The sequence below is a fragment of the Tauraco erythrolophus genome, chromosome 19 (genome assembly GCF_009769465.1).
Source record: "Tauraco erythrolophus isolate bTauEry1 chromosome 19, bTauEry1.pri, whole genome shotgun sequence".
NCBI classification, from domain to species: domain Eukaryota; kingdom Metazoa; phylum Chordata; class Aves; order Musophagiformes; family Musophagidae; genus Tauraco; species Tauraco erythrolophus.
The window spans coordinates 11,625,755-12,202,470 of record NC_141483.1 but is presented as its reverse complement, the minus strand read 5'-3'; the positions used below and the strand labels follow the sequence as shown (position 1 = coordinate 12,202,470).

At 44.2% G+C, this 576,716-nt stretch overlaps 6 protein-coding genes and 5 non-coding genes across 14 annotated transcripts; 3 read left to right on the top strand and 8 right to left on the bottom strand.

Moving 5' to 3' along the window:
* Positions 1-101,034: 101,034 nt before the first annotated feature.
* On the bottom strand, positions 101,035-120,583 carry SCARB1 (scavenger receptor class B member 1). Of its 2 annotated transcripts, none has more exons than XM_086623303.1 (12): positions 120,464-120,583; positions 116,498-116,655; positions 114,667-114,808; positions 114,054-114,257; positions 113,659-113,754; positions 112,958-113,070; positions 110,873-111,039; positions 110,087-110,205; positions 108,390-108,463; positions 107,452-107,503; positions 106,837-106,983; positions 101,035-101,154 (listed from the first exon to the last, which is right to left on the bottom strand). In XM_086623303.1, the coding sequence occupies exons 1-12, from the start codon at positions 120,581-120,583 to the stop codon at positions 101,035-101,037; spliced, it is 1,512 nt and encodes a 503-aa protein (XP_086479429.1). The 2 variants fall into 2 exon arrangements, with proteins under 2 accessions (XP_086479429.1, XP_086479428.1); XM_086623302.1 differs by lacking the exon at positions 101,035-101,154 and adding an exon at positions 104,356-104,478.
* Positions 120,584-123,909: 3,326 nt separating this feature from the next.
* Positions 123,910-124,934, bottom strand: UBB (ubiquitin B). Its single transcript, XM_086623226.1, has one exon. It carries the CDS (start codon positions 124,904-124,906, stop codon positions 123,989-123,991), a length of 918 nt encoding a protein of 305 aa, XP_086479352.1. The 5' UTR covers positions 124,907-124,934; the 3' UTR covers positions 123,910-123,988.
* A 3,641-nt stretch (positions 124,935-128,575) lies between these two features.
* On the bottom strand, positions 128,576-128,647 carry TRNAA-UGC (transfer RNA alanine (anticodon UGC)). The gene has a single exon. It is a non-coding gene; the product is annotated as a tRNA-Ala (tRNA).
* Positions 128,648-129,024: 377 nt separating this feature from the next.
* Positions 129,025-129,096, bottom strand: TRNAD-GUC (transfer RNA aspartic acid (anticodon GUC)). Its single transcript has one exon. It is a non-coding gene; the product is annotated as a tRNA-Asp (tRNA).
* A 247-nt stretch (positions 129,097-129,343) lies between these two features.
* Positions 129,344-129,416, bottom strand: TRNAF-GAA (transfer RNA phenylalanine (anticodon GAA)). Its single transcript has one exon. It is a non-coding gene; the product is annotated as a tRNA-Phe (tRNA).
* Positions 129,417-129,837: 421 nt separating this feature from the next.
* TRNAD-GUC (transfer RNA aspartic acid (anticodon GUC)) lies at positions 129,838-129,909 on the bottom strand. Its single transcript has one exon. It is a non-coding gene; the product is annotated as a tRNA-Asp (tRNA).
* A 211-nt stretch (positions 129,910-130,120) lies between these two features.
* Positions 130,121-130,192, top strand: TRNAA-UGC (transfer RNA alanine (anticodon UGC)). The gene has a single exon. It is a non-coding gene; the product is annotated as a tRNA-Ala (tRNA).
* Positions 130,193-131,751: 1,559 nt separating this feature from the next.
* Positions 131,752-148,801, bottom strand: DHX37 (DEAH-box helicase 37). Its single transcript, XM_086623247.1, has 27 exons — positions 148,696-148,801; positions 147,750-147,919; positions 146,551-146,663; positions 145,805-146,132; positions 144,934-145,082; positions 144,039-144,131; positions 143,459-143,555; positions 142,962-143,075; positions 142,177-142,278; positions 141,551-141,665; positions 141,133-141,228; positions 140,442-140,515; positions 139,568-139,706; positions 139,232-139,308; positions 138,432-138,664; positions 137,870-137,981; positions 137,182-137,288; positions 136,592-136,780; positions 136,338-136,462; positions 135,941-136,057; positions 135,648-135,820; positions 135,140-135,254; positions 134,575-134,712; positions 134,136-134,230; positions 133,600-133,673; positions 132,560-132,657; positions 131,752-131,976 (listed from the first exon to the last, which is right to left on the bottom strand). The coding sequence occupies exons 1-27, from the start codon at positions 148,799-148,801 to the stop codon at positions 131,894-131,896; spliced, it is 3,432 nt and encodes a 1,143-aa protein (XP_086479373.1). The 3' UTR covers positions 131,752-131,893.
* Positions 148,802-149,149: 348 nt separating this feature from the next.
* On the bottom strand, positions 149,150-155,584 carry BRI3BP (BRI3 binding protein). The gene is made up of 3 exons (XM_086623336.1): positions 155,396-155,584; positions 154,375-154,477; positions 149,150-153,742 (listed from the first exon to the last, which is right to left on the bottom strand). Exons 1-3 carry the CDS (start codon positions 155,582-155,584, stop codon positions 153,324-153,326), a joined length of 711 nt encoding a protein of 236 aa, XP_086479462.1. The 3' UTR covers positions 149,150-153,323.
* A 6,790-nt stretch (positions 155,585-162,374) lies between these two features.
* Positions 162,375-204,053, top strand: AACS (acetoacetyl-CoA synthetase). Of its 2 annotated transcripts, XM_086623446.1 has the most exons (18): positions 162,375-162,514; positions 165,784-165,887; positions 170,432-170,552; positions 173,527-173,640; positions 182,100-182,197; positions 186,049-186,163; positions 186,730-186,811; positions 187,500-187,647; positions 191,766-191,846; positions 192,964-193,088; positions 195,751-195,815; positions 196,010-196,132; positions 197,486-197,599; positions 198,108-198,233; positions 199,795-199,864; positions 200,784-200,842; positions 201,697-201,899; positions 203,916-204,053. In XM_086623446.1, exons 1-18 carry the CDS (start codon positions 162,397-162,399, stop codon positions 204,051-204,053), a joined length of 2,004 nt encoding a protein of 667 aa, XP_086479572.1. In that variant the 5' UTR covers positions 162,375-162,396. The 2 variants fall into 2 exon arrangements, with proteins under 2 accessions (XP_086479572.1, XP_086479573.1); XM_086623447.1 differs by lacking the exon at positions 196,010-196,132.
* Positions 204,054-223,425: 19,372 nt separating this feature from the next.
* On the top strand, positions 223,426-470,425 carry TMEM132B (transmembrane protein 132B). Of its 2 annotated transcripts, none has more exons than XM_086623473.1 (9): positions 223,426-223,510; positions 292,885-293,764; positions 331,967-332,107; positions 397,033-397,219; positions 430,013-430,156; positions 457,901-458,106; positions 466,119-466,392; positions 467,799-467,990; positions 469,271-470,425. In XM_086623473.1, exons 1-9 carry the CDS (start codon positions 223,426-223,428, stop codon positions 470,423-470,425), a joined length of 3,264 nt encoding a protein of 1,087 aa, XP_086479599.1. The 2 variants fall into 2 exon arrangements, with proteins under 2 accessions (XP_086479599.1, XP_086479600.1); XM_086623474.1 differs by lacking the exon at positions 223,426-223,510 and adding an exon at positions 284,558-284,587 and having other exon boundaries at positions 292,893-293,764.
* Positions 470,426-576,716: the final 106,291 nt, after the last annotated feature.

The window sequence follows — 576,716 nt, the reverse complement described above, 5'->3', positions numbered from 1 at the left end:
GCACAAAGACGGGTCTAAATCTGTCTGTAATAGAGCTTTTCAGGCTGACTGAACAGTAATGTTCACAAGCTGCTCCCCTCCAGGGAATACTGTATCTTCCTCACTGCATTACCCCAATCAGAAAGATCAGTGAGCAGCTCAAAGGCAGCGGTGCAAAAGGCACCGCTGATGTGATTCCATTTAGAATCTATCAGAATATTTTCTTCCTCCCTTTGAAAGCGACAGATTAGGTATTTCCACGTCTCTTTGAAGTCTGGCAGAACAATTCACACCAGTGGACCAAACACCCCTCGCTCCTCTTGCTGTGCCAGGTACTGCAGATGGGAGAAAAGCCTCTTTGAAAGCCCCCCAGAGTCAGCCCAGGCAAAGCCACCTCTGCAATCAAAGGCTAAACTCCCAGCCAACAGGGAGCGACTTCTCTTCATCACAGCAAGCTTTATTTCTGAAAATAAAGAAGCTGGAATGGAAAGTCTCCTGGAAAACTGAACGTGGTGCACCTCTATTCCAAAAAAATCCTTCCTTGGCAAGTGCCGGATTCCCCCTTTCTGGCAGATGCTGAAATTAAACGCAGGCTCCCTGTTTATTTCCTTCTTGCTGTGGATGTGCCCATCCTTGCTGAGCTCTGGAAACAATTTGTTAGTTGGGAAAAATAAAGAAAGATTTCTAGCTCCTACGTAAACAATGGCTCCTACGTAAACAAGAGGGGAAAGCCGAGAGTTAGAGAATTTCTCACTTTTTTTTTTTTTTAATTTTTTTAAGTGTCTCTCAGTGCAGCAGATCAGACAAAAGGAACAAAACCAAACAGATTGAAACAGAAATATCAAAAAGGCACTGGGGAGACTGGCTGAGGCATCTCTCCGTGCCCAGGACCAGAGCCCCTGCCAAACAACTTCGCTGAGCAGACACAAACAAGGGTGGACTTCCCTGTTCCATGGTACAGATGCCTCCCAGCAAAACGGTGCTCAGCACAGACCAATACCGGAAAAGCAGAGCCTGGGCTGTACTTGCCAAACACACCTCTACTGGTCTCAAGTCTGAGTGCTGGGAGAAGGGGAGGGGAAAAAAAAAACCATAAAATTCTTTCCTCATTTTATGCGCAAAAGGGAAAAATAAGCAACTCGGCGCTTCCTCCAGCCCGAAGCACAAATTGATGGGATCACGTTGATCTAATCCAGAGGGCATTCCCCTGCAGATTATAACAGTCTCAAAGTAGGTCACGCTTGGGCTTGAGTTTCTCAGCAAGCCCGACTCTGACATATTTCTAGAGCGTGTGTAGGTGCATGTGTGTTTTTCCCTCTCCCTGTAGTAGCTCGCTGTGCCACACTCATAACCAGAAACCCAAATTAGTTCACAGACAGGAGTGAAGTCTAAGGGCTGGATGTATGTTTAAAACAGCAAGAGCTGGAATTATTCCAGCCCAGCGACCCTCCTCTCAGCATGCTGGCCGGGGCTGGCAGCTGTTAGTGGCCAAGGGCATTCCTCCCACCCGGGGTTTCCAGGGGATTAGGGCTGGAATACCGACCAGCTAACACACCGCCTGCACGGGGAGGGGGGGAAGCAAGTAGGGATGTTAACGCAGCCAGCATCATGCTGGCGAAGAGCTCAGCTCGCCGGGAGAGCAGGGGTGCTCAAATCGGGTCTGAAGCAACACATTGAGATTTTGGTGTCCACACAGGGTCCCGTTCCTCCCTCACACCCTCTGTTTCCACAGTGGCTTCAGCGTAAGGAGCTCAAGTGGACACAGCTGTCACTCGTCCCTGCTTTGGGGACAATGCTGGGCACGGCTGCTTCTCCAGGCTGTAGCTGGCTCCAGGCTCACCCTCAACCCAGCCAACCTGCTGCACATGTCAGGCTGGAACAAACTAAGAAAAAAAACAGGAGACCTTAGTGAACCTGCGTGTTGCACAAGTACAATCGGGACTCCAGGTCCCCCCGTTTTTCCACCTGAGCACCTCTTTACCTCTCTTCTTATCACCTGAACACGAGAGCGACATAGAAGGCATCACAATGAATGTTTGCAACCAGATCCCTACAGAACAAGGGCTAAGCACAGCAATAATTTTGATTTGTCAGGACACAAGAGGAGCACATCCCTATTCTCCCTTCGTCACCCTGGGACAGCTAGAAGACAAAACAAAAAACCCATCCATCCAGAATTGCTTTTACACCATGCACTCAGAGCCCTTCCCGTAACTTTAATTTCAGATCCTCCCAGCTGTCACAGTGCTTGCCTCATCCTCCAAGGACTACAAACGCAGGCTTTCTTCAGGGTCCTGGACTGTTTACGTGTAGAGTGAAGAAGAGAATTGCATTTGCTGAGGCTATGAATGATTTATCATCGCACTGAATGCAAGAGAAGCAGGGTCCCAGGGCTCGCTGCACGACCGGAATCTCACAGGCAGGCTGCATCTGCAGAGATGTTTGTGTGCGCTCTTCAAATCATCATTAACCATCAGGACCCTCAAGAGGAGCATTTATTTCCTTGGGATTGTAAGGGAGATGGCTGCTGAGAAAACAGCTGGGCAGGATTTAGCCCCATTATATCCGTCTGTCTTGTTCCGCTCTCCCACCCCTCCACCTCCCAGTTTAACTGGGTACAGAAATAGAGATAGTAATGAAAATAAAATAAAAAAATAAGAAAGAGAAGCACACTACATAGCACGGGCCAACTGCAGGTCACGGCTCTGGGGGTAGAAGCACATGCAGCTGCACAGGACAGGTTTTATATTTCCAAATACCCCCACTCATCCCATTCTCCAGATGATTTGCGCAGCGCTGTAAGTGCAGGTGTTATAAATAAACAAAAATATGCCCACGATGGCACGCAGCTTTCGACTAGGAAAATGGGCATCAAGTATTTTTAATGAAATGGTTTTGCATTTCCCAGCAGTTCTGCATTCTCTGGAGACAGGGCGATTAACCAAATACACGGAGCAAGAGCCCGGCCTTGACTCCATCTACAGGAGTTTTGCCACAGACTGAAATGAAGCAGGAATGTCATCCCATGGACCTCTCCCAGCCAGCTACACAGACTGTAACTTAATATTATGCCTCCCGTTAAGGGTGTGACACCAAGAGACAACCGTATTTAATATGGCACTCTGTGTCTAGGGATAAAGCATGACGGAGCCAACCATCAATCACTGCTTCTCTTCCTTTGCAGGATTACACAGGCCAACCCCACTGCTAGGAAGTATTTATGAAGTATTATTTTAGTTCAAGACACTGCAGACTTCTTATAGTTACTATATTCCTGTATTTTCTGAGTACTGTATTTTCATGCACATAATCTTCACCTCAAACCCACTCATAAAAAAAACCAACACTGCTCCCTTGAAAAACAGTCCTCATATTACCCGCAATCCCCCCTCTCTCCTTCCCAACAGCCACGCATCCCACCAGTTATCCCAGCAAAGGCTCCCCTCAACCAGGGAGAAGGAAATCCAAGCAAAGAAGACGGAGGACCAGGCAGGGGATGAGCAGCCCTGGAGTAAACCTCCCCTTTTTAGTACACCCCCTGCACTGCACTTAAATCATTTCCTCCTTCCTCCCCAGGCAACCCATGGATTAGATGCATGAAAGTACAGCAATTACCCTCTCCAATTACCCTAAAGACTCGGGAAGAATAAATTGTTTGCAATGGAGAGCCCTCTTGGCTACTCCCCATGCAAAGCCAAACCCTTCCTTCGTCTCCAGCGAACCTCCCGAAATCTGTATGCTTTGCAGACCCAGGCTATCACTAAGCAGTCAGCTTTAATTTCCTCGGAGTCCTCCAAACACCGCATCAGGGCTCAGAGGCAGTTATCCACCACCGTCTTCGGAGGCTTCGTTTCTTCTCTCCCCCTCCTAACACGCAGCCCACATATCACAAAACGCAGGCAGGAAGAGCAGGGAGCAGCGAAACTTCTCTCCAAAACCACCTCTTCATTTCAGGCTCATGGATGCGGTGCGGCACCAGCTTGGAAAAGAAATCTTTGCTCCCCATTGCCCACTGAGCTTCCCAGGGCTGTTTGGAGAAACAGCACCAGACATCAGCTGACACTAGCAATTACATCCAAATAGCAGATACAAGGTCTGTTATCGATCTGTTCCTAGAGGGAAGGACAAGCTATCCAGTAAAAAGGGGTGTCACGTTATTAAATTCTGAAAGGATAATAACCCAGCACAGAGGGCACAGCTGTTACTGGTACACTTCAGGCTTCGTTTCCGAGCCTGACAGGGAGCAAAGATCATCAGAGCGCTTTGGCGTTCATAGACAGGCCTAGAAATTGCACGAATAAATTAACATATCCATATCCAAATTATTGGGCTAAGGGGGCTGCAGTTCTGCTGGCAGGAATCGGCCTCATGCTGCTGCCAGTCACTCCCAAGCAGTTGCTTTAACCTCTTGTTGGCTGGCACCACAGTGCTCCAGCAGAAAAGAAAAACGCTTTGACCTCTCCAAGCTCTGCAGCTTTGCCCCAGAGCAGGAGTTTTAACAGCAACGACTTGCAACCGAAAAGGCGTAAAGGAGGATGATTCTCTCCTGCGGTAACCTGAGCTCGATGTCCTGGCAAAGAACAGTGGCAGAGCGCTCTGCAAAAGCTTGGATCAATTCTGCTGCAAAAAGAAAACACGGCTCAGGTAAGCGAACAAGCCACGGCCTTTCAACATCAGCAGCTCAAAAGAATGGGAGAGTTTAACCAAGCTGCTGCTGAAAAAAAAAAAAAAAAGAACCAAGAAGAATTATCGATTTTTATGAGCTTGGAGTCAAGAGACCCATAAATTATTTGCAAGGCAACAGAGATGGCAGATTTCTTGGACATTTCAGCGCCACACCACACAGAATTACGATCTTGGATCATTTGACCAGACTGTCCCACAGTCAACCCTTTACAAACAGCAACAGCCATCTCTGAAACGGGTGCCTGAACACGCTACAGGCCACCACTCCGTTCACCGCTCTGCAGGGCATGCCAGGGGAGACCGGCAGAGCCGGACAGATGGACCACAACAGACAAACAGTCTCATAGCACACTTCGGGGATTTTCCACCCCACTGCAGACAGCAGGCCTCCCTGTCTGCATCAACAAAATTACAAACATAACACCAAGAATTAGAAGTGAAATGCACCCCCATCCTTGCCCAAACAGACGTGACTGAGGAATCCAAGTCCCTCCAATCATCCTGAAAGGCATTTGGAGATCAAGGTGAGAAGAGCCTTACAAACATCAGTTTTCATCTCCGATGTAAGTCTGGGCAGAAAACGTGAACATAAGAGTTCTGCAAGGTACTCCCAGCTTCATCACCAGCCTCAGGTGCAGCCTCTGGCAACTCATCTCTCCAGGCCCCTTTGTAAAATGGAAAGCAACAATTTTCCTCCCCTTGCGAGGGAAACGCATTGATGCACCCAGATGCAAGAGCAGTAGAGTCCAGGCAGCGCCTCGGATCATGAGCTCGCCCGCGCGGATCCACACGCCGCAGCCAACCTCCAACACCAAAAGGAAGCGGCCCCTTAGGCTTGCCGCACTCAAAGCACCAGGGGACATCTGGGATTGTCCCGTCATGCGGATGGAAAAGCACGGACCACAGAAGTGCTGCTGAGCACACCTGGCTTGGTTGAGCCAGCCACCGTCTTCCGCTGGCTCCAGTAACACCAGCCCCTGGTGCTGGCCCACAACTGGGGAGTCTCTGGTTGAACCCCAGAGCCAGGTGCGACTCAGAGCACGTACGAGGCCTCGGCACTGGCACGACTCTTGTTTAAGAAGCAGTGGATTGGAACCTTCATACCAAGATAAGTTTTTACAAAATCTAGTGGAGGAAGATCAATATTTTCTTTTGTTAAGTAAATCTGGCCACTGTGAAAACACCAGAGCAGCAGCTTAGAAGACAGATTTTCTGTTTACCCACACCACCAGAAGCAGAAGCGAGAACAAAGGCAGCTGCCCTTCCCCACCACTCCGACACGAACCTCATCCAGCATCCTGAGCCTCTAACTCGCAGAAAGGGAAGCATAAATCTCCCTGTGCTTGTGTAGAAAAAGCTGAAGGTTTTAAGAAGTGGTGGAGGGGAAACAAGCCATTTCTCCTTAATGTCCCCAAACCCTGGGGTCTTGGATGCCTGGCCAGTTGCCTGTAACCAGCAGCTAACCCCAACACAGCATTGCAGCACTAAAGGCACCCAAAACGCTGCCGGTCTGTGCGGAGCCAAGCGTGGGTTTCCAGCACAAACTCCGAAGCAAACACGGCAAGTGCCCGTTACCAGAGGCGTGCCGGGGGGAAGGCTCTCGTGCTGAGCCGTCTCACACTAACAGTCCCACAGCAGGATCTGGCAGGCAAAGGCAGCCCCCAGATTTAGCCAGCGCCGCTTGAGTTTGAGATGGTGCAGAACAGCACATTGATCCATCTATCGTCTGTAGGTTGCCATGGAGACCACAAGTCATTCATTCCCTACCATTGCCACCCCCCTCCCTGTGGACCCCCCCCCCACACTGCTTTTCAATTGATAGCTGGGCACTGGGGAAGCATTTGCAGCACCGTGGAAATTAAATCCACACTAGAGGAGCAGGGGATTCTGAGCCGACACGGCCAAGGCACCTCAGCTTGAGGCAGTCTGTCCCGCTCTTCCCCACTGAGCAAGTCCAAGCAACGAGTCACTCTGAGCCTCTCACGGAATAAGTATTCCTGGAAATTAATGATAATAAAGTGGGATTTTAATGCCCCTCCATGGGTTCCCCTCCAACACAGTAAATGCTCATACGGTAGCAGGGAGGGAAGGCTTCCCGCTTGCAAAATGTGCCAAAACGGGCTTCAGAGCATCCTGGAGCGTAAACCCACTGGCCTCGAGCACCAGTGAGCTCTCGCTGTCCCCGAGAAGGATCACACACAGGAGGACAGCAGTTTTCTGCTCATCATATGGTAGGTCCACCAGGGAGGGATCCTTCACTGAAGGGAGCACAGCACCAAGCAAATACACAACTTCAGCACACTACAAGCAGCAGGATGAGAGTGGGCAGATCAAGCAGCTGAACTGACTTGGCCAACCGAACCCCGAGCTCAGCCTTCAGCCAGCTGCTGCTAGGAAAGTCACTCCTCGGTCTGTAGAAGACACACGAGCCACCAACTCTGGGGGCAGCAGAGCAACGCCATCCTGCAATCCCACCCTTCAGATATATGTTCCCCAACCGCTGTCCCAGGAAGTGGAGAAAATACCCGACCTTCCTTTGGGGCAAATGTCCCAATGTAGGTGTAGCCTCCCCACACCTACACAGTCCAGGCTCTGCCACCACAAAGTATTTCAGGTGCCACTGTTCAGCACTGTCATTTACGAGAACAAGATATTATCACATTTCCTTTCTCCCACCCTGTGTGGGATGAAGAAACACCATCAGGAAAATTTTCATATCTTAAGGCTTAGGTTTTGGCTTTTAACTCTACACACAGCCACACAAGTCACCGGCTCCAAAAGAAGAGCAGATCCCGTGTAAATCCTTCACACTTCAAGGAGCTGCTGTGCAGGTGCTACACTTCTGAACGACTCATTCCCACACACTCCAGCGTGGAAATTTAGTACTGGCTTTACCCAAGACTCCAAAAGCATGTTATGACAAGAATGTCTTTTAGGAGGCCAAAGGAGATGACCTTTGTGCCATACACAGAGGAAGAGCGGGTGCTCACAGCCCCCTCCGGCATGGCAGGTTGCTGCCAGAGGAGCCCAGCAGCCAGTACCAACCCCAGGCACTGGAGCATGAGGACACGGGGCAGGTGGCAGAGCACAGAAAGGCAGCTGCAGGCTGAGAGCTTTCAGGGAAACTCAAGAAGCACCACGGTGTAAATACTGTATGCACCCAGAGCCAGAAAGCTCAGCAAGGGCTGTGTGTGGCATTTCCTGAAGGTTACCTCTAATAGGCTGGCAGGCTGACAGTGCTTTCGACTGTCTGCTGAGTCCTTCTGCGGGAAGCACGGCACTGCCTGGACCTCTGTGGCATCGTCATAATCTGTGACAGCGAGAGCTTAAAAAAGAAAATTCCTCCCACGCAGCACAGATGAGGCAAGCGTAGGACATCAGGGTAAGTAAACCCACCAACACCCAGCAGAGTGGAAGGGCTCCTCTCCTCTTCTCAACATCTGGCAACACAGCTGCTTGCTGAGCACTGCACATCTCCTCCTCCAGAGCACAGGACAGAGGTGGTGAGACCCATCCACTGTGCACCAGGGGAGGCGAGCAGGCGGCCGCAGCCCGTCCCGCTCCGCAGCCCTGCTGCACACACAGCTGCTCAGCCCATCGCCACGCAGGCGTATCCAGCACGGGGAGGTCAGGCGGTGGGCAAGACCGCAGCTCTGTGCCACCTTGCTCAGGCCAGTCTCCTTGGGCAGCGGCAGTTGGGTGCTTCACCGCCTACCTCGCCCGTGCAGAGGCACGAACGCTGCGTCCCATCCTGTATCAGACCAACCGGTCAGCGGAGCCGGAGTACAGCAGCACGCACTTGTCTGCGTTTATTTACTAGCTGCCATCAAAGAGATTAGCCTGGCCCTCCCCACTCACTTGCTTTTTCTGACTCACCAGGAACACACTGGGCACCTTTACCTATTCCTGGGCCTTTTCTGGTTCTCAGGGTCAAGTTTACTCACAACTTTTAGAGCCTTTCCAGCCCCATGCTCACAGCCCACTGGCGAGGTGGGTCTGCTCTCTGCTGTTCTTCACAAAACCAGTCAAGCTCAGTATAACACAGAAGCTTGCAACCAAGCCGTGACCAGCACCAGTCTCTCCAGCCCGGACACCGAGCTTTCCAGCAAAAGCAGGAAAATCCCAGCCTCTCTTGCCCAGCCTCTGCAACCCTCCCTCTCCACCACTTTCTTTTTCTTTTCTTGAAGAACCACTCCAAACGCAGCGCTGGAAATAAATGATAGCCGGCGGTACAGTTCGTGCTAGATAACAGAAAACACCGCAATTGTGAGCGGGGAAGGGGGAAAAAAAAATATTAAAAAAAGCCATGTTCAAGGCCTCCTCGTTTACGTAAACTTCATTTCCATGTCTTTTATCACTGATAAGATAAGCCATTGCTCAAGTTCAAGTTCTGTATCAAGTAAATCATGATAATCCTCTTAGGAATTCCCCATGCCCCAGCTTGAACAGACCTGCAGAAAAGAGCTTAAGGGGTTGCCTTCAGCTTAAAAAAAGAAACACACACAAGCACACAGCCACATGCTTATTTATAACGTAGGCAAATTTGGGGCCTAGTGTAGAGTACTGAAGGCTTAAACGGGTCTGCCTGAATAAAGGGATCTACTTCTGCCCTAGTTCATAAACGCTACAAGCTGCTACTTGGTCACGCATCGCACAGCTGAACACCAGCCCAAAGCCAACCGCCCTTCCGAGCAGGGCTTCTGGCAGCGACAAGGATCTGGAGGATCAGACCCCCAAAAGCAATTAAACTGATTCACAAGCAGTCCTGACACTTTGTGCTAGATTACAGCAATAAGAATTTTCCAGGCAGCTGTATTTTTTTTTATTTTATTACAGCACAGGATAATTTTACATCCTTTAATGCTGGTGGCAGAATTACAGTGATTTCAAGCAATTATTATCCTGCTTCAGATACAAGACTTCAAACTCACTCAGATGACCATCTCCTTTAGTGAACTGTCAGGACATCTAGATGTGAACCGTCACTGTCTGTATTGGTTAGGCAGCGATCTGATCCAATCTAGCAACTGGATATATTTGCTAACCCCTTAAATATGCACTTGCACCTACTGCACTGTAACACAAAAGGCCATTTCATAAATTTCTGACTGCAAGACGGATGACAGCAATAAGCAGAGACACCAGCTCTTTGCCTCCTCTCTGCTGCTCATCATCAGGACGCAAATTACCTGGGCCAGCAATTTTATCACGGCATCTTCCAGGGAACTGACTTGGCCTAAAGGCAACAAAGGCCAACGTTTGAAGCTTAATACTTTACTTCACACCCCCACGCACTGGAAGGGCACAGCCTCAAGCGGTTCTTAGCCCGAAGCTGCCAGAAGATCAAGGCACAAGGCGGTGGGTAACATCTGAAATTGGTGCTTAAAATGTAAACTTTCTTCAGATCTATCTACCTCAGCAAGCCCAACAGGCTCCAGCACCCACAACTGTTTCACAGTCATTTCCAGCCAGCAAGACTTTCATCCCTCCCATTAGGGTCTTTTTCACATGTGCCTGAGTATTTTACCATGCTCCAACTGAAAGATGCAGCATATCAAACAAAACATCTCTCTCCTCCCCGACAGCGACTTCAAGATCCTTTAGCATCGACTGACAACTCGGAACATTGTGGGAAAGGTTGTTTTCAGATCAGCTGCTGGAAAAGCTCTTCCAAGGTAGCAGCTGAATTCAAATCACACACCAATTAGCTCAGGGGGATTTGTATGTTTTTCTTTCAGGAAACCTATTTGAAAACAAAACAAAACGAGCTGGTTTAAATCTCATTAAAAGATCTCAAACTGTGTCACAAGCATGCTGCATTTTCCACCTAGGAAAACGGGAGCAAACCTAACTAGTTTCACCCCATCAGAAGGGGTTTTGTCCTTTAAACCCTTTTGCTGTGTCCCCCCACCTCCCGAGGAAAAGCAAGACAACACGGAGGTCCGGAGCGGCGACAGACCTGCTCAGCATCACGCAGCGAGCCGACTGCCGTGCCAAACCGCCCGAGTCCATCCTGCATCTTTCCCACCAGACGAGGTTCTCCACACCGCTCTCCTTAGGTTTTCGCCCCTCGCCTCAAGGCCGCATGCAGATGACCGTGCTTTTTCTGAAGCCGGTGCCAATGAGGCCATCGCATTCGTTATCCAGCAGGATAATGACAGAGTGCAATTCAGTCAACAGCAAATCCTCCCCAGGGAGATGCCCCCTGACCTTCCCTGAGCTGGGGGATGAACGTAGACAGCCAGATCTCAGACAGGCGGCGGAGCTGAGTGAATAATTCCTAATGAATCCTTTCATCTCTTCTTTTGTTTTGGGGAAAGAGTGTGGGGGTGGAGGGAAATAGTTTGGAACTGTCCACCAGCAGAAAATTATTTTCTAGAGCTAGCCCAAATCACCGTCATCCAAACGACATTTTTTCACGGCTTCTGCTTGGCTCGCAGCGAGCGTGAAACACGCAGCTCCCTGCGGAGATGCCCCTCATGCAGACAGCCGGTCCAGGAGGGGAAAACAGACCAGTCAAAGTCTCAGCAAGAGCAGGGATGCTCCTGGAAACCTAGCTTAAAATCGCCCTTGGGCAAGCAGCTGAGAGTGAATTTAAGATATCCATTCAAACCACATTTTTGCCAACAAAATTCAGTTCCACCAACACATCTGCAAACATATGAAGGACAAGAAAGTTGATGAAATAAGGCCTACAGAAGTCCAGGACCATACCTCTCTCTACATGCCAGTCAGCCCTCACTATCAACTTTCTGCTGTTTTCCAAACCACAAACTGAAAGGACCAAAAGCATTTGAAATAAGATTTTTCCCCAGCAAAAAGAAGCGATTCTCGTTTCTCCTGTGTGAATTCAGCTGCAGAACTGAATCCTGCAGCATCTCCTGAACGCTCGGTGTCACACAGAGGTATTGTTGTAAATAAGGGTGAAAAACCAACTCACAACCATGAGATCTCAGAGCTGCTTCACAAACTCTCAGTCACCTGTGGGGCACCCCCCAGGCCCCTGGTCTCAACCAGTGTGACAGCACCAGTTTTAGCCACACAGTTCTTATCCCCATCTCCCAAGCAGGTTTGAAATCAGCCATGTCTGGAGCAGTTACTTCCATCCAGCTGCACCGGCATTTACAGGGATTTACCCTCAGCAAGCCCCACCTACCTCATCAGCATCTATATTTTATGTTGGGAATAGAAATTACACGGAAGGACCACAACCATGGGATGCTCCCTACCCTATTCCCAGGCAAATGAACTGACGTGAACCTACACGCTTAAATAGAGCTTGGCTCGTGTATTTATATAGATGCCAAATCCCAGGGATATCAATGACAATCTCTTCCCCAGTAAAACCTGATTACAGCACTGGACTCTCTAAAGCCCCCTGCCATCTCCCACGTCACCCAGGACGTCACGGGGAGCATCCAGCGAGCCCCTCCAGGTGCCCAGCACCGTGGGGGTTGCAAGGCCAATGATTAAACAGATCTTCAAAGGAAGAAAAACAAGAGTCCTGGTCAATGACTGACCAGCGTAATGGCTCAGGCTGCTCTCATGTGCTCCTCTCACAGCACTTTTGTTTGCTGGGCTGTCCAAGAGGCTTCCAAGGGTCAAACACGAGGTCAGCAACTATGCGGTGATTTCAGCTTTGCTGAAAAATATAAAAAGCTGGAAGAACAAGCAAGGAAGGTCCCAGTACTTACAATTAAGGCTAAAAAGACATGAAAATGCAAATCCTCTAAGTTCAAACTAACCAGAAGTAGTATCAAATATGGGGGGGGAAGAATCTTGTGATTTTTGAAGATCAGATGTTAACAATATTTAGTAATCCACCTAAAATTCTGACCAGTCTCAAGGACCAAGAGCGGCTGTGGAAAGCAAAGCCTTGCTTTCAGGCTATTTGAGAAGCACTCACAAGGTTTATCCCAGAAACTGCTTTCTGCCTACTCAGATTTCTCAACTGAACCGATCACATGGTGTTTAGATGGACTGCCGGAGATGCTCAAGAATAGCAGTGCTGCCTGCCGCTATCTGCCTGGCACAGGATGGTTTTTAATTGAGGCTGAACTCCTAAGTCCCTGCTGCAGTCTGCAGCTCCTATCGCTGAGGTAATAATTAAACCCAGGAGAAACAGTGCAAAGTAGCAATGCCTTTAACTAGTACATTGAGATGAGGAAACCCAAAGACATGCACAGACATCTCCAGGATGTGCTGTTTTGTTTCAAGCCTGAGGATTTGATCCAATTTTAAACAGCACAAGTCAGGGTGGCAGAGATCCTGCAGTGCAGTACAGAAACAGAGGAGCTGCAGAAAAGTATTCACCTTCACCTCACCCAGTCCAAGGAGGAAATTAGAAGTTTTTTCCATCTGAGTTTGGGACCTTCCTCCCCTGGGAATATGAGACAGGACAAAACGAGAGAAGAATCAGTCCGGTTCAGAGCCATCCTCCCCAGCTCATACGGACTCAGGAAAGAAGTCCACTAAAGAAACCACCCTGAGAAAGTCAGCACTGGCTGCGGAGGCTGCTGGTGGATCAGAAAACACAAGTTCTGCTCTGAAATCCGAGGGGAGAGACTCAGCCTGGAAACGACTCTCCATTAGGTTAATTAGTCAAGTTTGATGTATCCAAGTTGGTTACCATGGTCACAGGAACTGAAGAGTAATGCTTCACACAGATTTTCCTATGTGGGACTGGGGATGAGGGTGTTGTGTCCAGATCCTCCAGCCCCCCTAGGCAGGACTGGGAGCAGGACCCCACCGCCCCAGGACACCCTGGGCTCTGTGCAAACAACCCCCAATCCCAGGCTGGGCCACTTACAAATGTTTACTGGAAGAGCTCCTTGTCCATAGATGATAAGGCTGCTAAAAATAGCACCAGAGAGCAACTAGGTTAATGACACATGGAGATGATGCATTTGCATGAAGAAATAAACAGAACTCATTCAAGCTTTGCCCCTCGCCTGGCTTTTGTTTATTTGTTTTTGAGTGGGGGAAGAAACAAAAAGATGCTCTGTTTTCTCTTAAAAATTCAAAACCTGCCTGTGAAAGAAGTGACAGAAAGCTATCTATTTCTCCAAACACCATGCCAAATACAGCTGAACCTTGTTAATCTATTCCTGTGCCTGGGAAGAGACCACTGCCTGTTACAGCATTTCCCCAAACAAGCAAATATTTTAAGTGTCATTAGCTACGCTCAGCCCAATTATGATCAACATCGTGTCAGTTACTTACAACTCCGCGCTGCAACACATGTTCATCCATGCACTAGAGCGCACGAGTAAAAACCACCACCACTTCTAGCAGATTAACAGCAGCAGACTTAGAAAAGAAGTGGGAGTGCAATACCAGTTTGCAATTCAGCAAAGGTCCTGCAGAAGGGCAGTTTTAAACCCCCTTGGGGAAAGGACCCTCCCTTCTCTCACATTTTCTGTCCGAGTGCCTAACTGAGCCACGACTCATGCTTGCAGACGCTGCTACAGAGCACAGAGGATGGCATCTGACCAGCTTTACAGTTCATCTCTCCCTGGGACATGTGAGGCTGAAGGCACAAAACCACAGACTACTTGAGTCTTGCAGGGAGCACATGCAAGACCCAAGGCACAAAGGTAACGTAGTCGGTAGCTAACACAAAGCAGAAACAGGCACTTGGAAGACGATGTGAAAAGCCCAAAGCCTGCTATGGAGGAACACTCCCAGTCACATTTCTGAACCAGGCAGTCCATTTTCAGCCCACGGAAAAGGAGCAAATGCCACAGACCTTCCCAGCTGCCCAGACCATGGCAGGAAAGGACGTAACTTTACGAATACGCCTGAGCGTGACTCCAGGCTAAAAATCGCTGCTGCGGCCAGAATGGAAAGAAAACCCTACCTGAGGGTCTGCATCCCCTGTTGTAAAGCTGTTTTATCCCCTGCTAAAAGGGGACATGTCAGAGATAAGCACAGGTCTGCGCAGAAGTTCGAGAGAAGAATATCCCAGTTAGAAAAGAATTTCAGGATTGTGGTTTTACTCCTGCAAAAAATATAGGCTTGAAACGTAACCAAGTTGTGTAAGTTACAGCCATGATCCTCTAATTTCAGGCTGTCTGTCCCTTGGCTCTCCACCCCTCCTTCCAGGACCCATACTACCCCCAATGCGGTGCCAACTCAACCAAAAGCATGATCGCTTGGCAAAGACATTCATTCAACTACTCAGGTCAAAAATAACCGGAGGGAGAAGCACTGGGATAGGAACATGGCGAGTGGCAGTGAGGTGGCAAACTCCTTTAACCAGCACTAAACCCGAAGCCCTCATATGCCACAAACATAAAAGATGTGAAGAGATCCACAAACACATCCCTAAAAGAAGTCAGCTTGATGCTTTGAAAAAGGCAGAAATAATCACCCTTGTCTGACAGACATAAACCCATTAAGAGACACAAGCCAGCTCCACCTTTCTTACCAGGTTAATGTTAAGCTGCTACTTTTTTTTTTTTCTTCTTCTGCAGATGCCTTAATTGGTTGCTTAATACAGATTTCTCTGTTATGCTTATCGCAACCCTCAGAGCGGCCGTGTGACGAGAGTGCAGAACACACAGAAGACCCATTCGTCTCCGTAACTAATTGTTCTGCCTCCTCGACGTACACACTGAATTGACTTGGCAAGACTGCAAGGCAAAGCTGCTGCATTTATTTAGACATTTCTTCTGCTGGTTGGGAGGCTCGTGCAGTATTTTGCGAAGGGCCATGACAGCATGGGCACCTTTATCAAGTTTATGCAAAACTGGAACGAGTGAAGCAAGGATCAGGCCCCAGGTTAAGCAGCATTCCTGGCCATGCCCTTTACAGTAGGGATTTTAGGCTGTTACCTAACAATTAATTGGCAAAATACTCCAGAAGCTCATACAGGCAAGTGCGAACACTCACTTATTTCTGGCTACAGCCTTCTTTACCCTCGGGATCAGACTCTGTAAAACAAAAATAAGTACGTGTAGACTGCCTGATCAAAACGCAGGGGAGTGCTTGTGTTAGCCAAACACGTCTAACGCCCCAAGCAGCAACCCAGTAAGTCAAGGCTGAGGAGTCATGCACGGACACGTTCTGCCTGGAACAGCCCCACGGCCCCCGTCAGGGGTCTGACTCTCACCCATCTTCCAGCTCAGGCAAAGGTTCAAGGTGTTTCCGCATAGAACAAGGAACTGGAGCAGGATGAACACAATGATACATTGTGTGGGGAATAAAGCCTCCTGCTGAGAAGAAATCCACAGACCTTCAAAAAGCACAACTGAACAAAATGCAAAAACAAAAAAAATAAGCCACAGACGGAGCTTGAAGTTCTTGTCTCACTGAAACGGACAGCAAAACTCATGCAGTTTTTGGCAAGGAGAAGCAGGAGCAACCAGGGAGCTCGAATGCTTGCGGCTGCCTCTGCAGCAGTACTCCTCCACTATGGGGTAAACCAAACTCCCCACTTCTCAGCTTTCGCCTGCTGTTGGCAGAATTTAAGGACATTCACAGAAGTGCTCTAGGTTTCATCAATGTCAGTCTCAGTGGAGAAGATGCAAACCTTAGCTTTCCACAGCAAGAGAGAACAAAAACACAACCTTTAAGGTACGCACAGACATCTCTCTCTACTTTTGTTTCATAATGCTGGAGAAAACCCAAAATCCTGCAGTATTTATTTCTCAGTCTATCTCCACACAGCTCTCAGGACGCTGCTGGCAGCTGGATGGGTTCTGGACCAACACTGCATCTCTAATCATGGCATCTTAAGACACATAGACATCAAAGATCAAAAGACACAACAAAATTTTTTAGCAGCTGCCCTGTCAAGAGAGCAAAGCAAAGCCAAGACTAAAACCTACAAACGAAAAAAAAAAAAGGAGAGAGGAAGAAGAAAAAAGGGCTGGCTGACACCTCCTATACACGCTGTCAGCAGGATCATTTGCTCCAGAAATAAAGATGCTCAACGCATCTAACTGACGACACGACAACTGCTGCACGGACCTAACACCAGAGTTGCAGAAAGACCTCTGAATATCCATTGCCTTGCAGCTCAGTGAAAAAAAAAAAAAAAGCACTTGTACTCGCTCTGAGCAAGCAACAGATGCTGCATGCTGCTCCCCAGCAGGATTTTCATCTCTTCACATCCACTCAAGCATCCCCTCGAGCCTCAGCGAAGTCTTGCACCCCTCTATCCTTTGCCAGTCCCGCCCGGCAGCTCCAGCCACAAGCCCACAGCCGAGCCGGCTGCCCCGGTGCCCGTGCCACATCATGCAAAACCATCTCAAGAGCAGCTCAGGATCCCGAGCAGCTCTGCAGAACACGCACAGAAGGGCAGAGCAACTGGTCCCGGGCCCCGAGCATGGCCAGCGGCCACAGCCTCCTGCATAGCCTGCACACACTCAGGCTGCCTCACCAGCAACTCCCAAATAAATGCCATTTATTTAAGACCAGAAAGCCTTAAATAAGAATATCCAAGGTTTTTTTCCACTGCCAGTTTAGAGAGTTTGTTCAAAACACTGGACACACGGATTCCTATAATGCAGACTTTGCTGTATTTTATTTCTTTGACATTTTTTAGTCACCTCTGGTCTAGCATTTGGAAATTATTATTCACACACACAACACAGGAACAAGGCTGGAGGGAAACATGAATTTCACTGGCCTGCCTGGTTTTGTCTGTGGACACCACCTCACATATTACCAAATCAAAACAAGCCGGCCAACCTCAGTGTGAGGGGGGAAATGAAAGGGCAGACCAGTGACCTAGAAACGAAGCTGAGACTTTGGCATGAGCTTGAAACTCTGCAGCAAAAAAAAAAAAAAAGAAAAAAGCTGTAACTGCTTTCAAGATGGAGCTTGAAAAGTTTATTAATGGAATTATATGACGTGGTAACTGAAAAAAAAACCAAAACAAACAAAAAAACAGGCTTGTCCAAGGAAGTCTTTCCAACAGGAAAGAGTCATCTCCTTTGCCAAACAAAAGAAACTCTTGTGCCACAGAAGAGGGGACACAATTATTTAAGGTCCTGATGCAGGAAAAACACCCCCAGGCAAACGACTGGAGAAACGTCCCATGCGCACAGCTCTGGCATCAACCACCACCACTCAAGATGTACACACCACATGATATCCCGAATCGCACGATGGTAGTGGCGAGCGCTTGACGAGTCAGTAGACGAAGCTTTAGGGCTTCAAGCAGTAGACTGGGAATGCTACAGTCACACGCCAGTGCTGATCCAACACAAACTCACCCTGCCAGGTGTAATTGGTTCAAGGAGGGTGTTAACAAGTTACCTTTGTTCCAGCAAGTTTTAGGCTTGATCAGGTAACATCCCCACCACCAGTATAAAACTGACACGGGATCTGTATCGCCCTCCGGCAAGGTTGACAGGAGAGGCCGTCACATGCCAAGGTCCAGCCTGAACTACGCGTGTACCACCAGATAATCCAGCGTAAACCATCGGGGACTCACTGCCTTCGCAAAACCAGCTCCTTGCAACATCAGGCCAAAGAGATCACGCGGCCTCAGCAGTAAACACTTACGCAGAGCTGCAAAGCGCTGCTGCTCTACGAGCCAGGTGCTGCCACCAATAAACCATGTGCTAAATGGTGCTTCTGCAGCACTGGGAGGTACGTGTTCGAGAAGTTTGCAGAAGCCAAAGACTGAGCTACAAAGTGATCAAGTACCACACAGCTGAGACCTGGTCCTATAAAAACATAGCTGTTGGAGTCATCTTACAAGGTTTTAAAATATTTTCAGAAGAAAGCCAACTTTCCATTGTTTGCCACAGCTTGTTAGAAGCCCACACATCCCGCAGTGTAGAGGAAAGACACTCTCCACCCTCTCCAGCCAGCTCTGCACAGCTGGAGGTACCGGCAGATTTCCAGAAAGCTCGGCTTTGCCTGCCATCCTACTCACCGATTCACTCTCCCACCGCGTCCCACCGAAACCCAAGCCCAGGGTTCAGTCCTTCACCACAGTGTGCCACAATAATCAGGCCCCAGCTCCTTACATGACCACCTAAGCCTCCAAACCTTGCAATCACACACTCCCTGAGGAGGACAAAACCTGCCCGTCTGGGAGACAGCGAGTCCTCAGAGACTGATCACAGACGATGGGATGATCCACACCAGGAACCTTCCCGAATCCTGTCATCCTCTGCCCACGGGCTGACACATTTCTTTCCTTCTGCCTTCTTCGACACAGAAGAGCACAACACAAACCGTTCTCTTGCCCTAACATGCACAGGACAAACCTTAGCTGCATTGCTTAGGAAGCTGGTGAGAAGTTTTCAGGTACCAGCCCAGAGCCTGCACAAAATGGGGTTTTGAAGATATAAAGGTCCCAAAAACTACATGACAGATGGCCACACCGCTGGAGTATTTCTTAAGTTCACAGCCAGTTCCCTGCACGGGCAGGGAGAAGCACACCCGGACAGTAAGGGTTAAATCCTCACATATTTGGGCCGAAACGGAATTTCGAGGCACCGCCACTCTGTCCAGCCTTACACTGGGGAAACAATGCTAAATAAAGATTACGCCGAGTGGTATTATGTAAATAATTCTCTTCCACAATGAAAGGCTAAACCGAGACTGCTTGGTTAGTTATTAACCCGGGAGCCAGCGCCGCAGAGAGGAAATCCTGCCGGCTCTCCCTCCCTCGACACACGCACCGGGAGAGCCGCGGCCGGGCTTGCAGCTACCAGAGACAATACCCGCCCCGGCCCCGGCCTCCCCGGGTGCTGGCACTCTCCCTCGGACCGCTTCCCACAGGAGGAAACCATTTGGACCACGCCACATTGTCTCCTCCCAGGGCAGCCCCACTCCTGCTGGCCTCACCACAGCTGTGGAGGCTGGACTCGGTCCCCTTCCTCTTCCTCCTCCCACCACTGGTCCAGGACAGGGAGGGCTCCCTGCCCTTTGATGGGAACACACTCCTTGCCACATCCCTCCTCTTGAAGACCTTCCCTTCCCCTTGAAGGCAGACCAGAGTCTGCCTTCGCCTGCACATCTCCTCCTGCCCAGAATAACTTACCCGACCTTTCTGCCTCCGCCTCCCACTGCAACCTTCCTCCCGCCTTGGCCTCACGTCTGAATGCTTTATGTTTGTCATATGATTTTAAATCTGTCAGCAATTCATCCATCTGCTGCCTCCTGGGTTTTTAACGCCACGAACTGTTCTGGGATAGAGTCTTGCATAAAGCTCTCGGTGGAAAACGAAGCTGTACCTCTTTCAGAAAACAAACCAGCTTTGAGATCATTTCTTTCCAAGGTGCTGGGGCTGTTTTGAAGACTGGCTTCTTCCCTACAAGCTAGCAGAAAAGCCATGATGCTATCCAGTCTAAAATAAACATTATGGGAGCGGCGATAAGGGGAAATATTTCAGCTGACTACGAGTAATGTGGGTTCAAATCCAAGCGTAAGCTGATATTGCTTGTAATTTGTTCGCTAGCCAAAAACACAGACTGGGAGTGAAAAAATGGAAGGCATTAAACAACAAGCAGTGTACTCAGCAACTCTGGAAAACTTCAGCATTTCCATTTATGTTATTATTTTTTTAAATAACCTTCAGTTTCACGGATCATAAAGTTAATTTGGAGTTAACTTCCCTTCTCTGTAACTAGACAAAGCTGCGATCCTTTACATTCGTTAATGTTTGTTCAGTGCTCCACAGCTATAAAGCGCTTGAGAGCACTAACCATCAGCAGCACCCTCTGTGCCACCCAGCAGGCACGTAAGGGTGCCAATTGCTTTGTTCTCCCCGTGTCCCCCCACCCCGTGTCCCAGCTCTCCCCAGCCCTGGCACTGCGGTAGCAATCACAGCCACAGCCATCTAGCTCCGTCTTTACTGCTTTTCCTCCAGTGCCGGCACCAGTCACCTCTCCGGACATCTCCATGCCAAATTTGGATGAGCAGCCAAGCGCGCACCGTTAGCAGCAGAGTCCACAGCAATCAGCTCCTCTTCTCACCTGCCCGACCACAACCATGTCCCACCTCTGAACTTCCCAACATGTAGATGGCAGGGGCAGCAGCACCACCGCAAGCGCTGCCTGCTCACCAGAAACAGCCCCTTCCTCCTCAGGCACTCTCCTTGCCCTTTATAAAGGACAGCCCGCATCCCAGAGAGCCTCCAGTTGCCAGAGGCAGGTTGGCAGGAAGGGAGAACTGGTGGCCTCGAGAAGGGAAATGACAAGTGGAGTGGGCAGCAGGACTGGAGGTACAACCCAGATTTCTCAACTCCCAGTACGGTCCCCACTGCTGCCTCGTGCACGGGTCAGGGTTCACTTCCCAAAATTGCCAAAAAACTCATTTCCTTCTGCTCTTCTGTCCTCCTCCCCTTCCTACCAGATCCTTCCCTCACTCTGATCAGGATGTTGCGGGCATTTTCATGCCCTTGGTTCTGGAGCTCTAGCTCCCCTCTTGGATCCTTTTTTAGGAAGCATCTCGGCTCTAGCTGTGCTCCTTCAATGATGCGCATTTCTATTTTCCTCTGTGATGCAAAGATCTATCCTTTAGACATCACAGGGTACATCAGAGACCCCAACACCTGCGTGTCAGCACAAGTCTAGCCATGATCAGTAATTCTCCACCACTTTCCCATGTCAATACACAGCAAGGGCCCTTCAAAGCCATGCGAGAGCCTACGCCGTCACATCCTAGATGAGAATCCATGACCTCATGATGCCCAACTCCTTAAGCGGCTGCAAAAGCCTCAGTCACTAATCACGGAGGCGACTGGGTGCTGCTATACCTCATTTCTAGCTCCATTAGAGCTGACCTTGCACTCCATTGAAATCTCTCGGTGAAGACTAAAGGAAGCCACAGTTTGCACAAACGCAGCTGCACAAAGATAATGGTCCTTTTAAGAGCACATGGCCCCGGGTTCCCATCCTCGAGTACCCCTGCAGCTCACTGGGGTCTGTGTTCAGGGGATATCGCAGCTCGCAGGCGCAAAACCCAGGAGGGAACCAGTACTTTGCCATTGGGAGGAACAAGCCCTCACGCTGAACGGGCAGAGCACTCATGGGGAAAGAGACTCCCCTTCACCAGCTCTCCAGCACACTGGCTCTGACACACTGAACTTCATCTAACCTCCCTGGCCTCAATTTTCAGACATGTCTAGTGATCTGGTCAGAATGAGATATTGGGTTAGGGATGGCCTCTCAAACCCATGACCCTTCACAACTGCTCAAATCAGCTGCCCTAAACCCACTTCTGAAAATTTACTGATTTAATCCTCCTGTCCTACCAACTCATCTAGAAACTGAGGCAATCATAACTTTCCTCCTCCCCGAAGAGCTGTGAAGACGACAATATCTCAAACATGTAAATTATGGTTGACTTCAAGCGGGTTTCTCCCAGGATGACCTGATTGCAAACAGGACTGTATTTCAGCAGAGGCCACCAACAACCAGAACCAGCAGTGGGGGAACACCAGGAACCATTAAGGGGACAAATAATTTATAGCCATGTCATGTCACAGAAGATGAAGATATCTCCTATGACCCAATTCCAGCCAGCACAGCCCAGCGCTGCCGTGGAGACGAGACAGGTAGCTCTCTTAACACGTGTAGCTATCAGCACAGCTGCATGTATGCCTTCATCACCAATCATAACAAAACGGCCTTCACCAGGCTGGATCTCCTAATTACAAGATGTGAACGCAGCCTGAACCAAACCCTCTTTGGATTTAGCACAGGATGGCTCCAGGGACCAGTACAACCTCCACTCGAGGCAACTTGGTTCCAATCCAACCACAGCCATTAGCAAGTGAAAGGTATTGCCAAGCAGCAGCTGTTCGGCGGCTTGCGTGAAACAAGTTTATGGTTTCAGTCCAGATCCTGTCGTGAAAAATGCCAGTCACCTCCCTGGTGCTCAAAGGTGTGAAGCCAGAAGCATCCACCCACTTCTCCAGCACTGGAGATGTCGGCGTGGGAGGTGTTCCCATACGGGCCCGGTACCAGCTCCGCAGAGTCAGCCCTGACCTCCGCAGGGTTTTCAGAACCAGGTACGTTTTGCAACTTGGCAGAAACACATAGCTAAACAACAGAAACCACCACCCACATGAAGCCAGAAGAACAAAGTACCAGTGTTTTCTTGCCCCAGACATGTGCGTGCCGCATCTCCTCTCTCACACCAAAAATAGCTTCTACTTTTTCCCTTTTGGCAACAACAAACTGACGTTTGAGTGCATTTGCTTTCAATAAACTAAACGCGTTTTGCAAGAGTCTCTCTCATACTGAAACTTACTCAATTGAAGTTATAAAATATTATCACACACAGAATTTCCCTTCCTTCCCATGGCACCTTGGGACTCAGCCTCAGAACACTGCGAGCTTTGCTTACTGTATTCCCCACCCAAGGCACAGCTTCTGCGCAGAGCAGGCAGACCCAGGCACACGGGAGGCTGAGCCAGGTCCCAAAGTCACCAAACGAGTCGGCGGCGAAATTCAGAGAATTAAGTATGACTTCACTAAAGCCATCCAGGAAAGCACGGCTTCACTAGAGCCCTCCACAAGTTTTGTTGCCACTTTCAGAAGAGATGGAAATACTCACCCTGTTGTCACGATTCACTTTCCTTCCCTTTATGAATTAGTAGCAATATCAAACCTTTACAGGGAAAGCACACGGCAAACTAGAACTTCACCTTGCTGATAAAAACCCCACGCTAAATGGAAAAACTCTCACCTCACGCAGCCAAGGAACATCAGCCAAACAACACCACATCCACCAAAGTCAGATTAAAAACACTGGACTCAGCAAAACCCTGCCGTTTTCAGGCATTCTTTGCTTCGCGCAAATACCGACGGAGAGGTCACGGAAAGAGTTCAAACCATAAACGCCTGTGAACCAAAAGGACGGCGTTAGGAAATACCCATCGCTTCGATCACCTCCAGCAGCACTGTCCTCTCGGGCAAATTCTTGAGCTGACCCATAACATAAAGTTCATGGAGCAGACCCAGCCTGGGGCGCAGGCAGACGCACCCGCAGGCATGCCGGGCTGCACGGGCAGGGATGTCCGCAGGGTTCAAAGCGGTGGAAGGAGGGATGGGTTGATGGGGTCAACGCAGCCTCTCGCCCCAGGCAGCGCGAGCCCCGGGAGGGCCAGAGCCGTGTAGGTTTTGCTGCTTCAGTGGCTTTGGCAGCAGCCCACATGGCAGGCAGCTGCCTGCACCCACTGCAGCCTGCTCTTTGTGCATTGTCAGGGCAAGAGAGCAGGAGGAAGGGCCGAGGGAGAAGAGGGAACAGGAAATCATAAGAATCGGCAGAAAAAAAGCAATCACTCCAGAGACTGCAGCTAGGATTTAGAGAAACCTACACTTGTTGCCTGCAGACACCGGCCCTGTTTACCCACCATAAATATTTACACACCAGCCACTAAACTCCACATCCACCGCCAGATAAGCGAGCTCTGTAGTTCGTGCCCAGGACCCCGGCCCTCTCCCCAGCCCCAAACCGACACGTTTCTGGGGCACCGGGGCGAGCCTCGGCCAGGGCTGGATTTCCCAACCAGCGCCAAACAACGCCTTGGATGCAGATTAATTTCTCCGGGCTGCCGTGTCAGCGTGAAACCACCGGCTCCAAATATGCGTGTGGGGCAAGAGCCGAAAAATAAAGCAGAATTGAAAGAAGAGGGGGGAAGAAAAAAAAAAAAGTGGGGGGGAGGTGTTAAAAAAAAGGCTTTTAGGGTGCCCCCACCCCGCAGAGGGGGTGTCCCCTTTAGGTTGCGAAGTGCGGGGCTCCCCCCGCGCACCCCCAAACCCCGCAGCTCCCCGGGCAGCGCTTTCCCTTGAGGGTAAAAACAAAAATAGAAGAAAAAAAAAAAAACAAACAAACAACAAAAAAAGAGAAAGTTTCTCCCCCAGCGAGCAGCTCCGGCGGCACATTTTCATTTTTACGTAACGGCGGCCGCCCGCACCCCTCCCCGGCGGGGAGCGCCCCCCCCGGCCCGGCCCGACCCCCGGCCCCCGCTCCGAGCGGGCCGGTCGCAGCCTGACAGCGGGGGGGGGTCCCCGCGGCCCCCGGCCCCGCTCCGGGCAGCACCACGCCCGGGGCAGCTCTCCCCCGCCCCCGCCTTACCTAATCCCGCCGGCAGCTGCCGCCCCCCATCGCCGCCGCCGCCGCCGCTCCCTCCTCTCCTCGCCTCCCGCTTCAGCGGCCGGCGGGGCAGCGCTCGGCGCGGGGGCCGGGCCCCGCCATCTGCGCCGTGTTTATAAATCCAGAGCCATGGGGCTGCTCCCCCGCAAGCCTCGCCGTCCGTCCGCCTGTCGGTGCGTGCGTGCGTCCGCCCGCCCGCGGGGCCGGGCGGGGCCGGGCCGCCCCTCCGCCGCAGCACTGGCCCAGCAGCGCCCTGCCCTGCCTCGGCGCGGCGGGAGGCGGCGGGAGGCGGCGGCGGTCCCTCAGGCCGCCCCACAGCCGCCCCGGCGGCCGGGCGGGGCGGGGCCGCGCCTCCCGCGCGCCTTAAAGGGCCCGCGCCTGCCCGCCGCCTGCAGCGCCGAGCACCTGGCGGACGGGCGACGAGGGGGCGAGCGGACGGACCCCGGCAGGTCTCCGCTGCAGAGGTGCCGGACCGCCTACATCCTTGTCACCGGCTGCACCGGTGCTACCGGTTGTCTCAGTGCCACGGGCTACGCTGGTGCCACCAGCTGTGTCGGTGTTCCCAGCTTTACTGGGGGTATGAATACCACTGGGCGCCACGCATAGTTGTTTTGGTGAAAATCAGGGATTCTCGCCCACGCCACGAGCTGGCCCAGCAAAAGTCCCTCGGCGCTTTTTCGGCCACCAGCGCTTGGGAGCAGCGGGTCGGTCGCCGCTTGGGTTCTCGAACGCTGCCACCCGGCGAAGTTTCAGCCCCGGGTCGCTGGTGCCTGTTTCCGCCGAAGGACAGCGGGGGTCTCGGGAGAAGACACCGCACTGCGCGTTCCCAGCCCCGGCTTGCAGTCTGCACAGTCATCCTGGCTGCTTCGAAAACCTTCTCCGAGGGGTCATTTTTGCAGGGGAATCTGAACAGTTTAACAAGCGAACACCCGCAGGAATGGGGCACTGAGACAGCCCAGGTCGCTCCCACACCGTTCACATCTTCCAACTTCACAGCTCAGCTCCTGCTTTTTACTATCATCCCACATTTTCATAGTTTTTCTTCTCTTCCACCCTCCCAGGTACCTGGTAGAAGAGAAGAAAACCCCCTCAGCCTGGTACCACCGTTCCTGCTCCACTGCTGGGTGCCCGCTGCCTGGGCGAATCCAGCCTCCATCCCTGCCAGGAGTGATACATGACCCAAAATCCAGAAAAGCATCTTGCTGCAGCAGGCAGTGCGGGCAGAGGTGGTCACACACGGGTTCCCCGCCACTCTACCTCCCTGCAGTTTATTTCTCTTTTCACGCATCTCCACTAATGCCATTTTCCCGGGGAGTGGGGCGGCGGGACGGGCAGCTCACAGCATTCCTTGCCCCAATACGGCTGCACCGCAACAGGGCAGAGGGACTTTCCCGGGCCTGGACCCAGTCTCCTTAAGTCACCCGACTCGAAATGCAAGCACAGGCACACGCCTCGGTGCGAGCGTAAATGTGAGCATAAACATCAGAGGCTTGAGTCAAAGTGCCTCGAAAGAGCCCGATGTGCTGGGAAAAGCAGGAAAAGTTGCCCTCCCATGCCCGCAGCAGCTGGGTATCCGACGATTTCAGGCAGCACCTTCCACATGGTTCGAGCCCTTGTTTCTAAGTGCTCGTCTCGCAGGCTGAGCGTCTTGTGAAGCAAAGCGGCAGATCAAATTTTCCTCTCAAAGATGTGATTATCTTGGAAGATAAAGGACTGGATTTATCAGTGTTGCATTGCGGGGTGTCTCTGCTCCAGCCATTTAGCATTTCTTGAACTGTAGCTTCTTTTTTTTTTCTATATCTGTGATGTTTCATGTAATGAATGGAAGGCAAGTCCCGTACCACAGCAAGAAGACTCAAAACATTAATTTTACGGGAGCTAGGAGCCAGGCTTTTAGGTTCCAGTGACCTTAGAACAACATTATAATCAAATGTATTTAAAAGAAAAAAACAACCCTTAGGATTGAACACACTTTCTAGCAACACTGAATATCCTCCCAGAGCACAGATGGATTCTTTTGCCCCTGTTCCTACGGTCCAGAAGGCCATGATCCCAAAGGGAATTGCTGGGCTGGTATCGCAGTGTGCATCTGGGCTTTTCACATTGGCATTGCTCTTAAAATAGAGGGGATGGTTTCCTTTTGCATTTCTACGTCTTCTGGCAGCCTGGCTGGCTGTAACTAGCAGTTACCAGATCCCAATGGTGTTTATAAAACCATTACGCAAAACCACTGCACCCAGTAATCCCAAAATACCCAAAATAATACCCGAATTACCCAATAATACCCAAAAATAGTGGTTGCTCCAATGTCGTGGGCCTAAGTGACTTCCAGTCTGGTTTAAGACCAAGTGGTGAACCCCTCCTGCCTGTGTGGGTCTGTACAGGTCCTGTCTTCATCATGCTCACCTTAACAACTTACTAATGAGGAGTGTGTGCCTTTCCTTAGCACAAGAGGCTGGATGTGTTTGTATGGTATTGCTGATCCTGGGAAAGCAAAGCCCTTCCCAGTCTCAAAGCAAAATATGAGCCTGGCTTTAAAATAATGGCATTGCAAACACCAGACTGCAACGGTGTGCTCAGTGCAACGCGGTTCTGGCTTTCGGAGCCTTGAGGCTTCATGTTTTCAAGCTTTTTCCCTGCAATTGTGGAAGCTGGAAGCTTCTTGTTCCGGTTAAATCACAGCGGAGGTTGTGGCAGCATCCCAAGGCTCTGGGAGCTGCGGCTTCACAAAAGCAAAGACTACGGTGAGCCTGCCTCCAGCGTCACGGAGCAGAGGGAGAGCTGGCTGGGCTGCCGTGCTGCAGCCGGACACGTACACACGCGTGAAACACAGGAGACAGCACCGGGCTGTCACTGTAATCAAAGTATATCTGTGCTGGGAGGCTGCAGATAGCTTACACAGATTTTCCGTAGCGTTTCACTTCGAAGCTGCTGTTGATAGCTATTCCATCAGATAAAATGGTAATGCGACGTGCCTCTGAAACGTCGCAGCAGCAAAGACGGGGATTTCAGATCTCAGCGGAAAACTGGAGTCCTGCCTCAGATTCTTGAGATGTTTTACATTAGTTTTGCCCCGCGCCCAGCACGAATGCAAGAAATCGGGGTATTTATCACTCGGGTTCACCTAAACTCCTCCAGGAAACGAAGCGAGATGCAAAAGAGGAGCCACCCTCACTTTGAAACCACCCTCCCATGGAAAGCTTCAAGGGAATGTAATTCCATTTAAACCTGTAAACTAACTCATCCTGTAATTGACTTTATCGGAGCATCAGCCCACTAGGACCAAGGTGTGTGAAAACCTCAGTGGGGGTTTGCCCTCCGTGGCCATGTGTGACCCATGGTGCCAGCATGGGGATGAGGGGGCCTGGATCCCCTGGCACTGTGGAGGGGCCGAGGGGGATGTACGGCGAGGAGGTTCACACCCCGGGCCTGCATGATGCAACACTGCTCCCCTCCAAAGCGCCTTCCCACCACCCTGGTGGCCTGCCTTTACTTGCTCCGGGCATGAGAGGAATTTGTTAGGACTCAGGTGGTGAGAAAGGCTGGAGTTTACCTTGGGGAAGCAGATCCATCTCGGAAAAAAAATGCCAAACTAAAGATTTCTGCCTGCCAGCCTGGAGGAGGAGGAAAGCTGGAGAGGGCCTTCTTACAGGGGCATGTAGTGATAGGACAAGGGGCAATGGCTTTAAACTGAAAGAGGGGAGATTTAGATTAGATAGAAGGAAGAAATTCTTCCCTTTGAGGGTGGTGAGGCACTGGAACAGTTGCCCACAGAAGCTGTGGCTGCCCCATCCCTGGCAGTGTTCAAGGCCAGGTTGGATGAGGCTTTGAGCAACCTGGTCTAGTGCAAGGTGTCCCTGCCCATGGCAGGGGGGTTGGACTAGATGATCTTTGAGGTCCCTTCCAACCCAAACCAGTCTATGGTCCTATGATTCTACGACAGGAAAAGCCTGGGGAGCTGGCTGGCGACACGGGGGTCTCACACCAGCTCTCACCAGCTCCCCACAGCCACGCTCCGTCTGCAGGAGATGACTGCTTCTGCTTTTTTCCATGCCTGCCTTCAAGCTGGCAGTGGTTTATGGAAACAAATGACGCGATGTGAATATCCTGAAGGAGGTGGCACTCAGCTATGTGCTGAGAGGGGAAAAACTGAAGTGATCCTGGACAGTGGCTGCAAATTGGGAAAAGATCTAAGCAGCACCAAGGCTGCCTTCGTCTCCGAGGAACAATGGCAATCCCACGCCTGTGCTGTGGGACGGGACCCACACCGGCACCCCGGCATGCTGCAGTTGCAAAGGGGTTGCTCTTTCCCGGCCAGACCTGACCGTGGCCATGGGGTTTGGTCTTTCCTCTTTCTCTGGCCGTTTCCTTGGCACCCTCTCCCAAATGGCTGGGCCAAGCAGTCCTGAACAGCTGCCCCGTTCCCCTGCCGCGGTGGGTTTGGGTCAGGTTTGCCAGCCAGGGCACCCAGCAGTAGGTAATGCTCCATCTGGCCTCCCTGTGACGCCCATCCCCAGCAGACCTGCACGCTCCCGTCGGCTCCTGGCAAGCCGTGCTGAAGCTGCCTGGATGTTTTAATGTGTTGGGAAAAGTCAGGGCCCATGGGGCTGCAGGACCTCGAAAGGGTCACGTCTGTCCTGAAGGAATCAGCTTTAAATTCAGAGAAATACAGATTGCTTTTGAATTCACGCCGTTCCTGGTAGCGGGGCCTCTTCCCAAAGGAACCACGGCTCCTTGGCACTGCCGGCTGCGAATGCCAGGTGTAGAGACAGGGGCTAGAGATGGCTACCATGTTATTGCAATAAACAGCACGGAAGTAATAGTAGAGCGTATGGAATGAGTGGATTTGACTCCAAATCAGTTTGGAGAAGCAAATCACTTTGAAATAAAAATAAAAATTACTCAGAGCCACCCAACAGCTTTCACTGGGGAAGAGCCTTGAAGCAGACGCACTTGTGCACTGTGCCATGCCAGTGACCTGGCAATGAGGGCGTCGGGCACAAGAGCACATCCCACACTGCCACGGAGGGCAGCTGGCCACACGCAGGTACCCTCGTCTGGCACGGCGTCCTAGGGCGGGCGTGAGCGTAATGGCATGCGGCGGCGGCAAAGTTTCTCCCCCAAGGAGGCAGAAAACACAAATGTCCCTTGTCAGGCAGCAGTGCGCTTTCCTTTGGTGCCAAATAAACATGCCTTTTATGAGCATCAGACAGAGAAATGGTTAAAATGAGCAGAAGATCGGAGCGGTGATTAATGTGCTTGGGTAGAAGCGTGGCGCGCTCTCTGCTTCCTACCCACAACAGAAACGCCGCGGCCCCACGGCTCCTTGCACACGCCGGCTCACCGTGCCTTTGCACGGCACGGCACCCTGACCCCCTCGGTGCCGTTCCCAGGGACCGGAGGTGCCAGGGGGATGCTCTCCCCTCCCACAAAGTGCATTGCAACCCGGGGCTGAGCCACCGAAGTGCAGCGAGGCACCAGGTTCGAGTTTGGAGCCGGGTGCCGAAGCTGTCCCCATCAAAGCCAGCGATGAGGACGCCAATGGGCAGGACACAGGCTCAGAGACCAGTCCCCTGCGCATGTTGGCCTCCCAAACGTGCACCTCTGGGTTGCTGCCTCCCATGGTGCTGGGGCAGCTCACAGGATAACTAACTAGTCTTTACCGCAGAACTAAATGGCCACAGCTTTATTAAATCAATATTAATTCATAATCTTTAACAGACAATTATAGTTATCTCACATACGAAACTACCCACCTCTTCAAATCTCTCATCTGACAGGGTTATAATTAGCTTATTACTGGCCATACATCTGCTAATAACTTTTCCCTCAGCCCTGTGAAGTGAATTAAGGAGCGCTAATAAACCATGGCTGTTAATCCATTTATATGTCTTACGCTTTTGTCTAGGCACCAACTTTAAAGATACATAAAAAGGGGTTTTCTCCTTCCTTTCCTCCAAGGTCTTGCTATCAAGTAGCCCCTGGCTGCTTGGCATGGACAACAAGGGTGTCCTCTCAATGTCCCAGCAGACACCATCCTTGCTAGGACCGGGATACAACGGGAAACTTGGGAAAGCATTTTACAAACTGAAAAAACTCGGAATATTTAAGAGCAGGTATATTTTAAGAGCAGGTATATTTTCCCCAACACTTTCTTATTCTCAACCCCCATGTGTGGAGCAAGGCAGAGGGTATTTCAGGAAGGTCCACTGGTAAGGCTGTGAACCCCCAAAATATCACACAGGAGGCAATAACAGGCAGGCAGGCAGCAAACACTGGCTCCATTTCTGCAGCGCCCATGGCACTGCCTGCTCCCACTCCTCCGCCACAGAGCGTTGCCAGCACTGGTCATTAGCAATAATGAAAGTGAGATAAGATGCAGTTGAGGGTGGAGGGAAACGATCTAAAACGATGGCCGGTAATAAAGGACAGCAGAGAGGCACCATGTGATGTGACGAGATAAAAGCAGATGGCTGGCCGCTGCTTCTAATTATAGGTCCCTGCTAACGAAGAGGGCGCTGATTAGACTGACATTGTCCTAGGATGTGCATTTCTAGAAAGACCTAGAGCTAGGGCTCAGGGTGCATGGGTGCCACAGTGGGGGTCTCCATCGTCTGCTGGGAACCACCCCAAAACCTACTTCTGCCCCATCTCTGCCCCTGCACCCACACCACCTAATGGGGTTTGCCCTCACCGTCGGGACAGGACACCCCCGGATCCAGGACACCACGAGAATGCCGGGTGAAAGCTGGTGGTGATATCCCCATGTGTTCAGGCTGTGGTGGGTGGGAAAGCCCCGGCGTTCCCACGGAGGGGACTTTGGGCAGCTGGACACTCTGGTCATCTCTGGGCCACGCCAGGCACTGCTGCCAGCCCGAGGAGGCTCTGAGGTCCGAGCCCCTGAAGACAAAAGGAAGTTCCTTTTGAGTAAGAAATGCGGCTGAGTCTCAGGGGTGAATAATTTATGATGCTTACTGTAATAAGACAGAAAAAAACACATTCAGTTCTGGTTTCATCATATTTTTGGCTATGAGTAAAACAGTAGAAAATGCTGAGGGCTTCCCACAGTAAAGCCAAATGCCTGAGACTGAAACTGGTAGCCAGGCCACTTCTAACCAGAGACTTGATCTTTTGCATATTTTTGGTCGTGTTGGCTCTTTTCCACCTCCACAGAAGAGATTTGATGCGTATTTGTAACGCCGCCGCTGTCTCCTCCTGGGCTGAGCTCAGCCGGCGGCGCGGGAGCCTTCCCTGATGGCAGTGAGGAGGGGACTCAGCCTCACCCATCCTGCGACACTTCGGTGGCGATGCCCTGGCACGCGTCCGTGTAGACAGCTCCTTTCCAGGGGCTCTGGTACCCCTTCACTGGCATTTCAACCCATGGCCTCACTCTGCACCTTCTCCTCCTTTCCCTGCAGTGGCCTTTGGGGACCTGACATGGCCCTGGAGCAATAACTCCTGCAGAAGAGGATTGCTCGCTGGCATGGGATCCCAAAGCCTCCCCATGCTTCCAGCCTCCGGTCCCACGGGGACAGCAGGATTTGATTTTCTTCCCCAAAAAGCTGAGCTGAAGTCAGCGCAGATCCAGAGCTTCTTCTCACCCCTTCAGTGCTGTCCTTGCAAACCAAAGGCTTCCCTGCTTTGGATGTGCTGCTCTTTGGATGGGCATGAATTGGGAAATTTTGTTCGTGGAGGTTTTTCATTTTAAGACGTTTGGTATTTTCTGAGACTGGGAAAACCAGACCATTCTATGATTCTATGATTCTATGATTCTATGATTCTATGATTCTATGATTCTATGATTCTATGATTCTATTCTATAAGACCATTCTATGATTCTATGATTCTATGAAAAAGATATTTTCCTCTTTCATACCCAGTTAAACTCCAGTGAGAGCCCTGCTTTGGAATGAAGAAGCGTCTTTTAACAAAAGACAGAAGTGCAGCCCCAGGAAGAGTCAGAAAAAATGGGGCAGAAAATTTGCAAGCCCTGCAGATGGCAGATGGATGGAGCGGCTGGCAAGCAGCTGGCTGAAATTTGGCAAAACCTTGAAAAAAAAAAGTAAACTCAGCAAAACCAAACCAATGCTTGGGAGTCAGTCTCTAAAAAAAAATCGAGATATCTTTCAGACAATGACTTTTTCTGGGTAAAGTCCACAGGAATGTCCCACTTGGCTCCAAATTGATATTTTTGGTATGGCTGGAAAGACGCAGAAGAGGCACATGGAGCGGTGGGCGAGGTGATGCAGGATGGGGACCTGGCCCTAAGGTCCCCAAGAGGTGGCTGCTCCTGGCTAGGAGACCTGTATTTGTATTTCAGGAGGGATCCTGAAAAGGCACCTGGCTACGAGCATCTTCCCATGGACACGGAGCAGGGCAAGGGCCTGCAAATTCCCTGCATGATGGCTGCGGCAATTTCAAGCCCTGCTTAGACAGGAGAAGCAGTTGCCAGGGTACCCAACCTTTTGACATCTTAATGAGCAAAGAGTTCAAAAAGAATCTCACCAGGATTATTTTTTTCCTTTTTTTTTTTTCCCCTCCCTTCTCAGAGAATCCAACTTTTCATCTCCCTCCTCCCAAGTATGAGACAGCCAAACAGGGGGATAACTAATGAGCGTCTCGCTCCACCTGAGGAGTTCAAGCCGCAATCATCCAGCTCCTCGTAGCTCCAAAGAGCTGGGAAGCGCTGGCGCACCGGAGAGGAGACGTAATTAGGTGCAATTCAAGAACAACTCATCAGCTATATTTAACAGATGGGCCGATTCCTCGGCAAGCAAAACCCTGCCGAGGAGCTGGGCTGCAGCAGAGCTGTGCTCCCCCAGCCCCGGCGCTGGACTGGGCAAGAGCCGGGTGTGTTACTGCCTGAAATGCTGCTTATTTTGCAAATTTTTTATACTTTTCAATTTTATTTTGTAATGGTTATTTATCCTGTAAACATCTCACCTGAACAGGACACTGTCATCCAGGTCGTTTTAATGTTGAGAGTTTTCCCTTCACCAGGATTAAAGTTAGTTGGAGGGAGAAGAGCACAATAGCCCCTTTTATCCGAACCGTTCCACCTGGAACAGATGGGAGAGTCCTGCCTCAGCCCTGATGACGGGCCACGAAGGACACGGAAACAGAGGAGACACTGTGCCTTCTGCTGAGAGAGGGGAGAAGAGCGTGTATGTGTAAACGTGTGTGTGTGCACGCCGGTGCAGGAGCACGGAGTGGGGTGGAAGCACCGGTGCCCAGCTCCCACCAGCTCCACTCCTGCCACCCGCTGTCTGGGATTAACGTGGTGGACCCGGAGGTTTGGGAAGCACTGGGGAGTGCTGGCACGCTGGGGTGGGGAGTGTAAGGTTGCTGCGGGTTATGGTGACTTGGATTTGCTCTCAACCCACCCTCTCTGCTCTCCATCTCAGCCACCGCCGTGCTGGGACCTGCTGCCCACAGGGAGGGAGCCCACCCTCAGTGTCTGTGCCAGGCCCCATCCCGAGTCCTCGTCCCAAATAACACCAGAACATGAGGAACAGAGAATTCAGGAACCCACCTCAGACCGTAGAGGAGCCACGGGCGACGCTGAATCCGGCTTGCCTGTCTGTGAAGACCTCTTAAATACACAAACTGCATTGAAGTACCAGCTTAACTACAAAAATCCCTGAAGTGCTCCCTGGAAGAACACTCATGTTCTTCTTATTGACGAAAGCCATCAAGTGCATGTCAAATTTGTGTGTCAAACTTGGGTGATGCCTTCCCAGCCATCACATGCCAGAAGGTGGGACCGACAATAGCCAGCAGGATACTCAATAGCTGCAAGCACCAAACCTTGCTGGTGTCCAGCAAAACTCTCTCATTCCCTAAAGCAGCCCCCTAAGTTCCAGGACTTGTCCAAAAGAGATACTGAAACGCCCAGGGGAGGGTCCTCCAGCCCGCGGGGATGGGTGCTGGTGTCCTGAAGCAGGCAAGTCCATGGAAAACGGGATGTGCTCCCATCTGCCGGGAGGGATAAAAGAGCTCTTCGGGAGGCACGGGCTCTGTTCGGGCTCACGTTAGGCTCCTTGCGAGCAGAGGGTAAAGAGCTACTTACGCAGGAACATAAAAGCCAGGAGACAGCGGAGTGCTATAAATAGGGCGTATAAACTTTCAACTGACAGGGCTCTGATTTTGTTACGGTTAAAAAAAAGAGAGAGAGGGAGAAAAAGTGCCTAGATGGAGCTGACAAAGAGGGAAATACATGCAGAATACAGGTTTGTTCCCAGTAACGCGCTTATTATAAGTCAGATGTAGTTAGAGCTATTACTTTAGCTTCAAATGAATGGAAGGAGAATAAATCTGCCTTTGTGCAAGGCTGCCTGCAAATAGCATCTCCCTCTAGCAAACCTGCAATTGTGTTTGCATGAGCCATTTGTTAGAATAAATGCAATTTAAAAAGAAAAACAGTTCACACCTACGGCAAGGGAAGGCTGGTGGTATGAATGGCAACTGGCGGAGGAGGAGGGCAAAACAAAACGGGCTTTGTCGGTGGGGGGGCAAAGCCTGCGGCACTGGAAGGGGCTCTGTTGGGGTGCCTGGAAGGATGGAGATCCTAGGAACAGGCCATCCTCGTTCGCTGGCCCCACGCATCACATCTTTACACCACTCACACCAAACCGCTGAGCCAATTTCAACCATTTTCCCGCTTTCTGTCCCCAAAGGATGGTGCGATTAAGCACAGGTTTTCCAGGGAAATGCTGAGGCACACCAGACTGGGGGAGGAAGCATCTTCCCTGCTGCAGCAGTTCCACTGTCACAGCCTTCGGGACCAAACCCTGCGGTTTGTCCCGCATTTGTGCAGCTGGGGCTCCATGGGGATGGCCATCCCGGGAGGGTCCTGGTGCACTGCAGCCCCACAGACACCAATGTTTCATCAGCAAGAAACACGTCCTTTATCTTCCTCCTTGCAAGCCACTGAAAAAGAGAAGTGCTTCCTTATAAGTTTTTGATTTTGCACCTCATATTCCTAAATAACTTTCCCGAGGTGTTGAAAGCGCTTGTGGGTTATTTTTTTGGTCTGTTTTAAACAAATAAAGTTTTTTGTCCTCCCAGAGCACATCACTACCCCATTCTGCCTCCAGCCCTGCGTGGCTGCAGTGGCTTTGAGGAGGGGACCTGCAGGGGTGGCACCTCCGGGGGCTGCTTGTCACCTCATGATACCCACAGCCACGTCCATGTCCACTGGCAAGGCGCCCTGGAGCTGCCACGACACGGACAGAGCATGGCTTTCGACTGGCAAAAGCAGCATTTTACTTGGTGATGGCCTAAAGAAGGGAGAAAACCCTCTGCAAAGTCCTGTCCTGCTTTCTTCTGTGATTATTATTTTTAATCTTATTCCCATTGAATTTATAGGAGCAACTGTCTGGGAAAATGACTTTACCTCTGGTTCTTTCATAAATTTTTAATAGGGCAGAAATAGAACCAAAAGGGATTTAAAAAAAAAAAAAGTGTTAGCGTCAAACTCTGGCTCTATTCATAATTAATTATACTTTCAGAGGGAGGGGAAAAAAAGAGGAAACATAATTACAAGCTTCTAGTGAGAACATTCATTATCATGCTAATGCAGAAATCAGTACTGCTGTGCGTGTGTGTGTGCGTGCGTTCGGTCTAATTACTCCGCAGTGATGTGTGTCATTCGCACACTTACCTCGGTGCTGCATGGGATTTTAAAGTCAAAGTTAAAAATGAGAAGATTAATCGCAGCCTGGATCAACGGGGATTGGGACCGGCCGGTGCCAGAGGGATGGATGCTTCACCCCCGGCAAGGCAAGGGGCTGGGTTTTGCCCAGTGTTTCTCAGCGCCAGCTCCCCGGACACCCTGGCCAAGATGCCTGTTAGTGATTAACATCCTGGCTTCGATATTTTGGGCTGATAAACCCTTATGGGAGTGTGTGGAGGCATTTCAAGATGTGAAGAGCAGCGCACACCAGGGGAGGGAGGAACAAGACAGGCTGGAAGAGGAAAGAGCCCAGAACAAGGTGGAAGAGGAGAAAAACAAGGCAGTATTTCAGCTATTTAGTGCCTAACGAGTTCCTGAATTTGTCATGCCAAGGAGATGCCCACCTCACAAAGCAGATCCTGAGCATTTGCCCCGGGAGAAGCATTTGGGCTCGACCAGGCTGCAAAACTATCCCAGGCAGGGCAGCCCGGCTGGTCCCAAATGCATGTCGGGGAGGAAAAGGCAATTTCCTATAAAAGAAGAAGAAAGAGGCTCAATGTAACCCTAGAGCATTGCTATTGCCAGCAATAAGGTTGGGTATTTTTTTCTTTTCGATCCTGTTCCATTAAGCACAACCGATGCCAGCACCGAGGCTGGCAGCATGCCCCAGCGCGGGACTTGACCGCCCGGCTGCCCCCCAGCATCTATGTGAAAAATCAGTTGGGATCTGGGGGGAAAAGGTCTTCCTCAGCATCACAGTCCCAAACTGAAGGGTCTGGCAGTGCCCAGCAGGGTCAGGCACAGGGCCAAGCCTGGGCACATCCCGCTCGCGTCGGACACGTGAAGCTCCGGTTGAAATCAGGGAGGAAAACCGCAGGCTTGGATCCACGGCTCGAACATCGAGTTCAGCCCCAGATATGTTTATAGACATGAGTTATCTTAATTATATTAAACCTAAGTTAGGCATCTGCACAATCTGAACGTTTCAGTGGAATAATTAAACCAATCTCCCATTATTTCTCGAGCTGCCAAGCGAACGTCCTACTTTTGTAAGTCAGAGCACTGCATTTCCTGGGTGATAAATCCTCCTGCAGACTGCAGGAGCCAGAGCCTGGCAGGCAGAGCGGAGCCGAGGGGGGACAGGGTGGTGGCAGGACACTCAGCCCTCCTGGGTGTCTTAAAAGCAAAAGAGCTTTAAGGGCTGTGTCACGTTATCCTGCCTGCGACAGCCGGCCGGGGAGAGGGCGGTGATGGGCGGCTGGAGAAACCTGGGGCCAGAAACATCCAGTGGAGTAAAAAGGGATTAAGGAGGGGAATAGGTGGAGCTGAGTGGTGCCATCTCTAATTCAATATCCTCTGTTCAGAGGAGGACAGTGATAATTAAAACAAGATCATCATTTCCCCTGCTCACATGGGAAAAACAACTCTTGGAGCAAACTGGAGGGAGAAAAGATGGAGCCAGCAATGAATGCTGAGGGATTCACCATGTCCCTGCCTGCCCCCAGCCCCCTGGAAACACCTTGTTCCCAAAATATCCTCCTATGCAGGATGGAAAACTCCTGGGCACTGCCAGGATCCAGGCTGCCTGCTGGGCATCTCAGGTCCTAAGTCTTAATGGCGTTTCTGGGGAGCTGCCGAAAAGGACCGACAGAACTTCCTTGGAAAAACCTGCTCCTCAGGCGTGGTGGCTCTCCTGGACCTCCGTCCCAGGGACAGTGAGGGGGATTTACTGTCCTAAAACCCAGCGGTTGTTCTGGCACCCGCAAGCCTGTGTTCAAGTGCCTCAGAGCATCCTCAGCAAAGGAGCATCCGCCACCTTCAAAATTCACCACTTTTTCTCAGCGTAAAAGCAGCCACTGGCTCAAGGGGCTGAGCACGTTCAATTCAAGTGGGAAAGTGTAAAAAAACCTGGGAATCATTTGCACAAAACACCACCACTACCCAGGCACGACCGAAGTCCCCCATCCGAAGATGCTCCACCAGCAGCACCAACGCCTTGCTGTCGGCGGGGAGGGTGGGAAAAAGGGAAAGTTAATGCCTGTAGTCTGAAGGATAAGATCACAGATAGATTTTTTTTTTTCCAAAGGTGGGCTTTGTGCAACATCTGGGAGCCATTCCCTCTCATGTGGTGGGGCAAGCAGGCGAGGGGCCCCTCTGGCCTCGCTCGAGCTCCAGCTGTGCCTAATCCCAACATTTAGGGTCGCCCGCGAAGCTCCCCGACCCACGCCAGCCCCGCACAAACGGACCATGTGGCAATTTCGGCCAGTGACCAAGCTCCGGACTATTTGGGAACCTGGAGCGTAATTGCTCTGCGGAGTCTGCCAGCTGCTTTAAAAATATCCACCTCAACACACCAGCACTCCCATATTTATCCCAAAATGCACTTGGGAGGCGGAGGCTAAGACTAGCACTGGGTGCTGTGGCCTTGAAAAGAGCTATTACAGGCACTGCAGGGAAAATAAAGGGGAAAAAGGACAATTTGGCCATCTCCATGATATCATGCACGCAGTGGGGTGCTTGGTGTGGAGCGTGGCCAGTGCTTGCACTGGTCCCGGGGATCAGGGTCGCAACGGCTCTGCAGCATCCTCAGCCTCCACTCTGCCTCGTCCGGGCACTTTCCCAAGCACTAAAGCAGCTCTCAGGTTTTATGTGAGGCTCTAAAATGAGTTATCACCCAAGGGAGAGACAAGCCTCCCATGCCCTCCCCCTCCGCCCCTCGAAAGCCCTTCCCTGGCAGATAAAAGGGCCTCACTGTTCTTCCAAATGATGAAATTGGAGCCAAATCCCCTGAAAGAAAACAGATGACCTCTTGTTCTGGGAACAGCTACAGTCCCTCCCTTTAACTTGCTCACTGCCTGAACTCTGCCCAAATGAAAAGCAAGAAGCCGTGGCACGAGCATCCGTGTCCCAGCCGCGGGCGGGCGGGAGGCGCTTCCCACTCGGCCCCTAACGACGCTCCGCGTTAGGGCTAACGAGGCCAGGGTGCACCTCATGTTTTCAGGCAGAAAGGTCATGCTGAGCGTCTCTCCCCTCCACCAAAATGTTGCCAGCGGCAGAATTTGGCATTCCCACACCCATATTTCATGCAAAACGGGGGCAGCCCAAGCCACCGTACAAGTTTTTTTGCGTTTATAACCAATCGATGGGAGAATAAAAACAGATTGTGCATGCCCTTTTCAGAGACGTTTTACAATATATGAAAATAGCTCCAAAGCTTTTCCCAAAAGTCTCCCTGGTGGGGTTCAGGAACAGCCAGCTGGGGATGGTCCAGCTGTGCCAGGGGACCCGTATCCACTGAGCATCCCCATCCTCTGCCCCTCCAGGTGAAGGTGGTGGGAGATTTTAGCTTTCCACTGAGACAGCTTTGCCACCCAGAAACAGTATTGGGGATAAATTCCTGTGGTTTCTTATGGGACTGGCGGCTGCCGGTAGAAGGATGTTGTGCCCATGCTGCATCTACCCTGTGGGCAGAGGCAGCATCCGTCCCAGCGCAGGATCCAGCCACAGCCTCTTCCGTGCCCAGGGCAGCACTTTGGGAAAACGCCAGAATTACAAGGGTACGGACAGCCTGGTTTCACAAACTCCTTTTTTTCTCTTGTTGCACTTTCCCCGTCTGTATTGAATAGCAGAGCTGTGAATATTCAAGAGAGAAATGTGTTAAAAATTGGTGACATTTTAAGGATTGGCTCGCACTAGCCAGCCAACGTCATTCGCAGTAATTATGAATAAAATCCACAGCCCTTCACAGATGACAACAAATCCAAATGGCCTTTTTACACAGTGAAAATATTAGCCTTAACACTTCTTTTTCTTTTTTTTTTTTTTAACATCTTCCAACCAGTTGCTGCTTTCGCAGGCACCTCTGAGCGAGCCTATTTCGGAAAAACTTCTCCCGTCGCGGTCGCGTTGGCTGCCTCGTAGAGAAAATGAATAGCACTTTTTTTTCCTCCCTCTCGTTTGAGAGTTTTCTTGGTAGGGATGAAACCACGAAACAGAAGGCTGCCTAAATGAAATTATTAACCCGGAGAAACCACTAAAGGAACTTGATTAATTTGCCAAGTAACAGAGCCTGGTTTGTTCTTTTAGGCAACACATCTTAAAGTAATTGAATCACCCCTTGAAAAAAAAACAGTAGATGATTGAGCCCTGAGGTACACTCGTTCACTATCCTTAATAAATCTCTCTTTATGAAGGAGGTAGTATGCTTTTCTCATCAGAAGCCTGTTAATTTTTTTCTCTTTTAAGTAATTGAATACAAAGTTCAAAATCTATCTGCAGCATCCTTCAAGAAAAAAAAAAATCAAAGGTTTATCTCCTGTTTCATCTCAGCAAGTTAATTATGCTCTCATAATTGAGTTAAACCAGCAGGTTATTAAAAATACCACAGGATCGTTTTTATTTTTTTTCATGAAGTACCGCGAGCCCCAAGACTTTGGCAGCACCAAGTATCCCAAGACCCAGCTGATGCTCTGCATGCTGCAGGAGGTGCCTAACCTCCTAAGGAGGTGGACCACTCTAACCTCTTTTCGTTTAAGAAAAGTAGCTGGGGTGGGTTTTCTCCTCCTTTTTCCAAAGCAGGAGGATGGGCCCATCTCAGCCGAGCTATTGTAGCCTCCACTGGAGCTGCAGAGCTGCTCAGCACATCTGTGGGGATATCTGCAGCCCAACAGCAGCTTGCTGAAGGCAACAGTGCATTTCCCCTCCGTCTCAGGACAAACAGGTCTGGCTATACAGGCTCCCACCATAACTGAGATATCCTTGACTATTTTCCAAGAAACCTACGTTGGGCTTCCTCATGCCCTGGGGTGGAGGAGGAGAGCCTGACACTCCACCACAACATGCTTGGTGCTTCCAACTCAAGCGTATTTCTAATCAGCATTTCGCTTCAGATTTTACCCATTCAACTAATTCCACTAATTCTAGGGAATTACAGAAATAATTGCTATTTTCCAATAGATACAAGCCTGCCTCTCGAGACAGAAAAAAAAAATAAGGGAAAAAAAATCAATGAAGCACTGTTTAAGGAAAGTCAAAATAAGCTATTTCCATCTCCTCATTTGCAATTAACTTCAGAGCGTAACACAGTGGGAGGTGGTTCATGGGAAAAGTAGGACTTCATTGTAATCCTCCCTCCTTTTAAGAGGAAAGATCAGTGGAGATAGATGCGCCGCAGCAGCTGCTGCTCCCCGCCAGGTCGCAGCCGCCCCGATCTCTCCGGGCTGCCGGCCACTGGGCAGAGGGAACGGCAGCATCCCTGCGGTGCTGCCCTGGCAGGGTGCTGGGACAGTGGCTGGGCTCCCAGTCACCACCTGCACTGTCATGGTCCTGCGTGAGATGCTCCATCCCTGTTCCCATCCCTGTCCTCGTCCTCATCCCCATCCGAACGCAGCTCCCACATGGCAGTCCCCAGGAGACACATTCCGAAAGCAGAGGGAGGAAAGGGATGAGAGGCTGATAATGGCCTGGGCGAGCAACCATCTTTTCTAGGGAAAATAGGATGGGGTTGGAGCTGGCAGAGCAAGGGCACAGCAGGATGGCAGGATGGAGATCCCCTTCTGTGGGCTGGACACTGCCCAAAGAGGGCTGGTTGTTATTGCCTTCTACTTAGTTTTTGCAAAATATGTTGTGATTTTGCTACAGGAACATCCCGTTCCTCTTCCCCACCGGTGACAATACCACCATGAGACGAAGAGGTGGCCCAGCAGCACGTCCTTCCCTGGAGAGCTCTGGGTGCCCCTTGTAGCAGGGTCTCAGCAGAACTTCTGCTCAGTGGGGCACTTGATGCCGCTTTGCTTTGCATCAGCTCTGCTTCACCTAAAAACCCCTCTCTCCTTATGGCTGTCTCAGCTACGTTCCCAAAAAACCCAGGCCAGGCAACGGTTTGAGAGCAAGAGGGACCTGAAAGAGCTGGTTCCCCCACATTATTTGGCGGGGCCGGGAGCTTTTCCCTGCCCTCCATGCAAATGTTCCTGGGAGGAGGAGGCCCAGACCTAGCCGTGCGGTGGGAATCTCCTGCCAGTCTCAGCCTAGAGGCAGAGAATCCAGACTTCCAGGAGGACGTCCATCATGTGCCTAACCTGACTTTTGGGTTGTGAGTTGGTTGCAAAGCAGCCAGCAAGCACAAGGTGCAGCTCAGGGGCTGGTGCCCATTAGTGGAGATGGCACCAGGCAGTTCTGGCAGCCCAGTTCCACTGCAAGCAAGAGCAGAAACTTGCTGCTATTGCAGGATCTGTCCTCAAAGCCATCCTCCAGCACCCGGTGTCCTTGGCTAGAGAGAAGGATTCGCCATCCTTCAGCCAGCGCTTCCCATCCTTTGCCCTGCAACATTAAAAGCATCGCTGACGTGGCGACCTGCTGATTGTGCATTAAATATTCACCTACATGATCCTTCCTTTGAAGAATTTTCCTTTTAACTGTTCTATTTTCATCACTGTCCTCATCCCTCTGTAACGCTCCGTCTTCTGCTTAAGTGTCATCTTCAGATTTTTGTTCCCAATTAATATTTCTATGGCAACTGCATTTAATTTCGAAGCGGTAGCGCTCACTCTGCATGGGGGCCGGAGCCTCCTTCCCACCTCACAGCTCTGTGCCCGTGGTGGACATTCAAGATGCTGTGTTCATTTTTAAAAGCCATCATCCTCTGGAGCGGCTTCACCCACTCGCACAGCCTTGGTGCCCTGCCTTGGTCCCTCCATGCCAGCCTGGGCACATCTCATGGGTCAGGCCAGGCAAGGCTGAGCTCGAGTCCATCCATCATCTTGCAATCCCTTCTCACCAAGGACCTTTATGGGCTGCAACATGAGGTAAAGCACAAATGTTTGGGAAGCACACTCAGTAGGATCAAGATTTTGGGAGCGTCATATGGACACACATGGTAAAGCCAGGGGAGCAGCGGGCTCCTCAGGCAGCGTGGCCAACACACTGTGAAACAAGAAGTGGATGGGAATTCAGGAGGTGATAGAAGGAATTCCTATCTTTGGAAACTCAGCCTCGTCCCATGTCCAGCTCCAGATCATAGAATCATAGAATGGTTTGGGTTGGAAGGGACCTTCAAGATCATCTAGTTCCAACGCCCCTGCCAGGGGCAGGGACACCTTCCACTAGATCAGGTTGCTCAAAGCCACATCCAACCTGGCCTTAAACACCTTCAGGGATGAGACAGCCACAACTTCTCTGGGCAACCTGTTCCAGTGCTTCACCACTCTCGTAAAAAATTTCTTCCTTCTAACTAATCTAAATCTCCCCTCTTTCAGTTTAAAGCCATTGCCCCTTGTCCTATCAATCCATGTCCTTGTAAAAAATCCCTCTCCAGCTTTCTTGTAGGCCCTTTAGGTACTGAAAGGCTGCTAGAACATCATCCCGGAGCCTTCTCTTCTTTGGGCTGGACAACCCCAACTCTCTCAGCCTGTCTCCATAGCAGAGGTGCTCCAGCCCTTGGATCGTCTTCATGGCCTCCTCTGGACCTGCTCCAACAGCTCCATGTCCTTCTTGTGTTGGGGACCCCAGAGCTTAACGCAGCACTGCAGGGGGATCTCACAAGAGCAGAGCAGAAGGGCAGAATCCCCTCCCTGGACCTTCTGGCCATGCTGCTTCTGATGCAGCCCAGGATACGGTTGGCTTTCTGGGCTGCAAACATACACTGCCAGCTCATGTTGAGCTTCTCGCGATGGCCAGTGCTAGGTGGGAGAGCTTTCACCCTGATCCCCTGAGCTGTGAACTCGGTGTGATAGGGTGCAGACACCTTCCTGGCTCCCACAGCCACCAGGCACTCCCCAGAGTGACAAGGAAGCACCCGCTCGCATCCCCGTGTGGGTTTCCTCCCCATTCAAAGGTAGGAGCAATCCATGAAGTGAGCAGCAGCAGTGGGACAGGGACATCCCACCAGTTCAGCACCGCCGAGTGCAACCCAGGACCCTCCCGCGGGCTCTGCGCTGGCTGGGGGATATAAACAGGCACTGAGCAGTTAAAGTAATCCTGGGTTATGGCCTGGAATGAGAAGCATTTGTGTGTGCTGGTTTCCCTGACATGGCTGCCTTTTGGTCTGCGCTGAAACCTTGCAGGCATCTCTGGAATGACAGAAATGCTGAACGTCCTGTTAACAGGGTTTTGCATCTGTCAGCACAGCCCGGCTTGTTTGTGCGCAGGAACCTGTCCGGATCTGGCCCCGGGGGGGTTGGCAGCCGATGGATGTACAGCCGGGCTGTTGCATGTATAACACAAGAGTTCACAGATTAAGCTGTATAAATCCACCTTCAAAACCGTTTTGTTTGGAGCCAACACCGCTGCCGTCGTCGATTCCCTCCTGGGCACTGTGAAAGCATCTCCCCTTCCCACGTGGGAATGATACATGCCCCTCTGTCACCCAGCTGCTCCTCCAGTGAAGATCTTGCACGGGACAGAATGCCAGAGGGACACACTGGGACACGGTGACAGTGTGTGCACATCCCTGCCGGTGCAGGAGCTCAAACACATGCCCAAGGGAGCTCATCTGGCACCATTTGGTGTCACCCACTGAAACGGTCACCGCCAAGCTGGACCAGGGCTTTCATTCAATGAGCAGAGAGAGCAGGAGGCTGGAGGGGACGTTCTTGCTCATACTCTGCCTAATGCTGGCCAGGGGACATCACGGTTTGCGTCCCTTTGCTGTGTGCGGGCTGCTTTCCGCAGCAGCTTGGGGCTTCTCTGTAGTTGCACCATCCTTGGCAATGCGTGTTTCCAGCTTTCTCTTCTTCCCAAACCATCTCAGACACCTACAGGGGATATTCTGGGAGGGGTGTGTAAAGTTGGAACCCAGCTTTCCGACTCCAGAGTCCATTTCCTGCAAAGTGACTGGCTGAATTCCTGCCTCTATGAGGAGCCTCGCGGGCAGCCGGGCTGTCCTCCCTTCCCACTGTGCAACCGCTGCCCAGCAAAGTGCTACCAGCAGTACAAGCCCACCCACCATAGCTTTGGTTTTCCAAGTGCCTCCCAGGCAGACTCTGCTCACAATATCGATGTTATTCCATGTTCAAATGAGGGAATCACAGAAAAATGTAATTTTGGAAGCCGTGTAACTCAACCCCCCGCAGCTGTGCCTCGGGCTGGGCTCCAGCTGCTTGGCCGCCAGCAGGGCTCCGCCACGCTCACTCAAGCACTGGATTCCTCCCGAAACTCACTTCCCAGGATGGGCGCTTACTCGGAATGAAATTTGGGACTTGGATTTCTTTTCTGGGCCAGTTGGGCCGCCCCGCGGCAGTGGCATGAACACAGTTTTTTATTGAGCTCACGACTGGAAGGCAACGCTGCCGGTCGCTGCCCTTCCCGAAGATGCTGTTACCCAAACTCCAGAGAGGAACAGAATATTCCCCCTCCGTGCTCGTTGAGCTTGTTTTTCCCCGCTCGCCCAGCCCTGCACTGCCAGGCAGAAGGACGCCTCGCAAAGCCCATGCCAAGATGTCGGCTATGGATCCCACCTCAGCCCTCCTGCAAAATAATTATTCCTGTTGCAATAACACACCAACATCCGACCCAAAATCAGCTTCCCCCATTGCAAGGCTCCATATGCCCAAAGATGACACAGCCCAGGGCAAGGTGACAGATGAGGGACAGCGCCTGGGGGGTGCAGGGCAGGGTGACCCCCACGAGACGAGCCCCTCTGTCCTCCCTCTAACACCGCAGTGACGATGCAGCCAGGAGCTCTGCGGTGCGATCGCCGCCATGGCTGAAACGCTCACCGCCCTTCTCATCGAATTACTCGGCTCGGCGGTGAAGGGCTGCTGCCCTGCCACAGCCTCCCGGAGCGACGCGCGCTCGCCAGCTCTTTAGCCTGGAGAAGGTTATTAATGCCTTTCTCCTGCTGCCGGGCTCCCAGGCAGGCTGGTGGCAGCACATGTCCCCCAGCCGTGGTGGCACAGCCGAGCACATCCCGCGTCAGGAGCTGCGGCGCAGCCGGCGCATGGCAGGGAGCGTGCCGCAGCGCCCTTTCCCCGTCACCTCTCATTAACTTGAAGCGACTGATCGTACGGCTCGCCCGGTCGGTCGGGAGCTCGCTGGGTCCGGACACGCAATGTCATCCTTAAAACGCAAGCGTCAGCCGCCCCTGGGGCTCTGCGTCTCTCTGGATGCGCTGGGAAGGCGAGTGCAAACAGACACAGCTCATCACTGACGTGAAGCGTTTTTATCCGGTGTATTTTCAAGCGTGATCCGTCCCTTCAGAGCTTCCCAGTGCATCCATGCCCTGACATCCCTGCTCCGGCTCATGCATGGACCACTGCAGTCACAGCTTCCTTGTCCAGCAGGCTGGCGCCAGCCCCATGTCCCGGGGTTGGGTTTCCACCTCCCAGTTGCTCCCGCGGGTTTACTGGGGCTGAGGACCGCAGGGATGCCCGGCTCTGTGCCGGCACTGCCTGATGGAGGCAATGCCGCAGAAAACTCATTCAACGACTGAGGCACCTCCAAAAATCAGTCTGACCCCTGTACGCCTGCCTTGCTGGCTGAAGGACTCCACACCATCCCGGTAAGCACCCAGGGATGGTAAATCATGAGCAAGCTCAAAAAAACAGCTCATGCACCGAAACCTTCCTCTACGCCTGCACTGGCCATGAAACACAGCACCAATAACGACGGGCACCGGCTTTCTTTTTAACCTGAGATCCTTAAGAGCGATCAGCAAATTTGAGAGGCCAATTAAGGAAAATCAGCACTTCATTAGTTTCCTGAAACGCAGCCACCCGCTGGAATGAGAAACGGCGGAGTTCAGCACAGCGCTAACGCTCAGCCAAACGTGGCGGAGACAAACGCTGCAGCCAGTGTGAACTACAGAGAGGGAGCGGAATCAGGATGCCTCACTGCGAGCGTCGGAAGAAGTTGGGAGTCCCTTGCTTGCCAGATGCGGCTTCCCCAGGGCCTTGCCAGCTCCCAGGCTGCAGACCAGGGAGAAACAAAAATATACAAAAAGGCATGGCTTGGTTAATGGTGTAAAATGCTTCCCCACCACTCATGCAGGCTGGCTCCCTTCCAGCGGGTGAACTCATTCTCCATCCCACTTCCAAACCGCTGTGCAGTGGCCCCAGCGCCGGGAGCTGGCAGACCCGTGATGCCACCAGCACGAGTTAACCCCAGCCCAGCTCCAGGCATCGGGAAGTCCGTCCTCCCTGGCAGACGAAAGGGAAAACCCTGAGGTTAAGACCTGGCAGCAAAGCGAGATACCTCTCCCTTCCCGGCGTCCCTTCCCTGGGTTATGGTACCACTTTGTTTTTAAGACAGCCTCGCAAAAACAGCATGAAAATTTAACCGCCCTGGCACAAAATCCAATAGCTGCTCTTCACATGCACTTCAGCACCGTTTATTCTTCTGCTAAAGGCTTCAAACTCACCACCCGCTGCAGCAGCTCAGCTGTCCCTGGGGCAAAGCAGTGCCCACACCACCAGTCCCTGGCTGTTCCGGGGGCTGCGGCACTGGGACACACGGGTCCTTCACGCTGCTGAGAAAAGGTGACGGAGCAGCTCCAGTGCCACGCGGCGCGGAGGGACTTGAGGTGCAAAGAGCTTTTTACACCTCTGTGAATATTGCTGTGAGCACAGTGGGGGTCTAAGAGAGCATGGACCATCTTTGTGGGCACAGAGTGCCCCGGGACGGTGGTGTTTCGCGGTCAGGAGTCTCTGCAAAGCCCCACGGATCACTCCCAGCCTGTCACCAGCTGCAAGGAAAAACTTCTCCTTGGAAACCGAACGCGCATGGTGAGATGCCCAGTGCTGCAGGCGACGGGCTTCGGCTCTTTAACCTGCCCCTGGTCTTGTGCTCAAGGAAAGCCATGATATTTATCTCAGTTGAAACCAGAGACCCTGGTACTGGTAACAATTTGGTAACAAATTAGTGACATTTTCAAGTGGAAAAGAAATTGTGAAACTCTCCTGGAAGCTTCTGATTCCACCTAAACAATCCATCAAGGCAAGCTGACAGCAGTCTGGCTGCTCGGCGTCTCACGTGGGCTCTGAGCTCAACGCCAGCCTAACGAGCAATAAATAAGAAACCAGGAGGATGATGGGGCGGACACCAGGAATGAGTCAGGGCTCTCTGATTCCATCGATACCCCTCCGTGAGAAGACCTGAGGAGGATGGAGATGCAAGTTTGCAGGAGCTCAGTGTGTTGGATGATGGGTTTCTTTAAAATATCAAGAATATCAATATCAATATTCTTTAAAATATCAATAAAGGCCACGATAAGGGTGGAGGTGCCACGGTCCTTCAAAACCTGGACTGCAGCACCTCCAAAGCCAGCCCCACACTGTGAGTCGCTCCACTTTAGCACAGACATCCCTGACCACTGTTGACAACAACATCAAGAAAGAAAAGATGCTAAAAGTGACAAATAGCTGAGGCTGAAGCAGAGATTATCATTACCCAAATTGCCTGCTCCTGGGAGAGAGCTGGGCAAACTCCCAGGGATGCAGTGGATCCCATTTCCCCGGGTGGCTGGAGGATGCTGTGTGCTCTCCTGAGCAGGATGGTGCCACAGCAGCACCAGGGCAAGGGGTGAAGCGCTGAGAACCCCCACAGAGTAACACCCCATGGGATTCCCACAAAGCAGGAGACACCCCGGGAGAGGCTTTCTGGACTCAGAAGAGGGTTGCGGCTCATTGCAATTCCTCAGCAGCATCTTGGCTGCATTCAGATGGAGCGAGATCTGAAGGTCGCTGTGAAACCCAACATCCAGCTTATGAACAGGGAGAAAAACGCTTATTTCTTGAGAAGATCTGCTGCTGTGTCCCATGTCCTGAGTCCCCTGATTTACAGCTAGAAAGTTTGCATCGATTGTGCTCAGAATCATTAAGCTACAAACCATACACTAATTATGGTGCCCTGAGCAAGAATGTTAATCCAAAGAGCATAAAATTATAATGACTTTCTTGGCATAATTAGACCAAACAAGATAAACAGTCCAAATAGCAACTGCAGTTTTGGCACATTTACACTCCCAGCTCAATCCAGCATGCGGCTGCAGGATGGCAGCGGGGAACAGAGGGAGAAAGGACATCTCATGGGCAGGGGGTCACGGAGCATCGCCAACTGACCCCACCAGTACCCTTTGAGCTTGTGGAGGCATCGCATGGCAGCGGGGACATTCCCACCTCTCGCATCAAGCAGAGCTACTCCGCAGTCCAGCGTTTCTCCAGCCACCGTGGCAACCAAATCCAAGCCACTGGTGGGAACACATGGAGGATGCATCCGTGGGGATGGCATGCCCCAGCACACAAACCAGACCAAAACTCCCATCACACCAAGGCAGGCAGGGCTCACCCCGGCTGCCGAATTCAGGAGGAGCCACTCAGATCCCCATGCCCCTTGCCAGCCCCATGCCAAGGGGTCAGTGGCTGAGCCTCAGGGCCCAGGGAAGTGGCCCCAGGCAGGGTCAGAGAAGCCCTTTCCAAAAGCACGGCTTAAGCGTAACGCTGGTTTTATCTGCTTCTTTATTTATTTATTGCTGACTGGGAAGTGCGATACAAAAGCTAATTCTTTGATCAAAGCTTCAGGCAGGGTATTAATGAGCCAGACTTCTAAGCAGATTTCTAAACCTCTTTTCTGTCTCTGGCTGCAGAGCCGAGGTCGCCACGTCGGAGCAGGTCGGGGCGGCACAGGGCCCCTTTCAGGCACGGCCGTGGCTCTGGTGGTGCGTGGGGACAGGCGCGCTGAGCCTCCGCCGTAGTGACAAAGAGCTCTTATCCCTTTTTTTCTCCCTCCTGGAGGAATGCCCATTATTCCTAGTGCCGGGGCCTGAAAGAAGCGAGTGGGAAGACGATGAGCACGCAGTTCAGCAGCTGAGCCACGACTGTGATCCCCTGCAAACAGCAGCATCCCGCTGTGATGCAGTGAATCCTCGCCATACATACCCCGTAAGGCCATATACATTTAGCAGGGCCATATATATTTAGCAAGGTCGTATGTACATAGCAGGAGCAAAGATGACCAGCAGGCAGCTGCGATGCCAAGGAGATGAAGCACATGGCGATCGTCGCCCTGCACCAGCAAACGCCGCGCACAGGGCAGGGGGAGCAGGGACACCCCTGCACAGCACATGGAGTGGCTCAGCCCCAAGGAAAGCAAGGAGGGGGAGATGATGTCCAGCGTGGAGGTCCCAACCCTCCCCGAGGGGCCACTGAGACCCAGCACCTGCCTCTGACCCAACAGACCCAGGAAGAGCCTCAGCATCACCTTCCCAGACCCCGTTAGGATGATCAAAGCAGTTCACAGCCTCTCACCAAGACAAACCTTTGGATTCATCATGTCCCTGTTTCCCGGAAGCTGTTATTTTGCCAGACTACCCAGAACACAAAAAGAGCCAGCTCAGTGCTGGCATCCTCTCTGATGAGCCCAAACTGTTGTTCCCGGGTTCAAGCAGAAGCCCCACTGCAGCTCAGAGCCCGCAGTGAGGGCAGGGTGCACGCAGGGTGCTGGATTCACTTTCTGGGCCAGCAAAACCCGCTTGGGCATCCCAACTGACCTCCCCTGCGGCCAGGCCAGTGGGGCTTTCCTCTCGCTCCCTCCCCTCTGCCTCCATCACCGACAGGCTTTATGGGCACCAGCCGGAGCCATTCCCCTATAACCTGCTGTTAAATCCAGCTGTAAATCCCAGCTTCCAGCTCATTTCTGCCACTCCAGGTGACACCCTCGAGATGAAATGTTGCTCACATTTGTGGCTATACTCAGCAAAGAAGGTCAGACTGAAAGCATATGGCTGGAAGCCCCAAGGAAGGGATCCCACCCCTCCTCCCTGGGCTTTCCTCTGGTGCTTTCAGCCCACAGCTGGTGTCAAAACCCACCAGCAAGCCTCAAGTCTATCTGTTTTTTGGGAAAATTAAATAAATGCATTTCTTTTTTCCTGCTGGTTCGTCTCCATGCAGGGCTGGGGACTCCAGCCCTTGTGGCAAACCCACCTCCCACCCACACAGGGCAATGAAACCACTCAAATGTTTTAAAAATAGTGCGTAAGCTGATAAATTTTGTAATCGAGATATAATGGAGACTATCTGCAGGCAGGTAAGAGATTAGGAAGATAAATGACATCTGTAAAGGGCATTTTAGCCCAAAGCAGGTCTAGGTAAAATGCAAATGGGAGATATTTTGGGATGCAGATTTGCAGGGGATGGGGCTTGGCCATCAAGGTCTCATGGGGGACGTTGGCCATCGCTCCTGGGGTGCTGGAGGGGTTTGAACAGTTTCCCCTCTGGCAGCCCAGCCAGCGAGCCAAAAATGACTCTTACACTGGAATCTTTATTTGTTGAATAACTTGAATTTCTTGTTAATGGGAAAAAAATGTTAAAATTTAGGTGTGGAAACGCAAACCCCTCATTTGTCCCAGCGATTAAATCACCATCAACGCTAAAATCTCTGTGTGCACAGGCAGGTGGTCTCCCTCCCATCCCTGCTTATAAAGGTCCCTGTAGGGACACACACCCAACGACTTCCATAGCCCACCACTTCTCTTTTTTTATTTCAGTAAAATTTAGGTTTTTTTTAAGGATGTGACACATGAAAGAGTAGCGATGACGAAGGGGGTTAGCAGCACGAAAAGCCAATTCCAGATCCTGTGTGAGCAGAATGAATTGCTCTTAAAAAAAAAAAAATCTAATCGAGAACTTTTCCTTTCTTCCCTTTTTTTTTTTTAAACAAGGACGGTATGTGATGTGTATAGTCTCAAAAGGAGATTTACTAGACACCGCTGTGACTAAGGCAAGATGTAATTAGAAGAGGGGAGGAACATTTATCATTTGCCAGAGTGAATTAGGTATTTTGACTTCTCAAAAGAATTGAACGCAGAGGGTGAGTTTTTTCCAATTTCTCTCACATCTCCGATATTATTAAGTTCAGCTAGAAAACACTCGAGACAAATTGACTCATCGGAGCCCATCTCTTTATAATTGTTACACATTTTAAATTGGCTTAGTTAAACGAACGCTTCGCGTAGTGGTTGACAGGCTCTGTTGTCTGGATGCAATATTAAAAATATCAAAATCAACACAAGAGCTAGAGCAGAGCTTGGGGATATTGCTTTTCTGAGTGCTGTATATTGCTTTAGGGGAGATGTAGCATATACGTACAACTTTAAAGGTGGTTTCAGACATAGATGAAGAGATATTATTCCTTTCCTATTAATAGTCAGGCATTTTCTTCTCTTCTCTTTCTACTTAGCAAGAAGTTTATAAGCTCGTGCTCTAAATGATTGGGCCATCAGACATGGATACGTGTATGGAAATCATTCTCTAATGCATATTCACTGTGGAAGCCTACAGAGTGCAATGCCTTAACATATAGTGCATTCCCAGTCATTTGCATGACATATATTCATTTTCGCTCCCAGCAGCCAGGAACCTCAAGCTGCCCTGATCCTGCCCAAATTTAATTAATCCAGCAAGTGGAGTCTGGGGATAGCCAGTGCTGTGGGCTCCAGGGCAGAGTTGGAGACGCTCAGCATGTTCCCAGAGTCCAGCAAATTCCGTCTTCCAGCTCATTTTCCCAGTGCTGGTGCACACGTGAGATGTTTCACGGGTCTCATCTGAAGGCTACTGAAGGATTCAGAGAGAAGGGAAGAATTTGGGTCTGTGCTTTGCCAGCGTCATCTCAGAGTGCATTTGCAAGACTCAAGAGCTTTGTGAAAACCCAAAGCCAGGCAAAATAATTGCTGATACAGAAACATTTGAGCAGCTAAGGCATGCATTAGATAAGGGATCTTGTTTCTTCTCCCCCTCTCCCTGGATTGCGTGCTTCCTTTCCACATTGTTTTATCACGAACAGAAAATAACAGGAGTGAGACAGAAAAGGAGAGCCTGCCAACTGCCTGATTTATGTTGACTTTAGAGCCAAAACCCTTGATAAAGCATCCAAAGCCTTGGATGGCTATGAGCAGGGGCTGCAGCAAAGCTGGGTACCAGCCTGCCCTCTCACTGCCCGTGGACTTGGCAGGGCAGAAAGGGAACGAAGGCAGAAAACACCGCGGCTGTGCTGGTTTTGTGCAGACACCGGCCAGAAACGCAGCGACGGTGACGTTGGGTTGGGCTCTTCCAGCCTCGGGGTCCCTTCCTGCACCCACACCCACGTCTACCTGAGCCAACCCACCCATCCTTGTCCTTGGGAAGGACACAGCAAACTGCCTGCTCTGAAAAAAGGAAAAGCACCGCACACCCGGGACATGAGGCTGCAGCCTGACGTTGACTAATAAATATCACTCGGCTGTTCAACATCTTGCTATAAAATCTCCCAAAGACGGAGACGGAGACCACGTGTCTACGGGGGGATAGAGGGATGCATCTCTGCAGGGATGTGTCTGCAGCAGGATGGAGGGTTTGTAACTTCGCAGCCCATTTTGCTGCAGAGTTGCACAAATAACAGCGTTGCCAACATTTTTCACAGGACCAGGATGGAAATAAATGGGCTACCAGAGCCCGATGTGCATTTATTCATTCCTATCCCAGCAGCAAGATTTCTCCCTTATTTAAATAGCGTCTCCAAGGGCCTTACCCTTACTCATTTAATAAAGGAGCGTGTCAACACTAGTTCCGCATCGCAAAATGAAGGGCACTCAGCAATTTCCCCCATGGGACAATTAAATAAAGAGAGAAGAAAACAAAGGATCAACTCTGCACGAGCAAAGACCTCTCATGGCACGCGGCACTGCAGGGCCAGGGGCAGCAGGGTTTACCCCGTCCGCACGGGGCATGTCAGGCGAGCGCTGTCCTGCCCGGCTTCGAGGGCAGCAGGGCTGGACAGGGGAATTAAGGGCTTTAAAACCCACGAAATGAAAGCTCGGGGCTAATTTTCCAGGTGGGATGGATGGGGGGCTCCAGCAGCAGCACCCTGCTGCGCTCACAGGGGGTGTAAATCAGCGGCACTTCGAGGCTGAAATGGGAATTTGTCGATTTAGAGCAAAAAGCAATAGGGCCATGCAAACCATCACAGGTCTGTGTTGGGCTCAGCGACCGCCGTCCTCGCACAGCCTGCCCGCAGCCCGGCCACCTTTCCCCTTCCCTGCCCTCTTCCTCCCCCAGATATCTGCAGACAGGATCAGGCAGCGGCGGCATCCCTGCCTTTAACACTGAGCTTTTTTAGTTGTTTTTTTTATGAAGACACTTAAGTGGGGTGTTTTTGCACAGCTCCAGTGAGTTGGTTACCCAACAGAAAACGACAATATTTGCACTGGTAGGGTAGAGCTGTCCAGAGACATCGTCACCTTCAGGAAACACGGTGCTTGTGTCCCCTCTGCACCAGGGAAGAGGAGAGAATGCTTCCTGTAAAGTGCCTCAAAATGAATTTAATTTAGAGTGGATTTCACATTCACATTTGATGAATTAAAACCAGTGTGGTTTAACAACTATGTAATGGGTTATATATATGATCTGTTAAACAGGTGTTTGAGGTTTAGCAATTATCTAATAAGAGACTCATACATATTACAGTAGATAAACTTCAATAAATATGTTCTTAATCAACCAGAGAGCACTCAACATACAATTACTGTCCCTGCCACATCTTGTTGAAACAAGCAGCTGATTCAGTGCACAACGGGATTCTACGTGCTGCTTAAAAAAAGACCCCCATGTCTCTCGTTTGTGCTGCTGGGGTAGAGGGGAGGGCTGCTAGAGGTGGAGTCTGTGTGCTTTCCACCCAGGAGCTGGGGCGGCTCCAAGAGCCAGGTGTGAACCTCAGCAGTTGATTATCCCCCGTGGGATATCCGTGATGGGGATCCATGTGAGCAGCACTAGCTCTTGCCCTTCTCTCCACACCCCACTGCCCACGCACGTTCATTCACCAAGAGAGATGGAAAGGGATGCGGGATGGAGAGTTTCATCCAGATGGATGGATTTGCATTAGGAGGCATCAAAAGTGGAGCAATAGGCTTAACACACAGCACAACACCTTGAGGTTTTCCCAGTGACCAGCCGTGCGGGTGATCCATGCTGTGCTCGTGCCTCCCGGGTCGCTCCAGGGACGGATGCAGAAACCCAGCCCCGTCCCAGCGTTAACACTGCAATGCTTTGGCTAATTTGCCACTTTCCTAGCTCAGGCATTAAATCTAATTAGCACGTTGGCTTTCCCAGCCGTAAAACAGCGGGGGGAATCCCTACAAACCTCCAGAGACAAAGACGTACGTTGCTTTGGCAGCTTCTCTCCATCCCCATGCCCCGGAAAGCCAGGTTTCGCCCCAAACTGGAGGTCAAGGGCACAAAGGTGCCGATGCCACAGCCTCCCACAGCCGGGAAAATGATCGCGGGCTGTTGTGGCGAACAGGAAAGTCCCCAGAAAGCACCATGAGGTAAGCAGAGCTCGTTTGATCTTGTGCACAGACCTCATGCAAAGGTTCGCCAGGGGTTTGAATCGCTGCTGGGCCGGAGCAAAAGTCAACCCAAGGGGATGCAAAATTTTTACTTTGAACTACAGGGATCTTTGCACAAAATGGTTTTTGAGCATCCCTCTGGGGAAGCAACACGTGCCCCCATGTAGCTGCCCTGAGCCCTCTCTTTCCAGCTCCTAATCCCCACAAAAAGCCACAAAACCATCCTCTGAGTATCGCAAACACCCACAGCAACACCAAGCCAACCTCTGAAATTGCATCTGCCACTCCATGTTCCCCCAGGACCTCTGTCAGGTTCTCCTCAGCCCCGTTATGACCAGGAAAGCATCCTCTGCACTGAATTAACACCCTGCCCTCTGCAGCGCCAGTGGATTTACTCTCTGCAGCCCTTGCTGCTGAAATTGGGGAGGTTTGGGCCGTGCACAGGCTGCAGGACCCTCTCTCCCCCCACATCTGAGGTGCAGGACCCCAGGGACACGATGCTGCCGGCAACAGGCTCGCCGAGGTGGGGAAGGCAGCGATCCCTCTTCCCAGGGAATTTTTCTCTCTCTCCCCTTGACTGCACAAGATGAGCACATTTTTAAATATAGCATTAGTGCTGTCTAATAGCCGGCTCGCTCCGGCTTGGAAATCTGAGTTTGTTCTCATTGATTTCACAGCAGCTAAATGCACGGATACCCGGCGTGCCCGGGGGACACGCAGCTCCTCCGGCACAGCCTGCCCCAGCTTAATGATTTCTGCCAACGCGCCGCGGCCGCGGAGCGCTCCCTCGCTGCGCACGAGGCAGCAGAGCTTTATGTTCTTCTGCTGGTACTTTTTTTCCCATCATTACCGGTGCAATTTTATCGACGGCTGTATTGCTGGCTATTTAATTATTCCCTTTTAATCCCTTCAAGCAGATGAGACATAAAAGCAAAGGCCATTAGTGACTCCGGAGCGATGCGCAGGGGCATTAGCCTGGCAGGCAGAGCACATCCCAGCCCGGATTGTGCCACCCACCTCCCATCTCGGTGCTGGACAACCACGTGGGAAGAGGCATGCCAGAGGGAGCAGCGCTTTAAATAGACGTCAAATGGGGAAAAAACAAGGAGGAAGGTGCCAAGGGTGCCCCAGCACCCATTTCCACTCCGCTGAGGGCACCCCAGCCCGCGGCCATGGGCTCCCGTTGCAAAAAGTAGCCAAGGACTGAGCATTCTCAGTGGGTTTTGCTGCTGAGCCCATATTCACAGCACCTGAAACCGCTCCGTTTCTGCACTGGGGACAGTCCCATGAGGCTGTCACCCCCATCACCCCTCGGGGACACCTGCCATGGCCTCGCTGAATTTCATCTGACAGGCTCAGGTGGAGAGAAAACAGAAGACATTTGCTTCTTTTTTTAGACCCGAATGGAGAAGTTGTACAATTTCAGCTTATAAATAATTGAAGGACTAATGTAATCTCAAACTGAGCACTTATTAAATGGAAACGTCCCTGTTGACAGATGAATTCCTGTAAATTTTCTTTGGTTGAGCTCAGATGCCCGTTTTCTGCTTTGAAGCAGATGAGGTCACTGCGGCTGGACAGCACACGCTGTGCCTGGCAGGGATTTGGGACTATGGAAAGGAGAAAAAGATAACAACAATAATAGTAGTAATAAAGGTCTGAGATTTTAAAGGCTGCAAGATGACTTAGACAGGAGCTCAGCACAAACATTTGCTTCCCATCTTCTCCGAAGACCCAAGGGACGTCCCCTGGGATGTCCTTAGGCAGTTGGGTATGTCCCTGGCAAAGCCCCCGTGCATCACCCAGGAATCGTGGTCCTGGCAGCATGGGAGGGATGGGGGGGGAACAAGGTTGGGACCCCTCAAGGATGAGCAGTGCTGAGCCGCGGCCGCCCCGGTGCACCATCGCCTCCCCCCATGCTGCCGCTGTGTTTACGTTCTGCCTTTCTTCAATTATAATTAATAGCGGCTCATTATCAGGAGGGGACCGTTTATAAGATTCAATTAGAAGCCATTTATTTTAATGCTTTTGAACACAAAATGAGTTTGATCTCAGGAAACGTTTCATTAGCATAATCTTTCCATAACAAGATCATCTTCTGAGCTTGACATATTTACAAGCCGGTACCAGGAGGAGGAACCGTGTCTGAGCGTCTGTGGCCCTCGGATGCCGAAACCGGAGGAGACGAGCGGAGCACTATCTGCACCCTGCCAGCTGTTCCCGCTGTTCAGGGATGGGAATCTTTGGCCAAGGGCTTGGATGTTTTGTAGAAATTTAGCTCCCAAATTGCGCCCTCTCCCCATCACCGGTACTGAATCTTGGCGCTCGGAGCCAGCTCACCGCGGCAGGCACCAGCCCGTTCCATCATGCCAGAGCCGTAAACCCAGCGCTGAGTCACTGACAACCCTTTGCCATTGAAGGAACACAAACCAGGGGCTGATGGCAACGCTCCCACTGCCCTCCCTGGCTACTAACCAGCCTGCTCCAGCACTTGCACAGGGCAAGAAACTCTCAGCAAACCCGTGCCATGGCACGGAGGAGGGATGAGATCATTTTATTTGACTGTTCAGCTTAGGAAATTCGGTCATGAAGCAGGAATGAAAACTTGCATCTACTCCAAGTCAAAATACTCAATACAGCATGGCCATTTTTTTTACCCCGAGGATAATCATCTCTGATTTGTTGCCCATATGGAAGATGTATTGGTTTTCCATACACCGGATGAGTTATACATTTCATAAGCTAAGCTGTCCATATATTCAAAGTAATATGAAATCATTCACTTACACTTAAGCTGTATAGTGCACCACTGTGTATTTTGGGTATAAAATTACGCCATGAACATATTTTTAAATGCTCAGTCTTTATCAGAGCCCTGTCTGGAACTATAGCCTTTCTGAGAGTGACGCTCAGGATGCTCTGCCACATCCACTGCAAAGCAGACAGATAAAACACTGCAACCCTCCCAGCGGGCACTGAGCCCAGGCAGCACCCAGCCCTGGCAGGGGCCAGTTCGGCTCCAGGGCACGCGGATACAGGGCTGGAGAGCGCAGCAAAGCCATGGCTTGTTTGCTGGATGGAGAAGGAGACCCCTTCGCCCAGGGTTCCCCTGACCCTCTCTCCAGGCTGGGCTGACCCTGGGCTCAGATGTGATTTCCCGCGCTGCATGCTACCGCCCTGTTTAACCCAGGGCCAGGCAGGTCACAAACGGGCAGGGCTTTAGGTCCCCAAATTGTTGCAAATGGAGAAAGGAAAGGATATAAAAAGAATATTATTAATAGAGCACTGGCACTAGGGAGCGGGCATAGGCAGTGCCCGCACTGCCAGCCTCTCCGCACGCTGCCCGGCTTGGCCGCGGGGCATGAAGCCAACTGCTTCCTTCCAGACTCATGTTTTAAAGCCACCTAAAACCCAGGGAAATTAATTCTCCTCCAAAGAAATCTCCGGTGCCACTGCTACAGATAATCTGCTAGTATAGGAGGCAGGTCTCAAATATTTTAAACGTATGGGTCTTACGTTCTGGGAACCATAACATATACAGCAAAAAAATATTGCTTCCCCATATGGGCTTGGCAAAGTCGTGGATTACAGTGCACGGAGCCAGATGGCTGGTAACTCAATGCAGCTGAATAAAAATCTCCGGGCCAAATTCTTCCCCACCACAACCACACTGAGCCCAAAAGGCTTACGCCACAGTTTCACTTAGCTTCTTGCCTTTGACTCCTGCAATACGTGAGCTATCTGCTCATGGAAGTCATTTTACGATGGGAGGCTGGAATCTCATTCCTGCAGTTGTTCATCTCACTCTCACATGGGTCCGTCCCTCCTCCCCAAGCTGTGGGAGCAGCTGGAGCCTCCCCAGCTCTCTCACTCCTGGGCTGGGAATGGGGCAATTTGGGGGAAATTAGACAAGGCAGTTCAGAAACGCCTTATTTCACCGAAGTGTATCATATCCACCTATAGGCTCTCCCTCCTTCTCAGGGCATTAAGCGTCCCTGGTTTGGGGCTGACCATGTCCATGCACCCACCCCCTCGGCAGTGGCCCCTCCAGCTCTGTGCTGCTGGACACCCCCACCTGCAGTTTGTGGCTTTTCTTTGGCATTTTGGCCAGAATATATTACCAGAAAAACCTATTTTCGTGCTCAATTTGCTGTGTAGTTCAGATAGTGAATAATCCCTGAGCAGCCCCTGCGAACCCTCGTGATGCCCACACCGGAACCAGCCAGTGCCTGCCCACCCTGCACAGGGCCGTGGTGGGACCAGGCAGCACTGGCACGGCCAGGTCACCGAAACTGCTTCCCTGAACGTCCCTGGGTGCCCAAACCCGGGGTGGGTTTGGTGATGGGCATGTCACGCTGATCGCACCCGCAAAGGGATTAAGCAACCGATCACATGTAGGGATTGAAAACCAAGATATTTAATAAAAAGTGATTAAAATGCCCTTTGATACCGCACGAGATTTGTTTTCAGCTGTTACATCAATGAATAACTGGCTCGGGAAGGAGTGAAGGCTGGAGCTGGAGCCGGAGCTCCCCAGCCCCCGGGCAATGCCAGCACCGTCTGGACAGGCTGAGCCTCCCGCCGCCTTCGAGTCACCGAATTTTTCCTGGGAAGCCAGAGCGCCTGGCGTGCCGTGTCCTGCCTGACAGCTTTGCCGTGACTCACCCAGCAAGTCTCCCGGTGGAGGCACCAATCCTGCACCTCTCCCTTCGCTCTCCGCGCCTTACTGCCGTTATGAATCATTAGTATGAAACAAGGACACCAGCTGCGTGCGAATGTGAGTCATTTGAAGGAGGTGAAAGGAAAACCAGACCCGCCGCGTCTTAAAACTGGCTGTAACAGTAAAAGGACGGCGTACGTAAACCAGTTTCTTTTGACTACAGCGATAAGGCTTTTCTGAGCACACGTCAACTCGCAGAGAAAATGCTGAGCCCAGACATGATCCTGCTCCCCAGCCAAGGGCAGTGCCTCAAAGGCCACCAAACCCAGTGGCTTTGCTTAATACGGGACTGAGATGGAATGCTGAGATGGGATGCTGGGGAACATGAACCCTGCAAGGCCTCGGAATGGACACCACGGTGCTGCCGGGATGGACTCCGGGATGGTTTAAAATGGATGTGGAGAGACTCTGTGTACATTTGGCACGTGTCAATGCAACCCAGACACTTGGGTGATGCCTTCACCTCAACAAAGTTGAATTTAAACGTAGTTTGGGGAGGGAACGGATCCCTCGGTGCAGAGCTGGGGTGCCCAGCTGCTGCTGCAAAACCAGGTCCCTGGGCTTGGGGATGCCAACCTAGAACCCAGACAGACAGAAACAGCCCGCCAGCCCTGCAGACAGCTGCTGCTCGAGCCAAATCTGCCCAGCGAAGGGAAGGCAGGAGCTGCGATTGTGGGATTAAAAACAATTTACTTTGTGACATGGATTTATATTAGCGCCGGTTATGGTGCAATTAGATGGGCTCAACGTCACCTGGGAGAGGAGGGAGGGAAGAGACAGGGAGAAGCTGCAGAAGAGCCTGGCCATGCATTTAGTGAAGAAATAGCACAGCTCCCCTCATTAGCCCAGCTCCATCACAGGGCTGAAGGATTTTAGGGGATTTCTTGGAGCACTGCGCACGTCTGCACCCTGGGGCTCCCCAGCAGTCCTGGAGAAGAGGCGAGGGGAAGAGCCCCTCGGTGCACCGTGCCCTGCTCGGTGCTTTGGCGGCACGGGGCCCGGGGGATCATCACTGGCAGGAGGGGCCAGCCGGCACCGCGGCACTGCCGCCTCGTCCCAAATGGTTCACATTCCTCCCCTAATCTCCAGGTGACCCACACCGCTCCTCTCAGCACCTCGGAGGAACTGGGGGCTGGTTTCTCCCCTGCCCTCCCCAGCGCAGCTGAAGGAGCTTTTGCACCAGTCCCAGAGAAAGCAGAGGGTGGGACGGAGACCCACGTGGGGCTCCAAAGCGACGGGGGCAAACGCACCCTTGCTAAAAAATAAAATCCTTCCTCCAGCTAACAAAATTGCTAAATTAGAGCAATCTGCACCTCCCAGACCACATAGCCAAGGTGATGGATGCACATGGCGTGCGAAGGAGCGCTGTGTTTGCGCACTCGGCAAGGCAGTAAACAACGCAGCGCGGCCATCCAGCCCTCGCCCACCTCCTGCAAGGAGAACGCCGGGGAGGGGAGCCATTGCCAGGCAGCAGGATGCCAGGATTTCCGCGTACCAAGTCTCTTAGGTGGATGAGATAGAAAGGGAGATGATCTCGAGCTGCAGACAGAGGTACAGGGAGCTCTTTGCAATCCCTCTGGCTTCACTTCACCGAGGTCTATGTTTACCAAGCCAGCTCCCTCCCTGCCAAATGCAAACACGATCCTGAGGGGAATAACAGAGCGAAGAATTTGGATGAAGCAGCTTTTTAAAAAAAAAAGGAAGACATCCAACAAATACTTAAGGGAACAACTGAAGAAGAGATTTCCAAAAATTCCAAAGCGTAAGTGGTTGCTCTTAGGGGAAAGGCACTCGGAGTGTTCCCAAGAGCTGTTCCAGCCCTGCGTGGCACTCCCTGGGACTCCCATGCATGCCCCAACAGCCTTTGTTGCCCAGTAAGGCTGGCTTTATTTTTGAGTATGTCCAGTGGTTACCCACCAAGAGAAACCACAGAAACACCCTCAGCGCATACACAGTAGATTTAAAAAAAAAGAAACATCAAACAAACCCACCACCAAATGCAAAACCAATTCCTGCGCTCTTCATCTAGGAGAAAGCTCGAGGTCCTTCAGCACCTCGTCCTGCCCTCTAAGCCAAGAAATCATTGCAAAACCCGCGCACTTTCTGCAGGGCAGAGCACAGAGAGGTCTGCAAGCCCCCGGGGACTGTGGATAAGCCAGACTTAATTACCTATCTCTCTTCCTTTTTTAATTTTCTCTCCCTCTGCTCCTCCATTCCTGTATCACAGCCACTGCACATCCTCCATGGGAGCAGGATGTGGCAGTGTCCTCCCCTACAGCCCCCTATATAGGATGCTCTATCCATTATGCACATGGTGGGGCTTTGAAACATCAACACTCACCCCCCCAAAGCTCATTCTCCATCCGATCCAGCCCCCTGCATGCCCAGCTCCCCGCTGGCTGACAGAGACGGATAGCCACAGGCCTGCGAGGTCTGAGTGAACAGGAGAGGGACAAGGGGAAGGCAGCCTGCCCTCACTTTTATTCACCCAGCAACAGGGTCACGGCAGGGATTTGGTGCATTAACCCTGCACCGGTCCCGGCTCTGCCGCCCCGGTTCCACCCCAAGTCCCCCCGCACCGCAGCATCCTCCTACCCCCCGCACACCCGCCAAACAGATATTAAAGACCATCCTTCACATGCATTTAAATAAATGATGCTGCTGCAATATTGATTTAGCTGCTTGGTCCTCTGAATGCTACATTAGCATCCTGTTAGAGGAGGGAGAAAAACCTCTCCTTGCCCCCAGCCGGCACGGAGGGGCTGCGGAGCAGCTCAGCAGCCGTCGTGGCTGCTCCCCTCAGCAAGGGGAGGGTTGAAAGGAAAGTTTGTTTTCAAGTCGGCTCAGTCCAGGTTTCTGGGTTTTCCAGATGGTTTGGCCGTCTGGGGATGCCTCTTGATGCCTTTTACAGAACAAGGCCTCCCTGGAATATGTGAAATGTGAACTAACATTAAAGCCCAAAGACAGATTGCAGGAATATTTTCTTCTATTCAAAGCAGGAGACTTAAAATACAGATGTGTCGAGAAATTGAAGGGCAGCTTTTCCCCTTCACTGCTATGGCCGTGGGATTCTTTTTATAGCCCGAATACTGATGTAAAACAAGCCTTTCCTGAAAGGTCTAAAGTTAAGAGGCTGTTTCTGCAGAGGAAATCGCTGTTTCAACGTGGGATAGTCCTGTGCATGCAGGAAACGGGAGGCTGGAGAAAAACCAGGGGATTCCTGGGGAAGACATCCCTGGACAAACCATGGCTTCCCAAGGGATGTGCAGTAGTGCAGTTGGATTAGATGATCATTTTAGATCCCTTCCAACCGAACTATTCCATTCCATTTTATTCTATTCTATTCTGTTTGTGCTGATGACCACCTCTGAAGTAGCAGGACCATCTCCAGATGCCCATCCATGCCCAGATCTTCATGCCCAACCACGGGACGGGCTCGCTCCAGCCACAGCATCTCCAGCAGCTCGCACCAAGCGCCCACAGAAATACCCAAGTCACTGCCCTGTTTTGGCTGTCACCCCTGGAGCTGGCAAGTCCTCGCAGGAACCTCATCTTTCAGCCACTGCCCTTGGAAAAAATCTCTGTTTCCACTCGCTGTTTTCAGGGAGAGTTTCTGCAGCCCCAGCACCAGCCCTGCACAGAGGAGGAGGCACGCTCGCCGCCTGCCTCGAACAAGAAAATCCATACATGGTAGAAAAGTTTTTAAAAGGCATAATCATTGCGATCTCAGATAGAGCCAGCGCGCGATGGAAAGAATTTCACAATTGGCAGGGCAGGAGAATCAATTTAAGGTGTTTACACAATGCAAAGCTCCCAGTGTATAATTATCATTTTATAGTCAATCAATCGTAATTCTCATCCAGGAGCGCAGCACGGGAAAATTAGCATTCAGGAGCACCTTTGATAAATTAGCGAGGATTACGGAGTCTGTGTTTGCAGAGATTTTGGTCTGGCACTAGGGCAGGATTTAAAAATGGCAAAGTTTTTGCCTCTGCAGCTGAATCCACCAAGGGCTGAGGAATTTAAAGCCGTTTAGTTCTGGAAGAGAAGTAGGATTAAAGCTATGGAGAGGGCAGGGATCTATTCTGTATTTGATTAGGAGTTTTATGAGGCAAAGAAGCTTTGGGAAATGCTTCAGCTCTCCGTGCACAGGATTATACACATCACTGTATTAATTATTAGTATTAGAATAACACCTAGAAACCCCAGCAGTGTGCAGAGCCTTCCTGTTCAAGGCACCGAATATTTTGAGTTTGATCCAAATCCTGCTGAAACGACCCAGGATCTGAGCGCACCGACCTCCCCAGGGTCTGGGTAAGGCCCCGGGAGGGACGGCTGGACCCAGTGAAGGTGCTCAGGAGCTTCCCAGGGACCCCTCGCTGCTGCCGCTGCGGATCAAGGTGACCCCAAACCAGGCGCGACAAGAAGCTGCTTTCCAAGGAACAGTCAGATAATGATGAAATTATCCCAGATCATCCGGGTGCAGCCACAAATCTTTCCCAAATGAAATCTCTGGCAGGAAGTGATGAGTGTTTCCAAAAAAGACCTTGCCTCTTAGCATATACCCTGCAAGCCAACAAAGCTGACCTCATCCTTTGCCCAATACACATCCCTGTGACAGGTCCATGTCCTCATCCTTGAGAGCTGGATGCAGCGCTTCTCCCCACCAAGGTACCATTTTGCGAGGGACCCTTGTGACTGTGGGGAGCAGTGCTGAGCCCAGATGTGTTTGGGTGCCCGGAGCACGTTTCCAACACAGGTTTTATTTCATCCCAGGCACCCAGCTCAGCCAAAAAGGTGACACTCGGCTCCTTGCGGCAGTCTCATGACTTGTCCCAAGACCTCTGGGCAAGTCCCAGTCACCGCTGGGCTTACTTCGAACATGATGCGGAGCAGAAACGTAGCTCTTTATTTTCAAAAGGCAGAAGCATCCTCAGCAGGGATGAAAAGCCCAACCTTCAAAAGCTTCGGTGGAGTCAAAATCAGTCAGCACTTGGGTGTCAGGAAAAGCAAGACAGACTCATCGCAGACTGCCAGCAGTTCCTCCTGGGAAATGCTGGCACTGCCCACCCACCTTGCCAGCACTTGGGATCTCAGGGCTGAAACCGCTCCCAGAAACCAGCAAACCAGTCCAGTAAAAAGAGATGATTTTGTGCCAGGTGAATGACTTGCACAGGGTCACATTAAAAAGCAGCTTCCAAAAGCAGTTGAACTGAGAAGTTGAGGGTCAGGATGGCTCCTGGCAGGAGACATTCGGGGATGGGCAATGCCCTGCACACCAGCTCACCATCCACCTGCCCTCTGAGCCTCCGAGCCTTTTCCTTTGGAAAAAGGAAGAATTTGGAAATGTGCAGCCCCAGAGCAGCCAGGCAGCCCCCAGGTTTTTCCCCCCAGCCTGTCCCATCGCACTCATTTCCTAAAGGACCTTTTAACAGCACGATTAATAGACAAAAAGGGATGGGGAGGGGAGAGGGGGAATAAGAAAAAGGGCCCCGAGCAGCAGCTGGGTACAGGAACTGCGCAACCAACACTCCTTCATCATCCCAGTCTTTGGGGAAAACACAGCTGGGCTCTTTTCTGCAGGGAGGGGAAGCCGCTCCGTATGCACAGCCCACCCCTCATCTGTGCCGGCTTTATCATGGTAATACCGGGAGCCCAGTCTGGTGGCGATAATCTCCTCATTCTCTGCCATTTCCTCACAGGGGTAAAGATCATGGAGCATTAACACAACGGATGTGCACTTTGAACCAGAAGCTGTTCCCTGGGCTATAAATCAGAACCTGCCACCGCAGCACAATGGCCCTGAAATTAATTACCCCATCGCTTTGCCAAAGAGAAAGCGCCTTGTGCCGCCACGGATGCAGGCACCGGCAGGCTCATGGGGCAGCCTTGGGGATGTGCCGGGGGGTGGTCAGAGCCACCGATAGTGCCCGGAGCCACTGCTGGTGCCTGGCTGTTGGCTGGAAGCAAATCCCATTGCCAGCCCAGGGGTTTTTCGGACACATCACCTTTGAAACCTCTTTGGCCATGTGGCGGCACTTAGGAAGGTCTGTCTGTGCTGCTCCTCCTCGTCCTCACGATGCTGTCAAAGCCCCAGGAGAGCAATAAAAACACCAAGTTGGGCCGTGGAGCCCAGTCATTCATCCTGGGTTAAATCCCCACAGTTTTGGTCCCTGTGCTGGTGCAATTAGCTCACCCACAGACCAGAGAAACCTGCTTTCCATAGGCTTGAAGACAGGCTGCAGCATACGGCCCGGGTTACAGGGAAGGCAAACTTCAAGAGTGAGCTGATTGCAAAAAAGGGCAAGGAAAGAAATATTTTTTTTCCTCAAATCCTGCAAAACACAAACAATTTCTAACCATTTTCAGTCTAAAGTGTCATCCGCTCTTTTTACCTTTCCCATCCGTTCTGAAGCAGAAAGGAAGGGAACAGAGAGGAGGCAGCTCCTTGCACTGGGTCTCCCATGGCTCTTTTCTGGGCAACTCTCGGTTCCCCATAACAGGTCCCCGCCAGAGATTGGTTTGTTGCCACAATTTGCCCATCACACGTTCACCAGAAAGTCTCCCAGCACCAAGGGATGCTGCTGCATCCCCGCAAACATGAGTTTTTCCCTCTGGCCTGTTTGGCTGAAGCTCTCTGCCAGCAGACACCCCTCGAGGGACACATCAACTTCCCCAGACAGCCATCAATTGCTGAATTTCATGCCCAGGAAGACAAAGGTGTTGCACGGTCCAGCAGGAACCAGCAGCAGGGCTGGCTGTGACAGGGGGTGACCCTTGGGCTGCTCGGGAGACACTTTCCCTCTGCACCTCCTGCCGTCGTACGAGACTGCTATTTATGAGAAATACAAACCCGCTTCCCCTTCCCCACAGCCAAAAAGGTCAAAACAAGTAAGCAGTGAGATTTCCAGCTTGAACAGACTGTTTGGGGGTTGTTTGCCGTAATTTTTTAGGTTTGTGTTTTATTTTTTTTAACATCTCAAGAACTGGCGCAGCAGAGACCATACGCAACGTTTAGTCCTTGTCTCATACAAAACAGAAGGAGAATGAAGTTAGTGCCCAGGCCATCTAGAACATCTTCTGCCTGACTTCCAGATCCTCCTCACAAGCTCTTGCCTCGGCTCTTCCCATCTCACCCTCGGTGCCGGGGCTGGCAGTGCCGTCTGTCCGTCTGCGCATCCCAGCAGGATGACCTGACATCTCCTCTGAGACATGCTGACAGCAGCTGCGATGGGAAGCCAAAAGCGCCACTGCCTTTGGGAGCCAGCACAGCAAAATTTATGGGAAAATGAGACCTAAAAACATCGGTGCTAATGGAAGAGAGGGGTTGTATAGCGCGAATAAAAATATGATCCGAGTGACGCACGGTAAAAATGGCAGCATCTGTCAGTTCTGAGATGTTTGCTTGCAAAGCAAAGGCTCCAGCTATTAGTTTCATGGCCATTACAAAAGCGAAAGGGGAAATTTCCACGTGTTTTAAGCTTGGCTTTCCTCCCACCTGTGCTGTGCACTAAAAGGTGTAAAAGGACAAAGAAAGATTAACCAGGTGACTAAAACATAAGCCAAGTTCATTTATTTAAGAGATGTTTACATTTTAGGAAAGAAAACTAAATCCATCCCAAATGAATGGCAGTTTTGAGCTGCTGCTCCTCTCTCCATCCCTGTAGCAGCTCAGTGAACAATATACTGCATCTCCCTTTCACCCATCATGAAAACTGAATACCTGTTAGGCAATGCCTTCTGGAAACCTTCAGCTAAGCTCTGTTGGTCTGCAGCATGGTGCTTGTCTTAAAACAAAGGTTTTCTTGGAAAACTAAGATAGGAAAGATGGAAAAAGCAGCTCCCATATGGGAGTGTTGGTGCTGGGAGTGCAGCTTCCAATTCACCATGGAAAAACCTGCTGGAATGTGCCAGCACCAGCTTCTCCACAGAGATCGAGGGCATCACACTGGGAGGTTTAGGGGGGGGTGACCAACGCGTGGCCTTGGGACACCCCTCCCCATGCCCTGCACCCAAACAGCACCGAGAGGAAACCCCATGATCAACCATCACCAACAGGGCACCCACCCTGGATGCGTTTGCTCTTGGCCAGGGCTGTATTCAACATCCAGGAGCTGCCTGGAGAGACAAGTTTTCAATTGCTGATTACCATTCAATTAAGAACTGCAACATCCAGGTGACAGATGACCCAGCGCTGCCATCACACCCGCCCTGTGGTGTACTTAAGACAGACGTAGCTGTCTTTAACAGGAAAATCATTGGCATCTTGCAGGGGCTGCACCCAGAAATGCAAAACCAACTGTATTTTCAGGGCAATTCCCCTGCAAAACCTCTTTGCCTGACATTTGCTACTGCAGCATGAATTCTTTCCATTCTGCTGCTCTATAACTGGGACAGAAACCAAAGCGTTTTGTACGTTGATTCTTGCAGGACAGTCTCTAATAGCCATTTATAGCTGACGTGATAGAGTGAAAACGAAAAACCCCGCGCTCAGCAAAGCGAGGAGCATCTCGCCTCTACGCTGCCATTTTTAGCTATCGAGCGTACATGAACATTCAGAGGCAGAGCCTGGGGAAGGACCCACTTATCAGCCACGGAGTAGCTGATACTGATGGAAGAGAGAAAGCCAAAGCCCCACCTGGCTGCGGGGACACTGCGCCTGCGCTGGAACTAACAACAGAGAGCATCTTCTAGGAAGAGACCTTTCATTTAAATTAAACCCTGTTTTCTGCTCACCCATGGTCATGCATCCGTTGGCAAACTGAGCTGACGTGACCACTTTATGAATTACTTTTTTCCTCTGAGACTAAATTAGACCCAAAAGGGGAAAATAGTGCCGTCCTTCCCCGGGAAGGCTGCTGTCACCTGTCCCATGTTCTCGCTCACCGCTGAGTTGGACTCGATCCTTACGGGTCCCTTCCAACTTGACATATTATAGAATCATAGAATGGTTTGGGTTGGAAGGGACCTTAAAGATCATCTAGTTTCAACCCTCCTGCCATGGGCAGAGACACCTTCCACTAGACCAGGTTGCTCAAAGCCTCATCCAACATGGCCTTGAACACCTCCAGTTCATGCTGCTGGAGCCATTTTTGGGGTCCAGAGAAGCTATCACTGCCCAAAGCCCTGTCTCCTTCCCAGCTTGCACATCCAGGCTTTGCTACCCCTGTAGACACCCAGCTACACACCACGGTCCTGATGTGCCTTGAAATAATGTCCCAATGGACAGAGCAGGAAAAATACATTTTTCATTAAGTGGTTTTGGCTGAAGTTTTTATAACCAAAAGGCCCCAGAACAAGAACGAATGTTTCCTTTCAAGCAAAATAAATGTATGATGAGGAATTTAATCAAAACCAGCACAACTTCAAGGGTGGGGAAAAGGAATATGCAAAGACGGTGTGTTGCTGTGTTTTAGAGGACGTTAGGTTCCCTGGCCCAGGCCACCCAGGACAAAGCTCACTTGTCCATCAGGACAGCATCTCTCCATCAGTCCCACGCCTCCTGTCCCACCATCCAGATTTTACAAGAGATGAGTAACCAAACCCTAGGCTCTCGTCAGAAGCCCATAGGTGACCAGAGATGGTCCCTTCTGAGGGAACCCCGAGCTCATCCCACAGAGGACCCCACACCACAGAGCTCCTGAGCCCCACCAGCCCCTCACCTTCCCAAGCCAAGGCTGCTGCTTCAAAGCCCCAGTTCAGCAGGGAGCAGAGAAAAGTGGGGAGCTGACTCCATGCTTACAGGGACCCCACACCTCTTCATCCACAGGAGAGGATGCTTCAAGCCTCTTCTCCTCTTTAGCTGATGACCCACGTAAGCATGACCTCATCCTGCTGCAGAGAAAAACTTTCCCAAAACCCTGTATCAAAGACCTGCCTTGAATATATATATATTACGTATATATTTTTTTCCTTCTAATAATAAACCATTTAGTTCTAGGTCACTAAGCAAAAGAGATGGAAGAGGAGAGAGCGAGCTGCTCTGATCTCTTTTGTGGCTTTTTATAGAGAAATGTTCTGCTTAACTGCCTTTCTGAAGAAAAAAAACTGTCCACGGTATAAATGGGGACTGGCCATCAGCCAAGGCTGCCTGGCTTTAACCTGCCGGTGTTATCAGCTCTGGAGTCTCGCTGGTAACCAAAGGTAAGTAGTAATTTAAAGGAGTGCTGTAAAAGCCCATTTTCCTTGGCTAGAAAAGCCAGATATTCACAGGAGAGCTGAACAGCAATAACCAGCCCCAAAAACATCCGTCTGCAGCAGACCCTGAGCAAGGAGATGGGGAGGAAAGGCTCCAGGCCAGCTCCAGCTTGAGGGGAACGGAGCATCACTTGGACTGGGATTCTCCTTGCCCAAAGCACCCAAGGCACCACAGAGACATGAGACCCAGCTCTGTGCCTGCCCTCCCTGGTGCTCCAGCCCCATCCAGCAAACCATAGAATGGTTTGGGTTGGAAGGGATCTCAAAGATCATCTAGTTCCAACCCCCCTGCCATGGGCAGGGACACCTTCCATTACACCAGGTTGCTCAAAGCCTCATCCAACCTGGCCTTGAACACTTCCAGAGATTGGGCAGCCACAACTTCTTTGGGCAACCTGTTCCAGTGCCTCACCACCCTCAGAGAAGGTGCGAGAAATGCAACTCACTTTGCCACAAATCACAGCGGGACTAACCCTGGAGAAATAAAGGGGAGTGTGGAGCTCGCGCTGGGATTTGGCCGGATTAAACAGAATAGGAATGTAAACGACTGGAAGTTTAAATGCTCCTATAGCAATATGCTATAAAGCTCTATGCCTATTGATCTAGATAAAGAACAGTTTGCTTATTTGCTATTCTGCATTACGAACCAATAAGCGAGCGAAGCCCAAGTCATTACTGAAAAGCAGGCGCTCACGTAAACCTTACAGAAAATGTCTGTCTTGTGGCTTGATAGCCATAACAAAAATGATTAATAATCTGCTGCAGACACTTATAATTGCGATAGCTTCCTCTTGTGAATTTAAATAGCTTTCTTGAATTACTGCCTTTGACATAATCAATAAAGCTGAGTTATTGCTTTATCAGGCGGTTCAGTGCGGCGGGGTGGGAGGAAGAGGAGCCTAGGGAGCCAAAATCCCTCCAAAAATTCAAAGCCGGGGGGCTTTTCCCTGGCAGGGCTGGGCCACCATGGCCACGGAGCCCATGCAAGCTTATTTATATCGCTTTAAACAGAGCTGACAGAGAGCTACAGACAGAATGGGAACCCATCACAGCCCAGCAACAAATATTTAACGACTACTTGTAAACCCAAGAAATATGTTTAACTTTTCCCATTCCCTATAAAAGGGCTCTTATTTAGCCTAAGCGGGCTCTGAAGTTAAATATAGGGTATTACAGCATGCCAGGGTCTCGAGGGGACACAGGGAGAGTTTCTTGGCCAGGATTTCCGTCCTCTCGATGTGGAAAGTGGCACAAGCTTCGCCCCAGGGTAACCCACGCCGGCAGCACGGGGCAGCGACGTTTTCCTGTCCCTAAATGAGACTTTTCACAACAACCAGCAGCAAGAAGAAATATTTTATTTTCTAGTTTCAGATTAAACCCAAGAATTTATAGGTTTGTTTTTTTTCCCCCCTCCTCTGAAGAAAATAATCATATTTCTTTCTAATAGGCAGAAAAAAAGCAAGAACTCATTTTGAGCTTTCAGGAAAGCACTCAGATTTGGCAAAACCCTGCTTTAATTTAATACCCTTTCACACGAACATCATAAATTAAAGAAAAATCCTCCAGAACCAACAACTAAATAACTTATAGGCCAGAGGAGAAAGCCCCAAAGATATGATGCCCCCTGCACCGTCCCTCTCGACTCACCAATGTGACCGTCACAGCAGCTGCTTCTCATCCTGCCCCCGTACAGACGGGTCAGGATGGGTTTGAGCGACACCAACCACCTCCTCAACCAGCCCAGAGATGCTCTGGGGACAGATCCCGTTCTCTGACCCCATCCCACTCTGGTGGGAGGATGCCTAAAAATGACATAGTCTAAAAATAACCTCCATGAGCTCAGCAGCGTCTTGGGGAGCAAGCAGTCTCGCAGAAGAGATTTCCATTTTTTAGGCCAAACTAAACGTTGACTTTTTATGACTTTAAGGTTGAGGTTTTTTAAAGCTAGTTATCTCATTCCCTGACCAGGGATGGAAACAACCACCCTGGTGTGAACACAGTATCAAATTTGGTTACCCATCACAAATAGATAACACATTGACATGATTTTACGGTCAGATAAAATCTTTTTTTGTTGTTGTTTCTAAATTCTTGCTTTGATAGATTCTTTGAAGTGCAAATATTTGCTTTTAATAAATGCTGTGCTATATTAACATTAAACTATATTTTTCCCTTGAGAATCCTATGCTAGATCTCCCTGGTGAGCAAAACCATCCCCAAAATTAGGAAAAAAAAAATTCTCCCGAGGTTAACAAGGACTTCCCATAACTCACTCTGACTCTCTGCCCTAATAGAGATGGATGAGTCACAGGTGGGGCCACTCAGAGAAAATCACATTTTTCATTTTGATAGCACCTTTTAACAGGAGCTCTCAAAGTGCTTGAAAAACCTTCAGTGCTGCTTCCTAAGCATGGGGCAGGGAAGGAAATTCCCCTTCAAGGAGAGGTGCAAATCAAGCTTTTTGGTTTTGCTCTCACCCTGCTCAATCCAGCCCAAACCCAGCCCTGTGCCACGAGAGTCTCATCGGTGCAGCACGGAGCTTGCACCGTGCCCTAAAGTCAGCATCCCAGACCAGCATTTCCCCAGACACAGATGAAGACACTCTCAAGCTTTCCTGAGATCCAAAAAATAATAAATAAATTTTTAAAGCCACTACCGTTTCGCTCCGTCTATGCTCTCAGTACCGCGGGGGAGACAACACAACAAATATTTCCAACAGGATCATTTCTTTTAAAGAGACAAATGAGCAAAATCTTGTTAAGTTGAAGACATGAGACAAGTATAAAGTGGGATTTTCCTGTCTAGGAAGAAAATACTCCTTTTTCTTGACTAACCAGACTGTGCAGCATCTTCTCTCATCTTAATTCCCCAGTCAGTCATGTCGCACGTTGGGTAAAGCCTCACGCAGCTGGAGAGCACCTACCACACTCCCCGTAACATTTCCAGAGAGGAAAAGAGGATTAACACATGGAATTGAATCCCAGTTGTAGCAGAAACCTTTCTTTAATTTAATCAGCGTCACGGATATTACACTAGCAACGTGTTAAGGCAATAGATGAAGACACCATGGCTAAAGAATTAAAATGATTGAAATCCAGAGGTGCCACTGGGGCGGTGGGATGGCTTGTGGAGATGCTCAACATCTGCCTGTGGGTTCACCCAGCCCTGAGCCTAGGCAGTGAGTCCTGCAGTGCCCGTGGAGCAACGTGCAGCGGGGAGATAAAGCTAAATTTAGGAGCACCATTTTGGCGAGAAGACGATGATGTCTCTTAGATGGGGGTTAAGCAGTAAGAAGAAGCTGGGGCTTGAAACAGCCACAAAATACCAGCTCAACACCCTCAGCAACACACTGATGTGGATTTTGGGTCCCATCAGGGGTGGAGATGACCAGATCTCAAAGCTGCCAAATGAACTACTCCAAGTGCAGGCTTCATTTGATGAACAAGATTGTCCATGCCCCAGAGCAGCTCCCCTATTCCAAGCTCAGCCTCAGAAAATCTCAGGAAACTAAGGAAGAAAAAAAAAAAAAAGCCTTTTGCAGCAATGACCGTCACCGAGGAGGCTCCGCGGGAACGGCAAGTACTGGCAGGCAGAAGGTGATGTTCCTGTGTTGACGCCGGAGCGATGACATCTTCTTTAAGGACAAAAATGAAGATAAAGTTCCCATTCCTTGGCCAAAATGATTGACAATGGCAAGGGAAGGTGCAGGTTCTGGGGAAAGGGAAAATAAGAATCTGAATATGCCTGGAAATGAGAGATGCTCACGCAGGAGCAGCATTGGGCTGGATCCTGCCCCACGTGAGGTCACCTCAGCTGTGAGCCTGCGCTGCTCCTCACTTCCCTTCCTTCTGGTTTGTGCCCTCCTGAGGGAGGGCTGCCCCTCACCACGGCCTCTTGGCACTGGTGCCAGCAGCCTCCCTCTCTTCCTCCCCCCGCACTGCACCTTGTGGGATTGTGAATTGTAGGTCATTTCCACAAGAAGATGATTTCAAAAGCAGAGGGGCCAGCTCCTGCTCTGGGCTGCACAGAGGAAATTCCTGGCTGTCTCTCAGGGGCTTTGCCTCATCCGAGCATCCGCAGTGGAGCTGCTCCCACCACCACCTTTTAATCATTTTTAACTCTCACTTCTCCCATCTCCTCATTCAGCATCTCCAATCACTAAATTTCATGAATCCCTAACAGCAGGAAAAAAAAAAAAAAACACAACCAAAAAAATCTATTAATGCTGACAATAAACCTATTTAAAGGCTGCAAATAAACCTATTTGAAGGCTGGAGGAAGAGCCAGCAGAGCTCTTACCCCAGGGACAGCCCTCTGGGTCCTCAGGCACGCTGGCCAAAAATTGTAACCACGGCACTTAGCAAGTGCTGGGATTTCCGTGACGCAGCTGCGGAAGGCGACAGACAGGATCGGAGCAGGGATGACGCGTCCATCAGCTGTCACAGCCCTGGTCTGGCTGGTCCTGCCACGGGACAGAGCCTGCAGCGATGCCGAAGTGGAGCCCACGGAGCACGTTGAAATGATTGGGGCTGGTTTAAGTGGTCCCAGTCTGGCTTTTAGCAGCGTGGTTTAAATAGGGGGTAATTGGCTCTTTGGGGGAGGTTTTTGCTCTGAATTCCTAAGAAAAACAACTGCTTTGGCATCCTCCACTGGGCAGGGGTGTAAATAGCCCTGACCTGACATCGGAGCATCCCAGGGAGCACAAGGTACAGCCCCAGGGTGGAAAGCTTGCTCTGAACAAGGGAAAAGTTTACTATGGGGAAAAAAAATGGTGTTTTAGACACAGGTACAGCAAAAGTGCAGTAAGATGCAAACTGAAGCACAAGCCATCCAGCCTCCTCCTCTGCCTTTTCCAAACGAAGATGAAAAAAAAGGCAGTGAGAAGAGTCGGCGCATTGGATTTAAGAGGACACTTCTGACCTCATGCTTTCCCCAATTAAGGCGTCAGCTGAGGATGAGGGAGGAAGGCAGGGGCTGAATTCAGGCCTTGAGGATGGTTAAGGAAACATCATCTCCCTCTGATTAACGAAGCCTGGAAAAGCCCCAAGCACGGCTCCGGATGGAAAGTCTGGAGGTTGACGCGTTAAGTTTCCTCTCGCTGCTTCATGTGCCTTCTGCCGTATCGCCATCATCTCTGGAACGTTCACGTCTCTCAAGCTGTAACGCACACGTGTGCCAAGCAGGAATATTTTAAGCAACCTTGGCACCCAGGTGCACTCCTATGTGGAATTATGGATGGAGGAAACGCGTGGAAATGACAATACATGGAGCGCTTGGCAGACCCCAATGCCAAAACATTTAAAGGAGTTATAAGCTGGCTGTAGGAACGGGCTTTCTGTAGTGTAAGAGTTATTCCCTAAAGGGCAGGCAGGGATCTGGCAGGTTGGCACTCACGGATGGCCAGGCAGCGCTCCCCGCTCACCCCGCGCCCCGGGCACCCACCCGCGTTTGGAAGAGCGGCCACGTAACAAGCCTGTCTCCGTTTATTAACCCATATAAACATTTTTGTGCTGAAGTTCTTGTGATTGCTTCAGTAGCAAAAACCACAAACGGGGCCTGAAGATAGGCTGGGTTTAACTGTCTGCCCTGCGAGGCGGCTGCGTGGTCTGGCTGTCGCTGTACACCGCCGCTTCACGGACCCAGACCCACAACCGCGCTTCACACCACCTGTACTCCCACCAAGGACCGTGGAGGGCTGGCGCAGCTCTCTTCCAGCAAGGGCACTCCGCGGGCTCTCTGCTCTCACAAACGTGCCTGAAACTCCTTCAAACACCTGCAAATACCCAAATTCCAAGGATTTTCACCTTTGGCTTCCTTGGAAGTGGCTTGTTGGCACCGACCTGTTGGGTCCGTCCGGCTCAGCCCAGACCCAAAACCCAGGCAAGTTAAGAGGATACCTAAGGAAGCAGTTTTCTGGGGGGTTTGGTTTTGGTTTTTCAAACCCCCAACGATCAACAAGACATTTTTCCAAAGCTTGGCTCTGTGACACAGACTCTGGGACTGGAGAAGCACCCAGACTTGGCATTTCCAAGACCCAGACAGTGATTGCAGCCCATGGAGGAGCCAGGGCAAAGCATCCAGGGTGGCCAAGAACTCTTCTCGCCCAGCCAAGCATGGGACCAGGCATCATGTCCTGCCTTCCCACAGCACAGAAAGGGAAAAAACGAGATGGCAGCTGCCATCTCCCATGGACACATCTCCTGCAACAGGAGCGATTGCCCCAGCAAACACCCTCAGAACTCAGACAACGTGTTTAAAGGAATACATTTACAGGCAGTATCTAGTAAAAGTAAGCCGATCTTGACAAGAACCAGTTTCTGGTTTTTGGCTCTTGCCCTGAACTTGCGGGGAGGTTGAAGATATCAGCTGCTATATTAAGCACGATATGCAGTTTAATGGCCAAAACCCAGAGACCTGGCCTTCTGCCTCCTCTCCCACCCATGCTCCCAGCTCTTAAATAATTTGCTCCCTTTAATGTTTTTATGTGAGCAGGTTTTCAGGCATGGCAGAAATCCACTGTCAGCAGTTATGGAAAGAAAAGGAGAAGAAGACAGACACGGGCAAGTTCTCTAAACTCAGGGAAACCTTGTTTGCAATTCAAGATAAACAGGCACCATATAAATGTAAAGTCGGGCAATGAATCCCCGGCTTGTCACAGCCTTGGGACCTGCCCTGCTGCAAAGGGCACCCTCGGCACCAGCTTCTGACATCCCAAACCCACACCAGTGTTGGGGGGCACCTTAGCCCTCAGACCTCTGCAGAAACACAGCCCTCTCGTGATACACGAGAAATCAGGCACCCCAAAATAAAGGCCCAGAAAGCCCTTTGATTTCCATGGAAAAGTAGGGTTCAGGCTCCAACAGCGAGGACAAGCCTCCATGGCAGCCTCCCGCAGCCAGCCCCATCCCAGGAGGACGGGAAAGCAGCCCCTGCCAGGGCTTATGCCAATTAACAGTTAGTTAAAATACAAATTGCTTAATCAGCAGCCGGAGGTGCCGGGGGACTGCCGGCCATCTCCCACCGCGTCCCGGTGGCTTCAGGCTGACAAGAGCTAATTGCAGCCGGGGAGGAGAGGAGCCCTTCCCGCTCTCAGCCAAGCTGCACATCCCTGGGGGCATCTTCCCCAGTGAACGCATCAGTTATTTAATAATCTGCCAGAGCCAGGCACGCTCCCAGGCCAATGAAACACCCTTCGTTAAGGGGAGGGAAAACAACAGCTTTTCCACCTGCCCAGCAGCAGCGGAGCTCACACCAAAGCCTCTCGCCCATGTCACACCGCACGCGTTTCTCATCCAGAGGACTGCTGCATCTCCACTCCTTATCACTTCGCCGCAGTGGTTTTTGCAGGCAATGAGTCGAGAGCATCAGTGCCACGGCCCATCAGCCGTTTGGCTACACCAGGTCATCCTCTGAGATCCCAGCCTGGCACAGCCCCCCTCTCACCGGCGACGAGCATCCCTCCCGTGGGGCTGCCCACCGCCTTTGCAGAAAAGGACGGGAATTCTATGGAATTAATTTGTGCAAGATGCATTAGCGATTTAACAAGGGGAAGGAAAGGAGCACAGATAAACCTTAATGACATAAATGTATCCTATAATTAACAGTTAACATGCAAGGAAGGATAGTCCTCGGATGGAGTCATTGCTACCAAGGAGAAACGTGGTCATTTATATTCCGTGCGGGTCCAGGAGCAGGCGAGGAAGCTCCCACACACACCCAAGCACTTGTGTGTCTAAATAACGGCTCTTTGCAACGAGGGAAGGAATATACAGCAAAACAGATTTTGTGCGCTTGCTCAAGTATCTTATGTTTAAATAATACAAGCTAAGCGATGCGTTTCTGCTCAGGCACTAATCACTGCCAAGGGCCCACGGCTCCGTTCAGGAAATTGCCTTCTTCAATCATTTAGGACCATCTACAGCTTCTCTGGACCCAGAGCTGCTCATTATTAGCCTCGGTGCTCTTACTCGCACATGGGTTTTTGGGGAGGAAAATCAGAAATGGGGATTTAATAGCCCATATATGATTTGTAATCAGCCTGCCAGCTCCGGGCAGCTCTCAGCATCCTCCTGCCACGATGCCTGGAGAAAGGAGGTCTGGAGGATACGCCATCCCCCACCTTCTGCCCATCTGACGGATCTCATCCAAGCCTGCAACGTAGCCCCGAACCTTGGCCGTGCCAGGGAAATACCATGGTGACCTGCCAGTGCAGATGGAGAGAGTTGTCCAGAGAAGAAATAAAGACCAGAGTGGCTGAAAGCAATTTCTAGCGAGTGCAGCAAGTGTCTTTTCTTCTGCAAGCACACTTGGGGCTTTCATTGCCAACCTAAACATTATTCTAACTGTGAAACCGAGACCATAATACATGTCACGGTTGGAGACCAGCAGGTTTTTATAACCAAATCTGGAAAACAAAAAGTTGCACACTTACTTTTAATACATCACAGCTTTTCCCTAACCAGGTAAGAGGAGGAAATCTTTCCCCCAGGGCCCCATAAGCTGTTTGGAGACAGCAGATCCTGGAGCAAACCAGCCATGGGGTAGAGAGGACACACAACCCACACGCTGCTATTAAGGCTGTTGTACTTTTCCAACTGCTAAAATTGCAAGTAGGCATTAAATATCTTATTGAGACTATCAGCACATACAATTTGTGGTCATTAAATGCATTTCCTTTATGTTTCCCTGAGGCTAGAACAAACCTTACTTTCAGATCATTTGCAAGAAAACTCTCCGAAGACCATAATTTACCTGCTGCCAACACCATAAATCTTTAAAATTAGTTAGCTGACTGTTTGCTAATGACCATAAATGTGTTCGCTAATACAGCTACTTTTTAATTAGCTCGCTAGAAGAGATTTGAGGGGAGAGGAATGCTCAGATTTTTTTAATGGACATCAATATTATCCCAAGACACCCAAGACAGCACAAGTTAAGGCACTCAGCCTCATTCCCTCTCCCAATCCAGCTGTTTGTGAGCAATAACCCCGTCCAGGCTCGGATAGCCTGATCCGGGCTCGTTTCACTGTCCAGGGCTGGCAGCACGCACAGGTACACCAGAGCAGCAAATAACCCAATGAATTATGGAAAATATGGGATATTCCCACTATCAGGGGGGTAGTGGGAATGCACACAGTGGCTCAGTCCAGCACAGTGCCCAGGCATGAGCAGGACACAGCGAGAGGGAAAGGGACTGATGGGGTTTCCCTGAGCCGTACATCCCCTTGCATCCCTGCAGCATCCCCGCCACAAAGCCACTGGTTTCAGAGCTGGCTCCATACGGATACGTTCGCCTCCCACGCAGGGCAACAGTTCTGCCTGAATTCCCACATTTCTTCTTAATTACCTAGTGAAGAAGTCAGATATATTGACCGCCGCCTGTTCGATACATAATTCATGTGCCAGGAGAGGCAATTTCCAAAAGTTCACCTTGTTGGATCCTTCCAGGGGAAGGGAAAGTGTTTTTTTTTCTGGGCATCAGCAATCGCATGCCGTTAGCAGAGATGGATCCCCACACACTTTACAGGGGCAGCGGATTTCCAATCGCCGTGGCAAAACACGGGGGCTGCAAATATTAACGCTGGGAGGCATTTTGCAAGGCGGACATTTTAATTTAAATCGATGAGTTGTTGATTCATTTTTCATGCCGGGAGGAGAGCGCACAGTGTGTATTTCTGCCACTCGCTCTGTACTTCTGATGACCTCAGGCATACAGTATAAACCTGATGTAAAATATTTCCTTTCCTAATAGGGGAGCTTTTATGGCCTTGGACCTGAGCGAGCAGAAATTCAGTTGGGAAAGGATGCCTGAATAGGAAACCGTGGCAAGGAAGGTAATTAACGTTCAGCGCATACTCTCAAATTAGCCTATCCCTGAAAAGGAAGGAAATGAATCACAAGGGGAACTTTTATTTAGCCTGAGGGTCTTCTCAGACACTTACAAAATTTCCTGGTGTACAGGAGCTGATAAAGGGCTCGGCTCCCCATGCCTACGGGCTTAGGGAAGAGCAGCGGAACAAAGTCAGGGAGGAAAGACTCATTGCCTTTCGGGAAACCGCCTCGTGCCCACGGTTTGCTTTCGGAAAGTGGGAAGCTGGCGGGGATTTTTAGGGGAGTATTCGCATTAGGAAGCTCAGGGAACACAAAAACTGTCGTTTGAGCCACAACCCTTGGCAGCACAATCCTTCACACCTACTGACAGGAAACAAGCTCTTGCCCAGTGAGAGCATCGCTCGCGTGTCAGGCAGGGACCCCTGCTGCGTTCAGCGCAGCGGGCAGGACAGGGAGCCAGTGCCTTTCCCTGGCCATGTGGAGACAAAGAGACTGCTGCGGATACAACACCATCCCCCAAACAGCCTGAGATTTGGGAGGACGCGTGAAGGACCATCCCGGCATGGATGTCTGCCCAAGGAGGTGCCTGACCGCCCCTGGGATGCCCAGTTAGGAGGTACTTGCCCTGCATCCCCCCTCCCTGAGCTGGGACCAGGGCCTGTATGCAAGGTCCTGAAGGAACAGCAAGCCCTCACCTCAGGGTCCCCATCAGAGAACCAAAACTCAGCAGGAGAGAGGACGTGGGGCAAGGAGGAGAATCAAGGGGCAGCCGTGCCTGGCACTACTCGCAGAAGCAGCACTGCCCAGCTGTTGTGGGAAAAATATTCCCTCATACAGCCATTTTGCACCTTCCTGAGATGATTCTCCAGCAACAGCTCCTTTATCTCCTGTAAGCTCATCCTCTCTGACATGAAGCCATCACCCAATATTGACAACATCACAGCAACTTCAACAGCTGCTCCTGCCATGTCACGGAGGATGAGGATGTCCAGCCAAGGAAGGCAACGATGACCACAGGCACCAAAGACCTTGCTCAACTGCAGTTTTCCCAGAAATCAGAAAATTCAATCAAAATAACAGAAGTACAACTTAACTGTGGAACAGGCTCTGAAGAGAAGGGATTTTCCGCAGTTTTCTATGAAATACCAGCAGGTCTTTGCCCAGTCTGCGTAATTGTGTCCTTTGAACTCTAGCTCATAAAACAACAACAAAATCACTTTCATGTCTCTAATAAAGCAGAACTATAAAACCATGAACCAGCTTCCAAGGAATGCTGCCCTGTGTGAGCCAGGGTGCCAGCCGGGGTTTTAACCGATTGCACAGCAGCAGCCAAGGAGGTCAGGAGGAGCTGGAGAAACCGGTGGCTGAGACAAGCGTGAGCAGAGGGGCTGTGCTGGGGGACCGTGTCCCATCCCCGCAAGGGATGTGGCACAGCCCCGGGGCTCGGCCTCGCTGCGGTTGGGGTCATTAGCGCTGGACACTGGGAGGTGCAGAGGTACTGGACACCTCCAAGGAGGATGTGGTTTAGAAAGTCAGGGAGGAAAGCCACAGTTTGAGAAGAGTGCTCAGCATGGTCCTTCTGGGTGTTACCAGCATCCCCCAGAGTATCCTTCACATGCGGGTGCCCATGGCCAGGCTGGTGCCCCCTGGCATGGCACACAGCTCCACCAGGGCTGCTTGTCAGGAGCTGGCACCCAGCTCACTGCATTGCAGGTCCCACCCTCCAGACCTGCTTTAGTCACTACAGGAGCATGCGCAAAGATGTTTTTATGATATCCCTTTTGAGAAATACTGTGTTTTAGCCTCAGAAGCAGCTGTCATGTCCCACATTTGGTCATCAGTTGGAAAAAGCCACGTGCAAGTTAACTACCTCCTTCAGTGTTTGTACCACAGCCCACGCGATGCTCCTGCACCATGCAGGTCCCACTGAACACCAGTGGGAGCTGGGGAGCATCAGGATCAGCCCCGTCCTCTGCCCTGGAAGGTTCTGAACCAGAGCAGAAGCCCAGGTGCCTTCTGCCCCATCCTGCACCAGCCTTGGGGAACAGGTTTCCTTCCCACTGGGTGCCATGCAACATCTCAGCACTCATCTGCAAGAGCAATGCAGAAGACTCTGTTCCCAGGGGCACAGCACCCCTGAACCAGCCCCCTTGCAGCATCCAGGGGTGTCCAGGCACCTTGGTGGCCTTTGTTCACGCCCAAATCTTTCCTCCATGGAGAGGAATAAGGTCCAGAGAAATGTTTCCCCCAGCTGCCTGATGAGAGATACCAATGGAAAGGTGCAGTCATGGAAAAGTCCCTGATGCAACATCTGCAAGAGCGCAGGAGGAGGTAGGTGCCACGTTGGGGCAGCCTTGACTGGTGTCAATTGAGGCTTTTTGGTGAAGGAGATGTCACATCAAGGGCAGTTTTTCTCCCCAACACTACAGCAGAGCACCAAACAGACGTGGAGATCTTTGCAGGCAAAGGGAAGAGCTACCTAACATAATCTGGACAATCATTTTGAGGATGTTTGTAGAAGAAACCCTTCTGGTAATACGAAATGATAAATTATGTGCCAATAACTTCGCCGGCACCAATCAGAAGACATTTCAGAGACGAGCAGGAGATGGGGCCAGTCCTGACAGTGACAAATTGGAAATGCCGGCAGACACGCCGCCCTTCCCAACGAGACGGTGAGGAAATGCCATGTGTCAGCATTTACAAATTAAACCTGCGAGCGCTGCCGCAGCCCTGCCAGACACAGCCGCCTGCTTCGCAAAATAAATTCCTCTGAGTCACTCTGGTTCAGAGGCAGCTCTGGCTCTCTCCGAAATCAGCCTGACTACAGGCTCATTTGCAGAGGGAAATGAAAAAGCCACATTTGTCATGCACCAGTGTCCCCAGCTGGCAACGGGGCTCTGCATTGTGACCTAGACCCTGACTTTGAGGAAGGCTTTGATGCTAAAGGACATGAAGAGATTTAATGCTAGAAAGGTCGTTAGGATCTCAAACCCAAAGCTCAGAACATTGCTCCCATGAAAAGATAGCCAGGGAAACCCCCAGGTCCCATCCCTGCCAACGAATGGGGATGTTTCTTGGCATAGGCTCACTGTAGGAAAAAATCAGGATTATGATTAGACAAGGAAAAACAAGAAAAGAAAATCCGAGCAGTGCCTCAGTCAGGGACAAAGGCTGCTCCAAACGCACCTGCACTTGCCAGCACAGCAGAAGGACCCTTGGCAAACCCGCAGAGCGCTCCAGAAGTGGAGCTGCCTCGGCCAGAACATGGATTCCGGAGCAAACAATAGCTCTTTGTATTGCTGAAACGCACCAGATGGCTGATGTTGTGTGGATCCAAGTCGAAGAGATACACTAAGCTGCTGTAGAGGAGGAGCAGGGGTGAGGAATGGAGTGGAGCAACCTCAGGCTCAGCCAGTGCTCAGGATCTGGAGCCATAAGGAGAAAGGGCTGCAGGGGTAACCTGGTGTAAAATGCATCCCCGGCTCACTGAGCTCCCTTGCAGGCAAGCTCCTGCTCTGCCAAGACCTACAAATGTGTTCAAAGCTGGTCAACATGGTCTATAAAGAGACCCAGGGAAGAAGCAGAGCCTAGAGAAGAGATGATCTACCAGGCTCCACAGGAAATACACCTCTTGCATGGCACAAAAGCTGAATGTAGATATAGGAGAAGTAAATAGCAAATGAGAAAACAAACAGCAAAGGCTCAACCACAGCGTGCTACAGAGGAAAACCTCTCCTGGAGAAGTGCCCTGTGTGCGCTACCCCCCACAACGCTTACAGCGCGCGGAAATTATGCCATAGTTAGCAGACTGAAGGGGGGAAAAAGCACCAAGCAGTGAGTCAGAGGAAGAGATTTTGCCTATAGATGGTAGAAACGCAACACAGAACATGCGAGATGTAAAGGGGGCAGGTGGGGGATGGAAATGGTCACCATATGAGGTGACACACCAAGAGCGCAACAAGCCCCGAAACGTCAGCTGTAGAAGCGAGACAAGCACAGGAGCTGGCCGGAGAGCTCCGTGTTATGCAAAGCAAGACAGCAAAACTACAACAGCCCAGCCAAAAAACTTGCATTCTGCAGTGCTGCTGCCATAGTCCCAGCGGGTGCTATAAACCACAACGGCAGAGGAAAGATACGGGCGGATATTCTGAGTAGTGGAAAACCAACAATAACATCAGTTACGACCAACTGAATTCAAGAACCAAATGATCCCAAAGCTGAAATGAGTGGTTCCTACAAAAGAAAAACCAGAATTTGTGCCCAGAACTTCTGAGACTCAGGGAGATGACCCCACCTGGAGAACTGTGTTCAGCTCTGAGGTCCCCAACACAAGAAGGACGTGGAGCTGTTGGAGTGGGTCTGGAGGAGGCCACAAAGATGACCTGAGGGCTGGTGCACTTCTCCTATGAAGACAGGCTGAGAGAGTTGGGGTTTTTCAGCCTGGAGTAGAAAAGACTACGGGGAGACTTTCTAGCAGCCTTCTAGTGCCTAAAGAGGACCTACAAGAAAGCTGAAGAAGGACTTTTTACAAGGACGTGTCATGATAGGACAAGGGGCAATGGATTCAAACTGAAAGAGGGGAAACTTAAATTAGATAGAAGGAAGAAATTTTTTACATTGAGGGTGGTGAGACACTGGAACAGGTTGCCCAGAGAAGTTGTGGCTGCCCCATCCCTGGAAGTGTTCAAGGCCAGGTTGGATGAGGCTTTGAGCAACCTGTTGTAGTGGAGGGTGTCCCTGCCCATGGCAGGGGGGCTGGGAAGAGATGATCTTGAAAGTCCCTTCCAACCCCAACCATTCTATGATTCTATGTGCTCAAGAGCTGCGAAGTGTGAAACTGTGGCATTAGCTCTGAAGGACGTGAGGCTGAACCCTCCGATGCTTAGGACTGAAAGGGCCAGGGGATACACAGGAGGAGGGGACTGGGCACAGCCAGAGGATGCAGGGGAAGAAGGGACAGGCACACATGGGCTGTCCTCGCTAAGCACAGCCTCACAAGCCCAAACACATCAACAGAACAGAAACATGTTGTTTTCAACCTAAAAACACCAGCAGAGCCACATGCAGGCAGGCGCCCAAGTTAGGGAACAGGGCTGCTCGGGGCGGTGGGTACGGGAGCTCAGCATCTGCTGCAAACCACAGGAGTGTCCCCGGCAGCAGGGTCTGGAGGGCGGCCAGCGTGAGGCTGTGTTTCCACTCTCTCACCATACCTGGCACCCAGCTGAGCTCGCCCAGAGCAGCCTGCAAGAGTTTAACGCTTCCCTCGGCCGCCCAAAACCACGCGCAGGTTGGCACCCTCACAGCCCCAGCCGCTGTGGGACACCCGAGACCCACCCAGCCCCCAGCACAGCTGTGCCCTTGTTCCTTACTAATAAAACCCAAGTTGTTGTGAGCAGCAAAACGATGGTTTCTCATGAATTCGTGTTCCCTGCCCACAATATGGGCAGGATGGTGGCAGAGAGCTGGCAGCACCAAGGATGCCACACTGCCAGATGCCACTGGGGTTGTCACAGGGCAACACAATAAATCTCCTACAAATCCTGGATTTCCACCTGTGCCTTGCTTTTCACCCCCAAATCAGACATGCTGCAGCTTTTGCTGAGCTGAACTCTTAGGACAGGGGAAAAAACTTCTGGTGATTTATTTCTCAACCCAAAGCTATCCCTTATGGAGGAGGTCTCCCAGGCCAAGTACTAACTAAAAAAAAAAAAATTAAAAAAAATCATTCATTAGACAGCTCACTTGGCTGGATCTGTAATAAGAACGTAATAAACTTTCCATATGTCTCTGATAAACTAGACAGCTTAAGTTATGAGCAGAAAAAGGCACCAATTTTTAAAATGTCAAAGTTTGCCATGTAACCTGGGCCAAGCACTTGTTCTTAATGAGATGGTGGAAGGAGTCGAATCCAAGTTTAGAGTCAAAAGAGCTGGAGGAGGACGTGTCAGCTCGCCGCTTGCGGCTCCTTTTAAAGCCCTTGTTTTCACCAGCAATGTCCGTGGCAAGCGCATTCCCTCGGTGCTGACGGCTGCCTCTCCCTGCTCCCAAACCAGGACCCGTCCCCATCCCACCGCAGACGGGAGGTGCTGGTGACCCCAGCAGACCCCACAGCAGGATGCCTGTGGGCAGAAGGGTGCTCTGGGCACAGTCACCCCTGTGCTGCAAGCGCGGAGGTACGGTCTAACGAAGCAGCTTTGTGTTTCCAGGTGTGGGGCTCTACCCTTCGCCCTCCAGCCAAATGCAATTCCATTCACACTCACCCCATCACAGGAAGAGGAGAAACAGTGACCTTCCAGGCTGACACACACTCAAGGCTCCACGCTCTGAGCTCAGCTTTGATAAAACTCTATTTTAGCGTGGGTGAAGCCAGCTCCTCTCCTCTGGAAAAGGGTTCTTGAGAAGTTCTGACACCCTCAGGTACGGCCCAACTTATTGCAGCGGTCAGGCTCACATACAGCTATGGTGAGAGACCTTCCCCTGCCAGATTCCTGATGCCAAGCCCTGTGAACAAGCTGTTCGAGGGATGGGGGCAAACCCTCACCATGGCCCCTGAGCGATGAGCACCATGGATGGCACCACGGATGGTGCCCATGGATGGCAGCAGAGATCAGATGTGGTTTCAAGCCCTGTGGGGTCTATCAAACAGTCAGTCTGGGGTATAGAGATCGGTCCTTGGTCTCCATCCAAGCTATGGGACAGCAGGAGCAGGATGAGAGCAGGCTGGGAACAGTGTCTTTATATATTTTGCAACCTGCCCTCCTTGCAGCCAGGCACAAAGCTGGACATCACCCAGAGGGTGAATCTGAGCACCATCGACCTCCAAGAGTGATGGTCTTTCAGCGCTTTAATTACAAAGCAGTAGGTGAGAACAGCCCGCCTGATGTTCAGCAGGAAATTGAACCGCACAAGCACAGCAGATATATTCCTGCACGGCTCCCCTAGCAACTCTGGGAAAGTTTCCAAATTCCTGCACCATTAACATTTAAGGAATCGTCTCTGAACTCTGGTAGTTAAACAGCGAGGAGAAACAAGACACTGTAAATGGATTTGTTCGGTGTAGGTCAGTTACTGAAGGGGCTGTTTAAATCAGGGCTCGCTGTTTCACACTGACAGCAAAGGTCTGGCTCAAAGCACTTCATCATTTTAAGTTTTTCACCTGTTTTTTTTCCTCTCTTTGACCACTATCAGGCAACAGCAATATCTTTGCGGCTGGGCCCTGCAGTAGCACGCAGCGAAGGTGAGAAGATACAGAGCCTCTCGGGTGAGGGCGCCTCGTCATAACAGCCCCAAGGCCACAGTGATGGGTGGCCTGGCAGGGCAAGTGGTCCCTCCGCAGCGAGCTGGCGGTCACATCCCAAATACCTGAGCTGGTGGCTGTGCACAGCCACAGCAGTCGGTGCCGGTGGGAAGGGGCTGCGAGCGACCATGCCCAGCGTGGGCAGCACACAGGAGCCCTCGGTCCCGGCACAGCGCAGCGTGCATCTGCCATCACAGCCCGCCTCTGCTCTGCTTCCCCTTACGCCGCGCCAGAAGACACCTCAATGCTCTGGGCAGGAAAAAAACCACCATGATTTATTTCCCTGCAAGCATCAGCTTGACATCTTTATTGGTGTTTGCAGCAGAAACAGACCTCGGTGCAGGAGAGAGACTGCACACACAGACCCTGACAAGCAATTGCGCTTCTCCAATGCCCAGCACGGGGTGCTCCAGGGTCTCGGGACGCCCTTGAACATCCCTCCTTTGCAGTGAATCATTTCCTGGCTAAATCGCCATACGGCTGCAGCTGCCAGGATAACAGCGTGTGCCGGAGCTCGCTGTGCCTCAGGTGGGGTTGGCACTACAGACCAGGGCTTTCTGCTGGGTTTTTTCTTGAGTGCCCATCTTATACTGGAGCTTGGTGGAAATTGTCCCTTTTCAAGCAAGTTGGAGTTCTCTGGCCTCAGACTTTAACATCAGCCCAAATGATGTATAGTTTCTTCCCTCTCCTTTTTTAATTAACCTTCCCAATGCTACATAGAAGTGTAATTACAGTTATAAGCTCCTGATTCAGTGTCCTCAATCCCAGCTGGAGAACCAGTTCTCTGCCTCTCCACCGCCCTCTTGCAAAGGCACCAAGCCCGTGCATTTGGACACCTAGATCTAGTAATCTGCTTTTTTTTTTTTTTTTTTTTAAGCCAGACATGCACAAAATACACCTGTATTGGCAACCAGCAGGTTCTGGGCCAGCTCTGTGCTGCATTTTGAGCTTCCGCAGCACAATGTGAGCGGTACGTCTGGGCCAGGCACCCTCTTGGCTCCCAAAGAGCAGCTCCCTGCCACGCTGCCCGACAGCACACCATGGCACACACATCTTTTGCTTTTCCAGCCCACACCAGCATGCCTGGCTTTGCAAGACACCACACACCCCCAGCACAGCTGCCTAGTGGGGGGCTCTCCCTGAGCCTTTTAAAGGTCCTTCATGTCACTCTGTGTCTCTCGATCTCCTCTTTTAACATTCTTCGCTGATCTTACTCCTCTGCCATGGCTGTTCACGCAGTGCTCACAGGGGTGTCTCAGTGTGAGCTGCTGGGCAGCACAGCCCTGACATGCCCCAAACCATGCCACAGCAGAAAGTCAGAGCCTCCTTGAAACAGAGCATGCTTCCTACAGTCCCTGCCCCTTCCCAGAGCCGGCGAGCAAGGGAAAAGAGAAAAACACAGTCCAAACGTGGGCCCTCCTCAGCTGAGCCGCCCTCCTCATGCACCCAGCGAGATGCACTTGCCCACCCAGAGCACTGGGCAAAGCAGCACCATACGGGCAGTCGTCTATAGAGGAAGGTTACAGAAACAACTGAGAATTCACCAATCCCCAGTGAACCTGGATCTTGTTACACCAGGGATACAGGGCACGAGAAAGCTGTTTGCAAGCTGTTTCCAACTCGCAGCACCAATCATCACCATGCTGGTGTAGCCGCTGCCTGACCCAGGCTACCTCTGGCGGTCCCTGCTGCTGCTCAAACCTGACCCAGGCTACCTCTGCAGGTCCCTGCTGCTGCTCTAATGTCATGGGCGTTTCTCCTCCTGCACCCTGTGCGCTGCCGCACGGTCAGCTCTGCGGACCCTCCCCTGCAAGCAGCCTTGCTGCCAAACTTGGCTCAGGTGATCATGCACACAGCTGGGAATTATCAGGAAGGGAGCAGCTCCCCCAACTCTGCAGAGAGACTGGGACCACCTAGAGCTTCAAAAGGCAGTCTGCGCCCAGAAGACCACATGCACCCCAATCCTTGTCCTGTGTCCAAGCTGCTGACGGCATCTCAATGCAATGTACTCAACAGAGGGTTAACAGCCAGAGGAGAGGAAAGGAGAGGAGAGGACAAGTTAACTGAGCAGATCGCTTGTGCAGACACCACCTGCCACCACGGCGCTTTGATCCCATTCGGGTCCTTGAGACAAGCACAATAGTAGCGGACAATTTAAGAGTAACCCTATATAACAAAGTCAGCTCCAATTAGTTCTCCCAGGACCTCCCTGCATATAAAATACAGTTAGTTATGCTCCAGCCTAATCCCCTTGCCTCTCCTGCAAAAGGCACGGAGCTGTGGGGAGCATATTGGCAGAGGGCACCGTCCCTCAGCCGGGCAGGCTCATGAGAACCAAACGTGCTGGTGCTGACGGGCAGCTTCTGTGTACAAGGTACCGCCGGCTGCTTCAGAAAAACAGATTTGCCATTTGGAGACAGTACAAAGCACTCGTGTTCCTCTGCAGCCCAAATGTTTGCTAGATGTGTAATTCTCTCCACTAACAAATCCAGGAGGGGAGGAAAAAAAACATAAAATACTTCTGGAACGGCTTTTGTACACCCTCCTGGGACTTGTTTCAAGTCTAATTGGCACTACACATCTTTAATTTCAGGTGTTGACCTTGCAGCTTCTCCTAATGCAAACTGAGGCTGGACTGCGGAGGCTGCTCCTCTCCCCAGCTCCGGAGGCAGTGGCAATGATTGCAGTGGGTTTTGCATCAGACAGCTGCAGTTTTCCCAGCCCCTCCGGCCCTTCGTGGCGCCAGGGATGGGGCTGAGGCTGCCCCAGCCTCTACCAAAGGACCTGGATCCATGGACGCTCACTTTGGCTGGGCTGGGGTATTTATACTCAGCAGCATTTCAAAAAATTCCATAAAGCCAGCCAGCTGCTCAGCCCTGCGCCAAGGCCCTGCAGGAGCCTGGCCAGAGGGCATGGCCAGCCCCACTGTTCAGACAAGGGCCCCAAAAAACCTCCAAAGCAGTGTGAAATTGAGCTGGAGATGGGAGCAGATTCCAAGATTAGCAATAAATGGTTTAAAGGACAAGCAACCCTCCAGCAGCAAGGCAGGCACAGCCACGGAACGTGCCCAGCCGGCCGGAGCCAGCACACACACAGCACTATTCACCTTTAGAAATAAAAATCACACTTTCTGGCACACACCCGCAAGATCCAGCACTCTTCGATTTACTATTATGTATTTCAACAAGTCAAAATTCATCTGGTCAATAACGTTGCAACGAGAGCCCATCACTCAGCCGCACCCACGGCTCGCCGGCACAATGATGCATTGGCATCAATCTCCGGGTGCAGGAGAAATAAAAGCACTGGAATATTGTTGTCCCCGGATTAATGCCTCTTGCTGTGAAAACAAACGTCCCAGACTTGCCTCAACATTCATTTTTGATAAACGATTTGACTTCGCCTTGACACTCCTGTAGCAGCAGGAGACCATTATCCTGAGACAATGTTTTAGTCTATTGACATTATCTCTTAATTATAATGTGAGTGATATCAAAGGGAGCAAGAGCCCACCAATTCCTCAGACAGAGTTTCTGCAGTTTCTCCTGTCAGGGGATCTGGGAGAGATTTTACTACGGCGGTTCAATGATCTGCTCGAGTCCAGCCTGTGAAGGGCCCATCGAGGAGGGGCAGGATCCTTACCTGACCCACCTCCATCTCAACCAAGGGAGCTGCATCACCTCCCGCAATCCCAAGGACTGTACAGCTTTATCCAGTAGCAAGTGGTTTGTTTTGTTAGTTGGTTTGGGATTTTTTTTTGTTTTGTTTGGGGTTTTTTGTTTGTTTGTTTTTTCCAGAAGCAGGGAGCTTTTCAGAAAGACAGAAAGGTCATTTTCATGTTTTAAAACAAGATTTTTAGCAAGATTCAAAAGGGATTTGGCATTTACTGTACCTCAGAATATAGTTAACATTCAGATAAAGTTTTTGGAAGAGATCATAAACCTTCAGTGATCGCAATTGCTATTTTGGGGTTAGTTCCCCTCCCTGGAAGCACCCAGGAGCAGACAGAGCCCAGTTGCTGCTGTGCACAGCTCAGCCCGTGCTCCCAGCAGCCGGAGTTGGCCTGTCAGCACATCTGATTGGCATTAATTGTTTGCAAGATTTTGTTTTGCAAAACCGTTTTGCACACGGTGAATAAACAAGAAGACAAGGAACCAAAGCACACTCTCATCCTTAAATCCCTGAATCGGAGAAAGCATGCCAGCTCCCATCCAAGAGCACTGCAGAGCAGCACATCGCTGCTCTGGAAGGAGGAAAATACCAGAGAACAGCATTTTTAATATTTAAACTGAGCCAACTTAATTAACTTGCAAGAAAAAATGGCACAGCACTTTGTACTGGGATGAGCTTTCTCTACAGCAGAAAACAAAAGGGCATGTCTGGTTGCCAGCCCGAGCTCCCATCACCATCTCCCTCCTGGCAAGGCTGGTGCACAGGGCATAGGTGCCGGTGCAGCATGGCGGGAGGGCCGGACCAGGAAAATCAGCTGTGACGTGTTCAGCTGAGCGGGATCAGAGGGAGATGATGGGGCTCATTGTAACATCTTCATTCCTACTCTGCAGCCTTAAGTCAAAGCATCTTTGCTGGGGACAGAGAGCACTGCAAGTCCCTGGTGTGCCATGGGGGCAGGGCAATTAGCAGTGCCCCAACAGCACAGGCAGGGGCTGGCATCCCACAGTCACCCGTGATGGGGCAGCATGCCAGCTGGTGAGAACATCCCTCAGATAACCAGGAGCTCCATCAGCAACAGGGTGGTGCAGACCAAGTCCCAGCTCAGCTTCACGGCAGCACTTACTGCTGTATACCCAGTTCTCCATCAGCAGTTTGAAACCGGAGCGTGAAGCTCTCCATAGGGAGCATGTGTTGATTTGTTTCACGATTTCCATTAATTACCAGGTAAATGAGATCCCTGTGCACTCCTTGGGCACCTTGCCTCATCTGTTCAGGCTTTTGACAGCTGCTGGAGCAGTAAGTATGTTTTCATCACATGACGCCTAGCAGGGCATCCTCTCCCTCGCTCTGACCTCCAGAATCATCCCATCTGCTTTATTTCAACAACTCCCCTTGGAATTTGTTCTCAGCAGCTAAAATCCATCCCAGCACAGGCAGGGGAGCTCGGAGCCCTCAAGGCTTCAATTAGTTGGGGAAAAGCACCCCGGAGCCTCGAGGCTGGCCGCAGACCTTGGGCCAACGCCACCCAGTACGTTGGATTTAGGACCTGGCGAAGGGCTTGCGCCAGGCTGAGCTCATGCACGCGAGGCACCGGGCGAATCGATCGCTGGTGCGTTAAACCTTTCTCTGCTGAAACCTTTCCTGGAAAGCCAATTAACGGCACCTAGCGCCCACTCTGGCTGCTCTTATTTCGTAATTAAAGTCAGGGCACAGAGAAGCAACAGCGACCTTTGGGGGGAGGCAATGGGGAAGAGAGGAATAATCTTTGATTTATTACCAGGGCGAGAGCCTGCAGTCTGGCCGCACGTGGGACTTGTGCAGTCGCATGAACTCAATGACTTCAAACCCTATTGCACAGCGGGGACCAGGGGACGAGACGGAGCTGCTGGGCAGGGCTCCTGCTCTGTCCCAGGAGACTTCCAGTGATGGAAAGTAAACCAAGTAGGGCGGGAGGTGCAGAAGATGCACACGGCCATGACTGCGCTTAGCCACAGGGCAGTCCCAGTTAACAGGTGACTGGGGGACGCAGGCGAGGGGTGGCCAGGAGCACCCAAGCCAAGGTGCATGCAGGCACCTGGAAGACCCCAAAACCATCCCCAAAACTGCATCCCTCAAAGGTGCCCCTCGAGGCGAGCCCTCTGCTTGAGCCCCTGCATGGCAACGCACCTCCTGGGTCCGGCACGCTCCCACCCCACCACCCTCAGCGATCCCAGCCCAGCAAGCTGCATTTCTGATTTAACAAGGCTGGTTTCTTTCTGGGGCAAGGGGACGTTTCAGCTCAGATTAAGGGGTGGGACACGCTCATGTACCCACTCAATTACAGCATGTGACATGCCCCAGTGATTTACAGGCATGCAAAGGGCCTGCAACCCACTGCAGCTTTCAAGGATTACTTAACACAGGATGAAGTAGATCAAATGCAAATGGGTGGATGGTATGTGAACTACTCCAGCCAGCCAGGGCTGCTAAACCCTCTGGTTTCTTTCACAAGGCTTTGAAATGGGGAAACATAGCTTCAGATAATTTATTTGCTAGGGGCACTGGGGAAGGCAGGGAAATATTTATAAGCCAAAGAAAATCCACAAGGTATGTCTCTAGGAGTGCTCTCGCCAGGGCACCGAGCACTGTTTAAGCAGAGAAGGGGGAATGTGATCCCTGCCTTCAGCCTTGGCTGCCAGGAAGAGAAGTCACCTCCTTGGGAGCCCAGCCAGAGCCCCCCAGCTATCTCTGCTGGGGCATGGAAATTAATGCTGTGCACAGAGCATCTTCTGGAAAAGGGAGAAGAGCAAACTCGGGGCTGTTTGGCAGCTCTCTGCAGGCAGGCAGGGACTCCCCCTTGGTCTCTGCATCCCTGTGGGGTCAGACCAGCTGGCTGGTTATCAGGGGTCCTGGTGTGATGGACCCCACAGGGGATCTCCCCTACACCTCTTCTAGGATGCTCAGCACATCTGGACTCAGAGCAGCCCTGCGAGGGTCCCACAAGCCACAGGACTGAGTTACCAAGACCAGGAACTGCTATTTGCTAAAATAGTGCTCCAAAAAATCCTAATCACCATTTATTTTTGTTGGCACTGAAGGCGGTTTCACTGCTCCCTGTGGCATCCAGCACACTGGAAACATGGTGCTCACAAGGGAGATAGCTACGAGGGAGCGGCTCAGCATCTTAATTAGGGGCACTTGATGCAGATAAGAGCCATGCTCTGTGAACCTGGCCAGCAACGACCTCCAGCCCCCAATGTTCCCATGGATCTGCTCTGCTCGGGTTTCTACATACATGGCCCCAAGCCAGAGACTTACTTGGAAAAGCAGAGGAAGTCTGCAGCGAGAGGGGAGAGGGTAATTCCTTGAAATGCTGTCTTTGGGGATGGGATCTGCAGTTGCTGGAAATTCCTTCCCTGGAAGCTCAGTTGTAAAGCTCACCTCCCTCCCCTCGTGGCTGCTAGACCCATGCAATGCCTTGTGCTCAGCACCACATGTAGCAGAACACTACAACCCATGGCCCCACAGTTTGTGGGCACAAGGTGAAGCCTCCTTTCCATAGCAACAGTGGCTCAGCAGGCAATTTCCTAGAAGAACCGGTCCAGAAACCAGTTCAGATGGAAAAGTCAGAAAGCAGCTGGGTCATGCAGGGCGGTGACATTTAACAGAGCAATGCAGCCACAAGCAATGTTATTAAGCCCAGAAATTCAGCTGGATACGTCCAGAAACAATGCTCAGCAGCAGCATTTGCAGCTGCAGGGGCAGACAGTGGAGCTGGGAAGGTTCACCAGCCTGGGAACCGGACAGGGAGCCCCCAGGGTGCTATTGCCTGCTGAGGGCTGCCTCCACCTGAGGACAACCACCACGTGGGGCTGGCACAACCCTCATCCAGTGTCAGGTGCTGGGGACCGTCCCCAGCCCTGCAGGACCCGCAACACAGCCAGAGCGTGAGCAGGGCAAGGCACAGCTCCGCAGACCTTCCTTATCCTGCAGACGCTGCACGTATCCAAAGCGGCAGCCTGTGCCATCAGCATCAAATCTGAAGCCAGCTCGTGTCTGGGAAAATCATGAATTTACAAAAGGGGACAATAATAAATATATTTTTTAAAAAATCTCTCTAAAACAGCATTGTGTGCCTGTGTCCTAACCCCCAGGAAACATGAGTTGAGAGATCAAACCTTATTCCTCAAGAGACTGATACCACCAGTTGGTATCAATTTTCCATCTGACTGCTCCTTTTTAGGAATTGTTTCTCTTGCTCCAGAAAATGAGCATTCCCAGGGAGCCACTGAGCACAGGGAGCACTGACTGCACGTCACTGCTCCGAGCCCCGCGGCCCCGGATTGCAGTGGGACCTCCCAGCCGGGTACAGCCCCACATGGGTGCACACTGCAATAGGAAAGGGAAATCAGGACTTGATATGGGGCTGTGGTCTTGTTCACCCCAACAGAGCCGACATTCGGCATGTGAACGGCCATGGGAAGGTGATGGCAGGGTGACTCAGGGAGCCCCGTGCCCACAGCAGCAAGGATGGAGCAACCCAAGGAGAGCATCCCCGATGCTCCGTGTGATGGGCTACGGCTGCGGCTCTCACTGCCAGGACACAATGGTATCTCATTAAAAGGAACTGCTCAAAGCAGAGACTATGTTATGGGTTTTTTCCTTCCCTTTTTGAAGGGCAGGAGAACTTCTGACAGCCCTGGGTGGAGGAGCTTGCGCACGCACAGGCTTTTTCCCAGAAACAGTCCAGCCCTGACTCTGGTGACTAGCGAGGCGATAAAATTAACCTCCTGTGTCCTCACGAGCAGGAGGTAGAAGGACATTCAGTCACACTCTTTAAACGAGGCATTGAACACCATAAAGTTTAATGCCGACATCCAACACACACTTGGGAGCAGAGACTTCTCTGCCAAAGCCCAGCAGCCCTTATTTGCTTTCTGCAACAATAACACACTCAACACGGGTCTCAACACATTTACACGCACAGAGAGTGTACCCACGGCACGGCTCACGCTGGGGGCGATGCCAGGGTCGCCCAGCATTGCCCCTCCACTGTGAGGGAAGGGATGCGGGCAGAGATCTCTGCAGCACAGGGCACCTCCTGGGCAGGCTGGTCGGCAGCCAAGGCGGCAGACGGCTGCGCAGAGCGCTGTGCTGGCCAAGCACAAAGGGCAGCTGAGGGCCAGGGCTGCCGGGCACTGCTCGTGCCAGCACTGCGGCGCAGAGCGGAAAAACACTTCCTGCTCGGTGTCAGACTGAGAAAGGACTTAAACCAGGGCAGATCCCCCTGCACACCCTAAAAAGGGGTGAGCTGAACCCCGAGCTCACGTGCAGGAGGGATGCTCGGTTTAAGCTTCATGCATCCAGATCCATGCATCATGGATCCAGGCCCTGCAGCACAATGAGACACAGCAGAGATCCCCAACCGAGACAGGGTTAAACCCAACCAGCACAGGAGCACAGACAAACCCCGAAGTGCCCAGGCATGGGCAGGCCACACGAGCTCTCCTCCAAAATCACATGAGCTTGCTGTCTTCCCTCTAACCAGTTCCTCCCAGACAGAGCAGCTCATTGTGGCCAAATGCAAGAGAAACCAAGTGCCACAATTCACTTTTCTGCCCAGCACCTCTCAGCTGGACTTTGGGCCCTGCAGTCCCACACTGCAACCTCGCACAGACAGGTACATGCACATAAAGCTCAGTCCCCTATAGCTGCCAGGCAGAAAAACACTTCCCCATCAAACACCATGATGCCACCTCTATAACTGCAACAACATCAGCTACACGTTGCCTTTTTTTTGTTGTTTGCTTGCTTGCTTTTTGTGTTTTGTTTTGAGGTTTTTTAAGCAATAAGAGCCACAGCTCTGCCCCAGGAGACGCGCCTGCCCACAACCTCCGCAGTAGCAACCTCACTTACCGCCATGCATCGCTGGAGGATTTTGTCACTGCTGTAAGAGTCCTGCACGCAGGGGACCAGAGCTACAGCCTGTATGTGCTCAGGAGCAAACCTGGATGCAAGCAAGAGAAGCAGAGCAGCTACACATCACAACAGAGCAGAGTAAAGGCTTGCTGGGTGTCAAACCACAGGCTCAAACCAGAGCATCCTCTGCCTGCTGGGGTTTTAACTCAGCACAACCAGTGATGGGCACCTGGGAGCACCAGGACGCAGGTGAAAAGGATAACACAGAGGCTGTTCCTGGTGCAGGAGGGTCTGAGCTCCCTTCCCGGCACTACAGCCCCAGAGGATGGCTCAGCTGGGCTGGGGGTGCTTCAGGAAAGGTGGGATACAGCTGGAGAAAGAGAATGGGAACAGTTCCTGTGCTGCGTTTGTACCACACTTACAAAAGCACTCCAGCCCCAATGCAAATGGGCAGGGCTGGGTTAGCCCTGGTTTGTCAACCAGAGGAGCCAATCGAGGCTCCATCACACAGTGGAGGAAAATAAAGTAGACACCAAACCCTGAAAGTCCCTCCCAACCCCTCTGATTCCCCTCACCTGCACTGCCGCCCAGACCAAAAGCCAACTGCTCTCAGCTGGAGAGACCCTCAGTGACAAAGCACCTCACAGCCACGGCCCTGCCCGGCTGGGTAGAAGGAGGCTCCCAAGGCTCTGCAAAGTAAAATGAGATTGTTGTGATAATCACTGAGCTTGTGGAGGCCAATTAAAATCCTTGAGAGAATGTAAATGAATTTAACCTGGCTTGGTGCAGGGAAGGGAGAGAAGATGCTGTGTTGGCCCCTAAGTAGGGAGGGAGCACGTTGCACCAGGGGTGCTGGCTGTGCCTTCTTGGCGTTTGGGCTGTAACAGCCCTGAACACCATGTACAAAGGCAAAGGGAATTGGCTACGGGAGAACAAATGTGGGCCAGGAAAGGACTTGGGGGTTATGGGAAGTGTTTTAAAATGAATTGGAACCTTCACAAGCAGCCATCAAGGTGCCTGAAGCGCAGGAGAAGCATAATCTGAGTGATGAGTAATGGTATGGCAGCGCAGCTGACCCGCTGCGGCCACAGCCAGTGCGCAGGGAGTGGGGATGAGTGCCCAGGAGCTCTGCCCATCAATCTGGCCGGGCAGTGGCATAAACTGGGCGGGCAGGGGCTGCTGAGGATGGGAAATGGCTCAACTGCCTACTGGGGTTCCTGCATCCACCCAAGCTTTCGCCAGTGGGCCAGGACCTGGGGCTCTCCATCCGTGCCTCAGTTTCCCATCTTCACTGGGGGGCCGGAGCAGGGTTTGCAAAGCACCCTGGGCTTAAGGCATGGATTACGCGTGCACAGGCACCTCGTTTGTAGACGGACCCTCCCGGCTGGCTGAGCTCAGGCTCCCCCGGGGAAGGAGGGCTTGGCCCCCGGCAGGGGCACGGGGCACGGGCCGCGGTCAGTTTGCCGCTGCGCGGGGGGTGCGGGGCTCGCCCCGCGTCCGCCTCTCCGCCCGGCCCGGCGCCTCCGCGGCCCCACAGCGCCCCCCGGCGGCCGCAGCGCGGCGCCGCAGCGCCCCGACCCCGCCGAACCCCGCCGTGCCCGCCGCATCCCGCCTGGCCCCCCCGGGGCAGCCAGGCACCCCCCAAAACAAAAACTTACTGCAACACGCAGACCTGTATTAAAAAAAAAAAGGGTACTTGCAACGTATCTTTCTGCAAAACCGAAAAAGAAAAGCTTGTACTAGGACCAATATTCCAGTATTTTATTTGTTTCCACCTGTACAATTAGCACCAGTACATCATTAAAGCCTCAAGCAGGTGAGCCCATGGGTAGTCATCTCTGATCCGTTAGCGCTGCCGAATGCCGCTGGGTCTTATCCGTGTGAGCTGCCGGGTCAAGCGTCCTGCAGAGCCTCCTCGGAGACGGTGCCGCTGCCCCGTTCCCGCGTCAGTCGCTGCGTGCTGCTGTAGGTTGTGCGCCACTGTTCACAGGGGATAATTTTGGATTCAAGGCCAGAGAGGATTTACAGCCATAGTTTAAGCATCGCTCTCAGCGAGGACTCATGCCGCAGAAATAACCCAGCAGTACTGGGCACAAGGACTTGGCGCGTTCCATCCTGCCTGTGAGACACGCTTTGGGCATCTAGGCAAGTTCAGCCTATGGACCAAGTTCTTGGGAGCTGCTACCCTGCCCCTTCGTGAGCTGGGCTGTATCACAACTGTTTCCGCGATAAGGCAGCCTAAGCCCAGCTGCAGGACTGGGGGTCACGGCCAGCCAGGAACGCACCAGCATAGTTGGGTTTAGCTCCTGTGCTCATCCTGCCTAGTACGAGGGACAGAGGTGTAAGAAAGGAAGCGCTGCTTACTCCACTAGGTCACAGGGCTGTCCTAGACAATTGCAATCATTTCCAGATCACAACAGTTTCGATGCCACATGCAGCGCAACCAGTCCTCTGGTCCAAGAGAGACCAGAGACTTCCCACGCTCCGTTTCGTCCTTGCCAGAGGCACCAGCACTGGTCCTTTTGGCTTCCCTGAGGGCCACCCTGGTGCCTGGCTGCAAGCAGGGAAGCCAGGCATGGTAGAAAACTACTGATCAGTAGTTAGCCAAGAACATCCCTGGGCTTTGGGCTTCTTTCCCACTAAAGACTGACCCCAGCCCACCCACCCCACAGTTAACATCTAGCCCCAAATCCCCCAAGACATCATTTCAGAAATCTGCAATATTTCAATCAAAACCTACTGAGGCCATTGTTATTTTCACGATTGCACATAGCTTCTTCCATCTCAAAAGCACGAGTATCTTCATTAACGCTCAAGGAGGGAGTCGAGCTTCTGCGGTCAGAGCTACGCGACGGCATCCAGCACCGACTGCGCGTGGCCAGAAGAGCTGACCCCGGACGGCTGAGCAGGCAGCAGGGACAACTGCGCGTCAGGAGCTGAGTGACAGGTCAGATGCACCACCGAGTTTTTTGGCAAGGCTCAGCCCAGCCACCCAAAGCCAGGAGAGAGCCAGCAGGCTGCGTAAAAAGGGCTCTGGGCTGGAATCACTGGAGCAACAAGGTCATGGCACAGAATTTAAAAGTCACCACTGTACTCTCCAGCACATGCAAAGGCTGGAGCAATCCCAGGCAGGCTCCAGGTACCCTGGCAAGAGACATCACTGAAGCAACAGCACCCAGAATTGATTTGCAGTGTAGCCCAGTCACATCAAGTGGCAATAAAGCTGTAAGTGACTTCAGGACAGCAAACCCGTTCGCGTGAGATGAACGGTGGCTTTAAAAAAGATCACTAAATCCCATCAGCATGACATACACAAACCTCATTTATTTTAAAGGCTCCTATTAAAGTGCCTTTTATTCCGAGCAATAGGCAGTTTTAAATTGCAAAAGAACTTCTCGGATCAGCCAGCGACCGTCTTCATTCCCACTTGGCCCATGGGGAGAGAGGGGCTGTGGCAAACACCAGCCCCTCGGGGACAAGGGTTCTTGAGTGCTGTGGTTGGACTGTCTGGACGGGGTGTCCTGTGCCCCGGCGTGGGAGTGTTGGCGCAGCAGTAGTGCCCCGTGGCTTTGCCGTGGTGTGCAGGGTGTCCGTTGAGTTGCCCAGGACGACTTCACCTTCCTGAGACCTCCGGGGACCCAAGGTAGGTTTCTCCCCTGGCACTGATGTGTCCTGGTGGGAAGCGTGCCAGGGCTGGTGGCTCAGGCTTCGGCGTCGTCCTGGCTCAGCATGCCAGCGTCGTGTAGGAGCGGCGTTGTCTCGGAGGGGGGTGGTTTGCTCTGCATGGTGGGGTGGCGCGGGCTCTTCTCGGCATCGGTTGTCTGGAGAGAGGAGGACAGCGGTTACAGCCGCGCACTCGGCATTGGCACCGTGCTCAGACCCTACAGCGCAGGTGTCACCACATCCCCACATGGGACACACGTGCCTCGAACCTTCATATGGCCAAGAACCCTTTTCTGAAGGTTTCTTAAATTGTAGATTTTTGCATCTCCTCCCTAAATAAAATGAAGTTATTTCCATTCCTGCCCCCTAACACTTGTAACACTCCCAAACACCCAACCTGGAGAGCTGTGTCACCAAGTAGAGCGGTTTGGGGACAACATCAGCATGCTGCACAGCGTCACAGAAGATGAAAGGGAGATGGACAGGATCTTCTCAGGAAACAACAGCACAAAGATCCCCAGCTGCAGTAGAGACAGACAGCATCCATCCCTGCTATAACGGTAAGTGCAACCTTTGAGGAAGGTGAAGGACAGAAGCTGGTGCCTTCTGGCTTGAAGAGGAAGGCTCCTGCTCAACCTAAAGTTTTACAACCTCAAAGCTCAAGAGGAGCCAGATACACCTTCAAGCAAAGTATGTAGGCACCCTGACCCTAAATCATGTAAGACCCCCAGGAGGAAGCAGCAGCAAGTGACAGTAGTGGGTCACTCCCTGCTGCTGGGGACCAAGGAACCCACCTGACCTGTCATCTGGAGACATTTGCTGCTTGCTGGGGACCTGGATCTGGGGTATTGTGGAGGGACTGTGAGGCTTGTCCAACCCTTTGACTATTACCCACTACTGCTTCTGTGTGGGCACCAATGATACCACCAGGACCACCTGGAAAGTATCAAAAGTGACTACAGAGCTCAGATGGGGGGAGATAGGGCAAAAAAGATGATTGATATTCAAGGATCACCTCCTCCAAGCTCAAGAGTCACCCATCCCAACAAGCATCCCAAGTCAGGCAAAAATGCCAGCAGCCTTGCGTGGATGAACAAGAAGCTCCTGGCCAAACTTAAACACAAAAAGGAAGCACGCAGAAAGTGGAAGCAGGGACAGGTAACCTGGCAGGAGTACAGAAGCACTGTCCCAGCATGCAGGGATGAAGTTAGAAAAGCCAAAGCCCAAGTGGAATTAAATTTGGCCAGGGATGTCAGAGGCAACAAGAAAGGCTTCTGTAAGTACACAGTTGACAAAAGGAAGACCAGGGAACATGTGGGCCTGTCGCTGAATGAGGCAGGGGACCTTAGAGACCAGGGGAAAGTCTGGAGCAAGGAAGATGAAAAAGAATGAGGTCAGAGAACACCTAAGCAAACTAGACATGCATAAACCCATGGACCTTGAAGGGTTGCACCCATGAGTCCTGAGGGAGCTGGCTGATGTCATTGCCACACCACTCCCCATAATCTTTGAACAATCATGGCAATTGGGAGAGGTGCCCAAAGACTGCAGGAAAGCAAGTGTCACGTCTACCTTACAGTTCAAGAAGGAAGACCCAGGGAACTACAGGCCAGTCAGCCTCCCTTCAATCTCTGGGAAGGTGATTGAGTAGCTAACCCTAGGAACCACCTCCAGGGACATGAAGGACAAGAAAGTCATCAGGGGTAGTCAGCACAGCTTCACCAAGGGGAAATGATGCTTGGCCAACCTGATAAACTTCTACGATGAAATGAATGGCTTGGTAGATGAGGGGAGAGTAGTGGATATTGTCTAGCTGGACTTCAGTAAGGCTTTCAACACTGTCTCCCATAAGATCCTCATAGAGAGCTATGAAGCATGGGCTGAATGAGCAGACAGTGAGGTGGGCTGAAAACTGGCTGAACAGCCAGGCCCAGAGGGTCATGAGAAGTGGCATGAAGTATAGTTGGAGGTCAGTAACTAGCAGCATACACCAGGGGTCAATACTGGGTCCAATCCTGTTTAGCACCTTTATTAATGATCTGCAAGTTTGCTGATGACACAGAACTGGGAGGAGTGGCTGATACACCAGAGGGACCTCAAGAGGCTGGAGAAACAGGCTGACAGGAACCTCACAAGGTTCAAACAAGAAGATGGGCAAAGTCTTGCACCTGGGGAAGAACAGCCTCATTCATCAGTACATGTTAGGGGCCACCCAATGCAAGCAGCTTGGCAGAAAACGAGCTGAGGGTCTTGCAGACACCAAGTTGAACATGAGGGAGCAGTGTGCCCAGGTTGCAAAGGCAGATAACTGCCCTGGGCTGCATTAGGAGTGCTGCCAGCAGGTCAAGGCAAGTGATCCTCCCCCTCTACTCATCACTGATGAGGCCACACCTGGAGTATTGTGTCCAATTCTGGGCTTCCCAGGACAAGAGAGTTGGAGCTACCACAGAGAGTCCAACAAAGAGCCAGTAAAACATTTAAGTGACTGGAGCATCTCTCACACGACCAAGGGCCAAGAGAGCTTGGAGAAGAGACGGCTCAGGGGGGATCTTATCAATGTGTACAAATATCTGAAGGGAAGGTGTAAATACAGAGCCAGGCTCTTCTCAGTGGTGTTTCAGGGACAGGACAAGAGCCAGCGGGCACAAGCTTAAACACAGGAGGTTCCATCTGAACATTAGGAAACACTTTTTTTTTTTAGTATGAAAACTATAAAAACTGCAACAGGTTGCCCAGAGAAGTTGGGGGATCTCCATCCTTGCCCATCTGGACATGGTTCTGGGCAACCAGCTCTAGGTGACCCTGCTCGAGCAGGGGGGATTGCCTAGATGACCTCCAGAGGTCCCTTCCAACCTCAACGATTCAGTGATTTTCTGATCCTGTAATACAAACCCAGATATTTTATACATCAGAAATTCCCTCTGGAAAGCTTTTCCATCGAGGCACCCTGCATGCAGGAGGGGAGTGACACCCACCAGTTAACCACCTCTGCTACGCACCATGAGTTTTTACCCACTTGAAAACTTACCTCTGGATCTCAGACACTTGGAGGGGGTGGAAAATAGGCAAGAAAAGTGTTTCCTCACACCAATCCTACTTTTCACCCTGATCCCTGCTGCTATTATTAGGGCTGCAGAGCAGGTACACCAGGAGAAACAGGAGCATGTACCTGCAGCCTGGTTTAAGTGTGAGTATTAAGACTTCTAAAGTTGCCCTGCATAAAGCCACGAGACAACATCATGATATCAAAGCTTGTCTGGTAGACATGGACAGTCAACATTCCCGTTTGATTGGTTTTAAGCAAAGTTTAATCAACTCAAGACGAGAGAAAAAACACATTACCTTGACTGGGTACCCACCTACAGTTTGGCTTCCCGTAACACCGTCCCCTTAACCGGAGGCAGCTTTTTGGCAGAGGTGGCCTGGTTGGCCTTATTACTGTCTGAGTTTTTATTGCTACTCCAAAATAAAGTGCATTTTTCCTAGAAGACAATCAGGCTCGTTTATAGTGCACTTGGACATGAATTCCAGGAGGGTTCCAATTTTAGGAGATTTTAAAAATCACTGTCCAACTAGAATCTAGTTATTAATGAAGATTTCAAAATTTAGGTTAAACTAAAGCCCTAGTTAAGATTTTGGTCAGTGTCAAGCCAGTTTTAAAACGGTCTGTTTGCCTTTTAAACATCTCACCATGGCTTTGGGCCATGTTAGCAGAGGAAAGCTACATCTGGGCATGTTTTACACCTGTGCAGATTTATACTTTTTTTTTCAGAACTGCAGGTCCAACAGATGCATTTCAAACTGGCTCTACTGCACACTAGCACTAAGATTTACGTGTTTCACAGTATCTCATCTGGGCTGGGTTTAGGGCACACTGCTCCCTCCAGAAGCCAGAGGCACACAAGATACTCCAGGAAGGAGCTGGGTTCAAGGAGACCTTTGCACTAGCAGACAGGGGAAGGTGCAGACAATGCCCCCTCTCAGCATCACCTCTGACCTCGCCTGTGGCTTCAAGAGGGAGGGCTGTGCATGATCAAGCAATCATCACTAGATCAGCAATGCTTCAATCAAGTGAGGAACACGCCTTGGCTGCAAATGGCTGTCTTCCAGTTTATGAGCTCTTATCTATCCATTAGGCAGAGACTTTCATGTGCTGTTGCACAGCTTCCTTAGAGATTTAAAGTCACTGAGGTTTTTTAAAAATCACTTTCCAGGTAGTCAGGTACTTCCTGCAGTCGATTCTTAGTTCTAGTGCTTCATCACAGTTTTGGCCCAGCACCCAACTACAGCTGGCTCACACCTGGGTTTGGGATATTTCACAAGCAGATACGCAGTTGATTTGAGTGAATTTCAAATCCAGTTTTTCTTCATCCCTTTCTGGCATGGTTAAGGCTCTTTGATACCAGGAATTAAGACTAGCACAAAGCAGGGTGAGGAAATGCCAGCCCAGGGTTGCATAAGGTCTTCCAAACAGCTGCCCAGCAAATACTGACATTTTTCAGATATGCTGGTGCTACACAGTGAAGTCCGTTTGCCACCAACCACTCACATTTGTCAAAGCAGAGAGGTTCAGCACCCAAAGCCTGACCACCTCAGGAGCGTAGTGAGGGCTTAACGCCGAGCCCTCAGCCCCAGCATCGCTCCCACTCTGCAGGAAAGCGTGTGGAAGAAACATGGGGATTTGGGATCATGTGTTTAAGTCAATTAAGCAGTTGTAGGCTTGGTTAAAATCCAATTACGTGACACTCCGAGAACCCTGGTGCTATCTGAAGTGGGTTCGCGTTAGTGTTTCAGTAAGAGCAGTTACAGGGGGTTGAGCAACAGCAGCCCCTTGCACGTGCCCTCACCGTAGCCACTCATCCTAAGCCTTGCCTTCTTATCCCCACAAGTAGCCTCTTCACTTCCGTAGCTTTAGAGCCAGCTCAAGCCATTTGACCGTAGCACAGAAATAAGCTTGGCTCTGACAGAGGTGAGGGTAGGGGGCCAGGTCTCTACTTCAAGAGCTAAAGCTTCCAGAGAGCTTAGTGTCATCAGATGAATGTTTTAGAGCTGGAGCCACAGATCTCCAAGTGTTTTTGCTGGTTTATATTCTGTCCCAACAGCTCAGCCCAGCCTGGTGTGCCCTCACTGCCCTCACTGCCCAGCCTGGTGTGCCCTCACCCTCACTGCCCAGCCCATCACACACCAACTTCTACCCAGCTGCCAGCTCCCTCTAAGCTTCAAAGGTCTTCACTTCTCAGAAAGCCCAGATCCACAAAGGCCTGGAGGGTTTAACTTCCAGAGCTATTTGGGGTAGTTTGCAGGGAAACAAGTGAGTTTCAGGGGAAAAAGAAGGTTTTGTTCTTGGCTGAGTAGCAGCCACGGGGTCTGTGCCCCTTTTCTGCAAGAACACAGCGACCGCATTTCATTTGCGAACAAGCTGCACTCAAGTAGCTCCATCTCCTCGAGAAGGCTCTGTTCGGAATAGAAAACTGTTGGGACCCTGCAGAGATGCACAGATTTGTGCAACGGCACAGACCTGCTGCTTGCCATGGAGGCTGGGTTGATGAGCTAGGCTCGTTTCGTTAGCCAGACGAGCTGAGAAACACCTCCTCCTACAGAAACCCACTTCCATCACTGCCGTGCACTGAGAAGGCAGAAATGCTTTTATGTTATTTATTCTCAGCCCAATTTCTAGATGGCTGAGAAGTCCTGCTGCTATGTGCTGGCACCATTAGGACATCGTTGGTGCCAACAGCCAATGTTTCCTCAGGAGTGTTAGATTGTCAGCCCGATCTACATGATCTGATTAAGTCTGATTTGACTAACAGCATTTCCATTAGACATCTGCAAGTTCTTACCTGACTCATTGCCATGAGTACAGCTGCTGAGATAATGAGCAGGACACTCAGCCCAAAGAGGATATACTGCAGGTAGTCCAGCAGGGATGGGATCAGCACCAGGTTGGTGTAAAACTGCTTTAGGACTGAGCCTTCGATGGATCCGCTCTGCTCAAAAAAAAGCAAAATTGTCAGTGGCATTTCCCTCCCATCCAGGGCTGAGACAGACCACCTGTGCAACCCCTCTCCCATCACAGATTAGGGAATTTATGCAAGATTCAGTCAGGCTAGAAGCTTTTACTGAATAGTTGCAGTCAGCTGGATATGCAAACAGCTGGGGACTGCACTCCCTGGCCCACATTAGCATAGGGACACTGGCAGCTCTGCTCTGGGCCCTATTTAACCCCACATCTAGGACAGAGCCAGAGGTTTACCAAGTATAGTGCAGGGTTTGTTCAGCTCAGAGGGCTTAACGACATAGCCAAGTATTGCAAAGCCTTCTGTTGGTGCTTAATTAATCTGGCTGGCTTAAAGCTTTATCCAAAGTGGAGTTTCCACAGCACTGGGCGATGGGGAAGCGGTTCCCCACTCCTGCAGGATGGGCTCTGCAGAATCAGGTCGAGGAAGGCAGCTCACCTCTGCAAACCACAGCAGCGGCAGAACCACTGGCTTGATACTCCCTGTTTGACTAGAAAGGAAGAAAAAGAAAAAAAGAAAAAGAAAAAAAGAAATACACACTTAGATTTCTGCTTGATCAGGCCACAGTTAGTCCCATAATTCTTCCTAAAGGGATGGAGACTGACAGTGGCCAGGAAAGCAAAATAAGGAGGGAGCAATTCCTGCTGCTTCAGTGAGCTGCTCCCCCCTTGAGGGACCAGCTCCAACATGAGCCTTTCACACCAGAGCAGAGCTTATGCTTCTGTTTGTGCTCAACTTCCTGCTGACAGCAGTAAGTGCCATCCCAAATCTGGGCTCCAGGGACATGAACTCAGTGAACTGGAATGCTGAATTCATGCAGCTCCAAGACATCTCAGTCACCTGCATGGTACCAGAGTGTGGTGCAGCCAAGTTCACAGCATCAGGGCTGAGATATGTGCTCTCACCTTTGTGGGTATTTAACATCTGGCACCACAGGACTTTGTTACAGAGCCCTTCTGTTTGCTTTCATAGAGCTGCAAGTGTCCTTTCGGACACAGGCTTCAACTGTCAACCCTGTAGGGAGAATGTGTTTTGCCTCTTTGTGTTGGACATAACACTTTCTGAGCAGCAGCACAGTGAAGGTGAACCACTCCTGTGCCTCACCAGGAGGACAGTCCCTTTGCCACCTGTCCGGTCGGGCACAGGAGCTGAGGAAACAGACAGCCATGAGCTGCACTGCTAAAGGATGGCAGTTTGAGGTCACTGGAATAGCTGACATTTCACCACATGAGCCAGCTGGCTTCTGCAACCAGGACAACTGGTGATGTTAAAACTACTTCATCTTTGGGGAGAGTAAACACTGCAGCGAGCCCAGCAACAGCAGCACTCCCTGCTCAAGGAAGAGAGATGGACATTTGTAAAAGGTGACTACTTACATGATACCAGTCACTTGCTTTATGTACAGGTTCAGCTGGAGCTTGATAGAGCAATTCATTGGGATGCCCGTCATCTGCATAGGAAGAGACGGACCAGTTCATCAGTAAAACCAACACCTGTCTGGAGAGCTTTGCAGAAGAGCAACCCTTTGGTTTCCATCATAGCTGCTCTGGGTGCCACTTTGCAACAGATGGGATCATCCAGAGATCCACTGCAGTCACCACACACAAGACGAGGAGCATCACTTGCGTTTCCACCAGAAAACAAGCATCAGTCAACCAGGCACCAGACCCCAGGCTCTGGGGACAACTGCTCATGGAGGGACAGCACTGTCCCCATGACATTTCAGTCTGTCCCCTTCACTGGAAGGCTCACCAGCCAGTGAGACTGTTGCACGTGGCAGCATCCAGAAGGGAGGACCTCCCTCAGGGTGGTCTGAAAGCACAGAGCTAATTGGGACAGAGCCAGGCACTGCAGAAGGCAGTGCCCAGTGAGTGGGCAGACAGCACGAACCAGGGAGCTGTTGTGTGACCCAGGGCTTGTAGGTCTGAACATAAGCAAGTTGAAGTTACCAAGCAGCATATGTAACCTGTAAGCAACTCCCTAGGCATGGTGTTTTAATAGAACTTCAGTGGGTTTTGAAGCCTGATAAGCCTCTTCTGTTGCTCATCCTACCAGCAGCAGGATGGAAACACATCAGTGCAAGAGATTCATGCTGTCCAGCAACACCCTAAAACCATGAAAACATCAGACTTCAAAGCTGGTCTTGTTGACACCCATTAAGGCATTTGTTTCTCATGACACTGCAGTTTTGCAAGACATTAAGGGCAGAGTTTTTGTTGGATTGCCCACTGCTTGCACTCAGCATGCTGCAGCTAGATAAGAATTATAGGTAATTGTCCTGTTATCAGTAGATGTTTGATACTGTTATAAACTTAATTAGATTTCTGTAACTGTGATAAGAAAAAGCAGAGAGAACCCAATGCCTAGATAAGCACAGCTTACCTTACCTCAAGTTGGGGATTAGTATCTTGCTTGAGCAAATATCTCTGAGCATTTGGAAAATCTGACTATGTACAACACAGGCCATGGGTGGAAGATAAAGTCCCCTCCCCATCAGCAGCTGGGACAATGACAGCTCAGGACACCCCAACTCATCACCACTGGAGTGGTGACTTCACCCTTACTCTATAGATACGTGAAGTGTAACACAGCAGCAGTCCAGCACAAAAACGGTCAGTTAGATGAGCAGGTTGAGAAATTGGAAGCAGCCAGCCCAAAAGCAGTGGTGACAGCTTCAGCTACAGCGTGGTCTTCAGACGTGGCCAGTCAGCTCTCACGGCAACATGACTTTGCAGATTTGGGGCGTAACTGGGCTGCTGCTAGATACACCTCCTGGTGTTATAGACCTGAGTCAGTGGAAAGAACTCGACTGCGCTTATCAAAACAGTTATGCTTATAATTAGTTCTGCAATTCTCTAGACGCCAGGCTAATTATTTGATTAGTTTATGGCTTTGACATTTTTATCTGCACATGTTCTTGCCGGTCATTGCACTATGCGACCTGCTCAAATCAGTGTCACGAGAGCAGAGCGAGGCTGTCACGCAGCCAGTGGCAGGCCATCTCAGCCTGGGCTGGACTCCTGGGGTGAGGTGAGACCCCTCCGCAGGGCGAGGACCCCGCGGGCTCACTCACCGGGTGCACGTCAAGGAAGAGCGCGTGCTCTGCCTCGCTGGGGTGGAGGCCCTCAACAGCATCCACCAGGGTTGGGTCGGCATTGTAGAAGTGAGGATGGGAAATGAACATCGGTGCATCTGGATGAGAACAAAGACACCTTCAGTTCATACAAACCCACCTGACACTTTTTGTTGAGGTTTTTAAGCCATTGCAGCACTTGTTCTGAACAGAGTTTTATACATTCCTCCTCCAAACAAGAAACCTCCATCCCTTCCCTCCCTGCAGCTCAGTCCGTTGCTGTGGGAGGGTTCAGACCCAGTGTTTAAGCCACCCTCTCCCCCCACGCACCACACAGTGCCGTGATAACTCGCCGTACCCAGACAAGGGTTAGGACACCAAGTCTGAATTCTCACTCCTGCACGACGTGTGCTCAGCATCAAAAGGTTAACACTTAAATTGACGGTTACGTGGCTGCCTCTTCCTACCCTTGCTCCCCTGCCCGCTCCCTCCCCAGCCCAGGGGATGTAACGCTCCCACCATATCCTTGGCTGTTCCCACAAATGCCAGGCTGTCATGGGGCTGTGGACCAAGAGGACTTTGGACACAATGATTTTTCCCTTTTTCCCTCCTTGCCCAGATGCCTGCAGGAGTGCGAGCAAGAACAGCATGTGCGCGGACCCCACCGGTATCTTTTAGCACTCCAACAGGTAGCAGAGCTGATTTTCCAGACACCCAAACTCGTATCACATCCCCACAGTTTAATATTGGTCACAGCAGGGAGAGCCTGGGGAGGAAAGGACTTACTTAGCCTACAGGAACTGACGTTCTGGACGCCGGACTGCAGGCAGGGGCAGAAGCCTTCGTTGGGTGGATAGTCCGTGCCATTGGCAAAAAGAGTTTTTGGTGCTACGAAGCGATAGGTGGGCACTCCCTTGAACTTCCCGGACTGCTGGTACACCAGTGTCATGGATCTGGAAGGGTTTCGGTGGAGAAGGATCAAGATTAGCCAACGAGTTCCCAGCCCAGACTCAGGCTCTTATCTTCCCTGGATAAGACGCAGTTGCACTGTAACTTAGACTTTGAGATGAAGATAAACTCTCAGAGCAGTGCTTTGGATGGAATGAGTATTTAAGCCATTTGCTTTCCATGTCTTAAGCACAGATAAAAGGTTGGTCAGAACTAGTTACAGAGAGAAACCGTGGGGTTGTAAGTCTGTTTGCAATATCCAGACAGATCTGTTTAAAGGCACGTAGTAATCCCCAGGGCTGCTCTCCAAGAGATAATACCCTCTTTGTGCAAGCCTTGGCTCCGAGGTGCTGTCATAGAAGGAGGACACTGGTTAAATCTCTTCTGCAGCACAACTCCAGCATAGAGGCTGTCAGGGGAGCAGAAAATATTACTACATTATGCAGCAAGATTTTCTTCCTTGATACAACAGGCTAGTGATGTTATGCTGCATTATTGCTACCAGCTGGTCAGGATAGACACAAATTTCCAAGAAAGAATTTTGCTCCTTTCATGCTCAAGTCAGGCTTGCAGGGATGCAGACAGCCTGGGCAGGCCAAGGGGATGCTTATTCCTCCGGCTGCCTTCTGACACCAGGACCAAGGATGGGGGGTTCTGGGCATGTTCAGCAGTTACACACGTGCCTCCCGGCTGTGCTCACCTTCCAGCAAGGAGGCAGCGGCTGCTGCACACATCAGCAGGATAATGCCTTGCCTACCTCTGCAGGGACACCCAGGTAGTTGCATCTCCACATCAGCTGAACTTGATGTGCAAACAACATAGATGAGCCATCCCACACCGTTCTCTGCCCACAGCAAGGCAAATAGGCTTTTAGTCTATCAACTGATGTTTGTGACTCCTTTCTGGCCATTTGGGCTAGCAGAGAGGTCAAGATAGAGATTTAGGAAGAACAGACAGCACTGCCTGGTAAAGAGGCAGAGCCACTTCCCCCACAGCACTAGCTACCAGGCATCTCCTGCACTACCAAGAAACCAAGCTTGGTTTCCTCCACGTCACTTTCCACCTTGCCTGGAAACATGCTCTGTCCTCTACAAGACTTCTGTAGTTTTACCAAAACAGGTATGTGTATTTAAACTTTGATTATTGGTGAACTTCCCTGTCAGTCCTTGGCTCTGGGTCACTGTGGTATTTGCTGACATCCCATGTGTAGAGGAATTCCTGCACTAATACTTGGCTCAGCTGACTTTGCTCGTTCAACTGAAGAGGTCATTGTTCTCTATTCAGCATGAGCACTTGCTTGTTTTGTGGCACTATCTACAAAGCCTGAATTAACATTATCTTCCCCAAGCTGGGGACAGGGTTTCGTGCCACCGCCTGCCTCCTCTCCTTCCAGGCTCCGGGAGTTTCCATACAGGCAGTACACACAGGGTACTTTAACCCCTGTGTGATCAGCTCACATCAGGGTGTCCTGCACAGGACAGACATGCGGAGCAGTGCGTGAGCTGGGCAGCCAAAAAAAAGCCAAACAGCCTGGAAATGGTGGGATGAGTCCCCCCCAACACCACTTCTGCAAGTACTTAGTCAGCTCAAATAGTTCCGCAAATGGCTATAGCTGCATTTCCTTATGACAACTCTTACTTCTCCGTCTCACCTCCCACATCTTATCTAGACTGGTTATTTTCCACTGATTCAACTCAGGCAAGTTAGACTTCTCCGGTGTGGTGGAAGGTATTTATGAACACCACAAGATGCTGCTAATTAGACAACAACATGGTTCATAAAGCTGAGACACTGCAACTGAACTTTAGCTACAGAAACTAGTGCCAAGTCCTCTGCATCACTGCACAGGGACTCTGTGCGCACAGGACGAGCGCCGCATCGCCTGCCACCTGCACAGGGACGAGCTGGCAGCTGCAGCCTCACCTGCAGGCATCGGGGCTGTAGAACTCCAACGATGTCGGGGACATGAACGGTGGCCACATCTCCCCCGCGGTCCCATTGATCATGTTGCACTCATCACTCTGCCAGTAGCTGAGCTGCAGAACAGACAGAGGGAAGAGCTCAGAACAATGGCCTTGGTGGAGAGTTGGCTTCCACCCCTGCATGGGACAGCCACTGCTCTGCGCTGCTTCCATAGGAGCTTGAGATAGAAACACTGAAGAGCTTCCAAGATCTTTCCCATGCAAAGATCTGCCCAATTAATGGAAAAACAGGACAACAGCCCCCTGTCTCAAGTGCTCCCACAGCAGCTGATCTGTAGATTCAGTTGATTTTAGAAGTGGAATTCCACAAGAGAAGAATCCCTTTGACAAGGATATTTAAATAAGACCTTGAAAACAGGCCATGGGAGCCTGGGACTTCAACCATGAGAAGCAAGCAGCTCCAACAGCATTTCAAGGGAGAGACACTGATGATAAGCTGAACTTAATGCTTCCTGACAAGCCTCTTGTCATATGGCTTCCTCCTGGCAGTTTGATAGAACAGAAGTTGCAGCAGTTGAAGCCTCACAGAAACTTGCCTTCAAACCTACGACCCAGAGACACAACAGCCCCCAGAGCTTTCAGCTTATCTTGCTTTAGATCAGGCATTGCCCCCATATTAGAGGTTTGCTGCCCAACACTCACCTGTGTTAGTCCATTCCATGAATCCACCATGTGAACTCTACTGATGTCCTTCATGCCCGTGTTCACTGTGAACAGTCCCGAGTTGGTGTTGTTAATCTGCAGAGAGAAGAAACCAGCTTTGATCGCAAGGCTGCAGTACGTTACTGACTTCACATGCTTCAACAGCTCTACAGATGCTTCATCCTGTAAATTACTGAATTTTTACTTATTTCAGTTGCCAGCAACAGCTTCCAACATGTGCATTTATGCTTGAGGGGAGAATTAAGGCAGCCTTACACAACCATCACCCAGCTACACAACTGGTCCAAACACTTTGTGAGGAGAACAGCCCAGACACTCAATCCCAAGACCAATGTTGATGTGATTTTAGTGTTCCCAAGCAACAGTTTACTTACCTCTACAAATAAGCCAAATTTCCCCTCAAAAGGGATGAGGCCAGGAACAATTGCATTTATCGCATCTATAAGAGGGTCATCATACCCCCACAGGATCTCCCCCACTGTCCGGTTCATGAACGCCTCCTGTTTCAGGCCAGCCAGGGCTCCGCTCACCAAAAGCTTCACAAAAGTTGGCAGGTTTTCCATCATTACAGCAGCTCCCTGGGAAAGAAAAAAACAAGCTCTGAGATGAGAGCCCCATCTTTACCAAAGAGGAAGCAATGCATCTTCGGTGCTGAGCAAGGTCCTTCTGTTGCACTGATCTACAGTCTGAGAGAAGTCCTTTGGACAGACTGAGGTTCACCATTTTATCCCCAGTTTGAGAAGAAAGCAGTTGAGGGCTCCCAGGCTTCGTTTCCCTAGAAGACACTCAGATGAGGTTGCAGCCTTCTGCAGCCCAATATGACAACCAACAGCCAGAAAGAGGAAAACTGCATTTTATAAGCTTAACTACCTCATGGCTTGATTATCCTTAAGCCCTACAAGAAAGTAAGCTTTGACTCAGCATTGGGCATCACTGCCCTCCCCATAAGCTCGGAAGTTGGTACCCATTCAGGGAGCAAGTTCTTACCATCATCATAATGTTTGGCACAACGATGTACTCTTCTTCGCTACCGTTGGACAAGTGTGGCTGGAAGAAGAGTCTCCGATACTCCAGGAAGGAGACGGTGTCATTGTCATGGAACGTGATATTTGTTTTATACCTGAACTCTCTGCAAAGAGATGGGAGACATCATGGGAACCTTCCCCCACGCAGTGCCCCTGCACCACCTGTGGAGCAAGGACGGGCTGCCTAGGCCTGGGCTTGCCTCTGAAGAGCAGAGGAAGGAGACTGAATCTCAGCAAGAAGCCACAGGACAGCAGGGGAGGCAGCATGATGGAGAACAGTGTCAGCCTCACACCCTGACCAGGGTTAAGCTCTGGCAGGAGGAGACGGCAGCTTGGGAGCAAGGCATCCCTGACAGATGGGATTCTGCAGCAACTTACAGACATCAAGTGTTTCTTCCCAGCTGACAAGAAGTCTGAGACAAAAGCATAAATCCCCTCTGTCCCTTCACCTACAGCAGTTGAAAAGCCCAGCCCTATCAGACAGGCAACCAAATAAGCAGACCTACACCAACCCTCACACCAAAACCAGCTGCAAAACAGGAGAGGACCAAACGAGATGGCACAAACCCCAACAACAAGTTCACGCTGATTCGCCCCAGAGCTCCCTGATGGCTCGTGGGTTCAGGGCACCTCAACTCTCCACGCAGCATCATGGCTCTCCTGCTCCTCAGGGCTTCGGGCCACACGCTGCCCAGCACCACTTCACGCCACGGGGACAGCCCAGTCTCATGGCAGCACAAGGTTGCCTCCAACATTGCGAGCCTGTTACAGCTCCCAAGGAAGCTGAAGCTCAACCCACCAGCAAAAACAAAGTCCTTTATTATGGAGTCTCTGTTTTATGGCCCACATTAGGGAAGGGCACTAATCTTGCTCAGCAGGAACACAAGGACACTAATAAGCTTTGCCCCTTTGTTTATTCTGATTTATGGTAAGCAAAGCCTTTTCCTCAAGTCGTGACTGATGTGATCACAACATACAGAATCCACATGGTCTTATGGTGTGACCTAGCAAGCCCAAGGGAAACAAGGGCATATACATACTGCCAGGTTTCCCCCTAACACTACTCAAACGGCTTTGGATTAAACCAGTAATCTTCCCACATGAGCTTGCTTAGGCTGCTGACCTAACTTTGCCTACATGTGTAGGTGCTAATGTGTTGAATATCGCTATTTATGGGTAAGTTCACACACTCAACATCAACCATCACTTCACATTTCAGGTCTAGAGAAGCATCTGAGGCTTCAACCATCATCCTCAGCCATAGCAAATAGACTCAGCCCTGCTGCAGGTGGGCCTGAGCACATTTTACTGCTCTATCCTGGTTCTCATGACCAGAACATCCATGTTAGAGGCAGGTTCCAGATCTCCTGTTAGATAAGAGGTCTTAGGCAAATCCATGAAGTTTGACATTGAGGTAACTCTGGCTCTGGGACTGGACTCAAATGCACAGTGAAGATGAGACAAATCTACTCTGAAGATGATGGTCGCCCACCACCACATCAATACCCCTCAGTCCAGGTCTGACTGCCCAGCAGGTCCCAGCACAGGACTGCGCTCCACAACTCAGTAAACCACAGACCAGCCTTACCACCCCAGCAGCCAGAGGTCCTACTGGTGGCTTGAGCAAGATCAGAGCTATTAGAGCACATGTAGGTTGCTTCAAAATCCTATCCCGCTGGACTTGCACCAAGTATGCTAATGCCATGCCCTCCTGTCAGAGGAGTCAGCCAGAAGCTTGGCAGGAAGCACAGTGGCCAGCCTCACACCTAGCTGGACCACAAGTGGTACCTGACCTGTAAACATAGGGTCCACGCTGGTTCAGCACCGGCTTCGCTCCCTGGAGGACCTCAGTGGGGTTCAGCACTTCGAAGAAGTACACCGACATGTAGAAAGGAACAGGAATGTCTTTCCACATGCTGAAGGAGATGCTGCTGGGGTTGATCCTGACATTCTGCAAGAAAAAAAAAAGTAAGGAAACAACTCTTGGGCTTGATGGCTGCAGCTGAGCACATCCACCCTCGGCTCCACATCAGGCCCAACCAAAGGCAGCAGTTCCAGTAGGGGCTCTCCAGGGGATCCAGGCATGATACGCAGACTGAAACCGAGCCAGATCTAAACTGGAAACTCTTATGTATGCAGAAGCATCAAGTTCATGCCACAGGATATCTGTAGGCTTATTTATTCAGGCTCAACTTTCCAGATCCTACCCACGGGATTTTGGAGCTGTTTTGATGTGCTGGAGGCTTGCTCTGTGCTAGACAAGCCAGCACTGAATTATTCACAGCTCTACATGTTTGACTTCCCTGGCACAAACAACCCTGTCCCGAAGGCCTCTGCTCATCTGCCAGGTTTGGCAGCTCCACACAGCCAGAAGCAGGCAAGGGCTGGGGGAGGTGACACGCATCCGCACAACCGTTTGGGCACCAGCAGGGAGAGCCCACTAGGTTCCCAAAAATTAGATAGAGAATTGGGATGGAGACCCAGCTGTGTGCCAACAGCACCGTGCAGGACACCTTTGCTTCCTCCCGGCTGCCATCCCACAGTGACTCCCAGCTGGCCATAAGGCAGGTCAAAGCCCATGCACAACCATGGTCTCCGTATCACTGTGCTGTTTGCTGGGAAATGCCTGCAGGAGCCCAAACACGACCCAAGCCCCCACCAGCTCTGCAGCCCAGGAGCTGGCATCTGGGCACATCTGTCTCCACTCCCTCCCTGCCTCCTGAGGGCTGTCTTGTGGACAAGAGCCTGACCCTTCTTAAGTACTTATTTTGGGTGTTTTCTACCATGATCTTTGCTTCCTCTGCAAGCACAAACCCGACCAGCTTATAGAAGCACATTTGATCCACTAATGGGTAAAAGCCCCTGGGCATTATCCCATGGCAGCTCAGCAGTCCCACAATGGGTCTCCTGCCCTGGAGCAGCTTGATCTGACTGTGCATGTTACTTGCTGCAGCAGCAGGTTGAGAAGGAAAGCTGCTGGATGTGTCCCCACAACACCCCATCATTCTTTAGCCATTTCCTGGCCAGGCTGTGCCACTTAAGCAGTGGGGCTTTGCAAGCCCCTCGCTCAAGCCCAGATCCTCCAAGCCCTTCCCCTGAGCAGACATCTCCATGGTGCACTGCAACCCACCAAGCAAACCCTTCCCACCTCCACATCAACACCTGCCTGCTGCTGGCTGAGAGCCTCTGTCCTGCCAGCCTCAAGGATTTCATGGCAAAGAAGCAGTGATAGGGCAAGATTTTATTTAGCCTGCTTCATAATCCCTGCTCCTGAGTGCCCGAGAGAGTCGGAATCTGCTTTTCTTTACTCGCTTTTTCTGTCTCGCAATCCCTGGATCCCTCATGGCATATCTATGTGTTTGTAGATGTAACCAGTCTGATGGAGCTGCATCCCAGCTCCCTGCTGCCTTCCTTGGCCCTCTCCCATCTGGGCACAGCAGCTCAAGGTACTCCATAGATGCTGCTAAATAACATCTACTTAACAGGGTAGCCTTAGAATTAAGCTACTTGTAGGTCAAAACAAAAATGGTTATATATCTCAAAAATAGAATATTTTTCACTTAGATGGGTTACAAAGCGTCACTGAAAGGTTTGTCCCCTCCTGACCATGCTGATCTGTGTTCGTGAGGAACTGGCTACTGCCCATCTCCTCCAGACAGGACCAGAGGAGAAGCAGCTCCACCAACAGTGCCCAAACCCTGCTTCTCCAGGATGATTCAGCCACTCTGCTCAGTAAAACCGAGTGCTGAGGCTTCCTCTTCAGATCAAGAAGGGCAGTCATGCTGTGTGCAAGCACAACCTCAGCATCAGACCTCATCCTCCACATCCTCTCATCACCATCCTCATCACCCTGCAAAAGCAGCAGACAGTCCTGTCAGGCTTGTCCCAGCTTTCAGGCAGGACAGCACAAGAGTTACCAGGAGGAGAAGAAAAGATGAGAGACAGATGGATGAGTTGATGAAGTCTCACTGTGTTAAAGCTCCTACCTTAGGCAGGTCCACAGCACTCCAGAAGAGTCACGTCCCCAACTTTTACAACGTCAATGCCACAAGCAGCCCAGCTGCCGATGCAGATTCTGTTTCTGCAAATGGGGCAGGAGCTGGGCTCAGAGTTTCCTGTTTCTGCTGTGTGTTCCCCTCTGGGCTTTACTCAGAGATATCCCCAAAACTACAACCTTTTTTGCAGCCAAGTGCTCTTCAATCAGGATATACCATCTTGACCTTCCTTGCAGATCTTGGGAAGCCAAGACTGGCAAGCCAGCCCTCACCTGCCCAACACCTGCTACCAGCCCTTCAGAGCCAAGTTCTTCCTCTTACCCACCACTCTGAGGACCAGTCCAAGAGTTTCGGTAAAGCTCTGGATATTTCTTACCACTCTAGACATCAGCACTCAGTTATTTTTTTCCATTTCACATTAAGCCTCTTAAGACCCATTCAGGTCATACTGAACATGAGGAGACCGAGCTGAAGAGAAACAAGGGTTGGTCCTTCTCTCATCTTTTGCCCTCACTGCAAGTTGTTTCAAATTAGCTATTCAGGTAGGAAAAAAAAAAAAATCAGGACTGGCTAAAAAGAAGAGGGCAAAAAGGTTTTTGCACCAAAAACATCACTCCTGTTCTGCAAGGGCCATTCAGCCTTTTATTTGCAGGTACCAGCTCCTGATGCCTGTGAAACTGGACAAAGATTGACTTTCACTGCTTAAGTCCCAGGACCGTCTGGCTTCGCCCAACCAGCAGCACTTCCAGAAGATATGTTTAAGTAGAAATTCGGTTTTGGCAAAGACTTTGCATCACATGTAACCACAGCCACAGGGTCTTTATTCACGTCTTTCATCAGAAGCACATTTCCAAGTGCTGACCTGAGTAGGTGCAAGCTTAGAGAAAAGCCCAGGCAGGGAGCACATCTCCTTTGGACACAAAGAAAAAGGTTTGGCTAAATGTGGAAAGGAGTCAAGCGGTTCGTTACAGCAGGACAACTGGTGTCCCGACAGCGAGGACAGGAGCTCTGGTTCCCAAGACTGTGCAGCATTTACTGAACAGACCAACAACTCCATCCACAGCCCCACATCTTAACTGTGGGGGACAAACACCCCTTTGGCCTCAGGGCCTCTCTTCTGGGTAAGGCAGGTTTTCAGAGAGGCAGTTCTTTAGGTTTTCGGTCTAGGAGGAGAAGATGACTTGGAGGAGTGGATGACTTGGAGGTTGCTCCATGCACGAGGCTCTTTCAGAGCGCTCCTGCACGTCGTCTGTTCCATTTTCAGTTTTGTAACCCAAGCCCGGTAAGCTGTTCACCTATTCACAAACAGAGTGCTGCAGGTAAAGGCAGTAGGGACTGGAGGAAGGGCTGGTGGTGCTCAGGGTGATGCTGAGCCCAGCACCACCAGCACCGTCCCTCCAGCCAACTCCAGCTCCACAAAAGCCTTCGCTAACGAGGGATGAGAGCCCCGTCAGCCCTGGCACATCCGCTGTAATCAAGGGTGGAATATCCCAAGCCGGGATTTGCCGGCACTAAGGCTGCCCGAAGCTGCAGCAGCGACACTGAAGCAGAGCCCCTTCGGTGCTCCGCGCTCCCGAGCCTTACACCGCACAAGAACGCGCCCGCGCACCAGCCCCGGCTCCAGCATCCCCCACTCCGCACCACCAGCTCCACACCAAGCCCCAGCCACGCACCGGCTGCAGCCCCCCACGCCCCAAACGTGCACCCCTGCAGCGGACACCCTCCTCTTTCCCCCCCGCACCCAAAACTCCCGGCCCCGCTGACCTTGATGACCTGCTCCTTGATGATGAGCGGCCCCACCAGCAGCAGGCAGACCCCCAGCAGGGCGCAGGCCGCCCCGGCCAAGCCCAACCCCAGCGACACTCTCCGCCGGGCCGCGGCCATGGCAGGGCACGGCAGAGCGGAGCGGGGCCGAGCCGCCGCCGCCGCCGCCCCTTTATAGCCCCGCGGCCCGGTCCGGCCCGGCCCGGCCGGCGCGGCGCACGGAGAGGGCGGGGCCGCGGGGGGGGGCGGGGCGGGGCCGCGAGCGCCCCGCCCCTCCGGGCCGGGCCCCGCCCACTCGCTCCGCGCAGCCGGGGCGGGCGGGCCCGCGGCGGAGGGAGCGCTGTGCGTGTGTCCTTACACCAACGTGTATTAGATAGAAATATATTTAAATATACGAAAATCTATAAATAGATAAGAATATACGACTGTGTGTCTGTATATACATATATATATATATATATGAACCACAGCCCCGGGAGGGACTGCGTCCATCCGAGGCCGCCGCATTGGCAGGCGCAGTGGCTGCGAGCCCGATGTCGCAGCAAGTGTTTGGTGTCTCTGGAAAGGGGGCGAGAGCAGGCGGCTGCAAGGGGCTCGGCAGGCCGGCAGCTGTCAGGCTGTCGACCCCAGGCTCTCCTCCGGGAGAAAACATCCATCACATCCTTCTAACCCGCCTGTGGTTTCCCAAGGAATCGGGTCTTTTGTGTATCCTGTGCATCTAAAGCAGCCCCTGATGAAAGCCTGGTCGAGACTCATCCCTACAAGTGTTTAGAAGACAGCAGAAAATAAAACAATGAAGGGAAGAGTCCAGTTTGTGACAGTCTATTTTAAAATAATCACTAGGATCGTCCCACTGTCTAAACTGTAAGTTGAGCTGAGCTAAAGGGTGTAGAAACCAGAGCCCATCTACCTGCAAAACGCTGTCTTCGTGACACGGTGTGTGGGCACCGCGGGGAGACACAACCCCATGGCTCCCACGCAGGATCAGGCCAGGACGGCAGAAGACCCGACTTACCGCAGCCTTCACCTTGGTGGAACACCTGCATTTGTATCTTTATGCTTAGTTGTGTCGTTTTACCTTCCAGACCTTTTACCTTGAGAGTTGCCTGCGTTGAATTGCTGGAGCAATTAACACGTCTCAGTTCAAGCCCCAGCAGCAACGCTTTCAGACTCGGCACAAAGTAGGTGCTGTGTTTTCTGTTACTTTAAAACATTTTGCTAGAAAGAAATCCTGTGAAAGGAGTTTTCCTTCCAGACCCAATAAACCCAGGTGACACCCAGGCGATACCCTGAGGCACCCCGGGACAAAGTGTGAAGTTTGAAGGAGACACCAGGGACTTTCATGCTTAGAACAAAAGTCATCCTTCACGCTTTCTAAATGCTTTGCTGTTTTCATCACACCACACGTTGCTGTTCTGTGGTTTATCCTACCCCAGCTGTGGTCTCCGCTGCTCACGGGTGCTGCGCTCTGAAGCGTTTGTGCTGCCACCATTAACTCCTTGAAGTTCGTCAAGTCCAGCAAAGCGGCCCGCAGAGATCAGCAGTTTGGCTCAGCTTACGAGACCACGGCACAGGTTTTCTCCTCCAACAAGCTCTCCGCTTTGCCTGGTCACAGCACATCCGCTCAGATCACACTCCAGGCCATTACGTATTTGCACATTATAGGTTTTAAATATGGCATTGTAGGTTGGATTTTTTTTTTTCACTGACACATTTAAAATAAAAGAATTTCTTAAAACACAGGACTGCAGTCATTCTGAAGTCATCCAGGCTTTTGACATTAAGCGTCTCCATGTCCTCCTGCAGCTTTTACCCCCACAGCAACCAGGACACCTTCAAATCAGAACTGCTTGTATTTGTTTTTTCCAGCTTTTTTGATCACTAGATTTCCAAGGAAAAGCTTCCTGGACATGTAGAGAAAGGAGCTATGAAAACATAACCAGGCTGCAGCTTCTCCCTTTGTACATAAGAGCAGCTCCCTGCGTTCCAGAAACAGCCACCCCTGAACTGGATCTGACACCCACGTTTCAGGAGCTCCGTTACAGCATACACCCGAAACTGCTGAAGGGCTGATGAATCTTTAATTGCTGCATAAATTCAAATGACTCAAGGGGCCAGAAAACCCACCCAACAGCAAGCTTTAGCATTTGCTGAGGGTTCAGCTACAGCACTTGAGAAGCATATGAACTGAGCAAGGGTCCTCTGTCTGCTGTGAGGGCACTGCACCAACACCACCAGTGAGGCCCCCCACCAGCCCAGCAGCACCGACTGCCCGGTGAAGCCAGGACAAGCACAGGCAGAGCCCCGAGCCAGTCCCCACCAGGGACACACCAGGAGGTGAGTGATGGCACAGCACCAACTCATCTGGTGCAGGATTTAGCTCAGTGGCACTGAAGAGCTTTATCTGCACAGATCTGGATTATCCCAACTTGTTCTTTACAGGTCGTACGGCACTAGAAGCACCTTCTGCCACTCTCTTTAATTAACCATCAGTGCTACTAGGGTCAAATCCTGCTAGCCCGCCCTTCCAATCTGGATAGTATAAGCTCACTTCAGGTCCCACTGAGGTCAGTGATTGGCTGAAACCTCAATTCTAACTCCTACCACATCCCCTTCCAAAGAGAAGTCACATAGTCATTTTTGTCAGGGACATTTTTGGTTTTTTACTCTTCAGTCTCCCCCTTTCCCCCCTCCCCGGTGTCGCATGGTTATGAGCTCCTACACGCAGCAACCTTCACTTCCCCACAAAACACAAGTGGAGACTTCCCTTCAGCCAGTGTTTGTACAGCACGAGTACTGCTCTGTGATGTTTTAGCTCATTAATAATGTATTTCCACTTAGTGCAAAGCTGGAATGAAAGTAAATTTGATGATTTTAAGCCAGCCAGTACATCTGAAATGACAAAGTTTGCTTAATATGCTTAAGCCTTTCAAAAACCAAGTCTGCCCCGTAACTGGATGACAAGAGACCCACACCAGCCCCAACACTTTTCAAGCACCCATTTCAAGGGCTGCAAGATCTGCAGTGACCTTCGTACACTGCCCACCACACAGCCACCCGACTGTCGGAGCAGGCTGACGTAACACCAGGATTACCCTTTTGCTTTTACTTCGTTTATGTAAAAAACACAGGGGACAGGAGCTGGCACTGGCACAATCAAAGCCTCTCAGCTCAAAAACAATTACCATTTCGCATTACATACGCACGCTTATACAACCTTACCAGCTGCATAACACCTGCAGACTGGCACTGAACTTCAGCCTAGTTATGAGAACACTTATACAACCTCAGGAAGAGCACAGCTCTGCTTGCCAAGGCACATATAAGCCTTGCATAAGGCAGTTGTGCAATACCTTTTGATGTGGAAGCTATGTAATCATAGTTTATTAGATAGCTAAATCTGGCTAACGGCATAAGTAGTTTTTAACAGAACTTGAGACAGGAACTTTTGTGGATGCAACAGCTTTATTGGAATGAACAAGTGCAGAGAAACTTTTACTTGGAAGTAAGCAATAACCACCCAGTTCAGTTACCACCCCGCAGGCGCAGCACCAGGTGCAGGGTGGATTCTTTCTGGATGTTGTAGTCAGACAGGGTGCGCCCATCTTCCAGCTGCTTGCCAGCAAAGATGAGCCTCTGCTGATCAGGGGGAATGCCTTCCTTGTCCTGGATCTTGGCCTTGACATTCTCAATGGTGTCACTAGGCTCGACCTCCAGGGTGATGGTCTTCCCTGTCAGGGTCTTCACAAAGATCTGCATGCCACCTCTCAGGCGCAGCACCAAGTGCAGGGTGGACTCCTTCTGGATGTTGTAGTCGGACAGGGTGCGCCCATCTTCCAGCTGCTTGCCAGCAAAGATGAGCCTCTGCTGGTCGGGGGGAATGCCCTCCTTGTCCTGGATCTTGGCCTTGACGTTCTCAATGGTGTCGCTGGGCTCGACCTCCAGGGTGATGGTCTTCCCTGTCAGGGTCTTCACAAAGATCTGCATGCCACCTCTCAGGCGCAGCACAAGATGAAGAGTAGACTCCTTCTGGATGTTGTAGTCAGACAGGGTGCGCCCATCTTCCAGCTGCTTGCCAGCGAAGATGAGCCTCTGCTGGTCGGGGGGAATGCCCTCCTTGTCCTGGATCTTGGCCTTGACGTTCTCAATGGTGTCGCTGGGCTCGACCTCCAGGGTGATGGTCTTCCCTGTCAGGGTCTTCACAAAGATCTGCATGCCACCTCTCAGGCGCAGCACAAGATGAAGAGTAGACTCCTTCTGGATGTTGTAGTCAGACAGGGTGCGCCCATCTTCCAGCTGCTTGCCAGCGAAGATGAGCCTCTGCTGGTCGGGGGGAATGCCCTCCTTGTCCTGGATCTTGGCCTTGACGTTCTCAATGGTGTCGCTGGGCTCGACCTCCAGGGTGATGGTCTTCCCGGTCAGGGTCTTCACAAAGATCTGCATTTTTTCTCTGGAAGAAGAAAAATCGCTGTGCTTTACTTTTCCCCTCCTTCCTACGGGAAGGCCCAGCAGGGCCGGGCAACAGAGCCCGCTCCCCCGCGGCCCCGCGCTCCCGGGGAGCAGCCCGCCTCCACCCCGCGCCCTGTGACGTCAAGGACGAAGCACCGCCCACACCCCCACGAGGGGCGGGGCCCCTGGCCGCGCGCGCCCGCCACCATCTTGAGCGGCCGCCGCGCCTGCGCGGCCGCCATTTTGCCCACAGCTGCTCCCCCCCAGCGCTGCCGCCCATCGCCGCCGCCGCCTCGCGGTGCTGCCGCTGGAGGCGAAGGAAATGTCCGGGCCCACACAACGATGTGGCCGTGGCCGCCACCCCCCCCTCCCGTGGCCCGCCATCTCCTCCAGCCGCATCCCTTTCCGCCTCAGCACACACACGTCTCCCGCCCGGCCACCCAACGCGCATCTAAGCCCCGCCGCGACGGGCCGGCCCGACCCTCCGCTGCCCCGCGGAGGCGCGGTGAAGCGCACTCACCGCGGGGGTCGCAGGCCGAGCCTACAGCACAACACCCTCCAGGCCTCACACCGCTGCAACTGCGCCACACATCCCCGCCCCGCCCCTTATATCGCTTCTTCCGCCCCGCCCCCGCGCTGCAGATCACTCCGCCAGGCACTATTTTTCTCCGCGGCGCGCGCACTGCAGATCTACTGTGCGGGTGGAAGGAAACGAGGCCCGGCAGCGCGGAGGCGCCAGCGTGAGGTGATGAGGCTCGGTCTGGAGGCCGGCCGGCCGGCAGCGCGTACGCGAAGGAGCGCCGGGAAAAACCTGGCGTGGAGTGCTCGGAGCGGGGTCGGGGGCCGCGGCGCCTCAGTGCTGTGAGTCCTTTCGGCTTTGGGGTCGCCCCGTGGCTGCAGCCCCTCGCCAGAGCCTTGGCGTTTGATTCAGGGGTGTAAGCCCCAGCAGTGGCCGCCCTGTTTCAAAAGCACCTCCTTGACTTCCTTTCCCGGGGCCGGGCGAGGGGCGGCAAAGGAGCGTGGTCTCCTCCCTGCAGGCCTGGGAGGGTGTGAGCAGGCACAAACTGCTGGGATGGCCGAGGTGGAGCGTGCACGCTTGTGCCCGGCTCTCTGTGCCACCACGGCCTGTGGAGCAAGGGACTGGGAACCCAAGTCGGTGTCCAGCCAGAATAACGATGCCAGGATGCCCACCTAGCGCTGGAGCAGCCTGAAGGGCAGAGCCCGCCCCAGGCAGGGAGGCTGTAGGAGGCTCCTGCCAGGGGTGGAGGTCAGGCAGCCCGGAGAGGAGAGAGGTGAGGAGAGGGACAACAAAGGCCTGATGGACGAAGATCTGTCCTGCAGACAGTCCATCTGTGTGAGCCAGAATCAGCGAGTGAATATATGTGCGCACATAAAGTGGAGTATGTATCTGAGATACAATGGAGTTTGGAACTCAGGGCTAAGGCCTTGCCACTGGGGTAAAATCAATCATAATAATAATAATAATGCCTATTTCTTATTCTGTTCTCGCTTACAGAGCACCTTCTGGTGGATCTCTGTTGCACGCAGTTGGTTCCTGTGCCATCCTAGTCAAACTCTACTGCAATTTGAGGGCATAGCTGAAAACAAAATGGGGCTTTGTTTGCAAGATCTCTGAGATGCCGTTCAGTTCAATCCGCCTACAAAATCCTTCGTTTGCTGGCACCCAAGGAAAACCGCTGCCTACACGGCACAGATAACACCCAGAGCTGCACACCAGCAGGAACAGAGCGGAGGCCCAGCAACAGCTTTGTGATTGGTTTGAGGGAAACCGGCCGGCGTTTTCCTGACACATGGAGCTTTTACAGGAGGGGAACGCTCTGGGGAGCTTCTCAGCCATCTGTGCCTTGAGTTTGTATTAAAACTCAGCATTGCAAGAGCACAATAATAATAATAATCTCAAACGCCCAGCTCATTTAGCTGAGGGAAAAGAAAAAAATCCACAAAAGTATTTTGATTTCTTCTCAGGTTAGAATCATTCTCAGTGGCTTACATTGTGTGCGTTTGGAGTTGTATGAAAATAAAGGATGGGAATAGCCTTTCAGATTTAGGTTTTTTCCCTCATCTGAAAGCAAATAAGAATGCTAAATCTATTCTTTAGTGACAGAGCAAGCACTGAACTCGGGACTAGTCTGAAAATAGTTGAAAAGGCACTTGGCAGTGTATTTCATGTCATGGAGTTCTGTAATGGCAAGAAATTAAGATGACACAGGGCTGTTCTTCATCTAACTAGTGTACGCAGCCACCCACTGACCATCCTGAGTGAGCGTGCACCTGATGCCTGAATCAAGTAGTGGAGCAGCACACCCTTAAAGGCTGAGATTTGTGTTACATTCACATTACAAGGCAGATGTAAGGCCCTAATGTGACAAAATCCTTAAATACAGCTGCCTGTTTTGCAGAAGAACAGTGCTTGCCTGCACTGGGAGGGGCTTTCTGAGAACAAAGCCACTCCATGTTTCTCCTACGCTGTCTGTATGAGTTCCCCTTGCTACGATCTCAAGACAAGCTTGGTGGAGGCTGTTGGTCCTAACAGACCATGGCCCATTATACGGACAAATACTGATTTCCTGTGCCAAAAACTCTGTTACTTTGTGCCAATTGCTACAAACTCTGTGGGGCAGGAACCATCTTGTATTAATGTGCAGTGTATATTGCACAACTACAGCTGCCCAGAGAATCTTGTCCAGGGAGCTATTTACAAGAGAGATCTTCACACTTAGCAATGCTGCAGCCAAACATTTGGCTCAAAACAACAACTACAAGTAAGACCAGTAAATAAATAGTTCAAGGAGCATTTTAACTGCTCTGGCAGGAAATGTCATTTTACATCTGTTGCTAGTCAGCTCTCCCTGCCATAGAGAGTTGGATGTGCTGTTGATAACGGTGCAGATAAAACAGCTGGTAACTGAACTGTGTAAATAAAAGCTGTTTCAAGCTCTACGTGGGTTTTGGTCTCTCTGTGCCATTCCTTTCAGCCCTCTTGGCTCTGAAGAGTTTCCCGGATGAGCCAGAACCCTGTGAGCTTGGCCAGCCTGAGGAGATCAAAGCAGTGAGCTTGTTTCCCGAGAGCTCCTCCAGTCCTGCTCCGAGCAAAGCCTGGTCATGCTGCCCATGAGTGTCCAGCTGGGGCAGGACAGCAGAGGTAAGCGGACACTGCAGAGCCAGCTCAGAGCCAGGGAGAAGCTCCTGCAGCATCGTAGCCAGTGAGTGCAGGTACCTGTGGTGTCCTGGCTTTTGTGCCTTCTCCTCTGTCTCTGGGAATGTGGTGCAGAGACCCTGAGCCAGCTCTGTGCCCACTGCAGGTTTGCACATAACTAGCTCTGCTAGGTTCCGGGGTGGAGAGGTGTCAGGCAGGGCTGGCTGCCCAGTGTCCCCCTGCATTTCATGATTTGTTGCTTCCTTCCTCCTTTTGGGCTGCTCTTCGTCTGCAAGGCCTGAGCGTGGCAATGAAACTCCCAGAGAGACACGAGAATGTGGAGTGTTTGCATAGTCCTGAGCAGAAAGCTCCGTTCTGACAAAACGGATCCGTTTTCTGCCTACTGGACAACTGCCACCGTGGGCTTTTTTGGGCAGCACGTTCACGGTGCGGTTTTACTCTTTAATAAAATACATCAAGGGGGGAAAAAAATATAGGCCCTCCTGTGGAGATGCCGGGGATTGAACCCGGGACCTCATACATGCAAAGCATGCGCTCTACCGCTGAGCTACATCCCCGTGCCCCGCGTTATCGCCCCTGCCGGCGGCCAGGTCCGTCCTCCGCCGCCCGTCCCCTCCCCTCCCCCGCAGTGAGGGGGTGTGTGCGGGGCGGGGGAGGGCGCAGGGGTGCCTGGGCACAGCCAGCGCCCCACGCAGCGAGGGCACCCGGGCAGCCATGTGGCTCCAGGCCCGGGATGAGGCTGTGAGTAGCGTACGACAGTGCACGAAGCTGTGTGAACTTCAGCCAACTCTTAGAAGTACAGGAACGCTTCGGGTTCGCGCAAACAAAACTGTGGGTGGTAGTTTGGATTGTGTTTTTTTTTTCCTCCTTCGTAAATCAGAAAAATCCGTGCTGGAAGAAAAAAATAATTTGAAAGAAAAAAAACTATTACGGCCTCCCCGTCGGGGAATCGAACCCCGGTCTCCCGCGTGACAGGCGGGGATACTCACCACTATACTAACGAGGACAACCCGACAACGGTGTCCGCGGCCCGGGCCATAGCGGAGGCACCCGCCGCTGGCACGGACGGACCGCGGCTACATCCCGCAGGGAAGCGGTTCCTGCCGCAAAACCCCGAAACGCGTGAGAACCTGCGATGACATCCGCGGCAGCCGCCCCTGGCCCGGCGCAGGGACCACAGACCCGGCCCCAATTCCGCTCGGCGGCAAAAGGACCCGCCGTCACCCGCGGACTGAAAAAAGAATCAGCGCCTTTGCCGAAACCCGGGATCGAACCAGGGACCTTTAGATCTTCAGTCTAACGCTCTCCCAACTGAGCTATTTCGGCGGCCGCAAAGTCTTTTCTGGGCCGCGAATACGACCCCGCCCAGCGCACCCGTGGGTGCCCTTGTCCCCGGCTGTTGGCTGCTCACCCCTCGCGGGGTTCACCCACGCGGCGGCAGCACCCGGTTCCTGGATCCCTCAGGGGGTTCCCTTTCCTTCGCACAGCGTTCCGATCCCCCCCACATTCCAGCAGCAGGGAGCAGCGGGGTGCTCAGCACCCTGCGGGGAGCGGCGGACCCCGATCCCCCTCCCCCGGCATAAAAAACCAGTCCCGTCCGCTTCACCTGGCCAGCCCACAGGGTGCCCCACGGATGGGGTAACGCAGCCCCACGCCCGGCGGTAACGCATTCCACGGCCGCGTCACAAACACACCCCCGCGCGGGGCGCGCCCGGGAAAAACGGCAACAGGCACTAAAACGCACAACCTCCCCGTCGGGGAATCGAACCCCGGTCTCCCGCGTGACAGGCGGGGATACTCACCACTATACTAACGAGGACGCGCACGGGTGTGTTTTTTCCCGCCTTGCAGTGTAAGGACGCGGCGCCTCCCGCAGCGCGGGGCCTGCCTCGGGCAGGGCCGCCCGCGCGCTCCGCGCCGCTCCCGCAGGTGCTGCCGGCGCCGGGGCGCAACGCGGGGCTGCGCGCTGAGCCCGACGTGCCGCTTGCAGCACGGTCTGTATGTGCTCTGCAAAACTACTGTCACGAGCAGGGGATGTAGCTCAGTGGTAGAGCGCATGCTTTGCATGTATGAGGCCCCGGGTTCAATCCCCGGCATCTCCACCTTTTTTTTCTCCCCTCGCCGTCGGAGGAAGGAAGGGTGATTTTCCTACCAAGATGGTTGTTTTGCTTCCTCGTCCAGTTTCCCGAAGAAGCCGTAATTTCAGTTTTGTAATTTTGTTTGCAAACTTCTGCTGCAATTCTTGCGAGAGAAAGGAGCCCAGCCAAGGGCTCACAGCACCCTCGTGCCTGTGGTTATTGCTAAACACTGCGGCATCGCAGCATTTATGTTATAAACACGCAGCTACAACAGGCTCTTTTCCTTCTTGCTTGGAAACAAAAGCTGATGTCTCATCAGCATCAGATATTTTTAGCACTTAGCTGTGTCCTGCCTGCAGCCCCTGAAGTGCATCAGAGCCGTGGGTGCAGCGGGTGCAGGCATCCAGCTTTTTCTTTGCTTGGGTTGCACCAGTTTCCTCCAGGATGTAGGGGCAGGAGGGTCACTGCTCGCACCTTCTCATGTTGCAGTGTTTCAAGCAACAGCAAATTAACACAGCATGAGCACAGGGTTTGCTAAGGAGGAAAAAAAATCGGTAAACTCAAGCTGCACATTTTCTTTCACGACTATCAAAATTTCTTGCTGCAAAACGAGCAGATAATGTGGTTGCTGCGTTCCCAAAAGTGCTCCAGCCCATGAAATGCAGGGTGGCTCAGGAGCACCAGACTATACAAAATGGTACCAGCAAACCACGGAGCAGAGCAAAGGCACCAGGAGAGCTGAATGCTTGCATATAAGCAAAGATTTGGAAAAAAAAAATATTGAAAGCAAGATTAATGGATACTCATGGCAAATTCCTAGAGAAGTAAGAAAAGAAACATCAGGACTGTACTAGGTCTGGCTGGGCTGGAGTTTGTTTCTTCATAGCAGAAGAAACTGCTGGTTTGGATTTGTGACTAAACCAGTGCTGATAACACAACAGTGTTTTGGCTGTCAAGACTTTCTCTTTTCCCCCTCTCTGCTTCCCCTTCCCTGTAGGCCAGAGGGGTGGGCAACTCTGGGAGGGGAGACGACCAGGACAGCTGACCTGAGCTGGCCACAGGGATAGTGTGGGCCATGTAGCACCGTGCGCAGATACCAGCTGGTCATGGTGCGAGAGGTGGTGAGTGACTGCATCATTTGGATTTTTTCATCTTCATCCCTTCACTAATTAAACTATCTTTATCTCAACCCACGAGTTTTTTCACTTTTGCACTTCCTATCCTGCCGGGGGATAGGGAGTGAGTGAGCAGCTGCGTGCTGCTGAGCTGCTGGCCAGGGTCAACCCACCACGAGGACCAAAGGTTCAGTCTGTGTCTGGATCTTCAGTCATGCAAGAGGAAGGGTCCACAAAGGTCTGAAATTCTGCTTATTGCATGCAGCATCTCACATGGAAAACATTTCTCCCATCCAAACCAAGAACTATACATATTTATTATAGTCCATATGACTAATATAGTCCAAAGAGAAACTTCAGATATATTAAAAAAAAAAAAATCTGTAAAATACAATGGATAAAATTATCCAAACATTAATATTACAAAATACCAGCGAAACAGCTGGTAGGGCTTCTGGGAACACAGAATGCTTCCCAGAAAACCCAAATAACACCCAGTTTGCTTACAAAAAGGTATCACTAACAGTTAGCAAGTCCATCTGTGCCATCAGATTTCCAAGGAAACCCAAGCTTTTGAAACATCTTGGAGAAAACAAGTCCATCAAGAACTTCACAGTGGCACTGGTGGCCACTTCTTGGCTAGATCATCGTGCATAGCTTCAGGGATCCACTGACAATAGGCTGCGAGCAAATCTGGAATGAAAGAGAGAAGTGATTAGGTGGCTACAGGAGTCAGGGACTTGAGCGGTTCTGCTGGAAAGATGAGGTCCTGTGGCGTCACCCTGCTCACAGGCTGAGAGCAAGAACCAGCCTTCCATCGCTGGGACAGTGTTGGAACTTGGACACTTGCATGCAGATATAAAAGTATCAAGTATGGGACAATTACTGTGAAAGCCACCACTGCATCACTTTGCTGCTTCTATAAAGAACTCTTATCATCTCTAATATTGAACAAAATTCAGTTTACCTGGAAAACAATTTTCCTGTATCCACTGACAGTACCATCATAGTGTAATTTTTCAAAAGCCCAGACTAAACATTTTAACAGTGGTTAGAACTCTTAAAAAACAAATAAATGTTGCTTTCTAAAGTACAGGGAAATCCAGTTCTTCTCGAGAACCAAACACAGAGCATTACTGCTTCTGGTAAGAAAACAGAAAATATTTTGAGCTTATCAAGTGAAATTGTCCATTTTTTGAGTTATAATTCAATGGTGCTCAATGTACTACACAGTCTGCACTGATATTACTTATAATTAAGCACATAGAATACTTACATTTAGGATTTTTCTTCCATGCTGCCAGTAAAGCATCACGATTATCACAATTTTCTGAAACTAGAGTCTGCAGGAGGGATTCTGTCCTGGGCTGAAGTCTAAATCGGTCCAAAATAAAATGGTGCAATAAAACAAATGTTTGTTAGCACAGTTTAGCAGAGCGTTACAGCATTCAGCTTATCTTTCTGAATTCATACTCTGAATAATTTTAAAAGGCTAAATATAGATGTAGAAACACAGGACCTCTGGATACAGAGACGTGTCATTGGCTCAAAAAAGTTCACGAGGAGTAGTTTCTTCCCCCTGCCACAACTTTTTGTTGTTAAAAGTACCAACAAGGTTGCTCTTGCTGCTGACACCATGAAGTTGGCTGCTATGCACCTGTGTAGCACACAGTAAAGCAGAAAGGAATCCATAGGTCCCATGATGAACTCTGAATTGACTAAAATGGGAAAACACACTGTAATTCTAGGACCCTCCAATAACATCAGTCACTTTTAACAAAGTCTTTCAAAATCCTTGCACCTATCAACTCCCTGAAAACTCACAGAAGGCTCAGAGGAAGCTTATTTTGGTAAACTCTAAGAGAGGACAGCAAGGGGATAGCAAGGGAAGCAACAGCCGACAGTCCTTTTGAGGGTCACAGTTCTATAGATGTAATCAAAACCACAAGAAAAACATGGTCTGTTGGAAACAATGGTTTTGAAAAGAAATAGACAACGTAACGGGCAAAGAGACACAAGGAAAGCAGTTGTGCTCATCTGACAGTTTCTTATAGTGTGAGCAATTTATTTGTATGAAGCAGCCTGTAGAGGTCGGTGTGGCCAGCAGGTTGTGTGTGTTCTTCCATACTGCTCTCAAAATCGCCCAATTCTCTCGAGACAGTTTTTCTTGGTAAGAAAACTCATTTTCCTCTCCCTCTAGCTACAGCCAAGATCACTATCTAAAACACCCTTCCCAGCATTGAATTTTTTTATTTAAAAGGAAGTTAAAAGCATTCAGTGGAAACAAGAAACTTAAGTTTGTTTTTAACAACTTACTTGGACCATGTCTTCAGCATTATGAGGGGACTGGACAGCAGACACCGGCTATAAGAACTCAACTTCTCAATGACCTGGAAGATGTTATATAACAAGTATATAACAAACAAGTAAATCAATTGTTCTGTGGACATGATCATCAATGAACTTGGGCTACTATAGAGTTCCATTCCATATCCTCTATTACCATCTCTCTCTCATCCATGACCTCGTACCCATCTTGTCCTGGCTGGCTTGCGAGATGATTCTTGTGTCTCACAGTGGACAAAGACATGAGCTATAGCTCTTTTCCTTTGCAAAAACAGGACTTAAATTTGGGGGTCTCTTTCACCCAAATGCAGATTTTCATGCTGTTTCGTATTTTAAAGATATCTTCCCCATCCCACCAACTGCACAAACTCCTCTAGCCACCAGCAAGTTATGAAGAATGGGCGCACACACACAAAGAAAGAAGCCACAAGGCTCATCTCCTCCTAAAACTGGGCCAAAAACTTAGTGGTAACATCAAGGAAGTAACGCAACTGGAACACACTCACCTTTCCTTCAAGCAGGAATCTGGCAAAGTATTTGTAGCGATCAATTCCTTCTGGGTAATCAACTTCCACAGCAGGGAGCTGCCAGCTAACTCGATCTGGAGAGGAAGATCACACAGTCTCCTAAATGTTCAAAGAAGAGGGTCCATTTCCAAGGGAGATGTGACAACACAGGTGCTAAGAGAAGTGGAGAGGATACTGCCACCACCCAGCCAGCCTTGCTCCTTCACAGGGGGAGCAGATGGGCATGGAATGACCACACCAATTGGAAGATGCTGATATTTTAATGCCACGAATCCAATGGAGCTACTCAAACCGCTGTTAAGCTCTTTGAACCAAGCTGAGCTTGACCATTCTGGTCCACTGACAGTCTTATTAAAAGCAGCATTACAGTAGCAGGTTTCAGACAAAACTACTGATTAAAACTTTTCAAGACACTTACAAAAGACACTTGGTCTGTGACATCGAATTCGGCCTGTTTCAGGGCAGTAGGACGGAGGAGGATTTTCCAGAGGCTTCCCAAAGTGGCAGTACGGTGGCAACAGGGCAGGAATCCACTTGGGTTCAACTGCAGACACACCTTAGGAAGGGAAAACACACGCTTGAACGCAGGCTTGCTGCCAAGGGCCACCACTCACTAGCAGTCCCACGAGTGCGGCGCACAGTCACGATCTCAACTCCAGATTTACTTGTATCTCATTGCTCAAGTCAACTTTTTTACGTTCCTCTGTTCAGAGTCCAGCAATAGGTAGCTACTGCTGACAGGGCTGGTGCAGAGCAGCTATTTCAGAAGCTGAGCTTTGCTCCAGCCAATTCTGCTAGACAAAGAATAAAACAGACCAAATTTTTCCCGATCCATATCTAGAAAGCATAAGGATCCAAATCCCAGGAGGCACAACTGCTCTGCAAGGAGAGCGCTCAGTCACCGCAGCAAGGGAAACATGCTGCTAAGGCATTTCTGAGCTCCTCACCGTATCTGCAGAGCGAGCAGGGACTGCAGCACTCACCTTTCATATACAGTTTTGTAGTCTCAACAATTTCTTGATACACCACAAACTCTGGGAGTTGTTTGAAGAGGACTGAACTTGGATGGATGAACACTGGGTCGTCCAGCAGAGCAGTCTTTTAAGAAAGCACAGAAGATTGAAGCAGAGTAAGATGAGTTACTGGCAATCCAATTCCTTGATTGCGTCTAATTTCAGACTCTCTCAGATGTACATGGTTTCCTTAAGTGTTGGAGGTTTTTAACAACCTCATAATTTTTTGCTTCACCCTCTCTGGAGACATCAAGCACTTTGCAAGATGGGCTAATGCTATTTTAGCTCTTACATAACAATTCCTACATGAGGACTGGGAAATTGCAAGACTGGAAATTTAAATTCTATGGAGAGAAGTTGTAGAAACCCAGCACATGCAGCCCCAATGCTGCATCCAGCCAGAAGCCCAGGCTTTGCACAGAAGTGTCTTTCTGCCACACAGAGGAAGAGAGGAATTCAGTCAAATCAAGCTGTTTACCTTGTAGGCATTTTTCCACTTGTCATCTAGAAGATCTTCTGCCTGAACCCTTCGGGCAACATGATCCCCCAGCCCTGCCAGCACAATCTGTCTCAAGTAAGTTGCCTGAGCTTCTGTTGGAGGCTTCATTTTTGGATCAACATATAGACCAGCATCAGTGCAGACCGAGTTCACTGCAGAGAAAAAAAGGTGAGTTAAGATTCAATAGAAAAAAAAAAAAGTTGCAACAAACAGCCCAGTTGATTTGTCACCCCCTGAAAGAGAATAAGCAATTCCTCTCAAAACCCACTCACCTGCTGTTGTCAGCTGCCCTCTCAAGCGCCTGATTTCCAGCATGGCTTTGTATCGGAGCCCGTTCTCTTCACAGAATTTACGACTACACCCAGCATATTCACAGGCCCCCACTGCTCCTGGAAGTGAACAGTCAGGTGGAGAAAACAAAATTAGCCCATCAGTTCTCCTAATTAACCAGCTGTGGGACAGTACTGTCACAGCCAACACGAGCACATCACAGCTCCCACTCGGCATTACCCTGGGACACTGGCAGGCTGCCCAGAGAACAGTCTAGAAAACAGTCAGCTGGACAGTCCTACAGTGCGAGGATGCCTTTGGTTGCATAAAGGTGAGAGCTGAGGGTGACGGGCAGAACAGAATGGAAGTTAACAGCCTGGGAATCGCTGTCTGCCATACCTAACATCACCATGAGGTCTCCTAGCTTTTGCATCGGCCCCTGCCCAGCCCAGATCCTTTGCATCTGTAGAAACCTTGCTTTCTTCCCCTTCAGTTTCGCCGTCTCTTCCTCGCTTACTGCTGGCCTAAAAGAAACATGAAACAGCATAAACGGATATTGCGCTTACATGCAGACGGGCCTCAATGTAAGAGAGGCATCAGCCTGTGACAAGGTGACGTATCCTGTAAATAGTACATCAGACTGACTCACCCACCTGTCAAACTCTTCAAACAGCTCCCGGACGGTCATTGCAGACACTATGGTAATGGTGTACGGCAGGCAGTCGTGCTGCCTGCTTAACGCCAACATCTTCGCATAGCGGGGGGCGACGGGAAAAGTGGCCATTATTCTGCCCAGAGGACTAATGGGGCAACTCAGCTTTGCTGCCAGCTGCTGCTTCAGTCTGGGGGAGGAAAAGTCATGTAATGAAGTAACTTCTGCATTAGAACAAGTTTATGTTTCTGGTTTTGGCAGCCCAATTAATCTGATGTGTTTTCTCAGATTTTGTTATGTGCCCCTCCCAGAGCCTGGTGAAAAGATTCCTCTTCCTCAGGCAGCTCCCACCTCCCCTGTGTGGCACACTCCTGGCACAGTCTTTCCCTGCCCAAACACACTCAGGGCCAGTAAAACAAACACAGGTGAACCACAGACTGTTAAAATGATGCAAGCCTGTACAAAAGCACACCCTCAGATGCGAGGGCTGAGACCAAAAAGCAGGCAGGAGGACAGCAGCGCCCAACGCCTCCATAGCAGAGGCCGAGCAGCAGTGCCAAGATGAAAACGGGGGGGGGACCCAGATGTTACCTTCCCCTCATAGGGGGTTCCTTCAAGGCACCCAGGGCTATCAGCAACTCCTCAGCTGCAGCAAGTGCTTCTGCTGGAGGTGGTGTTGGGAACGGGAAGTTGATTACCTACGGACACCAAGAGAAAATGCCTCTCAGTACATCATTGACATGGCTCCCTCTAAAAAACAGTTTGACCACAAGAAGTCCCGGAAGGGAGCCAAACCCCCCCTTCTGGTTACATATACCAAAGAAAAACATATAGAATGTCTGCTAAGAGTGAGAGGAAAGGACATATAATGGGAGGAAACGCTTAGAACAAAAACATTAGGAAACAGGAACACCAGCGTCACTCTTAGCTGCCACTGACTCCAGGCACCGCCTAGGGCAGACTGCTTCAAGGTCTAACTTAAAGTATTGTGCTTTCTGAAAGCGCTCAAGTATCTCCAAAACACAACCCCTGTTTTGGACAGGGCTTTTTTTCTGCTATTAAGAATATATGAAACCTGAACAAACATGTTTCTTAAGGCCTGGTGAAATTTATAGCAGCTCATGCAATTTGCAGAACCAAATCAAGTCCCAGGATCCTAATTTCTAACACAAGGCACAGCCTCAAGCAATGAAGATAAAAAGACATCTGTGTGTGTTTCTGGCTCCTGGGGGCAACCACTTTAATGAGCGTGGTAGTACAAAGCAAATTTACACCTCACCTTTTCTATATTTAATGCCTTCATTTGCAGAATCAAGTCTTCTACCGGTCGCTTTGTTATTTCTGGAGCAGAAAACTTCTCAAAGTCCATGAAGACTGCTGAAGAGTATAACCTAGAGGAAGAGAAGTGCTGCTTAGAGACTTAAAAGAAACCGTAACTCAAAAGATATGCATGAAAAATTGGCAAGGCATTTAAAAAAAGGCAGCTGTGGGTACTATTTACATAAGCATATAATTATTTACATGGTTGGGGCATACTGCCTTATCCACAAAAAAGCTGACTTGGCTTGGAGTGGAATCCATGTTAATCTGGTCACTAAATTACAGGGTTTCAGCAAAAGAAAGGCCCCTGAGAAGCCGAACTGTCAAACCAACATCTCCAGTGACAGTTCATGTTTGGCTTCACCTCTCCTATCTGACCGAAAAGCAGACAAACCCAAAATGTTTCAAGTGGCACTAGGTCTTTGTGAAAGGGGCAGCAGGATGAGGGAAGCTGTCAAATTCACACTGACACTCGCTGGGCTTTTTGTTTCTCCTAACCCTCTCCACAGCAGGTAGCTAACCTGTAACAGTGCCCTGGCTCTGTCCGGCCAGCCCGGCCTGCCCGCTGGTTAGCCGAAGCTTGAGATATCCAGGTGACTTTGAAAGACGAAACTCCAGTAATTTTGTCGTAGAAACGTTTCTTGACCTTTCCACAGTCTACCACATATTTGATGCCCGGGATGGTGAGCGATGTTTCAGCCACGTTGGTGGCTACAACACACAGTCTCGTGCCAGGAGGAGGAGCCCGGAACACCTACAAGAAACAGATGGGCATGTGAAAGGTGCTGTCAGCAACGAAGACAGGGAGTCAGCTTGGATGGGTCGCAGAGGGATGACAATGCATAAGGCACTGCAGGTGAAACCCAAGAGTGAGACCAAAGACTTAACTGTCTCCAGCTCTGGAGCTCTCTATCCAGCTCAGTTAAGCCTTCAGAAACATCCACAGGGGCTCCAGGTGGAGCAAACACCAGTATTTAGTTGTATTTAGACACACTGCTGTTATCTCTGAAGCCCAAGAGGGAACATAAGAATTTTTAAGAACCGCCTGTTGGCAGCAGGATCCTGAGGCACATTCTGGCTGTGACTAATTTTAATAACACTACAGGACTGAAGCTTTTCATGTCTCCCAACTTGCAGAACTGGCACATCAGGGAAGTCCCAGGCTTGCTGTGACCCCATCCCAACTTGCCCACTGGGTCATTCAAGTCTGTCCACTGATGGATAGTCCAAGACGGAAATTTTAACTCACAAAGCACACGCGACTTCAGACAACAAATGATCAATAAGGATAATTTACTTGTTGTGACAACAAATCCTTTACCTTTGCTTGTTTCTCTGGTGCTAGCAAAGAATAGAGCGGGAGAACATAGAGTGGAAGGGACAAATCTGACTTCTCATCTGTGAGGAAGCAAAACAATATTCTTAAATACACCATAAGCCAACTTCTAGGCTTAGTCCCAAAAATTTCTTCATAAACATCGCTTCATCTAAAACAAATAAAATATTTGGTACAAAGCTGAAGGTGGTAAATCTTAATAGCTTTCCATGACACAGGTCTGATGTGCTATCACACACGCTAGCTGTGCTTTGCTAAACTAGTGTCACACATTTCACAGGTGACAGGAGATATGCAATTTTTATTTCATAAGTGCCAAACCTTCTTCGGAGTCTCCATCTCCTAAATCAAGGTCCATGTCAGATCCTGCAATATCATCATCAGTTTCAGCGTCTCTGTCTTCATCTCCTTCATCCACTGGTACAACAGAGTAATTGTCCAGATCGATTTTGGGGAGTGTCTGAGAAAGACACAGAGCATTAGGGGACACACACACACAGAGCACTTTTTATTGCTTTGAAACCAAAGCTGAGCACTTACTCTGAACATTTGTTGACCTGAAAGTGACAGAGGGATTCAGATATTTATTTTGTATTTCAAGGCTGAGGTTTAGCATTTGGTAACTGTGACAGTCAGGGGGGGAATAACCCAAGTATTTTAAACAGTGTTTTGTGACAAGCCAAGCTTCTTCTTACCCTTTCCCAAGACAGTGGGAAAGGGTAAAATTCCTGTACTTCATGCCACTTCAGCTACCAGGATCCAATGTCAGTGGACAGTATATCTATAACATCAAGACCTCCCACTAACAAAGTGCACGTAGAACTTGGGCAGAAGCCAGATGCTACCCTTTGTCACAGATGCATCAGTCCTAATTTCGGGTAACAAACAGCCAGATGAGGAGCAGTCCTGGAGCCAGCAAGTCTGGAACTCCTGCCATTAAAGTTTTAATGGTCAGTATTCAACTGAAATCAATCTCCTGCCCATAACATCCAGGGACACATTTTAGCACTCTGCTGCTCATAGTGCAGCAGTTATCAGTGGAAACAGTATTAATGGATTTCTTGAAGGGGATATGCGTAGGCCACAAGCCTTCATGTAAGTCTAAAACAGCCTCGTAAGATACACAGGAGTACAGTTTTGCAGGGAGGTACCTGCTCCTTCCTGTCTCTTGGAGGAATTCTAGCCATCACATTACCATAACTTTCTTCCGCTTCCTCGATTTCTTAAATTTTCTCATGTCTTCCTTTGATTCTTCTTTGTCATCATCTCCTACAAAAACAGCCAGTGGAATTAGTGTTAGCTGAGCATGCATTCCTCTCGGAAAAGGTCGTGGGAGAGTCTGGTCCCACTCCCATCTTTATGGGCACTCAGAGAGCGTCACAGTATGAAAGAAGTAAATAGTCACGTTGAAGGCAGAGAGGCCAGGGATGATGCGTAAGTTTAACGTTCCTGTTCTGTTTTGGAACCACACAGAGGATCGACAGCAGCACACACAGCAAGTGTATGCCTATAGGTTTATGAGATGATTAGCTGAGCTAAAGAATCTGACTTTCTAAAGTCATCCTGGGAAATTCAACTATCCTGAAAATAAGCTGCAGCATTTCCACTTTAATTCAGAACCGACAAAGTAAGTGAAGAAATGCAATGGGTTCTGAAGAACTGGAAAGGATTGTACATATAAACCTTTTCCCCAAACTGAAAACAGGAAAAACTTAACAACTGGTCATCAAAATCATCCACATGGAGTCCTTTCCCCAACCCTTGTTTTTTTGTTTGGTGTTTTTTTTTTTTTTTTTAATAAAAGCTCTTCTTTTTAGATGCAAAACAAGCTTGCTTCTCAGTGCAATAAATTCAAAGTCTAACAGTCTTTTATTCCATAGCATTACCTGCAGCGCTGTTTTTTTTGAACGGAAAGGCTTTCCTTAGCCTTCTACAGAGAGAGTGAACTTCTGCCTGGCCTGTTAAAAACACCAAAATCCCACCTGCAAGAGAAGAAATCACTCTCAACCTCAGCATAGGTATTTCACCTTGAAAAGCTCCAGACCTTGTTCTTGATAAAAGACAGGTTGAATGTACTGTGAAGTAATAAGGAGGAACAGGGTATTTGACAGTCTCCTACTGCTCCCTGAAGACGCATGCTAATGCTATTATTTAATCAAAGGGTAATTTTCACAAGAAAAATCTTCTGAGTAAATGTACACAATATATCATTGTAGTCTCATGTTTAACTTACAAAAATAAAACCAACAAAACTTAGACATGTTAATTGTAAAGAATTTCAGAGGTTCTCAGCAGTGACTTTACCTGAAGGCAACATTCGATGGATTTTACAGACCTTCCTGAAGCACTCGCCACTGTAGTCATCTAGAGGGGTTTTCTTGTTAAAATGAATGGTTACAGGGAATTGCCTTGCATCTACCTAGAAAGGAAACACAAAAAAAAAAGGGTTTGTTCGCTGTTGTAACTCCAGCACAATTACTACAGCTTTCATGGGAGAACTAGAATAGTTCATTCTGTATTTCTGTTCAGCTCTTGTTTTTGGTAATCTACAAAACACATGACCCACAGAAGTTATCAGTGTTGTCTACCCTGAACACCACAAAATCAAGCTAGAAACCAAAACTTTTCTCTCTTTCAGATCATCAACTCAGATTGAGGCTTTCTAGTTCTCCTGAACTGTAACTTGCAGTTTTTCAAGATAATAAGATTCTGCCAGGGCAGTTTTCTGATAGAAGTGGAAAGAAAAACACCAAGTCCCAAAAGAAACAACGGTCTAAACAAAAGGACTATTTTTAAATTGATATCTGAAAGATTTCAGCACCAGCTGGAAAGATTAGAGTGCCCCTATTTTTTAACTGGTTTTGTAAAAGAAGCCCTCACTGTACTTCAGCCATTACACCTGACGCAGATCCCAGTGAGGGGAACAATACCTGAATAACAGGAGGTGTAACAGAAAACAGCCTGTCGTTATCGGTGAAATCTTCAACACGAAGGGTGGCCGACATGACGATCAGCTTCAGCGGCAGCCCTTTCTGCAGGGACACAAACGGGTTACTTGGTGCCTGACAGCACGCGGCAGGCGAGCTACGCAAACCCAGAGCTATGGGCAGGACGGGATACAAGTTTCTGCACCAAAGCACTCAAAATCTAGGACACGATACCCACAGCTTCAAATGCAACGCCTCCTGAAACACATGAAACCCCACGCTGGCAATCCTGATGCTGACAGTGACTGCCTCTGAACCATTGCACTCTCTCCATCCAGCAGTGAAACACAGATGCCAAGCACTGCCCTGCGCTCCACCAGTCCCAGCTCCTGGCATCAGTCAGGACCAAACCCTTCCCAATGTCTGCCCCGAAACGTCTCCTCCTAAGCACTGCTGTTGGAGGCTTATTCCAGTGCAACAGTAAGTATCTTGCTTTCTAACAGGCTGCTAATTTTAATTATTTACACGTGTCTCATAGTACTTGAAGTCTGAAATTAATTGGATATTGCCTGAAAAATTATCTGTTGGTACTGATATGTACTATTTTTCCCCTTATGTAGGCTCTGTCCTTCTTCAACCATATGGAAAGACAAACACGTTATCTGAGCGTTATTCCACGGTTTCCGCCAGAATTCCATCAGCTTCCACATCACAGAGTCCCTCCTCCCACAGGAACATCCCCCTCCCCAGCACACCTGCATCTAACACAGAAATACTGCTCCTCTTACCTTTTCACGAAGAGGCACGATGCGAGACAAGAGGCCTATCAAGATATCTGTGTACATACTCCTTTCGTGGGCTTCATCAATAATAACGACTTTGTACTTTGAAAGCAGAAAGTCCTGAGGAAAGAGATCCATTTCACCACGTGAAACCTCATCCAAGGCCATCTTTAAGTCAAGACAACCTACAGCTACACACTGATCCCACTCCACCCTCATGGCTGTAGCCTCTCCCACATATTTGAGCACAATTTAATGCATTTACCCTACATGAAGCAGCCTAGTTCCCAAGGGCCTCTTCCTTGCTCCCATTTTACACAGCAAGATAACCTAATGTTTAGGGACTTGGGCAGGAATATAAAGGATTGACATGAAACACACCTCTGGTGATGAAAGGGATTTTGCTTTGAAAGGTCAGCAGCAAATCCACGCAAAGCAACTGGCCTCTCTTCCCAGCTATACAAAATACTTTCCTTTTTATAACACTGAGGACAGCAACTTACCTTCTGAATTTCTTTCAGCAGCACACCATCCGTCATGAACTTGATTTGTGTTTCATCTGTAACGTTGCCTTCATATCGGATTTGATATGAAACCACTCTGTGAGGACATACCAGGGTAGCCACAAGAAAAAGCATGAGGAGAAACATAAGACTCACATTCAGACCAGGAGGCAGCCTTCAGCCCAACTAAACCAAGACTTCACGCCAAGACAAGACAAAAAGCACACCATCAGCTCCCCAGAGCCTAGCACGCACAAAATGCTAGAAGCTGGGATATACAGCAAGGTCATTTCCAAATATTTCACTATTATGGGACACTTTCTCATATGGAGACAAACTAGGACCGCTTCCCATGCACCAAAGCTTGCTCTAAGAAGTAACTTACGATCATCAGTGATAACAAATCTGCATGTGGTTTTTTTTTATAGACAACCCCAGAGAGGAGTTTATAAGTAACCTTCCCACCATCCTTCACCAAAGACTGAACAAACAATGTACAAGTCTTGATTTCAGTCTATGACATACAGAAAGCATCTCGGCATTATCTTCTGAGCAAGGTCGCAGCGTTTTTTCTCCTCACCTGTGTGACAAGTTCATTTCCTTAGCAACTCGCTGGGACATGGACACTGCAGCCACACGCCTCGGCTCCGTGATCCCAATAGCACCATTTGAACTAAAGGGGTGAAGGAAAGAAAAGCAGGGATAGTTTGGCTGCTTGTTTCAAAGAGAGAAACACTTTGAAAGATGATTAACAGGCTTTCTGCACAATGGTTCTAAAGCAGCATCGCTCACACAGTATTACTTTTCATTGCAGATAGAAGACAGAAAGGAAGCTTTGAGATTACATTTGTATTATATGTGTATTGATCTGAAGATGCATGTATCACAGGATTTTTTTTCCCCTAATGTTGTCTCTGTAATTCCAGCTCACTGAACTCCAGTCCCCCGGACATCCCTCTGGCAATGGGGTCCACTTCAGAAGAAATTCAGGCTGGGGAGGCAGCAGCACAGAAGCTGGATGCGCCCTGATGTAGCTCACAAGAAGCACTTTATGAGGTGCCCAAGCTTATAAACGTTACCGATAGCACCAGATGAGTCATAGCTATTTTCAAGATGTTCTTAAGAAATATGCACATTTTCTTGCAAAGGTAAAAACAAACCTCTATAAGCAGAGGTTAAACTATGCGAGACAGGTAGGCAATACAGCCCCTCTGTGAGAAACAGACCAGTGGCTTCGAAGAAAACTTTTACCTCTGATGTTTCAAAAGATTGTTTACGCGGAGAGACTTTTGCAAGTCACAGTCTTATCTCCTTCAAATTTTTTTAGAAGCGCACTCAACATGACCACTATCACTGCACAGAAAAGAGCAGGTTCAGTTCAGCCATATCAGAAGAAAATAAACAAAATCAGAAGTGACTGAGCTCAGCATGAGTTCTTCTAATCACATTTGCTGCAAATAAGGGAAGAATCATACCTGGCATAGCCAGCTTCATACAGAAACTGAGGTACTTGTGTGGTTTTACCGCTTCCCGTCTCTCCACATATGATGACAATGGGATTCTCACTAATGGCTTCCATGATTACTTGCTCTTCAGCAAGGATTGGAAGCTTTAGTCTTGCTTCCTAAATAACATAAAACACATATTTTAGTTGGACTCTTCTGTCTCTTGTTCCCTTTTTGTTTTCCCCAGGATTGAAAACCGTTACCCTCCTCAGATTATAAAACCCACAAAAAGGAATTCTGCAAGCTCTGTGACTCATACAACTCTAAACCAGCTAAAATCACAGCAGCATGTCCAAGAACCAGAATCATCAGAACAGCTTCCCAGAAAGCAGCTGGCAAGCCCCGCGCTTTAATTGGTGAAACTTCAGAGTCCCTCGAGTTTATTAATATAGCACTTCAAGAAAAACGTGTTTCACAACTGTCTCGTCTGTTCGGACACATGCAGAGCTCTTCCCTTTTCCACAGAACGCCCTACCTACAGCAAACGGAATAAAACTACCCTGCCTAAGACACAGCACGATGGCGAGCTAAAAGTGACCTTACAAGATTTTCCAGCAAAGAACGATGCAAGACTGCTAACAGATTCTGCATTTAAAATTAGAGACAAATGCTTATATCCTAAAAAAACCCTAGTTTTCCTCCTGCTAGATTAGACAGGCTTAAAGCTCAGACACGTATGTGTACAACTGGCCAGAACAAGGACCCTAAGTGCACGCTGCTGCCATGCAGCGTTAGCGAGAGACCGAGACAAGGCTATAGCGTCTGCAGTGACCTAATCTGATGGAAGATACCAAAATTTCCAACCCCTTTGATAAGCACTTTGCTGTTCACAGAGCCTCACCTGAATCTCAGGAGACCTGTCCACTGGAATGAAAACCGCAGGCTTGCAAGACGGTTTGCTGGAGGCTGCCTGGCAAACGGGCGCACGAGGATCAGCCGGCGGCTGGTTGACCACTGCCTCCTTCACGCCTTCCTCTGGCTTTTCAGCAGTATTCAAATCACTGGCTGAGGACTTTTCAGTTTCTTGTTTCTGCTCTTCCTCCTCCTCCTCAGAGCTACTGGGTTCTTCCTCAGGCTCCGATTCTGAAGCTGAGCTATGTCTTCTCTTGTTTGCACCACTGATGCTCCTGATCTTTTCAGGTACAACAGTCCCTGGCTCCTGTATTATCCTAGAAAAAAACATCAACACGTGAACTATATTTTGGTCAACGTCCTCCAGGACCTCAAGCCAGACATATCTTCCACATAAACGAGCATCACTGAAAGTCACTGCTCGAGCCTGAACCCAGGTTTTACTCCAATAGGGAAGATGTCTACACCTTGGGTGTAGTGCAGCGCGAGAAGATGTTACCCAGAGAGGTTAACTCAATTCTCCACGGATCATCCTCTCAAGAGGATGTCAGTCAAACGAGAAAATAACTACCATATTATCAGACAGAAATAGAAAATTATTTAAACTCCATCCATTCTGAAGAACCTGTACGCAGTAAGAAAATAAAAAATAAATCAAACAAAAAGGCAAAGAAGGTTGCCAACTTTCCAACTACAGCAATAAACCAGAAAGGTTCTTCGCAAATAATGCTTTACCTTTTAGTCTGATACATGCGCTCCCCAGTTCCCAGTTTGGAAGTAGTGTACAGAAGTTTCATTTCTGCCTCAGAAGCTTGGACCTCATTCAGCTTGCTCAGCAACTCGGCTCGCTATTCGGGAAAAACAATCAAAATCAATGCTTATTTTCACCAGGAAATAATTTCAATATTTGCCCTTGAGTTTTAAAGGGTATGCTCTGGAAAATCTTCCTGTGAAGTTGTAAAGATGTTCCTGCTGCCCTCCCCAATGAAGATGTCAGCCCTGCACTAGAGCAAAAATAGAAGAAACTTGGACTTGAACCTTCATCACTGCAATGAAAAGCTCAGCTGCACTCTTCGAAAAACAGCAAAGAAAATGGGTTTGAACTAAAATGCTGGAGCGAAGACTGAAGCAGTGGAAGCCTCCCTTCAGCTCCCTCACACGGGACACAACACTGGCAGGTAAGAGAGCAGCAGTTTTAAACTAACTCCAAAAATAGAGTTCGTTTGTCAAAACCATTATTCAGATACTAAAACAAACAGGAATTTTGCCTGGAAAGCTTTTACAAAGAAAAGTTGTATTTGCATACAGAAAATACGGAAGAGCTGGAAATAAATATCTCAGCAGCACCGACAGTAGCAGAGTTAGGGATGCACCAAGCTTTGCATTCTGCAGCTCGACAAAGCTTCTCATACAACCCATTTCGCAGAACGCTTTTAAAATAAAACGTTATTTACTCTGCTAGTGATGTACTTCACAACACGCATCTATTTGGTCAGGGTCACAGAGAGAACGGGAACCAGGACCCAGAAATGGCGTGTTCCTGCAACACCTGATCCGCTGAGAGGGAGGACAATGCTTTTCCCCACTGGACTTATACTCAAGAATCCATGGGTGGTGGCATGTTTTTGCTAAAACACCCAGCAACGGGATGGCTAATGCTGATGTAACACAAACTTCTTAAACTCCAGCACCTGCAGGCCCTCGGGATGCCCCTGACAGTTCACATCCTGACAGCGCTCCCTGGCACTGCAGAGCGGTCACTCCACCTCTGGTTTTTCACACAGCAACGTAATCCCATCATGTACCAGGGACTGGCAGCGTCCCCGCACAAGGGAAACCTCAACGGCTGCTTATTAACATCAACCTTTTCCACACGCTGATATCAAATCGTTGTTGTAACAGAAGTCACACACCTGGAGTTACCAGCAACATACCTGTTGTTTCTTTTCCTTCTGCTCTAAAATTTTCTGCAGGTTTTTCTTCTGTTTCTTGCTCAGGGGTTTCTTCTGTCGTTGCACAACACAGGGTACTTTTTTCTTCTTTGCTTTTTTTGCTGGCAGGACCAGGGCATTACTTCCATCAATACCCTTCAGCGTTGCCTCATCTGAAAGCAAGTGTTTGATTATTCCCCTGTGCCAGGAGGATTACTTTCCGCGCGTTGCTGAACAGGTTTATCACAAACCATACTAGATTTAGCTCTTTTAAACAAACATAACCCTCACTCCCAGCCAAAAAAAAAAAAAAAATCTCACATTCTCAGCAAGGGCAAAAGACCATGAAACTGGGGACTCCATAACCCTGTGCTTACTATAGCCACCAGCGTAATTTTCCTTGACTTTTGTAACACCACTACGAAATTTTTGCCTTTTTACTTAATTCCTCCAGGGTCAGGGGCAGTGGAGCAGCCCAGGACACAACGTGTCTTGGGGTGACCCTGCAGCCTCCTGCCTCTTCCAGACTATTAAAAGTCTAGAAAGTATAACTACTTTAATACTGGTAGTTTTTAACACTAAAAATCTGTATTGCTGAAGTTTGAATAACAAAAACAATATAATAAACTTGCTTTTTTTAAAAAAGTAGTATTTGAGAATGCAAATGTTAAACATAGAAATACGTTTAATAACTGCTTTAATAAAGAATTGCCTAAAGGCAGCACTTGCTTTAGCAGAGCTATCAGTGCAAAGCCTGTGAGATACTTCCAAATCGCTTTAACGCTTCCAGTCGAAGTATAATAAAAACACAGCAAAGACACGACAATAATTCCAATCTCAGCAGCAATGCGGTCACTTCAGCCACGTTAACAACCCAAGCCCGCAACAACGAACGTAACGGCTCGGAAGAGGAGAGCCGGGCCGGGCCGGGGCCCGGGGCCCGCCGCACCTCCCAGCTCCAGCGGCAGCTCCAGCGCCTGAGCGGCGGGCGGAGGCTGCGCGGTGCCCTGCGGTAGCCGCGCCTTCCAGTTGTGCCTGCGGCGCGCCCGGCCCATGGCGGTCCCGGTGCGGTCCCGGTGCGGCCCGACCCCACGTGCAGCTCCCAGCGGCCGGCCCCTCCCGGGTGCGCGCGTTCTCGCGAGAAGGGGGCGGAGCGCGGCGGCGTGCGCAGGCGCAGTGCCGGGGCCCGGCGCTGGGGGCGGAGCCCCGCGGGGACGCGCCGAGCCGCGCCTGCCCGGGCGGAGCGGGGCGGCCCCGAGGGCTGAGCGCGGCCGCGGGTGTTTCCCGGCCGGGTCGCGTCCCTCAAAGCCGCGGCGTGGTAACGGGCCGGGCTCCAAATGTCCCCGCCGGCAGACGCCTGCCAAAGCAAAGCCTCCGATGCAATTCACTTCTCAGTGCAAAGTTTCAGCAAACGTTTATTCTAAGCTTTGTCACAACACTATAGCTGATTCGTGGAACTGGTCTACAAATATTTAACTACATAGTACATCGGTTTGGTGGTCAGGTAAGGAATAAATAAAGGCGTGTACAGCTGTGTAAAAAATAAGCCTGATACATTTGTAACTACTTAACATTATCAGCTGAATCTGACGTTTCCTTACGGATCGTATGTCAAAAGTATACACACATCATCTCTCCAGACCAAATAATTTTTTACATAAACACGATTTTACAAACTTAAACACTATAATCTTGAAATCTGATGTACAAAACAGGATGTGAAATCACTAACACCAGTGCCGACAACGAGTGCTACCACAGCAAATACCATTTCTGATTAAAAGGAAAAGATCGATTTTTAAATGTGCTGTCATCACAGTTCGATGGAATCATCCAAAAGTTTAAAATACATGCGGATACAATAAAATCTTTAATTTTCCCAGACAGAGAGAACTTAACGGTCATTTACGTCATTAGCTGCCAAATACGGATCGGTACGTGAGGCAAATCACACCGAAAAACTTCTACGCCGTCAAAGAGCTGAGATTGATACTGGTCTATTTTCCACAGTAACGATGCAACGAGTCTTGCAAAGCGAATCACGATTTGAAGGACGCACTACTAAGTACAGCACTGCACTACACCAGATTTCACACACGGTACTCTGACACCCAACACCACTTCTAAAAGCGTTGCATTCCAAATACGACACACCAGTTACCCATAGGTGAGGCGCGTACTTCCGAAGAGATTGCTACCGATGTTAGTTACGCAAAAACGTGAATGTATTGAAAATACCGCAGCAGTTTCAAACATTAGCTCTTAAAGTATGAAGTTTGAGACACTTCAAGACCCTCCCAGAATTTCTGACACCGGACAGAAGCCCATCTTTAACAGTCACCCCAGCTGGTCACACAGGGCGATGCTTTCACGTGGCTGCTGCCAACGGGAAGGTCAGCAAACGGGACCCGTCCGGATGAGCAGCCCTTGGAGAAGAGGACAGACGAGAGCATTCCCACACCTGACAGCCACCGAGGTAACCCGTGCCACTCTGCACGCAGCTCGCACCAGGTCGGACGCGGAGGGAAGCGGACCGTCAGAGGAGCGCGTAGATGCTGCCACCCACCTTCGACTAAGCTGTCCAGTGGTTAGAACCAAAGAGCCGCGAGATCTGGGCTTTATTCCCGTTTCTGCCACCAACTCGGCCAAGTCTCCCGAATTCTGTGCCTGGGTTTATCCGCGGTTGACAAGGTGACACCTGCACATCTCTGCGAACTCATACGAGACGCTCCTACCAAGGGCAATACACAAGCAGCGCGACCACTGTCACTGGAACGAGTTCTAAAAACCAGTGAAAACCTCGATGGATAAGCTAGGTGACTTGGTATGGAAAATACTTGTAAAAGGTATTTACAAAAGTTGAAAGATATTCAATACAATACCACATTCATGTCCCAAAAGCGCTTTCACTACAGTGCATGTTTAAAAATACAGAGCATTTTTAAAGTATATATATATTGAAGATTAGATTGTGCTTTAAAAAAAATCGTTACTTCTGAATTTGACTAACATGAAAACTGAGCGCTGGGAAAAATACTGATTAAAAATACCCAATTTTATATATACCGCTTTTCACACAACATTTTGCTATACATGGGATGCAAGTAAATATAAAAATACTTTTTTTTTCAAGCAGCAGGGTGATCAAAATTAAGAGTATTAATATAAGAGGGCTGATTTTACAAAACTAAGATAAATGATTAGAGCGAGACAGGGAGAAACTATAATCCAAATTGACTTTTATATAGTATTTTAAAAGAAATCTTTATCATAGACAACTCTTAATATATAAATGATTCAGTATTTTTAACTTCAACATTAAATATGGATTACAGAAAATACAATCTATGCAAAACTAACTCATGCACATAGTCCTATCGACGTCGGTGGAGCCGCCGACATGAGTGAGCTTTGCAGGCTTTGGTCCTCAGGCCTCAAATTTTGCAAAACGTACAAAGACCTGACAAGCTTTGCTAATCAATTTCTAATTTCCAGGTTGGCATTTCTGCCCAGTCCTCTGTGCACAACAGTGGGGAAAACGGAGCTTACAGGGAAGACCTAATACTATGGAAAATGAGCTGTAAAAAGGAATATACAGCAATTCACATGTTCAGGTTTACAAAGCGGACTACTTGTTGCCATAGTACTTATCTGCTCTTGGGAAAGATTTTTAAGTTATGAAAAACTGTTACTTTGCAACTCTAAACATGTATTTCTTGAAAACTGGGGTGCAGGGGGATTTACAGATGACATAAAAAACTGAAATGGATTACAACAGTGCCAACTGTGCAGGAACTTCAACCACGTTGAACTCAAGCGATTGCAGTTTGGAGTAAAGGCCATTAACATGGATTTTAAAATAATCCGTCATGTAAACGCCACGTACAGACCAAGAGAGGTTAGGCAAGTAACACGCGTTTTAAGAGGAGTATTAAACTTCAGCATAAAGTGAAAACTAAACCCACCCCACAGTTACATTCAGTCAAGCGTCACACCCAACACAAGCTCCATCCAAGGACACCGAAGACCAAGCGCCGAGCGGCGCTTGGCTGCCCAGCCCGGCCCGCCGCAGCCAGCGCTCGCAGGTGAAGCAAAGCACACGGATCACCTGCTCGTAGTTGTTTCCCTTCCTTTTCAGCCAGTCCCTACACACCAATTTTTGTTGCGTTTTTTTCTTTACTTGCTCATTTAGACATCGCAGAGTACGTAGCTCTTCAGGCTGCGGTCCACTTCACCTCTCATGGTGTTGGTACTGTGCTCATCACTACGGTATAGATGCTTCCCCGCCCTCTCCCGGTTTATATCCTTGAATGCTACAGGTTACCCAGTTAAACCACTTCTCGGACTTTCTTCCCTGAGGTTCCTTTGTTCCAATGCATTTCAGCACACCTTACAAAGCCAGTGATAGTCTACCAAGCGAGTTAATTCTAAGCTTACAAATACACAGAATCCTTCAACATAAAGTGGCTTCAAAGCTCCTACACGACTTTGAAACACAACTGTTTGATACACCCTTCTCATAAGGTGACTCACTTTCCCCAAAACCCAATCGAGTGAGGACACAGGCTTCAAGCAAAAAGCTCCTATAAAACTATGACAGTTTTAGAAAAAAATCCAGATCTTCCTGAAGGTAATTTATTGCCGCTTAGTGGTCCTGAGAAAGCTTTAAGCAACAATACATTTGCAAATGTTTTAACTGCTGCCTTTTTGAGAAAGTACGTGGGTCCCAAGACTAAAAATGTTTTATTCTATGCACTGATGCTTGGAAAATGCTTCACTGAGAAGATCAAATATGAAGTACAATTTGCCACGCTACATCTCTTCCCTTTGTGCCAATTTCCTAAAACAGATTTCCTTTCGGACACCAAATTAAAAGTTCTCCAGATGAAATGCAATGAAATAATGCCACACGTGCACTTCTCAACTCCTCATATTGGACTGGCATTTAAGGACTTCGAATTTATGAAATCTTCCTTTTCCCTTACTCCTCGCCTCCTATTAAAAGCTATGGTGTGAATTTTTTGGCCTGGATACCAGAAAATTCCTCATCTGATACTCTATGAAAGGCAACTTCAAGGCAATGAAATAAGCCAACAATAAAGCAAAAAACATTTGCAACTTTGAAAAAAAATGCGGACCCACAGCAGTTACTTCTCAAAGGAAGTGTTTGGTAGCTTGAGATTTTTTTTTTTTTCTTTTTAACTTCTTAAGTGTCAAATTTGCATATGTTTAGCTCGATTTCAGTATCTGAAAGACTACTCAATTTGCTTTTATAAAAACTTTACAAAAGATGTTTTTAAATGCTTGTAAAAGTAAGTGTTTCATCTACTGAGAAAATTCTAGTACTGGATAAAACTCTCTGAATATACAGCTGACTTATTTAAATGTTGGGGTTTTTTTTTCCCCTACAAGTATAATGGCTGAGTGTATAATCTAGATAAATTAGTCTTGCACATGATGAAAAGTTATTACTTTGCACACTTTTTACCATGTGATGTTTTGTTGCTTTGTAACTTCGAATGAGACAGTGCTTAGGAATTTTCTAGAGCTGGTGTACAGTGGTCTGTAGGGGTTGGTTCATTGGTCACTGCCTCTGTCCAGGTTTTCGATCACCCTAGACAGACGTATGTTCAGAAGTCTGATCTGACTATCAAGGTGGTCCATCTTTTCCTCAAGGGTGCTGTTGCTGTTTCTTCTCCAGTAAAATCCAACTGGCCCCGTCATGAAGTAGACTGCCACAACAAAGCAGAGAGGCAGGACTGCGTGTTCTGGGTCACCTTCATACTTCTGGAGGATGTACACACACGAGAGAGTGAAAAGGGCGACCCTCGCAATCCAGAAAAAGCGACCAAACAGCATGTGCAGGAGATAGAAGAAGAATCCAAGGAAGAGAGATAAAAACCAATAGGCAAGTAAAATGGCACCGATCAGCAGGAGAGCACGGGTCGGGTTGTTGGCAATTGCCGCTGGGCTGAAATAATGAGTCAAGTTGGAGGCTGCAAAACAAAGGAAAATTTACAGAACATTAATGAGTGCGTGCCACAGTGGCAAGGGTGAAAACACAAGCACGGCTTCAAAGCAGCATGCAGTGGGGTCACGGCTGTGCTTGCTAAAGTAAGGTAAAGCTAGTTCATCCAGTTCTGGACGGAGCTTCTTCAAATCACTGGCTCAGCTCCAATAATGCAATTGAATTAATTCCTTTAAAGACAAACTTCTGTAGGGCCTAAGGTTGAAGTTCATACTGAGGCTAAAGATTCTGCTTTGTAAAAGTTATATTCTAAAGGCTCTCAATCGCATCTTTCCTTCTCCTAGTCCTCACCTTTATTTCCCTGCACCATTCCTGGCTGTGTGCATCCCTTTAAAAAAAAGATACCAAGAAACCAACCAGGACTTGTAATGCATTTTACAGACATCCTGTAGATACATGTACAGAAATGGAATGGCTGGTTTTAATCCTTTTGTTTGAAGTTACTAATAGCAAAGCCAAAGCCGTGTGAAGCAGATAAAGACACCACCAACGGATGTTTAACGCAGTGTGATAAAATGTAACCACTTTCCCACTCAGCCTATGCTTGTAAACATTGATATAGGCTGACACAGTTCAAGAGTTAACAGGCATCACACTTACCATCAATTCCAAGAACATCTAACAAATCAGTCCATATTCTCCAGAATGTGTCCATTAATATATCCACCCCATTCACAAACCTCTCTGTCAACCTTGAGAAAAACTGAGAAATAAAATCGAAAATTAAAAAAAAAAATCCTCCATTCCTTAGACACACTTTGAGACTTACTAGCCATGAGTACAATTATAATTCATTAAACAAGAATTGCAGGCTATTTTGAAGCCCCCAAGAGAAAAAAAAAATTTAACTCTGTATTTTATTTTCAAATCTGCAAATCATAAATTTACAATTTATTACAATTGCCCTTATTCTAGGTATTTCGGCACATAAATGTATGCGTTGACAGGATTTAAAAGGTCACTTGATTAGCTTTACCATTGTTCTGAAGTTTAAAGGAAACGCTGTTACTGGCAATGGACATTGGTAAAGCAAACCCGAGAATTAGTTTAGCGAGTGACGGAGGGGTGTCCCCAGCATCACACTCAAATATCTGGAACGCATTTACAGATCAATTTAACGGCATTATTCCTTCCTACTGGATAAGAAGGAAGAGAGGAACGTGCAGGTCCGTCTGCCCGCACGCCTGATTTCCTGCAAGTTCATGGTGTGGCCCCGCACAGGATGCTCTGCTGATGCAGACAGGCTGTATTTCAGCAGGAGGGCTCCTCACCGACAGCGGCCTGCCCGGGCCACCTCGCCCACCTCAAATAATCTTTATTTAGAGGGTTGGTTTTTTTTTTGCAGTTTGCTCCGCGCCAGGCCGCGCCTCCCGTTTTCCTTCCCAAAGAAACGCTCCGACTGTTCCGCCGCCTCACCCGCAGCCGGGCTCGCACGGCAGAGGCCGCCGGAGGCGGGGTGGGGGGATCTAGTGCAAGGAGGGGGAAAACCGCGGGGCTCTGCCTCACGGAACCGCCCGGTCACCTCCGGGAGCAACGAACGAAAGAGCGCGAAGGGAAAAGAAACGCCGGGTTTGTATGTGAGGGGGATGGCGGGGTGGGGGGGAAGCGGCCGGCGCCTCACCTTCTGCAGGGCCCGCACGTTGTCCTCGCCGAAGATGTTGCTGATGCCCTGGTAGAGACCGCTGGCGGCACGGCGGAAGCTGTTTTGCTTCTCGGCGCCGCGGCTCCGGGCTGCCCAAGCGCCGGGTCCCGCCGTACTGCCCAGCAGCAGGGCGAGCAGCAGCAGCGCCGGCAGCCGCCTCGCCGCCATGGCCGCCGCGCGCCGCGCTTAGAGCGCCCCCTCGCGGGCGCGCCGCGAACTCCACCGTCCGGAGGGGAGGGGAGGGGGGCGCGGGGGGGGGGGGGGCGGTGCACAGCACCGCCCCCCCCCCCCCCGCGCCCCCCTCCCCTCCCCAAATCTCGAAATCATAAAAATAATAATTAAAGTTGAAATGGGGCAGCTCCCACCCCGAGCCACAAAGGTCTGTTGCTGTGGCCAGCCGGGTTCTCCCAAGGACAGAGATCCCGCAGCCTCTCCCAGCAAACCGCCCCAGGATTGAGCTCGTCCCGACCTATAAGAAATCCCAGTGTTTAACCTCTTCCAGTATTTGACCTGTATTTAGCCTGTTCCAGGCTAAATTTTATTCATATTCATACTTCATATTCAAATTTAGTCTGTTCCAGGCTAAATTTCATATTTCATAACCCTGTTTCATATTTCATATTTGGATTTAGCCTGTTCCAGGTTCGTAACGGTTGGGCCCAGATCCAGGAGGGTACTTAGGATCTTATTTGATTCCAGTAGGATATAGATTTCTTTACATATTTATAAATGGTGCTTTCATCCTCTTTTAAGGTGGCCCTGAAATTGCCTGTGTATATTCCGAAGTCTGTCTCATATTCTTCCAGGCTAAATTCATATTTCATATTTCATATTTCATATCTCATATTTCATATTCAAATTTAGCCTGTTCCAGGCTAATTTTTTTATATGTTAAATTATATTTAACATATTTTATATGTTAAATTTCATATTTAATAGTCCACCTCTGAGAAAGTTCCAGCTCTGTTTCCCTGCATCCTCCACTTGGGTAGGCACAGATAAGGTCTCACCTTTGCTCTCTCCAAGCACTCCCAGGCACCCTGTGCTCCAACCCCCTTGCCCAGCTTGGTGGCCTCCGCTGGACTCATTCCACTACTAATATCCTTCTTGCAGGGCAGAGTCCATACCTGAGCACGCCGTTCCAGATGTGGTCTCGGAAGTGCCAAGCCGAGGGGAAGGATCACGTCCCTGGACCTGCTGGCTGTGGTGTCACTAAGAGCCCACGATGCTGTTGGCCACCTTTGCTGCAAGGCCGTGTTGCCGACTCTTGACCAACCTTCTTGGCCCTCAGATCCTCTCCTGCGGAGTTCTTAAATTATTCAGCTACCTATCCGGGCTCCCGAGACTCATCATGATCTTTACAGACAGTACAGCGAGCTGCCATTCCTGCATGGGTATCCCTCTCTGAGGAGATTCCCAGATGTGATTCCCAAATGACAAAGGGAATATAGAAATCTAATGTCAAAAACCGACATCTATCTTTTTGGTACACTATCACCTTCAGATCCAGGGATTCTGAAGGACTCTCGTGTTCTTTACCCTTGAGAAACCGACTCAGATGTACACGCCGAAATTCGGCACGCTTAATGTTGCGACTCCCTCTTCTGACAGGTTTTATGTTGATCTTCCTTGAGTCATCAGGCCAACAAAAAGACCACATGGGAAGTATAAATTAGACAATGTTATCAGCTCCTTCTGGGTAGTGGAACCCAACCAGGATGTTAGCAGAGTGAAGTAAGAATCTCCAGGAGATAGAAAAGTGCTTTATTGCCTTCAAAGCACATTCTGATTCACCATTAACCGACAGGAGCCTGAGTCAGACAAGATAGGAACACAACGATGGCAATATAAAAACAGATCCACGGGTTTGTAGTGCAGATTCTGCACTGAGTGATGACATGAGCTGGGGCAGAAAAGATTTGCTAAATTGCCCAACAGAAACTTCAAGGCACGAGGGATCCCGACACCCTCCCCTGAGCTCCCCATTGTGCTTAGGATGGTGTAGGGAGCCCCTGATCACATCTGTGCACCATTCAGTTACAATCTCTCGTCTGAAAATTATGTGGCAGAGCTCTGCTTTCCCTGGCCCTTCCTGGAGAATTCCCTCAGTGTGGGACACAGCTGGTAGCTCTTCCAGTCACTGGAATAACTTGAGGTATCTCTTTCTGATTTTATATCCTGTGTCCTTGACTTTCAAACCTCATGGCTGAGCCTAAATCTGGTTGCTGAGTAGATGAGCGGACATCAAGAATACAGACATCTTTGCTATGGCCTTTTTCCCAGTTTTAGTCTGGCCAAAACACTTGTTTTCACATTTAGCAGAAGTGCCTAGGCCTTATAGCATTTATTTATATTTGGCCCTGAAACGGTTGGGCCCAGATCCAGGAGGGTACTTAGGATCTTACTTGATTCAAGTAGGATATAGATTTCTTTACATATTTGTAAATGGTGCTTTCATCCTCTTTTAAGGTGGCCCTGAAATTGCCTGTGTATATTCCCAAGTCTGTCTCATATTCTTCCAGAATGACTTGGAAAGTGATGACGGGTATTTTGAGGTTCTTAAGAGGTTTCTGGTTATCTGCCCTCAGTGTCACGCTGTGTCCAGACTCCCAGCACATGGTAAAGTGGCCATTTCTGGGGCATTTCTTACATGGAATGAACCTTGCGGTACAAAAACACAACGATAATGTAATTAACTCTCATGAGTGTTGTTTCCTGCACCAGTTGCAATTCTTTGATTCTCTTCCACTTGGCATGGCCTCCTCTGGGACCCCTTGTGCTGTTTCTGGTCCAATATGTCTTGTTCCTGTGCATCTGAGGACAATCCTATTTCTCTATGTGTTTCCATTGTGGAAATTCCATCCCTTAAAGTCCATCCATCCCTTAAAAATTCCATCCCTTAAAGTCACTTCTGCAGAGTCTTCGTTGTTTCTTTCCATTCATTCTTCACAGAGGCTCTGAGGCCCATTTTAGTAGCTGCCTGTAGAAGCCTGCGATCAAGGTTGTCCTTCATATGAGGCCAGGATAATCTGGGAATCTTTCCTGGTATTCAATTGATTTCCTGACCTGTCTCAATGAGCCTATTTCAGGTATGTTCTTATCTCCAAATCCACAGTTCTTGTGAAATTATGTAGTATTACACCCTTCTTGTTTAAATAAATGAAAATGTGTCTGCTCAAAGAATATATTGCATCATGGCATGAAATATTGATCTCAGCCTCGCTGAACTTTTTCATTAGGACAACTGTGTGGTTTCTAGAAAGATTCTCTGATGAAGGTCTTACTGTAGAGAAGAAATATGACTGCACCTCTCTGTTTCCAGCTGAACTAGAAACTGCATAAGATGTCTTACTCAGATACGAGGATTCAATAACAATATGAACAGTATTTAGAATAAATTGAGGTCTTCTAGATGTCAAAGTTTTAGCAGATCATAGGATTCTCTCTTTTCAAATCATTTTTATGCTGAAAAAAAGGGCATAGCCTTAAAGAAGGCCAACTCGTGTTACCGTGGATCAGTCTTTAACCTCACTGACCCTTATTTTTCTATCTTTACTTCATCTCACAGCCTCAACTTGTTTCTTGTTCTTATACAGGCTCATTAACCAGCTGGTGGTCAGTCTGAATATTGTTTTTTTTAAAAACTTCCCAAAATATTTAGGTTTCCTAATCTAGATGTTGGATCGATGGATCATGGTCAGCTCTCAGCAGACTGCACAGAGTGCCATGAGGTATTATTACAAAACTTTTATCTCCAGGTCCATGCATTTCATCACTCATTTTAATTTCACACACTGACTGCAGATTAGTTACCTCATAGACCACAAACAAGGTAATGCCATCAGCATCATTATTACTGTTAATAGGTTCTGAAGCATATTTTGAAGGGGCTCTAATAATAATCTGAAGCAGAAAACACGATTTAATTTTCAACCTGTTATTACTATTAGTAGGTATAAAGCAAGGCTTAAAAAGATTTGAAAATGGTCAAATCCAGTTAATCTTATTCAGGCTATTTTCCTCCAGCTATCCTAATCTAGTCTCCAAGATATTTTTAGTAGTCACTGCAGTCCTCTTAATACCCATTTTCTTGTTAAAGGCTTGTTTACAATTTTCCTTCTTTTTCTTCCCATTTTCCACAATCTCTTTTGAAAGAAGAAAAAAACGGCTTGGATAAGGCAAAACTGGAGTAAGAGCAAGCAACTCTTATTGCTTGCGTAAGAGGTTATGCCTCTTATGGAGGCATAACCCGTTCTAAGCAAGGATGTAATAGTAAAACTGCTGTTAATAAATGAGCAGGTCTGTCAGGCTTTCCTAAAAGCCCAACTTTTATCACCAAATTCCCAGTGTGCCCCTTCCTCCATGAACAGTAAGGGGGCCAGTCCATTTTAAACTACGCCTTTTTCAGCTCAGCAAGAAGATTTTTGGGTCCCTTCTCAGGTGATTTGGCTGCCCGTTTTCTTTTTAGATACACAGGACGCTGTGAGCGCAGGAAAGCTGCCGGTTTGCTTCTGCTTTTTTATCTTAAAACTGGTAATATCGGCACCACCGACGTGCCACGACAGGCCCGCCTCAGCTGAGGGGACTCACGGAGCGACCCCTCTCCCTCCCGCCGCGCACGATGAGAGCTCCCCTCCAATTGGGCACACCTCCTTCTGATCCGCTTTCTCATTGGTCGAAAGAGAAGAGGGCTTGAGAAATCTCTGGTCCAATTGGTCCTTCACGGTGTCAGCTCTTCCTCCCGCAGCCTAGCCGTGCGGAGAGCGCGCTCTGGGCTGATGTGGGGCCAGGCGCGCGGCAGCCAATCAGGCGCGCCGGCGCCGTGCGTCGCGCGGGATCCGTCCGCAGCGCGGGGCCGCCCGGTCCCGCGCCGCCTGAGGGGCGGTGGCAGCTGGCGGCCTGGCCGCCGCCTTCCCGAGCGGGAGAACGGCGAGAAGTCTCGGAGCTGTGACTCTCTCGGGGCACACGTGGGGCAGGCGGCCTCAGAGTGGGGCCGGATGAAACGAAAAGTGAGGTAAAAATGGGAAATTAAGGGTCTGCTCCCTGTGGCGCCGGCCATGACAGGCTCGCCAGGTGTTTGTGTCAGGTGTAACTGTGGGACAACTGCAGAAAACCGACCAAAATCTTATCTTTACGCCCCAGAGCAGGGCAGCCTATAAATCAACCGGGGTAAATAAGCGCGGAGGGCTACGGCTGCTGAGGAACGCGCCTGCTGGCCCTAGAGATCCCCAGCAGAATGTGGAGATAATACCCTGGAAAATCCTGGCCCTGACAGCTGAACCACAGTACTTTGTGTCCCAGGCCAGTATATATATCCACACTGGTTAACACTCTGTTGTCATTATAAATGTCCTCACAACCCGAAGGGCCAAAAATAATAGTTATCTTTTCCGTGGGTGTGCACAGAGATGGAGTTTCTAGGTAGTTTTTCTCCACCACAGGCTGCAGCTCCCAAGTCCAGCTGAGGCACGCAGGGCCGGGGCGCTGGAGCACGCGTCCCACGTCCCTCCCTTATCTTGGGGCTTTGGCAGGATGTCCGTGCCGCAGGTTTCACATCTCCACTGACCTCTCTGAGCGTCGCTGCCAAGGCGCGGGAGGCGCAGAAAAGCAGATAAGGCGTCCTGATTCCACGCTCGGCCTCTCCAGGTCCTCTAAGCTCTGGAGTTATTTAAAAATATGCTGTATGTAAGGTCTTTCTCGAGGCAAATAAAAATTGCCAGATTGTTCAAATCATGTTGCCATGGCCTGCAAATTTAATAAAGCAGTTGTATTTCAGTAGCACAAAAATCTAAATAAAATTTATAGCAAGTACACTATCTGCTACATGTACTTTACTCTCATTCTTAGTGTATGCCTGTACAGTTTACCATCAAATTCGTATTTTTCCGAGGCTTCTATGAATTTCTAATCATAGAAATCACGACCTTGAAAATAAGTTACACGAGCAGCGTGTATACACAGTGACTTGTGCATTGTTACTAAGTACTTCACTGCCAGCACTTCGGGGCTAAAATCGGCTGTTGTGACATGGCGATAGTCAGCGAGAGAAAGACCTCACGTTCTGAAAGTAGAGAAGTAACCGATTTTAACCCGAGGTGCAAGCTATGTAGGCAGAGAGCGTTACAAAACTGTAACTGGGATAGCGAGGCTATGGGGAAACAAATTTCTTGTTAAACCCAGACTCGTTACTGGGTCAAAGACATTTGTCAGCGGGGACTTCAGACTTCTCCGGGGGGAAAAGAAAAAAAAACTTAAGCGGCCGTAATTTTGCAGAGAACTCGTGAAAAGCGTGAAGCGACGGTTCCTCCCTGGCGCCGACGCCGCTGTTTCATGACCTTCACCTTCAGAGGCGACACGGACCCCAGCGGCGGCTCCCGGGGGTCCAGCGCGCTGCCCTGCCGGGTCCCCGGCGGCGGGAGGTGGCCCCGGCTCCGCAGGCTCGGTGCCGCCGGGGGGGCACGGACGAAATCTGCCGGTTTAATTCTGTTACAACCCGGTGGTTAAACAAAGTCCCGCCGCAGGGCTCCGGTCATGGCGGAGACCGCTGGGTCGGGGTCACTTGGCGGGACGGTCCCCGAGACCCCCGAGACCCCCGTCGGAGAAAGGGCCCTGACTCCGGGAGAGGCCCCGCCGCAGTCCCTGCCCCAGCCGCGCCATGGCCGGGCGCCAGCCGCGCCTGCCCACCGCTTATCCCGCACCGATCCCGCATTCCGCCGCTCCCGAGGGAGCGGGAGGCGGATAACCCGCCTTCCTGCTCCAGGCTGAGCCGCCCCCCGCGGCGGGCGGCGCGCAACGCGCCGCACTCTTTTCTCTCCGGCGGAAGGTTTCGCAGTGATTCGACTGCTCGGCGGCCCTTAAAGCGGAGCGCCCGGAGGCGGGGCCCCGCAGTTAGGGCTGAGGGGCGGCGGGGCAGAGCGCGTTGTCGGCCTCCCGCGGGAGACACGGTCGGTTGCTCGTTTCGTCCGTTTGGCACCGCCGCCATGTCCCGGGAGCCCGAGATTATGGAGTCGCAGGTGATGTGGGAGCCTGACACGAAGCGCAACACTCACATGGACCGGTTCCGCGCCGCCGTGGCCAGCAGCTGCGGGCTCCGCCTGGGTGAGCGCCGGGCGGGGGCGGGCGGGCAGCGCCCAGGCCGGGCGGCCCTCGGGCTCTGCTCGGGGCTGTGCTCCGGCCGTGGGGGCCGGCGGGGCTCCGCTTCCCCGGGGCTGGCCTTATCGCAGGGTCGCGACAGGGCTGTGGGCTGTCCGTCTTCCTCTACCCCATCGAAGGGGACAGGGTGCCCGCGGGGTGCGGTGACAGCCCCCCGGGGCGTGAGGGGACCGGATGGTCCGGGCTGCGAGCGCGATGCTCTGCCCGTGCCTCATGCAGAGGCCGCCGGTGCAGCGTCCCGGTGCCTGCTGCTGGGAGATGCAGCCTGCCTTACCTGTCACCGGGGCCGCTGCTGGATGTCAGCCCAGGCGGCGGTCCCTGCGCTGTGCTCCCGGCTGCCCCTGTGCATCGCCGAGGCCCTGCTTGCAGGGATTCCCCGGGTGGGTGGCAGTGCTCAAGTGGCTTGTTGTTTTAGGGGGGTGTGGGAAGGAGGGATCACTGCTGTCATGGCTGTGGGGTTAATATAAGCCTTAATATGGTGCTTTAACAACACATGTGTGAGGCTCTCAAAGGCTGTGCTCATCTTGGTTTATGAAGAGTATGTTTTTTCTAATATTCAAGTATGCTGAGGAGTGGAAGGTGATATATAAGTTGGTTCAGTGGTGGAAGCTGTGGTTTTTTGCTCTGCGTCTGCCTAAGCTCCTGAACTTCAAGCTCTGCTTTGTGCTCATTCAGAAATACCTGTATGGCTGCGAATAGGTGTGCGGTGCTTTGGCTTGGAAACAACCTGTCAGTTTCGAATTTAGCCCTGCTTAGAGAGTTGGACCTCAAGAGGTGTCTTTCAAGCCAGATTGTTAATTTCTTTTCAGTGACTGAAGGTTGCTGTAGGTGGTGTCTCCAGGGTATCAGGAGTCGGTGGTGCTGGCTCAGTGGGCTCATTCACATCATGAGCCAGGTGGACTTCAGTGCATGTGGGGGCCAAACCCTCCAGTTCTGACTGTTTGTTTTATGCTGGCTGTTCTCCTGAAGTATTTGAGGACCCGGTTGCTTATGTAGCTTTTCAGTAATTATTTGTCTCATGGGGGATGGAGCGGGTAGTTTTGGCAAGTGGCCTGACAAGTTTATTAGTCCAGTATAAATGCGTCTGTGGTATGAGCAGAGACATTCTGGAGTAGTAGCCATGGATGTAGTGCTTCTAGCAGTTCATAACTGGAAAACAATCATGCACCTTGATTGGGAACTTACTATGTAGGCAAGCCAGGTCATTATTTTGGCTGCTGGGGGACTTCCCATTTGAACGCAAATGTTTAGTGCCTAACTCTTCTGCTGCATAGGAAGCAAGTTACTACAGGATTTTAGTGAACTCCTGAGTAGAAGTGTCATGTAACTGGTACTCATGATCAAGACTGAATGCAGTTTCAAATGGTCTGCCCATGTTTATGGCTGTAACAACTAAACTCTTTTCACCCCATTTTGAAGCAGCTGTCTCCGTTTGAAAGTGGATTCCTGTGCATATATAGAAACCTTTGTCAACTTCCATTAGATTCGAGCTGATGTTCATTGGTCTGTGTACTATTCAACAGCTAAGAATGGATTCTTTATGTAACATTTAGATGTGGACTGGTTGAGGAGGGCTAAGGGCAATATAACCCTTTAAACAGCATGGCTCTTCACAACCCTGAAAATGGAGTAACAAAATGCAATTTTTAATTGCTGAGGAACAGGCCTGTGCCCTGAAGGACTTGCATGCTAAAGCTTATTTGGGGACAAACTGTATGGACAAGACAGAACAAATTCTTTGTGTTGTAAGAAACTAAATTAGTAGTGACTTGTAGCTTTTTGCATTTATCAAATGATTTGGAGCATGTGGTGCAGTTGTCTTTTGAAGGAGAAGATGGAAGCTTGAACTTCCCTTCGGTAAGGTCTTATCCCTACACCAGCTGATGTGCAGTGTACAGAATAGTGAAGAGTAGCTTGGGTGAAGTGTGAAAAAGGGTGTGCAGGAGGCTGAGATTGAGGCAGTATGTAGGCAAAAGCTGAGTTATGGAGAAGAGTCTTTGCCTTTGTTTCTACTATGTCAGTAGTACCTAGGGAGTAATTTCACATTGATGGAAAAGATTGAGTGGAATGAGATGTGACAGGGACAGACTGGGTGGGGAAACAGCTGTAGTGATCAAGTGTGAGTAACAGTGTAGAGAGGGCTTTGAATGCTTTTTTCTCTTATAAAGCTGGAAGATGTCTTCCTTGTGGGAAGAGGATGCAAAGATGGCTTCTGAAGCAATCAGCTGGATAACAGGATGATAAACCAAAGATAATTGGAGAAAATGACTTCAAGTGGTTTAGCTGAAAGCATCAAATAGGAAACAGTTGGCAGAGCAGGAAACTGATACTATGGTCACTGATGGCAGATATTAATATTTGGCACAGCTTCAGACAGCGTGGACATGAGTTGAGAATATCACTTTTAAGCTGGTGATGAGGAATTCGCTTCAGTTATTCATACCTAAAACTGTTTTACACACTGAATTTCAGTATTTAGTTTGAATTGTGGGGTTTTGGGTTTGCATTCCTTGAGTTAATTCATCTGTCTCACAATCATGTAAGACTTAAACTGCTCATGTCCATGTTTTTAATGCCAGGTCATGGTTTTAATATCTAGCTAGTAAACATCTTGCTTCACTTGGTTCATGCTGTTTTAGCATGGAAAGGTAAGTGGCAGTCTGTCAGATCTCTTATTTATTGAGGAATAATGCATGCTTCCTTTAACAGTGCTGTTGATAAATGAGCACATCTGCTCTCCATGTTACCTCCAGCTATCAGAGGTCTGTGGTTCCAGTCTAGAACCATACAGCAAATGTCTCTTGTCATGAAGACTTGTTGATCTTTTGCTATATGAAAGCATCATGTTGATGATATGATATATATGGAGTAGAAGTGTCAACAGGCAGGAGTGTGTCCTGCTGTCCAGCTTTCAGTTTCACTTATGAGGGTGGAGAATAGTTGTTATAGAGAGCTATTAGAAAAGGTCTCTATCTCTGTCGTGGCAAACGGCTTGTAAAACAGTGAGGTGGAATGATGCCATCTGTTCAGGTAGATTATTTCTATTCATGCTATAGTTACTTGCCTTGAACAGAAGTGATCTACACTGTGTGAGGAGTTTTGTCTTACTGGTTGTTTTAGCCACAAGTTTTCATTATCTGGGATATCCCTAGTTGTAGTTTGCCTACATTCTTGTAATTTTCTACATAATGCTAACAGATATCTATTACTTCTAGCCAACTACAATGATTTGTACCAGTGGTCAGTGGAATCCTTCTCAGACTTCTGGGCAGAATTCTGGAAGTACAGTAACATCGTATGTTCTCGCCTGTACGATGAGGTAAGTAAGTGTTTGTCTTAAACAGTCAAGTGCAACACAAAGGCAAGTGAACCAGTTTTACAGTCAATCTTTTGACCTGTTCCTGGAACCTTTGCAAGTGATATGAAGCTGTCAGGTGTATAGTCCTGAATTTCCTTGTGTGGTGGATGGTGATGTTCTGTTGCTGGTACACCTTAGGATGGTGAAATCCTCAAGTTCTAAATCCTCAAGTTCTATTATCCTGAACAATTCTGCTGTAGTGTCCTTTTGGTCATGTGCTCTCATACACCTTTGCAGTCCTGACTGCATGTGAGGCATCTACCAATATGCTGCCTTCTGCTTTACGATTATGCTGGTAGAACATCATCTTGATTTTGTAAATGCTGGCATGCAGTCAAGTTCTTGTTTATGTTCCCTGAGTCAGCTTACGTGATAAACACACCTTTTCTACTCTGGTTTTGTAGAACTGGTTATGGAAGTCTCTTGAATCTGATGTAGGCTTGAAATACCTCTGAGGGAATGATAGTGGTTGAACGCAATCACAGGTGGAATCTAGACCATGCCATGATGTTGCTTTGAGATAGAGGTGACTTTGAATCTCTTGCAAATGGTGTGCAAAGCCATTGTACAGTGCTTGTGTAGGATATCAACATCACCCTGCAGTTTTCCATCTGAGGAAGATGATGGACTTTCTTTTGCATCAAGCTTTTGAAGTGCCTTCCTGGGACTTAGTAGAGAGAGGACTGGACTTTTGTCTTAATCCCTGGAGGCCATCTGCTCCAAGAACACTCAGTACTGGCAGTTCTGCAGAGGGAACTGGTAAGTTTCTTTTGCCTTTTCCTGTCTTAGAAATTTCTGTATGGCCTGATCTGATAGATCAAGTGGTTTCTCCTGCCATGAATCTGCATGCTCAGGTGTCTTAATGTGACCCACCCTTTAGAAGAGTGAATTCAGCAAGAATGTAAGAACTAGCCTGCTTTTAGAAGTATAGAGTCTAAAGACAGTAAACACTTAATCTTTTATTTTTGCTATAGATGGTAGTTCAAAATCTGACCAGGTTATATTTGGATACTGTCTATTTTCTCTACATGTTCTGTGCTGCTAGCAAGGCTATTTTTCTAATTTTCCACATGAATGCAAATTGTCCTGAGCGAGTAGTTCAAAGGAGCTATTTTGCACCTGTGTGTCTGCACTGGGCAAGCTGGACAGTAACATGTCTTGTTCTGTTGCCTTACAGGCCTGGTACTTCTGGAAATGTGCCCCTCCAGACACCACCAATGGCTGATGAACTGGAAGGGAGACTGAAGCAGGCAATGATGGCCTAAAAATTGATGTTTCCTGAGGATGAGAAGCAAGAAATTGGGAATGTCTAGGAAGGCTTTAACTAGACTACTTGTGATCTTCTAGGCCTTTGCATGCCTATTCTACAATGGTCTTGCTGTGATGTGAGATCTTAAAACAGGAGAGGTAGTGTCAGCTGGTAGACGAGTATTGCAGAAGAAGATGCTTGACTCACACTTCATGGATATTGCTATTTGCCTCTGACTTTCCCTCGGTGACAGCATAGTGTCAGCTTCAAGGCTTGACTCCAGTGTTGCTGAGCCCCAAAGCTGACTTGCTGTTAGTCCTTTCCTTTGATCCATTTCGGTACGTCAGGAGGAAAGGCTGGTCACAATAACTGAGCTGTTCTGTGATAGCTAAAAAGTCAAAAAGTTTGATTTGAAGTGTCTTACAACTTGATCCCTGATGCTTGTTGGAAGCATTATGCTTTGAAGAAAATAAATTTTTTTATGAACCAGAATTGACTCTTTTGTTGCCATCCAGTGAAACAGTTTCTGCTTTCACAAGTCCTAAGAAAAACAATAACATCTTGTGTATGTACAGTACAGGTAGCCAGTGTTTTATTTAAACTTAGTAAAGGTTTTAAGTATTTGATGTAGACTTGCTCATGGCACTCTATAGGAATTGACATCCATGTGACTTCTGAAAAGAACAAAGGTGCTTGCAGTGTGCAAAACTATCCTGGCATGGGAGCATGAGCATTGTTATGTCATGTTACAAGTAGTGGTTGGTTTTAAATGAGGAACATAGTCTAAACTTATTTCTTTTTGCTACAAGAAGCACCTGACAGCTGTTACTGTGGAGGGGCTGCTTTGAGCATTCTGTCAGTATCCGCTCTCCAGCCTTTTCATAAGGCATGCTGTTTTGCTCTTCAGGTCATACAGAACATCACGTGTACCACAGTGAGGCAGGGATTATCTGTCTCATGGTAATGGTGAGATTTGTTCTCAAAGGTACAGTCTCTGCTTAGGGTAAGCAGAATCTCTGGAGCATGATAATGCATGATTATACCACAACCAGCAAACTAGTTAAGGAGGTGAAATGCAGTAGAGATGTGGACAGGGAAAATTGCTAATGTGATGCTTATTCATTGCTACTGAGGCTTGGGAAGTGGTCACGGATTAGCTAGTGTGAAGTGCAATTGTAGAACAGGAGCTGGTGGTATGGGAGTACAGCTGACACTCGGTGTGTTCACCTAACCACACAAATTGGCCTTGCATGCCTTAGTGCTGCTGTGAGCAGGAGTAAAGCATTCCTCATGTAATGAGGACTGCAGTCAGCAGTGCTGTAGATGGCACTTCTTTGCCTTTCCTGTAGACTTGCTGAGCATTTGTTGGGACTGTATGAAATGAAAGGCTTGTTGCAAAGCTCTGCGTTTTTGTGGACTTGCTGGAACTGGGATCTAGCTGGGATCTTTCACTAAATTAGCAGACCTCGAGTTTCTGTTGCTTGCTGAGAACTTGGCTCTAAGGGAGAGATCAGGTTGTTCATATAATGAAGTATGACTACCGAAGAAATCAGCTGTAACTGGGAGCTGTAGGCATGACCTGAGTAGAAGATAGTGGAGCATCAGGTATGTGAGTCCAGCACCTTATGCTAGTGGAGCTCTTCGAGGGGGTGTTCCACTTCAGGAAAAAATGAAATTATATTACATATTGTCCTGGAAAAGTGCTCAAAACATTCTGCTCACTTTTTTAGGCTAAGGAAGTCAGTAGTGAGTCAGTTTTAACAGTGGCTTCTAATTACTGCAGTGATATATGATGATGTAAAAAATGTACTTCTGCAGCCTGACTTGATCAATTGTGAAAGCTGTTACTCAGTTCTAGCTAATTTGTTACCATTTTTAGAAAATTTGAAATAAAGTAATTTGAAAAAATTTTATTATTTTCAAATTTGAAATAAAGTAATTTTCAAATTTGAAATAAAGTAGAGCATTTCCATGTGAGTTTTAACTTGTCATACAAAAATTAATTGTAGGATTTCCTCCAGTAATACTTATACTGCACACCTCAAATACTGGGTTTCCTGGAAAGGGAGGTATTTTGAGTTTGATCCAACTTTCAGAAGAGCCTTTTTCTTGGTCTGAAAGAATGCTGTTTCTGTAATGCATGTGCAGTCCCTGAGAGAGAACCTGAGAGTATAAACTGAAACTTACAAAAACATGACTATAAAATAAAGTTTCAATGTAAAGATTACAAAATGTGTGCTACTGGGCATTTGAATCTCTAAAGTATGGGGCGTTTTGGAAGGAATTTACAGATCTTTGTGGCTGATGCTAAGGGGTTCTTTACCTGTCACTGTTAAAGATGTAGTCTTAACTGTGACTTATCAAGGGATAATTTAATGTTTTGAGGCTTAATTACTTCAAGATGAGGGGAAGTTGTTTCAGCTGAATATGCTTTTGTGACTACTTTTCATTGTAATTTCAATTGTTTGCATGTCTTAGCCCTGAATGGGGAATTACTTAATACGAGCTTACAAGGTTGTTGTACCCTCTCTTTAGAAAACAGCAAATGAAAGATGGTAGAAATGTGCACTCTGACAGTTTGTAATACAATATTTGTTAGTTGTAGAGATTAGTAGCAGTATTTTTGCACTCTGGATGAAGCTGTGGAGTACTTAAATGTTTACTACAACTTAATCATTAAAAAATAAAGAATTGGAATAAAAAGCTTGAACTTCTTATCTAACGTTTGACTATACAGGTCACTTATTTAGCCTGGGGTTGATCTGAGTTCCTCATATTGGTCTCTGTACCTTGGGACTCATGCTGGGGAAGATTGGGTACTCACACTTTTGTGTGCTTTGATTTTTATAAGAGGGAGGCAGGAGCATATGGCCTCGTAGAGAGCTACAGTACGTTCAGTCCCTGCTCAGGATGTTCCCAGAGGCAAAGCTCCAGCATCCACTGTGCTTTGCATGTATCTTGTGGTCTGGATGTAGCCATAGTGGTTTTCTCCCCTGGTGCCTTTAAGGCTGGTCTGAAGGTAGAGCTGTCAGCAAGGAACTCTTTCTAGCTTTGTTGTAATGATGTCTTTGCTTGTGACAGTTGACAAATAATTAATCTTTCCAAGCATGTGATTCAGGATCTAGTGCCTGTTTGCCATCTGTAAGCTGGGAGAAGTGATTCTTGCCTAATAGAGTGTGTTAGCTGATTGCTCTAAAAAGATCTGAAAAAGAAATTGTATTACAGTTTTCTAGGAATGTTATTATATTTTTTTCAGGTGGTTGATACATCCAAAAGTATTGCAGATGTCCCGGAATGGTTTAAAGGTAGCCGTCTGAACTATGCAGAAAATCTTCTGAAGCACAAGGACAATGACAAGATTGCACTGTATGCAGCAAGTAAGAAAGAATTAATGGCTTGTGTTTGTTTATAGTTCACAGGACTAGGCCTTGTAAAACAACTCTGCTTTTTGTGAAACTTTGAAATAAACTGACTTGAGTAAGGAGAAAAGAGGAAAACAAAGTCAGTAACTGCAGAATCTATGATACAGCTCTACAAAACCCAGCAAAACGTGCCCTGGGAATATAGATAGTTCTGAAACGTCCTTGGCAAACTAAATGAAATTTTCTTATAATGTGCTTCAGTGCATTAAGGTAGTGGAGATCATGCTGTGTTTAGCATCACTCAGTATTTGAGCTATTACTTCATGTTTGTCAAACACTTGTCTAATGCTTGCCTCCAGGAAGTATTTTGGCACTGTTGCTTGATACTGTCCTTCCCACCCTCTTCCTATGCTTTTTGCTTTAGGAATACTAAAGACTACATGGGATGTAGGTAGGAATTAGCTCTGCTTTTGAGAATACAGAAAAGGACGCTTACATGCATGGAAGACTTAGAATTTCACTCTTCTGTTTGCTCTCTGGAACACTAAAGCTCCATCTTAATTTTTTTGTTATACTGGAGATTTAAGTCTAATAAAGCATGGGTATACTTATGATGAGGATGGTAATGTTAAGACAAAGTCCCTTCCCTATATCTACTGATTTTGGTAGCTTTAAAAGAATGATTCTAATCTCTGTTAGATGGGATTAGCTTCTGTGCAGGTGTGTGTTTCCTTAAGGAGTTGTGTTCTGAGGTTCCCATTTGCTGGACCTAATCCTTATCATAAGACTGACCAAGCAGTGATGCTTCTTAGTAGCTTAACAATGAACAATGCAGTCTTACAGCTCATTAGCAGAGAAAATTATGTAGAACTGCAGATTGATAGCGTAGGTGTTAAAAGTCTTAGTTTCTGATGCAAGGAGATCAATTTTTTTAATGGCATATGTATTACTGTTGTTCTGATAGCTATTTAAAAGCAATGTGAGACAACTGAACTGTCTTCTGTAAGCTTACTGCTGAAGAAGAAATACCAGTTGCATTTTACTTCTTAGAGATATTGAAAGAAACTTCTCTGATAATATATATGTATGTAAAATCAACTATGAGTTGAGAGAGAATGGGCAAATTTGTGACCCAGTTTTACTGTAATAAGAATTGATCTGATGAAGTCTGTTACAAGTGAGACTTGTAACAGAAAGCTGGCTTCAAAGTTATGAAGTCATCACTTACAAATTTTGCGATAATTCAAAAAGCTTCGTATGTATTAATGGAGAAAAAAAATCAATATAGCTAAGGACATCTTGTGCAGCAACTGAAAGCTGAACACTGATTAGTAAGTCAACTCTAAATGTATGTAGAATTGATGTGATTGATTTATTAATGTTGAAAGCTAAACATGCAACTTCAGAAAAAGTGGAGTGAAATATTTTCAGTTTGAATTATTGAAGGAATTGTTATCAACTTAGTAACTATTTGATTTGATGTCATAGGTTTCTTGCTAGGAAGTCATGGAATGTACTGGACACTCACTGCTTTGTGTCATGTAATCACAGGTGCTAATACCAAAACAAGCAAAATTATTTTCCAGTTGAATACTGTATCGGTGCTGGACTGAACACGTTTACTTCTGTGCAGTGAACAGACTTCCATCTGCATTTCTTTTCATGACCTTCTACTTTATTTAATCTTCTTAAGGTCTCTTAAGTCAGAGTATTTTTCGTTAACCCTTCTCTGCTAGGTCAGAGTGGCGTTTAGGGAGCCTGTGTCAGTTTTGTGCATTCACTAGGGATGATTCTGTGGGAGCAGTGTGCGTGTCACAGAGCACAGGAATGTAAATAACTTTCCTAAACAATTTCACTTGTCACTGGCTCCTACTGTGAATCTCTTATTTGTGACTCTCCTCCTGCGGGCTTTAATTATGGAGCAAGATCAAAGTCCTGTTTCTTGTTCTATGGGAACACAGAATCTGCTGGCAGTCCCTGCTTAGCTTACGAATTACATGTTACATTGACTTGTGTTGTTTCCCATCACAACCTACTCTCTTGCTCCATGTAAGTCCAAATTTACTGGGATGGAAGTCTTAAGAAGGCAGAAGAATCAAAATACTGTTCCATGCTTCAAGAAATTAGACTAATGGTAGCTGTTCTGCAAGGAGCTGCTGTACTGGGGCATGCGGTACATTTCTGTTGTGACATCCTTGGCGCATGTATTTTGATAAGAAGTGCTGGATACTGGAAACAGGACAGGCCGAATGATTTGCAGGAGTCACACTGAGGAAGGGCAAGAGGGGACCTTTAAGATGATAAACTTTGCCTTTCATAATGTTTATGTTTGTTCATTTTGTTTCACTAATGATTTATTAACAGCTTATGTAACATCTGACATTCAGTGCAAAAACAAAAATACCCTGCAGATGTTTTCAGAGATGAATGGAGTCCAGTTTAGTTTATTTGCTTTTTGGTATGTTGGCAGACGCAGCTGTTTGAAAAGCATATTGAAAGTCAGACTTCAGTAACTATATGTGCATGATTTTCTAGCCAAGGTGACTTGCTGTAGTAAAACCTAAAGTTGGCACCTTGCTGCTTCTTCCCAGACCTAAGGAGAAAACTGAGCAAAAAGGGGAGAGTGAGGTGGTTGTTTCTGTGTTAGAAAGTAGCCTTGGTGAGTGCCATCTATTTATCATGAATGCTCTTGGGGAACATGCCTTTCTCCAGTGAATAGTTTGTTTTTGCAATAGTTTGCATGCTCCTGTCTTTTAAAATGTTCTGGTGCCCGATGAATGAATACTACTGATTAATACTTGATTCCCATTAAAAAAGAAAAGCTTGGTACAGCATAAGAGGAACTTGAAAAGCAAAAAGTATAATTATTAGTGGAAACTCTTCTGCTAAAATTGCTTCAAATTTTTTCTTCCAGAATTAGTTGTTTGTACTAGACTCTACTTACGCTGCGATGCATAATTTCTGACTTATTTTAATCTTCTTTCCTCAGAGGAAGGCAAAGAAGAAATCTTGAAAGTTACTTTTGAAGAACTGAGACAAGCTGTAGCTTTGTATGCTGCAGCCATGAGGAAGATGGGAGTAAAAGTAGGAGACAGAGTTGTGGGTGAGTAACTTTTTTTTAAAGGACAAGAGGTGAAGTCTTGAAATATGCAAGTGAGTACTCAAAGTTATAGAAACATGAATATGAAATACTATTTTGTAGAAACATTCTAAAGAAAAGGCTCTTATGCTTCTGTATTTACGTTTGTATGAAATATGCTTCTAGAGGGAAAGAAACTGGATTAGCCTGCAAGTTCTCTAATCTAGAGGGAGAAGGAAAATACCTCATTCATAGCTTCACTAAGGTCTGCTTCATAAGCACTCTGTGGAAGTGATGGAGACTGCATCTAGCTGAGCCTTGAGTCATAAGGTCTTGCACATTCACACGGAGGCAGTCTTAGAAATTATGGTCCCAGGTGGGTTGTTCTGGTGCCAGCTGGCAATCAGTGACCCGACAGCCACAGGCAATACAGTGCACTGCAATTGCAGTTCTTGGGGAATGGACTTGTACTGCCTTCTGCCACCAGTGCCTCTGGCAGTAGTGTCTTCCAGAATGGTGGTAGTGAACAGCTCGTGAGCAGTAACTTTTCAAGTTGTATCAATGCAGAGCTTAGTAGTTAGAACCCTGTGATCCTTTCAGTAAAAAAAATTTCTGGAGTAATATTTCCTGTCATGAGACTGTCACCAGTTTTTTCTATATAAACAATTTTGTCTTGTGAACAGTTTGTACAATATACAGTGCAGGCATAGAAAGGAGTTCTAAATTGCTGGTTTTGATCTTTCAGCTGAGCCACTTCGTCTCTGTACTTCGTGTGCTCTGTAACATGTGCTCTTTAGTTTTGTCGGTGTAGTGCAAGTCAAAACTGTGATCTATGTGAAGCTCCTTGACTCCTACCTGGTAGTTCTGCTGATGTGCATATCCATTTTACTGCTGGAATCATGTGTTCTTTGAGCAATACTTGGCTATTATTTTAAGCCTGTGTAAATTCTTTTATGATGCAAGTCCAAAGTGATGAAACTATTAAGTTTTTCTGCTTGTTACAAACCAGAAATCAAACCTATGTCTGCAAAACCAGAAAGGTATGCATTATTTTATTAAACCCACAAATATGACCTGCAAATATAAAATAGACTCAAGAGAGCTCATACTTCATGCATATGGTATGAGTATTTTACAGAACTGGTAACTAAAGATTTAATTATCACAGCTGGTGGCTTGTTTGTTACGTAGATTTAGAGCTAAATCCTTAATTGGATATGAACCATCCAGCAAAGTCAGGAAAGTTTGAATGAATGAAGACTAAGTTAAGATGCTCTTATTTTGTCTCCGTTTCTAATCTTAGCAGTGTCACGTTCATATCTGATGACTCGTTGAGCAGCAACAGCCTCTGAAACCAAACTAATTAATAGGAAAACTTACACTCTACAAAGTTTGAGTATTTAGAACTTTAGTGTTTGACTACCTGTTCTGTGTACATCAGTTGGTAAAGGTGGGTTGTGTGTATTTTAAAGAGTTGCTCCAAAGACATTGGCAAAACAATATCTAATCAGGCACGTAACTGGAAACTTGAACATCATAAAACCAATAAGTCCCAGTCAGGTTTTTGTTGACTGCTTTTAAGGATTTCTGTAGATGTTTGTCATTGTGAAGCACACAGAATGCACTTTTTTGAGTTTTGCAATGAGATTTTTCCTGATTTGTACAAAACAAATTAAAATGTTCTGTTTTGTAGACTGCTTGTGGGTATTTAATACACTATTCCTCATTGTTTTCAAAGTATAAAAAGTCGTAACAGGGTTCTTCCTTGTGTATTGCTGGTTATGCTAAACTGAACAATTAAATCTCATGCATAAGTGGCAGAAAGGGTGCTCTGTACCAGTTTCAGATCCCATGATACGATGAAATGAGTTGTGGGAAAGTGGACAGTGCAGAAGAATAATTACTGGACATGTTTTTGTATTTTGTGTGAATGAAAACTGTGTGAACACACTGGGGGAGGACAGTAGCTGTAAACTTGTGAGTAGCAACAGCTGTAGCTTTGGTGTGTCCCTGTGAGTAGAAACCTGCTGTTCTTTGCTGTCCTGATCCTCAAGTTAAAGCCTATGTGTAAGACTTTGCATATTGATGTCTGATGTGAAATGAGAGGATTTTAATGTCTGGGAAGAAAATATGACTCTCTAGGGTAACAGATGTAATACTGATGTTTGAGTATGACCAGGTACAGTCACATTTAATGGGAACACTCATTCTGAGTTAAGATTAAAGAATTTTATGTACAGGAGATTGGTTTGTGTTCCAAGGTGTGAACTGAGGTCCTATTCACAACCTGATTAACACTGCTTGACTCTTCTAATAAAAACCAGTTAGAAATACCGTGTTTGGGAAAAGACAAAATATGATGCTGTTGTCTTGTGCTCATCTTGTGAACAATTTGTAGTAAGGTATACTATGAAGAGGAAATGCTCTGTTGCTGGAGAAGAGAAAATGTGCTATTGAAATGTAGTTGTAGTCAGTGGTAATAATTAAGCTAATAATGCTGTTATCATTCTAATTTTAATAACAGTTACTTGTAGTTAATGACTGTATTTTGCTTAGCACAACTGGAGGCTGGCTGACTCTTGAATCTTGTTTGTTGTTTTGGCAGCTCTTATTTTAATTAAAAATCATAGTTGGTACTTTTTAAAAAAAATTGTATGAAATGGTATGCTTTTGATACTGCTTATTTTTTAGATGTGTGTTTTATGTGCTTGCAGAAGGTAGCAATTCCAAGTTTCTGTTAAATTCATCCTTAATATCAGGGCTTGCTTCCACAGAAAGGGTAGGACTTTAACTGTGCACTTTGCCCTGTTCTTGGGAGAGAAAATGTGCACATGGACTCCGATGGGAAGCCTGGAAGGACTTCCAGTGATTTCAAGAGGAGGCACAAATTGCAGTTCCTGGCTTTCTGGTGGTGTCACTGTTACTTAAAAAAACAACCTGAAACCAAAACAAACAAAAAAGGAAACAAATATGTTGAAAATACTCTGAAAACCACTATTTGGTTCCCAGTTCCCTAAATCTGTGGAGTTAAGCTCCCATTGCTTGAGTAAGCTGCAACTCTGTTTTTTCCTTGGCCTTTTTTGTGCCTTTCCTTAGTAAAAGTTTCCTGTCTGGCACTTCCACAGCAGAGACCTTTCTGCCCAGCTACTGTGGGTACCAGGTATCCATGCTGAGCCCCTCGAGCATTTCAGTAGCTTAGGCACATCTGTACGAGCCATTATGGCTTATTTGTGGAAGCAGGATGCGTTATACTTGGAGTCCTTACAAAGCCCTTTACTTGTGATAACAGAGGAGTAATGAATCTAGGCAAAACCTCCTTGTTTCCTTAAAATCACAGTATGTTTTTGGGCTCAGGTTGAGCTTTTTAAATTATCTGGAGTATTCATGTGACTTTTCCCTTCTAGGCAATTTCTCACATTCTACTTTATTCCACCCTGCCCTCTTAACTTGGCTGGTGAAAGACTCTTTTCCTTGTAATCTTCAGTCAGATGAACCTGTATCAGCTCCCATCAGTTGAGCTGTTGTGCAGTTCCCTTTTCCTTCCCTTCCCTTCCCCTGGTGCCCCTAGTCCTAGACTCTTGACTCTGACAGATTGCTTTGGCTTGGGCAGCAGCCCTATCTAGGGAGAGCTTCCCTATGAAAGAAATCCGATGGGATTTTTAACAGCATTCCAGCTATTTAGATACATATTTAAAATTAGGTCTCAACTTCTCTTTCATATTTCTCTCCTATGCCAGAGGATATTGGCAGTCCTTGGAAGAGCTGAGATGTAACATGTCAGTCAGAGGTTGGGGCTGCAGGCTGTTCTTTAAATCCCAAATTGAAATGGTGGAGAGATGTTAAGTGTTGAGTGGGAAACCTTGAGTCATACACCCACTTGTGGTATCAAAGATCAGGTACTCCGAAGCTTGCCAAAAATCTACTGGGACCTAATTTGTTCCAAATCTTATAGCAGATGGCAGAAGGAAGGGTGATTCTTCATGTGATTTGTAGCAGTAATACAGGGCATGCTTTTACTGCTTCTGAAAAATCAGCCTTTAAATAGGAGGGAGATATTTAATTAATTTTAGTATAGTTGCCTAACACCTACTCAGCCCACCACTTTCTGTTAAAATCTTGTGTTGTTAGAATTATACACAAGGCCATTAACATTGTTTTCTTGTGAATTTCTTCTCCATGCTTTACTGCTTCTGAGACAAGACTACTTTTAACTTTTCATTATCCTTAACATATCCCCCAGTTTGTTCAGGACAATTTATGGTTGCATCACGACAGTAATAGTATGTTAAAGTCGGAGGTGGGTGGATGTGGGTGGACAAGCAGCAACGTCAGCACTCTTTCAGCTTGATTTCATCCTAGTCTTCCCTTTCCATCACTAAGGTGATAATACTTAATCATAAACATAATTGAAGCAGATATGTGGTGAAACATACCTCCTCTTCTAAAGATGTCTTGCAATACTGTCAGTGAGGCTTGAACAGTTGGAAGAAGCAGCTACAATCCCTAATGCAAGCTACACAAATCCACGTGAAGTATTCCCGATCTCCCACTGACCATCCGTTTGGCAAATAATGACTGCAGCAGGAATAAAATAAAACGGGGAGTATCTGTTTTCATCTCTGGATAGGTTGCTTCTATTAAATCCCTGTAGCCAGCTTTGTTCTATTACAAGTCAGCAGTTAAAAACAAACTAATCTTCCCCATGTATTCACACAAAAAATCCTCCACAGAACATCAATGAATTACATTGTTTAAAGCTGGTATGTTATCTATAGCCACTGCATTAGCCCAAGTTGCTTACGTGGGCTTTAAAGCTAGCTTTGTAAGAAGATTAGTGTGTTACTAATAGTCTCAGGCCACAGTAATGTTAGGGAGGATGACCACTCTGAAGTCCTACTGGAGTATGAAATGCTATATTAACAACAAAGAGAAACTGGAAGTCTGATCTTTGAATTGTCTTCTGTGTGAGAGCTGGTGTAGATCAATAGTATAAGCTGTTGAGAGGATATTTCAGTTGCAGCTCCTTACTTGTCCTTCCTCCTGATGCATTTTTTTCAAGGCTCGAACTAAATCTTTGCAGGGTCCAAGTGTTTGGGTTTTTATTCTAAACAAACATTTAGATGCCTTTGTTTCTGAGTACGCATTTATTCCACTTTATGAAGGCGTTGGGTGCTTGCACGGAGTGTGTTCTCAGCACTCAGAAATGAGACTTTTGACATAGTTTCCAGCGTGATTATACCAGAAATTTTTGGCCTACAGTTTTCTCTTGTTCTGTTGGTAAAGTACTGTTGTGTAAATGAAGAAATCTAAATTTAATCTCAGTGTATGCTAGATTAAGTAAATAGCAACTGACAGAAAATGCTGGCCTGAGCAGATCAGGCTGGAAGTGCCTCTTAAAAAAAAAGATAGTGTTTTTTAAGATATCACTTGTCCTGCTTAGCGATTTGTCACAGGCTTTATGTCAAAGTAAAGCTTTTCTTTCTTTGTCCTTAGGGAGATTTTATACATACTTACGAGTCAGGAGGAGTGTTGCTAGGACCCCTTGTGTGTCATATGCTGAATTTCTAGTTGCTGAGTGCTCAACTCGTGTGTTTTGAACCCTCTATTCAATTGCTTTCTAGTTCACCCAAAGAAGGTATGGGGATCCTCCTCTTTCTAGTAACTGAAGGTAGTTTCCACCTTTCTTACCAGCTTTAAGAAAGGACTAAGCTAAGATACAGACAGAGAGGTACCTTCTGTAGGCTTTACCCATGTTGACAAATGCTAGTTTTGATCCTTAGCTGAAATATCGTACCAAGGAACATGGAGGTCCTAGTTAAATATATGAACAAACATATGATGAATATGTAAATTAGCTGTACAATTATTCTTCTGTAGTGCAGAGCCTCTGTACATAGCTGTTCTGTCACCCCTGGTGTGAATACAGCTAAAAGAGTTGGGTTTTTCATCCTCTTTGCAGCAACATTGTTGTTTACCATGTTTGAGACTTATGACCTGTCAGCCTACTGAATACTTTGGGGAGTCAGTTGGTATCTCAAGGGGCACAGTCAAATGCAGAGAGTTTTATTTACATGACAGTTATTGTAATTGTTTTGCAAAATCTTTGATGTAAGAAAGGGAGAAATCATTTTTATTTCTGAGAATCCAGTTTTAATCTGAAAGACTGACAGGGTAAGTAGTTTGTGTCATTCAGAGTTCGGACCTGTCGAGAGAAAAGCACCACGAGTTCTTGCATTGCTGTGTTTGGAGGATCTCTTTCCAAAATAGAACCATATTTTTTTTCATAATACCTAGTGTTGGGGATTAGCACAAGTATGTGAAAGTCCCAGTGAGCAAGCAGGCTGGCTGCCTGCAATGATGGGGTAAAGATACAGAAATGTAGAGTAAGTTGCCTTGCATGTTTCATACCTGTTGGCAGTTTTGGCTGATGTCCTCTAAAACTCAAACACCACCTCAAAGCCAATGGGCAAATGAAAGCAATGATTTAATTGTCTGACTCACAATAGTAAGCAGAGACTTGTGTTCGTGCCTTGAGGGCTTTCATAGGAGTGGTGAAAAGGAGAAATTGCTTATAATAGAACTGATGCTTGTAAACTATGGCAAGGTAATATCTGCTCCGAGGCACGAAGAGATATCTCTTAGTTTTTGTTGCACTCTGGCCCCCTGATAGTCCCATCCAAGAAATACTCAGTGGAGGCATTTGGCATCAATTGAAGAACTGCTTCCATCACGGAAAATGACATTTTAGTCTGTTCTGGTTCATATATTTCAAATTTCAAATTATTGTTCAGGGAGGAAGACTTCTCTTAAAAGAAAAATCACTACAATTTTGGGATACTGTACCTTGTATCATAAACCTTGACCCTAAGGGGGAAAGAGAAAATAAGTAATGCCTTTATGGGCTTGAGGTTTTGCTGCACTTTATGAGCTTGAGAGCTTCACTGAACAGAACAACACAAACTGTAGGCGTTTCTAGGGAGTATATTATATCTTAACATGGTATGAGGTTTCTATTCACAGTTGCGGGCTTTTTTTCCGGAAATTGTTGGACTTAAGTCATAATGCTATTTTCAAAGTTGCTGCTCCCAAGACCACAGCAGCTTACAGATTAACTGAAGTTTAAGAAACTGATTTCACTAATTGTTGAATTGCAAAGACAAATCTCAATTTAAATTAAGACTTACTTTTAATGTCTACTTTGTAAAAAAGTTGAAAATTTTTTTTTGTCTGTACCTCAAGCTGTACAGATAAACTGGCAAAAATCAAGCTCAGTGCCCTCCTATCTGATAAAGTTGATGTAAGAGAAATTGCTAGTAAGATCTGTGATCTTAGTTCCTGTCCTGAAAAGTACATCTTTGGGAAGTACCTAGCACCAGTGAGTGTTTGCTGTCTGGTAGGTACTTGTGGAGCACCCAAAGCTTGTAGTGCAGTCCAAGATCTCTCAGTGCTTGCCAGCTTTGCTAAACTGGTTGGAAAGCATTTTAATTGCTGTTTAAATTTGCTTTCAAACACTCAGTTCTAATTAGATGTCCAAGTACTGCAATTAGGCTGGTCGTGTACCTTTTTAAAGTACTTTGACATCTTTTTGGTTGCTTAAGGAGGATGATCTGAAACTGCAGATCTCTGATTTACTTTAGTGTAGCTTGTGAATTTCAGTTCCATGTTTTCATCTGTGGGTCGGATTCTGAGCAGCAGAGAGTCAATCTCAGCCACCCAGCACCTTCTGGAGAGTTGCTCAAACGGAGCCCACTGAAACATCTCATTTTCTTGACAGTAATTTCTTTGGTATGCCTTGATAAATTGAACTTAAGTCTTGGAATTTTCCCAAAGTTTGCGTGTAAGCATTACCTTGCAAGCTAATGAGGTAAACCTGAAGAGCTGCATTTGTGTGGGAATGTTCCAGGGCTTGCCCCACTGTATTACTCCCTTATCAGCTGAGACACTGGTTTTGCTTGTTTGTGTTTGATTCTGATGGTGCCTACCAGACCAAGTTTAGCTTTGTAAAGCTGAATCTCTACTTTTGAACTGAGTGTTTATAGTCTTTCCTTCCAGAAACTCATTCCTTCTCTGGTGGCCGTTTCTACAGACTAGTTCTGGTCCCCTGCATGGTGCTGTTTTCTTAGTCTCTGTGTACCCTGTTCAATCCACAAACTTTACCTCCCAGTTATTTTTTTCCAGGGTGCTGCCCTCTTATCCTGAAAGTCTCATTTAATTAAGCAGAACCATTTGTAAATTGGGAGTAACCTTGTAGATACAAAAACTGATACAGCTGTTTTTATAAATGCAATTATTTCTAATTCCATGTGTAACTGATTTGACTTCAGAGAACATTACGATTGTGTGGAAAACTTTAAAGGATGTGTCAGTCTAGAGTTCTTAATTTTTTAAAAATCTGTTTAAACTGGCTATTGTATACATTACACTTGCTGTAAGATTTGATATTTAGTTTTCTTCTATCTCTAACCATTCATATTCTGCCATAGGTTACTTACCAAACAGCATTCATGCAGTGGAAGCAATGCTGGCTGCTGCAAGTATTGGTGCTATCTGGAGTTCAACATCACCAGACTTTGGCATTAATGTGAGTAGCCTTACTATTGCATGTTGCAGAAAAGCTGTTGCTGTTTCAGGCCAATGTGAAGGTGATGAATTAGTGGCAGATGGATTCTGTTCACTTTACTCTTACTGCCACCTCCTGACACAACCGAGTATATCAGATTTTCTTCTGACTGCCACGAACTGAAGGAAACCCCATGCTTTCAGTTGTTAATAATCATTTTCAGCGTAGTAATTTGAGTGTCTTTAGCTAACTCACTGTTGGGATATTTTCAGGTGGAATCCATAGTCTTGGTGAGCTTTTGTTAGATTAAATGTGTGAATGAGCATCAATGCAACAGTTGTCTGGGCTTGGCCCTTCTTTCCCAAATCTTTCCTCAGGCTGCTTAGCCACACTCCAGTTTCTTTGCCCAAGTAGTCCCTTCCTCTGCCTCCCATGTGGGTAAACTGAGCAACATCAAAGTTGGTCTTTTCCAGAAGGCTTTATGTTTGCCAACATGAGGAATTTCAGGCAAATATCACTAACATGTTGAACTCTTTTTAGTGTAGGAATAAATGTTGTGTGTAAAACGTGGTAAAAATCATCACGATACCCGAACAGATGTTAGTGTGCCCTGGAAGCTTTGGGAGTATACTCTGCTTTCTTTGGAAAGTCTTTAGTACACCTCATAAGCAGCAACAGATACAAATCACTTCTAAAATGGAGTGTTGAACCTTTCTTCAATCTAAAAGTTTGTGTGTAAGCATTTGGAGAATGTACTGTTTGTGCATTGCAGAACACAGGAAATGCCAAAGATTTTAGGTAAGATATACCCTCAATCTCCATGTCTAACCACAGTAGCTGGTTAAATGTATGGAACTGGCATCTCTGAGTAGCGCTAGAGGGCAGCAGAATTCCATTTTCTTACACTTCAGAATGTATCATTGGGGAAAAAAAAGATTTAAAAAAATCATTACAGCATTTAATGATCAATCTGTTCTGCAAATATTTTCTGTTTGCTCAGAAAATGACAGTATGGAGTATTTTCTTTGCAATGTGACTTGATCTCTCATCTCAGGGAAGATTGTTTATTTTGCTTGCATTAGAGTGCTGGTATGTTTTCTGTCCATGTTGATGTGCTGTTATTTTCAGTGCCCAGCTTTATTTAGTTTTTGCGATAGTTTTTTAATGAAACTTAGTCTTGGATCAGCATTTCCATCGGATCAGCATTTCCATTGAGATCTTTTACTCTCCTTTGGCTTGGCAGCATGCGTTGGCATAAATTCAAACTCAAAAATCTTGAGGGAGATCAGCAGAGGTCCTCAGGGATATGGGCTTCCACCCGAAGGAAAAGCTGCTACTTCTGTGCAGTTGCATTAGTCCTGTTAACATAAATGAGGATTTTGTTGGTGTTTGGGGAAATAGTGTGGTGTTTTCAACATTTCAAATCCCATTGCGTATATGTGTTTTGTGAAGCTTAGAAATGTCACTTTTCAGAACTGCCTACACATTGCAGGCTCTGAATGCCGTACGTCCAAAGGCTTTGCAAGCGTTGGGGAAGTCTGCTGTCAGAGAACCAGTGAGCTCCCTCCCACGCAGAATGCCACTCTTGGCAGCTTTTGCTGCACTTCTCTAGTCCCTGTTATCTATTTATGTATATTAATAGGAAAGTGGTTCTTTGCAGCCACTGCATAAGAAATTGTTGAATATGTAAGTTTAAAAAGAGGCTCTGCTCTTAGAACTGTGAGAAACCTTTGGCAAGCCCTAGCAAAGTCAGTGCAGCTCCATTCATGGGGCCCTGTACAATTTTTAGTGCTGGATTTGAGGCTCATGGAATAGAATGAGCCTTATCTGGTATACCTGAGCTTTTCGTGAAAGCAATTCCTTGCTGAGCCATCTGGTTGGATTAAAGTTCCAGTGTAGCAATTACATGTTCCATCTGTTTGTGTTGCCTTTGTATCATACCAGGCTGCCCTGTGGGATTCGATCCTGCCAGCGCTAATGAATCCAACTGGGTGTGTTAGCAGGATTAGTAAAACTGAGAATTGTAGTCATCTCTGTTTCCGATTCGCACTTCTCTTCAGGTTTGATTCTTCTGTCAGAGTACCCTTAGTCCTCTCATTGGCCTTCGTTTTTCAACATCAGGCAGCACAGATGCGGAGTTTGAATGCTGTGTGCTCAGCGTGAGTGTGTGTACGCACACACACATTACATATACACACACAGGCTGTGTGTAATTTGGCTGCTTGATCTGTTCTTTGAAAATGGTACAAAGTAGGTATGATAACGTACCTAAGAAAGCAGGAAATTGGGTTTCATACTCCCTCAGAAAGTAACTTTAATGTATTAATTAAAACTACATTTCTGAATTTGTTAAGCTAACGCATTAGGGGCTTCTTGAAAACCTCTTCTGCTACCAAAACAGATTTTTGGTGATTTTTGTTTAACTAATTGATAAAGTCAAGTGGCAATGTGTTGTCACTGTATTTTCTTATGATGTGAACAAGGAAAAGGAAATGCATCTTCAGGTGATAGAGAAAGCTGTTAAGAAGTGACACATTCAGCAGAGACAGTTACGTATTTCTGTTTAGTCATAACCATGTACCTTACCTGTGGTTTGGTGAGCTTTCCTGAAAAGACAATGTGGAGAAGTCGTCAGGACAAGAGCTCTGAACTTCTGTAGCAGGCTTCCTTGCAACCCTGAGCAGCCCAGCTTGGAAAGGAGGAGTTGAAAAGATTAGTTGGCTGTGATGTCTTTGCATTGGTCTTTTTGGTAATAATTTGTCTCTCATTTCGGCTGAAAAGTAGAGGATGAAGCAGGAAACAGAAGAATAAAGAATGCTGGGAAGAATAAGCACGACTGAAGTCTGATTTTTGCAACATGATTTAGGAGACTATTCTTGAACAGTTAGCTGACAATTTTACAGTATTGAGTAATCTTGTAGTTATTAATGTTTCAAGTAATGTAGCTAGACAGGGATGAACATTGCTGTGTGCTGAGAGCTTTTTATAAAAGGATTTGCTTCTTGCTGTTGAATACAAAAAGATCCGTTTCTGGTAGGCTGCTGCATGCAGTGTACCTGGAAAAAATAAATGCCAGAAGAGTTTTTCCTCTCAAATGTGATAATAACTATGGTAAATTCTTGAAAACAGTGTAAGCTGGAGGAGACACCTGAAAATTTGGCTTTTGAATGTGTCCTGCCCCTGAGGTTCTGAAAGAGCTTTGGTAGTTTTTTGTTGGCAGTATGTATGTGTGTGTTTTCAGTGTTCTGACAAAAGTCAGGGATACAGTTTCTGTTGTTAATCGTAGCAGAACAAAACTGGCAGTTAAGTGAAGTGCCACTTTGCCATATGATAAATGCATTTTCCAGAAGACCGGTGTCTTTCAGTTTTCTTCCCATGCAGACTACCAAACTGCTGGCACATTGTCAAAGCAGCATTGGGGGCAGCTTACAAGGGCATAGAGATCACCAGCCTGCAGATGCAGGCAGGAGTCTTGTGGGCCTTCAAGTAAATGAAGTGCCTAACTCCTGTTCACATCACAGTTAAGTGCTTATCCTCTTTAGATGAGTTTGTAAGTCTGATTCCCAAGGTGAATTTTTAACTGCTTTAGATAGCTTTGTGAGCTTGATCCTTCAGTGAACGATGTTCTGTGACTCATGGTGATTTTATCTTTTTTACTGGGTGATGTACTTGGGGGTCATGAAATAGATTGTTACAAACCTGTTGTTCTTTGAAGATCTTGAGTGAGTGAAAGACAAGCAAGGAGCCTTTTATCAATTCTCCTGCTAATTCCTGTCCCTATTCCTTGCTTGAATTGACATTTGCATTTAGCATCCAGTGGGTTTTCCTATTGTAGCAATTTCATTTTTTAACTTGTTTTTCTCTGTCTCTAGGGTGTACTGGACAGATTTTCCCAAATTCAGCCTAAGCTCATCTTCTCTGTTGAAGCTGTTATATACAATGGCAAAGAACATAACCACTTGGAGAAGCTGCTTAGCGTGGTAAAAGGTATTTAGCTGCATACGTCTAGTCTTAGTTATGCTGTAGTAGTGAGCACTCAAAGCCTGCACTGCCTCTAAAAGTGACACTTTTGACTACTTGTTGCTGTCCTTCCTCCTTTACGGTGTCTGTGTGGCCACTTAAGATTTCAGAGCTGATATGAATAGAAATAACGAGTCATTTGTGCAATTCTAACTGTCTTTTGCTAGCTTAGCTTAAATGTATCATCATAAATTAGTCAGCAGTGTGAGTGGGGGAACAGGGACTGATGATACTGGTTTTTTTTCAAGCCCAAGTGAAGCGCTGCTGAAGGCAAATGAAGAGGTATTACAGCATAAAGCTTGCAAATTTACACATGCATTTTTAAAAGGCTGGCGATATTGAGGAAATCATGTCTTGGGTAACAATTTAGGGTTTTTTGGGTTTTTTTAACATGTAAAACTATATCCCGTACTTGATGCTTCAGAATTGTTTCTGTTACGTAATGCGTTATGCTGTACCATCCAATCAGACAGAAAAGACCTTTAGTTTATGTAACTCAATGTAGGAAATAATTTTTTTCTTTTTTCTTCCAGGGCTTCCAGATATAAAAAAAGTGGTGGTGATTCCATATGTCTTCTCTAGAGAAACCATAGATATTTCTAAGATTCCAAACAGGTAATGGAAGCTTTTGAGCTGTGACTGTCCTAACAAGGGGTGAGGCAGATGCTGATAGCTATTGGAACTGCCTGACCTCTTAAGCTTCCAAAAGCTAGGATTTAGCCAGATTTCTTAATATGGGTCCAGCTTCATACTGAAAACAGAAGTACTATGTTGCTGCAGTTATTTTGCTTCTACAAAACTACTGTTGGTATTAATGATTCTCAAATGAAGGCAAAATTCAGTAGGATATAACAGCGAGAAGAAAATTACTTCCAGAAATGAACAACTAATAATTTAAGTGACGTTTTTAGAGATAATTTGTTTTGCTTATTTACTGGTCTGGATTACATATGTTAGATACCTTTTGGAAATAGTTGATTTCTGGACCATGTTGAGGGTCAGATTGTTCCAGTCTGCTTTGAGCTGTTAGGGCTGGCGGCTGATCATAGGTGCAGATTTGTCAACTTGATTTTGTTGTGTTGCATCTCAATATTATAGTGCTGTTTTATTTTAAAACAGAAAAAGGAAACAAACCAATTAGCAATTCAAACAAAGAGTAGAAAGACTGGCAATAAAAATAATATATATTTTGAGCATATAGCTTATTGTAAAAGAACTATAAGATACAGAGGTAAGCTTATATGGGCTGGGGTAATGCTTTAAAAAAAATATTGAAATATTCCTTTATTCTCCTCTTATGCAGTGTCTTTTTAGAAGACTTCCTTGCTACTGGGAAAGGAGACCAGGCCCCCCAGCTGGAGTTTGAGCAGCTGCCTTTCAGTCATCCTCTCTTTATCATGTATTCATCAGGCACAACAGGGGCACCAAAATGCATGGTTCATTCTGCAGGGGTATGTCTTCCCTCCTGGAGTAGCACTATTTATATTTTAACTGCCTGGGTTGCATTTTTCCTTTAACAGTATCATAATGGATTTTAAGGAATAATTGATTGCTGACAGCTTTTCAGTAACTTGCAATGAAACTCTGTATTTGTAAGTGACTGAAAGCAAGTAGGGATTAATAAGGATATAAAATAATTTGGTTTAGAGGTTGGTGTGGAGGCCTTTCAGAAATGCCAGCTATTTCCTGGAAGCAGGTCTGTCAAAAAAGCACTAATAGAACCGGCCCAACTGATGCTTGTAGGAGAAAGGCCAAAGAACTTGAATTGGATACTTGGAACTAATTTTTAGACACTGTCAAGTTGAGACCCGTAGGGAGTTTGCAAGTTTTCTTATCTAGATTTTTTTTTTGACCTTAAACTTTACTCCCTACTTTTATCAGTTCAGAGCATGTCATCCTCATCAATCTTTAAGGAAGGAAGCCAGGAGATTAGCTGTCTCTTTGGGTGTAGGTTCTGCTTTGTATGGGAGCTTTGCTTTAGGCAGTGTCTTGTTATGACTAAAGGTATATATGACGTTACTGTCAAAATCACCCATGCTCACATGCTTTCCATTTACTATTCGTATTCTAAAAGTTGTCCTAGGCAACTTATTAAAGTTCAGGAAGTGACTCTAGCAGTCAGGCATAGTGTTGAAACTTTAACTCTGCCATTAGTATAGTCCTTAATAAAAAGCAGGGCTTTTTCCCCTTAAGGCAGGCAGAATGTGTTGTCTAGCACATTTGTACCAACTTGTATAAATTAAACTGCACAACTGTTAGCCAGTGTTCATTGTTTCTGCTGTTTGCTCTGAAAGTCAGGATGAGCATCTTGCAAGACTGGCTGTAGAGTTGTCTAGGTAGCCTGAGGGCGGGATCACTCTGTTACCCATAGTGTGTAGGTTCTTGCCTCTCTTTGATGGCAAGGACCGGAGGATTTGCCTACAGACAAATCCCATGCTGCCTGTAAACACTCTGCTTTATATATTATCAATAGGAGATCGTACCAGTCAGCACGTGACATGTAAAATGGTCCCTTTGAGACACAAATCCTGTGTTTGTGAAGAAGAAAGAAGGGGGTGTATTTTGAAGTTTGACAGCTGTTTTGAAGCTGTGGTGGCTTTAGACTGGTTAAGTACTTGAAAAGCTGGATTAGCAAAAACAGGAGAGGTGTTTTGTTCAGCGATGCCTGATAAACAGTACGGAGATGGAAAACACAGATGTAGATCAGACCACAGGACTCTTTTCTGTTGTTAGCCCTACGGCTGCTTAGCTTGCCCTTAGTCTTGTGCCTCTGCTCTCCATCTGTATCATCTTTTCAGTTCATACAGAGCTACCTTGGAGTTTAGGCACAGACTACTAATCCTTGCTGGGGAGGAGAGAATGTGATGGTTTGTTGAATAGGGTATGTTATTTATGAGGATTCTGTGTTCTCACTGCACAGCTCTGTAGTTGCTGAATTGCAGGGTGATGTTTTTCCCTTAAGTTATGGTACTAACACCTCTGGCCTAAAAGCAAATTGCTACATTAGAGGCTTCCTTGGTTTGCATGTTTCGTATGTGTCAGCTTGAAAAGGGCCTACAATAAAATCCCTGCGAAGAAATTCTTAGATGTCTTCTGCATGCTTAATTGGGTTCTTCTGTTTGTTCTTGGCTTAACCTCATTTCCATTGTAGTTAATAGGGGGATTCTTAGTGACTTGAACAAAAGCAGAATTAGCCCATGGTCTGTCTTGTTTTCCAGCCTCAGAGTAACTGAAGTTTGATTTTTGATAGTTAAAAATGCAAGAAGAGATGACATTTCAGTAAAGACATTTCAGTTATTGCTTATTTGCAGTGCGCTTCAATGCTATTTTGTTACTGTACTGATCTCGTAGATGCTAACAGGCAGCTTTCTTTAAATTCATGACTCAGTTTATCTAATTCTGCAGAATGTTTCTGGTCTGTTTTCTCTGTACGGGTTCTGTTTTCTTGACATACAGTAAAATAACACGTAAATTATAAAAATGAAGCCAGGTCATGGGAGATGGTTTAAAAAGTAGCACCTCAGGGAGTAAGATTTTTCTGGTCTTCGAAGCAAAACTGTTCAATATGATACAATTAGGTGTGCTACAGAAAGACATTTGGAGGGTTATTGAAAAATGCTAGTGAGTAATTGTTATTCTGAAGTCCTAAAAACAGTTTCTGCTTCTTATCCTGTTCATAACTGGCCCCTTTTCAGTTATTCCATATTCTCAACTATCTAAGGAGAGACTTTTTGGTAAAATCCTAATCAGTTCGTTTCTATCCATCGTAAGGACTTGCAAGACAGGGGCTTAAACAGCTGCCCTGCTACAGGCTGCTTGTGTTAAGTGCAGGGAAATGGCACCAAGGATTTCTCATGCTTGGACTCCTGAACGCTGTGTAGAGAACGCTGCTGGTTTGAGACGGGCCAGCAGCCATGAGTAGCTGCTCGCTCTCAGCTGGTCCCTTGGGTGCTGGTAGTGTGGCTCAGGAGCAGCAGTGCCTGCTGATTTTTTTTGACACTCCAGATGCTCAGCACTTTGTCTGCTGTGTCTTAAGCCCAGCGAAGACGAGCAGACCAGTAAGTTTTCATCAGCTGCCAGATCTGTGTCATGAAATGCTAAATGCTTAGCATGTATTTCGAGGGTCATGCAAGTCCTATAAATAAATTTGAGAGAGCATGTTGGGCCATAAGCTCTTCAGAACAGCTGTACCTTCCACCACAATACCTTTGTTTTCAGGCTGAGAGTTACTAGATTTTGCAGGGGAATAGCTCATAGCTTCTACATAAAGTAACTGCTAAAAAAACTTCCTTTTGGTTCCAAAACTGAGAAACAACAACTAAATGAAGGAAAAAGAAAGCCAATATTTATTTTAATTGAATTTGACTTTTGCTATTGTGTGTGGCTCTTACAGATTCTCCTTCAGGGGCAATGTGCTTGCTTTTATAATGGAATAATTGTGTTAACACCTGTAATTCTTTTGGCAACCTTAACAATTAAGTTAGACACAGTGTTTTTAAATACTGATTTTTTTTTTTAATTTTTAAATGTAGATCATGGTAGCTGCAACTAGGTGGCAGCATTGTGACAGCTTATTGTATTCAAACAGTAGGTGGATTCAGACCTCGTTCCTTTGCATTGCAAAGACAAAATAAGATTTATCCTTTATTTTTATTCAGTGTTTTCTGCCTTTTCTCCTGAAGTGTGTGCTAGTTTTGACCTCCTTTTTAATTTCAAATTGTTATCTGTAATTTCTTTTGTTGCAGCATAAATCTTGTTTCATGCTTATGAGGCTCTTGCAAAAAACATCTTTATTTTAAAATCAACCATGTTAATTTGTCATTGCAGTGAAGTGACTTAGTGAAGTAGTTTGTAAACTTATTTATCCGAACAAGTTATGCTTTAATGGTGATCAGAAAGGTAATTCAGTGGCCTTTCCAACAAAAGAGACAAGGAAGTAATGTATTTGACTATGTTATTGTTAATATTGATGCTTTGAGCAGTGAGATTTTTCACATTGCAAGTCACTTCAGTGTTTACAAGAGATGAGTATAGTTAGGTCCCTTGTCTTGAAGATGTTAATAGATAGTTTGGATAAATAGTGTTTATGTATAGCAGCTGATGCAGTTCATAGCAGCTCTAGGTCCTTCATTCCTCCTGGTTGCCTAGATATACTGAAAATGAAACTCTGTCAAAGGGCTTATCTTAGAAAATCTGACTGGTAAAAGCACGCTGTTAAAATTATAGCCTGCATGGAGTACTCTGCAACTCTGATGGCTGGGCAGAGTTGGAAGTGAAGGAAGTTATTTATTCCATGGTTTATAAGTGATGTGCAGTGGGAATTGCCGAGGTCTAATAAGAGAGGCTGAAAAGTTAGGTGAGAAAATGGAGAATGCAATTGCTGCTGCTGTAGATAGGCCCTGGGATTTACTTCACCTGTGGTTAAAAGGAAATACTTGCCTGCAATCCTGGAGTACATCCTGCAAAGGATTGACAATGTTATTTTTTTTTTCCGAAGTCTTAATGTGCTGTCAGAGGTTTGCTTTTCATTTATGTAAACTTGTGTTTTTCTTTCACTGTGTTTTTTCAGGGTACACTAATACAGCATCTGAAGGAACACATTCTTCATGGCAACATGACCAGCAATGACATTATTATGTACTATACAACGGCAAGTGTGGCTTATTAAGGCATTTTAAAAACATTTTAATATATTTTTCTTATAAAGATGGAAGAGCTTTTCCTACAAATCTGCAAGTACATTTTTATGTATTTTTAATTCTTGTTCTGCAAGGGATTGTCTTAACTGAGTTTAAAAGAAAAACAGGAGGAATAACAAAATGCAACAAGGACCTTTCTGATGAAAGGTCAAATCCATGTTAAATGTTTCTGATCTAATTAGTGAGGAAAATGGATTGATTTTTACACTCTTAGGTTTATTGATCTAACTGCCTCATCAATATCACCTGCAAAAGTCTCTACCTTCCTGCATCATGCAAGGCTTCACCATACTGAAGATTAGAATTTCTGTTAGGTCTTTTTTGTTGGGGAGGAAAGAATCTGTGCAGCTCTAAGTTTAGTAAAGGAAGGGGAATAAAACCGATCTATGAAGAGTTCGGTTATGTGGTGGATTTTTTCTAATGCTGTAGTAAGAAAAATTATTCCAAAGTCTTCTGTTACAGTAACAGTTTGAGAAGGCTGATGTCTTTCCTCATGAGTTCTTTTCTGACCATTAACACTTCTAGTCAGTTTGTAATATCTCCATGGAGGAATCATTATAATTACCTTGTCCCAAAGTTGTCGTGTCTCTTGACTCGAACTTTAAACATATGTGTATAGAGAGGTATGGAATCCCCATCTCAGTAGGTATTTGTAAGGATAATTTAGATGAACATCCGTCAGGAATATGTAGCTGATTCAGTCTTGGGACAGGTGGGAAGATAAACAGTGCTCCAGCCTTATTTTCTGATTCCTAAATAATACAATTAGACATAGTCAGCAGAGATGGGCCTGAACTCAGGTGTTGGTTTAACAGTTTCTTAAAGCAGGAGAACTTCAGCAAGGGAAGTGGAGGGGAAGATGGCACCTCTTGCATAAGGGCAGGGAGCATGCTTTGGTCCAGATGATTCTGCCAGAAGCTACGCTTGTCCATCATTCTCTAGTTGCCTGTAGCTCCCCTACCAGCATATGACAGCAAGCAATGCTCCTGGTCCTGTGACAGAGCTGCCAGGAAAGCGAACCGCTAGCTGGTACAGATAGAAACTAATGTAGATATTTCTTTTTTCCAGACTGGCTGGATGATGTGGAATTGGTTAGTGACTGCACTTGCTACAGGAGCTTCAGTGGTCCTGTATGATGGATCTCCTCTAATTCCGTCGCCTAATGTGCTCTGGGACTTGACTGACAGATTAGGGTATGTAAACAAGATTAAATGGAAGGATAATGGTCTTTGCTCCTATTACGATGACTGCATACAAGCAACCTCATTAAAAGTGTCATTCCCTTGATCAGAAACTAGTATGGAGCATGAAATAGTTTATCTTTTGGCTTAGCCTTGAGTGGAACTGCTTTTTAAAGTTTTGTACTAAAACAGTCTTTGTGAGAGCAGAAGAGACAAAGAGCTGATTGTTTCAAATTTGAGTCAAGTATTTGGATTCCAGGCAAACAAAGAATTTTGGTTCAATAGTTTTCAAGAGCAGCCTTTTCAAAAGGCAGTAATTGGGAGCAATCTGAAGAGTAATTTCTCAGCACACTCAAAACTTGGAACATAAGAATCCTTTATTTCAAGCAGCTCAACATAAGGCTCAATATAGCACTTTGACTTAAAGACATAAATTGACTGGAAAGGCACAGCAGGGTTGCTTATATTTTCATATTTTGCTTTTTAATCTAGAATGCCTAATTCTCCCTGTCAAGCTGTTGGTTAATTGTTTTACACAGTTCTTTGTGCCTAAAAATGCTCACAGTGCCCTCTCTCGAAGCCTACAGAAATGGCAGGTGTTGCATAAGCAGCTCTAAAATCCCGTGGTGGTATTTAGCTTCGTACACTGGCTAAACTTTCATTATTTTTTTGGTAGTTTTCCTATTTTGCCAACTGGACATAAGGAGTAGATCTGAATGATATTACCGGTAAAATGATGACTGTCGGTTTTAATTTACAATTAAAATTAATTCATTTGTGGTGGAAAGTGAATGCCAAAATACTCACTTTCTGATTCTTGATAATTAATAATTTAAACTTCACTCTGTCTTTTGTGACATGTAATATTTAAAGACTGACATTTTGTCTCTGGCTATTATAATTGAAGGTTCATGCCTAGTCAGAATGCTTCCAGTAAAAAAAAAAAAACACCACACAAAACAAAACCACAAACTTAAGACACCCCCTACTCCCCAAAAAAAGACCCCAATAGAACAGGGAAAAATTTAGAATCGAGAAATAACACAGCTTATTTTTAAGCATTGTTTCTACATGCCAAAAGTAAGTGAAGATAACTGAAATGTGTCTGCATGTCTCACTTTTGTAATCTGGTGCTAAAAGCGGTGGCCATCTGTGTGGTACTTCATAATGCAGTCTGTTCCCAACTCAATCATATGTTACATATTTAAAAAAAAGGCTTCAACATGTTAAGACTACCTTACTTCTCTGGAGATGTACCATGCTTTCCTTCAGATAGCCTATTCTTGTAGTATCATCAAGATATCTCATACTGCACGATAAGAATTACTGAAGTGGACATCAGTTAAAGATCTGTTGAAGTGAACTGTATTTAGTTACCATCTACCAATTACATAGCATTTGGAAGAAAATCATAGACTGGGCTCTACCTGTGCTGTAGAGGAAGTGTCAAAGAGAAGCATTGCATATTCAAACTGTGAAATAAGCAATAATTTGAAGCATGGAGGTAAAGAAAGTTATTACACAAGAATAAAAATAGTTCATGTGACTGGTACGTAACTGGGGAGGGGTGCACTTCTGTGGGCTCTTGTGGTGCTGTTCCCATGTGCCTGATAAATTGCTTTATGCAGTGATGTGTTTGTGCAAGTAGCCTGGCCCTACCTGATGCACAGCAGCCTCTCAGTAACTGTCATCCACCTAAATGGCAAAGGAAGACATCTCCTTTTGATAGTGGTGAAATAGCCTTTTTTCCATTTCAGAAACTGTATTATTATCTCAAGAGCTATTCTACCTTCTGCCTTGCCTTTGGAGTAAAAGCAAAGATAGCAGGATCTTATTTTAAGTTCTACTGATGTCTGTATTGCCCGTGTTCTGTGCTCTCAGACTGTATTCCTTATCCTTGTCCATCTCTGTGCATTTTCTTGAGTGAGTTTATTGCTGTAATATAAAATGAATTAGCAGAAGGCAGGGAAGAGGATTTCCTGAAAGTCGGCAGAAACATTAAACTAGCACTTCCATCGATAGAGTAGGTAGGGAAAGGGTACAGCCATCATTTCAAGTTGTAATTTTTTGTATTGGAGAGCTCTAAATGCACTTTTTGCAAGGACAGAATTCAACTGTTCAGTTAGCTGGGTCAAATTCCATGTTCAGTTAGGCACCTGCAGCTCAGGCTCTCAACAGTGGGAACGGAACAGGTATCCAAGATGATCACTGGCTGCAGTCCTCAGAGTGAAGTATTTGTTAAACCGTGCCCTGAAAGGGCTAAAATTTTATATGTAAGAGTGTAACAAGGCAGCAGTTTTGTGTTAAAACATCTTAGTGGCAATTATGGCCCATTAATGAAGCAAACGCTGCTGCATTTTGTGATGTCTTTGGAGTGTTCTGCAGTGGTGAATTTGTGTAAATGAAAGTGAATGTTTTCCACGAGGTGGGAGAGCTTTGCTTAATACTTAAAGATAGAATTAAAAGTTCCAAAGCTGCAGGAGTGACATGTGATGTGACTAACTTCGATTGCTTAAAAGGATGTGCCTTGTGCTTAGGAAGCTTTAAGAGACTGCATTGCTTGACTGATCAATGTACTCTTGTAACAGCCTCTGCTTACTGCGGTGGGAATTGCAAGTTTTTAGAATCTTAGCATATTTAAATATGCAAAACATGTAAACTTTTTTCCCTCTAGGATCACCATCCTTGGAACGGGTGCGAAGTGGCTGGCTGTGCTAGAAGAGAAAAATTTAAAACCATGTAAGCTTCAAAAGCTGTTGAATTCCTTCTATCGTCCCTCCTTCCTTTCCTCTCCAGGTTCTGGCCCTGTATCTTGTCACAAAGTCCTTTATGTAATTATTCTGGATTGTAGTGACAAATAGTTACAAACTCTTGTAAAAATTCAGCCTTAACTTATTTTGTTGATCTGATTTGTTGATTTCCTACTTTTTAAGGTGAAACACACAATCTCCAAACGCTCCACACTATACTGTCTACAGGATCACCGCTCAAATCCCAAAGCTATGAGTATGTCTACAAACACATAAAAAGCAGTGTCCTCCTGGGATCCATTTCAGGTGATGCCTTTATGCTGCATGTCTCTTCCTAATTCTGTTTATTGCCTGTGCGTTTCCTTTTCCCTTGTTTGCTGCTGTATGTTTGCTTAAGCCTTGGATCATTCAGGCTTGGTTGTAGTTAAACTGAAATTAATTGTCTTTTTAGTGCAGAGATTTTCTGCATAACTCAGTGTGCCATAATGAAGCTCGTACACTCAAAGGTTTTTAGGAAGAGTGTTTCTGACATGGTGGATGTTTTGGGTTTGACTTTTTTTAAGCAGGATCATTTATTTTGGCTGGCTGTCCTTAGGGGTAGCAGGGTGAGATCAACAAAAGAGTCTATTAACCTACAGAACGTACTGTTCTGCAAATAGCTGACTTTAGCAGAAAATACCTCTTGGAGAGGTTTTTCCATGTTCCCATTTCAATTCTTTTGTGCCAAGTAATTGACACTGCAGACAGATTTTTTTTGTAAATTATATAATTAGAGAAATATCAAGGCCACATACTGTGCAGTTTGTTGTGAGGAGTGCTAGCTGAGGCAGATTCAATTCACTAAGGTCCACCACAGAACTCCTCATTCTGCTTTGTAACAGAGACTGACATTTTCAAAGGGTTTTTAAGCTCAGTTTAGGGTTTTTTTTAAATTCTTGACTGTTCTCCTACTGAACTCAGCTCTGACTCTGGTCTTAGCAAGAGTAGTGCTGAATCTTGAACTTGCTACTATAGAAATTAAGTCTCAAATGCAGAAGGCTATTTTTGAGTAAAGCTATTATGATTGATTTGTGTCTTAATTCTACTTCCTTCAAGTCCTAGAAAGACTATAAATATTCCAGTTAAGTAAGCACTTTGACAGTATCTATTGTTATTAAGATAACTATTCATCCTATAGGTGTGGGTCCTCTCTCCCCCTCCTTCCCCATCCTCCCCATGCTAATGAGAACAAGATATAAAAGCTAAGTAAATGAGTGGAGTAGTTTGGTTACTCGAAATTAATGAAAAAAAACCAAGAAAACATTTCCAAGTGATCCTGAAAATCTAAGTCTGTAAACTGTTTATTTTCTTACTCTTACATAAATGGAAATTTCCTTAAATGAGATGCAAAGAAGCTGTTGGAAGAAGAAAAGTCATGCTTTAAGGAATATTTCTTCACGAAGGGCTTATGTATATAAAAAGATATAACATAAGAAAAGAAACCTTCTTTTAATAAGTCATATAACATCCTAGATAATACATTCTATTCTGTGGTGCTTAATGTGGATCAGAAGCATTTGGCAAAGGTGGCAGTTTGCTGTTCTAGAATTCTTATGTAGTTATCAGTTTTGCTTTTTCCAAAAAATATTGTGTATTCTAAATGAAATTCTTTTATTGTAGGTGGGACAGATATCATTTCATGTTTCATGGGTCAGAATGTTACAATTCCAGTTTACAAAGGAGAAATTCAGGCCAGGAATCTTGGAATGGCAGTAGAAGCATGGAATGATGAGGGTAACTATTATCTGAAATATTATGCACACTTATGAAATACAGCAGTTATGTGATCTTCAGTTTCATTAGTCAGGTGGATAAACAGTCAGCTGTTGAATGGGAGCTTTTGCTTTGGAAACATGTTTCACAAAACCTGGATCAGGATCCACCTGATCTGGATCATACAGACCTTGTAAAGATAATTAATGTGTAAAAAGGCCCTCCTTTTCCATTACTGTGCTAAAGCCCATCAAGGCCCAATTCTGGCCTCTGGTGTGTGTACGAATTAGCTGTGTTGCTGTGGGTGCCAGACTGGCTTCTGCACTGTGGTGTAACTCTCCTGAGGTTAGAGGTTAAGATAGGGATGAGCTTAGGAGTTGAACACAAGCAGTTAAGACCACCAGTCACAGCTTGTTTCATACCTACATCAGCATCTGGCATGCAAGTAGTAACTGTAAATGCTCTTTGCTTTGGCACTTCGTTGTTTACAGAAGGGGAATGCAGAAAATACCTCTTTCTTTGTAAACAGGTAAACCAGTTTGGGGTGAGAGTGGAGAGCTGGTTTGTACCAAGCCTATTCCCTGTCAGCCTACACACTTCTGGAACGATGAGAATGGAAGCAAATACAGGAAAGCTTATTTCTCAAAATTCCCAGGTATGTAATGAAGAGCTCAAATTGACCAAGGATATAGATTGTACTGCTGCTCTTAAGAAGGTACAGGTTTATTCTTGCCCAGTGATAGGCAGGTGCAGCTTTGAATCTAGATTTCCAGGGTGAGAACTCCACAGCGTGTTTCATAATATCTCACTCTGTTTTCCAGTGCTTTGTTTTGAATATGGATCAAATCAATTTAATAAGAATCTCCGGAAAGCTTCAATCACATTTTGCTCCTGCTTTCATTAGGCAGATATGACTGTAACAGCCTGATAATCTGTAGCGTAGGCATAGACTGCTTGCAATGAGTGTGAAATGGAAGTGCTGAGTAGGTCAGGGAGCAGTCCTCCATTAATGAGTGCTACTGCACCTCTGCCAGACTGCTCCTGCCTAGCCAGAGGAGTGAATCCTAAGGGATAAGTGCTGACCTGCTACCTCATTAGCATGAGGTTTAAGTATATGCTGGCTCAGACATGCATATTCTGCATTCATACAGTCTTCCAGTGGTGGTAAGAGTAGAGGAACAGGTACTGTGGGCCAGAGGCTTTCGTCCTAATAAACGTGGAGGACTCTGCCCATCCAGAGCTTTTGCTTATGTGGCACAGCAATGCTGAACTCCCTGCTGCCTACTGGACAGGGGCTTTTATAGGAGCAGGACCTCAAAATCCTCCTTTTTGAGACAAACTTTTTTATAAATAGCAGCAATATGCTGTGGGTTCACAAGAGAAGTCAGGACGTGCAGCAGGAGATAATCATATAGGAAAATTGAGGGAATGTGGAGGGTGCAGTTGGCATGTAAGCAAAAATAAATAATCTGTGTGACAGTTGTTAGACTGAAATCACTGTGGTCCAGAGGTACTGTCTGAGACCCCTTTTCTGTCTTTCCTTATAAATGGACTTAAGGTTGTAACAGTTGAGATAGAAAATGGTCTTATGTGCAAATAATTGAGGTTTGTTTTTTCTTTAGAAAAAATTCAGTAGAATTGGCTTGTATTTCTGTTTATGGCAGGCAGCTGTAGCAGTGTCAATCTTAAAAATAACAGAATATTCCAGCTCTGAAAAGTCAAATCTGATTTTAAATTAACACAAATCAAGAACATTAAGCACATAAGCTCCCCAGGGAATTAAGACCTATTGTGCAAGCCCAGAAAGCTTCTTGCACAGAATTGTACATCATAAAAGCGGATCAAGAAAGGCTGGTGGAAATATTGTTACCTTTGTGGAATATTCTTCCAGTTTCCTCAATGTGGTGTTCAGAGCAGCTATTAGTCTGTTAAAGGATGCTGTGTGGTGGTGCAAACAAGCAATCAGGAGATAACCTAGAGTTTGATCCTAACATGAGCTACTCTAGTGTGTGCTAGCTCTTTGTAGTAAATGCAGTGTGGATTGTTTGCGTAGTTAAGTACTGCTAACATTTGCTGTGGTTAGTTCTTAAAGTATATCTGGTATGTTGTATTTTTGTATGCGTTTTACTAAGCTAATGTGAGTTGAGTTCCACAAATGTCTGCTGTGACTGGATGAATAAGGAATCAGCTACTTAACCTCTGTCATTCTCGGATAGGTGTTTGGGCCCATGGTGATTACTGCAAAATTAATCCGAAGACAGGAGGAATTGTCATGCTGGGTCGCAGGTATAGTATTTTGGTGAAAGTGTTCTGAGTAAACAAGTATTAAAATTTGTAAGCGTCACCTTAGAGCATAATGTACATGATTTTGTCATGCTTGTTAGCTTTATATTTGTTTTGTGAAATCCAGCATTGTGGATTTCAACCCTTAAGTTAATCAGAGCAGCTGGATTAGAGGGAAGAGAGCCCATATCAAAATTCTACCCTACTTTTGTATATGTGAACACAAGGCAGTATTGAACTTGGGTTTGTGTTCCATGATTTATAATGATAATCTGTAGGAGACTTCGAATTGAGAGTGCAGCACATGCAAGGTGGTGAATCAGGGAACTTATCTTCTGGTCTTGGCTTCGCCATTGACTTGCTTTACAGCAAAACTAAGGTCAGGTATTAAGTTGCACTTGTGTTAGTGATCTTAGACCTTCAAGATCACAACTGTGGCTAAATTTTCTGCTTGCATTTGAAAGCTGCTATTCAAATCAAAGTTGAGTGACTGCTTTGAAGCTGTGTCTGGCATTGTCACAAACAGACCTACTCAACAGACATATGGTGTGAGGCTGCTATATATGAAACACAAGTTCCAGCTATAAGTAATGGAAAGTAACGACACACAATTGCAATATGACGTAGTACTACAAAGATTCCTGGTCTGTTTGGTCGTCAGTGGTATGGGTGTGTATTTGTAGCCGGCTGGAAAGGGGAGAGACTGGGAAAGGTGAATGGATAATGTTGAGGTTCTCTGTACCACTTGATTCTAATGAGCAAAATTGCCTTTATGAATCAAATTCTTTTAAAATTCTCTCTAATGTGGCTGCATATTGACTGCATGAAGTGTGGTGAGACTTGGTTAATTGTGTCGATTTTTCTCTTTTCATCAAACTCTAACCACATTTTAATGCTTCTTTGTTTTGTGTGTGGTTTTCAGTGATGGTACATTAAATCCGAATGGAGTAAGATTTGGAAGCTCTGAAATCTACAACATAGGTATGAAACTAACTTTCCACCTTTCAGCTATAACATTGTTGCCTTAAATCTGAAATGTACGTGTTATAAAGGGTTTGGAAGGATTAAGTAGTAAAAGACTTGCTCTTTTTCAAGTGAAAGACAGTACAGAGCATATTAGAATTAATGGTAAAATTTGGTTTTGTAGACTGGAAATTGCTTGCTTTCCTGAAGTATCTGTAGGGCTGGAGATGACTAGTTGAGATGTATTCTCTGTAACATGTTGCTTTGCTATAATAAAGCCTTACAGACTAATTATATCATGCAGATTTGAGAGAATACCTAATTTCTGAGGCTTTTCCTTTTTTCCCCCCAAGGCAAGCTCTTGACACTGGTTTTATTGTATCTTTCCTAATAATTAGGAGAAGTTCCTGAGCTTGTGCTTTGTATTTCAAAGAAGGTCTATCCTTTTGAAAGGAGGTGATACTGTGCCTGCAAAGGTGCTAATCTGAGACTTAAGGACCTGTTGCCTCTCCTTGTTCTTGTGTGATCAGGCATATTAGTTTTCTGTCTATGCAGCAATGGGAATTGTGAGGAAAGCCAAAGAAAATGATGTAGTGTAAAAGCTTGTTATCTGTCCCAGAAGTTATAGCAAAATTTTTTTGTCCTGGGCCTAAATACATATGGTCATTAAACTTGGATTTTCACCTGAGCAGGAGTTAAAACTTCAGAGCACCCAGAGGGGAAGCTCATTGTAGAATAACCTAGCCATGGTGTCTGTCTTGCCTTAGCAGCTCTAGGGGAGGTGATATTTCTTTTGGTACCACCACAAAAAATGCACACCCAGAATAATATGCAAATGCAAGTGCTCATAAGGACTCTTCCTGTATTTTCAGTTGAAGCCTTTGAGGAGGTTTCCGATAGCCTCTGTGTCCCTCAGTACAACAAAGATGGGGAGGAGAGGGTGATACTTTTCCTGAAGATGGCATTAAACCATACGTTCAGCAAGGATCTGGCGAAAAGAATTCGAGATGCAATACGTATAGCGCTTTCTGCCCGGCATGTTCCAAGCCTCATTCTAGAAACCAAAGGCATTCCGGTATGTCATGAAAAATGCTGCCTACCTTTTTTTTTCTTTGTCACCTTGAATAGTAATTAAGGAGCAGTTGTCATTGCTCCTCAAACCCACATGCGTGGAAATTTTAGCATCTCAAAAGTGTATTCGAGCTTTATAAATAGTTTGTCTATGTTGCCTAGCAACATCATTTCATCTCCTTCCAGCTAAGCATGTTTTTGGTTTTTAACAATACCTAAAAATGCCCATTCTCAGTTTATAAACGTGTTGTGTTTTCTCAGTGGTATATACTTAAACCTTTTAAAGGAAAATATTAAAAAGATAATTTAACTTTAGCTTTTCTGGCTACCCATAAGGTTATTTTGTTTTTGTTTTCCTGTTTCGAGTAACATTCTTCTGAAAGCTGAGAGCACTGAGCAAATTCATAAAAGAAATTTGCAAACCACTTCACTTTTACATCTGTTTAGCCACTTAAATGTAGCTCTATCACTGCCTTAACTGTAGAGCAGTAACCAAAATAAAATCTTTATGCTTATGAAAGAGGTGGGGGGAAGAAATTTGTATAGCTGAAGGTTCTGCATGCTCAGTCTTCTGGAGCTGCGTTACCCTGCTGTGCTCTTCCTTGCTGTAGGAGCTCTTTAGTTGGAATGCCTGTTTCCTGTAGTCCCCTCTGCTCTTCAAGAAAGTCTCCTCAACAGCTCTATGAGCAGCAGAATGGGGGATGCAGAGCATGGTTGTCTTGAGTCCATTTGCACATAGACTTGAATGTGTCTAGAGAAAAGGCTTGAGACTTCAGACCAATTGCTTGATATTCTGATACCCGTTTACTGCCAGCGTAGGTTTCTATGTGAAAGTGGTCCAGGGTTCAGGACTGCTGACCTCTACGGTGCACACAGTGATTTGATTCTGATCTGTTGACTTACTTCTGTTTCAGACCACTGCTGGCAAATAACACTTGGCTCAAAATGTTGCCTTTGCATGATTGTAAAATCCCCTGCACCTGTTTGATAGTGAAGTCTAGGTTTTCTGGGCTGCAACTTAGCTTCTGTGTGAAGTGTTGAACTTGTAAACCGTGTAAATCACCTGAATGTACATCATGAAGTTGATGGAAGTGAGGTGTTTGAGATGGGCTGCCCCTCAGGGAAGCCTGCTTAGATTATTAATTAGTTCACACTTTGACTGAATTTACAATTGAGTGAATTGTAATTACCTTTCAGGTAAATATGCCAGTGTTAAAGTGATCAAAACTGTTTCCCATTTTCTTTGAAAGTTTTGTTTGAAAGGGAAACCTCTTTCTATTTTCTGCTACTTTTAGAAATGCATTTGAATCCTCATCTGAAAATACAATCTAATCCTGACTATGTACTGACACTGTATACTGGTAGAAATAGTATGGCTGTGCTGAAGGACTTCAGTAACACAGAGCACGGTTTTTAATGAGATATCCAGGTGTTAAAAAACATACTACGAGCTCTTAGTGCAAATCTTTATAGTTCCGTCCTGACCAGATAAGCATTCTGGTCATCATCCACAAGATGTTTACTGATTAAAGTAAACAAATTTGGTTTGCTGAACAGTCCATCTGACTTTTTTTTTAAGGGGGGGCTGTTCTCTGGCAGGCCACTGAGGTGTTCTGGTTTCTGAGCACTTGTGAAAATTAGGTTGCTAATCATTGAAGAGGAAGAGTGGTTGATTAAGGTGGTTCAGGAGGGTAGAATTACACATAAAACACTTAATATTTTGTTTACCATGATTCTGATCTGATTTTATTGTTTTAAGTTGGAGCACAATCAGGTTCTCACGGTATTACCAAATAGGAGTATAAACTAAAATCACATATAAACTCTTCTTTGAATTCCACTTCCAATTTCAAGGGAATTCTAGAAGAAAGATTCTGGTACCTCAAGCATAACAGAGAAGGGAAGATAATTGTACTAAATTTTGACTGAGTTCTGGGGTTGGTGGGGGGTTTAATGAATATTTCCATTAAGCCACTACATGAAAAGTGTAATTTTATCATTGCTGGGTTTTGTTTTTCAGTATACAATAAATGGGAAGAAAGTGGAAGTAGCTGTGAAGCAAATAATTGCAGGGAAAGAAGTTGAGCAGCGGGGAGCTTTCTCAAACCCAGAGACTTTGGACCTGTATCAAAATATTCCTGAGCTTCAGAACTTCTGAAGTCACTTCTTGGTTTTTTTTTCATCTGTCTTTGTTCTGTGTTTGTTTTGTATATACCAATACTGTATGTAAAGAAAAAGCTCTATTTAATACCAGTGGTTCTTTTAAAAGAAAAAATGTTTCAAGTGCATTATGAAAGGCTTGGGTAAAGCTTAGCTCCCTTTTATTGGTTAAATATGCCATATATCTTGGAGTTTTTTCCAACCTGGAAGGAGGAACCTTCCTGTTTTTGATTTTTATATGTATGAGTGCATCTCTTCTGGTTACACTTACATCAGGAGCCCATCAATCAGGAGCACCAATAGCATAAGTTACAGTTGCAAGTAGAGTATTTCTTTCATTAAGATGTTCACTTTCTTTTTTTTTAAACTGGTTTTTAGCAACATTTCAATCCATGTGTTTCAATCACCTGTAAGGAATATACAGTAATTTTTAACTACTTGACTGTGAAACATGAAAGTGTTCTGTATGAGGTGTGCATTTAAATGTTTTTTTAAAAGCCAAATCATAATGCACTAAACCCATTTGACTTGACTCAGAATAATTTCAGTCTTGAAATATCTCACGGTACCCTGGAAGGTAATTGCTGCTTCATTTTGTGATATAACCTTCCTATTGTTTTAAGCTTTTTAGTTGATAGACTTCTGGGGGTTCAGAAGGTGAGGGAGTAATCACCTCCTCCTTATTCCTGGTGTAACTCCAGGTTATTTCCATGGAAATAACTGTCATTGCTCTGGATCAACATCAATGCAGTTGAAGGCAGCATTTTGCTTCCTTGTTCTGAAGTTCTTTATGGGCTGTAACGCAATGATCCTGTGTTGTGTTAGCTGAAGGATTCCAGTGTGTTCGGTTATTAAAAGCTGATGGTTTTTGTAACTTTTTTTACTAAATGTCATGTTGAAAGTGGAAGACTGAAATGTTTTCTAGCTCTATATCCTTCCAGTTTATAAAGGGAAAAATACTGTAATGAGCACACTAAAACAGTAAAATGGAAGCACTAAACCATTGTTTTTTCATAAAATACTGTTGCAGTAGTTGTACCAAACCTTTGGCATTCAGTATCTCCTGCACTATTTGAATTTTGTGGGTGAAGTATTTAATGCATTAAAATCATGGACGTACTTACAGTTGTGTTGAATTCATTCAGCATTGATAGAGTTAATTAAAAGAAATTGATTCTTTATATATATTATAGTACATCTGTTTCGACTTTCAGTTATTGTCTTATTTTCATTTTCCTTTTGATTGGATGTCATGGAATAATTTTTACTGATTTTAATGGTTTCGATCCAAGTCTACCCAACTACAAAATTACTGTATTCTGAAAGTTTTACCCTGTTTTCTTGTGCAGCTCCCAGGACAAGTAGAACATTGCTGCTAGTTACGTGTGCATGGTTGGCTCATTGAGAAGGTCACAGGTGAACAGGAGTGAAGAAAACATGCTGAAAATGTGCCTTGTGTCAGTACAGTAAGTTGTAGGTTGCGATATGTTGGTGTTGCTGTGCACTGAAAGGCGTACTCATTACTTAGGGCAAAGACTTAGATGCTCATGTTTAGCTGCAGCCAGTAAAAGTTTACTGTATATTTCTTCCACCCTGTATTAGATCTCAGCTCGCTAGCTCCAGTAAGCTGAAGGCTGTTGCAAAATATGTCAAATATTGCTGCTAATAATATAGGAAGAGTGAAACTGCCTATAAATGCAGCTGAGGAGTAGCCCCTCTCAGTTGCTCTGACTGGATCAAAAGAACACAGTCCTTGTGGACACCAGCTCCACGTTCACTGCAGGATGCAGAAATGCCTCCTTAGCAAAAGAGGCTTGAAATGAGCTGGTCTCCATTGGACTTTCTGGACTGTACCGAGTCAGACAATATGGCATGATAAATGTGATAATATAAATACCAAGCACCCATTAGAAAAGTATAAAAATGAGCTATCCAGCTGCCAATAACCTATGATTAAAAGTGCTTTTAAATTCCTTTCCCCTCTGGCATGCTATATATAAATTTTACATTAACTGTGACTTTGTATTCATTAAAACTTCATTATATTGTTCTTTAATTCATGCAAAATGTCTGGAGTTTACAAAGCCCACAGATCCTTATTAATAAGTAATTTTAGGATATTTCATTAATTAAAGATAGTTTAGAAGCACAGATACATTAAGAACATACACAATGCCTAGAGGCTGCTTTTTTAATCCTTTATCCTGATGAAAACACCATAGAAAGTTTCGTTAACAGATGTAATTTGGTCTCTTGCAAATGTCAGATGTTGCAAAGCTTTTCCTAGACTTTAGTTACAAATGGAAAAAGAGATATATTTATATATTGATCTGTGTACTGGAAATTACTTTATAGCCTTAAAGCTTTGATGGGTGGTGCAAGCGGTGCTGTGCAGACACATGACCTTTCTGTGCCTCACCTGATTTCAAGGGTCTGAGTTTCAGAAGTGCTGGGTGCCAACAGCTCATGGAAATCCAGGGAGGAGGAGAGGTAAGTGGGTACTTGGGTTAGGCTGTGAAGTGACTTGCACTTGAAAGGAGGCTGTGGCAGAGTGGAAACACTGTCCAGACTTCCTGAGTGTAGCTTCTCCCATTCCAAATCCTGCTCTCCAGACATCCATCTTGCATTTATCTTTGCTCACCTGTAGCATAAGTGACCTATTTGGTTACTGCCATGGAGCTGTGAACGTGGCTGTACCCCGTCTGGTTGGGGATAGTTCAGAATACCACTGGCACGAAAGCAGGGAGCTGGAGTCATCACAGTTTGCTAAGGAAAAACAGAGAACATAATTTTCTTTCTGCTTCCCATCCCAGGTCATAAACTAGCTGTGTTCTTTCCAGGGCTGGGCATAGGGTAATTGTGGTCAAATGTAGTTTCAAGGTGTTCCCTGCAAACCACAGTGTTAGCAACAAAACCTTCTGTGAGCTCCTTGGCTCTGTGATGCTCCTAAGGCATAAGCTGGGTAACCCTTGCAGAGTGGCTGAGCTGATGGAGTGCTGACCTGCCTCGGGTGTTTTTATCCACAAGAACTTGATGCCTCAGGGCTGTCAGTGTGTAACGAGTTGTATCTTGAATGTGTAGCCCACTGAATTTTTTTTTGTTGCTTATTTATAATTTGGAGTTCTCAGTGTTTTGTCTGAAAAGTCACATATGCAGATTTTAGTGGTGTGTGTGGTGTGCAAATAGAGCTAGTTCTGGAAATTGCTTCAAGCTCTGACATAAATGTTCAACAGCAAGGAAAATTCAGAGCAGAGGTGCTTCAGGCTAGGTGCTTTTCTCACTCAGTCTTCTACAAATTTGAGAGCGACTGTTGAATTATGTGATGGAATCAGCCCATTTGCCCTTGACTCATTGAGAGATGTAGTTTTATCACTCCCTTCTCCAAATGTGCTTTTGTCAGCTCCTGTTAGAGCAGGTACTTCTCCCTCCCACCACCTTATGATTTCAATTAATTTCCCTGGTTAGTGGTGGTTCTCAAAGAAATAAAATGAGCAGGGACACAACAGCCCAAGCAGGGCATAGCTGATAAAATTGTTTATTGTTATGTGCAAGAGAAATTGGTTGTGTGAATTACTTATTCAGTGATTTTAAAAACACAGGTAATTGCCTGATAGAATGCAACTTCCCTGGGGCCATTATTGTCTTTCAGTTTAATGCATACATATTTAAAAGGATATCATTTACAAGGCAGAGCAGTCAGTCACACAGGTAAATGGGTGTTGAAATAATATTTAAAATGCATTAGTAAGGAGTACCAGTGCACCAGTTTGTTCTTGAGACAAAACTGTAGGGTTTTGGTTTTGGGAAAACCAGTGTCTGTCACTCATGGACGGTGTCCGAGTGAATCTTTGTGGAAGATGTTTGGGAATGATCTTCCCTGTGTCACGTCCCTGGATGAAAGTGCTGCCATAGTCCTCGTGTTGGTAAGTGCAGCTGCAGCTGGCACACACCAGGGGTTTGGTGTGGCTAAATATCAAGACTGGGTTATTAAATATCTTCCTAGATAGTGTGTGAACCTTGGGTGCTCAACAGGCTGTTGAGGGAGGAGAAGGTTTGTGGGCAGCAAGCACTTCTGCAAATGTGAGACACCTTTGCTGGAGAAGGCTGGCCGTGGAGCACAGCACAGGAGCTGCAGAGAATCAGGTCCTTAAATTCTGTGATTTGTCTCCTTGGTGCTCAGAGGTACAAGAGCTTGGATGAGGTGGGAAAGACACGTTTGTCAGCTAATGTATTTGAAATTGCCTGATGTGCTTGTGCTTGGGTCAGGGCATGGAACAGACATTTACTTGGAAGAAATGTTTTGAATAACACTTGATTTCTGTTTCTGCGCTTCCCTTTCTTCTAGTTGGTCACTTTATCGAGCACTTAACCTCTGTCCACCTTGGAGTCTCTGATTAGAGATGTTTCAGTACCTACGAAGGCCTTGGTCTTCCTACAGGTGATCTTTGGAGCTCTGCATTGAGCAATTTCTCCACTTAAATCTTTTAGCTAATTACGGCTTTCCTGAGGTGTCTGTCTGCTGGCTGGATCTTGCGTCCTACAGAGCTGAGATGATACATCTAAAAATGCTTCATTCATCTTTCTCCCTTTGTGAGGAGGATATTTTTAGCTCTCAGATAATCAGGTCTTAGATAGCAACAAGATGCAACTTAATTTTCTTCTACATCTTTTGTAGAAAGAGGAAGCTACATGTCATACACTATATTCTTCCAGAAATAAAATCACAGGGTATGAATTGCTGTGGAGCATGGCCACAGTCCAGTAGAGCAGCCTCAGAGCTGATGAGAGGACGCATATTTTCTTTGCTGGGAATTAGGGGCCTTTTTAGATTCAAATAATGAGATAATCAACATCAGTTTGAGCATCTTGCTCTACATGATCTGTGTGCAAAGTGGGAGTGAATCTGTTATGTGAAGGAGAGGGAAGCAGTCTCTGAAATGCTATTAGTGAGTCAAAGAGTGTCTCAGAACAATTTTGGTTGCAGAACAATAAGACGTCCCAAAGTATTAATGTAGCAGGCTGCAGCTGTCCACACAATTTCTCATCATTGCTTCTGATGGCCAGACAAATTCTTCCAAACCACCGGCTGGAGATGAACTTAAGTGATAAAACAGCCTTGGTGGGGGTGAGAAAATCCTCGGCATGCCATTGTATAACTGGGTTATGTAGCACATTAGCGAAAGCTTAATTGGACCTTGTACTTCTTAATTAGAAGACCTTAACGAATTCTCATCTTACTACTTTTGACAAGTGGTTTTGCAAAGTTCAAGAGGCTTATCAGCATTCAGTCTGAGATTCCAGCTGAAAGGATAATGTCTCTTGGAAAAAACATCATCTCCAGGATCGTTAATTAGTTTACAATAGCATATTAAAGTATACATGTAGAGGTTCACATCACTAATGAGGAGGCTGCTGAAAAAAAAACACCCCTTTTTCAGTTTTGTTATCTCTTCTGTAGTGATTTAAAGGAAGTTAAGAATGGGTTGTTGCAGGGTAACAGTCCCACTGATGGGTATATTCCTGTGTGTTTTCTATTTTAGTTTTACAAAGATTGTTTCCAACGTTTCTAGCCTATTGCTCTTTAGCCTGTGCTTTGCCAAGGAATAGGAGAGTATTTCTTCTCATTGTATGGTTTGCATGCTGTTAGAAACATGGCTTGGTTATATTCCTTTGTTCTCCAAAGCCCTGGATGCAGTATTGTGGACCTGGCTGAAACACCACCCTTTGAAGGAGGGGTGTCTTTTAGAAGAGCAAGCCCTAAGCTGAGCAGTAAGAGCCGAGATCTGTAGTGGTGCGGAGGTCTGAGACAGGATGGATGGGGATGTGTGTCTGGGGCGGGAGAAAGTGAGGCTGGAGGAGGTGGTCGCGGCGGTGTTCCTCGCTGCAGTCCTTGGATACTGTGATGTTTGGGAGCCTGTAGCTGAATGTCTGTTCCTAGGAGATTCTTCAGTTCAGTTTGGCTTTGGTACTTTAAAAGATCCGTTTTGGAAGCTATACGCAAAGCCTTGTCTCACTTAACCAATAAATTTCTCTTCAATGGGGACGAGAGCTCTAGGGTCATGTTCAAACAGCCTAATTTTAATGAATCCCCAGCTTAGCATGATGGGCTCTTTCCCTTTCTAAAAATCAGAGTTTATCTCAGGCTCTTTTTCTAGAGCAGGCAGAGAAGGAGAGTCCCAATCTGTTTATAATGCTGTTACTGCTCATGATCTCCACCTGCGTCTGCAGCATCTTTCGTTGCCCAGGAAAAGGTGTTTTTTAGGAGCTCACTGACATGTGAAGCTGTATTTCCTTTGCAGTGGGTTTTAAACTGATGGGACTTACCTGGTGCAGCCGGCCCTGCGGGCACCGGGATGGAGGAACTGGGACCAGCACAGACTGTGGCAGTTCAGCAAGTGGGTGGCTACACCCCAAGAACTCAATTGTAATTAACTTCTCTGGCAGTGCATTTATTTCCCTTTAAACCTGATGTATTTCTCTTCAGCTTCTATTAGCTCCGAAAAGGTTAAGGCTAAATTGAAATAAATTGTGTAAAGAAAACGATGAGAATTTGTGCTAGTTTAACTAACTTGGTTTAAAAGGTGAGCTGAGTTTAAACAGGTGTGACTTCTAAGCCTTGACGGAGCCTAAGGAGGTGGCCTTGAGTGTGCAAATGTGATATTCAACCGAGAATTTTAATTTGCCTCGTTCTCATGTATAATAAAATATGTGAGATACATGACACTTCATGAATTAATGCAAGAGTATAAAGCATGAAGAGAGATTCTTGTACAGGATTTGTTCTTATAATGCAAATGCCAAGCAAGGCTTTAAATGGGCCTGGCTATCTGGAGTCATGGAGCCTATTTCACGCTTCGCTTCAGGGTTTGTTCCCATTTCCTCAACCGTTTTATTATTAGAGGGTGTGTGCATGCAAGTGGGGAGGGCAATTAGGAAGGAAATGCCCAGACCAGCACAGGCCCTTGTAAACCCCTCTTACCTGTATGTGAGCTTTTAGCACCTCGGGGGCTCTTATGGTTGTTCCCAAGTGATGAAATAGTTGGGAGGAAGCAGTGGGAGAGATCAGCTTGTCATCCCGCTGCCCACTGTCTTCAGTACATGTGTTGGCAAAAGGCATTATTGAACTCCACTGGTATGGTTTGGATTACTGGAGCTGTTGGGGTGGGGGAGAAAAAGGCCTGATGGCTTTTGTCCAGGCACTTTGCCTAATAGGGAAAGCCCACAGAGATTTCTCCTTAATTTCATGCAATGGACAAAAAATACACGTATTACCAGGGTTGGTGTAATGAGAATAATCCATGTGTGTAACCTGCCGGGGTTACATAGCTGCTGGGAGGCAAAGCAGCAGCTGATGGTGGATGAAATGGATGATGGATGAAAAAACATCTGCAGAAAAAACCCAAAACAAGGCTGGTGGTAAGGTGGTGAAACATGGAGAGTGCCACAGACAGCTACAAACCCACACTGATACTGGGATGCTATCACTCCCCTGGGGAAACCTGTAATTAGACTGAAGAGATGACAGCTGGTTCTGATGGCATAAAAATATTGAGACATGGATGCAAAAAACCTGAGATTTTTCTCTTAATGCAGTGGGAATTAAAACTGGGGAGGGGGAATAGATTTCAATAGCTCATAAAAATAAAGCTTTTTTTTTCTGTATCACTTTATTATCTTAATCTTTAGGAGAGTAAAGCAGCTGTGTAAATGGGAAGAAATTTATTGTCACTGGGGCTCCAGGCTGGGGTTACTGTGGTTACAGCTAGTGAGTGTGATCAGTGTCAAACCTTTTAATTTCTCCAGTGATGATTCTCCTTGTCGCTTACCCTTTGGCCTATCCAGGTGACATGTGCTTCATCATTGTGCGTTTATGGCCCTTGGCACCACGGGCTCCTGCTGAAAACCTGCACTTGCTTTCAGAGCACAACTTCTGGAACCTCTAGGCATCTAAGAGAAAAGGCTGAACATATTTCCACCCTACTTCAAGAGTTGCTGCCTTTATTCCCTGATGCAAACCCCCAGTTCCTGCTGAGTTCTATATGAAATAATTACTTTCATGTATAAACTGGAGGAAAAGAAGTTTTTAAGCTGCGCAGAGTCTGATGTGACAATTCTATTAGGTTTCGGTGGGTACCTGCTTGACCCTGTAAATTGAAACTCCAAAAGGTCCCTCTCTGTGTCTTATCCTGGTATTTAATTTTCTGTGCTTCAGCAGCAGGGGGTGAAAGGAAGCTGGAATGGGTTTATTCAAATCTATGTAGGAACTGAATGCTATGAAAATAACTCTATTTTTTAAAAATGGCTCTAATCATGCGGAGAGCATTGCTTTTTCTGTTCTTCCCTGTTTCTGCCTCCCTGTCTCCTGAGCTGGAAAGGCAGGTTTGTATATTGAGATGATAGATCAGCTCGTCAGGGTTTTGTGAACTCCTCTGCCTGCACCGTGTGCTTGTTTTTCACTTTTAGCGTGTTAAACCCATCCTTAATGGAGACTTTGATTCGCATCGTAAAGATGGAGTTGAGAAGAGCTATAACATAATGTCCAACTCCGAGCTGCCACCCCAGCAGGCTAATTCCTGAATTTAGGATCTCTGTAAATGCCATGTATGTACATTAAAGGCATTAATGTAATTAATAATTAAGAAAACGCCAGGTTGACATAATTTGGGAATAGGTAATATGCCAATGACTTCAGCTCCTGGGAAGAAGCATTTTGGTGGGAGACAGTGGCGTGATTTACTGACACCTCCTGTTCCTCTCCCCTCTTCCCAAACATTCATTATGCTTTAAATATTCTCACACTGAGTTTTTTTTCCAATGGTCTAATTATAAACTTCATTATAATTGTTCATTAGTTTTATTTTGTTCAATTAGCTTAACAAGTTGCCAAATGAAATACAAGACTGGCAATTAGCTTGATCTAATTGTAATGAGCCACTCAAATTGGGACACCAAATATGTTCGTTTATAGCACTTTTTTTTTCCAATTGGTGAACAATAACATAAATATTCAGAGCATCTCCTGATCTGAGTAGTGGAAATTTCCCACTCATTTATTAAAGCAGGAACAAAAATCAATCGTTTTGCTCTTGGTGGTTCTGAAACGTGCGGTCCGAGCACCTGGGCTGCCCTGGCTTAACAAGACACCGCGGCAGCTGAGCGGGGCCACCGGCCTGTGTCCAAGTCCTTGTCCTGCAGAATAAAACCTGCCATTTGAGCTGCCAAGAGAGTTGTTGGCTCTGGCCTAATGTGTGTTTATCTCCTCCAAATTCCAGAGAAATCTGGTTCTAAGGCACCTTGGAAAAAAAAAAAAAAAAAAAAAACCACACTTGAGCAGCAAATCCTACTGTGCATGCAGGGGAAGAGCTGCTGGGCAAGTGATGAGAGCTTTTGAAACCAGGAGCAGCAGTCCTTGCTGCTCTGGGCTGGTCTTCAGTTTTATTGTATATTGGCTGCAGAGGGAGGTGCCTCATCAGCTGAGGTCTTCTGGTCTTAAAATGACCTGCAGAGGCTTTGCCCACAGCCCCCCAGAGCTGCTACCTCAAGTAATGTTGGACCTATAACCAAGGCCAAAGTGGTGTTAGCCCAGAGAGGCTCCTGGGGAAAACTCTTAAAAAGTTTTCAAGCTCCAGTTTCTGTGGGGTTTGCAGCAGCAGCCCTCATCTTATGATCAGAGTGGTTTGTGGTGGAAAGGACCTTGAAATATAGTCTAGATCCAACCTGGCTGGTGCTCCAAGGATAACCCCAATGGTGCCATGCCCTGATGGAAACTAAAAGGTAAAACAGTGCTGCTGAAAGAGGGGAAAGCCCAGTGTGAGCTGTGAGGCTTTGGGCAGCCAAAGACTCCAGTTTGGGCTGCTCTGGTAGGTGGGTGGGTTTGGCCACGTTCAGCCCTGCACAGCAGCTGGTTTTGCTGGGATTTTTGGATAACCCTCAGCTTGTTTTTCTGCCCAACTTCCCTTTTGCCACAGCTCTTGGATCTGCTTCTGTTAAGTAGCTGCTGAGCAGAAGCTATTGGCTGGTATGGTCCAGTGGATTTGCTGCAAACTCTCCCAGAAGCTAATATGGGCAGGAGGAATTATTTGGTATGAATAATTTCTCCTGCACGTCATGTGCATCACATCTAAATCGCAGGGACGAGAAGCACAATTGCAGCTCCCTTGCAAACTTAAGTGGTGGCATTAACAGGACTCAGCCCCGGACTTTGGTTTCTCTGGGATTTTGTCCTGCATCTGACCGATGAAAAGACAATAAAATATTAAACCAGCCCAGAGACTACAACTACCTGTAAGTAATTCATAAAACACTGCTGTGGTGGCAAGCGCAATGGGATGACGAAGCTGTGTGCCTGCCCAAATCCCTGCTTCTTCCCTGTGGAGTGTTGACTACCAAACTCATTCCTGACTGAAGGATGAGTTTGGTGATCTGTTAATGCAATCTCTTAAAATTTCAGCCAGGGACCTTGTTCCACATAGGAAGGGGGAGAGGAGCGACTCGTCCTATCTGAAAGGCAAATCCCCCACTGCAGCCGGTGTGCCCATGGTCGCTCCTTGCTCCACAAACCCCCTTTGATGTGTCTCTAATTAGTTGTGTTTGCCAGCCGGGACGCAGACGGTGTCGGCGCTCAGCTCGCTGAGAGGGTTGAGATTAAAGATGCCAACAGCGCAGAACTGGAGAAAATTCACACCTCTGCCTCTCACGCCACAGGCAGCTACATCAGCTCTTCAAATACCATCCAAAGGCATTGTTTGGCTTAATGAATGCTCCCGGAGTTAACGTCTGCTTCTGGGGCTGCGGCAGAAACGTGCTTCTACTTCAAGCACATCCTGCTGGCATTTCTCACTCTGCTCTCTGTGCCCTGACCTGATCCCTTGCTGCAGCCCGGGGGGCTTTGCTGGCTGGAGGGATGCAGGGACACCCCGCTGTGCAGTGGGATGTCCTCTGCCTGCGTGGTACAGGTGACACTGGGCACAAAGGAACAAGTGTCTAGGTTTTGTGGCTTTGGGTCTCCCCTGGTACCTGCTGGGCTTTGACCCCCCAGGTCAAACACCAGCAGGACTCACCTGCCTGGTGCCAGGAGAGGGCTGCGCTCTGACAAGTCGTGTTAAGAGCATCTCTGCTCCTCATTCACTTTGCTCTCTTTATATGGGTTTTCTTTCTGCTGGGCTTAAATCAGGCAGGGACAGATGTAAACAGGCTTGTAATAAGCTGCTAAAATTGCGTAAGGGCTGTGTGACACACGGCTTTGTGTTTGCTTTGAGTAGTTACAGTTGTAATATCCATTAATTTTTGTGGTGCTCCTGGGGGCAAAAGTCTCTCCTTTTCATTAGACACCTGAATTTCTAAAGATCTCGGTGTCAGATACAGCCTGCTGGGCAGTCACTCACCCTGTGCAAAAAAAAACCTTTGTTTATATAGATGATGGCCTGGGGTGGGGATGGTCTTGGCACCGGGGCCACCTCCCTTACGTTCTATTTAAGGCTCCGAAATGCTCCTGCTCTGAGATCCCAGAGCTGCGCTGAGAGGCAAAGGGTGGGCGGACTGGTTTAAAAAAAAAAAGTAATATATATATTCCAGGCAAAAATTGCTCAGTATAAATGTTGAAGCAAAGCAGCGTCACAGATGACAAGGCTTCAAAGCCGAAGCACGAGCAGCGCTCGGGGAGGGAGGAAACCAGGCAGATCCCCCTCCCTTGATTAGCGAGGCTTTCCAGGCGCGGGCTCGCTCCCTTTCTGTCTCCAGGCTGCCTTTGAAACAGCCCCTTTGACGGCTTCAGGCATTTCTTAGTTTAGCTGAGAATGAGCAAACATAAGAGAAGAAATCTGTAAGAATGACAGGTCCTGTGTGTGTCTTTTATACACGTTTCTGGGGCACAAAGACTGTTTTAATGAGCCGGCAGGCACGTAGCTTTGTGTGACTCCTGTTTTTAGCAGCTCGTTGGTGGCAGAGTTACCTGAGAACTTTCCCAGCTGTGACGTCCATGGAAAATGCTTGATGTTTTTTTGGGGGGTCGGTTTTGCTTTCTGTGGAACACTGAGTCTTGAATACTTGAGGAGTCTGGGAGCATGGGCTGACCATGATTGCACGTGGTGTCGGGGCTGAGCTCCTCATCCTCTTCCCAGGGCGGCTGCTCCAGGCATGGCTGGGTCCCTCCTGTTCCAGTGTCCCTCCTGTCCCTGTGCCTTGCAGTGGGGTACCATGCCCCCCCCGCCTTAAGCATCACTGCTTTGCTTTGCAGGGAAAACTCAAAGCAAGGGTGGGTGCCCACACCAAGTGTGAATGGCACCAGTCCAAGCGTCAGGTCCACGCTGCCTTCGTGGGTGTGGAAGGACCCAAAAGTATTAAGGAAGATCTCTTCTCCATAATGTTTCCAGGCACCACAGCTCTGAGCAAGAAAGCTGAGACATCCCTGTGACCTGGGGTTTGGCAGCTGCTGGGAGATGAGTAGAAGGGTTCTCAGAAAGGGCAGAATCGGGGCTTGTCTTTGCAACCCAGCCATGGTCCCTGGCTGGTGCTGGTGCATCCTGGCCCAAGGGCAGCACCCAAACCCTCCCCAGCTGCGTGAGCTTGCAAGAGCCCCAGGCTGCTGGGAGAAGCACAACATGTGCATGCAGGGCACGCTCTCCTCCTGGGATTTTGTTTTGTGGTTTTTTTTTTTTCTTGGTTTGTTTTTTTTTGGGGGCGGGGGAGCGGGGGGACGGCGTTTGTTCTGTTTTTCCCCAGGGCTGAGCAGCTCCCAGACCCTTGTGAGCTTGACTCGGTGGAGACGGGGGGTTCATGCACTATCCTTTGAGCTTTCTGCCTGGAGCCCAAGGGAGGCTGAACATGTGTCCCCCAGCCCTTCTGTGCTCCCCACTACCTGAGACGCATGATCATCCGTGGTCTCACTCCCTCCTGGCCCCGGGAACTCTCCTGCGCTCCCTCCCCAGCTCCCTGAGCTTGAAGAGCCACAGAAGCAAAGCCCCTTCCTTGCCAGAAATAAACAAGCCCTTTCTCTGGGCCTGATCCTGCCTTTGCCCTCTTTGGTGTTTCCTTGTCCAGAGGAAGGGAGAAGAGACTGATGGGGCTGGGAACCAGGTGCCCAAGCCCTGTCTTGTTTGTGGGTGTCTCATGCTGGTGGTGCAGGGCCAGGGTGGCTGGCTGGGGCCGGGGGATCTCGGCTGGTCACTTGCAGCTACCAGACAGGGGCCATTTCAACCTGGCACATGCATTTGGGTTCTGCCATGCATTCCCCACTGCCTATCACCTCTCCATGTACAGGTGTTTTAGATTACACAGAGAAATCCGTCTGTCTCCTGCTCAGACCTGTCTTCAACCAATTTAATTAAATGCAGGTAAAGGCGGGAGCAGAAATTATGGCAATTCATCACCTTTTAGTCTCCGCAGGTGCTCGGCTGCAGTGGGGCAATTCCCACTGCTCTGCGCTTTTCCTCTTGGGAGTGATTAACCCGGTCCTTTCTGGTGAGCAAAGCCCCCTCCACCTTTGGGAAGAGGCTTTAAGGATAATGAGAGAGAGAAGATGATTAAAAGCAAAAAATCCCACCCACCCACCCTGATTCAGTTCCTGCCTTGCTGGTGGGTTTCCTGTGCATCGCTGGGTGAATCACTCACCTCCGTGACTCACGCCAGCCGCGCGAAGGGCGGCTCCTTCTTCTGCAGCTGATGCTGGGGACCAGAGAGGGGCACATCCCCAGAGGACTCCGTTTTGCATATCAGGGGTGCCACAAGCTGTGGTGCAGGTGGGTAAAGTTCCTGCAGAGGGGGAAGGACAGTTCATGGGGCTTGGATTTCTCCAAAGTAGCCTTAAAGAGCAGTGCTGATGTGCTTCTCTGTCTGTAAAACGGGGAGTGAGATGCTTTCTCTGCTCTTCTGCTCCAGGTAGAGTATAACAACGTACGGGGCAGGTACAGGCAGGACACAGCAGCCACCAGCAACATACCAGCCTCAGTCCCACAGACCCAGGATTTGTTACCCCAGTGTTTTCCAACATTGCAAAATGGATGCAATTGCATTTTTTGCAAAATCTGTGCTTCCTCGGACCTGCAGCTAACACTCTTTCATGCAACTTGCAAGCAAGTCGGCAGACAAGGTCTGATGGGACAGCATGCCTTACCGATGCTCTAAATGAACTCGGCAGTCTAAGGGGGCCAGATGGCACAACTGGCAGAGTCTCTGCTGCCTGCTCTCTGCATGCAGCACTTGGGCAGCTTCTTGCAAGGAACCCAGCTGACTGATTTGCAGCTTCCAGTTGGTGCTGATTAGTAGCCGAGGCTGAGCAGGCTGGTGGCTCATGCAGCAGCATTTCATGCTTCCACCTGGGATCCCTGCGCTGAGTAATGCATCGCTGGGCGCTTGCAGGGTGCTGGAGCCCGAGCGCGCTCTGCCACTTGCTGCCGTGTCCGTGGGGCCACAGTGACATCTGTGGGGTCTGAGTTTTGCTTCTTTTCATTGCTGAGGTTTCTCTTCTAGGGTTAAATCTCAAGCTGAGCTACAGGACAAGGTACCTTCGTTTTTTCACACGCTCTGATCACTGAAAGGAGGAAAGGCTAAAACAGGAGCAATTTTCATCTTGGGACAGTCAAAGCCTCTTCCCACCCCTGGAGCAGTGGCCAGTGGCTTTCAGTAGTGGCAAATCCACCCACTAAAATAGCAGCCCCTTCCCCATCTTGCCCTGTCCGTCAGGGCAGTCCCCTGGGGACAGCCAGGGAGCCGGGCTCATCGGCATCCAGACGACCTTACTGCAGGTCGTGGTGCCAATGCTCCCTGTGCCGCAGGTGGGACCTGGTTTTATTCTCTTTTTCCACAGCTGCTGGCAGTTTTTCTTGTTTTAGAGGCACCTGATGCCTTGACAAATGCAGCTGCTCTGATTGCCCAGCACACGGTGGGTCATGACTTGTCCAGCTGGGAAGAAAGTGTTTTGCTTTCCTATAATCTCTTCCTTTCTACTTAAAACTAAATAAATAACCAAGTCAATTTCCAAAGGCTGCTCAACAAATCAAATCAAAATATTTCCATTCAAAAGCACCATAAATATTTAGACAGTACCGTTTTCTTCCCCCAGCCAAAACTTTTTCTGGAGTTTGACCTGGATTCACAAGCTGCTTTAGTAATCCCCAAACCACCAGTTTTACGACAAATCAGAGTTGGTTTTTTTTGAATCACCTGTTTTTAGGTCTGGCAGACTTCTATTATAAATGCTGATCTAACAAGCTTGGCCACAAGCTACAAAGTGATAAAAGCTATGGGGAGCTTTCTAACACACCTCAAAGGGTAATTAAATGTAATTCTTTCCCATCATTATTAAACACTGGTGGAGGAAAAGTTGGGATAAGAAAATATTCAACTCCTGCCCCCTGTTATTGGCTATTGCTCCAATTTTGATGGTAATTCTGCAGATCCTTTGCTGCAGATCCATTCTCCCCTGCTCTCAAGTCCAAATGCGGACAGCAGCAGGAGCAGACACCGCCAGCCGGGAGCAGGTGTCACCCGAGGGTTTCACCCCATGGCAGCACCACTGTGCTGGGTGCTGGGGTGAGATGGGGAAGGATGGGGAGGTGCCGCTGCCCAGCAGCGAGAGGACAGGATCCTCAGCCTTCCCAGAGAGGGGTTTCTTTGTCAACCTGCTCTGAGTATGCGGTGACCACGCGAGTCAAATTTAGCCCAAGCGATGGTGTTTCTGCAATCCCCCATGTGCCATACAGAGCCCTGGGGCTACTCGAACTCCTTATTCCCTCCAGGAAATAAGTGTCCAAACACAGCTTGGGATCTGGCTTCCATCCTTACCTCCCCTTAACTCCCAGCTGGGATTTTGCCTCCTAATACGCTAAGACATCTTTAAAATTCTCGTCCTTACTGTTTACTCAGAGGCGCTCCCGAAACCTTCAGTCTTCTGATGTTTGAGTGATGTAAAAACCCACCAGCTTCTCGTAACGCTGCAAAGTCTTTCGTAACGCAGGTTACCTCTGCGTGCGAAACCACGCCGGCACAAAGAAAGTATAGCAACATCCTACTGGAATAACTTAAAAGAAAATCTCCTTTGGGAAAAGAATTATTTTGAGGAGTGCATATGGGAGACCCAGATTATGGCACTAACAGGCTCTGGGCGGCTCGGCTGCCTTGACGGCATCTCCTCACTTCGCTTTCGCTGCTCTCGCACCAGAAGGAGATAGGGAAAGACACGCCGCGCTGTGAGCCAGCTAAGGAGCTTGGAAACGGCTCAGCAGCTGCTACAGAAGCCAGGAGCTCCCATGAATTGTGCAAACTCAGTCAATGAGCATTTATTGTCCTGTTGCTTTGACGAGGAAGCTGCGCTTCATCAGCTGTAGCTATTTATTTTGTTGATTAATCTGCAGTTCTTCCTTACGCTTTTTGTATTCCCCAATAATCCCCTTCTGTTTTCTTACACCTCCTCTTTCAAACTCAGCGAAGGAAATAAATCCCGGTTGCCCTTATAGTTCATGATCCACTGGATTCTCCAAGGGTTTGCTCCCCACCCCGAATCACCTGCAGCAATTCCCAACAGCGCCCATTATGGGAGCAACTCCTCTGCCATCGGCTCACCCCGCCAGGAGCTTTCTGTGCTGGAAAATCTCCAACTCTGACACCCTTTCTGTGTGACCACTTCTCTTTTCACCCCCTCTATTTGCACTCAGTCCCTGGTGTTCAGTGGCAAAACCTTCAAAAGAGTTTACTATTGTTTGTGTTTTATTTTGTAATGGTTTGTTCCTTGCAATGCAAACAAGCTAACCTGCAGGAAGAGGAGAGTGGGCAATGCCAGAGCAACCACCTTTCAATCCGTAGACATTGTATTTTTTCCACTTCATTTTTACCTGAATGATAGTAGCCTTCATTAAAAGACAATAAAAGCATTAAAGCGTTTTGTAGAGGAGGGAGAAGATCTTTCTGCTTTATTTGGCTGAGAGAGGCGCATGATGAATCAGTACAGCTTTACTATTCATCTTAAGCACAAGTTGGGAAAAGTATTAATCACCTGCAGCTGGCAGGATCGGGGCTGAGCACCTCTCAGCTGAGGCACATGATCTTTGTAAGCAGGATCGGTTCCTCGTCAGCACATCTTCAGTCTGCAAAATTTCTCACTTTGGATTTTCTTTCAAACATGGGTTATAAAGTCACACTTAAAAGCGTGTAGCAATGCTGGAATAAAGCCTAAATGCTTTCCAACGCTGCCGTAAAGGTGCAGTTGTGGTCCAGGCCCTGGGCTGTGCACAGGACTTGCAGACAAGATGAGGGGAACAGGAGCCTGCGCCAGCTGGGGCTTGGCTCTGGTTTTGAGCTGCAAAAGGGAGTTGTCTGGTCGGGAGCTGTGCCCTGTGCACAGGCCTGGACGCCTGTGTCCCCCACCCCTCCCTGTGCCGCTGCCCCTGGGTGTGAAACCAAGGCGCAGGGCAAAGCTCATGGATGGCTTTTGGATGTCCTTTGCAATCCCCTGTACATGCCCTTTGGGATTCCCTTTGCACACCCCTTGGGATGCCCTTTGCACACTTCTTTCACAGTGGCACGAGCCGCACAGTGACCCGCCGCAGGTTGGGGCAGTGCGTGTAACCCCACCTGCCCACAGCGAACCGAGTACCACCCCTGCACTCCCAAGACAGACACGAGGATGTCTAAAGTAGCTAATTAACTTACTTGGATCACCAAGTTTCCACTAGCAGCTAAATGTTCCTGTTGTATTTTAGTCTGTCAAGTACCAAGAGCAGACAGCAAGCTGATCTTCATTACTGCAGCTTCTTTTCTTTTTTTATTTAGTTGTTTTACCTTCTTTGAGGAAATGAAATCTTTGGGTTCTCTCTTTTTTTTTTTTCCCCCACCTGTGTGGGCCCATTTCCTCCAGCCCAAGTTTGATTTCTGTGTGCCTGACTCTCATGCCACCACACAACGTTTCCCTACATGGGAGATAAGCGTTTATTCACGTCTCTGTTTGTGTGGAGTGGTAAAATATCACGCTTAAATTTTTTATGACATTCATAGGAGTGGTTATGGAGGCAAACAAGATTACAGCAAGTACTACATAAAAGCTTGTTTATGCAGGGAGGGAAGAAAAAAAAAATCAAACTCAGAGACGTGTTTGCAAAACTGTGGAAGAACCCAAGGGGATGGATTTTCAGTTTTCCCTCTCCTTTTCTTTTCCTACCTCGCTCTTTTTATTGCAATCAGAGTAACAACTCCCAGCTGTTAAAGGGCTGAGTTCATTTTCAGTGAAATACTGGCTCCAGCTGTTGGTTATTTTTGGATTCAAGGGCAGAGGTCTACAGCAGACGGGCAGCACGTGGCTTCCTAATTAAAGCGCCACTTAAGGCAACCCCCGCTGGGGGTTGGGGATGCTACTCACCTGAGCCTGCGCTATCGGTGCAGCAGTGCCCGGCCCTGGGCGCGCTCCTGCCCTCCGCTTTGGATGCTCTTTGTGACTCCTCTCTGGAATCCTTCGCACAACTCTTCGGGCGCCCCTTCGCAAGGCTCCTTGCGCATCCTTTGCAAACAGGTTTGCGCGCCTTTCTGGGTGCCCTGGGCCCAGCCCTTTGCAATCCCCTGCCCCCACCTTTGCGCGCCCCTCCCCTCCCCCCCCGCACCCCGCTCTTGGCCCGCCCGCTGCAGCCGGCTCCGCGCCCCGCGCAGTGACGGCGGCGGCCACGAGGGGGGAGCCGTGCTCTTCCCGGCGCTCCGCGGCCGCCGAGGAACAACCCCCCCCCAGCCCCGCCGCCCGCTCCGGGGTGCCAGCGCGGCCCCGGGGCGCACCGGCCTCGGGCGGGCCCCAGCCCACCGGGGGCGAGAAACTTCTCCGGGCCGCCAACAAGAGGGTGCGGAGCAGAGGAGGGGCACACGAGGCTCCTCTTTCCCCCCCACCCGTTCTTGCTGGCCCCTCTCCGGCTACCAAGAGCCACGTATCCGGCCAGCAGCGGCCCCCCTGGGCCTCAGAGGGGTACCCATAGGGCCCCTCCTGCCCCGACCCCCCCCCCCCCCCGCAGGTGAGCCTAGCGGCGCCGCCCCCGCCCGGCCCAGCCCCGGCTCGTCCGTCCGTCCATCCGCGCCGCCGCAGCCTCCGGCACAGCGCCCGGCTGCCCCGGGGGAGCGCTGCTGCTGCTGCCGCCGCGGCGGGCGGGGGCGGCGCCGGCTGCCCCCCCCGGGGCGGCGATGCGGCGGGGGTGGCCGTGAGCGCGGGGCCGGCGGGGAGCGGGGACCCCCCCACCCCTCCGCGGGGCGCCCGGCCCCGCCGCCGCCGGACGGGCGGGCGGACGGAGCGGCGCAGCGGAGGGGAGCGGGCAGGCGCGGGGGGAGTGGTTAGCGGCTCCGCCGCGACACCCCCAGCCCCCCCCCCCCGCCCCGTTAAGCCGCCCCTCTCCAAATAAATCAGCACCATGACTACTTCTGGGCATGGAACAAAGAGGATGCTCTCCCGGGGCCCCGCGCTGCTCCTGGCGCCGCTGCTGCTCCTGTGCCGAGGTAACCCCAGTTCCGCCGTCGCGACCCCAGTTTTATTATTTTCTGTTTTTCAAAAACTCTTTTTATTTATTTTATTTCTCCCCCTGTTGTTATTAATGGCTATTTTCCCTTTCCCAGCACTCCCGCCGACGCGGCCGCGGAGGGCGGTGCGGTCCCCCGGGCGCTCCGCGCTGCCCTGCGCGCCCGCGGATGGGACGCGCACACCTACAGCTCTCTTGGCCGCGCAAAGTTGTCCCCATCCGTCTCCACCGCGGCAGTTCCCCCGCTGCGTCCGTAGTCGCCTCCCCGTGTTCCCCCCCACGCGTGTCGCGGGCTCCCGGCCCCTTGCGCGGGGGCTGCCCCGCGGCTTCGGCCGCTGCCGGCGCGTCGCTGCTGGGTTGGGGGGAAAAAGGAAAAGTTTGGGCTTCCCGGAGCGCTGGGGGCCGCGGAAGAGTCACGGGGCTCCCGACCCCTCCGCTCCTCCCTGCTGCTCCTCGCCGCCTCTGGCTCTCTGCGGGTGGGTCGGGGGGAAAAGGTGTACAGCAGTGAAATCTCTTGGGTAAAATAGTGTTTGTGCCGCTTTTTTTTTTTTTTTTTTTTGCACTTAATTTGAAGCAGAGTGGGTTTCCAGGGGCTGACGGGGGGCAGGATCGGGCCCTAAGGTGGGGTTTCCCCGTTGCGGCCAGCTGCCTGGCCGCACGCCTGCGGCTTGAGAGAGCGCGGCTGGCAGCATCGCTCCCTCCTTTCTTCTATTTTTTTTTTTTTTGTTGTTTGTTTGTTTTTTCCTCTTTTTCTCCCCAGCTGAACTGAGGAGCGGCCTTTCGGGTCCCGGTTGCGGGTGTTTGCCGGGGCAGGGCTCAGCCCCGGGCTGGCCAGCGCTGCCCCTGGGAAAGTCTTTTTGCAGGACTTCTCTCCTGACGCCTTTTCCTGTGCTGGCTCGTGTGAGCTCTCTGGCAGATGTTGTCCTTAATAAATAGGGGTTGTTAAAAGCAAATTAATTAAGGTGCGTCGGTGCTGAAGTTGCTCAGCGATTTATTTGCCTTTACTGCTGCTCGGGACGGCGCTCATGTTTTGCCGTAGCGCAGAGCCTGGGCTGCTGGGAAAACTTCAGCGGGGCTTTAGGGATATGCCAAAACATGAGGATTTTAGGTGAAAAAGGAATCATCTGTAGGAGAGGTAAAAGCAGCAGCTGTCGTTCCTGGGGAGGGCATAGGGAATGTGTAGTGGTAGAGAAGCGTTTCAGGAAAGGTCCCTATGGGAACAGCAGGAACAACTTGTGAGGAAGAAGGCATCAGTCTTGGGGACACACGCGCATGATGGACAGAAGGGGGTCCTTGCTCGGCTTACCCTGAAAAGCACTGTTTGTCCCTTCCCTCTGGCTCCCTCCTTCCCCTGGGATGTGTGCAACCATGGGAGCACTTGGAAGTCCTGTTACGTAGGAGATGGGGAGCAGAGAGTGGGGTGCAGGGCACAAAGTGGGGTGTGGGGAGTGGGGCACTGAGCACAGGATGCAGAGTGTGCGCTGCCTGTGGGTCAGCACTGCCCTGGTGGAGCAACAGCTTTCTGTTGCCAGCACTGTGCCCTGTGCTCCATGAAGCTCCCCTTTTATTCAAGGAGAGAGTTAAGACCAGCAAAGGTTTTCTGTGTTTTTTTTTTTTTTATTGCTTTGACACATTAATGGTAATCTTTTCCCTGATATTCCCCCCCTCCCATCTCCTCCTGTGTGGGTAGCTACCATGGTGAGATTGGGCTGTGGGTGTAATTCTTCCAGCGCTCTGAGTGCTCAAGCATATGGAAACCCACTTTGAAACAGTTTGTGGCTGCAAACCTACCGCTGTACCCAGCCCTCCTCCCTGCCCGCGGAATGCCTCCCTGCACAATGTGCGCGTTAGGAGCTCGCAGCGCGCTTTCCGCTCAGGCTGCGAATAACGACGCCGTCCCCAGCCTGCGTGTCCTCCTCCTCTCTAGGCTGTAGCATCCCTTTGCTTTCACAGCAGATCGCTGCCCCTGCCCTGTCCCAGCCCTGCCGTAGACCGCAGTAACGTCTTCATGTGGAGAGGGGGTCTGGGATCTGGGGAAACCTCTTTGGAAAGAGGCGAGTGGCGGCAGTGCCCGGGAATGCCGCCCTCCGGGGCTGCGCTGCCGCTCGCTGTGCTCCAAGTCGCCTTTCTCCTCTGGATTACTGGGGTTGACGAAGCCCATCTTGGTTTGGGTTGTTGCAGACGGGAGAGATACCTGCATGAGTCATGCCGTGGTGCTGCCATCTCTGCAAAGCTCCCGGCTCACACAGACGGTCGTGTTGGGCACTTGCCATTTTTCTCTATTTATTTGCCTTCGCTCCCTTCCCCCTTGCCAGGGCTGGCTCTGGGCAGGCTGCGTTTCGGAGCAGAGGTGCACAGGGCTGGGTTCCTCCAGCATCTTCAAAGCAGGTGGCATTTGTCCACCTGTCAGGCAGGTCCCCTCAATAGCTTTGTGAAGGTCCAATTAAGAGATCACTCTCCTGTCCCCGGGTCTCCGGTGGCCCGGCTGCTGGCACGCGCACGGCTGCGAGCGGAGGGTCTGCGTGTGTGTTTGGCAGCTGAAGGCCGTTCATGCTGAGCTTGAGGATGTCTCTTGCTGGCACCAGGCCCCCGTTTGTTGCTGGCATCTAGGCAGGGTTTTTGGCCGCCTTCCTTGCTGGCGGCGGCAGAGCCATCTCCGAGGTTATATGAATAGGTATCCTGTAAACGACCTGGATGAATTACCTGGATATTTTGTTTTCCTGCCCGATGCTATCTCACCGGCTCGCTCCCCTGCCTGGTGCGTGGGCAGCGCCGTGCACCCCGGAGCAGGCGTGGGAACGCGGGGCTGGCTGCTGACGGCGGGGGGGTACGGCAGCGCAGGGACGGGGCGTGCAAAGCTTATGGAACAAACCGAGTGCTTCAGCCCCTGTAAAACGCGCTTGGGCTGTCACGATCTGTGCGCCAGGAAGGACCCCGTGAATTGCTTTTAGGCTCTGGCTCCAGGGAGGTGTGGGTGGAGAGACTTTATGCTTATTTTGTTACGTGTCCCTGTATCGCTCTACATAATATGGAGACACTTTTTATGCAGTGGCTCTTCAGGAACGAAAATGAAAGACTTGTATTATCTACTGTACAATAGATCTGCAGAATGTGATCATACAAACTGTTGAAATGTAGGTTATTTTCCCTCTGTTAGTGCAGATCTGAACATTTCATGCAATGACAGTCCAAACGGATGTGATTTGGGGGATGGTGGGGTGGGGGGGGAGTCTGAAATTATTATACTGCCTCTTGCTCCAGCGTCCATTAGAGCAATATATTTCAGATATTCTGATATTACTTCCCATCAGTATAAATCTAGAGCAGCTCCTCTGAAGTCAGTGAAGCTGCTCTGGATTTATGCATTGCTGCTGCGGTTGGCATTGGGCTCTCTGGGAATGCAGGAGGCAACTGTGTGACTTGCCCTGCGCAGCATTTTTCACTTCAAAAATCTCCTGTCGCCGATGCTGCAGCCTCCTTTGTATATTTGAAATGGAGAAGTCCGCATCACTCACTGTTTTCAGTTTTTGATTGTTTTCTTCAATTTGTCAGGCTTGGTCACAAAGCTCCGTTCACTGACACCTGACTCTTTGGCTGATCAATAGAGTCTCTTGAGGCTTGAATGCCAAAATAGTTACATTAAAAAAAAAAAATCAATAAAGTGCAATTAATTTGCTGTATTTTGTTACTGGGAAGGATAGGCACTCCAAGACTCTCACTCCCAGCCCCATTATCTCTGTGTTTAAAGCAGCTTAGCGTGGTGAGGAAGGTACGAACCCAGGAGCAGCTGTAGGAGGTCAGGGCAGAGGGTCTCTGAGACCAGGACACATTTTGTGTCTCAAACGGGATTTTTGGATCAGGGATGAGTTCCTGAGCCAGAGATGGCATCCGTTTATTTAATTGCTGTGATGGGTTTGCCATCATGGATTTGGCCACTCTTTGAGGCCAGGCAGATGTCTGGTGTGCACAGCATCTCTGGGCAAGGGCTCCCTTGTTTCAAAGAGCCTGGAAAGAAGTCTGTGCACCACGGAGCATGGCAGGGATTCAGGCTACGTGGGGGTTTTAGGCTACATAGAGTTTTGCCATTGGTACGTATGGGACAGGTTTTCCACACTGGGTTGGGATCCTCCTGCCCTTCTCTGTGACTCCTGAGAAACGTGCCTTGAAGCCGGGCTCTCAGCAGACCCATCCTGGCTGCTGTCCCAGGAAGGTCCCTTTGCTTGAAGGTGGAGGAACCAAAGGGTATTGTTATCGTAGCGTTGGGTTATGACAACTCGTGGTGCTGCTCTTCCTGACCTCAGTGGTCGAGGTTGGTAAGAAGAATGTGTTTCGCCGTGATGCAGAGGTGGCTGCACTGAGCAAAGTGTGCCGCTCACGCAGGTGGCTACAAACCTGTCCTGTCTCACAGGTGTGACCGGGAGGGCAAGGGGAGGTGGCCATCTCCTGCCTCCTGCAGGAAGCAAGCGAAATGAAAATCTTCTGGCCTTAAACATCCCACTGAAATAAAAATACTGTCAGCTCAACAAATTAAATTCAGTGAACTTGATTCCCCCTTTTCCCCCCGCCTAAACGTAACTAATGTTTGTTAATGACAAGCAGTGGCTTGATTTGTTGGCACAGCATTGGCGCTTACCCCTGTCAGTGGCTCAGCTGATGTGCTGGCACGTCGTGGGAACAGAGATGCTTTCCCGGCTCCGGCTGTCAAATCCTCTCGCGTTAAGTGCCACGGAGGCCGGGGAGCGTGAGTTACCGTGTGGTGCTCTAGATGTCGTGGAAGATGCTTTGATTTCCTGCTGTTGGGAGATTCCCAGCTGGTGTTTCAGAGGAAGCTGTTCCCACGTGAGGGTGGGCAGGCAGAAATGACAAGCGGAGAGGTCCTCTGCGGTGGCTTACAGGGCTGGATGGGGCTTGCTCGGTGTCTGGCTTTCCCTGGGCGTTCCCGTTCCCCTCCGTGACACAGAGCGCTGTGATGGGGAGTGACACAGGTGCTGCTCAGAGGGTCTGTGGTGGGTAAATTCAACGTGGAAGGACTCGACTGTTTGCGCAGTACCTTGTACGACGGATGTGAGTCTCAGGTGCAATGTAAATATTAACGTTCCTTCCGTGCTATCCAAAAATTCTCTTGCAGCACACTTTCAGCTTTTCTTTGTTTACATAAACGTGTTTGTTTCTGACAGCATTCAGAAAGCTTCATGAATTTATGATGTGCTCCAGATCTGAGCACACTTTCTTTCTTCCTTTTTGCTATTTTTCCTTTTTTTTTGTTTTCCGAAACACTCTTTCTTCCCAAATTTTGGTGATGAAATGGCAAGAGGTATGCATATTTCAGCAGACTATTGAGAGGCAATGTAAACACCATCTTTCATGGAAAATCAGTTTGTTCAAGTTCCAAAGCAGCCCAGCCTCCCTACTTGATCAATTTGCCTGTCATAGGAGATGATTTTAAAAGTGGCGATTATGTCCTATCCTGTCTCTTGAAACTTCAGGCAAGGAGAGAAAAATGAAGTGTAGCATTTGATTTTTAACTCTTTTTTTTTTTTTTTTTTGATGATGGTGGTAGTCAGGGGTGAAGCAAAGGGGTGCCCTGAGGGGTGAGGGATAGCCAGGAGCAGGCTGCCGTCCCCCGAGTAGACTAATTGGAAACTGTGTGTAAGCCGGCTCTGCTCATCTCACCATGCTTGCACCAACTGGCCCTCGAGAGCTGCTCTGCGCTATTGCTTCTCCCACGGTGGAGGAGGAGACCTGCAATGGCACAAGGATGAGCTTCTAGTGACAAACATGCTAAATCTTGGGGAGAGGGTGCTCAGGGCTCTGCTGTTGCATGGCTATGTCCTCCTGTCCTGGGGCATCATGCTGCCCTGGAGTTGAAGACTCTGCGGGGGCCAGACATACAGTTATGGGGAAGAGGATGGTGTAAAACCACCCGTGTGAGGCAGCTCTAGCTTGACACCAGTGATAGTGCCACAAAGCTGCCCTAGAAGGAAAGAAATGCTGGAAAAACCCCACTGATGCAATTCAAAGTGGGGCTAAATGGAGGAGCAGGGATCGAAACCCTTATTCTGACCAAGCCATGGGGCTTGGGAGGTTCCAGAGAATGGTATTCTCACCAGGACTGGCCCCTGGGTAGTGTGGGAGATGGTGACTCTGGCCAAGCAGCCGTCTTTATCCTGAGCCCGTTTATCTGCACGGGGGTAACACGTGCCCCAAATACACGACGTTGGGCGAGTTTGGTTGCCTGCTGAGGGAGCTCCGCGGGGAATCGGCCTGAGGAGGAAAAGCATTTCTGCTAGAGAGGGGGAAAATGTCATCCTCGTTACCCAAGAAATAAAATCCTTCAGAAGATTAAATTAGAGGTGCAGATATCTTTGGGTTTTTTTTTGTTTTGCTTGTATGGGAACATCTCAAAACAGATGGCAAAGCAGAGATTTATTTCCCGTTAAGTGCAGAGGGCTGGTGCGCAGGACCTTATCTGCTTGTGGGCCCTGTAATAAACCTGCCAGCAGGTGATTTAAATCCAGTTTTTCTGATTGGGAGACTAGTGGAAGGAGCAGGGTTTATGTTACTTATGAATTTTATGAGCAATGTTAGACTTTTAATATGCAGGAATGATCGGGGCATGGCTCTGTAGCACCAGAGACTTTCATTCCTTTCATAAAGGATCTTCCCAGAGTCAGAAAAATGAACCATTTTACATTATTTAGCAGTTGGTCTGCTGAAGCCAGCTGTTTGCGTGAGTGACAGACGCAACTATTTTATGTCTCAGTTTAGGAGTTGTTGTCAATTAGCCACAATTTTTGCTTGGCAGCAAGACCTTTGCCACGCTGTGGAAGGAAGGCTGTTTAATGGATGCTGCAGCTCTTGAGACAAACATTTATGCTGCAGCTCAAAGAAAAGGATGAAACCCACACCAAAAAAAGACGGAATCCGCGCACCCGAAAGGGAACCCTTGAGCAGATGGAGCAGGTTTCTATGCAACCAGCAGTAATTAGAAACTCTGCAGATAGTCGGTAGCTGGTGACTGTCTTTGGTACCCAGATTTTTGATTGAAAGAGGAGCAAGTTCGAGATGAGCTTTGGAAGGAGCTGGTCTGGATGTGTGTGTGAGCTGGTCTGGATGTGTGTGTGGGGCAAGTCCCTGGTGTGGTGAGAGACAACAGCCATCAGCCCGCGGTGCCTCTGTCCCTGGCTCCACAGGGCTGCGGCGCTCTGAAATGGCACTGGAGGTTCTGAGAGGCGTTTAGAGAGCCGGGGGTGGAGGACCGATAAGCACAGAAAGTCTGATTGCCTTTCATTGAGTGCAAGAAGGACGCAACACAGACCCGCACAATGAAACAGGCTTGGCAAATGTTGCGACAGAGGCGTCTAGAGAGGGTGGTAAAAGCTCTCTGGAAGCAGCAGAGCTCTGTCAGGGCAAGCTCGAAGGCCAACGTGCCTCAGCCATCCCCGAACCGTGGGAATTAGAGCTGGAAAAGTTGGCGAATAAGCCGCCTTTCCCGGCTCCGACGGCTGTTGGGTACAGCCTGTTCCTGAGCGTGGCTGGTTTCAGTGATGCAGGCAGCGGGACTTCTGCCGCTTCCTTTGGCAGCGCGTCACGCAGCCCATTAGACCTCTCCCATATTCCGCCTACGTTTTTTTCTTCTCTGCTTCATTCCGTCATTTCTTGGATGACCTGAATCCACAACTTTCCATCCTTATCACCTGTCCAAAACCAAACTCAAGCAAATCTGCAAAACAGGGACGAATGGTTAAACAGTGAGTGGGAAATGCTCAGAAGAAGGGGCTGAGCCTGGCGTGTAAATACATTTACAGCTGGAGGTTATTTGGAGAATAAAGGGCAAGGGCTTGGAATGCACGTAGTGGTGAGCCATAGATTATGCTCTGAAGATACTCAGAAAGCAGTTACAGTCACGCTATCTCATTCGTCTCCCACTAAGACATTCTCCTCCAAGGTGTTTGGAAATAACGGAGTAGCTTAGTTACTAACATTATTAAATCCTCATCTCTGACAGCTACGAGAATTAATATACAAAGGTTTCCTCCTCTTTTTTTTTTTTAAATGCAGCTCAGTTACTCATTTCCTGTCTTTTGCCTAGGAGTAGCCCACTGAAAGTTATTAGCATGAGTATTGATGCAAAAAAGACTCAACTCTATTAAAGAAGAGAAACAAGCAAGAGAAAAGCAGAAGATAACATGAATTTTATTGCAGTTGAGGCGTTTTTTTTCTTTTCATATATTAATCATTTGTCATTCTTCCATCTGTAGATCTCAAAAGGCCTTTGGAGAAGAGAGCGGGCACCATCGAAGACATGGTCCGTGTTTTCCCATCATCCCCACGAGGGTCCCCAGGGCAGCAGTCCCATGCCTAAAGCCCTGCTGTCATGGAGAGCAGCAGAGGTTTTGGGTGAAGCTGAGTGCTGGGGTTATTTTTTGAAGACAGCTGATTTATGTTTTTTTTTTAACTGCTGCTCTTTGAGGAGTGAGGCTCACCCTGGATGGGAGGCTGCCGAGGTGGTGTGGCCAGTCTGTTGGTCACAGGGCACTAAGCACTGCTTGAGTGCCATCTTCTCCTCTGTGTCTTAGCCCTGGCTTGTTCTGATGGCTGAGCTGCTTGATATCTCTGACCCCCATCCTGGGCACTGCTGAGGTGTGTGGACGGGTGTCAGGGCTCTCTTGGGCTGTCCCAGCGTTGGCATTGTGAGAGTGAGCACTGTCAGTTCGGGTGGGGAAGGACAGGGCTGAATTAACACTTTGTTTTTTTGCTGAGTTTGATCTGTACCAGCCTGTTAAAACTGTTATGGGAAGTCTTAAGCGAAGAGACGTAGTAAAGTTCTTTATTGCTAAAATTAAAGACTCTGTCCTACAGAGCAGAGCCTGTGGTGCCCACCCATCACCTCCCTGGTGTGATGGAGCCAGACAGCCCATGGGGATCAGGGACAGCACTGAGGAGCTGTTCTTCAGATGCGCCCTTTTAAAACCCAAACATCTATTTCACACACCTTATTTCACTGCAAAACCCCCCATTTTTGCAACACTATTAGTGTCATCATTAGATGTCTGATGTAAGCCCTGGGGAATGCCAGGCTTTGACGAGCATCAGCTCCTAAGTGTAGATTCAACTGTGTCTTACCAAAGCATCCTGCTCATCCAGAGTTAAAATATCTTCCTTTCTCTGAGCATATTGCAGCCCAACACATTAAATGCATTAGAAGGCTTTATTGCATTTGGCCAATTAACAAAAAGGGAAAGTCAAAGAGAAGTCATTGCTTTGGTTCTTACACCAACCAGCAAACTTTTAGATGGTTTCCCAAACTCCCCTAAGGCTCTCTGTCCCAACATCTTCTCTGTTGCTGCACGGCAGTGCCTGCTAGCCATCCTGCGGCCAGCAGTGCCTTTCACAGACAAGTCCAAACGTACATGGGCAGCTGGGCTCCCTGTGTCCTCTGGCCAAATGCCCCATGCAAGGGCCTTGCCTGCAAGGCGCAGAGGCCTGGGAGGCTGTCCATGGCCATCGTGAGCGAAGGGCTGAGAGCAGGAGCAGCCCCAGCTCCAATGGGTATCCATCGAGATGCTCAGCCTGGTTAGGTGTGCGGGGTGTGGGAACGGCCGTATCAGCCTCCAGTCTGTGGGACTTCATCATCTGAGTTATTATCTCCAAAACACAGTTATCTCCCCGAATGGCAGTCTCCTATTGGAAACGATCTCTTTCAGCAGGGCACTTGCATTTATTTACTGCACAGCTTCTCCCATTAGTATAATCATTACTCCTTGGACTGGGTTTGAATTCAGAGCATCCCACTGTGGTACTTAAAGAATTAATTACGGCGATGAAAGAATTCCTCTAAAGACTTCTATGAATTGGTCTGGTTGAAGTGGTTTAGCTTTGCTTCAATTGGTGCAGCTCTTGTCAAAAGATTGTGAGAAAATGCATGGGTCAGTGATTTAGATTAGGCAAATTACGTTAGAAAAATTGATTTGATTTAGAAAGTGAGCTTTCAGATCACAGGGAATTGCCTGCTTCTTTCTCTGCTGTGCTGCTTCTCCCTGAAGATGAGCAGAGGCAGGTAATTCAGGGTTAAAGTAAGTGGCTGTTGTAAAAGGTTTGTCTGTGAGCAGAAGAGAGATGGGTTGACACACATCTTTAGATAAACGATTATTGACCTATATATTGCTATCTGTGCATCAGCTGGAGATACGGACAGATGGGGACGCTTGTAAACAGCACTCATAGGCAGTTCATGTGGCTTGCTGAGGACCTGGGTCCTTATTTTCAGGTGTGGGTTTGTTTTTGTTTTTTTTTTTCCCCAGAACTGCTTTTTTTTGTATGGCATACCTTCAGAGCTGGCGCGGATCGGGGAACGCATGCTGCGCGGCTGCCTCTGCCAGCCTGGTGCTGCCTTGGCTGGCTCTGCTTAGTCATTCCTGAGCTGGGAGTTTGCTTTTCACGGGGATTTTTTACTTCCTTGGATCAAACTGAGTGTTTCCTCCTTCTGTCCCTCATCCTTGTCTTAAAGGGACTGCAGTCCCTGGCCTCAGCAGGATGATGCCCAACAGCTGGTGTGTCGGGCAGTGTCCCCTCGGAGAACGAGTTCCTAAAAAGCACTTTCTGAATGAGCAGTTCCCATCCCTGCACACTGAGGAGTTTCTTCCAAGTTCTTCTCCTGACCAGCTGTGTTTTGCCTGTGAGAATGATGGGTTGTGAATGCAGCGGCTGCTGGCCGGTGACCCAAAGTGCTCACGACTGCTGGTGAGTCGCTTACCACCGCGGATGGGCTTGCCGAGTTCGTCAGCGTAGCAGGGATGAAGCAAGAGTTTCAGTTTTCACTTTGTAAAAATTCTATTTTAAAAAATAGTTAAAGAGACAGATTGTGTCTGGCAGTGCTTTTTGTTTCCTTGTCACTTCGCAGAACCTTTTAAATTCCAGCTTGTTTACTGGGATGCTGGAGAGATCCCGTTTTCGGTCTGACTAGCGCTGGTGACGTTTCTCTCCGTAGCACCACCACCATGTCCCTTGGCACAAAAATCCAGGTGTGGGGCTCCGGTGTGCCTGTGCCGTTCCCTCTGCCCCAGCGTGGGCACAAGAGGGGTGTGGGGGCTCCGGCCGTGCCGATGTGGCCAGGTGCACCCTTCGGCTCGGTGGGAGCGTGCATGTCCCTACGCGGTGCAGAGAGCCTCGTCGCATCCCAGCCTCAGGCTGGGAAGCACGTTGGAGAGTGCGAGGAGAGAAGCGATGCCGGGGAGCGCTGGGCTGGAGGCTCCCACCGGCCACTGAATTCAACGCTGAAAAAAAAGAAGTAGCAAAAGTAGCAATCCATCTGTCCACTTAGCGGGAGAAACCCAAGATCATTTCGCAGTAATCAGCCCCCCGGTGTTTAAAAAACCCCACAAAAATACTGCGGGTTTTTGCTTTAATGTGGATAACTGGCAAAATCTAAAGCACGTTCATGTGCTCAGAGTCTGTGGGGCCTTTTCTTCTCCCTCCTTTTGAGAAATAGAAGCTGTATCAAATTAAAAAATAATATAAAAGAAAATAGATTGCCTTTGCTTTTTAGATACTGTATATCTGCCATAACTTTTCAGAGGTATTCTTTCCTCCTGAATCTCTCTAGTTAGTTACCAGCAGAGCTATCAGCGAGTGGATGTTTTTCTTTGCCTCAAGTGCAGTTGGACGGTGAACATTGTCACCGTCACATATCTCACGGTAATACGTTCTCAAGGTGATGCATTGTGCAGGTGCGTTGCCATGCTATAGCTGCTTGGCTATATCAATGTCTCCATTAAACCCCACAATATTCAGGGATTTTAATTTGGTTGTAAAAACTCGCTCCAGGCGCTACCTCAGATGACAAAATCTGGGAGTGTGTTGTGGGTTGTTTTTTTTTTGGTTGTGTGGTGGTTTGTTTTGTTTTTTTTTTTGTAATCTCATTTTTTCATGCATTTCATATTTTTTATTTCTTCTTGACTGTAAGGACATAGAGGGAACAGGCTCCAAAGGCTCTGCGTGATTCTGGCTTATGTGAATTGACAGGCATTGAGTTGGAGGAAGATCGTAAAGATTTCTGCCTCCGCGTGTTGAAACAATCATTCAGTTTAAAAGAGTGGTTACAAACGGTGGCGTTTGAACATGGCAAGCTTGAAGGTTGCAAGAAGTTGCTGGGGAGAGGTGTTCAGGGTGGGCGTTTCCGCACGGCAGGCGTGGGTGGCATGTCCCCACTGCCCCTGGAGGGGTGCACCCGCTGTCCCCAGCCAAGATCATGGCCACCTGGGTCCGTGCCGTGGGCTTGGCCTGGCGTTTGGGGTGGCCAGGGGGCCATGGTGTGTGGAGCTGGACGCTGAGCAAGCGAGACGCAGCAAGGCTTTGCTTTGGGACTGGAGTCGCTGAATTGCAGCAGATGCTTTGCTGCTACACAACAATTTGTAATTAAAATACAACTCGCTGTCCTGATTAGATTAAGCAGTTAAATTCATTTGCAATATTTTTTTTCCCCCTGCATTGTGTAATTAGCAACATATGATGCTTATATTAGCTCAATTAAAAGTTATAATGATTAATTTGCACATCAAAGCCTCCCCATGAATCAACTGGTACAGCACACCGAGGTGAGCTCAATTACGCTGCAGTTGTGTGAAGTGCCCGCATGAACATGTCCCTCGCCTGCTCCCAGGGCAAGATGGTTGCAGCACGATGGATGCACTGGCACAGTGGTTCCTGGTGTTTCTGGCTCTGTTGGAAGTCAGCAGCATCCGTGTGCCTTGAGGTGCTCGATAAATAATAGGTGATGCTCGCCAGGATGTGGTTGTTCCTTCCTTGCATCTGAGTCGGGGTGAATGCATCCCAAAGCACCCAACTGAATATGCACCTGGGACCATTTAGAAGTAGTGATGTTAAGATGACTGGTGGTTCTTGACACCTTGTGAATATAAACGTTGTTCTAAAGTGTTTTGGCCGAAATATAAATGTTTTACTCGGGTTAATCTTTGGTTAACCTGAGTTTTGCCTGAAGGCTTTCTAAGTCAGATCAGAGCTCTCACTAGTAAAAAACATCATTTAAGAAAGCCAAAACCAACAAGAAAACTACTATAAGCTAATTATAATGAATTATTTTTTTTCTTACTTGTGTAGTCATAATATTATCTTTCTTTCCACCTTCTGCTGAGCTGTGAAAATATTCTGCAAAATTATATTTTTGAGTTGATGGAAAAGTACACCCCTGTCAACAATATTTTTCTATTGTTCATCAGAGACAGGCTTCATAACAAAAGAGATCTGTGTTGGAAAAGTACATCAGCTGCAAACAGTTTATTCAAAGTCTTCTCGAATAGCAGGGACGGTTTATGAGTTCCTGCTGCAGCTGAAGATGAAATGCAGAACGTGGTTTCTAATCTTTCAGAGAAGTGGACGGGGCAGGTCGTAATAATGTATTGTCATTTTCACAAAAGATGGATTTTATATTAAAGGTTCCAGTGGAAAAAGGTCTGGAGGTGTTAAAATATTTATCTATTGTTTAAGTTACTGTATGAGGGGGCCATCTCCTTCCCTAGAGCACTGTGGGGGTCACGGATGTGTAAGCGAGTGATAAATGAGCTCCCACCTTTTTTGGTCCAGTGCATGTCTGTGTGTACGTGCACGTGTGTGCCGATGGTAAACTGGTGGGGTGTTAAATGTTTCACTTTTCTGACCATCAATTTCAATTGAATTTCATAAGCCATTAAAGTTCTCCGCTGCTTCCTTTGCTGTTCCAGTTACGTGAGCTCCAGCCATTTAGCTGCGGGTCCTGGGGCATGATTGCTCTGTGGAGCAGCAAAGGAAAATGTTTCCTGATGTAGAATCTTTTATAAATATGTACGTATACGTATACTTATGTATATGTGTATATATATAAATGTCTCTAACTCACTGTGAGTGATGATGTTGGACTGATGATACGAATCTTCAAGCTTGGCTTTTGCTGGTCCAGTTCTGGATCTCTCCCCGACAGCGTTTTTTTTAAAAAGCTTTTGTGCCCAGCTTGCATGGCAAGATCTTAGATGTAGAGGAAGAGGATTTCTTTTGCTGTTTATCTATTTATCTTTAGAATCATAGTGGAAAGATTTGACTGGGGTTTGTTTTTTTTCCTCTGTATATTTGAAATGTTTATGAAAATCATGCTTACTTGGATCAAAGGAGATCTTCTGGCAGTTCTCTGACTTTGTTTCAGTACTGGCAGAGTGACAAATAATGAAAAAGCCATCATTTCCTCTTCTCCCACTTTTATTCTCAGGATAAATGAATGGTTAAGGTCTCTGTGCTCAAAAATAATTGCTCATGACTCTTAACAAAAAAAAAAAGGAAAAAAGAAAAAATCCATAACGCTTACCCTTTAAATAGATTATTTGATCTTTTCTCTTGGTTTGTGTTTTGCTCTGGTGAGTGTTTTTGCTGCCAGTCTGAGGCTAAACTTGAGGAAGTTTATATGGAGGCTGAGCAGGTTGATTCTGTGGAAAGGAAAACTGGATAAATAATTTTACTGCCTTAGAAAGCAGTTCCCAAGGTGGGAACCCACCTTTCTGGAGCATTAACCTACCATCGTTTCCAGCAAAGTCAGGCGTAAAAGATTAGGCTGGTCCTGCAATCTTTGAGGATAACTGCAGCAGTTTCATTCCCTGTTTTTTAACGCTGCTAATTGGTGCTCTCAGCCTCAGCTTAATGAAGGCTGCTGCCTGGGAATCATCCGAACAGTTACGAAAATGCATTTGAACGCTTGGAGATCTGTTGTACTTTTCTCTTTATGGGCTTACTCCTTCAAAAAGAATAAACATGCCCCAAGTCCCCACCTGCCCAGGATGAGTGCTTTCCATGGACCCTGCAGCGGGGCTCCAGGCACCTCTGCAGCAGAGAGGGTAGATGGGGAATGAGTGCTAATGCCATGAGAAAGCCCAACCCTGCTGCCCGCGTTGTGCTGAGAAAGCACCGTTTTCGGTCTGTTTGCTCCGTACTCCAGATGGGGCCTTTGGATGCTGGGGATGGGGATTGATAGAGCATCCAGCTTCCCTCCTGCCCAGGGGAGGAGAGCATCCCTCCTTCTCTGACCTGCCCATCACAAGCATCAATTACTCAAGCCCATGGCCCCGTTAAATCAACAGGGCTGCTAATTGGATGCTAATGCAACATGCCTGCTGTGGTCCTTGCTAATGCCATGGCTGAACGACTCGTGTGGGTCTGTCTGTTGGTCTGTCCGTTGGTCAGCCTGTGTCCCTCTGTTCTCCGTGGTGGGGACTCTGAATTTACACAGAGGCGGAGAAGGTTTAAGCTGTGTCTGTGCTAAAAGCAAAGGAAAAGGGTCACTTGGTGGGTTTTCCCTTCATGGCTGTCAGCTAAAGTTGTACATTCTCCAGGTTTGGAGAAGCGTGAGCCATTCCTGGTGGTCCTGGGGGGTTTGGATGAGGGCTTGTGGTTTCTCCTGAGACGGAGAAGCACCATCCAGTTGGACGTACGCTCTCACAAGCTGGGCCAATTAATTCTGCTCCAGGCATTGAGCCAACCATGGTAGGAAGCAATGATGAATAGCCAGGCTGTCGCTTCCTCCTCCAAGAGAGCATTTTGGGAGGTCAGGAGCCGCTGCGGTGGGTGTGTTTCCGGAACGGTTTGCAGCTTGTTTCTGTTGGTGAGACACGGAGCTGGCAAAGGTGCTGCTTCCATGAAGCATCTCCTAATGCTAACGCATGAGGTTGGTTGATTTTAAACGCCTCGTTAAAAGCTGGCTCTCCACCAAATTTATTCTGCTGTTACTAAGTTGTGAGACCCCAGGGTGGTGACTCTGCGCCCTCGAGACTGTTTGGTTTGGGGTTTTTTTTTTTTTGGAAGGCTTCATCTGGTGTTTCCTCAGGGGTCACTGATGGGAATCCTGTGCCAGCCAGTGGTGTCCAGAGGTTGTCATCCCGTGGTGGCCTTGCCTCAGCTCATCCAAAATGAGCTGCAGGTCCTCGAACAGGTGTGCAGATCTCCATTAGTCCTTGGCAGCTTTAATCAGAAAAACTGGATCAAGCATCAGCTTATCCTCTTATCCCAGGAGGTGGTCGCTTCAGGCTGGCAATGAAGGACAGGACCTATGTTGTCCCTCACCTTTTATCTACAGCCTTTCCCTGGCAGGAAACGCAAAATCCTTCCCATGGTGTTGGGGGGACCTTTGGGACACATGGATTTTCTTTTCCACAGGCCTTGTTTTTAAGGCAGGGCTACGTCCTTCCTTGTGAGAGAGCCCATTCGCTGAGATGCCTTTCAGGGAGCGATATCCAAGGTATCAGGTGGACGTTTCTCTGCCTTTTTGTCTGCTGGCAAAAAAAGTGATTCTGAGTGAGAGGAGGCATCCGAGCAGAAATGCAACCCTACCAGAAAAGAATAAATAAAAAAAAGGTTGTGTTTGTAGGTATGGAGGTGTAGTTGTCCAGGCTGCCTCTGTCGTTGCACATGACTCTGAGTACGTGATGCTTCAAGACCAAGAGAGTGCCCAGGCTGTGAAAGTAAAACAAGTGCTCGTGTTTAAGGAACAACAAGGAGTATTGCTTATTTTTGCTCCTAAGTAGAGGGAGATGCGAGTGGTCTAATTCACGTATTTTAAGAGCAACATTCAGCCAAAATGATGGACAGGGAAGATGAGAAGAGACTGCTACAAGCCAAAAGCAGCAAACCCATGAAGCAGAGCTAGAGACAGCTTTAAAGCTATGAACATAATTGCCCGAGGAGTCTGCCAAGGAACCAGATGCTGTAAACGAAAGAATAACTTCCCTGGCTTGGCATCTGCCTGCGATCCAGGGGGAGGAGGAGGAGCAGGGGAACGGCTCCTCCAGCTGCAAAATGGGTAACTTCAAAGGTATTTGATCCATACTGGTATTTTTGTATGTAGGAGAGTGAACCTGTTGGAAAGAGGAGAGGTGACGGTCAACGCGCCTGTCTTCTGGGCTGTGTGACCCTGTTCGGCGTGTTCGATGTCAGCGTTACGCGGTTGTGCAGCTGCTGGGACATCCGGGTGCTGCGGCAGCTTAAGCAGGTGGTGGTAAATGAGGAAGATGGGGCTGGGCTGAATTCTGAACCTTTTGGGACCCGTTTCTGCCCAGAACCCTACAGAGCAGTCTGTTTTCCATGCATGGACAAGCTGAGTTGATTTTTAAAATAAATGGCTACACGTGACTTGTCTGAGGCCAAATCACTCTTCGCAATGCTCTAGTTTTGAAAACCAAACTGGAAAGTTCCTGTTATTTTTCTCCCCAATTTATTTTTACAATTACTGTTAAAATAATTGCAGTCTTAGCAAAGGTAAACAGCTGGGTTTGACATAATCGGTACGTAAACAATATCCATCATTTACATGGTATAAAACCTCTGCAACACAACATATTCCTGAGGCTGCATCTTAAGGAAAAAAAAAAGCCTTTATGGGAAAGGGAGCAGAAAATCAGCTGGGGTTCTCCTTCTGCATTTAGTACGTGTGGATAACGGCATCAGCGTTTGCAGCAGCCACAGTCTGCTTTCTGCTGGTGCTTGAACCAAACGCCCCAGAAAAAAGTGATAATAGCAACGCTGCACGTGGGGCATCTTCAGAACACCGTGCGAGTGGTGCTGCCCAGTGTGCATAAACATAACGTGCCTTTCACAGCTGGGGAAATCGAGGCAGGGAGCAGTAATTAGAGGCGATGGGGGAAGTTCGTGCAATTACAGGCAAGGACAGGGAGGATAGTGCTGGTTTTCAAGCCGGGGAAAGGAAGGAGAGCTTTGTTCACAGGTTAGGGCTGTTTTTTCTTTTTTTTTTTTTTTTTTTTTCCCCTATTTGAATCGCCTTTTGTTCTCTACTTTTGTTTAGAGAAGAGGTTCAACATCAGTCCCACAGAGGGATGAGATGGAGGTGGGAGTGGGATGGAGGGCTCCGGCTGGGGGGCATCCCCAGCATCCTGAGAAGCCTGGCAGGGAGAGGGGGGGGAAGCGGGGGTGGCTGGGAGTGAATTGAACCTTCTGCATGTGTGTCCGTGTTTGTAAGTAGTTGTGAATGTTTTGCCTCGAAAAAACAAAGTGTTTTTGCAAGGAGGGGCAGGGGGGAGGGTGGGGGAGCCCTCTATATCGCCGCAGCTTGAGGACACGGTCGTGTGCAAGTCAAATAGCCACATCATGTTGAGTGCTGACTGACTCTGCTTATTAATATAATAAAGCAGAGGAACACGCTGTCATGACAGTCTCTGCAGCGAGAATCCAGGGGGTTATTTTAACCAAGGCGGCATTAAATCTTTCTGTCTCCTGAAAATTGCACCCTGGAGGTATGGGCTGCAGGGTAGGAGGGTAGAACATTTAACAGGGCTTGCAGGAGTTTTTATGCATATTGTGGTCTCCAGAACAGTGCTTTGCTGTCTGAGGTTTTTATATCTTGCCCCTCACTATAGATAAGTTCTTCAGAAGTGGTAAGGAGCAAAGCATTCTCTTGCTTTCTCTCTCTCTCTTTTTTTTTTTGTTTTCCCCTTCTTTCCTTAGCTTCAAGATGAAATTTTCTGTGCTGTAGCACTGATACAAGACCTCTTCTTCAGATGTACTATATGAAAACATGCTGTCATCCTCTACTTTAGAAGCTGGGAAGTGTGTGCATGTATATGTATATTCTATATATACACATACACTATAGAGAGATACGTGTGTGTATATATAGAGATTTTTTTTTTCTCTTTCTCAGATAAAATAGGCCTTTCTCATTGCTTTAACAAAAACTGTTTGTTAGGTGATGAAAGATCAAGTCTGCCCTGGGGTCTCTGATGGGCTCACAGCCTTGATCTGTGATCGATTCAAGGGCAATAGCACTCATCTCCCATTTGATCACCGGGTGCATGAGTTGGTTCACCAAACCCTTGGAGAAAACCTGACATGGGGTTAGTTAATGCTGACAGCCCATCTGCCCCCCTCAGAGCCTGGGAAGTCTCTGAGCCTGCAGAGAGACCTTTGTGGTTCTAGACGACCCCACCACTGGGGGCTGCCACTATGGACAGGGCTTTCCAGGAGGCTCCAGTCCCTGCTAAGGAGGGAGATGAAAATGAAAAAGGCAAATCTCTTGGAGAGAACAAGTTGAGGGGAGGCTCTGCAGGTTCCTCCAAAGTATTTTACATGGTCCATGTGCCAAATGCCAAACACGTTGGGCTGGTCTGTGTTTTATTCCAAAGTGGAGCTGGAGCACCTTGAAGCAGAGAGTGTGATGCTCTCGCCTTGCCAGCCTCTGGTGAAAAACGCACCTGAAGCTTCATGTATTTCCTAGGTGTTGGCTTGACACGGAGGCAGCTTTCTCTTTGCTTTTTCTCATCATGGAGAGGGTTCAGTCCATTGTCTGAAATAACTTTTTTTGCCTCGCCAGGGAGGTTCCTTGAGGCTGTAATTGACACTTTCTCTTTTTCAAACAATGGCATTTTACCTGGGAAAGCAGCCAGTCAGTGTTTTCAGCATGGTAGAATGCTGCCTTGCATTGAAAGGAGGTGGTTCCAGATCCTCTTTGGGTTTTTTCCCCTGTGTGATTATCTCATTTTACTTTGTACCCTCTTTACAATCCTGTCCACAGTCTATCCAGCTCCGCCTTAGAAACACTGCCATTAGACGGGCACCACTTTAGTTTCATTGAAAACGCACCTGCATGACCAACAGGTGAATAATCTGGAGTCCTCAGCTGCATCATGATGGGCAGCTAAAACCTCCTTTAAGTGACCCTGAACCGAGGGCTGAATTCTTACTGATATTTTTCTCTTTTTAATGAGGATGTGTGTTAACGCTGAAGGTAAATTGAAATTGAAGAAGATGCTGGATACTGGCAAGAAATCTGAAGAGGCCAGGAGAGAAGAATTTCCGAAGCAGAAACAAACTGTTCTTTGTTCTTAGTTTTTCATGGCAATTTAATGTATTCATGAAAATTGCCTCAATTTAACTTCAGGGGAGAAGAGAAACTACGAGGTTGGTGCAGCCAAAAGGCTGCATCCTATTTTTAGTAGGTTTGTTATACTTCACATTTTCACCTAGAGGGTTTTTTTTAATCATACTTTCTACCAGCACTTTTCCACACACTGATTCGTTTTAAAAAGCGCTCTGCAATCTGCAGGAAAAAGATGCTAAGGACAGTTATTCCTTTTTCACAGGTAGAGGGAACTGGCAGAGATGTGCAGTAAAGTTGGTCCCTGCCAGAGCCAGGGATAAAGATGAGCCTTTGGCTCCTGCATCCCGTATGGTGCAACACTGCACAGCCCTGCCTGGGAGTCATCCTGGCAGCGTGCGACTGGAGCAGGGGCTGCAGGGCTGAGCTGGTCATCCCGCTCCAATCAGCCTCATTTTATGTGCCTGCCCTTGGGTACTGTGAATTACCCTCTGTGTGATGAGCAGTGAAAGCAGTGGTGAATATTTTGGATTATATATACCTTATATAGCTAGAGGTATATATAATCTTGATAGACTTGGCTACTTGTCTGGCCTCTCTTGCCAGTTAAATAATCTGGGGTTGAATATCTCCACCCCTCTAGGCATTGGTTTTCCCCTCTAGCACTTTCCCTCCTCTTCATTTCTTCATCATTAATCTGCCCATATTCAGGTGGGATTTAAGTAGTACTCGCTTGGCTTTGCACGATGGAACCGGCAAGTTGTACTCAGGTCATCGAGGAACAGAAAAATGCAGTAGGAATCTGCAGATGCTGCTGGTTTTACTGCTTCCTTTGCAAGGTCTGAGCAGCCACCCACCAAGTCGGCGTTAGTCACTGCCCTCTCTCCAGGACAGTCTTGCTTGGACCCACAGGGGCAGGAAACCTGTTGGCATCTGGAGTTATTAGGAATTTACTCTGAGTTATGTTGTTACTGTAGCAGCACCTCTTCTGCCTATCCACCTCCAGCAGCTGCAGAAAGTGAAGGTCCGGATCACATGGGCACAAGCCAGATTTGTTTTGCAGGAGGTTTTAATGCTTGAAATGCAAGGACAGAGTTTCCTGCCTGGTACCTGGAAGAACATGATCCTCTGAAATAATTTGTAGAATTATATAGAATGCTTTGAGTTAGAAGGGACCTTCAAGATCACCTAGTTCTAACCCCCCTGCCATGGGCAGGGACACCCTCCACTACACGAGGTTGCTCAAAGCCTCATCCAACCTGGCCTTGAACACTTCCAGGGGTGGGGCAGCCACAACTTCTCTGGGCAACCTGTTCCAGTGCCTCAGCACCCTCAGAGTGAAGGAATGAGCAATGCTGCCTTGCCTTCTACTTAGGAAAGGGCTTCAAGGAGTTTTAATGTGCAACTTGTGCTGTGCCTCTTGTGTACAAGCTGGAGACTTTAGTTTCTGGGTCTACTATATCTTCCTCTAAATTTAAAAAAAAAGTCCTTAAGAAAGGAATAATACGCTGTCAAATTTTCAGAGCCTCCTTTGCACGAGTATGGCCCTGTTGGGGTGATCGTGATACTGATAGGTGCAGATCCTGCAGCGTGCTTAAGCAGAGGCATAAAAATTTGCAGGATATGGGTTGTAGATTTTAAGGTTTTACGGCCCAAAGGCATTTCTTTCCTGTCTTTGCAAATGTTTCTGATGCTGTATAAATACTGTCTTTGAGGTTTACCGGCAGCTAGCATTATCGCATGCTTTCATTTAAAGCAAAATCAGAGCGCCTGTTTTATATCTCAAAGAGAATTATGAAAGCCCTCTTTGCAGCATTGCAAACAAATGGAGATGGACAGTTATTAGTTTATGATCTAACTGCTCTGACAGTGTTTGACGCAGAGGGATTTTTCAGTCATTGACTATGAGGCATCCCTCAGACATGCTCAAGAGGGATGCTGAATCCATCATACCGTTGCTGACCACTTACTTGGCCCTCACTGGGTGTCTCTGTGTCCTGGGGGGGTGAAGGTACCAGTACTGAGCAAACTGGGCAAGTCACTGAGCAGAAACTTGGTGTTTACAGCAGAGGCTGAAAAGGGGCCTGAAAAGCTGTTTTTTTTTTTTTTTCCCCATGACCTTGTTTGGGGATATTTGGGAGCAACACAGAAACTAATGGGTTACATTATGCACATTGCAGGTCACTTGTAGCAGTAATCAGCAGGAATTTAGCAGAAATGTCTAATAAATCTGAATTAAATCTTTAGTCAAAGGGCTTAATGTTGGAAGAGTAGCCAAAAAAACCCAACAACTCGTGGTATTGCTCTGGTGTTCGCTGTCTCCCCTGTGTGAGGGAATTATGCAGATGATATAGCTCATTTTATCTAAGTATAAGCAGCGTGGCTGCTGGAGTAAGGTTTCAGGTAGCACGGGCCCCTCTTCGCCCCATTTGCTGGCACAGGGTGCTCGCAGCCAGGAGCACGGCTCTAAAGCCTGTCTGTCATGTCTGGCATATGGCATTGCAGCCCTTCAATATGATGGTTTTCATTTGTCACAGCTATCAGTGACTCGAATCCATCTCTGGTGATGTTAATCCATCCCGAGTGGAGATCCCAGCGAAGCTTTCTGGTAGTAGGGAGAAGTTTACTCTCTGTTGATACTTTGCAACAAAAAAAGAGACAAGTATGTTATTGATCACAAATGGCTGTGGATTTGGGTTCCCAGTGCAGGCTGCTTTTTGGGGGGACAGTAAGATTTGCAGTGAAGTCACTGGGATGCCATCGGGGAAAGCAAGGCAGCGCCTTGATTAACCAGCACTGTCTGCTTCTTGTGCCGCTAAGGCAAATTGGGAGTTAAATTTCTGTAAATCACATAGGAAACACAGAGAACTTATTTATTTTGCACGCAGTTATTCCTCCTGCTTTTCCTCGTCGGTATTCCGATTGCTGGCGAAATCTCTCTCCTCCCTGGGTGTAGGCAGCAGCGTAAGGACGGGCACGCAGGGGCTGTATTGCTAAGCAACGCTGCGAGCGCGCCGCGGAGCCCCGGCGCTGCCGGTACCGCGCATCCGTTTCGCATCGGCCGCTGCACTTGCCGGATTTCGATCGCGCAGACCTGTCGATATCATCGATTAAGGGAGATTACAGTGATCGTAGAGTTAAGCAGAAAATGGCATTGCCTGTTGCTGGTGGGAGGCTGACGGCACAGGAATGCCGTTCCCGGGGAATTGATGCTTATGGCTATTGATTGGCAAACACTTTGCATTGCATCGAATGTCAGTCTCGTTAGTTCATAAATTTATGGATGTCATTCTGCATTTGGCACAAACTTTCCTGCTTTCCGTGTCATTTTGTCTAGAGAGCTTGACTAAAATGGCAACGTGATCTGCTGGGAACAAAATGGAGATGTGGGAATAAGATACTAGCTGTATGATTTGCATTTACTCTGCATCTCAAAGAGCAGTGTTTAGCATCCCTCTGCTTTCTAATTTTATTTTTTAACATGGTTTGAAGCCCAGGGAGACGCGTTGTATGTCGATATAATGATATTGGTGCAATATTGGTAAAATATTGGTATGTGGAGATGGTTGTCAGCAAACTTTCATTTTCCATGCACAAGCGTGTAGTAAACACACAACATTTGTTTAATACTTTGGGGACAATTTTAAGTCTTTCAAATATACACTGGGTAATTGAAAACAAATGTTAGCTTCTCTTTAGGAGCGCTTCACAGTAGTCACAGTGCAGTGTGACCGAGTTTTCATTTTAGTATTCTTTGGAGACATTCGAAGTATGTGATTTCTTAAACCTGAGCTGACCTAGAGCACGAGGGTCGCGCTCTGTGAAACGCGTTGTGGCGGCGTTTGGAGGAGAGTCTGCGGTGAGCGGCGTTTGCCCCTCTGGGCTGTGCCTGGCCTGTTCAGATGGGATGTGCTCCTTGCAGCCGCCCAACTTTCTGGGCTGCAATTTGGTTAAAGCTTTGGTGACAGAGGCTCTCGTGTGGCACCGTGCAGCTGGGACGCAGTTGCTCCATGTGGCCTTTGGGGTGTTGCGAGCCATGGCAGCGCGGGGTCTCATCAGGCCTCCTCAGGGCTCTTCGTGGGCCAGATCCAGCCCATGGGAAGCTGCATTTGTGTTTTTTCAGAGGAGCTGACCTACACTGGGAGCAAGGCTTGAGCCGCTGCGTCAGCAGCGATCCCGTACGCCGTGTCCCCAAGGAGCCACCTGGCCCCAGGTGGATGCTCGGGGGTTTTGCTGTGGGGACAGGACTCGAGGCAGCTTGGCTTGGCTCTGCAGTGAAGACCCGTCCCCACATCACCGCCACGTGGCTTTTCACAGGTAGCCAAAAGAGAGCGGTGCCTTTTGCTTTGCTCAGCGTGTTGAATTTGAGCGGGTGATGCCGAGGAGGAGTGTGCAACGTGTGGGATGTATCTTGTCTAACAATTAGTCATCTAAAAAGGGCATTTTGGTTCTCTGTTTAATCGCTTCAGAGGAGTTAGCCACTTCAGAGGTAATTTGTCCTGCTTTGACTTGCGGACCTGCGCGCAGGAGAGTGGGCTCCTTGGTCCTGCCAGGTGGTGAGGGGCAAGTATGGGCATAGCCACGGGGTTGGTCTCCCACTGGACAGGGTTTTCCACCCTGTGTGTGCTGACACCCAGCCCTTGAGCCAAGAAATATCCTCTTCCTCTGCCGTGTCTTCACGGGAATGTTTCTGAGGTGGGAAGGGGACCATCAAGCTCACTGTGCCCTGTGCCACCGAGGGAAGAGGGGCTACCACACTCCTCTCCAGACATGGTGGTTTTCTTTTTAGCAGAATAAACTCCTGCTGAAGAATGGGACCTAATGAAGACAATTGGAAGTGCATTTATCCTTTGAAAAGTGAGTCTAAATATAGTGCTGTGGAGTTCAATATCTGTCTTGTTGAGATGTTCAGATCAAACGTACTCATTTTGAGATTTTTTTTTTTTCTTCTGCTTTCTGTCAGCCCAATGGCCTCCTCTGGGAATTTAAATTCCAGCTGAGCTCCTTTGGACTCATGAATCATAGAACAGAACAGAGTTGTTTAGGTTGGAAAAGACCTCTAAGATCATCAAGTCCAACCATTAACCTACCACTGCCAAGTCCACCACTAAACCATGTCCCTAAGCACCACATCTACATGTGGTGACTCAGCTGCTTCCCTGGGCAGCTGCAATGCTTGAAAACCCTTTCAGTGAACAAATTATTCCTAATATCCAATCTAAATCTCCTCTGGTGCAACTTGAGGCTGTTTGCTCTTGTCCTATTACTTGTTACTTGGGAAAAGACAACTCCTTTCAGGTAGTTGTAGAGAGCAATAAGGTCTCCCCTCAGCCTCCTTTTCTCCAGACTAAACAACTCCAGTTCCCTCAGCTTCTCCTCACAGGACTTGTTCTCCAGACCCTTCATCAGCTTAGCAGCCCTTCTTTGGACATGCTTCAGCACCTCAGTGTCTTTCTTGTAGTGCGAGGGCCAAAACCGAATACAGTATTTGGGGTGCGGCCTCACCAGTGCTGAGTACAGGAGAACAATCACTTCCCTAGTCCTGCTGGTCACACTATTTCTGATACAAGCCATGATGCTATTGGCCTTCTTGGCCACCTGGGCACTCTCCTGGCTCATATTCAGCTGGCTGTTGACCAACACGCCCAGGTCCTTTTCTTCAGGGCAGCTTTCCAGCCACTTTTCCCCAAGCCTGTAGCATTGCATGGGGTTGTTGTGACCCAAGTGCAGGACCTGGCACTCAGCCTTGTTGAACCTCATGCAATTGACCTTGACCCATCGATCCAGCCTGTCTCAGTCCCTCTGTAGAACCTTCCTACCCTCAAGCAGATCAATGCTCCCACCCAACTTGGCGTTTTCTGCAAACGTGCTGAGGGTGCACTCACTGCTCATGTCTGGATCATTGATAAAGATATTAAACAGACCTGGTCCCAATACTGAGCCTTGGGGAACACCACTTGTGACTGGTCACCAACTGGATTTCCAGCCATCCAGACAGGTTTTTACCCAGCGAAGAGTATGCCCGTCCAAGCCATTAGTATCTAATCACTTCCAGTTATGAAGGCACTGTGGTACGGTTGGGACATGGATGATTATGTTAGTGTTTGTCAGGGAAGAGCAAAACCCACCTGACCTCCCTCCCATTGTATCAGCTTTTGGTGCTGTCTTAGGAATAATAATTAATAATAAATAATAATAATAGTAGCAGCAATACAAGGGCCTCTGTGAAAGCCCGGGGCCCTGACTGACGGCACGCAGGTAGGAGGGAGGCTGGGGAAGTGGCAGTCCTTCCCAGGTGCTCCCCTGGCACGTCTGCACTGTCCTCAGCCTTTTTTTTGAATGAGCTGGGGCCATGATCAAGTGGCGGCTTCTTTTGTGAGACAGGTATACCCAGAAAAGCCATTCTCATACACTGTATAAAAATGAAAATTCATCCCTAAACATCCACATTCGTTTGTAAAACAGTTAAGAAATGAAAACTGTCGACACCTGAGACTGAGAGTCCATCTGGCCCCCGAAAGAGCTCAATTTTCCCTTTGCTGAGCTGGGCTAGGTATATAAATGTGATCAGCAAAACAGCAGCCAAGGTGCCCGGGCTCATTTCTGTTTGCATCTATCCACTAGAGACTTCTTTTTAAGGATTTGCTAGGCTCCTGAATTGTCATCTTATCATAAAAGGGGAAATAAATCCTTTTGTTTGCCCTGTGCAGCTGTTCTCGCCAGATCTATACCAGTATTGGAAAATTCTCTGCCTGTCATGGTGAAGTTTGAAAACCAGCTTAACCTGTGCCTTGCCGTGCATCCTTTCGAAAAGGTGTGCTGAGGATTTGTTCTGTTTGCTCATTAAATAAAACCAGCAGAGAAAAATCTCATTCAAATGCATTCTTTTCTGAGAGTGACATATGCTGTTGACTCACACAAATATGTATCCTCTGGAGAGTCCCTCGTGTAAGAAATCTCTGAGCACTTCGTCTTCAGTCATTAATGAGAGTTTTTTCTTTTAGCAGAGCTATTAAAAAACTCTGATCCTAATTCTCCAGAAATGCAAAAGATGTCAAATTATACAAATCCAATATTTGATATTTTAATAACTGAATAGGTTATAAGAGGGAGAAGAAAAATATAACCTGAGGAAATTCATTGTCTTCCTGGTGGTGGTTTTCCCCCGGTTGCTGTGTATTACTGTCCATGTTACCTTGGTAGCAGTTTCTGATATATCCCAGATAATAACATGCACACAGTAGTATGAAGCATGTATGATGTATAGGAACATATGTAGTACACGCAAGTGAAATGAGGTGTATTTCTTTATTTTTCCTTTTCTTTTTCCTTTCGGTATTCTTGAGGCCATAAAGTCCTTAGAAGTAATTTGTTGACTTTCTTTATACCATCATGAAAGGGATGTTTCTATACTGCTCCCAGGGATTACCTTTGATGGCTGTGTCCTGTCTCGGGGTGGCAACAGTCATGGTCCTGGCTGTAGGAGCAGAAACTGCGTTTTCCCTTTTATTTCAGCTGACAATTAGCTGTTTGTGGTATGTGGCAATTAGATTTTACTTCCTATCTGAATTATAAGAGTATCCTCTATATCAAGAAAAAAAGGGTCTCTGAGGTGGTACATGCTCAAGTCTTTGCCTTGCATGATGTGTAAGCAATGGATGACTTGTAAATCTCACGTTTTGTCCTGCTTTTGGTCAATCTTTTGAAAGATACTCTCTAGTGCCAGCGCAGATGTTTTTAATATTTTATTTCAGCAAAAAGTTAACAAGTGTTTCTTCCTTGGATCAATGTGCGGTGCAAGGCCCCGTCTGGAGGGACGGGGTGGGGGTTTGCTAAACTGGATTTATCTTGGTGGTTAGGGGGATTAGTCTAAATGAAGCTGAAGCGTTTCAAATCCTCACCCAAATCAATTTTTCTTCCCAATGAGATAGTGCCCTTCTAGCAGAGGGAATTATCATTTCAGCCAGGCAATTTAGAGCTATCTTAGGCAGTGGTGTCAGGCCCCGCTCCACGCCGAGTCGCTTCGGCGTCGCGATGGTAGTTTTGAAGGTTCCAGTCATATTTACAGTGCCGCACTAAATTGAACAGAAAGTAGATACAGCGTGTGAATGGCAAAGGGCATAACAAAAGCTAAAATCTATTTCAAGTACAAATGAAATTCCAGTTAGGTATTTATTTGTGCTTATGTAAGAAATGCCATCGCAGTGGTGACAATATGCCCCCCCAGTCCTCTGTACCTACCATGAGCCATCCCCTCCTGGCAGGGGGTGGTTCCTACATATATCTGGGCTGTTTTGTGATGCCACGCGCAAAGATAGCGTTAACTAATGAAGTTGGTGCTTTTCCTGCAGGAAGGGCTTTCCACATTGTGCATCCAGCCTGACTTGGATTTCTCTGGTTGCACATGTCTCTAGTCTGCAGCCTGCATCTCTCGTTGTGGTACTCACCTTACTCCCATGACAGCGAGCAGCAGGAGTTTGAGTCAAAGAAAAATGCAGAATCAGATCTCTCTGGTGCAAACAAGGATTAGGTAGATTGTTTTCTGGGATCGATTAGGAATTAGTGACTGTTTTAGGAGCTTTTAGAGTTAGCTTCCGTTAAAAAAAAAAAATGGCCTTTGTCGTGCAAAGTTTTAAGGAAAGCAGAGAAAATAATAAATCTGACAGTCAAACATGGCAAAGTTTAGTTGCTGGTATCTCTCGGGATGGCTGCATAAGGACCAGATCTTTAAAAGCTTGTCTAACTTTTTGGGAGTCAAGCTCAATCCTTCAGGATGCTGATTTCATTTTCTTTGCTACCGGAGGATCCTTGCAATGACTTCATGGATGCTCAAGTGCTCAACATCTCCAACTTCAACCAGAGTTTTTTCAGCCTGATGTTTTCCCCTATTGAAGTCTGCTGCCATCGTGGGAAAATGAGAGCCTGCTTATCACTGAGCAGGGAAAGCAAGGGATACCTGTCCTCTGGCTTTGAATTGCATTAGTTGATGTACGTGCTTGAGGACACTGCCGTGCTGTGGTGGATGTTCAGGAGAAAGCCAGCTGTTTTCTGGGGGTTGCAGTGGATGGGGAAGTCTTTGGGCTTTTGATTTCAAGACGCCTTAGTTTGCTGCTCTTCTAGAGTTTTGAAATACTGTACAAGTGCTGACAAATTAATGACTTGGAAAACAAGCTCTCATAAAGAAAATGTCAGGGTTTGGAGACCTGCTTGGTGGCTGGGGAGAGTCCTGTGTTTTTTGCCACTGATTGCGAAGGTGCTGGAATGGCTAATTTAGCGCTTTCCTCTGCAATATTTTATGACACGTTATAGACTTGGCAGAACAAATTGGGTCGCTGCCTTTACTATCTGCTTGTGCAATGTGTAACTCTTGGGACTGGAGGGCATCGTTTGAAATTTGCACAGAAATTGGAATTTAGCTGTAAGGATTCAAGACACTTATTTTGCTTGGATTATGTTCCTGTTTATCAGCATCGGGAGGTATTTCAGAGACCTAAAAATTGAATTCTAGGTTTTGCATTAAAAAAAAAAAAAATTCTGTTAGAATGAGTTTTTCTTTGTGGAAGCTGGATATTGAGTATAGATCTGACTCTCCTGTATCTGCAGAAAGAGGATAAAGGATAAACCAAGCTTATTCTTAAAAGGGACATAATAAAAAAAGAAATGAGAGTTTTAAAAAAAGAGTCTGTTGGGCTGCTTTGAATCAACAACACTGAACTGGGAACTTCAGAAACTTTTTAGAACAGATTGTGCTTGCTTCCTTTTTATCTTCATAAAAACTAAAACTTTAAAAAAACCCGGAAAAGTAGCCACTAATGAAAACACTGAGGCAACTATTAACTATCATTTTCGATTAAACCATCGAGTGAGGAGCCTGTGGGAGTTGGCTTGAAAAAGGATATTATTATTACATTGCTTTATAGCAGTACCAATTTTTAACCACAGAATATGTTCTTTAGGCATTAAATACTGGGGAGAGCAAAGAAAGTGAAGATCCTGAATTACATAAAGCTGATGAAAATACATTTATGGGATGATCTTTCTCTGCTGGTGAGAGAGTAAATGCTAATTTACTCTTGCTGTCTAAACGGAGCTGGAGTAACAGGCACACCTGTGGTGAGTGTTACGACCTTTGTGTAGTGCTGCTGTGCTCCCTCCCAGAGCTGGTAGGGTTTTGTGGATCAACAAAGTACTTTCCATTTACATAAAGACTTTTAAACTCCTCTCTTGAATATATGATTCACTTTAGAGATGTGCAGTTGTCTAACAGAGCAATGGCTGTTGCAGTTAGTAATGTATTTTGAGATCTTTGAGATTGGAAGATGCTATCAAACTCTATGATGTCTGTTATTTTAATTTTATGTTCTGCTCTATACAGTCCTGAAGCCTAATATATCTTCTATTCTGCTAGAGGGAACTGGCTTCTTTTTAAGATTTTACAGGCTGTTTCTGTTGTGCAGTGGAATTCAAATTAGGAATTATTCTGTTCTATTCAGAAAAGAAAATCTTATGTTAGAATGGAAAGATAGGCAAGGTTCAGTGGCAATAAAATTGTGGGGGAACGGAGTCCGTGGCAGTTAGACACCTGCTGTAAAGTCCTTTGCATACAGATAATAGCTGGGATTTTCAGCCTGGGTCTTAGAGAATACAATCCGTTTTCATGTTATTTGGTGTTCCTTCGAACTAAAAAAAATTTATCTTCAATCCTTGTGCCCCATTCTCCCGGAACAAACTGGTTTAGTAAAACCTTGTCTTGGCTTTGCAAAGAAAAATAAGGGATGGTTCCTATTCCATGCTCAGGGTGCTGGTGTTTGATCGCAGCCTTTAGGGATGACAGATACGTACCTGACAGCGATGCATCGATGCATATTGATCTCAGAAAACTGATGAGGGACCCAGACTTGAGTGGTCCATGCACATGGAGGCAGCTGCAGTCTTATCTCACAGTTTAATTGATTATTGAAGGCTTTTCTGGCTTGCAAGTCAGAGTGAGTTCTTATTAGATTTGGTCTTTAATGGCAGCACAGTTACCTGAGGGCAGAACTGCAACATTACGGCTCCTGAATGTTTACTGACGCCTCCCTTCCCTCCTTAATGCTGCTCAAGGTGACTGTCAAACCCACAGAAGGCTTTCCTAATGAAATGTAGAAACTGTGTAAATTATTGCATGCAGAAGTTTGGTTTTGTTTTTTTTTTTTTCCCCTCTCTTTTTATCTCCTAGTAATTGTTCCCACTAGAATCAGCTGCACGATATTAAAGAATCTTTTTTTGTTGTGCAATTAGTTTCAAAATGGCATATTCTGCTGGTGCATCAATCTCGTTCTGCGGAGGCAGGTGGCCATGGGCCAGGAAAGACCTTGGCACTGCTCCTTCAGGGGCTTTTTTTGCTCTTGTAGGCTCCGTTTTTTTTAAGCCTTGATGCTGAGGACGCATGCCGTGTGCCAGGTCTGCCTCCCATCCCATGTGAGCATGTGTGCTTGGGTGTTTACAGGCGACTCTTCGTCTCCCATCTCCCTTGGAAGTGCTGGTGTATTCCCATGGGATGAAAGCAGCAGAATGGAAAAAAACTAAGGTCCAATGAGGTATTTAAGCACCTAAGACCCCTTAAGGTCTGCAGGGCTTCAGCAAACCTGGTTTAATGAAGGCAAGCTTATAATATTTGACCAGAGTTGCATAGGAGGCAGCTGGCATCAAATTTGGATCTTCCAGCCCCAAAGCTGGTTTCTTGCTGTTGTGTGATTGTCTTTTTGCGGCAGCGGGCGGTTGTGTTGCTGGAGGAGGAGCAACCACCACTGTTTTTGTTGCTTGTGCTGTTAACGCAGATTCCTGCGCTAGCGGACGTGCCAGCAGGCTGTTACGTGAGCGGCTTGGAGCCTGTGCATGCCCTTGTGTCTCTCCTGTGCAAATTTCAAAACGTGGCCCCTGATACTTGTACGGTGGAAGTGCAGCTGGGTGGGTGCTGCGTGTGAGGGTTGCTGATCTCTTTCTCCTTAAAAAAAGAAACAGGTCTATGCAATTCCTTCATGTCAATGATCAAACCCAGATATACTGTACGAGCCTTTCTGGGCTTCTGACTTGTCTAGAGTTAGAAGTTCGGCGTGGATGGGCCGAACACAGAAACTGCTGAATGAATTTAGCTGGATCAAATTTTCAAGGAGGGTGACAGCAAGAGGTATCTACTTGAGTAAAAGTATTAGGGCGGTTCTCTACCATTTTGAATAGGTTTCATATGCCTGCAAGCTCTGGATCCTTTTTTGGTTTTGTTGAATGTATCCTACCTGTTGTAAAGCAAGCTAGTCGTGTTTTAATAAATGCTACGTAGCTCTGTACTGTAGCTCCACAGCAACAGAAGAAAACTGGGAAAAAACATTCTGAGCTTTTGGCATGCCTGCGGAGGGACTGAGTTGCTATGAGTTGTATTCTTGCATGCACTGCTGTGAAATTAAAATACCAAGAAGGCTGGGAAAAAAAAACCCGACAACAGCCATACCAACCTTCTTGTTCCTATCTTCTTCAGCTAAATTACAGCAGTGATAACTAGAAAAGATATTTTTGGCTGTCTTTCTGTCTCCCATTCAGAAAAGCAAAGCTAATAATGTTGCTTTTTAAAGAGTTTTTCCACTCTGGATGTTCTCCTGCACTGATCTAACGTTGATCTAAAGTTTGGATTGCCAGGCATGGGAAAGAATATTTAAGAAGCCATCCTCATCATGAAATCCTTTTGGACTTAAGGAAAAGATGTATAGAATAGAAATTAAATGTAGCAGAGGTAAACAGAAATTTAATAAGGTTCTATAGGAACCCTGTACAAACCTAAGGAGCTTAATAGAAAATGAGAGGTTATTTTTAATCATCCTCTGGAACTCCATAGCACGGTTTTAATTAAATTATGTAGGATGGGTAGGAAAAAAAACCTAAGGAAAGATGACTAATTTTCTATTAACCTTTATTCAACTTTTTCATAAAGTGAATTAAGTTAATGACTCATTTCTGTTTGTGTCGTCTTGGTGGAAGCTCATATTTACAAAGTTCAAACTGTCTCTGGTATTTCCGGTCTGTCCTTGTCCTTCCACCCCTCGTTTGGTTACTCTGTGCCCCACCAGCATGGACACTCCATAGGAAGATGAACCTGTAGAAAACATGAGACTGTAGGGTCCTAAGTCCTGCTGACCCTTTGATTTATTTTGGGAACATGGGATTTTTTAGATTTTTTTTTTTTCTGATTTATGTGATTCTCCATGAGAAGGGGACAGTCCTGAATTCCAGGTTCCCCCAGGCTGGTTGGAAATGAGTATCTTAAAGAACTTCCTCGATTCTGGCCATCAGCAAATTGGAGTGGACCCATATGGACCTGCTGGCTTTTTTTTAGCTGTTTTTTTTTTTTGCCTTGTTGGATTTGATTCGCCGTGCATGCTTTAATAGTTGTAAAATGAATTAATTAAAGAAAACTTGAGAAAGTCGTCAACCTTTTGGACACTTGTAATTTTTCGCTAGGCCACATCTGAGCCTGGTAATGATTGCACTCACATGGGCCATTGGTCTCTTAAATGAAATTTCATCCTATGCTTTGAAAAATGCTTGACGTTTCCTTTAGTCTGAGGGAAACCAAGACCATAGATACCCCCTTGAAAACGGCTTTAGTAATTAATCCCACGAGGCTCATCACTGTTGCTGGTGTCTCCATTAGTTACACGCAGAAATAAAGACAAATGGCTCTTGTTAATAGCCCCAGGAATGCATAAATCTTACTTGTTTATGGGAGAAGGCAACACAAGGAGACATTATGTTACGAGGCTTTTTGTTCGATTTATGTTGTGTTGCCCACGTTAGAGGTCAAGGATTAAGTCAGAAAAGTGCGGATGGGCACGGTGTCCTGGGTTTGTTTGCATCAGCCCAAGGTGTGTGCTGCTGTCGCCACAGCCACAGGGGTGGGAAGTGCCTCTGCCATGGGACGGGGAGGTTGGAGGATGTGGCCGGGTGGTGGGATGCTCTCTGTGCCGGTCCTCTCCATGGCAGAGGGTCTTGAGCCTCCGTCCTCAGCTTGAGCGGGAAGGAGTGCGCCTGCTGGCCGAGTGCTTCCCCTTGACTGCCTGTCTTGGCTTGTTGCCCTGCAAAAGATCAGACTGTTTTCATAGAAGAGCTGTTTTTGTAGAATGGCATGTCATCCTCAGGGCTTCAGCCTCCTACTTTTCCTCTTCTTCACAGGCTGTGCTTTCCCGCATCCCGCCCCTACCAAATGCATCTCATTTAATCTCACACAGGTGATATCTCAGGACATCATCATAGAAAGGCTGGTTGGAAGGATCTTCTGGAGGTCTCCAGCCCAGCATCCTGCTTGGAGCAGGACTGTTGCCCACACAAGGTCAGGGCAGCAGTGGCTTTGCTGAGCTGAGCCCCAGACTCCCCCTGGGATGGGGATTCCTTCCCTCCCTGGGGCCTGTTCCTGTATTCTCCCTGAGAGAAGACCTTCCTGGCCCCCAGACTAAGTCTTTCGAACTCTGACTTGTGGCCATTGCTCCTGTTTTCATGAGGGATCCCCTTCTGGGATCACTCCATCTGATCTTTACTGCACTCAATTCAAGCTGCTTATGCTCACCTCCTGTCCTTGCTGACCTGTTATTCCTGCTTCCTGCTGAGGACACCTAGTCCAACAGGGTGAGCAATGCATCATTTCCTGAAAAAAAAATCTTAATTTTACAGCTGTCACAGCTCACAGCTTTCTTTGCCTTTCCGTTGCAGCCCTGCTTCTCTTTTATTGCTTGTCTAATGAGAGCACCGGTCCGCTTGTTGGTGGGGAGGTCCCCCCAGCTGATGAGGACCTGACTGGGTGCTCACGATGGCTGTGCTCCTTGTCTTACCAGAAGGCTGGATTTTGCTAAAAGGGTGCAGATGGGTACTTTGGAAAATCAGTTTGGCTATCTGTTTTAGGAAAATTTGGCTTAGTTTTTCTCTGTGACCGAGCCGTGCTTCATGGAGTTGGACCTCCTGGAAATCAGTAATGTAGCAGGAGGGCACTGCGGCTGCTCGAACCATCACTCGTTCCTCAAACAGAGAGGAAGGACTGAGGAATTTCCTCTTGATTTTGAAGTAGAGGAACAACCACCCTGTGTAGCTTCTTTTAACAGTTGATGTAATTAATTCTGCTCTTTTAGCTGGGGCTGCTATTTTTATCAGCCCTGGACTTGCGTACGGCTGTAGTAACAGCTCTGGGGCAGACCTCCTGTTCCTCCCAGTCCCGAGTGTGAGGTACGGCTCTAATTACATTTACAGTTAATTCACAGTTCACCGAGCGGAGCTTGGGGCCAGTTTCACAAGTGCTTCGCTTTGTTATCAAACCGCTAATAAATACGGGGAGCCGTTGTGGAGCGAGCGCAGGCAGCAAAACCCTAACAAGGGTGGAAACTCATGTGTCATTAACTCCCTGCTACAGCAGTTGATGAAAAGCAGAACCCCGCAGAAGGAGCACACGGGATATCGCAGTGCATCCATCACAAAAATGATATTTTCCTGAAACACGATTTAATTGGTGTGTAGGCTTTCCTGCTCCCTTTTGAATCTTTAATGATTACTGAGGTATTTGGATGGAGGAGAGTAGGAGATACTGTTGTGGTTTAAGTTATTAGACTGGGATCAAGAGATCTGCGTTCAGTTTCGTGCAGTGGCTGGGCTCTGAATTTCAGAGGATGCTTCATCTGTCCGTGTCTCAATTCTCTGGTCATAAAGCAGAGATAATGTTTGCAAAATTAGGCTGCCATCGTAACTCCTGCCTGGCTGCCTCCAAGCCAGACGGAGGTGCGAGTCCTCCAGCTGACAGCTCCGGCTGTCCTCTGTCCCGCTGCCTGGCCGAGGGCAGTCCTGCTGGCGGTGCAACCATGAGACTTCTTGCTTTCCCACACTGGGCGGGCACCAAACGGGCAGCGCTGGCAATAACTGGGGTGAGCAGCACGACTGGGAGATGCCACCAACCCTCCCACAAAGTTGTTTTGTTGGAGCACATTAAGCCAGCACCACTATGGAAACTTCCCTGCCCAGGCAAGCCCTGTGCTGTATTTGCCTCTGGATCTGTATTAGTTCCATCCCCGAGTCCTCCCTGGTGTCCCATGGGTTTCCCTGTGGTACCACAGTGGATCTGGGGGAGAATATCCCATATTCGTTCCCTTCCTTCCCTGTAGTTGCATCTGTGCATGGTGGCTCCCCAGTTAGAACCTGATTTGATGCAACTGTTTTCAAAGCAAACTGCAGGAACAAGGAATAATGGGAGAAGAGAGGTTTTGGGTGGTGGAAGACTTTTGTGCGCTTCTGCCTTACCTATTGACTTAGCCTTTATTCTAGTACCTCCATCTCTGAGGACTGACGTTTCTTCCTTCTCAGGTCTCCCCAAAGCTCTCAGTGCATTTCTTCATTAGGTTTTCTCCTCTCTAAGTCAGTTACAACCTCAACTCTTGGAGCTGGTGGGACCAGAGGTTGGACTTCAGAGCAAGCGATGCCAGCCTTGCCTGTTAGCAGGAGCTTCCTCAGGGGGTGGTGCATTTTTTCTGAGTTCCTGCTCTTGAAACTGGGGTTAACTGTGAAATTTTGTAGCAAACACCAAAACTGAGGACAGATCACCAGACCAGTTTGTTCAATAATGGAAACATTTTCTGGCTGATGGAGAACCTCTTGTACCAAGGAGGAGGAGGAAGAGTATGGCACAGTCTGGCATTCAGAAAAATCATGAATCATTGACCTGTTCTGCTGGGATAGTGCACATATAATGTGGCACCGTTATGCCTTGCTTTCCTCCCAAGGATAGACTGTGTTATTGATTAGAAGCTCATCTGTATCTTCAAATGTCTTAGCCAGGCTGTAGGTGTTGAAGAGTTTTTCAGTGAGTAAAACAAAATGTCAGAGTTATTTTGTGGATTAAGCCCTCTCCCTCAACTAAAAATCTCCTCCTGCCTTGACACTCTCTGTGATATGGATGTTGATGTTTATATTTTTACTTTATTTTCAAACTACTGAGCCAGATCAAAGGGAGAAATTGGACACAGGCAGTGAGCAGAAGGCTTCCCATTAAGAGATATGGAAGTTGTGCAGCTTTCCTGTGGTTGGGCTGTGCAGGAGGCTAAAGCCCCTGTAGTAACTTACTTTCCCAAAATCCACTCCTGGCTGCTTAGTGTGAGCATGTAATTTAGGTCAAATTATGCAAAAAGTGAGAAAGAGCTCCCTCTGTCCCTGCTTTTTTCTTTCTCAGCCAAGTTTCATCCTCCTGCACCTCCCATGGCTTTTTGGCATTTCCCAGGAATCTGAAGGTGGTGTGTCCATGTGCGGCAGGTCTGTGCCTTCCTGCTCACCTGCCCCGTGGCGGTGGGACTGGTGTAATCCACCACGCAGAACTGAACGTTGTGCAGTTTTTCTGCATTTTTGGGTTATTTGTGACTCCCACTAACATATATACCAGCTTGCTTTGCTTGATACAAAATACCAGGACCTAGTGGCAGGGAGGCACAAAAGACTGAATTCCCCATATACAAAATTGATGCTCTGTGTTTATCTTTCCGTGCTGGTTGCCAGCCATAGATTCCCTATTAGGTTTTATCCAATTAGTATCTATTGTATTTATTTAGTGTTTGGATTCAAAGCAGGGTTTGAATGCCATTGCCCTGTACGTGCTGACAGAGAAAGGGCGAATGCCTCAAGTGCACTCATGTCCCATTTCTGAGAGCACTGGCCGGTGGATTTGTCCACCTGTGAGTTACTGCGGAGGAGGAGAGGGCAGAGCTGAAGCTGGAGCAGCTGCTGTTGAAGCTCTCTGTCTGCAGACAGCTGGTGAGGCTGGTCAACATGTGTTATTTCCCCATGGACCAGCCCTAAGCAGCTCTCATGTGGCAAAGGGTGACCTTTTTCTTTTTTTTTTCTTTTTTTTTTTTCTTTTTTTCTTTTTTTTTTCTTTTTTTTTTCCTTTTTTTCTTTTTTTCTTTTTTTTTTCTTTTTTTTTCTTGCTTTTTTAAATTTCCCTTTTCCCTTTTCCCTTTTCCCTTTTCCCTTTTCCCTTTTCCCTTTTCCCTTTTCCCTTTTCCCTTTTCCCTTTTCCCTTTTCCCTTTTCCCTTTTCCCTTTTCCCTTTTCCCTTTTCCCTTTTCCCTTTTCCCTTTTCCCTTTTCCCTTTTCCCTTTTCCCTTTTCCCTTTTCCCTTTTCCCTTTTTTTTTCCTTTTTCCTTTTTTTTTTGTTTTGTTTTTCCTTCCTCTAGTCTGCTCTAGAAGCAGATTGCTGTAAGTCATCAAAAGGATGGGGCTGGTATCAAGCCGTACTTGCTGTATCAGTAATTGCAATTGGCTGCTACAGCAGGAATTACATTGGGAAGGCAAGCTCAGAGCCATAGAGTCCTTGCTATTATTTAAACTCCTTAGATGCTTGTGTTGCTCTTGAGAGTTCAGAGTTGAGCTCTTAAATCACTTTGAATCCTTTCGGACAAAATAGTTATTAGAGCCGGGGGCTTTTTTACAAGACTTCGTACGCGTGAGATTTCCCTGCGACTCACAGAGGTGTTCGTGGAGTTGTAACCTGTATGTTTTAATGGAAGGGACGCGGCAATGATTAATAACTTGGTCAGCCCACGCTGGCCCTTCTGCTTCTAAAGCAGTGGAAGATGGAAAATGCTGTGGAGAGAAACACGTCTCCTTTCGGGATGCTGGGCTGGAAATGCCTGGCGAGGCTAAGCAGAATGCTGCGTAAATGATACAATAATGCTGCTTATCTGAGGGTTTTATGTAACTGCAAATAAGAATTTTGGCGTTGCATAAGAGCCTTTGTAAAACATGAGACAGTGAGCTCTTCCCTTACTTCAAAGGTTTAAGCACACAGTGAAGTTCTTTCATAAGCTGAAGTCCTTAGTTGCGAACTGTGCATGCTGCGAGTGCAGAGCTACAGGTTATCACAGGTTGCGTACGATGACAATGACAAGGTGTCACGAGCACTGGAGTTGCTCGAGACCACGTTCCCCACGGCAAGGGTCGGATTTAGAACCCTCTGGTCTAAAAAGCTGCTGACCCAGACCTGCCCCTGTGCGGATTCATGGCAGTGTTGTCGCAGAGGAGAGTTTTGCATCAGGATTTTTGAGTGCATGGATAATATCAGGGATTATGGCCTCTATCAGTGGGTAGCAATTAAGGAGTGTCAAGATCATTAATGCATAATTAATCTTAATCTTGCTACTGCTGTATGTACTTAACAAACTAACACAGAAGGAGGGATCCGTGTGCTCGTTTTGACACATCTGATAATAGAGGCCAACAATAAACGTGTTCACAGCATACTTTTATTTCTCCTTGTAAGTTCTGAGCTCAAACAATTAAAATCTGCCTTAAAATTTATTCCAAATAGAAATCACACTGAGGCTGATGAGACTACAAAAGGAAATGCAGTGCTGGCTTTCGGGCTCTGGCCTGCGATGATTGTTTGCCTCTGAGTTGCTGATTGAAGTGCAAGGTAGGTGTTTGAAAGGAAATAACAGAACTTTTAATTTTTTGCTCATGCTTGTGAGCAGTCCTGAGTTAGCAAATCACCAGGAAACGGGCTAAAAAGAAGTGATTTCTTAGCAAATGAATTGTTAATTATTGAGCTCCTGTGAATTCCTGTAATTTTAAACTTGTGTTGGCAACGGATCAAAAGAACATGTGGTGCCAGTGTTAGAGTATTTTTATTTATATCTGATTCACAATTGTCTCCATGGCAATGTGAGAGATGAAGGCAGAGGAGAGAAATGAGTTATCGCATTATTAAATGACCCAGTGGAAAAAAAATTAAGACATGTTAAGGATTAATTTTACATTATAGAGCTGCCTAGCAAGCCATTATCATTACAGTTAAGGATTTGTTAGCATTTCTATTATGGGTGTGTTTTTGAAGTGTTTATTACTGTTTTAATTTGCATCAGGCTGCAACTTTGCATACAGGTTCTCTGAAAAATGAATTATAATTTTAAAATGCACTGAGTAGAGCAGTGTATTAATTTTAGAACATTTCAGTGCTCTATGTCTTGTAGAGAGTAATATTTCTCCACTCTAATAACTAAATAATGGCTTTTTTCCTCCAAAAAAGAAACCCCAGCCCCTCAGTTGGAGAAGCAGCCTTTACTGTTTTTTTTTTTAGTGGAATCCGGGGCAAAATTGTATATGGCTTTTGTAGAGGTGAACACAGCCCAGCTCTTTGCAAATTGAGCTGTTTCTGCTCTGCCTTTGTCAGAAATATTGTCAGTAGATGAATGACTAAAATGGAACAAATAGCTGGTAAAAGTGAACATCTCTTAGAGGACAGAGGTTTTGTTTGTTTTGTGTGGGTTGTGATTTTTTTTTTTTCCCCTAGCAGGTGGGGGGGAAATGCTTTTCATTACAGCACAGAGTTTATGCAAAATCCCCCTGCGCTCGGTGGATTATTGCATAATGCAGGATAGCGTTTTCAAGCTTGGCTAGCTGTGATTAGGAAGCCAAATGGGGGGAAAAAGCAACAATTTTTGTTCTAAAGCAAAACTATACTTGCATCTTTCACCAGCCGGGGTGCTGGTTGTGAGAGCTGAGCAGAAGGCCAGAGATGCTGGCATGCCAGGCTGTCTCAGCAAGGGTGCTGCGAGGGAGAGACCCATGTAGGCCTCTGCCATAGGACACACGTCCCCACCAACTGCAATTTTAGGTATTTTCAGCAGTCTTGGGAGCTTTGGATGCCCCAAAGACGTGGCTGCAACATTGCAGTGCTGCGGGAGAGTGCTTTGGGTGGGCATGTGAGGTGGAAGTCGCCTGGAAGAAAAACAACAGTCTAAGTGGTACCAGTGTTTAAAACAGAGGGGAAAGAGGAGTCAAGACTTTATGGACCAACCCATTTATCTTGGATTCCCAGAAAATCTGTGAGGATCTGCAGGGCTGGCTTCTGTCCATCTCTATTCGATATTTTCATTATCAATCCGGGTAATGGAATGGAGAATACGTTTGTTAAACTGACAGGTGATATAAAGTCGGGAGGGACTGCAGATTCTTGGGGAAAAAGAACCAGAACACTTTCTTAAAATAATCTGGGCAGATTGAAATGGTGATCTGGAAAAAAGGATAAAAGGGCCAAGTGATAGCTTGGGGCAAGAATTGCTGCAGATGGCAAATAGCAGGCTAGGCAACACTTCAGGAAAAAGATCTGGGGTTACAGTAGGCTATCAGCAGGACAAAAATCAGCATGTCAGATAATGATAAAAAAGCACTCTGCAGGGCTGTGTGTGGGGAAGACACGTGAAGTGATGCTGCTGCTCCAGCAGCCCTGGGGAGAGCTTGGCGGGATGCGGGGTACAGTGTGAGAGACTGTGACTGTTGACGGGCTGGCTGGGAGGGAGAGAAAGCCTTCCAATCGTATTTAAAAATCTCAGAGCGATTCAGGTTGGCTAGATGGCTCGGTGTGAGAAGACACTGGGAGGAGCTTTGCTCCTCCTAGGAGATGCACCGTATAATCTGGGACTGCAGGACCTTGCTTTATATTTCTTCCAGAAGCCATGGTGTCTGGCTGGAGTGTTTATGCAGAAGAAAGGATCAGTAATACAAAATTTTTCTGCAGCTCACCGTTTTCTTGCAGGTGTCTCTCTTCTGAGCACTGACCTAGCTTGACTCTTCTTAGCTTTCAACTTTAATTTTTTAAAAAAGTTATTAACAGGGTAACAGCACTGAGCAGGACAGAGCTAGCTAAATTCTCTCTACGAAATGCTGCTTTACTTGATTAAGTCCAATGACATCTTTGCATTCAGCTAACTAGCTCTCTGCAGGTGATAGAATAACTAATCGGAGTAAAAACATCAAATGAAATGAAATATAGACTGTAAACACCATTCTAATTAGTAGCTTTATGGGGCTCTGTCAGTGAATGATCATGGAAGAGATTTCTTGTTTTCTGTCTTGAGCATATTTGGAGTATTAGTCATGGCTGAATGCCTGCTTGTGTCTTCCTATCTGGGATTTAGGATATTTTAATCCTGGTTTTCTGTGCAGGCCCTGTCTATAGTGAAGTGCCGAAAGCTGTCCTTGGCCTCACACTGACCTCTGGTTTTGCCTTTGTATGAGTCAAACAAACCTGAAGAAGGTGGCCTGGTTTTGGGGCTATCACCACTATCAAAGCAGTTGAATGATTTGCTGTTTTAATTGAAGAGTCTTCTCCTGGTGGTTTTGTTTGGGGTTGGGCTGGAGGTGCAGAGGAAAGCACAGAATTTGCTGGGGCTGTGTGTTTCAGCAGGAGATGGGACTGGGGTCTGCGTGGCTTCGTGGGGATCGCTCTCCGTGGGTGGTCAAGGCCACCCGTGGGATTGCTGATGCAAGAGAAGCAGCTTTTCTTTGTGTACTCCAGTATAATGTATTGATGAGACATTGACATCCCCTTCGTCCAGCCTTGGTCCAAGTCTTTAGTAGACATGACTGATCTCGTAGTTGTTGAGTAGAGCCATTTTCTGCAAAGGATCACTGTGAGTGGTGCGAGCTTTGTTGTGCCCGAAGTCTGGGCGCAGGCTTTGCTTCAAACGCTGGCCCGTGCGTTTTATTGCCTGCGCCTCGCTCCTTCGTCCTCAGCTCCTCCATCTCCTCCATCTGCTGAGCAGCGCAGGCGATGGGGTCAGTCCCCCAGTGCTCCTCTCTGCGGGTCCCTCCTCGCGGTCTCCCCAGCATGGCTGCAGGGGACTCTGCCCCAGCGCCCGCAGCTCGTTCCCCTGCTCACACCCGGGTGCTCTCAGGGCTGTTCCTCACTCATTTTTCCTCCTTCCGGGCAGGTTTTTCCCTCTCCCAAACACACTTTCCCAGCGGCACCACCCACTGGCTGCGGGCTCAGCCGTGCCCCGCGGTGGGGCGGCTGGACCCGGCTGTGTGTGGCAGGAGCAGCCCCGGGCTCTCCTCACTGCAGCCCCTCAGCTGCCGGTGCCGCGCGCGGGCCCCCAGTGCGGCGTTTTAATGGGTTATGTTCCGAGCCCCGTTATTTCTTCCTCGCTCTGTGGAGCCGGATCAGCCCCGCGCCGTTTCTGGAGCCAGCAGCCTTCGTCTTGGAAGTTCATCAAGGGTGATTTTTCAGTAATTAACTTTCCAGCCTGGAAAAACAAACAGAATTTCTTGACTGCAAAATTACTGTCTGTTATGTAAGCAAAAAAAATTAAAAAAAAATACTCAAACACGTCAGATTTACATCTATATATATATATATATATAGACCGAGAAGAACAGGTGGCCGTGGCTGCGCTCTGCGTTTGATGGCTAATGGCTCCTGAGCTGTGGGGGTATCACGTGTCGGAGAACCCAAGTGGTGCAGCAAAGCCGGTCGTCACCCTAATGATGCGTTAAAATGATATATTGTGGTGGTGCCCAGAAATTCCAGCCGTGTCAGCCCACGGCTGCGGGAGAAGGGCAGCGGGGGGCACGCGTGGGCTTTCTCGGGGAGGAGACGTGGCATGGCGGATTGCTGGAAAAGTGCTAGAGCAGAGGGCTGGGTTTTTTTCTGAAGCCTTTCAGTAAGATGGAGAGGAGGAATGATTTCCATGACAACAATTCAATTAGGGAGAGAAATGAAGGCTCTTGGAGAGGGAATCTGAAGGGAAGGTGTCACTGCCATGAACCTGGAGGGGGCTTGGGAGAGAGTGGGGGGGGACTGGGTACAATCAAAGCATTAAAACACAAAAGACTGATTCTTGCTTGTGAATCAGCCCTTTCAAAAGGAAATAATGGTGGGAAGAGCCATGTGAAGCAAGCTGGTGGTGAGGAGATGGAGAGGCAGGGAGGGAGGGGGGGAGGAGGAGGAGGGCAGACTCCTGCACGGTGGTACCTGGGTGTGGGAGGGAAGTGGAGATGGAGTCATGGCTGTGATTCCTCCATACGTGTAAGTGAAACCATCTTCTCTGTGGTTCAACAGACATGGAAGGTCTGGGGTTCAGCTCTGAGCTTCAGGCTCCTTCTGTTATTTTGCACACGTGTGGTCTTTGTTTTTTCTGGCTTTCTCCTCTTACCTTGAAATCTTGTAGTTGTGTGTGTCCCTTGCAGGTCCCAGCAGTTTGAATGTCCCTGCAAGCTGCTCCCAGAGTCAGCCTCTAACTATTTTTTTAATCCTTCTTCGTTAGCTGATTTTCTTCCTGTATCCTTGAAGCCCAGCTCCTTTTAGAGCTAAGTAGAAATAGCCTGTCATCTCAAAATTACCTGAGCCTTGATTATGATTTTTATTCTTTTTAGACACTACTATTTTAAGCATTATTTGAACTTAGGACACTTGGTTCTGGCACAGTGGTCAGTGTTGAGTTTGAAAAGTTTGCTTGGCCTTAAGAAGCCTGTCCTAAGACGATACTGATTAAAAAAAAAAAAAGTGAATCATATCAAAACTAAACTTTGCAAGAATGACATTCATTGAGCTATTTGAATTCTGTGCAGCAAGAGCAGCTTGAAAAGCACTTGGATGCATTTTCCTGCCATAAACCAAAGAGGTTGTCAACTTGAAAGGCACTTGGTTATTGCTGATAAAAGACGTGGCCAGTAAAAGACAGGAAGATACAGTGGGAATAAATAACCTAGTCTATAAACAATTGGTATTTGTTATATGTCTTTGTAATGCATTGTTTTTGCAGACAAGTATACTGAAATTTCAACTTATCAGATTAAAACAAACAAACGAAAAGGTAAATAAATTTCTGCTTGGGATGGGTAAGATAGTGTTCTGCAGGGTAATCACTCTCCTCTGAACATGCCGTGGGAACATGTGAGTATTGCTAAGCACACAGCAGCCCTGAGGGTGCTGAGGGGCTGTGCTGGATCCGGCCAGGTGCCTGTGGTGTAACCCTGTGCCTGGTGGCATTGAGACCCTCCCCAAGGCTGCCTGCCACTGGAGGGACCCGTACCAGCACAGGCACCAGGGCAGCAGCAACTGGTTTGAATCGGTGCTGGTGGGGTGTAGGGTGTAGACAGAGCCCCCTTTGCAGGAGTGTGCTGGTGGCCATGTGACTGTGACTCGTGGTGATGGACAGTGCATGGTCCCAGGAAGCACTAATGGAGAAGCAGAAGTCCCCTTTGGTTTTGGTAAGCCCAGACATCAGCACTGCTTGTAATTAGCATTGCTACCCCCACTCATCTTTTCAGGATCTTGCTTTCAGCAGCTTTTAACTCTGCCAGTCGTTAATTGTTTGGGCTGGAATGATCCATGGGCGGAGAGATTGCCACTGAATTATGAAACTTATCTCTCTGCCTTCGCCACGGATTTTATGTGCAGTGCCAAGGAAATTGGTGCAGCCCACGCTGCCACGGGGATCTGTGGCTGCCTTTCCTTGTTCTCTGGGGTCCCACCTCAGCATTCCTGATTTGTAGGAGAGCCGAGAGGCATCCTTGGAAGTGAAGTGCAGGCCAGGTGTGATTTAAGCACATGCTGTTACATATTGGAAGTAAAAATCTGAGTTTGAGGCACCCTGAATCATATGCCTGCGATGGCGGGTGAAGTTTTAGGCTTCCGCCTTGTTCCAGCTATGTAGAGAAGATCCAGGAAGGTTAGCTGAGGTCTGAGATGCAACGTGGTGAAAGAAAAGCAATGAAGAAATGAGCTGCCTGGTGCTTGGAGCAGCCTGAACAGCAGTGCTGGAAAACAAAGCACTGACGGGTGGGGAGCAAGCGAAGCCGTGACTTGCAGCTCCCTGAGTGAGCACCCGATTTGTCTCACCCTGAGCGAGGCTGGTGAAAAAGTCTAATCCCATATAGACTGTATCATGATGTGAAGCCAAGCAGTTGTGCAGCCCTCAGCCATGTCCTCGTGTTGGAGCTGTGACAACCCCTGGTGCTCCCACCCTCAATATGGTTGTACAGGGAACCTTCTTCATTTCTTGAATGCTGACTTATATAACCTTAAGGTTGTGGAGGTTTTTTTGTTTGTTTTTTTTTTTTTTTTTAAATGTCACCTTGTGTGAAATAATGATGCCACCTTAATTTAGAAGCAAAAGCTTCCCTGTGATAGAGTGAAAGTCCTGGACTGATGTCAGGTTTCTCGGTGCAGCATCTGCACACGATTGTGTCTGCCATTCATTTGCACTTTGGCATGATCCAGCAGTGTCTGAAATGAATGCCAGAAGGAGAAGTCTGCGCATGGTTCTCCTTTTTATTTTTAACTGATATTTACATAGAAGAAGGATTTCACAGACCCCCCTGGCGGTGTAGCAACCTTGCAGAAAATAATCTGCTCTGTAGTGTGTGTCGTTTTTGGAGAGCTGCAGAGGAGCAGTGAAGCCGCATGTCCATGTGGAGGGGCTGGTAAGCAGAAAAAAAATCTGCTAGGCTCCTGAGTGTGGGACATGAGGTACGTTGTCTTCATTTTTATTTCAAACCTTTTAGGGTAGAGCAGGAAGGGCGGAGAGGAGAACCAAGTGACTCATGTTCAAAATGCTCTTCAACGTTGATAGGAAAAGCAAAATCTTGTGATGATGCTTGAGGCATTGGGAGTGACTGATGAAGCACTTGGGCCAATATATCCTGGTTTTTTTGTTTGTTTTTTTTTTTTTTTCTTCTTTCAAGAGATGATCTCGCTTCTATTTTCCAACCTCTTTGGGTATTAGGAACCATCCATCTCACTGGCTCCCGCTCTGTTTAGTATACTCTGTTCTGAGTTTAGTCCCAGGTCAAAAAGTCCCAATAACGCTGGCAAGAGTGGAAGGCAGAAGGGCAAAATGCGCTCTCACATTCCCAACATACAGCTTAGCCATGTTTTTCCAAGTGGTGTTCTTAAAAAGTGGATGTGCTTTAAAAACATGCACAATACTGAAGCTTCAGTTTAATTGCTGGTTACAGATACTGCTTTTGATCCAAGCTAAACTTCTGAGCCAAGCTGAAGTTCTTACAGAGAAGAGTTTATGAAATTCTAAAGAGGAGGAAATCAGCATTAAAATAGCGTTTGTAGAGAATCTTAAGCAAAATGTGCACTTTTCAGTAAAGGCCTTTGCATCATAAATTAGCAACATCTGTCCTCCTATTCTATATGTTATTTCCTCTCCAAATCCCCTCCAGAATCTGCCATTTTTCAGAAGTATTCTTGGATACATTGAACTGTGGTTGAAGATGCTTCATAAAATATGCATAAGCACTTGTCGCGGCGATAATGCTTCTTAGTAGTTGCCACTTTGCTGTATTTTAACAAATTAACCCTCCAAACATGGCTGATACCCGTGGTGAATATGGGTTGGGTTTGTCAAGGGCTTGGTAGCCACCATGTGACAAAGAGTGACAAAGAGCTGTTGAATTAGTCCTCTCGTTTGTGGTGGTTGTGGACTGTTTTTCAGAGAGCCTTTAGCCCTTGCATGTGCCACCATTCTGAAAACCTGCCTGGGCTTGTTCACCTCCCTGAGGCGTGGGCTGAGAGCCTCTAAAAATCTGGTGGCAAGGGCCAAATTTAACTGGCGGCTGCATTGGTACTGGGTGCTGGGAGCTACGTTTGGAGAGAGCCGGAGCCAAAACTCAAAGGTTTTCTGCAATCTGCTGGCAGGGCAAGGATGCTTTTGCTATATTGTGTATTGGAAAAATAACAAGAGGAGAAATTTTGGTGCAAAACTCATCAGATTGTAGCAGTGCAGGGATTGGATTTAGAAAAAAACCCTCAAACTCCTTTAAAAAAAAAAGAAAAATAAAGGCAGTGTGTGTGTGACCACAAGGGAACATGTCCCATGGTGGAGGGGTTGAATGGTGTGGGTTCAGCTCTGTCTTGTGAAGTGTTGAATCAACCTGAGCCTTGACTGGAGGACAGCAGGGTTTATTACTTCTGTGGGGTCAGAGGGAGGGTTGTATCCATGTTGTCTCTCTGCCTGTGGATGTGTTACTGTAGGCAAGGTTACCTGGAAGGCACTCCAGGTTTGGTCATCTGTGTTCAAAGTGGTTAGTGAAAAACAGAAGTCATGGGGGCATCATCAGGCAGGACCTTCCTGCAGTAAATCCAGCCTTTAAAGGTGAAGGCAGTCCTACAGCTGATGTGCCACACTGCACTGATTCACGCAGTGAACCACACTGACCTTACAGGAGTTGCAGGTGGCATAAGTTTCCCTCTCAACATTTTCCCCCCTTTGCCCATAGGCAATGACTGCGTTATTATCTCCTGTCCCATATCCCTCCTGGGAGGGAGGAGCAGCGTTGTTGCGTTCTGTGACTGCACAGCAGACTTGCATTTAATAACACTCTATCAGAAAATTTTAGAACTCGTTCATTTTGTCATAATAGTCTCAAAACTGTGTGTGGGTAGATAGTTGTACGTGTATTTCCAGTCTTAAGTGAACAGGCCAGTATCAGGGCGAGACTCTGCTGGACCCAGGATATACTGTTGTAGATGTGTGTTCAGTTCTGAAAAGTTGCCACTCTGTTTGTACAATGTATTGTGGTGGCTGGTGAGATCTGAGAAATTCAGAGTGTGGTTTGCAGATAAGCTCCAAGATAACCAGATTTTAGAGGGATGACAGAACGTAGGATAACCTGTCGTCTTCCCCACCGCTGAGACGCTGCTGATGTCTCAAAGGGCAGATTAACTCTCTTGGTTGTTTTGGGTGCAGAGTGTGCTTGGCTGCTCATGGAGAAATAGGGCCTGGAGGGAACATGGAAGACTTGTCTAGTCCATGCTTTTGTCCCAAGGAGAGCTCAGCCTTTCCTATGAAATTCCTTGCAGATAGGCTGTCTTTATGGACTCTCAGTGATGAAGACCCTATAGTGCTCCCAGGCAATCTGTTCCAGTGTTTCACTGTTCAGCGGATAGTATTGAAGAATAAAGTCCAATCCTGGAAAGCTGCTAAGTGTGAATGAAAACATTTAGAAATCAATGCAGTGCTTTACAAGGAGAAAATAGGTGTGCAGTGACACCGGAGAGAGATACCAGGCAGATTTAGTGCCTGATCCAGAAGTCCTTACTCAAGCAGAAGTTTCATTTTATTCCTCAATTCTTTTATTTCTGTTTTACTGACTAAATGGCCGCGTGCATCCATTAGCAGCACATCCTGCACTTTGGGCCACGCTGAGGCCAGCTTTGGGGTTGGCTGACTGGCGTTTGGGCTATTTGTTATGAAACCACCAGCCAGTGTCCCCTGCTGTGAGTATCTGAGTGGGATAGAAGCTGTCATCATCTCGGGGGTGAGCAGGACAGGGACATCCTCAGTCCCTGCAGAGACAGTCTGTCTTGGTAACCACCAAATCCCTGTGTTTCCACATACCCTCATGTGTGGCCAGGCTTTTGCAGGTGGAAACAGCTTGGAGGTGTCTTTGTGCTTCCCTGTTCCTTCGGCCCCTCTGGGCTGGATCAGGAATTACATGGCAGAAGAGAGAAGCCAGCTCTGAGCTTTTGCTTTTTGGAAAACGCATTGCAACCACTGTAAATCAGAGAAAAGGCGTCAGAAAACGTGCAGTGTGTAATGCATGCTACACTAGGCACTGAAAGGTCAGCTGGCTTCATGCACATTAGTAACATGCGTAAAAAATTAATGAGTCTCACTAATTGGTTTGTTGTGGTGGAATTTTATTAACGAGACACAATCGATTTTTAGTTTATGCTAAAAACATAATGAAGTGCCGTGAAAGCTGGTCTTCACACGTTCCTGGTTCTCATTGATAAAATGACAAGATTTGAAGCTGGTGTGGGCTGCGCTGTCAGAGACAGCCCAGTCCCAGAGCTGGGGATTGCGCAGGTCTGCGGTAGGGCACGAATTCAGCCTTCGCTGCCTCCCTTCCCCACTGCTGCTCCCATCGCCCGAGCACCCTGGTACTGGCCCCAGTGGCAGTGCTGTCAGGAGCCCAGCCTTCCCGGGACTTAATTTCCTGTTCTTGTGGAATATCTTTATCTTCAGAAGGTGAAGATTGGCTTATTTGCTTTACAGGTTTTGTAACGCTTCTTGCTTTTGGAAAATTAACTAGTTTGGGTCTTTGTTGCAAGCTGTATATACTGGAAACCTTATGATTAAACGTTCACAAAAGAGTAAGATTAGGCTGTTGATCAGTTAAAATTGTATTTTTCCTTTTTACTCCTACACTTAGAAGAAGAAACAGATATTTTTGTTTTTATTACAATCTATCCAATTAACTGCATGAATAAATATACTGCATTTCTGAAAACTAATACTCCTGGAAAAAACTGCAAACATGTTCTGTTTAAAATATGATAATCTCTTGCCAATCCTGCACTTACATTCAGACAACAAGCCTCTAAGACAGTACGTTACGGGGAAAACAGGGTGGGCTCTAGGGCTGTACAGGTATAAAAAAATTGATTGAGACAAAACCTACTTGCAGTCATGTCGGGGTCCAGTTAAACATCTGCACCTCTCCTGGTGTGAGGAGAGGAAACCTGGTAAATCCAGAGGTGAGCCAAGAGGAAGAATGTCACCTCTTCTGGGCTTTCATCCATTTGCTTGCAGATACCTCCAGTTCCTTTGGACATGTGCTCAGGAGCTCCCTGGCGTGAGGACCTTACATTCCTGGATGGAGTTGCTTTAAATTTGATGCTTTCTCAACCGTACTGTAGAGCCTCTCTCAGCGTGTTGGACAGACAGGTGTCCTTGCAGCTGGAGGTGAGGCAAAACACAGGATCTCTCCATGGGCAACCTTGTGCCCGAGTCAGATGTGGTTATGTAAGAAGTGCTTTATTTTTTGGGGAAATGATGTGCCAGGCACATAGGGGGGAGCATTGTGGAGCCTGTATCTGTGTTAATCCTTTGTACTGTAATTTTTCTTCTCTATAACTTACTTGGAACTTCTTGAGCATTCATTTGGTTGAAGACTTTGGGAAGCCTTGATGGATGCCAAGCAGACAGGTGCATTTTTCCTTGCTGAGTTTCTGAAAGACTTCTGCAGCACCCTTGCTCTTCAGAGCAGGTTGCTGACAAGCAAAGTGCCACAGTATGACGGGTGGTCACTGCTGAGGTTAAACAGGAGTTTTGTAGTGGTCTTGCATTAGCAGCTTTGATTGACAAGTTCCCCCTTCCAAACTAATTCACCCTCCATCTTCATGTTTCTGTCTTGCCCAGCCTTGCACTGAAGGCTAGGACAGTGATATCAAAAGGGAGGTTCATTTATAGTCTGGAGCCTATAAATATTTGGCTCAAAGTTTCATGTAAAATTCAGTGGAGATGGAGAGGTTCAAAGGGTGTGTTTGAAAGGTAAGGGCTAGGATTTTTGGTTTTTATTAAGTCTCTGTTTTCCTACTCTTCGTTTGCTTTTTTGAAGCTTGCAGCAGAATTCTGCAAGAATTCTTAAAAATAGTGGCTCTCAGATTTTGGGGTCTGATGATGGAATTTTCCAACTCAAGCAACAAAGGATGCTGGTCCGAACCCCACTGCACAGAGCAGTGTTTTTTTTCTATTTGCTAGTCTTACAAATTTTCTGTATGAGTAAGAGTGGCAGAACATTCCTTGAAGATTAGCCAGGAATAGATCTAGAATAGGCTGCCTTGGGGAGGCAGTGCTTCCTGTTGATTAATTTAGCATCCCACCTTGGTGATCCAAATGTAATTGGTGTGTATGAGATGTTGGGTGAGTAAAGATGGCAAAATAAGTTTGGTTTTTTTTTGGCAAGAAATGGATTTGTAGTGCAGGATGCATTGGGACTGTTATTCCATATCCAGCATTTGTGTGTAGAGGCAAACGCCTGTGGCTCGGCACGTAAGCCTTGTTTCCTCACTGTCACGACAGGACAGCTGAGTCACTCGGCTCCTTACCCTGAGCGAAAACGTGGAGATGAGTCTGTGTGGGTGGTGACGGTGCTGCATGTCCTCAGTGGCTGCTCGGGTGGGAATGCCAAAATGGGGGTCTTGGTGTGGATATGATGCCTGGGAAATTATCTAAATCAATTTTCCAGATCGAGGCACTGTGCAGGATTGGAACCAAGAATACTTAATCTCAGAGTGCTTGGGAGAAGCAGCTATTCTCCCAAAGCAGGGGCAGAAGCAGAGGTGGAAAGGGAGATGAGGATGGTCCCTGGTAAACTGGTGCAAACAGTGCTCAAGACTGGTGGCATCTGAGGAGCTTTAGCTCCTGAGGAGGATGCTGTGCTGGTGGGACCTCCAAGTCAGGAAAGCCTTTCTCCCTGACTGAGATGAGTTAAGGGCAGGACACTCTCATCCCAAGGAGAAGGGAAAAGCTTTAAAGCATCTTTTAGCTTTTTGGACCAATGATTGATGAGGTTTTTTTGTGATTTTTTTTTTTTTTTCTAATGGAAACAGCAGGTTTTCAATCTTTGTACAGTCAAGTTTCATTTCTGCTCCTGCCACATACTTTTTGCTCCTGCGCTTTGCATCGCTCTCTCCTGGACTTTTGCCTCCTGCTCTTCCCTAGGACTGTTTTCCCTGCCTACTGCTGTCTCTTTTCTCCCAGTGCTGATTCACAAGCTTGAGCTCTGTGTTGTGCCTCTCCTGCTATTGGCACGTTCTCCCTAGAAAAGCATCCTGCTACAGTTTGGCACTGTGGCCTCAGTCTTCACCCGTGGGTGTCTAAAAGGAGTGGGCTCTTTCCTTGGCATCCCAGACAAGCCCACCCCAATTAGCAGAAGTGGGAAGCATCTGCATTTCCTTTGATGTCAGTGGAGGCTGCAGGTATTCAGGCCCTTTTGAGAGCAAACAACTTTTAAATGTTTGCAGAAGTATTGGATTTAATTTGGTTTTAAGTACTGGCACTAAAAACTTCTGGTCTTGCTGCCATGTGTTTGTCAGTAGAAATAAATATAGCTGGGAACTTGGATGAGACCGATTTCCCACTGAGCTTGGGGGTGCCTGGCTTTATGGATCCCAGCCTCCCAGCACAGCCCATGGCAGTTGCTGAAGGCTCATTAATTCTGAGAACCAATGCTGAACCAAATCCTAGACTAATATTTGACTGCATCCCTTTAACGATTCAACACGTAGTGTTGTGTTAGTAGATTTCTGGCAGTTGCTTCTGATATAAATCTGAAATGCTGATGTTAAAAACGAGCTCTGATCCAGAGTGCTCATCCTACAGGTGAAAGTTTTGGCTCATAAATTCATCAATTGTCGGATCATTATTGAAATGGATATATGTCTACCATTTTTTGCATATTTATTTACCTTAACAATTGTTCAGATTTACAGTTCTGATTCACTGTGAGTGTTGTCTATATTTTAAGTCCACATGCTACAACGAGGTTCCTATCCCAGCTCCGCAGGACAATATAGGACCAATTTTAATGACAAGGTACAATTGTACCAACATGTCCCAAAGCCTGGGGAAACCTGTCTGTTAAAAATTAATGAAGTAGGAAGTCCTGGCATAAAGTAAAGCCTTGAGTGAAATTCCATGGCTTCATGGACTGTTAATTCTTTATTAGGTTTTCCTAAGACTGAGATAAAAGGCATTTTATCTTTTTTAAGGTTTGCATTAACATGTCATTGAGTTTTATAGATACATTGATCTTCATTTGGCTAATCCAGAAAGGGTAATAGAAATGTGTGGTATAAGCTAGAGCAAAGATAACTCCATAACACTTAAGAATTTTTTGTTATTTTTATTTATTAAGTTTTCCTCAGATACAGGACTGTGGTCAGGGTCCAGAGTCGTGAAATTCTGCTCACGGTACTATATATTTTTGTTGGCTATCCTAAGTTTCTCTCTTTCTTTTTTCTTGATATTTTTTTAACTGCCTTTACTTTCTAGCTAATTTGGCAGTTAGGTGGATGCGTCTTCACTGAAAACCAGCAAAGAGGTTTGGCAGTATTTTTTTAAAATACTGTCTGTGTCTGTGATGGATTCTTGGCTTTCTTGGCTACATGACAGTTTGTGTTTTTTTTTTTTTTTTTTTTCTTTTTTTTAAGTGTATTCCAGTCTGAGATGGAGCAATGAAGTGTGTCTTTGGATTCAGAGAAAGGACCTGAATCGAAGTGATGTCAATAGGGTTTTTTTTTGCTGCTGCTGCCCATGAACAAAAATTAAGTGCTGGGTCTGCAAATTTCTAGAAGAATGTAGCACGCCATAGAATGTAGCTGGGACAACAGAGTCCAGGAAGGTAAAGACAATTCTTATCCCCTTACCCTAACAGTGAAATCTTGGCTTGGTTGAAGTCGGAGGGACTTTGGCAAGTCAGAGATTTATCTCTGCTCTTTGAGTGAGCAGCCTTTGGTGATCATTATTGCCTCGCACAGCTCAGGAGCTGTGTCTTCCTGCCGAGGCTTTTAATTGAGCCTGTCTGCAAGAGAAACGAATCATCCTCACCAGAGTCACTAGGTGCATTTAGTAAGGAAGCTCTATAGAGAAAACTTTATTAATAGCTGTCATTATTAATGAAGATTGTGCAGTGGTCAGTGTGTTAGTGCTGTGTATGAAGGTGTGTGAAAGGGGAATAAAATGGCAAATGATTTTTTTAGCTTCTCTGTGTTGAAACTGTACATCCTTTCATCAGTTCTGCATGTGCGTAAAGTAGGGCCAGGGGGAAAAAAAAAGGGGGTGACTATGGATCTCTCAACCCTGGGTTGGATGCTTGTTCCCAGCGTTGTCAGATCTCTGCACCCTGATGAACGGGGGACGAATCAAGCACCAAATTATGTCCCTTGTGCAGCACTGCATGACAATGACCTTCTCTGCTTGTTAGCTCTGAGGTGGGAAATCTTCCCTTCCTCCACGCTGGACGGACCACAGGGACTACGTTCATGGTGAAAAGGCACAGGTCGGTTGATTTCAGAGATGGTCCCCTTCATTTCAGGGGTTTATTTGATCTTTTCCTTGCCAACCAATCTTGCCAAGCTGAAGTATCAGAGCAGCTTAGATCTCACTCACTTCTCATCTTCAACTCCCACTCTTGCAGCCTCTAGCAAATGCTTACTTTAGTACCAACTGGCTGTGATCTCTTTGAACTCTCTGGTATGAGATTAAATGTTAATTTATTACATATCATTATAGGATTATATGCTATCTCTAGGATAATGGAACCCAAATGTTAGAATAGCATGTTTGAAATTTAGTGCTTGCGCACATTTTCCTCCTCTCAGGAAACAAGAATAGTTCAATGTGAAAGACTGAAAAAGAGGTGATTTAATCTGACTGATCACAGCTACCTAAGAGCTCCAGCCCTGGAAGAATATAGCCAGAGGTTCATGATCTTTTTGCAGAGTTCGGAAGAAGAAGAGACGTTGACTGCATTTTCTGAAAAACAAATAAGTATGAAGAAATTGTTATCTGCTTTGGGTGTTCCATGGGCTAAATCCCATGGATAAATTATGCAGTGTGAATTATGTGCTCGGCTCTAGTTATGAACGCCAGACGAAGCAGAGTGCTGAAGTGACCTGTATGCTGAGTTTCTTCAGAATTTTATTCTCTAGGCTATGGGTAGGTGAGCAGTACTGGAGGTGATAAGATATGACTTGAACTTGAATTGACTCAAACTTGAACTGCACTTGTGATGTTTCCACACAGAGGTTTATAAGAGATGCCACTAAGCAGAAGGTGAACACAGCTTTTTTGCTGCTCCCCCTCGCTGCCCGTTATGGCAGCTTCAAACAGGCAAATGCTGACGTTGAGCTGCGATGGAGCTGCATCCTCAGCGTGTGCAAATGCTGAGCTGTGTCCATGTGGGATTGCTGTCTGTCATACAGGTGCAAAACCCAGGGTGGCTGCTTTGGCATGAGTGGGACAGGCTCCTGCCTGAGATTGGGGTTAATGAGATCACATTGGGTTTATGGGATCTTATTCCAGGCAGAAACTGGACCTGCATACTTGTGTTAATGTAAGAAGTCACCCAGAGGAGCAGGGGGCAGCTGTTTCTATTTCTCAATTATTACTGGTCCAAATTCAGTTCCTATTTCTTAAATGGCTCATTTTCCCTGAAACAGCTGACAACTACTACAGACTAACTCTATGCATAAGCACTCCTGGTGTGGAAACGGTGTGGAAATGTTGTTCCCAGACTTTCCAGATCTCTCAATCCTCAGTCTTTTTTCCCCAAGCTGCTACAGATTGCTATCAGTGAATTGTTTCAATTGGGAGGTAATAGGGCATATTGGGAAACACTGCTATAAATTAGCATGCACCCACTTTGCACCGTGTGGTAGTTTATCCTGGTAGGTGAGCACTTTCTGCTCTGGTCGAGGCACTGGCCTAAACTAATTCTAAACCAATCATAATCCTAAACTAACCATCATTTTGATGATCTGGAGTTTGCCAGCTAGTATGCTGGGTTGTGCTGTGATAGTGATGTCCTGCAACTCTCAATTTTAAAATTGCCCTGTCCTTGAGAAAAGAATTAGATCCAGCTTTTTGGCTTCTCAGGCAATGTCAAATCTGATATAATTTACTTCTCTTGACTCTTGAAGAGTTTGAAAATGCTATCAGCTAACAGGCATTATCTTTTATTACCTTAATAAATTAACACAAGTGAACCACAGAGCAAGTATGACCTCATCCAACTTTGTTTTTCGCTTGAGAGTTTTTATTCTTTGCATATAAGTTAATAATTGTCTGTGAGCAAGATAACCATATTTGGCGCATCGCAATATGAAAGCCATAAGAAAGTTTCACTTTCTTTACACACCAATATTTTGACAAGATCTCCTTGAACTGCCTCCTCCAGAGCTATTGGGAATTTTCCTCGTGCTTAGAAAATCGAACTCTAAATTGCTAGTCGGCAACAGATAGAGAAACAAATACCCAAGAAGTCCTGGGTGAGGCTGCAGGCTCCTTCTCTCCCCAAGAGGAGCCGTTCTCCACGTGTGAATGACAAGCTGCAGCCTTTGATCGTTGTAGTAAGAGAAAAGCGGTACCCAGGGATGGTTATTTTGTCCGTTCCGACAGCATCTGCCGTGAATTTGTAAAATATGTCAAATGTGTATTCATAACGTAAAATAATGCATTCAAGCATGAAAAATTATGCTTTGTTCTGATACCAGGATGTGCTTGAGCAGGATTGTTTCAGTAAGCAAGGGAGCAGGGGAGGAGGTCAGCAATCACCCTAGGAATGCAAAGCTCTTTTACTCCGTAACAAATTAATGGAGTTGCTCGAGGCTGTTGTCATTCCAAAAATAAAATGTTGAATTAAGTAAAGGAATCTGAGAGAAAACAGAAACTTTTGTTCTGGGTATTTTTGGGGGGAGGAGGGGAAGGCTGTCGTTAGAAAGGAAGGCTCCATCTGTTCATGTGCTGTTCCTTGAGAGGCAGATATAAATTGATAACTTAATGATGTCTGGACTGCAGAGCGAGGCCTGTGTGGTCGCTCCTGTGCGAGTCAGAGGGCACGTATTGCTTTGGGAGTTCGGTTACTGTCGTAAGACTTTGGAATAAATTGCCCAGAGAAGTTGTGGATGCCCCCTCCCTGGAGGTGTTCGAGGCCAGGTTGGACGGAGCCTTGAGTAGCCTGATCTAGTTGAGAGGTGTCCCTGCCCGTGGCAGGGAGGTTGGATTAGATGATCTCTGAGGTCCCTTCCAGCCTGTGCCATTCTGATATTGGTTGCCTGCGAGAGCAATGCGAAGTGCAGGTTTGAAGATGGGCTTCAGAGCAAAAAGGCACAGATGTCTCTGAAGTAATAGTGGTGAAACTGTAAAGCCACCGAGCTTTTTCTGAAGCAGCTGAAAGGCCGGGTGGCCTCACAGGTCTCTGTCCTGAAACTTTGTAGCTTGTGTTTCAATTTCCCAGAGGGAAAACTCGCTTAGTGCCACTGCACACACACTTGAAATGATATATGTGCATGCGTGTTTGCAGGATGGGGATGCAAATCTTGCTGGAAGCAACAGCCTGCACCTCTGGAGTTCAGTGGGGAAACCTCAGTGAGAGCTGACTTCTTTCCACAGACTTAAACACTGCAAAGATTTAACCAGGAATTTAACGGTCTTGGTATCAGTCCCCAAAATCAGCTTGTGCAGTCAGGGTTGCTATCCAGGTAAGAAATCCAACAGTAATGGGGAGCGAAATGAGAATTTCTCCCAGTGCTCAGGCAGAGCTGCGGGGCTGGCACTGGACCGAGGATTTCGCTTTGCGTGTCTCTGCATCCTGTTTTGTTTCATCGCGGTCCCCCGGCGGGGCTGTGTGTGGTGTATGCTCTTCCTGGGATTACAGTCACAGTGGGATATGGATGAGTGCTGGTAAGACAGAGGATTTTCTGTGCATTCAAGACATATCTGTGTTCTTAATAACTTTACAGGGGTTTTATTGTAAGCTGCTTTTGTGGTTTCCTGCGGCTGTTCGGGCCCATCGGTTTGGAGCTTGTTTCCTCCGAGAGCTTCGGAACAACAGAATGGAGAATCCAGTGAAAGCCCGTTGTGCTGGAGGAAGGCTTTGGACCAATCTTACCTCTTTCTGACAATGCCTTTGGAGAATCTGCTGCCAGCATTTTTAACATCCTGTAATTTCTGGCTCATGCAAAGAAATTTTCAATATCACCAAAGGCAGAAGCTTCTGTGGGGAGCATCAGAAGTGCTATAAAATGATGTACCTGGGTAACCTGTGGATGCAGGAATGTAGAAAGTCTGTAGTATTTAGAACTTCAAGTTACTTGGCTTCATTTCGTCTTTTGGTGTAATACTCGAGGCCATTGACTGCAGTCACAAGCTGGGGTTTGCAAAGAGAAACACAGCCAAGATCCAGGTCCTTCAGGAGCCATGGGAGAGCTGCCAGGGAGGGATCAGCCCAAACTGGGGCAGAAGTTATTGCAATTATTGCTTAGAGAAAAAATTGAAAACACTGAAGGAGATTTAGGGAAGTATCCTTTTGAAAAGACATTTGCTCCTTAAAACGGGAATGCAAGCAATGCAGTCAGCATTTGTTTCTTCGTATTTTTTTAATGGTGAACTCAGTCTGGGAGTAATGGCAACCTGTGTTAGTTTGTTTGGGGAGCAAAATAGGCTTCCTGAAAATTTGGGAAGTGGAGTTGAGAGGGACTTTCTGGTTCCTGGAGGGCAGCTGTGCCATGGTGTCGCAGGATGCTGTTTGTCCCAATGCCTCTTCTTCCCTGCCTGCTTCCTTTTGGGGTGCCGTTTGCTGGAGCTGTGAGGGCGTTTACCCCAGTCTTTTACTGCTGTACCAGTGAGTAATTTTGTGAGAGATGAGGATGCACTTTGCTATTCAACCTTAGCTGCTTAGATCAATATCTGCAGCAGGAGAGTGATTTTAATAAAAGGACTCTCTCTCAGCTTTCCTATCTCCAAGACAGATAGACCTCAGCTAACATAAATCCTGGCCTTTCTCCTGTCAGTCTCTTGGCTTTTTGTGACATGGATGTTTTGACACTGAATACAAATATTTCACAGTTGGCTAATAGTTTAGAGCATATATTTAAGAGATTTACTTTTGCAGTCACCTGGTGCCTTTAGTGAATACGTTTGCCTTGTAAGGCCTTTCTGTTGTTGGAGGATATATCCACACTCCCATACACATACTCATTTTATGTTGTTTATGAAATACCACTGAGGGAAAATGAGTTTTTCTTCAGATAACGGTAGTAGGGAGCCCTCTCCTAACCTCCTCTTTAGCAATGAGAACCTCCAGAAGCTGTGACAAACCTTATTTATCAGATCTCAGGAGGGATGCACGGGATTTGCAATGCTGGCAGCTGGAAGCACCAACTCTGCATCAGGGTAAGGAGCAATGCCAGGACCAGTGCTGTGTGGTGGGGAGCTGAGCATCAGGCAGCCCTGCCCCAGCCCCTGGGACTGTCACCCAGGTTAGCTTCACCTGGAGTGGCTGTGCCTCCCGACTGCCCCCATGGCAAAGGCGTGCTGCCCGGGTGTGCCAGTCACCCTTCCCGAGTTGGTGGAGGGTTGGTTTTGGCATCTCTGCCTTCAGTCAAAAAGAGCTGAGGGGTGTCTGGAAAGGAGGAGATTTTAGGAAATCCCAACTCTGCTCACGCCTAGGGGAGGCACCTTGACATGGGCTGCGGTGTTCATGGTTTGTGTTTGTGGGGTTTCTGCCCAGCAAGCGGAGGGTTGTGCAAAACCTCCGTGTGTGTGTGCAGTTGTCTCTGCCCTCCGGGTGATCAGAACAGAAAACCCTCCTTGGTTAATCAGGTGTGTTCAAACTTCGGTTTAGCTCGCAGTAGTGGCCCTGTCGTTCAGTTCTTTCAGCTGATGAATTCGTGACCTTTAGCCACCGTGCTAATGCCTCTAATTGTAACTGGCAGGACAATTCCCCATCGCTGTTGTATGAGAGATGCAAAGAAACTTGCCAAGAGCAGCCTGTGACTTTTAGCAGCCATATCAACACCCCTGATCGAAATTGAAATGGCAAGTTAGACCAGTGATCAACCCCGCAGAGCAACCTGAGCGATTGCCACAGCCACATTAAATGAGAAATCTCGTGGGACATTTCCTCTCTTGGGCACCGTCCCTGTGCTGAGATTTGGCAAGTAAAGCACCTGTGTCAGTTATCTGCACTGAGGTGGCCTTGGCTCTGCTGAGCACGATATGGAGGAAAACTCTCTTCTAGCACTCAGGGAATTAGTTTGGGCTGGAAAACCTTAGTTCTGCAAATACCTGTATTGCCTCTGTCAGAGGAGGTGGGAGCTGGAGACGGCTGATGGAGACTCGAATGAGAAACCCTGTGAATGTCTCATCTCATTTCTGCTTGGTTTTTGGAAAGGGAGTGTTCAGTGTCCCTGTGCTCTCTCCATGCTCACACTTTTTCTCTATAGATTCACCCTCAGTATTTGTTCTGTGTCCTTCACCCATGGGAATGATCCCCTTCTTAATGGAAATAATGTTTTACACGCAATAGATTTGAGTGAGAATTCACTGGCCCTGGGAAGCTGGGAACACCTGGCTTAGAAACACCATTATCCTGTGCTTTGTCTGTGGATGGGACCACGTAGTGCTCCTGCACAACATACAGGTAGTACTATGGGAATATATTTTATCTTCTACCTTTTTCTATCAGACACATTTGAATAGATGTTTTTAACAACAAAGACTTTGACCAGAAGCATGCATGTGAGAGTGAAGTGGAGGTGAATAAATACAATACGTGATGACATAAAGATTTTATGGGGTATGGGGATGGGCACATTACTCACGGATGGCGAAACTATCTCAGTATGTTTCAAGAAAACCTATTTTAGGGATGTTTAGAGAGTTTTTAAAATTTTTTTATTGTGACTATTTTTTCTATTACTCCATCCCATAAAACCAGGTGCCTTAGTTATCATGTTTCCCACTGTACAGGGTTCAGCGGGAGCAATAAAAGCCTCTAAAACTTACCTAAAATAGCCTTCCTACAGTTACAGATGTCACAGGTTTAATGTCCTGTATCTCAGGTCCTCCCAGGCCTTGACGTGGTGGTAGCATTTGGAGGAAAGGGGATCTCTCATTCTCCATTGAGCTAAAATTTCCACTCTGTAACCTATAGAGATGCTGGATCTTTGGCTTAGAAGCTGTGACAGATTTAACTATGACAGCCAGTGTTAATGATTCAGGAGGAATTTGCACACCTCAGGCTTGGACAGCATAATTTTGGGGAATTTCATACTTGGGCGGGAATTGTGCTTAAGTCTGTTAGTTCTCAAAATGAAATGATGGTGCTGGGGGCAGCAGAAGGGTGTCCTGTCTAGGAAAGCTAAACCCTTGTGAGAGATGAATTAAAGTTGTTACAGTGGTGTAGTGCATTACATACTCTTATTGCATCCATATATACTCTGGTTTCATCCTATTTTTTTTTTATTTATTTTATTTTATTTTAGACTGTGTAACCTTTAAGCTAAAAGAATTCCAGTCTTTGGAAATAAACATATCTGCTTGGAGAACCATTCTGCTGTAATGATAATGGCTCAGCTGTAGCTTTATACCTGATAAAATCTTCTTATGCAGGCAAATCCGATGCTAGCATGGCAATCAGAGGAGGAAGCACAGTGGCTTTATTGCTTGGGTTGCACACTATTCCCTGGCTAGGATAAATTTGTGGTCTATTTTGATAAACAAGCCTGAACTCCTCCTTCCCAGTAATAAAGTTGTTAACAATCATCTTCCCAGAGAATGGGAAATAATGAGATAGTGGCTTAACAAGGCAGTTCCTCAATCTTTTATAAGTAGTGCCTCGTTTCCTTGAAAAAAATAGTATCTCTAATCTGCTGGGTATAGTGCTGCTATAAGGGTTTTTATTTTCAACTAAGTCAAAAAATCAGGGTAAACTCTGTGTATTTGTTTGATGCGTTTACTTTTCTCCCATTTTGTTTGTGTGCTTTGCACATGCTTGTGTAAAGTTGTGTTTACTTGTTTTGCAATTGCTTTAGGGATCAATTCTGAGGGTGTTGCAGATGAGGAAGCGCAGATTAAGAATGGCCGTCCCAGGTCAGAGCACGGATCCATCTGACCCAACAGCCCGTTTCTGATAGCACCCAAACACAGATGCTCAGTAGGAGAGTAGGATCAGGCGACCACAGAGGATGGTTCTGCTAAACATGCTCGCAGCAGCCCGTGGCAGAGCCAAGAGGCTTTGCATAACGCTGATTTAGGCAGTGTGGCAAGCAGCATTCCCTCTGGAATATCCCTCTTCACATGCTTTCCTTGCTGGTCTAATGGCAGTTTTGAGCCTTTTTGTTTCTCTCTAATTTTCCAAACTTTTGCTGATAGAGAACCCTGAGTTAATCTTCAGGCCTTTTGGGTGTTGGATTACACTTTGCCTCACTCCTTTCTGTGCCAGCAGCGCTGGAACTGGCATGGGATGCTAATCCTGCCGTACCTATTCACTCAGTCGTAGAGGAAAATGTATGAAAACAAATTGCTAGTCCAAGCTAAATTTAGATTTATTCAGTTGGAGTTAATTATAATCTTTATTTAGTCCCAAGTGATGCCTTCTTATCATACACTTATTATAGCTGAGAAAATTAATTTTTACTCTACCATAAAGGTGAATGTAATAATCTGGGTTCAGGGAAGGGATTACTTTAATAAGATTTATAGGCAGCCTTTCAGACAGTACAGTTTTATTACTATCTGTAGGTGGCCTTGCTGTACGTATGTCTTTCAGTATGGGTGACTGTGCAAAATGCATGCAAGCTAGAAACTGTAGTAAGCACCAGCTCAGAAACTTCCACATCCAACTTAATTTTTTGGCAACGGTAAGTAGACAAAGCACTTGTCTTACTTTGGAATGCAAGAATACAGTTTATTACTGAACTCGTGGCCTGATCAGGGGTTTCATTCGTATGCATGGTTTAATTTTGCACTGAAAAATGTATTTTAGTAGACAAAAGATTTATGAGACCTCAGATGTTGCTTGCAAGCGTTTTGGAAGCAGAGTACTGGGCAAACAGGCATGTGATGTGGGAAGCGAAGCTTTAGTGAAGAGTGAGCCATCAGATCTGATGGGCCAGGACTCCTTTGCCCATAGACATCTAAACCTCCAGCATGTGAGTCTGCACTGGCCACCTTTGGCAATCGAGTTAACGGGTAGAAATAGGCTCCTCCCAAGGGTGATTTGTCACCCCTAAGATAGAAGTGTCTAGGAGAGGATAAATAAATTCTGGAGATACCTTTCTCTGTGATTTTTCTGAAAGGGGAGGCTGGAGTGTGTGCTGGGCTTAGATACCGATCTCAAAGTAGATGGACTGACTCCCGCGGAGAGAACGTGTAGCTGCAGTGAAGCTTGGGTAACAAAAGTTTGACTGAGACGTTTGAAGATAAGTATGTGAGACATTGTCCCAAGCCTACAGAAGTTAATTAACACCTCTTCAGTTTTAGATGTTTGGATTAGACTTCCTTTTCTTTTTTTTTTTTTTTAAATTGCATCCTTTTTCATCTCTTTCAAAACAAGACAAGCCTGACTAGCAATGTTTTGCAAAGCGAGTCTCTGTCTCCACAACCGTGTAATCAAGATTGAATGTAAGGACTGTAAACTGGTTGTGAGTCCTGCATCAAGTTCTGTCCTTACATCAAACAAGGATAAGAAGAAGAGAGAATGAGAAAAGCTTGAAAGGATCCTATCATCTTTTCTCAGGCTACAGTTTTTTATATGTTTACAGCTTCTGGTCTGACTTTAATTTAATGTTAAAAAAGTATTGGGAACTCTTCTTAGCTCTTTCTTGTGGTGTCATTTATATCTTCAAACTATTCTGTTACAATTGAAAAGACTGTTTGTTATTATGTCTTTTTTTCTGTGCCAGTGTTGTTCACTGTATAACTACCTCAAGTACTGAAGGAGTAAGGCTTGTTTTTGAATGATGGATGATGGAAGTTGTTCCTCAGTGGGACTATGTAGGGTTTTTCTCCTCCTTTTCCTCCTTAATGTAAAACTGAGGAGATGAGTCACAGGATGGACTCTGAATGTGGGAAGTAAACAGTGTCATCCTCCTTTCATGGTTATTTTATTAAATTTTGAATGAGTCAGGGAGAGCATGAGGCGGGTGTTCATCTAGGCTCCTTAAATCCTCACACAACCCAAACTTATCCTACTCATAGTGCCCAAATGAGGTCTAAACTCATGGTAGATTTTCACACCGTAATCATCCTTCTCATTTTCCTGCTGTGAGGATTAAGAGTCAGAGTTTCCCCAGCTGTAGCCAGGCCAGATCACCTTGCACAGCCTCTCATGGCTGGGGTCCCTAAACAGCATCAGCTCTTACTCCTTGCATGCGTGATGGAAAGTGACCGACACAGCTGATCCGGAATTAATTATTCTCCTATAATTTATCAGTTCCAGAATAGCTTTCCTTGTGTAGACACCCTCTTCTGAGATACAGTGTGTTTTTATTCAAGGATAATGCCTGCATTTCCAGAGCAAAATAATTATTATGAATAGAGCCATTTTTATAGTGGAATAATGTACATGTGTAGTTTGGTCTTTATGGTCTTTAGTGGGGGCTGGTGGGAAGGGCTGGTTATTTTTCTCCTATACAGACAAGCCATTGATTGCCTCTGTGTGACTCATGGATAACATCATAGTACTTACTGGCACCACATTACTTGAAATTATTCCTCTTTTACAAAGAGGAGTGTCTGTATGATTTCACGCTACAATTCTGATGATGCTGCAGGAAAGACGAATTTTAACGTTTTCACAGTTTTTCCACAGGTGCAGGATTGGATTTCTGGATTGTTTTCAGAGAAAAAAGATATTGAAAAGTTGCAATTTTAAACACTTCTTGTTCCTCACACCTCCAACTTCAGAATTACTGAGGGCTTGTGGAAGACTTGGCTCCTGATACGTAGTTAGCTAAAGTAGAGGGAAGATTTAGATGTGAAATTTGGATTTATGCTGCAACAGGAGTTATTTTCCTTTTTAGTTACAAAATGATGAATTTTAAATACTTTCCTCTTACTACAACATAACACAGATGCATTAGTTTTTAATGCTGACCTGCCACTGCCACCACTACCTTCTAGTAGGATACTTGTTTTGCTTCTTATTAAAATGTATGAAATCTAAGAAATGTAGCTTGGATGAAATCTTGAGTTACGTGAATGGCAGATTTTTACTGCCCAGTGTGACCTGCAGCTGTGGCTTTGCATGTGCTTTAGCCTTTGCTGCTTTTTGTGGCATCAGTCCAGGGTCAAGTGAGATTAAAACCAAAAGTGATGGATAATTTTATGGTTAAATAATAAATTATCAAAACAACAGAAAAGAAGCTTCATTTGAGGTCTGAGCTGTTCAGAGTGAGGGCCAGGAAGGATCATCTCCTAGAGAGACAGCATTGCATGGCTGGTTATGTGCACGGTGGCTTTGTCTCTCTCTCTCTGCTCTTCAGACATATTGGAAAGGTGTTTCCTTTCCGTCTGCACTCTCAAAGTTTGCAGAATGAACTGGGCTATGAAACTATTGCTTAACACTGGAGAGAGGGTTTTTGGTGTGAAACAGGAGTGATGAAATTTTACAAGTTGACCTGTTGCTCCTGGCGTCTTGGTATTTGGTTAGTCCAAAGAAGTGCTTTAAAAGGAGCAAAGCACCTGCTGAAAAACTGTTACAAGGTAAAAGTTATTTTAGAAATTTAAGCTAAACATCTCAAGTCACGTCCAAAAATGTGTTGTTTCCATACGTCTCCCCTCAACGCTCCCAATGCCACAATAGTCTGAGAAGCAGACTGTGTTCAGCCTTTGACATAGCACTGGGCTGTGGGAATGCTTATTTGGCCTCCACTTGCTTTTCTTCAACTCTTGCTCTTTTTTCGTACGTAATTAGGACTAACCCACCTTCTGATCTAATGCTTTGCCCTCTTTTGATCTTGCTGGAGTGCTTATTAAATGAACAGGTGATTTATTAGTTGCTTTGTTGCACACTAGAAAGCTGGAAATGTGTCCTGTTTCTGATTGTTACCGTGAGGAGATTGATGCTGTGGTGCTGATGTGCCGAATTAAAAAGGCGGGGTGTTGGCCTGCCATTGTATGAAGTATTTCTTTTTAGATGTGCCTACAGCATCATAAAATGCTGCTAAATTCAGATATCATATTTTGTTGCAGGCTGGTTCTAGGACAAAGCCCAGCCCTGTCTGCTGGTGTTTATGGCTTCACATATAAGCTTTCAGACAAAATTTGTGTCTCATTTTGTTTGAGTTACAGCAGGCTGATATCCTAGTCCTCGTACTGGTTCTGAGAAGAGGCACTGAACGTTGACATAGTAATGAAACAGAGGAAAGGCAAAAACATACCTTTTAAACTTTCTGTAAATCACTGCTTGAGAGAGAGAAAATATCTGCATAAAGGCTGGGGGGGAAGTCCTGTAATGTAAACACAAATGCGTTTAAGCCTTGCCTTGGTTTTGTTTCCTCTTTAGGCTCAGGATCTATGTCAGTGTTTAAATCTTCTGTGTAATCTGGTGTGTCTTGGGAGCAGGCAAATTTTAACTCTTCTCCCAAAAATCAGGGGGTACTTTTGCTGTGTGTCCTTTGCTTATCTGTACAGCTGCACAATTTTTATTATAAACACAACTTCTCAAAAGTATTGATTTCAAATGTAGTTCAATTTATCTACAATTAATTCAGGAAGGTGTTTGTCTGTGTTTGGCTTCTCAGCAAAGAACCAGCACTCTTCCTCCCCTCGCTGCCTTGGCTTTCACAGGAGCAAAGTTCACTTTCAGGGACTGAGTTGTGCAGTTGCACAACAGCACAGCAACCCATGCTGTGCCGAGGTGCTCTATAAATAGCAGAGCAGTAATGAAGCTGCTAAAACATCCTTTGGTGACTTTGGTGCTAGATCTGGCATTGATCTTCTCCCTTCTCCTCTGGCCATGAGCAGGATGAGGTTTGACCCACAGTGTGTTTCCCAAGCACTTTGTCATTCAGTGGTGGGATAAAAGTGTTGGGGCTCCTGCTGGGCAGTGGTCAATGCCAGAGCAGCACAGCAAGCAGTAGTGGGGCATTGCTAAATGGTGGTCACTAGCCTCTGCTCTTTGCCCCCATCCCTTTTGTAGGTTGCTGTGGGTTCCTTGCCTTGTGCAGCCTCCTATGCCCGTTGCTACTGAGCAGCAGTGTCCATCTCTGCTATGCAGCACCTACTGCTTTCTGTGGTGTCTGTCTCACCTGTGCCTCATGCCTCTTACGCTGCTTGTGTCTTGGTTAGCCTCTTGCTGGAGAGACTGCCTCTGTCTTCTTCCAGAATTGCTTGTTACTACCCACACCCTGTGACTTCCCAGAGAGAGCTGAGGTCTTCAGTTGCTGCATGGAGTGTGCCAGCAGCCCGTCGTTCACATCTGAATATGAAGAGATGTGGAAGTGAAGGGCCAAAGTCAATTTTCTCCACTAGAAAATTGGTTGTCCGCTATGTGAGCTGTGATACCATCGCAAGCTGGCCCAGCTCAATCCTCACACGGGGAAGGAGGGGAAAGTTTCTCATCATCTGGGTTTCTGCATTTCAGCTGAGTGCCCGGGTCCATGGCTACGTGCAGGTGGGGGAAGGTGTTGGCTGCACTGGTGTTTTATGACAGATGGGCTGAAATGTTTATGCAGGGACACAAGAAACAAGAGGACACTCAAGTGGGGCGATTGCACGGCAGCTGCTCTGCAATTGCTTTTGCTTGTGGAACTGAGAGGAAACTCCCATCTGATCTCCAAGTGGAGTAGTGAGAAAGGAGATTGTTGATACTGTTTCCTGCTGAGAATTTTTTGAAGTTTTTGTGTGTTTTTGTATATTTACTTGTTCCCACCAAGAATATTCCAATGGCTGCAGAAAAACCTTGATACAATTAAATATACAGCAGAAGTAAAGGCAGAAGTATTGTGATGAAATGAGAAGCATTTAGATAAGCGTAGATACTACCAAGCCATCGAAAATAAATGACCAGAATTTCAACTGAGAACAAGAGTGGAGTGAAGTCAAATGGATGAGATTTGCCCTAAAATCTGTCTTGGATAAGTGTAGGCTTTAAAAATACACAACTTGAAAAAATAGCTTAAATATTAGAGCTTTTATCTGCGCTAAATTGTGGCTGTAAGTATCTGAGTCATCTGGCTCGTAACAGGTGTAATTGTTTGTGCGGTTGTCGCGTTGTGTATCTGCTCTCCCCAGTCCTGACAGTCAAATCGCCGCTGAGCTGCAGTGCGAGACAACAAGAGCTTTGACCTTAGGATCTGTCATTGTTCCTGTGTTATCTCTGCACACTGTGGAACTGCTTCATTTTAATTCATTTGGTTTCTGTTTATTTCTTCTGTGGCAGTCCCAGGAGCTCGCATTCACCGGCTTTTTGTCGGAGCGTATGAATTGTTAGTTTGAAAGACCCACCATTTCTTTCTGGTAGTATTGCAGCTCAGATTGAATATATCTCACTGTTAATTAGAGATCAGCCCGAACCAAAGACGTCTGTTTGATCCCTCCCTCCCTCTGGAATCTTTTCTTGCCTGGGAAAAATTGTTCAGTGCTGACGGGAGGATTGACCATTGTGTTGTAGAGAAACTTTTGTGGTTTCCAAATGTGTTTCATTCTCCTCTGGAATTAAACAAAAAAGTCCTTCTAAGCGTTTGCGAACCTTCTGCCTGTAAAGGATTTCACTCTTGCCTATAAACCTGTCCCACCGAGACCTCTATCAAACCCCACGGGTTTTTTTGTGTGAAAAGTTTTGGTTTCAAGCACACAAAGCTTTTATCAGTTTGCCGCTGACTTTCAAAGTACTGACCTGTCAAAAGTGCATTGGGAGTGATGCAGACTTGCAACCCTCTCGTTGCATTGTGTGTTGGTGATGTTAGGCTAAAGAAAATGTTCTGCTTTACTTCCTACTAGTACTCAATCTGCCAGTTTCTTACCTACATTGGAACATGGATGGGAAGAAGTTGTAAGTTTGATCTGGCAATAACAGAACAAAACCCAACCAGTAAAAAGTTTTGGAACTTAGATTGGGATCTGGTCAATCAGTCTCCTCCTTGTTTTATCCAGTACTTGATTGATGGCTTTCAAGTAGATATTAGCTTGGGGAAGGTGGAAAGGGAGTTGTACAGCTGATGCAATGGGATGTTTTCTGTGTATGAGCTTTGAGCCACCAGCGTTATTCCATGGTGCCTGTGTTAGATTGTTTTGTAATTGTGGCTAACAGTATTATTGATCGCTAGTAATCATTGCTTTTGAGAAAAATGGAGGGGCATGCCAAGCAAACGCTAGAGTTGTCTTTCTGTTTCCTTTTATCTTTGGTCTGCAGTGGTGGAGAGCCGAGGAGGGATCATGGACAGCATACAGAGATTTTCAAACCTGCCAACGTATCTCCCTGCGAGCTATCACATCTGCAACGCTGATGTTTTCTTCTTCCTCAAAGAAGCCAACCAGGATATCATGAGGAACTCCAGTTTGCAGTCTAGAGTGGATTCATTCTTTATATACAAAGCCAAACTGCCACCTGTCCTAAATGCCACGTATGGACCCTTTTCTGTGGAACAGGCTGTTCCCTTGGACCTCATGCTGACTTCTGCATCTTTTGGTTTCACAAATAAATTCACTTTTAATTGGAAATTAAAATCGCACATAATCGACAGCTCAATCTATTCCAACAAACCTAAAATACAAACTTTGTTCTATATTGCGGGGAAAGACTGGGATGACTATAATTCTGCAGAGAGGTTGCCTTGCGTGAAGATGTTTGCTTTCCTGGAGTCTAGAGAAGTTGTGGCCAGCTGTAGATTGGCAGGTCACCTAGGATTATGTGTTGCAGAGCTGGAATTATCTCCTAGTTGGTTCAGCTCCCCTCCGCCCCTGGTTTCGGAGGAAACAGCCTCCCTCGAAGGAATTACTGTGGAGCTCTTCTATAAGATTTATACAGCGGATGGGGAATGTTCTCCAGAGGATGCAAAATGGGAAAACAATATCCATGCAGGTCAAGATAATGAACACCAGGCTTTGTCAGCTATGGAGAGGATTGGTAGCATCGTTGTTTACCCAAATCAAGACACGTTAAAACAGTCTTCACTGAGGCTGGATGAAAATATTGTCATTCGCTTACCACTCAACCCAGTCAGAGAAGGTGATGTTGTGACCTTTCACGTTTCCCTGGCTGAGGACTCTCTAGCAGACCAGTTTGTGTTAAGGTAAGAGAATTTTTAAAATGCTGTATGCTAAACTGCCTGGAAATGGGGACTAATCGATGTCAGGTGTAATTCCTTTGGTTACATTCAGTGTTTTCCTGAGAGAATTTACGCATTTCCTCTCCAACTGGGGAAAACTATAAATAGTCTTGAATTATCTGTGTGGATGACACTCTTTGAAACATGGGAATTGATTTTAAAGTATGAGCTATAAATGTTTGTATGATTATTTTTTGTTTTAATTCTCTTTGCTTCTAGTCATAATTCTGCCTCTTAAATTATGCCTCTGTAAGTCAGCCAGGGTAACTGCTGTGATCCATTTTGCTAGACAGTTTGCAGGAGGGTTTTCTGCTTTTTTGGTGAAGCTTCCTCTCTTTTTATAAACTTTCTTATCATCTTTCCAAACTACATGGGATACATCTTGCCCAGGTCATATGTAGTAAGGAACTATTTTGTTGTGTTGTACAGAGAGGAGCTGAGAGGTGAGAAAAAGAGATGTGCCTCAGCTTGCGTAGGAAGTCTTTGGCAGAGCCAGGATTTGGATCCAACTTTGCAAGTCGTCTTTGTTTTTTTATTTTTTGTAAGACAACCCATCCTGCTTCCTCAAGCTTTTGACTGCTTGTTGCATGGCCCGTTTTTGGTTTAAGTTTTAGAGACTTTCTGGTGACCTTTACTTGTGAATCTGCCTGTAATAGGAGAATTCAGGCGTTTCTAACCATCCCGAGGGTTAGTGCTGCGTATTTGTTATGTCCTTAGCTGTCAGACTGTGGGTTCAGAGCTGCATAGAGGCCACATTCAGAGAGAAACGTGAACCAGACTGGGGGAACAAAAGGGCCAAAAGGTAATTGGAAAGTGTCATATGCTGTGAGAATGTGAGACGCTTGGGAAAGAAGGAGTTGCAGCCCGTGCTAGCAAACCTCAAAACAGATTCGTGCCTTACTTTTAATTTTTTGATCCAAGAACGATGGGAGCAGAATATGACAGAAGTGCACTTTGGGGACAGATGTTGAGAAAACAGACAACAAACCTTATGCAGCACTTTCAAATCATTCAGCTTTTGTGAAATAGCACATACATATTAATAAACTTTCAGATTGCGCTGTGAATCAGGACAAGTGGATCACAGCGCAGGGCATAGGCAGAAAGAAATGCTCCACAATATCCCAAGCACTTCCAGCTACTCAAGGTGGGGGGGGAAATGTGTCAGAATTATCATAGGGTTTAACCAGACTTGAAGAGGTTTGGGTCAGGAAGGATCTTCCTATAAACCTGGCTTTTTCTTGCCTTTACCTGGGTTTACTGGTTTTTCTTTGTTAAATAAGATTTTGGCCAGCAGCCACTGTCAGTAGATGGACCAACCTCATGGAGCAGTCAAGTTTCAGCAGTTGTATATTGATCCTCAGTGCTATAGCAGAGAGATTATGGAATTTGCCTAAGGCTCTGCAAGGATTTAACATCAGCTCTTAATTCTCAGGTTTTTGTTCTCTTTGCCACATCATGGATAAAATTCCCTAGGTATTAGAGACAACCTAAGATGAGGATGTTTTCTTTCCATTGGAATTTCTTGATGAACATTTACCTTGTAATAAACAGTGTGAGGGTAGAGTTTTGATATTTCTGCTAGCAAGGAAAGTGCCAAAAACTTCTTGGAGAGATAGTTTTCAAATGCTGACTTTCAAAAGCAATATAGTTTCTGGAAGTGCTGAGCATAGTAACTAACGTGGGGTTTCAAGGAAGCAGACACTGAGGGAGTCAAGAGCCTCCAAACTGGGGAGCCCTAGGATGAGCCTCAAGAGTCTGGCTCCCACTGAGATCCTCGTCTTCTCCCATGTCTGCAGCTGGCAGGCAGGAGTCACTTCACGAAGCTCTACCGGCACGCGGAGTGTGCATCTCGATGCTCCCGAGCCGCTGGGAAGGCAGTCAGGTTTCCATGGGGATTTCCTTCTTTGAAAAGTGTGTGGAATCAGTTCATCTCCAGGAGATGTTTCTGTTACAATAAATCAGCATGTTTTACATCCCCAGAAATATTTCCTTGGAAAATTCACTGTCAGCTCTGTGTCGTCTACCCTGTCTGGTCTTTTATTTGGCTTTACTTGCATTGTTCTTTTTATCAGAGAAACTGCAAGTATTTTTATTTAACCTTCAGTTGAATGCTGGAAGCAAGAGGCAAAATGCAATTCTGTTGATGATTCACCTGTCCTCCAGGATGGAGAGAGAACGGGGAGTTTCTGCTGTGATCGTTTTGAGTGACATACATGGGGCCCATGGAGAGATTATTCAGCTGAAGTTTACACAGTAGGCAGGGAATTATGCCGAGGGAAAGACAATCACTGCAGCGCCTGCATCTAATTTATGCAATTTCCTTCACAGGTTTTCCCTGTTTTTCAGCTCCATGCTAATGTCCGTAAAAACCCAGAAGGTTTTTTATATACATAGCACTTCTGTGTGTTGTAGCCAGAGAAAAATACATTGAAGTGAATGTTTGCCTCGGGAAATATATTTTTGCCTAATGTAACTGATTGTTTTTAATCATATCTGTTCTAAGTGTAGCAGGGTGAATTGCAGTCTGGCTCATATGAGACGATAGATCAAAATCAAGTCATTCCCAACACAGCGTTTGGTGCCGACCTCGAGCTCTGACAGTATGCAAAAGAACAGATCCGCTCAATTTTATGCACCACTTTGTTATTTCATGCTGTGTTGCGTAGCATTTTATTTTATGTTGGATTTTGTTCTAGTAAAACTGACTTCAGTTCTCGTGCAAGAGCAGATTCTTCCTTGTTTGGTAAAATTTGGTGTTCTTTACCAAGCTTGGAAGCTGAAAAGCAGTTGGAAACAGTTTCTTGATTCAGCAATGTGCTGTGTTGAAAAGTAGTCACTTGTTAAACCCCCGTCCTTCCAGTAATGTCACGTACAGGGCGATGCTGCAGGTTACACGTGAAGCTCCAGCCATCACTTCCAGTCTTTTTCATCAGTCCAAGCTTGTTTTGCTCTGCTTAATTTAAGTCTTGGTTGTTTGTTTTCATTCAATAACTAGAATTTAAGATTGAGTTGGAGCTCTAGTTGTGCCGTGGTCCAGGGAATTTGTTTCTTTTCATGTTGCAATTCAGCCAGCGTGGCCTGGTGTCATCGAAGGACCCAGATATGTCAGGGGCAGAATTTGGAGGCTAAGCATGCATTTAGTGCTTTCTCTGTGCCTGGCAGTCATATTGCCCTCTTCGTTGACAGATGATCTATACATGTGTGCAATGAAATTCTTATGGCACTGGAGTTTAATTTGTGGCCTTGCTGGTCTGGTCTGTACTGTAAAATTTACCATCTGTGAACATAAATTTTGCCCATTATGTTAGGTGGGTTGCCACTAAATACAGTTTAACCATAAAGACAGGTGAAATGGGCTATGTTGCCATGATGATTAAACTTTTTTATGAGCATCCTATTTAAAAAAAAATAAAATAGGAAAAATGGAGCACAGCTTTGAGATTCCAGGAGGACTAATACAGGCATCAGTGTCACAAATTTTCAGGCACTTTTTGTCTTTTGATGTAGAGGGGTATCTATTACCTTCTTCACTGACAAACTTAGATGAAACATAGTAACTGAGGAAAGGTGGAAATCATGACTAAAGAAGGGATAACGCCAACTTTTGTGCTATTTACTAAACAGAAGTCGTCTCCTGATACACATGGAGGAGTTGTAAAAGTGACAGGAGAAAACAATTCTCGCATAACTGGGAGGATGGAAATCTCATCCAGTAGCACTGGGAATAGCTTGCATTTCTTTTGTGGTGTATGTTATTTAACTCTATCTTGGGACTCAGAGGGTGTATATATAAAAAAGAAAAATGGGAGTAATTTTGTACAGCAGGAAAACATTTAATGGAATAAATGGACAATTGCCACTTGATTATAGGAAAGAAACCAGGACACTCTCTTTATGAATAAATGGCAGAGTTTTGTCCCATTTTCTAAGTCTCCCCGTTTAAACTGAGAGCAAGGATGTGCCAGTCATGAAGGCTGAGCACTAATAGCAATTTGTCGTGTCACAGACAAAAGTGGGTTTGTCGGCATTCGTTACACGTCCCTAACACGAGCGACCCATCCTTCTTTTATCCCCAATCAGAACAGAAACAGAGATTGGAGATATTCCAGGAATAATAGTCAGGGACTGAAACCAGGTAATGAATCCCACGCCAGAGAAATGAAAGCGGCTGCAGTGGGGATGCGGCCCTGTCTGGAGGGGAACGGAGGGACCGTGCAAAGAAGCCGCGCTGTCGTTCGGTGCCTAGGCAACCTCGGGGAAAGGATTATCCGCTTCTCTCTGCCGTGCTCCGCATATTGCAGGGCAAAGATTACTTTTTGATTTTTTGGATGAACCGGTACAAGGTGTAATACATGTCGGTTGGCTTTTACTGATTATTCTCAGTAGGAAAAACGATATTAAGGATTTATATTAATAAACATATATCCATATGGAGGAGGTGATGTCTCCTGCTAAGGAATAAAAATTGCACAGGCCATTAAAACTGACTTACAAGGCTTCTGCGTTAATAATGAAAGATCTGTAGAAGTCTGAGCAGTCGTCTAGAAGGCCAGAAAAAGATCATTAAGAGGATGTCTCCTGCCAATAGCTGCCAAGAGCAAACAAGGGAAAGAAAACAGAAGGTTTTAGATCTGGAAATGCATAGAAGATGAGAGAATGCCAACTGTGGGGAATGTAGCCTGGCTGTGTGTGAGGAGGAGGCTCCGCTTGGCCTTCATCGCTCGTAACCAAGCTAGTCTGAATGGGGAAGTGGGGCAGGATTATTACTGATGAGAAAAATAAATGATGAACTGAAGCATCATTTTTAGGATGAAGATTCAGCAGAAGTGAAAGTGTTGAGAAAGGGAAAAAATATACTTCTGAAATTAATCAGAATGCTAGTTCAGATTTAGAAATAATTACAGAATTAAAGCATTACTGGCGAATTGGGAGTATTTGTTTTTTACCCCAAGATTTTAATAAACCCAGAATGAATGTTTAAATTTGTTATTTCTGTCTTTTCTCTGAATGTACATTGAACTAAATTTAAAATATGAAATAGTAATATGTGATATTAATAAAAATACAAAGCCCTGCAAAGTCTGGAAATGCCAGAGATGTCTGTGCAACTGTAACCCAGTCCCCATGTATATACACATTATAACATATTCCTCAAAGACAAATTCACACTATTTTTCTTCCAGATCTCCTGCTTTGTTCAATGCATACGTTGTCTTCCTCCCACTGTTTTCTTTTCCTTTTGTCACTGAACGGGAAAGGGAGTAACATCCTTTCAGGACACTTCTGTGAAGCCTGGGGGAGCTGTCATCAGAATTTTTTTAGCTTGGATCAACCATTTCTGTAAATTCTTTCAGAAAGGATTGAACCATTCTTTTATTTTTCTTATTTCTATTTGAGACAGGCACGTGGCCTCAAAAAAGTGGCTTCAGCTGATGAAAGCCTGGTACGATGGTACGGAGTTATAAATTTCACAAGGATGTTGTGTGCGGTAGTTAGTCCTGAGTCTCTGTTAAGTGAAGTGAAAAAGGTCTCCTCGGTGGGTACCTGCAGGCAGTGCATGGCTGTGTGGCACCCACGTGCACAAGCCAGCCTGCCCTGGAAGTAGTCGTGTCACGCTGCCAGGTTTTCTCTCCTTTTCATGTGCTTTAATAAAACCTTCTCTGCCCTAGCCACACTGGAGAGGGAGAAGAAAAGAAACCACCCCCTCATACAGTCTTAAAAACAGTTAAAAATGACAAAAAATATAGCTCCTGCGTAGAGCTCAGGCAGTCCTAAAAGCTTAAAACCCGATGGATATCCGACAGTGAATAAATGACCCAGTGAATCCTGAAAGACCCCGCAAGACTACAGTCAATAAAGCTTTTTAATGGAATTTTAGATAAAGGTCAACTATCTGCTACAATAATCAGCCGTCTGCGATCACTCTTCTTAGGAATAAAACCGGCAGAGCAGCAGCCCCGTGCGACAGCGAGAAGCTCGTGTTAGTTGTTGGATATTGGCTTCGAAGCGCTTCCAGACGGGATTGCAGCATCGTGGTGATAAAACGCTCCTTTTTTTTTTTTTATTGAGATGTTTTCCGACAGCGACTTCTGCTGCGCTGCGAAAGGGGTCCCGAACGTGCCGCTTTGTCCAGAAACTCAGCTGCTGTCTCCTGCGGCGTTATTGAGGTGCTGTTAAGGTGGAGGAGGATGAGGCAGTGGTGGGAGGCTGTGGTGCTGAGCTTGGGTGACTGGCAAGTGACCCCGCTGCCCGCCCCTTCCCTCATCTGCCCTGGCTTAGGGATGCTCCCTTCTTCCATGGGAGTGGAGAAATGGTTAAGAGTTGGAGGGGAGGGGTTGACCAAAATGCAGAATTACATTAATTAAAAATATTTAGCCTGCATGCATATTTCGCCAGAGTGTTTTTCACTATGAAAGTGAATAGTTTGACTGCTAGTTATTTTTAATTTTTGACAGTTTGGGAATATTTCAAATGTATGGTGGGGGAACACTGAGTACAGCTGGAATGAAACAAGGACCCACTTTCCATTGAAAAAGGTGTTTGGTTTGCCTTGAAACCCCACTTTTTCTTCTATTTGAGTCCTGCCAGCAGCACAGCTCTCTCATTCATCAGCCCATCTGCATCTATGAGCACTAAGGGATGTGGCAATGTTATGTAAATTAATTTGCTGTATCTGACATTCAGAACCAGAAAGTGGAAAAAAAAGAGTGAGTTAGTTGATTTTAAGTCAGTTGGTGTGTGAGCAGGCATCTCTTCTCTGCAGTACTGAACTACAAGCGGGTGAGGAGTGCTGTGTGTAACTGGTGGCAGAGCATCTTGTTTGACACATTAGATCATTTTGCACGTGTGTGACAAATAAGGTTTATAATAGGAGCCTCGACAACCTCTTGTCTGCCAGCGTGTTAGCAGACACTGCTGTACTCGGCAAACGGAGCTGATGGGAAAAGTGTTTCCTGTGGATTTGGAAGGTGCCAATATGCCCTGTGACTTGACACAAACTCAGCCTTGTTGATGGTAATGGAAAGAGATTTTACATTTTAAAATGGTTCGGGTTCTACAAGCTTGTTCCTAGGCTGATCCCCATCTCCGAAAGCTTCAACATGACAGCTCCTGCTAATTAACTCCAGGCAGCTCCTGCACAACTCGGTGCTTGCTTCGGGGCCGGGTGCGGATCTGCAGAGCACTGTCAGCAGACGTGGCACGGGTGTGCTGAGAGCAGGGTATGAAACACGGTTAAAATGCTTGTGATGCAGAGCGTGCCTGGGAAGGACGCAAGCGGATTTTGGAGGAGACCACCACTAGAAGGATGCCCTTGGTTTGTTGCGTCTGCTCAGACTCCCTCTGTGCAATGTGAAGGTGTGCTGGGTGGTGATTCCTCTTGGATGAGGAGCTGCATCTAAGGGACTGCCAAAGGTGCAGCCTCTCCAGTCTGCAGAGGGCATTGCTGCTGCCCTTCTCCAAATCTCTCTTTCGCTGGGGGCTATCCTGTCTGTAGTTATTGCCTCCCAGGAAGGGACAGATGATTTACCCCTGTTGTGATTTATGCTGGTGCAGATATGAAATGGGAAGGCAAAGCCACTGAACATGGAATTAGGAGTTGAGTTTTGCCTCTAAGCACCTGGCTCTGAGTTCAGTTACCTGTGTTAACTAACACAAAGTTGCCTGCAGGTGACAAAACTGTTTAAATACACAGTGTCACAAAGCGTAATTTAAAGAAGACAGCAGCAAGATAAACATTTCCTTTGTGTGTGTGGTTTTGTTTGGTTTTTGTTTTTGTGTTTTTTTTTTTTTTTTTACCTTATACTCACGTTGGGAACACAGATCAGAAAAGGTTCCTGTCTTTGAGTGATCAAAGTTTGGGGACATGCTGTGGCTTGGGGGGTCTTTGTTTTGGACAATATGCTGAGTGGTCCCTGCTTTGTGCTGCCAGACAATGATGGCATTGATCAACTTCTTGTACAGCTCTTCATTAGTTGGCAGTGCAGTAAATCACAGTCTTGTTTAAACAAGTCAGACACAACAGTGACTTGGTCGTTGATGCAGTTACTTCTAGTGTGTAATGAATAATATTAAGATAAAAGTATAAAAATGCATCTACTCTGAAATTTATTTTCTTCCGGAGATAAATATTTCGGGCCGTGCATTGCTGTCATTTTATCCTGGTAAAAAAGAGAGTACCATTCCATGAAGCTGGTGAAGCATTGCTTTGAGTGAGCACATTGATCTCAATTTCTTCATGTTCCTGCTGATGCAACAGAGAGTTGCTTTCGTCCTTGTGTTTACCTGTAAGTTTTTGCATGGTCTGATACAAGAAGGCCAGTGTGATGGTTAGCTGACAGCTTTGTAGAGGGAGAACTTTCAGAAAGAGCAGGAGACAGAATATTGCAAGAAAATTGTCAACGTATCTTCTTGTTTTGGGTGCTCCTCCTGCCCCCCGTGCAATTTATGTCAATAAATGACTCATAAATGGTTTTGGACAAAGCAGAGCAGGGACCTGTGCTTTGTGTGAGGTATTTAATACTTGAGATAGCTGCCACGTGTGCCTCCAATGCTGTACTCAGCCAGGGTATGAAAGAAATCATATTAGCAAAGTTATTGGATCCCAGATGAATCAAAAGAGCTGCAGGAGAAGAAAACAGTGACAAATGAGTCTGCCATCCCGAGGCACAGCAAGTGGTGCTTACAGTTAAAGCTATTTCGCTTGCACCGTTTGGCTGCAAGCCCTCCAGCGCTGCGTGGGCAGTGGGGCAGGGTGAGGAAGGTGATGGCTCGTGCTGGCATTGCTGCAGAAAGCCCCCACGCAGTGGGGCCAGCATTGCTTCGTGTGGGGTATGGCAGTGGCAGCTCTTCTTGAGCTTCCCAGAGCCCAGGGAGCTGCTCCTGCGTGGCGGGGTTCATCTCTTAGCTCCCCCCAGCTTTCAGTCTGCCACTTAAAGCCCCCTGCCCTGAGCAGTGCGGGGCATCAGTGCCCTGTATGGAGCAGCGCTTCGTCCTGCATTGGGAGTTACATGCAACTGCGTAAGAGGGAAACGTCTCTAAAATATAGTCTCCTTAGGATCCCTGCGGAGATGCTGTGGATTTTCCCAGCAGAGGAGGAATTAGTCAGAGCAGCAGTGTTTCCAGGGGTATCCCAGTGAGGAGGGTGGTGCCATATTCAAGCAGCCCCACATTTGTGGGACAAATTTTTCACCCTTATCACTCTGAGCCATCAGGTGTGGCTCCAGCAGGTCTCCCTTTGCTCCTGCCGTGCTTTTGTTTTAAATTGCTTGCTAGAACCAAAATATACCTTCCCCTCCCTACTATATCCTTTTAAAAATTTTCCTGCCAAGTGGACTTTCTCGATTGCTTTTTTCTCACTGTGTGGCCCAGGCTTTTGTGGTATTAATGAAGGAGTCCTCGAATGCGTTTTCACTGAATTCCCATCTCTAATTGCGCTGGTCCTAGAAGACAGCAAGCGGGAAAGGAAGACAGCAGAAGTGTGGGATAGACAGTGCCTTGTTCATGGGCTTTCTAAGCATCTCCTCAAGTTAACGAGGGTCTGGGCAAGAAATGTGCCAAGCAGCCCCAGGAAGCACACGTATGAGCGCTTTGATGCAGATCCCTGATGGAAAGTGGTGATAAAATGCACCAAGTGATGCTTGGGGACAGTCTGAAAAGTTTGTCCCATCCCAGGAGGTGGCAGAGGGTGAGGGAAAAGCAGTGGCAGACTGTGAGAATCTGGACCAGGATCCAAATGCATTGTGAATTTTGGGTTGTTTTGGATCTGGGAGTTTGGCTCTGGCCCATCTCTAATTTAATTTGCCTGGCCAGAGTCTCCTCTCTCTTACAAGAAAAGAGGGGTGATTTAATTGACTTCCGTAGAGTTGCTTAGGATTTATGCCAGTAAAACGATTTGAATTTGGTTGTGTGCAAGGCACGTGTGTGCACCAGTGTTCTGGCTTCATATTTCTGATAATTACTGGGAAATTTCTTAGGGGCAGTAGTAATTTTGGGTGGACAGGACACAGACGGATAGGGAACGATCATGTTTTGGGTACTGTTTTAATGACACACAATAACACTAGTAGTACAGTCTTAATTAAGGCATTTCCTGCTGTTATCTCCATAATGTGGCATAAGTACCTACGCTCTTCAGCTAAGATGACTTTTGACTCATTTTCCAAAGCTAATAACCCTTTAAAAATAATTTAAACCTTTTCAGAAGTATTTCACTGATGCTCTTGGGACTAGTAGTCCTTTATTTGCTATGGAGCAGATACAGAATGAATAGCTGTACTGTGGACTCCCTCAAACAGCGACCTTATGTGAGATGTAGTGATTACAGCAATTAAATCCTCTTTGCCAAGGCAACCAGGGCTTTATTTCAAACCAAAGTTAGGTTTTTTTCCCCAAATGAATCTTTTCTGCATGCATTATTCATTTTTCTTTGGAACATTTAGCCTGTACGAATGGCACGAGCTCAAATTCAGTATTATTATTTATTAATTATTGCATTGAGGTAACGTCTAGGACAGCCTGCCTCAAGGGGTCCGAGGCAGAGCACAGAGCTCCCCGGTGCAGGCAGAAGCAGAACAAGGCCAGAACTCTGGCCTCAGGGCGGGGGTTGAAGACTTCACAGCATTTCTAGAAATACTGTGAAGAGTTTGCATTTGCTTTTTGCTTGACTCCATAACGCATGCCATTGAAGTTTGGGGCATTTCGGTCCAGTGGATGCGTAGGCCAGTAGTTTTGACCACACTCTTACCTTTTTTTTCTTGAGTATTTGCAAGAAAGTAGGTCATGTCAGCTTAGGCTTTCCCAGTCCGACTACGTTTGGGTGACTCAAACGCTGAACTTCTTGTCGTTGTGACTTTTGCTTGGAACGGGGAAGGTCAGTGATCAGAAACGATGGTTAAGATGGAACATTTTCTTCAATTTTGAAAATTCTAGCTTAGGATGGTTATTTTAATCCTTTTTTTTAAAAAAAAAAATATTAAAGAAGCACCTATAACCCTTGCCTTGAATGTGCTACACCTTCATTTTAAGATTAAGTGAGTTCATTGTCTGTTTCTGCTGTTATATAAATAGCATCTTGATTGACAAGAAAACGAAAGTGATTCTGTTAAAATCTGTACTGCTCTCCTAAGAAATCTACATTCATTATTTCTGGGATGATTGAAAGATTTACAATATTTTATAATCTAGTATCATTTCATTCTTCTTCTTGGTACTATTAATCACCTTGTCATAAAACGTCAGGAGAACTTTGTTCAGCTTGCATGATTTGGGCTGAGAAAGCCATAATTTAATATTAATGTTTCTTAGAAAATTAGGGAGATATCTTTGCATTCTGGGAACCATAAAATGGATGAATGATGTCCTTTGACTAGACATTAGATGCTTACAAGGTGCTGAATTTGAACGGTTGAGAGAAACCTGCAGCTGTACCACCTTGCGAAGAAAAATGACCACGCAAAGCAGACCTGGTTCAGGTCAGTATTTGGTTGCAGACATCTGAAATCACGAGTACCGTGGAGGCTGGTGTTTGTGGTTGATCCTTCTCTGTCTTAGTGCTGGACAACTGTCCTAGTGTGACCATGTTGATGGTGGTGTCTTGTTGGCGACGTGAAACCCAGGTCCTAATTATTTGGTCATTTAAAGATTCCGGGTTGCATTTCACAAGCCCGGAGGCAGTCAACCAGGATCCTGGCTGGGTTTCAGCTTCAGTAATTACAACTTGCCAGCGCAGATTCTCTCTGCCTCTTAAATCACATTCGCGATTTTTCACTTCCTTTGCTGAACGGCTCTATCCCCCGTGCTGTTGTTGACGATAATAGTTCTAATGCTTAGCCTATTTATGTAACGTTATTTTATCTGCGACATCTCACGGTGTTTTTACAAGAAACGTCTGTCATTGCTTTCATTCTACAAATTACTATTTTTATTGCTCACGTTCCAGTGATATACCTCAAATACGAGGTGCTTCCCAAAAGGAGGGAAGGCGATACCCCTTCTACCCCCAAACTGTTATTTTTGAGTGAGGACTGTGGGGATGTTCCTGCCCTTTCCTTTAGCTCTCTTACCAGAGCAAATGTATTTGGGATGCCCAGAAGAGTACCCAACACAAGGGTGGTGAGTTTGGCGGGCAGGGAGATGCCACGCTGTGCGCGCATCCTGTGCTGTCACCCAAATGGTGATGCCTGGTGCATCTTCCCTAGGGCTCTGCCCCTCTGTTTGTCCCCTCCAGGCCCTGGCTTTTCCCAGCCCACCTGTGTCCCCTCCATCCTGGGCCTCCGCACGGAAGATTCGGGAGGACTGCACAGGCTCGGATCCGTGCGCAGGCCAGGAGAGGGCAGAGCCGACCTGTGTCTGCCTTGTGTCTGAAGCAGAAAACCCAGGGAAAAGTCTACAGCAGGTTGGAAGGGGAAATGCTCTTGGGCAAGGATGTGGCTTGGTGCTAGCGCAGGGATGCTGGGACGGGAAGCCACTTCACCAACTGTCATCCCCCTGAAAATATGCAACGCATCACCTCAAAAATGAATATACAAGGGGAAATTTAGCAACTTTTTCACCCATTGGTGCAAGCCCTCAGCAAAGGACGGGAGTCCCAGCAGCCTGGAAGGCTCCCCCAGGTATTATTTCTTACTGAGGAGGAGCAGTTCTCTGCTGGGGTGTCCTCAGCACACCCTGGGGTGCACCCAGGCAGCAGACGATGGCTGTGTGCTCATGTATGCAATCCTATCACAGGGAATCTCGCTACCTAAAATCAAAATGCATATAACATGGTGTTGTTTCTTTTTCTTTTCCCCCTCCCTTCCTTAACTGATTTCTGAAAGCTGTGCATTTTCTTTTTATGAGTGCACTGTGCCCTTTTTGTGTGCTGGACATTGCAAAAGCACTTAATAAAGCAAACTTCTCCACTAGTCTTTAGGTTAAGAAGCTACAAGTGAGCTTTTCTCTTGGCAGAGCAACTTTCTTTTTGGACTTGAAAAACAATAGAAATGCAGTTAATGCTCAGCCTGACAGAATCTTAGCAAACATATTAAGGGCTTCATTTAATAAAATCATAATTCACTTTCATAGACAAGAAGCAGAATAGAGTTGAGTCTTTTTTAATGAATAAAGTCCTTAGTAAGGCACTTGCAATTTTTCTTTATGTGAGGCTCATTCTTAGTTTTTTTATTTTAGGAGTCAGGGAGATTTAGTGCAGCATTTTATAAATTGTTGTGCTTCCTTTGGAACAGAATGGAGAGGGAAATATATCTTAACGTTAAACAGATGTGAAACAAAAATGTGGTTTTTCCCAAAAGAAAAGTTAAACATTTGTGAGAAAAACATTCTTCACGGAAATTTCTACTCTGTTAAAAACACATTTTTTGTCGGAAAATAATGGTTCTGGATGAGCTCTAATAATAAACCAATTTGTGTGTACCATGGGAGTGGACTTTCTCAGTCTTTTGTTGTAAGTCATGCTGGAAGGGCTGCCACTGGGCTACAAGAGCACAGATATTTTCACACTGGGATTTGTGTCTACTTGAATTATGTGAATAACTCCATTGAAATGCAACTGGGAAAAAGCTCATCATGTGACTTATTATGAAAACGTTGCTTTTTACTCCATTCAGTGATGTTTGAGCAGCTCCATGTATTTTTCTCACAAACTTTTTTTAAAATTCTTTCTTCCCAAATACCCTCTTTGCACAGTGCCTCGATTGTACCGTGCGCAGGCCACGCGACAGCAAACTCCTGGGTTCTGGGTAACTGGGCTGCTGCAGCTGACGAATGACACTAATGGGCTGGGTGTGAGCCGCTTTCCCGGGGCACCAGGGTTGCACAGCGCTCTCCTTTCCTTCATCGATCCAATTTGTTGAGATCAGCAGGTGCACCAAAGCATGCAAATTTAAAATTTGCTTTGAGGAAAATTGAATGGCATTTTTCCCTGAAACGAGCTGTTTCTGTGAACATCGCTGCCAGCTAGCTTGCTTGGGAGAGTATTTGCAGAAATGGAATGCAAAAGTGTGTAAACGCAGCCAAATTGAATACATTTATAGATGTAAAAGGCTTGCCTTTTTTTTTAGGCTTGCAAAACTCTTTAGGGTGAGGACTGTCACTTTGTGTAGATTTATAGCATCTTACATAATAGGTCCCTAAACACATTGGCCTTCAGGTGCCACTGCAGTCTGGTGGGTTTAATAGTGGTGACAGTGACAACGCCGATCCCACCCAGCTTATAGACCCGCAGGTTTTCCAGGGCAGCGCAGGTACCTTTTATCCTCTCTGGTCCAGAGTCAGTCATGCTTGATAACAGTGTGAAAATTGGATTTGTCAACTAGTAATACCTCAGTGATCGATAATTAGTTGTAATTATGCGCTGTTTAAGTGCTATGGAGAGAAAATTGAAGTTTGCGGCCGGAGTAGGAAATGAAGAATGGCAGGTACACCAAGCCATTTGGTGTAAGGGAAATTAAGTTAAGGAGCTGAATTTGCACAAAGAGTGGTGAGTTGAACTGCCTGTTCAACTGTGGTATAGCTGGGCCACGTCACACAGCTGTAGGGTAGTAGTGTTTAAGTTAAGCGGCGTAATGTAGTCTTCAGTGAGCTTGCTGACCATAAAGCATCATAACTTGAACAACAAGAAGGTTTGCTTTTTATTTATAGTCTCCCAAAAGTGTGCCCAGTGTGAAATGTCATGAACAAGCCCGTATTTGTGAGGAAATATCCTTTGCAACATCTGCTATGTTTATAATCAAAGTTCCTTTCCCCACTTTGGTTTAATTTTTTGTCCAAATATGTATGCTAGGAGAAATCAAAGTCACTGCTTGAACATTCACTCATGGGACTATGCCATCCTTTTGCACCATCTCTGAAAAAAGTGCAAGCCTAGACTCATGGTTTTGTTTCAAATGGAGGAGGGAAGGGTCTTCGTTTGCTCCCCTCTGCTTTCTTCTCTGCTCAAAAGAGCACAACAGACTAGATTTCCCAATGGGCAGAGATGTTATTCGACGTGTTTCTGTAGAGGCTCTGAAAATCTAGTTCTGTCTCTGTCCTGAGATTTCTGTATAGACTTTGCAGTTAAATCTGCCACTGGTAACTCTTCTCAATCAAGGAGCCAGAGATGGTCTTTGTTTCTTTATACCCATGGATGATTTCCACTACCTCCTATGTCTGATTGTCATTCTCTAAACAGACATGCAAAACTGTTTAACTGCAGGAAGTGGGAGTGAAATAGCTGGAGCAGACCTATTACCCAGTGGTATGTGAGAAAGAGCCAGCAAAATTTATGGTTTCTGAAGGACCAGTATATTTTTAAGCTTCTTGTATTCCTACACTTCACAGCCAAGATTAGCAGGTTGTTGACAGCTCCATGATATATTTGCCATCACCTGGCTGGAGTCCGAAGCAAGTGATAAATTTTTAGTTTGAATGAGCTTGCGTGACGTGCAGTGACAGATATATTTTTGTTACTACAAGTATGTAGCGTGTTCCATGGTTGGGAATTTTGGTGCTATTCTTGGTGTGGCCTTGAGTGATTTGCTTGCTTTCCTTGTGCTTCTGTTTCACCATCCAAGAAAAGATGAAGAAAATGACATATTCCTCATTTGCTGTGATGGCTCATTCTTTTTCTGCAGTGTTGGAGCCTGACACAGGCTGGTGTCTTTTTCATTGAGTTCAGTAAAGACTGACTGCTGGCAGGAGGCAGGAAGTGCTCTGCAGAAAAGAGTCCAACATTTCCAGTTGCTGAATTTCATGTATCTTGGGTATATGTCACATGAACTTAGATTCAAAAACTTGGAGTGTTTTTGGAGTGATAACATGATATCCTGGGAAGATCCCCCTGCCAGAATACACATTCAATATGGGAGAAGGGACAATGTGAATCGATGTAGTCCTCGTGTGACTGAACACCTAGAAGAACTGAATTTGCAGATTTTGGCACATGGGTAAAACTGTAGTGCTATATATTGGTGAATTCTATTCAAATGAAGAAGAAAGATAAATGATAGTTTATTGGATTTCCTCATCTTTATGGTTTCTGGTGTCTAAATTTATCTCAGCAAAGAGAAATCTGTCTTCCCCAGGCCTTTTAAAAGATCTCACATATATCACCATTAATAGGATGTGTTGAAGCTGGTATTCTGCTGCGTGAGAAAAATCTGAGTCAGGCAAATTGTCTTTGCTTGTGGGGGGGAGGAAGAGAAGCACAGTGCTACACTCCAAATCGGAGGCTTCTGCTTGCTGGGGGAGCTGCAGCTGGCTACGGACTGAGCTGGAGACATCCTCATCCGTGTCAGATCACTGAGGGAAACGGTGGCACAAGCAATGTTTGAAACCACTGCAAAGCGTAGCTGAGAAGTGGGAGGTCTGTTTAGGTCTAGGAATTGTCTGTCACTCGTAACAGCAGCTTTTATCAGCCTGAAAAACAGGAATTTTGAAAAGCCAGTAATTATTTTATTCCTTGGAATAGGAACACTGAATTTTCTCACTGAAGACCGATCAGAAATGTGTGCACACTAACCACTTCAGTGCTTCACCTGGAGGATAAAAGCAGCAGTTTCCAAGCCAGGTAACACATGTCTGTTTGATGTGAGTGCTGGGAGGAAGCAAAACAGAGAAAAGAAGTTCTCTGGGAAGGCTGCGGAGTCTGCCGGGGAGGAGGACGGACAGAAGCGCGACGCTGCAGCGCCAAGGCATTTGAAAGCAATTCTTGTGCGTGCGGCGCGGGGACTGCGGGAAGCCGGGAAGCTGTCCCTTCCCTCCAGTCACACGGAGAGGCAGGGACCCGCTCCTGAGGGTGTACGTAGCATATGTGTCGCAAATGGACTGGTGTGGGGCCTCATTAGCTTGTGCTGTCTGCTTTCCGTGGCTGGCGTGCCATGAGGGAGCTTGGCAAAGGTTCATTTCGGTGGAAAACAGTGCTCTGTAAGGGGATTTTTACAGTACACGCATATGCGGACTCCCCGGATCAGGCCTGGTTAATGGATTTGGCCAGAAAACTGAAGGGAGTAGCCAGTTTGGGAAGTGGCACTGCTGTCCGTGCAAGTCTCCCTGAGAGCTCTGAGCATCTGTGCCCTCCAAACTGCCAAGGAGGGAGCAGCAGCGATCTCACAGTGGGTAAAACAAGAAGCTATGTGTATACAGTAGGTACATGTGTAAAAGAGCAAAGCCCCCACCTCCGTTGGATTGTGTATTCGTCCTGTTCTGTAGCAAGGTTCCAGCTGTATCTGGAAATACGTCTTTCTGAATTTGAGAGCAGTTTAATGATAAAACGTAGCAAACAAAAGCCTGGGAATATGTACAAGTGAACCGCATACGTTAAACTTCGTGTCGTATGGGTTTAGATTTCTGAGACAGTTTTCTGAGGTTTTAAACCCTGGATGCTTCCAGAGGGCAAGCGATTTGGTGCTAAAAGTCCAACATGTTACAGGCCCTGTGCCATTTTTACATACCTTGGGGAGGAGGGTAAGGGAATTGATACTACAGGGATTAATGTTGTTTCTTTTAAGCTTAAGTATGCGAGGCAAATAAATTTGACACGAAGTATCCACATCCACATAGCCAGTTTACTTTGAAACAGCTGTTATTTATGTGAATTATTTTGCCTTTGTGTTGTGAAAATGGAGTTGGAGAGTGATGCTGGAAAACTGAGAGAGGACAGAGAAGCAGAACTAGCTTGAAAGTGCAAATCTTGGGTGGTGGAAACTGAGAAGCATCAAGAAACCGGGAAGCTGACTCTGTTTCAAGGAAACTTTTTGCTTTTGTGCAGGTAGAGCAAGGAATTAAGCCTGGGCAAAAAGCTTGAGGGTTGTTTCTCTTCAGTAGTACCTTCAGAGGTGCCGCATGTGGAGCTGGCATCCTCTGTCTTGTTTTAGTGTAGCTGTGCTTCGTGGGGGAGATGAGGGGCAAATGTTGGGCACAGAAGCACCTCTCGTTTGGGTTTGATTCTGCCTCTGTGGCAGTTCTCTGCTGCCTGCTTCTTGCTCAGCTTCCCACACATTCTCTTCCAACACAGGTAGGGACACTCTCTGAAGCACCTCCAAAACTCTGATGTGCTTGGATATAAAAAGATGGAAGGTGTACCTCCCTTGCTACAGAGTCGTGGTGATTGCTTGCCTTAGGGGGGAGAGCATATGTACAGCAAATGGACACTTATATAACCCTATTAGCTTATACTCTATGATTTCAACTGTTGGTTTGCCACAGGGAGTTGGAGAAGAATTAGGTAATATAAATAGCAAGATGACATCCTCAAAAAGAGCGCCATTCAGCACATATTGCTGGCTGGCCTCATGGTTCAGAGCCGATAAGCAAATTTGGCCTGAATCCTGTTGCAGCGTTTTACGATGGCACCAGCACAGCAGAAGAACTGGCAATATCAGCAGAGGTGGACGCTGTGGATGTGATTCCTGCCATCCGCTGCCCGCAGGTCTGGCTGTGGGAGCCTGCCTCTCAGTGGCAGAAACCTAGGGCCAAATTAATTGTGATTAATTTTGATTACGGACCATTCGCTTTGAAGTGACTCTCGAGATGAATTTGTCCCATGCGTGCTTTAAATGGCTAGTTGCTCAGAAGTGCTTCTGCTAATGCATCCTCCAGGTTTATTTCAAATATCCTTTTTCTTTCTTTCAGTGATTGGTTTCTGGTACAAACGCAGACACTTTGCATTAATTCCCTGCAGGGCTTCTATTCCATATTTTTAGGCTTTTGAGTGGCATTGTGGAAAACATGAAACCATTATGGTAATGATCAGGGCCAATTCTTGTGGTTTTATTCAGATATCAGTTAGGAAAAAAAATCTGTGATGCTTAATCATGCAAAAATCCCACTAAGAACTCATTTAAGGGAGGGCTTGAGTGGGAACCTCAAGATTTGGCCCATAGTGCATGATGGACTTTAACAACATCTGAGTAATGAATAGGTGGAAGAGTGTAAATATAAATGGTTGAAGTGCTGGAGCGAAAAAAGAGTTAATATTATTGTCCATTCAACACCACAAGGAGCTGTTGCATATTATTACGTTTAAAGAAAAAGAAAGTCCAATGAATGCACTTTTAAGCCAATTCCTCCCACTGTTCTTTTCATTTGTCTTGTGACAAATTGGGATTGACTGTGGCTTTGTCTGGTCTAGCAGGAGCCTCTGGGCTGCTGAATAGCAGTGCTGAAGGTATGGCACAGTACCTTTGCTTATTTATTTACTTACTTCCTTAAAAGAAAGAGTGTTTTCAGAAAGCTGTGCTTTGACCCAGGTTTTAAGAAAAGCCACCTGCTCTTCACTCCTTGCAGTCTTCTGGAAGCTCAAGTGTGGAGAAGCACTTCTCACCATGAACAAACTGCCAAATGCATTTGAAATGGAAAATTTCTGATTGAAATGGGCATCTTGGAGCTTTCAGCTGCTGGTGACTGTATGGCAAAACAATTGCAATGTTTGAAATCACTTTGGAGAAGCTGCTTATTTAACAGTCAGGACAACTTTAAATATTTATTTGAAACGGATTGGTTTTAAGTATTGAAGAGCACTGCTTTTTTCCCCCTCTTTGCCTAATTAAAACAGGGCGAAGGCAGCCAGGGATCCTGTTTGCCCACATCATGAATGCAGAAGGTAGGTCGTTTCAGGGCCTTGCAGGTCTCTACAGACGACAAAAAGAATTTGGAAATGCTTAGTTTCATTTGAAAGCTATATCTTGAAGACCTGTCTAAACTAATGTGAAAATTTCAGAGGGGAGATCAGGAGCAGAGGAAAACTCTGCAGACTTTTTTTGACTCGTGGACAGAGATTGAGAGCAGCAGGAAGGTGCCCATTGCATGGCAGGCAGCAAGCCCTGAGGCTGAGGCACTGGCCAAGGGCTCAAGCTTGAATTGTGTTTCTTCTACTGCTGGTTTTCTTTGTCATTTTCTTTCCTCATTTGCAGCTAGGGTAGACACTGATCTCCAGCTGTGCTACCTCCTGTGTCCTCTGTTCAACCTTGAGCGCTCTGCTTGGGTAGTTTGTACTCGGGGGACTTTTTGGGTGGAAGGGATGAGGAAGAGCCTTTCCCCTCATTTGATCTCCAGCTTCTCTTCCACAGTTTGTTTGTGAGTCTCCAGCAAAGTTTTTTCTGTCTCCACGACCACATGTCTCAAATACAGGACTTTGGAGAAAAAAGTACTGTGCAGCATGGGCTGGTGGCAACAGGGAACAGAGGGACTGTCCATCTCTGCGTCCCAGAAAGTCCTGCACGTAGGTGGAGAGGCTCTTTGGTGCAGAAAGTCCTCTACCGACTAGCAAATGTGATTTTGAAAGTTATCCTTACAAGTCCTTCTGACAACTGTTCCTATTAGGAACTCAATCAGTGCTGCATTGTGAATTCAGTCAAGTTTTCCCTTGACATGCTATGAATGTATTAAGTGATGAAATGTCAGTCAATCAAAGCACTTATTCCAGAAAGAAATCTGAATATGTAACTGTTGTAGTGGTGACTGGGTGAGCAGAGATTTTCACAGTCCTTTTGCGGCATAATGAAGTCCTGAATAGTTGGGTGGACCTCCCAGCTAACGTGGTGGTAATCCTGCCATAGCCTAATTGTTTATTATTTCTAACCATTTTTGTCCAAGTTGGAATCACAGTGTTTCTGTCTGGTTGATCTTGATTTGCAGTCCAATGATTTAACCTAATAAGGGTCCTGACTCCCCGATTATATTTCCATGTACTGTTTGCAGAATTCTCTTCCTGAGCTGTAGAAGGTGCTCAGGGATGAAAAGGGGGCCTTCTGGCCATCCAGCAAATCTCTTATTGTTTAAGCAAACTGTCTCTTATCTCGAGTTACCTTGAAGAAAGTAGGCTTTTCAGTAAACAAAAGGGAGAATCTGCTTAGTACATTTTCGGTTTCGATTAAGACCGTAACTTCTAGCAGGCTCTGCTGCTAATCTGCCTGATGTAGAAATGGGTATCTTTTAAGAGGCTGCAGCCCAAAGTCAATTTCTGCAAATGTTTTCTCTCTTTGAAGAAACCCTACTAAGGATTTGAAATCTGGAAATGCTGAGGCTGTTGAGAAGCTTGTCCGACTCAGGAAGAAAGAACCAAGACGTAGTGTGTGTTGGATGTGCGGTGGGGTTGAGCGCGTTGGGTCGGCCGTGGCAGGCGGATGTCACAGCTGAGCGCGCGCTGCTTTCCCTGCTGACCGTGGGACCGCGTGCCGGGGTCGCAGGGTGGGCACGGAGCTGAAACGCTGCCTCTCTTCAGCCTCTTCAGGTCCTTTCCTGGTGGGGAGACAACAAACCCATTATCCTCTCCATGCGCCGAGGTCTTCTGGCTGCTGAGCCATCAACAATACACGCCGTCCTTTCCCAGATGAAGCTTTTCCATTCCTTGTTTTTCGGTAACACGTTTGCGTTTGTCGCTGCCGCTCCAGCGTAGCGTTGCCCGGCTGCGAGAGCCCTTCGCGGCACAACGCTTCGCTCAGCGGTGCTCGACACCGACACTGTTGAAGAGCAGCTCTAGGGCGCTGAGGTCTCCTCCTTGGCTTGTTGCGAGCCTGTGCATCCCGAGGTTTTTCCATATTTTTGTTCATGCCAGAGAAAACTTCCATGGAAGGAAGAATCTCGGGATGTTGCTTTACAACCTAAATGCAGCTGACTCTGCACATAAATGCAGGGGGGTTTATCCGAGCGAGGGCTGCAGCGTTGGCTCCTCTTAGGGGCTCTTTTCTCTCTTGTTCACCCTCCCCCTCCGCAGCATATAATGCATTCGGAGCTCTCTGAGGCCATTTCCGTAGTGTGGTGATTCATCAGTAATTATACTGCTTTAAATCTATTGTTCGTTTACTTTTCATAAAAGTTCCCAGCTTTAAAACCTGCTTTTCAACTTTTATTTCATTCAAGTTTATATCGGTCTGCAGAAAAAAAAAAAAAATTCCTATGCACTTTTATTGCCTTTTAGCATCTGCTTCATTATCCGTTATATTTCAATAGTTATTTATTCCAATGAAGGAATGTAAATGTTGAAACATTCTGCAGAAAGCTAAATGAACTGCCAGCAGTAAATAGCATTTTTGATCAATTTAATAATTTTTCTTTCTGTTTGCAGATCGATTGTAAACATGCCTCCATTTTTACAACTGTGGTTGCTATTTGAAATTATTCTGCAAAGAATTGTTTCATACTGGGTGGGCTCGCAGGATTTCATCTGATCAGCTATAATTTTAGTGTTATTTTTTTTTTTTTTAAGAGTGAGTGTTCTGTTTCTGTCGTACGCTTTGGCGGGCAGCATGGGCTCTCCCGATGCGTTGGCTTGCACGCTTTCTGTCTCTAGAGCAGATTTTACCTGCTTTGTAGGAGTTAAATGAATATCAATGTCTGCGCTGTTTTATTCCTAACTTTGATAAATTTCCAGCCCTTTTAAGAGTCAAATTCTTGGTCTGCATTCAGATTGCAATTACTTTTTCCCTCAGTATTTTCTAGCTATTCTTAATGAATATGACCTGCCCTGTCCATTTATTAGCCTGTTCTTTATGAAAGGTCTTTAATACAACGTACAAAAACCTGTCAACTCTTCTGCTACGAATTTCCCTTCAAATTTCTTTGCCCCATAGAGCAGAGCTGACTTATGCACAAGTTCTGAAGGTCAGCGAAATTGTTCCTTGTGAGATGTTTAATGAAAATGAAATCTAACATCAATGGTCATCCGCTGAGACATCATCTTCCTAGAAATTTAAGATTTGAATTTACTGGGACTTCATGACTGACATCTTTGTATGGTGGTCTTGGGGAATTCAAGGAGTCATAGCATGCTTTCTCCCCTTATGCAGTGCTTTACCTGGCTACGTAAAAGTAATCTTGCATCAAGTGTTATGTTCAGTGTAAATCGAGAATGTGGAGGAGGCTGCACTTTTAAACCAGTGGCAGGAAATCACATTAAATTCAATGTAATTACATTGTTCTAGAAATGTGATTATGTGTTTCAACTACCAGCCTCCCACTAAATTACTTCAGATCAGTCTCAATCTGTGGAATGAAATCTGCCTGATTTAGATGTAAAAGATGTAATAAATATGAAAAGTGCATTTTGCATTTATATTTTATATTCACCTGTGACTGTTTATTACATTCTCCAGATCAAGCCTTTCCCAGTGCATATATCTCACCTGCTGCATGCAGGGAAATTGAACCCTGACTTCCCTTAATATCATGATTCAGGTTTTACAGCACCACATGTATGACGTTAGCTACTTAATTTCATGTAAAACTGCAGAGAGATCTTAACTGCAGGAATGTTCTGTAAAGAAAGGGTTTCCCCATGTGAAAAGATGATAAAATGTTCCCAGGAGTAAGTACAACCTTGATTGTAACGGTACTGCCGAGGCTCCCCAATTCTAAAAAGTAAAACAAAGGGATAATATTGGTGTTTCTGGTAGATGAGTTTTAGACTGTAACTTGAAGGCCCACTTTTGGAAGCCCACTGCTGTGCTGGCAGGCAGAATGTTATACCTGAAACGAGGTGTGCCTGGAGTTAGTTGAGGATGATAGTTCCACAGTGAAGGTGCAAGTCAGGAAGGCAACACCACCAGGAAAGAATGGAGCACTTCCTCAATGCCGCTTAAAATCAAAGGAAGTCAGCCATGTATTTAGTGATTTTTTTGAATGGTGCCTTTGTAATTTGAGCTCTTCATCAGCAAATCAAATAATTTATACTCTATCAGATTAGAAAGCACTCTCAGCCCCAGTAACATACTGGCTTCACTTTTAATATACACAAGCTATTGGCGTTAGTAATTGAGAATATGGTTTTGTATCAGCAATCACTTGCACAGAAGATATTGTCACTTTAATGACTCAGTACTTGACTCTAGGATAAGGTCGGATATAGTGCCAGTAATTGCTGGAGGAAATAATTACAACCACAATCGTGCAGGCATCGACAAACGCCACCTTTGCAGGAGACTGATCTGGAAGCTGAGCTCTAACTTGATTGGAAAACAGATTGAAAAAATTTGTAGGTGCAAAATTGTGTCTACAAAAATACAAGGCAGGTTTCTTTGCTTTGGCTTCTCATCCCTTGGTTCATCTGTAGGAACAAGCAGAGCCACCCAGTCATCGGAGCAGGCTGCGTTTCTCATCCCCTTAGTCCCAACAGCATCTCCTGAGTGCAGAGCACCGTGAAGATAGGTGACTCTTCGACAGTGGAGAGTCTGATTTATGAATAAATCTTCTTCAACTGTCTCTTTAACTTAAGTACAAGATAACTTTAAGCCTCCCTCACCCATCTCCTTTCCACACTAAGTCCCAGTGAATGGGACTTCCCCTTAGCTTTAATGAGTCTTTGAATATCTCAGCAGTACAATCAAAAGGACCCCGGAAAATAAAGGTTTCGCAGCTGCAGAAGCTGCTCAGATGTGCCATGAAGATGAAGTAGGGTGGAGCATAATTAATCTTTCTGTCTTTTTCAAGATGTGTTAAGATCAGACCAGGTCATTTTCTCTGAAGAGCTGGGGAGGAGCTGGAGGGCAAAAAGGGCTTGTCTCCGGGAATTAATCTCCTGTTCTCCAGGATTAGCCTCCTGAAATATGTGTGAAACTGGCTGTGGTAGCTGAACAAGGAACGTTTATTCCATCTTGGTGCATTTTTATAAACCATTTCAAATACAATTAGCTTGCCCTCCCGGATTATTTCAGAGTATCGATGGGTAACTTTATGTAATGAAAAATACTATTTGGTTTTCACTGTTTTGTCAGATTTTTTTCATGGCCTGGGAAATACATTTTCTGTTAGAGTCAACAAGAAAGCTGGGCTGATGAGGCTGCATATAGGGCTTTCTCTAGCCCTGCTGTCAAGCCTGGAGAGGAGAGCTGTCCTGCCTGTCCCCATGTCCCCAGCTGAGGAGGAAATCTGGTCCTGTGGACATCCTGTGAGAGGAAGACTCCCGAGGGACAGTTCTTCCCTTCCAGGCGCAGGGAAGAGGAGCCACGAAGGCATTTGTTTTGCTTGTCCCCTTGAAGCAGGAGAGGAGCGGCTGCTGTTTTCCTGCTCGAGCATAACTAGTCATAATTAGTTTAGCCCTGGGTTATTGGTTCTTTGCTGTATTAGATCAAAAGAGTGTGCGTGTGGGTGCGTGTTTCCCGTAGTTAAGAATTCTGGTGGAACTTGCACCATCCTTATGTCAGTCACAGCCGTTTTTTGACCAGCCCCAGATTTACAAGCAGATGCTGAGCATCCTTAACGCATGAAGGTGGTTTCGTCCCCAGATGCCAAGCTGAGAGACCATTGCGTGGCACCACGGAGCTGAGCGCCCAGCATGCTGCCCCTTGTTAAAATGACTTAACAGCTGATTTCCTTTATTGAAGGTTTGGAATCCCCTCTAAGCACAGCAGATTCCCTCGCCGAATTAGATTGTCTTTCTGTGGTTAGAGCCCGTATATCAGAACAATTTCAGTATTCACATCCTCTAAACAAGGCTCATTAATTGCAAATTCATGACTAACAGGGTTAGGGACTAGTTAGAACTGAAAAAGCAGAACAGGAATGGGAAGTGCTTAATGCTCAGTGGGATACAGTATCTCACTGTGAGTGTTTTTCAGTGAAAACCACTGAATGTGTTATAAAGGATTGTAGCCATTTTTATAGGCAGCTGATTCAGTGCCCCCCAACTCCCCCAGTGGGAAAGCATGTTTTTAGAGTGTTCGTTACTGAAAACACAGTATATGCTTTGAAATGCTGAAAGTTTAAGCGTCTTTTTAGTAGCTAGCACCTAGGCATGTATAGCCTTCATGAAACTTGAACCATTTCTTCTCCCCCTTTTTAGTTCATGACCTTTTGCAGAAACAATTTTTTGTCTGGTTCCTGAGGATGTGTAGGAGCTTGAATCATAAAGGCTGGTCAAGAAAACAGAAGCTAACCAGAATCAAAACTCTGAGAGGGGCTCATTCCTGTCCTCAAAAGTGCTGTGTGATGTCCCGTGCCATTTGTCTTACTGAAGTTCCCCGGGGGCAGTGCTAGGTGTTGGGGCCTGCTGTGCTGCTGGTGAAGGACCTTTTTCAGTCCTTCACCCTTGACCTGCCAGCTAACGAATGGGTGTTGTCAGCCCCCAAACTATTGAAGTCGCTCATTTAACAAGGACGTTGTGACTGAACCGTGATGGAGGATCTGCCATCCATACAGGGGCAGGTGAAACCAGAACAGAGCAGTCCTGGTGGCAAACAGAGCAGGTGCAATGATAAAGGAAAAATGCTGAAGGATAAAGGAAGGTTTAGTACTGGTGTTAAGAAGGAAAGGGAAAGCCACAGAGGGAATGATCCTATCAACTCTACTGATTTAGGACGTGAATTGACCCCCTAGACAGCTATACTCTTGTGCATGTATAGACCAAATAGGAGCACTTACCTGTGCCACTTAGATCGGTTGTCTCCGAATTTTTATTATGGCCTTTTTGTCCTGTTACTTCCCCAACTTTCTGTTACATGCACAGTTCCAGGACCTAGGTCTTTATTAGAGATTAACGATCTGGGAATGGATTTGGCCCCCTGAAATCTGTAAACTTTTTTAGAAAAAAAAAAAGTCAGAAGCGCAGCATGCAGCTGCCTTGCACTCTGTTTTATTACCGTGCTGCCCACGTGCTATATCATGTTTGAATCCATCCTGTGTCTGTGACTGGTCTTCAGCCCTGTGAACACTAGAGTTTAATTTAAAAATCGCTGCAAGGATTAAAGAATCCTTCCCCAATCCTGCTGGCCCAGGGTGAGTAATTTCTTTCGACAAGCAAGTAAAATGCCATTAATTTCTTGCATTACCATCAATCACTGTGGTAAACGGCAAGCAATTTTTGTCCGGTGGCTGGTAAATTTTCCTGACAGCTTTGCAAGGCTGGATAAGCTTTCTGAGCTGCGGCAGCACTGTGAGCAACAGACTTTGGAGGGCTGAATCCTCCTGACCTCTCTGCCCATCTCAGGCACGGGGCTGCCGGGGTCTGTCTGTCAGGCACCAACTTGCAGAATGATATTTTGGCCAGATCTGCAGAGCAAAAGCTGGGACTTGGAGCTTCAGGGTGTCTAGAGGGGAAAAACTGTCTCCTCATCTTCACAGTTAGAAATATTGCAGGCAAATCCAGTGAGCCAGTGCGTCGGCACCGTACATTTGTGGGGCTTTACCTGGACTTTCATGCAGTAGGTTATGGACGCAGCCAGCCTCTGCTGTGCAGCCTTTGCCAGCTGTGCTCGGAGAGGCAAAGCTGGGGACTTGCAAAATCCTTGCCAAATCTGCTGAGATCCAAAGAGTCGGTGGTGAAAGCTCAACCTACCCGCAGAGAGTCTTCGAAAACCTTCTGAGAAACCCCACTCTAAGAAACCAAATGGGCTGTCAAAGATAAAAGCCAGTTGGGACAGTGGCCGAAGGGTTAACTAGCACTACCTGAGCACCAGAAAGGGTTCATTTTATCAGGAAGTGCTTACTCTCTGGGAGAATCCTGGCAAGTTGTCTGCAGCTAGGAAAAAATCTTACAGTAAAGAAAGTAGAATGGGAAAAAAACAGGGGAAAAAAGTATTTAATGTTTTATCCCAGCTGGAGGGCTGGTTCTCATCAGAATTCGCACATTATTAGCCTGCTTGGTGGTCATTGGTGCCAGGAGTACAAACCACATAATCATAATGCTCACTAAAGTTTTCACTAGCAGCAGAAAAATGCTTTTTTGCTGTAATATATGGTGCCACCTTTTCAAGAAAAGTACCGGTCTGAGCTATACTGGAAATTGAATTCTATCTTGTGGAAAGGGAGATTATTTCCTGAGCTTTCCTTATTCACCGTCCTGGCACATACTGCTCAAGGTAAAGGTGCACTCCAAGATGATTGATTGGCAAGCGCGAGAGGACCGCTGTTCCATGTGACAGGGATATAAAGAACGATATTTTTATTTTTTGACAGTGAAGGGGAAATGGCATTACTAGCAATATTCAGCAATGTACTCTGCAGCCCCAGTTAGCTCTGCATATTTTATGGCATCCATTTTCTTTCTTCGATTAAACAACATAAAACCCCATAAAATAATCCAATAAAAACAACAACTACTAGTTCAGGCAAAGTTCTTGCGGCCTTTTTAATTCTGGAAGGGTTTTCATTGCTGTGCTTTTTTTCCTCTTCCCTCTAACTCCGTCCCTTGTGCTCAGGTCAGTGTCTCCTTGCCCCAGCCCAGGTGGGAGTTGCTCATAACAACCCTTTCTGTGCTGCTTTTTATGCAGAGTACCGTGCAAGCGTGGAAAAACGCGTGACAGATCCCTTAAAGACTGCTTCATGCTGTCAAGCAAGTGTTGCACGTGCTGAGGGTTGGGTCTGGTTTCAGTAGAAGTTAGAGCTGTACACACGTTTCAAAAATCTGCTCTTTTTAATGTTGTTCTTTTATTTTTTCTTTTACTGGTGCCGTTTTAAGCAATCTTTTAGGTAAAGATAACCATTACTGAGTGACCTCTTGCTTTTAGCCTCCTCTCCTAAGAGGAGGAGACACGTCAATGTGTTGCCGGCCCATCAACCTCACTGCTGGTTTTCTCCCTTGTACTTTTTAAACCATTGGAAGAGGTATGTTGGCTGTGTGAAAGTCAAGGCCAGACCCCGTTCCGTGCATGCAGGCTGCCTCTCTTATGTACTTTTTCAAGCCAGACTGCACACGCTGTCACAAGAGTAGTCACAGACTGGCTACCACTGGCCTTTTCTGGGCTTCTGTCAGTCAGGAGATTTCCAGTGATGTCCTACCCTGAGCTGAGGGATTGTGCCACAAACAGTCCAACGAATACAACAAACTCCAGGGTTGACTGTAGTACTTGGCAGCAACCCAGGAAAAGTTTTCTGATCCTGTCATATACGTTGATGTCTGGTAAAAGACAATTAATTATATTATCTGAATTGTATTTAATAAACTTTTTCCTTATAGGAAACCTATGAGTCTCCAAGGTGGTGAGCAAATTTAGCACAGTGATGGACTATTTTAAATGCCGTAAACCCCCACCTGATGTGGGCCAAGACAATACTCCAGAGCTCATTATCTAGTTTTGCAGGGAGAGGGGTGGAAAGTTTTCACTTTGTTGTTGTTTAGGTGCTTCCAGAAATTGTGACCTTCAGGGCTTTTCTTTTACTTGTAGACGTAGAAAAATGACCCTTTTATAAAAATTCTTTGTCTCCCAGGAGGCCTGAACTCTATTCAGGCTGCAGACGTTTTTGCAGTGCTGATTTCTGAAAGGAGCCTTTCAGTAAAAGGAAACCTGTGAGTATCTTTGTCTTTGCAGGAGAAAACCTCTGACTTGCTTTGATTTTTTCATTATAGTTTTCAAAGCTGTGTTTCTGCATGATTGCAAGAATTCCGAGTTCAAATACTTTGGACACCTTCAGACGTGGTAATGCATTTTCTCCTGTATTTCTAGGCTTTAAGGAAGAGTTTCATCTATTACAGCATTGCGTTGGTTTCAAGGCAAAGGACATAGTCTGAGTGTTTTAGATCCTTCAGAGAAAGGTTGAAGAGACCGAGCGGGCTTTGATTTTTGTTCTGTAGACGTGTTACAGAAAATGACTCCAGCATTTTACTTCTTCTCTCTACAGAGAAGGTATACCACAGATTGTTGTATTGGAGAAAAGAGGACACGTACTTCAATTTTTGGAGATGTCTAAGGGTGCATGACAGCAAGCACTCTTGAGCTCTTTGAATAATGATCAACACATCATAACTCAGCTAACTGAATGAAGGCAATGGAATAAAGGAAAATATCTTTCAGAGGAGGCAGAGGTGTGAGCTGGCTATGCATCCTGATGAGAAAGGGATGCTGTGAGTTGTTTGGTAGCACCAGGATCATTTAGAGTTGGAAAAAGACCTGCTGTCTCCTTTTGATCAATAGTAATAATGGTTAGTTCATGTTTATTGGATACTTTGAAAGTGTAAAGTGTCAAGGGAGAGTTAGGAATTCTGTATTTATTTGCAAATGGTGGGCAGTGTTTCCTGCCCTCCAGGCAGGCAAAGGACGGAGGACCTGATCTGCTTCCTCGTGCTGGTGTAGCAGGAGTTGCTGGAGCCATGCTCGTGGGATGCTGGGGCAGGCAACCAAACATCAGACCTGTTCTGGTGTGAAGGCTCTGCTGGAATTTAAGAGCTTTTAACATAATCTGGAGCCACATTTGCTTGTACTATGATTAAAGTAATTTATGTGTCAAAGGCACAACAATGTTTTCAGGTAGACTCAAATAACTTTTGGCTTTTAGTTTTATTAAGAAAATGCCAATTGCTGCAGAACACTTTGACCTGCAGTTTTAAGTAGCTACTGGGAAATTACAGAAATACATTGAAATACAGTGTCTGCACAATCTTTAAGTATACAAATGCACAGTGTATCCATAGAAAAAGTAATTTTTGTACTCCTTGGATGAATTTCCAAGCAAAGATGAGTAAACAACCTTATTCCCATTTTGAAGTTGCCCAGACAGTTAAATGGTTAATAAAGTGTCTTAGGTTGATAGCATTGGACCTGATGTCTCCTGCCCCAGTGCCTGGCAACCCTTTTTCTCTCAAAGGGACAAAATTCCACTGTTGACATATTTCAGAGAAAACAGTGTTCACTCTGGGAGATGGCGTTTTCATCTCATATTACATAAAGACTTCAGAACCTGTCAGGTTTCCATAGCAGTGGTAGAAACCCATATAAACAGGTCTGGTTTGTGACAGGAATAAATAAGAATAAAAATTAATAGCTTTAATTTCAAGCCAATTAGGATGTCTTTCTGCTGTTTTTTTAAGCTGTGTGCTTACCTGAGTTAGAGAGAGAGCAGATTGAAAAATTGAGTTTCTGCTGAAATATGAAGATGAAATCTTAAAATGTCTTCTTTATTTTAAAAAAATTGGGAAGAAAAAGAGAATTTTTCCATTGAATATGGAAATGCAACATAATGTTAGACTGCTTTGAAGACATTCACATACTCTTTGCTGATTCTATGAGCATAGTCTTATATCTAGAAGATGTTTCTGAGATGGCTTCCCCTTCCAAAAAATTCATAAGGGGTACCACCTCCTCTTCTGACTGTGCTTCACAGATGTGAAATTTAACTTTTCAGTATTAAAGAATCACTACACAATTCATCAATCTCTGGTGTTTTAGACCAGCTGAGGATCTCTCCTAAAATGTTTAGACATTCTTAGGAAAAAACGGGGGGCTCTGGAGAAAATCAGCTGCACTTTTTTTAGAGAAGTCATACCTACAGTTTTATGAGAAGGAGGGAAGGTTTTTGATAAAAGGCTCCCCCTATTATCATCTCCTAATTTTCATCCTGCCTTATTTTGATCATGCTTCTGTAAAAGCTTCCTCAAAATCATAAGCTATCATACTCAAGGGTAGGTTGTGTTAATTTGTCTTCCCTAATAGTTAATTTAGCACATGGAAAGCACTTTACTGTCAGAATCCAAATTAAAATCCTGTTTACTCTTTTCATTATTCAAAATCCAATATGCCAGTGAGCTTGATGCGTAACATATTTTGAAACATTTGGTGAGTTGAAAGAAAGTTGATAGCTTCACCTTTTTAGGTAGAAGAGTGGTTAATTGTGTCGGTCTAAATCTTTAGCATTGATCCCCTCTGCAATTTCAAAGGGTTTTCTGTTCTCTGAGTTGTTGGGCTTTTTTCCTGTTGAGCAACTCGGCTCCTGCCTTGCATTGCGCTGGTCACGGCACCTGTTTGTCTGCTGTGTCCTGGTGCTTCGGCATTGACCTTCTTCCTTGAGCGCCTGTTGGATGGAGATATTCTGGTACACGACAGTAATAACTGCTTTCGTAGAAACTGCATCCCCAAATGCTTGACGGGGTTAAACAAGACAGCTCCGAAAGGTTATATAAAAATAACAGATGCAGAGAGAAATTGAGGTGTACGTGAGGGAGGGAAAGGCAGATTTCCCAGTACAGTGTAAAGGTGAGCGAGTGCTGAGGACACGAGATGCAGAAAGGGCATTTCCATGGGGTGAGCAGCGGCTGAGAAAGCTTTGGCCCTGCAGTGAAGGGGCGTTTCAGGGGGAAATGGGGCCAAGGCAGGCAGGGCACAGCAGCTCCATGCCTGGTTTTGAAAACAAATTTCTGCCAATTATGCACTTGCAATGAGAGGGCAGTCACAGCAGTTTTTAGCATGGGTGAAAATGAAGAGGTCAAATCTTAAGTAAAACTCCAGTTGACTTTGGAAGTGGCTGCTTCTATCTCTAATTATCGAGCTCTCTTTATTCTCAAGGGCAAACATTTTTTTTTTGTCCCATTGGGAGGTCCCACCTTGTTTCAGTGTTAACACCTCCTGGTACCATTACTCAAACCCTTTTTCTTGGGGTTTCCTTTTGTTTGATGCATTGCAGTTGCCCTCTGTTTCACATTGCCACCTGCCTGCCAGCTACCTACACTGCTCCGCAGGGCTTTGCGGGCTGCTTGTTTTACTTTGTGATAAAGCAACTTATTCTTTGTGCTTCTACACTTGCGACCTTTTGGAGAGAGCTTGGTTTATTGCAGGATCTTTGTGTATTTTGATGTGTATTTTGCATACTTAAAAAATAGCCTTACTTACAGTTCCTTTCTACGGAATCATAGAAACAAACACAGCTGGCCTAGCATTGCTATTTTAAGGAGAATTTGATGGGGAAGTAGTTTGAACATAAATCGGTGACAAGTCTTTTAAAATATAAAGGAACAAAGACGTAAAGTTCTTGGAGAAATACTTTAGAAAATAAACACTTGCTTAACTTGTGAAGATTTAGGGCCTGATCCCCCGAGCTGCTGTAAATCTGACTTCCATAAGAAGAGGTGAGGCTGTGCAGGATGCATATTTGCTGGGTGGAGCACTCTCATTGCACACATCCTGCAAGCCCACAGCAGCAGAAAGCATGTTTGGCCACAGGCTGGTCTGGCACATGGACTTTGCAGGACACACTGTCTGTTATTAGTGGGTCTACAGCAGGAGCAGGAGAGCTGGGTGCCTTTATGGTGAAGATACCAAAATGTTGCTTGGCAGCTCTAGGTGTAATTGATGGTTCTGCCAAGTGTTTTCTGGGTAACTTTGTGTCACCCCATTTTCCTCATATTTCTGGATTACCCATAGAGAATTTTGGCCAGGGAGCTTAGGGAGACACAAAAGAGAGGGATGGTGCCTCTCTTGGGGGAAGCTCTGATCTCAGCCCTCCATCTGCAATAATTGTGTTTCCCAAACAGTTTTGCTTTTGTATGCTCACACCAATGAACTCCTGACTGTCTGTGCCTCCTTCCTAAATGCCATGGAACGCGCTTGGATGTGGCAACTATGAATCACATACCTTCTTCTCATTTTATCTCTCAGCAAACTCCACTTGCTTCCTCCTCCTATACAGGGATGCTTCTGTTCCTTCCTATATAGAAACACTGCCCATCTCACCCACATCCCAAAAGTCCTCAGATCTTACATCTGAATTCAGTGATTATTTTAATTTATAGTGCTTGGCTTAATGTATCTTAAAACACATGTGTTTTAACTAGAAACTCCTCGGGGACCTCATTCAGAACTAATTGCTTGCTGTTGGTGCAATTCTTCAAATATGTAAAATGCTCTGTGAGGGCTCAGAATTACTCAGCTCTGCTGTGGTTTGGTCTCAAAGATGGGAAGGGGTGTCTAGCTGAAGTGTGAGCCTGGGAATCAGGAGGTATTGACCCTCATTCTGGCTCTGCAGAGACAGTATAATTTTAGACAAGTTAACTAAACTGGCCTACAGCTTGGATTTCCTGTAGGGGAAGGATAATGATTTTATTTTTAATTGGGCTAAAAATGCGTGTTGGAGGGCTGAATACAGAAATGGTTGGAAGTTGCAAATGAAATTTGTTTTCATAACTTATTATTAGTATGTCATTGAGAGTGAATTTAGCTCAGATCATGTTTTCCTCCATAATGGGGTAGGGGGGAGATACAGGATTTCTAAAATAGCTCTGAAAAAGTCTTTTTTTCTCTTCATTTTGAACATTTTCCATCTGCTGTAAGCACATTCCTGTTTTATTTCCTAAATATCTTTTCCTTCTGTTTCTATTTTAAAGTTCCTTTTGCCATGATTTTACTTCCCAATTACTGCTGCTGGGAGTGTTGCTGGGGGTGTCTTGTGAGCAAGCATTTACCTTTCAGATTTTGCAGTTAATTGACTGGGAGGCAGTGGAAGTCCCTGCTCCGCTTCCGCTAAGTGCTCGGCTGCTCAAATCCCTCTTGCAGCCCTCAAGTTACTTTCCAGCCCTGGTGATTACTTGTACCTTCTCCTTTCCTTCTGCTGTAATAACTGGGAGAAGAGGTTTAGAGCGGCTGGATTCATGGGGCCGCATACGTTTAAGGCTGGGATTGCATTTTAAAATAGTTCCTGGTCGTTCCAAGTTGGCAGGCTGGGGACGCTTCGGCGTGCCCGCTCCATTCAGTCTATCATGTTTCCATCTTTGTATTTCACAGTAAATGGAGGACACACTGCTCAGGGAGAAAACACTGCCAGGGATACCAAATGTATTGTGCAGGCTAAATTGAAAGTAGCTTCCGCTATCCTGCTTTTATAGCTGGGGAAGAGGGCTAAATTCACTTGTGAAGCAGTTCCCTGTTCTGGATAGATTTGATACTCCCCCTCCTCCCTGCCCACCAACCTCCTCTTAAGATCTTATGGGCATAAGTGTCACAAAAGGCAGTTTTTGAGGATGTCACGTTTCTGCTGGAACTCCGCCACCCCTAATGAAGAGAGTATCATGAATAAATAGTGATCACCTCATTTGAGATACACAGGCTGTGGGTGCAGCCCGAAACGTGGGGACCCTGTTGCCATCCAACTTCTGGTGCGCTCATTCAGTATCGCCCTGTCGCATTTACATCTCTGCTAATTGCATTACCAAAATGCCACAGAAGTTGTAATGTTTTAAGGGTGGGCAAGTGTTTTATAACAGGATAGTTTTCTGTCTGAAAGTTCTGCTTTTCAGAAAGCAAGTGTTTCACGGAAATGAAATTTGCCGAATTTCCAATTGAGTCTCACGTTTTGTTCTTTTTTTTTTTTTGTTCTTCTTTCATTTCACAATTGTCTTTATAAAAAAGGAATTAACCTGTCTTTGTGGTAACAGTTACTTCAAGTCCAGAGATGGCAGATTTTTGTAAAAGGTAAATTTAAAGGACAGCAGATTTTTCTCAAGCAACTCTATTTTTTCTTACATCTCCATTGGAGTTGGAGGAGCTACACATCCCAGTATTTTATGTGTGGGGAGGGGAGGTATAAGAAAACTAAATGATCCACCCAAGCTTATAATTGAAGCCTGGCACAGAGCAGGGCAATAAACCCAGCACCTGGGCTCACACACTAGCCATTCAGCATCCTTTCTCCAGTTAATGTCAGCCCTGGTAGGAGTTTCTTGCTCTTTTTCAAAGCCTCAGTCCCCAACGCTTACAACAATTTCTGTGCCTGTGGAGTTTGGGGGCAGATTTAAAGATATGAATCACTTATTTGAAGAATAGTAGGCTCAAACCTCCCATATGTAGGCTGGTTTAATTTGAATTTCTTGACTTTTCCTAAGTGAGAAGCTGAATTCAGTTTCTTCCTTCTTTCAACCTTCCTGGCTCTACTGATATCCAAAAATGCAAAATGACATCTTGTCTCAGCCCACCAGAGCAGATGCATTGAAGGGGATTAGACTGGAAATTTTCCTAAAATGCAGCGTTCTGAGACGTTTTTGGATAATGTAGCTGGGAAGCAGAGTATGTGATGTTCACTTGAAGCTAACCCAGCAAGACAGTGGATATGCAGCAAGCGAAAGCTGTAGGCACAGTCAACAAGGCAGCATTGCCAAAAACCAGAAGGTCTCCTGTTAAGGGACAGTGCCCTGAAGCAGAAGCCAAACGGTGAGCCAACAGGACAGGCATCAGGAGAGCCTCATCCGCTGTCCAGACAGGCAAAAAGCATCTCCTAGCTGTATTCAGACACAAGAGAAGAAATCGCAAAGCTCCCTGGCTGAGGGAGGAAGACACAGCTAAGGGGTGGGCCCAAGAGGGAAGCCAGGGTGTTGGGGTGCAGCGTGTCTGGAGAGGTTGGAACAGCTGGGTGTGTAGATTGATGTGGATATTTGAGGTTCTTGCATCCTTACCCCGACGCTGTGCGGGGCACCACTGATGGACGTAAAGAGGAGCAGCAGCTTCAGCTTCTGTGAAGAAGGGAGCTCACAGGGGTCCTGCATGGTTAAAGCCTGCTCAGGTGTGACAGGGAATTGTGCCATGTTGCTTTTCGTCCTCGCTGGGGTAAAACAACGTGCTAGATTTGGATCAGAGTAGAAGAAAGTAAATGCTGCAGAGTGAAGATATCTGTAGTGCAAAAGCTGTGTAGGAGGGCATAACAAACTTCTGACAGATGGAAAAAGGCTGATGAATCCTGAAATCATGGGTGAAATCCAGCTGTCCTGCGTCCCCCCTCAGCGTCTCCTGCCCTTCAGTTAACCTTTAATTAACCAGGCCTTTGACTTGGGCGGAAAGTTTGTTTAGAGGTTTCCGGACATGTTGTTGAGAAAAAACATGGGAAATTGAGGGGGTGGTAGGGAGGTAAATTTGTTAAAAAACATAATTTTAGCTAGGAAAGAGAAAATTTAAACAGTGGTGTGGATTTTTTTTTCTCAGGCCCTAATGATTTTTTTGGAAGAGTGGCTGGCTAAATCTAATGAAAAAAATTATTTAATCTGTTGCTGAAGGCCTAATTCTCTCTCTCGTGTAAATTACAAGTGAGTCTGAAATGAAGCCATGTAGGTGTCTTGCAGGTAGACAAGGTAGGATTTGGCCCAGTGTAATTACTACAGAATAAATGAATATTCCTCTGAAAAAAGGAGAGGAGAGGATAGGAAAGGGGCACATAAGCATTAAGGCATGTTGTTTGGAGATAGGAATGTCTGTGGAGAAACGTAAAGGAGCCAATTAGAAAAATATCAAGTAAAATGCTCTCCTTACAGAAAATGTTTTTCATCAGATTGGCTATGCCAGGCATGAATTTGGCCCACTAACTCAGCAAAGCCTTACAGGCAAAACTAAGGATATCAAAAAAGCAGGATGAATGAATTCCTTCTCAGAGGAAAAGACCACCCATTGAGTCTTGAAGTTACTTCGATGCAAACCCATGAACTCAGCTATAACTTACCGGAAATTCCCAAGAGTGTAACGTGAGCACCAAGGGGCCATGAGGCATCGGGGCAAATCCATCACAATTCACTGTTAAGTAACGCTTCAGGTCTCAGCAGTGCTGTTTCATTCCACCATACAACTAAGAGGTCCCTCTTGGCTTTGCTTTTAATTAATTAAGTCACAGTAGTGGTGAACGTGGCGCTACAGCAGTTGCTTTCTGCCTGATTGTTCTCCAGGCATGTTTGCAGCACTCCTGTCGAAATCCCAGGCTTGTTTCAGGAGTCAAGCTGCACAAATGAAGTCCCTGCTATTAAAAGCAGTTTGTTTCCTATTTCTTGGCAATCTGTTCCTAACACTGAGCCCCACTGGAGCATGGACTTTTTTATTTATCTCCAAGCAAATTTTTTTTAAGTCAAAAAATGGTGACATTTACCAACTACCGAACTGCTTTCAGACTCTATCCATGCCTAGCTAATCAAGGTTTTTCCATGTCAGCATCATGTTATTTTCAGAAGCACGAGTTTGACATGCCCAGCTTGATAGATCCCAGTACAACGGCATAATTATTTTCATCCTCAGTCTCGGATCTAGGACAATGTATTCCTTCTCTCTCCTTTCTGCATTATGGTCTTTGAGCAGTGAAACATATTTTTTCCATGCAGATCGCCCTAATATTAAAAGGCACCTTGCTCCCAAAGGTTTGCAAGCAGGAGGATGTATTTTATATCACAGTGCTCTGATTCTCCATCTTAAACTGCAGGACAGACACAACAAATTAAATCAACTTATGCTTAGTCACATCTGTTTCATTTATATCAAACTGGTGCCACTGAAGCAGAAAGCATTCTTATTCTCTCCACATTGTTCGAGCTGAAAATTAACTGGCTTTGCACATAATGAAACTCGTACTTCATCTCTTTAAAGTGATTGGACCTGTTTTATGTTTTTAAAGCAGAGTGACTTACAGTTGCCATGTACCAGTCTATTACTAATGGAAGAGGGAATGTTTCCTTTCATCTTCCTTGTTTACCTCTCTGGATTTATTTGTAGGAGATCTGTAACTAAAGCGATCCCTGTTGTTCCCCAACAGAATTAGGACAGCCCCAGGTGTGAAGATCATGGACATCAGAGTCAGTGATGCAGACCAGTGGGGGGTTCAAGAAGAGACGGACAGCGCGAGGACCACCGCCACAATCACCTGTGTGCACAACGACCCAAGCGCAGAGAGCAGGTAAGTGCTTTTGTGCATTAACCCTTGCTCAAATGCCGAGAGACGTACAATAGCTTCCCTGATGAGTCATATTGCTCTTTTAATAGCAGTATTTTTTCCTCGTCAGCCTCTTTGGGGAAGCTATAGGTGATCTGATGAGAGCTTTTTTCCTTTTGTTTCATTTCTGAGCTTTGGAAGTAGATGATCTAATTAAACCGGAGGCAGCCAACTAGTCCTGGCTCACATTTGCTTTTTGTGCACCTTCAGGGCAGCGGGAGAATTCCTCTTGCCAAAGAGCCAGCAGAAAGAAATGGATTAAAATAGAGAAATGTGAAGAATAATTGAGAGCAATATAGGACAATGCTGTCGTCTTTATTTGAAAAGCTATGAAAGTAATAGCTATTAAGTGTTATTCGTTATTGCTGCAAAACACCTATGAGTGTCTACGAACTGTTTCTGAATGCTGTGTACGTTTGTTTTGGTAATGCTCCCACAAGCTATATCAAAGGTAATGAGAAATTTACGTTGTTAGTCAGAATTATGTATTTTACAGTACAAGCAATTTCTCTCCATTATCATGCTGTTACTCTACACTTAAAGTACATTCGCATAAATTTAGCTTGAAATTGTATCATAATTAGGAAACCACAAAACTTTATGTAAAAATTTTTATTTGAGGAGTCTCTTTCATCCATCTTTTTCTGAAAGCTCCTGTAAGGGAGAAAAATGGTTGTTAGTATTCATTTCGACCTAGGAAGATTGTTGCCAGAGGTTTGGAGTGCAAAGACAATTTCTGCTCTGTTTAGTTTCTGAGGCTGTATTTGAGGAACAAATGAATCCCATCTAGCTGTGGGTACCTGCAATGCAAGTGTCGAGGTGAAAGCTATTTGTCCATGGGTTTGCTTTTTGGCAACAGGGATGAATAGGCACTGCTAAGGTGCGAGTCCTCTTGGATGTGTAAACCAGCCTGATGAATAGTGAAAGGGAAAAGTGCCTGTTTCCCTTCAGTAAAGATGCAGAGTGGAGGCGACTGAGTGGGACGCAGACATTTGCGTTGTGAAGGGGTGAGGTGAGAGGAGATGATTCCCCGCTCGGTGTCTCTGGTTAAGTGCTACAGAGGTTTCTGGCACGAAACGCCAGGCAAACCGTTCAGTTCAGTAGCTCTTCCATGCACTCCCTCCACATTTGCCAAAAAAGCTGTGGGAATCATTCCCCTCCTGTGTCCTAAGGACATTTGTCACAGTTACAATTCGGAGGTTGTGAGGTAGGAAATTCAAGCCACCGTCCATCCTTATTTTGCTAGGGTATCATGGGCTACTGCACCGATAAAGCAGCGCTCTGGCAGCTGGATTTGGCACTGTACGCTCCAAATCCTTTGTCTTTCAGCAAGATTTCCCAGTTCCTCCAAAAGCTGCTAAAGAAGCCAGCGAATCCCTTTGGTGTGGAGAGAGCTCAGCCAGCAGAGACGCTGGCGCAGGGGGGAACCATCACGCTTGTTGTGGAGCTGCGCGGTGACACATGATGGCTCCAGCAGTGACATCTCACCCTGAATTAGCTCGGGGTGGTTGTGCAGTGTCTGTTCTCTGCTGAACGTTGCAGTCAGGTTTTTTGCTTAAAACAACTGTGACCTCTGTTCTGTTCAGAGCAAGGTGGAAAGCCACCAATTTGAGAGTGAAATGCTGAGGTGAAAAGAAAACTTAAGATCATTTGGTGTTACAGAGGAATCTCTCTGTTGAAATGAAACAACTGTTTTTAAAGTTTGACAGAAAATAGGACGAACACTGAAACTTACTGCCTTGTACGTGGTTTCGCTAATCCATGAAATTATACCTGTCACAGTAACTTAGTTTTTATTAAAACTGATTTTTGCTTTGTGTTGAACTGTTAAATTGCACAAAACCAATGAATCTCAAGTTAATTAATACTTTGACCCTTTCCTTTGTGAGATTAGTTTAATATTTTTGGATTAATTAAAGCATGCAAATAGAAACTGCTGAAAGATCGTTTCCAGATTTGCAAATATTGTAGTGCTTAGAGTAAATATTTAACTTTGATCTTTACTTTAATTTGCCTTTTTGGTCATAATGGTGGCCCTCTTGTTTCTTTTGAAGAATGTTAAGTGTTTATGGGTGGGTTCTGCTGCTTCGTTTAAATGAGCAGAAACACGAACTCGCTTCTGTTAAGGTCAATGTGGCAAAACTGTCATAAGAACTGATTCATCTGTTCCTCCTTTTAGTAATTCAAGGAGCTTCATTAAAGGCAGTTTATGTATGAGTGAGAGTGCAGGATCAATCTCTTTCATTGCAGAGCAGAAGCTATTAGTAAACAGAATCGTATCTACCTCGGGGGAGGCAGCTTTTTCTGTCTTGGAAGTAATTTCAGTTCTGCTGGCTTGCCCAGCGTGACGCTGCTGGTAGAGAACTGGGTAAGCCAGGACTGAGCCTCTGAGCCTGGCTAGTTTTCTTTGAGAAAGAGATGGCCGAGTTTGATGGTTTTGCAACCTCCTTTGGGCTTTGCGAGGGGGCGGAAATTCCCCCAGCAGCCCTGCAAGCCGGCTGGGCTGGCACAGCTCCGGGAGGTTCCGTGAAAGTGAGAAACTCCAGCAAGTCACAGCTGCATTCGCCAAAATCTCTGACTCTCCTCGTTGCCCTTAGCTCAGAGAGAGAGGTCTGTTCTCCACTGCTTGGCACTTTGGTTGCTCGTTCTTCCCCAGTGTGCAGCTCTGATAAGAGCCACCGACAGACACTGCCTGCAAGGAGAACAGTGGCTTGGGACTGTGACATGTTCGTAATCCAGGCTGCATTCCTTTTAGCCGGCGTTATCGGCTGGAGCCTTTTCAAATTTGCTTACTTTTCTAATCTTTCTCCTTCTCCCCTCTGCAGTGTTATCGTTATCATGAGTTTTCATCTCCATTTCTCACATTTCCCTACACAAATTGAGTGTTCATTAAAATGCTTTAAATTAAGACCTTTCCTCCTTTCATGCAGAGTGCATCATGCCTTTTCTGTGCATTACTTAAAAAAAAAATTCCTTATCGCAATGTTTCAGGCAGTTTACATTATATTCTATTAAAAATCCATTTTGTCCAAGGTTGTCACAATTCATAGATTAAAGCTTTCCAGAGTGTGTTTTGTTAGGAATACATTCATAAATTTGCCTCTTTAGTAGTCCCATAAGCTTGTATTTAAAACCTCTTTTTGACATTGTAGTTGAACAAAGAGCATAAAAAGAAGAGATTTATTTTAAATATACACACGCAAGTATGTATGCACACATCTCTTCTGATCTGTGTGGAGTCTTGCTTTGCCCTTATTGCTGCCATCTCAAAGGACTTTTTTGGTAGCTCATTGAGCGAGGAGATTGATTGTTGCCATCTGCGTATTCTCCCTGGTGTTCTCTCCTTGGGGCAGAACTCCGTGAATCTCATTTTGGTAGGGTTAGTTGAAGGAGCAGTGTGTTTTGTTTCAAAAAGATGCAGTTTCTACTTCTAGCTCAAATAGTCTTGCATTATGTCTGCAGCTGGGACCCAGAACTTCTATTCAACAGGAAAGGGTCTTTATGGATTTCTGCATCGAGTGCGGAGTGCATCTTGCAAGGAGTAGAGGAAGTCAGGGCTGATAAAAATCGAGTGCTTTCAGCCTCCCATGCAGAACAGCTGTATTTGTGAAGGACTGAGACCTTACCCTGTGGTGTAGGGTTATATGTTGAGTTATTGCAAAAAATTCCTTAGAAATACAAGACCAAAATTTGAGGGTCTACCAGACACAAATCCGTCATGGTTTTCTGAAAACTGATCTGATTTTTATAAAGACCATGCAGGCTTTTTCCACTGTATTTGCCAAAAGATGGATTTGCAATTCTTCTGTCCTTTGCACCTTAGAGTTCTCTGAAAGCATCTCAGGAACATGCTGCAAATTAGGCTGCAGTAGGACTAGGGCAAGAGGGCTTGAAAAGATGCCCTGAGAGCATGGTATGTCTTTGGCAAGCTATGGTACCTCATAACTCAATGCTGATATCCAGAAGAATGGGATTTCAGGAACTTTGCCAGAGTGACTTAGCATTTTATAGGATTAGGTTATTTCAAATCATCAGCGAGCAGGAGCTGAGTTTCCACGGTCTCATTTGAAAGGGCCCACAGCATGACATATTTCATGGTGCTTGATGTCTCCTTGCTGGAAAGCTGAAGAACAAAAACTTTACCTGGCCAGGTGACCTGGCCTGGTCACCTCCTGGTTCAGGAGAGACAAGATGGCACAAACACAAAAACTTAGGCCAGAGAGTTGCAACTCTGCTTTGAAAGGGAGTATATGAAGAGATAATTTTCCTTACTCAGAAAAACTGTCATTAAATTGTATTGGATTATTACCCAGGTGAGGAGAGTCTACTGACAAACTAGTAGTTCAATCAGAAAGGTTGTATTTATGCTAACTGGCAAAGTTAATATTTATGCTAACTAGCAAAGTTAATGAAATTGATTTTACCTGCAGTGCTGAGTATAGTGTTATTAGGGATTATTTTATCTCCATGTCTATAATACAGCTTCTATCTCTCAGGATATCCATCACTGCATAAATTAAACTTGCATGAGGGAGACTCAGAATGCAGAAGCAGGGAGGGTGAAATCTTCAGAGGAATTTTTTTCAAGTGTCCTCAGAAGTATTTGTTCAGTTGCCTGGAAATTTATATTTTTTTAAATTGATGCCGACCAGCTCAGCTGTCTGGCATTTGACATCATCTATCTTTAAACTTGAATAAAAAATTAAGATTCTACAATGATCATTCCATTTCTTTACCATTTGAAGAGGTGTTCACTGAATTCAAATAACTTAAATATAAATAAATAACTCAAATGATCTTTAAATCAGGAAAAGCAGTGATTTCATATATTTATAGGTATGCAAATAGATCCGCCTATTTTAAAACAATTAACTTCTTTTTCTGTGCTTGGGAATACTCTTTGAACCAGAAATATCACTCAAAAGGAAGATGTGAAGTTGGCTGCCAGTTAAGATATGTGCATACATTTATTTAAAGTAAATATGTGTTATTGGAGCTGATGATCAACGGAGCACAGATATTGTATCATCTGGTTTCGTTTTTAAAGCTGTGGATATGTCTCGAAAATAAGAGCTGGTGTTCTCCCCCCTCCCTCCTTGCTTTGACAGTCAGGCAGCTTTGAGACCCTTATCCTTTTATTGTGGGAAATACCACTTTTCCCACTATGTATTCCAGTCCCCACTTCACCGAGGGCAATAACAAACTCGCTGCCTGGATGCTGTGAGGCTTCCTGGCCGTATCGGCACTGGCTCTGCCAGGTTTGAGCTCGCTCTCACAGCTTTTCAGAGGTGCTTGTGCACAGAATTCCCCACCACTCTGCTCCAGAATGACATGCTTGGGTCCTGTGTTGCCTCCAAGCTCATATGCTGTTGAGAAATGGCAGCGTGGTGCAGAGATTCCCACTGTCCCTAAAACAGAGCCCGCTGCGGTCCTGGTTGGTGGTTGGGCTCATTTACTGCAGCGACTTGGCCTTCCTCAGGATGCAGCTGGGTTGTGTCTGGAGTGTCTGTGCTCACGGTCGGTACAGCACGGGGCATGCTGAAGCTGGAATGAGCAGTTTGGTTGCTTCTATAAGATAAATAAACTGGTAAAGATGGGTGGCTGCAGCCTGCTGTAGCACACAGCAGTGTGCTGTTAACCGCGCTGGGGAAAGCACCAGGAGCTGCAGGGAAACACTGGGGCCTTTATTGCCAAAGGAACTTGCTTGGCCCCAGGACACTGAGCATGTAAAGTGCCATCAGCAACAACAGTTGGCTGACAGAAGATCAATCGTGTGTGTAGCTTCACACAAAAGAGCAGTAGCTGGTACAGACAGACAGCCTTGCTCTGTCTTATTTTAGACCCATGCAAAGGCAGTGGGCTGGGTGCCATGAAGTTCACATAGCACTAAAGTGAGCAAGAGCAGCAGAGGGAGCACAGAAATGCAAAGAGATGTGTACAGCAGACAGGAAAGGAAAGAGAAGAGCTGAGGAAAAAAAGCTGGGGAGATGGGCAAGGGAAAGCTGATGGCTGTCCCCCTCTGCCAGGCTGGTCTAAGGCACATGAAGTAGTCTGACTTCCGTAGGGCGTCTTTCCTTTCTGAAAGCCATGCTTCCACGAAGCCATGCTTCAGCTACTTTGTAAAGGAAGGTTTTGAAATAAAAAATAGAGGAGCTTAGGGTGCGGGTAGAAGTCGCAGACTGTGTGGTGCAGTGTACTGGCTTGGGTGTTTCCCTCCTATTCTTATGCACTTGCCGCTTTCCTTAGGTCGGAGGTGTCACGGGCAAGGAAATGTGCTTTGAATGTAGAGTGTGCCTGGCCCATAGATCCTGCAGGAGTTCATTCGCTGGCCTTTGGCCAGACCCCGAGACAGCACTGTCTCTTGAGCCATTGATGAAGAGGATTTTATCTTTAATGCACCAGTTTTAAGGTTGTGACCTCTATTATGAGTGATGGAGTCTGTTCTGCTTTGTGTAAAGAGTGTTCCAGTGAGAAGCATCCACACACATTTTCAAACGTAAATGATTCAATAGAGTCACAAAGAAAACCTGAGTTGTAAGAATTTTAACTAACCTTTATTCTTTACACGTATGCCTTTTCGTAGAAAAAAACCCAAGCCTACTTGGAAATGTTTCTGTAAGATAAAAGCAGTGACATCTCACCGTAGCTTAGAGAGGACATAAAAAATAATAGACAAATTAACAGTGGTAGGAGGGACAACTTGCTGTAGAAAGCTGTGGTTCTAGGATCAAATAGAAAAGTGTCATTTCTGGAGGGATTTTTTTTTTTCTTTAAATCATTTTTTTTTTTTCTTTTTCTTTTTCTTTTTCTTTTTCTTTTCCCCTCAATTCAAGGCCAAGAACAATGAAATTGTCTCTCCGTCTCCTGTTGGGAGCGTAATAGCCTGGTAACCACATGAAATCTCTCCTGGCCAGCCAGCTTTATCGGTTGGCTGTTTCTTCCTCTTTCTTGGTTAGGCTCACTGCTGCTCTGGTAAAGACTCCAGTCGAGATGGGTCAGAGGGATTACTGACTAGTAGTCCAGATAATTGCTTCCTGGCCCCAGTTCACCAGGACAAGAAGGTAATGACTTAGTGATTCTCCGTGTTCCATCCTTGCTGTGCTGATATGGTACCAAGGATATCTTTTTGAACAAATATACCTTTGGTAGTTGGAAAAACCTGTTGCACAGTGCAGCAGGAAATCTCAACAAAGTAAACATACTGTTGTCTTGAAAATTTGGAAAATGAGGAAAGCCTTGTTGGAAGCACTCAATAGTATTCACCTGTATTCAGTGGAGTAAGACGATACAACGCAAACAGAGGCATAAAAATGACTTAGAAAATTACCATTTGAGAAAGATCTCTTGCCAAACTAGTAGAAAACTTTGTGCAAATCCAGAGAAATATGCAGAAAATTTCTTCTGACAGTTTATTTAATTGGCATACAGTGAATTGGAAAAATATTTTTTTGTCTTACGGAGGTTGCATTTGCTAGAAGGTTTGATTATGCCTCAAAAATATTTCTACCTGCTCTACTAGGTAGAATAGCCTCTGATTGCAAACTGTCTTTGTACAGGGTACGTATGATGTAACTTGGGCTATGTGTAGCATATCTTGGTGAGCAAGGGCCTGAGGAATTAAAAGACTCAGACTGAGAAAAAGAGAAAATTCCTTACATGTAGAAGGCTGTGTGCTGAGAAATAGCAAGTCCCTTCTTGCATCCTGTCCTCTACCTTTTTTGTGGCAAGGGGAAGAAAATTATGACAAATAGCAGATTTATCATGAGAAAAGGAACATAAAAGTTTGACCACCTGGTTACGTTCATGCCTAGTTTTGATCTTTGGCTCAAAAAAAGCAACTTCTGATTCCTTGGTCAATTTGCTTGATAGATCAGACAATTGTTTGTCAGCTGTGTTTGTAGCTGAAGACTTTCTCCTAGAAGGCTGGTTCCTACTTCTAGAAGTGGATTGACAGGCAAAGTTTTAGCTTAAAAATTGAAAGGGCTTAAATTCTATCTCCTTTTTCTGTAATGGCAGTTTAGGTGGTATAAGGAAAATGGAAGCCATTTGTTAATACATGATTTTGCTTTTGAATATAATGTGGGGTTAAAAAGCAGAAAAAAAAAAATCATTGGAACTCCCTGATCCTTTGGTCTCTTCCTTGATTCAACAGCAAACTTGTGAAGAAGTCGCTTTAATAAACTCTTCACAAGTGTGGTCCACAGAACCTGATCCAAAGCCTATTCTGAGTGACATTTCTTTTGAAAGATGAGCCCAATCATTCTGAAATGAGTCTTGTTTTTTAATTTGACCTAATTAGGTTCGTTTTAGGTATATCATTCCTAGATGTGAGTCTTAATATTGATGTAACAGTTGGGAAAGTTTAATTTCAGGGTAGGGTAGTCTGCATAATTAGGACTGCAAGAATATAGCAGGGAGGCTGGGAGCAAATTTCAAATGCATGCTGAGGAGTGAATGACTGTTCAAATAGTTATTCATCCATTGGTGCTTGCAAGCTTTTTCCATATTGGATGGCAAAGGGAGCAATGACATATTCAAGAGTCAGTGGGCTTCTCTGGTTTCTTCAGTCTCTTCAGTCTACTGGTTTACTGTCTTGTTTCCTATGCAGTATGTTTTAACGGTCATGTGCATCATTGCACGTGAGTTACCACAGGAGGTCCATGACAAAAATCTGTGCAATTCTGGAAAATTTCTGAAGTTTTACAGAGATGTGTATGCACATCCCAGCTGTGCTTAATTGATAACTTAAGACTAGTGGTAAAGCCTGGATAAGCATGGCTGCTGAACTCACCACTCTCGTAACAGATGTTCTGACTCAAGGAACAAAGGTGAATGTGTGTTGGATTTTTGGGTTTTGTTTCTATAATTCAGTCACTTTTTTTTTTGCTCCCTTGATAACTTAGACTTGAAGAAGCCTTTTCTTAGGTGTATGCTGGTCTGAACATCCAGGAAACACAATTCTTAGTCACAGTTCATCTTATAAACGTGGAGTCTGCACATATTTAGCTATTTGGGTAGCGCCTTTAGATATCCCGCCTTACTGATGGGAGCATTTCAGTGAGCCTTATGGAGATTACAGAAGGAAGGAGAAAACATGATTGAAACTATGATGCCACAAATGCATTACCTGATTCTTCTGTAAATATTGTACTTACTCATATAGTCCCAGTTAAAAAAAACTATTCTTTTCGCAAACTTAAGGCTAGATTCAAAAGAGCACCTTTATGTAGGGTGCTACTCAAGTACATACTTGGTTTTAAGTACCTACCTTGGTTCTGTTGATGCCACATATAATGATAAAGGAGGTACTCAAAGTCAGCAATTAGAGACAGCAAGATGTGGAAAACATAAATCTTGATGGTAAGCCATGTTATATATAATGAGAAGCGTCAGTGTGTCACACCTGAAAATATTGTGGAAATATTTTCTATGAAATCGGAAACGAAGATCTTCTGTAGCACAAAAACCTTTCCGAGTGTTTCAGAAGTGTTGCTAAGGAATTTATTTTTGGCAACTATGCACAGATTTAGTACCATCATTGGATTGTTCTTTGATATAATAGGACTGGAAAAGATTATTGAATGAATGTGAAATCGGGGAGCTGGTAGTTGAGGTATGTTTAATTCCCACTTTTACCAATTTATGAGTTTGACTTGTAGCGGAGCCTACTGCACACATTTGAATTCCATTTGAGAAGTGTTGACTTGCTTACTTAACAGCCAGTGCATTAAAGTACAAAAGCTAACAGCTCATTTATTAGGCATTTAGCCAGAATTTAAACTCATTTTATTGTAAGGAGGTGCTGTTGCTAGACAGGCAAATATGAAGTTTGTTACTTTGATTTATTTGAATCCTCTGTGCCTCTGTGCCAAATACGTTATAAAACATCCCTGCATTAACTTTGCATAAATTATTTTTTGCTTTAGTTAGAATTTTTCACTCATTTTGCCATTCATATTCCTCACCTGCGTTTATAACTTTAAAAGTTCTAAACTCTCTTAAAATGAAAAAGTAAAAATTGGCTGATGCTTCTATCAGTGTCAGCATATGATTTTTATTTGTTTCTTTTAGACCTCACTGTTTCCTTGAGAAGAACGTTGAGTCAGAGTTAAGCCAAAAGCCTTTGTACATTCATTAGGGTAATGAATCTGTAAACCAAGACTTGGGGCATTTTTGCAAGATCCCTGTTCCTCTGGGTGTCTGAAGAATGACCATGTAGCGGTTGTACCAGTCCAGAGGGCAGTTTGTGCCAGCACAGAAAGGCCAGAGATAAAACAGACCTTCCAGAGAGCACTGGTAATTAGGAAAGCTCTCTGGCAAGAGGCAAAATACCGGGGAGCATGTTTGACCACAGCAGCTTCCCTGTTAGAGGGAACAGCTTCCATTGGGACTGTTTACCAGCTTGTCTCACTTGGCCTATAATGGAAGAAGAGTTATGTCCCCCTTGTCTCCTGGCTGAAAATGTAGGACATCGTTTTATTATAAACTTGGACATACTGCCTTTGGGAACTTGCACACGGGTACTTAAAAGCTAGCTGTGTTTGTTCTGTCTGTGCAATTTGGTCTGTGTGGATTTTCCCGAGATACTTGTTAAGGGGTTTGCTGTGAAATATTGCAGTCATTAAGGCAAATCGCTAAACCTTTAGTAAAAAGCTTTCCTTAAAACCAACTGCCAATAGCTTGATCTTGCAAAAATTCCCTTTTTTATAGGTATAATTAATGAATAGGTTTTGATTCTTCAGAAATTCTTGGGCTCACTGGGGTCAAAAGCTTGGCGAGACATGATGCTTAAAAGTCTCATGAAGAGCCTTGTTGTTAGGGGTCTTTCTTCTGCAAGTGCTGCCTAGGTGCTGCGTTTTTTGGTTCTTCTAAGCCTGTGCCTACATTGTGAGCAGCCTTGAGCTGAGGACTGGCAAACCCAGATCCTCCCTGATGTTTGCTAAGGCTGTACTGGGCTGGTCTGCGTTAGCAGGACCAACAGTGTTGCACTCTTTCTGGAACCTTATTTCACAGTGCTCCTGCAACTGCTGGGATGAGACTGAGACTGCCAGACTCCCCTGAGCAAATGCCCCCGTTACTGGCAGCCGAGGTGACTACCTTGCATCACCCACATGCTCAACACATTTTAGCTCTTTAGCCAAGGGAACGCTCAGCATTGCACAATCAAAAAGAGTTATTCAGTCTTTTCTCTTGGGAGTTTTCGGTGCAGAGATTTAACTCTAGAAGTTATTGACCTCAGCAGAGTGGATAGTGGAGGTATTTGGAGATAACAGGTTCCTATTTTCACTCTTCCTCTTAGGCAATTTTCGTCCATGCTGGTTTTCTAAATCTGTGACTGGTGTATCTTTTTGTTAGACAAGCACTCTCCTTAATGGTGTACCGTGTAATTTCTCTAGTGACAAGAGGAGGAAATAAGTTATTCCTCTTTTAAAAAGAGTGATTTAAGTAGGGAATAATGAATGCAAAATGCTGTCATTAAAAATCAGCAGATAAGCTGATGGATCATCTGTCACTCCCAAGCCTTGCCATAAAGGAAAAGTGGATAATAATTTTTTTTAAAAATAAAAATGATAATGATGAGTATGGAACATGTTGACTGTGAATGCCTTAGTAATGAAAACTGTTCTTTATTCAGTGAACAACACCGTGCAACTCCCTGCTGACCAACACGTTGTAGGAGAAAATAACTTCAAGAGCCTTCCAAAAAGGATGTAACATGAGAGATAGGGTATTTTTGTCTTCTCTGTATTTCACCACTTTTCTTGGGGCAGATATTAATTCTATACCATAGCGATATACTGGTGTGAAATTGGATTTGCCACAGTGTGTACTCAGCTCTTTTGAGTGGGAATCATCTGGCTACGCTGGAAGAGGCATTTGGGTGCCTGCAGTGGGAAATGCCTGGGTCTGGCCTGCCTGCGTTTCAGGGTCAGTGCTTCCAGGTATGGTTCATTTCAAGGCAGGTACCTAAACCAGGCCCCCAGTAATTGTGCAATAAAAATCCTTTTTGTTGCGCAGAACATATATAGAGGCTACTGGGCTAGCTCAGATGGATACATCTAAATTAGAGAAATATTAAATGGAGTGAGGTTAATCCAAGCCTTTGTTTCTTGGAAACTCTTTGTTTCACATTCGATACCATTAAGGAGTTAATAATTTTGTGGGATTGCTTGGTTGGGACTGTTATCTGGGATACAATAGCTTTTCCCTTGGTTCAAGACATGGCTTAGTTGAGTGATAGCCTTTGGCAAATATTGACTCTGTTTTGCTGAGTGTTGTCCTTATTAACCCACCCTGAGCTGCTGAAAATGTATTAATCGTGTTTTCCTGTTGCTTCTGTGTAAACTTAGTGCTGGTGGAACAATGAAAAAATAGTGACTCAGGCAGTTCATAGGTATGAGGCTGGTTTTCCCACATGACAGGCGAGTGCCTTCACCCCTGGGCTATTTGGGAGATGGATCTTGTAACCCTGCTGTTTTCAGAAAGACGAGATTTTTACCTGAAGTGAAAAGAATGTATCTCTTAAAAACATTTTTTAAGGAAAATCGTTTCCTTCCTTATTCTCTTCACTTCTGACATATAGTGAACATTTTAATTTGATTACTGATTGTCATCCTATTACTGTTGTTTATAAACTGTTTATTAATCAATGTTGCAGTATTCAGAAAAGTCTTTTTCATTCTGACATCTGCTTTAGATGCTGAGTGCACGTGTAGGCCGCTGTCTTCAGGAGGTCTCAGTAGACTTGTACGCGGTTCAGGGCCAGGCTTTGGAGAGCTCGTTACAGAGACTCAGCTGAAGTTCACAAAGCCAAAGAGCTGCTGTCCGCTCCCTTTTTTATATCTTTATTTAGTTGGGTTTTTTTGTGTGTGTTGGTTTGTTTTTGTTTTTGTTTTTTTTTTAAATAAGGTGCTGAGCTCCTCTGCAATGTGGCCAGTAATCTAGATATTAGACTGAGAGTTATTTGGAGTTCAGTAACATTGAAAACTTGCCACTTATTTACTTACGTGAAACAGGACCTGACTGTCCTAGTCTGGCATCTGATTTAGCCAGTTACAAGTGCTCTGTTCCTCACTACACACCCAATAACACATATTTTTCTCGTTCGTTACAAGGACACAGGGAAGGAGAAGTTCAAGAAGTTCAATCACAGTATATTCTCCATCCCACAGAAGCATTTCTATTGACCATGTCCAAAGCATTGTGAAATGATGCTGTCATCAGGGTAGTGTCAGTCCTTGGCCTCTGGGAAGAAGGCTGTCATAGAAACAATATAAAAAATACTTTTACTCTTGGTGGTTGCAACCAACAGCACTTCCCTCCCTGCACCTTCCCAGGTTTCTCAGAATATTCCCTGCAGCTGGATAAAGGTGGTTCGCATCGTGGTGCATGACAGAGCAGATGTGGTCGGTCTTGCATGGCTGGAGGAACTGCCCTTTCATTTTGTAGGGGTAGCAGCAGAGCAGAACAGGTCAAGTGTAGGGCTGCAGCTCCCTTCCTGTTTGCTAATCCACAATTAGCTGAACTTTTCCAGTTACTCATGTTTTACATATCTTGTTGCCCTAAGCCAGGTGAACATATGCATGTTCTGAAAAGACTATGGTGGAGAGAAAAAAAGTCAGATATGTTCTTAGAAGCTGAAAATGCCAGCAGATTTCTGTTGCTTTGGAGATGCCCAGGCATATTCTTTGCACAAGTGTTTAAAAACACGGTAGGGCTCCTTTCTTTGTGTTTGAGAGAACAAATTCTCTGATATTTTAAAAAATATATAATAACAATAAGTATCATAAAAAGCTGGAGAACTGGATGGGTGGGAGCAAGATTTCTTTCAATCAGTTGAATGGAACAAGAAGTTGATCACCTGCAGTGGGGCAATTTGTGCTTTTGCCTCTTGTGATTCAGTGAATTCATGAAGCTTTTGGGTTGGCGTCGGTTAGTCCTTAAGTTCTACTTTTTTGAAGAGGGGATGTCTGCTGGACTACTTCCCTCCGCCTCTTCCTCCACCCCCAAGCTCCGGCGGAGATCAACAGAACTGATACAGTGATGTGAGCTGTAATTCTGTTTCAGCCATGATTATATGTCAGTCTGCTGCACACCGTAAGTGGTACTTCTGGATTCCTGCTGTGAGCAGTTGATTAGATTCTAGTACCTTTTATTCTAGACATAAGGAATTTTTTTTAACAAAGCACAGTAACACACAAAAGCCCCAGCTGATTCTTTAGTCTCTTTTTCCCACTAATACCTCATGATTAAATACAAAACTAAAATGTTTTTTGGCATGCCTGACCTTCCTTAACTCCATCTGTCCTCCTGTTCCAAATAAAAGGCAACTTAAAGGTTCATGATGACCCTAAATTGTAGGATAAGTCTGTGACCTATGTAGAATAGAAATTTCCTACAAAATGTGAATCTTAACATTGAATTTTGAACTCTCTCTGACAAAATGAATGCTAACTGCAAGTTTATTTGTAGTCCCACTTGTTACATTTTTCTTTGTCAGCACAAGCTTTATTCCTCCAATATATTCTTGAATGAAAGAAAGAAGCTATTCTTTTATCTGTTAATGCTGATGCCTGTAATCCATCCTGTTCGTTTTCTGTGCTGCTATTTGCTTTGTATAGTTCTTCTCCAACTTATGTAGCACAGAAAAACCTAATTGCTTAAGTCTGATGTACTTTTCTATTCCTGGCAACAGTGTAGGTTGCTAAACCATTATGTGGGAGATGCCTTCTGGAATATGAAGTGTGTGTTGCAGTTGGGATACGGCAGGGTTAGAGCCCGGTCTAGGAGGAGCCTTTTAATTAGCTTTTTGGATATTTTCTATAGAGCTGCCAATTAGATTGTCATTTCCTGGGCAATTTTTGGAAGTGGAAAGTGTTCTTTCTGAAAGTCTCATATTACAGGGCTTTCTTAATGCACGTGGTACCACTTAATTCTGGGAGATCAGGGGTGAAATCCCTGAATTTATACCAGCAGCTGATGTCTGACAAAAGCCAGGAAACAACTCTTCCATCTGATGACATGAGGATGGACCTGTTTCCCTTCATAGCTCATCACTTTTGGTTTCTTGCCATTCAAAGTTTTATTTGGTTGTTAATATTTGCAAATAATATGCTTGGTGCCGAATAGTGTGTGACACTGGAGACAGATTGTGCCCCAAAAGGCTGGGGCAGCTTACGTTTACTTATTTGCACATACTGTACCCAAGTCTTAATTTTCTTTTAAATAGAGCTTTAATTGGGTCTCTGGATAAACACTTATGTTCACTTCTGGCCAGGTGCAAAATGGTATCATGTATAATGAAGGCTGTTCAGAAGCCCAGGTCGGTCAGGATTGAATTATTCTCTGATCTGCACCCGGCCCTTGGGCAACTGGTTAAACTCCTCTGTAAGTTTTCAAAATACTGTAGAGCAATGACTTGTGTGACACATAGGCTCTTTCTGGATTCCATGAAGGAGGTTCATTTCAGTTGTAGTTCTACTTATTTACCATGAAATGCTAGGACAATGCTGGCAGTCTTACGTACAGGGGAGTTTTATTAAGCAGTGATGGTGATGCGTATTGACAAGTCTTTCAATTTTTATCATGTCTTTTCAAATATTTGCATTCTTAGTCACTGACTTCTGAAATCAAGTGATTTTGGAAAGGATTCCACTTGCATTTAAACACAAAGGTGAGATTCTTGTGACTGGTGACATATCTTGAAAATTTCATGAGACTCAAAAGAAGAGAAAGCAAAGAAAGAAACTTAAAAACTTTGGGAATCCTTGGGATGAGCTCATGAATGTGCAGTATCTGGTACATGATTTTTGCACATTGGCGATGCAGAGGAGGGCTGCTCTTGGAGCTCTTGCGTTAGGAACAGTTGGACTGCATGCCGTGGTAAGGAGGACTTCCATGTCTGTGTAAGAAGGGTGTAAGTTATCTATCTGTCTTCTGAAAGTGGTCATTTGATTTCCTGTCAAGGCAATTAATGATGGAGCAGACAGTAATTTTAAGATGAGCATGGTCAGTCTACTTGTTAGTACACCATGAACTCAAACACTGGAAGTTCTGAGGATCCCTGCACTGCTAATTAGTATTTCTGTGGTTTCACTCATTGCTTGAACTGGGAATTCGGCCAAAACTAACAGAAGAGACTTCCAGTACAATAAATTGTTTTAATTTTGTGATCTGATCTTATGCATGGCTCAGTGTTTCTGAAGGCAAGGGTAGAATAAAATCTCATTTTGCATGATAACATATGCAAATCAGAACTTTTTGGTCCCAGATGAAGCTCCGCTTCTATTGACATGGTGCTAGGAAAATGCTGTTAAGAATAAAAAGCCACTAAAACTTTATTTTGCTGATAATATTTCATTATTGCTTTGTAAGCTACCTTATCTATAGGGCAAAAATCTGCCGGAGAGATAAGATCCCATAACTCCTGTTTGCTTGTATCATTCCCTTTAAGATTTATAGAGTGCTGTAGATGTTCATGGCATTTTGCAGACGTATAAAAGATTGACATGTTCTTGCCTCAAAGAACTTAAAAATTCCGCAGTTTAGCAGCAGTCAGCAGTTCTTCCTATCTGAATTTTACGTTTAATGGCACTGTATAAAATCACTATTACACAGCCACCAAATGAAATGGCATTTTATTTTTAGTTACAAATGCGATGTTTTAAAATTGTTTGCTAAAGGTCCTAGACTGTCTACATGATGGGCTAGAAGGCTCTATTCCCTGGCTTGAAGACAGAACAAAAATGGCGCAAAATAGCCCCCTGTCCTCTGACCAGGAGGGATTACCTGAAATGTCCCTGTGACTGCCAGTAAGAAGGCTACGTAGCACTACGCGTGGTAGGGATGTTTATGGTATGGGTAAGACTCGCTGCTGAGGAGGGGAAGATTCATAGCTCCTTTCACAGCAGGAGCCAACTGCGTTTCGCTGGTAATGACCGCCGACCAGCACTGGTTTATGCAGGATTTGATCTAGTGACCGAGCAATGGAACGCTCTGTAACCCCTTCTCAACTTCTTGAGTCTCAGAAGAGGCACTGCAGACTTCTAGCGAGAGGCTTGGGATGATTTCCATAGCTCTTACAGAGGTCAACCAGCTAATTCCTCACAAACTACCCTGAAAATCTTTCCATTAAAGTTTAAGGGTCTAGGTGAGTAAAATTTTTGATGTGGATAATAGTTATGTGTCCCTGTCTGAAAGAGAATACAGTCACGTGCTCAACTCTTTACTTAGTTGCATATAAAACCTTTTCCCACTGTTGACTTGAAACAATTGGATGTCATTTTATTACCAGTATTTGGAACGTTGCTTTGCTACCTGACACATCTTTACATTCTGCCTTGTCTTTATAGTAAAATGTGGGTGTAGTTCCACCTTTATACATGCAATTTTAGGATTTCCAGGCAGTTGTGCAAAGTAAAATCCTTCTATATCCTGCCCAGGTAATTTAACAGAATTATATATATAAACATAACATTAAAAGCAATTTTCTGAGCCTCATGATTACACTGATTTTGTTTGTCACACACCTGCATGTACTGACTTGCTATATTCTGTCACTCACAGTAGACTCTGTCCCACAGCATAATGTGACAGATGCTAATGAATATGATACATCATAATTTTTCAAAGCAGAGATACTTGAAAAGATCTACCTTTCACCTTATTAAATGCTTTGAAAATTAGTTTTATTGAAAATACAGTCAGGTTTTGGAGTTTATAAAGGGCTATACACTTGATCCTAAGCATAGAAGAAATTCTCTTACATTTTATGGATTGTTTTAATGAAATCCAGCCTAAAAGATTTTTGAGCAGCAGACTGGTGGGAGGCTGGAATTATTTGGAGGGATTTTGTTTCTAGGGAGGTGAGTGAAAAAGCTCCCACTAATTTCAGTGGGAACTCGAGCAAGCTGTTATGCTGTCGTCCAGTTACATTTGCTCAGTGCAAGACAGCAGCAGGGGTGGTTTTGTCTGGATTCTTGGGTACAACATAAGGCACTTGGAGGATTGCAAAGTCAAAAACTGCTCAACTTTGTCAGACACCCTGCCTTTCTCTTTCAACAAAAGCTCAGCAGAGAGCACGATGTAACAGGATTAACAAAATACACAGTTTCAAAGACGGCCAACTTTCTTAAGAACTTTGGGAAAGGAGAACTGCCTTTGATTCTTCTGTCAGCCTTGAAGTGCAGCGCTACACCGGTGCGCATGTTGTCATGTGGAAGTACGAGGATAGGGATGGGTGTAACAACTGTCTTGTAATTCCCTGATACACAGGTTTTTATTCCATATGTGCTATGGGAGATCAGCGGATGTGCGCTGTGCTGGGCAAGCACCAGCTCCAAATCCCTGTGCATCCACAGCTTTGCCTTTCCCTTGTTCCAATTTCCATTCTTTGTATTTCTTTGTTGTTTACCATCTCTGGTTGCCTGCAATGGGTAATCATGCTCCAGAATCAGCTTTTTATGTTTTGCTGGGTGGCACCTTCCTTTTAGGTTGTTCCCCTGTTCAGCACAGTGAGTGCTGATGTGTTACCTGCAGGCTTTGCTCTGCGCTTAGGGTGAGCTCATGCTGGGCAGGACTTGGTTTTTACCCTGTCTCTGCACTGGTGAAACACCTTTGGACTCCTGGTAGCAACTCAGGGTTGCCCAGTCATGTCCTTAGTGGAGGAAGAAACAGTTGAAATAGATTTTAGTAACCTTTTAGCTGCCCGCCACCTGCTTTAACCAGAAGCAGGGTGAGGAGAGGAGGACGAGGTCCAGCGAGGGGCCCTTTCGCCTGAGCGGAACAGGCGGAACGTTCAGGAACAGGACACCCTGTGTCGGCCGGGGCGTCTCGCTGGAGGCCGCCACGGCATGAAGCAGCTCAGCGTCTCTGTGATATGCACAAATGTTTTATCAGTCATGCTTTAAGCTACAGGGATCGTCGGGATTTCAGTCACACGCTCTGCTGGGGGGCAGTTAGTATCCTTCCTGACTGAGTACATTGCCTAGAGGGACCATTTTGTGTGGAACACTCTGGTAGGGAGAGCGATACCAGGCGCCGAGCGGCACGGGGTAAAAGACTAATGCGGGCCGTGTTAAATGGTGTCTTGGGTTTTGCTGGGTCCCTTCTCATAAAACACAACAAAGTGGCGACAAGGATAAACCTTGTCAGCTAAAGGAGCTGCTGGGAATACCAGAGAGTACTTAGTGACTAAAACAAATCAAATTTTGAAATCCTCCCTTCCAAAGGAAAGCGCAGAAGGGATTTAACTAGAGTGAAGAAGTGTATTTGCAGTAAAATGGCAGTGCGTGTGTGAGCGGAGCGGGGTGCAGGGAGAGGAGGCTCTAGGAATAGCTCGGCTGTACCAGGGCAGAGCATGCCCTGATGGGGTTGGTGTGGTGGCTCCAGCACAAGCTTCGGAAGGAGAGTTATGGAAAAGAAGGGCTGCCTGGCAGCTGTGGGTGACCATCTTTAGCAGCAAACTTGGGGCGTGGGTTATCGCTGTGACCTCAGTTCATGCTGTGGCAGTGGCAGTCAGAGCAGCAGGTGCTTTCCAAAACCTTTCTGGATGGTAAGACCCTGCCTGCTCAGTTGTAGGGTCCTGCTATAAGGGGCTGACTATACGTTGTGCTCTGCTATCCTATTTGGGTCTGGGAAGATTCTTTTTTAATTGTAATTAGGCTGTCCTTGTGTTCATGGCTTGTTTCCATGTGGGAATTGTTCCTGACAGAAGCTGTTCCAGGAGTTTGGCTGCTTGCCTGGCACTGGGGAGCTGGGCTCCAGCTTTCTGCTAAACCAGATGCTTCCTTGGTGACTCTGGCCAAGTTGCTTAGACTCTCTGTGCCTCAGTTTCTAATCGTAAATGGAATATTATCTTCTACCTGTCTCACGAGGGACTTAGGAACACAGTGATCAGAGAGAGTTGAACAGTCAGAGAGAGTGTTGGGGGGAATGGTACATGTTCCTCAGACAGGTAGACAGCAGCACCCCTGGATTTGACTCTGGCTTGGACCGTGTCCTTAGTTGAGGGAGACTAACAAGCCATTTACAAGTGTTGACTTCAGTTTCCTAGCAAAGCTTCAACTGAACCTGAAGTCTTTGATAGCCATAGAAAGAGGAGTAATCAAGAGAAACTGTGAAATAGATGATCTCTTCCTCTGCCTAAAAATGCAGATAAACTTCCTTGAGATTTTCAGAAATGCTTTGTACCTAACTCTTGTTGAAGTTCACAGCAGTATGACAGAAAATTCCACTAGGCCCTTACTGTTTGTCTTCTGCTACTAAGGCCGTTCATTTCACCCCTTAGTCAAGGGCTGTTTATTGCCTTGTGTTGTTCCTTGCAGTGTTTGCTCATGAGCCTCAGTTGCTCTACCATTAGTTACCTCATGGTACTTGACTGAAGAGCCTCTCAGTCCTCTCTGGCAGCTGTTGGTTTGTTCAGCAGAGCCTTGTCACTGGTATCCTCGTGCTCTGGAGATGGAACATGTGCTCTGCAGGTCGGGGCACTGAAGTCCTACCAGGGACAGGCCCTTTCTTTGAATGGGCCACGATGGTGCGTCATTACTTGTGTATCACCAAGTAGCCCAGGATACTGAGCTGAAAGTCAATTTGTATCTTGCTTTGATTTACCTTTTTCTCTTTCATTTTTTCCCTGAACTATAGTATTGTATCCCCTAAGGACAGGAATAGGACCTTTGCTCTTTTACATGGAAAGTTATCGAAAATTTATAGAAAATTATGTTCCCTTTCACCATTCTCTACTATTGTATTAACTCGTTCAAAGAGCTCCAGCAGGGAACTGAGTTTTCTCCAGCAGAGTCTCTGCTGCCTCAAGCCTATCATGTTAATCTCCCCTTAATTAGATCCTTCATCCCATTCTTAGGAACAGATGGGAGGCTCAAGGCTGTGAAATATTTGGGATCTCCTGAGAGACCTGAAGAGCGGTCCTTCACGGTCTTCCACCCCTTCACAAGTTTGGCTATCAATATGAGTTATCCCCATCAAGGCTTTCTGTGAGGGTCCATTCAAGGGCAACCTGGATATCCTCTCTGCTGCCTGTGGAGTGCTACAGGCTTATGTTGGCCGTATGGTGTTCTCCTCCCTGCTGCTGCCTCCATCCTTCTCCCTGCGCCTCAGCAGCCCTATGAAAGTGGTGAGGTGAGCTGCCCCTCTTTCCTGCAAGGCTTTCTGATCTTATAATGGATTTTGGCTTAGCAGGAGCACACGCCATATCCTATTTAATCTCCTGCTTTGTTACCAAGGCAAATGTCGTCTTTTCATGTGGCTGTAAGAACTGTTTTTTGTCCATTTTACTTCCTCTCAAAAAAGTGTGCTCTCTCTATACAGTTCCACGTCACAGCTTCAATGGGTGCTGTACATGTAGCACATATGATGTCACCAATACTCAGTTATGTTCGCATCTTCTGATAATGTTCTAATATCTACTAAGACCAAGAGGAGGAATCACCTCTCTCATTACTTTAGCATTTACTCTAACAGTCAGTGGCTTACAGGACTGATAAAATGGGAGTCTTGTGCTTTTCTGCCTTGTGCTAGATGTTGATATCCACAAGCCTGTGAATGGATACCAGGCAAAAAAGCAGTAACCCATGCCTTACTGCATGCACTATGTGGCGATGCATAGCCCACAGTATTGATGAGAAATTCAATTACCAGTGGATTTCATGAGCTTTTCTACATGCTTCTTTGGTATAACACTGGAGTATCCTGCCAGAAATTCATAGCAAGGTGTGCATTGCCTCCGTAAACTAAACTAGATACACCACAGCTGATGGAAAGGGGATGTTGACAAGGGAAGGAAACTGAAACACAAGAAATCTGATCCATTTTGTACTGCTGTGTGCTCGTGGGAACAGTTATTTTTTTGTCATTATTGTGACCTGTTTACTTTCTTGGCTTGTCAGCCAAACATGAGTGAGTCAGCAGTCATCCCTGTCTTTAGATCGATACCTGCTAGGAGCTGTAGTTTCCCTGATAGAAAACCTGATGTACAGTTTTGTTGGTTTATCCTCTCTTCATTCCTTTCTTCACTGGTCTAAGCCTTTGGTCCAGCTTCGCTGATGCCAAAGAGTTTTAAATGAAACACCTGCACACTTGGATTTTAGTCTGGAACGGAACATCACAACCATCATTTGAAAACTATGGGAGATGGTTCAGACACTGAGCTCACCTGTTAAGATTGGGTATGTAAAGAATGATGAAGAAGCTGTGAGTGAAACCCCTTATGGAAGGATTTTGATCTGTTTTGTTTGCTCGGTCTTGGAATACAGACAAACCCATTAAAATGAGACCATAAAACTAGCCACAGGTTTTGGTATATGTGCAAGTTTGGCAAGACCCAAAGCAGAGAGTAGAAAGATTTAAAGCAAGTATCCTTCTGAAATTATAGTTTTGAACAGGGAGCTCCATGCCAATCGATGGGAGTCTGCTTTTGTTATGGTCACAAAAATCGCGAGTCTGACTCATGCTATTACAGTGATGCACAGTGTTGTCAAGGTAATGGATTTGGGCACTTGGCATGTACAGGAAGGGTGTAAAAGGCAAGGAGGTATTCTGCAGGCCTCCAGGAACAACCTTCATATTAAGGGTTTTTTTTATGGCTGAGATAGAGAATACTCAATTTTTGTTGTAGAAGTGAGAGTTTTACGCCCTGGCCTGTTGCTATTGTCGTGCACATCACCCATGGGAATGCTGTTCTTTCCCACACGTAGCAGGTTTGTGAACTGCTGCTGCCTGAGAAGCTTCTCTCCACCGGGCTTAAGTGGAAATTAGAAAGGGAGAGAGAGTAGAGATATCATGCATATTTCAGTTCCTTAGGAAAGGAGTTTGGCTGTAAATGAGTCGTTGGGCTGAACTCTGAAGAGACTGAGGCAAGGAGTAAGCCTCTAAGGATGATGTTTACAATCTATCAAAGCCTTTTTTCCTTTTCTTTATTTGTCTTTTTTCTTTTTTTTAATAGTAACAACAACATTTGAAAGCACTATGTAAAGGTGAGCTTGAAAAGATCAACCAAAAAGGCCAAGAGAAGTGGGGTTCCTGCTATCAAAACTTTGCAATCCAGTCAGCCTGCTTAGTTGTGCTTTGATAAAGAAAGAAACTGATAGGAGGGGAGGAGGGGGGGAAGGAAAGAAAGCAACTACCTGTTAAAAATTATGAAGATGAGGGATTGCTGTCTGTTAAGCTTAAGACAAACCCTTAAATAACTCGTCTTTCTTTCAGTAACTTAAATGATGTCAGAAATCGACAGTAAAAGTGCAATGTCTGCACTAATGAGATAACCTGATTTATAAGGACCAGTAAGGCACAGGATGTGTTAAGTGTTTTAATAATAAAGCTGAAGACTTGTCTGGAGAAGTGAATGTTTTGTGGGAATGCAATGAGAGAGCAGAGTCAGGGGCTCAGAGGAACAGCAGCGAGGCGTGTGTATTGGCATGTATGCAAAAGTCAGTTCAAGTCAAGGCTGGGGGCAGAGCTGTCCAGGTGACTGGTTTTACCTACTCTGTAGCCTTTTCTTTTTTTCCCTCCTAAAAGAGATAAAGAATGGCAAGGAATAGGAAACCCAGAGAAAGAGAGGAGAGAATCCATCTGGAGGTCTGGAAAAGTAACGTTGTCGGTTTTGGAGACTAAGATATATTGACATGAATTGCCAGGAGTAAGTGGCCTGTTTATCCAAACTCAGTGTGTGTTCCTCTTCTGAGGGTGTCCTAATCTAAACCCCAGCAAAGCTAGTGGGAAAGCTTCCACTGATTTTTAATTTTTTGGATTGGGTCAGGCCTTTGGTGGGAAAAATCTGGAATCATACTTTGATACAGGACAGGACTTAAGTGGGAAGGAAGTGTGAGGAAGCCACTGAACGCCTGTGTTTAACTGTAAGCTTACAGTTAATTATCATGAGCATCATGGATGAGTGTTTATGAGACTTCCTTGAACAAAATCCAAGGTAATGTTTGTTTTTATGTGGCACCAACAGCACGCATGCAGGTTCTCTAATAGCCTCTGGTTTTGCCAGAGTTGGGAGAAAGCTGGGGCTGGCATTCGTTGGAGATATATCTTCTGAGAGGTGCGTTTTCTGCAGCTCAAAGTGGATGAATTAACTTACAGTTTGAAATGTCAACCTTTTCCATAAGTGTTTAGGATTCACAAGCACTTTTATATTGTAAAGCCATTTTGGGGGGTTTTGTGTTCGATTTTGGCAACAGAGATGTAGCTACTTTAGTCCAATAGCCATTGTGCCTGTTGGCGGTGAGGCTCTGGAACACTTACTGCTCCCTAAGGAATAGTCAAACAACTGCTACTAAAACAGAGTTTACAAATGGGATAATGCAGTGTAGTGGCTAGCAAATGGCCTAGATGATTCAGTAGGTCACCTCCAATCCTACTTTGTCCTTTCTTGTGTATTAGGAAGTCTCTGAGTCAATTTAGAGCATCCTGAACTATGTTAGCAGTGATAAGATTTTACCTTCCAAATCACAACACACAATGAAGTTGGGTTATACATGTAACAATTCACTGAGGCTAAATAAACTGCTGTTTAAAAATAATATGGTGATGGACATTTAATCATCACAATCTAACTGGAAATATAGCAGTAATCCTTTTGTTCCAGTAAATTAAATGCCAACAGGAAAAGCAAAAGGAAATGAGGCTGAGGCACCATGAGAAACATGGCACAGTACATTAAAAAACAACCATGGAGAAAAGTGATTCATTAAATTAAGTGCAAACTTTGAAAGAAAGACTATGATGACCTATTACTATAAAACAAGTAATAGCTTATTCTTGGTCTTTTGCCATCCCATGTTCTGTTCTTTCTCCTTTGTTAGTGACAGCAGAGATGGAAAAGTTTGTGAGGAGTGAACTTTGGATGGCTTGGGCAGTGTCAGCATTTGTCAGCTTAAGTAAAGACATTAAAAGTCAGCACATTACCTTTAGAGGTAAAAGTTTGATGTTTAGGAATCATTCTGAGCTCAAAGTTTAACCGGTGATGCCAAGTGTCAGGTATGTCGCTAATTAGCTTTGCAGAACTGCAGGGACCGACTAAGGTTTATAGCAGTTGTAGAAAGCTACAGATATTCTAGGATGTCTTTCTGTTTTCACTGTTACTTGTGCAGGAAGTCTGTTTCTGTTTACCTTAAGACTTGAATTTTGAGGCGAAAATAATTTCTGTAGCCAAAAAAAAAAAAAAAAATATCATTAAGCTCTTTACTTATGTTGTAATGTCAACTTCAAAATGTATTTCCCAAGATAAATGATGGCACACCATGATATCTACATAAAAATATCTTACAGCTCAGTTCCTTTTATTTTGAAGGATCTCCAAATCCTTTACAAACTCTGATCCACTTTTCCTTCTCTGATCTGCAAAGTACATGTCACAACTTTTACTGTGCTCTCTGCAGTACTCAGAATGCTCCTGATGCTGATTTACCATGGAGATTGTAAGAGCTGAGTTGCACATATAGGTTGGATCTCTCACTTCCTCTGCATCCATATATATCTATTTGGGCACGACAGATACTTATAGAGCATCTCAGTTTCAGCAGAGGGACAGCAACGTGGTCCTTTCGTTCATCAGGGAAGTATGCTCTTAGCTGTGTTGAGAAGCAGCCGCTCTTTAATAACAGACAGGAAACCTGCGATAATCCAGCTGCCATCCCAACGCCGCAGGAAGCGGAATAACGCGGAGTACAACAGGCCAGGAACGCAGCAGGTACAGATCGGCACAGTTCAGCTGCAGCCGGGGGAATGGTGTCGATGCGTGTTCCTTCCCGTTGTCGTATCGAGCTCATCAACGTAACGTTTTACCGCTGCTGAGATTCTGGCCCGACGTCACAGTCTCCGAATCGTTCTGGGCTGAGCAGAGGGGTTTAAATACAATGATTTGTTGTATGTGTGTGTGCACAAACACCCAGCCCTACAGAGCTTTCCTTATGAACCCGTTGTGGGGGAGTGAAATGTAATCTCTTGTCCGGGACAACTAGATACGAATTACTGATTTTAATGCTAGCAAGTATGAGGAGTCTTTCAGAGAAAACCAATATCCTGTGGAAAGATTTCCACCTCCCCCACCCCTTTCTTTCTTCAGTCTTTTTTCCCTATCTTGGATGCCTTTATTTCATCACCTTTACTATTACTGTATTTGACATAGTTGTAGGCTCTCCAAGGCAATGGAATATTAAATTCATACTCGTGTAAGAGCTTTTTCCTGATTCATCCTGGGCATGTAGAGCATCACGATGAGTCTTTCCTGGCTCTTCGCTAAAAGGGACTGTTGGAATGGCCAAAGAGAAGGGAAAATATGTCTCTGCTTTGTTGCCAGCAGACAGGCCTTTACTTTCTGCCACTGGGAGGAGCATGAAAACAAGAGAAACCACATCTTCCTCCTCAGGAGCAGAAAGCTGCAGCTCCCAGACTGGAAAGACTAAAGTTGATATCTGTACTGAATTTCCTGCTGATATGTGGGAATAAGTGATCTCATCTTTTGAATTTCAGTGAATACCATTTTTTTTTGGCTTGAATACTGAAAGTATTGGGGCATTGTGCTTTTGTTTCCTCTTTCCACTCTTACAAACTGCACAGGGATCTTGGACGGTTGTCCAAGTGTGCCATTGAAAATGGACTGGTTGTCACTTTGTGCCATCTCAGCTCTGTTACCGCTCCTGGGCTGGGATGTAGCTGTAATCCTGCCAGCCCTGCTTTTGTTCTGTGGCTTCCAGAACAGATATATACCCCCATGATCTAAAAACTTCAGGTATAGTGGAGATGCTGAATGATTTATTATTATTATTTTTAATTATCATTATTACCTGTTCTGTTTTCCTATCTTTAGTAAAATTAGCTGCACAGCTATAAGCAGGTTGTAGAAAAATGGATATTCTCCAGCGGGATGTATTTCTGTTCTCAGATGCAATCCTGCAGTCTGGGAGCTCGATGGCAGAGGCTCTGCCCATAACGGAGTGCAGGAAGAGCCACGCTTATCAAAGGAGGAGTGATGCTGGAAGTGACTGTAGTCCTGCTGTGCTAACATTTATGTTTCTGGACAAAAAAAAAAGAATGTCAGTGCGTCACTTCACCGTGCAGTATAGTAACAGGGCAGCACTATAGGGATATGGTCCCATAAAACGGAGGTTTAGAAATGACAGCAAGAGTTTCTGCCTGATGCTACAAATTAACAATAAACCTCAGGAGCACGGTGTAATTATTTACTTTGCTAAATAACACAGAGGAACTATAGTTTAATTACAGTAGTTTAGCTGTGCAATAGAATCACAGAGACTGTAGCTTCAGTGCATTGCATTAATGAGCCTTGCTAACGGTTACTTCTAATATTGGATAATGTTTCTTTTGTTTTATAATCATCCTTTTTAAATGAGTTCCATGCAGATGAGAAGGAACCTTTCCAAAGTATCACAATGGATTGTTTTTGTTTCCAAAAGACACAACCCAACAAGGCACTTGATATTACAATTATACTCAGTAAAGCCAGATGCATTTGGCTCTGCACTTGTGTCATTGACATCCCTTTTGTGCTGGCTTTTGATGAAATTTAAGCAAAAAAGGAAGTAACTGGGCATCTTCAGATGGCAAGAGTCTGTATTTCTCAATCCTATCATCAATCCAATCAACTCCTTTCATTTAAAGAAGATTGGAGAGGAGAATAATGCACTTTAAGTAATAGCTTTTCCTGAACGTTTAGGGCGTGCTAATTAATAAATAGTTCATTACAACTCTAAGGCCCAATTTTATTTTTATTGAAGTCAATGGCCCAGCTCCCTCAACTGAACAAGAATAGTGTTAGCCATTGCTGTGTAGTGTCCCAGAAAATAGATCCTTTCTCTGTTGTTACTAATCTCCTCTCTTTTCTAGCCTTTTCTCTAGCTTGTCTCTCCTGCCTTCTCCAGGATGATCTTTCTGCCCACAATTGCAAGCCTGCAGACACTTTAGGTGCTGGTATCCAGCTGAAAATCCAAGCAAGTCCCATTTCAGATAATGACAATTTTGTACTCTATGGTGGAAGATGCCATACAACCATTCATATTGCTGTCACCGTATCATTGTGGAAGGTGTTTGTGGTCTGTCCTTCCTTTCTGCAATAATTTGCAGCTCTTTGTTTTTACCTTCAGGCCTCTCTCACTTCTTATACTGAAAACTCTGCTTGTCTCTTGTTCTCTGCTCTGAAGAGTATCTTCTGGATTATCCTCCATAATTTTGCCATCCTATACTATTTATTTTTGAGGAAGGAGAGGGTTATTTTGGTTTTCTTTATTTTCCCTCTTCATCCTAGCTTTTATTTTCATTATTATCAAACGCTTTTTGTGAGCCCAGGAGCCTCTCTGCGTTGTTGCAGCCTGGATCAATAGTTGAATGTAATCTTTGCCTGAGAAACTGTTGTTATTTTTGGTGGTCTGTACTGTACAGGAGATCTTTCTGTCCCAGCTGGTTTGAGCTGAGAGCCCTCCTTTTGCTGGCCATGATCAAAGTCATCATTAGAGCTTGCTGAGGAAGGCTCAGCAAATCATTCTGTGGAAATGAGAGCAAAATCTTTCCAACTCCTTATCCTTTAATTAAATTCCTCTAAATTCTAAACCTAGGTGATATCTTGGGCCATCCAGTTCCTCATATAAACTCTACCATAAATTAAGATTGAACTGTGTGCAAATAAAAGTATTTCTGAAATACTGTTGCTTTTAAGTTCAACTACATGTCCCACAGTTTCTTTTGTTATGAGAGCAAGGCTTCTGGTTTTTTATCCGTCTGTTCAGTGCTGTTCTTCATTTTGTGTAGTTGTGTCCCACTCTCTCTTGTTCATACCCTCATCAAACTTTTGAGCTGTGTCAATATGAAGCATGAACAGCGTGTGAATGGAGACACGTGTCAAGAGCAGTTACCCTTTGGGCAGGACCCGGAAATGATGGACATCTGCATTTCTCCATCAAGTTGGCTGCCTGGGAGATGTAGGGCCTGGGGAAGTGAAGAGTGAAGGCTGTTCCTTGTACTGATATTGAAGATATTTTTTTTTTTTGGCGGGCTTTTCAGTGGCTCTCAGAGGAACAGTTTATTTGCCTTTCTCATAGGTGTTACAGTGAGCTGGACTGGAGGAGCATTTGGAAGAGGGAAGGGGATTACGGTTAGTGCCTGCAACTCACACCTGACAGGCTGTTCGGTTCATTTTAGTTATGGATGCTGATCTAAGCTGTGCATCTCAACTATGCATGGTAAATTCATAGTTAGGCAAAATGTGCTTTCCTCTGCCTGCTCTATACCTCTGAAGAGATTGAATGCTTTTCACAGACAAGCTGATAAAATACCTGAAGCGCTTTGTGTCGAGCAAGGTCATATTAACATGGAAATCTAGGTTGTTCACTGATACAGCTGTCCAGGCTTAGTTAAGTTTCATGTATTGGGAGCTAGTAATTCTTCAAACTGTCAATTTTGGGGGTGGATGAGTGACTAAAACAGATATATTAATGTCTGACAGTTGGAGTACTGTAGCCTGTGGTTATACAGACTAGGTTAGCATCTTGCCAAGATTCAGAAAATAAATGGAGTAAGTAGTAAAAAAGGGAATACTGTGTACAGCAGGAAAAGCTCTGGTGTTTCGTCTCAGGAAAAAAAAAAAAGGGAAATAAAGTCTGGTTTAGTGCTAATTTTTACTGTTGGGGTAAAAATAAGACTGTAATACTTAGAAATATAGGGGAAGTCAGCATTTTCTTCTCAGAAATGTGGCTGTAAGTCCCCATGTCCTGGCCCAGTTGTGGTTTGGGTAATCACATTTTGTAAATCAAAACTTCCATTGTTGTTTCAATTATCTGAAGCTATTGATTGTTAAAGGTTATGAAGTTAATTTTCATTTCAAAATGCAAGTGAATGACACAAAAGAACTTTATGTTCTTGCTATTGTGGTTGTGAAATTTGGCATGGAAAGAGCATGGCAGACACTTGGGAACTGCTGTGATATAGTGGGAGCTTGAGAAAAGAAAGAAGTTCTCTACTCTGATTTACATTTTTTGGTTTGTTTGTTTTGTTTTGAAGTGATTTCATCTGTTCTCAGTTATCTGTAATTGCTTGCGGAACTGGACAAAAATTTATTTGTTCACTGTAAAAAAGTGAATTTTTGTATCAACCAAACCTCGTTATATATTTATACCATTTAGGCTAAAAATAAAGAAAAGTTTGATCCATGTTTTCTCTAGACCTTGGAAAAATAGATGGGTTGTTTGGGTTTTTTCATTTTGTTTTGTTTTGTGGTTTTTTTTTTTTCTTGTATGTGGTTTTTATTTGTGTGTCTGTGTTTTGGTTTTGTTTTTTTTAAAATATCCTTGTTTTGAGTTGTTATTTTCTTTTAAAATTTTCTTACTATGCCTTTCAAAAGGTACAGACTCTCACCTTCCAAGAATGATATAAAATTTTTAATTTTATTCGAACTGATCTGAAGAAATACTGCAACTTTTTCAGATTCAGTCACATTAAAAAAATCAATTCTCTGCACAGTTGTATGTGTTAGGGACATTTACAGGTCCACAAGTCTATTTTCAGACAACTGAGGCTAGGAGCCATCTAGGCAAGACAATAAGGGCACAATAGTAAATTGAGCGCTGGTATTTCTGTCAGGTTTGCCTGAAGAAATGCCAAGGGTTATGTACAAGGAAACCTTGTGCAGGTGGGAAGGACATCTGAATTCACTCTAGCTCAGGAGCAAATATAAGCAACAGCAGGACTGAAAATGCAAATAACATTCAGACAAGTCTAAAGAAAACTGCAGCAGAAGCAGTTAAACCAGCCTGTTCATCACCAGGACTCCACTGTACGCCCCATCCATTTCCCGTCCTTGTGACCAGCACACTGTACATTCCAAGTTGCAGAAGTGATGATCCATAAAATGTATAAATATAATAAACTCAGACAGCAGCAGCAGAGTTAGAGGAGGCTCATGCCACTATCTCCTGCTTCCCACTGTTAAAGACGTGTAGCCAGAGCGTTGTTGATCTGCCTGGTACAATCAGAGATGTTTGCATGCTGCACTGAACATATGCTCTAGGTACTCTCTACAGGGGCTGGCAGATTGCGTCCTCCCTGCAATCATTTGTGGTGCTGCTGCTGTTCTCCTGCCCAAATGCAGGTCTGAAACCAACACAATAATTTTCAGTTCTGCTTTAAGTATTCCTGATGCTGGGACTCTCAGAGGACTGCAGTTTAAAAAGGTGCTATTTCTGGGCCAGCCCTAAAAAGCAGCAATACCCAGAGATCTGAGGACTTACATTTTGAAAGTTTTTTTTCATTATTTTGGGCTAGAATTTTAACAGCATAGCTTACCAGCTGTTTGAATAAAAATTCAAGCCTAGCTCTGGTTTGGCTTTAAACCCAAGATCTCGTCTAAAACTGATCTTGGCGCTGAAGACAACCCTCTTTATTTAGCTCCTCTATATGTGATACAGGAGCAGCTTATGAAGTGTACTCTTCGGTAACAGCTTGATGAAAAATTTTGCCTTATATAAATAGTGTCATGAACTCGGGCTGCCATTTTGCCTGTATTAGATGTATGTGGGCTGCTCAAATCTGCAACACGCACTCTGTGATCGCAGCAGGTGTCGGAGGTCTCTTGTTGTAGGAGGTTGGGCCCAGAGGAGGGAAGGAAAGAAGAAGGAGTTAGAAGAAACTGTTGTGCTGTGCCTGTTCAATTCCCAGCCACTGTATTGTACAGCAGAATGACAAATTTTACGTTTACACTGCTGAGGTGTTAATCCACTTTCTGTATTGACAAACCCTCTTTCTTTCCAGCAGAAGCTACTCAACATTTTACCCAACTTCTTTATTTCCTCTTTCTTTTTTTCCAGCGGCCATATGGGCATTTTGGCTTTGAGTTGAAGCACAGGACACTATGGTGCAAACAAGCAAATTTTGCATATGGGCTGTTGCTTTGTTACGGCAGCTAATGTCTGTTCAACTGTGAACAGAAATCTGTTTAAAGAGGAGATGAGATAGCAATACAGCCGGTTAGGCAAAAGTTGAGACTTTAGAAAATTCTTGAGAAACTTCTCGAGAAGAATGGAGTAGGTGCCAGAAGAACAGAAGAATGATCCTAACTGGCATTGTGTTATTAGGATAAAATCACTCTCTGGATCTATTCAGGCAATGATGGATGGGATGTGTACACAGCATTGATCACTGCACATTTTATTTTCTTAGCCTGTTATTATCTACCAGGACAGTGTACTACCCGATTCTTAAGCAGTTTCTACTTATTTGTGAGAGGCCCAAATTTCACCTACGCTGAGACTCATTTCCGCTATTTTGACAGTGTGAAAGCGTTTCTGTATGGCTCAGAATCAACCCCAAGATCTTTATTAAGATCCTTTTCCTTTCCTATCCAGCATCAAGCCAAAATTAGAATGTGTTCTTCTTTTCTTTGCCAAGTGTTGGGATCTGTTGGACCTCTGGGGTTAGTCTCCTGTCCCTTTCTGGGGGTGGTGAGGGAGCTTCAAAGGCACTGGACTAGAGGGGACTAAAGGATATCTTTTAATTGATGTCATCAGAATATATTGTAAATACTCCAGAAAGTGAAGAGCAAATTCTTGGGCACTGTGCAGTGAGCACCACAGAAAGACAATGTTAAACAAATCCATAATGTGCCAAATCTGGCTGCCTTGGCCATGTCGAGACACAGTAATGCCGCTCATTCAGTGATGCTGAAATAACCTACTGAATTTTAAACAAATTCAGACCTTCAGATTGTGGCTCTTGTTCAAGTAAAAGGCAAAATTACCTCCTCTATTAAATATGCTAATGAATCCAAAATGGGGTTGGGTGGGGGGCAAAGCCATTGTTTGATTTTAATGAAACATGTTTTATTTTTGCATTTGATTTTAATGAGAGATGTCCTATTAAGCTTAATACAGTCAAACTTCTGATAAAAGCCCTTATCAAAACCCATGCCCTAGGAAAATAAATTATTTTAATTGTGGCAGCTAAACAAAATGGACCATTTTCTTGGATTGGAAGTGAAAGGGAATATGATCTAATAACACCACACTTATTAGTATTTCTGATATGTAAATTAAAAGCATTAAGTGAATAGCAAGATGATCCATAGCTTCCCTAGACAGAGTAATAAATGCAAGCCAGTTTTTTTTTTTTCCACGCAGAAAACTGATATAATTAGAAGACTGTTAACATTTTTTTTTTTTAGCTGCGTGAAATGAACAAGCCACAGGAGACCAGTTTGTCATAATAATTAAAGTTCAGGAATAGTTTTATATTACCATAAGTGAGATTTGATAGATATCTTTTTAATTTGCTGTAAATAGCTGCTGCATTTTTTTTAAGAAAACCTTTTTTTTCTTTTTTTTTAATTTTAGCAGAAATATGTCTCATCTTTGGGTGATGGTTCTGTTTGTTTCATATGCTCCATAGTCTGTTATTTGCCAAGGGCATACATTAAATATCTTCCTAATGTGAGTAACATATGGGTTACCACTTCACAACAGCAAACAGACACAACAATTTCACTCATGCAGAGTACACACTGAGCAGGATCTTTGGATATTGCTGAATTTCAGAATGTCTTTAAATTCCAAATGCATTCTTTACAATAAAAGTTTATGAAGTGTTGAGTACGAATTAATGACAAGGAAATGATATCTGGGTGAGGCATACTTTGTACTCTTTGGAATTTAATGACATTTACCATTCCTATTATTTTGGTGTGGCTGGCATGATTTGCATCGTGCAGTAGGCAAATACGACCGTGCGACACGATGAGACCGCGTGTCGGCTGCGGCCGTTCCTCAGCCGGGGCGTTGGGGCTGGCACCATCACGGCACACGCCGAGCAACAGCCAGTAGAGGAGCTTGCGAAGCTCACGGGAAAACTCTGGAATGAGAGAGGGAGGAATTGTATTAAGGCTTTCTGTTTCAAAATGTTACCGTTTTGCGGCGTTGTGAAAAGAACAAGGTGGTAGTTTTAGTTTGATCACTGCAATGAAAAATCCCTTGGATGAACTCTCATGGTTGTCCCTTTTTTTTTCAGGATACACCTTGAGCTGCATGCCTAAGGAAATATAACATTCGTGTCTCAAACGCTATCTGAAAAAAAATACCAGAAAGGGAAGATCTTTGAGATAGGAAACCCTTACTGTCTTGAAGTGAACTGAGTCCTTCAATAGCTGTGAGGGTCTCTGAAAATCCCACCCCAAGTATCCAGCGTCCCCATAGCTCGTGAGATTGTACGATCCCTCCGCATGTCCTGCTCTGAAAGTGAAAATTATCTTTGTGCAGTGCCCACAGGAGCACTGGAGGCAAGATTGCTCTTCTATTCTAAAATATGTTGCTTTCTGCACCCCTAGCTCTTAAACCTATCTCCACTCATGTTCTTTTGGTGTATTCAGTCCTGTCTTTACGTATTCAGTCCTAAATCCCTTCTTGATATATTTGCAAGCTTTCTTTAGTTGTTCCTGCATAGATGATTTAAGGCCAGCAAATAACTTTTTCACAGAGTATGCAAGTGTCTTCTCCAATAAATAAAAATCACATCTCACATCAGTGAGCACCTTGGGACTTGTGTAACAATTCCACTCCAGTTCAGATGGCATGGAAACACAGTCCAATTGTGTTGTATGTCGCAAAGGCCTGCCGTTTCAATGCAGACTGATTTTTCCACTTTATTTATAATGGACAATAGGACATCACTGTGTTGAGAGGGAAAAAACAAGGAGCCGTTGTAAACTGCTTTAGTTTGTGACTATTCTGCTCTATATAGATCTCCAGCAGAGTTTAAGGAACTTTAGTTATGTAGTGCAAGAAGCCAAACGTAGAGTTAAAGGGATTCCTCCACAGGCATTCAGAGCAGCTATGGGTGCTGTGAATCCGTAGCCTAAACATCAACATTGGATTTATTTTGGCTTTCAGTCATAATTTAAAGAATATATATCTGTGTCAAGAATCCTGTTTTCTCAGTGATGCCCAGGGACATACATCCAGAAGCACGCGTTACAGACTGCAGAAGTGGAAGCGGAGTGCAATCTTTCTTTGTGACACTCTCAACACTTTCTAGACGTGAGCTGGTGAACAGCCCTTCTCTAGGAGCTGTATCTCAGTCGTGTCTTTTAGCCCTGTGGTGGAATGGAGAGCAAAGAATAGCATAGATAGACCATAAATAAGAGATGCGAGTTAGTATTGCTTAGGAAACGAGCATGTGGAGAAAAGGGTAAATTTAGGAGTCAAAGATAATATTAGTGGCTAACAGAAACTTTATCTGAATGTATCAATTTATCTGTAGATCATAAGCCGGCAGTTTTGATCTCTCCAAGCACTTTAAACTTGTCATGATTACTTTTTCCTAATTCCCAGAAGAGGATTTAAGAATTGGTCTGGGTTAAAACTCTAGGGAAAAGTTGAAATATCTGTCTGGGTCTCTTGTGGACTTAAATGCCACGCTGAGTACATCACTAAACTGTTGTGTTTTGCCTCGATTTTCCGTCTTTACAACCAGGGTAACATGCCTTCCCTGAGATAAAGGGCCGGCGTGATAGGAATGGAAGCCATGCGTGCTAGGCTGATAGGAGCTAATTGACATAAACATTGAGAAAAGTCTCACAAGTTGACTTAGTAATGCCTGTCCTCAGTGAGGTAAAGCCAGGAACTCCAGCAAATGTTTGTGGTGAAGTTCCTTCCACTTACTCCAATGGGATTTGTGCTGTTAAAGTTTAAGTTCTGTCAATGTTACAGCCTTTGCTATAAAAATAGCTGTAAAATTTTGCTTTACATTGAAACTCCTCACAGAAGCTGCTGCTTGGAAGGCAGTACGCCTTGGTTTCAGTTCTCCACTTTGAGAAGAGATGAAGCAACAAGACAGGGTGATAGCCCTTGCTGTCTTCCAGGATGCTTTCTAGGAGCACGTAACCACTGTGCTTCACAGTAATGAAGCTTAGGGTGGTGCAGAGCTGCTGCTGGTGTCTCACCCAGATCTTTTTCTGAATGGGACCTAATGATGGAGGGGAAAAAGATCTGCACACTCCCAACTTTAGAGATGCACTGATTTCTGCATGGTCCATGGTGCCAGGCTTTCCAAGAAGGCTCAGCACAGTTGTCTTACAGGTTCAGATTTTTCAAAGGAAATTCATAGCTACCATGTTGAATGGTGGTTGTTGTTGTTGTTGTGGTTCGTTAGGGTTTGTTTTTTTTGGTTTTTTTTTGGTTTTTTTTTTTTTTAAATCCCAGCTCTAATAAGAGTCAGGCTCAATTTTCCTTTAGACCTAATATCGCTATTAATGCTTGTGGACTAAAGTGGAAGAACCACCCTCCTCACTGAGGGTGGATGTGGAGAGGTGGAACCTAAGACGAGAGGAGAAATAGCCTCTGAGCTGTGCTCCAGTGAGATGGTAGGAGAGCAGGCCTCCTTTCTAAAGCTGCTGTTCTTTACCAGTCCTTGACCATGACCCTCAACGAGAGTAAGGCTCAAGAGACCTGCATTTTGTTCCCAGGTTTGATTTTGGCTGTCCCCTTTCCTGATGCTGAGGATTGTCCATCTGTCTTCCATCATGCTATCTGAGCATGCTGCTGCTGCTACGTTAGAGGATCATTATGAGATTAAATTTCTTCTTTTCTTAGTGACTTGGATGTTTGGGGGTGACAGGTGTTGTACAATCATAGCTGATGGGATTAAGAAGATACTTTATTGATAAGGATGTATTTGGGGAGGGTAACAATTTACTTCTGAGCTCCCATACAAACTAGCCTTAATTTTTGTCTGCCATCTTGAGGCATACTAGGGAAGAGAGTGAATTCCCAGTCAGGCTGGAAAGCGCATTCCTATAATTCTGATTTAGTACCACTTCCTATTAGTCCCAGCCTCTCATCAGCTATACTCAGATGATAATTTACGTTTTAATGGGCAGAGTGCTTTACTGCCCACAGGGTTCTAAACCAAGCCAGAATTTATGGCCCATGCCTCTGAAATACTATATATTTATTTCCCTGGCACTCGGGGTGGTGGAGATGAATCTGTAAAGAGCTTAGCTCTATCCCTGTGCGTTGCTGGGAGGGGACCTCAAGCGTGGTTTTCGTTTGAAACCAGAGACAAGCGACGGCAGATGCGAGAGAAAGCAGTTTAGTCCTGTTAGGAGGAAGGAGGAGGAATCATGGAAGGGTTGGATGGTTATGCTGTTTTTACCTCGGCTTACTTGTAAATTTTTTCTTTCCTAAAGGTACTGTCTTCTGTCTTTCCTGACAGAGGGCCGGGAATTACTGCTTGTGGCTGCCGTGGGAAGGGGGCCCTCCCGGAGGCACCGTGCTCCGGCCAGCTGTGAGCCGGGGTGCAGGATGCTGTGCTGGTGCTGGTGCTCGTGCTTGCCCTTTGCCGTTGTGTTGCAAGGAGTCCTGGGATGATTTTTCTAAGCATGGGAGTGACAAAAGCAGCAGAAGGACTTTTTAAAGAAATAGAGTATTCTGGTATATTTAAAGCTATTTATGTTTGTGCAGGTCCAAGTCCTGCAAGAGGCAGAGGCAGTGGGAGGAGGCACTGTGCCGTGCTGAAGCAGCGTGAGAATGAGTGTTGAGGGAGGCGGTGAAGCCCACTAGATCTCCTGGTTTTTCAGACCTGTAGCATGCCAGTCCTCTCCATCATGTCGATTTAGAGCAGCCAACCAACATTTGGAGCTGGGCTGGGAGTTGGTGCAATTCTTAGAGCACATTTAGGTGTTGATTTCTCTTTCCACCTGTTTTAGGGCTCAGCACACCCTGATGGCAGGGTTGGGGAAAGGTTAGTCACGTGCCTTGCTCTGGTCTTTGACTCTGCCAGTTTGCCTCTCTCTGTCCTGAGGAGAACAGAAAAGTTAATTTCCTTGACTATCCTAAAAGTTGGAGAGGTTTTCCCTTTCCTTCTAGCAAAGAGGTGTTAGGAGGATTCCTATTTTTAGTGCTGAAATTATCACTATTCCTTGGAGCAGAGTGAAGGTGAAGCTCTTGGCGACTGATGCTATCGGGAAGGACAGTTTGATGATGATTGCAGTGATACCAGTCCTCGACAACTTGTGATGTGTGCCAGTCACAACTCAGGGCTCTGCAGTTAAAATTGTTTCTAAATTATCTGCAGGCCTCTATTTCCTGAATCTCCAATTCTAATAAGTCTCAATTAAATCTTCCCACTCAGGCTGTCTGACCATTAAGTGCTTTCAGTAAATCTTCTTCCACCAGTTTCCAACTAGTAAACTCCACTGGGCATTTAATTTAAGTATGTGGTGGACAAATTTCTTTGCTCTAGGTGTGAGGTGGGATTCTTTTATGTAACTTGTAAGTTATATAAGATCAGCTGTGGCAAGTTTGTTCCATTTTAGGAGACACAGAAACTTTTACCAGCATTTGAAATGCTGTCAGGCATTTGGTGACAAGTAATGTGTGCTACATGAAATAATTACTGTTTGTAGTGCAGAAGACTGGTGTCATCTAAAAGATAAACAGAATTTTTTCTTAAAATCATATTACAGCTAAGAAATAGATGAAATTTAAGAAGTTGGAAAGACAAAAACAGAAAAAGAAGTCACAGAGGAGAAGGAGAACTATGATGATAAAAAAAATGTATCATTGGAATTAGTATTTACAGCAGAGAGTGCTTTCAAACCCGTGGAGAAGTGAGGAATTATAAATGACAGGTGCTGTAGAAACAAAAAAATAGTCCCTACTGCTAGGCTTTTGTGAACGTGGTGTGAGGCAGAATGCAAGGGGGACAAAACAGGCAAATGGGAAGAGGAAGGGTGTAGGGTTGCTAGGAAAACAGAAATTACAGCTTGCCACTGAAGACTATCAGCAGGAGCTGAATTGCAGTCATCACAACTTGAACTTTTCAGAAGCTTTGCAGAAAAACCGGGCTTTTGTTCCTGCTTGAAATGAAGAAGTGCTGATGCTCAAAGTAGGAGGTGTTGGAAAGGCTGACCAAAGCTTTGACAGACTGGACGAATTCCCCAAATCTCAGTTTAGTTCTGTCTCTAAGTGGCACCATTTATGTGCTGTGATGCATAGCAGAAAACACAAGTTACACCGTGTTAGATGTGCTTCTGTTACCCTGAGGACTGGTTGGAGCATCTCTACTTCTCATGGTCTACTACCAGTTGGCAATCACATGTAGCAAGTTTTTGGTTTCATTCATCTGCCTTGGGAGTGCCTGCTATTGTACCAGGCTGGAGGCAGGCAGCCAGCCCTTCTGATGAGATGGCAGTGCTCTGTCACAGTAATTCCTGTGTTGTAGAGGATGTTGACTGATTCACACACAGGGCATCTCCTGTCCTGAGAGATGCCTGAGTTAGGAGGTATGGTTATCACTACTTGGTTAAAGACATTTCAGCCGGTGAACATCCCATTACTGTTAGCAGGTCCTGAGAAGATCTTTTTAAAACTCAGTGGTTTTGTAGACATATTTTTAACATGTTCAAATATTTTTCTGGCTTTGCCCAGACTCACATCCCCAATGTTTGCTTAGTATTTCATCTTTAAAGGAAACCAGTAGTGAGGTTTAAATAATGTAAGCGCACTAAGCAGGCCTGCCTCTGATTGAATAGCTGCCAACCTCTTGTGAACCTCCTAACAATATTGTTCTTGACTGCTGACTTGGTCAGGGAGTTTCAGTCAAGGTGAGGTTCACATGGTGTAGTAATATCAGAGGAAGAATTTTTCGCATCCCAGCAGAAAACCAGACAGCTGATGTGTGTTTTACTGGCTCAAAGATGTGGATCAATTGCTTATGACTTGGTGTGCAACCTTGTTACGTTCATACCCATATGGGATGCAGGGGAGTGAGTCAACTGAAAGCTTGTGGCTAGTTTGCTGTATTTTTGTACAGAGAAAATTAGGGAGATTGTTTGTGCATAAATAGTTGTTAAACCAATCAGTAACATACAGCCCTCCCCAGCTAACACACCGGAGTGTCTGATTCATCCTTGCCTCCCCCTGCACCTCACTGCTGCAGCTGGGCTCGGGCAGCCGTGTGCTCTGGGATGAAGGGAGAGTACTATCTCCATTCACCAGGGACACAGTATGTTAGCAACTGACCAACACAAGGAATTAATGAACCTGGCTCTTTTCTAAGAGCTCTTATGCTCATGTTTTCTTCCCAGCAAGTCCTGTCTACCTTGGGACCTGTGCTGGCTTGACAGTCCCTCTCCGTCCCCGAAGGAGTGCTGCTTTGATCTAGCTGTTGATGAGCTTTAGATTGCTCCTCTTTGGGGCCAAATGCTGGGTCTGACCTATCCTGCGTATGTTACTGTGCTCAGCGTAGGTGCTTTGAAACTGGAGTTGAAAGGAAGTCAAACCTTTCGTTCCTGTCACAGGATCATGCCTTTTTGACATGAAAGCATTTTACGTTTATTTGATTATGGCTGCCTGGAGGAATTTCTCTAAGCATGTAACACACGTTATTGTTGAGAAGTTGTTAAAGAGGTTTAATTCATTTATGTACGTTTATGTTATATCACAACAGAACATCCACTTCCCTCTAAAATTACCTTGTGCTGAGCACTGGAATTCCTTTCTTGTAACGCTTGGTTGAATGCTTATTCAGTCACACTGTGGTTACAGATTTCATAATATTTGGCAGTCATTGTTACTCCAGGTTTTTGCTGCTGCAGTATGGGACTAGAGATATTTGCCTCTTTTAAAGTGTATTAGCTAATTTTAGCAACAGGTATCTTTCCTTTTGGATCCTCCAGTTCTTTGCAAGACACATCGCTTGTTTGTCAAGTGAGCACTGCGTTAGCCTTGCTTTGTATGCTAGTAGCTCATCTTCACAATTAGCTTTTGAACAGGTAGAAAACCTTTTTCTGCAGGAGATAATGGTGGCAGTATTGATACAGGTCCTCACCAAGATCAGTGCAAGCTTGGCTGTTTGGAGGGGTGGCTAGTGGACCCAAACGCCCACATGCTGATAGGTAGGGTTCTTGGTAAGTAAAGTCAAAGCTACTCCATTTCCTTAGATGCAGGAGCCATTTAGCTCTCCATCCTTACATGAGGTCCAATGGCATGAGCTGAGTTAGTTGAAATTGCCAGGTCGACTGCCTGAAATGCTCCCATGGCAAAAAATAACACGATACTTTGTCTTTTGGAGCCACAGAGAGAACCGACTTTGGTGTGCTTTCTAAATTTGAAAGAAGTTATGATTTTTAACCATTTAATTTGGAAGTACAATCATTTCAATTGACTTTAATGGATGTCTTTCTGATATTTATTATTTAAAGAAATTTGCTTACTTTCTTCAACCGAATTTCCATGAACTGCATTAGTGTCAACATACGGGAAGTTTAGTTATAAAACTAAGGATACAGAAGGTAATTTCAATTAAGAGAAAAGATAAAAATTAGCAGCTAGGAAGGCAACATCTGTGTTCTTTGGCAGGAAAGGGAATATATCCACTGGCAAGAAGACACCTATCTCAGTAAGAATGAGTCAGGTCTGGAGAAATTTACATTCCATCAGGTGAACAGGGAAATTACCGTCTTTTCCAAAAAAGAACTGATGACATCACTTGAAACTGGCAACTGACAGGTTCAAAATGAAAGGGGGTAGGTACTGCTTCATCAACTGCATAACCTGTGGAGATCCTTGCCGCAGGATGTTGTAAATCATAAAAGTTTATGTGGATTTGGAAAGGGAGGAGGCATCTTTACAGAAGAAAAATCCATTCAGTAATATTAATTCCCCCACCCCACCCCAGAAAGTCCCTGCGCTGTAGGCTGCTGCTGGCTGGCTGAGGGCTTGGGGGGAGTGTCACTGCATGCTTGCCCTGTCCTGACACTCTCCCTTAGACATCCTTCCCCAGGGATCTTTGCGATCATAGGAGGAGAGAGATGTGCCTGTGGTCTGACTTGGCTTCTAACCAGAACAGCCGCACCAGCACAAAGCTGATGTCAAAGACAGGCCTAAGGTTGAAGGAACAGTCCCTGTTCCTTCCTCCGCACGGCACTGTCTGTTTCTTAATTTATTTTGAGCTGGTGAAGTGAGCTGGGACTGGGCAGGGGTGTGACCTGCTGAACCCACGATGTTTCTTGTTCTCAGTGCCTCCAGAAGGAAGGAGCAGTTCATCAAATCGGAGAGTCTGCTCCATGTGGGATGCTTTCTCTTCTTCTCCCTCACCCCAGTCTAGCTGAGTAATGGTTATTTATAGTGTGCAGTTCCCTGGCCTGCATGTGGCCGTTTGGCTGCAGAATCAAGTCTTGTCCTTTAGTATGTCCCCTAGCTAGGAGCCATCTGATAAACTGCTGACATGGGATTTGAATTCTCCCAAGGCAAAACCTCTATCTAATTCTGAAACAGAATTCGAGGTGAGGTGGGCATGCCTTGGGTAATGTAAATCCCTAGAAGGAAAGTTTAAAATGTTCTGGTACGTTATTGTGGGAAGACGTGTGCTGCAAGCATCGGAATGTAAAGCGTCAAAATGGTCGCTTGCTTTAGAGCCCTTCGTGTATAAAGCAGGGACAAGGCACTTGACTGAGGCTACTGGTCTCCGTTCCTGCTTGCCCCCTGCGTCGCAGGCTGCTGCAGAGAGAAGCAGGGGGCGGCTTGCCTGTAGTTCTTGTTAGAGCACACTGCAGTCGCAGTGTTCCTGTTTCCGACACACACTCTATGGGGCCTTGCTCTTCCACCTGCCACCCAGGGAAACAGTCTGTCAAATCGTATGACTGCCATGATTTTAACTCCAAGCAGCTCCATTTTCCCCATTAACCCTCTACGTTACATTCTCTTTCAAAGCCTCACAGCAGTTTTCTTCTCTTCTTTTCCCTGGGAGTTAAATCAGCAGATGTTGTATCATTCATGATCTTGAAGCTCTTTCCAACCTAAACAATTCTATGATTCCACTGCAAATTTTCAGCTGCCTTTGCTTCCAGAATATCTTGGTCACTTAAGACTGAGTTAAGTAGAAGCAAAGGAGAAGGAAGAAGAGAAGGAGGAGGAGGAAGAGGAGGAGGAAGAAACAGATGGTCACTGGTGTTGCTGAACACTATCATCCATGAAAATCTCGAATTGGCAGCCACAAAGCATGGTGGTGCCAGACTGCAGATGTACTGACATGGGCTTCAGGCTTTTGATTTACTGTGAAGCTGCACTGGCAACAGTGAAGGCTTAACACTAACCCTGAGAGACCATGTGCATCAGAGCGGGCCTTCTTCTGCATGGCATTGTGTGCACGCTTCGGGAGATGACATTCTGAAGTTATTATGGTCTTGTTGAAGAAAGGTTAAACCAAATTGAAGGTCCGTGTAGTTTCTGCTCTTGCTCTGCTACAGTTCCTGTGTGATTTTGAGCAAGTCAGGAGAGGCCCGATTGTACAGCCCTTGCACCTCCTGGGAAATGTGTTGACTTTGATTGATTGGCCATCCGTGTGAACATCAGGTAAAGATGGCCATACTATGTTCTTTTCCCTTAACTCTCTGGAGTGATGCAGTTCCTTTTGCAATCACGTGCAAATTGTGCAGTCTGGTAGTACCAAGTCATTTCTCTTTTTAACAATACACGTCAAGAACTGATAAATTCCTACCTGTCTACCAGTACTTGCTTCTTTAATTCTGTTCCCATGTAAGTCACTCCAATAGTCAACTTCTTCTCCTAGATTGTCTGGCTTTTATCACTGATATCCCCGGTAAAACATGCAACCTTCTGCTTGTGGTCCTGCTTGAGTCCTGTCAGGAAAGGGATTGTTACAATCTTGAACTGTTAAACGTTTTCCATTTGTGGTGCAACCTTTGCACCAGCTTTTTTGCAGACATAATCCACTGGAAAATCATGTTTCATCCTTGGTGTCAATCTAAATCTGTTGGTTTGGTTTTGGCCTGCTTTCCTGAAGAGATGATGTGGAGAAGTTTGTGTCCTGTTTTCAGCCAAATTTGACAAAGGTAGAGTTTTCAAAGATACTGAATTCCTGTAAGTTTCATGAAATAAAAATGCTAGATAGAGAAGAGTCTGTATATAGGGCTCCTTCCAACAGAAAAACCACAGCATCGTTTCTGTTCCTGTTGGACACCAGAGAACCCACCAAGGAGAGCACTGTTCTGAAAAGCCAGTATCAGCAAACGTCTCACTTAGATCTTAGACCTTCACAGATCGAAGTCTGAAGCTCTGTTTCATTAGTTCTGCTGCTTCTCAAACCTCTTGGCATTATTGTAGCATATTTTACACAGATCTTCCTGAGATGTACCACTTTCTTTTTATTTCTCCATGTAGATGTTTGTTTAATGCCTATGTATACAATCTCTGAAGATGTTTTTTTCTGATTTTTTGCCCTGGCTAATGTTTGTGTTTCCTCTCAGTTCAATATTGTACATTTAATATTATACATTTTTATAGATAAAAAGAAAGAGACATGCTAAAATATATTACCCATCTAACACCAGTCTTGTTTTTTTTCTGGAAACTGAACTAGTTTTTTAAAACTGAGTTTATAAACTGAGCGTGTTTATGCAACATACTAAGGGTCTTCTGCTTAAATAATTGCATACTAAATGTTCTTACAGTTCATATTTTCTTATAATTTCAATTTTTATCCCTTTACAGTCTTCAGAAGCATCTTTATTTCAACTGAGTAACAAGCATGTGTCTACTTTTTCCATTTAAAAAAAGCGCCACAGTTTCCCGGACAGTACCTGTTTTATGGGACTGTTTATAGACACATCTGTATTTCAATCAAGAGGGATCATGGTCTGTATTTTACCCGTGCCCTACACCTGCAAACCACATCAAATCACTGCTGAATGGAACTCTGAATAGGATACATTTGTTCTTCAGCAAAGATTTCTGCTCTGTGCTGTGCCGTAGCAGGTGACAATCCAAAGCATAACAGTGAGTTATTCAGCCTAATTTCTTGAGCTGGAGGTACAATTGGTAGCAAAAGCTTTGTTTTGCTTCTGCTTGTTTTGAATTGCTCACAGGTTGTTTTGTGATCTGACCACGTTATTTAACATTTGAAATGATTTGCCAAGTAACTTTTGCAAATTACTTTAGTCTGTAGATTTGTGTGCAAGTGAGGTACTATGAGTTTTCTTGCTGCATGCGATAGTCACCTTGATTAGGTAAGTGTATGGCCAGTGCCATTGCTCATTGTGGCTCTGGAGAAAACCCTTCTTGAAAAGCTTTTCACACCCAGAACACACGAAATTCTTGTGAACGTGTTGTAGAGGCTGTAAGTGCGTCGAGAAGCTCTCCCGTGGGTAGGAGGGGTCCTGCAAATGTGACACAGGGTCTGACTTGGTGGGCACAGGTTCTTCTGTCTTGCTCATCTGCGTCCGATCCGCTCGTGGCTGAACAGCAGCGATGTTTCCTCCTGGCACTGAGTGGTAACCGCTGTTTCGGTTTGCTGGTGACAATTCCAAAGCCATTATTAAAAATGGCGACAAGTGGAAATGAAGTGATGATAAATTGATTTTGAAGGAGTCGAGGTCCAAATAGGCCAAAGTTTCAAGTTTTTGAACCCCCAGTTAAGCTGAAATTAAATTGAAACATACTCAATTCAAATTAAAATATAAAAATATTTGATTTTAAAAACATGGGTAGTCTTTTAAAACAACAACAACAAAAAGAACTCTTTGATTAATTTCGTTTTTCTTCACTGTAGCAACTGAGGTGCAGGCACCTGCAAAGTGTGCTGCTGCAGCTGTACTTTTTAGCCCAAAGAATTATTTGCTCTACATGCATTTTTCTGGTTTTAAACAAATTTGCGTGCATCTGGCTGAGTAAAATGAAAACATATATGCACTGTTGTCCCACAGATGAAAATTACTACAACATGTTATAAACATACATATGGAAGACATGATGAGTTAAAAACAAAATACTATGAGAGCATGTTATTTGTAATGTATGCAAATAAATTACTCTGGCAAAGCTGTCCTAAATTTTTAATTCATGAGTTTGTTAAAATAGTGAAAGGTAATTATCCTTTTAATTATAAGAAAACAGCTTCCAGATTGCCATGGTAATAATTAAATGTATTTCCCATAAATTTATTATGGTGATTGTAATGACTATTAGCTTTACATCCTTTTTTTTTTTTTCTTTTTCTTCTTTTTCATTACAAAGTGTATGATTTTTTTTCCCAAGGTTAAATAAAGACCAGAAGTAAAAGTGTGGGAAGGAAATATATTACACGTAAGAGAAAAAGTACCATTATGCTACTGATTGTAGTACTGACGGTTCAGTTGGTAGCAATTGCTCAACTGTTCCAGAACTGGAGCAATGATCCAGGTGGATCAAGGACAACTTCCTTATAAATCAGAGAGTGATGGCCCTCCTGACTGGTTCTCTTACCTATAGGTCTCTAATATTCTTTGCAGAAACATTGCTATTTGTTCCCATGTCTGATTTGATGGAGTATGCTCTGTCTCCCTAAACATTTTTGTATGCTCTCTGGGATATCATTCACTTCCATTCTAAATTCATGTGGAGTATCATAGTGTGGCTGTTACGGGGCTGCTGCCTTCCACGTTAGCGAGTCCTCTGGTGTTTCCATGGCAAGCGGAGAATCAAGGTAACAGTGGCCGTGGAGACAGAAGACCAGAGCCCCCATGTACCTTAAAGGTAATAGCCAAGCTCTACTGAAGGAGCCACCTCTGTAACAGCCCTGTAGTAACTACAGCTGCTCAGCAATCTGCCTTTAGAATGGTTTCCTAAGAGGAAATCCAGGATATTCTAGCTTTTATGCAAGTGTTTAGTGCTCAGCCAGGATACTATTCATGCAATGCCTTATTTCAGGTAAATTTGCTCTGAATTGGAGTATTTCATTTTATTGGACTGGTCTGAAATGTTTCGATTGAAAGCCATGCAACAAAAACAATAAAAAGCTAGAGCTCAGCAGGACATTGCTGTACTTGGTTCCTGTTTTCTCTTCTGGTTCAATAATTTTAGATGGAAAAACATTTCCCATTGACTCTCTGGGTCGCCGTAGAGTCTGCAAGAGTCTTTCAGTTGTAGCTAGTTCATCAGCTGGAGGAGCAGAGAGATCTGATGGTATCTGGCCATCTCTTTCCTCCGTGGTCTGAGACGTTGGCACTGAAGGGTGCAGCTCGTGTTTGTGTAGCACGAGGGCTGCCACCAGCGTGTGCAGCTGCTGCCCAGCGTGGGCAGGGTCAGACCCGCTTCGTTGTACGAGTGGGGTCTCAGAGGATATAGCTGAATGAGGACTCAGTGCTAAGGAAATAACTTTGTGCATGTCTTGAAGAATGAGAATAGCACCGGACTGTATCTGATTACTCTGCTTAATGGAAAATATCCTGTACCCGCAGGCCTTTGAAGCGGGTGGACTCGGTAGTTTTTTCTTCGCAGCTAAGGACATGAGTGCATCTATAGAGACCATGGCCAAAGCACAGGAATTGTTCTGGAGAGATTATTTATGCAGTTACCTTCATCAAAAGCAAAACCACTTCATTAAGCACCCAGGGAATGCAAAAGTGAGGGGAAAAGTGGTTTTCAGATGAGATAAACACATTACAAGTTAATCATTATACATAAAATAATAGCATATACCACATGTTCCAGGGAGTTCAGCCTGGAAGATGTGTCACTATTACCATGTTCCTCTCATTTCCTCTCTATTCATCTAAAAGGTACTGATTCAGCCTCTGTAATTGGCTCATATACATTTAAAAAAAAAAAAAAAAAGCCCCCCAAATCCACAACGAAACTCTTCAAACTTTTGTACTGAAAGCTGTGCTGTGTGCTTGTATGTGTTTCGATTTGAATATGAATCAGAAGAACAAGAACTTGAATTTTCAGTACTCCAATGAGTAGATGAATAGATGAGTGAAGAGAGAAAGAAGCATAAATAAGAAAACTCTAAGTAAGATAAAAGGCTTGTAATAAGCCTCATTTTTGTGCACCACTCTGGGAGCAGAACCATCTGTCCTTTTGCCTCCGACACCATCCCTTTTATTCACATGGTCCTCTCAATTTTAAATTAAAAGAAGAAAAAGAGAAAATTTTTAGAGATGCCTCGTTATCTGTATTTTCTGTATGGAAACAACTCCCAGTGCAACTTGATGTTTACTTCATTGCTTAGTATCTGAGCAGGGGCTGGATGGGGTGGAAAGCCTTTTGGATAGATTTTGCAGCTTGCTGTTTTAATTAGTGTTGTCATCTCTTGGCTGCTTGCAGATCTCCGAAGAAACGTCGTGGCCTGCTGGGTTATTCACTAGATGTTTGTGTGATTGATCTTCTAGCAGCTTTTTCCTATTGTGATTCTTTCATTTCTGGAAGCAGTTTCCAGTTGGGCTTTGGATACTTGGTAAATAAGATTTGAAATGGAGGGGGGAAAAGACACGGTCCTTGCCCAAGTGAATTGTTTGTCTTTTCCATGGCACCCCTTTTTCCATGGCAGGACCTGGGCAGGGCTGTGGCTGGGGATCTGGGCTCTGCGTCTCTGCTTCATGCCAGGGAGTTTGGTCTGATGCTGCTGGGGGCTGACCTGGAGATGAAGCTCTCGTGTCCCACACAGGTTGTCACTTGTATGGGAGGGACACAGACCCCTGTTTTCTTCTGAAAGGAGAGGGTGGAGGGAGCTTGAATTGAAAGGGTGCTTTGGAGAAATGCCACCAAATCCAACATTGCAGCTCACAGTATGCTGCTTTTCACTCACAGGAAGCACCTTCTTTAGGGGAAGATGATAGAGAAGTGAAGTCTAAGAGACAAAGAAAAAAATGAGGAGAGGGGAACCCAAGAGAATGAAGCTTCAACCTTAGACCAGTTCCATGAAGACTTTTGCATTCTCAGTTCCACAAGCCAAATGCAAAGTATGTACAGACCAGTATTAAAGGTAGTTTAAAACCAATGTGACTTCAAGAACTGTGTAAGGGAAAAAGAGCTTTTATCTTGTTTCTTCGGCTTTGTAGGTCTCCTTGGAACACTGGCATTTTAACTTTCAAATTGAAAATTCTTTCATTTTAAATTAATGTAAAGTAATAGCTCCTGCAATCACTCACAAATGGTAAAAAACCCTAGTATTAAGAGTTTGATGAAAGCAGGTGTTAGTAAACTGCTCTATAGACTACCTTCAAGTTTGCTTCCCAATTTTAAAGGTTTTTCTGCTATTTTGCATTGCTTTTACTGAAAATGGTATGCAGAAGTACAAGTCTTGTAGCTAAAGCTGATAATCTACATTTACCTCCCACAGTCTGCTTTGTTTATATGGTGCCCTGGTGAGAAGTATTTTGAAGGGTTGAGGTTCTGAGGGCAAAAAGTTGGAATAAAAAGGGGTACTGGAAAGTACTGTTTTGTTTTGGTTTGGTTTTTTAGATCTTTAATAAATAAATTCCCAGTTTCTTCTCCCTCTGATTCTTCACTTTAAAAAATTTTCCCTTGATTTCTGAAATCTTTCATTCTTTTCATAAATTCTTCTCCCTCTCCTCTGATGTTTTAGTATATCAGGATTGCCAGACTTTCTCGATTGTTCCATGAAGATGTCATTGTTTCACCCCAAAATAAGTAATATGAAATTACTTTATTCTTTAAAAGAAGCAGCGTTATGCACATGCAGTGTCTGCTTCGGTGCCTCCAGTCAAACTGGATAAAACTCATTAACCTGATGTTCCTGTGTTAAAAGCAATTTAAAAACAAATATAACTCCAAAACCTAAGAATGCTGTTTTAATACATGTTGTGAGAAACATGGTAGAGGTGGCTTTTCTCTCGTAACCCAGTTTTAATATTCAGCTTGTGAACAGAGGAAAATACCCTCAAGGTTTTTTTGTCTTTCAGAAGTAATTTTTGAAAATGGACATATTTTTTAAAAAACACCCCTCCTGCTCTTCAGACCAAATCTCTGCCAAAAGCTAAATTTGACCCATGCTACAAGATTTAGGTGCTGTAAGCAGCTTCACAAAGCAGGAAAAAAACACTGTAATTTTTGTATGTTTTATTGTCCATGTTAATTGCACTAATAATAATCTACTTTGTATTTGTGGTCAAAGTGTGGCAGGCAGTGCAGCACTTGTGTTTGCTGCTGTCTCTGAAATCATCGTTACAAAGTGAGCTGATAAAGATTACCCTAAATTCTGATACAGTGTTGGGGGTTACTGTTGATCCTGTTCAGCTTATGCAGTGTCTTGGTGATGTCTCCCTCTGCACTTAGGATCCTCTGGATTCTGGGTGGTGGTCACTAAGTGTTTCAGAAAGCTGCAGTTTGGTTACGGTGCTTATAAATGAGATTGTAGGGGGTGGCGAAGGGGCCCAAGCCAAGGGGACCTGGTGAGGCTGCTGGACCAGCAAACAGGTGGCAGAGCGGGGACGATGAGATGGGGTTGGTGTCAGAGGGCTGCCAAATGGCAACAGAAAGGGAAATGGAGGCGAGATGCCAGGGAAACAGCATGCAGAGGGATGCTGCAAGGAACAGTGGGTATCTCGGGGGACAGAGGTGAACTTTAAATGAGCATGAGCAGAAGAGAAGCAATTTCTCTGTGTTTCTAAGGCCACGGCAAAGGAGCAAAACCAGAGGGGATCGGTGTCGCTGCCTTCTCCTGGTACGTGTTTGAATCCTTATCAAAGCAGTTTATCAACTGATCTCATTTTCAATTATAACCTGCAGAAGCATTCATATAATTAGATGTGGTGTTGTAATCCTCTTGAAAACAAAATATGGGCATGGTGCAGCTGATAAATTGGAAGTAGCAGGGAACAGCTAATATATATTTTAATAAGCAATAAGTCTAAAGTGTGTATCTAATGATAACTTTGAACTTGATATTCCAGCCAGAATTTATTATGTTTTGATTATTACTTTTTTTAATTTATAGTCCTCTTCAGGAAAAGGGATTAGTTTAGATGCAAATAGATCTTCATCTTCTGCCTGCTGAAAGCAGTTGTAAAGCTCACGTGGACTTCACAGTTAAACTTCCTGTGTGATCCTGCCTTGTGCTTTAGGGAATAATCTCCTAGAAATTTCATGGTTGAATAACTAGCAGATCTTACTTTGGTCAGTGTTCTGACCCCAAGAGATTGCACAAGGACCTGGGCGCTGAACTGGGAGGCCATCATTATAATCCAATAAGGAGGGCTCCAAATGGTGAACTGGCAGTGAGACTTGAGCATGCTCTGCCAAAAACCTCCCAGGGAAGGGAGGATGTGGCAGCGTAGAGGGGCCATGACATGGAGCTGGTCACCAGTGGCTGGTGCAGAGATGCACAGGGGAGCAGGAGCAGCCAGCCAGCTCTGGGAGGACATGGGGGGATCTGCCTGGGGACCACCTGCTGTGGGGCAGGGTTTGCTGCAGCTCAGGAAGTCTGTAGGTTAGCTGGGACCAAGTGTGGAGGACCTGCCTGCAGTGACACCAGGATCTGGGGCGAGAGCTGGGTATAAGGCTTTTTGTATCTCTTCTGTTTGATCTAGTTGCTTTGAGTTTTCTCTGTTTAATAAGTTGCGTATTTGAGGTTTATCGTGATGAAATCTGGCTTTGAGTTACAAAGGCTTTTGGTCTTCTTTAGGGAGCTCATTATGGAGAAAAATTGTACACGGTGGATGTCAAAGCTTTGGCTGACCCAGGAGCTTATTATTCCTGTTTTGTTTTTGTTTTTTTTTTTTAAATAAAAATGCGGTCACAGCATGAGCTCTCTCTCCTCATGTTTCAGGGGTTACACAGGAGCTGGAATTTCCTTCCATCACAGAGAATGATCCTGCCTCTTTGAGCGTACACTTTATGAGCTGTTCATGATGGCTTTATGGCCCTTCTCTCCAGAGGCGCTGGGCGTCATGGTTTTCCTGCCAGAGGGAAGAGCTGGACAGAGCTTCTTCAAAAATCTTGCAGTAAATTCTTTAGTAAATCCTGAACAAACATTAACACCTGATTTTCCCTCTGTGGATGGAATGTAAGAACAAGAGCGGCGAAAGCTGAGAAACAAATTAATTTCATTCTTCGAACAGTAGTATTTGCAGGGCTGTGGGGTGTTTTGCACTCTGTCTCCCTGTCTGGTTCAGATTAGCTGGGAAACACAAGCTGACTGGTTGAGGACCATACAGGAGGATGACAGGATCTACAGGGCCACTTCTATGGTGCAATCTCCCTGATGTTTAATTTACTAGAGGGCTTACCTCTTGGAGACCCTTAATTCCCATCATTCTTTTTTGTCCAGCATGAACTGTTGGACTGCTCAGCCAGGACACCAGGTTTGCTTTACAATGGTTTTGTTACTGAAATGTTTATGTTCTATTCCGCAATCAGGTTGCCCTTTGGACCATTTTTCCCCCCCTCTTATCTACATTTAATAAACAACTTCAAGTTGTTCTGTCCTGTTATTTAGGAAAGATAAATGATTTGGGAAACTGAATTCTACCAGTTCAGCTGACTGTCCAGAATAAAATCATAGACACGTGAGAGAAGATTAATAAAAGCACCAAACTGCTGGGTGGATATTCCCTGTATACAAGCTAGACAACGTCCTCCTCCACTAGTTTCCTAATTTGATAAATGCCTTCAGCTGATTTAAAAATGTGTAGGTTATTTTTAACCATGGTAGCAGAGCCATCTGTATTGTATCTGATGAAGTTCTGTGATAGAGCAAATTGATTTATTCTATCTCCTTACAAGCTATACTAAGCTTTATGTTATAAATAAGCTGGTTTGAAGTGCATGATGTCATTGAGCTTGAAAGTCTCTAGATAAATTTGTACTTAAAGGGTTTGTGCTTTCTGTGTGAATTTAAATTGGTGCAGATTGTTATATCTCTTTTCTGTCTCTGTCTTGTGGACTGCGAGCTCTCTGGGGTCAGGACTGTCTTTATAGTTGTGTTTGTAGGAAATGCACAGAGGGCCCAAACCCAAGACTGGTGCTCTCATTTGTTACAGCGATGAAAAGAAGAGTAATCAACAAAAACAGAACCACACATTTGATGGCAGGATTTTCAGAAGCATGCAAGGAACTGTGTGCCTAAATCCTACCACTTGTTATGAAATACGAGGAATTAAAGAGAGGCTCATTTCACTTGAGGTGTAAAGGGGCGAGCCTTACGCCATGGCAAGTCTGAACTGAGGTCAGATTTGAGATCTCTGCTTCGACTTCTGTTCCAGGAGGTGAGCAGGGCTGTTGGCAGCACGGACCTGGCACCACTTCCCTTTGCCTTGCTCTGAGGTCGCTGGGGCTTCTGTGAAAGCCCATGGGAAAGGTGCCTGTAGCAGTAGGAAGAGGGAATTAATCAAATGCTGGGAAGAATACAAAAAATCCTATCTTAGTTGGCTGCTTACAGAACCAGCAAAAGTGGTGGCTTAAATAAGGTAGGACTTCTCAAAGGTGGAGTAGAATTGCTGTCCCTGTATTTAAGGATAGTTTTTGAGAGGCATTCAAGACGGTGTGTTGCCTAATGAGTACCATGTATGGTGCAGATTTTGCTGTAATTAAAAAGAAAACGAGTAATGCTTTAATTGAGATCTGAAGATTCAAAGTTAAAAGCTCAGTATCCTCTCTTACTTATTGTCAGATAGGAATGACGTTGCCTATGTGTAACAAACCATTGCATTTTAAAAATGGACCCATAAAAAAGCTGCTGTAATTTAAAAGCAGCCAATTTACTAGGAGTACAGTTTGCAGCTCTGTCACTTGCTAATCAGTCTGTTAAACATAATAGCCATTCTTGTCTGGAGGCAGTTAATCATGTTGTGAATGCACTTATCAGCGCGTATTAGAAATACAATACGAGACTTTCCGACGGAGGAATGGATGCAATTACTGCAATCAGTATACATTTAGATGCTGTCTTATCATACCATGTTTTCCTTTCCGTTTCTTTTTTTTTTTTTTTCTCTTTTAAGTCGTCCAGCAGTGACAGATTTTCTCTTAGAAAAATATAAAGGACACACTTGAAAGTGGTGTTAAACTCAAAAGAGATGCTCAAATGCAACCTGTCGTTCTACATGAGAGATGGCTGCTGGCTGGTTGAACCCATCCTGGACCTGGCAGCGTTGGAAGCTGCTGTCTTTGAATGCTGTGGTGATGGTTTTCAAGACCTGTGAGCATTTTCACTGGTGGGCCAGGAAGGTGGGAAGGTGTCTGTGGAGGCAAGCATTAGGTGGTGGGGAGCTGAAGTCGGTGCATTTGAAGCTCAGCATATGGATGAACTCTTTTTTTTTTTTTTTAGCTGCTCTTCTCTACATCTAAATCAATAGCAATGAGGGATCTCAAAGTTTTTGAAAGGGGATATTGAAAAAGCATGAAAGCTAATTGCTTCCAGCATGACTACCCACCAGCAATGGGTGTAAATACAGCTGTCTCAAAGAATGCCAGGACTCAACAAAATCTAAGGATTTCAGCTAAATCGTTTTCCACGGCTAAGCATATTCTTGTATGGGGAGGAAGGGAGTTGGGAGGGGGGCAGGAGGAGGGAAGGGATAATGAAATCCTGAAAAGATTCAGAAAAGAGAGGAATAGAAGGAGGATGATTTTTTAAATTCTACTTTATATTAACCCTTAATGTTAGGGATATTTTCTGGAGTTTAGCATGATTTGCAGTGCTTGCTGGAACCTGCCTTCTTTTTCTAGAAATCCTTTTATCCGACTCTTTATTCTTCATAACAGCTGGTATTTTTGCTTAGGTAACATTTTTAATTGTAGCAAGGGAAATGAAAAAGCAAAACAATCCCCAAATTGTGTGGCAATTACAGTGGGTAATCAGGGAGTCAATATAACATCGTATCAACACCATCAGTATTTTTGTTACTGTTGGGGTTGTATATTCAGGCTCCTTGAGAAGACGTGGGAAGTCCTCAGTGTGATGTCCTTGGTGGGATTCTTCCCAATGGTGCAGGCATCTGGTCTGCCTCGCTCAGACCCACTCCATCTGCAGGTTGTTGAAACCTTCATTGCTGAGGAAGTTCATTGAAATTAAGTCCTGGGGGGATGTTTTATCATACAAACAGGGGAGTGGGGAAGGCAGGATGGAATTCTGCTTCTCCCCTTTCCATTTGTAATTCTTTTTCAGAGAGTAAATGTCACTTATTACTCACTTATGCCTGAACTCATTTATTCATGGTATGACCTTGGCTCTGAGCAATATCCCAGCAGCCCCCCAGTGCATCCCATTAGCTGTCACTACATTTGAATTCATCACGTGTTGGGAAATCATTGTCTTGCAAGTGTGACAAAGTAGTGATTACCCTTTGAAAAGGTGAACTAGAGACATTAGGTGATGACTGTTGTGTTGACCTTACTTTCATGCCATTAGAAAGTAATTGTGGAATGATTTTTAAAAAGAGAAATATTAACTCCACCCCTCTCCTTTTTGTTATTTGGCTTTATCTTTGCACTTCTAGAGAAATTTGGATTCATTTTTAGGGCAAAAATAGGCTTTTAATGGAGCGAGTTACATTATAAAGGCTTGTTTCTCTCTTGCTTTTAGGTTTTTTGCAAAGATCAGGACTTTAAGCTGGTCTCAACTAGCAAAGGGTGGAGGTACATAGAGTTACTGCAGATGGCTCTTGCTGTTCATACACTGAATGCAGACCCTGATCCACCCTGTGTTTGCTCAGCTGGGTGAATTAATCTCGTTTATTACTTGAAACATGGGAAACTGATCTTTATATGCCAGTTTCAGTTTCACAGAGGAAAAGCTTAACTCTTTTTTAAAAACATCATTATCAGCCTATAAAATAAAGCAGTGTTATGCACACCACGTGTGTCTCAGGGAAGTGGGGAGAGAGCAGGTCCTGTTTGTGTTAATGGGCTACACTGATCCCTGCCTTAACTTCTTTGAGGATATTGTCATGGCCGTTTATTTCTTAGCAGAAGCGTGAATTAGCCACAGGACACCCTGCACGTTATCTCTCCGTCTAAGAGTACATCAGGTTCAAAGAAAGCTAGGTCTAATTCGTTAGATGCTTAATCTTGTTTAAATCTGAAGAGAATGTAGGAGGAATAAAATAATTGTTGCCCGTGTTCCTATTTCGATTTGTTCTTTAATTATTTCATGCAAGTGGTATTACAGTAGCTTCTACAGCAGTCATGAGTTCTGTGCACTCATAGCAAGCTTTAGAAAAAAAAAAAATTAAATTTGTCATTGTCCTTGCTAGCTGCTTGGCATTCTGTTATTTACTCGTTTACACTGTTTGCCCATTAAGCAAAAGATTAAGTTCAAAAGGTGTTGAATGAGGCTTTTTAAATGCTTCAGAGGAGAGCACCATTTGTCACTGTTTTCATGTATCCTCCAGCACGAAGTATATTTGTGGCACAGTCTGCAGCTTGTCTTCCTTTTCTGTTCATTCATAAATTCAGTGCGTGGGGAGTTTGCATCTTTAGATCCCCTCTGGTTGATTTTTCTCCCCAAGGAGATCCAGCTGTCAGCCTCAGTTGTAATTCTGAAATCAAAACAGCAACTGGATTGCTGGTAACCTTCTCCTAGGTCTTTCTTTTCTGATGCACGTGATGTATACAAAAGAGTATGATCAGTTAATACTAAGGCATATAAAAATCATAAAGTGTTTAAAATGCCAAAGAGACATGTTGTTGGAAATGTGGTTTGAGCCGCTAGGATACATCCAGGTTACTTACTCAAGCTCTTATCTCTCTCTAGGAGGATGAGGAAGCTGTGTATGTATGTGTAATCATAAAATTCAAGAGCTTTACATAATGGTATGAGTTCAGGAGTTGTCATGTAGAGTCACTATTCCGGAGACTCACAATAAATTTGGAAGAGTATACAGGTAAATTAAACTGTTCCATGTCTCCCAGTTCATAGTTAGCAGAGGAAGAGGAAGATTCTGAATGGAGCATCTTCAGCTACACTGAGCTGGTAGTCAATAACCAAGTGTAGGGATAGTGGAGGTGCTGAATTGAAGAGTGACTTTTCCCCTCTGCTTAATTATCTGCAGGAAACTAATTTCTTTGGCTGTTATGTGGTGGCATTATAGACAGACCCAGAGTCTGTCCCATTGCCTTGAAGTGCGTCACCAAGGATTTCCAGTAGGTAACTTTTAGGATATATTCCCTGTCTCCACCATTGAGTCTCTGGATACTCCTTGACTGTCCACTCTGTTTTCTTTGAATTCCTGCATTGCAAAGAAGTTCTTGTATCACTGAATTTATTATCTCAAATTTTCATTCATTTGTTCTTTAAAAATCCATCTCTGCTTTATAATATATTTCAGCTGCTTGCACAGCAACATTGAAAACACACCATGTGATTATGGTAAGTAAATATGTAAGAATTTCTGAATAGTTAAAGAAAAATTACAAGCACCATTCGGGCTGTTGATATTTATTAACTGGTTAGGATTCAGCATAAATCTTTCATCATGAAATCATGTCTTATTTTTTAAACAACAATAGCTCTCTGTATTTGCATCCAACATCAGCTAAACCCTGGCCCAAATTTCTTACTGGATGTGTTTGTTATATTCCCCAGCAAGATGCTTTCTCCTGGCACAGAAGCTTTATTTTAAGAAATACACAGCACAGCAATAAAGAGGTTCTAAATAGTAGTCAGAAAAATATTCCAGTGCAGTCAAAATGCTTTTTTAACCCCAAAAGATTACCTGCTGTTTCAAAGGGGAGAGAGTCAAAAGAAAGGAACAAATGGAGTCCCAGTGCCCAGAAATATGTGTTACCAATGGAGCGCACCAATTACACCCATGCTGAATTGGGTCCTAAAAGTCCTATTTTGTTAAAGGCTAACTAAAATAGTATCTAAGGACTCTTTTACCAGAAGAATTTTTCTACACTGTCACAAGTCTGGAAGCAAATAAAAATAATTGAAGCAATTGTCTCAGTTGTCTCCAGGGTTGTCATGATGATGTTGATAAAATCAAATAAAGTGGAAGTTATTGCAAGTTGTTAGTGAGCAGCACAGTTGTGAATTGGCAGTGGAAAGAGCTGAAGAGCTTAAAAGGTTTGCTCATTACCTAGATTTATTGTTTTCTGTTGTGGGAAAATGTTGGCTAAGCAAAATAACATTAATAATATCTGGTCTTGGTGGTATGTTTTGAACAAAAATATTTTCTTCTTGTTTTTATGGCTTTTACTGGATTATTAAAAAGTGCTGTGTCAATCCATACATTATTAACAGATTTACCAGCTTGGTTTTATCCTCTGTAGCCATTTACATTGCCCGTGTATCTGTGAAGAGCATGAATTTTTATGGCAGTGAAAGAAAAACAACATCAGGCACCAAGAAATGTTTTGGAAAAGCCTGTAGATGGTATAAACTGGACAACAGAGCAAGTTCTCTGCTAGATGACAGAGCAAATCGTAAATTGTGATTTTGAAATACATCACGAGAGGAAACCAAGCAAACTTTTTCTGTCCCTGCAGATTTACTTGTAGCCTGCCATCCATCTTGTCTTTGTTCAATGTTTGGGACTTCTGCCTTGCTCTTCTGTGCTGTGGCATGGAAAAAGAGTTGAGCAGGGCTTTTTTCCAGCGTTTGTGCCTGCCTCGCACCCCCAGCTGTCCAGTTTCCCTCAGCAAAACAAAAACCTCGGGGGGCTATGCAGTAAGGGGCAGTGGCACGGGGCCATCTGAATGTTTTCACATTGATGCAAAAGCTTGAAGAAATACTCAGGGTGTGCAGGTAGTTTGTCCGAGCTTCTAGAGATGTTCATTCACCCTGCAAAATTCGACAGGGATACCCGCTCTTGATTTATGCAGGGCTCCAGCCAGGCCCACCTCCAGTGCTCCTCAGGATGAGACCCTTTCTCAGCAAACCACACTGGGAGAACAGTGTGAGCAGACTGCTTCCAAGCTTGTCTACAGCTGTGTGTCCTTACAGTCTAATGAAAATGATATATGCTGGGAGAAAAGGGTTTAGTTTAGCAGGCGTTAACATCCATTATCAAGTCAAAATTCATCTGTAGCACAAGGTGTAGCTGTTTCACCCCAGTAAGTTGTTCTCAAGTAGGATGTGTGCTTAAGGATGTTGTAGCTGCTTGAAGAGATCCTGGCTTTAAAGGCCTTAGATGCTGCCAGTTCCTGTTACTCAGTGCCTCCATTCAGGAAAGTGGCACTCAGTGGAGTACAAGGGCTGACAGTATGCAAATCTTTGTAATTCAGGAATGGGATGCTGCTCCCTTAGTAGGTATTTGCTCTCATCTCCTTCATCTTGGGCTGCTGGGATCTTAATTTCCTTAGGGGGAGAAGATCAGGACCTTTAATCTGGATCTCTTCCCCAAGAGGTCCTGGCCGTCTGCTGCTTCATTTGACTTCAGCAGGAAATTAGGGTCTTAAGCAGTTCCAATCAGTCGTTGAAAAGCCTCCTCTTGTAAGTGTTTGCTCTTCAGTAAACCTTACTTAGGAAATTAATCCTCTTGAGATCAAAGGAGTGAGACCTGTATTACTGAAATATTTTATAAACTAATGTACCTTGCTTATGTAATCCTGTTCTCATTGAATTTGGTGACAATTTGTCAGAGAGAGTCAGAATTGACCATTATTAACCTTGAAAAGATTCTCGAGCAACATGATACCAGACATTTTATTATTTTCAATTACCTAGTGTCTGCTCCATTTTTTTTAGAGTTTTGTTTACCCTGCTGTGGGCCTCAGAAACAGATTGCCATTTACTGAAAACATTGTTTTATGAATGAATGAAACTCATGATTTCCTGCAATAGCCAACTGCACTAATAGAAGGGTCTGACTTTTATCGGCTAAATTGTTGATGAACCGGCGATGTGAGCCAGCAAACCCTCTGTGCGCCAGTGGCACACCCAGCTCAGTGCCCTGCACTGTCAGCCTTCACTGTGGCACTCAGAATATGTCATTCTCTCCAAAAATATGTCGGGCAGGCTCTTCAGTTTGGTTAGCAATGTAAATCCTTCTTAATGGCTAATAATAGGCATTTGTTTATTTAAGGTAACTACTAACAATTTAGACTGCCACTGCCATTGTAACATCAATCACTGTGTATCATTCCACTACTTAATTCAATAATTCAATGTCTGGCTTAGACAAAAATCAGGAATAAATTAAATTCAGTGATATTTCAATGCCAGGTGATTTTGTAGTACTTATTAAAACCTCTAACATTAGAGCTGTGATTGACCTTCACAGTAATTTATTATTTTGTGAAAAAAAGCCTACGTGGTTCCATATAAATACTTAATAAGGTAATAACTGTAGAGAAACAAAATCTGATATTGGATTTCTTTTAGATTCAGATTTAAAATATAAATATTTTTCCTACCGTTTGCATACACTAGCAGATTCAGGAGGAAAATTAAACAGAATATATGTAACAAGGTAACATGATAGCTAGCCCTCCAATGGCAGTGTGAGTCTTCCCAAAGCATCGGAATGCAATAATGCAAGAGTTCTCCAAGGTGCTTAGGAGCACTTGACACCCAGGCCTTATTGTTATAGTGGTTTGTGCAGCCTGTGGTTTGTTCTGCTGGGAGAGTGGCTTTAACTGGGTGGAGTGCTCATTCCTTTATGGCTTGATGTATATCTAGAGGGAATACTTCAGGTTCAACTTCACGAGCCGAGCGAGACAGTTGGGCTCTGTGTGCCTACAGCCACCTGTCTGGATATGTCCATTGCAGGACATGAGTCCAGTTCTGGGACTTAGCAACATTTTCCTGTCCCGATTCACTCTTCTTATTCTGGAGCTGGCTGGAGCTACAGTTGGCTTTATTTGGCGTAGATTTACCATTCTGTGCTAAAACTCAGTATGCATGGATCACAACCATGCCTACTAACTGCTGTGTACAGAATGAAGAGTGTGTATGTTAGAAAGCTCGACTGGGCTGTCTGGGACCTGGTTTCAATGTGTTAAATACATATGAAGCCAGACAACGGGAAATTGTGCAGAAATCTCAAGGTTTTGGGGCTTCTTCTAGTAGCTAGCAGAGGCAGTATTGTGCTCGTTCACAAATAGGATTATAAATTGCAACTCGAAGAAGAGGGCCTACTTACTGGAGTCTGAAAGAGGAAATAAATCCAAGCCCATGTTTTCTTTTTCTCCTCTCACCAGAGAGAAAAATGTGTAATGAATGTCTCATGTCTGAAACACTGGGCTGGATTCATCAAAGGGAGTTAGTAATTACCAAATTGAGAGAATCATGAAGCGCTTTTCTAAATTTGAAAGGCTCATCAAGAATAGATCAGGAGCAGGCAAAATTAATAGTTATGAACTCATTTCCATAGAAATGGACTTATTAGCAAGCATGCCAGCTGCCTAAAATTATAAGGTCTTTTCCTTGTGCTTGCAGGAAATAATCTTTTTTTATAAAAGTAATTTTGACTTTTTATTTTTTATTGCTCCTCTAAACTAGGGTTTGGCAAAATCCTTCTGAACCAGGAAAAGACTTCATTGGACAATAGAAATATTTAACTAAAAAGAGAAGAAAGATGTGGAAAGGAGAAGTGATTTATAGACCTTGGATTCCATCAGACTCTTCCCAATAGTGCAAACTTATTTAAGAGAAAAATTCAATAAGTCTCAAGAAAAACCTGAAAAATCTTTATCGGATAAAGTTTGGTTTAGCAGGATTTAATGCCTGATAACAGCATGAGTTACAGTTGTTGTCTTCTCTGTTAGTGGATTTTCCCACTGGTAGCGTTTTGTCTTCACCAGGCAGTTGCAGATCGACAGTGACTACAAAGACCAACATTTTGGCCACCAGCTACAAATCAGACTAAAAGCTGAAGATTCGCCATGGCAGGGTGGATTGACTCCTTCTAAAAAGGGTTACAGTGTAATGCTGTATGGCCAGAAGAGAAATTTAGATACAGGTATTGTGATGTAGATTTATCAGCTAATGGAGCTGACATAAGTAAATGCTAACCCTTAAGGTCTTGATTATGGTTTAATTTATGTCTGGTTTTACTTTAGCAACCTTTATCAATTCGAGTGGAAAAAGGCAGTGGTCTCCCACACGGTATTATAGAGGATGGTTAATAAATTGCAAGAATTACGAGTATAGCACCAAGCTTCCTGCTAGGAAAGAAGCCTCCGTAGGATAAGAGGTGCAGTGGCCAGTAGGAGGACAGTAGTCTGAGCAAGAAAGTCACTTTTCAGGTTTTGTCATTGGTTCGTTATCGTTGCAACCTGGGAAGAGACTTAGAACAAAGAGAGTGGATTAGTTCGTGGGGTACTCTGTGTCCCAGATACTGTAACTCTTGGCATTGCTTGAAGGCTGAATCTTTGTCCTAAAGAGGAAAAAAAGGAGACCATAATTTTAGAGAGGATTCGTTGACCTGCTGTTCCAAAGGTAACGGGAAACCTGCTGGTGAATAAGGAGTCTAGAAAGTTGAATACTGGTTTGCTAAAGCTATACGCTCAGTGGAGAAACTGTAAGTGAAAGATGGTTAGATACAGTAAGTCCATCTCTTTCAGCAAAAGCACAAATGAAAAGAAGTGGATCCTTCTTTAATCACTATGAATATGACATGCTACATGATGTGCTTCTGAGACAGGGCAGAAGACATTTGACAAGCCGTGTTGTTTTTCCAGGTGCTGATAAGGATTCTCTTTGGAGCCAGGACCTAGGAAGTCCTGGGAGACCTGGGAAGTCAGCTTTGCTTTAGTTCATACTAATATTAGTTAGATCTGAGGAAGGTCTATGTAGGTGAGTTGCTGCTCTTTTCTAGATGCACAGAGACTCATTTCTAACCCAGCAATGTACAACCATGCCTGCCTTTAAATGAAACTTGTGGTTTTTATAGCTGTACAGCTGTGAGAAGGGTGCAGTGAAGGTCTTTGTGTATTTGCAGGCACAAGAGTCATTTTGCTCCCTGGCAATTACTTCAACTTGCTATATAGGCAAGATACACGCATGCTTTTCTTAGGAAGATCTGAGTCTCACTCTGTCTTAAAAATATAACCCCGCTATTATGGTTACTTTTTGGATGTGTAAAAAGAAAAACAGAAAAGGAATTGTTGAAGGCATGATGGACCGAGCTCGAAGAAGTGCTAATCAGTGGGACATGTGGAATGGATTTATCAGTGTAAATTAACCTGACATATTATTTAAGTGATGAATCTAAAGCAAACCCCTCCATTAGTGGTATTGTTCTGAATTGGAAACCACTCATGGATGTTTTTGTGAGTGGCAACTATTGACTTGAACAGATTGAACTTAAATTGCAAATCTAAACATGCTTTGACAGGCCCAATGTCTAGATCCATAGTTAGTGTGTAAGCTCATCTCTAAATTTTATTTCTGTGTTGTGAGCAAATTAATTTTATGTAATTTAGATAAAACAAACTGCCAGAAGTAATGTGCAGAAAACTATGAAGTTGAGTACCCCATTGTGATGCTCACAGCAGTTATGTTTTTAACAGAAATGGTTTTATTACGTCCCTAGTATTGTCTAATAATATATGTCTTAAAAGGTTTCTGCTGATTATCTGGTTGGCCACCCAAAAGATGCCTTGATAGCTTCTAGTTTTGCCTGGAGATGGATATTATCTTCTGTCAGCATGGAAAATATTTATCCTCCAGGCATTGGAGCATATGTTTGTGTTGTTTGTTGTCAGAAAGAAAACATGAAAATCAATAATTCCTGTTCAGATTTTTTTCCTTTACAATGCGCCTTCAAAAACATATGGCAAAATCAGATTCTGCCTCTGTGCAGTTGGGAAGAGGAAAAGGATGTTTTAAGTTTCTGTTCTTTGTAGCAGCAGGCTAAAATTCTATGAACACAGCTCTTGCAGTCGCTGCTTTAGGTGAGGGCGCACAAATAACGTACCACGGGACAGGATAAACGGTAAAATTAGAGAGCGAGTGTCATTCCTGAGGGTTGCCTGGGTGCGCAGGATGCATCCCTGGATCAGGAACAAACTATCTCATGCTTGCAGTAAGAGCACATTCAAGGTGTTATGGAATGGCCTAACATGCCCCAAATTCAGATTTTAACTTATTTTTAGAGCAGATCCCCAAAAGCTCAGTCATACTGATAACGTCGGTTGTCTCTTCAAGGGAAGGTGATTCAGCAGTTGGGTGTGCAGTCAGGTTCTCTGCCTTTCTGTCTCGCCTCCGTGGCTTGTAGGTGTATCAGGTCTCCACGCTGCAGCCGTCTGTCTGGGAAACTGGGGCAGGAACTCCTGTGCTGCTTTGTAAAGTACCTTGATTTTTTCGGAAGTGCTGGTTGAGCAAAGGTCTGTTTTCTACATAGGTCCCTGCTGCTGGTTAAATCTTGGTGTCTGTTTTGTTTTGTGTAACATGAAGATAAGATCTGTCTTTCTAACCCGAGGATTAATTATTAATATTTACATAGTGTTGGAGGAGAGGAGAGTGCTAAGCATTGTTGTTAACAAAAGGAGCAGAAGTAATTTTTAAATACAGTTCTGAATGCTATGCATTTGCATTCATTTCTTTACCTTTAAACTTTTATTTCCACATGAGAAATATATAATGATCGCCATAGAATTGCAAGTCTGCACCAATGACAAGAAGAATGTTTTCATGAATTGAAAATAAGAATACTCTACCCCCCATTTTTTGTCATGTATAATTTCTGCAAATCCCTTTTTTCACTGAGATAAGGACAAGTTTGAGTTTGAAAGACTTCCCCCTCACTCTCCCCCAAAGAGCTCATTTCTGATCCAGTGCGAGGAATGGCCAAGTATTCTGTTGTTTTTGAGCATCAGTATTTGCAGAAAAAAAAAATTATAATAATGCTATATTAAATAATTTAGCAACATCTGTGCAATGCAGTTCCCAGGGTTTAGGGTTTATTCTGTAAATTCATTGTGATTATGGAGAATGAATGCCTGAGTTTAATGGGAAAATGTCTCCATTTCAGCAAACTAAAAGACACAGTGTCACCTTATCTATAACGTGTAGACGTTGCCCAGCATGTAGTTTGATTTAGATTTCTGTCAGTGTCTTTAAGTCTGCATTTTGAATTCAACGCTAAATCTTCTGTTGAATAGAAAAGAGAAATCAAAATATATTGTTATTAACATCCTACTGATGTTGTGGGCAATTTTGTGGTTTGTTTTTTTTTTTTTTTCCAGAGCAAACATGACCTCCTACGAGATCCTGCAGATGGACTTTGAGATTGACAACACTAGCAGCCTGACAGGGGCCCAGCAAATTACCTGGCAGGTGGAATACCCTCGAGATGACTCCGTGAGCGAACTGATGGTCTCCGAGATCTTTGTCAGCCGGACAATGTTTGTGGGAATTGTTCCTCTTGCGATGGTAAGAACTTGCTGCTGCTTCTTTTTGCTAAATGTTTCCGTTGATTCTCGTTAGTATTCAAGGGAACGTGAGCCATTTTATTATACGCTACTTCCTATGCACCTGCTGCAAGTGATTTAAATGCAAAAAATACATTTCAATAATATTTTATTTACCTGATATGCCATAATGGCTCCTTGGATACCATTTGAGTCTTTTGTGAAAATCCTTTACTGTTTGTGGATTATTGGCCTGGTACATGGTAATAGCTCCTTTGGAGCCATTGTCTTCTGGTGTATTAATGCGACTGCCATGCATGTGCTCTAAGGGTAAATGTTGCAATTAGTTGGGACATTTTCAATGAAATAAATTAGCATGCATGTGTGGGAAACTGCATTGCTAAACCAAACAACTGGACTGTTCTCTGCTTTGCTTTTCCCCAAAGAGCCACACAATCTAGTGAGCTGCAAAGTGTCAATTTAGTAAAAGGTCCATTTTGAGTTATAGAGAAAGGACAAAATACTTTCTGAAGATGTAGGTGTCGGCCGTATTTTCCAGGCAAGGTTTAAGGTGTACGTGTGCAGAAAGCTCGAAGCTGATAGTTTATTTAAAAAATGCAAATATCTCTTTCTAAAATCAAACGCACCTTTTCGAGGAGGGACCTTTGGTCTACTTTTGAGCCTGATGGACTTGTTGAGTACTAGAGCTTTAAGTTTGCACGAGTGGTTTCAGGGGGGATATTCTGGTGTAAAACAAGAGCAACAGCCAGAGAGCCTGAATGTTGCACCAGTTCCCTGAGAAATACTCTGGTAATTTTTGTTTACTTCTTATGAACATTTGTCCTTCCTTTCCAAATTGGTCTGTGCTGGTTTGCTTTCTCTTATGTCATATAACCAAAAAATATTGGTGTTTTCCTCTGGTTGGCCACTAGCTTCTCCTACTAGGACAAAAACAAGAAAAGATGCTTGTAAAGATAAATAAGATCCTAAGTAATTTTAATTTCCAGCTCCTACTGCCAAAGGCTACCCTTACTGTCAGCCCAGTGATAGAGGAGGAATTATATGCAGAAAAGTCAATAGAGAATTTTCTTCTTGTGCTTTTTTTTTTGAGAAACAAAACTCTAGTTGTGTGAATGGAATATTATCAAGTAGTAATGGTCAGTCAGATATAACAGTGACAGAATGTGGCTCATGAACAGCCTTGCACATAGCATTGCCGGTTTCAAACAGATAGCATGGAGTTTGTGCCATGTGGAGCACCACAGAGAGAAAAGCAAAGCGAATCCAACCCAAAGGCACATTGTGAATGTTGGATCAGGGCTTTGCTACCATCTCTGCCAGGGTTTTGCCAGGATTTCACTTAATCTCTTTGCAATTATGGTGGGTGTTGGCCACTTCAACTGTCTCTGAATGTCCTTGGACAAAATATGAGGATGAACCCGAACTCATAGTGGAGCTAATCTAATCTCTGACACTGTCATTGTAAAATAACCATGGAGAAAAGGAAAAAGCTTCTTTTGTGAATTTATGACCTTAGTCTTTAAATGTGGGGTCTCATGTGGGCTTTTACTTTGCTGTTGCATGTGAGCATCCTGGACTGGTTTGGCCAAAGGCTGATAGGAGAATTGATGACAGCAATGGCAGAACAATAGCTAGTATTTGCTTTTCTTTCCCTTATGTTTGCCAGTTGCAGTGCTGCTTCATTTAACAGTCACTAACTGGTGCAGGTTCTGGCACTGTATTGCCCAGTTAGGAGCAAAAAAATAATAGCTCTCTGCATCATCCTGTATTGTTCAGAGAAACAGATTCCCGAGGCCCAGAGTTCCTCACTGAAATAAATGCGTTTTGATGTTCAGTTGTCTTCAAGATTTTCCTGGCTCGTTGGTAAGGCACTCTCCCTCTTAGTGCAAGTGGTACCTGCAAAGGAGAGTTTTGTCATCTTCTGGATCGTGGTCCCTCAGAAGAGCACCACAAAAGGGTCCAGAAACCCGTGTGTCTCCATGCCTTTGCCATTGCACTGAACGTAAATTACTTGCTGTTCCTTTTCAGTGTATCCACTCTTTCATTGTAAACATTGAATATTTATAGATGAAAACATAGAGTTCCTTGGAGAGTTTAAGGTTTGAGCAAAACATTTAGTCCTTGATTTGCAGGAGTGAATGCTTTGATGGGATTACCAAAACCTCATGGTGGTTCAGTGGTAATGACACCAGCATTTGCATGAGGTGCAGCTCAGTGTCATGAAGAGGAAAAATGTCTTTCCAGTAAGAAGACTGAGGTGAATTCAGTAAGAGCTTACTGAAGGAGAAATTAGCTGTGAAATCCTGCAAAACAAAAATGAACTTTAAGGTGTTGATCTCTTTCTGTAGGCCACTTTGGTTCTTTTACTATAAAGACAACCTCTTCCATTATGATTTGGAATATTGCTGGTTTGTTGCTGCAGTTGCTCATGAGTTTATCTTTGTTTTCTATGCTACTTTCTTAAACAAACAGGAGAAAATTGAAAGAGTCCACAGATAATTTGTTCTGTCATTGCATTGTGGTGACTCTAGAGATAGTGGTGGGGATATTTTTCTCATTACTAGCTTGCTTTTTTTTTTTTTTGTAGATAAAGATATGATAGACTGCATGGTAACATTTGAATAATAGCCTGATGAAAAGAGATGATTTTTTGCTTTAGTGAATTTATGAAGCCCTTAACATCAAATCTCATGTTCTTAACATTTACATTTGGTAGCAAGCTTGAAAGGCTTTTTTTTTTTTTTTTTTTTTTTGCTTTTGGCTTTTTCTAAGTGAGGATACAGCTGTTTTTTGCACATTATTTAGCAAAAAACAGGTCCTTATTAGCAGACAATGAATTGATATTGCAGATTCTTCCTGCTATCAAATCAGCAGTGCATTAATAAGCACTGTTTTGAGATGCACAGAAGGAAGCAGGGCCAGGGAGAGTCTACAGGTGAAATCCTGGCCAGGGTAGCACCCATGAGCTGTGCTCTGTGCCTGCTCTTAGCCCGCTCCTGGGATGAAATTATCCGACATAACTTGTTGAAAGAACATAACGATGAACTGCAATGCCTATAGAGTGTGACTGAAAAGGAACAAAGAATTTTAAGTCTTGATAGGGACATTAGGAAGTAACTGGAGACTTGTTAGCTTGGGAGAGAAGTAGAAATATTTAGTGCATCAAAACGACCTGTTCTTCCTTCTCTATGGTAACTGTAGAAATACTGTGGGTTTCTTGGGGGGATTTTGTATATTTTTTGGAACAGGACTAAAATGCAATCTTGGAATGTTGGGAATTCCTCCCAAACTATCCATTTTAATTTGAATGTTCCTCCATATAATAAATCTCAGTGCTCTATGTTTCCAAGTTCAGTGCATACAAAATATGTAAATAAATAAAACATTTGCACTAATGAGAGAATATAAACCAAAATTTGATATTGAAAGACAACCCACTTTCTGCATCATCTGACAGTTCTCCCCAAATCCTTGAGCTCCTTCTAATTGAAACATCCAGTTTCAACAACTGCACAGGGCCAGACAGTTGGGATTTCCAAGGAAACTACCTCCAGATGGAAACAGCACAGACTAATAATTGAGGATTTGCCTTCTGAAAGTCACGTCTCTACTTCTGGGTGCACAGTGTATTCTCTGTGCACAGTGGGGAAGTGCACAGAGAGGATGCCGTGGGAATGCAGACCATTCCTTGCTGGCATGGCATGTCAGGATGGGTGATCACAATTGCCTCCAGAAGCCTCTACCTCTCTCAGGAGCTGATTTGGATAACAGCTGGGACAACCCCACTGCTGCGTAAGGGTGGGCTTGCTTTGAGGAGCTGTTCCTATGGCTCTGCCTGTAAATCAGCTGCCTGCTGAGAGGCTTCAGTCCTATAGCACTTGTTACAGAGGAACATAGTGGGGAATGCTCTCGTTAAGCTATGCTGTCATTTCCATCATTCCCAGCTGCTGAGAAAAGCGTGGAAAAGGAAGCGACTCAGTCTGGATGTGTACAGCCGAAGTCGTATGGGAAAACACATTCAATTTTACTTGGAGAATGTTTTGAGATGTGTAGACTCTATCTTTCAGCCTGTGCCCCCACCTCCCCCCAAAAAAGAACCAACCAAACCCCCAGCTTTTGTTTGATCCCAACGTGGCCTCATTACCTCTTAGCAGGTGACTGGAGCAGCAGTTCAAAATCAATCCAGAGCGCAAAGCGCCTATTGTCTCACTGGCACCGTTTCCAGCCTCACCTACCATCTGAGCCCAGATGGTATTGCTGTGTGTGTTTTACACCATTTTAGAAACAGATTGTTTATTCTGTCTAGTATTCGATATGACTCATGCTGAGATGATCAAACAAGATTCTGGGCCTCACATACCTGTCCTACCTCACCTTTGTTTGATAAACTAGCTGATCTCCCAAAGTGCTTACACCAATAGCCTGTGTTTGGTTTCTGGAAGTTTTTTTTTGTCTGTAGATGAGGCTAGATTGGGAAGTTCACCCCTTCTGAACATGAAAATTGGATATATGCATAATTATCCTCTCGTATAGCTGTAGAGGTATTGAAATAGATGTATTGAAACAAGGTGTCATAAGATCCCCAGGTATAAGTATGTAGGGAAATACATGATTCTTTCTTAGTTACTTTTTTAGACTGCTTTAGAAGTGGTCAGTGAAACACCAGGTTCTTGGGCTGAGAAAACACAAAGCTCAAAAGTATCAACCTCTGAAATCCTTTAGAGTGCTACTGTTTTAACCCTGGAAGCTGTGCTGCTAGGTTCCTGTTAGGAGGGACAGTGGATTTAAAAGTGAATGAAAACCATCTATGTGTGTGTGTTCCTCTGTAAGCACCACTTTGCAAGTTACTCTAAATTCATTTTCTGTGAGCTGTGACACATAAAATATGTGAAGATGCATTGTCCTGTGACTGCTAGAGCATTTTCTGGTAGCTAAAAGGGAGTGGATAGGCCTGCTTACATAGGGAAAATTAATAAATGCTAATTATTCCTAAAACTCCATGCAAATTAACAAATTATTTTTTCCTGAAGTACTCTATTATTATTTAGTATTTATGTAGTGTTTTATATTTTCAGAACACTTTACAGACATTAATTAATCAGACCTGAATAAACCAAGCTTGATGAGACAGAAAATTAAATGGAAATTAAGTCACTCTTATTCAGTTTTACCTGTTTCTGAATGATTTTTAAGTCACTTTTCACACTCCTGAAGGTACTTTTTGAAACACTTTTAAAAAATCCTGCAATGCTATTGCTTATTATCTCTAGAAACTGTTTTGGTTGGAAAAGAAGTAGGATTTATACCATTAAGAACTAATGACAGCACAGATGAGTGGCTTTGAAGAATGTAAATGCTATTTTATCACCTAAAGCTGTGCATAACTATTTAAGCCAATTCAATTCAGGTAAAAATGCATGGATGGGAGGATTACTCCCTTAATTTGAAGCCTATTTAGAAGCCAGAATATTTGACTCCTGGAGGTTTCTTTGGAGGAGAACGGAAGGAATATTTAATTTTACGTAAGTTTTTGTCATAAGCTTTGAACATAAAAAACTGTTGAGAAATTTTACCTATAGAAAATGAATGAGACTGAACACCGTACTGAGATGGCTAATTTGGAGTTAGCACACAGGCGTCTCGTTTGAGCATTACTGCACCATCTTCTTGCAAGGTATAACCATGCCCCTACGTACCTCTGAGGATCTGGGCCTGGCTGTTCAATGTTCCACCATGCACTGAGTGTCAGATGAAAATGTCAGCTGCTTTGCTCTGGTGAGGCTTGTCTTGTTTTATTTTTGACAATAAATGTCTCTGAGAATTGTTTCTTCCAACATCTGGTGTACAGATTAACATGTGGAACTAATATCCCAAAAAGCAGAAAGGGGGTCCGTTTTCATCATGGTGAGTAGAATAACAGATCAAGGTGAGGAAGTGCAGCACAACCACATTTGAAGGTCTCTTTGGTTTCGCTATTTTGTGATGTTACTGAATATCAGGAAAAGAATCTGCCTTCTGATATTAAACTTACTATCTATAAACACTGCAGGTGATTATTTTAAAACAAGTTTATGGCATTGAAGTGGAATGTGATTTGTGAATCTGGTTGATGCCTAATGCTTCAGAAGGTGTGGTTTAGGCATCCAGCAGATTTGTCAGAACATTGTAAAGTTGGATCTAAACTAGATGTCTTGATTTGTCTTAACATAATGATCTTGAGATATAATAATCTTGCGAAGTGGAAGTGTGTGTCCTGCTAATTATAGAAATGGATAGCACAGAGAGACCTGTTCTATCCAGTGGTGATAGAATTCTCACAATTATCTCTCTTGATATAAATAGACATAACCTGCAATTTCCATAGTTATGGAAAGTTGCTGGTAGCAAGGTAGTCAGTGGAGTCTGCCTCCTGCGGTACAAGAAACAAACACTTCACCAGCTTTCAGCCTGTCATCCAGGTTTCTGTCACAAATAAATGCGATTGGATTAATCTGTTATCTAACTAACAGTTGGGGAAAAAATAAAAAAAAAATATAAAAAAGAAAGATCCAGGTCTTTTAGAGATAAGTTTCTAGGCAACCAGGAACTTAGTCAAAGTAAAGAACAAGACGTTGAAGAGATGTATTTTAACTGGTTTTTGTAAGGAGGCTCCTGCTGAGGCTGAAGGCTTGAGAAACAATAGGTTTAATAATAGACAAATATCTAGTGTTCTCTTCTTATCTAGAAAACTGATGGCTTAGTCTGTGACTGGCAGCACTGGTGGTTTAGATATACGTGCTACAGATCCGTTCTCGTATAGTAATAGAATTGTAATTCCCAGACTATTATTATTCTGAAGTGTTTTCCAAATGCCACAATCAATATTTCACCAGTGCTCCGAGCCCCTCAGCCTGAAACATTTTTGTATGTCCTACAAGTAGTTAATCTATGTCTTCAGAAATCTTGTTTCCTCCCAGAAAATGTAAGTGGTTGGTTGACTAATGGTTTACTAATGCTGTGAATCACTTAGAACCACAGATGGCCATATATACTCCAGTGAGGTTTCTTTTAAATGGGAGGCTGAATAATATCATCTCCAGTTGCTGCTAGCAAACCTACTGACAAGAACATCCGGAAAATCGTCCTTAAAGATGCCCGTTTCTATAACTCAGGCTGAAAGGGAATTGCTGAGTGCAACACTTTGCTTATTTGTTCTAGAAAAAGCAGGAATGCAGGGTGAGGGTGGTGTTTTGTGGGTTTTTTTGCTTTGTCTGCCGAATATCCAATGAGGAACAGGAGGGTAAACACAGTTTGGGATGAATGCCACCAAATCCTCATTTGCAGAGGAGATGGCATGGCCTCGTGCTCCATTTCAGGGAGAGTCCACTACTGTCATATTCCGATATATCTTTCCCAGTGAGGGCTGCATGCCTTCACAGCTTAAAGATTCCATTAAAAACGTAAAATACTTTTATGGGAAGATTTTCCAAAAATGCTTGACTAAATAAAAACCCCTCTCTAAAATACTTGGCTTTGCCTGCCCTGCATAAGAGACAGGACTTGAGTGTTGTGCTGGGAATGTTGTCACATGCCTGGAGAGCCGTGGTCTCCATATGCAAGTCCTCAAGCAAGCTGAGGTGGTGGCACAAACTCAAGGCAGGTCCACATACATCCACATCCAGCCATGGTCTGCAGCGGTTCTCCATGCTGAGCGATGCCTGTGTGACCTTCTAGACAAATAAGCGGTCATTCTAAAGTTTGGAAATCATGTGTTTCCTGGTGCTGCTTCTCTTGTTTCGTAGCTTTTGTTTGTGAGTCTGCTGAGGTTACGGACTGTTCCATTATTCAGATTCTGCCATGGCTTTCATTCATCATCATTCTTGTGCCCATCTTTGGGGAAAAGATCTCTTCTGTGCGTTCATTTTAATTCAGTACAAGTTAAAAGATGTCTGAAGTAATGTGAATTTGAGTGTCCATGTTCCTATATAGAACACTGTTGAATCCAGCTATCAAAAAGAGTTTAAAAAAAAACCATTGAAGAATTTATTTTTCCTACAGAAATCATTTTTGCTAATGGCAATGTAGCTTCTATTCAGACACCAATTCAAGGAGCACATTCACACCAAGATGGAAATTAACCCAGACTTAGAAAGAGGCTTACCTTCACCTTAAACTAAAATAAGAAAATGTCAAGCTTTAGCAGCCTCTTTTCTTTGCTTTCTCTGGGGTCAGTTATAAAACCCCAGAACACTTAATCCTGGAGTGTCAAAAATACCAGAATAGGATCAGTCCTTTCTAGCAAACTCAGATGATTTACATATTTTTTAGAGGTTGGTTAAAATGTATTTATGTGCAAAATGTCCCATATGTTTATCCATTGCACTTAATGCATATTTCTTACTTGAAATAATTTTGACCTTTAGCTTTCCAGTTCTGTTTAAATTATACAGTGCATCTCTGTTTTACTTTACATGCAAAGTGAACTGCAAAGAACATTATTTTGTCATTCACAAAATTCACCATTTCGTAGGAAAAATATTTAAAAGTAAATTCAGTATAGAGTAGATCTTCACCCCAGATTTCTCAGGGATTATCAAGATTTTTTTTTTTAAATAAAACCAAAATCTATGACTCCCAGATCACAGATTTCAGTGTCAATTTTAACATTAATGAACGGGAGCAGAATTGAAGCCTTGAGCTTCCCTAAAACCCCCATGCTGGAAGGATTGATTTTAAATTCAAAGCAAATTAACTACTGTGGAGAGAGTACAGAATAAGAAAAAAGAAATTCTTCTTTCGTAGTATTATATTTCCCATGCCCATAGCGAGTGTTGTATCTTCTGCAATTATTACCATCTTCAAATTAATTGTCGTAGGGAATTAAATGTGGGTTTGTGGTTTTGTTTTTTTTTTTTGTAAGGCTGTTCTGACAACCAGAGGGCAAATTCTATGGAGAAAGATGAAACTTAAAAAGATTTCTTAAAACGTATCAGCCAAAATACAAACCACGGAAGATTTTATGAAGTTTGATCCAGGGGAAGACTTTGACTCTGAAATACACTGGAAGAGAAATGTGTGGGGAGCACATGTCATGAGGAATGTCCACATGGGCTTCGCTCTGACGGAACAAAACCAGGAGATTTCAACATGCTTTGTGAACAGACATTCAGAAAAGCTATTTTGGATTCATCAAAATTGTTTAACAGTGGAAAAACATTTTTTCCTTGTAGAACTGAGGTGTTTGATTAAACTTGATTAAATAATGTGCAAATATTTAATTTGGAAAAAAAGCTTTTTTTCTTAAGTGAAAATGTCCTATTCTGAACATGACAGAGTAGGGCCATTTTGATAATGTCAGCCTTCTTTCTTGGTGTTCTTGTGAAAACGAAATTCCAGCCAAATCGCCTCAGTTTCACAAAGTGTTTCAATTTTAACCGGACTGTGTTTTCCAAAGGATATTACATTTGTTCCCTTTCAGTCTCATTCTGGGCATCTGAACTAGGTCTTGGAATTGCTCAGCGTGAACCATTATCTCTTCTTTCTTCTGCTCAGTTAAACATACTCTACCATTTAGTTTTGGGAGTAAAAAAGAAAAAAAGAAACCAAAAGAGAATTTGCTATTGGTGGGACAAAAATAATGGCATTTTGAGTGTTTCTATGAAAGCAATATGACATGACAAATTTTAAGAAGCTCTGTGAATACTATTAATATTTATGATGCACTCAAGAAAACAGCTATTGTGTGCCACATCCATCAAAGATAAGAATTGTATTCAACTGTGTTGGATGATAAACATTGAATGACAATAGCTGGAGATTATATGAGGGTTTTCATACTCATGTTTTATGCCTGCTGGAGTAAAAGCACCATGTTATTCCACTGTGAACCAATAATTTTCTTTCATGAAATTAGATACACTTGCTGATACTTGTTACAATCATACTCCAAAACATTAATGAATATGCAGGGTGTGCTGATGCCAAGTGCTTCAGAGATCCTGTTGCAAGCTGCTCAGGATCAAGTCCTAAAGGCAGCGTTTTCCACTAATCCTCCTCTTGGAAATCACTCTGAAGCCTATCAAATTGCAGTGATTTGACCACCTATTTCTACTTGTTTGCGGTTTGGATGAATGCTAATGGTTACCCCATGAAACGAAGGCCCTTCCAGCACAGCAAGCTGGCTTTTTATATCCCATGTTTCTCTTTAAAAAAGAATAATTTCTCTTTCCACCACCAGGAATGGGGCAGAATTGCCCGTGCAGTGGGAAGACCTACTCTGATCCCACACCAGCATCTGTCTATAGAGAATGTGCCCAGGAATATCCTAAGTCTGGCATTGGTTTTCTTGATCGTCATCACTGTAAAATGCAGTTTTGGAACTAATTTACAGTCCTCCATGCAAGTGACTGCTGGGGAGAGATAAAGGGGACATCTTTCCCCACTCTTGCTCTTAAACACTGCATTTCTCCTCCCCGTGCCGTGTGGCCATGCCTGGCAAGCTGCATGGTCTCGTCCTCCCCTGCTCCCAGTCGATGCTGTGTCTGTTTCTGTGATTAATCTCTTTGATACAGAGGCTGCGTGCATTGCTGCTTCCATGTTCTCTCTGCCCTGCCTTCTTATTAAAAGTGTAGTGCTCCAGAGAGACTTCTTTCTGAGGATCAGACTAATGATGCCTGAATTCCACACTGCACACCCATATCTTTGGAAAGAAACTGTAATTCAGAGTTGATTGACAAACACCTGTAGCATCTTTGGTCAGGGGTTTCTAAATAAAGCTGTATTTGGAAGAGTTTACATGCTCTCCATATATCAAGGGTAGGAGGACATCCAGGTATTCTTGCAGCCAGAGCAAGCTCGTGTCTCTCTGATCCATGTAGAGAGTTACTATTCTTAGAAAACCCTCTCCAAGGATGCACAGGCACTAAATTCTTGTTAGAAGTAAGTGGTGCCAATAATAAATGTGCAAAGGAAAATGCTAAGAGGTGCTCCTCCGCTGAGCTGATAGGACCGTGCTGCCTCTGGAGGGCTGTTTGGTTACCTCTGTTCCTTTAGGTTTGCTTCTTCTATCTTTATGAAGAATTTGCCGATGGGAGCTCAGGGCAAGCTGATGGAAGGATCCCTTGACAGGCTATCAAGAGCAGTAGGACCTCCTGCAGGGCAGGAATAAGGGCACAGTGAACCTCTTGACGGAGTGACTGCAAGAGGGATGAGCTGAACCAACCTGAAGTGATTTTGTGAACAGTACAGACTGTTAACGGGAGCCAGGCTGGGGAAACAGTGTGCTGGAGGGAGCTACAAAGCTTTTACTTTGTCTACCTAAAATAAGACTCTTCTTCTTCCTTAACAATCATCCAATAATTTGCCTCGTCTGTAATTTTTTCCAGAGTGCTTATTCTGGTTTTATTGCCAATTAACTTAGCATTCCAGTCTTGGTCTACAGCTGATTGGCCAGTAATTTGAACTAAAGCCCTCATCAAAAGGGCATCATTTGTAAAACAGAGAAGAAATCTCAGAGATACTGAAATTACTGTTAATTAAATCAGCACATGAATATAATGGGCGCATGTGAACAAAATTATGTTTGTTTTTGAGCCGTTCTGCTAGCTGGAGAGTAAGTCTTATTAGGACTATGTAATTGTCAGCCTGTATTTATAAGATGTACAGCAAGCCGAGTCCCTTCCACATGAATTAATTTTGTATTGTGTATATATGTGTGAGTGATACGTATAGTTTTTAGCTTATGCAAACAGGCCATGTTCTTGCCAAGCAGATGCTGTGCTATATTTCTTACGTACATGTTGCACTAAAAGTGTTTCTTTTTAAACAGTCGTTTGTATTTAACACAGCTCTTGTTCAAAGCTGGCACTGACCGTAATGTAGTTGCTTCTGATTTATATGGCCCCAATATCAGTTAGGCTTAGGAATTATTTTACATGTAAGCATTTCTATTTTTTAATTCAATTAAAATAGCATCATAAAGGTGGAGCAGAGCAGCAATCAGAGAGCTTTACAAGTTGTAATGTAGCCTGTAAACAGCTATTGTGTATAAAGAAATCTTCCAAAGGTGCCTCAGCTTTGCTGAAAACGCTAAGCTACAGCTTTCTTAAGAAAATCAAGATAGTCTGACACGTGCTTTGGGACAGCCTTGTAATAGTCTGTGTTGCTCAACTCTCAAGTTCTTGAATTGGTTTCACAACTGCCGCCTGTGGAACTGGAAGGCAAAACTGCATTTGGTACTGGTTGGCACCTGTCTGTGAGCTCTTTCAGGATCAGTTTAAGGCAGAAGACAGCACTCTCTCGTGGGGATGGCAGGAGTGAGGGCATCAGCACTGATGAGGGCAGAGAGGAGCAGGCACTGCAGGTTATCTGACAGGTAATAAATGCATCCCTGCTGTGGCTAGGGGAAGAAATGGATCTGGAGATTTTCAAGGGATGAAATGTTGGCATCACGCTGAAATCTGTGGTCAAGGACAGGGAGAAGCTAATCGAATTTTACATAATCTTTGGGACCTTCTAAATCTGGGTTGGGAAGTGGCAATGACTTGTCATTCCAGCTTGCTTTCTACAGTTTTTGGGAATACTACTGCCCAAAACCTCAGTGCCATGAGACCAGTACTGGCGTGGCTGCTGTACTGGAGCTTGGGAGAGAGCCCAGACCTGCTCTTCTCAATTCCTGCAGAGGAAGAACCTTGCTCTCACTTACATGCTGATCACAGCCAGTATTTGCGGTTGCTGCTGATGCAGTCTCCCAATAGAGTTGTAGTAAAGAGTAGGAGGAAAAAGGCAGAGAACATATAATCCAAAAATTACACTTCATTCATCCCTGTTTCTGCACATGCCCTTTCTTCTCGTGTTGTTTCCTTGTAGTTAGAAGCAAGCTAATTCTCATAGTGTTGGCTTGAGTCTGCAAAAGAGCAGGAGCCACGAGAATTGAAGTTTGATGGGAAGGAAATGTAGAGCCGTTTGGACATTTTGTTGTGCCAAGCATGGGTTAACAGGCTTGCTGTACTTCGTGTTGCTAGAGATTTAAGTGACAAACGAGTGTTTGATCTCTGTCTCTCATTAGAGTGCCATTTCTTCCTTAGAGTATGGATATCAAAATGCATTTGATCTGCACACACTCATTGTTTCAACCTCCATTTTGAGGCTCACCTAATGAAGAGCAAATTTCTAAGGGAAAAATATGCCATTAAATTCTGTGTCAGGATAGGGAGCTGTAATGGTTGCTTAGGTTTTTGCCTCTAGATTGCCAGCTGAAATAGAAATCAGAAATGTTTACCATGTAATATCATCTGGTCTCTAGGGACCAGCAATTTATGTTAAAAGCAAAACTCCAGCCCTATGAAGTGTGATAGCCCTATGATTGTGATGTACTGCGAGTCACGTTTGCAGAATTTGAGACGGGATTTCAAGAGCATCTCATGGTTGGATTTCTGAAAGTTATTAAGATACCAGGAGCTACACTTCATGGGAGTTTTGAACGGACCTTGCTGTTTAACTCTATTAGACACCACTCTGTGAGTGGCACTGTGATAGTGGTGAGCAGAAGCTCACCTGCCTGGTAGTGTCAGGAGTCTGGCACTGGCTTCTCAACAGCTCAGAAGAGATCCTTGAAGGTGGTGGGATGCGGGAGCTTCCGAGTGGATCCAGTGCTGAGAAGGGAAAAGGGCATGCATCGGACGTGGTGCTGAGCAATAGCTTTTAGTCAAGTAGTGATGTCTCAGAGATTTCAAGAAAGTATGTACCTTAGGATGGTGAGGAGAGACGCAAATACCTGTTTTCTTTTCAACTAAATGACACATTTTTCCAGTGTTCCCTCAGTTCAGCTATTGCTTATTTTTTCCCTTTGCTTGTGAACTTTCAAATTCAAAGTGAAGGTGATGTACTTCCCACTTCATCTCTAGGTAATGGACTGTGAGGAACAGCCTGCTCTCAGTCCCTCGTTCTGAACCTTTCCTACCCTACTCAAATACTCGCAAAATGGGTATAATTGTAGTGGTTGAGGCAAGGAGGAGGATTGGGGTCCACTCTCTCTTCCAGTTACTTTTCCAGAAATTTGTAATGCACGTATGTACCTAGGGACTTCGGTAGGTTGATTTAAAAGGAGTCTGTGCAAGGATTTTTACTGAGATATTTACGTAACAGGTATGTCCTTTAATAAAACATTAGCTGCATTGGAAACTCCCAGCCAACATCCAGGTCTAGGCCCTCCCAAGGACTGATGCTGTAGAGCAGCAGCTCAAGTGAATAGGAAGAGACCAACAAGTAGTTTGTAAAATGAGCGTGTTAGAGATCTACAACATAGCTAGAAGTACTATGATAAATTCCCAGAAACGTGCATTCTTGAGCTTTTACAGAGAAATAATAGCATTCACATAGGTTCATATTTATCAGTTATTTTCAGTTGTAAATTTGCCATTTAAAATTTGGAATTAGTTATTGCTTGTAAGTTGCGTAAGTTGTTTTCTTAATTACATAACTTATATAACAAAATGAGCTGCAAACTGGGGCTTTTCTGATAAGAGTATTTTTGCATTGTTGCTCGTTACGTGATTATCTGCTCAAGGAAAAAAGAACAACAATCCCAATGGACTCCATAGCTTATATCCCATAATGTGAATTTCAAACCACAAGTTAGAATAGTTTTCTTTGGTGGAAAAATATTCAGGTTAAGAATTATTCACAGAAGATTCTGATAAATGAGTACGTTTTCAAGTTTTCCTAACTGGTCATGATCAATTCACAAAGAGGAAAAGAAATGCAAAATTAATCAAATAAATTATTCATTATATTCACTCAGCTATAGCTAACAGTGAATTGTCTAGACAGTAATTACTAATTTTTAACCTATGTATGTTCACATAATACTATTGTGTGAATAGCTTCAGTATACAGCGGCTTGAGATAATAATAATGGATGTAAGTCAACTAGCAGGTGATTTTAATTGGAAAATTATATTGGATTTTTCTATTGAACTTCTATAAAACATTACTTTAATATTGAATCGTCTTAATGTTTTTCTCCAGTTGAAAATATAGGCACACAGAGTTCTGTGCTAATTTGATCAGCAGATAAGCGAACATCTTTCTATTTTTTTTAATTCTGTAGTAAAATTCTCCAAAACACAATTAAATTCAGAATACAGCAAGAATCTACAAAGAGTTTGGTGCAATGACAACGTTTTCCATTTCAGTGATGATTTCCTACTAACTAGTTTGTGTGGATCCTTAGGGAAGGTTCATGGCTCTCTGTTTCAGCTTTCTGCTGTGCTGTAATGCGCTCCTGATGGTGCAAGGAACAGAAACCTCAGTCCTTCCCCTTTATTTGTGTGGCAAAAAATCAAGACTTTGGGGGGACTTCCTTCGTTTCCTAGGCAATGCAAAACCTCTGCAGCGATGGATCTCACCTCCTGTTCAGCTACCAGCTGCCTGGGGGATGTGGTTGCTGGGATTTGCATGGTGCAGCTGGTGCTTGAAAGAGGACCTCAGAACGGTTTCACAAGGAGATATCCGGCCACTGGCGTTGGCAGGCTGGTGGTCCAGCAGGTCTGTCAGCACTCAGCACTGGCACAGGTCTGTGAGTTTTGTGGGTGTGACAGTGAAGAACAGGGTTTTATATGCCTTTCACTTTTTGCAGAAATCTCTATTACAGTTAATTAGAGAAGAGTTAGATTGCAAATAAAGCAGAAAATCATAATTTCAAATGGATTTGTTATTGAAGCATGTGCCCTGTGGGTGAATTGCAATTTAGTAATTCTGTGGTGCTCTACTGCTCTGAGTTGATCAGCAACTGTCATTTATAAAGCTCTTCCATTTCACATAGGATAACTTGCCTTAAGAGAGAAATAGCAGAAAACCCACACAAACGATTGGAAATGATGCAAAAACCAGGACATTGTAAAAGAATATTTGCATAAAATTTTGTTTTTCTGTATGTCAGTTTAAGCTACATCCTTCAGGGTAAGGTTTATAGAGAGCTGCATTAAAAACCAACCACGTGTATCTCCCATTAACCCTAATACAAGCTCTGATTCTGACTTCCTGTGTGCTTAATGTTATCTTAATGCAATTTGATTTGATATTTAATTGCAGTAATTTAATTAATGGTTCTGTAAATAAAAAGGCTAAGTTGTGCCCTCCTACACATACAGATATGCACAGCAAGCAGCTCTAGTGGCTCCTGTGAGACTTAAATTTATGTGTCTTAGAGCAGAATTTAACCCTAAGGGTGTATGATAAAATGCCCAAATCCCAGAATAACGCTGTAATGGTGTTTGCATTGGAAATGTTACAGTATTAGTTCAAGCTTACGGGAGGAGAGTGGCATTTAGAAACCCAACCTAGAGATTTCTCCCTAATACTTGTCGACGGGATAGGTCACAGAATTGCTTCCTTGTATAACAGGATTCCATTGAAAATAGTTTACACAGACCTAGTTATTAATAAAACTGTTTCTAATTGGGTAACCTGCTATTAAAATTTTTACAGAATCCTATTGGCCCAATGAGTTACTTCCAAGCCAGAGCTTGTAGGCATTTATAACCCTTCTATTGATGCGCCTATAACCTTCTCTAACACGTGCTACTCGTGTCTGTTGCACACTTAAAAAGCCGATTAAATATTGATTAGTCTCCCTTATAAACCATTTATAAATAGAGGCATGTAATATAAAATGTAACCTAAAATCATTAAGGCTACATAGTGTGCAAGTAATAGTAGCAATCTTGAAAAGTTAGGGAGTGCATGAATTAAGGGAATTGTATTCATAAACTATTTTCTTGGTACAAGATAGCGGAGCTCCCACTGAAGTCAGGGGTTTCCCACAGCATCTACTGAAGATCTTGCTGTTTTTAAAAATCTGTGTATAAAAAAGAGGTGACATAGTGGAACTTCAGATGTACCAGGTAGGCTGAATTCTTTTTCCATGTTTTTTAGGATAGAGTAGAGCTCTGTAAATGACAAGTCCAAATATTTATGCAAAGGAGGAGGAACATCATATAGTCACATATGGAAAAGAAGTCCACGTTCCTTGGTGTTCCTGCTGTGAAATGCATAGATATTCTGCTGATGTTAATGGAATTATACCATATTCTGTATATAATAAATCACAGACAGCTGTTTCTAAATCAGCCCGTAAACTGAACCAAATTCAGCATAAGTAGCATCCCACTTCAGTGGAATTGCCCACTGTTAAGCTTGGAGGTAAATCACATTTCTGTCCTGTCAAGTCCATATCCAGTACAGGTGACATCTGAGAAAGGCCCTTTGCCTGAATTTGCCTTGTCCTGAGTTTGCATTGCCATTAACTCAATATTATTGCAAATACTGCTGACGTACTGTAAAAGTAGGTTTTATTTTGGAAATGGCCCTCGACCCTTACGGATAGACCAGATTTGTGTGAAGCACCATTCTGTTGTGATTAACAGGATATTCAGATAGGCAAGAGCCAACTCTGGTCCAGTGTCTGATGTACTCAGAAAACCTACAGAACACTGACATTCAGCGTGGGAATGACAAATATCAAACCCCCAGGCAATAACAGCAATCAGCAGGCGTTTTTGTTATGCAAAGGGAAAAATCAGATAGATACAAACAACAATAAACCAGCAATGACTCAAAGTGCTTTCTTTAAAACATCTCTTGCAATTTCCAGCTGCCTCCCTTCTTTGTCACATCTCACTTCTCAGATAAACAGCAGAATTGGTCCGGCTCTTACTTTGCCTTTGCAGTTTTCACTCGTTACTCAGTGTCTGTACCTGACCCCCAGCTCTTAAAAGCCCAACAATTAAGCGAATTCCAAAGAGGATTACAATGGAGAATCAGAGGGTATAAATGTGATTTAGCACAGAGTGCTGAGCATGACAAATCACTTTTGTGCCCAGGCCTTACTTATTCTGAAATGAGTTTCATTTAGAAACACAGAACAGATTCAGCCGTTTTCCGGTGCCAAGTGTCAGGTGCAGCCGTGCACCTTCTGCTGATCAGCTCTTGCAAGGCTTACTGAGGCTGTCGGGCTTTTCCTTGAGGCCAAAGTGCCACCGTTTTGCCAGCTGCTTAGTCTTGGGAGGAAATACAGAGACCTGCATGCCCAGACCAACCTCCCAGGTTATTTCCTTCTCTTTGGAGGTGCTCGACTGAAAGCATTGCATTGTAGAAGGAAAGCACAAGGACACTGTGAGGTGGACTCAGGATTCCTTATTTATATGGCTTGAAGAGACAGGAGATCTTGATGCAAAAAATTCCAAAAACATATGGTCTTAAGCGTACAATGGAAGGAAAAGTTTTTTGAATGTTTTCCTGCTGCAAGTTACTCTGTGAGAAGTTTGTCTTAGGCTTTCACTACTACAGAAGCTGGCTGGTGTTTCATGGATAAGTGAAGAATTCTCTCACATCAGAAAAGAATATTAATAGCATGCACGTGTGTGTTTGCATGTGTTTGTGTATTGAGTTGCCTTGGAAACAAGGAGAGAAAGCGCCATGAACCAGAACATGCACTCCATTTAAGGAACACTTGTACTATTGTAAAACTACATACAAAAATCATCTAATTCATTCATCCTTTCTGTAAGCATCTTGCTACAGACAGCAGTGTGCAGCGTGAGGATGTGCATCCCAGGTAAAGATGACAGAAAGTCACTTGACTTTTTTTTGGAGCATATTGTTGAACAAGTGAGTTGACTTTGATGAAGTTGCTAATAATGTGGAAAAAAAAATGTATGCAAATTATAAAAATTGTTGGCGATGCTCCAGGTGTATGTTAAAGTTACGAAGATATGAAATAGACCCAGAGTATTCACATTGCAAAACAAAGCGGCCAATTTTACCTTATGTGTAAGAACAGCTGTTTCAGCATATTGGCCTCAAAGACAGTATGTTGAAACAGCTGTCCAAGTGTTTTGGAGGTTAATCTACTTAATTAATCATTGTGTATTTTTTTGAATTTATAATAATGTTCGTACCGTTCCTTGTGGGCATGTGAGCAAAATATGAAATATAAAGTTTTAATCATCAGTGAAATGCATGTGAGAAAACTTTGTATGAGAAGAAAACCTGTCTTCAAAGTGACACTGGGTCTTGGAGATAAATATGTTGTCAATACAGATGCTGATCTCAGCAGCCAAATTATGGTGGTTTTTTAAACATAAACTTCAGAGGAGGATCACTAGCAAGATTGGTCTGTGAGACACAAAAAGCCTGGTCTTATGCACGAAGGTCTGTGATGTAATTGAATAAGGACATTCTCTGTTAGCTGGTGTTTCCAAGTCATCTAGGAGCTTCCACCTCGAGTAACCTGCAAGCTGCAATCTCACGTGGTCTAAACCAAAGCTCTTTGGGCTGCAGCACGGAAGTGCCATACAGCCAAACCATTTTGGCCTCTGATAAACAGCCGGAGGCTGTCAGCGTGGAGATCAGATGGCAACCTGAGCTGTCTCACTCTGGTGTGTTGGGACATGTGATGCTCAGGATCAGGTGCAGGGCAGTGTGATGCTTTACTCCTGGGCCACACGGAGCCCTTTGGAGCAGCTCGTGCTTCAGCCCCCTTCGTGTGGTGCTGCAGAGGTGAGAACGAGAGAGATGCCATAAATTAACACAGGTGCAGTGGTTGTAGTTGTCAAAAATAATGGTCAGTGAGACTTTGCCCTGGAGAGAGGTGTGTTCTCAGGCGTGTTGTGCTCTGAAACTCATGCACACGTGAAAAGGCAACTGCTCCCACCTCATCTGAGTTCATTTTGCAACATTTTATGAATGAAATCCTAGAACCAAGCACATTTTCTGCATATTCACTGCCATCGAACTGCAGGCAGCCACTGTCAGAAAAATCCTCTGGCAATCCATTTGACCAGAAATAGATAAAATCTAAACATCATTTCCAACCTTTCTAAATATCACTGCACATGTAAAAATAGCAAAATCTTTATATATCATATCCCAGTCTACCTTTCATATCTTTTTTTTTTTTTTTTAATCAAATTTAAGGTTGCTGGCTTTGTTTTCCCCAAGAGACCACGCAGAGTTAAGTGGGAAGAGTTATCATAAAAGTTGGTGAAATACAGACTACGGCGGCTATCTACAGCTATGCTTAATGGGTTCTAAAGTCTTTTCCTCTGCACTAATTTTCCCAGATTCTAGATTTATTCCCCTCTGGACTGAATAGCAATACATGCTGGAATGAGGCTTTTTAGATTGAAACTCTGTTTATGAGATTCTTGGCCAAGAAAAGAGAAAAAAAATAAACAAACCAGAAATGCTACTGCAGAGCAGGAAGCTGCTGCAAGCCATGGCCGCCTGGAGACAGCGCTGTCAGATGGCTGCCTTGTGAAAGGTTTCTGCTGACCATGTCCGAGGTTGATTCTGTCTCAGGCTGTTGCTGTTTCTCAGCCTCATCAGGGACACAGCCCAGTGCTACCTGGCCAGGAAACTTCCAGGCCGTTTTCTCTTCCGCTTCTGTCACAACTTGTCATTAGGAAGAATTAAGGTTGCAGTTTTATTCTGGGTTGTTCTCCGTAATAGCTTTTGTCAGATTGCATTGGATATGGGTACCAGAGTTCAATTATAACACTACTGGGAGGAAATCCAAAACTGAATCAACAGCAACTTGCACAATCGCCTTCATTAACAAAAAGGAAGAAAAACAGTACTAAAATGCCAGGTAAATGCTGCATTTAAGAGAGCGTAACCTTCGGGCAGTTAGTTACATGTGAATGTCATTTAACAAACAAATAGCAAGGTGTGTTTGATGTAGTTGTAGTGGTCCTGTGACTTTAGAGTCCGGGCATTGATCGACCACTTTGTATTGTATTGGCCATGCAAAGAACAAATATTTGTCCTTCAAAACTAACCTGCAGTAAAGTGGGAGAATGTGGAATGAAACTTTTCATCATCTTTTTCTGCTTTTTTTGTTACAAGGTGCCTTTTGGAAATAATTCTTGGGCTTTTGGAAAACAGTGAAGTTGCATCATAGCAAAGGGACAAAGATGTATTGAAACACAGTTTTTGTTTCAAGATGCAGTTTATCCATTTTCAGACCACTTCTGTTGCCTAGAAGATTTGAAAATTCAGTAGTGTAAATGAGACACTTTACTCACCATGTTGTCACTAATTTCTTCATGTGGACTTTCTTGTTCCCAGGCCCAGGTTCAGCTTTTGCAGGTGAATACTCTCACCTGGGGTTTGCATTCGTATCTTCATCGTGTGGATTTAAACATAAACACACTTTAATTGTGAGATGACTTGATTTTATTCCTAAAGTGCTGTTGATCAAAAGCCTGAGAAGAGCATGTTGAAGCTGTGCTGAGATGATGTGGACAGTGGTGCAGTGCTGGGAAATGTCCCATCTCTGGATCCTCAGTGCACCGCAAGGTCGCAACACGTGCAGAGCTGAACTTCCTTTGCTGTGATGCTGTTTGTAGTCTTATGAAGTAGACGTAAAATGTTAGTGGTCTCTGAATGAGTGAGTTTATCAAGACCCTGCCTTTTTGGAGGAACACTGTGAAAACAAGATGTGGGAAGTACTGGCCCACATCTGTACCATGCGAGCATATTTCAACCACGGAGGAGGTGAGATGTCGTCAGGGAGGGAGAGCATGACTGAATACTTCAAGGTGTAAGAAAAGAAGGGAAAGAGCCAAAATCATAAGGAGAAGTGGAAGGTGAGGAGAGCTTGCTCTTTTCTCTGTGGTAATTGCATAGCGGTGCTTTCAACTGAAAGCACTTTTGAGCTGGAATTCTGTGTTACGTTTATGGAGGCCTTTAGGTGCAACATTTTTTCCTTCTTTGTCAAGCCTTCACTAAAATGATGTGACAAAACGCCAGAGAACCTTTTCACTTCCTAAGCTGTGTCTTCTGTAAAAAGCATCTACCTTTGTATTAATCTGTCCATTTAGCAGGAGCAATGACTATGCAGCAAGAGGACCCCATCAGCTGCAGTACAAGAAAGAACATGGCATTAAACCTGGCCTTCTTCCCACCTTACAACAGTAAACAATTTGAAATTGCTACTCCAAAAGAAGAAATAAATGTATTATGATTTGGAAATCTGTCCATTTTTAGAGGAAAAGTAAAGAATGAATGTTTAACACATCCAATTTTAAGGAAGATAAGTTTCCTTAATGGAGGCGAATAGCAAGTATTCATCCCATTCGAACAGTCCAGTAGTGGTGATCTGATTTCTCTTTGCAACTGAGTAAGGCTGTGTAATTTTGTGTCTCACATTACGTAAAATGGCAGCAAATGGAAGACGTTTTCCTCCACTGAAATAGTTCTTGTAGCTGAGTTCTTCAACACGAATTGTGTAATTCTCTTTTTCCTCTCTTCCTGTACCTAGTTTATCTTTCTGGAAGATCAGTATTTTTCCCATTACTCATAATGTAACAAGTTCTAAAGAAATAGATTGTAAAGCTTGAATTTGAATTGTGTCTTAATGACTTCTGAAGGCTCACTATGAAGCTAATACTTTGGAAGCAAAGATAGAAATCTTTTTTTCATTTTCCTTCTGTCCTTCAGTGCCTTTTGTTGAGGTTAAAAACCAAGGCAGCCACTACTTTGTATAGTTTACGAACAGTTTACAACTAAAAGTTTTAAAACTATGTTGGGAGTCCCTGCTTGGACAGAGTTCGGTGCTGAGGAGTAAAGACAAGGAACCATTGTTAAAGTTCTTTATCGAAGAGCTGTGATTTTGATATATACTCACTTTCATAGAATGGTGAGTGGAAGACCTTTGTCTGTTTACAGAATGCTTCTGTCGAAAGCCAATAATACTGTCACTTCCTATTTCTATTCCTGAGGAACACTAATGTCATCTCCCTTTTCTGCTATTGTCTTGCTCCATTTCAAACCACCTGTGAGATGACATTGGAAGCCTTCCTAAAGTGGAACGTTTTTTAATAGTTTCATATTAAGAGGTGGTCTGTGATTTTCTCTAGTGCATTCAGCTGTCTGGCATTAGACTATATGCTAGTGTGCCATTATCGTTTTCTACTTAAGAAAGGTGATGAGTAATACGGTCTGTCTTTCTTTCCTTGCATCTGGTACTGGTTGCTTTATTTGTAGCCCTCTCTATTTCTTAACAGTCACTGATATTTGGTTTGCTGCACAGATGAATTTCAGTTAACCAGCCAATAAATTAACTGTTTGAGGTGTTGCATGCTCAGTGTTTACTTGTTATGCAAAAAGGCTATTTAGTAGGAAAGATGTAGGAATTGGTATTTAAACTGTACAGAACCAACAGCCTGAAGACAGCAGGTTTGAGTGTAACTTCACTGAAAAAGCATCAACCTAGGACATTGGGAATAGGGACTCAGTTTCTTGATCTGTCACTGGCCTGGTGGGATTTCTTCTGCCTCCGTTATTGTAGCTGTATAATGAAGATAACTGTCCTGTTGTCCTTGGCAGAGCTGAGAACTGTTTTTGAAGTATTGTGGAAAGACAAGATACTATAAGGAGTAATTTAAATAAATCATTCAATATGTAATATTTAGAACAGATGAAAGAGAGACAGGGGAAAAGATGAAAAATTTGAATAGTTTGATCCTGATTTCACAGGACTTTTACATTTGTGTTACTTCATGGTCTTTATTAGAATTACTCCCTCTTGCACCAGTCTAGCTGAGAGCAGAATCCAGTCACTCTCATTTTGCTCACAGGATCTTAAAACGTTCTTTAGTTTAAGGGACTATGGCTCCTAAAAGCTGAGGGACTCTGGAAAAGTTCTGATGTTCTGAAAGCAGTGGTTCAGCTTTTGAAACACAGATGATATTGTCCAAGCTTGCAGGAAATAAATACACTGCACAAGAGTTCACTGAGAAATTCAATCATGAAAACAAAAAAGGGATTTCATTCTGAACTTGAATAAAAAAGGGGTTGTTCTTTATAAAAGTTGATCAAAAAAAGTAATCAGACATAGGGGCTTGTCAGAACAAGGCAGCTTTTCTGAACAGGTACAAGGTGAACAGACTGAAAAATTAAATTAAGAACAAAATGCAAGCCAAGAAGGAGCAGAGGAAGGAAGAAAAAACCTCCAGTAGTCCTTAGATCAGTCAGAAGACTCTCAAAAACTAACCTCAAATAAATCAATGTTGTTCTTTGAAAAAATTCACAATCTTTAATTTTGGCCTTTTTTTTTCAAAAGAAAATATTGTCAAAGGTGTCTTTTTTATGCTTTTTGATTTTCGTCAAGAAACTTCTTTTCCCTCCTTGTCAAAAAGTTTCCAGGCAGTTCTAAACACAGGCAGGAGACATATTCTGTAGTGTTTGCTTTAGTAGAAAGTAAATGTTGAAGACTAGAAAGGCAACACTTCATTGAAGGGGAGTGGCAGTGCAAGGATGAGCAGTGTACAGTTTGTGGATGCTCCCAAAATCAGTGAATAAAACACTAGAAAGCTCTGAGTGTGCAAAGATAGTAAAGCTGACCCCTGCACTGGCCACAGAGATGTTCTCCTGCTTTTTATTTTCACTGCATCAAATACAGCAGTAGGCAGCTTTATGAAGTGAAGTAGATAACAGGCATGGTTGTATCATCTGTGAAGTCCATGTCACAGTAGGAAATGTGCAGTGGTGTAAAAATTGTTAGAAGTACTAGGAGTAAAGGAGCTAACACTAATGTATAGGTACTGATTGTTTATAATTTTGAAAGCAGGAAGGGATAGAGTTTCTCTCCCCTAATTCTAGACATCTGAGCCCTTTGATAGGCAATGGAGAGAGATAAAACTTCCAGAGTGTCATTTATGCGGTCCGAAGACATGTGCCTGAGACAGAAACTGCCGGAGAATGAATCACGCACCGCAGGCACTTTGGGAGGAGAATGGCCTTTCTGCGGGAGAGCAGACAGGGAGAAACAGCCTGGTTCCAAAGCGTTCGCTGTCTGAAAAGCCAGTTCTGCAGCAGCGTGTGTATATGCTTTACATCCCAGAGTAGTCAAATGCAAGCTCATGAAGTGACTTAAATAGGTAAAATAAGTAAGTACAGCAGTCTGGTCCTGACAGATAAGACAGACCATCTTCAAGATAAAAAACCAAAATCTTATTTGGTAAGAGATGGATCTTTCCTGTCAGACCCATGGTCTTCAGAAAGTGGTATCCTCCTTTTGCAGGACGATGAATGTGAGCATCTAGTAGATCTCTGTTTCATTTTAAACTCCATAATGCACTTCGCAAATATAGTTAATAAGTATATGCATCTAGCTCTGTCCAGAAAATACAGTTCTTTATTGAATTTACTTGGTGCATTTTGAGCTCTGAACTTACACCAGTGTTTGAACTATGCTGAGGAAGAAGATATAAAATCCACTTCTGAACCCCCCGTCTAGTAGATGCTAGACACCTGTCTTCTATCAGGGAATTTCAGAGGACTTTGCACAATGTCACAGTTGTTTTCCCATGTATCTTTTTCTGCTCAAAAATACGTATTCTTAAGCCGTAGCCACTCTGTGAATGGCTTAATGAAGCAAGTCACCGTGTCCGAAGCAGAAGGAGAACCTACACTCCTTCCATCCTGCAGGATGTTGGGAAGTCGTGTAGACATGCTGTAATTAATTTGTGTATTCTCCTATAGCATTAAACAGCTGTTATTACAGAAGGACATGGATTTCTGCCCAGGTAGCGCTCATGGTAGGAGATGAGCACACAGATTGCGGCAGTAAACTTGTGTGATACTCAACCTTATGTTTCAGTGTCTGTAGTTTTGCACTTGTGAAACTGAAGCCTTTTTAAGCCAATGAGTTGCCAGCTCTCCTGTTGCACCAGTGGCATAGAATTTCCTCCAGAAAACCCTCCTTCCAGCCAGCTCCAAAAGAAATTGTGATGGCTAGGAAAGGTATTAGAGAAGTATCTGAAAGAAATTCTTCAAAATGGCCATCCACAATGTTGTTAAATGTTATGAAGTCTGTGGGACAAAGATACAGAGCCAGAAAATTGGCTACTATTTGTACTCAAGTGAATCCAATAGTTATGTTCCATAAACTAGGCAAAATGTGGCCTCCCTAGATTTTTCTGTGGAAAAAGCAATGCCTTTGAGGAGTGTTCGTATTATTATTTTATGGCTATTTGAAAACAATCATTAGTGTATCAGTTTGTACTGAGGCTCATGTAATTGCTCTTGAGTAGACACCTCTACTCGCTTTGTATCCTCTTGAATTAGGGAGATATTTGATTTCAGTTGGAGGTGACCCACAATTTTATTGAGTCAGAATGTGATTGTGTTTTTCTGGAATAAAAAGGGAAAAAACAGCATCTTTAAATGAACTGTGATGTTCCAAATATGCTTAAAAATGGTTACCAGTCACTTACTATTGAGAAGAACTGGCACAAGTCTGTCAGATGAATGCTCAGGTACTGTACAGATCTCTAAATATAGTGTAAATTCCAGTGTGACTGACTGGCAGAGCTCAGCATACCTTTAAGCAACTTTAGATCCAGTATTTCTTCGTGTAATAAAAGGTCCTGAAACACAAGCTGGGAGCTCTTGGTGTCTGTTCTCTGTGCGGACAACTAAAATCAGATGTGTGATAGTTGCTCTCCAGCTGTAAGAATTTCCCATTCCTTCTACCTCAGGTATGCACTTCAGAGTAATTGTGTCGTGATGCTTAACACACCAGGTTTGGAGAATAAACTCTACTGGGACATAATGGGCTGAAGTGAAATAGCATGAGTGCAGTCTCAGGAAAGGTCTTTTGCTCATGCAGAAGGCACTGGTACTTAGCTGAGACAGTGGAGACTGCCTGACAGGTTGCAATTACTTCTGCCAAGTGCACCAGGCTGTGTTCTGAACCTTTGCTTAATGGGGGCAGATCTGTTCTGAGTTATAAAAAATAAAATAATACTGCCTCAGGTCATAGATATGACAGTATCTGTGCTTCTAATCAGGTTTCACCTTCAGCAGCAGGTTTTGCTTATTCATCCTACATAAACCTCAAAATGAGCTGAATTTCCTTCATAAAAAAACATGGAAATGGAATAAATCTCAGCTTTCATTTCCACGAACTCTAAGACAGAATTACCACTCCAGCTGATCGTGTATGCCAGGTACAACTCTGCTAAGATAAGAGCTTCCTTCAGTGTATCGGTGTAGAGTTTATGAAATAAGATTCCACTTTTTCACTTTTATGAAATAAGATTCCACTTTGGAGTCTCCGTATCATGCGTTTTTTGTGCTATAGCAAATTGTTTTTGCAGCACAAACTAATATACATCTAGAATAATATTCAATTAGGCTAATAGTTGCTACTTACATTGTTCTGTAAGAATTGGTGATTAGGAGCTTCTCTGTATGGTTCAATCTACATTAATTAATTTCTCCTCCAGAATGTATGCACCTGCCTGTTCTTCCTTTGGGATCCCAATATGAAGTAAAGCTATTATGCAGGTAAACAAAGGAGATAAAAGGATGACCTCTAACTTGGACACGATAGCCTGCAGTATTTGTGATTTGCCATCTGTCATAACTGATCACTCCTGGTAACGATATGCTGGGTAAGAAGCTGAAATGAGGAAACAGCTGGAGACAGAGGAAGGTTGGAAGGGAGCGGCCATGGCCTTCTAGCAACACGTGTGCTTGTCAGGGCAGGAGGACTTGTGCGTGGTTACACTTCAGACCCCACTCTGATGCCTGAAAAATTGGTGAACAGTTGATTGCACAAATGGGTCCACTGAAATGATGTTTAGGGAACAGGGAATTAGCTGTTGGTCGGCCCTTTATTAGGACTTGTAATGTCACTCCTTTCACACACACAGTGTCTGCAGACCTGAGGCAGGTCCTGGGTAGGCAGGATTGCCAGTGCAGCCTGCAAATGACGACTGCTCAGCCATCTACCAAAGCAGCTAGCAGTAGTCCTGCTAGCATTCCTGTGGGGCCTGGCTCCTTGGCATGACGTGGACTGACTGTGTGAATGTAGGGAGGAAAAAAGGTCAAGGAATCATAGAATTATAGAATGGCATAGGCTGGAAGGGACCTCAGACATCATCTAATCCAACCTCCCTGTCATGGGCAGGGACGCCTCTCAACTAGACCAGGCTACTCAAGGCTCCGTCCAACATAAGAACAACATAAGGTCTTTGCAAGATTGTTTATGTTTTCTGATGTTTCATAAACACATAATCCCAGTTGTTTGCTCTCAATGTTGGGTGATAAAATGGGGTATCTTACCTGATATAATGGTGGAAAATATAAATGGCTTTCTAGCAACCAGGCTTCATTAATATGTATTGGAAACTTAAAATGGTATACAGCTATGAGGGGGAAAAAAGTACCGAGTTGCTTTGGATTATAATAATTTCAGCAAAGCATCTAATTTATATATTAAGCTTGCTTAATGGACTTATATTGCCTTGCTCTTTGATCCAAAGAAAAAGGTGGTGAATAATTTATCAAATAAAAAACCTCCCCTAGCCCAGCCCACATGTCACAATCTGCCCTATAATTTACATTTTTAAAGAGGTGCTGTTTCCAGGCAGGAGAACCGGTTCCTAAAGATTCCTTCTAATATTACAAATGCATTTTCACAAGGTACACTCTGGGGAGAAAAATAATAATGAAGGAATGCAATTCTGCAGACACATATTTCAGCTCTATGCCTTCTTCACTAAAGACAGTCATCTCAACTAAATGCCAAAAGGCATTTAGCTGTAGCATTTGTCAGTGGAATAGGGTTGGCTTTAGATTTCCCTCCTGATTTTCAATTGAGTGTTTATTGGGTTTACTGTACTGTAGCATGTTTTGTTAACCTCTAAAAAAACACATCCAGCTTGTGCATTAATCACAAGGATGATATCTGTCATGGTAAACTGGGTTGGCGTGGGGCTTTTGTGCCCTGCCAGACTTAGTGGAAAGGATGCTGGCAGCTCTCAGAGGAGCAAGAAAGATATGCTGGTGGCTTTGGGCTGGGGTCTAGATAACCTGCGTCCAGCTTCTGGCTCCTCAGATGGTTTCTTGTGAGACACATAATCTATTTCTCCATGTCTTTATTTTTCAAACAGATCAGAGGGGGAACTGTGTCATGTTGGCTCACAGCAGCTGGGTGAGCTGTGGTAGGGTCACGTGCCTAAGGAGGATTTAGGTCAGTGTGGCGTTTTTTAAAGCCTGATTATTGGGAACTTTGTGCTTGGAGTTCCTCAGTTGGTTCATGTCTGAGTCATTCCTCAGTAGTCCCTGCTTCTGGTCACATACATGGGTAACAGCAGTGTGGGTGATCACAGCTCTATCATAACTGGATGTGTCTCCCATTCATGGTTCCTTCACATTTGTCCAAAGCAATGAGTTGTCAAACATTTACTACGGCTGTGAGCAGGGTTTATTCATATTTAAATAAAGCCATTATCCTGGCCTTGAGTTTCAGTAGTTTTCTGCTCTTCCTCTTGAGTATTTCTCTCAGTAGTGCCATCTAATCAGCTTTAGGTTTTAATTAAACAGCTGTCATTTGCTTCCTAGTTCTGTTGCGACCTGATGTTGTATTAAATTTTAATTTAGCCTAGGCTGGATAAGAAGTAGATTCCTTCAGACAACAAAGAAACACTATTAGCAGGTTACAGTTGTAATTAAGAAGAACTCTGCTGAAGTGCTAATGCATTCAGGTACAGAGAAGGAGCTGGAGATAAACCCGCACATAATTATTATTCAGGGATAGCGCCTGCAACATGAATGTGTAGCTTTCACCTGGGCTGCTTGAATTGAAGGTTTTGGTCAAGATCTGGCAGGTGAAACCGTTGACCAAGAAATAGGAAGGGATTCTCAGTTTTTCACCTGGGACATGCAGCATCAGCAGTTAGAGGTTTGTGCTGGTGGTCCCAGGGTGTTGTTCCAGATAGTTTCACTGATGCTGTGCCACGCGGGAGGACCTGCCTGTGTAAATCAACATTATTACCCTTCTCTGCATTTCAGATGCTGTTAGTAATAACCAGCACAGGTGTCTTAAACTCAGTAATGCTTTTTGTCTGCAGTAAACCCTACCATGGAAATATAACACAAGTCTAACAGAATTTAGATGAAATGCTGTTACTTGTTGAAGATGCACTAAAAAAAAAAGTCTGTTTATAAACCTAATGGACAGTCAGTTAGTCCAGTTCTGCCTTCATATTTCTTACTCAGAGGAAATATATTTTCTTCTGTCTATAAATAGCCAGCTCTTAAAAAGGTCTTTACACAGCCTATTATACTTTTGTGACACTCAATCCAGGCATCAGGCATCTGAAATATTGATTTATATAGTAGAATTGCTTACCAGTGAAGTGCAGTTTTTGTGAAGCAGCACCAGCTAATTAGCACAGTGGGTACCTGTACACGCTGGGAAGGAGGCAAGGTCCAGGACAATGCTTGTGTCAAGAGTAGGACGAGCATATTTCAGAGCACCCACAAATAGCAGGGTCACGAGGTGTCTGTTCTAAGACCTTTTCTCTTATGCTCATCTTCACAAGGAATTTCCTAAAGGAATGCAAATGTCTATAAACTTTGCATTATCCTTCAGACGATCCAAGTCTGACTTCAGCTTGGTAGCTAAGCAGCATCTGAAAGTTAAAAGGAAGCAAGAGGTTTTGTTTATCCTTTGTCACACATGAGGGTCAACATAAGGGTGGTACAACAAACAGTACAAAAACCGAAGGGGAAGTTAGTTCAGGCCTGTTGAGAACCTTGTTCCAAGTCCACTGAAGTCAAAATAAGACTTTCATCTATGACTCAGCAGGGCTTTGGATCAGACTGTGACTGCACACAAGTGCCGCCTGCCCCTGACACGCAGGAGTTACACAGCTGTGCTAACAGACAGTGGATTTGGAAGTAGAATTAGTCACGTGTTTGTCGTTTGTGACCTTGGCAAAAATGCTGTTTCCCTGATGCTCTGAAGAAGACTGACTGGTTGAAGAACAGCTTAGAAATAGCATACTGGCAAACTGCTTCTTGGGAGTGTTTTGACACAGGACCACCATGCCTGCATCGTGTATCTGGTATATGTTTATATGGGATTGATGGCTTAGGATTGATGGGATATTTGCTGTTGGTTTGGTTAAATCTAACCATCTCTTCTCTGACATACTTGTAGATGAAGCATCCTCTGTTTCTCTTTGTCTGTCTTATACAACCTCTTTCCACCTGAGGTGCAGCTAATAATTTTCTTTCACCTGACAGTGCATTTTCTTCGTAGTTTTGTTCAGATCTGTCTTTGTAAAGGTCTAACAGTTATTCTTTCACACTTCCACTTTTGTCACATGCTTCTCTCTTTCCCAGTGTCCCTCCCTCATGGATGGCAGCTAGTTACAAATGAGCCCATTCAGCATAAACAAAAACTAGACAGTCTTTTACTGTGTAAAACATCTGGTTTGTGCCTCGCCAAGAGCAGAACAAAAGCAGTATATTTATTTCATGAGGTATTATTCAGAAAAGCATCTCTATTCAGGACAACACTTAAATGCTTAAATCATGTTGAAGCCTAAGTGTCGAGTTGAGCACGTACTTTTAGTGCTGTTCTGAACAGAAATGGACTCGAGTACCTGCTTAAATGCTTTTCTGGAACATGACTGCCCATGAAGCTCTAGTAGACTATATTAGTTAGCTGGCACTAGTGATATTAGTACTTCAACTCATTTAATTCAGGGTGCTTTTTGTAGAAGTTTCCCGATATTGATTAATAATACATCTTAGTTGCAAGTATTTATTGGTCTTCTCCAGCTGTCCTTAGCTTGTGGTCAATGCCTATTATTTTCTATCAATCTAGCTAGCAGACAGAAGCAAATGATAGTGAATATATCTCCCTATGCAAGCTGCCATGAGATTTTTCACTAAAATCCATTTCTTCTTCCACCAATTCTAATAATGGAATTTAAAGTTAGATTAGTTTGAAGCAACTTTTTTTTTTTTTTTTCCCCCAACTGGCAAGCAATTAGTTTTATGGAAGTTGAGAAATGAAAAGCGGATTGATTCAAAGCAGTGTTTGCTATTGCAGGCTTTTGGAGAAGGGCGAACTGCATCTCTGTGAGAGCACAGATCGTTCCTTGCCCTGCACGCGTGTCAAGTTTGGGGTCTGCAGTAAGCACTGCTTAAGCAGAGACAAGCTGCTCTCAAGGTCTTTGGAGGCTGTTCCCCTCCAGTCTGCATACCTGCTTACGCAAGGCAGGGACCTCTGTAGCAACTCATTTGGAGTAATTAATCAAACTGCAGCCATACTGAGGCACAGAGGAAGGCTGTGTTAATGGAGTCATTAGAGTGGCAGCACTGTGAATTCATCAAGATTAGAGATAAATGTGGTAAAATATCTGTAGGTGGGATTTTGATGGGGAAAGATTAAAAAAAAAGTATATGGAGAGCATTGCTTAGTTTGTAATACCCTACCTCATGCTTAGTTTTTCTCATCATGAATTTATGTCTTGAAAAGGGAAAATGGTCAACTTGCAACACTGTTAGCTGGAACAGTAAGAAAAAAATGCTGTTATTGTAATGCTTGATAATAATTTTCCAAATCACGGACATGATATGGGGCAAAGGAGTGGGAAGACTTGTTGACATCCTCTGGAGATCATACCTGAATAGCACTGTAGTTCTGCCAAGCTGCAGATGTGCTTTAGCACGTAATTGCATTACAGATTTCATTGCCACAGCAGCCAAACCCGTAAATGAGCTTAAAAAGGGTAAATCATATGTTTGTCAACACCAAAACTCAATGGTCCAGGTGCAACTTTTGGCTTAGAAACTTGTTGAACCATTGACTGCAGGGAGCCCGAAGAGGGTGTGCAAGGAACCCGTCAGAGGCAGCGTTTTGGTTGATCAGTCCGACCCCTGCAGCATTCTCATGGTTTTATGCTTCTCTAACGCCCATCTCTCGTTTGTGTGTGTCATACAGGACACGGAAGTCCTTAACACGGCCATTCTGACCGGCAAAACGGTGTCTGTTCCAGTCAAGGTAGTTGCCGTGGAGGAGGATGGGTCCGTGGTTGATGTTTCGGACTCCACCGAGTGCAAATCAGCTGACGAAGACGTCATAAAGGTAAGGCACCCACATGAGGCAGAGAATGGAGTTTTCACCCTTTTCTCCTCCAGCACCACCATCTTGGGACCCAGCGCACATTCAGGATTACATCAAACTGTTGTTTTACAGTCATGGCTGTTTCTACAGTGGCGGGTTGTTTCCACTGCGCAATGAGGAGAGTGGTATCCAGAGGTCACGCAGGGTTAGCACGTTTCCATAGGCTGATGTGGAGCCATTTGAGCTGGCGTGTTCCATATGGGAGAGAGGGCCAGGGATGCTGAAAGAGCGGTCCTAGTCTTTTGTCGCTGGCCAGCCCATGCTTATGAGAAAGAACATGTCTGATACATCCCACTTGGGAAAAGTCAACTCCCCATACAGGGGTCTTTGTTCTGTGTGGCTTTTCTGCGTCCATTATTTAATAGTAATAATGGACTATATTGTAACAGTGCACAACAAGGTCTCCTACATGCTTCTGACGGCATCGCCTGCTTTCCAGGCAGGGATTTCTTATAAGCAAAGATACGGAACTGTTCCAAAATCTGGAGGAGCATGACAGAGAATAGCCAATAACAACCATATTGCAACAATTCTTAAAATGAGAGAGCTGGGAGCTTTTAGACAATATTGTGCTTTTTAAAAAAAAAAAAAAAAAAAAGTTCAACTGATTCTCCCTCCCTGACATTGAGATGAAAATAGCATTAATGTGACTTCATCAAGACATGGACTGTATGACTTCTGACACCATTGTGTGGCTTTCAGCTTTTAGCTCATTATTATTTTTAGGCATAAAAGAGGTACTTTTGAATATCTTTAATGGGTATCTTTTTTTTTATTATATGATTTGGGAGTGATTTTTTCTTGTTTTGAATAACTTAAGAATTAACTACAATGAATTCTGTATAGGGGTGGGGTTTTTAGTATTTTTTATGAGTTTCTTAGGATAGTCCTAGAAAGATAGTTTCTTTGTCTCGATTCCAGGAAAGTGCAGTATATTATACATAATTGCTATAAAAATCAGGTAGTATAGTCATCCTTTTTGCATACAATAATCTTGTAATCTGTAGATCTTATTATAAACTCTCTCTGTAGCTTTCAAGAAACAAGTTCCTCATCATATTCTAGCTATCAATTGTGTCATGTGTGAATGTATTCCAGACCTGAGCACTTGTTTAAGTTTTCTTCAGATTGCACATGAACCCACATCCTACACCTGTGTACTTTTAGCCTATTATTCTAACCTTTTTGTAGATAAGACAGCAAAGGTCTCAATAGATAGCTTGCATTTGTCAGATAAATTTTCATCTTCTTTAGCTGGCTAAAGAACTGCACACAGCAAAGCTATTTATTTTGAAGATGATATGATGAAACAAAAAATTCATCTTCGTTTTTTTTTGAAAACTCTGAATAAGCTTGTTACCAATTTTTGGAATAAATCACATCCTCTGAACCAAACAAAATTTCAATACATTTTAGGTCCAACAACAAAGAAATTCCTTTGCAGTTCAAGAGCTTACAGGGCAACTGTACATTTTGTAGATATTTCCTCTTTCTGAGACCTACAGGTAGGTGAAAGATGATATCCCTTTGATCCTAGGTAGCTGTAGGAAAGGCAAGATGGGTTTGGGCACAAGCCTCAGTCAGGCAACCTCTACTTGCTTTCATCTTTTTTCATTAATGTTTATCTGCATTTAACATGAAGGCAAATCATTCATAAATAAGATCTGAGTTATTGGGCAGATGCAGGAAGTTGGTAGCTTGGGGCTTAGTTACACAATAATGATGCCCAGCACTTTTCAGGCCCCAAAGCGTTTTGCAAAGGACATCAGTGTAATGCTCCCTTTTCATAAAGTGACTGTTCCAGTGTTTAGCCTCAGCCAGGGGTGGAATGGGTCTCCCGAGTCTCTAGTCTGTGCTCTAGTTTCTGTATTTTCCCTTATATATCAGATAGGGAATGAAAAAATCACATTTTCTTTTTCTGGAAACCAAATTTTCTTGAAAGTCCTTACCAGAAGGAACATGAATGAATATCTTTGTTTATGACTAATCTAATTGTCAGAGGAACAGACTAGCTTGATAAATGTTGCTGTTCTTTTTTTTCCCCGCTGTACCATACAGCTATTATCTGATCAGTGGCTATTATATATCAGTTGATAAATATGAACAATGAATTGTTCATATTACAAACTCAAGCACCAAGTTACATATCATCAACATATTGCTGAGATTGTCTTTTCTTTGCACTTCAGAAAACCAGAGCCAGGTCTAAAAGATGGTGCATGTGGACTTTTGTTTCTGTTAATTGAGTTTCTAGTATTTCTAGCACATGCTGTAGTTAGAGAATACTGGACTGACCCAAATAGGAAAAAGTCAGGAAAAAGACTCTCATTCCTCTTCTCCTAATAAAATTAGTATCAGAAACGTTAGGGAGATGTTGCATTTCAAAACATTGCCCGTCTAAAGTCTGTTTAGTTCAATCAGCAGTTGTCCATACGGACATCCTGTCAAAGCTGGGCATGAAGTTGTTCTGGTTACCAAATTTAAAAGGTCCACTGAAGCTGGCAACTAAATAAGGCTTGACATGACCTCTGTGAGCAGAGACAAGATTTCCAGTTGCAGCTGTGGATTTATGCACTTCAAGAAAGCAAAGCTCTTGCCCTTTGACCATCTTCCTTTTTTGCTTTGTCAAAACGGGTTGTATTTCTAGGTGGAATTAGATCTGCTCCAAACCACCTTCAAGTTGTCCTCCCATTCCTTGCAGTGATCTAGATAGAGCCGACCAAAACACAGGCCAAAACTCTGGACAGGTTTTACAAGATTTGCACTGTAATTCCTCTGGTTTTTTGGTAGTGACTAAGTTGGTATAAATCAGGTCTGCATTTGACTGCTGTGTGGAATTATTTGGGTAACAAATAAGACAATGCCTCTGGGACTTTTTCCCAGACCTGATACCCACCTCTCTAATATATTGACTAATGAACAAAAACAAGAGGTCTGAATGAGGTCTTCGCTGAGTTCATCTGGCTTCATCCTGGTGATATAGGAGTAAAGTTATTTTTGTGAAAATCACAGCATCCTCACAATGGATTTTAGTCACAAATTACTGAGAGGTGCCTTCAGACTGAATGCTCTTCAGGCATAATTTTTTAACTGGAAATATATGTATTGGTTGCAAGATTGAATCCATAGCGATTAATTAGCTGAGTTAAAATTTAGTACAGGGTTTATGTGCCTATATTTTTTCAGAAAAATGCATATTCCCTTTACAAGCCCCTTTGGTAAATTCAATATTGACTTTGCTTCCAAATTTGTGTTGCCTTTTCTGTATAGGTCATACTGCTAAACCCTCTAATAAGAGTTGTCAGGCATTTTGGATGTAATTGCCTCATCTTAAGCTTCTTTTCACTGTTAATTCCGCCTTTATTGTTTCTTTGTAATTGGAGAGATATTCATATTCTTTTGGGCAGAACAGAGAGTGTTGCATTCTTAACCTTTTATTTCTGTTTAACGGCTAATGATTTAATAGACAATTAATGAGATAATTCTTTGATCACTGCTGTAACACCATTATTTTCAATTAAGACACAGTGAATTGAATGTAGTTTAAGTAAAAATAGACTTTGTCCCTGGCTATTACATATTTATACAAAACGTGCTTATCCGGGCAGCTACTTAGATATCACATGGATATAAAAACTGCTCAGAGATGGTCAAATAGATGTATGATGCACAAGTGATTTATTTGTAGGCAAGAGAGATGAATGTTTCCTATTCTGAGACATACATTCCCTCAGCCTGACAGCTTAATAGCTTCCCAGCAAGAGAGTACCTCAGTGCACATTTTTCAAAGCCCACCTAATTAGTGGTAAATATAATGAAACACACCTATTACTTTTTGACCTTGCATTTTCTGACCTTAGCGTGACTTGATCCTCAAAGGAATCTCACAGGTAAACTTGCTCAGTTCAGCTCCAGTCCCTGATCCCTACAATTGCTGGTCCCTACAGTTGCACATAGGTTGGAATACTGACCAACCGTTTTAACTTAAACTGGCTACCCTTTTAAAATTTTTTGATGGAAACATGACTGTAAGTCAGTGAAACTCGTGTGCTGATTTCAGTGTTGAAAAGGAACATTTAATGCTGTTGGCATTTGAGGGAAAAGATTGGCTTTATGATTAAGGCATTGAAATGCTTCTCAGCATTAATTTCCATATCTCTTGCTGATTTCCTGTGTGACTGTGGGTAAATCACTCATTTCCCTTGGAATCTCGCTTCCTTATCTGCAAACAAAGCAGAGAAATACATCCGTTTCCCAGCCTCAGCCTGCCTTATGCAGTTTCTGAAGCTACTGTTGTCTCTAAATGGACAAAATCCTTATCGTCACTAGTGTCTCATTAACTTCAGTGGTCTTCTGCCAGAGACTCAATTGAAGGACTTCTCTCCCGGTGTCCCACTTTTCCTGCAAACCACAGCTAAACAGGGTTGTGAAGCTGAAAAGAAAGAAGTGGTGGAAAATTCATAGAATTTATGCACAAATTATTCAGCTACTCTGGTAATACACTGAGAGATAAAGGAGCTGTAGGCATGGTGGGATGAACCTTTCTATATGTATGCTGAACCATGGGGCCTCAGTCTAAACAGATGAGGAAAAAAAAGACGTGAAGAAAAAGATTAAAGCAGTGGTACCATGGGAAGGACACCCTTTGCTCGTCCATGCTCTCAGGAACTGTAAGCACTGCTGAAGTTTTGCAGACCTGTTACAGAGGGTTTCACTTGCTCCCCACTGGCCTTTGAGCCATAGTTAGAGGGGAAACAAAGAGTGAGACCAACATCAGTGATGGAGAAAACACCTTGAGATGGTTGTACTACAGAGAGAAGTCTAACCTGAGGTGCTTTGACACAGTCAGTCTTTGCAGCTGCTTAGGAGCTCCAAGCAAGGTCCAAGCAGGTCCAGGCACTCCGTTTTCCTCCCTGTAAAAGTGCCTTTAAAAGCCTGAACTGTAGTAATTTCACATGAAGAAAAATTCTGAAAACATTGTAGTTACGTGGTAGTCATAAACATCACCCACAAAGCAGCATCAAGTGAGGGAATTATAATGAGGACAGCTTCTTAGTCCAAATGTTTATCTCGGTAGTGTACAAATGAAAGGGAGACAGCTGCCCAATTAATTCATTCTTAGATTAGTCATATTTTCATGTCCTTTGCAAGTTATGCAGAAATTGACTGATGGTTCAAACGAATCTCTGCAGTAATTCAGATGGCTTCCATGGAGTTACACCATGGACTAATTTAGCCTGATTTTTTTGTAACAGAAAGGGACCCCAGCTGAACAGAAGGGAGTCAGAGGGCCTCCTCCTGCCCAGTTCTGCCCACATGTACAGTGCAGTAGAAATAGGCTCAATGTGCCCAGGCAGAGGCACACATTAAGGACAATGGCGCTTCAGTAATACACCATGAACTCCGTCTGTGCAAGGATGCACTTTTCTTGTTAGCTTGCTAGAGGAAAGCACTTCAATGAATTATTTTTCACCTTTTCATAATTTCCTGTCTAATTATAATGAAAGTAAAATTCAAACTATTCCCACCCCCTACTTTTCTAACAGAAACCTTATCTTGAACTCTCCATAATTAATGTTAAAACAATAGAAGACCTAATTTTCCAGCAGCAGCCAGCTAGGCTTTATCTAATGTGCAGTAAAAATGCTGTAAGAAAGGCAGGAAAGGTAATAGCTGAATCTGAGGAAAGTTCTTCCCTTTTCCAGACAAAAAAGCAGATGGCGTGAGTGAGAACCTTGTTCAACAACCCTGGGCACAGTGATCTCTAACCCCAGCACAGGAACTGCTATGAGGAGCCATGGGGAAAAAAGCAAGGGAAAGGGAGGGATACTGCCGTTCTCCGATTTAGATGATATGGAATTTTGGGGAGCAATTCTTTGCTGCAGACTCACAGCACATTCTTGGGACAATTTACAGAAAGAAGCGCCTGCCTGGAGTTGTTAAATACGACTATTTATGCAGAAGCTCTGCAAACAAAGCCAGAGCTTGTAATTTGCAAATTCTGCAGCTGCTTTGCCATTAAAGTATGTGATCAAGAATGTAATGTACTTGTACATAAAGTGGAGCTAATCTTATTTCTCCATCTATCATATTTTTGAGTATCTATCACTACATTACCTAAGAGCTTTATTTTGTGGTCATTCACGCAGAAATTAGCTCACTCCAGGAGTCCAAACTCTTTCTAGAAGCAGTGAAAATACTCTCAACTTGTTTATATGATGGATTTATTTCAGCGCCAGTTGGTTATTACACAATTCATTTTGAACTAGATCTTATTTTTCAAGTGATCTTTTTCTTCACTGCTGCTGAATCGTTCAAGATTGACAGTCCTGGAGGCTTAACCACTCTGTCTTGCCCCAGAACTGGGGACAGCCCACAGGTTGGTGCTGTGGCAGGCAGCTGTTTGGCTGGAAAGCTTTTGAAGTGCGAATGTTTAATTCGGTGAGTCCGTCTCCCTGTCCATGCTGTCCTTTTAATCTCACCTGATTAGTGCCAGTGAGTCAGTATCATCAGCTCCATGAAATCAGCTGTGAACAACCTCAAGTCACTGTCAGCTTCATCTCCATCCATCTTTGGGAGCTGGAAGGTAACGGACTCTGCAGTCTATTACAAAGCCCCTGAAATAATGACTCCCCTGATGCCTGGCAGAGGCAAGAGGTTTATGGCAGTGAAGCATTCCTCAGCCGAACAGAAGGATTACTTAGGAGGCGAGGATTCTGCTTGGGACTAAGGAGTTCTGGTTTACCTCTCTGCTTTACTCCAGGCCTTCTCTGTGAAGCTGCTGTTCTCTGTCTCAGTAGTGCCACGGTGATGATAAGGATACTCCTGTCCCACAAGGATTTGTTGGCAAGAAATCTGTTGAAGGCTCTGCATCTTGTCTTTTGTATCTGTAGGCAGTTAGGCTGAAGTTAGAGCAATAGTTAAATATCATCGAGCTGCTTCCAGTTCATCAAACTTCTACATTAGAGCTTCTTACGATTTCTAGTTATTTTGGCCAAAAACCTCACCCTCTTTGCCCCCATACAAAGTTCATCTTTATGAGTCATAAGAGATAGGCAGGAGAGTACGGAAGATCTCTACAATATGTAGACTGTTGGATTAAGGGTTCTGCTTTTTGTTGAAATATCAGAGGCTCTGACATTCAGGTCACCAGATTCTGCTAATTAGTTTTCTAGTTAGACAAAGTATGATCAGAAAAGAGTAACATAGCCACTTACTGCATATTGCAGACCTATCTTAAAAAGCACTCTTGTTACACAGCAACAGGTTGAAATCTATAGTTTTACAATTGTGCCAAGCTAAAACTTTGGGTCTAGAATCATATTTGCACACAAAACAGCTCCGTGTATAGCAGTAACGATGCCAATGAAGCAATCTCACAAAACCACATATTGAAGAATTAATATTCTGTACACAGTACACATTGTACACAGTTTATAGCAAAATATATGTGTGTGTCTTCCTGAAGCTATTTTTAAACACACACAGAGTCTTCAAAGCCAGCTTGAGAAAAGAGTGTTTTGTCTGGGAGAGGATCCGTTAAGAACAGACCATGCCGACATGTGCAATTACACAGATTTCGGCAGAGATGCTTATGGTGTCTTCCAAGGGACCAGCTGCTGCTTCAGAGGAAGAAAACAATTCTATGGCGTAGCATTTGGCTGCTCCGAGAGCAGAAATGCAAAGGGCATGAATCCCAGTCCTGGGAAACAATCATTAGCCTGAACTGCGATATTGCGTCGGATAAACTCTGAATATTTTATACCGAGAGATGAACAGAGTAAACAGCTCAGTCCAGGCTCAGTAAAAGCAAATGCAGCGATAAGTAGCTGTTGTCGGGAGAAAATGACAAACTTCTGGAGGCTTTTTCTCCAAGTTCTCTAGGAAATTAACTCTGCTTTATAAACTTTAATGCAGCTGGCCATTTAAATATTTTAATTGCGGATGCACGAACCTCATGGATTCCGAGGCTTTTATACCTCTTGAACTATCATTCTGGCTGGGCAAATTAATTCAGATTCCCATTGTCATCAAAACCCCTGGGGCCAAAATGTGCTTTCAGCTGGTGTCATGCAACTGTGTGAAAGGCACTGGAGTGACAGAGGTGTTCCAGAGGGCAAAATGTGCTCCATGTGAAAGTTAAAACAGCAATTAGCTGTCAGCTACGGGATGAGAAAAAAGTCTTTATCTTCCGCCCTCTTCACTGATGTGATGGTTGAGAGAAGTGGGCTTGAGCAGCAAACGATGCTTTCTGGATGACATAGCATCCCACTTTAAACAAGCAATAGAGTTTTGGGCACTAAAGTACTTTAAAATGTACATACAAGGCTGAATCTTTCAGCCCACAAACCAGCTTTATTTCCCAAAAACTTTGTGCCAAGGCAGCTCAGTAGCACTCAGTGCACCCAGCAACCAAACCTTTGTGTTCCCCTGGCCCTGTGGGGCACAGGAGATTTGGAATGCAGCGGGAGTAGATGGTTTTGTGGCTTAACTTATCCACACCTGTGTTTTAGTAATGTATTCTGAGATGCATTCCCTTGGGATGCATAATTGGAGATGAGGATGGAGATGATGAGGCTGACACGCCACCATCATTTTGAAGTGCAGTTAATTTGTTTGACATAAAAAGCACCTACCATTGACAGTAACCAGCTTCCTTTCTCCTCTGTGGTAGAAGGCATTTTTATTCTTGCTATATTTTTAATTATTAATATTTTTGCATTCTCATCATACAGAATTGGAAATCAGAATGAATTTGCTTGGAAGAGTTTACACCAGAGTCTAATCCTGCTCTGACATTCTTCAGCATCCTCTACACCCACCTCTTTCTTTGCCATGTTTTTAAACTACAGCCTCCAATAGACATTTTTACAGAATTGGTTTATTCTGTCATTCCACAGGCAGCACAGTGAACTCCCACTGCTTTCATCTCCCATGGGCTCTGGAGCTATGGAAGGGATGGGCTCCATGTCAGGCTGGACAGGTTACTGCTGTCTCATCAGTGGTCTGAAATGGGGGTGCAACTCCTGGGCACCTGCTCTTCTTCTCAAAACATGCCCAGAGCAAAGGTCTCTGGCAGTGACTGACAGGTTCACTGGGTGACATATTCGATTGGGAGATATCTTGAGACCCAGCATTTGTAATTAGCACGGGGAGACATGGTGTCCAGAAGAGTGACTGGTGCGTGGGTGGTTTTGCTCAATGGGAGCTGAGGGCAGGCTCTGTAAACACAACCGGCACTTTTAGAGGTGAAATCTTCTGCTTTGGTTCATCCACTCAAAACAGGAGAAAGTCAGAGCTTGCAGGTGCATCCTGACCAGTGAATGAGTAGCACTGCAAAGATGGAAGTCAGACAGAGCTATGCTATATATAGACGAATGTATCCCTGTATATAAAAGCCATGTGATGCACATTATAGATACTATACTGCTCACTCCTGTTCTGGTTTTGCTCCCATAGTAATTGTGCAAATAGCCACATTTACTGAGTGAGAGACTACTGGTGTGAAAAGCATTGCAGGATATGGCCTTCCAACACTGTAAAAATACATTTTAAAAGCCTGTAGTCAGCAGCTAACGAACTCTGCAGCTCCTTCAAAGGGAATTCCAGCCTGTTCCTGCTAGAGAGCACCTATGATGTCCTACAAGCTGAGCAACGCGGTCCTACCCTGGGCTGGAGAATAAAACCTCCCTTAAACATGAGCCCAGATCTGAAACCTGTCGTGAGCCAGAGGATGTATTGTGATAAGTTGGGAATAATGAGCAGAGACACGTGAACTCTTGCAAGTGTCAAGAAAAGGCTGTAAAGTGCATGGATACTTCATTGAAGAAGATTTGGGCGTTTATTTGAGTTGCACGCATTTATTATTTGCAGAGTACTGGCAATGTACTCGACCCTGTATAAAAGTGGTGTGGACACAGCGCCTACCCTACAGATCACACAGCTGAACACGAGTTACACAGGGCTTGCTACAATACAGACATTCCGGGAGGTAATCCTTTATTGAGCTCCTTGTACAAATATCCAGCGCAGCTTAGCAGTGAGGAGGGGAATGACATTACCCAGGGAACAGAGAACGGAGATTGCCCAGCAGGACTGCCAGCAAGGGGGGGTTCTTTGTTTGAGATGCATTGTCAGAAGTGATAAGTTCCTAGCAGGAAATGCTATCTCCTATTTATATACTTTATTTATTTGCTTTTTTCCAATCGCTGCTTCTGAGATTACTGTTTGGATTTAATTTGCAACTCCTCTCCGCTGACACTCAGGTTTTCTTCTGAAAATGTGAGAGAAAATCCTTAAGACTTCCTTAGATCTCTGACACTCAAGTTTATCCACTGCAGAGCAGAATTAATTTATGCCCTTCCTTATTGTTTTCTTTCTTAATTCATTTCTTTCCATAGAGCCTCAGCAAGCGCCAATTTTCCAAGCGAGTTTTTAATCGTCTGTGCCCAGCGTGATTACTGTCTTCCAATCTAGTTGCCATTTGATGCAATCAGTATTTCAGAATACAATGATTTTTCCCCCCCCCCCCCCCCCCAAAAATTGAACGCTACGTGGCCAGCTGATAACACTTGGCTGCAAAGAAACATAAAATACTGATAGCACTGTGTGAAAGAATATAACCTTTGATTGTGAGGTCTTCCCCAGCCAAGTGCATGAAGGTGATGTGAAACGGTTTTGTAAGATGGGCACAAAGAAATTTATTATTCCCGTAGTCCTAGCATAGGCTGGGGAGGCGGGAGGGAAGGAAGGAGAAGACGGGAACGCAGCGTGCTGAAGTATTTCTCACTGCTGGAATGTTTGCTTTGAAAGGGCCTTTCAAGAGTACGTGTTGCCAGGGGAGATTTTCTCTCCATGTCTTTTATCGCCACCCCACAAATAAAAGATTTCAATACTGGAAAACTGCAGATTTAAATAGGCACTGCCACACACAAGCTGTAGCCTGTTAAGATTTCCCCAACCTGTAGTGAGTTTGGCATGAGAGATTATCAGTGTAAAATGAGAAAATCCTTCCTTGGAGTAAATCCTTCATTGCTGTGTTTTTAAGCACATTTTGTCCTCTCTAGATGCCAAGCAAACATTTGCGAAATCACTGAGTAAAGCTCAGGACCTGAGTCCCATAAGCGAGGACAAAGTAACACTGGAGCAAATAAAGGGTAGAAGGGAAAGAGTGGCTGCGAATATGGGGCTGCGTTTTTCTCAGAGCAGCCTGCCAGAGTTGTGTCCTCCTCCTTCCAGCCTGTCCTGCCACTCCTCCGCCCTTAGCCCTCTCCTGCGGAGGTCCAGGGAAGCTTTTTGTCTCTTTATGCAACGTAGCACTGGGAGGAAACCACACGGGTGCAACTGGATCCTAAATAACTGCACTCAACCATGGTGAAATGGGGAAGATCCAGTCAGCACCATTACAGTGGAGAGCTGAGGTACTGGGAGGGTTCTCTTTTGTGCTATTCGTTTAATAAAGCACATGCCCACAACGTGTGGATGTTTCCCAGTATTCCTTGTGGATACCATGCAACGGTAGCTATTTAAGTCACAGCATGTTTGGTTTTTTTACAATGTTGTTGGTGAGTATGGTTGTCTAAAGTCTACTAGACAGCCATTTGCTAAGACCTTCTGTTCTTAGCAAACTTGACAGTGTGGCTTGTTTAATCGCCTTATGTTATTATTGATATTTTCATCTCGTGTAACTAATTTTGCTGAGGAAAAATGTATTATTGCCAACTTTGATCTCCTTAATTCTTGTAAGAAAATGCCTCCAGCTTCAGCCCATTTGAAGAACATACAGATGGTTTCGTACAGGAGCGTGACTCCTTGGAGAAGATTGCTGACATTGTGTGAGTGTCCGTAGGTCAGGATGGGAAGGGATCCTATTTACTGAGACTGAAGAGATTTTGAAGGTGGCTGCTGCTGCCTGTCTTTCAAATAATTATTTTTCTGTCTATCACTGGGTTCAGAAACAGCTGCAGCAAGCTCAGAGAAAAGCCTGAGGTACCTGGAAAAGAACTAAGGAATAGAAATTTAAGGTATCCTGAAAAGCAGGAATCATCCCTTCCCAGCCCCCTAACTCAGTGCAGGACATGGGTGTCACCTTGCCAAACCCCTTTGCTGTAGCTACAGCCACTGTTCATGTGCTGCTCTCCCAAAGGCAGAGGAGATACCAACTAGTGCCATTGTCCTCAGCTGAGTTGGCCTTTTTACCTCATCAGAAATGGATCCTTTGTACGAAACCTTCTCCATGGCTTCTGAAGTCTCCGGCAGTGCCTTTCAGGTACTGTAAAGTATGTGAGACGCAGCCTCTAGGTGCAGGTGTGTTTTCTAGATAGCAGCCTCTTGAGCAGCAGAGGAAACCAGAAGTGTGTTTTGGTTATTCAAGTTTGAATAAAGTCTTCACTGACTAATCCTCTTGAACCTGAGTGCATAGCTAGAAATGAAGTGGACTATAGACTGGCAGGGCAGAATATATCTGCCCAAGAACAGCCCTTAATGCTGAAGCAGTAAGTACAAATGTCTTGCATTGAACACGAGTTCACTAGAAACTGGTGACCTACACCATCTACAGAGGCTGTTGTGTTAGGCAACAAGGCAGGCAGCAAAGTGTAGAAAAGCAAACATCTTACTACCACAAAAAAAGTGTGCTTTTTCAAGCTAAATCAATAGGGCTACACCTGTGACCTGCATAAAACATGAAACTTTAATAGAGTTATTTCAGTAAACAGAATCTAATAGCCTTGGTAGCCACAAACCGGCTTCAGAGATGCCTGCTGCAGGGCGATGTCATGCTAGAAAGATGAGATTGTTGGCAGGCAGAAATAATTTCCTTTAAACTCATGAGCCCTCCTCGCCTTGAAAGTTCAAAGTATTTACATTTAAGGACCGTGTCAGTAGTGAGAACCCTTGTGTCCTCTTTCATGTTGTCCTTTAGCAAACAGAAAGTAAACTGGACATACAATACTCCCTGGTACTTGCCCCACTGGCCAAAGCGATTTTAATAGAAAGACTCTTTAGCCTTTGTCAAAGGTCAGTGCACGTCCAGGAAGGCGTCCTCTCTCCAGTGTGTCTGCAGGCAGAGCCCAAGCTGGGGTGTTGCAAGCCCAGCTGCTCAAGCAGCGTTGGCAGAGGTCACAGGAACATCATGACTCTGCCCGCTGCTGCTCAGTGGTAAAAGAGATCCCCTGGCAAGACAGGAGCTTTGGAGAAGAGGTTCCAGTTACTCTAGAAGCTGGAGAGATCATCTCTTAAAGGTGGTTTTGGTAATCCTTCCTTAGGTGTTGAAATTTCCACAGGCACGGGGGAGGCACGTCCCTTGTGGCTGTGCATCCCACTGGATCCGTCTTCTGTGCAAGTGTAGCAAGTCTTTTGGCTTTGAGACACTGACTGTCCAGCTCTTAAATGTCTCAAAAGGGTCATCTTAGGCCTTAGGTCATCACCAACATAAATTAAGAGGACGTGGTGATCCCACTCTCTTAAGCCCCTTTTGAAAGTCTTTATATGTGGAGAATAAAACAGCTAGGGGAAGCCACGTAGCTATAAGCCTGAAGAGCTTAAAGGGACAAAAATGAAAGAAGAGCTGAAAAGAAGAGCTGAAAGGGAAGAATATGAAATCTATCAGAGTACGAGGTGAGTGGACAGAAAAAAAATGTATGGCTATTGGCAGCAGGTGTAGTTAAAATCCCAAACAAAACTTCACTAAGCTCTCCTTTGCCACGGAAGTGGGAGATCGATGCAAGAAACTATTTGAAGATTTCAGGATGAAATAGGAAATGAAGCCACAGAGGAGGACATGACAGCTATCCTATAACAGTGTCCAAAGTGCACTTGCTGCATAAACTCTGTAAAAAAAAATAAATCCATGTGATGCCAGCTGAGAAGACAGTATGAAGAAAACTCCAAGATCAGTGAAGAAGAGAGGAAACATGAGTTTCTTAAAGAAAATAAAGGCAAAATAATCTTAAAGCCCTTGTGCTGATTTCCACAGAGTACAGAACCACGGTGTAGCACCCGTTGCCCTGCGGTAGGGATGCCTGGGATACAATATTAGTTGCGTGGGATTTATGTTCTGCTTGGGCAGAAATGTGACAGTCGTAGCACTGGGTTACATCATCCCTGTTTAATTTGTATGAATAGAGAAGGAAGTGTCTCCAGAGAACAGCAGTACAAAAGAAAAATTATGCATTAATTAAAAAAATGAGTTCTGTGCTTCACATTAACTTGGTTTTTGTAGCCATAGCAAGATAGGAGATGAAAGTCAGATAACAACCTCGGATTTCATGTGTGAGCAGTTTCTGTGTTTGTGCACAGAATACCTCATATCTGGGTTGCATCGCTCTGATTGTTCATCTAAGCATATCCCTCCGAGTAAGCCCGCTTGGGACCGGCAAGGTGGCTAAAATTCATGTAAAATCTCTGCTAGCTTTAAACGAGCTAGTGTGGGTCACAGCTATGGCGAAGAATTCATCTTGGGCTGACGGGCTTGAGCCTGCAGCACGTGTAATACGTGTAAAATTGTAACACGTTTTTACCAAAACCCAGGCTAACTCACGTACGGCTCGATCAGATACCTTTGCCACTGCTGTCAGCCTGCTTTGTATCCAGATTACCTAGCTGGTTTATTTCCATTTTGCTTTCCCTGTCTCTTCTTCTAGGGATTTTTCACGAAGCACCATCCGTGAATAATGACGCCATTTCTTTTCAGACACAATCTGGAATTATTGTAGTTTTTTTACATTCTCCAGGTCTCCACGCATTCCGTAGCTCTGTGTGTGTAACAACAGCAATAAACTCACCAAATCTACTGTCTAAACACCTGTTTGCCCCAGCGTTCACCTGACTTGCAACTCTGGACATCATCTGACCCTCAGAAAGGGAAGTGGCAGCGTTCCCTGCTGCAGTTGGCACCAGGGATACAGTCCAGTGAAGCTGTCAGGCTCCTTCTATGCTGTATCAATGGCAGAGGCTTTATATGAATCCTTATCCTTGCAATCCTTATCTACCAGAGGCTTTTAGGGAATACATCTGGGTGATTAGGCAAATGTGCCGTCGTTAAAGAAACATAAAGAACCGGGCATGATCAAGACAAGCAACCTCTCCTGGTTTGCTCATCCTTTGTTTACACCGCTGATGGAATATCCTTCCCATTAAGGTCATAATGCACCTTTAGGCTTTCTGGTTAGCAAAGACAAATCATAACTGTTAGTAAAAGAGCCAAACAGATTCATGTTTTCTGTGATTGCAGGGTTTGGGATCTATTTTTGTATTGTACGTAACTTTTACATGAACTCGTCTTGTGATGAAGTGAATTGGTCTAGCTTTAAGAATAGAAAGAAACCTTTTTGTTCTGTTTCCATGTTTTTTACATTCTTTGACTGTGGCATGTTTTTCTGTATCTACAGAGCCCTAAGGGAAGATGCTAAAAAACAAACCAAAAGAGAAAAATTCAAAAGTACAACAGAAAACTTACGGCAGCACTCTGCAGTTTGTCACTTACCTTTCAAGCATGAGTTGGAACAGTTATTTTTGCCCAGATTCAATGGGGGAACTGGAGAGCTTTACAGAACTATCTTGGCATTTCGATAGAGTTCATACAAGTACATGCACTGTGGCTGTAGACGGGAGAAAGGCTGACAAATCGGAAGAACACTCATTTGTAGCTGGTTTTTAACAGGGTCTTATTTGGTGAGAAAGAAGCTTGGTCCACCCAGGTCATACGGGCTTTGGAGCACAGATGATCCAGTGAAGAGAACAATGGAGGAGTCAGGCAGCTCTACATTGATTTTTCTGGCAACTCAATCTCTGCCTTTAAGTTAAAGTCGATAGCAAACTATTGATTTTGATAGGTCATGGTTTCTGAAGAGCTCTGTGGAAAAACGTAAATTTTGTGTCATCCAAAATGTAGGCTTTTTGACATTTGTTCTCATTGTCGTTAGCAGATTTAAAAAAAAGTAATTCTCCTCAGAACAGAAAACTCTGTGGTCTGCTTCGTGTTTTGCAGAGCATAGTAGTCCTCAGATCTGCAGCCCCCAGCACAATCTTTCTGCTGTGATGTCTTGTAGCTTTGGTCCTGGTAACCCTGGGCTGCTCCATGCAGGGCCACCTGCCCAAAAGCCACTTCTGAGCCACACACCGTGTGTCCTCAGGGCTCTTCTTCTGTTTGAGGGCTATAATAAGCTGTGTTCCCTTCTTGGTAAAAAGAAGGATTATGACAGTTAACTCTCTTTGTTAAATACATTGAGATGACTAGCAGAGATCTTCTAGAGAAATATAAGCATCATTCAATGCCTTGTGGCAGGTATGCGTCACGTGGGGCTGAATTGCGTGTTTGGGTGGTAATGTGTAGGAGAAGATGTCATCCTTGGCACGGTCCTTTGCCCACAGTAGAAGACACTTGAAAGGCCGAAAGCTCCAGCATCCTAATGAAAGAAGAAAAAAAGGTCGGGATTGTTAGCAGATGTCAGCAGCCGTTTCTTTAGTCCTGCAGACCTTTTAGACAGAGAGCACTTACACCATTGGTGCACGTCCATGAAAAAACATTTCCATCTTTAGTACAACATATTAATTCGTATCAATGCCGCAGCCAAACATTTGTATTACAGTTGCACTAGACGTTTTCTTACTCTGCTCTGCATAGACACTGTGGCCAAGATGCTGCTTTCGCCCTTGTTGGAGTTCGGATTTATTGACACAATAAAAGTCAAACAACAGGCAGCAACAGAGCAGCCTTCACCCTGAGCATTCTCCCCAAATGGGGCTGTTCCTGCAGGAATTGTTCTGTTCCACTCCCTGCTCCTTCCTGCACCAGAGGGACAATTCACTCCTCTTCTGTTCCAGTTGGAGAACACAAAGGCAGCTGCTACTGTGATCAGATCAGATTTTTCATTCTCGTAACTCACGGGCTATTATCTGTAAACCTCCCTGTGACTCCGAAGCAGTGCAACTGCTGTCCCTGTGTGGGATACACACGGAGAGCCTTTCCCCAAGGCAACCTCTGCCTCTGTTGCCTCTGATCCCGCAGAGGCTTTTCCCACCACCCTTAAGCTTCCCTTGTCTTTACCTTGGATTTCTCCTCCCTTGGTCTGGCAAGAAACCTCGTCTCGGAGTAGGAGGATTCGTAGGTGTACAGCCGTCAGAAGCAGCGGGTTATATAGGGGCCTGTTTTCAAGGGATTCATCTGACTGAGGTGCAGCTTGTGTACGTATGGCACAGTAATTCCTTGGAATTTATATGCAGAATTTAAGCTTCTAAGTTGAGGCTGTGTCACAACTGAGGCGTGCCATCCTCAGCACCATCCTAACTCTGTTTATATACAGAAGTAAATCCAGCACTTTGCATTGAGGACTTAAGCGAAGTCGCATGATTGTGTCATTCTGACACTAAAGAGAGAGGAAATATTTTCTTGGAAAAGATCTGCTCTGTCACTTTTTGACAATTTCAAGAGCCCTGAGACTGTACACTTGAATGGAAATCTGGCTGTGTTTTTGATACACTGAGACTTTTTTCTTTCCAGTGCATTCATCCTAAAGGGCCTCCCTCTGTTTCCCTAAGTGACTGTCCAAGAGTATTCCCTGCAAGTACCCATCCGCAGGATGCTCAGCGTGGGCAGTCACCAAGGAGGTGACACAGCACAGCCCAGTGGGAAGCTCCCAGAGCCAGTGCTAGCATGGGAGCTGGGACAGGAATGGAGATGATGGGAAAGAGCAGAACTCCCCTTTTTACCTTCACCATCTGCTCCTCTGTAGCCAATGAACATTTTTTTTCTCCTCCTATTTACTCCACAGCATTTCTGTTCAGCTGGGGAGGGCTGAGTGGCCAGTGTCCTACACGAGGGCTGTACACACTTAGTGTCCTTGAGCCTTTTGCACACTGTGTTGTAGCATCTATGAAATATTTGTGGGAGATGAGGAAATCTGGAGGTGGCTTGCATTCTCCAGGAACCTCGAGAAACTATCAGGCACAGAAGAAGAGCTGATTAGCTTCAGCAGTTACAACTGACCTCCTGGGTTTTTTTGAAGTACATGTTCTTTAGAAACCTCTATTTTCCCCTTTTAAAATTTCATTGGAAAAATTGAAGGATACGCAATACATGAAATTGAGTGAATACCCATGTAATTGTTTCTTTTTCTTTTAATTTCATGGAGCGTTAGATCTTAAATTTCAGTCACAGGGATTAGAGCCATGAATCATGAACACTAAGTTTACTTAGTATACAGAAGATTATTTTTAAAGCCCATTATTTTACAAAGAACTTCAGTGGGACTTAAGTATGTTACAAATGCCTGAATATTCTCTGTAAATTATTCTGTCAGCCTATAACCCCATTTGTGTGAGCAATTCAAGTGTGGGGAAACAAGAGAGAGGGAAAAAAAAAAACCCACCTTAGCTTATAGCTCAAACATATGTGTTAGTTTCACCTAATTAACAGTTTCTGCAGAACAGGTTCAGTGTTTGCAATTAGAATTGGTGCAAGAAAGAGCTGGCACCATATGCTGGGGTTTCACCAGATAAACAACTCTTAAGCCCTTCTGGGATACCAGCTGATGGATATGAAGCATGTGGATGTTTACTTAAACTAACAAGTGTTGGTAATGCCTAATCTGCGGAAGTTTAAGGATCAAATACTTAAGCAAACGCTACCTCAGACAAGCATATGCTTAGAATTTGTGCTGGTGAGAGGTCCTTCATCTCAGTGCAAAGAATGAAGATGTCTGTCTAGAAATAAGCATGCCTGTCTGGGAAGGATGTTGGCTCGGGAGAGGTACTGCATCATGGTGACAAGGCAAGTAGAAGCCATGCTGACTTCTTGCATACTAGATTGCTTAAAAGAAACAGAAACTCATGGAGCGAGAATGGGACTGGCACCATTTCGATCGCAAATGAACAAGGAAGTAGGAAATCCTGCTCTGAGCCCTGGTCCACATGTTCTCGTTATCAACAAAAGAAGTGATTGAATGAAAAAAAGTGTTCCTGAAGCTTCCCCCAAACACAAACTGTGCTGAGATTTAAATAAGCTTGAACCACATGAGATCAGTTTCATGTGCACCTGCTCTTCTGCATCCTGGCAGTGGATCTGCTGATCTATCAAGAGATAATTGCAGCTTGTCCAACAGCTTGAAGTATGATATACTAAGTAGCTTCAGCCTCTGAAGAAACACTGCCTAAAAATCCTGATTCCAAGCTTGTGGCGCAGTTGGCTGTCATTGCATTACAATAGACAGTGAAGTCCTTGCATCCTTTAAAACTCCTGCTCTGAGGCAAGTAAATCAGTAGAAAGTCTCTCATTTACTTAAACGAGTGTTGGATCCAACCTAAAAAAGGCATGCTCTATCCCCTACCAATTCCATCCCATTTTTCTTCCACACATCAAAGCAGAGACCCATCTGGTTTCCCAACCGACTGTAGAAACATCTGTGCTAAGACCAATAGGAAGACAGCCACCACCATCTTCTTATTATTGGTATCGAGCATCATTTCTTGTTGTGCAGGGGAGCTGACATTCCTGATGGATCAACCACTGTCTATTCCAGCTACTGTGAACAAAGGCATTCTCTTATCTACCAAAGACACCAGTGTCTTAATACAGCCATTGATGTGACCTAATGAAGATGATCTCTTTTTCTTAATCTGCACGTGGTGATGATAAATCAGTGGGGAGAGCAGAAACAGTAATGTCAATTCCAACAGAATTCCTCAGCTTGATTTTTGTAGAAAAAGTGTAATTAAAAGATTAGTAAAGGAACTTGTTACATGGAGCAGAGAACATTGTGGCAGCCACCATGTTCTGCTATTAGCCGCCCCCCAATCACTTTTGGTGTTCACTCTGTAGAATCAATAATAACGAAACGCCCTTCCTAGCAGCTGCACCACCGCCATGGATGCACAGCAGTTTCTACTGAGCCTGAATCAAGTCAGGCCAAGCAGCAGGTGGAGTCTGAAAGCACACCCACCTTCTTTGGTCCCCCCTTTCAACCTGCACACCCGCCAAACTGATCATCTCCAGCACGACTGCCCCTGCACCGCGTGCCGGAAAGTGAGTGAGAGCAGCTGCTCTGCACCTGGGACTGAAATCCTGGCAGATCTCCTGTGTTGTTTAATAATTTTGCATAGATCAACAGTTTTTGAATAGTGCACACTTCATTCAGTACAGCAGGTTTTTAAATTCTCATTGTACATTCATGGATCATTGCACCTTTTCTAAGCCACAGCAATTGTCTCTATTGTTAAACCAAAATGTTAATGTCTTCCATGCTGTCCTTCCCTCTAGTTCAGTGCATTTCAATGGGATTTAAAAGGTAAAAACACTCTAAAACTTCAAATAGTCATTGACATCAACACAAGCCATGCCTAGTCTCATCTTCCTCCTCCCCCAATATCCTGCTTCTCTTCATCAGTAGTGTTAAATAGTGACATCTACAGAAAAAATGAGCAGAGGCTTCTTCAATAAAACAATAGGGTATCACTAACTCTATTGTGCTAGTTGCTGCTGAGCTGAGGTTAAAATGCTCTCATGTTGTCCATGTGGAGCTCTGGGCATCTCTGTAACTGATACCCCCCCCACCCCGTTTGGGTAACTGATAAAAGAGCAGGTGTATCTGAAAATAACTGACCCAAACACGGCCATATTCTTGCTGACAGATGATGTGACTGGCCTGGTGTTACGGGATACCACAGTGCTGTTGAGGGCTCAACAAACTTTCCTGCCCAATCCAAATTTCCCCAAACAACAAGATTAGTGATATCTCTTGTTTCAGTAAAGAAATATGGTGTAGTTTTCTTCTCAGTGGATGTTGCAATTTAAGACTACTTCAGATGAAGAGCATTGGAAATGCTTCAGGCTCATCTTGACATATTTCAGTTTTCATATTTTCCCCAGTGAAAGCTGGTTGTCGGGGGGAGCGAAATCGTTGTATTCATATTGGTAAGTATAGCTATTGGACGGCATTAATCGTGCAGTTCGTATAATGTTTCCCTGTAACATTGTTATCCCCTGATAAGTTGAAAAGCAAACACGTATTGAGCACATGGGATGGGGAATACTTGACTTAAACTCTTGCTATTGTTTCTAAGCAGGCAACAAACCTTAGAATATATCTCAAGGGATTCCTATAACCAACACTTATATCTGAAACTACAGCAGCTATTCCAGAGAACAGTACTTGGAGAACTGATTTGCCAATAAAAACAAATTAATGTGGAATGAATGTTTCAAAAATGACACTTCCAAAACTATTCTGCACATGTTTAAAATTAAAAGGGAATAGAACTTCTGTTTTCATTAGTTTCAATTTCAGCACCATGTCATTTGCCATCCTTTACTCTGTATGTTGTTAATCTACCATTTGCCTCAAATCGCTTGGAAACAATATCTGCAGACCCCAGTACATACAATTACCTGGGGCAGGGGGAAGCAGAACTATTGCTGCAATTAACTGCGTAGAAAAATCCCTGCTGGTGGAGAAGGTTGAAATAAATGCGTCGTCAAGCCTAGCAGGCCATGTATCATGCTTTGATACATACAATGCAAAGACTGCTTTGAAAGTGGCACTGCATTGCTGCGTGGGTGTCAGAAACAACGGGGTGCTCCTACCTCGCTGAGTCCTGGTGGACAACATGACTTCTCACCACAGGAGTCCCGCTCAGCTGTGCTGCCACCGGTACAGGGAAAACATGAGTCTCACAGGTTGGCCCAGGTGTGCTTGGCAGAGGTTTGTGGGCAGCCAACAGCACAGGGTGACACCAGACTGCCTCTGCCACACTAGCCCGACAGGAGACAAGGTGCTGTTCCAGGGCAGAACTGTAAGTCAACCGTGGCCAATTAGTTTTAATTTTAAAAGGGAAATCAAATCTAATTAAAATTTGTACTTTTGTTATCACTTGACAGGTGCATATGGGCAAATATTGTGCACTGGAATAGTTAACACATCATGATATAACACACAACTACCGCCAAAACAAGAAGTCTGACATTTTCTAGACTGACTACTCTCAGGCATAATTCTGAATTTAAATAAAAGCAGCATTTCTTAGCTGAAAAGGGTTTGGGAAAACCCTTTGTTTGTTTGTCTCAAGACATGAGGCATATCTGTCTGTCCCTTTGTTGGTTTAGGAGAGATACCAACAATGGCTTCAGGCAGTGCATAGTGCAGAAAGGGACAGGAGCCAGGGAAGGCACAGAGGTAAGAAGCTCTTTGGAAGAGGGAGAAAGAAGAGGTTAGGAAGAAGAATAATCCTTCTTTTTATCTTCAACTACTACCCAAACACTAAGCCAGATTCCCCAGGCTGAGGAAGTAATTTCAGGCTGTGACTCTAAAGCAAACATGTAGCAATAATAAAAATAAAGTAGAAAATAATCCAAACTAGAAAAAAAACAGATACAGCCATGCTGTGACCATATAAAAAGATGCAAGAGGCAGAAGAAAACCACACAGTGTAAGGGTTTGAAGTAGCTCAGCAAGTCCTTCCTAATGGGCTAACAAGACAATGCCAGGAACAATGCTGCAGAAAAGGTGGTGTTGAGGAAATACCACAGAATTACAGCTGTAAGATTCTTATGAGAATGAACCATTTGCTTTAGGCACCTTTCACTTTAAAATCTTGTTACAATTGTTCTCTTTATAGCCTCAGCCACAGTAACGAGACTTTGCATCCCTTACACATTCACTGCAATGCAGCACTGTCCACTGTTCCTCTGACCTTTCCTAAACATCCACAATTTTCCAGTCTGTCATTCCTACCTTTTCTTCCACAAGAGCTCTGGCTCCCGAGAGCAGGGCTGGGTGACCTGTTTGCAGAGGACTTCGGTGGCTGCAGCCAGACTGTGTTCTGGGCTCTGCCTCATAGGCTGCACATCAGAAACAGCGCTGTCTCAGGCAGTGACTGGAATAAGGTTGGGTTTTGCTGTTGAAAAAACAGAGTTACAAAACTGAAGAAGTCGGCACATCTATCCCATTAAACTTAAGCATTTTTAAATGCCAGTAGATCTTGACTCCAGGCAAAAAACTCCTCTTGTAAAGGCCAGTTCTGCTGAAGTAATGGTGAAGGCTCTTTTGAAAGCAAGTGTAAAAAGGACCTTTTTTCAAGGGTGAATTTGAACTTCAAATTTAAATCATTTGGGGACCTGACTGGATAACCGAACGGCTGTAGCGCTAAGCTGAAAAGGCTGTGTGTTAGACCTAATTCTGCTACACACTGACTGTGCCTCAGTTTCCTCTTTTATAAATGGGTTGAAAAAACACCACCATCCTTTTGAGTTTTGTGTGTCAAAAATTCACAGGTGAAAAGTGCCATAGGACAGTTTGGCATCGTACTTGGCATTACTTTTACATCTACTTAGTCGGTATTGCTTCATACCGAATTAAACAGAATTAATTCCTTTGGGTAATAGTTTTTCCTTTAAAATTCATTATACGTGTTCATACACAGCTCTGTGTGCACACACCACTCATAAATATCAGTGAGAAATGTATGTTTGAAAAAATATGAACTCGGAGCAGCTGGGATATGGGCTGGGAAAGAAAGTGCTGCCGAGTGGAGATGCCCACATGTTGGCATCTCCTGAAGCTGTCTCGCTCTCCTCACACACAAGAGAGCGATGGGGAAAAAATGGTTGTGCCAAGCAGGCGTTCAGCAGGAAAGTCTCGTTTAACCCACAAACTCCTGAGTGGTTAACAGGCACAAGGAGCGCGACTGTTTTCCGTTCCACCTTCCTCATTCAGTCTCCTGACAAAATGACGCGCAAGCTGAGGGTAAAGTAGGAGTTTTGGAATCAAACCTGCATGTAAAGATGAGCCGTGCAGCAGGAATCATTTGTTTTCTTGTCAGCACACGTTCCCTCCATTTTACCTGTTCACCCAAAGGGTGTATAAACCTCTGCTGACCTGAACATCGAATGGTTCCCAATTACCCTTCTGGACTGCTGGCTACTTTTGTACTGGATTAGCCTACACCGAGGAGGCTGTGCCAGGCTGTACAGGGCAAATTGTGCTTTTCACAATTGCTTGTGGGGATTGGAGCCAACCACCTGCTTGAAAGCCGGGGAGGTTAACTGCAGCTCTCTTCCTCTTGACCTGCATCCCAGCGCACGGCGCCGGCCGTCCTGCCCTCCTGTTGCAAACTGCCTCAAAGAGCACTTGCTGATTTTGTCAGGCAGCTGACAATGGAGAGCGACAGACCGTTTTTGGCAGACTTGCTCTGTGCATTTTAGATGAGAGGGTGGCATTCTGAGTTTTTGCTGTGTAGTGTTTGCAGGAGAGATTTAACTGCCTTTTCCCCTTTGTTCCTTCAGAACCAGCAGCTCAAAAGGAATCTGTGTGTTAAGTCACCTGCTAATGTAGCGCTGCCTGTGTCTCCTGGCAGCATCAGAGCTTGCCCCACGGCGAACCTGAGTGATTTCCGATGTAAACAGGCATCGCACTCCCCAAACTCCAGCAGCAGGTTGTATGAGTTCCTCTTCCAGCAGCAGGATGAGCTGCTTCCGGCAGTCAGACTGTGACCAGAAAAGTATGGAGCAGACTTAATAGGGGAGAAAGTGAAGGGGAACATTTGCTGTAGGCCACCGGCCAGAGAATACAGCTGGCACCGAGTCCCCAAAGCTCAATGTGTGTTTCTCAGTCCCTCACCTCTTTGGAGGGGTGTCAGCGTGCTGTTAGCATGAAATCACAGCTCTCACCTGAGACCTAGAGGAAATTAATTCTTTGTCCCGGGTCTGTAGTAGATCCCAAGTGAAACAGGAGTGCTGGGCATTTTCTAAACATGCTCAAGGTTCTTGTTTCCTTCAGATGAACCAAATCTGCTTTCAAGTAACAACTGCTGTACGGTGTAGTGAATGAAACATGGCAGTAACTAAATGCGTGTGAGCGTCACAGAGGCTTCCTCAGGTGAGCTTTAGTCTAGCCTGAACGGTTAACAGTGGTCATGGTTTCACACACTTCCTCACGGGATTCAGATGGATTCAGCTGGTTACTGTGGTTTTCACCCTTATTTGCACAATCTTAATTTTCCTTTAAACTCTTTGGTTTGCTTGTACCTAACAAAGTAAACTCAAATTCCAGAAAAAGAACTGCAACAACAATAATGTCTCTCTTCAAGTTTTCTTGTCGAGGCGGGATTATTTTCTGGAAGAGACACTTAAGTGAAACATGAGCTCTGAACTCTACACAAGGCCACTGAGTGAACTTCTATAGCATAGTTATATATGTTGATTTATACTTACCTCTTGGTCAGTATATAAATGAATGAATGGCTCTATCTAGACATATAACCTATGGAATTTGTAAGCCTAGCCTGATATTTTTACAGCTACAATTAAAGTCCATCTTTCAGTTCCCTAATTTAGCACCTTTCTTGCCTGCTGACAAGAAGACAAGAACATTTTAAGCAGCAAGAAGAGAATCTAAAATATTAGCTGGCGTCATGTTAGATATTAGTTATTCCCCTGATCCGGTCTTGATGTTTATCCCTCCCTCTTTGAGTTTTCTTAATTATTTCTGTCTTGTATTAATTCTCACAAAACTCCCTAGACGTAGGCTTTATGATTTAGAATCTCAGCTGCTCATTCAATTAATGGCCTTGATTAATGTGCTTAAACTTTCCAGAGACACTTGTGACACATTATGAGGGGGAAACAAAGATTCTGAGTATGCCCCATCTCATTTGTGGTACTCCTGAGCCTGGAGTCCATTTTAAGCTCTTTATCAAAAAGCTCGATATTTTTTTTTTTTTAAATTCTAGTACTCATTAAGCATTTATGTGGAAGGAGTATTCTCTCCAGAAGAGTGACTCAGTTTCCTCTGCCTCATCCCTTTGTAAAAAAAGCAATTGGTTGTAGTTTCAGTGCATTGTTTGGGATCTGAGAAGCTGACTTGAAAATGGTAAACTTGGAAGTGCAGCTCTTTTACTTTATACATGGATACTGCATATGGAGGGAACAACATGAGACAGTGAGCTTTTCTAACAAGAATCTCAAGGCACATCATGGTATTTTTAGCAAAGCTATTACCAAATAATAAGCAGTACAGAAGAATGACGTTAGTTGTACTGTGATGGTATAAAAGGGACAGTCTGAAGAGTTTGGCTGCGCAGTGTCACTAAGTGTGAAACAGTCATTTGATGTGGTTGATGTTCATCATATGTGAATATGTTCCAACAGATCAATTGGCACAGTGTTTTTCAAATGTTTCTCCTTCCATACTTGGCGTGAGAGTTGCCATAATTTTCAATTCTGGAAATAAAACTTGTCTCTGAATGATCTGCATAAAGGTTGCTTATATTCTTTTGCTTCTGAAGTAGCTGAGTCTTAGGCAGGTTGCCTATAAATCTTAAAAGCATTAGGAGAGCCATTTAGACAAAACTGTGTTACTTAAATGTGCTCCGTATGACAGTAGAACTCGGGTACTGTCCATCTAACAGCGCACGAGAAAAGCGATGCTATTCCGTATGAGATTTAAAGCAGGAGAAACATAATTTCAAAGTCATATGTGAGGACTGCCTTTGAGGAAAGAAAGGCTGCTACACATTTTCTGTAATTTTTCTTGGCTCTGTAAGCCCTAATTCCTGTTAATACCAGAAGAGATTTGAGGTACGTTTGCAGAGCAAAACCAGCAAATTCCCCATTGAAAGTCTACATGAGTTATCTCAGTAATTCCAGTAAACCAGAATTTAATCACTGGCATAGCCAGAAACCCTTCAGATCTGCATCCCAGTGTATGATACAACATGACACAGAACAGTGCTGACAAGAGAACAAAGTCCATTTCAGTAACACAAGTAGGTCTCATAAGCCATGGTTTTAAAAGATTAAAACCAAGTACATGGACTCTGTTGGAGGCTATCACCTCTCTCTCTCTCGCTTCAAAGCAGAATGCAAACCTGTGTATAGTCAGACATACAGGTACATATACATGTATATACATAAACATGTTCTACATCAATCTAAATGCGTGTATATATATAATCTAATAGTATGCGCCCACACATGTTCATAAATGTATTAAAACAACATACCTCATGAAGGAGTTCTGTCTGTCCAGGATGCAGGTCAAATGTGTTGCTACATGAAGTTCCTTATATAAACAGGATCTGTGCCCAGGACCTCGATTTTGTGCCAAAGGATCCCTGAGATCAAGAGGGCAGACGGGTTGCAGTATAAGAGCCAACGTGATAGTTTTGGTAGTAATTTCTTATAATGACACAAAGCAACTATGAATACATTTTGCTAAAACAATTACTGAGAAGTTCTAAAAATTAATGCTTCTGCTGCACTTCTGCTCATGAGCCATAAGGGGATCTTTGTCTTTCAGCATTACAGTGCTCAAGGAAAAAGGAAAGGATTCTGTTTTATGGTTCTGAGTCAGTCTTTTTCTTACTAACATATGGCCCCATTTTTTCCATGTTCTTTAAGCAAGTTGTAAACATAAACTTTGATGCACATGGAGTTTGATTCATGAAGAGTTTAATTTGCCTAGTATAAAAGATTCACATAGGTTATATAACATCATTAAATTATTTTTGTAGTTTGAGTAGTATCCATTGAGGAAAGCAGAACTGTTTCCCTGGGGTCTATTTATCACTGTTTGCTACTAATTAGAAAACTGAAAATACAATATCCATGACTCACATTATCAGTGTTGTCTTTGGACTGATGTATCATTCCTAATGCTTCCTCAGGATCTTTTATTCATTTCCTAATTAATCTTTTTTCTTTTTTTTTGTTTTAAGGTTTCTGACAGATGTGACTCCATCTTCGTTAATGGCAAGGAAATGAAAAGCAAAGTGGATACTATTGTTAACTTCACTTACCAGCATTTTACCACCCAATTAGAAGTGACGGTCTGGGTTCCACGGCTCCCGCTGCAGATAGAGATCTCTGATACAGAGCTTAGCCAGATCAAAGGCTGGAGGATACCCGTCACCTCCAATAAAAGGTATGCTTACAGCATAGGCACACTCCAGTTACATGCCCACGGCCTCGGATCTGAGAACACAACAAATGTGTAGAGTATTTCTCAGAATCAAAACTCTCCTGCTTAAAACTAGCTTTACAGACTGTCTTAGCCTTCACTATAATATCCAGCGATGGTATCAGTAGGCTACGTTTTATCCTTATCTACATGGTTTAAAAGACGGTGACGTTGCCTGGAGCATTAATCAATTCCACACCATCTCAGGAAATCATATCACACACTCCAATGTGCAAATCTGAGGAAAAGAACCTGGACCTCTCCCATCCTGTATGTAACATCATGTGTGTGTGATATTCAGCACTGGCAGCGCTTCGTTTCTGTCTACAGCGCTAAATAAAACAGGGCCAGGGAGGGAGTCAGGGCACTGGGCACTGCTAGGGGGTTGGACTAGATGATCTTTAAGGGTCCCTTCCAACCCAAACCATTCTGTGATTCTATGACTTTGGATGATTGTCCAGCCTTTGTACAGATGTGCTCTGCAGCAGACCTGGTGAAGCATTTACTTAGAAGATCTGAATTAGGCAAAAAAACCACTTTCACTCCTATTGAAGACTATTTTCTGATTAATAGATTCCACTAGGACAAATGTGGGTGGGGAAAAAAGGCAAGGAGGGGGGCAAGGATTTTGAGCTCTGTTTTATCTATCGCTACTGAAACACCAATTGTAGAATTACCATCATTTGAACAGCTTTTAACATTAAGAACTTCCAGGAACGCTGCTATATTGGTGGACTTCAGGCTAAATTGAAAAATACTACTGGAGAACAAGGTATGACACCAGTTCAAATTTATAATACGGTGAAAAGGCATTTCTGGCAGCGGTAGCCGTAGTGTTAAACACTGTGGCAGTTCTCGCTACAGCACTTGATTTGCCCAGGAGAACATCTCAGCTGTTGGAGAGCCTTAAAGAGCCCAAACAGACATCAGTGGAGTAGAATTATCTAACACTTTGTGAGGCCATAAAAATAAGGATAATAGGGCAAAATTTACAGGATACTTGGATAATGAGCTCCAAAGAAGGGGACTGACTTACCTCTTGGCTGTGTGGACATTTTTTCTGGCTATGACAGAAGAGGTGGTGAGGATCTGGCACGAGAGAAATTTGTGTTTTTCCTTCAGTGATAAAGGCTAAGTTGCAGTTTGTGGCAGGAAGAGATGTGCGAGGTGAGGAATGAACACATGCCAGCTGCTGAAAGTTTCACTTCACTTACCTTCTTCTGTCTGCAGCGTGCCTAGTGCTGGAACACTCCCGTAGGCGCAGCTCCTACTGAAACCACTGGGGATTTTGCTGAGTAACTGGCTGCAGGATTAGGCTGTTGATGTTTATTATGGGAGTAAACTTTCAGCAGCAAGCTCAGTGAGTTAGACATTCAACTGTGGTTAACAGTCGTGGACATTCTGACTTCAAACCCATTACACACAGTGCTGGAAATTTACCCCCTGGTGTCTAGCTCTGATTTATTTGGCCAGCTGAAATAAAGATAACGGTCTGAGAGTCTGCTCTGTTTGCAAGCTGGCAAGCAGCACCAGTTTGCTGCTGCTCAGATTGCATCTGAACTGCTGGCACATCTTCAGCAAGGGTGGAAGAGAAAGTGTGGACCCTGTATCGTTCCCCAGAATTGCAGCTGGTAGTTTATGACATTGTGTGTCAGGAGTCCGTGTGAACGGGAAAGGTTTCAGCTAGAAATAAATTATCTCTTGTTTTATATAGAACATCCATGTGGATTTTTTGTAACTTTGGGGGTATTCTAAATCAATGGGTAGTCTGGGACTAGCATTAGTTGTGCTCACTCTGATGTTTACTTTGTATATAAGATTTCCTTTATTTTTAGATTTGGATGGGTTTTACCTGAGATTCAGTGGCTTTTCCCTTTGTTTTTTATTTATTTTTCTCTTTAATTTTTTATCTGCTTATACCTACCTCCATCTCCTTGCTAGCTACATGTTTCCCAATATCATAAACATGAGGGAGTTTTTATGATGAGTTTTTAAATGGTGACCTGAAGCACACAAGACATTTGGACTACAGTCAGGAGCTTCCAGTTGGTTTCCTGAATCCTCCTTCAGTGACCCAGCCAGAAGGCCACATGTGCTTACTCTGAAGAGTGGTTCAGCCTGTAATTCTTCACGGTGCCCACCTTGTATGTATCATGCAGTGTTAGTGCTGTGCAGTGAGAAGGTTGTCTTGTGCAATACCTGAGAATAGATTTGAAAGAGAGAGAGAAGACTGTTTTAATATTTTAAAACAAACAAAATCCAAGTATTTCCCAGCAAGTGTGGTAGCCCTGGCATTGTATTGCTTCACCTTCATTTTCATGTAAGAGCCAGTATTTGCAATTCACATGAGGTTTTTGATATTTGTCCTTAAAAGCAAATAATTTGAAAAAACACGGGCATCTAACTGGTGGATTCTTTCGAAAGTCCCTGCCAACAGGCTTAGGCAGTCCTAAATTTAGGCTCAGTCACACATGGCCCACAGGTCAACTGAAACTATGTCACTGTCCTCAGGTTTAGTCATGGAAGGATTGTAATGTGTCTTCTTCATTCCTTACCTCACCACAGACAAAACAATTTTCTGCTCTCCTCCTGTCCACTACGGTTGGTATCTTCACACCACACCTTTAGTTGTTTTAGGCAAAAACTAAACATTGCTATAAAGTAATTCTTCAATATACAGAAGGTAAAATTTTTGAGTATTTCTTACAGAGATTGTGCAGAGAGACACTTCAGCAACCTCCAAACATTCCTTCATCTCCTCGGGCCTCCCCACTGCCTCATGCCCGCCTGCTCAGCGTGGCTGTGCTGGCTCGGTTGTCTGAGGGGCTGAGCCAGATGGCAAAATATAACTTGGTTTACAATAATCTTTTAAATGGTTTTATTGGTGCTGTTGACGAAAGAAATGCTTGTGAAACTACTGCCTCAGCACGGCTGTTCTTCATCTGAATATAGCTGATTCTATTGCAGACCTGAAAAAGTGTTTATATGCCCCAAATTGCACCTGTTCTTCCCAGTGATGTTTGTTGATCTAATAAAATTTATTGTTTCTCCCTATAAACTCTGTCATGTTTGTAATTGTAAAATACATGTGATTACAGACATGTTTGCTTACCTAACTTCCTGCATAACTTCCACAAAGCAATGAAAAAGACAGAGTCTTGCAAAAATGTTACAAATGCCACATGCCTGGCACAGTTCCAAGTGTGTCAGTTTTCACCTGGTCTGAACTGCTGTAAGAGCAGGGACTTGCTAGAGGAACAGAAGTTAAAACCGGGCTGCTCTCATGTCAGAAACTGAAAAAAGAAATACCTTCCCTCTGTAAGAGCAGTAATACAATGTACCAGATCAGTCTGTAAATATATGGCAAACCTTTATTATTATCCAGAGGAGAACTTGATCTGTGGTGTGTGCTGCTGCAGACAGGAAGAGCCTGCCTTTCCAGATGAAAAGTCAGCTCCATGGATCAACTCATGAGTAATGCAGGGTCCGTGGGCCTCAAACTCGCATGGGCTGCCAGAAACTCTGCTCCTGATGGGCTGCAGAAAAGCCCACAATCTCAGCAAATGAAAGGTGTGTATTTAAATTAAAGTCAAATATTAGAGCATAGAAGAGGTCCAGTCAGACTCTGATAGTCTAACAGGAACATTTATTTTGATTCCTCATGCATCTGCAAAATAATTACGGCCTCCTTGAAGTTCCTGCATTAGCTCTGTGCACATACATTTACACGGGATGCGTGGCTTCAACTTGCATTAATAGGAATTGCATGGCTAAAGTCTCACAGAACAAGCTGGAAATTTAATGGAAGTAAATATTTGCAACTGGGATAAGCACCTTGTTTTCATGAGGCTCCCAGGGAGGCAGACATCCCACAGGATGACTCCAGCATATGCTTCAGTGTCAGGCACATACTTTACTGGACTTTTACCAGCACTTGGCCTTACTGAGCAATCTGACTTTAAAGCGATTACTAAGTCGTGGTGACTGCAAACCTCTGCATAGCATAAACCTTTGAAACCTACAAAACAGAGTGAAGCCAGACCTGGCATTGCTTGTGAATGGCAGGCTGTAAACGAATGGTTAATTAGGTAGTAGCTCTACTGTGGTCCTGTCTAGTACTGGAGACAAAATCAGGAAAGTTAGCCTAAGTTAAATGAAGGAAAAAGTAAACTGTGTTAGTTAAACCTCTGTCTGAGTGCTGCCACTCAGAAATAAAGCCATTCTTTATGGCAAATTAACTGAAACTGGATTCAAACCATTCCATTTGTGAGTAACAATGTCTGCACAAAGCTTGAACACGCTGTAAATTCACTCTTTCAGTTAATTGACTTTAATATTCTGTGGAGAACAGGCCATAGAGATTTTTGTTAACAGGTAGACAGTATTTTAAAGGTACCAAATAGCATTTCTTCTTGAGCTTTGAGAGGAGCTATGTGCAACTTATTTTTGTAGCTTCCACTAAATCAACTTCTAGTGGATTGTATTTTGTATCCAACATAGATTTTTTTTCAATTAATTAGACATGTTGCTAATGTTTTTAAATACATGACTCTAATCAGTATTTCAAATTCAAAACCAGCAAAACTGATTTCTTTAGGGTTTTTATTTAACAGAAAATTAGCATCTGGCCCAAGAACTTGATGCCTGGTTTGAGAGTGGTGCAAATTAAAAGAGACATACTTAACTGCTCACAGACAGCGTCTAGGATGTAAAGTTGACAGATCACTGATTAGATGAGCACTAGCAGGCAGCCTTGTAACAGGGCTGCTGGTTTAACTCAGCTCTCTGGCAAAGGCTTTCTCTGTGTGAAATGTAAATTAAATATAATTCTGGCCACTGTGTTTCACTCCAGAAAAGCAAAATGTCTTCCAAGCAAGTTAGCCAAGCAGCAAGAAATAGGATAAGAAGTATTCTGAGAGATATCCAGAGCTAACCTCAGAGATGACCAACGGAAAAAAAGTACAATATGCAGCAAAAGCTTATATTCATGAAGACATATCTGAATAAGAAAATGAGCTCACTGCTTAATGAAGGATTTTACACCTACTGAAAACATTGTAACAAGTTTAAGACTCTAAAGGGAACTATGCAATTCAGTGGATCTCAAACATTTTGTTGGGCCCATGCAGACAAAAAACTCAAATGCTCTGACTTACTGAGTCATGGATTTGTGGCTTTGAAGTGGAAATGGCTGTCATTTATTTTTTAAAAAAAGAAAGAACTTGAATTGGCACCTGGTAAAGCAGACTTGCAAAGCTTATATTGAAAATTCCAACACCTCTCCTTTTACTTTGCACTGACATAAGAAAGTGTCTTTCCCATTCCGTGGTTTATAGATGCTTTTCTGATGCTTCACATTTGCATAGAAACCATCTATTTCTAAGGAGAAATATAGAGATACAAACACTTACAAATGTTTTTGTAATGAAACGGAGCCCTTACCTCGGTTTGTTGGAGATACCACAAGGAAAGAGTTGGGCTTGAATCACCTTCTTGTGGGTGGTAGCACTGGCTGCCCATGCAGTCCTAAGCCTGGTGGTAAGAGCAGGAGTGCTCCCTCTGTGCCCGTATGGCACACTCCTCATCTCTGGTCATGCTGCCCACAACTCACATTCATGAGTTGTATGGGACTGGGGCTTAAAACTTCTTTCCCTCAAAGTTGTTTTCAATATATTTCCTCTTGAGCAGTCCAGTAGGCTAAAGTTTTAAACAGGGAAAGTAGAAAGAAATAAGCACAGAAATGAGTAACAGTAACACACTGGATCTGAGTAAAACATCTGGTTGTGTAATAGAAACAAAAACCAGAGTTGTGTAAAAAAAAATAAGTCAGCGTGAATGTTAAACACATGAACATTTTTCTTCAAGACACAGAACACTGGTTCTGTCTCTCTTTTGCCTTAAGAAAACTGGTTCCTACTGGTTCTGTGGCTCTTTCCCCCAAAATCCCATAAGTACTTCTTACCCGAACAGCTTCTGCACGTTTTTCTCCAATTCTGCACAGGTACTACTGTTACTGTCTGTATTGCTAAAAGAGGGTCAAATCCCAAAATCTCAGAGCTAAACCTGGGTTTCCTAAAGTCTGAGATTATTCAGAGCTGGATTATGGTTTAGATGAGCTGAAGAGGGTCAGGATACAGGAATAAATTGGAAGCGGGAATATTAAGGAATTGATAAAGTCTTTTAAAGCATTATGAAGCCAAACAATCTAAGCAGGCATGGGCCACGTAAGCTCTATGAATATTCCCTTTCTTGTACCTTCCTTGCAGCTGTTTTGTGGAATGGCTGATTTCAGCTCGTAGTCTGGATTGACACTTGTGTTGGGAAGGAGAGAAAATTGACAGTTTCCCTGAATTACCCAGCTAGTGTACTTCTGTAAGACTAATTTATTTGCATAATGTAAATCCTATTTTAAGATCCTATTTTTTCCTTAACAATTCAGTGGTTATTCAGTGATGTTTCGTTCAGTGGCTGATGATGGACACTGTTGTTTTACACACACAAAACCAAAAAGGCTGTACCAAATACCATTTACTTGAGGCCGAATATATATATTCAGCTAACAACTGATGCATTGAAAATGTATTTCCAGTGTATTAGATTTTGTAACACCAGGACTTTCTATCATTTTTGAAGAGCACAAGGGCTTTTCTTAGGTATGTTTTCAGCTTACTGTTTACCAACTTTGTCATAAAACAATTTATAACAAAAGCAATTCTGTTTTATAATAGTTTTTCATAGCTAGTATTTCAAAGGAGAAGATAAAAGAACACAGTAAACACAAAACTACTTCCCAAAATACTATGAAAAATAAGAGGCTTACCCTGTATTTCTCACCCTTGCTATAGAGGTGGCTTCAGGCTCAATAAATAAGTAAAGGAAGAGGCAAATTATTTCTGAGCAATGAATTCCACAGCATGGGGGCATAATGAGTGAAAGCGTGACCACCTAGAGCTTAATACCTGACTTGAAGGAGATAAGAGAATCCATGTGTTTGTCCCAAGGAATAAACAATAGCAAAAAAAAAAAAAAAAAAGAATTGATGGTTCAAACCAGACAAAATTCTGTGAGATGTGACAGCACTGCTGTCATGTACAAATCACTGTGATGCCTTACATAAGGTTTATGGAAAGCTGTTGCATTGTCACAGGTTATATTTTGCAAGGGTGACAGATAGTTGGAAGATGTTAAAGAAAGTGTGTCTAACGCTGCAATTGTTTCTATGGGGTAAGTGATAGTCTCACCAGTCTGGCATGGTGTAATCTCAGTAAATGGTGTCCTGAGTTGTAACTTAAATGCCTAATTTTGTTTTTTGGAAGCCCCACGTGGTCATTACATGACTAAATGCACCAGATGCTTGCATGAACTAGATGAGATTTAAGGTGAAATCATGGTCTATTTCTCAAATGCAGAGGGTTTAATGAACCTATGAGATAGAGATGTGGGATTGGTGGGGTGGCATTACCTAAGAAGCAGGGAATCCCGAATGTGTTACAACAGTTTTGAAGAGATGAGCAAAGTGATACAAATGTTATGGGCAAAGGTGGAGGAAAGGATGTTAAAACATCATCTTCTCCCATCCCTGCTGAGCTGCTACAGGGGTTTGTTCCAGAACTGCCCTCTCATAAACATTTCATACTACTTTCCTCAGCCCTCTGCCAGATTTGACTGCTGCTTGGAGACACAGTGAACAAGCAGTGGTTCCACTGAAATATCAGCAATGGCAGTCGTGTTTTCAAGTTGCTGAGAGGTCCCTCTCAAACAAAGAATTCACTAACAGAAGTGACAGTAGCTTTTAAATTACACAGCATAGAAAAGCTGTACCAGCATCTCACCCAGATTTAGTAACCTACACATCCAAAATCTGGTTTCCTGTTGATGATAATGTTAATCTAATGGAAAATACCGTGCAGCTGAAGCTCTGCAGTGTTGTAGGGAGGTCACAGCAATGTGGATAACAAACCTGGATCTATTTACAGGCCCACCCGTGACAGTGAGGACGAAGAGGATGATGAGAAAAAAGGAAGAGGTTGTACCCTCCAGTACCAGCATGCCATGGTGCGAGTTCTCACACAGTTTGTAGCTGAATCCTCTGAGTTTGGAGGCCACTTGACGTATATGCTAGGCTCTGAGTGGCAGTTTGACATCACTGACCTTGTGACTGATTTCATGAAGGTAGAAGAACCCAAGATTGCTAAGCTTCAAGATGGGCGAGTTCTGGTTGGTCGTGAGCATGGCATCACCACAGTCCAGGTACAGCCTAAGATGTATCTGCAGCTTCTGTCGAGAGAGTTCTGGATGCACACACGCAATAGCTAGTTAGCTTATAAAATTAAATGCTCTCAGAAAAAAACAAGCTGAAAAAAAATCACATGCTAAACGTAAAAGGAAGCTTGACTGGGTTTTCATTTTTGCTATTTGTCACTTCTATAAAACACCTATAGGTGAATCTTCTGAAGGGATCTACGCATGTTAATGTGACTAGCTACACAGTGAGATTTTCTGAACAGTGGAACAGGTGACGTGATGCACAAAACTAGTGTCTTTTAATTTAAATGGAACCTTATGAACCTAATGGTTAGGAAATTTTACCAAAGATCTACATGCAACTTCATATGCTTAAATGTCTTTGAAAAATTAGTCCCTTCATGTTCACAAAGTGAAACACAAAAAAAAGGCACACAAATAATCTTCAGAAATCTTTCAGAATGTTCATGTTCACCACCTGTCTCTCTATCTAACTTCATGCATATTTCTTAAACAAAAAAAAAAAGGAATACAAGCATTGAGGCTCATCTTACTAACTGCAAACATCCACGATGTTCCAGTCACACGAAGTTTCCTGTGTAGTCAGCACAGAGAATCGGGTACTTTTAGGGCTCAGCTCCTTTCAGCCTAAAAGAAACATCACGCAGAGTGATGCCCTTTTTAAGGGATTTCTGCCCTTAAAATGCCTCTTTCACTCTAGGGACTGTACAAGAGCAGAAGGCAGCTAGCTCCGATGCAGGTAGCTACACTGTAGATTTCTCATCTTAGTTTTGGCAAATCACACCTCAAATATTTCGGGCTTGAACCAGCTGTTTCTGGCATCAGAAGAAAGATGACTGTCTCCTGAGCGTGTTAGAAACAAGGTCCTAGAGCAAACTGACAGGACTATCTTGGCATTGAAAGATGCAGACAGGCACTTTTCAAAGTCCTTTTGCAAATCTCACTTTCATTTCATTCAGGTCCTCTGTCCCTGTAAAGGCACGAGGCGAAGCTCCCATCAGCCAGACTTTGTACAATATTTATTCCCTGATTTTCAGCATTAATCAGTGCCTTGCACTGTCTTGTGCTACGCTGCATTCAAAGGTGGTTTCACAGACCACACAAAAATGACTTCTGTTTGAAAAACAAATCCATTTAATTTAATCCACGCTCCATTGTTGAGATGAAGCTACAATTTTGAAGTGATTGCTTGTTTTATTAAATTATTTTTGTAAATAAAGTAATTTAGCAGCAAATGAGTGTAATGTCTTGGGGGAAACATCAATTATAGCTTGTACACGGATGTGACAAACCCGAGATTAATCCGAAGCGTTATGCCGATTAGAGTCTAATCTTGCTTTACAACACAGCTGGTTGCCATTTCATGCAAGGTGTTTGCTTTCTCTTTCAAGGTTCTGTCACCTCTTTCCGATTCCATCCTGGCAGAGAAGACAGTGATAGTTCTAGATGACCGTGTAACCATTACAGATCTAGGAGTACAACTAGTTTCAGGCTTGTCCCTCTCCTTACAAATCAGCAAAGGAAATAAGAGAGCTATCGTTTCGACCACCTCTGCATATGATATCCTTCATACTCCGAAACAGGTATGATCCAAAATAGTATATAGAATTAATTTATTTACTGTGCTTTGTCAGAAGCTAAGGAGAAGCTACTTGCTGTAAATTTGAGACAGCACATATAATGCATGGCTTTGTGAAAAGCTGTAACTTCACACAGTAAAGGCTGTTCGTGTTACTGACCAGCTCCTACGGGTGCAAACATCCATACAGAATGACCATTAAAATCTTCAGAACTAGTTTGGAGACTTGTGCAGCACAGGGAGAGTGATGGACAGTCTGTACATGCATAATGCTGTAGAAAGCATGTACTTGCCACTCCAGACACTTTTTCTATGGAAAATACAGCTTAGCTACGTAATGAGAGGTAGAAACCCCACAGCTTGATCATGTCACAAAGTCAGTTCAGCCCAAAGGACCTTTTGGCAGCATGTACAGAAGTTTTCATGATCTGCATTGCCGAAACCTGATGAGTTTGTGCTTACTTTGACCTGTATAATCTGAGGAATTAAATAGCTTTTGATGAGACCACAGAATAGAGTACATGTATCTTTTTTATTATATTTATTATAGAATTGAGAGTCTGTATCACTAGAGAAAGTGTAACTATCTTTTTAGCACTAGCAATTTGCAGTAACAAGACAAATTGTTTTGGTCAAAACATCCTTTAAAAATGGTGGTTTTGCGTTTCTGAAGTTCCCAGAAGGGACTACAATCACTTTTGTATATTTCACATAATTTTGTGTATTTTAAAGCATGACAGAAAATTTAAAATATTGCATTGAGAAGTGTTCTTAACCTAGTTTGTTTCAAAGGGCTGATGGGATCACCATTCCAACACATAATGGCTCTGCACATTGTATTAAATATGGCATTAGACCTGCAATATTACAGAAATTCCCCATTATAGGGCTAGTCTAAAATTAATTATCCAGGACTTTGTAAGTATGATTATTTTCATCTTGAGACCCTGGCATTCAAAAGAGGCTTCTTACTTCAGACTCGAAAAAGAATTGTCAAATTTTTTTTGTCAGCACCTTTTATCAAATTTAGATGACTGTGTCTTTCGCAGTTCCTGAAGATGAGTTAAACGCCTGAGTGGTCTAAAGAACAGGAATCTGCAAGAAGGAAATGAGAAGCGGGGTAGACATTTTGATCTTCTTTTTTTAAAAACCAAGATAAACCAAGGTTACACTGTGTATTTATTTTGCCAATGTCAAATAGACTTAAACAACTGAGTGTCTGATATGTGCTCTTGTACCTTTCACATGTCTTTTTTTTTTTCTCCTCATCCTCTCTCCCCCCAGGAAGCCATAGTCAGTGCTTGGATTCTGTTCAGTGATGGGTCAGTGACGCCATTAGATATCTATGACTCCAAGGACTTCTCAATCACCATCACTTCACTGGATGAGATGGTAGTGTCTGCACACCAAAACCTTCAGTCCAAATGGCCTGGGGTGGTGGCAGAAGGGGATGGGCAAGGACCTTTGATTAAAATTGAAATGGTCATCAGTGAGCCGTGCCAGAAGACTAAGCGGAAGAGCATTCTAGCTGTAGGGAAAGGAAGTGTCAAAGTGAAGTTTGATCAAAAAGATTCTGACCAAAAAGGGAGCACTAATGACATTGATGATGTGGATAGAGATTTTAAAAGCCATGCAAGCAATTCTATAGAGAAACCTGCAGAACAAGAAAGGACAGTACAAGAATGGTCCAAAAACCAGGAGGACATGTCCAGTCATGAGGACAATGCAAACAAAAGCACAACTTTCATATCTCCCATTGATCAGGAGTCCCTGGAGGATGGCCAGCTCCAGAATAACCCAACTGCCTTCACAGGTTTCCCTACACAAGTAGAAATACCAGGAGAAAACAATCCCAGTGATCTCACATTGACTTCAAGAGGATTAACGGATTTGGAGATTGGCATGTATGCCCTGCTGTGTGTTTTCTGCTTAGCAATCTTGGTCTTTTTGATTAACTGTGTGGCATTTGCTTGGAAGTACAGGCATAAAAGGTTTGCTGTGAGTGAGCAAGGCAACATCCCCCATTCCCATGATTGGGTCTGGCTTGGAAATGAGGTTGAACTTCTGGAAAACCCAGTTGACATTTCGCTCCCGTCAGAGGAGTGCACTACCATGATCGACAGAGGAATGCAGTTTGAAGAAAGCAACTTTCTCCTTAATGGGAGTTCTCAGAAGACTCTTCATAATCATATCCTCAGATCTTCTGAGTACCTTTGTGAAAAAGAAGTTAAAAGTGAACCTATAAATCCTTCTGGGACAAAGCAAAAGCGAGTAAAGTTCACTTCATATACAACAATACTGCCGGAGGATGGAGGCCCCTACACCAACTCAATTCTATTTGACAGTGATGATAATATTAAATGGGTATGCCAAGATATGAATCTTGGTGATTCCAAGGAACTTAGGGACTATATGGAAAGACTGCAAGACAATATGTGAAACTACTTTCTTATGTTTGTAATCACCTTTATGCCTTCTGTTTATGGATGGTGGAGCAGTCAGTCCAGTCAGCAATAGGAACAAGACAGTCCAACCTTGGAGTTACTGAGATGAGAACCTGATATCATTGAGCAGGTACGAGAGGCTGGCTGAGTTAAATCTGTTTCACCACAAACCAGGATGTGCCCCTAAAACAGCTGCCTGTAGGTGTTGGAGGTGTCATACACGATGGCTGTTTTTGTATACTGCCTGGTACTAGCAAAATGCTAATACAACTACGCTCAGACTCAGAGGAGACTTCATTTGTTTGTCATCTCTCATGATAAATGGTAAATCAGAAAAGAAAGGGATACTTGTTTGCATTGATTTTTCTAGTTGTCGTCCTTTGTAAAGCACAGTGGACATTTCTTGCTTACAGCCTGAAACAAGGCTTACATTAAAAGGGATCTGAATGAATCTGATTTTATTGCCTATGTGCAATGCAGCCAAGTAGTCTTATTATCTTTTACAGATATAAAGACCCCCATGTGGTTAATTTCTTTTCCTGTTGTTTATGAATTTTATTTGACTTAGGGAACATTAAATATTTTCTTTGAAGGTTTTTTTTTCAGTTGTACCAAAGTGTAGTACGGTAATATTTATAATGATTTTTCTATTCATCTGCATCAGCCCCTAGAGATACCTCCTTCATCACTGATTATCCTTCCCTTTTCCATATGGGTTTATGGGTCGTTAGTATTTGAAACATAGAAAGGTATTAGAACTCTTACTGGGAAAGGGTTGTATCTTCTTACAGGGAACTGTAAATACAATAATAAACCAAGGAGTAGCCCTGGGTTTACTTTTGCCGTTACTAACATGAAAAAGTAACCTGCAACAAAACAGCACAGACTTCAAAGGAAAATGCTTTGCTGAAACAGCACCTTGGTTGGCAATACACATTCTTAAAAGAATGAGAAAGTCACATGGTATGGAAATGCGTAGAATAGGAAGGAAATTTCCTAGCAAATAAGCGAAGGCTTGGAGTCACTGTTACTCTGTACTAATTAATACATTGATGGTAGAGTTTAGCAGGACAAAGAAGTCCATGCTCAAAGGCTAATGCCCCAGAGGTGTCTAAACCATCTCTGACCATAAGGCCAGTAAAGAGAAAAACTTTACACCATGTTTCATTTAAAGAGGAAGAAGGAAAGAAAAGACGCACTGGGTACATTATAAAGTGACTATTCCCAATTTTAACAAGTTACACATGCTGGAGATTCAAAGCTGCCATTTCATATGCATCATATGTATTTTTTTACTGAAGAATAACTGAAATAAGTTGAAAATTACAGTTAGAAAAAACCTGAATCTACATAATACTTAACAAAAACAATAAAGCACATGTTCTTGTGATGGATCCTGTGCAGTAAACACAAGATCCAGACTACAGCTGCCTTACATACCATATTTCCCATCTTTTAGGTAGATCAAGATAGGATTTGAATTTTGTAATTCAGTTCTGATATTAGAACAGACCAGACAACCTTAACTATGGGAAATTCTGCATTTGGATCCTAATCCACAACTGGGAACATGTTTAATATCACTGCTGCAAAACACAAGAATTTTAACGGTGAGAATAGAAAGCGAAGACACCAGGATTATAGAAGTGATTAGAGACTTACATTTGCTGGCAGTGAACTGCATAGTGAGGGGATGGCATCTGTTATAATCTAATTTTAAGTATATAAAATAATAGACCACAGAGATGCTTCTGTTTCATAAGGGATGCAGCACTTGTGTGTCAACCGAAATCTTGGGCTGTTTAACAAATGTTCTCTCCTCTAGAGAGGACCTAGCCTTCGTAAGGAAAATACTAATTCCTACTATGATCCTTATTGCTAACAACATAAAAATACCTTTTTAGAATTTAACATCTCTTCCCAACATGTTATTTTGTATTTGGCTCAACCGTAAACCAAGTGTATTGTGTACACAAGAGTAAATGAGTATGAATCAGCCACAAATAAATTTAGTCCTGAAATCAGAGGAGACAACTTGCTGACGGGAGGTGCAGAGGGCAAACAGCATGGCTCTTTTTGTGACTCCATATCCGCAAGTTTACCAGTCAAACTATGATCTCACTGCAGTGTACTGGGCTCCATGGCCTGTTTCTTCACTGTGGCCCCAGTCCTGCTCAGTACTCCAGCAGGTGCTGAACTCCATCCCCAGTCAGTGCCACACAAGCAGACTGAGTTCAAGGGACTTACAGTTGTGCTTAGCTGCTCTTCTCACTCATTAATGGGTAACGGAAATCAACAGCTTGACTGACTTGTTCAGGAAATTTCCCTTCAAGGGCTATGGCTTGAAAGACTGAGGATCACTGAGTTTGGGTGCTTCTCCACTGTCATATTGTTATGTCCCTAAACTTGCACTTGAGGACTAATCCCTGGTTGTCCATAGTACCTACAAGTGGCTATACATTCAGGCTGCACGCTAGTGTGTGGAGGAAGGACAGTCCTACATGCAGTGTGGACATTGCTAGAAGCCATCAAAGGAGGCCTCAGGCTTTTTCAGCATTTACTTGCCATGTGGCTTGCAAACCTCAGTGCTTTTAGATGTTGCTGCTGAAGAGAGTTACAAATGCTGGTTCCAGGACCGTTAGCGTTGAACCAGAAATACTTCCATTCTGATGTTTCACTGAGCACATATCTAAAATAGTCTCTGGAGTAGAAACTGACCTGTAACTTGGGTCTGGGGTCTATTTCCCATAGGGTTGTAGAGTTCTAGCTCGGGACAGCATCTGTCAGCATGGTCAGGAAGTTCTTCAGTGAAGTTCTTAGGTGGCTCTGTGCCTGAATGTGGGGCTTGTTTAGAGTCATGACTTTTGCAGTCATAGGCATCATACTATCCCAAAGTTAAATTACAAACCTCTATCCCAAAGTTAAATTACAAAGACAGCCCATTAGAAAGGCGTACAGCCACTACTGGTCATCAGCTAAACAACAGAATGGGATTCAGTTGTCCACAAAAAACACCCCTCCCCAAATCTCGCAATGAGGGGGGAAAAAACCTACAACTGCAGATTCATATAACCTTTTTGTTTTACATCACATTTGTTACATGAAAGTTCTTACATGGAAAAATGGCAATAAGAAAAACAAAAGAAGTGGGAAGAGAGAATTCTATTCTCAGTAAACCTGGGATAACACCAATAAAATGGAGTTGTTCTGGAATTATGCTGTGTTAAGCGCTTATGCTACTTCTCATAAAATCAAAAGGAGAAGAATTTAGATTAATATATTTGATGCAAAATATAATTGAGTCGATCAGTTGTTTTTAAATATCTCAAATTTTAGTTTCAAAATTATGACATGCTTTAAATGTAAGTAAATTTATTTTAAAATTGTTTTAAACCCCCACAATTTTCTGATTCACCTAAATTATTTTCAATGACTCCTTTAAAATAAAGTCTTTTATTCACGGAATATATAATATTCCATTTTTTGCTGTTAAATGAACAGCATTTTACACATTGATAAAAGAATCTCTGCTTTTGAGATTACAAAGCAAAGGTAGCCACATGATCAAAAGGCACACTATGTATGTATGTATGTATGTATGTATGCAGGAAACTAGAATTGTCTAAAAAAGAAAACAGAAGCTACACCGACAGATTAATTGGAATTATGCTTCAGTAGGTGCCCAGGAAAGCAACACTGGTAATTTAATACTGAACAAACAGCACGTCTGACTCACGGCATGTATAGAGAAGACATTGTGAGTGAGTTTCTTTGCCTGCTCTCAAGGAAGGACAATATGTGGTGTCAAGACATGTACCAGGAGACACTCAGGAAAAATTCTGTAAGCAAAGAGTGGGTTTAACGGAACATGAGGAGTTTGTGAACTTCTAAAGCTGATGCCAGATGCTCAACTCTTGTCATCAGAGCTGAGCGATTTGTGGCAGCTGAACACTGGCATACAGAGAGCGCAGAGGCACGAGCTGGCAGTTTTCATCTGTTTCTAGCAGAACTTTTTATTTCATTTGGCCATCACACACAGTCTAGCTCCATGTGGCTTGTCTTCGCCTTCTCTCTCATCTAAACAAGAACTTAGGAAACAGTGCCCTGCTCTCCTCTTGGTGTAGAACCACACAGATTAATGTTTTGAGCTGCTGTTTCGTAATTCATGTTGGGGAATGTACAAGAAAATCTTACAGCCATACGACACAGTACAAACAGTCCATTGAATAATGGAAAACCCCCTGTATTTCAAAGTAGAGTACCCTATGAATAGAATACTGATTTTTCATAGTGGATACGCTCTTTTCTGAAATATAAATCCTGTGCACTACACTGAAATACACTATAGTGTATTGTGAAATGCATACATGAATTGCTGAGTCTATAACACTGAATATGTATATACATCACACCCAAGATATTTATACAATATAATAAGTCTTAGATGTATAACATAATGAATTCTGTACAAAATAAACTGTAAGTTAAGACAATGAAAGAGAACTTTTATATCTGTGTAATTTGTATGCTGATTAAGTTATTCAAGCCTCAGTTTTCATCTTTAAATATGCTCTTAAAGAAACCACCTTATTTTCTATAGGCAGATGTCTGAAATAAAGACTGCACTCTTCAGAAAAGAAGCAACTGAAAGACTGTGAAAGAAACAGATTCTGCTGGAAAAATAAACATAATGTTCATGTGGTGTTTTTTTTTCTTTTAAACTGACTACACCATTGCGCATTTATACTGGTGAAGGTGGTCTGCTGGTTGGGTGGAGGGTGATTTCCCCTTGCAGTGTGCACAGCAGATCAGCACAATCACCAGCATACGGATTGCTTGTGTGCCTCCTTGATCAAAGCAACGCAAATGACCGGATTATACAGCCCAACCTTCCCCTCAAACGGTGCTCCAGCCCTCTCTTCCTGCAGTGAGCGATCCTTTCCCAGCACCACATGTAAAGAACAGATGAACATATTACATGACCACTGTCTTGCAAAGAACAGTAGAGAAATGTTTGGATTTAAAGAAAAGGTGACAAACGTAACCCATCCCTTTAGCTCTCCAGTGTGACGCGTCATAGGTCAGATTTTTGATTCAGTGTTCTGAATTTCCTTATGTTCCCATTGGAATCAAAGAGTCTCAAAATTATTAAGTGACCACTGACCTCATCGCAAGAGCTAGGAAAGTAGGTTGCTAATGCCAAAACAGGAAACGGAGGCTTAGTTTTTAGCTTTTGCTCAAGGTCTTGGAGATGTGGCAGAACCAGAAGCAGACTGTTGTGAAACCTCTGGTGCAATCGGGCCCCCCACAGACAATGCAGCACTGGACATCAGCGCTCGGAGATGCCTCCATTGTCCTTTTGCTGGTTTCAGCTGGGCCACATCTGAGATCTGACTGTACAAACACTGCAAAGGTTTGGGCTGCCTTTGTACGGGTGGGAGCAATTTAACATCACCTGGAAGATGTAATGATCGCTATTGCCATTTCTAAAGTACTGGAACATGTCTTTATATAAAGCCAGTTGGATGACTGGATTGAAAACTGTGATTTAGGAAGTGCCTCAGAGAACCTAAACTTTAATGTGCTTTGGGCACAAATTCCAGTTAGTCACCACTTAGTATTCTCAACAGCGAAATAAGAAACATTTTTCATAAATAACACTTTTCTTTTACTGGCAGTTGTATATGATCCCTATTTGACGATTACTATGACATCCCTTAGCAGCATCTTTCCAAAGGAATGTCAGTGGATCCATTCACACTGCAGTGCTCTACGCTGTACAACTAAAGGTATCAGACTATAAGCTTTTACAGGAGAATAATCTTTGCTGTTACATTTTACACACCCCAAAACAGCTACCATAGGTGTAAATTCTAACTACCGAGCTGTGTGTGCTCCATAACCGAAAATAATTATCTGCATTCATCTGGGAAAAAAAATAGCCCCAACAAATACAACTTTTTTTTTTTTTTTTTCCCCTCAAAAAAAAGTGAGCCCTCAGGATCTGGCAGGCAAAAGGCCCACACAGTGGTATTTGTCACAAATTAAACAGGCCAGATCCTGAAGGCTGTCTCAGTTGAAACTCCCACTGGTCTTGTTAGGAGCTGGACCGAGACAGGGCCAGAGACAGACAATTCCCAGTCAGGTCCGGAGCCTGAGAGGTTGGATTTGTCCTTATATTACATAAAACTGGACCCTGCTGTTCCCAATCAGCAGCACCTCTAGCTGGTAGCAAACGGCAAGTGATGGTGTTTAGAGTTTACATAACTGGTGACACATTACATTGTGTTGTGTTCATGGAGCTTAGAGAAAACCGAGCCAGGGTGTGAAATGAGCCATTCTTTGTAATTCTGCATCCTCCCAATATAGTCCTTATAGTGTAACTTTTACTTTCTTTCTTTTTTTTTTTTCTCTATTCAAGGGATCCATGTGGCCAGTGACTGCAAAAGTTCAGTTAATTAGGGAATAAAATTGATCTGTCTTATTCAAAGAGGCAGCTTATTTAAGGCATTAAAGCAGATTGGATGATGTTTTGAGACTCTTAAAGTGTATAATAGTGTTACTTGCTTCCAAAAACATACGTCTCAGCGTAAGGCTTTATAAACCAATACAGATGAAGACTTATATCATTCCTTCTGATAATCTTGGGTTAGTCTATTTAAAAATCAGTGGGACCTGATAATATAAAAACCAAGTAAGGAGCTAAAGATTTAGTGGAAATGAACAATGGATATTTTTAATGCTCCAATTTAAAACTGTGGTGGGTGGAGCAGAATACACTCTCCTATGCCATAGTCTTGTCTGTAGGAATTCTTTTTTTAATCAGTAGGAATTAGAAATGAAAAATCATTAGCCATATGAACAAACTTCTGATCTCACTGAAATCTATGACTATTACAAAGCATTCATCTCCAGCTAGGTCTATCTATGCTATAATTTATGCATTCATTACAAAGAACCATGCCATTTCACAACACATTTACACTGAAATCTTATCTCTAATGCATCACTCTAACTTAGCAAGTGGTTTAAAAGCACCAAAGCACGCATCACCAAAATACAGACTAGCGAAAGATTTCAGGGTTTTAGGGTTTGTGCCAGAAGCAGCTGAGCGCATAACTAAACCAATTTACCTTGCTGCCCCACAGAACCTGTGTGCCTCTAGATAAGGTTTCTAAAAGGCCAAGTTTCTAAGGGCATTCCCTGATTTGGAAAGAGTTCATCTTATCTTGCTGCATTTCTTTCTGTTGACACCACGAACAGAAATTATATTGAAAAGGAAAAGTTGGCAGGATAGCTGATCACAGTAGGGATGTAATGAGCCATTTCAGGATTCCTAATTACTTTTCAAATAGGAAGATGCCGATGCCTACCACGTTGAGAACCATCAACTGCCCCAGCTCCTGGGCTCTGTCTGAAGTGGCATGGAGATGGGCATCCGTAGGGGGACCTGCCTGGCACAGGTGTGGGGTGCAGTACATCTGACACCAGACAGCAGCACGTAGGAGCAGAAAAAAACGTTGCGGTAAACACAGAAGCCTCATGTGCTGGTGAGGATTTTGCACATCAGTAACAATAAATCGGTCGGCTCTTCTCTTAACAAGTTTATTATACAGCCAGGAGCCACTGCGGCATTCCTGAGACAACTGCTTCCACTTCAAACTAAGCTTCATTTAAATAAGGACACTTGACATAGTATTTCTGAAGGCAAACAAGGATCAAAGCGAGGATTTTTCTGTATGTTCAGCTGTTATTTGACTGGGCTACCTTTTTTTTTTACTGTGGTTTACTTTGTTAGCCTCTTGGTCACTGTAACTCATGAGGATGTAGAGTATTTTAAAAGGAAATGCTAGTGATCTGAATCAGCACAGAATATACCAGCAATCTAAAGAATGGAAGTATGTTTTTGTAATTTAACACGGTTTGTAAGTCAACTAGTTCCCTTCACTTGCCAGAAGCTGACAGGGTGTCCCTACCTAGAGACATACCAGTGCATGAGGCTGCTTTTTGCCTTCATTTTTTGCCATTTTTAAATACAAAAATTTGGAAATTACTTCGTATAAGGCCTTGGAGCCATTCGTTCTGGCCATTAATTTGGACTGATTCTTAAAAGTAATCACCTGCTGCTTACGTTCACACGCTGGTCTTTTAGCAAGGATCTAGGGCTCTTCTGTGACAGAAGTCCTATGCTCCCTAGGACCTGAGCCTCTAACAGACAGCACTCCACCTACTAAAAATTCCAGTCATAGGATGGGTCATGTTCAGAAAGCAGATAGTATGACTTACATTTAAATGCATTATATCTGCAGGTTACATAGATATTAGGTGTTTCTGCAGTTAAAGGACTGGTAGTTTTTGTGGATTTAAGAAAAAAAAAAAAGTGTTTCTACCATCTTTCTTGGAAATCCCTTTCATGAAATGTAGCAACACATAGCACTACACAAACATGTTTTTTCCTGCCAGGAAAAAAACAACAGAGGATGAAAACACTGAGGTAGCCACATCAGTAAAGAAGTTGTAATAGTCGGCATTTTCTCACTAACATTATCACATACTCTGTAAATGATACATCATGCCATTAGCTGCATGCTGTAAAAAAAGGAAATGGAAGAACAGATTCACAACTTTTTTCTTCTTTTCATAAATGGGGCTAATGTCTTAGAAGTGTGCCAGATCTCCTAATTACTTAAAACAGTATGCTTTTTATTGAATCTATTTCTGCCTGGTTTAATCTTTTTTAACACTGCTTTTCCAAACTAAACCTGGCTTGTCTTTACTGTCAGACTTGTTTGGCTTTGTAGTCAGGGAAAAAAAAAAATCTCACAGACAGAAAACATTGCGGTTGTCTTCCTACACTGCAGTAGACCAGAGCAAGGTGGCTGCAATGGACCCATCTGCTGTTCAAGGAGGAAGAAGAGCGCACAGGCAGGGAGAAACACAGCAGATACCTGAGCCTTGTCTTCCTGAGCAACTGTCTCCAGTCCAGGTTGAGAATGCGGCCCCAGTAAAAAGCTACTAAGATTTTCAAATATTCTTTGGCATCTACATCCGTTTTGACATCTCTTAGAGTATCTGAATACCTTTAACAAATCTTTTAAGCATGAAGAAGACTAAATCTTCCTGAAAGCTAACAGGGCTTGTGTTCCCAGGTGCCACTGGGTAACATTCTCCAAAGCATCATAAATGATTTATGGCCTTGACCTACCAGTCAGGCAGCACGACTTAGTCACACGTGCAGGTTTTTTTGCTTAAGCATTACAGCAAGAAAAGCTTATCAGAGCCACAGAGACAGATACCTGTCACTCACTTTGCCACCTATGCTGAGAAGCATTTGGTTCAACTGTTTTGCTATTGAGCAATATTAGCTTTTTTCTCTTCCCTGCAAAACAGGGCATTTGTCCATACACCTAAATTAGAAAACACATGCTCTGTCATTTCTATTGTAGTCATAACTTAGTGATCCATTAAATATGAACCAGTTCAGTGAACAGAGAAACTAAAATGATAAACAAACCCCCAAATTAGTAAAAAAAATAACAAAAATAATGCTTTGGGCAACAGCTTTTTATTTTTAACTTCCATGTCAATGAATGCATCCAATTAGTTTCAAAGCCATGCATCTGCTTCCTCCTTCTCTTTTTCTTTCTCCTTTGAAACGGAGAAGCCATTCCAAAGCCTGGAAAAGCTACTTAGTACTGGTGAGGCTACATCTGGAATACTGTTTTCAGTTCTGGACACTCTACTATAAGAAAGACAAGAACATACTGGAGCAGGTCCAGTGAATGGCCACTAAGATGATTAAGGGATTGCAGCACCTGACATGTGAGGTGAGGTTGAGAGAGCTGGCACAGTGCGACCTCGAGGAGTCTGCATCTCTCAGGGGCAATCGTAACAACCTGTGTTAAGTATCTGATGAGACGGAACAAAGAAGATGGAGCCTGATTATTCTCCGTGCCATTCAGTGAAAGGACAAAAGGCAAAGGGCATTAATTGAAATAGAAAAAAAATGAGGTAGTAAATACCTGACACTTGGGGATATCACAGACAGGGCAGAACTGTGCTTTGCTGTGTCCCTAACGAGCTAAATACACTGCAAAGAATGAAGAACTAGGAGTAACCCAAGCTACGGAAGGGAAAACATCACTACACGAGCCTTGACCAACATCAGCTGCTATACGTCTTGGTAGTTATAATGTCCAACTGCCCATCAAACGCTGAGCTACAAAGGGTGTTCTGTGCACTGCATTCTAGGCAAGGAACATAACACAAGTTAAGATTAGTTTTCTGAATTACTTTCTAGTAGTAGTAGGCAATGTATAGACAGGCATGGAGACACGAACCCTCACGGGAGCTAGGGACTAAATGCGATGCTGAGCCAGAGCCAGTACCTCCCACACTGTGTCAGAGTTGTCTGCACACAGAGAGGGTTTTTCAGGTTGGCCGCACAGTGATTCTGGCTAGGCCATGGCTATGTAAGCACGCGGGTGAAAAACCCGGGCACACGGGCACTGGGTAAGTCTAAATACCTTTGAAGATGTGCATTATGGTCCCTGTGTTGGAAAACTGCCTAAATGACAGAGGCAATGTACAAGCACACAGTAGGGTGGAAAGAGGAAGCCAGTAAAGGCAGCATGACTCTGTGCTAGCCAAATAGACCCACAATTTTTTTGAGGGTGCAATGCTAGTTCAGCATGTACTGAGACAACTGTGTCTGAGGAGAGGTCTAACAAAGAACAGTATTTTGGAAGCCAGAGGAGCCTGTAATCATGATGGCCTGAATATGACAGCTCTAAATAAAGCCAGCAGGACTCGTTTCTGCTTCCACAACTTCTCACAGTGAAGGTACAATAGAAAGCATCCCACACCATCCATTCCTTGGGGAATGCTGCAGAGCTCTCAAGTTGATATGGCCTATTTTGACAGTGGCTTCCATGAAATGCTTTCTCTCCTCCCTCTGCAGACATGCACCACTGCCCAAGGGAGCAGAGCCCTGGCTGGCCACAAACCATCTGTCTTCTCTTGGCTACAGATTTCCCAGCAGCAGCAGCAAAGCAGGACCCACATCAGATTGTACTCCTTGGTTCGTTCCTCATGGCATGTTCTAACAGTCTGTCAGATTTAAGATGTTTCAAAAGGGGCTATTTTTAGTGCCACATATTACACACTTTGCACATTTGCCTCCTACAGAGGCCGCCCACGTTTGGTGCTTCACTGACCCTGTTCTCGTGTTGGAAAGCCCCTTGGACTTCCCTCTCTCCTTTGGTGTAATTTCAGGATAAATTAGAGGAGATGATGTAAAGTTTTTTGCATCACTTTGGCAAATACATATTGTCTGAGTCTGGAACTGCAATGTGCCATTGGCAGAGTATCTTCCCAGTGGTTCCTGCTTTTCTGCATGCCGTGCTCAGGTGTTAGCACGTCCCTTGCACACTGGAAAAGGTAAGCAGCATTTTTTGTCACCTTCTCTTGACCTTTTTGCACTGGTCTTGTTGAGATGAAGTGGCTGCCTTCTAGCCCCCTTTGCTTTTCTTCAGTTACTGTAAGAGGCATAGCAACTTTACTAATTTATTTGCAGAAACCAGAAGATTACATCTACTGTGATCAAATCCCCTTAAGTAAAATATAAACCGCTGCTTCTCTGAATGTAAAGCCTAAATCAATAATGGACATGAAATCATCAAGTTTAATCTCAAACACAGTAAACCCAAGTAATCACTCTTCTTGATATAAAACTAATTCTGTTTGACAATAAAATACTACTAGTCTGTGCCATAAACCAATGGAACAAATAACTTTCTTAACCCTGACAGTTGCTGTCCAAAATCATTACATCTTCTCTCCTTAGCGATCAAGCATGTCACTATAGCACTATTTCAGCTCAATTCCCTTTGTATAAAACACATCATATGCACCAGAACTTGGAGAGAATTTCTTTTTAACCAGTGTTATGGTATTTTCTCTTCTTACTATTTGCCAAAATGGCACAGGTTGTACAAGGAATGCACAACACCACTTAAGACGTTCCTTGGCATACAGCTAGATTGTCTCTCAAGTTTAAGTGTCAGTGACGAATGAATCCGAGCCCCAAACACAGGTATCGCGAAATCTACAATCAATAGCAGTGAGGCTGAGGTTTCTTACAAATGTGCATCAATACAATTTTTCCAGGAGCTGCACACTTCCCTCCTGCGCTGGCAAGCAAAGACTTTCAGGATTCAGAGGGCTTTGCCAAAGGGTCCACCCCCATGGGCTGCTTTGTAGGCCAGCGCCTAAAACGCTGCAGCATTTTTTAGTACAGAGGAGACTGAAATGCATGCCAACACCCAGCCCAGCACACATGGATGTCTGCAGACATGTTACGAGTACCTGGCCACATTCTTGTCATGTTTTTCATAACTAGAGCTCCTTGTGCAGTCTTGACACCAAACATATCCATTCCTGAGGTTATTGACAAATAATTCACCAGACACCCAAGGTACAAAAGGCGCCTCAGCTGCCCGTACGCTCCAAGGGCTGCAATTACAGAAAACTGAGCCTTGTTGATCTTCAGGGTGATAGCCAACTAAAACTCAAAACGATATTACTCCAGAAAACAGGATTGTTATCTAAGTAGTAACGTGTCCTTGCAATAAAGTGAAAGGCCGGCCAGCAGCATGGGAACAAGGACTGACTGGGCAGATGCCTGCGGTCAAGGCTATGAACGGACAGTGCTTCTCTGCCGCTGCCTTGCAAGGGAGGGTGTGCAATAACGTACACCCAGGTGTTTGCTGTGGGCAGGCTCACTGTTTGCCAAAACACATGGCGTGTGCAGCAATAGAAGGGTTCAGGAGACAGAATCAGGTCTGTTCCTCGAATCTTCTTGCTCAAGAGTCACTAAATCAAGAGATTATATTTTATTATTAATTAACATAGCATCACCAAAATGTTGCTGCATTGAGGAAGCTTTACAAAAATATGAATTTTTGATTTAGGATGCAAGTATGCACCCATGTCTCAATGATGTAAAATAACAAGAGGGACCCAGCTCCTTTTAACTGTTAGCATTTAACCACTGGGCTGTCTACATACTGTCAGAAATCACATCAGGAAGAAAATCCGAAACAAGATCTGTAGGTCTTGTCACCAGTGCTGCTTAGTTCCTAGCTGCAACTGGAAGAACTGATGTGAAAATCATCTTACAAACGTTCAAGTTTTGATAACATCTTCCATGCTTGTAATACTATTTTAAAGCATGAAGCCACAACACGCTTTTTAGAGTAGGAGCAATGTCTGATTTCTTTTTTCCCTACTGGCACAACACATCCCATTGAGATCAGCACTAGATAGATCACCCAGTCTCCCAAGCTTTCAAAGCTCTGGATTTTCAAGAGCTCTGCTTACGTTCAGACATCACACGAGTGCAAGAGCTAATTCAAAGACCTGGACTTGTCTGTGATTTACCTGTCTGGCTCTTGAAAACCTTGTCTCTGCTCTTGAAAACCTCACTCGAGGGGTTATTATTTTTGTCAAAACTCTTCCAACGAATAACTCCACATAATAACAGCCAGGCCAAAGAGCAGAGTCTGATCCAAGTCAGATCCATTTCCATACAAGTCAGTGAAAGCCTGATTATCTCACTGCTGAAATTCCAGGGTAGAAGTTTCTGAACAAAAGCCAATGGCTGTTATCATCTTGTTAATGTCAAAGCTTGAATTTTTTTCCCCTCCTTCCAATATTTCTGAAAATTTATACCCTGTCACAGTCTTTGATAAGAGTTTGGTATCTCTGAAGCTGAGAAGTTTTAATATTCTGTGGGTTTATTTTTTTTCCCCAGTACTTCTTTATGAAAAAATTTATTTGATGCGGTCATTTTATTGTGAGAGGAGGAGCACGAACGTTTGATATTGCGTGGGCAAAACACATGTTCCAAGTAAGTGTTGGAACTTACAATAATTAATTTCATAATTATAACTTTTTGGGGTAACTGTAACAGGAATGAATAGCTTTGAAACAGAACAGGCTTTACATTCTGTGCAGGTAGTTTTTTTTTAATTTTGTTTCTTGCTTGGCCCTTTATATTTAGGTTTGGTAAGATCTTAAAAATGGAACAACCCAATAGTCTAATCTCTTTTCAGAAAAAAGAAAGTCTGTTTCTTTACACTTGCAAATGTATTCAGAGTGATAGTTTGGATGTATAATTATAAAGATTCTGAAAGTTAATGAATTTAGTATTTTAAACAACATGCCAGATTTTAAATGACAATTATGGCTTTCTGTGGTTCAAGAATCAACATGCTGTTTTTCTTCTGTTGGATAAATACTCATCAGCACCACGATGGCATTCTGGCAGTAATTATTTAGAGCTTAGTCAGAAATAGATTTCCATTACTACCTATCCCAAATGATGCAGAAACCTGCTTGGCACTGAGGTACAAAGCTTGAATCCTCTGCTTGAAAAATAATCCAACCTCTCCACCACCCCCACCCCCCCAACTACTTCTTACGAGGCTGGATACATTTGCAGTTCGGACAGGTGGAACAATGCAGTTCTGGCACTAGTACTTTCCTGTGTCCAGGAGAGCATTTGTCCTACCAGGCAGTGGTTCAGGAAATGGAAGGATAGGGATGGGAAGCGGGGATTGCTTTTCTCATAGGCTCACTGAGCCCCGTAATGAACTGGAAGCATGTTTTCCAGCTTTCCAACATGTTCCTATTTTATAACGGGATAGGATCAAAGCTGGCAGACACCCATATGACAGTATTCAAACACCCCGATGATGAAAATGCTCATGTCTGCACTAGGAAACCTAGATTCAAGGACTGGTTTTGAACTGGAGCTCTTGACTTCTACCTGATTCTCCTGACAATCCAATTATTCTGTTCTACTTGGATCAGAGAACAATTCCGCTCTGCTGTGCCATTCTCTATTTGAGAAAACTTTTCCAACAAAAGGTTAATCAAAAGTGGTGTGTCCCTGTAAATCCTAGTGTGTTTTCACAGAGAGTTTTAAAGAAAATGACCAAGAGAAGTTGTGATGGGATTTACACTATTTCTCCCCAAGAAGCTCCAATTATTAGTTTTCTATGTAGCAACAACCCCTTTGACTATATTCTTTACACAAATTGCTATCTGCCCCAGTCTAAACTGTCACAGCACACTGTTACACACCATTTTACACCATGCCCAGTAGGAAATTTGATGCTTCTTTGGCGCTTCTAATCATTGGTGTTGATAAAAGCAATTAGTTCTAGTGGGTGGAAATTACATGCAGATCTGTAAACAAATGGTGTGGTTACTCTACACAGTCTATCATTGTCAGCTGCAACTTGCTCCCTTGAGAGCAGAAAAATTTAAAAGTGCTCTGTCCTCAGCAATGGTGTGTACTTGCTCATTCATATGGATCAGTAAATCGACCGTGATAGAGTCAAATAGACCAAGATAAAAAAGGAAAAATTCTCCCCAAGTCCCAGGTAATGTCTCTACACCTGAAAAATGCTGGTTTGTTTAAGCAAAACGTTCCGTTTAACATTAGAATCATGATGAAATTTCACTGAAAAATACTTGAGAGGAAATGTTTTAATTAGGTTTCCTTTAGAGATGGGAAGAAAACATATGCTTAAAAGTCTTTTAGAAATTAAGGTTTAGTTTTGATTTCTGAGTCTCAACTGGAGGTTTCCTATTTCCTTCCTTCTTCACCCCAACAAAACTCTCAGTGAGTGGGATATTTTGGAGAGAAATTTTTAAACCACATGGGTCTTTCCACTTTAGAAGTAAAATCAACATGAAATTGTCTGAATTTCTTGCAGAGCCCAAATTCTGAGTTTCAGTTAATGTTAATTTTTGATTTTTTAAATTACTGAGTCAAATTAACAGCCCTGTGCAACCCTGCCATGGTAACTGAGCTGTTCCAAAAGTGGGCTTGACTCTGTTTCCTCATCAAATTAAAGAAACTAGAAAGAAAAAGTCACTTTTACATCCTAGACTTGAATTTTGTGCTGTTCTAGGCAAAGTATGTGGCTCACTATGGTTGGATTTGGAAGCAGGTCCTGACAGAAGATCCCTGCAGGAAAGAATTGCCAGGACCTTCAGTTTTAGCCACGGGAAAGAGAGGCTGCACAGGTTACCCACCTGTGATTAAGTGGATTCTAGCACCTGCTGAAAGCTTTGCTCAAAACAGGATAAATTTTTAATCCCTCTAAATTGCCTCTGCAGCTGCAGAAGGTTTCTCTTTCTTTTCTACAATATTGATAAGGTGAGAGCAATATTCTGCAGGGAGAAAAGATCAGCATTAAAAATGAAATCTCTACCTCCAAAGCAGCTACCATTTTTATTGGAGTAGTTCATGGATTATTCTTCATGGATTACCTTCAAAATGTCTGTGTTGGCTGTATTTCCGGCTGAGTATCCTGACTTTCCATGGTGATCACATGTGCGTCTTCTCGTGGACTTTGAAAGGCTATGAAAGTGTAGGCAAAACATCTTATGACCACCTTGTGACATAGGTTGCAAAGTTAATGACAAGCCCCTGCTCTCATCTAGGGTAAATCCAGCACACTAATTTCAAATTTCTCCTAAAGAGCAATTTTCCCCTTCTGATTTGTATTTTCTTCTAATCCACTGCCTTTCTAGGGTCTGCATGACCATTAAAAAGGGTGATTCAGACATAACAAAGCACTGCATCAGAACGATTTAACTAGTATTTTCCAGTGTTCCAGGAAAGTTTAACCTAAGTCTTTATCCTAATCAGAACCTGCAGAGATTTTTAAAATCCTCTCCTCATAATTATTGTTTACTGTTAATACCACAGTAGTACCCAGAATAGAGCTGGTTTGAGTATTTTCCAACAAAATGCATTTTCAGAAACTGAAGCAATTGAAATTGCAAATTTAAAATGAGAGAAGGTTGGTTTTGATGAGTTTTATGGGAAGGCTGGCCAAGCCTGGGATGGAATTTCAGGTCAAAACACGGAGTAAAAGTACACCTGACGATGCCCTAGCAGGGGCTATAGCGACTTGAACATTAACCAGGGAACTCTGCTCTCCCACACTCACAGTGAGTCACAAAACTCTTAAGATACCAGGGATTCTGGTGGAACTTCTGCATGTAAAATATTCTACTGCATTTGGTTCCTTCTGAAGCAGACTTGCCATTTCCATGTGTTTGAAAACTCAAAAATGTTTCTGGCACAGCAGAACAACTGCCTAACCAAGGCACACCTTCAAGACCCAGTAAGTGGTGGGATGTAGTAGTGGGACTGTGCTGAGTGCTACGGAGAAACACACTGAGAAATCAGCCTCTGCCCTCAAGTATTGTCATCCTGTGTCATAAGTGGAGAGCAGGCCAAATGACATGTGGTCACGCACCGAGTTTCACCCACACAGAACTGGGCCCAGGACTTCAGGACCCTGTCCAATGTCCTTTGCATCTGATCATCATTCAACTGCCTTCCAGCGACTGGCTCTCTAGCATAAGGTCATATCATAAATTGCAAACAACCCTAAAGATGAAACCATTGATCTCTGATCTCTAGTTTTGTTATCTGTTACAAGCTCTTTTATAGTCAGATTTCTTCTGCTTTTATTGCTTTGTCAGACAACGTGCTTTTTTCTTTAAAACAAGTTTTTGTTCTTGCTACTGGTGTAACATTTTTGATTAATGGTATTTGAAAAGATCACAGATGGGTGAACAGGCTTGGAGAAACCAAAAAACGACCTCTACCAAAACGTCCAAAATGTGTGAAGCAATCCTGTCTTTATTTTGATGTTAGATGAAAATGCAAGTGCTCACTTTTCCCAGCTAGACCTTGTTAGAATTCTTTTAATTAAAAACAGCTGAAAAACTTTTTTTGACTTTCTGTACAAGTGCTAAAAATTTTAAAATGTCATCTTTGAATTATCTGATTATCCTCAAAATTTAACCATTCTTAGCATCTTCATTTTCATTCACTCTGATGTTTTTCATGTCTCCACAACATAAAATTACTTGTAATTTGAGTTGTAGTTCTCATTTATATTTTTAAGTCCAGCCATTGAGAAACTGGTGTGTTGCTGAAGCAGGTAAGAACTGCTGTTCTCATTTAAAAAACATAGAGAAGGATCAAGCATAGATTCATTAGAAATTTTTCTGTCAGAACTAGTTTTCCAATAAAAAATTCAGTTTCAAGCAAGATCCAATTTGTACTGAAAATACTGTTTTCTCACTGCAAAGCTGAACCATCAAAATGCAGTATATTTTAATTCTGAAATACTGTAATTATGCTCTGTGAGAACTGTAGTACATTTGCCTTTTTCCTGTTCTCCTCTATGACTGGAGCTCTCCTGGCCTACATCTTCCAGGACGTGGCACAGACACTTGGCAGACATGATTCATTACCTACACCCTGGTCATGAGCAGAAATGCCTCATGGGATGTACAGCCTGACCCTGGAACAAATACTACATAGAGTGACAAATTCAGACAGGATGACAATGCCTATGAGGAACCAACATTGCAATAGAATTCATAAAGAAAGTTATATACATGGACAAAATTAAAACCTAAATAATATGGATAAAATAAATTATTTCAACCTTTCACTAAAAATTCCACACTTGCAAAGGAAGATAAATTCCACTTCCTGACTGAATCCAGGTAAAGCTTCAGTTTATATGCTGTCTAAATGCCCTTGAGTCACCTCATCTAATGTTGCAACGACCTTTTTTCTTACAGTCATAGCTGTATGTGGAATTTTCTCTAATCCCCGGCTGCTGTCACCCATGTTTATAACCAAGCAAAAGAATTCCTCACTCTTAGCCCTACCATGTTTCCATCTCACAACTTCTCAAATTTAAGTGGTGAGAAAATAATTTGAAAATCTGAAAATCTCTTGTGAGCTTTACTAATCGTTAACAGATAGCTGGAAATGAGCACACCCATGGCTATGCCACAGACAAGGAGAATTAACATTTCACCAAGCATTAGAAAAGGCTGATGGTATAACTCTAAGACAGAGTTATAATTATTAAAAACATCCTACTATGTGACATAATCCAATAACATTCCAAGCCCCTTTTCACTACCTCTTTTGATTAATTCTGGGTATAATGCTATAATAGCTTGAGCTAATCTAAACATGGATGAGAAGCCATACCAACAAAAACTGTTTGGTTTTTTTTTGTTAGGTTAGTAGCTGGATCAGCTCTCTACACCTTCTCATTTTACAGCTGCATGCACAAGGGAAGGTATGGGATTGCACAACCAGGGCAGGAAGACAGAATGTATGCCAGCCTGTATCACTCAGTTTTAGCTGCTAGGTAACCACAATTTAGAATTTACTGGTTCCCTTCCCTTCTGCTTCTGGTTGCATAATAGAAGACCTTTTGAAGTAGGGCTATAGTTTGAGAAGCATTTAAACTGCTACTGTTAAATTGGCCTGTCTGCTAGCAGAAGTGTCTAGGGTAGCAGGAATACTGCCAAAACATCATGATGTTGCTGCAAAACACTAACAACATTTATCCGAGACCTGTAAATCGTGTTGCAAAGATCATAGTAGGTTTGCTAAATGCTAAACTTCTTGTTAGAGCTGCACTAGCAACTCTATTTCAGGCAGAAAATACTAGGGCCAGCCAATCTGGGAGCTATGGTTTTAGATCAGGTCTTCTGTCTTACTCATACACTACCCATGGACACATACTGTCACCTCACAAAGAAGAAAAAGGCAGCAAGAGCCTCCTACTTGGCAGGACATTTGGGAAAAGTGGCAAGTATATGAACAGTTGTCACCTACTGAAAGGAAAATTTCATTTACATTAGGCCAGGTGAGTGTATTTGTCAGCAGGCTCCAGGAATTGTCTCTGATGTTAAAGCAGAATCATAGACTGGTTTGGGTTGGAAGGGACCTCAAAGATCATGCAGTTCCAATCCCCCTGCCATGGGAAGGGAAATCCTCCACTAGTAGTAGTCCCCTGGGTTGGAATGACCAGGGTACAGAAGTACTTTATTCTTCTGTAACATCTGATGCTTTGGCTTCACCACTGTCTGAGCCCAAACTTTTCTTTAGTCTACTGTGTGGGCCAAAGGAGGACATTTCACTCAGATCTAGGTCTCTATTATAACACTGCTGCTCAACCGCTTCCCTCAGCTGAGCATGGTCCAAATGGGTCTGTAATTGGAATCAGAAAAAGGAACATTCGGCTACAGTTAGCAGTGTGTTAATTATTAAAGGCTAAAGGGCCCCACAGTTATTAATATTACAGTGTGAATTTCTCTTCCTCATTTGGGGAGTAGAGGGGACTCTGCAGTGCTGTTTAAGAATTGACAGAGGTAGTAACACAATTTGGTTCTTCCTCCACTGTTGACACAGTCACCAAAGTAACTATGTCAAACAAAAACAAAAAAGGATGTGCTTTTCTTTATTGCTCAGCTTCCTCAAAGAGTTCCGTGCAGCACTTAGAAGAACAAAAGCACAGCTATGTATCTCTGGAGGGAATGCAGAAATTGCAATCTTCCTCTGGGATATCTAGAGGTCCTTTTGTATGCCCTGATCCGAAAAAACATTTATGTACTTACTTTGAATATCTCTATGGAATTTGTCTTGACCTAATTAGGTATCTTGATTTCAGTGTGATGGCTGCATACGCTTAAGCATTTTTTGTAGGGTGTCGCAGTAGTTGTGCCCTGCAATCCAGAGAGACCCAGGCTGCTCATCACAGCTTATACGGCCATTGCTCACTGCCAATTAGAAAACAAGAACTGTTACAGATAAACATTATGGGTCCTCTAGCCAACATCCCTGTCATTGGTTTTATTTCCATAGGGCCCCTGCGTATGTCACTCTAGATCCTTCTGCTCTGCACGGTGAAGCTGTAGCAACGCTAACTTGACATGAAGTGGGCAGAACCTGAGAAGTCTGCAATAACTGCAGCAAGTTTTGCATATGGCAGAATGAAGCTTCTGGGCTTCCTCCAACAAGGCTGTATGAGAATTCACTATAAATAACTCACCCTGTCTATGTAGAACAAAACTGTTTTACATATTTGCCATAACAAACAAGACAAGCCCTATATGAATAAATAGTGCTTTTTTTTGGGTATTTTATTTTGGAAGACAGAAAAAGCGAAGGTGTTCCCTCTCCAGTTCACCGAGTTCTCTTTTCCTCTGCCTCCCAGTTTCTTCACTGCCTTTAGCCATTCTGTAAACACCCATCACTCTACCACCACGTTAACTTTCAGCAACAGTGAGCTGTCCCCAGTTGGACCCCAGCAATCGGTTATTTTTAAAAAGCAATAACTACCTGAGATTTCAGCCCCATGTCAGCACCATTTCCTGCCCTTGGCAGCTTACAAAGACACCAGAGTATGGTGTCACCTGCCCGACACCACAGAGTGATGGACAGCTGCTGGGAGCAGGACTGAGTGCACGTTCTGCCCCACAGCACTGCCACTCACACGGCACCATGAAAGAGCATCCCAAAGTAAGTTCTCTTGTCAAGAAGATCCATTCAGAGCAGGTCAAAAAGATCATCCAGACCATACAAATTCAGACCTTCAGAAACATATTTTTGTCTCAAATTGAGAGTCAAAGATGATGTTTTCCCTGGGACAGCATTTGAAAGGCTTTTTAAAAAACATATTATTATTTTAACAAATACTAAGAAGTTTCTTTTTCCACAAAGTAAGATCATTACATTTTGAGAGTTCAAGTCACTGGGATAAAAAACTATAAAATTAAGAAATATTTTGAAATTGCATATCCATATAAACTAATAAACTGAATCAATAAAATGAGAAAAACCAAGCTAAATTGAAATTATAAAATCAAACTGAGTAATTTACATTTTTCTCCATTAAAAATTCATTGAGAAGCGATATGTGCCATGAAATGTTTCAATTTTGACAAAACTGCTGTTTTCAATGGAAAACTTCCATCCAAACATTTCTGAAGTGTTACATGGGGTTTTTTTTCAGAAGTTTCTTTGCGACAACAGTGCCACCCACTGTCTGTTGCAGAGCTGTCTGTGCACAAGTCCTCACAACTCCCTGTTTCTCTAGGGAAAAAAAGGGTTCTGATCTTGTCCTGCAATCACCACTGACCAAAATACTGCACTTGAAGAGCTGACTCTTCTCTTCCAGAGCCTACTCGACAACAGGAGTGTGTCAGCCAGCTTGTTACAGCAGCGACAGCACTGCACAGGACGGTGTCTTGCTAATTTTCACCACCAGTACTCAAGCAGAGGACTGCTACCTTGTCTACATCTCCATAACAGAAGATGAAAGGTAGCTAGAGTGTCATATGCCAAAAATCATTCAAATATTTTATCTTAATCTCTGCTGATCGGTTAGTGCCCAAAAGCGTAATGAAGCTAGTACCAGTAATTTGGAGATGTAAATTAACACCAGCACATTAGCATCTATCTGCCTGGTTGTTTCAGGGAGTAGGAAAGAAAGGAACGACAGGGAGGTATGCCATTTTCATTTACAGCACCTTCACACACAATTTCCCTTATCCATCCCCTAGAAAAATAAGTCTCAATGGCATTTACAGCACAAACTACCTGGGAATATTTTGTAGGAATTACGTCTAGCACACACTGCAAACTGTCAGCAAGAACGTAGATGTGGTGTTGGTGGACACGAGCAAAGGTAGTGCAACTACAAGAATTCTATTGATCAAGGTTTTTTTGTTTTAATCGAGGGTAAATCTGAAACATTTAAAAATTTTCATGCAAAACAATTACCATTAAAAACATGCCGAAACAGTTAATTTAGACAAAGCTGAAACATTTCATTTAGCCTCCCTCAGATATCACAAACTAATCAAGACAGAGAAGTGATTCAATCTCAGAAAAATAATTTTTTGATCAAAAGTCATATATATTTAGTCTTCATTTACTAGATTTTGCTCAGAGTTCAGCTTTTATTTCTGATTCAGGATGAGGAAGTAGTTCCCAGTTTTGAATTTATTGCATAGGAATTTGAAGCTTCACAACACTTCACAACACCATGTCAAACCTCTGGAGTCACCCAAAGCAGCTACTAGGGCTACTTTAAAAACAATATTAAGATATTGAAGTACTGTCCAACAGCAGCAAAGTCAAGCTTTTACAAGCTCTACCGAGCGCACCTATCCGAGCTTTACCTGAATGAAGATGTCTGAAGGAGCTATACCTATTTTTGGAATGGCATAAGAATAACAACAATCAGGCATCAGATCAAAGGTGCATCTGGCTCAGGATCCTCCTCCAACAGTGGGTCAGACAGACTGCCCAGACAAGACGTGTAAGAAATCAGAGAAGCAATCCTATCCCTTTTAAGACCTCTGAGCTTCCTCTGGCACTCAGTGGTTCAGTGACTTCTTCAGCTGGAAAATGCAGCCAGGCCATTTTGTTTAATAGCCACTTATATCCATCCAATCTCTCATGAATTTGCTTGAGACTGTTTATACTTTTGGCTTCTACAGCATCCTATGGTACCAAGTTCTGCAGTTTAATCACACTTTGTATAAAAAATTAGTTCCTCTTATTTGTTCTGAACCAGCAGTTTGACAATGTCACTGGGAACCCCTGTGTCTTGTGTTACAAAAAGCAATAAAATAATGAATAATTATTTTCTATGTACCTTCTCCATCTCCTTCATGATTTTATACATCTCATGCTTACTCCACCTCAAGCTGGATGTCAGGAGATTTAGAACAACGTGCAGGTTTTTCCTTTTCTTTCTCATTGTGTTGTGTGTCCTTCCTCTTCCCTTCTTTCTGTATCTGTATCAAACTGCAGACACTAATCTGTTTGATTTTTCCCTCTCTATAAGCCATGCTATGTCTCCAAGCATCCCTGTGCCTCTTTGCAAATTTTTGGCACTATCCATGTGCGATCTGGTGGCAAGTACTGTCCCCACAGCGTTCCAGCCAGCTATGGGGGCACCACAGATTATAGGGCAGCACAATTATGTTCTCTTTTTTACTCTTTTTCTGTTCATTCCTACAATTCTATTTGCCCATTTGACTGCAGCTAGCACTGAGCTGTATTTTCAAAGAGTCACTTTCACAATGATACCAATGTTGCATTTTGCCCTCTTCTATGCTTTATGCCAGTGGTTTTCAAGCAATCAGCCAGAGCCTGGATTAGGTTCAGGACCCTAAATCCTTGATTGGAAAGATGGCCATAAGCTGCAGGCTGCCTAGTGTTCCTGGATGAGCCCAGTATCATTATCACCTTAATATATTCAAGAGGCAAATGGAACCAAAAGCTATGAATAAGCAGCAGGTCATACTCAGGGACCAATTCTGCAAACATTTTTAAGTGCAGCATTTCCCTGACTTAGGCTTTAATAGCTTGGTTGTAAATTCTCACAGTATCAGAGATATCATTTGTGGTCATATGGTGATGATGTCCTCACTAAAGCAATCCATTCATAAGGCAGAGTACAAGAATTGCTGTTTTTTTAAATGGACTCACTGCGTTGAGGTATACTTTGTCAATATTTTGTTAACCCAGCAATAAGTACGTGCAGAATCTCAGGTCTGATAGTGGTTTCCCAAATATTTTCTGTAATAGATATTGCTCTGTTACATTCTCCTGCACTTCAGTAATCTGCAGGATGCCTGCATCTAGCACATCACAATCTGGTTTCCTTCCAGTTAAAATGCACTAGGAAAGTATTGCATGCCAGAGGCTCAGTCGATTCACTGGGTCGGATTTACCCCAGATGCAAATCTCCTGCAATGGACTTATGTCAGAACAAACAGGCTGCCTCTTTTAGGAAAAGAGGGTGATTGTGTTAATATATTTGTCAATACTAATATTTGCAGATTTCCTTACTTCTGCTTTGATGCTCAGGACAGCTGTTTTCCTTTCTACTCATTTACATTTTTCCTTTTTTATAATATTTTTGTTAATTTCATGGTAAAGGAAATTTAAACACAAATCTAAATTAGAATTCTGAGGCAGCTATCCATGGATGTCAGGAGATTTAGAACAACGTGCAGGTTTTTCCTTTTCTTTCTCATTGTGTTGTGTGTCCTTCCTCTTCCCTTCTTTCTGTATCTGTATCAAACTGCAGACACTAATCTGCATTTTGTTTCCCTCCTATAGTTTTCCATATGTGCTATAAGAGGGTTATGGATATGGTTATCCATTTCCGTGCAGCCAGTCTGCCTTCCACCTGCTTGTGCCAACACCTCCATAGTGAGACCCGGAATGGCTGACTCTGGAGTAACTCTTCAAAGCTTCAACTGCTCAAGAGCTGCCTTCTCTCACTCCTTCAGCCGTTCATTAAAACGACCTTGCACAATGGATTAACTGACTTTCCATCTCACGAAGTCACAGAGCAAACTCAGAAATGACACGCACAGAAGCAGGCTTCATAAAATGGGAAGCCCCTTTTTCTGCCTCCCATCTATTACTACTCCTGTGGCAACTCTGCCCTCAAATTCCCCAGCTCTGCCACTTACAGCACAGATTACATACCTGTAAAATACAGCCTATAATTCTCATCTACATCAGTCATCAGGTAAGATTTGATGAGTTGACTCCGCAACATTACCATTAATACATAATTCATGATTAACAGCAGCCACCCGAGATCCAGAATCTATCATGAAAGGCACAGCAAACGTTACGAGAACCAACTCTTGCCTTGCAGAGCCTGGCAATCTAGGCAGGCGAATTCTGGAAGACAGTAAATAGAAACTCAAAGGGGGAAAAGGATTGTCCCAGAATTTACAGCAGGTCAGCATTACGATCCTGCCTTTACCACTACAGTAATCAGTGCCTTAGCTCTGACTGTGACTCAGGGCCTGTTTTCATGAAAAGCCACTTCATATTTTGCTACAGTTTCTGAAAGCAGCAGGATCAAGCCAGAAACAGGCAATACTGAATGCCAATATGTGAGTTAATGGGGCTACACACTTAAAAGAAAACGTTTGGCTCTTACAAAAGCAGCCCTTCAGTTATGGAGCTTTACTGCATGCTTCCCATAACACAGAGGGTGGTTCTGATGTCTCTGCAAAAACTTTGTGGTGTCTCTTAGGTGACGTTTTCTCAGAACACAAACATAAAAAAGAGGTGAGATTTCCTACTGCAGATTTGTCTGGTGCGAAGTCTTCACGTGTCAGTATTTTTCCCCCCATTAATGAGATTCCACTGTCAGGTTTAGACAGTTCTTTAGATTCATCAGATGAGGAAAGGGGACATTTTTGCTGACAGCCGAGATTCTAGCCCGTCTCTTCAAAACTGAAGGCATTAATATTAGATATAAACAGATAGCTCTAACACTCTGTCTGTCACGGGAGCCAACTCCAGTGACATCTTTAGGAGACCCATTACTACTAGCTTCGTCTGAAGCTTTCTATGTCATCCTGTAACATGGAGGCAAATTGCTTGGTAGTGTCATACTTTGAGGAAGAGCCTCTCAAGGCAACCTTTGGGACCTCAGTTTAGACTAGTACTTCCCATAAATAAGAAAAGGTAGTAGCCTTTCCATTCAGGGCAGTGTTGGAAGCACATATTCCTCTTCAAAAAAATAAATCATTCAGAAAGAGGCAGATACACAAGAATCTATTACCAGTAGATAAAACTAAATAATGCTTCAGAGCCGTCCAGTAACAGCATCATCATCTGTCAGTTCCTTGGCTGGATTCATCAGCCTGTTCGGATACTAGCTCATGCAAATCCTGCCTTTTCCCCTCTTTCTCCTCCCCTCACCCTAATAAATGCCCAGGCTCTCATCCCTACAACTAATTCTTTTGCCCTCGCAATACGAAGTATCTTTGTCCATAGTGGAAGTTGTCCTTGACTACTCCAAACCATGGCCAGGCACTATCTGGAAAAGGGCCAGTTGACACTAGCCTTAGCAGTGTGAATGTCAAGGATGGACAAGCTCTAGTGCATGAGCCTCTGCCCAGGGCCCATTTAATTTATTAGTATGGATGCAGTCATGGAGTCCCAGGCAAGAGACTGGGAGCATGGTTCTCCCTCACCATTAATACCAGAGACAGATAATGATCTCACCGTCTGCAGGCTGGAAAACAACAAATCAGATTCTGAAATGTATTCAGCACTTACAGCCGGGGTCGGTTTTTTCAAAAGAGCTCTTCATCTATTCAGGTACTAAAATAAGTGACCAGCTTCTCATAAAAGCATGTCAGATATTCACCTCTTTTGAAGATGATTTCCAATTAGAAATCATGATGAACATGCAAAAACCTGCCCCAGAATCTTCAGAAAAGGAACTGCTTTTCAGACATAACTATAATCATAAAAAACGTGCCAAAACCTATCAATTTCTCCAGAATCACAATGGTCTAAATCAAGAAGTGGATTCAGTATGTCAAGGATAGAAAGATTTTGCAGGAAATAAATTAAACTAAATCCTTATTTTTGAATGAAACCTAAAAATAAGAAAAAATAGTTTTTATCTTAGGTGAACCAGACAGAAAGAACTGCCTGTATAAATATATAAAAAGCAGATATAGTGTAACTTTTAGGAATCCAAGAACAATTTGTCTCCACCAAGTTTAACACAGTCACCTTTAGCTAGCAAAAGTTTCTAATTCTGATCTGTAAAGAATTCGTATTTAATTGGAAGCACTCTTCTGCCAGTTCTGTCATAAGAAGCTCAACACAGATTTTCAAGCCATTACAGAGAGAATAAATGGCAATGCTTAGGTACTGCCTTTGAATCTAGGTCCTTCTATTTGGTTTTATTTCCCTCTGTAAAATTAATGATATATTCCGCATGTCTGTAGAATAATGGGAACAGGAGTTAAGCAAAGAATACAGCTGTTTCTAACCATTCACGTGCTACAGAGATTCAAACTATCCATCTTCCCATAACTGCTATCATGGTAAACAGTTCTTTAAAAACACTGTGTTGGCTTTCACTGCTATCAGCTTGTGTGACTGTACTCATTTAAGGTACTTGGGATGCTGAGCGTGTTACAAACACAGGACAGCTCTGCTCTGGGTCCAGAACAAGAAAGCTGTCACTGGTTAGCAGACAAGCAGGATCAGGCCTGAGTGATTTCCTAGCTGGCCATACAAAAAATTTCTCCTTGCCATTGTATCTGTTTGAGAAAAGTTCTCTCGGCTCCAGTAACAAAGCCAATACTAAAAAATCACCTTGAAAAAGCAGCCTTATATAATCATCACACCCTCTTAAGTGATCAGCCACAAGACTTGTTAGTGCTCCCTCCCATTAGTGCGACAGAGAATGAAACCTGCCCTAAATCCGACACTAACAACATCCGCAAAGGAGTTCCTTAAGGCTAACAGGACAGGAGAAATGTTCCAAACGGTGATAAAATCGTATATTCCTGAAAAATACTGAGGAAAAAAGGAAAATACTACTTTGTTATGAACAAGAAAAATTAACTCCTCTCTGAGAAATTATATGCCAGCATTCAACTTGGCACTAACCAAGGCTGTGAAAGCACATAATACAATTACTCTAACACAATGATTAGCCAGTAATTAGCACTGGCCTATCTTACATTAGAATCCTAGCTTTTTGTAATACGTTTTTATCTTTACCTACATTCATTTAGTACAAAGGCTGAGACATGCACATCATGGCAAATAATTAGGGCATGGATTTCAGCTTAGTACTTTGCAACAGTGCACTGCAGTCCAATAACTGGAATAGAATTTAATGTATAACATAAGGGCTAATTCGCATTATCTATATGCTAATTATTAATTTGTTTCTTTACCATTTAATTAAAAAGCTAACTGTTATATACTGCCATCAGTAGGCAAACTGCGGTTCCCTTATTCCATGGAACAATGCTTTCGGTCACGTCTGCCAGATACCTCTCCATATTTCTGGGAGAGGGTTTATTCCTGCAGATGAGGAGGGGCAGGCAGGACAGATTCATGTTTGCATTCCAGTCCGCTGGAACAAGCTACATATGCAACAGCACAGGGAAGCTTATTGCACCAGGGCAATGCTATCTCTGATGTTGAACACTGCCATGGTCAACAGTGTTGAAAAAAACGTTTGTGATGCTAAGGGGTGAGAAGAGGAAAATCTCAGTTGCTTCCAGATTTTGAAGGGATAATGCAATGGAGGATAGTAGAGAATCCATCCCCATCCTCAGCAGCAATTCCATTATCACTAAGAGAAAAACTTACATTCTAACAGAGTAAATCTTCAGCTTAGACAAACTATTCTGGTTCCATTAAATTTGCAAAATGACTTAACCACAACCTCAAATGTCACAGTCACAGGCATGCACTTTGGTCACAGAATTTGTCCTTCTGGGTGTCCCCGCTGTGAAGTCTTTCCCAGCTGTGTCTTTTAGTGTGTCCAAAATATTCTGGCTGTCTAGGAATAAATACCATATGCTGACAGCTGGGCAGTCCTATTAAGACCTGGCATTGCGAGTCCCTCAGGGGTAAGTCTGCTGCACTACTATCCTGTGGCATTTCTAACCTCTGACCCTCTGAAATGCAAGAAAACGCAACCAAAAGTGAACTTTCCTCTTGTTTATCATAAATAGCATGAAACACTTAAACCAACACGTGTGAGCATCAGTGCCTACTGATGGTGGTACAAGACTTTGTGACCGTAGACACAGGGCCAGACATTTGCTGAAAGCTTACAAAGATTTTTGTCTGTTGAAGTGGGAGAGGATAATATTTGAGTGTTGCACACCCCACATCTCCCCAGAACACAAACATGCAGTTTTGTGTGAGGTAACTGAGATAATACCACATTACTTAAAATGCTTTATACTGCTGCATTGCCTTCCAATAGATTTTCAGAGCATTGCATAAACATTTTTGCTAAGCCAATCAAGCTCCTGACTCAAACATTGTGCCCTTATTTGGCTGTTCTTCCCTTCTCTTCTTCAGTATATGGGTCACAGATGCTCAACATTTTGTGGTTCTGCTACCCATGTGACTTAACTGTAAGCAATGAAACTTATGATAAAGCCTTGGCAGATCCTATTAATACACAAGGTGACAAGAATTCATGACCCAGAAGAGGATCTATCATTTGCTGGCAAACTCTTCAAAACGACTCATCCTCCTAATGTAGCTCCTCTCTAAGAATAGAGCCATACTGAAAACAAGTCTGTCAATTTGCTTTTCCTGTGTTGCTGGTGTAAGTTTGAAATCCACAAGTGTGGCTCCCAAAGCACTGCTTCACTGCAGCCACCAGAATGGATACCTCCCTCTGACAGGAGGTAAGCATCCGCAGAAAAGAGTCATGTGCAAGATGTTAATAGTGACAATAACGAGCTCAGCTACTGAAGAACATTTTTGGCCCACATGCTAAGAGCCATCAAATTACATATAACTACTGTAAAGTGATTGGAATTTATTTTTGAGGAAGCATTTTAATATCTGAAATTAGGGGTTTCTATCATGGTGCTGAAGAAAACATTGTTACTGTGGTAAAAAAATGACACTTCTGATGAGAGTCTTTAATTTCCATTCTGTTTGTTTTGTGTTTATCTCCACAAACAGCAGGCACATTGTTCATTCATCCCATGTTACGTTTTTTCTGAAACAGTTTTTTTTGAACAATAAAATGTCTGATAAAGGGGAGAAAAAAAATACAGTATGTTTCCACTGTAGTATAGTGTTGCCCTCAAAGAAAAGAATAAACCTCCCTTCCAAAACTTTGCCATCAAGCCACTCAAGTCATTACAGCAAAAAAAATGCTGTCCTTATACAGAAAAAATATGTTAATTGTATTACTTCATGTAAGAGTGTTGCTAGTATTATTAATTTGCAAATATCACCAGAAAAAAAATAAAGTTGTTATCTTTTGTGTCTGGCTGGCTGATTTTTTTTTTTTAAATGACTAGCGGAAAACATGCAAGATTTCAACCACTTCATTAGGGCAAAAATAAATTATGTTCCAGATAATTATACTGCCTCCAAAACAATTTGAGATGCCACATTGTTGTTGGATGCTCCATTGAGATGCTCCAATGTTCTCCATTGTTGCAGCAACCCAAGCTCCTCTAACGACTGCCAATGAAACAAACGGTGACCAGCAGCCTGTTCACCCTCTCTGTACACAGGGTGTCCTGATCATGCAGGAGCTGAGGCCAAGGCTGGAGCATCACCGAGCACCCGTGGTCTGCATCAACGTTTCACTGACTTTAACAGCTAAGATCTGTCTCAGAATTTGGCTCCCAGACTCCATATTGTTTAAAGCCTCTTAATAATTATTAATCATCTTTACCACTGCTCTAATCCTTCAACTGCTACTGATTCTGGAGACATATTCTTTGGGTAAATTGAGATACCTAAGATGGGGCTGACCTGTTAGAAGGCAGATATTCTGTCATCCCAAAACGCCAGGTGCCTTTGCAAGTGTCTGATTATCAGAGAACAAAAGGGAACTGCATTACCTCAGATTCTTTAGCCCTTTTTAAAGTCTTGGTTTATGCTTTACCGGTCACTGTCAAGATGCTCAGCCTGAAAAGTTCTCACTCTCAGATTTCAGCAGTGGGAAGTGTTCTGCACTGTTCTGCTCCCTCTACAAGGAGGTGGTGAGAAATATCAGCAGCTCCCAAAAAACACATTTGCAAATTATGATCTGGCTCTAGTACAGCTCAGGCACAGCAACATTTCTTGTTGCAGTCCATTTAGCATGACACTGCAAGCTGTAGGAAACAGGCCTTGAAAGTTCATTATCATCAGGATCCAGCTAAAAAATATTTGGAACAGATCCTGAAATAATTACAAGAGTATGTGAATAATATTACAATTAACAGGAACAGGTTGGTGAAGGGTTTCTTTCCTGCTCACCTCTAGAAGAGGAGATACGAGCCTTTTCTGAAAAATATCATCAGCCTTCAAAATCTGCCAAATGATGTTATGAAAGATTAAAACTGAGATTCTCAGTCAGACATTATTAAAGCAAATATATACATGCCTCTCTCTATGTGGGAGTCACTAGCTCATTCCCAATGGTGACACTGCTCCAGTACATCGTTTTTCATCTATTTTGACATTGCTCATTGCTTTAAAGATGACTGGCATCTAAAGTACGGCCCAGTTAATGTCACTAAATTTTACCCTATCCATTCATCGTGCAGCATTGTTTAATGAAATACGAACTTTTTTTAGCAGGACTGCAAAACCATGACTGATGGAGTCTTATTGGAGTCTTAGCACTGCAACACGTGGTGGTGAATGCTAAACGGTGAACAGGTGAGGAGGAGAATGGGATTTTGTCTGTCAAGGGCCACACTCCTGCCTTCTTTCTACGTGAGAATGCAGTCGCCTGAAGAAACGGAAAGAGTTTTTCTTCCAGTACAGGCTGGAAAGACCCAACTTCTCGCTGTGTAAAGTGAGCCATTTCAGCATAATGTCAAATGGTGCAGAGAGCCTGATGCCTTTCTGTAAACACCTGTATAGGCTCATAAAAGGAAGGAAAGAGAGAACCTGGGTCAGCACTCCCCTTTTGATGCAGTATTGGAGTGGAGAAAGCAAGTTTAAGGAGGAGTGGAGGGAGATACAATTTCCTTTTCTTTGTTGCTATTATATTTTAACATTACAATGCTGGTATAGGATGAATTTTTTGAGGCCTTATCATGAGATACAGCTATGGATGGTGGCAACAAGCAGTACTACCATCTGAGGACTGTGGCAGCAGATAAAACCTCTTTCTTCTGCTTCCCTTATTGTGCTTTAGCCAGAAATTCACAAGCACAGTTCTCAGTCTCAGGACTGTGCTTACCATTTGATGGTTTGAGAGGTAACTAACAAATATTTGTGATCAGGAACTAATTACTGAAAACACAAACAGCATTTGATAAATTGGGAAATTATGCAGGGTACTTCCAAATGCACAGAAAACCAACTGAAACACAATGGATCCACATGCTTGAATCCTTTATGTCAATTGGAAACCTCTCCTTTTGGTCACAATCTTTTCACTGCACTTGTGCATGCAGACCTTTGTCTTGTGCAGTCACTGTCAGCACAGAATTCCAGTGGACACGCAGATAAACACTGTTGATGGCAAATACTCAACACAACTTTAACCACAGGAATCAAGGCAAACTGCTGTCTGTCTCTTGATATAGTCATTGATTCAAGTCATTCTTCAACCTGGGACACCGAGCTATATATCAACAGCAATTTACTTACTAAGAGCCAAAACCCATTTGGGCTCCTAGTAGTACAAAGTGCTCCTAACGACTTGTGCTCTGAAAGCTCTCCATGCGTCCAGATTTCTATTGTGTTGGATGTGCAAAGATATCCCAGAGTAGTTTGCAGTCTATACCCACTTTCACATGTAGCCAATAATTTGGTGGATTCCCCTTCTCTACTTAAAAATTCTATTTTGGACAAATCAGAACATTAAAAAAGAAAAAGCAACCAGAACCTCTCAAACCTATCAAAGCAAATGAATTCTGGTGAATGATTTCTGAACTTTCTGCATCTCAGGGACATTTTTTCCCTCTTGATATTCAAATTTTCAATCAGTTGGCACTAGACAACTAGAATATGTGTTCCCATGATTAGATAAATCTACAGAGAGAAGCTCCTGGCATGAATACTGCTGGTGGTGAATGCAACACTGTTTTATTTATTTCCTCTACCCTTTTCTATTAAAAAAAGAAAAAAACCCCGAAATTCAGTAAGCATTCCTGCCATTGCAGTCAAAGACTCAGAATAATAGTAGAAAAATAAATCTAGGGGAAGATACAGCTGAAGAAAACTGGTTTAAAGACTCAAAGAAGTATAAGCCAAGTTTCTCTTTGCTGTGGTTCAGATTCACAAACCTACTTTCAGTGGAGTGGGAAGGCTGTGATGATGGACGCTATCATTTGCAGCTGGGACCAGCAGCAGTGAGGCAGTGTTTGGATTACACAAAGCCTCCCAGTGTCCAAACTGGAGCGTGGATGGTGCAGTACTCAGTTCCCATCGGGGCAATTCGCATGCAGAGCCTCTGAGAGCTCACAGACTGGCACAGCTGAACTGGGCCAGGTAGGCAGCGAAAGGCCCTTTCGGAGAGTGACAGCTGTGTAATCCAGCGGGGTGAGGATGATTTATACCAACTAAGGACCTGGCTCATCACGTTGATCATATTTGAAAGCATTTACAAAAGTTATCAAACAGTATGGCAGGCCACTGAAAAGGGCTTTTGTCTTCTAAATGCTCTTTCCTGAAGGAAGCAGTAACAGAACATAGAGCTGTGATACAGTCACTGCTCAGTAAAAATTAACAATTAAAGGTATACTGTGAAGTTCTACTAATTTTTAAAAAATTTATCAGTTCACAACACAATCCATCACTTAAGGTCTAAATCCCCTGGCAAGAAATCAATGCAGCATGAGTCATGGCCTTGAATACATCAACCTCTTACAGAAGAAACTGTGGTAATACTTGCTTAAATAATTCCAATGCTGTGGTACGCTTCCAAAGCTAGGAGCTCTTGTAGTGAACTCCATAATTAAAGAACAGGCATCTTTTCTTTGTCTGGACTTGACAAAACAGACCCTTGTGTACACTGCAGCCTGTAATTCTGCTCTATTAAAACTTGCATGACGAGGTGCAGAGCATTCTTCTGATCACTACAGTCATCTGTCATAGAGCACTGCTCCATGGAAACTCAGCATGAAGGCGAAGCAATGAAGTGGGAGCCCCACTTCACCAACACAGACCGCAGAACACACCAGTCCAGCTTACCAAAAAGGCCTCCAAAAGGTAAAGATACATCAAGCCAAGAATGCTGGATCAGGGACGATATAGATGAGTAAGGCCTTGTTCTCCCACGTTTCAATTTAGGGATGCAAGTTTTTGTACTCAGTATGCAAAAGATGCCATGAATTTCCACTCAGTCGTACCTGTTTGTTGAGGCATTCAAAGAAAAAACATGTTGAAATTAACTCCTGCCTCATAGCTCTTCTAAATTTTTCCTGCTATGGCCTGCATTCCGGTGCATTATATGCTGTAACAGTCCTGACAGGTGCCTCCAAGAGAACGGAGAACAGTCAGCCACCTATTCCAACACCAGCTTGAGAGCTGGGGAGAGGTCAGACATTTGCACCTTCAACTCCAGCAGCAGGACGAACACACTGGCTGAACAAGAAGGGCCAGGCTTGGTGTTTTAGTTTGCTACGCTGAACTACTTGTTGCTGGGGCACTGTACTTCTTCATTCTGTACACAGCCTTAGGTATCGACAGCTGCCTCTACACATTCCGAATACTAAAGTTGCCCCTTGGCTAGAGTAAATGCCACGGAGGCCCTGCAAGGGCAGCCAAGTGCCACTATCCAGCTGGCTGAAACACTTTTATTTTAAATAAATTAACTGGCTGCCTTCCACAGAGGTAGGGAGGGTAGCCACTTGAATGCTCTCTGCCCTCAATCTTTTTTTGTGCGTGTTCAGTTTTGGATGGCTGTTCTATGAGATTTGAGTCGCGCTGGCTTGCTGACAGCTATACAATACCACAGCTAAATGGATATGGGTATGGATGAAGGATGCCAAAGAATTAGATTTGTATTTCAGAGGTGGAACTTTTAAGGCCAAATTTGTGAGCTTGTAACTGCAACCATTACTGGAAAAAGGAAGATATTTTTCCAGCAACACGGGAGAAGGCAGGAAAACACTGCTTGAGGAAAGAATTGCAGGCTGGGAACTAGACCTCTGAGGATCTGCAACTGATCAGTCTGGCAACCCTGAGCACACTACTGGACCTCTGTCTCACACTTCTCCTCTCTAAGTGTTCACACTTACTTGACAAGTGTTACCTTTTCCGGGAAGTTTTAAGTTCCTTAAGTAATGGAGCTTTTATTAGCAGAAAGTAACTTCAACGATTTTGTTACTTTTTCATTTTCTCCATCTCTACCAACTTTTGGCTACCTCTAGTATAAATTACTTGTATGTCATGAAGAGCTGTTAAAAAGAATCCTGCTCATTTGCTGCTGGTGTAATGATTGTGTATCAGTGATAAATATTCAGAGGGTATTTTATAAATTGTGACAGTGGAAGGTAATTTTCTAGCCTCTGGCAGAGATAAAAGGCAATGATGATTATAATGCATTTCTCTAAGTAAATATAAATCATAGCAGTTGTTTTGGTGTTTGGCTAAACTGTTTCACAGTTTCAGTTTACCCACTCCTGCAGCAAACATCTGTATTTGTTTGGATTAAATTGATACAGGAGGCCCTGCTAGAGAGAGCTACTTCTCTCGTACAAATGTTATGTGCATCATAGTGGATTTTTGGTTTCTTTGATATTTTTTAGTTTCTTATTATTTAACACAAAGATATAAGCCCTGTCCTACCAAAGAAAAGAAAAAAAAAGAGAAAAATTGAGACATCTTCCAAAATTTTTTTTAAAATTATTTGTGAATTTAAATTGAAACCCTTACTATTTGCTCTTGCCAAGATGAAAAGATATGCCAGAGGAGATGTCCAGACATTCACTTTCATTTCTTCTCTTTTTTCATAGTACTAGATGGATTTCTTTTTCCCTCAAAGACCGAAATTAATATCACACACATATAATAATGGAAACAAGAACTAGGATATGAACTGGAGACATTTTGGCCTCCAAACAATAACTTCTCTGGACGAACTAAATGCCTTTGACTCAGTCAATAGAACATTTCTATCTATAGAGGATAATCACAGCCTCCAGCACAAACGATAACAGATGTAATGTTTGAGATGGGAAAGAGACAACGGGAAGGTGGACCCATCAAATTACATTACTTTAATATACCAGTTAGTTGTTGGGTTGGGGAAAAAAAAAAGTCAAACTCTACACATGATTCAAACAGCATATTTCTGAAAGACAGAACTCTGAAAGAAGAGGTAGGATTAGTGTTTTGTTACAGAGGCACTGGCATATAATACCAATTTCCTCCATTAGACTCCCATCTCTATTCCCAGGGACCCAGTATTGCAACAAATGCTTTCCAAAATGCTACTTCTGTAACAGATCTAAATGCTAAATGCCAGTTGGGACTGAACTTGAATAGAACTCTGCTTTAAAAAAAAAAAAAAAATAAAATCTGAAGACCTGAGCTAACATGTTTCCTCCTGCAGTGAACCAAGGTGATGTGTTGTGCCTACTGCTGCCCTAGAGCCCAGCTATAGCATTCCTCCTTGGAAAGAACACATTTTTTGATGCCCTGCCCACCTGGCCAAGGGCACCTTTAGGGCCAGAGTCTTCTATATTACAGCACCACCTGCAGAAACTCTGTGCTTTCTGATTTTAAGGATTCATTCTATACTTCATCCTTCTGTGGTGCAAAAGAAAGCAAGCTTCTTCAGCAAGTCTGTGCTCTTTTCAAGTGCTACAAAGAGATTCCTTCCAGTGTTCACTCCTCTTAGTATTTCATGCCTTCAGATTCATAGATTCATAGATTTCTAGGTTGGAAAAGACCTTAGAGATCATCGAGTCCAACCATCCCTAATCCCCATTAAACCATATCCTCAAGTAGATCATCCACCCTATTCTTAAACACATCCAGGGATGGGGACTCAACCACCAGATGCGTTGGCTGAAGACGAACAGACACATTTTCTCTCAAGCACATCGGCAGGGTTTCCCCAATCAGCACTAACAACCCCACCATCTAGACTGAAAGTTAAATCTAAGTTACAAGGAAACATGAAAAGGAATCTGCCCAAACCATCTACATTGGAGAGGATCCCAGCTTCTGACTTGACTCTCAGGAATAAATCTTCACAACATCTTAATAGTAGGTGAGTGGTAAAAATTCATTGAAACAGAGGTCCTTGGCCACATAGAAATCTGGTGTCTCTAGCCTCTCCAGTCTTTCTTCTGATGGATGCTGGAATCCAGCTGGTAATCCATGCCTGTCAAACAATTCTGAAACATATATTGCAGTCCTAACTTAAACCACTAGTGTAAAATTTCTTGACAGTGGATGGAGCGGTGACAAAGTCACTGCTTCTAGAACCTTCATAAGATGGATTCCCAAAACCATAGTTCATAGCTGCTTGAATGCAGTAACATTTATAGGGCTGAGAATTCAGCTCATTTTCCAGATTTTGACACCCAGATTTTTCTCCCGGTAAGTTAAAAGGAAACAGTTAAAGTCAATACATTTCCGTCTCACTTGCTAAATATACAGTGAAACTGTATGCTTGATGGTATGCAGAAGTAGTAATTAAGACATTGCATCAACTTTGGCCTGTTAGAAGGACTTGGATTCACTTCTCAGAAAGATGAAAAAGCCTTAAGTTCAGTACAGGAGGTAAATGTACACCTAAAATACAGATCTACTCCCTTCATTGCCTTGGTTAATTTATTGAATCTCTTTGCCTCAGTCTCCTATGTGCAGAACAAGAAAAACGACATTTTCTTTTCCCATCCATTTTACTTCAACATTACCATGTTAATTCTTTAAACAGGAGCTTTCTGTTAGCTTCAGAGCACTGTACCTGATACCTTACACCAGGTTTTAGAAATCATAAGAAAAAGGGAAATCATACCCCAAAGAGTTTCCTCTTTGATTACTCACATTCAAAATGGGCCAACAGTTACAATACAAGCTCAACAGAAAGATTGAACGCTCGGATGCAATGCGTGCCCAACTGGAAGGGTTGCCAATTCAAAACAAAGTCATTCTTTGCCAATTGCCTAACTATGTCGCACAGCTTTCTCACAGAATCTGCCACACGAGAAAGCCTTGAACACCAAATCAATAGGTGGTTCATCTCCTGACAGCTTTTCCCTAAAGTCTAGATCAATGCTAAAGATAAAGCCAGCGCTTTAAGGGCTGGCAAAGTCATTGATTTGGCATCAGCATTAGGTGTTTGCCTGAGTTCATTAATGCACCATTCTTTACCAAAGAACTACGACATCCCGCATTTCCTGGAGAGGGTACAGAGCCATATTCTCTTTCTATTATTCAAGCTTGAAAAGTTCTTAATGAAGGGTGGAGAAGAACAGTGCATGTGAGGACAGATATGGTGTGTTAAAGTGTAAGCTCTAAGAAACAAATACAGTGTATTTATCCCATACGCTGCTTCAACAGCTGACAGCTAGTGTTAATAATAACAACTTATTTTTTAGTAAAAATACCAGCAAATCAACAGTGTGAAGTTCTGAATTGTCCCAATTTCAACTTAAGTCTCCTTATGTCATGGAGTATATTCAAGTTTTTTGTTAGGACAGCTAGAAAATAAAGACCCAGAGAAAGGAAAACACTTTTTAAAGGCTTTTAAGGAAAACAAGCTTTACTGTTCCTACCCTCTCTCATTGTCTTACACAGCATACCCTCTCGTCAAAGCAAAGAATAATCTGAAATTGGCCAGCAGAAGTTTACAAAAATAAGGGCTCAGGCGAGGGCTCAGACACAGAGGTAACTATAGAATAAGCATGTTGTTAAACTGAGAGCTAAAAGTTTCAGTTAGGGGCTGAAGATTAAGGGAGAAAAGATGTATTGTAAGAGGAGCAGGAAGGCAGTGATGACCCAAACCAGGGGCTGTGGCAAACACAAGGACTTTTTAAGCTGACAGAGTGTGCCAGCAACAATGGCCTGCAGAAGAAGAAAATAAAGCTACGAGAGGATATAATGGCAAAGACAGAGAGACGATCGAATGTCTGAGAGGGATAGAACTTGGCAACGGAAAGAACAGCATCACTTTACTAAGAACAAAGTGAGAGAGGCCTGCAGGCAGCAGTAGGGAGGAGAGGCCTATCAGAAAAGACAAGGGATGGAGGGGATGGGTTGAAGATGAGAGGAGAATGATACCAAAAGCAACAGGAGCTTGATAGAAGAAAACCGTATTCCAGGAAAAGAGTAAACATCAGAGGAGAATCTATTGGGCAGAAAAATATGAGACCCCTATACAAACTATTAGCTGCTAAAAGAAAGAACAGTTATAGCTAGGTTTTATATAGATAAACATTTAAAACACTGGCACCAAAACCTTAATAATAGAAATAATCTTTGTTTCAGCTTGAAAAAGATCAAAAAAGATTCTTCTGGTTAAAAAGGCCTTTCAAAGTTTCATTTAAAAAAATAGTTACATGGCCCTACAAGAATCCAAAGTCAGCTAATAAATAAGTCATCCAATAGAATGGCAGGAACAGACTTGTACTTCAGAGGATTGTTTCTGTTAAGTATGATACTCAAATACAGCATTCCAAAGATTCAGGGATCTAAACTCCTTTCGCAAAGCAATTTACCTGGATAACATGTAGAAAATATCGTGGCAACATTTTCAAGTTTTTGGGCACTTTTTGCCCTCAGATATGCATGCCAGAAACTCATAAGGGCCTATGCTATCACGTTCCTTTAAAAAAATTAAACCCCTTCATAAATATCTGTGACAAATGCAACTGCTACTGTCAAACCTTTGTGGGAAGGCCTTCCCAAGTTGTTTCACTTAGACATTTAGATTAGATGTTGTCATCTCAGATACTTTTTCATGAACTCCTGAGCTTCTAGACACCTCCAAGGAAAGAAATGGCTTTCTTTTCTATTTGCTACCAGAAGCAGAGAAGGAGATAGGGAAGTCCCATTTAAAAACTCCTCATTTTCTTAACAAAATGAAAAATCAGTCATTTTAATCTGAATTCTTAAAGTCCTGATTTGTCTTCCTCCTCCCCTATTTGCTCTTCTGAGCCTGTTAAATAAACCCACAGGCAGTGCCGAAATTGTATTGCCACGGCAAGTTGATTTCAGTAGTCCTCCTCACGTTTGCTCTTGATAGAACAGCATGCAGTTCGGGTTATTGCCTTTTTCTATTCTCCTCCAGCTCAAGAGGACTTCTACTCTTGGGGAGTGCCCTTTTGTCTGTATGCTGAGATCCAATAACTGCTGCTGAAATTTCGTTATGTAGTTTTCAGATCAACAATCAGCACTTGAAAGCTGGAGGTTTCGTTCTATCTCACATTGCTATAAATGAGGATTGACTCCATTAGAGCCCATGAAATTACAGAAATGTAAGATCAGACCTTATTTTTTTTCTCCTTAAAGGAAAAAATAAATAATCTCCAAACATAAATACACAGGCATAGTCAAAAAGGAATTATAGTTCAGTACCTGTATTCTAAACAGAAAGATACTCTGGCAGTAGGAACAGTTTTAGTGGAATAAATTCTAGCTTACACCACATAAGATTCTAGATTTATAAATTGTGAACTGCACTTTTTATTGTGTAAAAAGAACTCGGTATTCAAAATAGATTGGTAAACGCTACAGTAAAGATCTCATTTAGATAGAGTAAGAAGAAATATTTCCTTTTATTAATACACCATTGGAACAAAGTTACGTAAACAAGATTAAACATCAGTATTGCATGTGAATGGATAATGGAATTATGGCACCTAACGGAATTGAGTATCTTGAGTTTAGGGAGGATCATAGATATCTTAACGAATATGTGAGATGAGGAAATAGAAAGACTGACCTTGTGAAGCTGTGTTTTTGGGGTACTGCATCCAAGGTGCTGAGGCTGTAAGTGCACAAACTGTTTCTAGGAGAATGAATTTCCACGATCACTTTGTAGTTTGCTAGCTAATTCAAAGTTATCTCTTTATAAGACCTTTAATAATTTCATCAGTGACTATTTAAAGGGATGAATCCAGCCATTACTGAACTAAAGGAATAAATAATTAAGACTTCACTAAAGGGTTCAGAGGCTCTTCTGGAGTATGGGACCATCCTATCACCTTCCCCAGCCAGTTACATCATGGGAAGGGCTGGATCTCCTGTAGGAAACAGCTAGTCAAGTGAACGAAGTGTGAAAATCTGAGTAATTTCTGTGCAATATTCTTCTGAAACTTAATTTTCCAAAACAACAGGACTAGGCTCCCTGCCCATCGCACAGTCGTTTCCCAGCATAAAATGAGATTACACTTAAAGGTAGATTTCTACACTCATACAGAAGTCTAAGAACAGACTGGATGCAAAGTAGGGCACTCAGGGTCTATGTCTTTATCTAAGGTGACTGCAAAAGTAGCAGTGCATTCTCAAACATCTCGTAGTCTTCAAGTAAATCCACAGAAACATTGTGAAAGAACTGCTCTTTTTACCCCTCCCCCTCTGAACTTCTCAACTGAGATCCGTTAGACAGATTCCAGGTTCCAGCATATCTTCTAGGTAACTCCACAGCAGATGCAGTCACAGTGTGGTAATTATAAACAAAATGTGTCAACTGAAGGAAGAGGTATCAATATGCCAGTACAAAATTGGCTTTTTGTAAAAGGCGGCATTCGAGAACATGGGCACGTACACTTGAATCCAAATGCATCATAAGGAACAAGCAGTGCTCCTTACTTTAAAAATCAGCTGTATACCCATGAATTTAAAGATATTCCGATTATCCGCCACTGTGTATGACTGCTTTCTGCTGGAAATTATTATTTTTCATGGCATATAATTGACTTGTCACTGTAATAATTTTATCTGGCTATGCAAGAAATGTCTCAGATGACAAAGCACAGTTATGAGGGCCTCATTTTTCTACTTTTGTTGAAACAAGCCATTCTTATCAGCACAGAGTTCCATGTTTTTAACTAGAACACACTCTGCATGTACAGGTGCAAATACATGTACAGAGTGGGAAGAATTGAGGGAGGAGATTGTCAACAGTGTTCAAATACAGAAAGATGTGCTGTTGAGAACATGGCAACAATATGTTCTCTGTGAAAGATGGAACAAAAGCAATAAGGTAAAAAAAACGCAGCAAAGCAGCTCCAGGGCAGATGGCTGGAAGAGCTTTCAAACGTTAAGGTTTCTTCAGTGCTGGAACAAACTGGCTGGAGTGTGTGTGGACTCTTCAGCTTTGTAGAGCCTTAAGATGAAGAAAGAAAAATACTCCCCTTGATGGATGCTCGGTACTTTATTCTGCCACACGGCAAGAGGATCGTCTAAAAAGACTTCTCAGCATCCATAAAGCTTTGAGGTCTAGAATACGGTCAAGGTGACATTTGAACTCCTTCCATGAAATGAATGGAGAGGGACTTTTTACAAGGGCATGTAGTGATAGGACAAGGGGCAATGGCTTTAAACTGAAAGAGGGGAGATTTAGATTGGATTAAGAAAGAAATTCTTCACTCTGAGGGTGGTGAGGCACTGGAACAGGTTGCCCAGAGAAGTTGTGGATGCCCCATCCCTGGAGGTGTTCAAGGCCAGGTTGGATGAGGCTTTGGGCAACCTGGTGTAGTGGAGGGTGTCCCTGCCCATGGCAGGGGGGTTGGAACTAGATGATCTTTGAGGTTCCTTCCAACCCTAACCATTCTATGATTCTATGAATGTCAGCAGTAGTGTCATTTACACCTAATGCTAAAAATTAAAGTAACAGAAAGGAAGTAAAGCTAGTTTCTTCTAATGTGAATCATGACTGAATGATTCTGAATCCAAATCTTGATAGCCCTAGGAAATACAGAAAAGCAAAAAAAAAGCTAACGCTATCTGGCCTCCCCAGCAGCCTACACAAAAAGCTGACTGTCCAGAGAACAAAGTACTTCAGTCAGACACAGAATGTTTTTTGTTTAAATATCAAGGAAAACAAACTTTGCAAAGGAGAAATACACCAAGTCCTTTTAAGTTATTCAGATTTTGACCTGCTATTTGTTGAAACACTCTCCCTCATCCAAAATAACACAATTAGATAGCAAAACCTGAAAAATTGTTTCATACAAGTGAGAATGCTCATTTTTTTTAATTAACACTCCAGAACAAGCTGTACTCAATTTTCTATTAAAACATCTAGTTTTTTTAAAGGTTAAGTTCAAAACAAAATGGCTTAATGTAACTGAAATGCTAAGCTTTTTTTTTTAAAATCAGAATGCTGTACAGCGTCACCAAAAATAAACATTCTGTTTCAGAAGCTCGAAAAGCTTCTAGGAAGTAGAAAAGCCACCTTATACGCAATTAAATAAGCTTGAACTGCAGAAGCACAAGGTGAAGAGACAAAGTTCTGAAGCCAGAGGTTCTAGCAACCTCTACTTCTTCAGGGTGGGGCATTCAGGTCCCAATAGTCCATCGCTTAGACATCATTCAACTAGCAAGCCATGAGAAGAATCTAGGTATTTTAACGTCTTTGTCAGGTGACCCTCAGAGCATGGTATGGGGAAGATTATTTTGTGGTGAAAATTGTATAGCCTCATTGATGTCCTTGCACCTTTTGCAATTTAGACCACTAAGAAATTTTATTCACGGTTTCTTGCACATGTTCCTCAAAATGATGAGTTCTGTGTTTTTCCAGCTTAAAATAAAAGTTACTCAGGGGAACTGTAGAGGCAAGACACCCAGTTGTATGCAGGGCTTTCAAATGGGTTTTGCCTGAGTAAGATGTGTAAGGGCCAGCCTCACTGCATTTCATTCACTTAGAATGCATTTGTTGATCATAATAGATAATTGTGATGCCAGGATTACATCAGTTGTCGCAATTTGGATGGAATCCACCTCTCCTTTCATGGATTGAAATGTGTGAAATTCAATTGCTCTGGTGAAGTCTTAATTTTATACCAATTTACTTACAAACATTGAAAGGAAAATAAAATTTAAAATGTGCAAAAGATTAAAGCACTCTTGTGCTAATGAGAGCCATCTGTTTATTTCTTTCCTTTTTAAAGCATTTTCAATAGGTGGAAATGAAAGACTTCAGACACGTTTTCATGTCTTGAGCCTCAGCAACAAAAAAATAAACACACAGACTCATCATCTTCCGTCAGCAAACTTGCACTAAGAAAATAAGCCTCGTTCCAGCTTGCCAGTTGCTTCAGGGCCAACTTTAATTGCACCACTGATGTGAAAGCAGCTTTGACCCACACCAGGACTCTTATCCATGTCAAGAATGCCCTTGTTTTGACTGGGTGGCCATGTCTGAATGGCCTCCTTTGGTCACAAATTGGTTACTGTATGTTGCTCATCATTTAGAGGGTGGCCAGTATCAAGAGAAGCACAGCAGCCGGCCCATCTCTTAACTCTGGCAAGCAGGGGCAATGGGTTGCTCTGCTACCGCAGCATTGTGGCACCAGTCTTTGGGACTTCATCACCAGTATACTGCAGCATCAGAAGGTCTGCTCAAAGCAGTCTATATACAACTTTTTCTCTATAAACACCGTAGCATATATACAAACCTCACAACACAGTCCAGTGAACTATGGCCATATCAGGCAATGTTTAAAAGGAACAGGAAGAATCCTCTGAACACAAAGTCAGGCAGTGGAAAAAAATTGCACATCGGTGGACCACTGGAGCCCCAGCTCCAGTCTACAGAGCAAACCAAGAAATTAAATGGCCATTCAGCACTTCAAACAACTTTTGAATGCCAACCATATATTAGACAGCGATATAGACAGATTTATAGCACTGCTTGGAATTGCACCACAGTAGATACAAGCTTAACAATCAGCTAAAGGTGTCTCTAATCACACACGTGCTGCAAAACGACGCAAGTCTTAGCAATCAAATGATCAAGCAAAAAAATTACTGATTTTTTGAGGAGGGTGGTTACAGTTAGATCAGTCACCTCTTCCCGGTATAATTTAATGAATGGTGAAAAACAGAGCGATGAGCTGGCGACAGCCACCTGGAGAGCTGCACAGAAGCAATATCATTGCACACTGCCACATTCTGGTCTAAGATGTAACAGTGGTCAAATGCAAGTTAACTAGTTAAATAGACAGATAGCCAGCATCCAGAGAAAAATAAAGACGATTTGAAATGTCATCACATAAATAAAGGATCTTTTCTATCCTTATAGCATTTGTTAAAGTTTCAAAAAAATCAAGATGCATAGATTAATGAAGATTAGGGGACTCTGAAGAATCCTTATGTTTTATAACTACTGCTACCTATACTCTGTTGTGTAACTGGAATTGCAGATTTTAGGACTATTGACATGAAGTTCCCAATGCATCATAATTACAGCAGCATCTGTGCTAAGTGCCCATATGCTGTTGCTCAGGGAGAATTAGTAGAAAGTTTCTGGTTTTTAAAGGCCCATTCCCTACACAAGCCCCTTTGGACAGTATGGCAATGCTCTCTGAGGACTGACAACACAATGACATTTTCTAAGGACCGCATATTAATGTTGGAAGGAGGCAGGGATCCAGGATTCTTGGACCTTGCTTGTCACATGCTATTCACGTGGCCTCAGTCAATGGCTTTTGCCATGTTTGGTAGCATCTACCAAACAAAGAACAAATCCCTCCTAAGAGGTACGCTAGGGCATGCAGAAAGCAAACAGCTCACTTCATCTTGCGTGTAAATATTCATCTTTTGCACAAGTTTTCTCCTATTGAAAGCTTAGTTGGGATCTGTATAGCTAAAACCCAAAAAGGTCTTGTCACTAGGAATTATGGTTGAAATAAGCAAGACAAAAAAAAGCATACTAAGCAGTCATCTAAGTACATGAAAGAAGTCACCAGCCCAGAGTTATTCCCTTAGAGTCATTCCAGCCCATAACTCTAAGGCTGGAATCTACTTTCTCTGAGTGCTAACCCAACAATTTAACCATGGGGCTCTGCTGATTTTTTGCAGAGTGCACATAAGAAGAATCAGAGCAGCTGAAAGAAGTATTTCGAAACATCTATTTTAATATGAATTAAACTAGATACGGTGTGAAAGACTTGTTTTCTACAAACTAAGTTTGTACTCCACTGACACTATAGGATATAACCAACTAATAATGATGTAGGGACTTTCAGTGGTGGCCTACTATGTGAGGTGTGATTTACATGTAAACAAGCATCCAGAGCAGAAGTCAGATGAATATAATTACTTTTTTCTCTGAAGCATACAGATGACGAAAAATCCCCAAACATTTTATATTTACAGTATTATTCCACCTTTCATTTTTCCTTCCTTTTATTCAACTTGGCACGAATAGCTGCCTTATAAATTAACACAACCCTGATTTGACAAGCTTTTCCCCAGTTGCATTACAATGTCAAGTACCAGGGCCACTGCGTTCAGCATAGCCTTGACCATTTGTCATTTCCTTGTAATTAATCACAGCTCTCTCCACCAAGGCTGCTACAGAAAGTGATAAGACTATTATACAGGTTTCAGCATGCGTTGTCTATGGTATTTGCACCCTCTTCATTGGACAATGCCCCCTTGCAGAACAATTTTCTGGATATAAAATTAATTTTATCATTAATATGAATCCAAAGCCCGATTTCTTGCATAACTCTGAAACTTTTGTCTCTTCATATTCTGCTATATTTAGCTGGTATGGTAAAGAAGGCAACACATTCTGGCCTCAGAATATGCAGTACTTACCCATGCTGACTTGAGTGAAACTCCAGAATTTTCAGCTCGCAGAACACACTGGTATTTCAAAACTTCCTTCTCGTCTGAATCAGAATACTTCTCCCCTTTAGGTTTCCCAGGTAAGAGACATCTAGGAAAAAAAGCCTGTGTTGGAAATTTTGTAATCTAATGTTTTCTTTCCAATTTCACTTTACAGGTTTCACTTGGCCCTATCTATTACTTTTTCACTTCGTCTCATGACACAGACATCTAAACTCCTGCCAGGTATGAAGTTAAAGAATTCCAAATAGGACATTCCCTTAGTACAGTAGCAAGGCCCCTTCCTTCCTCTTCCACATGTCTATCACATGCTTTGAAAAATTTTTATTCTTATTTATCCAATATTGTCTTGATATTTGGGCACAGATTTCTCAGGGTAAGTAATTTTTACCATACCTTTATCTTGGATTTCTTATTTCTGAGAAATTGTTTGCATTACAATAACACCTGGCAGCTCCAGCCAACATTGAAGTCACAGCCACTTGAATCAACCTCTCCCCTAAAGATTTTGAGATTTACACAAGACAGATGAAAGGTAGAAAGGGAAAGAACACCAGATATTGGGGAAAATATCCTTGGCTGGTTAGAAGCAGACCTGGAAAGAGAAATCAGGTCTCTGTTTCAGTATTCAGCCTACTAATCCAAACTGTCAGTCCTGACCTTCACCAGAAGAAAACCTGCCAGCCAGGTTCCCAGCAACACAGGGTATTATCACCTTTGCTTTTCTCAAACTGCACCACGCTTTGAATATTTTGTGCACGAACTTTCTGTGCACTACTTCAAGAAGTAAGATTTCTTTTATTACACAATTAGGTAAATTGGACAGATGTTCTACTTTATTTTCCCACTCTTTACTGCTGGCATCTATCTGTGTCATTCCTCACTAGCCTGCTCCTTTTAGCTTCCCATGTTGCTCAGTTGAGTTACTAATTGTTCTATTTTTGCTTCAATGGCCACAGTTATTGATCGTGCATGGTGGGAATTTTTGATCAAGTTCTGCAGCAACACAAACACCAAATCTGTCAGGGAAAGTACTTCTCTCTCTGGATTGTGTCCTGACCTGGATAAGTAAGGGCAAACAGGTTCAAGAACCACAACTATTTATACTACAGCAAAACTTGCCCTTGTCTCTACTTTGCAAGGGCAGATGACGAATTCCTGATACTTCCACAACAGGGTGTGGATACATCTGCCTCATTATTAGGCACTCCGAATAAATCAAAATCTTGCTATTTTCAGGACAATATTTATTTCCAGATGCACCCGTAAGACTATAAATATACTTCTAGACACTAGTATGTGTATTATAAATAGCGTTTTAAAGAGAACAGATTTTAGACATCCCTCCTATTTCTGGAAAGCTTCATTCTAAGAAAGCTAAAGGGTAAACCTGGAATCGAAACTTAACCATTAACCTCAGGGAAAATACTATAAGCATTTAACAAAACTGTGAAGATCTCAGCAAGTTATCTGAATTATATTACAAGAATTCTGGCCAAGTAACACATACCATTTTCCAAGAGAGCTTGTAAACGCTTTTGTTTTCTCCCCTAAAGCTTCCAATGAAAGTCTTTCCGTTTTTGGATGAAAACACAAAACAAAATGATGCCAAATATTCAACTTTCAATGAGAAAAGCTAGTTTTTACCAGATAAATTATGTCCTCATCTTTTCAATGAGGAATTTGGGATATTTCAAAAAAAAAGCAAAACTTTTCCTCTTAAGTTCTTTATTTCAGTTTGAAAAGCTGATTCTTATAAAAAAATTACTTCCTTTTAAAAGGTCTCTCACCTTTTAAAAGCTTCTCTATCAAGGAAGATATAGCATAGCAACAGACACAAACGGAAGGGACCTGAAATCTCATCGGATTCATCGTTGGAAAGAATTTTTTATTAAGTTCACTAAGTCAGTCTCCTTGCCCAATTGCTTCCACACTTTAAAGTTCTGATTGGTACCTGAGAGTAAAACAAGTAACACAAGAACACTGCAATGCCAAACCTTCTTGATCTGCAGCCCAAGTTCATTCTAGACATGCTCCACTCAGGGCTCCACTCCACACGAATGAAACTCATTTTTCTGAAGTTCTACTTTCACCAGCTATTATATTTGAAGTTTTATCTTTAGGGTAGAAGCATTGCCCAGTATCGTAAAGGAACAAGTTCTGCTACCATTGAATTAATTGGCAAAACTTCCTTTGAAAGGGATCAACCCCTTTACATGTAACACTGCACAATCCAGGTAAGGACAGTCACATTTCTTCTGTGTGTCACTTAATGCTGCACCACTGGATAATTGCCTTTTTTCTTAAATCCCCATTCCACTTGTTTCCACTTCTCTCTCTCATGAGACTCTCTGTGAGATTTCAGGCAGTTTGCATCTATTTAACAAGACCTTCCTCTTCAATTAATCTATTGTTCTGTCAATATCTCAGAAAATCGACTGAAAGATCAAAGTAAAGAGTGTTTATATTTTATCTAAGATTGTCTCTCCTGCCACTAGTTTTGTAGGGGTGTTATTTGCCATGTCAAAGTATCCTTCTACTCTTAAAAGAAACACAATATCAAGATAGACAGACATGGTGGTTTACTCCCAGAGACACCTGCTATTATTCAGCATCTCCAAAGACAAGTAATTTCAGATGTGAGGAACAGTTAAGCCTGACACCAAATCAGAGTTGCTAATGGTTACAAAAGCATTTTCACAATAAAGTGCTGTTGTTCTTCAGTTGCCAAATTGTTACTAATTCAACCATCAAAGTAATGCAAGTTTTTATCTTACACAGTGTGTGAAAATGACCTGCTAAAAAGAGCTATTCTTGAGAGGTATGGAGTGTCCCATCATACACACACAAAAAAACATCATGACGATACGAATCACATAGAACAGTTTTGATAACAAAAACATGTACAGCAGGACTTCCAGGGCTTTCTCCATTTTTATACTTGTTTAATGGATGGCTCAATACAGAGAAGCACCTTGTCAAGGGGACTAACCCCTCAGTAGAAACTGTAAGAAATGTAAGTTATGCTTATTTCATTTTAAGGTCAAGTCCCTGTGACTTGGAAAGGTCTCTGCAGCTCAAATGTTCTGTTCTGCTTCCTAAAAGGGGACTGCAGGTGTTGCTTTCATCTCTGTCTTCAAGGTAAAGCCTTTGCTGCAGATGCTCCAATGCACCTCCTCTATTGTGGGGTTTAGTGGTCCTCTGCGCTATGTCAGGATAAAGGATTATGTGATAGTCTTTCAGTTCTTTACCACCAATATAGCCTTCTTCGGAATCAATGGTGGAACAGGTTCCACAATTTAAAAAAAAAAAAAAAGTTGACCGAGGTGGTAGCCACATTTTTCCAAAACTGGGCAATGAAGGATATCCAGAAAACTCAACTTGTCAGAAAACAAAAGCCTGCCCAGCAGTGAAAAGTTCTTTTGGTGCCACCTCTAGTCTGGTAGTTCTGGCACTTCAGAGCTCCCTCAGTGTGGCCAATACCCCAGTACTCCAGAGCTGAGGGCTCTCTGATTTTCCTCAAGTGCTGTGTAAAGCCTTACCCATTACTCCTAGAAAAATCCCTTTTTAGCATCTAAAAATTCCACTCCCTTTTTGGTGCTTAGATCCTTCAAACATTTGTGTGCTGTTATGTCTCTCCGTAGCCACTGCTCAGCCAAACTATATGTATTTCACTCTATTAATGTTCCCTTTTATATGAGTCCCCGCAGGTCACTCTTCCCTCTCAAGTACCTCCAACGTTCAATACCTCTTTCTGATTCCAGAAACCTGACAATGTTCACGCTGGATTCTGTTTCCTGCAGTCAGGAACATTCTGTACTGAGTTGTTCTTATGATTTAAACTATTTCTATGAACATCTTTTAAAAGTTTTGTCTCCCGTACTTCTTTTTTGGTGCCAAACTACAGTTATCTGTGAGGGGGAAGCACTGATATGGAAGTACTTGAAACATCTAGTCTAGATGAGTCAGGCACAGAAGTCTCAGAGGGGGATGGGACTGGGTGGACAACACAGGAGCTGGTCCAATTCTGACTGGAAGGTTAGATCCAGTCCAATCCCAAACGCATTAACCTGCCCCAGTGTACAACGCACAGAGCATTTCAGAATGGACTTCCGCCATGCACAATGCTGTTTTTTTATTTTCTTTTATCACATAATCATCCAAGCTGAAACCAAAGTGGGAGGCACAGTGAAAAGAAGCAGAAATGGGTGGGGTAGATGGCATAGCTTCAGTCCTGAAGTCAACCAACAGTCTATTTTATTTGCACTACTGACAGGCATTGGGTCCCAAGGGCTAAAATACATTTTTCCTTGCTCTATGGGTGTTATGAATTTAGCAAGAATCTCTGTCTCTTCATACTCCTACAGAATCGTGCGTGGCCAGTCAAAATTTTTAATAAGCTTTTTCCAGAATGTTAACATGCTGATTCCACACTGTAAGAATGATGTGAAATCTGAAGAACAGCCTGGTCTGTCAAATTTCACATTTAACTTATTTTTGAGAAGTCCAAAATACTTCTTTTAAAAGTCTTCTAGTGAAACTTTTACATTTTTCTTTGAAATTATTTTGGGTCAAATTTCATTTATTCCTTTTTGTTTTTATTGTAAAAAAGGAAGAAACCAAAGAAGTCAAAATTCTCAAAACACAACCTCAGCTAGGAAAAAAGAAGTTTAAATTTCCTGAACACAGCTTTAAAGAAAAGTCTAAACCAGTCATTTTACCCTGAAATTCATAGTTGCTGCAAGGCTAAAAAAATGTCCATTTTCATTCTGCTCCACTCGACACCTCTATGGACAATGCTACAAACAGTACGTATGCCTAACCTATATTTTTTTTCCTGCAATAGCATCTACCACTTTGGTAAACTATACCAGAGCAAACAAATGTATTTGTCACAGCTGCAATGAGATGTATCCCTGCTACCTACATTGTTTGTTATTAAAGAATGAGAAATCTTAATGCTGGATTAACACTACTTTTGTCTGATTGAACAATCTACTTAACAGTTTTTCTGCTAACCCTGATTAAAAGTATAATGTAAGCCATAATAATTATGCTGCTTGATTGTCATTCTACTGACACTCCCACTAACCCACGCTGTCAATAAGTTAGCTGATGCACTAAAGCACTTTGACTCTGCTGATACACAATGGTAGTAATTTCTGTATGGCTGAAAAATCAGATATACTTAATGACAGATATAATCACAGTCAATGCTTTGTAAGGTTTCCTTAGAAACAATGTTAAGCTCAAAAAACACAGAGAACAAATGTTTGAGTACACCCAAAGACATACTACAAAAAAAATCTTTCGGACATAATCAAGAACGTAAGCAAGCAAAAGAAATATTTCTTCTCATACTCACTAAAACTGCCTAGGACAGAATCATGTATCAGAGTCATGGCATGACCATTTTTCCTTCAGAGACTGAACCTGAAACGTATTTCTTTCTTCCTTCCCCAAATTCCAGTAAGATCCAGTTCAGAAAACAAACTTTTTTCTTAACACTCATGAACGAGCAGAAGGAAAAACAAAACACTTTTCCTCTGGAGAAGTCATTAGGTTTTGGGAATTTTTAGTCCTAGCAAAGGTGTGCTAGAGACGAATAAAATGAAAAAGATTTTCAAGGGCTCAACTTCTTCTCTTGCAACATCTCTTTGTTCCCAGTGAGATCTTCCAGTTGTGTAACCACAAAACAAACATGGTTTCACTTCAATCGGCTATTAGTGTGAGACACAAACCTTTCCAAAAACGTGGCTTTGCTCAGTCTTTAAAGGACACTAAAGATACCTTGTCTGTTTCTTTTGTTTTACACCTCATTTGAAGGACAGAGAAGACAGCAGGTACTAAATAAAGACGGTGCCATAATCTTCAGGGTAAGTAGGTTGCAGCAGAAAGAAATAGTATATTCGATAAATTACTAAGGGTGAATTGTTTAAAGCATTTTATGGGGAGCCTATTCTGGGTAAATCTTTAAGGAGAGATGCCTTGCACTTTAAACTGAGTTACTTTGCAATGCAGGAGAGAGGAAAACATTGCTGAGCCACAGCTTGGTCAAGCTTTACATTTCAAGACAGCTGCTTCCTTGAGGGTAAATGTGTAAGGTTTTTTTTGTATTTTTTGGACAAGAGTTATTCAGTTAAAGAACTGCATAATGCAAATGAAAGATGAGGGAATTTTGCATGAAAAAGTAAACCTTGACACCACACACCAACAGCTGACAAACTGTCTTGCCTCCAGGGGAGTTAATGACAGTTAAGAACTAACAGTCTGAATTTAACTCTTGGAAAAGTAAGACAGTTGGATTTGCTTTCAATGATTTGATATCGAATGAGCTGCTTTTCTCTTCATATGTTTCACAATCCTGATTTATATTTTATTGCAGAGATGCAGCCATGACCATCTAAAGCATAGAAGACTCCATACCTGTCATAGCGCCAAGAAAAGCAATCTCAAGTTTCCTTGTTTCTAATAATGATATAATCAATTTACAGGAATAAATTAGAGTAAAAGTAGAGTTATACACGTAAGGTCATGCACACATATATGGATCTATGGAAACATTTGCTTGAGGACACTGGGAGAGAAGCAAGTCAGTCTGACCAACACAAGTTACCTTGACTTTGTAATCTTTGTAAATTTGTGTAAAACACAAAATATCTTGGAATTTTGAAGACATACATGATTGGGCATGAAGTTAACCCAAATAAACTAATTTTACAGCAAGAACAAAATTCAGAAGGCAATAATCTAATATGCATTAATATCCAATGAATAGTTATTAGGTCTTGTTTTTGTAAAAGGATACAGAATATTAAGAAAATCCAACAAATATTTATTTCAGTCATTACTAACTCACTGTCACTGACCCAAGAAAACTAACATCAGATTTTGGGTGCCTCAAATATTGGCTGCCAGGTTTCTTATTTTGGAGAGAAAGTGCTAAAATAATAATTAAAAAAAGAAGTGCAACTGCACAGTTTCTCCAGGAATAGATCTCAACATGCTCTCTTCACAACTCTCTGTAGGAAGACAGAGGAGGAAGGAAGGAAGGAAAGTAATTGCTATTTAATTATATCATAAAAACATCAGCTGACATTGCCAGTAAACGTGCCATCCCATGTACAATTTCTTAACAGGTGCACCTTTGGAGCTCATGGAAGCCTAGACCATGGACAGTGAAAAAGGCAGGTAGTCCAGTTCGGAATGCAGCCCCATTCTCACACCCCACAGCCCAACATCCTGAACCACATGCTCATTTACTACCTCCCACTTCATGTCCAGACATTTTCAGTCTGTAAGCTCACTCGGGATCTTGAGCATTAACAGGAAACCACCCGGCAATGGAGCACCTGAGTTAGATTATACCCCTAATTTCTGCAGCTCTCCCAGTCTCTACACCTGGCTGATTATTGGCTTTACCTTTGATTTGGGGCAGGTGTGACTCCCAGCATTTAAGGGTTCTGCAGCTAAACCCAACTGCATACACTAAAAGGTTAGCAGCAAATGGGCTAAGATAGCTCACAAGAAAATGATGTAAAGTGTTTTCTGTGGAATTAAGAGCAGTGTCCAGAAGCAATAAAGATACACATCATATTCACAAACAAAAGCCTACATCCATAGCAAAACTTATCTCTTGGGGATACACAGGGACCCTGACAAGAGAACGCAGTGGGCACTCTCCCCCACGTTTCTTCACACTATTTCAATGTAGGGCTCCCCATCAACCCCTGCCCGATACACTGCACCAGATACCAAAGCACAGAAGAACATCAGGAGTTCTTGGGTCTTCCACTGCAACGGGCATTCAGTCCTGTAGGGCGACAGAGACCTCGTTCTGAACCTGGCATCCCATCACCAGCCCAAAACCCTGCCTGTGGCAGCAGCTTGAACCCGGCACCCCATCACCAGTCCCAAACCTGCCTGGCGTACCAGCTTGGAGCTGGCACCCCATCACCAGACCCAAACCTTGCCTGTGGCACCAGCTTGGACTTGGCACCCCGTCACCAGCCCCACACCTGCCTGTGGCACCAGCTCTTACCACAAATTGCAGCTCAGCACAAGCCCCAGGCCCTCACAAACTGCAGCACCAGGGGGCACCGCACCCCTTAACCCAAGGGCAGGAACACGCACCCAGAGCGATGCCCTCCGTGGCAAAAGGCCCTCGAGCAGCTGCAGCCCCTCCCACCTCAGCCAGGCTCAGCCAATCCCGCTCAGCCGGGGGCTGAGGCTCTCCCTGATTGGTGCACTCGAAACCCTCCTGCTGCTCACGGCCCCGCCCTCAGCTGAGCAGGTGGGAACCAGTGGAGTGGGTGGGAACCAGTGGAATGGGTGGGAACCAGTGGAGTGGGCGGGAACCAGCAGAACGGGTGGGAACCAGGGAAATGGGCGGGAACACGTGGGAACCAGTGGAATGGGTGGGAACCAGTGGAGTGGGCGGGAACCAGTGGAATGGGTGGGAACCAGTGGAGTGGGCAGGAACCAGCAGAACAGGTGGGAACCAGTGGAGTGGGCGGGAACCAGTGAAATGGGTGGGAACCAGTGAAGTGGGTGGGAACCAGCAGAGCAGGTGGGAACCAATGAAACGGGCAGGAACCAGCTGAGTGAGCGGGAACCAGTGGAACAGGTGGGACCCAGTGCCAGGGGAGTGGGTGGGAACTGGTGGAGCAGAGGGGAACCGGCGGAGCAGGCAGGTGTGGCTGGGCCAGTGCTGTGGGATGTCCCGGGTTTTATGGGGAGCCTTTTTTCACAGGACGTATGTAGCACTCAGTAATTCTTTAAGCTACTGAAAGAAAAGGGAACTTCCTTCTGTTACAGCCCAGTGACCAGGAAATTCCACAAGGTGGAAGATTTTTGTTTCGTGTAAGAGGCACGTATACAGTGTGCTCTCCATCGGCGAGCCTAGTTTTGAAGAATCTGTGTGTTTTCCTCACATACCAAATCAGCGGGTGTTTGGAGGAGCCCCGCTAGTGCCTGGGGTGTCAAACCTCGGCTCTGCGGCAGAGCCGAAGCTGTTTTCCCGTGCGGAGGCACCGTGTGTCTGGGAGAACGGCACGAAGGTTCCCTCAACACAGCCAGGCTGCGCTGGCTGATGGCCGGCTGCCTCCTGTGCCGTTCTGCAGCATCTTCTGCACAGTATTCAGCTTCTTTCCACTGCATCCACTATCTACATAATAAAAGCTTTTTTCCTTTTTTTTTTTTTTTTCCAAAGGCACAGGAATGTTTTTTAGCACATCTCTGAGTGCATCTTAACACAGAAGTGATACTCATTTTCATTCAGCCATGTCAGAAGATGTTTGCTCCAGATCTTGGGCTGTAAATGCAGATGGAGTTTTGTATGACACTCAGGCTGTGTCTTGGCCTCGGCAGTGCCTTATGTGATCCACTAAATAAGCAGAGCAGTGAGCTTCAAACAGCAGGTCTGTGGCATTGACAGTTTCTATACTGCTGGGTTCCCACCAAGGAACACGAAGAGCTCACTGATATTCCACTGAGTATTCTGACAGCTTCCCTCATTTCCAAAAGTTAAACCCTACTAAAATAAATCAGAAAAACATCAAACATTTTTCTAAAGTCACTAGCCTGTGGAGCAATTTCTTTAGCCACCATGGGGAAGGCATTTGTTTTCCAGTATCAGGGGAAACAATATACATGAAAAAGGAGACAAGCTCAGGCTATCCTATACTCACCCAGGATTCCCAGACACCCCTTTGCTTGTTCCAGCTTTTGTCCAGGGACTGCTGGCTTTGCTCAGATTTCTTAGCTCTGCAGGCATGACAGACGGCAACTCATTCTACTCGGTTGTGGCAGATGTGCAGTTTTCTCCTCCATTCACTTAACTCAGCTTGAGAGGGTTGTAAAAAAAACCACTAACGTGCCTTCCTTACTGCAGACTGCCTCCTTGCAAGATCCAATCCAGATCCTTGGATCCTTTATCCTATTTTCTGGATGGCAGAGGTACGAGCAAAATAATCTGATAACTCACACCTGCTGGGATGTGTAGGAACAAATAACACTTGCTACTGGTCCTACTGCTGAGGGGAAACAGGATGAAGAAACAGGCAAATGAATAAAATAAAGGAATTGGATTTCAGAAGTCCTGAGGCTTTCCATATTTGAGGATGCTGCTAGCACTGGATGTTTTGACTATAGATTTGAGATTTGTATCAGGACCTCTTAAAAGAGGATTTGAGTTTGGATCTTCAGATCAGGCAAAACCCACAAAGAGCTCTGTACATACAGGCGAGCACTCAGTTGGTCTCTGCAAAAGTTTTCATCACACAATTTCACAGCCCAGGACTGTGGTGTTGATTTTGATTTTGTTCATGTAAACACACTGAATTCAGAATATTCCACATCACCAGCTTTCAACTGGAGCCAAAAGGAAAATGCAACATAAGAGTCTATGAAAGGCAGCTCAAGCTTTTTTACACTCCATCTTACACAAATTGTTTGATAAACTTCTTGTGAATTTTGAACTGATACTGAGCACTGTAGAGTGAATTCATTCATTTTGTGGTTTGCATTCCTCTCAGAAAAAGCTATCAGTAAGGTACAATACCACCATTTTCCCTTTAAAATATATCTCCACAATGAAAGAATTTGGATCCTCCAATCAAAAATATTGTTTATAGGCCTCTTTCTATAGTCAGATTTTACCATGTGAGAGGATATGTATGTGGGATTGAACTCCTTTTCATTTTGTATAATAGTCAATAATAGCTAATCACATATTGCATTTTAACTTGGAGGAAATGATCTCATTATATCTGGTTTTGATCCTCCATGATTCCTGAGACTCAGTAAATGGGAAGGTTTCCAAGTGAGTAACTGCACTCTCGATGAAACTGATCTCTTTTTACATAATCCCATAAAATACATCTTTCCTCATATTAGTTGGTTAGCACTATGTAATATACAGTGTTTCATCATTAGCTAGCCTAAATGGACATTCATTGAATTAACATTATAATGTTTAAATTTCTCCTCCAAAATAATACATTAGAGATTACTGCTGTAGTTTTTGCTTCAAGGCACTGCTGCTTGTAATCAAAATCTCATTAAAAGGAATTCATATATTCTGTAGCCCAAAGGATCTCGGTTTCATCCCTTCTCCTGTCCCAGTGTCTCCCATGCATTGATTTATATGGGTGCTTTACCTAAGGAAAAACTGTCCAGTTTGTCTCTTTTAAGAGCGAATGTCAAAGGTACAAACAGAATTAGACACCAAGGTGTTTACATGCATTGAGGAGCTTTGAAAAAAATTTACTTCTCTCTCTTCACCAATTGAAGTCAAACATTTAAAGTAATGAGAACGTTTTCACACACACTGCTCTGATGTATGGTCAGATGAGAAAATCCTTTGACATGATAACCTATTTGACTTGAAGGAAACATGACTTTAGATAGATACCTGGCCTTGTAAGCCTTGTAACTAACTACTTATCTTTTATTTCGCCACTCCACTTTGCCTAAATTTCTTTCAAATAACCAATTACTTTTAAACTGAACTCAGTGGTTACTGGAACCAAATCCTATTGAAATGAGATGTGAAGTCTCCTGGATTTTATATGGAGACAAAATAGAAGAAAAAAATTGAGGATGGTTTGCAGTAATCAAAGGTTTATTAATTCTTTCTTTCTTTTTTTTTTTTTTTTTTACTTGAAGATCAAGATTATCAGGAGAACATCTGCATTGTATAATTTTTTAGGAAAAACAGACAGCTTAATTTTTCTTCTCTCCATGAAAAACTGTTATGCAGGAGACTGGCTGGGCAGAGCCTCTGGTCTAGTTTGTGCTTTTTTCTATAGTTCAGATAAGTTTTTCTTTTGCAATCTGTAGTGATGCAAAGACAGCAAAGTACTAGGTTTTTCAAATAAAATTCTTCCACCATTCTCTACATCACCAAGGGGAGATAGCTCTTTCAGGGCACCCTACATTATTTGTATTTTGATAGCAATTTATGGAAGATTAAATGATGAGCTACTTTCTTTGAGGACATGATTTATAGTGTCAGTCTAAACAGACAGAGGGTGCTAAAAGGAATCATTGCCTTGGTATGATCCATGAGCAAACGAAGTTCCTGTACTTCTTCACATTGATAGTGAAATCACAGATGGAGTCTGAGGGAAGACAAAACTGAGGCTCGAGTCCAGCACTCAAGCTGTGTTCTCGACCCCTGTTTTAATCATAATTGTCCTCTTTACTTGGGGTAGTCTTTCAATATTTTAATCTACATTGTTAATTCACAGCCCACCTTAGGGAAGTTGTTGTTTCTGCATCTGACAGATCTTGTGTTCAGAGAGCACAGCTTCCTTCAGACAATCACAATGTACAGCTCAATTTGAACATGATTTTTTAAAAAAATAAATTCCATCTAGCTCTTTGCTTCAATTTTGAATTCTGTAAATTGTGTATTAGTATCCAAACCCAGCAGATACAACATGCTGAGGTTCCCTAAGAACCCCTTCTAGGTCATTTTACAGATTGATTGCCTCAGATACAATTTTGACAGTAAATCTATTATACTTATTTCTTGGGCTCCCTATTTTTATCCTCTCTGACTTAACAGCGGCAAGGTGGCGACGAAAGGGTTTGATAGAGCAGCATTTACAAAAAGTGCAAATGGGTAAGTCTTTGAATTGCCAGAGTGGCACAAAAAATATTGACCTCAATTTTCAGTCAATTTGGAATCCTGAAATATTTTTAAGATGAACGTGATGCTTGAGAGCTGTTGGAGGATTTGAAAAGCTTTGCTGTTTTATGTACCTTTTGTCCCCTTTGAACTTCCTTGCTATATGCATCGAATGCAGGAATGATGTTTGTTTCCTGAACGCAAGCTGACAATTCACATTGCCTGGTTTATTTCCTTGGTTGGAAAAATCTTCATGGATTTCCACCCCCATCTTTGAGCTGTGAATTTTCTTTGCATTTGGTAGTGTAGGGAACACAGTTTAATGACCTTCCTAAGTGCTAAAAGTAATTCATCACTAATTGTTTTTAGAAATAGGTTTTCCAAGGTATCAGTTTAAACTAAGCTTGTTTACTGATGTTCACTCATCCATGTAACTCACATCTTGCAACTAAAATCACTTTTTCTTTAATATAATGAGATTTTAGAAAGTCCTCTACAGGTTTCCCAAATGTTCAAAGAAAATACCAGAGTGGCACACTGGTATGTTAATAAACATTTCATTTACTTCACATTCAACACAGGGATTTGTAGCTGCAAGAGGATATAACCCACAATTTAGGAAAAGCTCCTCAAAGGCAATCTCATTCACAGTCCTTCAGAGCAATGAGTTGTAAGTTTTTTAACCTCGTGTAAAATCTTTGAGATTTCATTGACTCTCACCTAGTTTAAACAAAGCTTTTTTTTCCCAATATTTTAAGGCTGTAGAAAGATGAGAGGTTTATCCACTTGACTGTGTCTAGTAACAGATTTTCCATTGAACTTCATGTTCATCAACAGTAAAGTAACAATGGGCTCATAGAGGACAGTCTTCCTTAAATTTAGGGAATAACTGCTCTGCTTGTGCCTTGCAGCACTGCAATTTATGACACCAGTGTGCACAGAACTAAAGCACATGTTAAATCTAAAGCAGATGATTAGTACCAACAATTTTAGTGAAATTACTCATGCTTAAACATAAGCATCTCAGCATTAGTAAGTTCCTTAAGGATATCTTACATCTCCGGTTAGATTTTTTTAAAGAAATCTGTCTTTGTGAAAAAAGATGATTAAGCTGTGGGTAGGTAGTAGGATACTTTTCTTTTAATGGCACTATTCAGATTTTTTGTCCTTAAAAAATTATTTGAGGCGAAATCTATCCCCTCCCTTCCTTTGCAGTTAATTGGAGTTTTTCTCTATATTACTGAGGACAAATTTCCACACATAGGGATTTTTCTTACATTTATCTATCCAGATGCTGCCATCGTCATGATATATGGGTGCTGCTGCTTTTCTGTAATACTTCAATCCACATACAAAGATCAAAAAGAAAACTATTTTCCATTAAATCCATTTACCCTTCTTCTGGGAAAGAAGTCGAATGTTCTCATTATGACTTCTCTCTTTTTTTTTTTTTTTTAATCACATATCAAATTGGCTTCATTTGATCTTGCCTACCTTTGTCCTAAAGCTATCACTTTTGTCTTCTTTTTCTGAAAACCAGGGTTTGTGATTTGGGGAAAAGGAGATAAGCCTTGTTCTTAAGTTTTCTTTCATTGCTGTGTGCTCCCCTTGGAAGACTGTAGCTTGAGGACAGAAAGTTACATTGATGTGGGAAGGGATGAAGGTAGATATAGGAATTCACATTTTATAAGCAAACTTTAATTCTGCTTCGATTTCAGCCAGTGACAGAATTTCCTTGCCAGGTTCTATACTCTTGACAATTATTTTGAAATTCAGAATCACTCCATAATCTGTCTCTCATCTTGTTTTTCCTTATGAGTTTCATCTGAGATTGGTGATTATTGAGCATTAGTCAAGCTGCCTTCCCCCTAAATGCCTGTAATTCAGTATTTTAAATTCGGTTTCATGGTCCAGATGCTATTTAGAACTATATTTATGCTCACAACTGGAACTGTAAACTGTCCTCTAGCCTCTGGCTAAGGGACATATGTGCTTAGGCAGATGTTTCATGACTACAGAAGAAACCATCTCTTAAATACATGACCTGCTTAGCAAATGGATCCTGTTTCTCCAAATGTCAGGAGACAATTAACACTGATAAGAAATCCTTTCTGAAACATCAGTCTCTTCTTTTCAGATCGCAGACAGTGATCTGTTAACATAGGTTACGGACGCATGCTACTCAGACTAGAGTTTTCAAAGAAGTCTACGGCACTGCACTTTCTTTAATCTCTTTGGAAAACACTTGCCTCTGTGCTGGTCTGTGTAGGTACCGTGCCATTCACATTCCATCCTGATAAGAATTATTCAGGTTAGGGTCGAATAACCTTTGTTTGCCAAGACAGTCCTGGAAAATAGCCTTATGCCAAGATTGCAGTCTTCCTTCAGGATACAGACAGAGTTTCTTATGTATCCTAACGTTTGGGAAAGAGTGCCTCTCACATGATCTGCTTTCAGATGGGCTTATATTCCATGTCCTGTTTTGCTTTGCTTATACCTCTATGTCTCCAGTCTAAATATGAAGTACTGTGCTTAGAATACATGGGTATTATTTCTTTAGTTGGAAAACACCATTAGCATTCTAGATTTGAAGCCAATTTTTGAATAGATCATATCACCCCATAACAGTTAGGCACTGACTGAAGACAGAAACTCAGAAAATCAAGGTGTGCGTTAATAATCAGATTTGGAACATTGCATTATCATTCACTTTGATACGTGACAGCAGATGCATCTGCGTTAAGCAATCAGTCAAAATGCTTTCCATTCTTAACACTATTTAAAAAAAAAATTCTAGATAACTTAATACCAATGCCTAAATAATTATTATGACATTAGGTTAAACCATACATTCTTTTCTGTCAGAAACCACTCATCTCCCAACTCCTTAATACTCCAGCAATAAGCTCCTGGAGCTAAAACAGAGCTATGGAGCATTATTCCAAACTTTACAGTGGAAGTATAGCGCAGCTATTAATTATTTATGTTACAAAGGGAAAGGAGATCATAAACAAGGAGCGAAGTAGATAAAGTGACCTACCCTAGGTTGCTCCCAAGGTCAACAACAGAACAAGGTAAATGTGATTTATACATTTCTCCCAGTGATTAAACCTCACTTTCTTTCATACAGTGTAAAGTACAGGCCAAAACTAATGCTGCAATGAGACCTCCAGGCTAATCTCACACCTACAAATCCAAGAAGCAAAAACTACCCTGTGAAGAATCCAGTCTGCCCCCGGGAAAGAACTATACTATCATCTACCCCTCCCTTCTATATCCCCTATATCACAAAGTTAAATATGTGGGACCTATCCCAGTATGTACAATATGCCAGTTCATTTGATACATCTCACCCTTATCCCAATTGTTTCTTCACTTCACAACTGAGCATAGGGCCAGAAAAATGATTAACTGTGAAATGTAATGTATGTCAACTTATCTGCCATTTGCTGTTTGTAGCATATTGTGAATAAAAGTGTAGGCTTTCTAATTTTTTCTTACCCTTCACTCATGTCAGAAATGCCAGATGCTTGATCTGTACAGTCAGAGAGAAAATAACTGAAATGTCCTTTCCTGAATCAATCCTGCCTCTGCTGACATGGCAAGATGTCACAAAACTCTGAGGATGAAAAATTACTTACTGTACACAGCAGCAAATTAATAACCACAAATCCTACAGGTGTTACTCAAATCCGATGCTCATCAGCTCCAACAGAACCTATTCAGCTAATACCATAGGCTGTGTTCTTCACATGCTACTGCCTATAATCATGTAGTATCCATAATGGATTTGCAATACTAGAACACAGTGAAAATTCACCTCTGGGCACAGTGTTTGCACATGTAAAATACAAACCAGTAAAGTCCAGTTCGGTATCTGAGAAGAAGGCTTCTGTGGTACCTCCTTACTGGGATTTCTAAATGTGTTTCAAGCTGGCCTAATTTGCTTTCCATTAAAGTCATTTTTATCCCATTAAAGTTACTGGTAAAATTCATTAGTTGGGTTTGAGCAGGCTCAAGTTGAAAGCAGTTCGTCTCTGAAGGTCCCTTGCCAAGGCTAGTAGTCACCACTGACATAACCATGATGGGATAGAATTTTTTTCTTATATAGTCATAACATGCTGATGCCATAACCAAGATCAGAGTCTCACTGTCCAGGAGGAAAATAACAAACAATTGTATTCTGATGAGTTTTCTGTCTAAACAGATGAGGACAGAAGAAAAGGAATTATTATTAATATCCCAGTTTTACAGATGGCAGCTGAGGGCAGCAACTTGTCTGAAGTACCCATTTCTGTACTTTAGAAACACAACAGATTTTCCCTTCCAGCATCATTCTCTCAAGATATCAGAGACACTTCTGAACAAAGGCTGTTATGGTACAGATATCTCAAGGATCAATATTGCTTCCATAAAAGACAGTGAAATTCAGGAAGGGCAGGAGTTAGATTGAAATAGTAAAAACAACAGACAGTTGCAGAAAAGGGACACAAAAAACCAAGTAAGCCATAGCATAGCTGTAACTGCTAGCTCCCTCCAGCAACTTGCCAGCCACTCTTTGTATCTTTTTAGTTCTTTGGTTTTCAATTCCTTTTGATTTCCCTGATACCATGAGCTAAGTAAGTTTGGTTAGTGAAGGACAATGCACAAGGAAAGTTGTGTACCTAAAAACCAGTGATGAATTTAATCACTTGTTCAATGCTTAGTCACCTAAAGAACAATCAAATCCAGAAGCATAGTTGAATTCATTCAGTAGATTTTGATTTATACTAATGAAAGAGAAAGGTTTAGAAGCTTCGCTACATAAGAATTACCTTAGCATGGGGTCAGCATTCTTTTTGGCCTGTCATATCTCTTCCCTACCTTCCCTCTGCTTTTCTGTCTTAGAAGTTATTAAATGGCAAAGTTCTCAAAAGCAGCTTATAGTGGTTGTTAATAAAATGTTTCTTACCATTACAACTGCTGAAAAGTTGGCAAAATCAATCGTTTAGGTTATCATGCAGAACATTTTCGCTTTTTATCTGCAAAATTCTGTCTGACTTTTCAAAAAAAAAAAAAAAAAGCACCCGAAAAACCCTTTTCTGTCACTTAGTAAAACTATAGAGACTGTGTCTGATAGCTTTCTACTGGGCCTCCCTCTCAAATCATTGTGAATTCTGCATGAAGAATGGCAGCAGGCCCAAATCTACATGAAGCTCCTGTTTAAATATGACATTCAAAGCAAGCCTGAAATGTGACAGGTATACAAAACAAGACCTTGGAGGTTTTGTCCAAGAATCTGAACTAAACATTTTTCTGAAATTGAAAAGGGCTTAGTAATTCAGTTTTGAAGCTCTGTTCAAAGGCCTCTGGAATGAGAAGCACATTCCCTGAATCTCCCTGGGGAATTTGGATATATCTGTTTCTGAAAAAACTTGGAGGGTTGTGAAGATCAACAATTGAAATGGCTTGCCCATCTGTATAGAAAACTCTCCATGAGAAATCTTGCTGTAAGGGACCAGCTACATGTGAGCAGCAGGAGCCTAAAACAAAATTTGGCCAGCTAAACTGGAGCTTAAGTGCAAGTCCTAATGGACATTGACTTGGCTGTCATTCTCAGTTTAACAGTGAATTTTAACTCAATCATAGGACTTTAAACAAAACAGCACAGCCAAACTTTTTGCTAATTTATCCATTCCTGATGTTTGCCTAGTCTTTAGAGAATGAAGGCTGACTCTTGGCCCCTGTCCCTGCTTACTTCCAAACTTCCCAGGAAATTACTAGGAGAATTAAATACATCACTGTCACTAACTCTAACAGGAAACACATATGACTTCCAAACAAGCAATGTTCCATCTTTTTGTATGTACTTCCCTTTCCCTCTCCATCCTTGACTTCCTACTACGTTAAGTAGGTATCTATTTTGCCTATTCTTAAAGCTGGTTCTGTATCTATTTGCTTGCTTAGAAAGATACTATTTTTCATTATGTTTGACTACACTAGAAATATATAGCATCAAAGACTGCAATGATCCTTGGCCAAGATAAGACATTTTCTTAACTTGCAACTGAATAAGAGTTCAGTTTTAAAGTCCTGCATTTTTGGGGTAATTCTCACCAGGGACTAAAAGCTCCTCCAACAACTAGAAAATACAAGCCTTGAGCAAAGGAGTATGTATGGTTACTGCCAGGTGTTTTCATACAAAGTTCAAACAGGAAAAACCAATCAGCATCTGAAAACTCTTGCAGAATTCATCAAGGTCCCAGCAATCATGCAGTGCTCTCACAGAGGGCCTGGGAGCTAACTGACAGTGTCAGCTTTGACCTCAGCCAAATCATCCCTCATTTACCTACTGGAAAACAAAAAGAATTTTTGGAAAAAAGCTAGAAAGTGCCTGGTGATGTGCTTGTGATGCATTTAACAGGCAGGATGTTGAGCTGCAATAGCAAAACATTTCTTGCATAAAACAGATTAAGAGATCGAAGCCATACATCTTTCACACATTTGCAGATCTATGACTCAAAGACACAGTGCATGCTTTTCTGTCACGGGATAAGGCTGACCTTGAACACAGGAAAAATAAAATGCCAGTGATGTGCCAGAGATGATTAATGGGAAAGAAGAGAGACCTCTTTCCAAACAGCATTAGTGATCAGGTAGGGGAAAACTGTGAAAAATACTTAAAACACATCAGTGCCCAAGCCAAGAGAGCACACAACGGTTCCATCCCCTCTAAAGTTACCTGCTTCTTTCCTCTGCAACTCATCCATCACACCCTCCAAAAGATCTCCACAGAGAATCTTTTCCAGGTTGTGATCTGATAAGTGTGACCAAATAGGATAACAAGGTAAGGAAACCTCATCAAACCCTCATTTCAGGTGGAGTACCCGCAGAGCAGAAAAAACATACAATTTTGCTTTTAAAACAAAAGAGTCCAGAAAGAAGTGAGAAAAACGTAATACGGATTCTCTTGTCTCTGTGCTGATAGGCGCTATTGGCTGACACCTCATAAGATGATCTTACAAGAACTTACAAAATCCTTCATTATCAAAGGCTTTTTCCATGCTCTGGACAAAGAGAAATCAAGTCACAGGTGGGTTGGTTCAAAACTACCTATGTATGTGCTGAATGGTAGAGCAGAACAAGCTAGAAGAAGGCACACTGATCATTGAAACTAAGAGGAACCAGAAGCACAGATGTTCTGAACTGCCATACTCGAGATTTCTCAGCAAGTACCCTGCCTTCTGATTGTGAATGAGATCAGTCTCATTTTATTCCCAACCTGATACATGAGAAAATGACTGCAAAACAGAACAATGCAGCAGGGTGATTACAGCTTACAGTTTGGCTCTTCTACACCCACTGTATTTCTGCTTTTCTTTGTTTTCTTTTCATTGTTTTCATTTCAGTTTTGAACTTACCAAAACCAACAGCAGTTTGACTGTGAGGTCTACCATGGAGTAACACCTCCATCATGCTCTTTTACTTGCAGGGGGACTTGACTTGCTTGCTAGACCAGATTCTGTTCTCTATTGCATAGGTGCTCAGATGTGGTAGTTAATTTTCTCTGAAGTTACTGAATATTTTTGATCAGCAAAAAACTCAGCCTTTGCTCAAGTTGTGTGATAAGCCTAGAAGTGGACATTTAGATTTTGGTTGATTTGTCCTGTGATAAACAGTTTCTTTACATAGAATTGCTGCTTGCTCCCTTAATTTAATCTTCCCTGAGGCAGTGGAGAGATATGTAGTAAATTTCTGTAGACTATATTCTTCTGCATCTAGCACAATTAAAAGAATTTATCAGAAAGACTACTTCAGAATTAACTGTAGCTTGCAGATTGTCCTGTTAATATATAACTATGGATGGACCAACAGAGATCAATTTCAGCTGAAGGTAGGATTCCAATCTTGCATTTCAGAATGGAATCAAGTGAGACTTCGATTCAGCAGTGCAGCTCTCATGGGTGACACTCATATCAGAGGGAATTGTTCATAAGCATCAGGATCCAGTGTCCTATGTTTTAGACTGGATGTTGTAAATTATTAACTCCAGAAGAGAAAGCCATATAAAAGTCAGCAGATGTTAAGTCATGTTTCTGAGGCTAAAATAGGTCCCCATATGTTGCTTTTCTATTGTTCCTTTCCCATTCCACACTCCTGAACAATGCACAGTTGAAGACTGTATTCAATCTGTCTAGCTGACTTGCTTTCCACATCGTACCCACCACCCATTTACAGCCAAGTTTCCTGTTGTACCCATCCAAGCTGGAACCTTGAGACATCCTCCAAACTCACACTGAAATTTCATGATTCTTCCAAAAGATCATGTCTGGCAATAATTAGACTTTTTTTCAGGGCCACCTGTTTTTTTGGCTTTCTTGGAAAGTGGCACCCTCAGGTTCCAGACATAGATGGAATGTTTCCAGTCAATGGTCTTATCTGTACAATAAACCACCTCCTGATTCAAGATCATCTCCTTGCTAACACAGAAATGTTGAAGTTTGCTGTAAATATCTGCAGAAGCCAATATGTGAGTAATAAGAGAGCTGAAACAAATAATTTTTTCTGCATTAAGGAACATTAATTCCCCTTGCAGCTCCTTGAACCATTGACAACCACTAAACTTGTTCCTCCATACATTGCTTTTGCCAGCGTGTATTTTTAATCTGGTTCTTCTTGCTGCTAGACAGATTTCAACCCATCCCATACAACACAGAAAAGTAAACTGAAATTAGCATTATCTAAACCTGTAATTAAAGTAGTATTAATTTTTCTTCACCGAAAAATTAAAGGGAAAAATCCCACACTTGACAAGAAAATGTGTTGTCACATTTTTAAGTCAAAGTTAATTATGAATTATGGATCATTTGCAAGAAAGCAATACAAAAGTACCCACCGGGCCTTTATCCAAAGTAAAAATGAATTTATGAGAAAGTTGGTATTGACCCATCATTTATAAAGTCTGTTAAATTCATCTTAGATTCGGCTTCTAGTGGAAGATGATTTATTAAACAAAGTAATATAAAATGTAATGAAATAGATTAAGTCTCTTTTTGAAATATTGTTATCCATTAGATCTGGTAAATTTAAGTCTGTTTAAACATGAAATACCACTTTAGCAGATACTCCAACTCCTACCTAAACGTGGGGCTGCTAATGCTTTATTCTCCCATGTTGAAAAATCTTTGTCAGGAGAATAGATTGCAGTAATGATTTTATTTATTTTGGGGCTTTAAATTAATCATCTTTAGGATATCTCAACAATTGCAAATCTTTTCTGCCTCCACAAAGAATACAGATTTTATCTAACTTAGAGGCAGAAGGGTTCCACCCTGGTTATCAGGGCAGCTGAACAATGGTGTTACTCAGAGTTGAGCAGTCTTCCAAAGAGCCTTGCATGTTCACCAGGGGTTATCCACACTGTAGCAGAAATGGGAGCTGCAGGACATGAGATGCTTAATTTGGCATCAAGAGAAAGCAGTGGCACTGAAGATGCATCAGCAAAAACTTCACCGTGGGTAAGCAGCTGAAATGTATTCACTGGCAGGCAAGTACTTGTACTTGTCCCTTGCAGTATGTTTGCTTTGTGCAACAGGGCATGATGCTGTCCTCTCCAGGCTGGTGATAAAGCCAGGATGGCCATGTGCTGAAGAGCAACACGATGGTCATCAGGCATGTGACAGGTTGTTGTGCCTGTGCAGTGCTGGCACTGGGCTGCCAAGCTAGCATAAATGGAACTAAACTCCTTCCAGATCTGAGTTGATGTGTAGTTACCTCTGCTAAAGGGTTTATGGACTCCACCATCATGTAATATACTTTCCTGACGCAGTTTGTGTCTCCACAATGTCTCCCTAAGGCTGCCAAGTATTCCAGTGCATTTTACTTTTGCGTAAACGAAGCCACAATGCAATTAGGAGTAGATGTAACTTTTCTTGCTCGTGTTGTGTAGACCTTGGCTCTGGGTACAATCTCCAGGGAAAGGAGGCTGGAGGCAGCCCATGGTCCCACTCAGTAGATGAATACTTGGGAAAACTAGTGACATCTGTTAACTCTAAAGGAAGACGGACATTTGGGGACAGAGCCAGGTACACATATGAGAGCCCAGGAATGAACTGAAATATGTGAGTAGCCTCAGAGAAATCAGAGAATCCTTCATAGCACTCAGGTAATCTATTGCTGCCAAACATAAAGATGTTCTTCACTGCTGAGTTGTGCAAGCGTGCTTTGTGGTGTAAGGTCCCACGCATTTCCTGCACACCCTTGGCTGCATCTCTGGTTACTAATCTGCTGCTACAAGCACTAGCATTCATTTCTTGAAATAAATCTCTGGTGTACTGGCTTAAATGGTTTATAACCTTGCTTCTCTCTGTGTTCCAACAACATTAATTCTGTTGTAATGACTCTTGTAAAGATATCATTTGAATAGTAATGGTTTATCAGTTTTACTTTTGCCTATTTTCCAGAATAATCCATTCTCTTATCTCGCTTTTACTTTTCAGGCTTTGAACATTTCTAAGCTTTAGCGTTTGTGCATAATGTAAAATCTTATTGCCACAGGAAAAGCAGTTTATCTTTTTTTTTTAATTTATTCATAATTAAAACTCTCATGTTAGTGACAGTTTTCAAATCTGACATGACATTTTTATAATCTAGTTAATAACTCGAAAGGTTTTCCTGCATTGCAGCCTTGGAATTATGCAAATTAAGACAAGAAGAAAAAAAGCATTGCCTCAGTGTTGTTTAATCATAAAGCTATGACTGAAGAATTATTATTGTTTTTATTATAGGAAAACGACATTACAGGTTTTTTGCCAAAAGCAGGTGATAGCTCAGTACATTCTGCACTGTAAGAATTCTCCCTTTCCTACAGTTTGCTTTAGCAGACAAAAAGATATAATAGATTCACTGCCACTGCAAATATATCTGGCTTTAGTCCAAAGCTAGTGTTAAAGTTAACAGAAAGATTCAGTAATGGCCTTGGGATCAGGCCCTTTATAAATACAATTGACTGCCATACTTTCCTCCCATTTTTTTCCATGCCACTTGATAATTTACACTGGAAGATCTTATATGTGCAGACATGTTTGTATACCATGTGTTCAGCCGTGGCCGAAGGACCTAGATGCTACTGTAGACTAGGTACTAAACAAGCAGTTGTTTCTTTATAATGACTCTAAATTTTTACTTTTGTGTCTCTACAGCTAATTTCTGAATTCTTACTCCTATATTGGGTTGGGATTAGTGAGACTCCCTCGGTGCAAGGGCAGCTATGAAACGCATCACAGAGGTAATCCATACATCTCATTTACCCTTTAGCAGAGATTTGCTTTGTCAGAGGCAGGCACAGGCAGTTCAGAATCTCCACAGAGCTCTACTTATGGTAAAATAATATGGTTTGATGGCATGAAGGGCTGGTAATTCAAAGATCCACGCTGCTCTGTCACACTACTGTATCAAGGGAAGAGGGAAGTACTGAAGTTTGGCCTTATTTTTTAAGGAGAGACTGACCTATATTTGGAAGTCCCGGGACTGCCAGTGGAAAAGGATGGGACAAAGATTGAGGATAGGGCATGGCCCAAAAGCGCACAATATTTAGAAGACAGGATCACGCATTCCTTATGCACTCACTACAGCCAGCTCCACTAGAGCTTTCCTATGAGGGCAAGTAAATAGTGACACGAGTGCCTGAGCTGAGAAGAATGCCTAGAGCTGAACTCCTGCGGCCGAATGATTTATAGTATATTTACTTTTCCTGGCCATCCAGCCAGCAGTTGCCTTTAAGCTGCCATCATTACTGTGTCACTGGAGAGTCTATGATTGCTCCAATCTCTTACTCATTTTCACTCTGCTCTTTCTAATAACTGAGGACCAGGCAGGATTCATTACACCGAGACTTAGACTATCACAGAGTTCCTACAGTGGGTGCCACTACCAGGTGTCTTTGGCCTTGTAAATGGTTTCCTTGCACACGCCCAGGTGACCTAAAATGTATTCAGTCCAGTTACCTGGTGCCTGTATTTGCTTAATGTCTTATGTGACATGCAGAACTGGACGATTCCTCCCACTAGGAATCTTTCCCAAATGTGTGCAGAAAAGCTCCTGCCACTGCAGGCCTTAGGGCATCCATATAAAATAGGTTTATTCCTCTGGGATAGAGTATATGGGATTTTATTTTGGGGACTTATGTTGCCAGCTGATCAGTTATATCTTCAGATGCAAAAGCTGACCCGAGGCTTGCTCTTTCCTGTCACTTCCCTTCATCAGAAATGAGTCACTGAGAGTGAAAGATCAAAAGTAAAATCAGTGCAAGGGAGCAAAGCAGTGCACAGTTTGAGTGTGTGCACGTAAGATTCTAGCTGTACAGGACTGCAGCTGAGTGCTATGAATTTTAAAGAGATGGCACACGGAAATGGAGCTGCTCATTCAAACCCCACAGTGGCTGAGCTAAGGATTATGCACAGGGAAAGACCAACCACTGGACTCGAGTCTGGACTCTGGCTAACAGCTCCTGCTTAATCTAAATAAGTTGCCTAACTCCATTTGGTCTCACCCTGTAAACTCTACCTGCATAACTCAGGCTAGACTACTTCAAAATCAAAGGGAAAGCCATACAAGTAATTTCTCTACAGTGACGGTTTCTGTCTCACGGCTTCCCCAGTGAGGACAGCCATCTTCTCAAGTTCAAAAGCATCCATGTTTGCTTGTTGCAATATTGAGCTTGTTGCTGCCTTGCGAGGGCTGTCTGCACAGTGCTCAGAGTAAAGCATATTTATAACATATATTTGGGTAACCTCTTTCTTCAACTGTACAATATTTGAGCTATAAACCTTCTCCGTTTCTCACACATTTGCAAATTGTGCCAGGCTGTAGGAGAACTATAACTACACTAATGGCAAGGTCAATTTTGCATGTGTGCTATACAGAACACAACATACATGTGTTCATACTACTGTAAACTGGAACAACCCTTAAATATAAAAATTTAAATGCCATACATTCACTAGCTTTATAATAGTTTACAAGTATCTGATGGCAGAAATTCATCTACGTACCGGAATAATTCTTATATAACCGAGAAATGCCTTTCGCATAATTTATGAAGATTGCTTAGCTGATATTTACAGCAGCTGCAGTAAATCCAAGATGCAGCTTCAAACACAACTCACAGTATCTCCTTAAGATGTAACCTAATACTGTCAGGAAGCGTCAGCTTTAAACAAATAACTCAACACAACACTGTACTAAATAAAGATTATGACAATCTAATGCTGATCTTCAAACTTGAGATGTTTAGGCACAAGTGAATAATTTTTTTTTCTTCTTTTTTAAGAGAAAAAGGTCAGCCAGAGAAACTTCAGAGGTCAATCCTGTTCACAGCCCTCAAACGTATTTTGCTATATCTTAAAATTTCACCAGAAAGAACATTATGACCATTTGTCTTGTCTTGTCTTGTCCCGCCAAGAGGGAAACAGGAAAGATGACTCAGCATCTAAGTTTTAGTGAAATAAATACCAGTAATTTCAGTGTTTGTAGAAAATAATAATATTTTTTAAAAAGCAAAATAACGCTGGGATAGTTTAATGATAAATTTGGTCTCATTTTAAAAGTATCATTTGGTTTTCTTCCCATTTTCATTTCTGGTTTGGGTTGAAATTCAAAAGCACGTAAGGCAGGGGAGGAGGGTGTCTATGTGTGTGTAGAGGGGATGTTTTACAGGAATAACAACTGGAGTTTTGTTTAGAAACATACCAAGATGCACACTCACTCACCCATCTTCATTGAAAGATCAATCTGCAACAAAGTGAACAGAGAAAATACCTCACTGGCTTCCTAGGTACCATGTTACCAGACCAAGAGCCTCAGGAGGTCACTCCTAATATTTAATTTGTGTGCTCTGATTACGTTATTAGAGACAAAGCCTTCACCAAGATACACATCAGGATCTTGGAGGTGAAACTTATAAAACACAAAACATGGGAGGTTTTCTCACGCAGAATAGCTGTTCTCCTTTACCTGTGTCACCATGAATGGGGCCATTTTATAAATAGTATTCATTTCAGCAATTGAGCAAGAGGTCTTACCAGCAAGCTAACGTTTCAGCAGCTTGTATGATTGCCTTAATAGAGTTCAAACATGCTTTATTGCACTACTTTGATCAGCCAATATGGAATTATATCCCTATTTCTTAATGTTAAGCGCAAATTTCACTTTCAAGTTTGTCCCATCTTCACTTTGGTATCAGATTGCTTCCCTTTTGTCCCTGCTGTACTAAGTCTGTGATAGTGATTCATGATTAACCACATCCTTATATATCACTTGAAATGCTTGCCTCAGGAAGATGGTATTTGAGCGAGGAAGAATACAATAAATTGCTAAGTACATTATTACGAGACATGGAACAGCTTAGGTAAATAATTAGCGTCTTACCTTTAGTCATGACAAGGTATGAATCAGAGGTAACTTGTCATGCTACAGCAAAAAAATTATTCAGGCATACCTTTAGATGTCCATGGGGGAGAAACAGATTACAGCCCATCCTGTTGTTTATTTTTCATTCTCCTGGTTCTGCAGAAAAGAAAATATGATATTACAGCTGACTCAAATTTCCCATGGAATGCAATGGGTTGTAACAAGTTTATCAATTGAGCTAGTGTCTTCCACCACCAGAAAAAATAAAAGTCCTGCTTGTGCAAAAGCTATCATTTCAGTAATCTGTGTTGTTACATGTCCGTCTTCAGGGAGATGAACATGTATGCAGTGTCTAGGTTCAAATGGCTACATAATGGTTGATTGCCTCCCATTCCCCAGGCAAGCTGATGTTCTGCTGATGATGCTACTAGTTAAATAAATAAATAACTGGGAAGTGATCTCTTGCAGAGAGTGTTAACTTAATGCTTAGGGAGATTAGTGAAATAATTAATTGTATCTATTCAGGACATAACTGGCTGGTGTAGAAGAGAAATTGCTTTCCCCTCAAAGTAGGGAGCGCATACCATTGAGAAACGTAAACTTCACCATAGATTAGGCAAAGATATAATAGTTTTTCCTATTCCATGTCAAAGGTGAGTCAAGACACTTGTAGGAGAAGTCAAAGCAAAAGGAGACTACTGAAAGAAGTGACTGGCACTTGAAGTCAAGAGCTGTCTGGAGCCTCAGCCTGCCAGCAGCGGCAGCAGGCATTGTTGGCATGTTGGCCATCGACTATGTCTAGACAGCACAGGGCAGTGCTGTGTAGGTTGCAATGGGTTTTGAGCAGAATAACTGTATTTCTGAAGTATTGCTGCTTCTCTGAACAAGGTCTGGTATGTATACAGAGATGGTCCTGGCAGTGTAGACATGATCATTGCAAGTTGGAATAGGAATCAACATGAAGCATCTTTAGCATCTGAGGAATCGCATGGAGGCTGTGCATTTCCACAGGCATCCAGCTACTACCCCTTCCCCTCCCCTTGGGTCACCAGAATGTCTGATGTAACCAAAGCTACTGCAGCCAAAAAACATCAGGGAGAACTGCTGTTTAAGAGTTTTATATTTCTATATTAATGCTAACATTTTTAAATGATCATGCTATAATTGTTCAGAAAACTGTTATTTAAATGTAAATTCCATGAGCAAAAGAAGATAAAACAGGCATCCAAGGCATATTTGGTTTGCATTGAATTAAAAAAATGAAATGATCCATTCAGTTGAACTAGTTTTCTAGGCTGTAAAAATGTTGTAGATTCTTGTACCTGACATGTAATACTCTTTTGTGATTAGATTATTAGTTTAATGAATAGTGAAATTATCTCACTGTTTCTTTCTAATTTTACTGTGTAGATTAAAGAAAGAAGCAAGGAAGAAAAGTATCATACATGAGTATGAGTTGGGTTTGACTTACAAATATTATACAAACTACATTTTAATAGTGAACTGCAACAACAGTCACTTGGCAAAAGCCAAAAAAAACCCCAAACCAAACATATTCTGAACTGTAAGTACACACAACCTGTTGGTGTAGGGTGGAGTAAGGAACAGGGTGAAAAGTAGTCAGAAGTGTATGTGACCATAGAATGTCAACAGCCAGAGGACAGAAAAAAACTTGAGAAGTTACCTGCTTAGATCCCATTCCCAAGACTGTCAACAAGTTCTGTTTCCTGTGATTTCCTGAATAGTTCCTTAAAAAGGTGTCTTAATGAGCATAAAGATGCAACTTTTCTCAGTTTTATGAATGATGCCTGCAGTACATGCATGTACATCTGTGTATTTATGTATATGAATGTGTTCATGACTCCAACAGCAACATCCAGACAGTTTTTAAGAAGTGTTCAAAATCCAGATCAGTGCACAGTTTTAAAAATATTTAATTTGGACTGCTAAATTGGCAGAAGTCTGGTCTTGACTTTGTATATGCCTATGGGTTATTCACTATACATGATTTCCACTATACTTGGACTTTTTCCATATAGCGTCAGCATGCACCTTTTACAACCTCTGAAAATAAGTCTAAACCACTGACTGTGTCTCAGGGAGATCTATCCCTATTTTCAAAAGAACACCTGTTAGTCTTGTAACTGAATTTTTTTTTTTTTTTTAATAAAAAAAGATAAGCCAAATGTTGCAGAGGTCTCAGTCTTCCTTAACTGGCACAAACATTGTCAGAGAAAGAAAGCAAGCGTGAAACTTTTAAACTACAGTACTGTGGAAATAAAAAGGCTAGACTTGTAACTATTTATAATTATTTAATTGGGACTCTTCAGTTAATGCTGCATTAACACTTTGCATAATCTAATCTCTGCCTTACAGAAGTGCTATTTTAAGCTTTAAAATTTCATGTTGCAATTTTCAGGATAAAGAATTTTGATTGTAATGACAGATCAGAGACTGTTTGAGGAAAGTGACACGAGACAAGAATGCAAAGCTATGATTTTTCTCCCTGGCCACAGCTTTCCTCTTGCACTATGCTCCAGAGAATAAGGAGCAAAGAGTGAACCTGCAATTAGATTAATCCTACAATTGATTCCAAAAGGTTCAATGGCTAAAAACAACTGTACAGAACCAACATTTAGAAAAAGAACCAAACATTATTTATGCCCTAACAGCTTTGTTGAAAACAGGAAAAGAAACCTTCAAGCCAGAGGAACAAGCCCAAGGTTTAATTTATATAAATTGCAGCCACCTGCTCACTCCATTTTCAAAAGAAAGCTTTTTCTGCATGCTATAAATCAATTTCTCTAGTTAAAGGAATCTCCGGGAGTCTCACTCATTTAATCTTCCATCTAAAGTTGCCAACCTTTCCCCTTAAACTGTATGTATTACTAGAAAATTTGTGAGTGATTACCTTCAAGCAACCGACCATTACCTGTCTCTAGACAACCAGATCCACACATACATTAAATGCAAAAATACATGAAAAAAAAAAAGTATAAAAGCAGGAAATCCTGCTGCACTTACAAAATGTTGATTGTTAATGTAGGGCACTGTACTAAATGGCTGTGGCATGAAATACTGACAATCTGAGGAGCTGTTGGTACATGCAGCCTTTTATGATATCTCATTTGGCACTAAAATGTTTCCGCAAGGTGGGTTTTCAGTTGATTGCCACCAGCAGGAAAGCAGTGAGTGTCACTTAAGAGATACAGAAGGCAGTGGAAAGAACATAAAGAATAGATTAATTCTACTGGTCCATAAAACCACTTAAATGAGGGCTTACTTTGCTATGTTGTATAGGAATAGACTTCTCTGTTGGGAGCTAATTTTCAAAACCTAGTCACAAGGGACTCACATGATTCAAAGTGCTGCCCAAAGAACAAGACGAATACTTTTATCCTCCAACAGGTCATCTATTACCTCAAGCAAGCAAGTTTATTTTTGGTCCTGAACTGTTTGCAGGTCACTAGAACATTTGGTTCTTAATTACTGAGCAAAATTTATCCCTTGCATAATTCCACAGATGTGTAGGGAAAACGAACACTGTCGACATTTAAAAAGTCTTTGTAAGTACTTTAAAAATATTTCTTCAAAAATACTTTAATAAGCCGTCTTGGAGGGACCATTTGAAGTAGGATATATTTAGGAACTGAAGGATGCTGGACTAGCACTGACAAATTTGGACATCTTTCTGTCACTTCCAATCTTAATTCATTGCAAGGGAAGAGCAAAGGAGGAAAAGGAATGTATTTACGAGCCACTGTTATTTTATGTCAATTGATATTCTCCATGGCTGCTGTTCATGACTCAGATTTCTTTACTATTTAGATTCTTTATTCCTTAAAAGTATTCAATAATTAAATCACTGCCAAGAGCTTTTACAATACAAAACATGCTTGTAGCAGAACTGTCAGAATGAACATGATTCTTTCCCTCTGAGCTCTAATATGTGTTATTAGTATTGAAATAGTTAAAGAAGAGATAAAGGAAAACAACATGTCCTCTGAAATCGATACACTGCAATATGCGATGCGTGCATGCTACATATAAATACCAGTATCTAAACCAAAATTAATACATTTAGAAGTAAGCCCCAAGCCTAGATGCTCAGAAATCTTTATATTCATTAAACAATAACTGTACCCTGACTGAAAGTAACTATCAGATTCTCTCCCTCAGTGTGGCTCTGCCCATCGCATAATGTTACAACCCACATCAGGATGAATAAGCTCTGGGACAAGAGGGATCTGGGATTTCAGTTATCAGAGATATTTAAGAACTGTCAGGAATGGTTTGGGTAGAGCTGATCGATCCTTCCTCAGGGTGAGATACAGGCCTAGATGATGTCTTGAGCTCCTTTTTAGATGTATTTTCTATGATTGTCTACAATTCCAGGAGACACTGCACCTAAGGAAAAGCTCTTAGATTGACATACTCTATCTTTACTAGATGGAGCAAGGACTAAAAATCTCTCAACTGAGCAATACAGCTGTGCCAGGGACACTGCACATCAGCACGTACAGAGGCTCTAGCTGCTGTCATCAAAGGTCAAACAAGAGCAATTCAAAGCTTCTCAATGGCTGCCCTAGTAGTGTGGGTTGGCAGAGGTCACCCCAGTGCTCCTTTCCAATTTCACAGAGAGCTTGTTTACATTCTTCCTTTGTAGAGAAAGAGAAAGATATGTATTGTAGGAGCTATGAACAAAGAGAAAAACAACGCCATATAACCAGTACTGCTGCTGTCCTCCTTCATTCATAACTATCACGTAACTCATTTCTGCCCAGATGCTGGCTCCAGAGTTCTTTTTCCACCTTTGGTTTACCTCATGGTTTAAAAACTTTCATCTTCATGTTTTCTCTCGATTTGGAAAAAAAAATAAATTGCAAAGAACTTAGCTGTGCGGGAAGGAAACTACTGCTAAACATCTTTGACTGAGGTTACTACTATCTTCTTGTCTGGCGTCACCTTTATTTTGCAAATTTGTTTCTTGCAGCTGAGCTAGAACTTTTCTTCTGAAATAAAAAAAAAAAAAAAGCAAAAAGCCCTCTATCACACTTCCCGAAAATAAGTCTTCCTGCAAATGGTATTCGTTTTTCCTCCCTTGAAATGGCTGCTGCATGATCACAGTGGAGGACTTGGATGGGATGGGTTCAAAAATACTTTCAAAAAATGCATCAATGCCATCTATTTCCTACTTGGAAGCCTCCGCAAAGCAGCAGTTGCATTTAATCATATTTCTAGCAGACATGCACTTGACCACAAAAAATCAGGTCCAGACAGCGCTCAGCGAAGGAGCCAAAATCTCAGCAAGCACAAAAGCTGAACTCACTTCTGTGACTGCAGGGATGCTAGTGCCTGAAGATCAACCACTGGAACGTGACAACACAGGGATGTTTTACCCTGGTGCAGTCTGTGCTTTGCCCAGATGGGGAACTCAGCTTCCGCACCAAGGGGCTGAAACTGGGGCTTCACACAAGTTTTAGTGCCCAGCTAGAGAAACTATACACCCAGCACATGTCATCCCTGGATGGACAGCATGCTTCCATCTATATCAGGCATTAAACTGAATGAGGAGTAACTGTTTATGTTCCATGTGATGTTACGTGTTGCCAGACTTCGTCGCTGAAGTACACACGCAGGATCTGCTGCTCTGTATTAATAGATACAATACAGAGCTAATTCGGTCAAAGCTGGGACTTATTTGAGAGTTAAAATAAGGAGATGGATTTGCAAGCGTAACTGCAAGCTTAGTAGGAAACTCAGACTCTTCATACTAGTGATTAATCTCTTGAATCATATTGAAATGCAGGTGATTTAAGAAAATAGTGCTGTGAGCTTTTGGCAAGAATCAGAACTATTGATTTTGCTGGTGTGCAGAAAATATAAAAATAACAATGGCTTAACTCAAGGTATTTTTTCCCCTTTGTTGCAGAAAACTTTTGCAGGGGGCGGAATGTGTGGGAGATGAGAGTTGCTACCTGCTATTAATTCACCCTTCTCACACTGACTTGAAATGCTGCTATTTGGTCAACAATAAGTGATCAATTCCACTTTTAACTTTTTTTTTTTAAAAAATGTCTCTGGAAGGTAGTGCCTCTAAACTTTTGCTTGCATTTTAATTAAACCTTATTACTAAAAATTAAAAAGCTATCTGCTAAGATTATCATACTTCCATTTTATATTGCATATTTGTTTTTTGTGGGCAAATAATCCAATTTCTGAACTGATGTCAATGTACAGTACCTACTTGCATAAACTCAGATTTTGTGCTGCATTGTCTAACAGCAATTATGCACGGGAACTTTCCTGGTTCTGCCTAAGAAACAACTAAGGAGTCTAAGGAGGCTAAGTTAACTTGGAGGAGTGGGAATTTCTGTTATAATCAATGCTGCATAGGCTGAAATGAACAGTGGCCTTGCTAATGGCTTGTTTAACAGCAGGGTTTATGATGATGCCTGGATGTACCTTTGAATCAAAATAAGACTGTTAGCTTAAAGCTAAAAACATTTATTTTGGAAGAGGATGATCACCATTTAGAATTATGAGCTGACATGTCCCTCTTATTACTCTTCCTCCAAATGTTTTTACACTTTTGTGACAATTCCTTTTTTTTCAGTTTTTCACAGTGTTTGGATTAAATCTTACAAATAATTTTACTGAGCTGTTTCTGATTTCTCAACCAGTCCTTTATGGTGTAATTCCTGCTTTATATAAAATTCCTAGTGTTTCCAGCTCCTACAAAAATAGACAGAATTTTCAAGGGCTATTCTGTAAACAGGCAAGTCAAATTCCCTCCAGTACAAGCCTGTGTAACTCGGATGCTGCAGTTCCACCCCAGTGAACTCATTTGCAGCCCATGCCATGACTTCAGATGATTTTTTTTTTAAGAGCAAAATGACAAATAATTGCAGCTAATGCTATGCAACTTACCATCAAATCAATATAGCAGAATGAAGAAGGAATGTTAAAAGCAAGAGTGTTTCCCTGTTCATGCAGGGATCTAGTACACATCAGATAGATGTATGTGTTTAAAGAATGAAAAACATTGGACTGGATTATAAGATATTTGCCTCCTGTCTTGAAGATTTTATGCAGAAAGACAGAAAAAGCAGCTATGGCTCCATCAGGAGGCATTATATCCTCATGTTCCATCCCTATTCTCTCAGGGCTTTCATAATTGGCTGTTCAATGGGTATAAACTTTACCATAATCTCATATAACTATAAATACCAGTACAATGCAGATGATAGTAAGAAAAAGGACAGATAGTAAAATATAGAAAACCATGATGAGAATCATACAGCTGTTACAGAGGAAAGGGCAAATCCCAGCTAGTGTAGAAGTGAACGTGTTCAATTTCCCTCAGGATTTGCTTTAATTATCTTCATAATGGCTAAGCCTCCATTTGGTTTTCAGTGACCTTTGAACCTGGAGCACTTAAATATTATAGTCAAAATATTTAGTACTGAAGAGAATAATTCCACTGCCAGCTAGAGCAGAACCTAATCTTTTTGTCAGCCAACATCAGGGAATAATGTCTTACACCCGAAAACTGTTCCACTGGATAGATTGGGACTGGTGGTGAAGATGTCCTGATCGAGGACTGATAAAGCACGCCAAAAGTATGGTAGTAGTGCAGGAAAACCACTTTCATGGGGTTAGCACTGATACTGGAGCTTTGCTGTAGAGATAGTTTTATTACAGTGGTGAGCAGAGCTACAATACTTCTACATCCACACATACAATCTGCTGAACTAAGTGAGAGAAGTAAGCTTAATTAGATTGTATTTGGAAATCTCAGTTTTCGTGGATAGAAGGTGTTGGAGAAAAACAAATGACTAATTTTTAATTCACACTATTATGCCTTGCAGTTATAGCACATATGCTACATAAGAACAGAGTGCAGAGATTGCAGCAACGCTCAGCTGCAATAGCATATGCTAGAGAATATCTGCTTTATTCTATTTCTTTTTTCAAATTCGTCTTGAAGCTTTGAGTCAACTTCATGACCATGATTCTGATCTCACTGGCAGCTTTATAGTCTGGAGTAGAATCAAAGAAACCAGCAAATATACATCAGTGTAAAATTACATTTTCTTAGATTCAGCATCAGATCTGGTATTTATTAAATTCAAGTATGAACATTCAGAAGGGAAAAAGGCATACTGACCAGCCTTAAACTTCTTATTTGAAGGTGAAGGTTTCTTCAGCCAATTATGAAAATATTATAAAATACTCTGAACTTTTATTCCACTTTGCACAGTAGGTCAAAGTCCAGAGGGGGAAAATATTCCAGTCATCTAATCCCAGGTCAAGTGTTTCTTACCTAAGGATTGTAAGACCAAAGAAAAAAACTCTTCTGTCCTTCAACACTTCATGAGACGGTATTGGAGGCAGAGGACAGGTCTCGAAGGAGAACCTTTACATGGAGAGACTGAGGTTTGTACGTCTCCATCTACAGGAGATGCAGTTCTCTCATGCTGACATATGTCATTAAGAAAGCAGTGGTCCTCCAATTAATTTTTATGAGAAGGAGGGTTGAGGCAGACTGCCTCGAAAGAGATACGACTGTGAGATGAAATGGACCTGATCTTAATACAGATTGGGGATACGAGTTTACCCTTGTTTTCAGAAGCAAGAATGATTAATGGAGTACAAGCATAGGAGACATGAGTGAACTTTAACAAACTCTGTAGCACGCCGAAAGATATGATTTGTGAGCTGTATTTTCTCTGTGGGCCTTTCCCGTCTATGCATCATAAATATGCACACTGGCTACAAAACAAGACAGAGAATTCTGTCCTGGCCTTAAAATCTCTGATCCTCCTACCTCTTCGTCTTGCCTGTCTGTGCATGTCTCACCCTCTTCTTTGGATAATTTATAGGTGTATCCCCTTTATAAGCTAAGCTCCAGGATGGAACTTGAGAACTAATAGCTGGACGCTGTGAATGCCAATGAACTGCGGAACCCAGCTGTCATTCAAACGCTTCTTATTCTCTCCAGGTGTAAACTAGGTAGGGCAGATGGCAATTTTAACACCTACCCTGAGAAAGGAGCAGTTCATAGCTGCCCTGAGGGGCAGATCAGAGATTAAGCAACACCTCAACCTCTTGTTCCTCTGATTTCATCTCTCTCTTTCTGTAGAGAAGCCGACCTCTCCTTCTGCATGCAGCTACTTCAGCAGACTGCAGCAAGGACTGGGAAGCAAGGCTCTGAACCCATTCACCTTTCCATCTTGCCTATCTGCAGCAGTTCAGCAGTCTCTGTTCTCTATTCAGGAGCTGTAACCACTGAACAAGGCACGACAGAGGCATGGAGCGTGCCTGTACTCTCCCCAAGGTCCCACAATAAGCCTGGGACGACAATGTTTACAACAGTATTTCCTGCTTACAGGTTTGTAAATCTAGTTGCCTTTTCAAGCTCCCCTTTTTCTCCCTTTGGTTTTTGGCTGTAGGCTGTGTTTGTTGTGACGATCAGGCCCTGGACCCTGCGGGCATTTTTCATCCAGAGACCGTTTTTGCAGAACAGCAGCTGGAGTGTAAAAAAAATATTCTTAACTCCAAAGAGGTGCTGAGATCCAAGCTTCTGGTAAACGTTCATCTCAAGAGAAAGCTGATTGTGCTACCAGCAACATAGAAACAATTCTGGCAGCCTGTCTCTTCTTTCCTGGATGAACTGTGAAATCCAGGGAAGAGCTGACAAGGGTGGAAACATTTGCAGTGCAGGTTAGGAAGAGCTGTGACAGTCACACTGTAGTGTCTGGAATCAAGGTCCCTCAACACCTCTCACATCATAATTAAGATCAGGGAATGCTGCTTTTCAAATAAGGGGATTGATGTGGTTTTGTAACAAGAAACTGCCCTTAACTGACTTGATTGCTCTAAGATTGTTCTTGAAACATGCTTAAATGTACCCAAAAGGAGCCTATCCTCGTTTGTTCGTTATAACCTAAGTCAGCACACAGCCTCACTGACTTCCAGTTGCAAATTTAGAGCCTATAATGATTTAAAAACCAAATCAAACAAATACTGATCTATTACTGTTTATCAGAGGTGGAGTGAAGAAATTTCTAAATGAAAAAAGGCTCTTAAGTCATCAAGTGAAAACAGAAATTACACCATAAAGCCTTTTTTTTTTTTTTCCAGGAAGAAATAATCAGGAAAATAATATCTTCCTTCAAACATAATTGTCATTTTTAATCCAGCTAAGCAACAGCATACGATCTATTCAGACGGAAGGCGTTTTTGTCAACAGATTGTAAACTAGTTAAAAAAAAAAAAGAAAAGAACCCTTTGATTTTAAACTGTAGATAAAAGTTAAACCCACAAAGCAGCTGAGAGGAAGCAGAACAATCAATCATTCCCCTATTTCCAAACGCAGCTAATTGCCTCCAGCACCATCTTAGCACTATGGAACAAATCAGGAATCAAAAGCTATTTAATGTCAACACATCTAAACTATAGCCGTGGTTTTCACCAAATTATTAAAAAGCAATTTTCCTTAATTCAGTGATGGAACTTGAGTCAAATTTCAGCCTTACCTAAGCTTTGGCAATGCACCAGGAGAGTAAATGCCAACTTTGCTTCCACTGAGAATACTTTTTGTCTTGGATTTCAGAGATAGCTTCGTTTCCTGCATCCACAGAGACTTGGTTTACCCTCAAGGGCACTTGGCACCTAAATAAAGAAATTCTATTACAATTGCACTTTCTTTCCCTTCATATATCTAAGTATTCCAGTAACAATGTATGGGCAGGCCAAACATTTGAGTTACAACACAATGAAGTTTTAAATCATGCTTCTGCTGTTTTCCCCCCTTCCATTCAGAGCTATTTCGACAATTGGCGCTAATGATATGGTCAGGGAATAGAAACCTGAAAGTTCGCGTATCTTCTGTTACCTGCCTCAGATCAGATGTAGTAAGTGGCATTGTATGCCCTTGGCGCAGTGCAGTGGCAAGAATAAAATCCACTTACATACACTTCCAAAGCGTGATGGAATATTTTGGCCACTGGAAAAATCCCTACCCATTACTTGCACGCAGTATGCTGTACATTGTAGGTGAGCTGAGATTCTTCTCATGAAATTTTTTTCCACAGGGAAATGTTTATTAGCCCGACCAACTTTTGCCGAGAAAGGGGTTGGGAAAGTGAGGCAAGTGCGTAAGGATGCATGTCTTAATTCCCACCAGGCTGGAAGATTCACATTCTATTTGGTCTTGAAGTACACAAGGAAGTTTTGAACTCTCAGGAAATGCAAAGGTCTTCAGCTCTGCCTTATGAAAAGGGTAGGCATTTTTTTTGAAAATGCAAATGTTTCTGAATCATCGAAAAATCAGTTTTTGCCCATTTTTATCAGATCGACACTTAAGAGCTCCAAATTTCTTCCAGTAGAGGGCTGAGATGCACACAGCACTTCTTAGGCAGTTCATTACAATGTTTTTGTAACCAACTGTGACTTTCACCCCAGGGATATATATGCTGTACTATGAAATGGAATGAGAATATATGTTTAGCCTGGAATTTTCATTGTACAGAATAGTTCAATGGCCATTTTATTTCTCAAATTTAGCGCTTTCCTTTCAGAAGTGTACATTGTGCAGACACCTGCAGCTGTGTTTAAAGCTGTTAGGTTTCACACAGGCAGTCTTTGTTTTCAGTTTTGTTTTAAGTATAAAAGTGGGTTCTGGGTTGGTAAAATATGTCCAATATATCAAAAGATGGCAATTATTTAAAAGCAGCAGTTTCCAAATAACATTTTTACAGCACAGAATTAACTCCTTAGCTATTTCTGACATTAGATCATGTTTTGGAGACATTGCAGCGATCATCTTTTGAACCAAGAATGATTCTACCTCACCAAGTCCACAGCCCAGAGTAGGACAGCTTGGCTATGAGGCAGAGGGCAGGAGTTACAATATGGTCTCCTGTGGTTCCCAGTGTACTGCATTCTATTACCAGCATGATGTTCTTCACATTTGCAGTGTACCAGAGTACACCATTTCATTAAAGCGATACTAAAGATACCCTTGCGCCTTCCTCTTCTTCAAAATGCATCTAAATTACATCAAACACCAGAAAGCAAGCAAAATACTCTCCAGCAGCAGTGAAATATGTGCCAGAAAAGAAAATAGATATTAGTTTCAAGTTCTGGAGAAGTTATTAAACAAGAGAGAAAAATGGGGTCATGCCCAACGAAGTCTTAAAATTTCAACTGAAAGTCCTCATTACATTAAACACTTTGGTTGATGGAGTATGCCTTCTATGTCTTCTAATCCTTCTCTCCTGGAGTATCTTAAACGTCAACCCCTCTCCCCAGCCAGCTCACCTTTCCTCCATTCCCACAGTCACACTCTCTCTCCTGCATTTGTCTGTGTTCATCAGCACTGCACTGTGACCCCCCAACAGGTGAACCAATGCTGCTCCCCTGTGTGCCAAGGGAAACGCAGCTGAAAAGGATAATGATTGCCATGGCCTACGTTGGTCATGGTCAGGGTCTTGATTTAGAGAACACTTTCAAGATGTATGATGCTCTGCTCATGTGAACACAGTAAAGAACAACAGTAAGCCTCTGAGGGTAATCTAGGGATACAGCTGAGTAAGGGATAGGTGCATCCACACTTCAGAAGAAATGGCAAAACTATTATTGTAGAGTTTTCCACTGCAGAAGTGATAAGCCTTAGGGCAGCTCAGCTATTACTGGTGACATCGGGGAGCCACTGGAGCCCTGTCAGCGTAGTGTGGTTGAGAACTGCCCAGACAGTGCCCCAGGCAGGCTGCCAACCTGCATGCTTAGAGATTGCCTTCCAGGGTACACAGAAGCCCAGGTTTGAGAGGACATCCAGAGACACAGCAGAGCAATGGCAACATCTCCAGAGGAGCCAGTCTCGTGGCACAGTACAAGACTGGCAGCATGAATAGCTCCCTGAAAATGGATCTCTTTCTCCTTGTGCTTTGTTTGAAGCCCCTATGAAATGTTTAGAATAGGGCTTCCTTAAGATAATTAATTAATTAAGATGAATAATTAATCAAGATCATTATCTTTTCAGGATAAAGATCTTCCACAGATTTTTCTAGGGGACAAAGAAAGCAGAAATTTTTTGGTCTTTTTTTTGTGCGTGTGCCACACTAGGTTTTGTAGAATTTGGCAGCTTGAGAAGGCTTATATGATTGCAGTGATTTATCTCAGTTTTGCACTTCAAATTCCATCTTTTTCGCTAAAAAAGGAAGCCTCTTCTGTCATTAATTTTCACACATTTTTCCAAAAATGTGATGTCTTTTTAGCACTCCTCTTTTGTTGTTATATTGCAAGTCTAATTGACGTTTCTGTCAGGCCTGGGGGGCATGGCCAGCATACACCGCTCTCTGTCTCAGCACATACTTACCGAGAGCGTCAGCAAGGGATGTTCACGTGGACTGAAGACAAGATATTAAAAATTGAAGTTAATAGAAGAAAAACATTTTAAACTTGCTTCAGCATCCTCTGACATCAATAAGCATCTTTTGGCTGGATTCAACAGACTTCAGGTCAAGCCCATAAAGCATCCTCTGAAGGATGCTTAGTGTCTCTAGCCCTTAAACAATATATCAGCATGTGAGAGAAAACATTTGTTTGCACAGGTTAGTCAGGTACTGCCACATCTTTTTACTTTACCAACTATCACATACTTCAGTGCCTGGAGACTACCACATCGTTCCCCTTTCCTGAGTAACTCATTCATTCAATGGGAGAATCAAACTGGTATCCCTGACAGTATTTCAGCTCCCTCCTTCCCCTCACACTGTTTTTCTACTTTATCCCATAGTATTAAAAGAAGTGTGATCACTCATCTGTCCTACTAATGCAGCAAATGAAAAGTGCATCTCAGAGGAAACAAACATCTTCAGCAGTTTAAAATGTCAGTCAAATTTATGTTGCAAAAAAGATGAACTACATTTATTTGAGGAGCTAATGTAAGGTAGGTCAAATATCCTGGGCTCAGTGGAAGTACCGTTTTCACACTACATTATGCTATATGTTACTGGTGAGCTCTGTGAATCCATGAAATATGAATGCATTTGCCTTGCAGAGGATAATCGAGTAGCTAAATTAGGGTTCACTTCACCTCCAGCACCTTCATGTGTTTGTCAGAATTCCCTTGACACACATCCCAACGTGCTGAGTTAAATATATTCATAAACATATGATTATTTATAGAATAAAGATAAGCTGCTATTCTGGACAGGATGTTTTTCAACACAGGGACTGTCCTCTGTTTGGTGTTTGTGTATCATTTACTTTAGTTGGATCACGAATGCAAGGTTGACAGCAGACATCGACTCCACAACAATAAGTCAAATTATCATGGTGACAACCTCGACACATACAAAGCTCCAGCTGCTTTTTGGGGTTTTACTCAAAGACTATTTAAGTCAGTGGGAAAACTGACATTGACTTCAGTAGGCTTCTGCATCAGGGCCCTCCAGAGAGACCCAGCAGATGTAAGCACTAACACTCGTCTGGAACTGAACTCAATTACTTTGAAAGGCCTGTACTTCTTCCGTTTCATCATGGATTTAGTGAGAGATTCTATGTCGCTTCCTTTCTAGTGCAATATTTAAACATATGCACTATTTTATTATTACTTTTTTCTCTCTCTTTTATCTTTTTTTTTTCCTTAAATTTTCCTTCTCAGGCTATATGTCCCAAAGGGTTCAAAATAGAACAGGGATAAGTGATAGCTTATTAAAAGAGGAAAGGAAAATATTCTTCTGATTACTTCTTTACTTCTCTGTCTACTGTTATACTTTGCTTCCACAGCTCTTAATGATCTATTTTATCATGAACTCTAAGGCACTCGTATGACATTGTTGACCTAATTTTTGGTCAACGATACTTTGCTGCATAGGCTCCCAATCTCATAAGATAACAACCTCTTTCAGTCAATATGGGCTGGAAATATAATAGCTTGAACACCAGCCAGCCTAAATGGAACCTCTGTCAGCAGACAAAGTGCTGTACTAGAGACTGAATGGACTAGAAGGAACAGCGTGAAGCGTAATTAAATATGCAGGAATTATTTCTGAAATAGAAGACAATTGAATGGAAAAGAGGCAGGAGAGATTCAGTTATGTTAGAGATGGACAAGAGAAGCTGCATATCAAGGGTTTGGACCCAATCATCGTATGTTTGAGTTTCGGAAAAGTCAAGACCTTGCAGCCCCATAGTTTGGTTTAACCAAAGAAGAAATGGGGCTAGCAAAGATGATGGCAGCTGTAAATGGACCACACAGCCATGAGACCTTCAGAAAGAAGAAGAGTGAGTATGAGTAAAGAAATAAGCACAAGTTCCTAGGAAAAAAACATTAAAAAAAAATCACGACACGGAGAAACCACAACACGGGCCTGCTTTCTGCAGGTCTTTAGGTAACTATAGCAATATTTGAGTCTTTAATGCCCTGATACTGAGAAAGCAGCTGTGATCACTACCTGGGAAACACTAAAACAGCATAATGGTTGTTACCGGCCTGTGTGACATTGATCTGCGGATTTTGCTGAGAGTCCCTATCGTTTCAGATGTCAGCCGCAGTGGATTAATCCAATTGTGACAGACAAAATGACATTGCTACACACAGAAACTGGCTGCCTGGACTGAGAATTTCATTTTTATGTGAATTTGCTGTTCCTCCATCAGTACACAGCTATACCCACACTGCTCAATAAATGCTCTGTTCAGTGCCAGTCATTGCTGAGCTACTCCCAACAGCTTGAAACCAAACTAGCTGTATGTGTTCTCTTGCTTTGCCTTAATCTTTGAGAAGATACGCCATGACTGTAAGAAGTTCTTTTGGTCTCAATCCAGTCCAGCAGGCAGCTTCTAAGCTGTAACACATTATCCCCAAGCAAAGTGAGACTCCCACTACATAGAACAGGCAACTGCAAATTAGAAAGTGCAAACTGTGCTCAGGCAGAGGGGTACTGAAGCCAGCATCACTCCTTTGCAGCACAGTCCCACACAGTATATAAACAACTGCAAAGCAGAACTGTCCAGCACAGATTTCTGTGGATACGTGATTGAAGTTCCTCCTAAACTGGTTGTTCAGATTGAGATCCAGCTTAAACTAGTATTAGCCATCTCCATAGTCAAGAGAGAAAGAAGGGAAGGTATTTCCAAAAGATTAATTATCCTTGTGTTTCAGAAACCTACCATTGGCTCTTGAAGGAAGCTGGGAGATGTTCTTAGTATTTTTGGCTGGCTGAAGTTTAAGTAGTTAACATCACAAACTTTCTGCAAATTTGGCACCAGTGTCTTTCCTCAGTTTATGTTGCTGTTCATGGAAGGACGTCCTTGGGGTCACTGCAGACAGTCCACAATGAATGTTGAGCTAAGCAAGGACAAATTTTTGCCAAGAATCAAAGCCAGTGTATAGTGTCCAAATGAATTGTTCCCTATGATTCAGTCTTTTTGTACGTTTTGAATTGAACTACTTCTTTCCAATTTCCCATACATAATTTGATTATTATTGGCAACGTCTACCATTAAGGCTTGCAAAAGTGAAGCGTTATAGATCAAAGGACTTGAACTCAATTTTCTGGAGTTTTTAGTTTGTGAGACTCATGGAACTAAATACAGAAATTTAGGAACATGCTGGTTAGTTATTTCTTGTGCAAAGGATCTTTATCAATTAAACCTCTTATAGGTATTTGGATGAACCATGAAGTTTGTAGAGTTCATTCCAGATCATAAAAAACAGATGAAGGAAGAAAAACTATAAAATCATCCTTCCTAGGGAGAATAAGTAAAAATGGCAAGCACTTAAATTTTCTTTTTATAAACTATTTAGTAATATTTATTTAATGATTGCCTGATTCAGCTACTCTAACATTCTTTAATAACTCATAAAGCATATTTTATGCCTGCCATGCGATTTAATGGCATCACAGTGGGAGGAAAATCTATCTTGACATGAAGCTTCTGAAAGCAATGGGAAAAAATGAAGCTGAGGGTTTTGGAAGGGAAAAATATCCTTTTTATTGAGGTAAATGCTTTCTATCAGCTTCTTCGTCTGTGTACTGTAGCCAGGCAGCTATTATATGCAATTCGAGTCTGTCAGTTGAAGAGCATGATGCGTATTAGAGTGGGTAAAGTAGTTGTGAGCAAGTTAAATTTAGACCTTATTACCTGCATTATGTTAATGCCTCTAGGTGCTAACAGACTGAAACCCGTTGTGATAGACATTGTACAAGCACAGAGCAAGACAGAAGTCATTCAGGGCATGGACTGAATCAAAATAGACAAGACAGAAAAAGGGTAGGAGGCTTGGGGATGAAAGCAGAGGAAAATAAAGGAACTGGCAGAGCCAAGGGAAAAAACGGCTTATGATTTTTTTGGCAAAAAAAATATATTTCATCTATAAGTGAACATTTGTCAAAGCCGTAAAATGTTTTCATGCACTATATTCTTCCCTAGGCACGTGAAAGAGATACACGCCAGTTATCGTAGACCCAGCTTCAAATCTGGTCTTCAAGGATTAAAAGACTTGGATCTTTGGTCTCCTAAAGAGTGACCTAATGACCAAGCTACTGTAGTTCCTTCTCCTCCAAGATGTTTCTGTGAAGACAAAATAGTGAGGCTTTTTGAAACTTTACAGGGTTTTGTGGCACAGGAAAGAAATTTTCAAGACATCTCCCACCAGGAACATCAACCTGCGCCCCCAGAGGCACCTCCTCAACCTCAGCCCCATGCTCTCCCCAAAGGACTATGCAGTTTTGCACTTAGAAGCACTGTTTTTCTGTTATTTTGATTTTTCCTAAACATGAGAATCACTGCTTCTTTTGTAGCTTAGCTTTCTATTGTGACTTTATTAGGCAAATAGCCACAAGTTTGTAAACTTTTCTAAGTACATGCACAGGCACTTTCCTTTTGTAAGAATTAGAACCAGTGGTAAAATAGCTCACTCACAGCTCTGACCTGAGTGTAGCTCAATATGCCTGATACAACATGTAGTAGAGTTTAACACAGAACCTCAAAACAAACCAAAATTACTTAGTAGATTACCCAGATCTACTAATAACAACCACTGAGCTCTGAAGTGGCATGATCATAACTTCACGCTGTGACAAAGGAGGCAGGGAAGAGAAAACTGATGCAGTTCTGCTGATTATGGTCATACACTGTTTTATTTCATAGCTAAATACTTGCACGGAATGACTCAATGAGGAGACAGAGAACATGTAGGTGTGTAGGTATCAGATTAGTAGCTGATAAACTCCATGGTTTTGTGACTTTATTTCTTTGGCTGTTACACAATTTCCATTTTAATGTCTTGAAAGGTGACTATTGCACAGTGACAGACAACAGAGAGAGTTCCCGTGTTTGAGGATTTGGAACGGCTGTCATCACACGATGGTTTGAGGCTTCTCTCTAGCCTTGCATTGCAAGGATGTTAAAAAATACTCCCCCAGGAACAGCCTAATTCCTCACTGCAGCAGCAAACAAAGTGCTGTCATTTTGGTGAGTTTTGTTTTGAAGCTTATACAATGGCTGATGGCATGCCTGAAGGAAGGCAAATATCTCTGAACTGTCTATGCTTCCCCAGAACTCCTTACATTTCAGCAGAAGAAAAATTTAATCTTCTTTCCTCATCCCCTTTCCAACTGTATCTGTGCTCCCTGGATACCCGTGAGGCTGTCTGATGTCACCACAGGGTAAGTTGTAAAAATGGATGCATCAGAACCATTTTCCTCTGGCAAGTTCATTTTAACAGTGTCTTCAACTTTCCTGAGCTTCATAATGGCAACAAGAAAGCTTAATGAATACAACACCAGGCTGTTTCTTGGATCTATCAATGGGAATTTACTTTCTGCAGTACTGGAGTACAAGGATGGATGGAAAAGTGATATGTAACATTTAAGTATTAACACTTAAGCTTTGGTATTTTGCCACGTTTCTCCATCTTGTCTGACTTCATTGAAAACTACTGATAGAAAAGCCAGCTTCACTGGGTTTACAGTAACCAACTCTGTCCTTTCCTCTGTCTGATAAAACTACATCTTGCTTGTCATGGTCACGTTCTGCCTTCCCACTAATATACAGAAATATGTCATCAAGAAAAGTGAATTCCAGTCTAGTCTCAAAAGCAGAATAAAATATGAAACTGCAAATGTTTTTCAAAAAAACCTCCTTGTTTCTGTAGCTCTCAAGAAGATTGAGGATTTTCTAGTTTTATGATGAAACAATCTGAAATTCCAGATACCTTCATTCTGCTGAGGTTTGCTTTGCACACTCAGTTGTCTCAAGCCTTACAGACTCTAAACAGTCATTATGCAGCTCTAACTCCATTTACTCATCAAACCACTCGCATGTTTCTGGTTGCAACCTGGATGCCTGGGGACAGCAAGGGAAGAACTAAAGACAAGATGCAATTCCAGAGCATTTCCATAAATGCTGATAACAAAGAAAGAAGCCTTAACCTGGGCAGTACCTTTCCTTCCTTTCCAATACCCCTTCCTAACTAGTTCCTTAATTTTCCTAAATTTTTGAAGAATTGAATTACCAAAGTAAAAGGAGTCAAATCAAGTAGTCAGATCGAGCCCATGAACATTGAAATCAAAACCAATCCTGTAAAGCAGAACATCTGACACTGTCACAGTTTGGAGCTGGAATATGTGCCAGCAGCAAACAAGTTACATAGCCAAGGTGAGTACCATATAGCACGTTATATGGTCCCTATTCATATAAAGGCCTCCAAGACTTTACTTATCCTCACAACGTATTATACTACGGAGAGTGAAGAAATATTTCTCCATTCATTAAGACAGAGAGGGACTGAGAGACCAGACCAACATAGAATGCATTTAGCCACTTACTTCCCACTGAAATGGCACTAAGGGAGAATAAGAACAAGTAACATGTTTATATAATTTATTTACCTATATTGTTATTACAACTCAACAAAAACATACTAGGGAAAAACAATATAAGCATCTTCTGCAATATAAGAGCTCAGCAAAGATACTTCAGAGTATGAACCAAATACATTCCTTCATTTGGTGTGCCCCTGACCCTTTGCGTTTCTTAGTGACTGATTAATATTTATGCAAACCACTTCACTTAGAAACATAGTGGGATTAATTGGATGGAAAACTACTTGCAATGCAGCAGATAAAGAAAAAAAAAAATCGAAGAGAGCTTTTCTCTCTTTGTCTATTGCCACCAAAATAATGCAGGCAGTTACAGGTTTAGTACAGGCATGTACCCCCTAAAGTGTTTCCAAACTAATAACCTTTGAAACGGATTTGCAGCCTTGGAGAGGCAACAGCGATACACAAGGGAATAAGATTTGATTTAAGATGAACACTGGCTCATGCACTCATTAAAGTAGCCTGCTCCACAACAAAATGTCACAGGGTCACAACCAACCTGTACACTTGGAAAAATCTCTGTTTTGATTATTTTACCCCCTCAACCCCATGGGCTGCATGAAGTTGCATAAAATGAACCTAGTGCCTTGATCCTGGAATATCAAATCATTAGGAGTGGAAGCAAATAGCTTATATAGGTGCACTGCTAGCTACCCTGCAGTGGCATGGCCAAGTGTAAGGAACTGTATGCACATGTACAGCAAGGGGCTTCAAATCTCAGCTTCACTTTTTTGCCATCAAACTTCTAAGGAATATCACACTGAGATTTCCGTTAACATTCGTGTGTGTGTGACAGGCTGGTTCATGTTTAAAAAGAGGAAAAAAAAAAAGGTATGTGAAAAGGAAAAAGACAGCACTTCAAGTGACTCCAGGATAGATTAAAGCCCTTGCTGCTGACTGCGAGCCACAGAATTCCTTCTGCTTCTGGACTACATTCCAGTGGGTTCACGTAACGCAACTCCAATAGATCACAAACTTCCCAAGTAGCACGAGAAACTCAAGATCACAGACAGGAAACTTCACTTTTCCGGTGTTTGCTTGAACAAAAAGAAATTACTCACTAATGGCACCCTAACTCCGTGCTTTGCCTGGCAGTCTTGCTCTCACCGAGAACGCAGGGCCCCACTGCTGGTGGACTCAGGGCAGAATTTTTCCCTAGACTGGCTGCTGTTGCAATAGGTTCCCCTATTGCAGATTAGGTGCTATATGCCCTGGATGCAAAACGATAGGGTAGATTTTGTCTTACTGACTCCTAATATACCGGCAGCTCTCAACATAATTCTGTCTAAACATCTTCAAAGAGCACCAAGCATAAGGGGGAAGCACGGTTAGCTTGCTAAGCGTTTCACTTCGTTACGAGTGTGATAATAAATCCATATTCACAAAAACACTTCCCAAACCTTGTCCTCATTTCGAGCATTCCATGCTGACTTAAAGTTTTACACAAACGTTGGATAAATCTGATGATAAGGGTTAGACCTGGAACTCCAGGTATGCCTGGACCAGCACCTGGATATGAGCAGCACTGAATTTTGTGTTTGGCTTATATTCACACAAGAGTTTATATCTAGTTGGAGATATCTCTGTTCCTTGCAGGGGGGTTGGACCATGAACCTGGATCTTTCATCAGTTTTCCTACAAGCATAACTCTATTATCTCAGAGAAACTTTCTGACCACCTGCATCTGAGTGAGAAGAGAAGCAGGCCCTAATCCTCTTCTACATGCATGACCTTCCCAGTCAGATTCACAGAATGAATACATAAAAATCTAAGAGATTTCTTGTAAGAAATCAAGTCTCTTTCTGCCCCTCATTGCTAAAACAGTAGGCCAGTTGCTTGGAAAAAAATTACATCTCTCTCCTTTTTCTTGCCAATGGATCACGTTTTTCCTCAAATCCTGGCTCCAAACACCACCCCACTAAAACATTGCACACAGTATGAATAAATCAGGCCTTCTAAACAAAAAAAGTTTGAAAATGTTAAATGGAAAATGCAGCTTCGTTCTGCTGTCCTTTACAATGGTTATTGTGGATGATAGAAATAACTGTTTGTCAACAGAAAAAAAATTTTACGGGGCAAAATGTTTCAGCCTAAATTATTCAGCTAATGGTTATTACCTCTGCAAAATGGAATAAAGAGCCATGCGGTGCTGCTATGGCTGAAGCAATTTTGCTGCGGTACCTACAGAAGCAGTGTGGAATGTCTCCCTCAAGACAGCGCTCAGAACTTCAGCTTTCTCGGAGAAAGAGCCACTGCAGAGGCACTCGCATAGTAGATTTGAAGAGCTTGATTACACTCTCGTGTACGCTGCTTTTTCACTTTTGGCAGGAACTTAGAAGCTGTCTACACGAGCCTAGAATTTTATTTGCAAGGTTCTGCTGCTGGTTTTAAACACTGGTTCTTGCAATGCTCGTTCTTTCTTGCTGCCGTTCGGAGGTGTTTTCTGCTTTGATGGACAAGATGCTGGGTATGTGCTTCCTTCTAACGGCATAATTCACAGATTCCTCAGCCTTCTTGGCATAACAAGCGGGAAATGGCTTATTGTGCACCCTGTGTACGCTCGCTAATTTTGGCAACCTTCGCACTTAGCATAAGGAATGTAGGAAGCCCTTGGCTATATGCCCTCCTCAACCCCTAAAAAAAGGCACCTTGTCAGTGGTTAGCAGTGCTGCCAGAATAGGAAGTTTGCCTCTCAGTTTCCGTTGAAATGGCTTCAGCTGGAGTGGGCCTAGACTAGGTTATGGATGGATTCTCTACCTGTCTGCTGCTCTGGCATGAGCTGGTGCAGCTCCAAAGAGGGTCAGGGGAAATCCTGTTTTTTGCACTCAGGATAGACCTAGGCTGGCTCTTTGCATTTCTTCTCTTCCATCACACTTTCTGCTGCTTCTTTCCTCAGCAAACCTCTGTTGTATAATACGCAGCTGTGCCTCACATGTTGTCACATGAGCTTTTTCTAACTAGAGCAGGACAACAGCTTTTCCTAGGTGCATAACTTCCTTTCCCACCTACTCTAATACCTTCTGCTTGAACAGCAGATGGAACAGTACACATTTCAGGGAAGGAGGGATTTGACACAGCTTTAAATCCCACACAGACAATACTGTTTTCTCCTCAGGCTGCCCACCAACAGGAGATGTCTGGTGCTGCCTCTGTGCTAGCCCAGGCACACGCTTCTCTTTTTGTCCTCATTAGGAGCCTGTGGGCGCTGCTTCCCACCAAGGCTCCTGTGCCCTGTGTTCTGGCAGTTCCGCAGGTTAGCAATGCTAACGGGTGCCACAGCACCCTTCTGGCTGTCCCTCTGCCACCACTATGCATGGTTGAGCACAGGAAGAGAAGAAAAAGATGCTGATCACAATGCATGGATATGATGTTTCAAAAGCTCAGATGACCCTGCAGCTCAAATAATTACTCTCCAACGCTCCCTTGCAGATATATATATGTACACATACATGTATATATATGACTTAGTTCTTGGACGGAACAGTCATCTATAGTGCTAACATGTATTTGACTACCTGATAAAGATTAAGATTTAACATCCCAAGTGTGTATTGCAGGAACAGATCCAGAGGACAAGACTCATCTGGAAAATCTTTATCTAAGCTGATCTAAACTCAGAAGTGAAAAATCTGCTGCTGGCAGAAGACCTCATTTTTGGGGAGTGCTAAGTGTCTGTCATCCATCCATATTTCTTTGCTACTAGGTATTTCTAAAAAAACTGAAGCAAAAATGTATTTAATATGCTTCTGTAGACCAGTCATGGGCCATTTACTATAGTTTCACAGCATAGCAGTGAGCTATAGATCATACTTTCCAATCCATTAGAAGGGATTTAGCTGTCCAGTAGTTAAGAACTTTGAAGGGGATAGGTATGGTCAGATACACTCTGCTCTTTCAAACACCCCTGCTCAGCATTACCAAGCAAAGTGCTTAGAATCAGGAAATGTTAATATTAGGAATACATATATCACCACAGAACCTCTTTCTTTCGTGACTGATCACATATCATGACACTGTCACAATCTATTTCAAAAACAATCATGCCATTTTTTTATCCCTGACAGAGATCAGAAGATGTAACAAAAATAACGAAACTGATGATGGAGTGGCTGAAAGCAGAGTTACTGTTACAGTAAGGACTACACAGCACATTATTCTCCTGGAGAAATTAACAAGACATCTGAGCTGGAGTGAAAAGCTATGATGAAAAATGAGTCTTCAGTGTCTAAGGGAAGAGAAGAGGATGCTTCTTGAGTAGTGTGAACATCTAGGAGTATATTTTCATACTCATCGTTTCAGCAGCACTACCAGCTGTTGCTATTACCTCTTCTTCTGCCTTCCCTTTCCCACCACCAGTGCAGGTGGATGTTCAGCTTCATTAGATTCTGACTTTGATCCACACTACTGCATAAACCCTTGTCAGAAGAGTAGCTTGAGGCTGACAGCAAGTAGCCAGTGCTACTTAAGTACTAGCCACCTTCACGTGGGTCAAATTTAGCCATTTAGTAGAAAAACATAATTAAATTGTGAAAGTGAAAAAAATAAAGAAGCTCTGACATTGCCTTTTGAAGCATCTAATGACTCCAGTAGGCCCAAATCTCTGGAAGAGAATAAAAAATTTCACGCTTATATCCTGGCAATAATTTTCTTCAGCTATGGTCAGATGGTGACTGTGGAAATTTATGTGATAAATTAAGAACTATCTTTCTCGTGTTTATTACCACTTATTTAGCTGAAGAGCTAAATAAATAAGTAAACATAAAAAAGGTTGCAACCCACAAAGAACAAATGCAGATTTCTATGTTCAAAATCAAACATTTTTTACAAATGCAGAGTGGAAGACACAGGCTGGTCCCTTTTCTACAGAAAGAAAAAGCCAGAGATTATCAAGTCAAAAGCAGAATATGAACCAAAGCTTGATAAATCATATGAGAAACACAAATAGTAGTTTAGTTGAAAGCCATGTGACACACCATGTCATTCTCTATTCACCTACAACTATACTGAGCTTTGGAAACTACACTTCAGGAAAAAAGTTGACTCATTCCAGCAGTGTGAAAGATCAAAGTATTAGACTTACAAGGTAAGGTTGAAAGATCTGGGGCTGTGCAGTCTAGAGAAGAGACAGCTAAAAGAAGGGATAACAGTCTTCAAAATATATAAAAGGCTGCTGCAAAGGAGAAAAGGAATAAGCAGTTTTTGCATGCTTATTTTCGAGAGAAGTAATAGTAATGGGATGAATCTGCAACAAGGGAGAACTAGATTAGACATAGGGAACATTGTGTAAAACTACGGATAACTAAGCCCTGAAATTGTGTGGGGAGATGGGGAATCGCTGTCTTGGAGATTATAAAGAATGTGTTAGGCAAACATCTGACAATTTCTCATGCCTAGGGGCGGGGAGTTGGACTACAGGAGTCTGTGGCCACAGCCATTAGCTCAGAGTGAAGCTGGAGAGCCTGGAAATACTGCAGAGACACATCCAGACAACTCCAAGGTCCTGCCAGACTTGGGAGATCACTTCACTATCGCGATTGGCCCTGCCAACAGCTGCAGCAAGTCCAGTCTTGGGAAAGGGTGAGATGGCAGTGATGGTAATTTTCTCTGCAGGGTTTATTTTTATTGCTACAGAAGAGTGTGATGTCCAGAGCCATCTCTGAACCAGTGCTGCTCCATGCTGGAGCCCAATTTTTGGAAGGTGGTGGGAGTAAGACAGAGATAGATCAAGAGCAAAATGTGGTTCCATGCTTTGCTGTTACTCAAGAGTGCTCTGCAGCTCTCATATGTTATTTGGGTCTCCCCACAATCAGGTAGTCTCAGCCTCCTGCTGATGCCCCACTAATAGGAAGCTGAGTAGCAAAACCTTCTTGATGCCTGCCCAGTCTTGTTTTCTGTGACTAGGACACTGACATATTTATTGAAAGAAATGCAGCCATTCTGAAGTTTTGGGTCTATCAAATTAAATTGTAGTGGACAAAGCCCAGGAAACAAATTCTTAATTGAAGGGATGCTACAGATGTGAAAATAGGCTGCATAAGAATATGGGAGAAAGCAGCCTCTTTGCTTAAGGGTGTTAATGGTCCAAGCTTGTCCCAGTGAAAGACATTTTGTTTGGTTATAGGATTTGGTTTCCTTCAGGAAAGGATGTCACTGAAAGGCATTTGTAAAGAGTCACTCCCAAGAAAGAGCAAGACCTATGATATGAATGTCTCCAAAACCATTTCTATGGTGCTGCTTCCCTCCTCCCCCATACCCTGCTTGTGAATTTGAATAAATTATACAAGTCTGCATGACAAGGGAGCATTAATGGGCCATTTACCACCTGAGAAGTGCATTAACGGGTCATTAATGAGTACCCTGCAGTGTTCTGCTGTTAGGACTCACTAGATATTTCGTATTTTTAAGAAGATTATTATTATTTTTAAGTAATAAAAATTTTTTACTTCCATTTTTCTCCGTTCTTCTGAATAAATCTTTAGTTTCTAGGGGAATAACAATTCATGAAAAGAGAATGAAAAGATAGGGTAAAATATGAACAGCAGCTTTCTATTGTTCTGTGAACATAATTCTCCCAGCTGATGCACATACATAGCTAGCAGGAGGAACATGCCAATTCTGTGATCTCATCTCTTCTCACAGGAATATGACACAGTTTCACAGAAGCTTCAGTTGAGATACTAATGGCCTTAATTAAGCAGACTGACCAGAAGAAAGGCTGAAGACAGTGAAATTGAGGGCTCTCCCAACTCCTAGTTGTTACACAGAGAACTGAAGATGCCTAGTACTTCATACAAGTTGGCCTTGACAGAAAAAGATCAAGATAACTCAGTACATGAACTTGTGCCTGGATTAGTCTTTGGATGGAGGATAAACCGGATGGAAAGGTCTTCACAGTCCCGCTCTCAGTGAAAATGGTGCTTTTTGAACATGAGGCACTGTCGTTCAGTGCTGAAATGAACAAGAAGAATCAAGAGTTGACAAAAGTTGTTAATGTAATATCAGAGATGACATAATTTTTGTCTTCTGCATCATCTCTTATTCTTGTCTATACAAGTTTGGGAATGAAAAAATAGGGTTTTAATACCATCGGAGATTTTATTGTTCTATCAGAAGTGTGTCTTTTGCCAAATGAATGCAGATGTTCATGCCAGGACAGGAGTACTTTGTAATTGGAAAACAGCTGAAAATAGAAAAAAGGAAGTGCAGTCCTACCATGCCTTAAATTGCCTGTAATCCTTGAAACACAATCAATTATATTCCACTACACAGAAGTCTTTTGCTTGATTACTTCTCATCCTGACAACAATAGCTTGGAATTTCACCAAAGGGAGCAAGTGCTTTTCGAAAGATAATTAGTCCACTTTGGCATGCTCTGAGATTTTTTGGAAGAGGACAGTACCTGTCTAGTTCCCGTACATTCACTGAGCCTAAGAACAAAAAGGAGTTAAAGACTGCTTAAAAAAACCTTTTAAAATGCATTCTGAGAGTTCTTCTCCAGGAAGCCACCTGACACTGGGATCTGCTCAGCAAAAGAGGTACACTGAGACGGGAAAAAGGACAATATTATCCTCTTTGAAATCCTTTCTTTATGATCACTTGTGAGCTTTATTTCTTATAAATAAGTGGAAATGTTATAAATCACAGGTAAAGACTGTGAAAGTTGGATTTTTCAGTTACTGAAAATAATGGCATGGACCCTGATAGCTACAGCAAAACACTTGCATGTATGAAGGGGCCTATTGAATCATTAGGTCATAAAGAAAAGGACCAAGGACAAGAAGAGTGATGTAACTTGAATTTCATCAAGCTTCGATTTTATCAGAGAACTCAAAACAAAAAAAAAGCAAGCAAACAAACAAACACACAGAAAACCTAAAAGTGAAGGAAACAAACAGAAAAGGCTAGCAGTGCCAGCCTTGCTCCAATTAGAGAATTAACAGGTAGGATAGCTTCAGTGGTTTTTCTTCATGTACTTCCTTCACTGGTGCCTGTGTTTAAGAGAGGGCTGGCCTGTATTTACAGATGATCTTTATCTGCTGCTTTTCTCTGAAGTGCAACTATGTGTTGTAAAAGAGATCCTAAGTCAGAAGATACCATCTTTGTCCATGCTTGGAGCTCTATTACATGCAGGGCCCAAAGAAGGCAGACATGAAAAAGTTTTTCGTAGAAGTTTGAGACTCAGAAAGTAACTCATCAAAGCTCGCGGTAACGAACTGAGCACTGATGGTAATTCGAGGTCAAAGATGACATTAAGTAGTTACAACATATTCACATACTATGAGGATCAGTGAAAAAATAGGCCAGTGTCTTGCCTGCGTAGGACTTTTTGTGACTCTGTGTCCAGGTACTTGCATACAACAGGAGCTGGACTCTCAAGCAAATTCAACTGAGGTCTTATTAAGATCTTATCTAACCTCTACTAAACTTAATAGCCCAAATGAAACATGTTACTCCATCCTGCGCCATCTGTAAGGCATTATTATTGAGCTTGTAGTGAATAACTATTTATTTTCTTAATTTTCAGTCACCGCACAGTATATATAAACATAACAACCTTCCAGTGAGTTTGGGCTTCAGGATATATGACTGTCTTTTAAAATAAAAAGCACTGGTAATATAGTGAGAGGAGCAAGCCAGTTTGCAGCCTATAGATTTTCAAGAGGAAATGGTGATTGAACTGACCATGCTAGGGATGGCTTTTAGTTTGAGCTGAAGGAAATGGATGTGGCAATAATTCCATGTTACCTATTGAATGTTAATTTCAGAGGTATTCTTTGCTGAGTGTTTGAAAGGACAAAATTTGAATTCTAATTTCCAGAGAAAGCAAAGGCATTTATAGCCATTGCCTTTGTGTAATTGCTAGAGTACAGACTGTATGCAGGGGCAGAGGACAATGCATCTCACAAGGAGTCAAAGATAAATGACTTAATCTGAGATCTACAACTCTAATTATATACATCTCTCTATCCTAAAGGGTTTTATTTTGCTATAGTTGCTTTTAAAGCCATTAACAAAATGTTGCATTATATCTTTGTTAGTGTGGGAGCGTGCGCAAAGACTGCATATATGCCTAAATCCTATTTTTATATCGAACGAGTCCTAAAATGGAATTCAAATCCAGTTTGTTTCTGTTACAGTGCTGTGATCATTACAAGTTATTATTTTAAAAAAATATTGATAATCACATTTACGCATGGAAAGATGTGTAAGAAAGGAATACAATTCATATTAAAAAGGTGAATTAGGAAATATTTACAAAGGAGCAAGCAAAGAATGATTCTGGCTACAAATGCATTATCTCCTTAGCAACACAAATCTCAGCCAAAGCCTTCTCTTTAAGCTTAAGTTTGGTTGGCTACAAAAACAAGATCTCCTCAGCTTCCACACTGAAATTGATACTCTGTCTTCTCCATCCTGGTGGAAATGTGTACAGATTTGCCTGCAAGGATGGGAAATAATGGCTCAGCTGAGAGAAGCAGATCATCATGATCATCATTTCAGAAGGATTCACATCACCAAGCAAGTCTGTTGACCTATGTGATATAATGAATCATGGGAAAACATTGCTGCTACTCTGAAGTCTGAGTAGCCAAGGATGGCTCAGAGGCAGAGAACTGCCAATCAGCTATGGAAATTTTGATATTAAAGTGATGTCCTCTGCTTCTGCTGTCAAAGGGTCACAAAACGCACAGAAACAGGTTCTGCATCTATAAAGTGTTCCCTCTATCAAAGCTTCTGTTAGTTAATACTCATATGCAAAACTTTTGAGGGAAGCAATCAGTACCATGGGCCTGCAGGTCTACAAACCTTATGCATGAGTTGATACCAATGCAGATAATTCCTGCCTTTGATCTCTCCTATGGTTGCATCAAAGTGGAATTCCTGAACAAGTCATTCTTTTGAGGACGAGTTTTTTTAAGCATTACATTAGTACAAGAGAAAGGAGACATATCTTCTACGTGTGTTATTTCCTGCCCACTGGGTAGATGTATTTCCCATGGAAGAAAATGGCTTTATATCTTCATAATAAAAAAAACCCCAAACCAAACTGGGAGAATGTTTAAATCTTTTCTAAATGATCACTTTGACTCAGGATTCTTACCTTTTCCAGGAGAGCAGAGTACCATCTGCATTGCTCATTTCAACCCTGAATCAAAGTCCCTAAGTACACTGTTAGAGGAACTGCGGAGATGCTTGTGCAACACGAACAGGGTGTGAGCAGCTGCGGATTTGCAAGCATCGCAACCAAATAACAACTGCGGAACTGTCAAAGAGAAAGTCAAAGCTACAAGTGCTTCTCTATTTTAAATGAAGATAAGATGCTCATATCCTCTTTTTGTAAATGACAAACCAGTGGAAAGTACTATGGGAAAATGAGAAGGGGTGTACATGAATTAGCTTCTATCTTTCAGTTAAACACTGTTAAGTCTGTCATCCAGCACAGTGGGTGTTCTCATACCATGAGGTTAAAGTACAACAAACCAGAATTCCCAAATAAGGCTTTGACTGACTGAGAATTCACCTCATAGTCCTATTGGACATTCAGGACAGGTCTGCCATGTGAGAAGATGATCAGCAATTTAAGAAGCCCAAATAACAGACCACAGAGATTATCTGACAGAAATCAGAGCTAATACGACATTTCACATATCTGCATGAGGCTGTTTGAAGATGAACTTCAATCAAGAAGGCAATCTTTTCTGAGTAGGCTTCAACAGGAAGAACACGAGGGTGTCCAGGTGGGATCATACAATTAATTGGAGGTCAATGCTCTACTGATTTTCACAGTTTTCCAAATTAGTTGGTTAATTCTAAGGTAGCATATGAGAAGTAGTCTCTGCTCACATCTCCAACACCTTCTCAACTTTGGAAGTGGCATGTTACATTGAGGATCATATGTGAACTTGGCTGATTCATGTAGCCTTTTGGAGATGACCTGGATTATAGTAATTCAAAGATGAAAATGGTTTCAGAGGGTAAAGAAGAGGAGGAATGCCCTTCCCTCCTAAGCTCTCCATCTAAAGTGGAACTTCTCAAACTTCTTTGCTACGTCACACAATTATTTTTATTTGTAATCAGATAAAAATAAGGTGGAATGTAGAATGCTTTCCTTGTGCTTTTCTTCCTTCCTTGGGAGTGTTTAAAATTTCTAAGGGAAAAGGATGGTTGATTTTTTTTTTTTTTTATAATTGTTTTGTAAACCACCTCCTCAGAGGCCACTAGAGACTCTCAAGACAATCACTGAACCACAGACTCAAGGCTGTGACCTAGAGTAAATTCTTTCAATAGCACAAAAGTCACTCACTCTAGCCTGATGGCAATGAGGCAAAACAATAATCCTGCTTTGCAATTTCATCTGCTTCTGGAGCTAAATGGCCATGCTCTGTCCCCTTCAGAGGACAAATTCTAGAGGTTACAGTCTTGTTCTAGAAACTAAACTCTTTTGTTTCAAGTCAGTTGATAACTTAAAAGACTTATCCAACTTTTAAAAATCCATGCAGGTTTCTTTTACTATAAGCCGTCTCGTTTTCTTTAGAAAAATGAATTCAGCTAATACTTGATAAAAATGGATCTATGCCTGTTAACATACAGCAGATGTCAAAAGAGGAGCAAAAGTTAAAAAAAAAAAAGTACTTTCACTGAATTAGAAACATGGTATCAATTTTTTTTTGTCCGAGTTTGTCCTGGTCAATCAACTCTTGTACCTACATACAGTCTGCAGAGTCCCACGTCCATAACTTGTAGCGTATGAAGAAAAAACATACACGTAATACACAAATTACCAGGAAAGATTTTCTTCAGGTTTCAAACTAGAAACATTACACCATGGTGAATATCACTAAGTTTTTACTCTAACAAGTACAATTTAGTTTTGGAAAGGAATGCTCTCATCCTAAAAGCTCCTGTAAACCAAACTGTGCAACTAGAACTACACAAACTAAAAATCCCAGTTATTACCATAAAGGATGTACTTTGCCCTTTTCAAAACACTCTTGAGAGTGACTATGGTTTAGTTTGGGGAAAAAAAAAGTCATAGCAAAATTTTAACAAAATAATTTGTGTTATAAACTGCTACTACATGTGATTCCTGGTGACTTGAATGTTATCTTACTGTCACCCAGCACTATAAAAGGCCACAGCCACGAAATTTTGAGTATTCAATATCTTACTCATTTTGTTA

What these genes read in the sequence shown, in the direction of transcription:
- SCARB1 (XM_086623302.1), bottom strand. Translation starts at nt 120,583, where the DNA reads ATGGCCGCGGCCCGGCGGAGAGTGTCGCTGGGGTTGGGCTTGGCCGGG. An exon ending in CGTGGACCCTATGTTTACAG is followed by an intron (nt 114,809 to 116,497) that starts GTCAGGTACCAC and finishes ATCTCTTTGCAG; the next exon opens with AGAGTTCAGGTATAAAACAA. An exon ending in AAGCAAGTGACTGGTATCAT is followed by an intron (nt 107,504 to 108,389) that starts GTAAGTAGTCAC and finishes CTTCCTTTCTAG; the next exon opens with TCAAACAGGGAGTATCAAGC.
- UBB (XM_086623226.1), bottom strand. Translation starts at nt 124,906, where the DNA reads ATGCAGATCTTTGTGAAGACCCTGACCGGGAAGACCATCACCCTGGAG.
- DHX37 (XM_086623247.1), bottom strand. Translation starts at nt 148,801, where the DNA reads ATGGGCCGGGCGCGCCGCAGGCACAACTGGAAGGCGCGGCTACCGCAG. An exon ending in AGAAGGAAAAGAAACAACAG is followed by an intron (nt 146,664 to 147,749) that starts GTATGTTGCTGG and finishes TTTCCCGAATAG; the next exon opens with CGAGCCGAGTTGCTGAGCAA. An exon ending in TTACACCTCCTGTTATTCAG is followed by an intron (nt 141,666 to 142,176) that starts GTATTGTTCCCC and finishes TTTCCTTTCTAG; the next exon opens with GTAGATGCAAGGCAATTCCC.
- BRI3BP (XM_086623336.1), bottom strand. Translation starts at nt 155,584, where the DNA reads ATGGCGGCGAGGCGGCTGCCGGCGCTGCTGCTGCTCGCCCTGCTGCTG. An exon ending in ACGTGCGGGCCCTGCAGAAG is followed by an intron (nt 154,478 to 155,395) that starts GTGAGGCGCCGG and finishes TTTATTTCTCAG; the next exon opens with TTTTTCTCAAGGTTGACAGA. An exon ending in AGATGTTCTTGGAATTGATG is followed by an intron (nt 153,743 to 154,374) that starts GTAAGTGTGATG and finishes TTTGTTTTGCAG; the next exon opens with CCTCCAACTTGACTCATTAT.
- AACS (XM_086623446.1), top strand. Translation starts at nt 162,397, where the DNA reads ATGTCCCGGGAGCCCGAGATTATGGAGTCGCAGGTGATGTGGGAGCCT. An exon ending in GACTTGACTGACAGATTAGG is followed by an intron (nt 193,089 to 195,750) that starts GTATGTAAACAA and finishes TTTTCCCTCTAG; the next exon opens with GATCACCATCCTTGGAACGG. An exon ending in AGAGAAAAATTTAAAACCAT is followed by an intron (nt 195,816 to 196,009) that starts GTAAGCTTCAAA and finishes CTACTTTTTAAG; the next exon opens with GTGAAACACACAATCTCCAA.
- TMEM132B (XM_086623473.1), top strand. Translation starts at nt 223,426, where the DNA reads ATGACTACTTCTGGGCATGGAACAAAGAGGATGCTCTCCCGGGGCCCC. An exon ending in GCAGACCAGTTTGTGTTAAG is followed by an intron (nt 293,765 to 331,966) that starts GTAAGAGAATTT and finishes GTTCCCCAACAG; the next exon opens with AATTAGGACAGCCCCAGGTG. An exon ending in CCCGTCACCTCCAATAAAAG is followed by an intron (nt 458,107 to 466,118) that starts GTATGCTTACAG and finishes ATCTATTTACAG; the next exon opens with GCCCACCCGTGACAGTGAGG.